General features: G+C 48.6%; 14 protein-coding genes and 1 pseudogene across 78 annotated transcripts; 7 read left to right on the top strand and 8 right to left on the bottom strand.

Moving 5' to 3' along the window:
• The first annotated feature begins 5,224 nt into the window (after positions 1 to 5,224).
• On the top strand, positions 5,225 to 19,049 carry Rasgrp4 (RAS guanyl releasing protein 4). Its single transcript, XM_087191111.1, has 17 exons — positions 5,225 to 5,369; positions 7,825 to 8,009; positions 8,564 to 8,669; positions 8,794 to 8,856; positions 9,422 to 9,553; positions 9,660 to 9,813; positions 10,942 to 11,115; positions 12,056 to 12,172; positions 12,865 to 13,140; positions 14,997 to 15,077; positions 15,150 to 15,254; positions 15,388 to 15,506; positions 15,603 to 15,747; positions 16,534 to 16,570; positions 16,650 to 16,784; positions 16,895 to 17,007; positions 17,588 to 19,049. Exons 1-16 carry the CDS (start codon positions 5,347 to 5,349, stop codon positions 16,993 to 16,995), a joined length of 1,953 nt encoding a protein of 650 aa, XP_087047237.1. The 5' UTR covers positions 5,225 to 5,346; the 3' UTR covers positions 16,996 to 17,007; positions 17,588 to 19,049.
• Positions 19,016 to 23,016, bottom strand: Tslig3c (tRNA splicing ligase complex subunit 3C). 4 transcript variants are annotated; one of them, XM_087191112.1, is made up of 8 exons: positions 22,719 to 22,989; positions 22,473 to 22,621; positions 22,265 to 22,402; positions 21,711 to 21,916; positions 21,417 to 21,494; positions 21,208 to 21,324; positions 20,187 to 20,354; positions 19,016 to 19,351 (listed from the first exon to the last, which is right to left on the bottom strand). In XM_087191112.1, exons 1-8 carry the CDS (start codon positions 22,835 to 22,837, stop codon positions 19,208 to 19,210), a joined length of 1,119 nt encoding a protein of 372 aa, XP_087047238.1. In that variant the 5' UTR covers positions 22,838 to 22,989; the 3' UTR covers positions 19,016 to 19,207. The 4 variants fall into 4 exon arrangements, with proteins under 4 accessions (XP_087047238.1, XP_004859107.3, XP_087047239.1 ...); XM_004859050.4 differs by having other exon boundaries at positions 22,265 to 22,399; positions 22,719 to 22,985; XM_087191113.1 differs by lacking the exon at positions 21,208 to 21,324 and having other exon boundaries at positions 22,719 to 23,016.
• A 3,295-nt stretch (positions 23,017 to 26,311) lies between these two features.
• Spred3 (sprouty related EVH1 domain containing 3) lies at positions 26,312 to 40,119 on the bottom strand. 4 transcript variants are annotated; one of them, XM_021239695.2, is made up of 8 exons: positions 39,999 to 40,119; positions 37,691 to 37,863; positions 36,719 to 37,308; positions 35,101 to 35,281; positions 33,570 to 33,738; positions 33,403 to 33,476; positions 31,058 to 31,198; positions 26,312 to 29,839 (listed from the first exon to the last, which is right to left on the bottom strand). In XM_021239695.2, exons 4-8 carry the CDS (start codon positions 35,275 to 35,277, stop codon positions 29,174 to 29,176), a joined length of 1,227 nt encoding a protein of 408 aa, XP_021095354.1. In that variant the 5' UTR covers positions 35,278 to 35,281; positions 36,719 to 37,308; positions 37,691 to 37,863; positions 39,999 to 40,119; the 3' UTR covers positions 26,312 to 29,173. The 4 variants fall into 4 exon arrangements, with proteins under 4 accessions (XP_021095354.1, XP_004859105.1, XP_004859106.1 ...); XM_004859048.4 differs by having other exon boundaries at positions 36,723 to 37,308; XM_004859049.4 differs by having other exon boundaries at positions 35,194 to 35,281; positions 36,723 to 37,308.
• Positions 37,478 to 41,646, top strand: Ggn (gametogenetin). 3 transcript variants are annotated; one of them, XM_021239691.2, is made up of 3 exons: positions 37,478 to 37,584; positions 38,774 to 40,662; positions 41,471 to 41,646. In XM_021239691.2, exons 2-3 carry the CDS (start codon positions 38,777 to 38,779, stop codon positions 41,586 to 41,588), a joined length of 2,004 nt encoding a protein of 667 aa, XP_021095350.2. In that variant the 5' UTR covers positions 37,478 to 37,584; positions 38,774 to 38,776; the 3' UTR covers positions 41,589 to 41,646. The 3 variants fall into 3 exon arrangements, with proteins under 3 accessions (XP_021095350.2, XP_087047236.1, XP_004859103.2); XM_087191110.1 differs by lacking the exon at positions 37,478 to 37,584 and adding an exon at positions 37,637 to 37,791 and having other exon boundaries at positions 38,752 to 40,662; XM_004859046.4 differs by lacking the exon at positions 37,478 to 37,584 and adding an exon at positions 37,697 to 37,791.
• Positions 41,647 to 41,796: 150 nt separating this feature from the next.
• Positions 41,797 to 49,526, bottom strand: Psmd8 (proteasome 26S subunit, non-ATPase 8). Its single transcript, XM_004859045.4, has 7 exons — positions 49,149 to 49,526; positions 47,947 to 48,019; positions 47,717 to 47,819; positions 46,225 to 46,390; positions 45,259 to 45,359; positions 43,236 to 43,347; positions 41,797 to 42,297 (listed from the first exon to the last, which is right to left on the bottom strand). Exons 1-7 carry the CDS (start codon positions 49,509 to 49,511, stop codon positions 42,160 to 42,162), a joined length of 1,056 nt encoding a protein of 351 aa, XP_004859102.2. The 5' UTR covers positions 49,512 to 49,526; the 3' UTR covers positions 41,797 to 42,159.
• A 3,900-nt stretch (positions 49,527 to 53,426) lies between these two features.
• Catsperg (catsper channel auxiliary subunit gamma) lies at positions 53,427 to 82,069 on the bottom strand. Of its 10 annotated transcripts, none has more exons than XM_087191100.1 (29): positions 81,152 to 82,069; positions 80,194 to 80,479; positions 80,049 to 80,102; positions 76,921 to 77,065; positions 76,721 to 76,847; positions 76,486 to 76,555; positions 75,263 to 75,418; positions 70,327 to 70,498; positions 69,923 to 70,060; positions 68,811 to 68,870; positions 68,442 to 68,558; positions 67,722 to 67,772; positions 67,491 to 67,620; positions 66,484 to 66,595; positions 65,867 to 66,025; positions 65,673 to 65,782; positions 64,482 to 64,695; positions 63,615 to 63,677; positions 63,349 to 63,520; positions 63,127 to 63,245; positions 62,685 to 62,765; positions 62,538 to 62,594; positions 59,357 to 59,513; positions 59,107 to 59,170; positions 58,903 to 58,998; positions 58,575 to 58,664; positions 54,123 to 54,215; positions 53,946 to 54,045; positions 53,427 to 53,861 (listed from the first exon to the last, which is right to left on the bottom strand). In XM_087191100.1, exons 2-29 carry the CDS (start codon positions 80,446 to 80,448, stop codon positions 53,580 to 53,582), a joined length of 3,444 nt encoding a protein of 1,147 aa, XP_087047226.1. In that variant the 5' UTR covers positions 80,449 to 80,479; positions 81,152 to 82,069; the 3' UTR covers positions 53,427 to 53,579. The 10 variants fall into 10 exon arrangements, with proteins under 10 accessions (XP_087047226.1, XP_087047228.1, XP_087047229.1 ...); XM_087191102.1 differs by having other exon boundaries at positions 59,107 to 59,143; XM_087191103.1 differs by having other exon boundaries at positions 76,921 to 76,996.
• Positions 82,070 to 86,709: 4,640 nt separating this feature from the next.
• On the bottom strand, positions 86,710 to 98,686 carry Kcnk6 (potassium two pore domain channel subfamily K member 6). Of its 2 annotated transcripts, XM_021252629.2 has the most exons (4): positions 98,249 to 98,686; positions 90,912 to 91,307; positions 90,526 to 90,745; positions 86,710 to 88,110 (listed from the first exon to the last, which is right to left on the bottom strand). In XM_021252629.2, the coding sequence occupies exons 1-4, from the start codon at positions 98,568 to 98,570 to the stop codon at positions 88,107 to 88,109; spliced, it is 942 nt and encodes a 313-aa protein (XP_021108288.2). In that variant the 5' UTR covers positions 98,571 to 98,686; the 3' UTR covers positions 86,710 to 88,106. The 2 variants fall into 2 exon arrangements, with proteins under 2 accessions (XP_021108288.2, XP_004875584.2); XM_004875527.4 differs by lacking the exon at positions 86,710 to 88,110 and having other exon boundaries at positions 90,352 to 90,745; positions 98,249 to 98,681.
• Positions 98,687 to 104,459: 5,773 nt separating this feature from the next.
• Positions 104,460 to 113,270, top strand: Yif1b (Yip1 interacting factor homolog B, membrane trafficking protein). Of its 18 annotated transcripts, none has more exons than XM_087191357.1 (10): positions 104,460 to 104,828; positions 108,690 to 108,796; positions 109,728 to 109,966; positions 110,044 to 110,148; positions 110,251 to 110,329; positions 110,457 to 110,514; positions 111,373 to 111,528; positions 111,605 to 111,698; positions 112,495 to 112,605; positions 112,996 to 113,270. In XM_087191357.1, the coding sequence occupies exons 1-10, from the start codon at positions 104,656 to 104,658 to the stop codon at positions 113,149 to 113,151; spliced, it is 1,278 nt and encodes a 425-aa protein (XP_087047483.1). In that variant the 5' UTR covers positions 104,460 to 104,655; the 3' UTR covers positions 113,152 to 113,270. The 18 variants fall into 18 exon arrangements, with proteins under 18 accessions (XP_087047483.1, XP_087047482.1, XP_087047481.1 ...); XM_087191356.1 differs by having other exon boundaries at positions 104,460 to 104,858; positions 112,495 to 112,587; XM_087191355.1 differs by having other exon boundaries at positions 104,460 to 104,858.
• Positions 113,261 to 114,567, bottom strand: CUNH19orf33 (chromosome unknown C19orf33 homolog). Its single transcript, XM_021239838.2, has 5 exons — positions 114,455 to 114,567; positions 114,006 to 114,249; positions 113,803 to 113,909; positions 113,586 to 113,657; positions 113,261 to 113,459 (listed from the first exon to the last, which is right to left on the bottom strand). Exons 2-5 carry the CDS (start codon positions 114,025 to 114,027, stop codon positions 113,340 to 113,342), a joined length of 321 nt encoding a protein of 106 aa, XP_021095497.1. The 5' UTR covers positions 114,028 to 114,249; positions 114,455 to 114,567; the 3' UTR covers positions 113,261 to 113,339.
• Positions 114,568 to 122,175: 7,608 nt separating this feature from the next.
• Spint2 (serine peptidase inhibitor, Kunitz type 2) lies at positions 122,176 to 149,683 on the bottom strand. The gene is made up of 7 exons (XM_004859037.3): positions 149,179 to 149,683; positions 130,017 to 130,187; positions 127,614 to 127,673; positions 126,128 to 126,181; positions 124,731 to 124,892; positions 124,462 to 124,500; positions 122,176 to 122,779 (listed from the first exon to the last, which is right to left on the bottom strand). Exons 1-7 carry the CDS (start codon positions 149,282 to 149,284, stop codon positions 122,613 to 122,615), a joined length of 759 nt encoding a protein of 252 aa, XP_004859094.1. The 5' UTR covers positions 149,285 to 149,683; the 3' UTR covers positions 122,176 to 122,612.
• Positions 149,684 to 153,825: 4,142 nt separating this feature from the next.
• On the top strand, positions 153,826 to 158,692 carry Ppp1r14a (protein phosphatase 1 regulatory inhibitor subunit 14A). Of its 2 annotated transcripts, XM_004859160.4 has the most exons (4): positions 153,826 to 154,291; positions 156,408 to 156,488; positions 157,489 to 157,521; positions 158,495 to 158,692. In XM_004859160.4, exons 1-4 carry the CDS (start codon positions 154,091 to 154,093, stop codon positions 158,594 to 158,596), a joined length of 417 nt encoding a protein of 138 aa, XP_004859217.2. In that variant the 5' UTR covers positions 153,826 to 154,090; the 3' UTR covers positions 158,597 to 158,692. The 2 variants fall into 2 exon arrangements, with proteins under 2 accessions (XP_004859217.2, XP_087047494.1); XM_087191368.1 differs by lacking the exon at positions 157,489 to 157,521 and having other exon boundaries at positions 154,049 to 154,291; positions 156,408 to 156,496; positions 158,477 to 158,692.
• Positions 158,693 to 172,673: 13,981 nt separating this feature from the next.
• Dpf1 (double PHD fingers 1) lies at positions 172,674 to 187,407 on the top strand. Of its 15 annotated transcripts, none has more exons than XM_087191292.1 (12): positions 172,674 to 172,816; positions 178,754 to 178,914; positions 178,993 to 179,100; positions 180,598 to 180,725; positions 181,064 to 181,147; positions 181,998 to 182,076; positions 182,260 to 182,391; positions 183,322 to 183,372; positions 183,464 to 183,583; positions 184,809 to 184,921; positions 186,040 to 186,151; positions 186,287 to 187,407. In XM_087191292.1, the coding sequence occupies exons 1-12, from the start codon at positions 172,674 to 172,676 to the stop codon at positions 186,355 to 186,357; spliced, it is 1,302 nt and encodes a 433-aa protein (XP_087047418.1). In that variant the 3' UTR covers positions 186,358 to 187,407. The 15 variants fall into 15 exon arrangements, with proteins under 15 accessions (XP_087047418.1, XP_004859088.2, XP_004859085.2 ...); XM_004859031.4 differs by having other exon boundaries at positions 181,058 to 181,147; positions 186,070 to 186,151; XM_004859028.4 differs by having other exon boundaries at positions 181,058 to 181,147.
• Positions 187,408 to 190,244: 2,837 nt separating this feature from the next.
• On the bottom strand, positions 190,245 to 418,158 carry Sipa1l3 (signal induced proliferation associated 1 like 3). 15 transcript variants are annotated; one of them, XM_087191195.1, is made up of 23 exons: positions 418,000 to 418,158; positions 326,880 to 326,947; positions 320,142 to 320,200; positions 287,218 to 289,018; positions 282,897 to 283,027; positions 274,181 to 274,369; positions 272,841 to 273,015; positions 270,252 to 270,355; positions 267,365 to 267,522; positions 259,980 to 260,556; positions 250,808 to 251,082; positions 243,328 to 243,579; positions 242,242 to 242,379; positions 233,358 to 233,485; positions 226,773 to 226,894; positions 224,665 to 225,092; positions 212,641 to 212,862; positions 201,562 to 201,727; positions 200,380 to 200,641; positions 198,559 to 198,702; positions 195,518 to 195,653; positions 193,841 to 193,922; positions 190,245 to 192,387 (listed from the first exon to the last, which is right to left on the bottom strand). In XM_087191195.1, the coding sequence occupies exons 4-23, from the start codon at positions 288,707 to 288,709 to the stop codon at positions 192,244 to 192,246; spliced, it is 5,325 nt and encodes a 1,774-aa protein (XP_087047321.1). In that variant the 5' UTR covers positions 288,710 to 289,018; positions 320,142 to 320,200; positions 326,880 to 326,947; positions 418,000 to 418,158; the 3' UTR covers positions 190,245 to 192,243. The 15 variants fall into 15 exon arrangements, with proteins under 15 accessions (XP_087047321.1, XP_087047316.1, XP_087047317.1 ...); XM_087191190.1 differs by lacking the exon at positions 320,142 to 320,200 and adding an exon at positions 364,963 to 365,048 and having other exon boundaries at positions 418,000 to 418,151; XM_087191191.1 differs by lacking the exon at positions 320,142 to 320,200 and adding an exon at positions 329,307 to 329,417 and having other exon boundaries at positions 418,000 to 418,151.
• LOC101724843 (large ribosomal subunit protein eL27 pseudogene) lies at positions 333,032 to 333,416 on the top strand (annotated as a pseudogene).
• Positions 418,159 to 424,970: 6,812 nt separating the features above from the next.
• Wdr87 (WD repeat domain 87) lies at positions 424,971 to 437,203 on the top strand. The gene is given in 11 exon segments (XM_087191353.1): positions 424,971 to 425,168; positions 425,171 to 425,220; positions 426,486 to 426,656; positions 427,029 to 429,901; positions 431,262 to 431,527; positions 431,983 to 432,274; positions 432,276 to 433,943; positions 433,945 to 434,005; positions 434,007 to 435,220; positions 435,222 to 436,384; positions 436,387 to 437,203. Coding segments are annotated over 11 exon segments (8,238 nt in total). The 5' UTR covers positions 424,971 to 425,146; the 3' UTR covers positions 436,845 to 437,203.
• Positions 437,204 to 437,583: the final 380 nt, after the last annotated feature.

Here is a 437,583-nt window from a genome sequence, read left to right as displayed (position 1 = left end):
AAGGTTGCTATTATTATTGTCATCGTTACAAACTGATGAGGCCAGAATAATCATACCGGATGCCTTTTGTGCACCTGTTGCATTTCAGGAGCCAAGCTAATATCATTTTATTACGTCTCATTTAATTCTCATAATCCTGCTACTATTCATGTTGTTTAGAGAAGAAAATAAAACATGGTCTCTACATGTATAGTTTTTTGTTTTTGTTTTTGTTTTTATTTTGTACTGGGAATTGAACTCAGGGCCCCACACTTGCCAGGCAGGCACTGTGCCACTGAGCTACATCCTTGGCCCTCTACCGGTATAGTTTTAAGGACATAACCCAAATAAATCTTGTAGTTCTCACAACAATCATGTGAAGTACATCCTTTATCTGTGCCTGTTTGTGTTTTGTTTGGTTTGGTTTTGTTTGGTCTGGTTTGGTTTGGTTTTGAGACAGGGTCTCTCTAGATAGTTCAGGATGAACTTGAACTCACTACATACCCCAGGCTGCCCTCAAATTTGCAGTGGATCTTCATGCCTCAGCTTCCTGAGTGTGGGAATACAGGCTTGGGCCACCACAGCCGATTTAGGGTTCTTAACCATTGTGTTTTACTGCCAGGATATTTGCATAAAATCTAATCATAACAAAAACCCACTGCCAAGGCCAGACTCCACCCCCAAGCTTGGGTTCCAAGGGTTCTTTCCTCCCCTCTCCTCCTTGCCCTGTCTGCAGCTAGGCAAGCTACTCTTTTATGCAGTGAGCACCGTGGGCTCTGTAAACTGAGAAAAGAAGCCAGAGAATTTGTTCTGGTGGACACTGCTGGCTCCCTGACTGCTCTGTGCTGCGGGGAGCCCAGGCAGGAGGGCCTTGGCAATGTCCTAAAACTGGACTCCACAGGCCCATAGCAGGGACCACATACCCCTAGACCTTAGTGCTGGGCAGGTAGATGACTTTGGAACTCAGGCTTCAGTTTCCTTATCTGTCAACTGGGCTAATTTGGAAGAGTCCTTATGGTGTCTTGAGGAAGATTCTATGAGGAAATCAATTAGCACCTACCATATGGTAAGTGATTAATACAGGGGTCTATTAAAATTATTATTTGCATGTAATGTACATACAAAGTTATATAAAGTAATCTATAGTTCAGTGAAATCATAAAGTGCTATTTAATGTATAAGAGATGGCTAGGTGCTACAGAGTTAAACACTGATGCTAATACAATTGTATTAAATAGCACATAAGTTTGTACTATATTTTTGAATTATATAATTATGCATTATGTAATATGTTACATATTTATGCTAATATAATTATGCAGCCCAATACAGTTTTGTTGTATCTCAAAAGACTTTGCCATATCTTATATAGCATGTATGTAGTTATGTATTGAATATTGTTTTCCTTAACTTTTTATACAGAATTTAAAATTATTTTGTGTCACTGTGAATTATACCACAAGATATTAATAGTGTTTCTCATTTCTGTCTGTCATCACTATGTGCTTGAAGACTTATCCGTGTGGCTGTGCGGACCCCTGGTTGGTGGCAGGGGTGGCTTTGCAGGACTTCTCGGTGATAAATGCCTTTCGTTTATTCATGCACTGCCCCGTGGGTGGGCACCCAGGTGACCCCAGCTCCCTGAAAATAGTGTCCCCTCATGGAGCTGAGGGAGAGAACTTGGGGCACACACTCAAGAGCTGATGGCCAGTGTCAACCCATGCATACAGTTTGCCCAAGTGGTGCCAAGTGCCCCTGTGGATGTCTGCCTGCTGTCACTGCCTGAGGGCTCAGATCACCACATCCCCAAACTGCACTTGGCATTTTCCAGCTTCTAATTTCTGCCAGACCTATGAGATGACTCACTGTCCTTACAATGTCCTTATGATGTCTCTCATCATCGGCCAATGATTTCCCTCATCTTTTCGGGTGTCTCAGAGTTCTGGGGCTCCTTGTTACCTGCTCATGCTCTTTGTTGACTTTTCTATGGAAGTTGCTGGGTTTTTTCTTTCTTGCTGACTTGCAGGGGTTCCCTTGACACCCTAGATATTTTTGCATTGATCCTAAACATTGCAAATGCCTTTTCCTTTTCTGTTATCTGATATTTTCCCCATGGTATCCTTGTTAAAAGAAAATCCATATTTGTTATCAAATGCATCATTTTTCTGCCCTGTGGGCTTTTGCAGTTTAAATCAGAAATCTTTTCCTGTATGGTCATCAGTGTTGTCATTGTTGATAACACGATCCTGAGGGTCCTGAAGGCTGAATGTCCCCCTATACAAGAGGCAGAGCTTATTCCGAGCTCCCTCCTTGTGGCTTTTCTAGGTCCCCAGAGTCTAGTGACTCCCACACTATCAGCCGCTCAGGGGAGCAGATGCTTCAGGAGACGGACTGAAAGAGAGGCAGACAGAACTTCAAGGGAGAAATGCTCCAGAAGGGGGAGAGAGAGGGGAGGAGCATTTCAAACTTTTTTTTTTTTTGACCAGTATTCAGGATTGAACCCAGGGACCTTCACACTGAGCTACATCCCCAGCCCTTATTTATTTTTTATTTTAGGACAGGGTCTCACAAAATCCTCCTGCCTCAGCCTCCCAAAGTGCTGGGATTACAGGTATACACTACCATGCCAAGATGATCTGTGTGTATTCTAAACAGAACAAGCTCCATGACTTTCTAAATGCTGTGGCATTGAAAGAAAAAGAAAAACCTAAAATGATTTCTTTTAGCAAGAATAAGAAAAGAACAAAAATATATTTCTGAAAGAGGTGTTTGGTTGAATTGGTTACCATACCAGGTTTGGCAGAATCATACATACTCCTGTGACCCATTTTATTCCATGCTTGGGTGCTAAGCTATAAAACTGTACCATTTATGTTTACTAAAAGCCAAGTGCTCAGATATGCACAGCAGTTCTGGGGTGTAGTTGGTGCCTGATTATCATGGGCAAGGCTCTGGGTCCTATCCCATGCACTACCACAGAAACAAACAAAATATTCACCATGGCATTATTCATAACGGCCCCAAGGGAACAACTCAACTGTTCATCACAGAAAAAGTGATGTATATCATGGATAGTATATCATGGAACTGTCACACAATAAAAGACTATACAATAAGGGAGGGCAATGGGAGAAGGGGGGGAAAAGCTATTAATTAAATCATTAAACCGGGTATGGTGGTGCATGCCTGTAATCCCAGCACTCGGGAAGCTGAGGCAGAAGGATGGTCAAGAGTTCAAGGCCAGCCTGGGCTACATAGTGAGCCTAAGGATAGCCTGAACTACAGACCAAGACCCTATCTCAAAAAAAAATCATTAAGAAATCATGATGTTGGGCTGGGGATTTAGCTCAGAGGTTCCGCCGCCTGCCTCAAAAGTGCAAGGTCCGGAGTTCAATCCCCGGTACAAAAAAAAAAAAAAAGAAAGAAAGAAATCATGATGTTGACATGATTTTTTTTGAGATGAAAAGGTGTTCTCTACACCTTGGGAAGTGAAGTAGTAGGTTATAAGAAAGTATATAGGGAATTGCTGATTTTTTATTTTCAAAAACACATTCATGTATAGATCAAGAAATAGTCCAGAATGCTATTCTCTTAATTGCTTTAGTCTGTCTCTAGGAGTGAGATGCTGAGCATATTTTTCTTTTTATTTAAGAGTTTTTGTTTCTTTCTTTGTTGTTTGTTTTTTATGGTAATAGGGATTGAACCCGTGGCCTTTGGGTCTTTGATCTGAGCTACAACCCCAGCCCTTATTTGTCATTTTGAGATAGGATCTCAGTAAATTGCCCAGGCTGGGCTGAAACTTGACAATCTTCTTCCCTCCGGAGGCCTCCCAGAATGCTGAGATTACAGGCATGCACCACCATGCCTCAGCTTTGTTTAAGAAGGGTTATTTTTTAATTTGTACTATTGTAAAATGTTTTGAAGCACAGAAAATTAAGAATTTCTAGGGCCAGGGATTTAGCTATGAGGCGAGGATTTAGCTTAGTGGTGCCACACCTGCCTGGCAAGCACAAGGTCCTGAGTTCAAATCCCAGTACCAAAAAAAAAAGAATTTCTATAAGTATGTGAGATGACAGATAGGTTAATTACCTTGATTATAGTAATCATTTCACAATGTACATGTATCTCACAAAAATGATATTGTGTAATTAATACATATCTGATTTTGTGAACTATGCTCAATAAAAAGGACTATACAATAGCAAAAAGGAAGAAATTGTAACCAAGTAAAGGAACAGAAGACTCATGAAGACATGATGCCAAATGAAAGAAGCCAGACACAACACATGAGTCTACATATCTATACCTTAAAAGTAGACAAAACTACTGTTCGACACCAGGCTGGTGGTAACTTGTGGGAGGTGGTGTTAGGAAAGGGTGCAAGGGGGCTCATGGAAGATGAAAATGTTCTATTTCTCCATTTATATGAATGCCAAGTGGCTTTCCTCAATTGGTGACAATTCAACCTAAATACTTAACAATGTGTGTCCCTTTTTTGTACTTCAATTAAAAAATATGTCAAGTATGACACATTTAGGTAAAAGAAAAGCACACGTACTCAAAAGAAAAGTCTGTTTCCATGGACGCACATTTATGTAGATGAATGCACAGGCATAGTTCAGAGGAAACCTCATTAGGTTATTACATGTAATCTTGGTCTCTCCTGCCTGAGGGGGACAATGGGGAGTGGAGCGGGGTTACCTCCACCTGCAATATTTTTATAATGACAACAGTGCATTGAGTTAATATTTTAAAAGCTCTTAGACCAGTGTATGGTTCACAGTAGGTGCTACATAAGGGGGCATTAAATTAAAAGAAATAAAGTGAAAATATTTTCCAGGGTACGAATGGTATCCTTAAAACAGCCAGGGATAAAAGAAACAGAAGAAGAAAGGCACAAAGTATTCTGTCTTGTGAGTTTCCAGTCAAATCTTTGTGCTTTATATATAAGAATATGTCCTTATAGAAATACAGACTTTTCCTTTGAGTGTGTATGTGTTTTTATATAAATATTAGTCATACTTTTAAAAAACTGCTTTTATTGAAGTATGAGAGTGATGGGTCTCAAGACAAGAAAGATGGGGAGATAGCGGAGAGCGGAGGAGCCGGGTTGGGTGAGGGGGGTGGGGCAGCAGTGCCGGAAACCTCAGCCTGCAGGGATCCCCACGTGGGGGGAGGGGAGCCTTTGGTCTCTCCCCAGCCTCTTCCTTCCCCCTGGCCTGGGGGTGGGTGGGGAGGGGCAGTTCCTCTTTCCTTCCCAAGCACCGAGGAGGCCCCAGCTCCCAAGGGGCTGAGAAGCTGGAACCTTGGCCCAGTGAGGAGGAGTTGAGTCAGCTCCTGCAAGGACCCCTCACCCATCCAGGGACCATGAATAGGAAAGACATAAAAAGGTGAGAGGACCCTCCCCAAAGGGACAGGGAGCCTCCTAGGCTCCCGGCCCCCCGGCTGTGTGGGAAGATTGGGAAAATACTAACTGGGTGGGTAGGATGTCTGGCTCCTCTGGGACCAGACTGAGAGGGTGCAGGCGAGGAGATGTTTCAGGGGATCCAGAGCCAGCAGGGCAGCAGCTGCTTGTACATGCACGTCTATGTCTGGTCTTCTCTGGTGTTTGAGCTATCCAGTGTTCCTTCTCCCTCCTCACCCCCTCTCCATCCCAGCTCCCTGGGCTGGGAGGCTCTGTTCTCCCCGGAGTCTTCTGGCTCCCTCTCACAGTGGACTGGAAACTAGCCTCCTGAGGGCCCTGCCCCCGGAGAGAGGAAGGTGCAGTGGAGTGAGGCCGTTCCCTGCCTCTTAAACCTCTCTGGGCTGCTGCAGACTCTACCAGGCACTGCCAGTCTGCAGGTAGAGACCCAAGCAGCTGCCTGTGCCGGCACGTTCTGGAATGGACTCCTGTCTCCTGGCAAGCTTGACCTCCTGTAATCAAAGGAGCCCACTAGGTGGTTCCCCCAGCACCCCCAGGATGCTTCTGAGAAGCAAAGTTTTTCTCTCCCCTTATTATTCAGTAGTTCAGTTATGGGATCCTAACCTGCTTCATTTCCTGGCTGTAACTAAGTAAATTACTGAGCTGCTCTGTGTCTCAGTTTCTTCTTCTGTTAATAGAATAATCATAGAGCCTGTGATGAAGGGCCTGTGAGTGTTCAGTATAACAGTGTAGACCACTGGTGCTCAAACCTGAACATGTAGCGGAACCATGCTGAGAACTTGTAAAAACACAGGTGGCTGGACAGAAACCACCCTGAGTTCTGGATCCCATAGATGTGAGAGAATGTGTGTTTAATCAAGTTTCCAGGTGATGCTCTTTGTACTGGTTGGGAACTGTGCTTTGAGAACAGCTGATCTAGAAAGAGTGCTCTGCCCTTGCCTTGCATCTAGTCAGTACTCAGTAACTGCCTTTTTATTTTTTATTATTTTTTCAGTACCCAGGGCTTCCCACTGAGCTACATGCCCAGCCCTTTTTTATTTTTAATTTTGAGACAGGGTCTTACTAAGTTACCCAGGCTGCACTGGAACTTGTGACCCTCGTGCTTCAGCCCCTTCAGAGTGCTAGGATCACAAGCATGCATCACCACACTGAGCGAATTTTTTCAATCTCCAATACCAATCTACTGAGCCCCTAGGATGTACCGGGGACACGGCAGTGCCTTTGTCCTGAGGGTCTTCCTGTTTCTGGTTTCACCTCAGTGCCACAGGCTTCTTCTCTGTCCCCTCCTTTTTTCTCCTGTACCTCAAGTTCAGGTTTTCCACCTCTGGGACACTAACCAGCCTGGGCAGAAACCAACTCTGTTACTAGCACTTTCAAGAAGCCAGGCAATGGGTGTTTATAATAAATTCCTGGGGAAGGTTCAAAGATGACCCTCTTTCCTGCAAGGAAACTGAGGACCAGAGAAATAAATGACTCACAAAACGTCATATAGCCAGCAGAAATTTTTTGAAGTCATTTTGGTCTGACTCTGTCTGACTACTTTCTTCCCTCCCTCCCACCCTCCTCTTCCTTTTATCTCATCTCTCCTTGACCCTCTTTCCCTACCTGGAGCAAGAGCCCTGGGGAGCAGCAGGCAGAGGGAGAGTTCTTTTTAAACTTTCCTTGAAGCTGCCTTACCCCCAGGGACCCCGCCTAGCTCCGAGGAGCCCTGAAGAGGCCACTGTACAATGGTACTTCCTCTCTGGGCTCCAAATTAGGGACTACAGGCCCTGTGAAGGGGTAGCTGACTTGGGGGAAGGGTGTGTCACCTGCCGCAGGGTGAGGGAGGCTGAGGGGGAGAGAGAAATCCCAGGGGCTTCCCTGCAGTAATCAGTTCCAGGAGGGCTGAGCCAGGAATCAGCCTGAAGGCTGACCCTCCCATGAGTGCCCCTGGGGAGGACCGGAGTGATCCTAGGGGCCTTCCCCCTTGATTCCCTGGGAGGCCAGAACAAATCCCACTGGCCTGACAACAGGAAGTCTTTTCTGTGATATCTTACTTAGGACAGAGAATTTGGGGGCAGTGGCTGGAGAAGGAGTTCTTGTGATTCCTTGGAAGGTCTTCTGTGATTTCCTGGAGCTCTTCCATGAGTCCATGGTAGATCAGGAGTAATTCTGGGACTTTGCCTATGGGAAGTTTTTCTTATGATTCCTTGGGGCACTGGGGTTAAGAGGAATTCTGGGGCTGCTCAAAGAAGGGGCTCTCAGCCTGGTGTGGTAGAGCACATCCATAATTCCAGGACTTGAGAGGCTGAGGTAGGATTGCTATGAGTTTGAGGCCAGCCTGGGCTACATAGTGAGTCCAAGACCAGCGTGAACTACAAAGTGAGACCCTGTCTCAATAAAGGGGGTAGCTCTCATAATTCTCTAGGGGGCTGTTCCCACAGGAAGTCCCACCAGGAATGCTTCCGGAAGGCAGAGGGGCAGGATCGGCCCCGACAGGCCCGGCGCCACAAGACTTGTCCCAGCCCCCAGGAAATCAGCAAGGCCATGGCTTCCATGAATCTGGGCATGCTGGCTGAGGGAAGCTGCAGTGAAGATGAGCTGATGGAGAAATGCATCCAATCCTTTGGTGAGTGTCCCCACCAGCCCAGCCAGCTCCCCACAGCTAACATCCCAACAAATACTTCCCTCTTTCAGCCTGTGTTTGGGGGTATAATATGAGTGTGTCAGTTGGGCATGGTGGTGGGTGCCGCCTGTAATCCCTGCACTCTGAGAGGCTGAGACAGGAGGATCACAAGTTCAGGCTCAGCCTGGGCAACTTAATGACTTAGTGAGACCCTGTCTCAAAATAAAAAATAAAAAAAGTCTGGATAAATAGCTCAGTGCAAAGGCCCTGGGATGAAGGGAGGTTGAAACAAAACTCCATTGCTACATTAAGAAACACCTGCATTTATCTTTCTCCTGAGATGAGGATAGATGATATTTCCATCTTCAACAAGATATTTCCATCTTCAACTTGCCAGGCTTGGGGCTGGCCCCTGCATGGTACAGACAAGGAAACTGAGGTACAAGGAGGTTAGGCTGCTTGTCTTGAGTTCCTGCAGGGCATCACTGTAGAGCTGGCTTGAACCAGACACTGTTGCCCAAGGGCCATTCTGACAGGTCCCCCTTCTGCCGTCCCAGACTCAGCTGGCAGCCTTCGCCGCGGGGACCACATTCTCAACATGGTGCTGGCCATGCACAGCTGGGTGCTGCCTTCTGCTGACCTTGCTGCCCGTCTGCTGACCTCATATCCTCCCAGGGCCAGGAGTTATGGATGGAGGGAGGAGGGCAGAATCCTGAGAGCTTGGGAGATGGGACAGGGGAGCAGGTAGGTCTGGTTGCTAGACAACAGAGCCTTGACCAGAACTCAAGTACCAAAAGGCCACAGAGGACAGACAGGAGCTGAGGCAGCTGCAAATATGTCACCTGGTCAGGTAGGGCTTGGCCAAGATCCCACCCTCATGAACCTAGACTCCCATTCTGCTCCCCCCCAAAAAACACCTCTCAGAGATCCCCAGCTCTCCCTAAAATTCCCTCCAAGTACCCCCTGACTAAGTACCTAAGATCCTCCCAGTTCTGCTCCTTGGAACCCCCACCAGATCCCCTAAGTCCTCCCCCAGCTGTCAGACCTCCAGCTCTGCTCTGCTCTCCCAGCCCCCATCTCCTACATATCCCAGCCTAGCTCCTAGACTCTCTCACAATATTCTCCCCAAATCTCAACAGTAGGAACCCACACTATTTCTTGGGACACCCCATCTGTCATGCTTTCCATCAATCCCACTTCTAAGAGCTCTTCCCATGTCTCCTATAGATTCTCCTAGCCTGTGTTGAGACCCCCAGATCCCACTGCCCCTTCAAATCTGCCCCTCCAGAGAACCAAGCACACATGTAGATGCCCCTAACTCAGCATCTAGAGATTCCTCAGCCCAAAAGACCCCTTGAAAAGACTTCCCCGACCCTAGCCCAGCCTCATCCCACCCATCTCGAAACCACTCTCAGGTACTGGCTGAGCCGGCACCCAGAGGCAGTGCACCAGGACCCCCAGCTAGAAGACGTTATAGCACGTTTCTGGGCCACCGTGACCCAGAAAGGCAACTCAGCCCAGAAGAGCCTGGGAGATACCTCCAACCTGTGAGGCAGCCCCGTGCCCCCTCCCTGTCCCACCCTCAGCCTGTTGTCTCCCACCACACCCCTAGACCCTCACCTCTGCACCTTTTTTGTCCCTCTCGGCCCCCAGCCTGAGCCCTGGTGGCCCTGGCCCCCCACCTCCCATGAACAGCCCAAACCTAGGCAAAAAGTGCAAAGTGTCCTTGCTTTTCGACCACCTGAAGACGGACGAGCTGGCCCAGCACCTCACTTACCTGGAGTTCCGGTCCTTTCAAGCTATCACGGTGAGGAGTCCCCTCCCACCTCTACCCCTCCCTGAGCAGGACAGAGATTGAGGTGGGGGGGGACCCCCACATGGGCATCCAGCTGGGTACTTTTGCTGGAAGGGGTTGCTGGAGATCCTACCTGTGCTTTACCACCAAACTACAGCCCTAAACTCAAAGCTGGGATCTTAAACTCCTCAACTGTCACACCTGGGGAAATGAGTTAACCTGGCCGAGAACAGAGCCCCTGGGTTTGAGTTCCATCAGTTCTTTCTTATCTGGGTGTCTCTGAACTGTTTCCCAACCTGGCTGGCCTCATTTGTAAAAGTCATAATGTTTCACTGGATGGTGGAAGGATTAAGAATCGCATTTACAAATGCTTGTTGCAGTACCTGGCATGTAGTAAGTCTTCAAGATATTTTATCAGTTATTAATTTCCTCAACAAGCATTTCAATTTACTCATTTTCCTCATCTGTAAAAGGAACAGGAACAGAGCCCCATCTAGAGTAAATGCTGCCTGGTAGAATCATTTGAAATTGCCATTTTTCACCTACCAAATGTCAGTGTCTCATGCTTCAGTGTAGGTGTGGGTTACCTAACGCCCTCTGGATATTATTGTTCCAAGGCAAGGTGGGGATCTGGTTCCCTAATGTGAAAATTTCCTGATTCTGTGTGTGTAAACACACTTGTAGATGGTACCATGGGTGTGGGTATGGAATTACATACTGTTGAACAGAACAAGTAGAAGTTGGTTTCAAGTTCTTCCCTTTGCTGACTGTGTACTGGCCAGGTACAAAGTTAAGAGCCTACAGACTGGGTTCCTGCCCTGACTCGTGCCTATGTGACGCTGGGCAAATTACCTACCCTCTCTGTGTCCCAACTGCTTCATCTCTAACATAATAATAATAGTATTAGTCACCATGTAGAGTTTTGAGGATTAAATTAGTTACTATGATAAAGTGCTCAGAATAGTAGCTGACTTTATTTAAACATTTCTCCTTAGATGGGAGAGAACCATCGTGGCAGCTTGAGGGGAGACAGATGACAGAGGTCACTCGGGCTAGGACTTCGGAGGTCCTGCATGCTAGGGGAGTTAGGGGGATGGCATGTGAGGGTCACGGCCCAGCTGACGCCCATCTTGCTCCCAGCCCCAGGACCTGCGGGGCTACGTTTTGCAGGGCTCCGTGCGGGGCTGCCCGGCCCTGGAGGCTTCCGTAGGTCTCAGCAACAGTGTGTCCCGCTGGGTGCAGGTCATGGTGCTGAGCCGTCCCGGGCCTGCACATCGCGCGCAGGTGCTGGACAAGTTCATTCACGTGGCACAGGTGAGGCCGCCCTGTCTTTCCGCTCGCTTTAGCGACCTGAGCGCCGCGGCTCCCGCCCTGGCCCCTCCCCGAGGCCACTGTCCGCTGCTCTGACCTTTGTTCACCTCGTCCGCCTCGCCCTTCCCCAGCCCGTGACCCTAGACGCGGCGGTTGACTAAGTCCCTCCTGACGTCGTCTCTCAAGTCCCATCCCGAAGTCCATCGGCGCCTGGGGGACAGTGGGGACGTTGCCCCCCTTTCTCCCCCGAAAGCCCAGGCTCTCCTGGCCCCGCCCCTCGCTGCGCCCCTCTCTTCTGGGAAAAGGGAAGCCCAGGCGGCCGGGCCACGCCCCTCGCATATTTCCAGGCGCACCACGCCCTTCCTCTGTTCTCTTCGTCACTTTGCTTCCTCTTGCTGGGCCCTTTACTAACTAGACCAGGGAGTTCTGGCGTCGGCCTGGGGTCCCCATGGTCTGAGCATCTTCCACTTCCCTGTCTCTCTCCACAGCAATTTCCGCCCTTCAAACTCGGAAACGGAAGGGTGAAGGAATCCCCCGTGCCGGTCTCCCGTCCTTCTGACCCCTCCACATCACTCTGGCCCATTCACCTCTGCCTGGTTCCGGCTTCCGCCCACATCCCATGCCTCTTGACTTCCCTTGGCTGTGTGACTCTCAGAGCAGCCTGACCCCAGAGGCCTGATGTCCTGACATCTGCCGAAATCTTCCCACACCTGTCTGATAAACACACCTGTTCCCCTACATCGACCCAGTTCCCCACGCTGCCTGTCTAACCTCACAGCGCTCCTCCTGCCCGGCACACGCACCTCTTATCTGTCTTGCCCCACGTCTACAATGGCCCCCTCACACACACACCTGAGACCGACTCAGCTGCTGCCATTGAACTCCATCCACCTGACCTGCCCTTGGTGACACCTGTCATCTCTGGCATTGCCTTCCTTCCTAGAGCCTCCACCAGCTGCAGAATTTCAACACACTGATGGCAGTCACTGGGGGCCTGTGTCACAGTGCCATCTCCAGACTCAAGGACTCCCATGCCCACCTGAGCCCTGACAGCACCAAGGTGAACCCCCACCCCACTCCAAAGTTACAAGTTCTCAGCTGTCCTGAACCCCACAGTTAAGTCCCCAGCCCCCATCAATCACTGCCAGGCTCTGGAACCACCTGAAGACGTGGCTCCTCCGAATCCCAAAACCCCAGACAGGGTTTCTCCTCCTTATCACCTGACATGGCACTGTCTCCTCTCTCTTCTCATGGGTCTGATCCTGAGCTGGGTTGGGAGGGAGACAGATGAGAGAGATGCTGACAACTGGCCATCCAGGTGGCCAGCTAAGTCATCCAGCTAAAGATCCCAACATGTGGGCCACTCAAGGGAGGAACATGGGTTGGAAGATGTTCTGGGAAGTGTCTAGAAGTCTGGTGTGAGACTGAAGTCAGGAAAGGGGCTGGAGATGTCCAGGGGAAGATCTTGTTGAGCCCTACATTAGCTGCCCCAAGATGTTTGGGTTTTATGGGCAGTGGGGAGCTGGAAAGGTTTGGGAGTGATACGTTTTTAAATTACTCTAGCCTGGGGAATGGAGGAAGAGTAGGGCCTCTCCATGATAGAGGCCCGAGAGGAGAGTGGTTTGAGGGAGATGCTGAAGCCAATGTGGATAGGGAGGAGCTCAGACCCACAGAGGGAGCTACCAGGATCCTTCCCTAAAAGAAGCTAGAGAAACAACTGCTTTTCCCATAACACACCCCTCCTACACACAGGCCCTGCTGGAGCTGACCAAGCTCCTTGCCTCCCACAACAACTATGCCTGCTACCGCCGCACCTGGGCTGGCTGCACAGGCTTCCGGTTGCCTGTGTTAGGTGTGCACCTCAAGGACCTGGTGTCCCTGCAGGAGGCACAGCCTGACAGGTTGCCTGATGGCCGCCTGCAGTTGTCCAAGCTGAACAGCCTCTACCTTCGACTGCAAGAGCTGGCAGCCCTCCAGCAGCAGCAGCCCCCGTGCAGTGCCAGTGAGGACCTGCTGCATCTGCTCACGGTGAGTGGAGCCCAGAAGGACTGAGAGTTAGGGTCCTGGGCAGGGAGGCTCTGCAGGGCCTGGACAGATAGTGCTGGAACTCAAACCTGTCACGTAACCCCTCAGCAAAACGGACCCGCTTCAGAGGGCAGTTGAGAAGAATCAACCAATAATATAATTTATATATTAAAAAACTTGAAACAGAATCTGGAGCACAGTGAGCTCTATATAAGTGAAAGTCATTTTTCTGTAGGTTCCTCTAAGGATCAAGTATCCCCTGATCTGAACTCCAGGTGTAGGACTGTATACTTGGAACCAAGGTTCTACGGTTTTTTGTTTTTTTTTGAGAAAGGGTCTCCCTATGTAGTTTAGACTGATCTTGAACACATTATGTGGCCCAGGCTGGCCTCATACTTGTGGCAATCCTCCTGCCTCAGCCTCCCAAGTGCTGGGATTACAGGTATGCACCACCCCCTAACCCAGCTACAGATTCTGAGATTGTCATGCCAATCCAAGCACTGATGTATCTGGAATCTTAGCAAAAAACTAACAGCTATTGATCACTTGCTATGTGCCAGTCACCACATGAAACACTCTCCACAGATCACTTCATTCCAATTCACAACCCCACATGGTGGGGACCTTCTTGGGCTCATTCTATGGATTGGAAAACTGAGACCCAGAGACATGTGAGGTCATTTGACTACTGTCCCCTAGTAGTAAAAACAGTGTTTAAATCAAAGCAGGACAGCTTCACAGGATGTGTGTTAATGTGTTAACAGTTGTACTAAGTCTTGGAACTGAGTGCAGAAAGCTAACTCTTCTTTACCTGAAGACTTTTACAATGAGAGATTCTGAGGGCCATGTAGCCTAAGACCAAAAAGGTGAATTTTCATATCCTAAAACAAGACGGTTGCATAATTGGCAGAGCCCAGTGCAAAATGAAAACATCGGTCTCCTTATTCTGAATTATTAAAAATTCAACCCATGGGCTGGGGATTTAGTTCAGCGGCCTGCCTTTCAAGCACAAGGTCCTGAATTTAATCCCTGGTACCAAAGGGAAAAAAAAAATTCAACCCAGGCATGGTGGTGCACACCTGTAATCCCAGCACTCAGGGAGGCTGAGGCAGGAGCATCACAATTTTGAGGACAGCCTGGGTAACTTAGAGATTGAGACCCTGTCTCAAAAAATTAAAAAGGGGGCTAAGAATGTACTTCAGTGCAGAGGCCCGGGGTGCACTACTCCATACCCATCTCCCCCAAAAACTTAACTATTCTGTAAGGCTGATATTCTTGAGGGAGATAGGCAATGAAATCAAATGACTAAGTTTTATTACTTTTAGACAACAAGGGTTAGAGAGAAAACTAAGGCCAAAAAAAGCACACAGAAAGAGATCAGGGTTGCAGTTTTAAGTAGGTACATGAAAAGGCCTTGGGGCCAGGGATTTAGCTCAGTGGTTCCAGTGCCTGCTTCACAAGCACAAGGTCCTGAGTTCAATCCCCGGTACCAAAAAAAAAAAAAAAAGGCCTCAGTGAGAATGGGGGACAGAAAGCCTAAGGAATCTCTGGAGTTTTGGGGAAGAGGATGAAGGGGTGTGGGGCTATTGCACTGGGCTTGGTGGCACTTACCAGTAATCCCAGGGCTCTGGGAGGCTGAGTCAGGAAGATCCTGAGTTTGACCCCAATCTGAACATTTTAGTGACTTAGTAAGACCCTGTCTCAAAAGAATAAAACAACAACAAAAAAGGGGAGGTGAGAGGGCTCGGGATGTAGCTTAGGGCAAAGGCCCTGGGCTCAATCCCCAGCACCACAAAAAAAGAGCACCGCAGGGGTCCAAGATGGCCACAAGAGGGCCTGTAACACCTGCCCATCCTCAGCTCTCCCTGGATCTTTTCTACACGGAGGATGAGATCTACGAGCTTTCCTATGCCCGAGAGCCCCGCTGTCCCAAGAGTATGGTGAGAGACCCCGACCTCTAATTCTCCTGCTCAAGCCTGTGCACAAACTAAGCCCCTCTATACTTCTCCCAGCCACCTCCCCCCTTCAGAGGGCTTCTGGTGGTGGAGTGGGCACCTGGAGTGACACCCAGGCCCGACAGGGTCACCCTGGAGCGACACGTGGAGCAGCTAGTGGAGGTAGGAGGGACTGTGGCTGGCAGGGCGAAAGGAGGGCAGCCTTCGGCACAGCTATGAAGAGGCAGAGGGCACCCGGGCCGTGGGGATGGGCTTGGGCACCAGACCTCACCCTCCGCGCCCTGCTCCTCTCAAGTCCGTGTTCAAGAACTATGACCCTGAAGGCCGAGGCACCATCTCTCAGGAGGACTTTGAACGCCTCTCCGGCAACTTCCCCTTCGCTTGCTGTGGGCTTCACCCACCCCCGCGGCCAGAGTAAGTGGCCCTGATGCCTGGTTCCCCCAAAGATGAGGACCCTTGGGTTGCTGGGAGGAAGGTGCCAGTATGCTGAGGTGCGATCTCCATCCACAGGAGCGGCTCCTTCTGCCGGGAGGAGCTGACCGAGTACCTGCTCCGCGCCACCGTCATCTGCTCCAAACTGGACCTGGCTTTCCTGCACACCTTCCAGGAGGTCACCTTCCGAAAACCCGCCTTCTGTCACAGCTGCAGTGGCTTCGTGAGCGCCCTGCCCTGTTAGCGCCCTCCAAGCCCATCTCCCTTGAGGCATCCCAATTCCTCACAGCAGCCAGCTCTGCCATGGGAAGGCAGTCCCCCACACCCAGATAATTCTCACATTCCAGAAACACCCCCCCACACTCAAATAATCTGCACATTTCATATAAACCCTAAATACTGGACATTCCTACAGCCTGGATAATCTCTGCATTCTAGTTAAGACCCAAATTCCAAATAATCTCCACCTTGGACAACTGCCAAGCCATGCATAATATCTAAAAATCCCTGGGTAATCTCCAAAATGCTGTGTAATCTACACACCTGAGTAGACTGTGTCCTGAGGATCCATCTCCAAATTTTTAGACTCCAAATCACCCAAAACCTTTGCATTTCCAAACCCAAGGCACCCTCTAACTCTGGACTGTGGACAGGTTTCCCAGTCTTCAAACAGACCAGGGCATAAACCTCAGATTACTTCCCAGATTTATTCTTTCACCACTAAGTCTGGACTGAGCACCTCCCATGCAGATACCACAGGAACAATAAACACAGTCCCTGAGCACAGAATGTGCATTTTGTTAACTCTAAAATTTACAAATTCTAATAGCCTACATGATTCCCCAAGTTTGAGGTAATCTCCAAGTTCCTTTCATTCAAGTCAAATCATCAAATTCTTGAGAATTTTAAAAACTCAGTACCTTTCATACTGCTGCCCCTTAGCCCAGCCCAGCCCAGCCCAGCCCACTGCTCTCTCCTTAAGCCTCAAGCCTCTGCTTTCTCTTCCCAGCTCTGGGGTGTCACCAAGCATGGCTACCGCTGTCAGGGTGAGTGGGGTGTCCTGGAGAGGGACACGGGGACCTGCAGGCTGAAGGCTGGAGGGTGCTAACCCCTCTCTTCCCCCAGACTGTGGGCTGTGTTGCCACAAGAACTGTAGGGACCAAGTGAAGGCAGAGTGTAAGAAGAGGCCAGGGGCCAAGAGTGATGCAGGGCCCTTGGAGACCCCCATCCCACCCACACCAGCTCCCCCTGCCAGCTGTGGTGAGAGCCAGAGCACACCAGTGCTGGGAAGGGGGCCCAGAAGACGGGGATTATTTCTAACATCCTTCCCTTCATACACACATCCCTTCCACCCATCGCTCTACAAACAGGCTCCGAGGACAATCTCTCCTACACACTGTCCCTGGAACCTGAGACTAGGTGCTACCTTCGCCCTCCTTGGACCCAGACAGAGCCCCCACACCCTTCCTGAGAACCAGAGACGGTGAGCTGAAACTTCCCTCTACCCTCAACTGGAAACTAGACAAATTTGGGGAATCACAGCAAAATAAAAACATGCAAAAGTCCTCAATCACTTGGGTGGGAGGGTACAGCTATGGATCAACTTTTAATGTTGACAGGAAAATAGAAGTTTCAATATGTGTGTGTAGGGGGAGTAACCCCTAGAACAGGAAAGGGTTTAGGGGGGAAACCAGTAAGATGGCAAGAATAAGGCCGATTATATCAGGACCTACAATAAATATTGGTGGAGTAAATTTCCCTCTTCAAAGGCAGAGACTCAGGTTTGGTTTACAAAAATCTAAACATGGTGGTCCACATCTGTAATTCCAGCACCTGGGAAGATGAGGCAGACAGATCACAACTTTAAAGGCCAGCCCGAGTTACAGAATGAGAAAAGAAGTGAAACACACACACACACACACACACACACACACACACACAAACAGTCCACAGGTGACATCCTTTCATCCACTTAGCCACACACCAGATGAGGCACCACTCCTGGCAGTAAGTACCTCCTAGTCATCTTACATCCCCTTCATCACCTGTCTTCCTCCTTCCAGGTCCCCCTCCCAGTGACCATCCCACCGTGAACCTCATCCTCCAAGCCGGAATCCTAGACATCATCTTGGGCTCCTCCCCTCCAGCCCCATCTTCTCAGAACCCCCAAAGACAAACCTCCTCCACACCCACACTGCCTTTGATGAAGCAGCCATCATCTTACTCTGCAAATGTTCTTTTCTTCTTTTGCATCACGGTGGCCACTACACAAACTCCCTTTTTCCATACTTAGCATCTGGTAGCTCCATTTTGGTATGTGCAAATTTAGGCATCATCTCAGCAACTCCCTAAATCTCTACTGCACAGATGAGGAGACTGAGGCTTGGTGAGGTTAAGCTGCTGGCCCAAGGTGGCAGAGCCCCAAGGGTGAGACGCAGGACTCGAAACTTGGTCCTTGCCTGTAATCCCAGCACTCAGGAGGCTGAGTCAGGAGGGTCACTGCAAGTTTGAGGTCAGCCTGGGCTACACAGTGACTTCAAGGCCAACTTGAACTACATTTCAAGTCCCTGTCTCAAAAAACCACAACCAAAACCAAACCAAAACTCCAAAAAATCCTGGTCATCTAAACTTGAAGCTCTGGGCCAATGTGCTGGATGGACATTGGTGAGGGTCAGAAGGGGCAGGGCTGAAGTGGGCAGAGTTCTGAACACTGGGGTTGCTGAGACAGCAGAGAAGGCTGGGAAGGGCCTGGAGCTGAGAGCCTCTAAGCATGAATCAGGTCCCATCCAACCTCTGCTCAACCTCAATGGCTCCTCTCACTCAGGCAAAGCCAATCCTCCCTATGGCCCCCAAGTCCCCACAAGATCATCATGTCTCTGACCTTGCCTCCTACCCCTCACCCCCTCACCCATCCTACTTCAGCCACATTGGCCTCAGTGTTCCTTGAACATGCCCCAAATACTCCTACCTCAGGACCTTTGCACTGGTGGTTCCCTCTGCTAGAATCCTCTTCCCATGAGGCCCCTGAGCTCCCTGTCTGGCACTTTGTTCTAATGATATCCTCTTGGTGAGGCCCTCCTGATCATATTCAGAGACATGGTCCCCCACTGCCAATCCTACCTTCCTGTTTTATTTTTTCCATAGTGCTTTTCTCCTCTAACAACTATATATCTCACCTGTTTATCTTGTTCGGTGTCTGCCCCTCCTCACCAGAAATATCATCTCCAAGTGAGCGGGGACTTTTATCTATGTCTTCCACTGCTGTATCCCCAGTTCCTAAAACAGGGATGGCCCAGGGTAGAAACATGCTAAGTCCTGTCCCATATCTGAGTATGTCCTTCCCCACAACCAGACACAAATGTGTTGCTGAAGAACATAAGACTTAGTAGTCAGAGGGGTGGGGACCTGACCAGACCCAGGCCAGAGACCCCCAACCCTCCCCTCCACAAGCCCATACACCTCTGACCTGGCTCCCACACAGATAGGTCCTATTGCCATCAAAAATTAAATTTATTTTCCAGAAAACATGGTTCCAGTGTTGAGTAGTGGACAGGTACATGACATTTGGACCCTTTGGAATAGAGGAGAGGGGCTTGGGTGCCAGGTGCCAAGGGAAACCCTCAAACTGACTCGTCAGATTACCAATGGCATCAGCACCTCATGATAGACACCCTCACCCTCCTTTACTTCTTCTTCTTCTTCTGGCCCCAGTGCTGGCGGCCTGCCTTCCGCCCTCCTCCATCTTCTCTCCGGCTCCGCCAGGTGGGCATGGGTGCCTCCAGCTCATTTGGGCGGCCCCCTCGGTCTGGCACATCTCCCATAAGTACCTGAGAGTTGATTAGACTTGAGTTTCAGAGACAGAAATATACCTTGGGTAAAGGGGTCAGAGAGCAAAGGGAACAGCTTGAGGATAAAGAAGGAAAGGCAAATGTTGACTATTTGTGCACAGTGGCCAGACTGGTGGAAGATACTCGAATGGAGCTTTCAGGTGGGACTCCACGGGCCTCAACAGAAGGGAAATAAAGGGAGGGTGATGGCACAAGTTTGGAGAGTAGCTTGACTTTGTGTTTCATTTATGGGCTTTGTATAACATTTCTGGCAAACTAGCGTTTTTTCCTAAGTGCCCATCCATTTGTGCACAAGTTTAAGATCACTTAGGCAGAGGTATGAGACTAAATATTTAATCATTAAAACACAGGGCAGGGCCGGGAATTTAGTGCAGTGGTTTCCCCACCTTCTGCACAAGCACAAGGACCCGAGTTCGATCCCCAGTACCAAAAAAAACCCCAAACAAAAAAACCACAGGGTATTTCTATTTTAAAGCATCGTTAAGAACCTATACAATAGTCAGGGTGAGGTGATGGGGAAGAAGTTTAAACCTAAGCTGGAGAGGTAGGTGATGACTCATATAGTTGGACTTTGGTTTCAAAGCACTGGGGAGCCATGGAAGGGTTTGGAACTAGAGAACTCTATGGCCAGATCCTGGGGTTTGAAAGTTCCTTCTAGCTGTCTTGTGAAGTGGGTAGATTGAGGGTGGTGAGTCCAGAGGCCATGAACCAGGGAGAACACGGGAACAGGAATCAGGAGAAGAAAGGACAAGTGTGGCCCAAGGCCAATATGAAGATCAAGGATGCCAGGTCCTTCCCCTCCCCTAGTGCTCACCTTGTTGATGGCACAGCAGGTCCCTTGGCGGGCTGCCATACTGGTGGCTGGAACCAGACGAGAAAGGTCAGCTCGGGCAGCCAGAACATGTTCGATGGAGACATCAGACTCTGGGGTCAGGACCTCTCGAAGTGGGGTCAGCAGTGCTTTCATGGCCTTTCCCTGGGCCTGGGAGCAGGGAACACAGAGAAGATACAAGAGCCCTCCCCAGGTGGGACCTATCATCTTCCCACTCAGAGCCATGTATGCTTTGAATCCGGTTTGTTCTCCAAAGGGTCATGTGCTAGAAGCTTGGTCCCCAGTGCAATGGCATTGAGAATTGGTGGAACCTTTAAGGGGGGAGCTAATTAGGTAATGAAAGCATCACCTTTGGCAGAGATTAATGCTAGTGTAGCAGGAGTAGGCTAGGTCTCACTGGCCTGGACTGGCTACTAAGAGAGCTAGATGTTACAAAGTGCACCACTCCACATTTGCGCACTTCCGCGTTAACTACTCTTACACATACGCTCACTGTGATGTCATTCAGTGTGTTGTGATACAGCATGAGACCCTCACCAGATCCAGGTGCCCAAGCTTGGACTTTTCAGTCTCCAAACTGATAAGCCAAGATAAACTTCTTTTCCTTATAAAATATCCAGTGTCAGATAGTTTGTCATGGCAACACAAAACAGACTAAGATAGCCTTACTGCTTTACATCACTCAGAAGGGGTATGGTGAGTACTAATGGCACTCCCAGCTCAGAGCTAAAATATCTTAGAGGCCTTGAGATTATAGAAGCCACAAACCTTACAAGAGTCTAAAACGGCCTGGGCCTGGGCCAGGGATTTAGCTCAGTGGTTCTGTTGCCTGCCTTGAAAGCACAAGGTCCTGAGTTTAATCCCCGGTACAAAAAAAAAAAAAACAAAGGCCTGTGCCTCAGAACCTCAAAGAGGTAATATTCCTGGCCCTCATTCTTCCTCCTTGCAGCTATCGCCCCCACAACTGAGCCTTTCTGCTCCTGGCAGGGTCCTTTGCTCGAACCTCTGCCCGATCAGTCCAGTGGAAAGCAGATATTGTGAGGTCCAGGCGCTTGAGAAGAAGGCAGCGGCGGCAGCAGTACTGATCTTTCAGGCTTTGGGACAGAGACTCCAAGGCTTTCTGGTGGAAAAGGTCTCAGTCATGCCAAGGGCACCTCTCACCCCCTTCTCTGGATGAGAATATTGTTCACACACACCCATATACAATCTTACCCATCGGGGTGTATCCAGTGGGTAGCTGAGGAGGGGCTGCATGGATCCTGGGGGCAGGGAAGGCAGCAGCTCAGAGATCTGATGGGAGAAGTCAGAGGTCAACTGAGGCAGAAACAGGACAGACAGCTCCATGGGCTCCGGTTCCCCTCAGCCCCGAGGACCCAGGCCACAAAAACAACAGTAGCCACAGCTCGAAAATACACCCTGGTGGTTGGGCACTCCTGCTACAGCCACTCCTGGAGAAAGGCTCCTCTCCCCAAGCAAAATAGGGTAGGGAGGGAACTGGTTTACTACCTTGGCATGTAATTCCCAAAGTAGCTGGCTGGCAGGGGTCCCCAGCAGGGGTCTGGGCAGTCCCAGGGCTTGGCGGGTAAGGACCAGTTCCTGGACCATGTCAGCTCCTTCCTGTGTCCCTCTCCCAAGGGGTGGCACAGGGCTGGAGTCCAGAGAGGGGTGCAAACGCAAGAGGCGGGCAGCCTGGAGCTCGGAGCACAGAAAGCCTGAAAATAGGGAAAGAGATCTTTGGGAAGGCTGTTAACTCAACACTTTCTAGTCCTGCCCACCTAGAGCCCAGGTTCCGCCTCCGAGATAAGCATCACCCATTGGAGTCCCTGCCTGCACTTGGGAATTCGACTCCCGCCTACTTCGGAACCACCTGTCCTGCTCCACCCAGACTCTCATCAAGATTCTAACCCTGTGCCTGCCGATTCTGACCCCTCCGACCCTCTGGCCAGCCTCAAGGCCCTGGCCCCGCCCCCAGGGCCCCGCCCTCCCCCAACACACTAAGCCCGCCAGCTCTGGAGACCTTGGCCTCGCCCACTTCCGCATCCCGGACTCCCGGGGCTTACGCAGCAGGCGGAGGCCCGCGCTCGGCTCCCGAAGCTCGGCCTCGCAACCTCCGCCGCAGAGCGCGCGATCCGGGCAGTGCAACGCCCGCAGCAGGCCGGGCAGCTGCCGCAGAAATTCCTCCTCTGCGCCGGGGCCTGCTGGAGGCGGGAGATGTCAGGGCGTGGGACCCGCGACTCCACCCCTCCGGCCCTCAGGCTCCCCACGCACCGTCGCCCACGCTCAACACCTCGACGCCCTCATCTTGCTGCCGCTCCAGGGCGCCCAGGGTCGCCAGCTCCACCGCCAGCCGCGCGCACAGCGCCCTGAAGTCTGGACATGAGGCGCCCCGCGACGCTGCCTCCGGGAAAGCCCCATACCTGCGGCGGGGCAGGGGTCAGTGGGAAGCCTTCTCCGTCCACGCCTGAGGCAAATCCGCCCCTCCTACACCCGCAGGCACGCCATCCATCCCCTTACCCCAGAGCTAGCAGGTCCCGGGACAACGCGGCTCCCGCCTCCGCCCCCTCCATGAAAGCTTCTTCTCGGGCCCGGCCCGGCGTGCGCCCCCTTCCGGCCGGTGGCAGGCTCCGCCCCATCACCGCCCCCGACAAATCAGAGTCTCCCAGCGGACGATCTTTGGCGCTCCAGTCTAGCTTTGGCGCTAGAGGAGGCAGAGCTCTCCCTCAGGTCCGGCCGTATGACTTCATGTAACCTGTCAGGGACTACAAGTTCCTGAGCATGGGAGGAATCCCGATACTTGGCGACCAGGCTAGTGAGGGTCGCTATTGTGACCACATAAAAGCAACTTTAGTCTCTTTCCTCAGCCGCCCTCTGCTTTTGTTTTGTTTTTTTTTTTGGATCGGAAATCGAACTCAGAACCTTGCGCTTGCGAGGCAGGCTCGGCGCTACTGAGCTAAATCCCCGGCCCAAGATTTACTGTGATGTTGTTTTGTTTGTTTGTTTGTTTTTGCGGTACCGAGGATCGAACTCAGGACTGCGCATCCGAGGCAGGCGTGGTACCACTGAACTAAATCCCCGCCCCAGTTACCCTCTCCTTTTAAAACACCCCAGACTAGGGCTGGGGATTTAGCTCAGTGGTTCTGGTGCCTGCCTCACAAGCACAAGTTCCTGAGTTCGATCCCCAGTACAAAAACAAAAACAAAAACCACCCCAGACCAAATTTTGTTCACCCAACTTTGTCCCAAACGCAGAAATTTGCCACTTCCTTTTCCGCTTTATAATTGGAATTATTTCAGAGACCCAGGAATCCTGGCTCCCCACTCACCTCACTACCGGAGGTGTCTTCTCCTGGATTACAATGTGTGTTTTAAGCCTTCACCCCTCTGCATCCCTAGGCCTTGAAGGAAGGGAGCAGGTGCGATACACCCTCCCAAAGAGGAAATTGCATCCTAGGAAGCAGACAGACAGGGATAGGGTTTGACTCCACTCACCAGCACCTGCCAAATTGCTTCCCTCCCGTTTGTACAAAAGGGGTAATAATAGTACCTACTCTTAGACTTCTTGGTGAAGATTGATTAGTTCCTATATAAAAAAATGCTTAACAAGGTCCAGGGATTTAGCTCAGCGGCGCTGCACCTGCAGTGAAAGCTCAAGGTCCAGAGTTCAATCTCTGGTACCAATTTAAAAAAAAAAAAAAAAGCTTCAACAGACACATAGGGTGTATGCAAGAAAAACAACTAACATATATTGAGCATTTAATGTTTGCCATTGGGCTAAATCTTATCCCTATTTTACAGAGAAAGTTAATGGAAAATCATGGTCATAGTAAATTCATGGTGGTGCCAGGACACAATTACGGCCAAATTCCATACTTTTTTAACCATTAAGCCTAGTTACTGCTGCCACTGACTGTGTTGATATTATTATAAATCATTGTTCCAGTTCTTATATCTCCCTGATTATCCTCATTCCACTGGGAGTAGGAGCCTAAGAAACAATAGCCAGAATTTATTTATCAGGAACAGAGCCTGCTCTTAATCTGGTGCCTCCATAGCCCTGCCTACCCCAAATCAGGACACTCCTGTGGACATTTATTGACCTAAATCAAATGTTAAAAGTTGCTCAATTGAGCATGGTGGTACACCCTTTAAGTGTCAGTAGCCTGGCACTGGACAGCAGGTTTGAAAGTTCAAATGCAACCTGGGCAACTTGTGATTTAGAGACCCTACCTCAAAAAATAAATAAGGACTTGAGGATATAGCTTAGCACAAGGGCCCCACCTTTAATACTCAGTCACACACACACACACACACACACACACACACACACACAAGTGCTCAATCCAAAAACTTATACTCCTCTTCCTTTTTTTTTTTTTTTGTACTTGACCCCAGCATCTGGCACATGCTAAGCATATACTCTTACTGAGCTATGAGCTACATCACCAGCTTTGATTCTTTTCTTTACATCAAACCCCATGTACAAATCTGTGAGCTCTACCTTCAAAATCCAAAGTGTGGGGCCGGGGATTTAGCTCAGTGGTTTCGCTGCCTGCTGCGCAAGCACAAGGACCCAAGTTCGATCCCTGGTACCAAAAAAAAAAAAAAAAAAATCCAAAGTGTGAGCCTGGCCTGTGGTGCACGCCTGTAATCCCAGCACTAAGGAAGTTGAGGCAGTGTGCTCAAGGCCATCCTGGGCACATGGTCCAAAGCCATCCTGAAATACATAGCAAAACCCTGTTTATACACACACACACACACATGAAAAAATATGGTGTATGCTTAAATTTTAAAAATTTATTACAGTGAAAGACACATTGCCACGGGTTTCCTTCAAAATATTCCCCCTTGCTTTGAAAACACCCCATTGTTCTTGCCACTTTCTGAAGCAGTTCTAGAAGTCCTTTTCTTGAATGTCTTTGGTTGCACTGTCATAGCTGCCTAGATCTTGAATCGATTCAAAATGTTTACCTTTTATGTCATTTTGACTTTGGAGAAGAGTCAGAAGTCACAGGTGCCAGATCCAGTGAATGAGTTGGATTGAGAACACATGATAATATTTTATGAGTTTGTTGAATGGCACTTGGCAACAGCATTCACCGTATTTTTGATCATATCCCATAAAGACACTTTTGGAAGAGGACTTGCAAAACTGCTTCAGAAAGTGACAAAAGCAATGGGATAAATGTTCAAAATGAATAGTCAATTTTTGAAGAGTATTAATGTCAATTTGTCCTTTGCAGTAATCAATTTTTAAAATGTAAATATCGACCATATTTGTTGATCATCCTTATAGATCCAGTACCACTCTCTTCTCTCCCTCCACTGCCCTCACCCTGGTCTCATCCACTATTGTCTCCCCCTGGACAGTCACAACAACCTTCTCATTGTCACCCAGCCCACCTCCAAGTGTTTGTTTGGTGGCCCTTGAACATGTGAGTCACGTCAGATCCCTCATATGCTCAGAGACTTCCTGTGGCCCCACCTCACTCAGGGTAAAAACCAAAGTCTGTACAATGACTGCAAGGTCCCACAGACCCGTCCTGTCACCTCTCTGCCCTCCTCATCTCCTTTCTCCCTCCCTTCCAGATGTTCTGGCTCCCTCAATGTTCCTCAGACTTACCAGGCATGCTACCTCGGGACCTTGCATTGGCTGCTCCCTCTACTTGGAATGCTCTTCCCTGCAGACAGGTATGAACCCTTTACTTCCTTCATGGCTTTATTCAAATGCCTACTGCATGAGGCCTAAGCTGGCCACCCTGGCTAAAAAATGCCTGTATCCCCCACTCGCACTTTATTCATCCATTATGGTAAATGTCATTTCTAACAGATTAATTCACCTACTTAATGTCTCCCCCAGTATAAAGTTTATAAACTCCCTTGCGAAGGATTTTTGTCTGTCCTGTTCACTGCTTTACCCCCAGTGCTCACTACAAGCCTTGGCACAGAACAGGTGCTCAGCGAATGTTACTTGCTGAATGACTGAACTCAGCAGGACAGTTGGCTTGAGACTAAAGGATGTGGGGGGAGGAGAGAATTGAGGTAGGTGGTTGGTGCGTCAGTCTTGCAAGTGGACAAGGCACGGCAACGAAAATAAAGAACACAGGCTGAGACTTTGTCACAGACATTTCTTGGAGCGGATCTCATGCCCCCCTCCCCCAATGACAAGGCTGGGTTTTTGGCCCCCATCCTCCCAGCCTGCACTGACACTAATATTGAGGTCACAGACTGGCTTGGAATCAAGATCAGGAAGATAAATGTTGAGGCGCCTCCCCCAAGTCTGGGGGCCAAGCATCCAATCCGAGGGGCAAGCAGCTAGGAAATTGGGCCTGGGGGTTCCAGGGTCTGAGGTCTTCCTGGGTCCCAGGGCAGCCCTCCATGCACCCCTGATTTGGGGGCCATGAAGGGTAATCATGGATCAGAGGTGGGTATCAGCAAGAAGCAGGACTGAGAGACCTGGGAGAGGCGGTGCTGGGGGTGGGGGCTGGGGAACCTTCCCCAGTCCCCACCACTTTATCCAAAGATCCCACAGCACCGTACAGCACTCTGATCCCCTGTCCCACCCCTCCCTAAAACGAGGTAGGTTAAGAATGGAGCTTCCCCCCCGCCCACCACGGAAGGGGGGAGACCGAGGCACAGAGAGGGGGTGGGGACTCAGGCTGCCCCAGCCCCCAGTCCCTCCGCCCTCAGCTCTGGTGGGTCTGACAGTGATGAGAGCTGGGCAGAGTGGGAATGGGAGGGACATCCCCCCTTCTCTCACCCATCCCAGGGTCTGGTTGGGAGAGCTGAGTCTCACAGGTTCCGGATGAATAAATAGTTAATAATTTTAAAAGAATCGATAGAAGGATCTATCGCTTGAACTCCACAAGGCCATCCAAATCTGGGTAATGAAGAAAGGTAAAATGCACATTTCCAGATGCTTGAGGCCAGATGCAGGTCCCAAGCCCATAAAATAAGTGAGACTGTCTTCCTGTGAGAACTTGGTCCCTCCATGCTGGACACCAGATCTTAAGTACCCTGGACATCCCACTCTCCCCAAGTGGAGCCTCATAGGGCCATAAAACAAGCTTTCAAAAGCAACCCCTGACTCTGAGATGGAAGAGGTTAATGGAAGGATAGACTTGGACCACGGTTAGGGCTCAGGATTGGACTTGGAGGAGGATCTACAAGGCCAGGATGACAGGGGTCCCCACAGAGCCATAGTTAGTCCAAGTGTCTATGTGCAAATAAAAAAAGACCGGCCTTCCTCTGGAGGCCCAGCTAGGCCAGCAGCCTTTGCTATGTTCCATACACCATCACAGCTGTGTGCTTTTGCTTAGCCAATGGCCTACACAATCATCTGCGGCAATGCTGCGCCCTCCAGGTGGAAGTGGGGAGTGCCAGGAGGTTCTGGAATACAGGAATCTGGGCTCAAAATGGTAGGGCTTTCCCCCTAGGCTAAGGGATAATTCTGAGGATTTCTGGAGGCTTGAGCTGTGGTTCTGGGGACCAGAATTCCAGAGTTTGGAAATTTGGGGCTTCAGGAGCCCGTGGATGGCAGGATTCAAGGGACAACAGTTCTCAGAAGATTCATGAGTGGGGGCTGGGAAATCACGTGTAGAGGCATCTTGGGGTTTCATCAAACTAGAGAAGGTTGAGGCAATAGAAATCTGGAGTCTGAGAGTACTAGGGTCCTGGGGCATCTCAGATCTGAATGTCTGGTATGGAGGACCAAGATCTTAGATCAGGAACAATCCCAATGTTGTGGGGGATTGAGTCCTGTAGCTGGGGGTGGGTGGCACCTTGGAGTCTTGGATCCAGTGCTCTTAAAGCACCTTGGGGTTACTCAGGAGCTGAGGGCCAAGGGATCAGAGGTCTGGGTTGCCATGACCATCCCATTTTAGGGGACTGGGAATATGGGGCTGGAAGGAAGCCAGAGATTGATTCTAGGACATTTTGGCTCTCAAAATCCAGTTCCAAGGGGACTGAAAGGGGCTATTTGAGGACTTGAGATCAATGTCTTGGGCCTGAGGTGCCAGTGGCTGTCATTCATATAGCTTGGGTAACAGGCACCTCCAAATCCATATATGACAACCAACGCTCCCAAGAACACTGGTTTGTAGTGACTAGAGTATATGTAGGCCTTCAATAACTGGCTCTCAGAGGATCTTGGGGTCTGGTATTTGGAGCCTTGGAATGGGCTTCTCCAATCATTTTGGTCAGAGAACATCTCATGTTTGAGCACATCCAAGGACTCAGTACACCTTAAGTCTGCTGTCCTACAGCAACTGAAGTCACTTGGATATCTTACATCTTGGTGTCCTGGATTGCAGGTCAGGTCTGTGGACACTCAGGAGTGGGTGGATCTGGGCCAGTGTCTGGTGATTCCAGACCATATCAGTCTCAAGCCCAGGACGGATTGGTGTCTCAGGGATCCTGGGGCTACAGAATGTGTCAGATGTGGGTGCACCAGGTCTCAGGTGAACATTCAGGGACCATTTGGGGGTGGTTCCAGGTCCTCTGATTGCAAGATCCGGGAGTAATTGGATACAGGCAAGATCAGGTATTGGCAATTCCTGACTAATTCTGGGGCTGCAATCTGAGAGTTCATGGTGTCAGGTGTGGCAGGGATCTGGGTTGGTCATTTGGACAGAGAGTCAAGAGTTTGAGGTCCCAGTTCCTCTCTGGGATCTGTGTATTCCTGGGGCCCTCTGAGATGCAGTCTAAAGATGTCAGGAATCTCTTCAGTGGGAAGATGGATGGAGAATCCAGAACTCAGGACCTTTGATAGACATCCTAATGATGCTCAGTCTGGGGTCACTCAGTCCTAGATTTGGGGCCCAGGTTCCAGGTCTGGGATCTCTCGGTCCAAACTCAAGCTCCAAGTTCCAGATGTGCCTAGGTTTGAGTTTTAGGTTCAAACCGAATCAGTCCGGGATCCTGGACCCTCAATGCTGGGTCCTTGGTCCTGCTGCCAGACCCTCCAGGCGGTCCTCACCGCGCAGCCTCCTCGTGGCGACCCCCACAGCCTGCGCAGCCACAACGTGCTGCGACCCAGTGGCACGCGCGCAGAGGCGCGTAGCAGCACAGGCAGGGCACGGCCAGCGAGAGTGCAGCCAGCGCTGCCCAGCGCGCGGCGGGTCGCGGGTGGCCCGGCTCGCAAGCGCAGGGGTCCGAGAAGTCGCCCTCGGCGTCTGACAGGCAGTGGTAGAGCAAGCTCTCGGCGCACCACAGGCAGCTGAGACGTCGCACCAATAGGCGACCTGGATCCGGGGCCTCAGCGCAGCGGCCACCACGCCCGTCCGCTCGGCGGCGGAAGAGCGCTCGGCAGTGCACACAGCGCGCAGCCTCCTCAGCCTCGGGGGAGCCCTTGGCTGGCGCAGGGGTGGGGCCTGGGCCAGGGGGTGGGCGAGCCGGGGGAGCTGGGGGCACAGCCTCGGTAAGAGGGGCAGGTAATGACACTGGGGGACCCAGGGCTGCGCCCCTCAACGTGCCAGTCTTGGCGAAGCGCACAACACAGGTGGATAGGGCAAGGGGCGCAGGTGGTCCGGAGCGCCGGTAATCCTCATAGCCGCGGCCACCCCAGCCCGGGCCTCCTGCCCCTGCCACAGGATCTGAAGGCTCCGGAATCCCCGTGAATGGTAGAAGCGGAGGGTAGCTCTGCAGGATGAAGGGACAAGGAGAGTGGGATAATGAAGCCCATGACTCGCACCCCCCACCACCACCACAATTATCCCAGTCCCAGAAGAACCTAGAAGCCAGGTGTGGTGACCTGCCAGCATTCTGGGAGGCTGAAGCAGGATCACGAATTCAAGCACAGTCTGGGCAACTCAGTGATTTAGTGAGACCCAGTCTCAAAATTAAAATAAAAATGGGGCCGGGGACTTAGCTCAGTGGTGCTGTGTCTGCCTGGTAAGGGCAAAATCCTGAGTTCGATCCCCGTACCAAATAAATAAATAAATAAATAAATAATAAATAAATGAAAATGAAAATGAAAGAGCAGGGGATGGGATATAACTCAGCATGAAGGCCGTGGGTTCAATTCCCAGTATCGCCAAAAAATAATAATAAAAATAAAATCCCAAGATCCACCTACAGGCCTCAGGCTTCCAAGGATCCTGCTCCTAAAACCCTCCTAGGCTCAAGATTCAGACTTCCAAGATCACAGCCTGCTCCACTCCCAAGGTCCCTTGGCCCTCTCTTCTCAGGAACACAAAGGAATCCAGACATCAACCCCATACCTTGAAGATCTAGAGCCTAGTGGCTTAAGGCTCCCAGTTCTGCCACTCTCCAGATCTAGGTGTCTCAGCCCCCAGCCCCTTCAGATCCTGGAGTTCTGGACCCTAGCCACCTCCTCCTTAGGATGAAGGAGTCCAGTCCCTGGGCCTCTTTCACTCCCTTGAGTAGCAAGCCTGCCTATGTGAACTAAGCAGTCTTTTGTTTTGTTTTGTTTGTGTTTTGGTCTGTTGCTGGTTTTGAACTCATTATGTAGTCCAGGCTTGCCTAGCACTCACAGCACTCCTCCTGTCAGCCTCCAGAGTGCTAGGATTACAGGCATGCACTACCATGCCTTAACTAAGCAGTTCTAGGAGCCTTTCCATGAGTATCAGCATCCTCTAATATACCCGGAAAATTGTCCAAGGCATCTCCCAAGCCTTTCTGAAATTCAGAACTCCCTCAAACCTCAAGAGTGCAGGAAACATACGAAGCCTCTCGCCAACCCTCAGAGAAACCCAGGCCTCTATCCCACCCCACTCAGCAGGCACATCAGCCATTTCCTGGCATCTGTGTGTCCCTTCTCACCCTCGTGGGCCTCAGCTCCCTTAGGGACCCCAGCACCAGTCCCCATTCCACCCAAATTTCCGCTGGGGGTCGCACCTGAGCCGAGGAGCGGCCCTGGGGGGGCGTGGTCGGCCCAAAGGCAGAGGCGGACTCCACAGTGACGATGGGGGCTGCTGGCGCGGTGGGAGGCGTCTCCTGGTGGCTGTGACTGGAGGATGAGTCGCTGTCCACGTGGGACTGGGGGAGATAGGTGGCCTCAGCGTGGAGAATCTCCCCCACACAGCCCGTGCCCCCACAAAGGCCCCTCCCATAGAAAGCAAGGGCTCTGGGGCCGCGCAGGCCTGGGTTCAAGTCCTTCTCACCTCAGAGCTCACCTCTGAGCCTCAGTTTCCTCCTCTGTAAAATGGGGATCATAATAGTACCTATTGGTAAGGATGTGGTTAGGACCCATTGTAAAGGGCACAGCGCGTGCCCGAAGTACAGGAAGAGCTGGAAATGATGATTATTAATATTAGAGTCCTCTTCTTAACTGCTCAGCTCACCAACCTACAGAACATCAAAGCATCTTCTCGCTTCTCAGAACCCCTCTCTCCCTTGGCCACTCAGCCACCTTCCTGCCTTGTTCCCACCACCACATCTTTTGTGGACCCCCGCCCCCACCATGCTCTCCTTCCCATCTGAACCAGGCTCTAGCTGAAGGCACTTCCTAGATCCTTAGTTTTCCTTTCTGTAACTTGACCATGATCCTTACTGCATCTGTTCATTGCCTTCAGTACACATCTGTTGAGCACCGCGGCATGCAGGACACAAGGTCACTGTGCAGGTCTGAGCCAGAGCACAGCATCTTTTGAATCAGGATGCCAAAGACAGGAACTGTCTGTGGCTCCATCTCTACTTCCCATTATTCTGAGATTCTGCCCCCGTTTTCACCCAGGGAACCAGTTCTATTCCTCCAGGTAGTCTCAGCAACTCCCACTGTGGCCAACAAGTGTCAAAATGTACCCAACATTCTGTGCATTCGTTCATTCATTAGCTCAATTTATCCAACACATTTACTGAGCACTTACTGTATACAAGGCACTGTTTTAAACATTGGGTATGCAACAAAACATCAACATAAGATCCTTGTCCTTCTGGAGCTGACATTCTACCAATAGAGATGGGCAGTAAACCAATAGATAAGAAAACAGTCTTTTCATGGTGGACGCCCGTAATCCCAGTACTCAGGAGACTTTGGTAGAAGGATTGTCAAGAGTTCAAGGCCAGCCTGGGTTACATAATGAGTTCAAGACCAGGCTGAACTACGTAGCAAGCCCCTGTCTCAAAATAAGGAAGGAAGGGCCAGGGATTTAGCTCAGTGGTTCTGGCGCCTGCTTCACAAGTGCAAGGTCCTGAGTTCAATCCCTGGTACCCGCCCCCCCCCAAAAAAAAGGAAGGAAGGAAAGAAAGAAAAAGAAAGCCTGATAAGGGGCATTGAGACATAGGAAAGAGTATTCCAGACAAAAGAAACAGCTAATGCAAAGGCTCTGAGATAGGAATGTGCTCACCCTGTAGGAGTGAGGTAAGGAGGTCAGTGTGGCTGCAGCCCAGTGAGTGAGGGGACAGGAACCCAGGACCGGATGGTATGGGAGCTTAGGTGCCACTGTAAGGACTCAGTCCTTTCCCTTGAGTGGGCTGGAGCCCTGGGAGTGTTCTGGGAAGGGAGGGCTGTAATCTGACTCAGCAATCAATGGGACCCCCCAGGCTGAGTGGGGACCAGATAGTTGGGGATAAGGTGGGGGGTGACAATGAGAAGCTGTTCAGATGGTCCAGTTAAATGAGATTGGACAGTACCAGGTGTGAGGTGGAGTCTGACCATTGTGAAAGTAAAACCAATATTTACTAACAGATTAGATGAGAAGCATAAAAAATAAGAGGAGTCAAGGATGATTCTGAGGTTTATAGCCTGAGTAACTGGTACATGCAATTGTCACTCATTTCATCATTGATTTACTTTCTTTTTTTTTCTTTTGTGGAACTGGGGATAGAATCCAGGGCCTCTCACATGCTAGGCAAGAGCTCAATCCCTGAGCTGCATCCCTAGTCCCCTTTACTTTTAATATTCATTCATTTTTAGAGTCTTATCCTTCTTTTTCCTGCCCTTTCACACTAGAATAAAAGTTCCAAGAAGAAAGGAACTTTATTTTAGCCACTGATGTATCCCCAGTGCCTAAAACATTGCTGGTACACAGGAGGTGCTTACTAAGTACTGGTGAATGAATGTGTGAATCGCCATACAAGAGAAAAACTAGATTAACTGAGACTGAATTGACATTAATAGTGTAGGGCTAATCTGTGTCCCCAGCATGTGCCCTGGTGCCCGCCACAGTAGGTGCTCAGGAATGTTCTGTAGACCAAGAGCCACTCCCTACCCTCCCAGCAGGGAGGTACCCCAGACTCACCGTCAGAGGGCAGGGGGTCTCTGCGGTGTCCTGGGAAGGGGAGGAGGAGGAGGAAGAGGAGGGGGTGAGCGAGCCTGGGCCAGGAAAGAGGCAGAAGAGTGAGTCCCAGTCCCAGCTTCTCCTACCCCAGACCCCCAGCCCAAGTGCCCGACACTTGACCCACTTACCTCGGCCCAGGGCAGCCAGCGCAGCCAGCAGGCTCTTCTGGAACTCATCAGCCTCAGCAGGGCTCTGAAACGTCAGCCCAAACTTGCAGTCACCCAAGCTCCAGTGGTGGAAGATGGGGTTCACTTTGTTGTAAACCAAGCCTGGTCTCAGGGTGCATTCCAAGGTGGTCTGAGGGGCAGGAAGGTCTGGATCAGACACCCCTTTCCCCAGCCATACCTGTGACTCCCCCTCAGGCTTTCTACATACTCCAGGATCCCACCAACCTCATTTCCAACTGTACCCCCAACCCTGATATCTCAGTACAACTTCCCAATTTTATGAAATGCAACTTTTTTTTTTTTTTTGGTACCAGGGATTGAACTCAGGTCCTCACGCTTGCGCAACAGGCGACAAAACCACTGAGCTAAATCCCTGGCCCTATGGAATGCAACTTAATACCCAATATTTCCTCCAATCCTTTGATCCCTACATTTTTCTAACATCTTCCTTTGATGTCCCAGGAAGAACTCTCAAATTTACTGAATGCCTAAAAAATATTGTTAGTCCCTTTCTGATAAACAACCATTCCCGCTTATGACTCAGTAGTACTCCTCAGATTTTAATGAACATGTCAAAATATTATACTTAATCCCCTAGTGAAGTCTCAATAATTTTCTGTAACCTTACCCCAAAAGTATTTTTATTATACTTCCACAGATTACCCTCAATGTTGCTCAACATGCTAGATGTTCCCTCGTATCCTTGCCTAACATCATTCCTACATGCCCTTTCACCTTTCCACGTCCCCCACATCATTCCCCTGGTGTGAAATGTTATCCTTTCCCTAAGCCCTTTTGCTTTTCTTTATCTCCCCCCACCCTTTTTGATCTTGTGTAGCCCAGGCTGGGCTGGAACTCAAAATCCTCCTGCCTCAGTCTTTCAAGGGCTGGGATTAAAGAAAGGTGTGTCATTCTCCTTCAGCCTTTTCAAAATAATACAAATCTTCCTACTACATCCCCAGATGAAACTTCCACATTGTCTCTCCAAATCCTGCCAGACAGCCCAGTTATTCCTGCTGAACTCAAATTGTTGAACCCAATCTTAGGGACCCAAGCAATGAATTTGACATTTCCAAGCTGCCCCCCAGCAAATTCCTCCAGATACTTAGGGCAGACAGGGGTCAGTTGGTGTAGGGCCTCATGGTGAGGATCTCTGAGCAAGATGGAGCCACGGGAGGGTTCTGAGAGGAAGAGGGACATGATTTGAGTCGGGTGTGAGCAGGGGCCCTGTGGAACAGACTGGGGTTGGGCGGGAAAGCCGGAAGAGGGCAGGGAGACCAGTAAGGAGGGACTAGCAGGAGATGCAGTGGACAGAATCTGCCTGATATGCCACATACTCCCGAAATTCCCAGTTCTCCCCAGGACAGATATTTACTCCCACACTCTAGCACAGCCCCAGGCTGGGAGACACCCTGCCTCTCCTCTGCACTCCCAGCCCCATTCCCCTGCCACCCCAGGGCCCCACCCGACCCCACGCCCCAAGGTGGCTCACTTTCTGGTCCCGGAGGCGCTCCCCGTGGATGACGTAGTGCCCCTGGCGGGCCCCCCCCTCGGGCCTGGCCCCTCGGACCCGACACACGCTCACCTGGCTGAGGCCCCCGCCCCCCACAGGCAGCCAGCCCCCACTGGAGTCATCTCGGGCCATCACCACAGCTCGGACCCGCACCATGTACCTGCAGGAGATGGGGAAGACAGGGACAACAGTCAGTGACCCCCAAATCCTGCCCTCCCTTTCAGTGTTCCCCTAAGCCTGGTCTTCCTTCTATCTTTGTCTCTCACATCTGGACCCACTGCACCCTTGGCCACCAATACCTCTCATGCCCACTTTCACCTAGCATGGCTTCTTCCTTCCTGTGACATCTCTTGTCTCTCACGTGTCTTCTTCCCCAAATCTACCTCTTCTCTCCATGGCCACGTTTCCCCCATCTTTCCCACCCCATCCCCACAGCCTGGGTTTTCCACTTCCACTTCCCCTCCCCCTCGGCTCATCCCCTCAACCCTGTCTCCTGGCCTCTCTGCACATACCCACAACCCCACCCTTCGTCCCCCCTCGCAGCTGGGTTCCTGCGCATATGTATTTTCTTGGGGCCCATCAACTCAACTCCCATTCCGCCAACACTGCCTCCGCACCCTGTCACCCAGGCCACTGGCTGGGTGAGAAACCCTGGCTCTCTTCTTCCCCCCACCCCTTCCCGGATTTATGAATGAGACCGGATGCAAAGCTCACTGAGTCACCCAGCAACGGGGAGATGGGCAGGGAGAGAATCAGAAATGGCCAGAAAGAGAGGCCGAGAGAGAGATGGAGGCAAGGAAAGCCAGAAACGGGCGACCGAAGAGATCCTGGGAGCATTTCATTCACAAAAATCAAGGCTGCTCCTTCAGGTCCCAGCCGAAGGAAGCCACGGGGGAGAAATGAGGGGATTGATTCCCCCTCTCCAGTACCCTTCAGAAACACTTTACCCCGCCCCCTAGCTCGGGGAACGTAGCCCTCCGCCCAGTAATCGGGATTAGCGTTCAGCCCTCCACTGCTACCCAGAGCAGGGACCCTGGCGTCCCAATCTTAGGGACCCAAGCAACGAGTTCTAGCCCCCTCCCCCACCTGCAGGATGCCGGGTTTCCCCAGCCCTACGGGAGGGGAAGGGGCGGCCGCAGAGCCCCCGGCCCCCTTTTCTCAATGGGATGGGATTTTGTGAATGAGCAGTCACGTGATGCTGCTTCCTTTGTCCGCCCGCCTCCCCCGACAACAGGTGAAGCAGGCAAAGAGGGTAGGGGTCCCCCCAGGGCCTAGCTAGCATAGGGCACCGGGATTTTAGAGTGCCCTACGCTCCCCACACATCTGTGTTCCCAGGGGGAGTGGTCCTTGAAGTTCCTCAATGTTGAGGGTCCAAGACGAAATTTTGTGAATGGGGCGTCCTCGGAGGAAGTCCGGGACCCCTAAATGGAGACTGGTAGCCCAAATGGCTGCCGCGCAGTTTGGGGGCCACCACCCCTGGTCCTCCCGGTCGGGATCCGTGGGGGCCCGGGTGCACAGAAGGCGCGGCGCGGTCCCGGCCGCCCCCTCTCCGGGTCCGGCAGTCCGGCAGCCCCCGCCCCCTCGCCGCCGTCGGCACCTGCCTGGGAGGCTCCGGCCGGGCTCCGAGCGGCGGCGACGCGGCCTCCTCCTCCTCCTGCTCCCTCCGGCTCCCTCGCTGGCTTCGGCGGCGCTGGAGACGGGCACCGGGAGCCGGGGCTGGGGGGAGGGAGGGGGAACCTGGAGGACGGGTGGGGGGGAGGGGGCGGTTGGGGGAGGGGTGAGAGCGAGGCGGGCACGCTTGCCCGCTGGGTCCTAGAGCCCGGCATCAGCTTCAAGGAATAACCCCCCAGCCCCATTTCCTCAGGATCCAGAGGAGATCCCCCAGTTTCCCACTCCTCTGCCCCATTTGTCCCTGGTTCGAAGGAGAAGAGGGCACTGAGTTAGGGCCTGGTCTCTGGCCCCTAAAGAGGGTGGTCTCGGATTTGGGCTCTAAATGGGAGGGGCCGTGTGCCTGGCAGGGTTTGAAAAGGGGTGGGGCGAGCAGGGTGCCTTCTCCAGGGGGCGGGGTTGAAGAGTCTGAGTGAGGAGCCGGCAAGAGGGTGCGTCATGGAAGGGGCGGGTCCACGGTGGATAGGCCCGGGCTCGCAGAGGAAGGACAGTCAGTCTTGCAGAAAGAGGCAGCCAGCCCTAAAAAGGCGGAGTTTCAGGGATACATTCCCTTGTGGGCGGGGCAGATGAAAGGTCCCCCCAAAAGGGGAGGGGCTATGTAGCAGAATTTTCGTGGGCGGGGCTTTGGGAGGACTAACGGAGGGGCGGGGCATTCTGAAGGGGAGGAGCTAAAGATAACGTTCTAAAAGGGGGCTGTGCTCGCTTCAGCACCACACATACTAAAAGGGTGGGGCTTAGGACTTGAAGGCCTGGGGCTGGGAAAAAGACACTCAAGTATTTCAAAGGGAGAGCCAGGTTGGTAAGGGGCTCGGCTCAAGCTGGTTCAGGAGGCGAGGCCTCGAGCTAGGGGGCGGGGCCTAGGCCTCGGGGTCCGCTGGGGCTATCTCGCCCACAGCCTCACCTCATCCCCGTTCTTTTCCGTTATTTTCTGCTACGGCCGTTCCCCGCCCTGCCCTGGGCCCAGGGGGCTGCGGTGTGAACTTGGTCGGGCTGAAGGAGTCAGTGAGTGGAGTCTTCTGGGTGGAGGAGCCAAGGCAGAGTTTGGGGAGAGGGGTGGAGCCTGAGTGTAGAGACCTGAGTGGAAAAAGAAGTTCAGAGTGAGGCTTGAGAATCTGCCCCTGGCGGGGGGGGGGGGGTTCCAAATGATAGAGGGTGGGTGATTGGGTGGGCCAGAGCTGAGCACTGAGGGATTAACACGATCAGAATACTTGGCACAATATTTGTTAGGCAAAGGCAAGGCCACACTGGAGGAGGGCGAGGATGAGGGGTCCACTCCCTGAAAAGGGCCCAGTCCTCCTGAGCCGGGTTAGAGTGCAGGGAGAAAAGCTTGAGCTCCTGGGCACTACCATCATTAACTGTGTGGCCTGAAAAACAGAATGGACTACTGGTCCATGAGGTACTGGCACTTGAGTCCGGGGCCTTTGCACTGAGCTACATCTCCAGCTTTATAAAAAATTGGGAGGGGGGGTACCGAGGATTCGAACTCGGGACCTTGCACTTGCGAGGCAGGCGCTGGAACCACTGAGCTAAATCCTCGGCCTTACAAAAATTTTTTTAGTAGGTCGATAAGTTGCCCAGTCTGGGCTCGAATTTGCAATCCTTCTGCCTCAGCCTCCCAGAGTGCTGGAGTTACAGATGTGAGCCACCATGCCCCACAAGATCTGAGTCTTGATGCCTGGAGATCCGGGCATGGCCAAACAGTAGAGATACGATTCTAAATCAAGGGAACAAAATGGAACATTAATACACGAAGGGGTTGGGGCTTAAGTATCTAAACAGCGGCTAGGAGGAGCCATGAGAAAGTAGGCAAGGGAGACTCAGGAAGAGGCGACTAGCGACTGGGGCTCAATGGATATTGGAGGACAGGGGCAGGGCCAACGCAGACGGAGAAGTCCAAGAACAGCCTGCACCATGGGGTCCCCACAGCCCTGGCTCACTGACTGGCAGTTTTTCTGATCGCAGTGTTCGATCTCGATCTCCGTAGGAAATGGGGAACGTCCAGTCGGAGCGGTCCGTGGGTGCAGGCTCCCAAAAAGAGGCCTTGAACCACACCTCCGACTCCCGCCGGACGTCCCTGGTGCAGCCCGAGGTGACTTCCTCCTCCCCTGCCACGCGCCCGGCTCAAGGGCTGGGTGTCTGGTTCCCTGGCAGCTCCGCGCCCCCGGGACTCCTGGTAACCCCGGAGCCCCAGGCCTCACCCTCGCCCCTGCCCCTGACCTTAGAACTGCCCTCGCCAGTGACGCCTCCTCCAGAGGAGGCAGCTGCCGTCTCTACAGCGCCCCCACCCGCTGTGGGGTCCTTGCTGCCCACGCCGTCTAAGTGGCGAAAGCCCACGAGCACAAGGGTGGCCCGGATCCGAGGCCTGCTGGAGGCGAGCCACAGCGGCCAGGGTGACCCTCTGAGCGTCCGCCCGCTACTGCCGCTGCTGCCCAGACAACTAATCGAAAAGGACCCCGCCCCGGGGGCCCCAGTCCCGCCTCCGACTCCTCTGGAGCCTCGGAAACCGCCACCGCCGCCACCTTCCGACCGGCAGCCCCGGAGCCGCGGTATCACTCCAGCCCTGGCCACCTCTGCCACCAGCCCCACCGATAGCCAGGCCAAACTCAGCGCCGAGGGCAAGACGGCCCGCGGGGTCCGCAAAGGGTCGCCTCCCCAGGCCGGCGAAGGCGAAATGGCCCGGTTTTCGGCTTCCGAGTCCGGGTTGAGCCTGCTGTGTAAAGTCACCTTCAAGTCGAGGGCCCCTTTGTCTCCTGCGGCAGCCTCCGGTCCCTTAACAGCCAAAGCCTCCCTCAGGGGCGGCAGAGGCAGGGGACTCTTAGCCACCTCGAGCGCCATCTCCTGCACTCAGGTCCTGAAGCAGGGACCCTTGGCGCCTGGAGCCCCTCGCCCTCCCGGAGAGGTCCCTCGTGGGGCACTGGAAACCGAAGGTGGTGAAGGAGAGGGTGAAGGGTGTTCTGGTGGCCCCTTGGCGCCCGAGTCCCACACCCGGGCCCTACCGCCACCCGCCTACACCACCTTCCCAGGCTCGAAGCCCAAATTCGACTGGGTGAGCCCCCCTGAGGGCCCTGAACGCCACTTCCGGTTCAACGGGGCTGGAGGAGGCATCGGGGCGCCCAGACGGCGCCCAGCAGCGCTCTCGGGGCCCTGGGGCTCCCCTCCACCCCCGCGAGGGAAGAAGCACCCAATTCCCGGGCCCCGGAGGCCCGCACCTGCCCTGCTGGCGCCGCCTATGTTCATCTTCCCGGCGCCCCCCAGTGGCGAGCCCGTGCGCCCCATGCCTCCTGGTCAGCCGCAGTCACCACGGCCACCGCCGCCGCCGCTGCCTCCGCCCCCTCCATCGCCCAGGCCACCAGCCACACGGGCCCTGGTGTCTCCACCCATACCGCGGCTGCCGGCGCCCCAGCAGATGCCTATGGCAGCGGTCCGCCCGCCCACTCCACGCCCCGGTCCTGGCCCTGGGGAATCAGTCGTGGTTCCTGACCCAACGGCCCCTTTACCCCCCACCTTGGCTGCGGATCAGGACCCAGCCCCCGCCCTGGCAGCGGCCCCATCCCCATCCCCATCCCCAGCTCCCGCCACCACTGAGCCATTGCCCCCAGCTCCCGCGCCCACCAAGACACGCACACGTAAGAACAAGGGCTCCCGCTCAGCCAGAGGAGCGACTCGTGAAGACCGCTTGCCTGGAGTTGGTCCTCGCCAAAAGACCGTGACTGATAGCAGGGTTGGTGGCAGCGGGGCCGCTCCGGCCAGGGCAGCTAATACCAGTGCTGTGCGCCACTGGCCACCCTTCCAGGTGCTTAACTCTTGTTCCTGCAAGTGTTACTGTCGCCACCAGCCGCACCATCGCCGCCTGCCAAGCAACGTGTCTGCCTGGTGAGGGGAGGTCAGGAAGTGGGAGGAAGGGCATAGCCCTGCAGTCCCTAACCATTGCCCAGTCCTGAGCCTAGGCTGATCCTTGACCCTCTTTCAAACCTAGCTGAGCTCCAATCCTTCAGCACCACCAGGGAGCCTGGATCCCATACTGAGTGGGGAGAGACAATACCTTGGCCTAGCCCCTTGGTATTCTGATCCCAAAGCCCACACTAGCCCTCTTGATACTCTGGAACCATGAGGGAGAAGCAGGTCCCATCAGGCCTGACCCTATTCACTGCCTTGACCCTGTACCTGCAGGCACAGAGGGATAATGTCCCATACTCTTTAGGGATGGGAAGATGTCTTCAAGAAACCAAAAGGGGGTTAATGTAGGCCTCCTGCTGTCCTGGACACAGACAGAAACCCTGGCCTCGGCCCCTCAGGCCTCTGGCAACTTGTCCTCATTCTAGGATCCAAAGTTTTAACCACCAAAGGGCACTGATGCCCCTGCCACTGTGCTGCAAAATCTATTCAAGTCCCCAGATCCAGAGGGTACACTGCATCCTCTGCCTCCTCTCTACCCCCATACTGAATCTCCAGATCTGACCCCTACTCTGAAAATAGCCTGGCTCCAGATCTGACACTACCCTGGACCTCTTAGGGGCTTAGCTGGGGCACCATCACCATCAGCCCTTTCCCACTCTAGGTAGATGCAGCTCTGCCCAAAGCTGCCTTTGGACATCCATACAGCCACCAGGAGTTTCCTTATTCAGATGGGGAAAGTGAAACTCTGGTCACAGACAACCTGTTGGTTCTTCCTTCCTCCCAGGCTGGACACAACCACCAACCACCTGAGTGAGCCACCCTGGGTCACCACCATCAAGCTGGCTGGCTCCCTGGTAGCTGGGCTGGAGCACTATGACTTGCAGGCCACCCATTCCGACTGAGTGCAATCCACTCAACACCCTGACTTCCCCTCCATGCCAATAAAGTATCCAATGCAGACGGCTGCCAGTCACCTGCTGTGGGCTGAAGGAATAGGGTAGGGGAAGCCAGAGGTTTCGTGGGTGGTGGGAGGGATGCCCACGCCCTGGTTCATGCCTTTTGTTCAGAGGGATCGTCCTGGTAGCCCACAGACAGATTCCATTTCACATGTCATTTGAAAAATTATTTAATCCATTTTCAACATGTTAAAAAATTGGGACACAACCCCTTTGCTGAAAAGAACTGGTACCCTGGTCCAGCATTCCAATGTGCTCATAGCTGGCTGAAATAGACCCTCTACCTGAGACTGGTGCTGTCCCGTAAGTCACAGGGCCACTGGGCATGTGTTTGAGACCTGAAGCAGTGGCCACTGGACAGAGGCTGACTGGTCTCCAACCCCCAAGAGGCCCACCATCCTGACTGGGGAGACAAGGGCCTAGAAGAGCAAATATCAATCCACCTTTATTGGAGGACAGCCTGCACCATGACTGTTTTTAAATAACCACAACCTGCCCACCCCCAGGCCCAGTGGGCTCAGACAATCATTTCCAGCTGCCGGGCATACTCGATGACCTGCTTGGCCAGTTCCGTGGAGGGGATGGTGGTGTCTTCTGGCTTCTGCTGCTGGCTGGCAAAACTGTAGTAGTTGTTGGGCCCCAAGACCCACCCTCGCTGCAGAAAGGAAGGGATCAGAAATGAATGGGGTGATTCCAAAGGCTTCCTCCCCCTCCCATGGAGCTACCACTCACACACACACACACCCCATGGCATCCTTTTCTCACCAACCCCCTCTATCCACACAACTCTAGGCAAGAACTTCTCTACTTCAGTTTCTCCATGTTGGTAATAAGGACTCTAATTACAGTCTTCTCTACATTGGCTCTGAGGATTCAGTGAATCAAAACCTCCACAGCACCAAAACTAATGTTGCCATCACTCAGACTCAGTTTCACCCACTTCCATGGTCTATCCTTGACCCTCCTTCTGCCTCCTGCCTCCTGCCTCCTGCCTCCTGGAAAGGCGCTTATCAGGGTCAGCACATGAGTTAGCATCCCCAGAGGCACTGCTTCTGCTCAAATGCAAAATGAAGTAAAGTCTTATGGGAAAGTCTGCTGCCTCTAAGAAATTCTAAGCTAGGGCTGTAGATTTAGCTTAGTGGTGCTGTGCCTTCCTTGCCAAGTGACAAGGTCCTGAGTTCAATCCCTGGTACAAGAAAGAAAAAGGAAGGAAGGGAAAAAAAGAAAGAAAAAGAAAGGAAGGAAGGAGACAGGCAGGCAGGGAGCAAGGAATTGTAAACTAATAAGGGCAAAAGCCAACATGTAGGAAGGAAGGGAGGGAGGGAGGAAGGAATTGTAAACTAATAAGGGCAAAAGCCAACATGAAGAGTGCCCGCTTCTACCAGATGCCAGGTGCTATGCTCAATTCAGCCCACATGTCAGCTCTAGCTCCATTCTATGGAGCTCAGAGGCAATTTGTTTAAGGTCACACAGCTGGATTAAATCCTAGGATTCTCATTCCTTCTAGTGTTCCTCTAGACTACCCACTGCTCTCCAACACTGTCATTAGTGCATCCTGTGGCTCCATGGCCCCTTGCCCTGCACTCCAGCCACCTTCTTGGCGTAGTCTGTCATCTTTTTGGGTGTGTTGAAGAAGAGAATCCTGGTGGCCTCAGTAAAAAGGATTTTCTCATAGGCTTTCTCAATGCATCCAGCAATCTCATCCCTGTGGGAAGATAATAAGGTTCTTATTACCAAGTACATACAACTCCCAGGTCCTGTCCTCCCAAGCCTGACTGGTGTCATCTCTGACCCTTCCCTTCAGCACTGGTGGATGGAATATGTTACCACCTCCTTTACTGATGAAGGCTCAGATTCTTCACCAGAGACTCAAAGCAGGCAGGGCCACAGGCATCCACATCTAGATTTCTCTGACTCCCAGAACTGTGGAACCAACTGTGGACCCCAGCTCTGAATCTCCCTCCTAGCTACAGGACTTAGGCCGTCTGAAACCCAACCTGGGATTCCCATGAAGGGATCTCTGCACAGAAGACCCTGCTTGTCAGGATGCTGCACCCTGCTTCATAGATCCCAAGTGGGGGCCATGTATCCATTGAGACACCAAGGACACCAAAGTACAAAACAGCAAGACGTGAAGTGATATCAGAATGGGGACAGGGTAAGGTCAGAACAAAACAGTGGCAGGGAGGAACATGTCCATTTCTGAGATGTCACATTTCTTAGGCCCAGTATTTGGGAGAGCTAAGATATTTCAAATTTAAAAATACCCTAGGGCTGGGGTTGTAGCTCAGTGGTAGAGGACTTGCATAGGGTTCACCCCAAGTACCACAAAACAAAATACCTCTAAACCAGCCAGGTACAGTATTCCTGGTCTGTAGTCCCTGCTACTCAGGAGGAAGAAGTAGGATTGCACAATTCAAAATCAGCCTGGAGAGCCAGGGATTTAGCTCAGTGGTGCTGCCGCCTGCCTCGCAAGCATAATGTCCAGAGTTTGATCCCTGGTACCAAAAAAAAAAGTGTACCAAAGCTAGCCTGGGCCACACAGCAAAAAAATAAAACAAATGCCATGCCAGGAGTGATAGTGCACACCTATAATCCCAGCAGTGTGGAAGGCTGGGCTAGGAGGATCACACGTTCCAGCCCAGGCAACTTAGCAAAGTCTTTCTCTTAAAATAAAACATAATTGGCCAGGGATTTAGCTCAGTGGTTCCACCGCCTGCTGCGCAAGCACAAGGACCTGAGTTCGATCCCTGGTACCAAAAAAATGGGGCTGGGGATTTAACTCAGAGGTTCCGCCACCTCCCTCAAAAAGCAGAAGAACCTGCAAGTTCGATCCCTGGTACGAAAAAAAAAAACCGTAATAGGCTGGAAATGTAGCTCAATGTGAATATCCTAGGACAGTCATGGTGAACCTATGGCACACATGCCACAGCCAGCTGCCTGTCTCATTGAAAGCTCTAAAATGCTTGCCATTACTGTGCTAGGATCAATCCCCAGTCTCACACAAAATAACAACAAACCAATCTTAATTTAAACCCAAGAGGCTGCTTTTGTCACCCAAAGAATGGAAACTCATTTCAATCTGCTGCTTTACTCAAGTGAATCAACTCTGCTACCACTGAGATACCCTTCTATATCTCAGGGGACTTGTATGTCATACTCACTTCTCACATGCTATCACCTGTACACACAGCAACTGAAGGGGCTGGCAGGACATGGTGACCCTATTCTAGAGAAGGGAAAATTGAGCACTCCATAGATTAGGCACTCTGAGGTAAGGCCATGTGATTCATGGGTGCATCCCTGGTTGAAAGGCTGGAGCACCTGTCACAGAGGCAGCGCGGCCCCTGCCTGATAAGCTGTCTCAGCACCACGCCCAGACTCAGTCTGACACCTGTGGCCACTCATGGGAACGGTCTGGAACAAGTGGAGGTCTGTTGTCCACCATGGTGTAAGCAGCTCTGGCTCACAGAAAAGGAGAACCAGAAAACCAAGAAGACAGGAAACGTGCCATTCTACCCAGATCGTCAGCAGCCAGAACAGGATTCAAACTCAGAGCTGTTTGATGCCAGGGTCCAAATTCTTTTGAATCCCAAGGGGCCTAGGCCCAACACACCTGATAGTGTCCAGCAGGATGTCAATGAAGAAGGTGTAGCTCTCGGCAGGAATGTTACCCTTTGCCAGGAACACCTTGTTGTAGCTGCCCTCCATCAGGTACTGCAGAGGCCAACCATGACAAAGAGGATGAAGAGGCAGCACAGAGGCCTCCCACACCCATAATCCCCATTCTGCCAGAAACCCACCACACAGCCATTTACTCCCCAGCAGATTTTGCTCCTCCTCTGGCTTACACACGCACGTATGTACTCATTACACATATTACCTCATTTCCTCTCCAATTACAGGAAGGAGATAGCCCAGGTCACTCCCCTCCATCCCTGTGCCCAAACTGTACTGCCTGCCCTACTTGCCCTCTGCGAATTCCCTTCTCACAGACAAATCCTCCCCAGACCCCAGCCAAGAAGCAACTTCCTAACCCCAGCTCCTCAGGCTTTTCCTCTGGCCTTACTCACCTTGTCCCAAACACTGTCTTCTTTGCTGTCACTCAAACATAGCATAGTGTTCTGGACACTATACTGGCTGCTCCTCTGCCTGGATTTCCACAGGATCTGCTTCTCAGCCCTTTCAAGTCTTCCTCCAATCTCACCTCTTCAGTGAGCCCTTCCTTGATCCCCCATATAAAATTCCACTCTTGCCCCCTAATCCATACCTTTTGCATTATTTTTCTCCATAGCCTTGACATCCGACAGACTACACAGGTTACTTATTCTTTGGTTCCCTGACTCCTTCACCTAACTATCATCTCCACTAGGATCAAGGATTCTGTTTGACCCTGCACAGGCTGAGAACCCACCGTAATGCCTGATACACAGCTGGGGCTCGTTATTTGTTGGATGCAGAAACAAATGAGTCCATGGGTTTGGCATGGTAAACCCTGAACACTACTACAGAAAACTCTCCCTAACATCTGCCCCAGCATCACCACCCTGGCCAGGCCCTCCTTCCCCCTTCCCAGCCTCACTTGTTCGAGGGACACGGGGTGCTTGATGTATACGTTGGTCTGGATGTCCTTGGCAGGCAGGCGCTCCAACTCTGTGTGAAACTCAGCCACTCGGTTCTGGGACAGCAGGAAGAGGAGGTTGAGGCCCAAGAGCTGGTGCATGTAGGCCGACTCAGGGAGCTGCTCCCTGTGGACCAGGGAGGGAAACCAAGGTAAGGAGGACTTGAGTGTCCCAACCCAGGAGCCCGAGCCCCTGTTGTACCCTTGAAGGTATTCAGGATCTTCGGTTTTCAGATGAAAAAACTGAAGCTCAAAGGGCACAGGGAAGTCACTGACAAGTCATACCAATCCAAACAAGTGACTTGCTTCAGTAAAGTGACTCAGCCTCAATTTTCCCAAATATAAAATGGGTCGATGGAGTCACAGAATCCATCTCATGGAGATGGGTTAAATGAGTAAAGGTAAAGTGAATTACACAACTTAACCCAGGTAAAGGTATTAGATACAAATAAACACTGCATAAGTGTTGACTGTGATTATATTAAGAATCATCATCTCCACTTTGAGGAGGAAATGAGACTGAGAGGTGAAGACCCCATAATCATTAAGTGGCAGGATATCTCAAACCCATCTGTCTGACTTCAAATCCTTATTAATCCAAGCAAGTGTCATTCAGGTTTTGTTGTTGTTGTTGTTTTTGTTTCTTTTTTTCAGACAAGGTCTCAATATATAGTTCAGGCTGGCCTAACAGCAATCCTCCTGCCTCAGCCTCCCAAGTGCTGGGAGTACAGGCGTGCGCCCACACACCACCTGGCTATCATTCATTTTTATATTCAGCACACATCCAGTGAGTTCCCGCTCTTGGCCTGACTTTGAGGTAGGCAGTGCTGAGGACACAGCAGTGACCAAGGCAGCTCTAGGCTCTGCCTCTAGGAAGTTCACAGTCCAATGGGAGACAGATAAAGGGATGAAGGAGGCATAGGCAGAAAGGTCAGCCAAGGACAGTATTGGAAGCCACAGCAAAAAATTGGTCTCCCAGCCTGAGGGCCCCTGTGAGTCAGGACAGGTGATGAACAGATGATCAAGAAGGTCAAATTTTAATGTTGGGCCTTGGGATAGTGTTGTTGCTCAGTGGCAGACAACTTGCCTAGATGTGTGAAGCCCTAGGTTTGCTTGATCCCCAGCACCAAAAAGGAAAAAAGTTACGTGTCATAAAGATACTGGTGGCTGCTATAGAACATGAATCAGAGGGAACAAGGCTGGGGTTAGGATGTTGTGTGGATGTAGTAAAGGGAGATGGTGGACTGGAGTCCTACGGGAACTCAATCACACAACCCCAGTCCCAGGACCTCCAACCCAACTCCCCAACCCTGTAGTTTCTGAGGACACAAACAATCACAACTGCAGGGATTCCCAGGAGAAGGAAGATGACCTGTGTGGCCAGAGCACCAGAGATAAAACAACTGCCAAGGAACCACTAGCCCTCCCCATTCAAGTCAGGGCCCATCCTCACTTGTAGTCAAAGTAGTAACATTTGAGCTGAGCCATGTAGCGCTCGAAGGAGGGGATGTCCTTTCGTAGGATGCTCCACTGGGCGCCAATCTCCAGTATGTCACCTGTGGGTGACAGGGTGGGCTCTCAAGAGGTGACTGGGATTGCTCCTCTGATCAACAGTGCTGTCATTCCTGCAGAAACTCAAACCCACCAGCAGCTCCTCCCCACCCAAACCCTAGTGACACTCACGGGCCAGTATGAGCTGCTGTTTGGTCAGCTTGGTCCCTGTGGTTGGCAGGAAGTTGAGCTCCAGCAGAACCAACTGAAGAGGAGGAAAGAAAGAAAGGAAAGGAAACGAAATTTCAAGTACAGCTTACCTACCTTCTCCGGCCTTTTTTTTTCTCCATCTGAAAAATGGAGCTAACTACCATCCCTGACTCATATATTGTTATAAGTATTAAGAGTCAGTCCTCATAAAACACCCAAAATAGGGCCTGAGCACACAGCATGTGCTCATTTAAGATTACCTCATATTACAATTATTAATAGCTCCACTGGGAACACAGAAGAAACAGTGCTTGACCCAGTAAAATCAAAGGGGTGTCAGTTCTTAGCAGATCTTTCCCAGTTTGTTTGGGAAAGAAGAGCTGGACTACCCCAAAATCTACACCAGGGAAGGGGAGACATTAATCTTCTCAGGTGACCCAGCCCACATATCATTCTTTGGTAGACTCAGCAACTTTGTTCAACTTAATACAGTATATTTATATTCTCTCCCAAACACACTGGGTCTGAAGCAACCTGAACCCCATACTCCCAGGTTTAGTTTTGCCCCTACAACTAAGCTGGGCTCCTTCCCCACGGAGATGCATCCCTAAACCCCAGATCTCTCAGACCCTAACTTGGGCTGGTCTTTTTTATTTTGGTATCGGGGATCGAACTCGGGTCCTTGCGCCTGCAAGACAGGCGGCGGAACCACTGACCTAAATACCCGGCCCTTTGGCCTGGTCTTAAGTACAACATCCCCTACACACATCGACATCTCAGTGTCTTGCTTTCATCACCTGTGCCCTCATTCCCCACTTAGTCTTGTCTGGAACCCGTGATCAGAAAAAACCCGACACACCCACTTTGCCCCTACAATCAGAAAGCAAAATTGTGAGCACCAAAATTTTACCGCCTCTCCCGACTCTGCCATTAACTAGTCTTTCCATCGCTCCCTCCCCATCCCCTACCCCATGGAGTTGCTTTCAGTGCGTCCCAGGCCCTCTTTATTTCTTGACCCCTCCAAGCTCTCCGAACCAATTATTCTGGATCTCCGGACCTTTCAGATCGCGGAACCTTGTTCAGGTGGACACCGAGGACTCTGCGGTGGCACGGAACCTGGCTGTGATCAGACCCTTCGAAGCGCCCACCGCAAGCCCCTGGCTCCCTGGGCCCGTCGACCCTACCTTGAGGCGGCCCAGCTCTTCCCCGCATTTGCTAAGATTGGGGCTTTTGCGGTTCCACTCGCCCTTCAGTTGTTCGTACATGCCGGCTGCGGCCTGCAGGACAGCACCCGAGGCCGCCGCGGTGCTCGAGACTCCCGTCGCCCCGTTCACCGTCGCAGCCGCCATCTTCCGTGATGCGGCAAACCTCCCGCCCGGTTTACGGCAGCGACGCCTACGAACTCCCGCTCGCCGGCGGAAGTAGGGCCGAGAGGTGGAGTCCAAGGCTGGGGGCGGTGCTACGACTACCCGCCTCTGTCGGCGGAGGGTGCTGTGCGGTCGTCGCTGCCCTGCAGGCGCCCTCGAAGCCCTGCCCTTAATGAACATTTCACTTGGAGCTCCGCCTTTGCTGTCACTCAAAATGGTGACCGGAAGTCGTTTGTCCCAACTGAAAATGACAGCTGTCTCATAGTCCCACCCAACTCCATTAGTCAATATGGCCGCCCTGGCTTCAGCCTGTGCGTTCGGACCGATACGTCACTGTCTTCGAGGTTCCGCAGGCAGCTTCTGTAAGCCAAGAGGTGGCGATATGGAGCCATTTGGACAGCTCCATTATTTTATAGACAAGCTGGTAGAGCCTGGGTAAATTTCCAAAGGGCTAGCAGCGAGGATTTGAACCTAGGTCTCTCCAATCTCTTTCTCAGTGTGTCATCCTTCTGCGTTTTTCTCCAGTCTCTTACAAATAAGCATAAACTATTTACAAAAATCCAGTCCTATGACTTTGAATGCCACAGAGAAGCAGAGGTTTCCCAATTGTTTTTAATCCAAATTCTTACATTCTCCACTGATGCATAGATATTACATTTCCCTATTCAACATCTTTTTGTTTGTTTTAATTTTTTGAGACAGTGTCTCACTATGTAGTCCTGGCTGGCCTCGCATTCACTATGTGACCCAGGCTGGCCTCGTACTTGCAGCAATTCTCCTGCCTCAGCCTCTCAAATACTGGGATTTTAGGTGTGCATCACCACGCCCAGCTTTCATCTTTTTTTCTTAAAGCCGATTCTGCTCCTGTTATCTAGAATGTCCGGGCAGGCACTTTCTTTCTTTTTTTTTTTCCCGGGCAGGCACTTTCATCTACACTCCCAACCCTTAATTTACTTACTGACTTTTTAGAGATAAGATCTCTAAATTGTGAAGTTGTCTGGGTTTAAACTTTCGATTGATCCTCCGGTTTTAGCAAAAATAAAAATATTTCAACCTGGCACAATGGTACACCCCTGTAATCCCAGCTACTCTGAAGGTGGAAACAGGAGAATCACAAGTTTGAAGTCAGTCTGGGCAATTGCGCCACATGCTGTCTCAAAAAAACAAAAAAAAAATTTTCTCAGTACTGAAGATGGAACTCAGGACTTTGCACTTACAAGGCAGGTGCAGTGCCACTGAGCTACATCCCCAGCCTCTGTCTCAAATTTTTAAAAGGGGGCTGAGGATGTAGCTCAGTGGTAGAATGCCTCTAGGCTCAATTCCTAATACCACAATTAATTAATTAAATCAAAATAATTGCGTAGAAGGAACGTGTCACCCATCTCCTAAAAAAAAAAAAAAATCAGTTGGCCATATATGTGAGGACTTATTCTGGGGTCTCTGTCACTTTGGTCTGTATGGCTGTTTTTATGCCACTACCACATCATTTTCAGACTGTAACTTTAACATTTTGTTAGATTTTTGAGAAAGGGTCTTGCTACGTAGTTTCAGGCTGATCTTGAACTCACTAATGTAGCCCAGGCTGGTCTGGAACTCTGGCTGATCTCCCTATTTCAGCCTCCTGAGTGCTGAGATTACAGGTGTGGGCCACCTTGCCCAGCTGTTTTAAATTTTGAAATCAGGAAATTATAAGTCCTCCCACTTTGTTCTGGTATTTCAAGATATTTGAGGGCATTTGGGGTCCCCTAAAATTCCATATGAATTTCAGGACGGGTTTTTCTATTTGTACAAAATTATCATTGAGATTCTCAATTGTATTGAATCTATGTCTCCTTGGGCTGGTTGTGTCCCTCCCCACCCCAGATTCATATATTGAAGCCCCAACTCCTAATACCTCCAAATATGACTGCATTTGGATCCAAAATAGGGCCTTGAAAGAGGTGGTTGAGTTAAAATAAGGCTGGTAGTATGGGCTCTAAGACTGCAATCTGACTGGCATCTTTATAAGAAGAAATTTTGTCACACATCCAACCCTTTGTTTTCTCATCTGTGATATGGACATAATGACAGAATGTTCCTGCTAGATCTTAACGAGGGTTACCGAAAATAATTCAAGTAAAGGGATCAAAACAGAACATTCTACCATCTCATTCTCCTTTCCGTCATTGATGGGATTGATTTTGTGACATATGAGTCTGGACTGGTGACTGTAGTGACGCCTGTTTGATCATCCTGGGCCACAGGTCTGGAGTACACATGGCTCCTGGATGGCTTCCAGACCCCTCACACCCGATGTCATCTTACCTGGCCCCAGGATCTCTTCCAAACCTGCTACTTCTCCCTGGTCCTCATCTCTGGGTCTTCTAAATGCCTCCTTCACTCCTAACTCTCCATGGCCTGCAAGCCCCAGACTGTTTTTGGCCTCCAGAGCATTCCTCCCACCTCCTTTCTCCCGTTCCCCACCCCAGGTTTCCCTCCATCGAAGCTCCCTTCTGCCCCATCCCTGCCTTGCTGCTTCCCTGGGAGGACCCCATAGTCACTCTACCCAAAGGCCTGGGAAGGGGCTGGAGTGTGCCACTGGGTGGACATCGCCTGCCCAGTCTCCTCTCTCTCTCCTCCTTTCTGACAGCTGGATTTCCTCAGAACTACCTTCCCCACACACGAACAAAAGATTAGAGTGGGATCGACTGCTCTGAGCTCCAGGAGTGGGATATGATTGGCCAATTGAGGCGCCATCCCTCTGGCAATGTGATTAGTAAAATAGTGATCTTGTGACCCAAATTCATCCAGTCAGAGTGACTGACAACTTTTGGCCAAGAGTGTTGGACCCCAGTGCCTTCTGTCTCTGGATATGGCAGCCCCAGATAATGAAGATTATTGCCTGGAGGTCAGAGGACCACACTCAGAGGAGAGCAGATGATTGGGGAAAAAACTACAGAGAAATGGAGCCAGAATCCTGCAGATACTGAGAACTTCTAGATCAAACTGTACCTGAAGCCTATGATAACCCATAAATTACCATTTCCATGTAGACCACTTGAGTGAAATTTTTACTACTTGCAGATAAAATTAAAATGCTAACCTCTCAGAGCTGCCCCCCCCACACCTAAAGATACTAAATAGATGTAGACATTCAAATCTTTAGCAATGGGGCCACCAACCAATCAATGGTATAGGCCATAGAGATGGGTCAGGGTCATAGAGGACCCTGCTGGGACACTCCAGGGAGGGGCTGAGCTGACAGGGTCCAGATCCATCTTGACCTGACAGTAGCCATCTTGAGTTGTAACTGTGATGTTGCCCCTGGGAAACATGGGCCAGTTTCCCACCCTGTGTAGTTTTCTAGCCAACATCTTTGTACCAACATCTTTGTACCATCTCTGTACCAACATCTTTGGCATTAACCTGAGATAAACTAGGTACATTTTGGCTTGGATGAAGTCACTTTTGTCCTGACCTCTGTGTAAGTTCCCTCCACCTGACCCAAGTTGTGGGATCTACCATTCATGCTGCCACCCAGGGCCATGCAAATCCTCAATAAATTACATTCTGTGCAATTCTGGATCTACCTGCCTCTCTCTTAGGTTTCATGGCACCTGCACCTCCAGTGGGCCCTGATCTTTCAACCTGGATATTTGTAGGACATGACAGGCACACAGAGAACCTGCTATTTGCCAGCTGGCACAGATTTACTTACACACACACACACACACACACACACACACACACACGCACAACTTCAGTACTGGGGATTGAACCATGGGGAGTTCTCTTAGGGCCTTTGCACTAAGCTACATCCCCAGACCTTTTAAATTTTTTTTTTGGTACCAGGGATTGAGCTCAGGACCTTGAGCTTTCCAGGCAGGCTCACTGCCACTGAGCTACTCCCTGGCTTAAATTTTTTATCTTGAGACGGGGTTTGACTAAGTCACTAAATTGCCCAGGCTGGGCTTAAACTTGCAATCCTCCTGCCTCAGCCTCCCAGAGTGCTAGGATTACAGGTGTGCACCACTAAGCCCAGCTAAATTTTGATATTCTCAGGACCTGTGCAGCTGTGTTAGTACAAACCAATGAAACAGGAGTTCTTCTGAAGACTCATGGCTGGTCCTGAAATAGGGCTTTATTTGGGTCTGAATAAGAAGTGAACATTCAAGCAAAACAAAGGCTGGGGTGGGAGCCAGCTGCATTCCCAGGATGGGCTACTAGGAGAAACCACGGGTGGGGAAGGGGTTAAGGCAAGCAAGAGGCTCAGGTCAGTGTCTCATTGCCTACAGCTTCCTCAGCCACAGCCTTGTCCCCTTCATCCTCTGTTAGGGTAACTTTGGAGGTGACCTTGGAGTTGGCATTGCCACTTGTCTGCGATGAGCTGCTTGTGGACTTGGTGGACATGGCGTAGGAGCAGTAGGACTCCAAGGTGATGACTGCATTCCTCTTCCAGAGGAACATGTTCCAAGCCTTCACCATAAGGGGCCACAGGAGGCAGAAGGTGACGTAGAGGATCACCAGGCCCACACACACGCTGGCCGACACCTGAGGGCACCAGGAGCAGGCATGGGGACCCAGCCCAAGAGCCCCCTGCCCGCCCAGCGGGACAACTCCCAGGCCACCACTCACAATGGCAATTAAAAGGGCACGCCAGAAGCTGAGCGGGAGCCCGTGGATGTGCAGCAGGAAGATGAGCTGGTAGTCACAGTATGTGCTACTGTCCACGCCTCTGGTGGGGGATGGATCCAGGATTGGGGAGGAGTTGAGGACACACCAACCCCCACTTGGACCATGTGCCTGGCTCACCTATTGCTCACCAACACCTTGAAGAAGAATTCAGGTGAGAAGATGCTTTGGGGGACGGTATCATAGCACGGGGAGTTCTCCAAACACAGCCACCTGGAAGCCAAATTCAGGCTTTTGTGTTGCCAACCACAGCTGTGTTGCCACAGTGTGTGCCAGGCCCTGATATCCCCTCCATCCCACACACCCTGCCGTAGTTTCAGGCCTCCTCTCATCTACTCTTTCATCCATTCATCAAGGCTGTTTTTCGGTTTGGTTTTGTTTCCTGAAACAGGGTCTTGCTGTGTAGTCCAGGTTGGCCCTGACCTCACTATGTAGCCCAGGCTGGCCTCTAACTTGTGGGGATTCTCCTGCCACAGCCTCCTGAGTGCTGAGACCACAACAGTGCATCACCAGCCCAGGCTCTTGTTTATTCATCTCTCCCTCCCACCTTCATGCAGCTATCTGTCCCGAGTCTGGATTCCGTGTGAGCTCATGCAGACTAAGAACTGTGTACCTATCATGTGCCAGCCCTCATTCATTCCTGGCTGTCATCCATCCCTTCATCCCACAAGCATAGCTTGAACACTTCCTAGGTACAAAGTCACTTCTTATTTTCATTCTCTCCTTTGTTCATTACTCAGTAAACACAGGCTGTCAGTGGCTCTCATGAAGGCAGGTAGTTCGAGGCTGGGGAGCGCTGAGCTGCCTGTCCTGCCTGACTCCAACAATACAGTCAGGATGGCTAATGAGGACCCCAGGAAGCAGGAGGGCAGATGCCTGCTTATGCCTTCTTCATTTAGGAGGGCAGAGGAGAGCATAAGAAGAAAAACCCAGAGGTCCCTGTGGATTTTGCTGAATTTTCCAAGAAGCTCTCTGAGTGGTGGAAGACAATGTCCAGGAAAGAGAAACCTAAGTTTGATGAAATGGCAAAGGCAGATAAAGTACACTGTGATGGAGAGATGAAAGATTATGGGCCAGCGAAGGGAGGCAAGAAGAAAAAGGACCCTGATGCCCCTAAAAGACCACCATCGGGATTCTTCCTGTTTTGCTCAGAATTTCACTGCAACACCAAATCCACAAACCCTGGTATCTCTTGGAGACACGGCCAAAAAGCTGGGTGGGATATGGAATAGCTTATGTGACAGTGAAAAGGCAGCAAAGCTGAAGCAAAGAAGGACATGGCCGACTACAAGTCTAAAAGAAAGTTGGGTGGCACAAAGGGTCCCACTAAAGCTGCCCAGAAAAAGGTGGAAGAAGATGAAGAAAAGGAGGGAGGGGAATAACAAATTATTTCTCTGTCTTCTTGTGAATCCCTTACAGTAGGGCAGTGCCATGACTGACTGTCTCTTCTTTCAGACACTGTGCTGCCCTCGCTAGGTTTGATTATGGAATTTGATCTCAATCAAATTATAGTCTCTGAAGGTGCTCTAGATGTTATCAGGGGTTGACATGATATAGCCATGGGTGCCCGGAGCACTATGAAACTCTATCAAAAAGTTTTACATGTGTCCAGACATTTGGGGGGGGGTACTGGGGATTGAACTCAGGTCCTTGTGCTTGCACAGCAGGGGGTGAAACCATGGAGCTAAATCCCTGGCCCTGTCCAGACATTTTTAAGCCTGGTGTGGTGATGTACACCTGTGATCCCAGCACTCGGGAGGCTGAGGCAGGAGGATCGGTGTGAGCTTGAGGCCAACCTGGGCTACATAGTGACTTCAAGGCCAGCCTGAACTGCATACTGAGACCCTGTCTCAAAAACAATTTTTTTAATGAAAAGGCACTCTCATGTGTTCTCACTCTGTGCTCTTTGCTATTGGTGTGATGATGTCCCTGGTATTTTTTTTAATCTGTAATGTGTTGTTAACTGTATAGTTATTAGCTAGAAATCCTGAGCTATCAACTCTACATATCTAGAGTTTGTAAAAAGAATAGAGCAACTGAGACAAACCCTTGATGCTCCTTGCCTTGCCACTAAGGCTAAGGGGACAGTGCCTTTGGGAGTGAGGGGACCACAGCTCAGGGTGTGTACTGTGAGGCTGAACCTGTTGAAGCTGACTCTGTGGCAGGCATCCATTGAACTTCAAGCTATCTTGGGGTTTTTGTTTGTTTGGAGTTTTTTTATTGTTTTTGTTTTGTTTTTTGTGACAGGGTCTCAGTATCCAGTTCTGGCTGGGCTTGAACTCACTATGTTGCCCTGGTCGGACTCAAACTCATGATAATCCTCCTGCCTCAGCCTCCCAAGTGCTGGGATTACAGGCGTGTGCCACCATAACCAGCTTGGAGTTGTTTTGTTTTGTTTTGTTTTGTGTGAGATGGGATCTCACTACATAGTCCAGTTTGGCCTTGAACTCACCATGTAGCCCAGACTGGCCTGAAACTTGAGATGATCTTTCTCCCTCAGGCTCCCAAGTGCTGGGATTACAGGCATGCACTATCACACCTGGTATCTTGTTTTTGTATACAGTAATTTAGCATCTTGCTGACCCTCTTAGCTGGGGCCAAGGTGGGTGAGCAGGCATCAGAAATGTTTGGGGTTATGTTTTGTTTGGAGTTAAATCCAGTAGGTCGAAACTGTTTTTAAACAAACTGTAGAACTCTTCATTGTTAGCAAAGAGCCACTGCATCAACGAAAGTTCAACAACATTCAGAACTTAAACATGATTTCCAAGATTATGTTATTTTTTATGTTTAGAATGCTGAAATGTTTTCAAAGTTAAATAAACAGTATTACATTTAAAACCACACAGGCTAAACACTGAGGAGGTGCAAGTCTTAGTTTGTTCATTCACTCACTGCCTTCATTTATAAAGCTCGAGGTAGCCTTTGTTTCCTTCCATTGAATCAAAAGCAGTAACGAAGAATCTGTATACTTGTTTGCTCCTCCACGGTTTTATTCATTCATTGATATGTCTATCCAACTGTCAATAAATGCCTGCTCTGAATAAATTAGTTTATTTATTTTTTAATTTATTTTATTATTTTTTTTTTGGTACCAGGGATCAAACTTGGGACCTTGTGCTTGTGAGGCAGGCGGCAGCACCACTGAGCTAAATCCCCGGCCCAATTTTTTATTTTTTATTTTTTATTAATTAATTAATTAATTTTTTGTTTGTTTGTTTGTTTTTTGGTACCAGGGATTGAACTCAGGACCCTGCACTTGCCAGGCAGGCAGCGGAACCACTGAGCTAAATCCCCAGCCCTTTTATTTTTTAAATTAATTTATTCTTTCATTCAAAAAATATTATGCTGAATCCAGGCCTGCTGGCCCACTCCTGTAATCCCAATACTCTGTGAAGCTGAGGCAGGAAGATGGCAAGTTTGAGTCCAGCCTAGGCAACTTATTGACCTATTGAGACATTGTCTCAATTTTTTTTTTTTTTTTTTGGTACCAGGGATCAAACTCGGGACCTTGCGCTTGCAAGGCAGGCGCCGGAACCACTGAGCTAAATCCCCGGCCCTTGTCTCAAATTTTTAAAAAAGGGCTAGGGCCTTGGGATGTAGCTCAGTGCTACAGTGCTTGCCTAGCATGGTACAGTGCTTGCCTAGAATTCTAACCCCAGTACAAAAAAAGGGGGGGGAGTCCTATGTTCAATCCCTAGTACCATAAATAAATTTTAAAATTACATTTTAAAGTAAAAGTACAGCTGGACATGGTGGTGCACACCTGTAATCTCAGCACTTGGGAGGCTGAGGCAGGAGCATGCCAGTGAATTTGAGGCCAGCTTGGGCTACCCTGGCCTATAAATCAAGACCCTGTCTCAAAACAACAACAAAGTAAAAATACTAAGACTATGTTGAAGTCAGATGTAGTGGTACACACTTGTGATCCCAGTGCTCTGGAAGGCTGAGGTAGGAAAATCTCAAGTTCCAGCCCAGCCTGGGCAACTCAGCAGCTTAGCCAGACCTCCTCTCAAAGTAGAAAAGGGCTGGGAATGTAGCTCAGTGCAGCCTAGGTTCAATTTCTTGTGTGTGTGTGTGTGTGTGTGTGTGTGTGTGTGTGTGTGTGTGTGTGTGTGTGTGTGTGGAGAGGACTACAGTGAATCTACTCAGGATCTGGTCCCACAAGAGACAGTGACCGGCCAGAGTGAGCAAGGATAGGAGAGGAAGGCGAAGCAGAGGGGATGGGGTGGAAGAGGGAGGTGCTGGGAGAGGGGCCACGGCCAGGTCGGAGGAGGAACCGAGGAACCGGCAGAAGGGTCTGGACAGGGAAGGGGCAGGGAAGCCAAGAGGAGATGACAGTCCAGTCCTGAAGATGACAGTAGGAAAAGTCCTCCTCCACGGCGGGTCATCCCGGAAGAGAGAGTGGGAGGGCCCAGCATTCCAGAAGTCCCACTCTGTCCCCTCTCGGGGAACACAAAAGCAGTCAGCCTCGCTGCGGGCCTACAAGACTGTCAGAGCCAGGAAGACGGCAGGAAGCGCAGGGAGGAGGGAAGGTTTTCTGGGCAGGTGGGGGCAGGGGCCTTTTGCACTCACTCGATGCCGAAGCTCTGAGGGGACATGATGTGGAACACCCCGTCCTCCGTGGTCTCTGTGGTCTTCGTGGTCCAGATGCGGCTATTAGTCCTGGCGGGGGGGGGGGGGGGCGGGCGACGGGACCATGGAATCTCAGGGGCGGGGCCAGAGCAGGTGTGGGCGGGGCCATTCGAGGTCCAGACCCTGCAGGCCTCGCTGTGGGTGGGGCTGGCTTTGGGTGGGTGGGGCTTGCAACCAGTTTGAGACAGGCAAGGCCCGAGGTGGAGGTGCGAGGTGCGAGGGGCTGCAGGAAAGGAAGGCAGACCACGGGTGGGCCCACCAGGCTTACGTGTCCAGCGGGCTGTTGAAGCGGTAGATTTCCTCCTCGCTGTAGTCCCGGAGGCTCTCCAGAGTAGGCCCGCCGCCCACCACCTTCAGTACGTATCTGCGGGGAACACGGTGCACAGGGACCGACCTGGGGTCTCCAATCCTGCACCCCTCCCCGGCCCGAGTCCCCTGGGTTCCATGCAAGGCAGGTCGGCCTCGCCTTTACCTGCCCTTGAAACTGCCGGAGTCGCCCGTCACCAAATCTTGAATCAAGAAGAAAGGGTAGAACTCTGTGGGGTCGGAGTGCAGAGAGACCAGGAGGAGAGGAAATGAGCTTGGTCAGAGAACCAGAAGACGAAGAGGGGCAGGAGGAGAGATGACCAAAGCTTGGAGCAGAGCAATGTGGACCCCATAGGGCGGCGAAGTGGGGGGCCCAGGGGACAGCAAACTCCGGGAGGAAGGGACCCGACACACACTGTCACGGAAGAGAAAGCAGGGCATCTCAGGGTCCGGGTGCACGCAGTCAAAGTATTGTTTGTTGAGCAGGCGGTTGTATTCCAGCGTGTAGGTGACGTCAAAGGCCAGGCGCTTGCCTGGTGGGCAGCCGATAAACACTGGCAGCATTAGGTTGCCCTGGGCAAGAGAAAAACCCAGTGCTGGGGGGGGCAGGAAGAACACTGTCCCTTCAACATACACCGCCCACCTGCTTGGCGCACCCTCACAATTACGTGTGTGCGCACGAAGCGCTGGGAATTGAACCTAGGGTCTCGGCACTGAGCTATATCCCCAGCCGTTTTTTATTTTGGTACCGGGGATTGAACTCGGGTCCTTGCACTTGTGCAGAAGGCAGCAAAACCACTGAGCTAAATCCCGGGCCCCATTTTTGTTATATTTTATGACAAGGTCTCACTAAATTGCTCAGACTAGCCTCCAACTTGTGTTCTTCCTGCCTCAACCTCCCAAGTAGCTGGGATTACAGTCACATGCCGCCACCCTGGGCAAACTATACAGTTATTACAAGTAGAAGGAGAGGAAGGGGAAGAGAAAGGAAAATCAAAAGAATTACAGATGTGTCATGTACACGCACCAACTCCCTGCAATAAATGTAATCATTACATATGGTAAACATGTAATAAAAAAAATGTTCTTTTGAAAGAGGGTCTTGCTTTGTAGTTCAGACTGGCCTTAAATTTGCTAGGTAGCCCAGGCTGGTCTCAAACTCACAGAGATCTTCCTTCTTCAGCCTCCTGAGTGCTGGAATTGCAGGCATGTGCCACCATACCCAGCACTAAACATTTTTTTAATTGAAACAAAAAAAGTACAACTATACTTGTAATAGCTGCCAACATTTATGTAGTTCTTCCTGTGAACAAGACACTGGGTGACATTTTGAGAGCTTCACATACTTGCGGCAGGGCATGGTGGTGCACACCTGTAATCTCAAAACTCTGGGAAGCTGGAGCAAGAGGATCAAAAGCTTGAGGCCAGACTGGTGACTTAGCGAGACCCTGTCTCAAAAGTGGGGAGAGGGTACATGGGTAGGGACATGGCTCAGCGTGAAAGCTCTGGGCTCAATTCCTAGTACCAGGAAAACAAAACAAAACAGTTTTACATATTCAAAGTCACTTAAAACTCACAGAGGCCAGTATGGTAGACTATTAATGTCCTCATTTTAGAAATGGCAAAGTGAGGCACAGCGAGCTCAAGCAATTTATTAATTATCTAAAGCTACGCAGGTGGTAAGTGATAGAGTTGGGATTGGAAGGTCAGGTTGGCTCCAGATGCCTCTAGCATGTAACATGTAAAGCAGCTGACATCTCCTAATAGCCTAGGAGCACCAGCTCCTAGTCATGCTTTGCAGGTCTGAGCTTGGGCTTCAGTTCTCCAATAATAGGCCAGTGGGAGCATGTAATATATGAGGAAATGGCACCCAGGATAACTCTCCACGACACTGCCTTCAGAACAAAGAGTCCCTGGACCCATCTGGGAACAGGGTACAAGCATTTGCCCAAGAGGCAAAGGGACATGGACATCCCCTGGGCTTGATGGCAGCTAAGGAGAGGAGCTGGTAGCTATACAGTAAGCACTCTCAGGCCAGCCCTGGACTAAAGACTTTATACCCATCATCAGCCCCTCTCTACCTGGGAGATCTAATGGGCACTGAGATGCAGCATATCTAGGACCTGTCTTGGTTAATGGTACTTCCATCCCTCCAAGCTGCTCAGGCTAAAAGCCTTGGTTCCATCCTTGAAACCTCTCTCTCTTTCATACCCACATCCAATCCATCCTGTTGTTAACAGATCCAGAGGGCTGGGCTGTAGTAAAGCACATCTTTAGCATGCATAGTTCAATCCCCAGTCTCACACACACACACACACACACACACACACACACACATACACACACAGAATCCTCTCTCCCAACCTCCAGTTCTGTTGTCCCTACCCTCATCTTGTCCAACCTTATCTCCTTCCTGATCTTTCTGTTTCCATTCCCCCAAGTCTGTGCCTCCCTGCAGGGAACCAGATGGCCCCTGTGAGCACATAAGTCCCTCTTCTGCTCAGAGTCCACCTGTGAAGCCACCTCACTCTGAGTGGCCCCCAGGACGAGCCCCCATCCCTGCTCTGACCCTGTCTCTCTCTACTGTCCTTCTTGGCCACCCTGACTCAGCCATGCTTGCTCCAAATGACTTTAGTCCAACACCCAAATCTCACATAACCCAAGGAGTGGGGCTATTACAACCTGCCTTCTACTGCTTGGCCCATTTCAAGCCAAGAAGGAGGAGCCCCGCAGTGTGTCAGTGGGTGAGTGTGCAAGGAAGTGGGGGAGAACAACTCCTTCTGCTACTACTTATGAGCCCCTGGTGAAGAACCAAAAACCCAAAGGAGCCGACAAAGAACATGGAAATGAAAATGAAGAGCAGAGTGTAAACTGGGTGTGGTAGTGCAGGCCTGTAATTCCAGCACTTTGAGAGGCTGAGGCAGGAGAATGACAAGTTCCAATCCAGCCTGGGCAATTTAGTAACTGACTGAGACACTGTCTCAAAATAAAAATTGAGCCAGGCATGGTGGTGTACTCGTGTAATCCCAGTACTCTGGAGGCTGATGCAAGGGGATCGCCACGAATTCAAGCCCAGCCTGGGCTATATAGTGAGTTCAAGGCCACCTCGAACTACAGTATATAAGGAGGTTTGCCTCAAAAAAAAAAAAAAAAAAAATGGAAAGAGAAAAAGAAAAGGGAAAGCAAAAGAACAAGGCTGAGTGTTAGGGCCCTGGGTGCAATCCCAAGAACTGAAAAACAGAAGTGTGGAAAGGGAAGCTGAGCTGGCCACATGCCATCTTTGTGCCAACTGGACTGGAAAAGAAGCCCTGTTTCTCAGATGCTTTACTTCCTTCTGCAGCAAAGTACCCAAAGGAACATACACGAACAGACAAGCTTGTGTGCAACCTACACATCTGTGATGTCAGCCCTTTCTAAAAACATGAATGGAGCAAAGGAGCAAGTGGGTAGGTGGATGAATGCTGAAGATGAATGGGGAGGCAGGAAATTAGGCATGCATTTGTGGGACTCCTGGGAGAACACTGGGAATCAGCCTGGGGAGCCCTGGCCCAACCCCTCCCATCCCAGCACAGGGCCCAGTATCCCAAGCTCCAATACTTGCATGCGGAGCCCAAAGTGGGTGCTCTGGAAACAGTGCCCAGAAGACCCCTGCACCTGCAGGTAGAATCAGGGAATGATGGTGGTCCCCACAGGCCCAGGGTTTCCCCTCATCCCGTGTCCCTCCCCTCCAGGCTTGGACCACACCTTGACCATCACGGAAGTCTTCATGAGGTGATGTCCACTAATGCCCTGGTCATAGCAAAGCTCTTTATCCCTGAGCGTAATCTGGAGTGAGAGAATAGGAGAGGCAGAAATAAGAGGTAGACAGGTCCAAGGCCCCAGAGAGGGTGCCAATACTCCATAGCCAGGGTGGGGTGGGAACCAGTAGAATCCTGGGTTTCCATTTCCCACTCGGAAGAATAGACAAACAGTTCCCAGGACCCCAAGAACTCGGTACCCACTTTGTGATGGTTTTTGAGACAGGGTCTCACTTTGTAGTTCAGGCTGGCCTTGAACTCACTATGTAGCCCAGCCTGGTCTCAAACTCTCAATGATCCTTCTGCCTCAGCCCTTCCAGTGCGGAGATTGCAGGCCTACACCACTACTACCAGCTCCGTGCACACCTTGACAACTCTCCCAGCCTTACCAAGAATTGCACCGAGTTTCGAAGAACAGTGGCCTCCTGGTTCGCAAAGGCCTCGATGCAGTGGGGATCAGCCAGCAGAAAACCCACTGCCAGCTTGCGCTGCACCAGGAAGGCGGAGCCTGGGCGGGGCAGAGGACGGGGTTAAGGCCCCACCCCTCGGAGGGTGCCCAGGTCCCCGACCCTTCCTGAAGCAGGCCCTCCGTGCGGGCCCCGCCCACAGACCCTCTTTAGAGCGCATCTTTAAGGAGAACCGGTAGGAGTTGCCCTTGTCCAGGAAAATGAACTGGGGCAGCTGGTATTCGGACTTGAGGTTGTAGATCTTTTCGTAGCTGGCCATGTCAATGTGCACACCGCCCGCACTCAGCCAGTTTCTCTCCAGGTATAAGTAGTAATCCTGGCAGACGCAAGGCACCAGGCAGAGTCAGTGCGGGTTTGTGGGGGGGCTGCCTAGGCACCTCCTGCCCCAACTTTCAACCTTCTCCACACACCTGGTCTTGTTTCTTGTTTTTCCACCAGCGCCAGGTAGGGTCGTGCACCGGGTCCGCATACGGCTGCAGGGACCAAAGGAATGAAGAGGCGGGATGAAAGACCCTAGGAGAGTGGCAGCTCCAGATCCCCCCATCCCAGGTTCCAGCCCATAACCCAAAGCAGATAGTATCTATCCAGCCAGTACCTAAACCCAGGCCTTTCTTTTTCTTTTTTGGTACTGGGGATCAAACTTGGGTCCTTGCACTTGCGCAGCAGGCGGCAAAACTACTGAGCTAAATCCCCGGCCCTTTTCCTAGATGATCTTTCTTTTTTTGGGGGGGGCCTTTCTTTTTCAGCACTGAACGTTGAACCCAGGGCCTTCGAACTAAGCAACACCCACATGTCCCTGCCCCTCATCATTTTTTTTTTTTCTTTTAAGATCTCGGGGCTGGGGATTTAGCTCAGTGGCACCGCTGCCTCGCAAACACACAGTCATGAGTTCGAACCCCAGTGCCAAAAAAAAAAGAGTCTTAGTAAATTGCTAGATTGCCTGGGGTGGGTTCTAATTCGCAATCCTCCTGCTGCCTCAGTTTTTTAGACTGTTGCAGTAACAGGGCCAGGATTTAGCTCAGTGGTTCTGGCGCCTGCCTCGCAAGTGTAAGGTCCCGAGTTTGATCCCCAGTACCAGAAAAGAATAACAGGCTTGTACCACCACACCTGGCAACTAAACCCAACTTCTGCTAGCTGCACCCCAAAATCACTGTTCACAGTCCTGCTCAAAGCAGCTCTGCCTCCACCCCCACCCCAAATCCTGGAATTTCGGTCTTCAATTCTGCTGTATAGGTTGGTTCCCCTCTGCCAGGTGTCAGACACTATGGGGAGCTCACCTTGTTGTACTTGGAGTGCAGCCAGAGCAGGTAGTAGAGGAGGCCCTGGTAGACAGCGAGCGAGTTCTTGCTGTGGAAGCCCGAGCTCTCCAGGACCTGTGGTGGCCTGGCCCGGTAGCGCTCCTCGCGCGTGTAGGCCTGCGGGTTGGGCAGGTTCAGCAGGCTCAGCATGGTGAAGGGGCACTGGTTGGTGAAGGACAGCACCGGGCGGCCCCTGCACAGCGGCAATGGGGGCAGCAGCTGACGAGTGTGCCCGCTGGCACCCCGAGAGCCTCCCAGGCCTCACCCCCACCTTCCTGATATTGGCTCCCCAAATCTAGTCGGGCCGTGTGCTTCAGCCCCTCTTGCCGGTGCACCCTCGACTTACCCCTTGGCTGTCCTGGCTCCTCAGAGCATAGCCCCTGTCTTCCACAGCGCATCCCCAAAGCCCTCCACTTGGCATTTGTTTGGTGCAGTGTGGTGTGGTGTGGTGTGTGTGTTCACTAGGGACTGAACCCAGGTCCATCACGCTGAGCTAAGTTCCCAGCCTTTTTTTCTTTTCTCATTGTGAGACAGGATCTCCTTAAATTACTCAAGCTGCCCTTGAGCTTTTTTTTTTTTTGAGATAGGGTCATGCTATGTAGTTCAGAATAGACTTGACGTCACTATGTAGTCCAGGCCTCAAGGCAATCTTCCTGCCTCAGCCTCCTGAGTGCTGGGAGTACAGGCATACCACACCATGCTGTGCTTTTTTTTTTTTTTAATTTTAGATAGGGTCTCCCTGTAGAGTTCAGGATGGCCTTGAACTATGTAGCCCAGACTGGACTTGAACCTTCAGCCATCTTCCTGCCTCAGCCTCCCAAGTGCTGGGATTACAAGTGTGTACCAGAACACCTGGCTAATTTGTGATTCTGTTTGTTTTTTCTTAACTTGTGATTCTTCAACGCCCATTCTCCTTTCTTCCTCAGCACATTTCTTCCCCACCCCTGCCCAGAATACCAGTCCACACCTTCCCGCCTGGCTAATTTTCCTCACCCTTCAGGTTCCAGCTCTGACACCTCCTCCTTGACGCCCTCCCTGATGCGCCCTCCCTCTAGCCTGGGTCTGGGCCCTTTGAGCTTCACAGGTGCTGAGCTCCCCCATTCCAGCCTGGAGGTGCCGCTCCTACAGATGGAGCTTTTGGGGCCACCTGCGTGGTTCCTATCTTCTTACCCCTGCTGCTCTAAGCGGTAGTGGCTCTGCTGCTCGTACAGCAGCAGCTTCTCCACAGGCACGAGCCTCTTGACCAGGCGACCCTGCCCGTGGCCCATGAGGTACACCAGCTGCCGGAGGAAGGCAATCAGTGAGGTGCCGCCAGTTCCCTGCGGCGAGCGCCCCCTCGTGGCCCCGCAGCACCCGCCCCGCACCTGGTACAGCTCCCTGTCTTCATAGAAGAAGGTGACCGTGGTCTCGTTGGCGGCATAGAGGGAGGACTGTTGCAGCATCTGCAGACTGAAGTGGATGCTCCAGCCCCGGGACGGGAACAGCCGGTACAAGCGATAATTGCCCTCCAGGAGGTACCAGATCTGTGGGGCAATGGGCTGTGTGTCTGGACAGTGGGGACCTCCAGCCACATCCTCCCTCTGCCCAGGGTGTGAGCCCTGAGGTTTGGAGTGCACTCCAGGTGGGACTAGGTGGGCTCCATGCGTCTCTGCAGTGCCATCTCTCCACTTGCCCCAGCCCTGCCACTTCAGGTTCCCGCCCCCACGCCAGAACATTTGTTTTTGAGACACAGTCTCGCTATGAAGCCCAGGCTGGCCTTGAACTCACAGCAATCCTCCTGCCACAGCCTCTTGGTGTTGTGTAACTTTGACAAAGATTTTTACCCTTTCTGAATTCCAAGGTTCTGTTACAGATGGAGCTTCTGATGCCCTTTTCTGGGGTCCCCAAAGGTGCCCCTCCAGCCCCTTTACCCTGATGGGGAGGAGGGTTGGGGTTGAGCAGAGAGGGAGTGGGGAGTGAGGAGTGGGGCAGGGCAACCCACCTCTTCCGTCTCCGTGATAATAGCGATGTCCCCACCAAATGAGTTGACCAGGTATTTGATGCTCAAGTCTTTGGGGAAACCCGCCAGGTAGGTGTAGTTTTCAGCATTGTAGCTACAAAGGGCAGAGATGGGGAGCTCAGAGCACGGGGACAGCCAGGCATCCCGAATACCTGCTCCCTCAGAACCAGGCCTAATACAACACAGGGCCCACTGACCAGTTCCCTGCTACCTTGTGAGCCAGTGCAAAGGGACCTGGACTCCTAGCTTCTGCCCCGACCCCACACCCCCGGTGACCTTCTGCCACCAGGGATCCCCATCTGTAGGATAGATGCAGTTTGCTGTCCAGCATGGAAATGATGAGAAAGTAGGAAGGGCCCTAAACTGTCCTCAGAAAATGCACTTCTACTGCTCACCTAGCTTGGGTCCTTACATAAAGTTTCTTTTTTGTTTATTTCTTTATTGAGACAGGGTCTCAGTATGTGCATAGTTCAGGCTTGCCTTGAATTCACTATGCAGTCCAGGCTGGCTTTGAATTTGCAGCAAACCTGCCTCAGCCTCCCAATTGCTGGGATTACTGGCCTGTGCCATGATACCCAGCCACACAAAGTTCCATTTTAAGAAAGACTCCTAGGCAAGGCACCACATGCCTATAATCCTAGCACTCTGGGAGGTTGAGGCAGGAGGACCACAAGTTCTATCCCTGCCTGTGAAACTTAGCAAGACCTTGTCTCAAAATTAAAAAAATAAAGATAAAAAGGGCTGGGGATGTAACTCAGTGCAAAGGCTCTAGGTTTAAGAGCCCCAGCACCACAAAGTAAAAATAAATATTTAAATATATATCTATTTCCCCCATCCTATCCCTGACTACCCCAATCCACAGTTCCCCACTCTCAGTCCTGACACAGTAAGGGCCTCTGCTGAAGGCTTGGTGACTTCTGAAAGCCCCACACACAGTGGGGCTGGGAGTCACACTCTGCCTGGGTCACCCAGGGTGGGGGGCTGCCCACCTCTGCAGGAGGAAGTTGCCCCAGATGAACAGCATGTTGTTGTAGGTGTTGAAGAACAGGCCCTTGGGCACCATGGGGGAGCTGGTGTACATCTCTGTGCCTACCATCATCAGGTACTCCAAGCCCTGAGCTGAATGGAGCAAAGGAGAGAATACAGCAGAGAAATAGGGTCTCCAGGGCCCCTCCTGGCCCCTACCTGCTTTGAAAGCCACCCCTGCCTTGTCCTCTTACCATCAGGGATGAAATCTGGGATGATGTAGAGGTCTTCCGTGTCGTCACTGACTTCGGGTAACAACACAGCCGCTTTCAAAACCTGAAGCTAGGGCTATTGGCCCCCTGTATCTCCCAAAACCCTCTCCAAAGCTTCCCATTTGGGCCAGAATTCCTTGAGGTGAATTCTAAAAATATATTGCCTCTGAGAGGATGAAGTCCAATGAAGGCATGAGACTTATCTCCTCTGACCCCCTGACTGTGGGGTCTTATGCATCTGGTAGCCTGGTTCTACTGGAGGTGAAGTGAAATCAAATCTACTTTTCGTGAGCTGTACAACCTTTCTGGATCTGGCTCTGGTCACCTCTTCAATCTCACTCCCTGTCCTCTTCTTTTGGTTCCAACCACATGGACACTCAGTTTCTCGAGCCCACCAGAGCTTCTACTCTATTCTCCACTCTACTACCCCCTTTTTCTCCCACCCACCCTCTGTACTGGGGATTGAACCCTGGGTCTTCATTCCAGCCCTTTTTTTGTTTTTTATCTTGAGACAGGGTAGGTAAATTGCCCAGGTGGAATTTGCAATTCTCCTGCCTCGCCTCCTTCAGTGCTTGCATTACAAGCACGCCACAACATTCAGCTTCTACCTCCTTATCGAAGGGTGATTTGAGCAGCCTCCCCTCCCCTGCCTGCTAGGCCGACCTCCCTCTGGGTCACCCGGCCCCCTATCGCCTTGGTTACTCAGGCTGTAGCGGAGCACTCGGAAAGACTTGGCGTTTAAGTCCTCGACCTCCACCAGCAGCAGGAGGATGTACTCTCCCGAGACGAACACGGCCCATATAATGGAGCAGTTGCCGACTGAGGATGGAGGGTGGGTCCACAGCAGCCCGGGACGCAGCCACGCAGCCACGGGGGGCTCATCCTGAGACAGCCCCCACCCCCAACCCCACGCGCTCCACCCCTCCCAGGCACCACCCATTGGTTCCCAGGAGCAACCCCCCCCAGCCCCTTTCCCACTTCCACAGCCCCTCCCCAGAGCCCCCCTCCCCCACCATCCTCCCTCCACCCTGCAGACCCACAGTAGGGCGGTAGGGCGGGAGGGTGAAGTACCCAAGATCTGCTCGCATACGGACCGGCCCTTGGGCAGCATCTCGAAGGACACACGGCCATCTGGAGAGCGAGAGCTAGCTCAGGCCCTTCCCACCCTGCTGCACCCAACCCCCTCCCAGCTCCCCAGGATGTCCTCCCCGTGCCTTGGCCCTCCATCCTGTGTGCTGGGACCTCACGTACACTGTCCCAGGAGTGTGCCTCCTGGCACAGTCATGCGCTCAGGTCTGCTTGGGCCTGAGTTAGAATTAGTGCGAAGAGGCTGCTCCCATTCTGGCCTCCAGCCCCCAGCGCCCCCTCCTTACTGAGGAGTGAGCCCAGGGCCTTTGCACTGAGCTCCATCCCCCAGCTCCTTTTGTTATACTTTATTTGGAGACAGGGACTTGCTCAGTGGCTATATTGCCCAGGTGCGGCTTGAACTTGCAATCCTTCTGCCTCACCCTCCCAGAATTCTGGGGTTACAAGCTTGCACCACCATCATTAAACACCACAAGGAGTCTACTTCAAAATGAAGCCAAATCATAGGGCAGATAATAACCCCTAATAGTGCCCCCCATGCCCCTGACACAGTTTTAAAACTGTTACAGAACAACTTATTTTACCTTTATATCAGTCCACAAAAGTAGGTGCTATTATTCTCATTCAGCCCCATTTTGTAAAGAGGGGAAAAGAGCTCAGTGAAGTCAAGTCAGCCATCTAAAGCCGCACAGCTAGGGTGTGATGGGCAGTCTCTCTCCAGAATCTGCCACAGTAAGTTACTATGCTATGCTACTTTGTCCAGAGATGGAATCTGATGCACACATATCCTGTAGGCCCCTGGATCCAGCCACTCCTGAAGCTGACACCTGGCCTTTTCATTTTTAAAATCCCTGAATACTTTGTGCTTAAAGGATTTTTTTTAAAAAATTGGGCTTCTGCGTTTGGTAACCAAACATGTAGTAAAAGATATATAGCACCCCCAAGCCTTACCTCTATAAACAAATAACTGCATTAACACACACACACACACACACACACACACACACACACACACACACACAACCCCCAGGCTGGGACACTTGCTGAGGGCACATGGTTTGGAATGAGAGGTCTGGAGGGCCCTCGGGTTCCCTTACCGGTAATGGTCCCAAAGTGCAAATAGCCCTCATGCTTCCCTGTGGGGAGGGCCATGATGTACTCAGAGCCGTTGCTGTGCAAAAGCACAGGACACAGCCTCTTGATGCACTCGGTGGCCAGGACCCGAACCCAGCTGCCTGGTGGAGAGGCAGCATGGGGCCTCAGGCCTGGTTGGCAAGACCTGTGCCTGGGCCCCTGTCCTCATCCCCCTGGCCTTAGGGTGCTCATGTGCTGTCCCTCGGGGTGGTGTCTGGTGACCCTGGGCAGTGGCAGCAGCTGCTTTCAAGAAAAGTCCCCTTCGTTGTCCTCTGTCCCTGAGGTCAAGCTGGTGCGGGCCCCTCTCTCACTGCCCTGGCCCCAGGCTAGGCCCTCCAGGGCTCCCCTGGCCTGAGGTGGTCCTCACCACTGCTGTGGCTGCGGTCGTAGAGCGTGGCATAGGTGCCTGTGAAATAGTAGACGAGCTGGTTCTGCCGAATGAAGATGGTGCTCTCCGTAGAGATGGCATCATAGATGGTGGCCGAGAAGCCAGCCTGGGGGCAGTAGAAGGAGCCTACCCAGCAACTGTCAATGCTCAGCTGTGGAGGAGCAGAGGTCCTGGTGAGCAGGGGACCTGGACGTCAGGCTCCATCACCGGCCTGGGAGCCCTCCTGCTCTAACCACCTGGGATGGAGGGACACAGGTAACAGCTTCACGTGCTCTCCCTGCCCACCTGAAACTGCACCTTGGTGGCTAAAGTTCCCCAACATGGCCCAGGGAAGCAGACATCCAAGACATCAGCCAGCTGGGCATTCTGGGCTCCTTGGAGTTGAGCAGTGGATAGCATGCTCAACGGCACTCAACAGTCCCTGTGCCCCTGGGAACAAATACAAAATATCCCATGCCTGGCTCAAGGATCATGTAGACAGTTCTAGTCTACCATGAACCCACTTTGCTGTCGGCTTGACACCACCTGAATCCAGTGGCCAGTTACTAATACTGACAACGTCCCAAACAGTGACAACACCACCGAACCAGGGTTCTTGCCAATAAGACAGAATCTAAATGAAGTTTCTAGAATTCACTACCAATTGATAGGTATATGAATGATGTGCACTGAACCATGCACCCCCAAGTTCATGTGTTGAAACCCAACATGAAGGTATTTGGAGACAGAGTTTTTAGGAGGTAATTAAGATTCAACGAAGTGGGCCGGAATTTAGCTTGTGATGCCACTGCCTGCCTTACAAGCACAAGGTCCTGAGTTCTATCCTCAGTACCAAAAAATAAAAAAATAGATTCAATGAGGTGCTGGGTGTGTGTGTGTGGGGGGGCATGTACCTGTGATTCCAGCACTTGGGAGGCTGAGGCAGGGGATCAAAGCAAGTTTGAGGCCAACCTGGGCTATATAGTGAGTACAAGTCTAGCCTGAACTACATAGTGAGACCCTGTCCCCTCACCCTAGTTATTTTATTTATTTATTTTTGAGACAGTGTCGCCCTATGTAATTCAGGCTAGCCTATAAGCCCAGCCCCCAGGACGCTAAGGCAGGAGGGTCACAGAGTTCAAGGCTAGCCTGAACCACATAGTGAGACTTTGTCTCAAAAACAAACTAACAAACTTCTGGGAAGATGGGAGAGTGGTGAACAGCAGACAACACACTTTCTGAGATTTGGTGTCCAGATGCTGGAATATAGCAGGAAGTGAGAAAGAGAAGGAGGAGGGAAGTGGGTCCCCTGGACCCAGCAAGGATCTAAAGCGAGAATTGAAGCCTACAGAGATTGAAGAGAGAGATCTCAATGCAGGAGGAGGTGGCAAGCAACACTTTCTCCCCAAGCCCTGATTCACCAAGTGGAAGGGGCAGATGAAGATGAGCTGAAGATGAACAGTGACTACTGGTGAGTCTCCAGTAGGCCTCCACAGAGAAACACACCAGTGGAACAGAGCAGTGGATAGTGAGAACCTCAGGGGCTGAAGAGTTATCTGGGTTCAGACATCCCACAGGAGAGGGTGATTGGCTGGTAGCCATCTTGGAGAGGGGCCAATTGAGCTCAGAACTCAGAGCAGCTTTAGGCCGGCTCCATCTAGCAGCTCATAGTGGCAGGGTGAAGTACTTCATATCTGCAGGAGGTCAAGGAGCTACATTCAAGCTGGCAAGAAGTACATAGAGTGTTGCAGGCTACAGGGGTAGACTCACAGCCAGAAACTAGCCTGAACTTCATGGAACTAAAGGTGCAGGCTTGCTGGGATTATCCACTACACTACTGTCAATCTACGTTGGCCTGCCAGGATTAATCAACATAGATCTGGGCTCTGTCTGTCCACTCTGTCTACCAGTGATAGCATATTTCTGTCTACCAGAGACATGCCCTGAAGTGGACATTTTTTTTCTTCTTTTTTATTTTCTTTTTTCTTCATTGTTTGTTCTCCTTTTTCTATGTGTGAACATTGTTTCTAGTTTTCTTGTTGTTCTGTTCTGTTTTTGTTTTCATTTCTTCCTTCTCTCTCCCTCCTGTCTTCACCAGTTTCCCAAAGTTCGCATAATCTTCCTTCGTCCTCCAGCCTTGGTTCTACAACTCTTTTTTTTGGTACCAGGTATTAAACTCGGGTCCTTGTGCTTGTGAGACAGGCAGCAGAACCACTGAGCTAAATCCCTGGCCCTAGCCTTGGTTCTAATCTCTTCCTCTTTTTCTATTTCTCTATTTTCCCCTAATCCCTTTTAAATTTTCTCCATTGAGGGTAAAAGGGCATATTTACTGTATATAATTTTCTGGTTTGTTTTAGATTTTTGTTATATAACCACAAATATAGTTCATACAGTTAAAGGTGGCAAATTAATAGTTACCACAGTTTGTCATTCTCTAGGCTGTGTTTGATGCTATTGTTACTGCTAATTAGAGACCCAATCCAAAAATGGGGATCTGAAATGAATAGACACTTCTCAGATGAAGAAGTAGAAATGTCAAATAAATATATGAAAAAATGTTCAACATCACTGGTCATTCAAGAGATTCAAATTAAAACAACACTGAGGGGGCCAGGGATTTAATTCAGTGGTTTCACCGCCTGTTGCGCAAGCGCCAGGACCCAAGTTTGATCCCCCGTACCAAAAAAAGGAAAAAAGAAAAAAAAAAGTTACTTCCTTTTGGGCCGGGGATTTAGCTCAGTGGTTCCGCTGCCTGCCTCTCAAGCTAAGGACCCAAGTTCGATCCCCAGTACCAAAAAACAAAAAACAAAAACAAAACACTGAGATTCCATCTCACTCTGGAAAGTCTGGCTATTATCAAGATATCAACCAATAACAAACACTGGCAGGGATGTGGGGAGAAAGGAACCCTTCTCCACTGTTGGTGGGAGTGTAGACTGGTGCAACCACTGTGGAAATCAGTGTGGAGATTCCTCAAAAAACTAAAACTAAAGGGCTGGGGATTTAGCTCAGTGGTTTTGCCATCTACTGTGCAAGCGCAATGACCCAAGTTCCATCCCCAGTACAAAAAGAAAAACAACCCTAAAACTAGAGCTTCCATTTGACCCAGATATTTCCCTTCTTGATATCTTCCCGAAAGAATTAAAAGCATCATACCTCAGAGATATATGTTCACCCATGTTTATAGTGGCAGTTTTTTGGTTTTGGGGGTTTAGACAGGGTCTTGCTATATAGCTCAGGCTGGCCTCAAACTCACTATGTGGCCCACCCAGGCTGGCTTCCAACTCATGATGATCCTCCTGCCTCAGCCTCCAGAGTGCTGGGATTACAGGCGTGCACCACCATGCCCAGCTGTATAGCGGCACAGTTTATAATAGCTAAATCTTGGAAACAGCTCAAATGCCCATCAACTGATGAGTGGATAAAGAAGAGATGGGAATTTTTATATGATGGAGTACTACTCTGCCATAAAGAAGGATGAGCTTGAGACATTTCTAGCTAAATGGATGCACCTTGAAACCATACTCTTAAGTGAAATAAATAAGACACACATGTATAAATACCAAATAGTTTCTCTGGTGTGAGAAACTGAAAGTGTAAATAAGGACCAAAATGTATAACAGGTATTAGGAAATGGGAAGAAAATGCTCAAATGGGAAGGGGAACAGGGGAGGGGGGAGGGAGGAAGGGATGAGAAAAAAGAATAGAAGGAAAACATGGAAACAAAGCTTTTATAAATAAGGAGAAGAAGAGGGATTGAAGGGAGGGGGGAATGGAAAAAAAAGAAGAGGCAAGATATATCATGTACAGGTACAAACTTCCTATGATGAATGTTATCATTCTGTATATCTAAAATGTACCAATAAAAACAAACAGAAATAAGCAGTGTACTGGGTTCCCCCCGATATAATGATTCCTTCAGGGTGGGTACATGGTCTGAACACACTGAGTGGGACCTGGGGTTATAAGGGAAACATCTTTCCCACCGTCTGTGTTCTGAAAGATGCAACCTTGCGATCTTCTCTTTCAGAAGGCAGAAGTGTTTTTGAGCAAAAAATTCATATTGAGAAATCCAATCTAAGATATGGAGAGAGAAACCCAGTCTTGGTGACACTGTTAAAAATTCTGGGTCAAAGCCGGCTGTGGTGGTGAATGCCTGTACTCCCAGCACCCTCCCCTTTTCCACTTTAAAAAAAAAAGAGGTCTTGCTTGGGTTGGCCACACTGGCCATGAGCTCCTGCCTTAGGCAATCCTCCTGCCTCAGCCTCTGGTGTAGCTGGGAGCACAAGTCCATACCACCATGTCCAGGTTCCTTCTCCAATTAGTGCAGATGGTTCTTTGAGCTCCCAAATCCATGACCCCATCTTCCTTGGTGACAGAAGTTAGTCCAGCACATGGCACACTGACTTCCATGCGGCTAGATGGAGCAAGTGACCAATTCCTCCCGAATGGAGCATCAGTGCAATTTCCTCTAAGAGTGCACTGCATCCACCAGGCAAACCTGTGACCTGCACTGACTCATTCAAACCCACCCAGAGCCAAAGAAGCTTCTGCTATGCTTGTTCCCTCCCCATTCTGAAACAACACAGAACCTGAAAGCCTGGGCTACATGGCCATAGCAATTCAGAAGTCTCTGGATGTGGAAGATGCTATGGCACATGCTGAGTATCGACAGTGAGCGCTATGAATGGCACAGTGGCAAATCTAAGTATCATTCCCATTTTACAGAATGGGAATCAGGCCCAGAAGGGTAAAGTGACTTGCTCAATTCAGGAAGTGGCAGAATTAAGATTTGAACCTAGGCCACTGGGGAGGCAGAGGTCCCTTCATGCTCCCTGGGGGACTGCTGTGCCTTTGGGTCCCATTCTGTAGCCCCAGACCCCGGCCCCAGATCCCTTGGCAGCCCCCGGGCCCCTGCTGGCCTGGTGTCACTCACCTCCACAAGAGAGAAGGTCTCAAAGTTGGTGTCAGTCAGCAGGATGGCCTTCTCATTGGGAATGCCACCCAGAATGAGCACCGGTGACTGGTCCAGAGTGTACCACAGGGGCCTTGAGGAGGCATTCACAAAGTACTGGGGTGTCAGGTCAAAAAGCTGCCAGGGGAGGCCACGGAGGCTGCTCAGTGCTCCCCAACCCTCCCATGGCTCTCTCTTATTTAAGGAAAAGCCAAAGTCCTCACCCAATTGCAAGGTCCCCCACAATTTCCCGTCATCTCCCTGACCTCATTCCCTACCACTCAGCCCAGCCCTGTGGCCTCTGCCCTGCTTCTCAGATGCACCGGGCACAATGTAACCTCAGGGCCTTTGCACAGGCTATTCCCTCCCCATGAATCTTGTATCTACATGACCCCTCTGTCCTCCGAGGCTTTATTCGAGGGCAACTTACATGAAGCTTTCCTTGACTGTTTGGTTAAATGTAGCAGTCTCCTCCTGCACAGGCCCATCCCCCTCACCCTCTTTGGTTTCTCTCCAAACCACTTATCACATTTTTCTTTTCTTTTTTCAGAGTAGGTTTTATAAAGCTAGCACCTTCACACTGAACTATATCCCTAGCCTTTAAAAAAAAATTTTTTTTTGTAGTGCTGGGGATCGAATCCAGGACCTCAAGCGTGTTAGGCGAGAGCTCTACCACTAAGCTATATTTCTGCCCCTTTTTATTTTATTTTATTTTTTATTATTTTATATTTTTCATTTACTTATAAAACATCCTTTATAACAATATAAAAGAAAACTTCAAATTAACTCTAACCAAAGTGATCCAAACGTTATAGTAATCAGGCAAACCAAGGAAAAGCTAGCTCTGGGCCTTTTTAAAAAATTTTGACGCAGGGTCTCACTACATTGCTCAGGCTGGACTCAAACTTCGGTCCTCCTACTTCAGCCTCCCAGAGCCACCTTTTAATTTACAGTGAAGTGGACTTGGTTTTCATGTGGCCTGGTTTGGCGTCTGTCTCCCCTACTGAAAAGTCAGCTCTGCGAGGCAGGCCTTGGGGTCTGTGTGTTCACCGCTGTCCCCACGATGCCACAGCGCGCGCTCAGAAGTAATGAAAGAACGAACGACTGAATGTGTGAACAGCGATGAAGATGTGGTGTAGGAGGCCCGCAGATAAGAGCAGAGCCCCAGCTCGAGGCCCAGATGGCCCCACCACCAGGCCCCTCACCTCTGATCCCAGCGTGAACTTGATCGTGTTTTGCTGCTTCTTCAGGAAGCCGTTGATGTTCACGCGGAACCTGCGGCAGATACAGGCAGGCCCAGGGCGGGGTCCAGTTTCCGGCACAGCCCCCAGCCCGCTCCCCACACTCCCTCCCTTTGGTGTTCCCTGCTCCTTTGGAGACTGGGGGTGGGGGTGGGGTGACAGGCTCTCCTGCCCCCAGCCTGGGATTGGAGAAGGGCACCTTTTATTGGGAATGAAGGGCCCCAGGCCGTTGCTGGTGACCTCCACCTTCACGACCACGCTGCCGTTCTGGATGGGCATGGGCATGAACCAGCTCATGGAGCACACCTCCTCCGCCAGGCACGGCCCTGCTGGGATATGGCCCTGAGGAGCTGCCCAGCAGGTCCCCCTCCGGGGCTCCCTGGCCCGGCTCCCACCCACCTGGGTAGCGGAAGGGGGCCGCCTCCATCCTGATCTGTAGCTGCTCTATCTTCCAGCGGTAGAAGTTCACAGAGGACTGGAAGGTGACCAACACCAGGGGCTTCAGCCCCATCAGGTGGCCACTGCGGACCAGGTCCTCGGAGGGCTGAGGGTGAGATGGCCCCACAGGTGTGCCCTTAAGATGGCCTCTGGGTCACCACCGCCTCACCACCACCCCACAGTGGCCTATGAGAGCTGCTTCCGATGTGTGAAGCAGCAACAGAGTGCTCGGCACTGTCTCCCAGAGAAGGCAGGGGGGCTGGGAATGGGGGAACCAGGAGGAGAAATTTAACAGCTTCTGCCACCTTTGCCCAGCCCTGCATCTTGAGGAGCACTTTGGCCAGGGTCCTGTCCTTTCTCCTTCACTTGCTGTTGGCCCTGAGTCAATCTTTCCAGTCACAGGGAGCAGGCACTAGGCACTGGGGACGGCTCCCTGTACCGGCAACAGAGGCCACTGCCACCCTGGCCCTGTCCACCCCTGTCTCCTGCCTCCTCCCTGTCCTCCTGCTCCTGCCTGAGCCAGATCATACCATCCTCTGCTTGGAGCCTTCTCAGGGCTCCCTGTCACTCAGTCACCTAATAATGATTCATGCCCTGTCCCCCCACCTTTCTGAAAAAACTGTCTTCCATGAAACAGGCCCCCAATACCAAAAAGGTTGGGGACGCCTGCTTTAAAATACACAACTCACAGAATGGGACAAAATATTTACAAATTATATATTTGATAAGGAGTTAGGAGTGAAATATAAAAAGAATTTTATAACAATAAAAAGACAAATAACCCAACTTAAAAATGGGCAAACAGGGCCAGGGATTTAGCTCAGTGGTTTTGCTGCCTGCTGTGCAAGCACAAGGACCTGAGTTCCATCCCCAGTACCAAAAAAAAAAAAAAAAAAGGGCAAAGAAGCTGGGTATGGTGGTGTGTGCCTGTAATCTCAGCACTCAGGAGGCTGAGGCTGGAGGATTTTTCAAATTTAAGGCCAACCTGGGCTACATAGTGAATTCAAGGCCATCCTGAGCTACATATCAAGACACTATCTCAAAAAAAAAACCAACTAAAAATGGGCAAACTATCTGGATAGACCTTCCTCCAAGGGATGGAAATAAATGGATAAAAAGCACATTAAAAGATGTTCAACATCATTATAAGGGAAATACAAGTCAAAATCACTAAGTTATCACTGTGCACACTAAAAAGGTGGATAATAACAAGTGTTGGTGAGAATGTAGAGAAACTGGAACCCTCACACATTTCTGATGAATATAAAAAGAGGCAGCTTCTTTGGAACACAGTCTGGCACTCCTTTAAAAATTAAATGGGGGGCCAGGGATTTAGCTCAGTGGTATGGTGGCTGTCTGGCAAGCACAAGGTCCTGAGTTTGATTCCTGGTACCAGAAAAAAAAAATTAAATAGGGTTAGCATTTGACCTAACATTTCCACTCCTGGGAATATACCAAATACGAGTGAAAACATGTGTGTACACAAAAGCTTGTACTTAAATGTGTATAGCAGCATTATTTATAATACCCAAAAAGGTAGAAATAACCCAAATATCCACCAATTAATAATAGACAAACAAAATATAATATATCCATATAGTAGAACATTATTTAGTCATAAAAAGGAAGCATAAAAAGGACACATGCTACAACATAAATGAGCTTTGAAAACATGCTAAGTGAAAAGATACAAAAAAGTTACATATTGTAAGATTTCTATGTATATGACACCAGGTGTGGTGGTGCATGCCTGAAATTCCAGCATTCAGGAGGCTGAGGTAGAAAGATCATCACAAGTTCAAGGGCAGCCTGAATTACATACTGAAAACTTGTTTCAAAATAAAATACTATGTATGTGAGTCTGGCATGGTGGCATACACCTATTATCCTGGCATTTGTGAGGCTGAGGCAGGAGGATCACCATGAGTTTCAGGCCAGCCTGGCCTACATAGTGAGTCCAGGCCAGCCTGCACTACAAATCAAGACTTTGTCTCAAAAAACAAACAGCAAAAAAACACTAAAAAAAAAAAGGTTCTTTGTATATGAAACGTTCATAACAGGCAAAATTGTGGGGAAAGAAAGTAGATTAGTTTTCTCCAGGGGCTGGAGAGAAGAAGGGGGCTTGAAATGAGGAGTGTCTACTAGTGGGTACAGGGTTTATTTTAGAGATAATAAAAATATCATGCAATAAGATAGAGAGGATGGGGGCCGGGGATTTAGCTCAGTGGTTTCACCGTCTGCTGTGCAAGCGCAAGGACCCGAGTTCGATCCCCGGTACCAAAAAAAAAAAAAACATAGAGAGATGATGGTTGTATACCTTTGTAAGTTTTACCAAAAAAGAATTGAATTATACATTTTTAAATGATCAACTGGAGGCTGGGAATGTAGCTCAGCGGTAAAGCACTTGCCTGGCATGCACCAGGACAGGTGAATGGGTTCTGTCAGTCTCAGTGGCCCCATCCATCCCTTTCCCCGGGGATCCAACCCAGGGCCTTAGCTATGGGTTCCATGCCCTGAGTTACATCCCCAGCAGCACAAAACAATGCAAAAGCTGAATGTTATTGTATGCGAGTTATTGCAAAACAATATGGCCAAAGGGAAAAAAACCACTTACTTGAGCACATATTATGTGAGATACTGGGAACTGTACATAGATAATCCTTTTTGATTTTTGGTTTTTTGGTTTTTTGAGACAGGGTCTTGCTATTAGTTCAGGTTGGTCTTGAACTTACTATATAGCCCAGGCTGGCCTCAAACTCATGGCCATCCTCCTGCCTCAGCCTCTGGAGTGCTGGGATTAAGGGCATACACCACCATGCCCGGCTCCTTTTTCTTTTTCAGTAGTAGAGATTGACCCCAGTAAACACTCCTCTGTGTCCCTGGACCTTTTTATTTTGAGACAAGATCTCACTAAGTTGCTTAGGCAATCCCAGAAGGAGCTGGGGAGTTATAGGTCTCCACACTGCACCAGGCTCGATAATCTTGAATCCCTAATTATCCCAGGGTTGTATGGTGCTGCCACCTGCCTAGCAACCTGAGGCCCTGGGTTGGATCCTGGGGGGAAGGGGAGGATGAGGACATCCACTCACCTGTCCCTCACAGGAGTAGTTGATTTTGAGGTAGTAAGGGAAGCCCAAATATTTCTGCAAGGAGAGGTGGGTGAAGTGTTCAGGGCCAAGTGGTAGAGGTGCAGGACCCTTCAGGTTCGTTTGAGCCTGGTTCCCTCACCCTCACCTCCTGTGGATCAATGGGCGAGTCCACCAGCATGCTGAATACGCTGTTCACTGTATCCACGGGCTCTTGATCATAGAAGCGGTCACTCACGTGGGTGTCACCTACCCTATCAAACTTGTTCAGAACAACCTTCCAGGTGCAGTCCTGGAAATCATCGCTTTCCCACACCCTCGACGATGCCACTGGTACCGCCAGAAGTGCCAAAAACACCCGAAGGAGTCGTACTCTCGGGCACACAGAACCGGTATGGATCATGGCTGGGCAGCGCACTATGTGCAGCTAGAACCTGGAGAACGTGCAAGTTTGATCTCTTGGATGACTCCTGAGCCTCGCCCCGCCCCTGCTCTGGCTCCTGACCCCGCCCCTGCTCTTGGCCCCGCCCCTGCTCTGGCTCCTAGCTCTGGCCCTGCTAAGACTCCAAGCCTTGCCCCGACTCCTGGTCGCTTCAATTAACCTCGCCCTGCCCCTGCTCCTAGTTCCGCCTCCTTTTGGTCCCCCCCCCCCCCCCCCCGCTTACTTTTATTTCTGGCTTTGACAGAGCCCCTCCTGTTTTCCCTCGTCCCGCTCTGACCCGTGATCACACTCTTTTTTTTTTTTTTTGGTACCGGGGATAGAACTCGGGTCCTTTGCGCTCGTGATCACACTCTTGTTCCTGCGCCTGGCTCCCCGTTCACTCCTTGCTCCACCCCCCACCCCACCCCCCACTTCTCCTGGTGCCGTCCCTTTCTCCTCGCTCTGGCCCGGGCTTGGCACCGGGCGCTACCCTGCATTCCCCTCCAGCCGCTCGGGTCCGGATCCAGAGCCTTCTCCACGCCCGGCCCCTTCCCCTGTCTCCGCCCCCGTCTTGGGCCTGGGGGTTGCTTCTCCCTAGGCTTCCGCCCCTTGCCCCTCCCCCTCTCCTCGCCGGCCCCCAGCCTCCCTAGCTCCGGAGCGAGCTGCTCCCCAGGCTGCTCCGCACCTGGCCGCTTCTCCTTAGAGACCCTCTCCGAACCTCGGGACGTCTCATAAGAGACCCTTTCTTCGATTCTGTTTCTCTCCTCCCGTTGGGGTCTCTGCTCTCCCCAGTGTTTTTCCTCTCCCCAGGATCTCTTCTTGTCAAGGGTCTTCCCTTCCTCAACTCTCCCCTTCTCGTCAGGGACCCTTTCTTCGCCGGGGGGTTTCTGCTCACCCACGGGTCTCCTCTCCCTTCCGGATCTCTCCTCGCCCCGAGGTCTCTCTTCGCCTCGGGATCTCTCCTCCCTCCGTCATCTCTCCACTCCTTGGGATCTCTCCTCCCCTGGGGTTCTCTCCTCACGCCATGATCTCTCCTTCCCTCGGGGTCTCTCCTGGCCCTGTGGTCTCTCTTCGCCTCGAGAGCTCTCTCCTCGGGATCTCTCCTCGCCCCGGAATCTCTCTTCGCCCCTGGTTCTCTCCTCCCTTTGGAATCTCTTCTCACCAGGAGACCGCTCCTCTTTTCCTTTCTCGTAAGAAACCCTTTCTTTGTCCCAGGATCTCTCTTCGCCCCGCGATCTCTCCTAGCCCCTCGTTCTCTCCTCTCCTCAGGATCTCTCCCGGCCCCGCATCTCTCCTCCCCGCGGACTTGTCCCTGGATGCCATATCTCTCCTCGCCCCGCGCCCTCTCCTCGTTCCACGCTGACCTCTCGATCTTCAACTTCCCCCTCGAACCGCGACCCTTTTTCTCCCCACATTTTCTCACTTTCCCTTTGCAGGTCCAGATTATCCACCTGCCTCTTCCAACCCCGCCCCTACTCGCCCCACCCCGCTCACTTAGCCACGCCCAGCTCTTCCCTCCACCTTTCTCCTCTCCTTCCCTGCCTGTCTCTTTCCCTTGTCAGCCCGATCCCACTACTCTCTTCACCTTCCCGAGCTTTCCCCCACCCGGCCTCCCCCTTCCCCTCCCTCCCCCCAGGATGGCACTGCCCTCTTTTCCCGCCCCCAAGTACCAGTCACTGGTTAAAACCAATCAACCGTTGCTCGGCAGCGCCAGTCCCACCCCCTTTGCCCGGTCTCAAAATGGCCGCTCTCACGTCCACAACGGACTTCCACCTTTCCCGAGCCACGCCTGCGTGGGGCGTCTGTCTCCACAGTAACGCCACTCCGGAGGCTTGGAGGCGGGGCTCAAGCTCCCCGGCGTGGCGGCGAGGGAGGGTAGCAGCGGACGTAGAAGTGCTGGAGTTGACTGAAGTCTGTGTTAGAATTAAATCCTGCAAGGAGTTCCTAATGTCTCTTCTGACGGCGAGCACTGTCTTTACTTGTCCTTAAACTCAAAAATTCTGCTGAAAAAGTTAGGTCTCCTAGAGAATTTGTGGGAATGAATTTAATCTTCTTCTTAGTGATTTTTTTTCCCCATACTGGGGCGTAAACCTGGGTTTAACATACTAGGCAAGCTTAGTGCCGATATATGAGAGAGGGCGTGGCAAAGCTGGCTGGGGAAATAAGCAGGACCTGTCAATTACAAGATCCAAGTGTAGTGCTGGAGAAGTAGGTGGGGCCTATAAATTTCAAGATCCCAGGGCTGCCCCAGATAACTCTCAGGAAATTCTCACAGGCTCCCACGAGATCTGGACGGTATAAAGGAGAGGGGGCACCGGGAGGAACTTGCTAATATAACCTCCCACGATAGCCTTTCGTGGGTCTTCCAGACTCAGGGCGTGCTTTTGTTGTTACTTTCTCTCTCTCTCTCTTTGTTTGACCTGTGTTTGCTCTACAGAGCTCGTTCTTCCCTTAATTTTGTTTGTTTGTTTGTTTTTCGTTCTTGTTTTTGTACTGGGGATCAAACTCTTGCGCTTGCGCTTTCGAGGCAGGCAGACAGTGCTACTGAACTAAATCCCCAGCCCCACTCTTAATTTTATTTATTTATATATTTTTTTGGTGCCGGGGATCGAACTTGGGTCCTTGCGCTTGCAAAGCAGGCGGCAGAACCACTGAGCTAAATCCCCAGCCACCACCCTTAATTTTAAAATAAACTTTTGACACCATTTTTAGCTTGTCTCGTCCAATTCCTCTTCGAGGCAGAAGGACCTGGAATACTTTTGTTTGGTGAGCCATTTTCAAAGTAACTACTTGACAGCAGTGCCACACCCAACCCATAATCTGCAGTTTAACATTGTCCTTTAAAAATGTGGAGATGGGGCCCGGGGATTTAGCTCAGTGATTCCACCACCTGCGTCGAAAGTGCAAGGACCCGAGTTTGATCCCTGGTACCAAAAAAATAAAAATAAAAATAAATTAAAATGTGGAGATGGGCATCCATCTCATACAGGTATTATGGGAAGACTATGTGGCATAGGTAAAATTTAAATAAGTTTATTATTTTAATTTATTGTTAAAATAAATCAAGATTAGGACTGACAATTGTTGTCAGTTGTTGTTTTGGTACCCGAGTTCAAACTCGGGACCTTGCCCTTGCAAGAGGACTGACAGTTAAATGAAATGTATAGGAGGTCATTGGTTTGGACTGGGCTCCTGCACTTGGTCCAATTGGCCAAACCAAAATGTAGTCATTCATGCTGAAGTTCCTTGCCACCAAGTGGAAATTAAATTTATCTGATCTTCTGAGCAATCAGGAGAATTGTAACAGCCAAATCCCCATATAGGTCAGTTTTAGCTGGGAGTTCCCTCTGCTTTCAAGGAAAGTAACCCTGAAACAACCTGTCTTGTTTGTTTCAGTACTGGGGATTGAACCTAGGGCCTTCTCATTGAGCTACATCCCCAGCCCCCCCTCTTTTTTAAGAGTAGGAAAATTTATTTTAAAAAAAAAAAGAGGAGGAAAATTTATTGAGAGAAAGCTTCTAAGAGAGACAGAAGGGGAACTGGAAAGTGGATTGCCCCCCCCAAGCCCCTTTTTAAAAAATTTATTTAGACACAGGGCCTAGCTAAGTCACTAAATTGCCCAGGCTGGGTTGAGCTTTTCAGTCTTCCTGCTTCAGCCTCCCAGAGGGCTGGGATTACAGGTGTGTACCACCATGGCAGGCTATCCTGTTCAGTTTTTAAGATGTTTTTCCCCTGCCCTGGGGGGTTAAACCCAGTTCTTGCCTGGCTTTTGTTCTGTGTTTCTTTCCTCAATCTTCTCTATCTGTAAAACCAGTGTCCTCTGTTCAGCTCATGGGCATGCTCATTTTCTTTGAATGAAATACTGCCTGATTTTGAAACTGGGGGAAACCTGAATAAACCCTCTGCTTTCACTTGCTTTTAGTTACTTGCTGTTACTTGTGACTTGGTTTTAAAAAATCACTAATTTTGGAGGCCCCCAAGGCTGAGCAATGTTATTAGTCTCCCACTGTTAGTTAACACCTCTGACCTCTGGTTTTGATGATAATAGCTGCCTGGGTTACTTCTCAGGGACTTGAAGGAAAACTTTATTGAAAACTAGGACCCTTCACTTGGGCCTGTGCAAGCATCAGATAGGTGACTTCTCTGATTTCAGGAGGAGGGACACTCTGCCCTCAGATCGGACTGCCATTTTCTGGACACCTGATGTGTGCCTAAGTAAGAACTATAAAAGTTGGTTACAGATGTGCAGACCACCGATGGTTTTACCTCCAGTCATTCCCCTCACCTTAAATCAGCCTGTTCCTTTATGCTATACATATCCCTAAACCCTGTCCTTGGGGGCAGATTTAAGACTTGTCTGTCTCCATACTTGCTCCCTTGTGAATAAACTATCTTTAATTTCTGTGATTGTACTACTGCACAGCAGGTGAAACAAGCCCGGTACAGGACCAGTTCTAAAATCACAAATAATAAAAAAAAGCCAAGTAAGACCTTCAATCTCAATTTTTTGTAGCCAGGTATGGTGGTGTACCCCAGTAATCCAAGCACTCAGGAGGCTGAGGCAGGAGGATTGTTGTGAGTTGGGGGCCAGCCTGAACTATATAGTGAGACTCTGCCTCAAAAAAATAAAGAATAAATAAACAATTTTTTTTTTCCCCGGTACCGGGGATGGAACCTGGGACCTTGCCCTTTTGAGGCAGGCGCTGGAACCACTGAGCTAAATCCCCGGCCCTAAATAAACAAATTTTTAAAAATAAATTTGTCAGGGATTTAGTTCTGTGGTTCCGCCGCCTGCCTCCCAAGCACAAGGTCCTGAGTTCGATCCCTGGTAACAAAAAAATAAAAAAAATATTTGTTGTAATTGTTCCTCTTGACAAGACTCAGGCTGTGACTTTTTGATGAAATGCAAAATGACTTTAAACCAGTGCTTTTCAAACTCAAGTTCACACGAGACTCAGCAAAAGGACTACTTCAAAGAGGCTGGTGGGCTCTACCCCCCAGAGTGTTTGATCAAGTAGATCTGGGGTGAGGCCAAGAATCTGTATCTTCGCAAGTTCACGGGGAATGGGGATCCTGATGGCCTGGAGCCCACGCCTTGAGGGACGAGCTCTGGGACCAACATGTGTGCCCAGACCTCAGGAAAATGTCCAGATTCCTCAGAGTGGGCCGGGGGTTTAGCTCAGTGGTGCTGCTGCCTGCCTCAAAAGCGAAAGGTCCCGCGTTCAATCCCCAGTACCAAAAGAAGAAAAAACCCAGATTCCTCAGAGTCCCCAGAGCCTATGCAACCTCATCCCTGTCGCACCCCCTCCCTCCCTCCCTCCCTCCCTCCCTCCCTCCCTCCCTCCCTCCCTCCCTCCCTCCCTCCCTCCCTCTCTCTCTCTCTCTCTCTCTCTCTCTCTCTCTCTCTCTCTCTCTCTCTCTCTCTCTCTCTCTCTCTCTCTCTCTCTCTCTCTCTCTCTCGCCACAGGTCTCTATCCTTGGTCAGGCACCGTCTCCTCTCCAGACCTGTGCACACACTGGAACGTGCTTTCCCACCTTGTCACCATGCTGGCTCCTTCCCTTCCCTCAGGCTCTTTTTTTTTTTTTACAGTGCTGGGGATCCAGTCCAGGGTTGCCTGCACACCAGGAAACTGCTCTACCACTGAGCTGCACCCCCCAGGCAGGCATCCCACCCTTTGATCACTCTAGGCCATGACTAGCTAGACAGGTCATTGTGGAGGGTTTTTTGGATTTTGTTTTTTGTTTTGGTATAGGGGATTGAACTCGGGTCCTTACGCTTTCAAAGCAGGCAGTGAAACCACTGAGCTAAATCTTCCGCCTGTTTGTTTTTTTGAGACAGGGTCTTTCTATATGACTCAAGCAGGCCTTATACTGCAGCAACCCTCCTGTCTCAGCCTCCCCAGTGCTGGGATTACAGGCGTGTGCACCCACACCCGGCTAGAGTCAGGTCTTTCTCCCTCACTGGGTCAGGAGCTCCATGAGGATAGAGCCAGACCCCCTGAGGGCCAGGGGTGCTTTGTTAGATCTTGAGATACAAGGTGTCTAGTGCACCACTGTTTTTCCAGTGAAAGACAAAGCACCCCCACACCTATCAGCAGGGTGCTGAAACGGATCTTTGGGGCCTGTGTCCTAAGGAGCCATTGCAGGTACAAAGAGGACCTACTGTGTGTCTTGGGCATGATCTCTGAAACACACTATGGTTAAAAAAAAAGGAAGGTGCAGAAATGAGGATAATAGAACATATTATCAAAATATTAATATTTTATTTCATCTAAAGTATAAAGAAGCAGAGTGCAGAAATGAGAAGAAAAATTGGGCAGCATTTGACTGGGTCCCAGGTGCTGTTCTCATGGCTTTACAGGTATTAGGTTGCTGATTGTTCGAATCCGTGAGTTAGTGCATTTGCAGCCCATTTTCCAGGTGAGCAGACTGAGGCACAGCGAGGGGAAATTGCTCACCTGAACCCACGCAGCCTGGGCATGACAGAGTTCAGACTTGGAACCAGGATCTTTGCCTCTGGAGCCTGCAATCACCAGAACTCCCGTGCTAGGAATTGCTGTTGCGTGTGTGCATATTGCTGGGGCCTGCACTGAGCATAGCGGGGAGGGGACAGAAGAGTCCACACGGGGACAGAGTGACCACCCTGCACACTCTGGGAACCCCCAGTTCTCTCCGAAATTTTTACCACACCCTTTTTTATTGCTTAATGTCTTGAACTGAACAGGACCTCAATTTCAGTGCTCTTTCTGGAGAGGAATTTGGAAGGAGCCCCAGCCAGGGGTGGAAGCCAGAGCACACAGGCACCTCCCATAAGAAGATGACAAACAAGCCAGGCTGTAGCGGCAGATGGCTGCAATCCCAGCACTCAGGAGGCTGAGGCAGGAGGATCACTGGAGTGAGGCCAGACTGGGCTATATAGTGAGTTCAAGCCCAGTCTGAATTACATAGCAAGTCCCTGTCTCAAAGAAAAAAAAAAACCAAAGATGAGAAGCAACTGCCTCCTCACCCCATGGTGACTGGCAGTGAAGTCAACTATCACCTTGGTAAGAAGCAGGAAGCCTGAGAGGCTGAGAGAGAAGTTGACACTGGGTATTCTGAACTCCTGTGGAAAAAGGTACTAAATAAAACCTGTTCAAATCCCAATTTTACACTTTCTGTGTGACTTTGGGCAGGTTACTTACCCTCTCTGGGCCCCTTTCCTCACCTGTAAAATGTGAAGCATGTACATAATTCACAGGATTGCTGAGAGGGTGAAATGTACATGGTGCTTAGAACAGTACCTGGTGCAGAGTGCACCCTATGTAAGGATTTCCTATTGTCATCATTAGAACAGTCTTACATCACTTTTTTAGCATAGATTGACAGCATTGATTCTCCCTCCTTCAAAGTCTCACTTCTGTTACTAATACTCGCCACCTTCCTGGTATTCTTTTTTTTTTTTTTTTTTTTCTTCCTGGTATTCTTACTCCTCTGGGTCCAGCACTCCTTTTCTGCCTCCTTCGTAAGCTCTTCTTTCTGGAACCAAGACACTGGTTTCAATGGTGGCTGCTTGCATGAGACATTACCAGGTCTGGTCGTGATGCCTGGATCTGTGGCAGCCATTTGGGACCATGAAGGGAGCACTTGTGGGAGCCGAGCCTTCAGCTGAGGGTGACAGAGCAGAGATAGTGGGAAATGAGACCACAAGACCCTGCCATCGCTGTGGACAGAATCATTCCCAGAGCTCTCCCCCTCTTTGTTGATGTACAGTATAATAATTGTCTTATTTCAGCCAGTACCAGTCAAGGTTTTGTTACTCAAAACCAAAATCTTCCTGTGATATAAAAAAATATAAGCACCTTTCACCTCATGCTCATGGCTGGTCTGTCTTCACTCCCTCCCATGAACTAAGCTCCTGCATCTCTGTCTCCAGCCTTGACCCCCCTATCAAGCCCTGCCCCCAGGGGCTAAGTGACCTCCTAATGCCCCCCCCGCCCCCGTGTCCCTCTGATGTATTTATTTTATTTTTGCAATACTGGGGATTGAACCCAGGGCCTTTCTGCTGACCTGCATCCTCAGCCCTTCTGAAAATTTTTAATTTGAGACAATGTTTCACTAAGTTGCTGCATTGCTTAAGCTGGGGTCAAATTTTCAATCCTCCTGCCTCAGCCTCCCAGGGTGCTGGGATTACAAGTGGGCACCATCATACCCAGCTCCTAGCTCCTTTCCACCACCTTCTCAGGTGTGCAGAGCTGAAGACCACAGTGAGGGGCCCCTGGCACAGAGGCTCATACTGATGAACCATCTCAGGAGGGGGCAGATCTAGGCCTGAACCTGAATCAGTCACATCCTCACCTAGTGACCAAGCCAAGAGGTTGCCCTTCCCAAGCCTCAGTTTCTGTAGAAGCTGTCAAAAGAGGATGATAATATTTTTTCCCTCAAATATAAAGTACCCAGAACAGTCCTCCCCAAAGAGAAAGTCACCTAATAACATGGCAGGCTCTGCAAAATCAGCTTTGGAAGATGACTGCCAGTCTATAGTCACTGTTTTATAGAAACAGAGCCTGAGCCTGGTGTGGTGGTCCAGGCCTGTAATCTCAGCACTCAGGAGGCTGAGGCAGGAGCATCCCAGTGAGTTCAAGGCCAGCCTGCATTACAAAGTGAGACCCTGTCTCAGAAAGAAAGAAAGAAAAAGAAAGAAAGAAAGAAAGGAATGAAGGAAGGAAGGAAGGAAGGAAGGAAGAAGAAAGAAAGAAAGAAAGAAAGAAAGAAAGAAAGAAAGAAAGAAAGAAAGAAAGAAAGAGAGAGAGAGAAAAAGGAAGGAAGGAAGGAAGCCTGAGAGGCAGAGTGGCTGCCTGGGGACACAGGCAAGACATGGCTGAGCCCCAAGTAGGACAGGCAGATAGTGCTCAGGACACGACCTCAGCTGTAGCATCAGAGCCATGCTAGGACCAGCCGCCTTTCTGAGCCACTGGGATCTACAATGGGGTCCTGTGTCCCCTTCCTGCCTGCCAGGCTGCCGAGGAGGATGCTGCCACCCAGGCCCACCCCAGGGCTCTCCACATGGGTGCTGCTCCCTGCAGACACCTCAGAAAAAATAAATCAGAGACTTCTCCCCCTGCCTACCCCTCACATTTCAGCTCTTACTTAAGTTTGTTTGTTTGTAGTACTAGAAGAGGAACCCAGGGCTTCATACAGAGCTACACCCCCAGCCCTTTATTTTTAATTTTGACACAGGGTCTCACTAAATCACTAAGTTGCCCAGGCAGGGCTTGACCTTGCACTTCTCCTGCCTCAGCCTTCCAGAGTGCTGAGATTACAGGAGTGTGACACCACCCAGCTAGGTCTTAGTTGAACTGTCCCTTCCTTTGGGAAGCCCTCCTGGCTGCGTTGGACACCTGCCCTATCCTCCCCCACCTCCCACTCTGCCTATGCTTTTTTTCACGTCGTACCTGATCCCTCTGCTGGCTCCATTGACATCCTGCCCTCTTGGGACTGTCACTGTCTGAGGACAAGTCTGTAAGCCCCATGAGAGGAGAGCCCAGGGCCACCCCCACCACTACTGTGTCCCCAACACTGTCCAGCACAGCGCCAGGACTAAGGAGGGATCTTTGGATGAATGAACAGATTCTTTCCATCTCTTCTTCCTTCCAACCTCTCTTCAAGGCTCAGAGAGGGACAGCCACTTTTCCAAGACAGAGTGCCCAATCTAGGGCCAGAGTAAGGTCCAGGCTCAGAGCCTGGTAGAGTCAGCAGTAGATGAGTGGCTGAATGAGAGAGAAACAGCATGTGTGAGAGAGAAAAAGACAGAGACAGCAAGAGGGGAAGACAGAAATGGTGTGAGCAATGGGGCACCAAAGAGGCCAGAGTGTGAAGGAAAGTAAGAGAAAGGGAAGTGGACAGGATCATCTGGTGCTCAGAGGACCAGAGACGGCCACCCCTGCTGCCCAGCCTGGCACTGTAAAACATGGGATGAGGCGGATAGTTGGTGACAGTGCCTCTGGCGTACAGGTGTGGACATTCATGTCTGGTCAGCTCTCGTCACTGGTTCCTGCAGCCTCGAAGTGCCTGCCCAGCTACCTGGGGATGGAGGCGTAGTTGGCATGGGAGCCGGCAGAGAGCTCCTGGTGCAGGTCAGGCTGGGGGTCCAGAATGTCCACCTGGTCATCCTCCTCCTGGTGGAGGCTGGCAGGGCACGGATTGGGCAGCAGGATGAGCTCTGTGAAACCGTGGAGGTCGGACACGTGCCGGAAAGTCTGCAGCACCAGCACCATGGCAACCAGGCCCAGGAAGAGGTACACTGCGGGGACACATGGAGAGCCAATGGGTCCATGTGGGGTCCGGTCCCCAGGGGCAGGGGCACGGTTCTGCAGCACCCTCAGGCTGGGGTGGGGTCCCTCTGGGAACCCAGTAGATGCCCCCTGGGACAAGGCAATGCCCAGGACCCCAGCCAGCCACCAGCTCACCTGTGACCAGCACCTTGTAGAGGGCCCGGTGGGGCTGGCCCGTGGCCTCCCCAGGCACATAGTCCCCCAGGCCGATGGTTGACAGAGAGATGAAGCAGAAGTAGAAAGCATCCAGGAAGCTCCAGGCCTCCTCAAGGTGCTCGAAGACCACAGCCGGCACCAGGAAGCAGATGGTGACTATGACCGCCAGCAGGGCCACCAGGTGCCATCGGGCCGCCCGCCGGGGGTCCCAGCCCCAATGAAAACTCAGCCAGGACAGGGGCGCATGTGTCAGTAGCAGCCCCAGGCGCTGGGCCGAGGCGGTCAGCAGCAGCATGGTGATCGGCACACCCAGGAGCGCGAAGGCGATGGAGAAGGCCTTGCCTGCATCGGTCAGCGGCGTGGTGTAGCCGTAGCCTGCAGGGTGATGGGGAAGCCTCCTGCCCACTCAGCACCTCTGCTCAGCCCTGATTTCAACCCCAGTCTCCACTCCCACGTTCCCTGGGGGAGAGGGGAGAGGGGAGAGTGGCTGCCCGGACATGGGCCCCAGGGCCAAGGGCCATGGTTTCTTCTGTAACCAAGGGAAACTTGGATAAATCTAAGACTTAACCCTGTACGTGTTTTAGTTGACTTTAAACATCACTATTTTCAGTTGGGCAGGGTGGCACATGCCTATATATATATATATATATATATTTTTTTTTTTTTTTTTTTTTTTTTGGTGGGGGGGTACCAGAGATCGAACTCAGTTCCTTGTGTCCTTGTGCTTGTGCAGCAGGTGGCGAAACCACTGAGCTAAATCCCCGGCCCCCCTCCTTTTTTTTTTTTTTTTTTGAGACAGGGTATCATTATGTAGCCCAGGCTGGCCTGGATCTCACAGCAATCCTCCTGCCTCTGCCTCCCTAGTGCTGGGATTACAAGCATGTGCCATCATGCCCGGCTGCCTATTTTTTGATTGATTGGTTGGTTCTTTGAGCACTCTCACTATGTAGCCCAAACTGGCTTCGAACTCAAAACAATCCTCTTGCCTCAGGCTCCTAGTTCTCGGATTGTAGGCATTTGCCACCACACCTGGCCTGATCTAATTTTTTTTACATACTTAAAAGAATCAAAAGTAAACTCTAGAAGAGAGATGTGTTCACCATGTTTACAGCAGCATTATTCACAACAGCTACAACGTGGAAGCAACCCTAATTTCCACTGATGGGTCAATGGATAAGCACAATACCATACATACATCCAACAGGACAGTTTTCAGCCTCAAAAAGGAAGGCAGCTGTGACACACACTGCAATGTGGATGAACTCTGAGGACATGCTAAGTGAAAAACACCACTGATGAAAAGATGAAAGCTGTATGGCTCCACAGTAACGTAGGTACAGTAGTTAGATTCAGAGACAGAAAGGTTCCCAGGGACAAGAGGACAGGAGAATGAGGAATTTTCTCCAAAGGGTACAGAGGCTCTGTTTTGCAAGATGAAAAGAGCTCTGGATAGATGGTGATGATGGTTACACAGCATGGATGTACTTAATACCCCTGAAATCTATGTCTAAAGGGTTAGGAGAAGCCAAGCACTCTGGTGCAGCCTATAATCCCAGCACTCGGGAAGCTGAGGTAGGAGGATCTTGAGTTCAAGGCCAGCCTGGACTACATAGTGAGACCCTGACTAAAAATAAAAAAATTTTTAAAAAGGGATGGGCCTGGGCTCAATCCCTAGTAACAAAATAAACAAACAAACTCATCCTCAAATGTGGCACCAACCCTACCAGGTTGGGACAGGACTTTGCACCCACCAAGAGTATGAAGAGTTACAATGACTGCAAGGCTACATTTTTTTTTTCTAAACATGGAACCCAGGGCCTCGTAGTTGCTAGGCCAGTGCCTAGAATGCTAGCTTCCTTGTCACCTGACCCCTGCCTGAGTTCTGACCAGGCTGCCTAGGGCAACTCCCAGGGCCAGCTCTTAGATGACGGGCCTGTGACAAAATTGAGGACATGGAGCAGAGAGGACTCTGACTGAGGTGCCGGTGGTGAACGTTTCTCCTGATAGTCAAAGCTCCTGGCTCCCCCAGAATGACAGTGATCATGGGGCCCCCCCAAGCATCGATTTCATCACTGCACTTCACACTGGCAAAGATGCCTCACTGGCCAATCTAGTTTGGCTCCTCCAAGCCCTGTTCTTGACTAAGCCCAGTAGCCCAGTGTGTTTGTGTGTGTGTGTGTGTGTGTGTGTGTGTGTGTGTGTGTGTGTGTGTGTGTGTGTGATGGGGGACTGAACCTAAGACAAGGTCTCATTACTTGTCTCACTATGTGTTTCAGGCTGGCCTTGCACTCACTATGTAGCCCAGGCTGGCCCCAAAATCACAGAGATCCTCTTGCCTCAGCCTCTTGAATACAGAGATTATAAGCATGTGCCGCTATACTTGCCTTCCAGACCATTTTTTATTTCTCATTTTGAGTCAGGGTCTCATAGCTCCTAAGTTCTCCAAGATGGGCTCAAACTTGCAATTCTCCTCCCTCAGCATCCCAGAGGGCTGGGATTACAGACATGTGTCACCACACCTAGCTAACTAGGTCCAATTTTAACAGGAATCTACAGAATCCCCATCCTTGATATCTGATCAAAATCATCATCTTACTCTTAGTATCTCTCTCACTGGCCTGTGTTTCGCAAGCGTCTTTTGGGGCTGGTGTGTAGCTCAGTGGCAGAGCTCTTGCAGACCACGTGGGAGCCCTGGGTTCTACCCTCACCATCACAAACAAAAAAAGAATCTTGTTAGTCCAAGTTTAGCAAGAACTCCCGTATCCAAATGATGGTGAAACTTTCAGAGCTTTCAATGTTATAAAAAGGCCACCAAGGGGCCCAGGGATTGAGCTCAGTGATTTGGCTGCCTGCCCTACAAGGGCAAACACCTGAGTTCGATCCCCGGTACTTTTCAATGTTTTTTTTTTTGTTTGTTTTTTTGGTACCGGGGATCGAACTTGGGACCTTGCACTTGTGAGGCAGGCGCCAGAACCACTGAGCTATATCCCTGGCCCTCCCAGTACTTTTTTAAAAAAAAAAAAAAAAGGCCACTGAGGCATGAGTGCCATAGGTTCACCACCACTACCCTATCCTCTCCAAGATAAGAGGTTTACAGGGACATCCAAGTGTGGCCAGAAGTCTCCAGCCATTGTCCCAAAACTGTGACCACCTCGATGCCAGGAAAACCAGAGCCCCATGACTGCAGCCACCACAAACAGAGACGTCCTTTCATGGGACCAGGCCTACCGCTCAGCCACGAGAATCCCAGACCCAGGGAGCCAGGCCTGAGGAAATGATCAGTGGACCCCAGCCCGCCAGCTGGTCCTTAAAGCAGCCTCCTGCCCTTGCTGGTCACCAGTCTGATCCCCTTCGTTGGAGTGAGCCCCTCACGGTGAGTGCTCACGGTGCAGTCCTTTCCTGTTTTCCTTACTCTCCTTTGGACCAGGTGTGGTGGTGCACATCTGTAATCCCAACACTAGGGAGGCCGAGGCAGGAGGAACCCTGTGAGTTCGAGTTCAAAGCCAACCTGGGCTACATAGAGTTCAAGCCTAGCCTGCATTATACAGTAAGACCCTGTCTCAAAAAAAAATAAATAAAATAAAATAAACAAACAAGGGCCAGGGATTTAGCTCAGTGGTTTCACCACCTGCTGCGCAAGCACAAGGACCCGAGTTCGATCCCCAGTACCAAAAAAACAAAACAAAACAAAACTCTTACTCTTCTTTGTTAAAGGCCGGCCTGATCTTTGTCAGCTCCTCAAGCTAAAGTCTCTTACCATTTTTCTTACTTTCCAATTAAAGCTTTTTCCTGTTTAAAAACCAGAGCCGTCCCCCCCATCGTTGTTCAGTAGTCTTGTGTCTACCATCCCCTTGCCCTGCTGCCTTTGCTGTGTGACAGCTGGGTTCTACAGCTGGCACATCACCCTTCTTCAGGCCCAGTAATGTTGAAAGCAAGCCATGACAGCAACTTCCTTGTTCTCAAAAACTGGGCAGGCTACTGCTCAGGACAGAGGCATGGAATGCTCAGGCCTAAACTAAAACGACTTTGACATCCTGATGGAACCAGAGTCTCCACTGAGTGAGCAGAACCAGATTAAGGAGTCAGAGCCTCGAGAACCCAGGTTAGAACCAAGGCATTCGGTCAACAGTGGCAGGAGAATGCCAGGCGTGATGGTGCACGCCAGCACTCAGGAGGCTGAGGCAGGAGAATCGTTCTGATTCTCCTGTAGGCCAGCCTACACAGTGAGTTTAAAACCACCCCAAGCCACATAGTGAGACCCTGTCTCAAAAAGCAAAAATAAAACAACAGTGGCAGAAGAGACCAGAGTTAGCCACAAGTTCCCCTTTATCCCTATACCAGGTGAGAGCTAGTACACTGTGACTCCTGCTGACAACCACTCAGCCCCGCTTCCCCTTTCCCAGGGCGGCTTGGACTCCTTCACTGTGGCCCACCGGGCACACAGATGAGCATGCCCACTGCCTCCTATCATTCAGACTTCTAGAAAGCTTTCTTTCTGCAAAAACCCCAGTGACACAGTACTGACTTCTATGAGCTCTGGGCCAAAAGCCCTTGCTCAGTACCAGTGTGGTGGGTCCAGTAAGAGCACTGGACTCGGGCCTGGTGGCCTTGATTCAAGCCCACTCTACACCTTCCTAGCTGTGTGACCTTCAGCAAGTTGTCCAACTTCACTGGGCCTCAGTTTCATTTGTATGCTGTGCTGATGAAGTAAGTTAAACCCAAATGTGGCGAGTCCTCTGTCAGGCTCTCACTCTTACAGCGCAGTGGGGAGTGTTCTCAGACTGTTGCACAGGAGGAGGACACTGCGGTCTGCAGATTAGGGACCACAGAGCAGGGCCACCAGTCCAGCTTGGGTCTGGTTCCCTCACCTACTCCTCCGCCAGGAATGACTCCTCAGAAACCAGGATCTGGGAGGAGCCAGCGGGTGGCGCACTCAACCCAAAGAAGCCCAGGAGCAGGTCAGGCAGGTCCAGGTGGAGTAAGCACAGCAAGCTGCAGGCGTGGTCAGCTCCTGCCAGTCTGGGAGGGTCACAGGCTCTGCCCCCTGTGACCTTAGTCTGCCAGTCCACACAATGGCTCCACAGGGTGGGGAGCAAAGCCGTTCCTGTTGCTGCACTGAGGGCAGCAGGATGGGTTAGGAGTTGGGACCGGCTATCCCCGTTCCACAGAGGACAGCTGGGGCTGAGGGTGGCTGCAGAGCAGAGAGCCCTGCTTTCCCAGGGCTGTGGTTGGAACAGTATGGGACTTCCCAGGTCATAGATCTCAAGGGCTTGGAGGTGGAGGTAGGGTAGGTTCCAGGATCCCACTTGAATCAGAGCTCAGAGAAAGGGGCTTAGGGTTTTAAGATGTTTTTTACTTTATTTTATTTTTGGGCAGTCTGGGGATAGAAGCCAAGGCCTTGTGTGTGCTAAGCAAGTGCTCTACTACTGAACTACACTCCCCCCACCCAGTCCTTTATTTTTTATTTCTGAGACAGGGTCTCACTAAGTAGCTAAGTGCCCAAACTTTCAGTCCTCCTGCCTCAGCCTCCCAGAATGCTGGGATTATAGATATGTGCCACCATGTCAAGCTCAGGAGTCACAATTTTAAATCAAGTGCCAGTATCTTGGTTTGAAATGGATCCTGGGGCCAGGCGTGGTGACACAAGCCTATAATCCCAGCACTCAGGAGGCTGAGGCAGGAGGATTGCTATGAGTTCAAGGCCAGCCTGGGCTACACACTGAATTCAAAGCCAGCCTGTCTCAAAAAACCAGAAAGAAAGAAAGAAAGAAAGAAAGAAAGAAAGAAAGAAAGAAAGAAAGAAAGAAAGAATAATTCCCCTGGGGCCAAAGGAAGGTGGGGCAGGCACCAGCTGGTGTCTTCCGGATCACAAATGATATTGGGAGGGCAGTTCTCAGGCAGAGGGGGCTTCTGAGCCCTGGGGAGGTGACGAGATAAAGGTGTAGTGGGGGCTGAGCGTCAAGGGTGCAGTGAGAAATGGTCTTGAGTGGGTGCCGAGAGAGCTCTGGATGCAGAGGGCCTGAAGTGTTGCTGATGGAAAGAATTTCTGGTCTCAAACAGGCTGGGGTAGTGCTAGGGAGGTGGGGAGGCCCCAGCCGTGAGTTTGGAGGAGCCCCAGGTCCCCTTGCTTGGGAAGCCTGGTGGGTAGGAGCCTTGGGGTGCGACAGCAGTTGGACAGAGCGCAGTTCCTGGGCTGGCATGGGTGGGAGTCTGTTTCCTTGACAGTGTGGAAGGCTCTGGGGTCCCCATAGGAGGTCCAGGTCATTCTGGGGCTCTTACTGAGTGGTGTCAGGGTTCAGGGAGGGGTAGGAGTCTCACTTCACAGGTGTAAAGAGGCCTTCCTGGGGAGTACCTCTCGCTTGCCCGGCAGGCGCTGTGCCACTGAGCTACAGCCCCAATCAGGGCTACAGCTTTTGCTGGAGGTGGTTTGGGGACAAAAGGGGTGGGAGTCTATGCTGGGGGGCTTCTAGGAAGGCAGTTCATGATACTCACTGTAGGGTGCTGTGGCTCCCACCATGGTGGGTCCCCTTCACACACCCACAGTTGATGGGGCTGCTGAACTGGGGTCCTAGGCAGAGGGAACAGAGTATTCCATTGGAGGAAAACCCTGGGACAGAGGGAAGACATTGATGGGATGGAGTCCCCTGCTACAGTCAAGGTAACTGGCTGGGGAGTACGGCAGCAGGAGAGGGACGGGGTCTACTTGGGGGTGGAAGTCTCAGAGGGGGCCGTGGGCCCTGGCCTAGGGTTCCCCCTGGAAGAAAAGCCTTTAGTGGTGGCACCCTGAAAAACCTGGGGGTCCCTGTCCCTGCTAGGGGTACCAGGATCAGGAGAAAGAGGGATGGGGTGTTCAGGGAGGGTCATATCCAGTGAGTCAGGAGACATATGCGGAAGTGATGGCTGGGGGTCCTGGCAGGGCTGAGGCCCCTGGACAGAGGGGAAGGATCTTAGGTAGAGGGTCCCAGACGGGTCGCTGACACAGTCCTAGACCCAGAGGGGACTAGAGACACCCAGATCCTCAGGGAGGTTAAGATGGAGGAATGGGCCCCAGAAGCTCGCTGTAAGGTACTTTGCGTGAGGGCAGACCTGGTCCCGAGGGAGCTGGAGTGTTTTCTGCTTTGGAGGAAGGGCTCAGATGGGGGACCCCCAAGGGGGCAGACTATGACTACGGCCAGTGTTCAGTGGAAGTCCTGAGGGCACCCTTGGACCACAGGCGGTGGGAAAAGGGTACCCGTGAGGGTTCCGGGTCCCAAAGGACGGGGCCGAGGTGGGGCCCCGGGTCCTCGCCAGCCCGCGGCAGGGTGGCGCTCACGTACCCACAGTGGTGACCAGCGTGCTGGCGAAGAAGAGCGCCGAGGCGAAGTCCCAGGCGGGGTCCGAGGTGTTGGTGGCCCCCGAGGCGTTGGCGAACACGGCGCGCCCCAGCCGCCCGGCCGCCAGCACCCGCTCCACGAAGGCGTCCAGCGCCAGGGGCGACACGCACGGGCTGCCTTGCAGCAGCTGCTCCCTCAGCAAGCCCAACTCGGCCCGCAGCCGGGCTTCGTGCGGCCGCTCCAGCTGCGCCACGAGCAGCGCGCCCAGCCCCAGGTAAGCGGCGTAGGCGACCAGAGCGCCCCCCAGCATCGCGCCCCGCCGCATGGCGCCCAGTGCCCGCACAGCCCTGGGCGGCCGCTGACGTGGCCCCCCGCCGCCCCGAGCCTACTTTCAGTTCCGGGAGCTGGAGACGCGGCCACAGACGACCCAAGAGGAAGAGGAAAAGGAGGAGGAGCGGGGCTGAGGGAGGAGCTGCCTCTGGGAAACTGAGGCACGCCCAGACGCCAGGTGTGTTAGCGCAGGGCACCGAGGGCGGAGCTCTGCGCTCCTGCCTCTGCCGGGAGACCAGCAGGATGGACTGAGCCGGGGAGTCCTTCCCTTCCCTCTCTTCCTCCCTCCCGGAGTCAGGGGTCCCTGCAATACAGAGAATCCAAACTCCTTTCCGCTCCTGTACCCTGCACGAAAAAGTTGCATCTCAACTCCTCAAAGAGAGCTCACAGCTGTTAAGGAGCTCACTGCATCCAGGCGCATGACAACCAAGGGGAAGTCCGGTTCTCCTACATTTGCCAAATCATGAGCCTTGGAGGGGAGCTGCGACCTCTAACGCACAAACGCAGACATCACTGAGTCAAGTGTCCTCTGTGCCCTCGTGGGCAGAGTGGGGTCATTAGCTGTTCACATCTTTGCTCAGCGCCCACTTTGTGCTGGGTAGTCCTGGGGACACAGCGGAGACTGAGACAGCCTTGGAGTCTGTCCTCATGGAGCTCCCAGTCTAATGGGGAGACTGATAGAGTGACAGCCCAGCGTGGTCAGGGCTGGGATTCGGGAAACAGCACAGTGACCAAGGCAGAGATGTGGAAAGCAGCACGAGGCCATAACCCTGCTTAGGGATGTTAAGAAAGCTTTGGAGGAATGTCGAGAGCCATTCTACATAATCTGGGGGGAAAATCATTTCAAAATTAAATTACGATTAGGACTGTCTAAGGCCCAGTGTCTTCTTGCCTGAAAGCCGGCTATGGCATGTGGAAACATAACTCCATTTTGCCTCTGGTCACAAGTTGAACCCTCAAAGGTCCTGTGGGTGATGCTGTGACGCTCAAGGGCAAGAGTACATCAGATGAAGACATCTTGGCTCTTTGAGAACCGAGTAGTAATAAAAAAAGAGAAAGGTATCACCTAGGGGAGGACAGATTCCTTATTAGCCTGCTGTCTCGTCCCACTACTATTGTAAGAATGCTTTGCCCATCTCACTGTCCTCATCAATCTAAGATCCTCATCAACATAGGATTCCTGCCACCCTCTGAGTCACCCGATACTTCCTCTGATTACTGTGTGCACCCAATACATAGTGGCTAGCCGTCTTTGTCTTTGCCCACTCTGAGGTACTGACCTCCCAGCCAGCCATGTACTTTGAAATTATGCAAGTCTCTATTATCTTTCTTTAACCCTCACCATTCCCCTTTCTAGGCAGATCAGTAGATTGATCAGCCTCCAACATGAGAGACTAGGAAAGATGATCTCAGTGGTGCACATCTACACCCAGGACTTGGGAGGCTGGGGCAGGAGGATAGTTGTGAGTTTGAGGCCAGCCTGGGCTACACAGTGAGTTCAAGGCCAGCCTGAACTGCAAAGTGAGACTCTGTCTCAAAACAAAAAATAAACAACAACAAAAAAGCAACACTAGAGAGAGTGGCTTAATAGCACTCTTGTCTAGCATATGTGAGATGCTAGGTTCGATCCCCAGCACTGCCCAAAAATCAAAATAAAACAAAAGAATAGGGCAGTTTGAGGATGTAGCTCAGTGGTAGAGTGCACACTTAGCACATCAAGGCATTGGATTCCACCTCCCACACAAAAGGGGGAGTTCCCCTTCCAAGTTCCTCCTTCAGGGCTCTCCACACCTCTCTGTAGTACCTCCTGGAAGCCTTCCGGAGGGCAGCCCAGCATTCACCCATATCAGACCTTCAGAGGAGTGGGGCTTGGGGCTCAACTGATTCTATTTATAAAACTGTGGCAATTCTTGGAACATAGCCCAGTTTGGGGCTGACAGTCCACAGGAAGAGACATCCGATAACAACCGTAACCGTGGCTGCCAGTGGTCACAAAGGCTGATCACATGTCAGGCCCTGTGGACACAAGTGCCTGCACAAATCCTCAACCACACCCATGTGATTCCTATAAACAGATGAGAAAATGTAGACTTCAAAATACAGTACAGTCAGCCCCAAAATACAGTATAGCATCTGTGGATTCAGTCAACTGTAGACTGAAAATATTTGGAAAAAAACTGTGTCTGACCTGAATGTGTACAGACCTTTTTCCATGTCATCATTCCCTAAGCAATACAGAAAAAACAAATATTTACATAGCATTTATCTTGTATGAGAAATTGTAAGTAATATAGAATGATTTAAGGGGCTGGGGGGTATAGTTCAGTGGTAGAGTGCTGGCCTAGCATGTGTAAGGTCCTGGGGTTTGATCTCCAGCTCCACACAATATATATATATATGTATATGTGCGTGCACATATGTGTGTGTGTATAATTTAAGGTATATGGGAGGAGCCAGGCATGGTGGTACACACCTGTAATCCCAGCACTTGGGAGGCTGAGGTAAGAGGATTACAAATTTGAGGTCAAGCTGGACTACACAAGCCAGATTGTATCTCAAAAAAAGTAAATAAATAAATAGGGGCCAGTATGATCCCTTCATCAAAATGCCTTTGTTCTCTCCACATACCCTTGCTACATGACTGGTTTCAATATTAGCTAAGCTTACTTGTAATCCTATAGGTTGATGGTAGTTTGACTCACATTGTACCCACCTGTGACTTTGCTGTATAAATTACCGCTGACAAAGGGCCTTGGTGACCTCCCACTCGAGACCCTTCCTGCTCTCTCTCAATAAACTTTTCCTATTCTTTAGGTACATTTTTTTTTTTGGTACTGGGGATCGAACTTGGGTCCTTGCATTTGTGCAGCAGGCAAAGAAACCACTGAGCTAAATCCCCAGTCCACTTTTCCTACTCTTAACCTCCCTTCTTCCTTGGAATTCATTCTTCGATATTCAGAGGCTACAAACCTAGCACATCTGGCACCTAGCACATTGGGAGTTATATTTCTCCTATGTCACTGGGATCACAGGCACGCACTATCACACCCAGCCATATGTTCATTTAATTTCTATTATGACTAAGAGCAAGGATGCAGGCCAGCCAGTGACAGTTTTGGTTGGGAACATGGGGCTGCCTTAGTGCACTCCAGGACTTGACAGGACCCCAAGATGGACTGAGTGCTCAATGGACGCTGTGGAAGGACCGAGGCCACCACACAAGGACTACACAGGGACACTCGGCTACACCCAGAAGTCTCCAGCCATTGTCCCAAAACTGTGACCACCTCGATGCCAGGAAAACCAGAGCCCCATGACTGCAGCCACCACAAACAGAGACGTCCTTTCATGGGACCAGGCCCACCCCCCAGCCATGAGGATCCCAAAGCCAGATAGCCAGGCCTGAGAAAATGATCAGCGGACCCTAGCCCGCCAGCTGGTCCTTAAAGCGGCCTCCTGCCCTTGCCAGGTGGCCAATCTGATCCCCTTCGTCTGAGTGAGCCCCTCACGGTGAGTGCTCACGGTGCAGTCCTTTCCTTACCCTCCTTTCATAAAGGCCGGCCTGATCTTTGTCAGTCAGCTCCTCAAGCTAAAGTCTCTGACTATTTTCTCTTATTTTCCAATTATAGCTTTTTCTTGTAAAAAATAAAATAAAAAAGTATACAAAAGAATGTGCATATACAAATATTACATTTTTCTTTCTTTTTGGGGGGGGTTACTGGAGGCTGGACCTTGTAATCCTCCTGCCTCAGCCTTCCAGAGTGCTGGCTGGGATTGATTACAAGCATGCACCACCATGACGCCCGGGCTCTATTTCTGTCTGTCTCTCTGTCTCTGTCTCTGTCTCTCTCTGTCTCTCTCTCTCTCTCTCTCTCTCTCTCTCTCTCTCTCTCTCTCTCTCTCTCTCTCTCTCTCTCATACAGTCCTGAGGTTTGAACCCAGGGCCTTGTGCATGTTAGGCAAGCATTCTACCACTGAGCTACACCCCCATCATTTTTTTTTTTCTTTCTCTTTGGTACCAGGGACCAAACTCAGGACCTTGCACTTGCCAGGCAGGTGCAGCACCACTGAGCTACATCCCCGGCCCACCCCCATTCCTTTTTAAAATCTTGAGACAGGGTCTTACTAAATTGCCCAGGCTAGCCTCAAACTTGGGATCCTCCTGGTTCAGTTTCCCAAGTAGCTGGGATTACAGGAATGTGCCACTACACCTGACCTATATCATTTTATACAAAGGATTTAAGTGTTTAAGGATTTTGGTATCCACAGGGTTTCTGGATCCAGTTCTCCACAGATACTGAAGGATGACTATAGTTACACAAGAGGCCAGCAGGTCCTGGCATGGTGGTGCATGCCTGTAATCTCAGCATTCAGGAAGCTGAGGCAGGAGGATCGCTGCAAGTTCGAGGCCAGCCTGGGCTGCATAATGAGTTCAAGGACAGCATGAACTACATAGCAAGACCCTGTCTCAAAAAAACTCAAACCAAACAAACAAAAAACCCCAAAACATCAAGAGGTCAGCAGGAAGCCAAAATAGTTACTTTATTAATTAAAAAATAATTACAGAAGTGCTTAATCTGGAAGCAAGAGAAAGGGCTGAAGATGAGAATGGTGGTGAAGCCTAAAGGACAGATGCTACATCAGAGAGGAATGGGCATTGTACATAAAAAGGATCTTAATTCAGCCTGCGCTCATTACTGAGAACCCAGGGGCAGTCCTCAAGCTCCCCCAAAAGCCACTGTCTCAGAGGAGGAAAGGGAAGCCACTGTGACAGGGTCACATGCTGCCATCCTTCTGGAGCGCTATCACTGCCCAGAAGTCACTTCCACCACTGTCTCTGCCTGCGATAAGTGGAAGAGGTGGGGGACACAAAGGGGGGGGCAGTGAGGGGCAGAGAGAGGAGAAACAAAGGAAGCTGGTTCTCAGCATTCAGCACTAGCAGGTGCCATGAGCTGCTGGGGTTGTTGATGGTCTTTGGTGGACACCAGGCACTGGAGGAAACAGTCACAACCTGAGAACATTTGCATGAATTTCTGGGAAATAGCCTAAAGGTATCTTTGAACAAAGACACTTTTTTTTGTTTTGTACTGATTGAACTCAGGACCTTGCACTTGCGAGGCAGGCGGTGGCGCCACTGAGCTAAATCTCGGGCCCTAGATACAAGATTTTAACATCTAACTTGCTGGATGTTCTTTTTTCATTATTCACTTTGATACCTAAGGAGGGAGCTAGACACGGGGACACACGCCTATAATCCCAGAACTCAGGACCCGAGGATCCTGAGTTCGAGGCCAGCCTAGGCTACAGAGCGAGACTCTCTCAAAACAAACAGAAACCTGTAATCCCAGCTACTAGGGAGGCTGAGGTAGAAAAACAGCAAGTTTGAGCCCAGCCTGGGCAATTTAGCGAGACCCCTTAAAATAAAAATATACATATTAAAAATAAAGGCTGAAGGGACCGGGGATTTAGCTCAGTGGTTCTGCTGCCTGCCTCTCAAGCCCAAGGTCCCGAGTTCGATCCCTGCTACCAAAAATAAAATAAAATAAAATTTAAAAATAAAGGCTGAAGATGTATCTCAGTGCGAAGTTCCTGAGTTCAATCCCCAATACCACAAAACAAAACAAAAATCATAAAAACATTAGGAATGCCAAAATTGTAAAAGGACTAGAGCTCGCACAACTGTATCCAATTAGTCCTTCGGGAGCACAAATAGACCTCTCCTCCCCCGACCCACACCCTGCTCTGGCTCCCCAGTGCTCTCAGAGACTCAAATTGACTGCCTGGCTGTAAAAAAAACTCTGTTTCCCATCTCGCTTTTCGCTCCACACCTCCCATCTACGTTTTTCGTCAGTACGTCCCAGGCCCCACCCTTCTGTCCCTCGGGTCCTGCCTCTCGCCGCAAATCACCGGCCTCAGTTCTCGCCTCATACGTAAGCCATCTCCCATTCGGCCAGGGCTTTCTGGAGCGTGGCCTCCTCTCAATCATGAAACTCATTGGCTAGCTGCACCTCTAGGGCGTGGCTACGGGAGCCGGGCGTGCACGTTCCGAACGGTGGTAAAGGCGGCGGCGGCGGGGAAAGATGCACCCAGCAGGCTTGGCGGCGGCGGCGGCGGGGACGCCCCGGCTGCGTAAGTGGCGTACGTGGCCAGCCGAGGAGATCTGGCGGGCGGGGACCTGGCGGGGCCGCTGCGCAGCGGTTAGCGAGGTCACTACAGGTCAGGGGTCACGAGATCGAGGACCCGGAGTTTCGAGGTGTGCACAACGCAGAGATGCCAGGTCCAGGTAGGGGGCGTATGGGGGTAGATTCTTTAAGAAATTCCTTTGGATTTTAAAAGAAAACAACTTGGGGCAGGATATTGTGTGATGTGCAGAGAAACGCGACTTTCATTCATTTGCTGTTAGCGACCTCCCCTCCTCTGCTTCCCACCCTCGCGAGTTTCCCCAGTGTCCACGAGCTGTCGCCCACGCCCCTTACTACAACCGCCTCCTGGCGAAGTGGGCCATGCTTACCCCCCACTTAAGATTTGAACCTGTATTTACTGTACTGTTAACCTCCTTTTCTGATCTCTGAATTTGTTTTTAAGTTCTTCATTTCTATACTAAACTGTGCTATTCATTTATTCATTCCCTCACCTTCCCCTGTGCCAGGCCCTGTGTTGGAATTTGGGTGCCCAATACTAAGCAGCATAGCTCAGTTCTCATTATCAGAGTTCAGTGGGAAGACAGACACTTAAGTATGAAGCAAACAAGTCAACAAGAGATTTGAGAGGTAGTAGGGATGCGAAGACAATAATCTGGGACGTGACGAGAAGTTGAGGAGACCTCTCTTTTGAAGAAGAGGATGTGCTGTTTCTCCTTTCAGTCAGTAAGGTACCTGGCCGGCCCTGTGGTGAGGGACCCAGGGGATTCAGCAGTGCCCAGTAAGCGCTGTTCCTGTCCTCATGCAGCTTCCAGTAACAGCAGATGACAGTGACAGTCTAGAGTAATGGCGCTGTAATGGGAGGAACCCAGGGCAGAGGGCTCAGGGGTAGGTGGGCAGCTTAGGCAGGGTTGGGGATGGAAGGGGACGTGCATGTGGAGGATTGGGGATGGGATGGGGGGGCGCAGGCAGAGAGGTCCATTGTGGGGGTCCAGAGGTGGCATCTGCCTGGGCTGTCAGTGCACTTCCTGGAAGAGGGTACGAGTAACAATGAGCAGTTACCTAGAAGGAGATTTACAGCCGGAAGGAAGGCAAGAAAAGAAGTAGACAAATGAGTATCAATTTAGAAGCTTTGCTAAGTGCTCAGAAAGGAAGAAAAGCCCTGGATATTATGGCTAAGAGCCAGCCGGGCTGGTGCTTACTATGAAGGAGTGAGGAGGGCCTCAGAGAAGGAGTGATGGTGCAGAGGCCTGAGTGCAGGTGCTGAGAGAGGGAAGATGTTCCAAGGTGATAGCATGGTGCTGCTTGTTCAGAAGCCTGTGGGAGCGAGGCACTCCACAGGGTACATCCAGAGAGGAGGCCATTGGGGCTGGAGCAGAGGTGGCTGGCAGGGCTGGTCTCACAGGGCCTAGTAGAGGTTTAGATTTGATTTTCAGCACAATGGGCACTTCACTTGCACTTAAAAGGATTATAAGGCCTGGCATGGTGGCTCACACCTGTAATCTCAGGGAGGCTGAGGCAGGAAGATTGCTGCAAGTTCAAGGCCAGCCTGGGCTACTTAGTGAGTTTAAACCCAGCCTGAACTAAATAGCAAATCTTGGCTCAAAAAAAAAAACAAGAATAATGGGCCAGGGATTTAGCTCAGTAGAGCTGGCGCCGGCCTGGCAAGTGCAAGGTCCCGAGTTCCATCCCTGGTAGCAACAACAACAAAAAAGAGCAAAAACCAAGAATAAATAAATAAAAGGATCATGGAAAGCCAGGCATGGTGTGGCATATCTGTAATCCCAGCCCTCATGAGAGGCTCAGACAAGAGGACTGCAAGTTGGAGGCCAGCCTGGATGACACAGGAAGACCCTGTCAAAAAAAAAGCTGAGCATGGTGGCCCACACTCTGGAAGATTGAGGCAAGAGGATCACATGTTTGCGTCTAGCCTGGGCAATTTAGTGACACTGTTTCAAAATAAAAATTTTAAAAGGGATTGGAGTTTAATGCAGTGCAGAGGCCCTGGGTTCAGTCTTCATTACCATTACAAAAAAATTAATTAAGCTGTGTATGGTAGCACACACCTATAATCCTCCCAGCACTCACTTGTAATCCTACCACTTGGAACTGAGGCAGGAGGATCACCACGAATTTAAGGCCAGCCTGGGCTACCTGATGAGTTCAAGGCCAGCCTGAACTACATAGGGAGACCCTGTCTCAAAACAAAACAAATTTAATTAATTAAAAAGTAGTAAAAGGATTACGGGCTGCCCATTGAAGGTTGGTAGGGCTTAGAAGGGTGGGCTGGGGGACCAGGTCGGATGTTTAAATCTGGTTGGAGATGACAGAGTCAGAGGGTGGATCACACTGGAACATAGTGGGTGAGGATTAGCCAGCTCTGATGTCAGACAGAGCGGAAGTGGGGGCTTGGAGCTTGAGGTAAGGGCCTGTGGGAGGCTGGGGAATTCCAGAAAGGGGCCACACCTGGGTCTCTAGCTGGGAGACAAATAATGGCTCTAGGTGGACCCCAGAAGTCAGAGGTGTACTTGGTGGTGAGAGCTCGCTTTGGGTGAAACTGCTGAAGGTGAGAGGCGGAAGGCAAGGGCAAGGGTGGCAAACTGGGTCACCTGTTTGAGGGATCTGGAGAGCGATCAGTCGGGAGACTTTTCGGCTTCACACAGGCAGAAAGGTTTGTCGCTTTGTCGTTTGCTGCATCTGCTGTGCCTACAGTGAAGCCCTCATGGCTAAGGGTGCTCAGTTCAAGTTTGTGGGGTCAGACAGGTAAGAGAAACAGGTGCCTACAGGTGATTCAGAAGTAGAGAAGTCAGCCAGGTGTGGCAGTGCCCCCCATAATCCCAGCACCTGGGAGGCTGAGACAGGAGGACCACAAGTCAGAGCCTAGCCTGGGCAACTCAGCGAGACCCTGTCTCAAAAAATTATGAAAGCATTGATGATGTAGCTCAGTGTGAAGACCCCTGGGTTCAATTTCTAATGCCACGATGGGGGGGGGGGTGTCAGAGGAAAAGCTGGGGGCTGTAAGTTGACAATAAGTGTGGTGGACCGGCTGCCTGCTTCCTGTGGGCTGAGCAGTTGGTGAGCATCGCCTTGCCACAGTGAACTCCACTCCACAGAGAGCTAGGGCAGAGACTCCTGGACATGGGTGATTTGGTCTCTCCCCAGCCCATCTAATCTCACCCTGTCCCTTGCCCCCTGTGCGGGCACATAGGAGGCTCTGTGTCATTGTTGGTGTTGTATGGTGGTCAGGAGCCGGGCCCTGAGCCACAGTGCTGGGTTCTGATGTCACACACACACACACACACACCCTCCCCATCTCAACAGACAGCAGCCCCACTTCCCCAGTGGTCCAAGCAGGATCTGGAAAGGCAGCTATTTCCCTCCATACCTGAATGAACCCGCTTCCCCGAGTCCTGTCCCTACTGCTTAGGAGAGCCATCCAGAAACAGCCTGTTGGGCTGGGGATTTAGCTCAGTGGTTCCGGCACCTGCCTCGCAAGGTCCCGAGTTTGATCCCCGGTACCAAAAAAAAAATAACACACACAGAAACAGCCTGTCCCTGTGTCCCCATCCAGGCCACCTCAGCAGCCTCCATTCTCCTTTTCCTGCTCCCTGCCATTTGCTTCCTCCAGGAAGCCAGGGGGAACTTCTGTGGGTTTGTTTGTTTTGTTTTGTCTTGTTTGGTTTGTTTTTGAGACAGGGTCTCAGTATGTACTTTTGGCCTTGAATTCACTACATAGCCCAGGCTGGCCTCACACTCAGGGTGATCCTCCTGCCTCAGCCTCCCAAGTGCTGGGATTAGAGGCATGTGCCACCACACCTGGCTTTTGTTTGGGTTTTGCTGTGCCTCCTACCTGCTAGGCAAGCACTCTACCACTGAGCCACACCCCCAGCCCTGACCTTTTATAAGCTCTTGAAACCTGGCTGTGCCTCATACCTGCATGATTTTTGTTTTGTTTTGATTTGTTTTTGAAACAGGTCTTGGTATGTAGTCCAAGCTGGCCTTGAACTCACTATGTTGCCCACCCTGGCCTTGAACTCATGGCAATCCTCCTGCCTCAGCCTCATAAGTGCTGGGATTACAGGTGTGTGCCACCATGCCCAGCTGCCTGCATGATTCCATGAAGGGCCCAAACCTCTTTGGGTCTCCCTTTTCTCCTCTGCAAAACAGGATGAAGAAATAGGGTGCTGTGAGATCACATGAACCAAGGTGTAGTGATGGTAACAGGGCCTGGTAGGCCGTGAGGCCTCTGCCAGGGTTTAATTATCGTGTACTTGTCAGACCGACCTGGGCTGGACTCAGTTTGCCCATGTGCACAAGTCATTTAGCTGCCTGAGCCTTGGTTTCCACCTCTGCAAGATGAGGTGGCCATTTATTTATTCATCAGGTTCAGCCCAAGAGTCTCTTCTAACCCTTATCTAGAGGCAGGGGCTCACCATCCCATGGGGGAAATGGAATAGAATAAAGCGTGAGTCTGTCAGCTGCTGCTGTGTTCATTCCATGGACCTAATGAAGTGGGAGGGGGCTAGCAGTGCCACAAAGGGAGATGCCATTGCCGGTATGGTGGTCAGATTGGAGAAAACTCCATTCAGCACGACCTCAAGGGAGAGAGGAGGGAGCCAGGAGGGCATGGAACAACAGCATTCCAGGCAGAGGCACAGCTAGTGCAAAGGTCCTGAGGTAGTAGAGTGACAGGGTGTCCAGGGAGCATTGAGAGGCCCCAGTGGCTGTAGCCAAATGACAGAGGCAGTGCAGAAGGAGATAGGAACAGAGACCTTGTGTGTTGAACACAAGACTTTGTATAGGATTCTGTGGACAGTTGGCCCCAGAAGAGAGTAGCTATCATCATCATCGTCATTATTATTTGGATGGAGGATGGATGGCAGAGTCTGTACCTGACAGCCCATCTGACATCAAAATCAGGGCTCTGTCATGGTGACCTGTCTCCGCTGTGGTAGGAGAAGCAGGGAGAGTTTCTGCAGAATGAATGAGGTCCCTACCCTCTTCCCCTGCAGCCTCAAAGCGGAGGATCCCAGTGTCCCAGCCGGGCATGGCTGACCCCCACCAGCTTTTCGATGACACGAGTTCAGCCCAGAGCCGGGGCTATAGGGCCCAGCAGGCAGCCAGTGGCCTGGGCTACCCTGCCACCTCCACCTTACCCCAGGCAGCCTTCCTGGCAGATCCCGTGTCCAACATGGCCATGGCCTACGGGAGCAGCCTGGCCGCACAGGGCAAAGAGCTGGTGGACAAGAACGTGAGTGGCTGGGGTTTGGTGGGAGTAGGGGCAGCAGGGGTCACGGGGCCTCAGGCTTGAGCTCTGTGCTTCCCCAGATCGACCGCTTCATCCCTGTCACCAAGCTTAAGTATTACTTTGCTGTGGACACCGTGTATGTGGGCAAAAAGCTGGGCCTGCTCGTCTTCCCCTACCTGCACCAGGTCAGTGCTCCTGCCGAGGGCTGGGGCTCGGGGTCAGCGGCTGGCCTGTGAGGAGGGAAGGGGTGCCTGCTCTGGGGGTCCTGCCCACTCCTTTCTCCACAGGACTGGGAGGTGCAGTACCAGCAGGACACCCCGGTGGCCCCTCGCTTTGATGTCAATGCTCCAGACCTCTACATTCCAGGTCACACCCTGTCCACCGCCCCACTCCCTCCTCCCTCTGGCCAACATGTGAGGGCCAGGGCTTGGGTGCCCTGAGCCCCAAGATGGTGCTTCCTCCTCTGACTGGTGTCTGTGTCCGCCTCCTACAGCGATGGCTTTCATCACCTACATCTTGGTGGCTGGCCTTGCACTGGGGACCCAGGACAGGTAAGGGAGGTCTCAGTTCTCCTTTTAGAACAGACCTTGTCTCTTCCCTTTCTCCCACCCATGTGGAGCCTCACATCCCCTGTGACGGGTAGCCCTCCAATCGGTCCTTCCTCCTGGCCTCCAGCCCCAGATCCGCCTCTTCCTCATCTGACCTAAACGAGCTCCCCCACCCCCCCATCCCTTCACCCTCACTCCTGCAGCAGCAGCAGGAAAGCTTTATCTGAGAGCCGGGCCTGGCCACACCCCCGCTCTGCCCTGCCTAGTGACCCTTAGCCCTGTGATGCCCAATCACCTTGTCCCCTCCCCCGGGTCTGCGCCATCTCCCCAGGGCATTTGCACTTCCGATCCCTTGGCTCAGGAACATGTTCCTCCCTTACATCACCCGCCTGCACCTGCTCATCTGCCACATCTCTCATCCAGTCACTGGCTCACCTCAGCCTGAGCCAAGCCCCCGCCTTTCTCTCTTCCTTTCCTCTATGGCACTGAAAACAACTGTTGATTCACTGTTGAAGCCCCGGGGATAGGGCAGAGACAGGCCTTCCTCCCAGTCCCAGCTGCTTACTCCTTCCGGCCTCAGCTTACTGTCCCCTCTTCTGGGAAGCCCCCTCTGTCACCCTCTCCTGGCTGCATCGGGCTCAGCCTCCTGTAGTTCCCTCAGCCCAGTCCTGACTGCCGGGTACCACTGTGTGGAGACAGGTCTGCCTCCTCCAGAGAGGCATTTTCATGAGGACAGGCCCAGATCCATCTTGGTCACCACTGGGTCTCCAGCCCCACCTCACACCCACACAGAGCTGTCCCCAGGTGATACTCAGGGACATCCTGAGCTGCCAGCCACTTGACTGCACCCGATGCCCGCAGGTTCTCCCCAGACCTCCTGGGGCTGCAAGCGAGCTCGGCGCTGGCCTGGCTGGCCCTGGAGGTGGTAGCCATCCTGCTCAGCCTCTACCTGGTCACCGTCAACACCGACCTCACCACCATTGACCTGGTGGCCTTCTTGGGCTACAAATATGTCGGGTGAGTACCTCTCACCCTGCTTGGCAGTCCCAGCCTGCAGGCCTCTTCCGCATCCCAATCTCCTCTCTCCCTCCAGCATGATCGGCGGCGTCCTCATGGGCCTGCTCTTCGGGAAGATGGGCTACTACCTGGTGCTGGGCTGGTGTTGTGTTTCCATCTTTGTTTTCATGGTGAGTGGGAGCTCAGTGTGGTTGGGGCTGGGGCACAGTCCTCTTGGGTGAATTGGGGTCCCTGGGGTCTCCATGCAGATGTCAGGGAAGAGATTTAGACCAGAGCCACACTGAACTGAGCAGGGCAGGAGGCCTTCCTGGAAGAGGAAGCATCCTAGCCAAGGCTGGAGGAGAAGCAGCACCTGACAGGCTGCGGGGGGTTGGGGCACTGGGGTTGCCCAGTGTGCCGGCTCCTGGCTGGGCTCTTACCCTTGCTTCACTCCCCTTATATGGTAGCTTCTGGCCAAAATGTCCCTAGAAGGAGATTCTGAGAGCCCTTCCCGCTGGACTGGGGGTGCTGTTTAAGGGCAGTGGAGCCTAGTGGGCTTGGGTTGACCCCGAACTTCACTGGATTTAGGACAGGTCACTTCCCCTGTTCAAACCTCAGTATCCCCTTTTGTTTAATGGGGTGACAGTGACTGCACCTCAGGGTACAGGGAGGATTCATTTTGAGCATGAAGAAGCAGAGTACAGACGTGATGGCTGCTGGCTAAATCTGACCTATGGGCAAACTTTGACTTGACAGCATTATTTATAGTTTGTTTTGTTTTGAGACAGGGTTTTGCTATGTAGCTCAGGATGGCCTTGAACTTACTATATAGTCCAGGCTGGCCTTGAACTTGTGATCCTCCTGCCTCAGCCTCCTGAGTGCTGGGATTGCAGATGTGTGCCACACTCTGCCTGGCTATGTTTTTAAAAAGAAATTGGGAGTGTTTTAGAAAATAGGTTGTCTTGAAAAATTGTCATTTGGGGCCAGGTGTGGTGGTACATGCCTGGAATCCTAGCACTGTGGGAGGCTGAGACAGGAAGATCACAAGTTTGGGCCCAGCCTGGGCAGTGCAGCAACTTGGTGAGGCCCTGTCTCAAGGTAAAAAGAGAAAAATAAAAAAGGGCTGGGGATGTAGCTCAGTTGGAAGCCCCTGGGTTCATTCCCCGTAAGGCAAAAAAGAAAAATTGTCATGTGGTATTCTGGGGTTGTAGCTTGGTGGTAGACCAGTTGCTAACCTGCAGAAGGCCCTGGGTTTCATCTCCAGCACTGAAAGCAAACACATGTCTCCTGGCCAAGATAAGAGGTGGGGCAGCAGCGGGGCAGCTCCCCACCCCCTCAGGCAGGACATCCACAGGGAGGATAGGCTCACTGGGCCTGGCCTGCAGGCTGCCCTCGAGGCTGCCAAGGGGCGGTAGGAAGGGCAGAGGCGGGAGGTCTGCCCAGGCCCCCACCCCGGGCCACAGGGTGACCGGCGCCTGTGCCCTCCAGATCCGGACACTGAGGCTGAAGATCCTGGCCCAGGCGGCGGCCGAGGGGGTCCCGGTGCGCGGCGCGCGAAACCAGCTGCGCATGTACCTGACCATGGCGGTGGCGGCGGCGCAGCCCCTGCTCATGTACTGGCTCACCTTCCACCTGGTGCGCTGACCGCCCTCATCATCTCTGCCGGCCCGGCCACCCCCGCGGCCCTCGACGCGCCCCCCTCGCCAAGGTGCTGAGACCTCCAGCTGCACAAGGAATCAATAAATCCAGAAGCTCGCTTGAGACTCGGGCTCCTTGGCGCGGTCGGCGGGGCGGCCGGCAGGGGGCAGCGAGGTTTAATGAGCCCCGCCCAGTCAGTGGGCAGCTTCCTTCTTGCCCTTCTTTTTGTCCTTCCCCTTCTTGTCCTTCTTCATCTTGGGCTTCTTGAGTTTGTCCGCGGTGCCTTTGTGCTGCTGGGAGCCGGCAGCGTGGGGCTGTAGGTGGGGCAGTGGGGAGGGGAGAGGTCGGGGCTGGAGGCGGACGGGCCCGCACCGCCTGGGGCTGCGACTCCGACCCTCCCGACCCTCCCGGGGTGAGCTGGGGACGTGCAGCGCCCTTACCTTCCCCTCGGAGTCCGAGTCGCTGGAGCTGCTGCTGCTGCTACTGGAATCTGAGGAGCTGCCGTGGCAGGGCTTGGGCGGGGGCGAGTTGGCAGTGAGGGCAGAAACCCCTCAGTCGCGGACCTCAAGTTGGACGATTGAGGAACAGCAAGGCTCCAAGACTAGATCCCCCCCAACCTCCCCTCCCTCACATATGTCCAGTGCTAAAGTGACTCACCCGCGGCTTCTGGGCTGCCCCTGGCTCGCCATGAGCTTTAGGGGGACCGTGCTTGGGGTCTCCCAGCTTGCATGCCCCCTCCGGCTTCTTGGATTTGGAATCCAGGGCTGCAGAGAAGAGGGGTCAGGTGGTTTGGCACAGGTAACGGAGTGGGCCTGAGTCCGGATCCCCCACCCTGAAGACCCGAAGCTCTCGGAGCGTACCTGCCGCCAAGCTGAAGTCCATGGTGGCCAGCGCAGATGTGTCCCGAGGGCCAGGAGGGCCCCCGAGGTGCCCTGGGGCGGAGGAGGAGGAGCAGCAGCAGCGGGGACCTGCCCGCCCCAGGAATTCTAAGGTGCACACCCTTCTGACCTTTATGCCTGCAGTTTCTTAGCGATGACTCACGGCCCCTCCCTGGCTCCATCCGGATTCCTCCGTGGGAAACGGGGGAGCAGACTCTGGGCGGCCCTGGAGGGGAGGGGCTCCGTGAATGGGGCTGGGGCAGAGGGTGGGAGAGGCAGTGGGATTGGAGCAAGAAGCCTAGGCCTGGTGCACTCTGGGTTGCAGTCCCAGCCTGGGGAGCAGCAGGCCGACCTGGGAAAGCTGCCTCACCCCTTAACTGTGAATGACAGCTACCCTGTGCTGGTAGAATAGTGCGTTGCATTTGGTTTACCTGATTAAAGGCAGGTGTCTTAGTTTGGACTTCTGTAGCTCATTCATAGACTTGAGTGGCTCAAACAGTTTCTCATAATCCTGGAGCCTCAATCCAAGACCAAAGGACCTGCAGACCCTGTGTCTGAGAAGGCCCGCCCTCTGGCTTGGGTTCAGCCATTGTCTGCCTCCTCACGGGCCAGATAGCAAGATCTCACACCAGGGCTGCTTTTTTGGAGAGAATGAGGGGTGGTTGAGACACAGGTTATGTAACCTGAACTGGCCTTGAACTTGTGATCCTCTTGTTTCAACCTTCAGAGTGCTGGGATTACAGGCGTGTGGACCACACCTGGCAGTAAAGTTATTAAAAATCAGTGAATCTTATGTTAGGAATGGATTTTATGTAACTACCTCAAAGCTTGCTTTCCTTTGTGTATGTGTGTGTTTTGAGACAGGGTCTCACTATGTAGTTCAGGCTGGCCTGGAACTCGAAGTGATTCTCCTGCCTCAGCCTCCAAATTGCTAGGATTACAGGTGTGTGCCACCACACCTAGCTCAAAGCTTTTTAAAAAAAGTAATATATATGTTTTAAGGAGAGAAATATAGTTGGGTGTGGTGACACAGCTACTGGGGGACTGAGGCAAGAGAATCACAAGTTCGAGGCCAGCCTGAGCAATTCAGCAAGACCCTGTCTTTAGGGCCAAGGGTAAAGCTCAGCGGTAGAGCACTTACCTACCATGAGTGAGGTCCTGGGTTCCACTCCCAGCGCTGTAAAAGCAAAAACAGGGAGCAGAACACAGCAATCCTGAGGAATAGGTAATCATTATATGATATGCTGGGGAGGGGTCAGATTTTAAAGTCACCGAGGGGGGCTGGGGTTTTAGCTCAGTGGTGCCTCCAAGCACAAGGTCCCGAGTTTGATCCCCAGTACCAAACATACATACATAAATATAAAATAAAATAAATATAAAATATAAATGTAAAATAAAATAAAGTCACCAAGGGACCTCCCTGAAGTTTTGTAAGTTTCCTTGGTTTTTGTTTTTGTTTTGAGATGGGGTCTCATGTGGCCCAGCCTGGCATTGAACTGGCCTCAAGTGTTCCTCCTGCCTCAGCCTCCAAAGTAGCTGAGACCACAGTCACACACCACTGTGCCTGGCTTGTCTTTTTTTTTTTTGGTACCGGGGGATCGAACTCAGGTCCTTGCGCTTGTGCAGCAGGCGGCGAAACCACTGAGCTAAATCCCCAGCTTCGTCTTTTTTTTGAGTAAAGGTCTGAAGTTAAGGAGGAAGAGTGCTCTAGTCAGAAGCACACAAGTGCAAAGGCACAGAAGCAGGAGTGTACCTGTGTGTCCCAGGAACTGCAGGGCAGTCAGAGTGGATGAACAGGACAGAGTTAGAGATGAGCTGGGGTGGGGGACCAGTGATGACAGACAAGTCAGAGGTCTTTGCTCTGTTGCTGAATGAGGGAAAGGGATGAGCAGTGATTGTAGCTTTGCTCACAGCTGGCTCCAAGATAAGAGAGAAGTTGAGTGTGGTGGCACAGGCCTGTATTCCCAGTGATACAGGAAATAATACGGGAGATGAAATATGAAGTAGTATATCTCCCAACCTGTTAGCTGTCTGAGACACCGAGCTTTTGTTCTCTAAAAATCAAAGAATGAATTCTAGGAACAACAGAGGTTAAGAGTAGAAAGGTATATATTGATAGGAAAGCTCCTGAGGGGGAGGAGGGATCCTAGGTGGCTGGGGGCCCCACTCCGTGAGGGAGCTTTTTGTTTTTGTTTTGGGTACTGGGGATCAAACTCAGGACCTTGAGCTTTTGAGGTAGGCGCGGTGCCACTGAGGTAAATCCCTGGCCCTTATAAGGGAGTTTTATAGAGAGAAACCCACATGGGTACAACACGGACCCCAGCCATGATCATCCAATAAGGATGTTATAAGTATAGTCACAGGTAATAATGGTCCAATTGGGGAACAAGTCACATAACAAGCGTGGATGGAAAGAACAAAGGTTCTCCTAGGAAGTGGTGGGTTCAGAGGTCTCTGGTTACTCACTGGGGTGGCTGATGGCTATCTAGACTTCGTTAGACCCAATGTTTGTTCTCTGAGGAAGTATGCAAGTCTGGTCATCCTGTGGTTTATTAGGGTGGTGGTACCAGGGATCGAACTCAGGACCTTGCGCTTGCCAAGCAGACGTGGTGGCACTGAGCTAAATCCTCAGCCCTCATCTTGTCTTCATCTTGAGGCCCAGTTTCCAACTGATATGTCTCTGGCTGCAGCTGTGGTGTTTCACCTTTGTCCTAATCCTCTTGAGGACCTAGCCGTATCTGACTACCTATAATATTTCTACCTAACTCATCTATCTATGTAATAACCAGCACTCTGGGAGGCTGCAGCAAGTTCAAGTCCCACCTGGGCAACTTAGTAATTTAGTGAGACCCTGTCTCAAAAAATAAAAAGAGGTGGGAGTGTAGCTCAGTATGAAGACCGTGGGTTTAATCCCTAGTACTGAAAAAAAAAAAAAACATAAGAGAGAAAGTGTCTGTGTCTGCCTGTTTACTTCTCTGGCAAAACATAACTCTTTGAGGGTGGGGACATAGACGGCTTTGCTCATTGCCCAGAACAGTGTGACTCAGTAGGAATTAGTGAGGTTACCTGATGTCAGGGGCATGCTCATGATAGGCTAGAACCAGTACAGACTGGCTACATCTGGGCTTTGGACGTCAGGCTGCAGACAGTGGGGGGCTCCTCGCTGTACCCCTCACTGCTCTGTGGACAAATGAGCTAACCACTCTGGACCTATGCGCCCTCAAGGATAAAGTGGCAAAACTCACCTCATGGGTAAACGGTTTTACACAGTCTGCCTGGCACAGGTGAATAGAAACAGATGCTCAATAAATGGTATTTTTTTTATCATTTACCAACACCTTATCATTATTTCTCATGAAACTGACAACAGACAGCTGGTCATGGTGTCACAAACTTGTAATCCTAGCACTTGGGATCCTGAGGGAGGAGGACTGTGAGTTTGAGACCAGGCTGGGCTACATAGTGAGTTCAAGGCCAGCCTGCACTACACAGTGAGACCCTGTCTCAAAACAAACAGGGCCAGGGATTTAGCTCAGTGGTTCTGCCTCGAAAGCTCCCAAGTTCAATCCCTGGTACCAAAACAAACAAATAAACAAACAATGGCTGCCTCGAAAGCCCAAGGTCATGAGTTTGACCCCTGGTACCAAAAAAACCTACCAAAAAAATCTGTCATCCCTTTTCTCTTACAGGAAAGCCTGAGCCAGTATGAGGCTGAGCTGGTGGGTGTGTGTACCCCATGAGACAACTCACAGACCCAGGCTCTGAATGCCTTGTTGCCCTGGGTCCTTCCAGGGAGACCCACAGAGGCTAATCCGAACTATGGGACATCAGGTCCTCAGGAAGGGCAAGGGCAGATGGAAGGCACAACACTTCCTTTTCAGGACCTGACCTAGGTGAGGTTCACTGGTTGAGCCCTTGCCTAGCACGCACAAAGCCCTAGGTTCCATCCTCAGCACTCTAACAGGAGAGACAGAGACAGAAAGAGGGGAAAAGGTACAGACCCATCTGTGCACAACCCATTGGCCAGGACATCCAGCTGCAAGGGAGTCTGGGAAACATCATTTCTAGCTGAGTAGCCATGCTGGGGTGGTAAAGGCTAGATAGAGACTTACTGAAATGAAGGCAGAAATGGATTTGGGAGGCCATCTGTTGCTACTCCCTGTTGGTGGAAGTGTCTGTTACTCACCATTCTACCTATGCCCCAGGTTTATAAATGGCAGCCAGTCATAGCTGGGAAGGTGGACCCAAATGCTTGGATGAGAAACACGGGTGTGAAGCCCAGAAAGTATAGTGAGCTTTCTGCTCTCTGGAATATTAGCATCCTGCCATTCAATTTTCATCTCCCATGGCTGTTGGGTCCAGGGACAGTAGCTCATATTTGTTCTCCCCAAGCCTGCCTGTCTGGTCTCTCCTCAACAACCAACAGGCTCAGGTAGAGTGTAGGATTCCCCTGTTGGTCTGGCGTTGGCATCTAATGGTTCTGCTCCCCACTCCGTTGGTTCTGTGATTTTTTTCTGCCTAAAATGCCTTGGTGCAAAGGATGTACACAGCATCCTCCCTACCGCCCCCCCCCATAGAAAAAAGGGACTTGTGTTCCCAGGTGGCCTGCAGCAATACTGACCTTGCTCACAGCAGGATCAGCTTGCCCTGACGTCCACCAGAAGGGGACAGATGTCCTTCAGGGGGTCACTCCAATCCTGAAGCAGTGGCCTTGGCACTGCCCTTAGGAAGAAGCTTCTGGATGCCACATTCAGTGGACAGGGAAGCCAGACACTGCAGGTGGGCTGTAGGAAGGGACAGTCTTCCGTGGGTCTCGTGTTCCTGCACGTCTCAGGGCGGATGCGGTCAGCTGGAGGAACATCTGCGGCAAGGCCTGGTTTAGTCTTGCCTGGAGAGTGTGCAGAGCGGCCTGGTCCTATAAACATCATAATCCCTGTGCTAGATTGTTTTCTTTAAGACCAACCACAACCCAGCTGACCCTAAGGGTGGACCCTAAGCACATGGTGATGACCTTAAGTACACAGTATGCAGGGCTATTTCCTTTCTCATTTCTCATCAGACAAAAGCTCTGTTCTGGCCTCTGACCACAATCAGTCAGGCTCTTAATGTCCTAAGACAGCATCAGGAAATCTGGATGGACCATCCTCTGGGAGTTGCCACGGGGCTGACAGCCCAGCTGGGAAGGTCCAAGCTTGGTGTCCACCCAGCCAACTGTCAGGTCTGTGATAGTTTTTTGTTTATTTTTGGTTTTCATTTTTTTGAGACAGGGTCTTGCTATGTAGACCAAGCTGGCCTGGAACTCACAGCGATTCTCCTGCCTCAACCTCCCCAGTACTGAGATTATAGGTGTGTGCTATCACAGCTGGCTCTATCTGTAGAATACTGAACCTCAACCACATTGCCCAGGGGTCCCAAGCAGGCGGACTTATTTTAGACAGGCCAGATGGAAGACACACTGCCATCCATTAGGAGCCATACAAGGGGGTTAAAACTGAGCTGCTGATTTTTAGTGTCACTGCTGGTCACTACAGAGCCAAAAGACAGCTCTGGTGCCCCACAGAGAGGGACCCACTTCCCCACACAAACACAAAACCTGCAGCATGGGGCACAGGGCACTTAGCTCATTGTCAAGCCTGACCTGGAGGGCCATCGCACTGGCCACACAGTAAGTCACATGGGCAATGCCACTGAGTGCAGCCTCAGGTGCCACACAGGGAATTGCCCAGGACTCCGTGGGGGTCAGAAACATGATCTGTCATCAGCCCAGCTGGCACAGGCTGTGCTGGCCCATGAGTTTGGAAGTGCTGGGGTGGGTCCCCCACTCAGGAGCTATGGTGATAGTGGACATCAGGCCAGCACGGTGAGTGGCCATGTGGAAAGTGTGGGCAGTGGGCAGGGCAGAGTCCCAGCTGCAGATGCTGATGGACCCAGGTGGAGCAGGTGAATGCTTGGCCAGGGAGCAGTGCTGATCCCCCAAGGACAGAAGATGGGTGTTCACCCCAAAGCACAGCTTTACCCCTTCTAGCACTGCCACTTCCAAGGACCTCCTTGTGAAGGGAGGAGCTGAGTACAGCATTTTTACAAATTGACAGTGATGCATTTTATCTCCCATTTGGCCACTATAGGGAAGCTTGCAAACAGGCCACTCAGCCAGGCAGACACTGTGCTCATGATCTGGGACCAGTCTGTGAGGACAGAAGCCCAACAGCCAGGCCAGACTGGACTCCCAATCCCCAGGTCCCTTCAGGGCACTTGCAGGCTATGGTCTGAAGATGGGCACCCCCTTGCCCTGATCTTTACCAGGAGACAGCCTAGGGAGAAGCTTTTTGTGGACAGCCACTGTCTGACTAGGAAGGTGTGTGACGTGGTCCATAGGCACAGTGAGAAATCTGTGTGTGTGTGTGTGTGATGCTGGGGGTGGAACCCAGGCCCTTGCATATGATAGGCAAGTGCTCCACCACTGAGCCAACACCTCTAGTCCCCCCTTTTTTCAATTTTGATACAGGGTTTAAGTACCCTAGGCTGGCCACAAACTTAGAATTCTCTGGCCTTGGCCTCCCTGAGTAGCTGGGATTACAGGTGTGTCCCACCACACCCAGCCTTGAGTGAATGTTTAAAAGCCTATCTTCCCTGTTAGTAAGGAAGGCAGCCTGAGGACGAGGGTACGGTGTGCAGTGCCCACTGAATACCCTGGCTACTGCCCCACATGGGTAGCCTTTGCAATAAAGAAAGCACCACCGTCAGCCAGTAAATGACAGGGAAAGTGAAAACCTGACACAGGCTTCAAGGGCCACAATGGCATGGCAGGAGTCACAGGAACACACTGGACAGCAGCACCCTAAACTGGAAAGTGTCAGCTGTGTTTAGGAGCCAGGAGGGAAGGCAGAGCCAGGACACCACCCTGAGGGACTCCCTTGTGGAGTGATGCCCAGGGCCCTGCCTCCATGTCCCCTGGCCCCTTCCCAACAGCCTATCACAGGAGGGTGCCGAGTAGCCAGGTGACGCCCAGTTGCACACCGTGGGCAGTCTCCTCCCAACGTGCAGGCTCTCCTGGAGCTCTGGGGTCTGGATTTGCAGGGCCACATCCAGCAGGTCCCATGTGCTCACCGACTGGGCCTCTGTGATGACTGCCTAGCAGGCAGAGGAAGCCAGAAGCCAGAACTGGCAGCATCTGCCTCAGGTGAGGGAGGCAGGCTCAAAGCAGATGAGGTATTCCCCCAACTTGCTGTGGGAATCAGTTTTTAAGCACTACAGGATTTCTAGGAAGGACAAGGGAAGGGCACCAGATCCTTCTATTCCAGGAGAGTCCAAAGCAGCATCTGGAAGCATGGCTGAATCCTGCCACCCCCAGGAGTCATGGAGGCAGATGGCACCCACGCTGCCTGCTGAGCTCAGGGTTTCCAAGGTGCCACCTCAGGACCACCTGTGTGGAAGGGTAGTGGGGGATGGGGGCTCCAGGAAGGGAAGCTCACACGTGGGCCACAGGACTGGGCCTGGTCTGGAGGCCCAATCAGCCACATGGTGGTCTGGCCTGTTCCAACATGAGCGTGGGAAATGTGACAAAAGTCAGGGAAGGCAATGAAAGGATAGTTCAGGAGCCACCCTCTCCCTGCTTCTGAGTGAGGAGGCTGCAGAACTGCAGGAGACAGGGAAGGGGATTTAGCTCAGTGGTGCCACCTCACAAGGGCAAGGGCCTGAGTTCGATCCCGGTACAAATAAATAAATAAACAAACAAATAAACAAACTGCAGGAGACAAAGGTCACAGAAGCCCAAGGGAGGTTAAAACCCCTCTTACCTCCAGAGGGCCTTCCCCAGGCAGGGCTCCTCCATCCCAACCCTCCCGTTCCCTCCAAGGTGGTCTTCCAATGGGTGGGTCACAACAACCAACTCAGTGGGCTGTGGCCAGTTTTTAAAATGTGACAAAGAATAAGAAAATATCAGAGTTGCCTACAGATGTAAGGCTGAGTGCTGGTTGGTAAAACTTCATGAGCAATGTGAAGTTAATTTCACACCACGGGCTGTGTTCAAAAGGATCCAAAAGATGCTATTTAAAGGGTCTGTTTGGAGAAGGGGACACCTCACATGGACTCCTGAAATGATTATGGTGAAAGTGTAAATGCGTAGTCCTGTCAAAGAAACCACAAGCTGAAATTAGTTTTAAAAGGGAAATCCCTTTTATTAAACTTGTACATTTTATTTTCTTCCTTTTAGAACACTAATTTAAAAAACAAAAAACCTCGTGTTTCTACTTAAAAAACAACAACAACAACAACAACAACAACAACGAACAGGAACCTATTACAACAGCATTACTTTGTGATGGGTAAGAAAGCAGGCAGTGGGGTTGACATGAGCTGAGAACACCATCACTAGAGGATGGAAAGCCAGGAGGAAACACTGGGCTGCCGGCAGCGCCTTCCTCTGAGGGTTCCCTAAGCAGTCCCGGACCTGAAGCAGCTCCTCACACCCAAGTACAGTACAGACAGACTGAAGCCCTAATGATCTCACAGATACAATCACTCTATTTAAAAAAACACACACACATCCTCCCACCCCTCCCTCCTCTAGTTCTCCTGGTGACAAGGCCTTCACAGGGCATATGTGTTCTTCACCAGCTGTTCCTTGTCGTCCCCAGAGGTCCAGACAGCATGGAGGTCGCGCTCCTGCCTCTTTCGCACCGCTCGGATCAGGCAGACCACAGAGGTGGCCATGAGGACAATCAGGGCCATCACCGACAGTCCCACCAGCACCATCACTGGGGACGAGAGGGGAGCCGAGTGAGGCGAGGAGGGCCCCGACCTGAGTGGGGCAGTAGAGTGGCTCCCCGAGTTTGTCCCCTCCCCAACCTGGAAAGGTCTGGAGAACTGCAGCTGGGGAGATATGGCCTGCCAGGGAGATCAGGGAGGAGACCCTCTGAAAAAGGAGTGTCATGCCATCAGAGTCGCTCCTGTGTTCCTTCTTTTTGAAAAGAACCCTTGCCACCTTTTAGGGCTACCTATATGGGAGTTCCACAGGATGCAACACTGGTCACCCTTGGTATGTGTGGACACAAACCCTTTGCAGTATAACGTTTCCACACACCTCCCCTGACCAGCAACAGAAAAAGACTCAACCTCAGCCAGGTGTGCTGGTGTACAGCTGTAATCCCAGGACTCTGGGAGGCCAAGGCAGGAGGATTGCTAGTTCAAGCCTAACCTGGGCAACTTATGTAAGCTCCTGTCTCAAAATAAAAAATAATGTCATTATTTATTTATGGTTTTTTTGAGGGAGAGTCTCACTTTGTAATACAAGCTGGCCTTGAGTTCACTATGTAGCACAAGTTGGCCACGAACTGGCAGTGATCCTCCTGCCTCAGCCTCCTGAGTGCTGGGATTACAGGCGTGCGCCACCACACCTGGCTATGTGATGTCCTTTTCATGACTGATGACAAAAAAGGGCTGCTTTTGTTGTTTGATACAGCAAAAGTTAAATAAATTCTTTTCCACTTTAAAAATAAAATTTTAAATTTTAAAAAGGGCCAAGGATGTAGCTCAGTGTGAAGACCCTGGGTTCCATCTCCAGTAAGGGACACACACACACACACACACACACACACACACACACACACACACACACACAGCCCCTCCGGTCGGGATGGCTGCCTGCTGAATGCAATCAGGGGAGCTAGGGTGTGTCTGAAGCAGTGCTGAGAGGTACCCTTGTGCTCTTAATTAGCTGCCACGTAAAGGTAATGGTGACTGCCCGCTGTGGTCCCACGGGTTAGTTCCCAGGCGGGGTTCTTCCTGTGGCAGCCACCTGACTCCCCTCCTCCACTGGCTACAGAGCTTGAGACCCTGTCCACCCCGCCCCACACCTGGGAAACTGGGTTCCAGTTTCCAGGGGGAGGTTGACCTGCAGGCCAGGTGGAGGCTCCTCCTCAGGGAAACAGGTCAGAAAGAGGCTAAACCAGTGTGGCAGGTCCTCTGTGTCATCACCATATTCACAACTCAGACTCAGACAAGAGTAGGACACTGCACTCCCTGGTCAGGCCAGACTGCTTGGGACAATAGTGCCCAAGCGGCACTCCTTCCTGTCACCCTGACCAACTCTTTACATCCCATGACAGCAGAGTTTCCTCCAAACTCAGGTCAGCTCACAGAGGAAACCTGTCCCCCAGCCACTCCCTGGCTTCCTGGGAGGAGATGGCCTCAGGGATGACTGACTCACGGCCGGCTGTGTTTGTGTATGGAGTGTGGTGGGACAAATGTCCACCAAGTGTGCCAAGCTGCCTCCCATTCTCATGTAGAGACAAGCTTTCCACCACAAAGACATTTACAGTGTAGGATAACGTGGCTAAAACATGAGCCTGCAGAAATCACAGCCGGGCAGGGCAGAGCTTAGTCAAGGACAGAAGGCAGCAGGCAGGAGATGGGGAGGACTGGACAGGAGGCCACTTACCTTTAGCGCCAGAGGGCAGGGCAGGATACATCTGCTGGCCTGGAAGAGAAGACACAAGGCAGGGAGGGTGGGGTCAGCTCACAGCCCTCCCCAGCCCACTGAGCAGCCGGCTGGGCCTCCACAGGGAGGTCTCCTGAGAGGCTTCCAGCTCTTCCAGGGGCACAGAGGCTGGCATTTCCAGGGCCCTTGTGTCAGGGACAGGGAATGGGACTAGAGCCTGAGGGAGGATCGTGCATGACAACGTCTTTGATTCTGGAGTTGGCACTCACCAAAGCAGCGCTGCATGCATGCCTCCTTGGAACGATAGCTGTTTTTATTGCCGCGGCAGCCCCCATAAGTGAAGACATCACAGGCATTCTTCTCGGCATCAAAGTACCAACGTGGGAAGGCTGCGCGGCAAGGCCCAGTGACTGCCTTGGGAGCGCAGTATTCTGCAAGAGCAAGAGCCCCCGAGGAGCACAGATGAGCAGGGCCCAGGAGAGGAGCCATGCTGGAATGTTCCAGAGCTGACACAGCTTCAGGTAAGGGAAAACATGGTGTCGCTGGCATAGAACCATGGGAGTTTCAGACAGGGCCAGCTGGCCCAGCTGATCCTCTGCCTTACCTTTTCAAATACCTTTTTTTTTTTTGGCTTTTTGAGACAGGTCTTGCTATGTAGTCCAGGCTGTCCTGGAACTCACTATGTAGCTCAGGCTGGCTTCAAACTGGCAGCAATCCTCCTGCCTCAGCCTCCTGAGTGCTGAGATTACAGGCGTGCACCACCACACCTGGCTCAGGTGCCAAGACTGTTCGTCTGGAGATTATAGTACACCAGACACTCTCCATGTAGACTCAGCCTCCAGGAGGCCTATCCTCTGACCCTCACTTCCCACATGGGAACTGAGGTGAAGGGACAGTTAACTTGCCCCTGGCCACATAGCTGGTGAGAGGCGCAGTAGTTAAATTTTAGAACTCCACATTTTGCTGCCTCTGAAGCAAACCTCTTCTGCTGGCACATCCTGCTTCCTGCCAACCTGGGACATCCACTAAGGCCTGACGTCTCTGACCCTAACCCGAGTGCTTCTGCTTGGGAAAGGCCCAGAAGCTCTGCAGTTCCCTTAGCAGAAACCCATAGGTATGTCTCAATCCCCAGGAAGAAATCGTATTTTGCAGGCCGGGAATTTAGCTCAGTGGGTTCACCACCTGCTGTGCAAGCATAAGGACCCGAGTTCGATCCCTGGTACCAAAAAAAAAAAAAAAAATTAAGAAATCATATTGCCCCATGCATAAAATTTCCCCCCCACTACTGGAGACTGAACCTAGGATCTTTACTCTGAGTGATATCCCCTGCTCTTTATTTATTTTTAACATTTTGAGACAAAGTCTCATTAAATTGCTAAGTTACCCAGGTTGGGCTCAAACATGAGACTCTCCTGACTCAGCTTCCCAAGGTGCTGGGATTACAGACATGTGCCACCATGCCAGACTCATTCATAACTTTTTGTCTTTTTTAGTTTTTTGGAGAGAGGGTCTCAGTCTGCAATTCAGGCTGATCTTGAACTCACTATGTAGCCCAGGCTGGCCTCAAACTTTCAGTGACCCTCCTGCCTCAACCTCCCAAGTGCTGGGATCACAGGTTTGTGCCACCATGGCTGGCTCATTCATAATTTTTTTTAAAAAGTTATACCTTCATAGTTGAAGATATCATCAGAGAGGCCATCAGAATCCTGCCTTCTGGAACCTGAAACACAAAACATGTATTAGGGAAGCCAGGATGGACACAGGACATGTGGCCTAGCAGGGGCTGAGTCTACAATGGCCCAGTGAGGGAATGTCACCTTTAGGGAAAGGTGTGGACCACATTGCCTCCCAGTCCTAATGGGCTCTAGAGCACTTACACACTGAACCATTCCCTCAGTGAGGTAGGCCCTCCTGCCACCTCAGCTTACTATGGAAACTAATCCCAGCACTGTTTCTGGTGGGATCAAGAAGATAAATTTATTTATTTAATTTATTAACAGGGTCTAAGTTGCCCAGGCTGGCCTTGAACGTGCAGTCCTTCTGCAAGCTGAAAAAGAGGCACACGCCACCATGAAAGTAAGGAAGAAAGGCTTGTTGACATTTTCTGACACAGCCAGAAATTTCACTCTCATGGAGAAATTTTCTTCTGAAACAGGATGAAAACCAGAGTCACCAGGCCAGGGCTCCAAGGCTCTGGATGACCTTGGAGAGGCCAGCAGGGGAATAAAGCGTGGGCCCAGGCAGAGCAATGCCATGATACTCATGGGACTACTGGCCTTGCACAAGTGCAAAGAGACTCTAGCCTAACTGGCATTCTGGAAGCCAGCCCCAGAACTAAAATGCTCACTTTAGGGCTGGGGATTTAGCTCAGTGATTCCTAGGGGTCTGCTTTGCAAATCCAAGGTCCTGAGTTCAATCCCCAGTACCAAAATAAAATAAAATAATAAAAAATAAAATGCTCACTTTAGCTGGGCCCTGCCAGCAGAGTCCGAGGCCTGGGGCCCAGACTGCAACCAGCGTGTGTGACTGGCTGTCTGGGCAGGCTCACCCTTGGAGGGGCTGGGGTGGAACCCATCATCCCTCCCTCTGTGCAGAAACCACTGCCTGGGGTGGCCCTCTCGGGTGCATGTGCAACTTGCTGTGTGGGGCCACTCACCCAAGCTCCTGCTGCAGAGTCCTTTAAACATAAAGGAGGAGTGGGGCGGCTGCTGTCAGCACTACAAAGCAAGCTAACACAAAGCTCGAGATCAAGAACTGCAGCGACAGAGCGGCAGAAGACAGAAGACTTTCAGCAGAGGGAGGGAGACAGCAATGCAACAAGGAAGAAAGGAGGTAGAACAGGTAAGGAAGTGTAGCAGGGAAATGGAGAGAGCACAGCAGGCAGAGGTCTGAGCCACAGGCACAGTGACCTCATCCTCCAGGAAGCCAGGCAGCTTCAAGGTACTGCAGAAGCCCCAGCCTTCTTGGCAGGTGGACAAGGGGACTCCTGGATAGCAGGATGCTGAAGCGAGGAGCTGGCTATCCAGGCAGTCCTTGGTCTGCCATCCCCAGCCAGCAGAACCAAGTAGAAACCCTTCACAACGCCCAGATTACAGATGTCCTTTCCGTTACCATCTGGGGAGCCCTCCTTCCAGTGGTCTTAAAGAACCTACCACTTGGGACAGAGGACTCTGCTCCACTCCTCCTCGTGCTCAGGCGATCAATGGTATTCTCTGCAAGGGGACAAATGAACAGGACAGTGAGAAAAGCACCTCCAGGGCTGCTGAAGAGAGACGACTGTGTCTGAGTAGCTGAGCAGGTGTAGCGGGCCCTGTTCCTCCCATGCAGCTCCCATCTCTGTACATAGCCTTCGGCACACATGCTGCACCTCACAAGCCTGCTCCACTTGGAAATGAGGAATCCAGAATGTCTCTCAGGGTTAACCTGAAGGTCAACTGGCAGGCAATCCAAGTTCATGTGAAGTGCCTCTAAAATGACAAAAGGGCATCCAGGGCCAAATAATCTGTTTAACTGTATCTACTTAAAGAACTAAAATGGGTGTGAAACAGTGTTGATGAACTTAATACCATTAAACTGAACACTTAAGTGGATCCAACAGTCAGCTTTTGTTTGTTGTTTTGGTACTGCGGATCGAGCTCAGGACCTTGCACTTTCGAGGCAGGCATGGTGGTACTGAGCTAAATCCCCAGCCCATAGCAGTTAGTTTTATGTGATGTTAAGGTAGTGTGTGGAGAGGCTGGCTGGTCTGGGAGGGTCCCAGCGGCCCAGGCTGGCCTAACCTGATACCATCCGACAGTTACCTCACAAACCAGCTGCCCCGGTTCCACAGCTCTTCATCAGCAGTCTTCCAGCAATGTGGATGGGGCCTGCCTACGTGGACCCATGCCAGGCCCCGATGTGAGTGTCTGGTCCCTGGGGTGGCTCTAGTTCTCATTACAAATTAATAAATGGCACCCTCTTCCTCTTTCGGCCTCCCCCGGAGTTTCCTGCCCAGGAGAGAACACACTGGCACAGGACTCTGGGGACCAGCTGGTCGGCCGCTTCCAAGTCTCATCATGAGCTCCTGTGAGAAAGTCTCAAGAGACACAGCCAGATGTCCACAAATAAGCTTTCTGGGCCCTCAGGGCTGAGGCCAGGATCTGTACCACCTCTGGGGAGACCAAAAATCTGCTTTCTTCCAGCAAAATGCAACCCATCTCCCATAGCAACACCCCATCTTATGTTCATGTACTCAATACTTCAGAGGGGGCAAAAAATATCTCCCGACTCTTCCCCTACACTGAGTTATAACTGATGATGGAAAAATACAACAAATGCTATTTTCCTCAGTTGCCATCTTGACAGCTACCCCTGAAAGTGAGAGCCTGCCCTGTCTGATCTAAAATCCTTGCCTGTCCCTCAGCTCTACAGGCGCTGCTGAGACAAAAGCAAACTGCTCCTAGCATTGCTGTCTCTGCTGAGCTGTGTGCCTGCACTGCTTTAGGCCTGGGTCACACCAAAGCCACTGTTGTTGTTGCCTGTGTACATACAACTCAAATAAGCTTAGCTTAAAGCCAAGGAAGACAGAGTACCGTGTAGCCAGTGAGTGAGCAGAGAAACTGCACCCCAAAAGGGGGCAGGCTTATGTGGTGACAGTGGCTGGGGAGAAAACAGAAGCCCCATTTAGGAGTCACCTTCATGCAGGAGAGCTGCATGAAGTCACATACTACTGTCTGGTCAATGCCACTGAAAATCTTACAAGAGGCTTTGGACAGCCCCACCCTCGGGCCTCTGGACATCAGGGAAGGATTAGGCCTCCCCACCGTTAGCTCTCTCTCAGGAGTCCTTCATGCTGGGCTCGGAGACCAGGAGGGCTGGTGGGAGCTTCTGGTTTGGTTTTGTTTTTTGGTACCGGTGATCGAACTCGGGACCTTGTGCTTGCAAGGCAGGCGCTGGAACCACTGAGCTAAATCCCCAGCCGGGAGCTTCTGGTTTTGATTTAAATTGTCAGGCTGTCAGAGTCAACATTATCTTGATTCCAGAGTCCTGTGTAAGTAAGCGAAGGCCAGAAGAAAGATGGATCCCAGGACACATGTTCCAGTGTTGACTTGACTTGTAATCTGGCTTGTGTGTGAGCTCATTTGTCCCAGAGGTAAAAATAGCCCAGAATGCCCAGAGACCAAACAGGCAGCTTGTGGAAAGGAAAGCCTGTGGAATGGGATCAGGGGGCCTTGCATGCAAAAGTGGAGAAAGAGGGGCTGGCCTCCTTCTCTGGGAAGAGGGGAGGTGCTGTGAAACCATGGTGTGGCCGCAGACACCTAACACTGAGCCTGTTTCTTCTGCTTTTTGAAACCTCTCAGGTTCCGCTGTGAAGAACCTAAGTACAGAAGGCGGGCACCTCTAATCATTAACTGCCCCAAACAGGAAAATTTCCCTCTAATCAATAACTCTATAATCAATAACTCTAATCAATAGCTCCCAGGTTCCGCTGTGAAGAAACTGCACACAGAAGGTGGCTGCCTGTAATCAACAACTCCCCCCAAACAGGAAAATTTCCCAAACTACCACGGTCTTACCTGTGACACCGGCACATTTCTCAAGACACTCCTCCTTGCTCTGGTAATTATTGTCATTTCCGTCACAGCCTCCATACACAAAGAGCTGGCAGGACCCACCAGTGACATTGTACCACCATCTGGGAATGGAGGCCCGGCATCTCCCCACTACCTGTGAAGCTCCGCAAAAGTCTGAAACACAAAGCAGAACCCGGCTAGCTCAGTGGGGCAACCTTGACATCCAAGGTCACCCACCTACCTGTGGGAGGAGGACCACGGTCTTCCAAATCTCTAAGAAGACAAACAGAATCCTAAGTCCAGCCAGTTCTGAGACAGGACAGAAGGACCCAGCACACCCCAAGGGTATTTTTCTTCTGTGGCTGCCCCAAAGGCCTTGTAGTGGCTCAGTTGTCCCACGGCTGCCTTGGGAGACAAATGCCTTGGGTGTAGCTGACTTCAGACACAGACTTATCCCAGATGATCCTGCCCTGTCGCCTCTCTGGATAATTCTGCCCCTTTGCAGCGCTCCTCAATTAGGTCCACATGGGCCCTGGCTGCCCATGAACACCACCACACCCAAGTCCACCATTTTTCCTATATAATCAATGTCCCCGTACCCTTAGTGGGTTCAGTGTGTGTGCCGTTCCCCTTTATGCTGTGGCGTAAGTCCTAATAAAGCCTCTTTCAGATGACATATCTTTGCCCAGCTGTGACTTCTATCTTGAGTAGATCATGCAGAGCCGGTACACTCAGAGCTGGTAACACCAAGGGCAGCCACAGAAGGATGGAGAGTAAGGGAGATTGCTGGGAGCTGCCATCTCTGGTGGCCAGAGTTCCCCACACCTATGGGTGGCCGCTGGTTCTGTGCCGCAAGGAGGGCTGCCTGAGAGCTGATAGTTGCTGGCGTTCAAAGCTCAGGGCTGGTAACGTGAATAAAGCTACACTTTACCATTTCTGGATTTTTACATGAATTGAGCAAAAACTCTCAGCTGCCTGGGAACATCTTGGAAGCTCACATACTGTATAGACCTTCCCCTTTAGACGTTCCGGAAGAGGGCAGACCACAGTGACCGATGTCATCAGGCTCAAGAATAAGCCTAACCCCCTCTCCATCTTACAAGTGGCTGAGAATACACATGAGCTGCTGACAGATCCTCTGCGAGCTGTTTCCAAAGCCTGTGTCTGCTTGGGGATTCCTTTCTTGTACAGGAGAGAAACTCGTCATCCAGCTGCAAAGAGTCCAACCTGCTCCCTCAACTGTGTTTCAGCTGCACAGTAATTCTGTCCCTGCGGCCCAGAAGAGACTCATGTAACCAGTACAGACACAGTGACTTTCAAAGGCCCGAACAGAAGCCAGGACTCTTCTGGATGCTGCTCCATCCAACCAGGTCAGGGAGCGCTAAGCACTGCGACATCAGAGTCAGAGGAGCGCAGTCAGGGGGCAAGGGTGCTGTCAGCACCTCACAAATGCACCTTTCTGCCCTTCCCCACCTGGCAGCCCACTTCAATCCCTAATCACAAGAGCCCCAGACACAGGCTTCCTAACTCTTACTTTTCCCACCCCACAGGCAATGGCGTTCACACCTCTGCTCAAGAACTCTGGATGGTTCCCACCTGAGCACCTGAGATGGACCTGGATTTCAAGAAGTCCCAAAATCTGGCCTGCTCTAAGCAAAGGGAAACAATGTTATAAACTCCTGCGGATACATTTCTATGTAAAGGGCCAGAGGCTGGCCTCTCCCTTCCGGACTGGCCTGCACCAAAAGAGCCTTTCTCCTGGAGGACTCCAGTGACTGAAAGCCCCGAAGGGAACCTGACCGCTGGACCCCTCATCTGCCCTTCCACCCCAGCCTGGAAGGATCCTAACCTGCACAGGGGGCTAAATAAGCAGAACTCAAATCCAAGTATCCCAGAGCCACAGGGTGGCTGGCTAAGAGGTTTTCCATTACTCCTAATTGTTTTCATGCCAGTTAGGTTACTTTACCAAGTGGGGATAGTCTGTTGCGTCTCCCAAAACACGTATGAAACCAGATGTTTCTCAAATCACCAATCTAGTGATGAAAAAGGTCACTACTGTGCAAAACAAGCAAACAGCCCCTCCCCAGAGGCTCCCGCCCAGGCCAGTAAATCCCTGTGTAGTTATACACAGCAGAAAAGGCGAATTCTGAAGCAGGAAGTTCTGAAAGCAATCATCCATTATCACCAGTTTAAAAGTTCCTTATCTGAAGGTTTCATATGAGTTAAGTCATACATGTCCAGAAAAGGCAGGTCAACTGAGACAGGAAGTGGATTAGTGGTTGTGGGATGCTAGGGGCACTGGAGGGCAGAGACAGTGTCAGCAAAGGAACACAAGAATCGTTGGGGGATGATGGAAATGTTCTAAAATTAGACTGTGATAATTGCTGCACAATTCTATAAAAATTCCTTGGATTGTATACTTAAAATTAGTGGGGTTTTTTGGGGTTTTTTTGAGACGTCTTACTATACTATATTCCCTGGGCTGTCCTCCAACTCAAATCCTCCTGCCTTAGCCTCCTAAGAAGCTACGATTACAACCAAGCTCACAGGTTGTGAATTTAAAAAAAAAATAGGGGTTGGGTACAGTGTCACCCACCTATAGTCCCAGCTATCAGTGAGGTCGAGGCAGGAACATCACTTGAGGCCATGAGTTCAAGGCCACCCTGGGTAACACGGTAGGATTGGGCACCTTCTGCTCATAAATCAGCCAGAACCAGCTGGTGTAAACCTTCAAGAGGTACTTCTGTGTGCCAAAGGTCACAAAAGACACAATCAGGCCCAGGGAAGACATGCAGAACAGAGTCCTCTGGGGTATGATTTAGCCAACCCACACAGCCCTCCAATTCCAGAGGCAACTGCTACCAACACAAGATCAAAGCTGGGGATGTAGCTCGGTGGTAGAGTGCTTGTCAAGTATGCACAAGTATCACCCCCCTCCAAACCGAAGATCAAAAGGATCTACAGTGGTGGTTCACACCAGTAAGCCCAGCACTGGGGAGGCTGAGCAGGGGTCATAGGTTGGAGGTCAACCCAAGCTACACAGTAAGACCCTGCCCCCCAAACAAACAGCTGGTGGCCGGGAATTTAGCTCAGTGGTTCCACCGCCTGCCTCGAAAGAGCAAGGTCCCGAGTTCAATCCCTGGTACCAAAAACAAAAAACAAAAAAACCAGCTGGGCATGGTGCTGCAAACCTGTAATCCCAACATGCAGGAGGCTGAGGCAGGAAGATTGCCGTGAGTTTGAGGGCTGGGGTACATAACATAGTGAGTTCAAGATCAGCCTGAACTAGAAAAGAAAAAACGAAAAAGGAGGACTTACAGGAACCGGTCTGCTCCCATACATCCAGGTAGGGAGCACTACTGGCTACAGAGGCATCACCAGCCTGATGTCCTGCAAAGCTGAAAGCCCTGGTGGTCATTCTGACTTGTGTTCCTGCTTCCTGAACAGTTTCTGATACAACTTATAATAAAAAAGGAGGGGGCCAGGGATTTAGCTCAGTGGTGCTGCCACCTGCCTCGCAAGCAGTTTGATCCCTGGTAACCACAAAAAAAAAAGAGGAACTGGGTTCATCTTAAATGGGGAAGTGTACAGTATGTGAATGACATCTCAAAACAAAGACCAAAAACCCAAAGGAAGGCCCAACAAACCTAACTACAGTTGGAGGGAACCACTCGACAGCCCAGAAGAGAATGACAATGGCAGAATCTGGTGGCTTTTTGGAACCAAAGGTGCCAGATCCCTGTATATGCTGGGACAGAAGTCTGAGGGTAAGAAAGAAGCTCTCTCTAGCGAAGGTGAGTGACTCTCACACTGCCCAGAATCGGCCCTTATTTTACAGGCTCACCCTCCAGTGCTTGTGAGAAGGCACAGCTGCTGGCAGAGCTAACAAAGCACACAGGAGAGGAAACCTGAGCCCCAGCCCATCAGTTTGCAGTGAGAAAATCAATCACCAGCAAACCATTTGGGAGAGTGAGCTCAAAGGCAGCAGGTCCCTTAGAGTGACAGTAAGGAGGTTCACTGAGGTGAGGCTCACAGGGGACAGCTCTGGACAGCCTTCCAGTCCACAGTCAGGACCACTCTGAGATATTTTCTCTCCTGTTGCCAAGGTGGCCAAGTGTCCCTGACTGACTGAAACTTACTTTTATTTTTTGTGGTGCTGGGATTGAACCCTGGACCTGAAAGTGCTAGGCAAGCACTCTACCATTATGCTATATATCCCCATATCCCCAGCCCTAGAAGTCTTTTCTTCTCTTTTTTCTCCTCCCTCCTTTCTTTCCCAGTACTAGGGATTAAACCCAGGGCCTTTGCACTGAGCTACATACAAGGCATTTTTGAGGGGGCATCTCTTGAAACAGGGTCTTGCTATATAGTCCAGGTGGGCCTCACACTCACAGTAATCCTCCTGCCTCAGCCTCCCTAGTGCTGGGATTACAGGTGTGTACCATGCCTGGCCTTTTTTTTTTTTTCTTGAGACAGTATCTTGCTTAGTTGCCATGCTGGGCTCCCATCTGCAATTCTGCTGCCTCAGTCTCTCAGCATGCTGGGATTACAGGCGTGCTGCACCACTCAGGCTGGCACCTTTGTTACAGAAGGCTGAGGCAGGAGGATCCTTGTGAGTTTCAGTCCAGCCTGGGCTACATAGTGAGTTCAAGACCAGCTTGAACTACATAGCAAGACCTGTCTCAACAAATAAACAAACAAACACTAGAAAAGGCTCCTAACATGGCTCAGTACTGGAGCACTTGCCTAGCATGCACAGAGCCCTGGCATCAATCCTCAGCACTGCCAAAAAAGGATGGCTTTCATGATTTGTCATCTTCCTTAATTTTTTTGTTTAAGGATCGACTGTTAGGATATGAATTCACACTGATCTATTCAGGGAGCTAGTGTTAAACTGACAGGAAGAGCCACAACATCAACAGGCAGTGGGAAAAACACAGAATTGAGTTCCCTAAAAGTCAAAACATTCCTCAAGGACTTTATCATCATCTGAGGGCTTACCACCGCCAATTCCCTTCTTTAGAGGCCTCTGCAAGGCCTGTTTCCAGTCACATTTAATGATAGGGTCATTGACAGCAACATACCAAAAGAAATGGCTGATGCTAAGGGAATCTGTGTGTGTGAGGGATTATGGGGGATTGAACCCAGGGCCTTTCCACTGAGCTACATCCCCAGTCCTTTTTTATTTTGAGACAGAGTCTCAAGAGTTACTAAGTGGCCAACACTGGGCTCAAACTTACAATCCTTCCAGATTGAGGCTGGGAGAATTTGGTTGGACAGATTTTCTTTTTCTTTTCTTTTTTTGGTACCGGGGATGGAACTCGGGTCCTTGCACTTTCAGGGCAGGCGGCGGAACCACTGAGCTAAATCCCCAGCCCTTCCTTTTTTTTTTTGAGACAGGGTCTCACTATGTAGTTCAGACTGGCCTTGAATTCACTATGTTGATTAAAAAAATGCAGATTAAAAAAACAGGAAAAAATAAGTGTGAGAAACTGAAAAGTGTAAATAAGGACCAAAACTTATAATACTGGAAAATGGGAGGAAAATGTTCAAATGGGAAGGGGAATAGGAGGGAGAAGGGGGAAAAGAAGAAAGGGAAAGAAAAAAAAAAAGAATAGAAGAAAAAAATGGAAACAAAGCTTTTGTAAATAAGAAGGGGAAGAGGGGTTGAAGGGAGAGGAGGGGAATGGGTAAAAAAGAAGCAAGATATATCAGGTACAGGTGCAACTTCCCCATAATGACTGTGATCATTATGTATATCTAAAATGTACCAATAAAAAAATTAATTAAAAAAATCTAAAAAAGCTTTATGGAACCAAGTTTAAATGCACTCTTTCATAATACAATGAGCAAAAATAGAATTTGTCTTTAGGAAACAGTAATATTCTTTTGGAAAAACATCAGAAAGGTAAAAATCATACATTACTTGGAATACGAACCTAAGTTTCAAAAACCTGGCAGGCATTTCAAAATACTAGCTGTTATAAAATTATCTTTGCAGATGCTATCATGGAAAACAGGTTTCTCTGGTGCTGAGGTCACTAGAAGTTTACAAGCAGCCAGTGGCTCAGTCAACTTTGCTCTGCGCAGCCAGCTGGATCTACCGTCTCCTTCTAATAAGGACATTACAGAAATTTTAGGCTCCCAGGCACTACCAACCTAATTTTATAGGCTTAAGAAGATGGGACCAAGGGCCAGGGATTTAGCTCAGTGGTTTCGACGCCTGCTGTGCAAGCACAAGGACCCGAGTTCGATCCTCAGTACCAAAAAAAAAAGAAGATGGGACCAAGCACACCTGTAATCCTAGCACTCGGGAGGTTAAGGCAAGAAGACTGTGGCAAGTTTGAGGCCAGCCTGGGCTACAAAGTGAGACCCTCTCTTAAAAAAAAAAGATAGGACCTAACCATTCTTCAGTGCACAGCTGTAGCTGTGCCTATTTTTCTTGCAAAGTAAATTTAGCAATACAGTAAGTAATTTTAGGAAAACAATATTTTCAAATATACTGAAAATTACAGAAAGTAACATTGGTGTATCCACTTCTCACCTTTATCAAATTCTCTAACATTTTATTTTGTTTGTCCATTTGGAGCCAGGGTCTCACTATGTAGTTCATGCTGGCCTCAAATTCATAGCAATACTCCTGTCTCAGCCTCCCACGTGCTGAGATTACAGGTGTGTACCACAAGATGGCTATGTTAAATTCTCTAACATTTTAAAGGACTAGGCCAGGCATTGTGGTCCATGCCTATAATCCTAGCACTTGACAGGCTGAGGCAGGAGGATCACCACGAGTTGGAGGCCAGCCTGGGCTACACAGTGAGTTCAAGACCAGCCTCAACTACACAGCGAGACCCTGTCTCAAAAAATAAGCAAATAGTGGGCTGGGGATTTAGCTCAGTGGTTCCACCGCCTGCCTCGCAAGCACAAGGTCCCAAGTTTGATCCCCAGTACCAAAAAAAAAGCGACTAGGGCTGGGGATTTAGCTCAGTGGTGCCACTGTCTGCATCAAAAGTGCAAGGTCCCAAGTTCGATCCCTGGTAACCCCCCCCAAAAGTAACTAAATTTTAAAAATTAAAAACCTGTTGGTTATAAAGATAAGTATTTAATGTACTTTAAGTTAAACCATTAGAAATACTGAGAATTAAAGTGTTTAATCTCTTTGACAAGTGAACAGTGCTTATGAGAGGCTTCTCTCATAACTTATGACATCATCATACTTTTCGGCCATCATTTTCTGCTTTTTTTTTTTGTTTTTGAAAAGAGGCGTTCAGAGATTTGTCAGGCAGAATTTAAAGTACACACTCGAAGAAAACAGAGTATGGCTCTCAAGAGGCGCATTATACTGTAGTCTGAAGCTGGGGATATTTATGTTTTAGGGGGTGGAAATCTAGGGACTTTGTGAATATATAGGAAGTTTCATCTTGGTCTATTTTTTGTTCTTCCAGTGTCACAAAACTGCCCTGAGAGTCGCTGTACAGCAGCACAGGTTTCCGCGGCGTTACTTCCTCAAGGCCTGACAAGTCGCAAGCGCCCTCCTGGTTTTTTTCCGCGCAGCCTTCGGGAAGCTCCTTGGCCGAGTGTCCACAACCTCCGAAACGCCAGCAGCACCAACGTCCCCACAGCTAGCTGCTTCCACCGCTCCATTAATGCCTACTGGAACTCACTTCCGCAGTCATCACTTTTCCTCTTGCTCCACTTTTGTCTTTTTGGCCAGTTCCCTGTTATTCACTTTTGTAAACTGTCAAACCAGTGACACTGAGGCAGTCCCATGGTGAGCGAGAGCAGCAGCGCACGCGCAGTGCGGCGCCCCAGCCCATAAGCTGTGCTGACTGAAATGTTAACCCTGTCGTTGGGGTCTGAGGTTCTTTTATGAAACTGGGAACTGAAATTCAGGCATTGGGACACTTGTGCCTTTATTATAGGTTCTGTGGGTCACATGGTCTCTGTCGTGACTACTCTGCCATCACAGGATAAAAACTACCTCATACTATGTAAATGAATGGCCATGGCTATGTTCTGATAAATCTTTATTTACAAAAAATAAAATTTATTTTCAGATGTCATGAAATAGTCTTTGGATTTTTGTTGTTTTTTGTGGGTTTTTTGTGGGGAGTACCGGGGATCGAACTCAGGTCCTTGCGCTTGAGCAGTGTTGTTGTTTTTTGAGACAGGGTCTCGCTGTGTAGTTCAGGCTGGCCTTGAACTTGCAGTGATCCTCCTGGCTCAGCCTCCTGAGTGCTGGGATTACAGGTGTGCATCACCACGCCTGGCTACAAAATTTTTAAAAAATGTTTTTTAAACCATTACAAAAATTGTATTAAAGTTAGGAAAAGAAACAGACTCTGCAGAGTGAGTTTGGGCCAAGTAAAAGTAGGAAAAGAACTACACCCTACAGTATGAGGGCAGGCCAACATGCAAGAGCTAATACAGTGCCCCCAAATAAAAAAGTTTTTAAAGGGCTGGGGATGTAGGTCAATGAGAAGTCCTCAGGTTCAACCCCTGGTACTGCAAAACAAAACTTAACTCTCAGGACATGTGCAGGGGGCATTATAAGATGCAGTTTGCCAATCCCTTCTTTCTTTTTTTTTTGGTACGGGGGATCAAACACGGGTCCTTGCACTTTCCAAGCAGGCGCCGGAACCACTGAGCTAAATCCCCAGCCCTTGCCAATCCCTTCTTTAGAGAAGGTTTCTACAAAAACACTGTGTTCTGATTTTCCCACCACCACCCTGGAACCTGGCAAGTTTCATATGTGGGGTCAGAACCTGTAACACAGCCTCACAGGGTGCTGTTCCCATGACAAGAAACCACACTCCTCAGGTCTGTCCTCTACAGAGCCTGCACAGGACCCCGCCCTGCCACAGACAACTGCTCTTCATCAAGGCCAAGTAAGGCTCTAGGGGGACGACCAGAGGGAGATTACTCATTAGAATAATCCGCAGGCATCTGAAAATCAGGTTTTATACATGGGGAAGTAAAAAGGATCAAGATGTGAGAAATGTATGTCAATTACTTATGATGGATATATTTATTATGTACTGCAAATATATGCTAATATATTTTTAATTTTTAAAAAGCATGTTTTATACAGAAAAACAGGATAAACTACAGGTCTCCTCAGGTTTACTTTCTGATAAAAATAAATAAAACAAAAAAAACTCTTAAGAGTTCCAAGAATTACAAAGAAGGTGGATGTGGTGGCACACACCTGTAATCCCAGTACTCTGAGGCTGAGGCAGGAGGACTGCAAGTTCAAACTAGACAGGATGACTTAGTGACTCAGTGAAACCCTACCTCACAGTTTAAAAAAATAAAATGGGCTGAGGATGTAGCTCAGTGTTCAGTCCCTGGATTCAATCACCAGTACCTCAAAACAAACAAATAGGGGCAACACTACATTCACAAAGGTTTGGTGTTCATAGACACAATAGCTGAAAATTCACTATTCAGACATCTTGTTTGTACTGGCTAAATAACGAGATATTCACACAAGGGAATATCTGGAGCTGTTAAAAAATAGGCAAAATGTATGTGCTGGTATAAAAAAATGCCTAAGGCCAGGCCGGGGATTTAGCTCAGTAGTTCCCCTGGCCTGCCTCGAAAGGGCAAGGACCTGAGGAGTTTGATCCCCAGTACCAAAGGAAAAAAAAAGAAAAGAAAAGAAAAAGAAAAATGCCTAAGGCTAAAAGGGGGGGAAATGCAAAATCATGACATATATTATGATTTCTTTTTTAAACATTAAACACGTGGGAGGGTGGCTGAAGCAGAATGACCATAAATTCAATACCAAACTGGGCAACTGAACAATTTAACAAGACCCTGTCTCAAAATAAAAGAAAATAAAAAATGACTGGGAATGTAGCTAAGTGTGAAGGCCCTAGGTTCAATTCCCGGTATAACCACAAAAGAAAAAAAAGGAAAGGAAAGGACCTCCTGGGAGGGTTCTTGGCAGACCGAACTACAGTTCCATTGTCTCGTAGTCCTGTAAGGCACTGGTATAAACAAAATAAATAGAAGAATAAAGAGTGAGAGAAGTGAGAATCAGGTATCCTTTTTTAATATTTATTTATTTATTTATTTATTTATTTATTTATTTATTTATTTATTTATTTATTGGTACCAGGGGTCAAACTCGGATCCTTGCGCCTTCGAGGCAGGTGGTGGAACCTGAGCTAAATCCCCAGCCCCTGGGTACTCTTTTTAAATTAAAGGACTTTTGGGCCGGGGATTTAGCTCAGTGGTTCTGCCACCTGCCTCAGAAGTGCAAGGACCCGAGTTCAATCCCTGGTACCAAAAATAAATAAATAAATAAATAAATAATTAAAGGACTTTGTTACTTTAGCCACAAAGCTAAAACAGCAAAACAGCATTACCTCAGCTCTAAACTAGCCTTGAAGTTTACAGACATGACTTTGTAAATGTATTGTTTTTCTTTGTTGTGATGTCCTTTTTTTCTTTGAAAACTGCTATCATGTAAGATAAAATCTAAATTGCTGCCAACTGTAGTAATGATGCTTTTAATAAAAGTGATCCATGATATGCAGAGATGTAATTATAGAATGTAGTGTGTAAGGGAAGGGAACTGGTGTTCATTCAATTTTTTTATTCGCAATAGATGCAAATACAGCAGAAATGAAAAAAAAAAAAAAAAAAAGCACAGCACAGCACAGCTGGGTGTGGTGACAAACACCTGTTAATCCCAGCAATGGAGAGGCTGAGGCACAAGGATCTCAAAATTTGAGGCCAGCGTTGGCCACATAGTGAGACCTGTCTAAAAAATAAAACAAAAACAAACAGAAAAGTAGTAAACAGTTATTACATTATATTTAAGTAGGATGTCCAGTCTGGAGCAAAACCCTTTCAGAATGAAAGGATGTTCTCAGTAGTTAGGCTCTGATACACGGCAGTGTAAGCTGGAACCATACAGGGTAAAAGCTGGGATCACTAGGGGTGAGACTTTATCCTCCAGGAGTAGCAGCTGGGGTACTCGGGAGTAAACAGAACACAGGGCCTTTACATTGAGCTCCTTTTAAATTATTATTTATTTTGAGACAGGGTCTTGCTAAATTGCCCTTGCTAGGCACTGACTTGCAATCCTCTTGAGTCAGCCTCCCAGAGTACTGGAATTACAGGTATACGCCACCACATCTGGCTACAAGACTTACTTGAATAGAAAAACAAAATTTATACAAGGTAAAATATTATAATTACACTAAATATAGAAAGGGATTGTAAACCAGTAAGGTAGGAAATGCCCATAGCAGGAATGATGGTACATGCCTATCATCCCAGCAATCTGGAGGTTGAGGCAAGAGGATCGAAAGTTCGACCCCAGTATTGGCTATTTAGTGATTTCGAGGCCAGTCTCCAAAGGTTTTTTTTTTTTTCCTTTGCTTTTTTAAAAAATTATTTATTTATTTGGTATGGGGGATTGAACTCAGGACCTTGCGCTTTCGAGGCAGGCAATGGCACCACTGAGCTAAATTCCCTGCTTTGCTTTGTTTTTGAGACAGGTTCTTACTATATAACCCACACTGCCCTTGAATCCCCAGTACCACTAAAAGAAAATACTTTAAAAATGCAGAATTTAGAGGCTTTGAAAATAAGATAAGCCAGGTAAGGTGGTTCATGCCTTCAATCTCAGCATTCTTGAGAAGCTGAGGCAGAAGGATTGCAAATTTGAGCCCAGCCTGGGCAACTCAGCCATCGTAGAAGACTCTGTATCAAAACAAAAATCCAAAACCAAAAGAAAAACAGGGCTTCAGATGTAGCTCAGTGTGAAACCCTGAGTTCAATTCCCAGTACTACCTCAGCACTGCAGAGGCTGAGGCAGGAGGATCACAAGTTTGGGACCAGCCTGTGCTACATACAAGTTCAAGCCACTGTGAACTACATAGTGAGATTCTGTCTCAAAAATGTGGGGAATTGAAAAAATGAATGGGAATTAAGCAAACATGGTAACTGCTAGGGGGATGCTGGGGATCCAGAAAGCCAAAAGCTCCACCTGCAGTGCAAGAGGCCAACCAGCCGACCCAAACATTACCCTGCACTCAGTTTTCCAGCTAGACTCAAGCACTAATTTTCCTGCTAGGCAATCATCTGCAAGGCCTCCAGGGACCGGTGCCTATCCTCACCCGAGGAAGTATGTGAGGAAACCATCACACTGATAAGTTACGCTAGACACTATTGTATGCCCTGAGGAGAGAAGAGGTTAGAGGCAGAAAGCCTAAGGGAGGAACTGGGGAAAATAAGAAAAGCAGTGCTTTGGCTACCCAACGGATTTCAAGTGTCTTTTCCTGGTGGAATGAAAGGTACTGAGTACCAGGGAGGCACTCAAGGCTGTTTTTGGGTTTTTTTCTGAGACAGCTGTGTTTATCTAGGCTGACCTCAAACTCCTGGGCTAAAGTGATCTTCCTGTCTCAGCCTGCCAAAAGGCTGTTTTAATTCTACTAAATGAAATTCCAAAGTTGATACACACACACACACACACACACACACACACACATATATGTATGTATTTTTTTTTTGGTACCAGGGATCGAACTCAGGTCCTTGCGCTTTCGAGGCAGGCGGCGAAACCACTGAGCTAAATCCCCGGCCCCCAAAGTTGATTTATATTTTATAATCACCCATACTTTATGAGAATCTATAAACTCACCTGTTTTGGTTAGATATGTTGTACATATTTGAGTGCTTCTGTTTCTCCTAGAGAAAGTTACTATGTACCTATCTCTAGGTTAGGGTGTCTGGAAGGTGTCTTTATTGGAACAAGTAACTCAGAAACTTTTAAATAACCCCTAGGTGTTTACAAACAAAGAACATTTACAATGACAAACCCAACTTAATTTATAGGGCCATAAAATCTTGGTGTTTTAGATATAAAATTGTGACATTTTAGGTATAAAATGTTTACATATGAAAGTTTCCATTTCATAAACTATCAGCACAACGCAAACCACCATGCCTACTCACTGTCGATTCACATTCATCACTAAAACAAGACTATCAATTCTACCGTGACCAAAGACCACAGCCAGACCCGGCAGCTGCTGAATAACTTGGAAGGAAATAATGTGGCTCCACAAATTCCACAGAACCACTGCTGTTAATTCACATTCAGGGGTTCTCACTCCTTTGCCTACCAAGGATCATTTTCTGGAACTGATGAAAGCTGATGGACCACTGAACAGTTTTCTCAACCTTTTTTTATTATCAGCCCCTTAAGGATCCTCTTTAGACATGTTTTTTTCTAATTGTACCCTAAAACTTTAATAGTACAAACTGTATATCTATTTAATCTATTTACATGGAATGACCCTCTGAAAGATAACACACTATTATTATAATATCTAGTATTTTTTCATCTTTCCAAGAACATATTCTAAACTCTAAATAACAGCCTCTAAGATATACAGGAGCAAAATAATTGGATATAAATTTAAAGACCTCAAATTAAGAGACTTCTGAAGTCACGGACCCAGAACTCAGCGTCACTATGAGGCTGGATGTGGTGGCGCTGACCTGTAATCAAAACAGTCAGGGAGGCTGGGGCAAGAGGACACAAGATTAAGCTCAGCCCGGGCAACTTAGTGGCTTAGAGAGACTCTTGTCTCAAAATTAAAGAATTAAAATGGCTGGGGATGTGGCTCAGTGTGAAGGCCCTGGGTTCAATTCCCAGTTGCAAAAGGGGTGGGGGTGGGGGTAGGGGTGGGAAGGGAAGGGAAGGGTAAAGAAGAGAAAAAAAGAGAAGAAAAAAGAAAAGAATCACTGTGAAGGCAGGTGACCTAGCTTCGTGTTAGAGAGCTTGCCCAGCATAGGAGGCCCTGGGTTCTGTTCCCGGCATACGGAGATGGAGGAGCAATAACTGTGATACTGGCTTCAAACACTATGAAGCAACATCTAAATTCTAAAACTCCTTCCAGGCTGCCATACTGGTGCACATAGGCTGAGGTAGGAGGGTTACTTGAGCCCAGAAGTTGAAGAATTAGCCAAGGCAACATAAAGAGATTCTGTCTCAATAGACAGACAAGATTTTTTTTTAGAGGTAGAAAAGCTAGGCATAGTGGTAATCCTAGCTTACGCCTATAATCCTAGCACTCAGGAGGCTGAGGCAAGAGGATTGCTAGTGAGTTTGAGACCACCCGGGACTAAATAGTGAGTTCAAGGCCAGCCTGGACTACATAACAAGACACTGTCTCAAAAAACCAAACAAAGGCAGAAAAATGGCTTCAAATAATGAAGAATGTATTTCAGATAATCTTCAAAGTACTTAAACTCCAAAGTTACTGGGCCTCAGCACCCAAGTTAAAGCACTCCTTCATAGGAAGTTCTCAAAAAGATCTCATCAGAAACAACTTAGGTTTCTGGGGGGTTTGTTTTTTGAGACAAGGTCTTGCTTTGTAGTTCAGGTTGGCTTCAAACTTGTGGTGATCCTGCTCCCTCAGCCTAGTGCTGGGATTACAGGCGTGTGCCACCATACCTGGCAACAACCTGTAAAACCTTACCTTACTTGTGATCAAGATCACATAACAAATCGGTAATCCACACACCAATGCATCCTGGGTCATCTCTGGACTCTTTGTTAGTCCTGTGCCCAGCAGCCCAGCCCTTCTGGGGTTAATGAAGTCACTTCAGTGAGACACCCTGTCCCTCATGACTCACAGATTACTCATCCCTTATTCATCCCTTATTCGGCCTCCCCGGTGACCAGCAAATAGAGGCTTGGCTGCCTTGCCAACTACCTGAACACAACAGGTGACTCGGACCACAGGTACAATGAGAAAGGGGGAGAGTGAAAGAGAAGAATTTGCTTTCTCCATCCCAGGCTGAGATGCAAAGTGCCAAGCAAAACAAAGGAGTGTCTCTCATAGAGGGAACTCTCTCCCTTGGTGGACCTAAAGGCAAGGTCCTTAGCATCCCATAGGGACTGTTACCACTTAAGGCCCCAAAACTCATGTTTTTATTTCTAAGCCCACTGAGCCTTCCTCCCCTCACCCTACAACACCAGATACATTTGCCTGTTCCTCTGTTTAGGTCACTGTCTTCCTCTCATCCCAGGGGGAGGCCAGGGAGAGGACATGTCTGCTTTGTTCATGCTCTACTGAGACACTGCCTGGCATATGGTAGGTGCTCAATTACTTTTGTTGGTTAATCAATAAATACCCATTTCAAACTGCCTTGCCTGCAAGCAGGACAAGCACCTCTTCTATGAAGGACAAGGGTTATGTTAACATACACCTTGGAGAAGCCCCAGCTGATCTCCAACTGACTCCAGCAACCCTTGAGGTCTCAATTGGCATCTTATGTTTGACCTAGGTCACAACTATCCACCCGAGTGACAGCTCATAACATGCTAACTGGAAATTTGCTGGAAAGTCTGCCTTGTAATTAAGGGGATGGGAAGCAGTAATTAACCCAAGAGGTTAATGGAAATTGAAGATTGTTGGGCCAGGGATTTAGCTCAGTGGTTCTGGCGCCTGCCTCACAATCTCAAGGTCCCAAGTTTGATCGACAGTACAAAAAAAAAAAAAAAGAAAAAAGAAATGGAAGGTAAGTACAGTGGAGGCCCTGGAATGAATGTGGTCATGCTTGGCTGCAATGGAAATTCCCAACTTTCAACAAAGATCCAGTCAAGTAAACAGGACACAAGCACTGATGCCCAAGGGCTGGCAAAATGTTATTGGGGATGGGGTGGTGGAGGTGTTATCAAAGCAGGAACTACACTTCACTGACTGCTCCTGAAGGGACTTCCAAGTTCTACTCCGAACAAGAAATAAGCTATCTGCCCTTGTGCTGAACAAAATTATGTGTTTCAGAATCCTCCAAATATCAGGATTTGTCTCCTGGAAAGGGAGAGAAAAAAAAAAATCACACATCCCTGCACCCACCTGATAAAGGGTATTTTCCCTCTCTTACAGTGCTAAACCACAAGCTAACTGCACTGCACAACTTATAAGAGCTCTTGGGTGTTACCCACCTCCTTTTACAACTAAATGGAACATATTCTTTTTTTTTTTTCCTTTTCATATGGGGATCGAACTCAGTTCCTTGGGCTTAGGGAGGCTGGCACAGTGCCACTGAGCTAAACCCCTGGCCTTAAATGGAGCATATTCTTAAGGAGGGGGCCACACCCCTAAGGCCTACAGATTAAGGCAGGGAAATAAAAATGGGAATGATTACTGACTTGGAGGAGTGGCAGGTGTCCTGTCCAAAAGAGGCTCTCAGCTCTAGGCCATGGTTATGATGTGGTAACAGTCAGCTTCCACCAGCTCTTGTACTCTTCAGGCAAAGCCATAAACCAATTTTTAAAAATATATAAAATGCCTTATTGTACACGTCACCTAAAGGCTGTGTGAGGCCTCCTGGGAGGGACCAGTTTCCACTGCAGCCTGGAATTGACCATGAACACTGGAAACACCCAGCAGAGGGTCAGCTTTCGCCACTTTACACGTCTGGGGCCAGGACACTTCCCCAGGCCCTCCAGCACCGTGTGCACCCACTATACCTTCTCCTACTCCCCTCTACCACGGAGAGCCTCATCACCACTGTCAGTCTCAGAACAAAAGACGCTGACCCCAGAAAAGCAGCTCCAAACTCCAGTGTAAGCCTCATCCCCTGTTCTGTTCCCACCTCCATCCCCCAATTCCTGAGCCCTCCACAACTCATGATCTACCTTCTCAAACATATCCTTTCTTCAGTCTCTTCTATGAACACTGTTGTCACTTTTCTCTAACCAGAATCTGGACCTCTTTCTTGCAGACCATTCTCCTTCCACCCTCCCAACCCCCAGCTGCAGATTGCAGGTCCTCAGAGTCCACTGCTCACTGCCCGCTTTGTGCGTCCCTGGCTCTCTCTCCTCCATAATCTCTGTCTGGATTCACTCCTCTCAGGCTGCTTCTATCACCACTCTTGGGATCCCCTGGTCTCCTCTCCCAGTAAACCTGTCTCTCCCACAACCTTCCCTCTTATGGTCACACCTAGACCTTGTCTCGGTAACAACACCCTTTTCAGATCCTCAGTTTCATTACCTCCACTGTATCCTATCTTCCTAGTTCATTCCCTCCAGAACCTCAACTCCAAAAGCCAGTTGGCCCTACCACTTTTCCACTGACCCTCAGCCCCCCCAGGTCTTAACAAAGATTCAATTCCATGAGCAACTATTCTTTACCATCCCTCCCTTGTACACATTCCCTTCTCCCTTCTTCACATACCTACTGGGCAGCACCTGTGCAGCTGCCTGTGCCAGGAGAAACACCTCACTCTTAGCAGATGACCTTGCCTTATGAGAAAAGCAAAGCCATGGGGGGAAGGGGAACCAAAATCAAAAGGGCTTCCTGCCTCAGATTAAGCTGTTCAAGCTTTCAAACAAACAGCCCTTCAGATAAGGGAGGGCAGTAGTTCACCCAGCCAAACAGGAGTATTTCTGAAAGGTCAGTAGGTCCAGAGAGCCACAGCAGAGTCAAGGGGCCACTGTGGACAGAGAAGGCCTATGCAGTCAGGCCTGGCTTTGTCAATTACTATAGTTTGACCTTCAACAAGGCCTGAGGTGTCACTACCACACCAGGTTGTTTCCAAGATTAAAGGACACATTTGAGCTCAGAGTAAACTGTAACCAGATACAGTCATAGGCCAGGCAACTAGAAAAACAGCCTAACATAAATTACTTCATCAGGAAAAGCACAGAAGGGCTGCCAATCCTGGTTCAACACCTGCAGTCCTGGTTCCGGGTTCTCTAGAGCTGAGCCTCTCCCCACTGGCCATTGGCATCCAAAACAGATCTTTCTTTTCCCCCTGCCTCAGGCATCGGGCAATTAACCATTTTCCAGAAGTTACCATAGGGGATGACTTGGCACATCCTTCCTGCTTTCTCTCATTTTCATCCAATATGCTCGCCTAAAAAGCCCTTGGCCACCTGGCTCCTGCCCATTTTTCTCACCTCCCTCACTTTCTGCTCCAACCCTGAGGTATCTGTCTTCCTGGCACACAACCAAGCCTGTTCTGGCCTCAAGGCCTTTATACTCCATTACCTCCAACTGGATACTGGTGTCGTCAGTCCTCCCAGCCCCACCCCATGGTCTCTGTGTGGCTGCAGCCTCTTCATCATGTTAGGGCCGCCAAGGATTTAGCTCAGAGGTGCTGCCACCTGCCTCGCAAGCACAAGGTCCTGAGTTTGATTCCCGGTACCAAAAAAATGTTAGGGCCCTCATGTCACCCTCCCCAGAGAGGTCTCCTGCCCATCTGAGCTAAGCAGCCCCCATCACCTTCCTTACTTTGCCCTGTTCATTTATCTCTTAGTCATTTAATTATGTGGCAAGTGCACTTTGTTTAAATGTCCACTTAACTGCCACTCCTACCGGAATATAAGCTCTAAGAATGCAGGAACCTGGCTTGTCTGAATCAATCCTTATCACCAGAGCCAGCACAGTCCCTGATGCTGAGCAGGGACTCACTAAGTTTGCTGAATCAATGAAGTTTTCTTTCAAGGAAGCTCTCTTCAAATCCTGCTGGTGCTTGTCTGAAGCAGGTAAGGTTGTAACAACACTTGAGGAAGCCAACCCCAGACGCTAGGTGCCAACACTTTCACACCAAGGCGCGCTGGCCTTTGCGCCCTGGCAAATTTCTCCATCTTTTTTTTTTTTTCCTTCCTTTGAGCATCGCTGGAATCCCTTCTTCTCGGGGGTTTACATCAACTAAATTAGAAAGGTTTCTTCCAGGGCTGGTGCCCAATACTCTAGGAAGTGAGAAAGGGGGCTTCGCTCCTGAGCCCAAAATGCCACCAAACCACACCCACTGAGGCCTGGGCTCGCTTGGCTTTCCTTAGCCAAGGAACTTTTCACTGCCAGGAAGAGTGCGCAGTTAGGTTCCTCGCCCCTCTCCTGCCACAGCAAGGGCCAGCGCCACTTGTCCTCAGTAAATACACCTCCTGTCTTCTCTCCCGCAGGGAAACAGGATAACCCTTGCTCCTGTGCCCGCCGTCCATTCCCAAGGACCCCAAATCTCGCTTAAGCAAGGCTCAATCCCTACAGGCCCTGACCATCACCAGATCGTCCCCAATCCCCCCCCCTTCCCTGCGACTCTCCAGCTCAGATCTCACTTGACACCCCCACATCCTGCCCCTCCGGGCCTGCGTCATCCAGTCCTCCTTGGACACCCACTGGGGCCTCACCGTGGATGCGTCGATCTCCGTCGGTGGCCTCGGCCCCGGAGAAGAGCAACGACGCCAGCAGAGCGAGGAGCGCCCGGCCGCGCCACTGTCCACACAGCTGCGCCATGACTGCCCCCACCAGCTCGCACCCGCCAGGAAGCCTGGAGCCGCCCGCCTTTGGGGTCTCGCGATCAGGTGCGGGAAGACCCTGGCCGCGCAGGCGTGCTGAAGCCTGGCGAGCTCAGGTGCGGGCGCCCGAGAGGGTCTGCGGTGCCCAAGCCCCCGGAAACCCCTTCTCCGACCCTCGGGGTGCAGACACTGCCTTCTCCGCGCGAGGCTTCAGGCCGCTCCTCACGCAACCCTCAATCCCCGGCGACACGCAGACTCGCTCCAGGCCTAGCCCCCACACCTCCCAGCGCTCAGGGGACGCCTGAGCCAATGGCGGACGCTCGGAAGCAGCTAGAAGGTGGCAGTCAAGCAGGGGGCGGGGCGCACCTGCGGGGGGGGGGGGGTTCAGGGCGCAGGCGCAGTGGGCGGGCACCCGAACGGCCCCTTCCCCGCCCTCGACGCACCTGGCCCCGCCTCCCGGCTGGAGAGGGCGGGTATTGTGTTGGCTCCGCCCCAATAGAACCCGGCCGGGTGGAGACTCTGGCCGGTGGTGAGGTGAGGTTCCTGGAACCTTGTAGGGGACTTTGGCGACGAGGTCCGAGTGACTTTGCTTTTGGCTGAGCCTCTGGGTTGGAGACAAATCACTTGGAAACCTGTGGCTTTCTGCCCGCTTTGCTTTAGCCTTCGTTTGAAGGCAAGGGATTTATACCTTCCTGAATTCAGCGTTCACTGAGCCCCTGCTCTGTGACGCGATGCTGGGAACCCAGCGATGGTCACACCAGACTGATCTTTGCGTCACCAGGCAGTCGAGGCCCGGAGGAGCTCTGTAAAGTGACTAGAGTTGCGATGAAGAAAGCCTAAGGTTGAGTAATCAAGAGCTGGAACTGTGGAGACCCAGGGCATGGTGGGAGTCCAGACAGGTCCTGATCCGATCTGAGAACCCCACCGGAGGCCTGCCTGGAGGAGGTGCTGGACCCAGGGTTCTCAGCACAGATTTGAAGACAAATACTTCACCAGAGAACCACAGGGAGGCGTGAGGATTGCAATGCGGAAGCTCACTCAGGCTGAGGGCTCAGAGCCAGAGGGTGGAAGTTCAAGGGAGGCCCCTCTTGGGGTCTGGGAGGCTTCCTGCAGGAGGCGCTGTATGAGCTGTCCCAAGGGAAGGGGGCAGGAAAGCAGTGGAGAGCAGTCAATGGGTAATTAAATAAATTCTTTATTACTGAAAACAGTAGGAACCGAGTGTGGTGGCGTAGTAATCCCAGCACTCAGAAGGCCCAGGCAGGAGGATTGCTAAGAGTTCTAGGCCAGCCCGAAATACATGTTCAGACCTTCTCTCAAAAAGAAAAAAGGTGGTGGTGGTGGGGGATACATGAATGCATGAGCAGTTGGGATGGAAAATAATATCAAACATTTGAACTAGATAGTGAAGGAATGGCTTGGTTGAGACAGTGGCTTTGATAATAAACCGAGGGCCAAGAAAGGACAAGGGATAAATATTCCATGAATCAAGACCAGTAAATCCTAGGCCAGGGATTTAGGTCAGTGTTGATGGGCCTGCCTCAAAAGCTCAAGGTCCTGAGTTCAATCCTCAGTACCAAAAAACAAACAAAAAGCAAGCAAACAAAAAAGAACACCAAATGCTACCAGGGCTTGGTTGTGCACACCCATGATCCCAGCACTCTGGGAGGCTGAGACAGGAGGACAAGTTCAAGCCCATCTTAGGCAATTTAGTGAGACACTGCCCCAAAATGGGGAGGCATGCAAAGCTCAGGGCAAAGACCCTGGGTTTAACTCTCAGCAAGTGCAAAGCTCTGAACGCAGGAGAGACTTCAGTATACTGGTGGCAGGAGCCAGGGCCACGCCCACTGTTCAGCCTTATATTTGAAGAACCTCAGCCAATTTATCCACAAGAGGTTTACACAGTTAAGGGTTTCTGTTAGATTTCTATGCACGTCCTCTCTCACCTTGCAGTGGGTTCAGGCTCTGATGGTGAAGATGGGTCTCTCCCAGCACTGGAACCCCCGCCAAGCCCGGGCTTGAGCAAGTGGCAGGAGCCAAAGGCAGGAGAGGAAGCCAGGCCTGTCCCCTCCTCACTAGCTCAGAGCTGTTTCACCAAATTCACTTAGCAGCTCTCAGACCCAGGTGTGGTTGAAAATGCTGAGAAATATACAACAGTCAGCAAAGCCAAATGCCTGCCTGCCAGAACAAACTGTCCACTGGGCAGAGCTGGTACATTTGACACTTGGAGTGGGCACTTTATTCAAACACCCCATTTCTCTACCAGAAAATTATTTTCTAGAAGAAACACATACCACCACGTCCTGAGTTTGATCCCTGGTACCAAATAAATAAACAAACACATACCAGAGAAAGAGAGAGAGAGAATAAATACATACATGTGTGAGATCCTGTGTTCAATCCCCAGTCCCCACAAAATAAAGGACAAAATTGCAATTTATAGATTTTTTTCTTTTTTTGGTAATAGGGATTGAAGCCAGGCCTGTAATCCCAGCACTCTGGAAGGCTGAGGTAGAATGGCCAAGAGTTCAAGGCCGGCCTAAACAACATAGCAAGACCTCATCTCAAAAAGAAAAAGGACCAAAAAAAAAAGACTGAATCCAGGGCCTTTGCACTGAGCTACATCCCTAGCCCTTTTTAATTTCTAAATTCTGAGATAGGGTCTCTCTTAGTCACTCAGTTGCCCAGACTGGGCTCAAAGTTGTGATCCTCCTGCCTCAGCCTCCCAGAGTTTTGGGATTACAGGCATATGCCACCATACCCAGCTTTAAAAATCTTTGTTGGCTTTATTTTTAATTCTAGAACTGGGCAACATTTCATTCCATAAAAAGAATAAGCATTTTGATGAGCTGAGCAAAAGAGCTTAGTTTTATAGATAGAGAAGGGCTGAAGAAAGCAGAAACAACAGAGCAAAAAGTGAATTGGACATTTCAAAGTTACTTTATTAGGTGGGGCAGACGGAACAATTGGAAAATGCAAATAATGCTCAAAGTCTGATTATTTCTGGGTACTTCTTTTGTATAAGGATTAACTCGTTTCAATTGAAACTATTTGTAAAGTTTGGCCATTATCTTTCTAATTGTTATTTCTCCAAAGATCAGATAAAGGTTCCCAGGGTGCCGGAGACTCAGCTTCACTGAGCCATGCACCCATTCCGGTTTCCAGCCAGCTTGTTGCAGGCCAGGGCAGGAGTTTAGGCCAAAACAGTGTAATGCTGGGATTACAGGCCTGCACCACCACATTTGGCTCCCAGCTACAGTATTTAGGAGGCTGAGACAGAAGGATCATAAATTTGAGACCAGGCTGTACATGGTGACACACACCTGTAATCTCAACACTCAGGAGTCTGAGGCAGGAAGACTGCTGTGAGTTCAAGGCCAGCCTGGGCTACATAGTTTCAGGCCAACCTGGAAGAAACAGGGAAGCCCTGTTTCAAAACAACTAATAATAATAGCTGGGGATTTAGCTCAGTGGTTCCACTGCCTGCCTCTAAAGCACAAGGACCTGAGTTCAATCCCCAGTACGCAAAAAACACAACTAATAATAATGAATATTATCAATTAATAATATTTAATACACAATAATAATAATTTCAAGACCAGCCTAGACAATTCAATGAGAACCTTTCTCAAAATGAAATTTAAAATTCAGTTAAATTTAAACCAGGTGTGGTGGCAAACTCCTGTAATCCCAGCACTCACGAGGCAGAAGGAAGGAGGATTCACTGTTTGAGACCAGCCTGGGCTACATAGTGAGTTCAAGACCCCCCTGAACTACATAGCGAGGCCCTATCTCAAAAAACAGTCAGGGCTGGGGATTTAGCCCAGTGGTTCTGCTGCCTGCCTGGAAAACGAAAGGTCCCGAGTTCGATCCCTGGTTCCAAAACAAACAAACGAACAAACAAATATGCAACCTCACAATCATTGAATTTCTACTGTGCTGCTTCATAGCTCTCCACAGAAGTTACCGTATTGTAGTAAAGTGTCTCTAACATCCTGCACTTCCTATGTTCATTTTGTCTCTGCAAAAGCTCCAGCAGGCTGGGTGGATCCTTTTGTTCACCACTCTCTTCCTGGTCCCCAGATCATGGTCTGGTGCAGAGCAGGGACTCAGGAACTATGTATTCACCAATAAATCAATAGATGGATGGGTGGGTGAGGGAGTGAATGAAGCACCCAGCAAGAAAATGAGTTCAAAAACCGCCTGTAATCCCAGCACTCTGGGAGGCTGAGGCAGGAGGGTTGCAAATTTAAACCCAACCCCGGACAATTTAGCAGCAAACTCACACACACACACACACACACACACACACACACACACACACACACGGTTCATGGCTGGATGGGTAGCATAGCGGCAGAGCTCTTGCTTAGCATGTAGGCGGCCCAGGGTTTTATCCCCAGCGCGGAGGACTCCAGACTGGACCTCCTGCAGCCAAGTCGGCCGGGCCCCAGCACTGTCCCTTGCGACCACCAGGGGGCGTGGACAGGCCCGGTCCTCCAGAGCCTTTCCTCTCCGGACCCCGCCTCTGGGATGCAGGCCGGGGGGTTGGGGGAGGCCTAGAAAGCAGGACTGGCCTGGTCTTTCGGACCCTCCGTGCCCAAAGCAGGGAGGACTGCGGGTTTCCGGCCGGCGCCGTGGCCTGGCCTCAACGCTACAGGCGGGGAAACTGAGTCTGGGCGATTGGGGCGGCGCCCCCACCCCCGTGAGAGTGAGCCCCGCCCCGCCCCGGCCCCGCCCCCGCCCCTCCCGGCTGTTAGAGGCGCCCCGGCTCGGCAGATGCCAAGCGCGCGGCCGTCGGCTCGGGATGGCAGCGCAGCGGCTGGGCAAGCGCGTGCTGAGCAAGCTGCAGTCCCCGTCGGGGGCCCGCGGGCCGGGGGGCAGCCCCGGGGGGCTGCAGAAGCGCCACGCGCGCGTCACCGTCAAGTACGACCGGCGGGAGCTGCAGCGGCGGCTGGACGTGGAGAAGTGGATCGACGGGCGCTTGGAGGAGCTGTACCGCGGCAGGGTGAGACCCCGAGGGCCCGGGGCTGAACGGGGGGGGGGGGGCGGCGGGACAGACCGGGCCCGGGAGAGGCGGAGGGCGGTCCAGGCTGGACGCTGGTGCACACGCAGCCTCTTTTGCACAAGAGGACAGGCGTGCATCGCCCTGGGGAGTCTGTGTAACACAGCACAGACACACGTACACACTTGGGTCTCCAGACCCCCAGCAAGTCCCCGGGAAGGGTCGGGGTTAGGGTATGGGAGGTGTGGAGGCCCAGCCTCTGTATCTAAAGGGTGAAAGGGGTGTAAAGCCAAACACATGGTGACGGGGAGATAGGAGCACAAGCCACGCACAGCAAAGGAAACAACAGAATACACAGATGTCCACGGTGACAGAAGTTAGAGCCACTGACAGCCACAGCCACACACAAACTCAGAAGGACACAAGCTGGGGGATTTATGGGTCCGTAAACGCTACAGCCAGCAGGCTACCCCAAGGGCACAGTAGCACGGGACACAGCTATATACCCCACACAAGACAACTACACTCAACACAAGGTGACTCAAGTTACAGCTGTTCAGAGATCCGCATCAGCCCAAGCTGTAGTGACACAAAGACAAGACAATCTCCAATAGCTCCCCTGGGCCACAGAGCGACTCAAGTTACATAAGACCATCCATTACCTTCTCAAGAAAAAAGTCACAGCTACCAGCAAACCCAATGACAGATGCCACAGCCAACCCCAGATATAAATCAATAGCAGTTACAGCTACAGCAAGACACAAAAGCTATGGATACACATGGTCACAAAGTCGCTGCAAATGCAGCTGCCCTTGGCATGTAAGAGCTTCAGCCACAGCTATATATATGGGCCCGTAGGCCACAGGCAGATGTGGATGCTTTGTCACTTGAATCTTTGCTGGAAGTCATACTTCCTACCTACAACATACATGTGCCTAGGAACATAGCCAGGTACCTGGTGGACATGGCAGAACACACACACAGAACCAAGTCCCACGGAGCTGGCGGTATTTTGAAACAGGGTCTCACTAAGTCATTCAGTTGCCCTGGCTGGGCTCAAACTTGGGATCCTCCTGTCTCAGCCTCCCAGAGTTCTGGAATTACAGGTATGTGCCACCACAGGAGCCTTCTGAGTACAATGATGGCAGAAACCATGACCCCCACAGTGGCACAAGGGCCTTCTGTTCTCAGACGCACATTAGAGCTCATCCATAGTCAACAGGTAAATGTGGCTGATAGAGGTTGGTGGTATCCTCAGTGGGTACCATAGGTGGCCCTGTGGGAAGCCACCCAGATGCCACATTCCTCTGCCCCACAGCTAGCCCTGGACCTTCCGTGTGTGTCAGACTCTGGCCAAGACTCACGAAGGCGTATGACACGTAGATACCCCAGGGCTTTGCCAAACCCTCCTTGCCACACACCCTCCCTCCCCACCCCCCCACTCCCACCGGAAAGCAGGACTCCATGGGGCCACACTCTCTTGCTGGGACAGCTGGGTCCTGTCCCTGTCAGCAGTGATGAGCCAGCTGTGTTTTGGGCCACTGCCCCAAGAGTCCAAGCTCTGCACGTCCCCCATGTCCGGTCAGGGACAGATGCATGAGTCATCTCACTCGCCCACCTTGGGGGTCATGGTTGGTCACCTCCCCAACCCATCGGCCTGCACTTTGGCCTCAGAGCCTGCCTGGTTCCTGTCCCCTGGGGGAAGGGGCCCGCCCCAGCAGCCTCCCCTCCCGCACCTAGTGCTGAGACTTTTCCTTGAAAGGGCAGAAGCCAGCCCCTCTCCTGAATCCCAGAAGCTGACATTCCAAGACTGGACCAGGCCTGTTTTCCTTGGTGGGAACTTTGGCCAAGGGGAGAGACCGGTGCCAACCCCGAGGTCCCTGGAGCCCATGGGCCCAAGCATTGGGGCCTGGTACAGGGCCCCTGGCCTCCATCGGCCCATCTGTCACCCCTCCCCCAGCACCCAGATGTCCCGCCTTGGCAGTGCTGTCCCTGACTGCCTCGTTATTGCTCCAGAATCTGGCAGCTGGGCCCTGGGGGACCTGGGGCCCCTCCAGAGCCCTGGATAGAGGCCAGGGAGGGAAGGGAAGGGACCCTGACAGCCCTCTCCCTGCCGCAGGAGGCAGATATGCCTGATGAGGTCAACATTGATGAGTTGTTGGAGTTGGAGAGTGAAGAAGATAGAAGGCGGAAAATCCAGGTAGATGGGTGAAAGCCACCCCCGGTCTCCCACTTTGCATTGCCCCAAAAGAGCAACCAGAGCTGGGCTGGGGATTTAGCTCAGTGGTGCTGTGCCTGCCTTAAAAGCACAACGTCCTGAGTTTGATCCCCGGTACCGAAAAAAAAAAGAGTAGCCAGAATTAATATGTTTCATGAGCACTTACTTTGCACCAGATGCTGGCTCGATTTCTTTACACTTAGTTACTCTTCTTTTTTTGTTTTGTTTTGTTTTGTTCTTTTTTGAGACAAGGTCTTGCTATGTAGTGGAGGCTGACCTTGAACTCCAGGTGATCCTCCTGCCTCAGCCTCTCCAGTGCTGGGATTACAGGCCTGCACCACTATGTTCTTCCAGTCCCCACAAAACCCAGTAAAGTAGGCACAGTTAATATCTCTATTTTCCAGACAAGGAAAATGAGGCCCAGAGAGGTTGAATCATCTGCCAAGGGTCACACAGCTCAGTCAGAGCAGAGCTGTGATGCAAAGACAGGCAGTCTGGCTCCGAGCTCCTTCCATATGGCCTCTGCCCTCTCAAGGGTAGTGCACGTGTAACTTCCTCACCCATGTCACGTGTGACTCAACCTCACCCAAGTCAGCTCCATAAGGGCTGCATCTGTGTCCTTTTCTTGAAATCTGTGGGGTCTGACTTCCATTTCTTTTACTGCCTTTGGGCCTTGTTGGGTAAGGGGAGAGCAGGAGTGGTGACACATGCCTATGATCTCAGCACTTTGAGAGGCTGAGGCAGGAGGATCCCAAGTTCGAGCCCAGAGTGGGCAACTTAGTGACTTAGTGAGACCCTGTGTCAAAAATCAAAGTTTTGGATCAAAATCAGAGGGCTGAAAATGTAGCTCAGTGCAAAGGCCCTGGGCTCAAAAGTCATTCCCCAGTACTGCAATGAGGAAGGAAGGAGGAAAGAGGGGGAGGGGGAAGGGGAGAGCTGGAAGGGTCTGAGTGTTAATCATTTACTATTTTCTGGGGTGCAGGGGCTCCTGAGGTCATGCACGGACCCCACAGAGGTGAGTTTCCCTGCCCCGTGAGGAGGAGGGGCCAGCCATGGCTGCAGCGCGGCTCTTCTCTGCTCTCCAGTGATGTCCTTTGTCGCTGTTGTCCTCCTCCTCCTCCTCTCTCCCCATCTGCTACAGGGGCTCCATGATGAGCTCCCTCCGAGCTGCTCCCCCATCTGCTCCTGCATCCACCTCTCCCGTCTACCTGTCCCGTGCTGTCCTTTGGCTGCCCATTTTTGTCCCTCTCCCCTCCTATCACTGCCTCTACCGCTGGGCTCAATGCCCCACCTCTTGGGGGGCCCCATCCTCCAGCCCTGAAACTGGGCCACCCAACCCCTCCCACTTCCTTCCCTGCTTTAAAAGGGAAAAATATTCATGTTTCTCCAAGAGCTCTGGGCTGCCTGAAGGACAAACGTCACTGTGTCAGTTTGCCCTGGAGCTGTCTCCGGCCTCTGTCTCGGGGGACCCTCCTGTGCCTCTCTAGGCTTGAGAAGCTTCTTCCAGTGACCCTGTGTCTCTCTGTGTGTCTCCATTTCTCTCTCTCTCTCTCTCTCTCCGTTTTATTTTTTTTTTTTTTGAGTTTTTTTGACTCAGGGTCTCGCTATGTAGTTCAGGTTGGCCTTTTTATTTTATTTTAATTTTTGGTACCGGGTATCGAACTCAGGGCTTGCTCTTCCAAGGCAGGTGCAGTGCCACTGAGCTAAATCCCTGGCCCATGGTCTTGAACTCACTGTGTAGCCCAGGCTGGCCTCAAACTCTAGACAGTCTTCGTACTTCAGCCTCTCAGAGTGCTAGAAACACAGGGGTGCGTCACCACGCCCAGCAGCCATCTCTGTCCCTGTTTCTTTTTCCACTTTGCTCTCTTGCTCTCCCCCCAATCCTTCCCTAACTCCACATCCCTCCATGACCCCAAAGCAGCAGGGAGGGGAGCCAGAGGGACTGGGGGCCCCCTTCCCTGTGTTCTCAGCACCCACCCTGTCTTCAGGACTTCATCCAGGAGCTGCTGGCCAAGCTGCGAGGCCTCCACAAGCAGCCAGGCCTCCGCCAGCCCAGCCCCTCTGAGGACGACAGCCTGAGCCCCCGATAGGACCGGGCCGGACAGTGCCCCCTGACCGCTGTGACCCTCGGCTCTTCCCAGCCCCTGGCCTGTGTATGTGTTGTATTTAATGGTCTGTAACAGTGACCCGCGTGCCTGGTTTTCCTGTCCACAGTCACCCAGGGCTTCTCTGAGCCCCCAGCCTCCCTCTCCTCCTGCATTCCCAACAGATGGAGAATCCCTCCTCCTCCTGCACCTCCACCAACAGGAGTGTGAGAACTGCCCCGCTGACCCAGAGGCAGCCACCTTGGGATCAGACTCACATCCTGTTCCCCTTCTCCCAGCTGGGCCCAGTCCTGGCCAGCAGGACTGTTGTGGGCAGCAGGCTGGGGAGTGCCATGGCCCAGTCCTTGGGCTGGGGGCAATGCACACCACCCAGGGTGGCCCCAGTCACAACACCAGGTGCCACACAGCAAACATGAAGTGATCAGGCCGCCATTGTGTCCTTGGCATGGCTGTTGGAATTGAGGAGGCCACAAACGGGAGCAGAAACGGGAGCAGAAATGGGAGCCTGCACCCTGGCGGAGAAGGGGTCACCGGAGGACTCGGCCAGGTGTGCTGATGGCACAAGGGACTTGGGAGGTGCCGGGAGCCCTTCCCACTGGGGTGGTGAAAAAATCCGGGGGCCTTCCTGAAGGAAGCCTCATGAGGCAGGGCTCTGGAAGATGCTTTGGGATTGGGGTTCAATGGGTACCAGCCATGTCTGGGGGGACTCAGAACTTGGGGGTGGAGGGACTGACCTGGAGTTGAGCCAGGGGAAATACCAGATATTAGCAGGAACTTCCCCCAGTTGTGATGGACATGGACAGCACCCCCTGAGCTGGGTCAGGGAGGTCTCATGCTAAGCAAGAGTTAAAAAATAATCCTTCTGTGCTGGTGCTTGGGGCGACCTGGAGGGGACCTGGGCTCAAGAGGACAGTGGCTGCTTAACACATTTTAACAACAAGTCTGGTAGACCCCGTGCCCCAGCTGTGCAGTCGGGAGAGGGGCAGTGGGCTACTGAAGTGCCCCAGCATTCCTGCTGGGATCAGCGCTCCTTGAAGGGCAGCCTGGCAGGCCCAGCCGGCAGGTGGCCTTGTCCCTGTGCAGAATGAGCAAGTCCACTTGTTGCCTCCCATCACCTGGGGCCACGTCCTTAACCCAACCTAGGCCAGGAAATGCTACTTCCCTGTCCCAGAACCTGGTTTTGGTTCCTCCTCTCCATGAGGGTGGCAGTGTGCTCAAGCCCAGTCCTGCAGTGCCTTGCATTGGGCCTCTGGAAAATGGAACTTCACAGATGAGAAAACTGAGGTCCAATTCGGTGAAGTGCCTGCCTAAAGTCACAGCTGGGAAAGGGCGGTGCTGGGCTTCAGTCCCAGACATCATGACTACAGAGTCCAACTATTTAACTCCCACAAGATGGGGCACACAAAAGCAGGGCTTATTTTTAGTGGTGTGAGCAGATTGGCTAACTCATACTGAGGTGTTAGTGACTGCTCACAGCCCTTGAAGATAGCCTGTCTAAAAGGAATAAAAGTGACTGAGAACAAGGCTACAGCAAAAGGATTGGGAAACAGCATACCATAAGGGTTCAGAGGATAGCTGGCCAGCCCTCAGGAGGCTGAGGCAGGAGGATTGCCATGAGTTTGAGGCCAGTCTGGACTACACAGGGAGACTGTCTCAAAAACAAAAAAACACAGCCTCTGACATTTCTGTCTAGGTTCAAATTATTACTTCCTAGCTGTATGATCTTCAGCGAGTCACTTCCCTCTGTGTCTCAGTGTGGACATTTGCAACGTGAAGAAGATTGGAATTGTCTCTGCTTCCTAGAGGGCTGAGGTTCAGTCACATGGCACAGACCAGGGGCAGGCAGGTACCAAGCACCAAGTGTTACCAATTTTATCTTTGCTAGGAAAGGGTCACCCCTAACTCACCATCCCTGGCTGGCAAGATGTCCCTTTGCAGGCCCTGACATGGAAAAGGCCCCAGTGGATGTGTGGACCTGCATTGAGGCCTCACACTCCCACCCTGCCTTCTCCCACTGCCTGTGGTCTGCAACCCACATGGCAGCCAGATGACGCTTGTCGCACTCCCCTCCCCCCGTCTCATCCACGTCCTTCCCTATTCCTCTTCCCTCCAGAGGTCATGTTGTTACGAATTTCTTGGTATGGTTCCAGGATCTGCAAACCCCAGGGAGCTAGCAAGAATCTATGTCCTATCCCCTCTTTTGGTGCCACATGGCAGATTTTACCTCCCACCCCACCCCCATACTGGGGACTGAAACCAGGGCCTCACGTGAGCTGTATCTCCAGCCCTTTAAATTTTTTTTTATTCTAAGACAGGGTCTCGCTAAGAGACTAAATTGCCCAGGCTGGGCTAAAATGGGATCTTCCTGCCTCAGCCTCCCAGAGTACATCTTGTCTTTTTCATTTCACAACCCACGTTGGAGGTGCAGGTTAGGGTTAGGGTTAGCAATGCTCTGCCCTGGTCCCCAGTCTCGCTCCTTTACTGTTCTCACAGCCCCAGGGTTCCCCTGCAGGTCTCCAGCTTTCCCTGCCCGCAGCGCTCAGATTCCTTCATCCTCGCGGTCATTTAGATGTCAGTCTCTGGTGGTACTTTGAGCACCTAATCCTTGTGTTCTCGCGTCTAGAGCAGCACCCGGCCCACAGTAGGTACATGGATAGTGGCAGCGCCACCTGGTGGCCATGTTCCACGCGCAGCTGCCTCTCGCAGGTGCGAGCCTCTGCGCCCTCTCCTGGCTATGTGAGTTGGGGTTTTTTGCTACCGGGGCTCGAACTCGGGACCTTGCAGAGGCAGCGGCAGAACCATTGAGCTAAATCTCTGGCCTGTGTGAGTTGGTTTAAAAGACTCGAACGTGAGCTAGGGTCACTGAGTCGCAACCAAGGTAGCAGACATTTAGTCCTAGAACAGGCCCAGGTTGGATGTTACAAAGCTCTTGCCCATCTTTACCTCCTCTCAACACCAGAGGCTTTGCTAAGCAGGATGAGAAATACTAGATCTGAGCTTGCAGTGATGATATGATTGGGAGTCACATTTGATTAAAATGTCTTAGAAATACTTCTTGCTGCAATAATAAAGAAGGCCGGAAGGCTTTTAAAAAAATATTTACTTACTGGGGGCTGGGGATTTAGCTCAGTGGTTCAGGCGCCTGCCTTGCAAGCACAAAGTCCCGAGTTCGATCCCCAGCACCAAAAAAAAAAAAAAAACTAACCCAAAACAAACAAACAAAATATTCATTTTGGTACTGGTGATGAACTCAGGACCTTGTGCTTGCAAGGCAGGCGTGGTGCCACTGAGCTAAATCCCCAGCCCCTGGGAAGGCTTTTCTTTTTTCTTTATTTGTTTATTTATTTATTTATTTATTTTTAGGAAGGCTTTTCTTAAAAAAAATTTTTATGTTTTTCAAAAATTTTATTATTATTATTATTTTGTGGTACTGGGGAATCGAACTCAGGACCTTGCACTTGCCAGGGAGGCACCGTGCCACTGAGCTACATCCCTGGCCCTAGGAAGGCTTTTAATGAAGGGTTTGATATAGAGCACCAAGTAATCCAAACAAGCAAAATAATCCAAACAAGGAAATATAACTCCCAACTTGCTAGATATCTGATACACAAATTTGTCTTCTCTAAAATCGAAGAATAAATTCTAGGAACAACAGAGGCTGAGAGTAGGAAAAATTTATTTAGAGAAAGACAGCTTCTGTCTAAGACAGAAGAGGGACCAGAAAGTGGGTTCCCTGCTTTTCAAAGATGTTTTATAGCGCAAAGCCATGAAGTAAGATGGGTGCAAATTTTAAAAAAAAAAAAAAAAGATGGGTACAAAGTGGGACAAAACTGTAAGGCCCAATGGACAATGACAAGGTGGGCATGAGGTGGGACAAAACCATGATTAACCAATAAGATTACAACTACAGTCACCCAGGTAATATTGATTAAATGGGGATCAAATGGGAAAACAAGTGACATACAAGGAATTCCTAGAAAGGAAATGGGCTAGGGAGATTGATGTCTATTTAGAATATCAATCACTGGGCCAGGGATTTAGCTCAGTGGTTTTGCCACCTGCTGCGCAAGCGCAAGGATCCAAGTTTGATCCCCAGTACCAAAAATAAATAAATAAATAGATAGATAGATAAATAAATAAAAGAATATCAATCACTGCTATTCATCTCTAGGAGAAGTAGATAAGTGTAGTACCTTTTCTCTTTTTATAAAGTTAACCAGTGAATGTGCCTCAATTGTTTTTCTATGCTGTGGGCCCAGGTTTATCTAACTATCTTATAATTTCTAATTTAGTGAATGTGGTTGATATGAGAATAGCTTGTCAAAAATTCAATATTGTGGGCTGGGGATTTAGCTCATTGGTTCTGCTGCCTGCCTCCCAAGCCCAAGGTTGTCAGTTTGATCCCTGATACCAAAAAAAAAAATTCAATATTGTATTGCTGACACTGCAGTAATCAATTGAAACATAATATTTTTTGAATTGCAAAAAATTATTATTATTATTATTATTATTTTGGTTATTTGAGACAGTGTCTCACTATGTAGCCCAGGCTGGTGATCCTCCTACCTCAGCCTCCGGAGTGCTGGGATTATAGGCGTGCACCACTATGCCAGGGTCTCTCCTTCTCTTCCTCTCTCCCCCATGAGGGTCAAACCCAGGGCCTTGTGTATGCCAGGTAAGTGCTTGCTCTACCACTGACCTCTGTCCAGTTCCCTGGGTCACTTTCTGGTTCAGAAACTTCCTCTTGGCAGATGGCTGTCTTCTTGCTATGTCTTCATGTGACAGAGGAATAAGGGAGCTCTGTTTTTTGTTTTGTTTTGAGAGAGAGTATTTTGCTTTGTACCCCAGGCTGTGCTTGAACTCATAGCAATCTTCCTGCCTCAGCCTCCTAGAGAGCTGGAATCACAGGTATGTGGCCACACCTGGCCTAAGGTTCTATAAGGATGCCAGCCTTCCTCTGGAGAGCTCAACCTTCATGATTTAATCACCTCCTAGTGGCTTCACTTCCTAAAGTCACCACACTGGTGATTAGATTTTCATCTTTTTTTTTGGTGTTTTTGAGACAGTCTTTTGAACTCACAATCCTGCCTCAGCCTCCTAAGTGCTAGGGTTATAGGCGTTTGCCATTATACTCAGCTCAGCTGTGAATTTGTTTTGTTTTTTTGTTTTGGTACCGGGGATCGAACTCAGGACCTTATACTTGTGAGGCAGGTGCCGGAACCACTGAGCTAAATCCCCGGCCCCTCAACTGTGAATTTTGAAGGAAACACATTCAATTCATAGCCTAGAACAATGAAGTAGAGGTGATAAACCTCAGAGAGTATAAATCTGGGCTGGGTGCAGTGAGCTCATGCCCAGCCCAGCACCAAAACCAGGTGTGTTTAATGGACTCACTGGGAAAAGAATATCCAGAATGATGACCGGAATTTGGAAGCTACAAGGAACTTCTGCACACTAACGCGGAAAGACAACAGCCCTGGTGGAAAAGTGGGCCAGACCATAGATGGGAAGAGGGGGCCAGAACATCAGGAAATACTCATGATAAGCGATGACCCCAAAGATGCACAGAAGACAACAGTGAGAACCCAGCCTGTACCCCTGGCCTGGAAAGCCCAGAGAGCAGGATGCTGGTGAGCACTGGTGGGAACAGCAGTGGCCTTGACCCCCAGGAGAGACGGTACCCAGCCCAGCCAGTGCAGGCACATTGGGGCCACCTGGCCAACCCCAGACCTGGGTGTGTGCATCATGGACCAGCATTCTGCAGAGTAACCTCATTGGTAAATTTTGTTTTGTCTTTTGAGTCAGGGTCTCACTATGTACCCCAGGCTGGCCTTTAACTCTCTGTAATCCTTCCTGCCTCAGCCTCCCAAGTGCTAGGATTACAGGAGTGTGCCACCATGCCTAGCTTCTGTTTACTTTTTATTTTTTCAGTTCTGAGGGTGGAACCCAGGGCCTACATCCTAGGCAAGCACTCTACCCCTTCAGCTACACTCCCAGTGCTAGCTGCATAGACCCAGGGTTTCTTCCCTTTCCTCTGAGCCTCTGCCACTCTCCCTGGTGCCCCACTCTGTCCAGGGCTGTCCCCTCATCTCCCCAGCCAGAGTGGGGCCCCATCTGTCTGCCTCTCTGTGCCTCGGCTCCTAGTTGTCTCCGGACTCAGCCAGCAGCAGCACCTGGGTGTCTGATTCACATCTCACACTGAGCTTCTGGTCTCTCCCCAAACCTCCCTGCACCCCAAAACATGGCCTCTCTTCTGGAAGGCACCTTTGATGTAGTCAGAGACCAGTATAGAGCTGGGGACAAACAGACCCCTGGGTCTTGCTATGTAGCCCAGGCGAACTGGAGGAGATCCTCCTGCCTCAGTCTTGTGAGTGCTAGGATTACAGATGTGCATCACTGCACCCTGCTGTAGCCTGATTTTTGTTTGTTTTTATCAGTACTGGGGATTGAACTCACGGCCTTCACACTGAGCTACATCCTCAGGGTAGCTAAAACCCTGAGACAGGGTCTTGCTAAACTGCTAAATTGCCAAAGCTGGGGCCAGTCTTGACATCTTCCTGCCTCAGTTTCTCAGAGGGCTGGGATTGTAGGTGTGCACCACCATGCCTGGCTCAGCCTGTTACTCATCAAAAATATGATTTGTGTTTTTTCTGGAGGAGTACTGGACTTAAAAGGCATCTTTCTGTGAACTTGGGCCTATAGATGACCAGTAGGTAACTAAAAGCAGAACAAAGCTTGACTTTCATTTTGTAGCCTTTGTTACATAAAACTTTGGGTCAAATCCCTTCTTAGCTCTGCATATAGCTGTGTTCATCATTTAGGGAGTGTTTGTCTAAAAGTTGCCAAAACAAGGTTGATTAGCCCTGAATTTACATAAAGCCCATGTCATCCTCCTTTGAAACAGAGAAAAGACAATGGATTTACAGGGACACTCAGCTACACCCAGAAGTCTCCAGCCATTGTCCCAAAACTGTGACCACCTCGATGCCAGGAAAACCAGAGCCCCATGACTGCAGCCACCACAAACAGAGACGTCCTTTCATGGGACCAGGCCCACCCCCCAGCCATGAGGATCCCAAAGCCAGATAGCCAGGCCTGAGAAAATGATCAGCGGACCCTAGCCCGCCAGCTGGTCCTTAAAGTGGCCTCCTGCCCTTGCTGGCGGCCAGTCTGATCCCCTTCGTCTGAGTGAGCCCCTCAGAGTGAGCGTTTCCGGTGCAGTCCTTTCCTTACCCTCCTTTGGTAAGGGCCGGCCTGATCTTTGTCAGCTCCTTAAGCTAAAGTCTCTGACCATTTTCTCTTACTTTCCAATTACAGCTTTTTCCTGTAAATCACCATTTAGTGTTAATTTGCCTTATCCCTAAGAAGCAAGGACCCAAGTTAGCTGGCAACTGATCCTTAGAGACTTAGGGGCATGGGGCACAGTGGCACACACTCCTGTAATCCCGATACTATAGACAGTCAAGGTAGGTAGAAATCTTGTAGGCAGTCAGACAGGGCTGGACTCTCGAGGGAGTCAGTGCAGATGAAAACACATCAAAAACTGGCTAGAGGGCAGGAGATTTAGCTCAGTGGCATCAAGCTTGCCTGGCAAGCGAAACGTTCTGAGTTTAATCCCCCATACCAAAGGAAAAAAATTAGCTAAATTGCTATACTTGTAATCTTATTGGTTGATTATAATTTAACCCACACTGTACCCACCTCATGACTTTGGTCTATAAAACTTTCTCAGAGAAGTGGGCTCATTGGCAACCCACTTTCCCATCTCCTCCTGCCTGTCAGGAGCTATTCCTATTCTCCATTCCTATTCTCCAATAAATTTTCCTACTCTTAGCCTCCATTGTTTCTTAGAATTCATTCTTTGACTTCAGGGAACATGAACTCAGCGTATCTGACATCTAGTAGGTTGGGAGTTACATGTTTTGCCTCTGTATCACCAGCACTCTAGGAGGCTGAGGCAGGAGGAACACAAGTGTGAGCTCAGCCTAGGCAATTTAGCAACTTAGTGAGACCCTGTCTCAGAATATAAACGGCTGGGGTATAGCTCAGTGCAAAGGCCCTGGGTTTGATCCCTAAGATCACAAAAAATAAAAAAAATAAAAAATAAATAAATAGAAAGAAAAAGGAGCAAAGAAGGACTTGGGGGCTTGTTAGGGACACATTCTAACATCCATCTTCCGACACCCTGAATCCACAGGACTGGGGAGTAGAGGTAGGCATGGATGGCAACTTCCCTTGGGGCCTGTGGGGATCCTGACACAAATCAACAACCCCGTTAGCAGAGGGGTTCACTTCAGAGTAGAGTTCAAATCCCAGATCTGGCTGCCGAAATGGATGCTGGCCCTTGTGAGGCATCACCACTCTGCCCCAGCTGCTGTCTCTGAGCCGTGAGGGGCTGAGTCTGCTTCCCCCTACCATGGTCTGTGGGATTCAGTGATGCAAAATTGGATGAGAGCTCTGCAGAGGTGTGATGCACTGGAAGATCTAAATTGGTGGGACTTCTTTTTTTTTTTTTTTTTCCGGTGGGACTTCTTTCGCCATCGTCTTACTGTCATTTCTGTTGTTGCCCAGGTACTGTGTGGCCCCACCAGCCCCACCTTGTCTGTACGTTCCCTGGATGGGAGATTTTTTTCCCCCCTCAGAACTGGAGATTGAGCCCAGGGCCTTCACACTGAGCTAAATCCCCTATCCCTTTTAACAGTTTGAAATGGAGTCTCCCTAAATTGCCCAGGCTGGGGTTGAACTTGCAATCTCTCTGCCTCAGTCTCCTACCAGAGTGCAGGGATTGGGCAGCAGACTTCCAAAGGCCATGTCTGAACATCCTGAGGGTCGTCAGAGCCTTTGGTGTGGGGAAAGAGTGAGGAGCCAGGATCGGCCTGGTGTCTCTAGATCTGAATTATGAGCAGCCTCTGCTGGACAAAGACCAGGCTACAGTGCCTTCTGGTGGCCAGATCCTTAGGTTCCAGGGTCAGGAGAAACAACCAAACCTTGAAACTTACTTCTGGGATCAGTGTTTGTCTCCAAGGCTTGAGTGACAGGAAGATCAAGCATCAGGGACCCACGAGGTCAGAGCAGGGACCCTGCCTGGTGTCTGGATAGGCCAGGAGGTTGACTCTCAAAAGGGTTCCCACAGAGGTCAAATGTCACCTCCTCTAGGAAGGCTTTCTTGGCCCTCAGGAAGGGTTAGGAGTCTCTGCTGAGATCCCACAGCCCTCTGTCTCCCTCATCTCTGCCCTGGGTCCTCCAGTCTGTCCTTGTCGATGTCTGGTGATGTATAGAGTCCCTGTGTGAAAGGCACAGCTTTGTGATACAGGGGAAAATGTAACTCCCAACTTGCTAGATGTCAGATACACCATTCATGGTCCCCGAAACTGAAGAATGAATCCTAAGGAACAACAGATGTTTAGAGTAGGAAAACTTATTGAGAGAGATAGCTCCTGAGAGACAGGAGGGGACCCGAAAGTGGGTTGCCAATGAGCCCGTTTCTCTGCCAAAGTTTTATACAGCAAAGTCATGAGAGGTGGGAACAATGTGGGTTAAATTATAATCAACCAATAAGATTACAAGTATAGCCGCTTAGCTAGTATTGATCCAATAGTAACAAGAGCATATGGATGACATCACTGATCTTGGTCGATCATCTATAGTCTTAGTCTTGTCTTTCTCTATTCTTAGCTTCGTGGGTGGGAGAGGATGGCCCACCCCTAGTGGGACAATGGTTTATTTATATGGGAAATCTCACAAGGATGGTACGGTACCGCACCAAGGCATGGTGGTGAATGCCTGTACTCCCAGCACTTGGGAGGCTCATGCAGGAGAATGGACTCCAGTGCAAGTCTAGCCTGAGCTACATAGTGAATTCAAGCCCAGCCTGAACTACATCATGAGACCCTGTCTCAAAAAACACAAACCAAACAAATAACCCCAGGGTGGTACCAATAATCTCAAATTTCCCTTTATCCCTTAGGGAAGTATGTAAATCTGGCCATTGTGACTTTAATCTTCTTTAGGTGCACCTCCAGCTAGAGTTTTGATGTGTTCTCCTCTTCTGTACTGACTTCCTAACCGTGTCTGACTAGCCCTGTTTGTCTACAATATTTCTACCTAACTTAGCTGTCTGTAATATCTGGACCACCTTACTCTCTCCCCCTTTGGGGTGCCCACCACCAAGAGGAAAGTGGGGAGGGACCCAGAGCATGATGACAACATGGTGAATTTATTTGTTTAGCACATAATTTTGAGCCTTGCTTTTTTTCCCCTGGTACTGGGGATCGAACTCAGGACCTGGCACAGCACCACTGAGCTAAATCCCCTGCCCTGAGCTTTGCTTTCTTTTGTCATTTTTTGTTTTTTGTTTTTATGAGTCAGGGTCTCTCTCTCTGGCCTTGAACTCACTATGCAGCCCAGGCTGGCCTGGAACTCACCGAAATCCTCTGCCTCAGCCTCCCCAAGTGCTGGGATTATAGGCGAGTGCCAACAGCCCGGCCAGTTTTTTATTTATTTTTTTATTTTGAGACACGGTCTCATTATTTAGTCCAGGCTGGCCCTAAACTCACTAAATAGCCTCAAACTCATGATGATAATGGTTTTTGATGGTTTGTTTTCTGTTTTCAGTACTGGGGACTGAACCCAGAGCCTTCACACTAAGCTCCAGCTCCAGCCCTTTTTATTTATTAATTTATCTTATTTTTCAAAATGTACATATATATATGTGTGTGTGTGTGTGTATATATATATATATTTAAAACAGGTTCTTACTATGCAGTTCAGCCTGGCTTTGAACTCATGGTCATCCTCTGGAATGCTGGGATTATGGTGTCTACCACTATGCTCGGCCCTTTTTTATTATTTTATTTTAAGGTGGGATCTCACTAAATTGGTAAATTAACCAGGCTGGGCTGAAATTTGTGATCCTTCTGCCTCACCCTCCAGGGTGCTGAGACCAGAGGTGTGGATCACCACCCTTGGCCTTTTTTTATTTTTTGAGACAGAGTCTCATTATAGTTGTGGCTGGCCTTGAACTCACTATGTAGCCCACCCCAGGCAGACCTGAAAGTCTTGATGATCCTCTTGCCTCAGCCTCCCAAGTAGAGGGATTACAGGCTCCCTCCTGGCTCGTTTGTTTTGTTTTTGAGATAAGTTCTCAATATGTTGCCCAGGCTGGCCTTGAACTCCTGGGTTCAAGTGATCCTCCACCTCCTGAGTAGCTGGGACCACAGGCATGTGCCACGGCAGGCACCCTGCTTTCATTCCCCATTGTATGTTTCTATGTATTTTTTGAGACAGGGTCTCATTTTGTGGGGGATCCTCCTGCCTCAGCCTCCTGACTGCTGGGATTACAGGTGTGAGCCACCATAACCAATGATGCCCCATTTTAGGACGTGGGAACATAACAGTGGGAGGAACAACAACAATCTCAGGTGGGCACGAAAACAATCTTTTTCCTCCTAGAGCCTATGCCAAAATTGGTGGATGCAGACAGTAAACCAAACAACTAAATATATATATATAACAGACTACAATAAGTATTCTGAAGAAAAAGTATTTAAGAGGACAGAGAATTATATGGGCTGCTATGTTAGTTAGGGTTGTGTCTGCAGAGGTGACATTTAATCTGAGACTGTAAGAAGTAAGGGATGACACCATGCAGGCCTCATGGGAGCATTTTAGGCAGAGAGAACAGCAGCAAGTGCAAGGGTCCAGTGGCTAAAGTGAGGCTGTAATATTCCAGGGATAGGGTGTGAAGCCAGTAAAAAGATGGAAGAAGAGGTCCGAAATGGGGGAGGTGTGTGAGGAGGTTGGAGGAAGGTCTTGAGGGCATAGTAAGGACTCTGCTTTATTCTAACTGTGGAAGAAGCCAGCAAGTGTTCTGTTTTGTTTTGTTTTTTGAGATTTTTCCCACTGGCCTTGAACTCATGATATAGCCCAGGCTAGCCTCCAGGTCTCAGAGATTGTCCTGCCTCAGGCTCTGGAGTGCCAGGAATACAGGGTGCTTCACCATGCCCCTGCCTGGCAGAAGTTGTGAGCCAGGGTGGTTTGAGGCTGTGGATGTTTTAAACAGCCCTGGAACAGACCTGGGGACAGGCCTGGGGACTGTGAGCCAGCTGCTGGGACATCCAGGGTGGAGACCAGACAGGGGAGGATCCTGGATCTATTGGATCTGGGTCCTGGGTCTATTTTGTAAATTTAGAGATAACAGGATTTGCTGATGTGGTTGTGAAAAAGAAGAAAGTCAAGGATGAATGATTGTATTTAGGCCAATATCTTATCTCCTTTGTAGTAGCTGGGTCCTCACTCTCTCCCCAACCTTGTCTCCCTTCCCACTCTGCTTAGTTATGCTAGCTTTCTTACTGACTTTTGAACATGGCAAACTTGTTCCTACCCCAGGGCCTTTGTACTTGACAGTTCCTGTGTCCAAGAATTATGGTTTCTCTTGTAGTCCAGGGTTGGCAAAGTCTCAGATCTTAGTTCAAAAGCTGCTCCTTGGGCTGGGGATTTAGCTCAATGGTTTCGCCTCCTGCTGCGCAAGCACAAGGACCTGAGTTTGATCCTTGGTACCAAAAACAAACAAACAAACAAAAGCTGCTCCTCAGAGAAGTCATTCCTTCAAATTATTTTTGTTTGTTTCGAGACAAGGCTCACCATGCAGCTTAGGGTGGCCTTGAACTTGCAGCTATCCTTCTGCCTCTGCCTCTGGAGTGCTGGGATTACACATGTGCACTACTGAGGTAGAAGAAAGTAAAACTAGAACTAGGTAAAAAGGAGATAAAGAAGTTGAGATTTAAAAAATTGCACTCTTAAGAACTGCAGCTTCAGGACACAAGCCCAGTTTGTTTGTTTTTGTCTCTTTCTTTCTAAAACCTAGTAAATGTGGGCAACTCCCTATCACCTACAAATGATTTTGCCCATTCCCTTTCTACTTGTAAATAGTCCTGTTTCACCTGCAAATAGACCACTTTTTAGCGTTTCCCTTTTAAATGGACCATTATCTTATAAGGGTGGGCCATCCTGTCCCACCCACTAGGTCAGACTAAAACTGTAGGTTATCAAATTCCACAGATTTCCACCACTCAAAATACATTTTAAAAATCCCCAGTTCCTAACTGTATCATGCCTCATTTCTCTGAGCACCCACATTCTGCTCTTGACTACACCCCATAACTCTGTCTAATAACCCTTCTCATATCTATTTTACGGGAATGTAAAATAGAAAATTCTTTTCTGTGATGTGAGTCAGGGAACCTGCAAACTTATTTTATGTTTGAGACAGCATCTCACTATGTAGTTCAGCCTGAGCTTGAATTCACTATGTGGCCCAGGCTGGCCTCAAACTTGTGGCAATCCTCCTGCCCCAGTCTCCCCACTGCTAAGATTACAGAAGTCTACCACGCCCGGCTTTCTTGTTTACCTTCTGTCTTTCTCTATTGGAATGTCAACTTCTTTTTTTTTTTTGTACCTGGGATTGAACTCAGGACCTTCTGCTTTCGAGGCAGGCGGCAGAACCACTGAGCTAAATCCCCAGCCCATGGAATGTCAACTTCTTTAGAGAGGCGACTTTACTTTGGTCATTGCAGTATTCCCAGTGCCTAGAAGAGTGCCTGGCACACAGCAGCCAGTCAATAAATGAACAAAGACATTAACTCCTGCTTTTATTTGCAGGCTGGCTTAAATGTTAGAAACACCCATTAAGTAATCACAAATAAAAATATACGACAGACCCCGGAGGCATTCACGTACCCGGGGGAGATCCAGAAGCTGGGGACTACCAGCTTCCACGCGCCTGGTCCCGGGAGGATGGAGAGAGCCTCAGCTGGGACTGGAGCACCCCCAAGGAGGCGGGGGAGGATGCTCTGGAGAGAGCCAAGCCCCGCCCTGTATCCCCAGCAGCCAATGGTCACGCGAGCTTTCCGAAGCCCCCTGGGACGTGTAGTCCCGGCGGGGGCGCCCTTGGGCGGCGTGGCGCGCCCCCAGACTCCACGTCCCGTCGTGCGCCGGGAGGCGCGGGGATTGGCTGAGCCCCGCCCCCGGCCCGCCCCGCTCCGCTCTCACCGCAGCCCCGAGAATGAATGAAATCGTAGCGCGCTGGGCGGCAGAGCGGGCGGCGCAGGCCGGGCTGGGCCCGCGTGCGGCGGCAGCGGCGCCCCGGGCCGAAGGCGGCCCAGCCGAGCGGGCCATGGCTACCGCCATTCAGAACCCGCTAAAGTCGTGAGTGTCCCCGCCCCCCTTGGGGACCCCTCTCCCAGGAGCCCCTCCCTCCCCTCCCTGGGGCTGGGGAGGGGGTCGCCGTGAGCGATGGCAGTGGAATGGGGGGCCCCGTGTGCCCCACGCCCGTGGGGCCTGTCACCCCCCAGTCGCCTCGTGGGGTTAGGATCCGGGGCCCTTCTAGGGTCTAGGGGGCGCCTCTTCTTTGTCGCTGTCAGTGAAGGAATGTGGTGCGGGCTAGCGGGTGGCGGAGGCCGGGTCCCCACCCAGAGGGGGCGTAAGGGTTCCCTCTTCCCCCATCTCCTCAGTGTCTCGGGGGTGCAGGCCTGGCCCGGCGGCAGCTGGGGCAACAACGCCTAAGTCCGAACCCGGGGCTCCAGGGTTTCAACACCACCCTCCCCTCATCAAGCACACCTTTCTCTCACCGCCTCGCGCGGCCGAAGGGTGGGAGTGGAGACGTCGGGACTCCCCCGTCCAGCCTCTGCCGCCCCCCTTTCCTCTCTGGGTCTTCGGGTACCGCGTAGCCCCGACGCCCGGGTCAGCGCGGACCGTGGCGTCTCTCCCTGTCCCCGTGCGTACAGCGACCAGAGCGCCTCCTGTTCTCGGGGACCGACGCCTCGCGAGGGGGTGCTGGGAGCGCCCATCACCGGGAAACCCTCCCCTTCTCCCCGTCCATCTCCGAGCGTTAGCTTCCCGCGGTTCAGGAGCTGGGAACCCGGGCGCCCCGGTCCACAGCGCGCAGCCCCTCCTGTCGCTCCCAGTGTGCCAGCCCTTCTCCCTCCACCCCCCACCCCCCATCTCCCTCTGTCGCTCCTTCTTCCGGGTCCCGGACTCCCGGGTCCCAACACTGCCACCTGCTTTTCCCAGGTGGTGACAGCGGGCTTCCAGTGACAGGCGCGCGGCCGCTCCCGCCCTCTGTCCCCGGCAAGCAAGAGCCACTCTCCCTCCTCCTCCCTCTTCCCGGCCTGGCGGAGGAGGCTGCGCCGCACAAAGGGGCCAGGGCGACCTCCCCACCCTTCCCCCCACCCCTCGCTCATTGGCTTGACCTTGAGCACCACTTGCTGGTGGGGCGCCCCCACCCACCCTTGAGAAAGGCTGTCTAGGGGCTGGGCGAAAGGGCCCCCGGTCGCTTCTGGTTTTGGGTTGGGTGGGAGTGGGGTGGGAGTTGGGGGAGGAGGGTATGGGAGGCGGGGACTCGCAGCCGAGGGCCTCCAAGGGTGGCTTTTCTGTGAGTAGAGGGCAGTGAGGGGCGGGGGTGGGGTGGGTCCATGTGGGACGGTAGAGGGAGACACCTCCTCTGCCTCCCTCTCCTCCTGAGTCGCAAAGAGGTCTGTCCCGTGGGAGACACCAGCCAGGAGTGGCTCCCTGTGCAGACTGGTGGATCTGCAGGCGCCGGGCCCTGAGCCTGACCCTAGCAGCCCCCAGAAGGGAGTGTGGCCCTGCAGCGGGGGCGGGGCCTCGAGGCCAGAATCTGCCCAAGTGGGAGGGAGAGGGAGGCTGCCTCTCTTTGCCTCACTCCCAAGGGCTGTGCCTGCCTGAATGCGGGGACTCACTTGCTTCTAAAGAATTCTGGAGTTGGGCCAGGGATTTAGCTCAGTGGTTTCGCCGCCTGCTGCGCAAACTCAAGGACACGTGTTCGATCCCCGCTGCAAAAAAAAAAAAAAAAAAAAAGAATTCTGGAGTCAAATCCCCTTGGGAATTTGAAGCTGTGGCCTCAGCGCTCAGGAGTTCTGACTACTTGAGTGCACACCTCATTTTGAGCCATTAATTCCTTCCTCAGAGAGCCTCAGTGTTACCATCTGTGAATTGGGAGTGTAAGTTATTACCTCATGGGGAGGAAGTGAAGATTAACGACTCGTTCCACCCCCTCCCCCTGTACTGGGGATTAAACCCAAGGCCTTCTCCCTGAGCTACATGCCCAGTCCTTTATTTTTTATTTGGAGACAAGGCCTTGCTAAATCACTCAGTTGCCCAGGCTGGCATCAAAATTTTGGACCTCCTGCCTCAGCCTCTCGGAGTGCTGGGATTATAGGCATGTGCCACAACACCCAGCTAGACGGTGATCTTTGTAAAGCATTTAGTATAAAGCCTGACCTTAAAAGTAGTGATTATTAATAGTTGTGAAATATTGATATTGATTTGTACTATGCGTGAGCACCATATAGAACACTGGGGCTGAGGACAGGAGGATCTGTTGGACAGGGGAGAGGACTGGAAGGCAGGTATATTCAGAGAGTGTGGGAGAGGGATCTGGGTGGCCTGGGCTTCTGCGGGGGTGGCGAAGTCTACACTTGAGCTTCACTTGACCACACTGATGCTACGGGATTGGGGGGTGACCAGGAGTAACTAGCATCTGGGGCCAGAGGTAAAGGGAGCAAGTGGGAGAGTTGCTGAGCACCTGCAGGGAAGTGGAGGTGGCAAAGAGCTGTGACAGGGGCTGGGGGGCCGGGCTCACTGTGCATAAGGGGAGTGCTCTCTGAGGGGCGAGAGTGGTCGTGGGGTGCCAGTGTCCCTCATTTAATCCCCATCATCAGCCTGGGCTGCAGGCGGATTGAATACCCACTTCCTCCTGGGACGGGGAAAGTACAGGTCAAGGCCTCAGATGGCTTAGATGGGGGGTTGCAGAAGGGTCTAAGTCTAGAGGTGCATGGGATGTGTGTGTGTGTGTGTGTGTGTGTAGAAGTGACAATGAACTTTCAAGGCCTGGAGCGGGTCTCAGGAGGACAAGCAGGCCTGTTCTGTCACAGGCCCCCTGGTGGACACGGGCACACTTGTGGGTGTGTTAATTCATACAGAATCTGAATGCTGTCTCTGGAGAGTGGCGCTGTGTGTGTGTGTGTGTGTGTGTGTGTGTGTGTGTGTGTGTGTGTATGTGTGTAGCTCACCTCAGTCTCTGGGGATCCCTTGGGGTAGAGTCTCTGTGGGTGACAGAGGGAGAGAAAAGGAGGTAAGGCCCCTTTAGGGATGAACTTGGACTTGTGGGTTTTTGTGGGTCTTTTCCTCAGTGCCACTTACTAATAGTCCCCAGGGGCTGAGGGCATTCGAGGTCACTGCCCTGTGCCTCAGATTCCTCACCTGGAAATGGAGATAATAAGTTTCACTGTGATGAGAACTGTGCCTGGCATATGGTGGGTGCTTAGTATATTTATTCATTCAAAAAAACATTTATTGAGCATTTACTATGTGCTGGCATTCATCTTTCTTTAATCTTTTTTTTTTTCCATCCCATGATGTTGAGATTGAATTCAGGGCCTCACACATTCTAGGCAAGTGCCTGGCCACTAAAGCTACTCCTAGTCTGGTAGTCTTCTAATAACACTATATTTATGTTTCAATACTTATCAGATCATCTTTATACACATCAGATCCTCTCTATGGGATAATTGTATTCAGCACTTATTAACTGCTAGGTATCATTGATTCATTTATCGGTACTGGAGACTGAACCCTGGGCCCTGAGAACACTTGGTCTACCACTGGACTGCATGGGCCCCAGGCCCTTCCAGGTACCTTTTAAAAACACTTTGCCCTGGGCGGGGGATTTAGCTCAGTGGCACAGGGCCTGCCTGGCAAGCACGAGGTCCTGAGTTCAATTCCTAGGACCAAAAAAATCCCCACCTTGCCCCATATGTACTCATTTAATTCTCCCAACCATTGATGCATGATCTTTATTTATTTTTAGTTATTTATTTAATTTTTTGTGGTACTGGGGAACCCAGCCCCTTCTTTTATTTTTCATTTTGTGACAGGGTCTTAATAAGTTGCTGAGTTGCCCAGACTGGCTGACTTGAATGCCTCCTGCCTCAGCCTCCCAAGTGGTAGGATTATGGGCATGGGTCACCACACCCATTTAACATGCTTATTTTATAAATGAGGAAATTGAGGGCCAGAAAGGTTAAGTGGTTTGCCGAAGGGCACCTTATAGCAAGTGGCCTAGCTAGGATTTGAACTCAGGTCGGGGTGGCTGCAGTCCATCTCCAGCACCGCTGCCCTCAGGGCTAAGGATGGAGTTAGCAGTGGAGGCTCATTGTGAGTCGCTGGGGCGACAGGCCTGAAACAGGGTAGGGTACCCTGGAGTTGGGAGGGCCAGGGGGAGGCGTGGGGGCAGTGACCAGGAGCCTGCACCGGCCTGTTGGTTCGAAGTCTGTGTGGGCGTCCACCTGTAAGGTGGCTCGGGGCTTGAGCGCGTGCGCGCGTGTGTAGCCGTGTGAAGGCGTGAGTGGGTGTGGGTGGGAGAGTGCGTTATGTGTGTGTAAGCTGCCACGTGCGGGTGTGCGCGAGGCCTGGTATGCATCCATGCGTGTGCGCACGTGGGACTAGGACGTGTGTGACTCTGCGTGCTCCCCCCTCCCCGGGGTCTGTCGGCCCCCGCCCGGGACTACCATTCCCAGCGTGCCCCGGGCGTCCCGCCCCGCCATCGTGATTGGCTGTGGCCCGCGTGCGCCCGCCCCTCGGGAATGAATGGATGGGCGGCCTCTGCGCCCGCCCGACCGCTGGGAGGACCGACCCGGCGGGGACCTGCTGGGGGCAGGACCCGGGGAGCAAGATGGCCACGGTCATTCCCGGCCCCCTGAGGTGGTGCGGGCAGGCGCGAGGCGGGGGAGGGCGAGCGGGAGGGTCTGCGCGGGCATGTGTGTGTATGTGTGCTGGCTGGGGGTGGGGCCGATGGGGTGTCAAGGGGGCTGTCACCGTGTACTAGGCTGCACAGGGGTGCAAGTATGTGTGACTATGGGTCTCTGGCAAGAATGGTGTCTGATGCGCTGTTCCTGGAAGGGTGGAGGAAATGGGAGGACTCTGGGTTCTTTTGGGGGAAGAGAGTCATCGTCCCCACCCCACGACCTACGTCTTTAGGAGAGGGTGAAATGGCCAGGGGACACCGGGGCCTCGGTAACCGCGAGTGTAGACCACACTACCTTTGTCTTGGGATGTTGGAGTATGTGTGTCTGACTTTGTGGTTCTGCTTTTGATATTTTGGAGATGTGTGTGGATATGTGTGTGAATATATATACACAAACACACACATATTTATTTATTTATTTACTTATTTATTTAAAATTCCACACTACATATCTTTGGATATTTGGGTCTTCGTGTGTATGCATATGTTCTCTGGAACTATGCATTATTTGTCTTGTGTTTTGTATCTTTGCACATGAAGGTTTGCCTGTTTTTGTGTGTAAATTTTTGTGTGACTATGGGTGGATTTGACTGCTCCTATGCTTTTATATACAGGTATCTATGGATATGTATTTTAGATACTGGTTTCTGTGTTATGCATGTGACTGTAAAAATCTGATTTCTTTGTATTATGTGCTGTGTGTCTGTGTGATTTGTGTTGTGTTGTTTTGGATATATATGTTAAGTGTATGTGTGGATAATTTGTTTCTGTAGTTTCTGTTTTTTGACATTTGTGTAACTGTGTCTTTGGATGCGTGAATGTCTGTGTATGTGTATGATGTTTCATGTTGTGCATCTTTGTGGGTCATTTGTTTATGTTATGTGTCTTTGGTTTTGTGACGTGTACTTTGTGCATAGATATTTGTGTGGTCTGTTCCCACACTATATAACTTGGGATATTTGTGTTTTTCAGGAGATATTTGTGTGTGCACGTGTGTGAGGTTTGTCTGCGTGTCCTTTGTGAGTGTTGGGATATGTCTCTCTTTGTGTATGAATCCCATGTGTCTGTGTGCGATTTGTGTTGTGTGTTTGGATGCGATGGTGTATGGCTGTTTTTGTCTGTGTGTTTTTGTCTGCTTCTGTATTGTGTACATCCACCAGGGAGGTCTGCTCCTGTCCCAGGCTGGGATCCCCTCCCCCACCCCGGGTCCAGGAGGGGCCGGAGCTGGAGACGAGGTCCCGGGGAAGAGCGCTGGGCTTCCCCTACCGCCCTTTCCTGACAGCCCTTTGCTGACAGCCACCCCTGCTCCTCGCCCCCCGCAGCCTAGGCGAAGACTTCTACCGGGAGGCCATCGAGCACTGCCGCAGCTACAACGCGCGCCTGTGCGCTGAGCGCAGCCTACGCCTGCCTTTCCTGGACTCGCAGACCGGTGTGGCCCAGAACAACTGCTACATCTGGATGGAGAAGACCCACCGAGGGCCGGGTACCCGCCGGGAGGGCGGGGAGGGCGGGGGCGGGGCCCAGCATCCCCGCTGCCTCCTTACCGCCTTTCTCCTACCAGGTCTGGCCCCGGGACAAATCTACACTTACCCCGCTCGCTGTTGGAGAAAGAAACGGAGACTCAACATCCTAGAGGATCCCAGACTCAGGCCCTGCGAGTACAAGATCGGTGGGTGGAGCTGCACCACTGAGACTGTTGTGGCCCCATCCACACCCCCAGCCCTGTCTGAGTGTGCCCCAGGGTCGTCTTTATCTGCTTGGGTGTTGCAGTGCCTGTGAGTCTTGGGTGTATCCCAGAGGTGGCAGTTTTGAGTCAGAGCCCCAAACTGTGTTCCCCATGGTGGGCCCAGGTGTAGAGGGCATGGTGGTGTATGCTCAGCATGTCTAAGTGTATGGTGTATCTGGCTGTACTTCTGTGGGTGCCTGAGGGTGTCCACCTGCTTGTATTTGTGTGGATGTGTCCAGTGCTTGCACATATACTAAAAATTGGTTGTGTCCAAGTCTGGTGTTAACTTCCCATGGCTGAGTGTATCAGTGTCTGTCTGTCTCTAGGTGTTTCCAGGTGCATCAGAAGGCATATTTCTTCTGCTGTTGTCTGTGGTCTATCAGAGTATCTGGCTTTTCTGAAGTGTTTCTGGGGGTGTCCAGTGGTCTCTTCCAGATACCTCAGAGTGTCTAGGAGCATCTCTTTCCTTTTTTAAAAAAATCTCTTTCCTTGGGTTAGGGATTTATTGCAATAGCACAGCACCTGCCTGGTAAGCTTGAGGTCCTGAGTTCAATCCCCAGCACCAAAAAAAATACAAACAAAAAACCAAACTCTTTCCTTTTGTGTCTGGTGTATTATGTTGGTTTTTGATCATGTGTGCTTGTTTGGACTTAGCACTTTGAATGTGTCCAGGAAAATTAGAGACATGAGGTCTTTCCCTGCCCCTGCCAGGTGTGCCTATATGGTTAGGGCAGGGTGGAGTGCTCATCTGACTGTGTGTTTTAATGTGCTTATCTGACTGCCTCAGTGGTACTGTCTGTCTCTCCCTTGTGTATGTCTGCATGTCCATCTAAGCAAATCTCCCTTGAATCTCCCTCGCCTGTGTCTGTAAATGTTCAGGTATAGCATAGGCCCTGGCTACAAGTTTGTCTCTTTCTGAGTGTCTCTGGATCTATCCAAGAGTCCGGATATGTCTCTCTCCTGTGTCCTGGTGTATCCAAGCGTCTGGGTGTCTAGGTGTATCTGAGGGTCTAGTTATGTCTCTTCCTGCCTGTGTCTCTGTGGCAGATCTGTTTGCATCCTGTATGTGGCCATGTGTGTTGTATTTGAGTGTCTCTGTCTAACCCTGATTGAGGTATCTGAGAGTCTGGCTGGGGTTCCCCTCCCCCAACTTGATACAGGTATTTGTGAGGCTCTGGGCATGACTGATGGTCTATGTTTTTCTGTGGGTCTCTGGGTGTATCCAGGGTTCTGCCCATGTCTTCTCTGAGCGTATCTCAGGGTGCAGCTGGGACACCCCAGGATCTGGGGATCCTTCCTAGTGTATGTGGTTGAGTCTTTATGTTCATTGTTGGCCAAGTGTGGGAAAGCCTTTTCCTCCCACCACAAGCATGGTCCCCCAACCTGGGCAGTTTGAGGACAACTTTCTCACTTGACACCCCCTCCATGGCTTGTCCCCAGACTGTGAGGCACCCCTGAAGAAGGAGGGTGGCCTCCCGGAAGGGCCTGTTCTCGAAGCTCTGCTGTGTGCTGAGACAGGGGAGAAGAAGGTTGAGCTGAAGGAGGAGGAGACCATTATGGACTGTCAGGTAAGACCACCCTCTGAGGACCCGGGTTGCAGGTCCTCTCAGTCCTGCCACCTGTACATCATGTTCCTGCTCTGGAATCCCCGTTGCTCCCTAGGGTTCCAGGTCCCCCAAGTTTTCATCCTCCCAGACCTCTCCTTTGGAAGACCCCTGACTTGCTTTCTCACCCCATCTGCAGCAGATAAGGCCTTCCTACTTTTTGTTTTGGTTTTGTTTTTGAGACAGGGTCTTGCTATGTAGTTCAGGCTGGCCTTGAACTACAGGCTGGCGATCCTCCTGCCTCAGCCTCCCAAAGGGCCCCCTACTTTCTTGACCCTAATTTCCCTGATGCCCAGAAACAGCAGCTGCTGGAGTTCCCACATGATCTTGAGGTGGAAGACTTGGAAGATGACATTCCCAGGAGGAAGAACAGGGCCAAAGGAAAGGTACCACCTGAAGCTTCCCCTACCCACCCACTGTGACACATCCCATTTACTGAACATGTGCAGTGTCAGCCTCACCCACAAGTGTGACCTCATCTAGTCCCCAGGGCAATTGGAAAGGGTGAGGAGTTTGTACCTAGCTGTTAAACCATTTGCAAAACAGATTATACAGTGGATTAGAACTATCTTCATAACTGTGCTACAGATAGGGAAACAACCTCAGAGGAATTTAAGACTCCACAGCTAAGAAGTTTGCACAGTTGCTTGGAGGAGAGGTTTTTTTTTTTTTTGGTATCGGCGATCGAACTCGGGCCTTTGCGCTTGTGCAGCAGGCGGCGAAACCACTGAGCTAAATCCCCGTCCCAAGGAGAGGTTTTATTTTGCTGTTTTTTGAGACAGGGATGTAGTTCAGACTGGCCTTGAACTCACTGTTCAGCCCAGGTTGGCACTGAATTCTCAGTGATCCTCCTGCCTCAGCCTTCTGAGTGCTGGGATTATAGGCATGCACCACCATACCCAGCTTCAGGGGAAGATTTTATCATTATTGCTTTTTAGAGACAGTCTAGGCTGGGCTTCAACTCCGTGTGTAGCTTTGGTTGACCTCAAACTTACAAACCTCCAGCCTCAGCCTCCTGAGTGCTGGGATTACAAATGTGTGCTACCATGCTGTTCAATTATTATTAGTTTGTTTTTTGTGGTGCTAGGGATGGAACCCAGGGCCTTGCTTTACTCCTGATCCACACCCCCAGCCCATAAAGCCAAATTTTGTTCTGTGCAATTTGACTTTCATGACCAAATAACGAAAGCTCGATTTCCTTGCATTTTGGCCCCTCACTCCTGACCCTTCCCCTAGGCATATGGCATCGGGGGCCTCCGGAAACGCCAGGACACCGCTTCCCTGGAGGACCGAGACAAGCCGTATGTCTGTGATAGTGAGTCCTGCAGAGGGGAAAGAGAGAAAGTGGGGCCTGGCGATCTCCCCTCCCCCACTGCCCCTCCCTGTCCTGGCCCAGCTTGGGGGTCACAGGTCTCTGGCAGAGGGGTTGGTGTGATCCTGGAGGCCAGGGTGGAGGCGCCAAGGACAGGGTGCTGACAGCCATCCACTCGCCCTCCAGTCTGTGGGAAACGGTATAAGAATCGGCCTGGCCTCAGCTACCACTACACCCACACCCACCTGGCTGAGGAGGAGGGGGAGGAGCATGCCGAACGCCACGCCCTGCCCTTCCACCGGAAAAACAACCATAAACGTGAGCCCATGGGCCAGGTCGGGATGGCAAGGGCCCTGAGGGGCAGGCTGAGGAGCCTGGAGGCAGCCCGGGAGGAGGGGGGCACATCAGACATTTCTGGAAAATCTCCAGCTCAGCTGTTCCCTCCCCCATCAACTATGGGGATGCTGGCTCTGGGGTTGCCATGGCAACCAACCCTCACCCTCTCTCTCTCTCTCTCTCTCTCTCTCTCTCTCTCTCTCTCTCTCTCTCTCTCTCTCTCTCTCCCTCTCCCCTCACTCCCGGCCGGGCGTAATATTTCTGGGTCTGATTTATTGTTTCAATTAGAGCTTGGGGAGGGGGTGATAGATGACTCCCCTCCCTCCTCAAGCCTCCCTTTCTCCCTTGCCTGGTCTGCTTCAGCCAAGGGGTAGAGTTGGTGGCTCAGGAGCTCTCGGTTCCCACCAGTTCCCACCCCATGGCAGCCCTGACGCTGAGCGTGGGGGAGGGGAAGGCCTCCCCATCTCTTGGAGGAAGAGGGCAGAGGGCTCACGCTAGGCCCACTGCACCCCTAGGCACCTCTGTGCTTCCAAGATTTCTTCTGAATGTGTTTTCCAACCATCTTGGCCAGAGGTATCTACTGAATTTTCACCTAGGCAAGGCTTAGTTAGGGGTGGCTGCAAGGTAGATATGTCATGGGAAGGGGGATGGGGGTCTTCCTAAAGCTGTATTTATTTACCAAGTTTTTACCCCATAAAGAAGATATGTCAGTTGTCCCAAAGAGTTGGGGGTCCTGATGAGAATTATCTAACCCCTCCCAGCTCTTTTTTTGCTACTGGCCACAGCTCGAGGTGGTTACTCTCTGTTCCCACCTCTCTATGTCTGGACCGAGGGTCCACCCCTGGGGCTGAGGCTGGGGGCAGGTGGAGCCTTGCCTGTGGTGAGAGCCCCTCTCTGTCCCCCCACTCCCAGAGTTTTACAAAGAATTGGCCTGGGTCCCTGAGGCACAAAGGAAACACACAGGTAGGGATGTCTCCCTCTGCTCTTTCTGCTGCAGCAGCCTTTCCTTGTGTGCCCTTGCTTGCCTTGGGCTGACCCACCTACTGTCTTTCAGCCAAGAAGGCACCCGATGGCACTGTCATTCCCAACGGCTACTGTGACTTCTGCCTGGGTGGCTCCAAGAAGACTGGGTGTCCTGAGGACCTCATCTCCTGTGCAGACTGTGGGCGATCAGGTGACACCCCCCAAGAAGGTTTCTGGGGGCTGAGGGGAGGGGACACTCAGGAGTCCAGATCTGGAAGATGGAAGGCAGAGGACACTGTGGCTAAGTAGAACAGTGGAGCTGACTCAGCTGCTAAGGGCTGTGGGGCTCTGGGGAGGATGGGATGCTGTTGTCATGGTATATGCTTATGGCCTTTGGGAGTAGTGAGAAGGGCTGGAAGCATAGCTCAGTGGTACATCACCTGTCTAGCATAGCATGTGGAAAGCCCTGGGTTCCATCCCTACCACCTGCAGAAGAGAGAGAGAGAGAGAGAGAGAGAGAGAGAGAGAGAGAGAGAGAGAGAGAGAGAGAGAGAGAATATGAGAGAATGCAAAGGCATTGTGGGTAAGGGACTGAGATATGGGAGTGATGGATTGCTGCTGCCAGGTATGGTGGATAACAGGATGTGTTTGCTGTAGAACTGTGGTTAATAGAATGTGGTTTCCCATGGTGGACTCATGGGTAATAGACTGGCTGCTTTAGCACAGTGGGTAATGAATTGTGGTTGCCATGGTATCATGGGTAGTGACATGTGGTTGTCATGGCAATTGGATATAATGGAATGTAGTTGGTATAGCACAGGGGCAGTGTCTGTGTACCACAGAAGGTGGCTGTGGGTTATCAGGCATTGGAGGCAGGGGTTGCAGGTGTCTACACTGGGGCAGTGGAGTGACTAATAGATTAGCATTGCAAGTATTGTTAGTTTGGTTGCTGGGGCATCATGTGGAATGGACTTTAGCTGTATGGAACCGAGTGTGGGGAGCCTGTTGTGGAAGGTGGTTGCCATGGCATTGTGGCTGAGAAAATGTGGTTGCCATGTTACTGTGGTTACAGGCTTGGTTGGCGATTCTGTGGGTAATGGAATGTGGCTGCCTCAGCTTGGTGGTTAACAGACTGTGGTTGCTACGGTGTTGTGGGTGGTAGAAAGTGGTTGCCACAGCACTCTGGGTAATGGAATGCGGTTGCCATGGTATTCTAGGGATCAGAGTATGGTTACCATGGTGGCTGGGTGGGAGACTGTGGTGGCCACGTACTGTGGCTCAGAGTACAGTCAATGGTCTTGCATGCAGGGGTGGGGTCAGGCTGTAGATTACTGAAGCGAATCCAAGCCAGGGGTGGGGATGGAACCATTTCTTCCCCAGGGGTCAGTGTGAGCCACAATGACTCCCTAACTGCATCCCTGTCCCCCGGCCCCCAGGACACCCTTCATGTTTACAGTTCACGGTAAACATGACGGCGGCTGTGAGGACCTACCGTTGGCAGTGCATTGAGTGCAAATCCTGCAGCCTGTGCGGCACCTCGGAGAACGACGTGAGTGGCCACCCGCCCTCCCGGACATACCCCAGCCAGCCTTCGCAGCATCCCCTTCACCTCTGCCCCAGAGCCTAAACTTCCCCGGGCTCCCCTGGGGACACCAGTAATCAGCCTAATGGTTATTATTAGTGCCCATTTATTGAGCCTGGTACTTTATACTCTGCATCTTTGACATCTCTCACCCATCCTGCCAGGTAGGTACAGTACTCCTCTTCCCACTTTACAAAGAAACTGAGCTTAGGGCCAGGGATTTAGCTCAGTGGTGCCGCCGTCTGCCTCGCAAGCACAAGGTCCCGAGTTCCATCCCTAGTACCCCCCCCCCCCAAAAAAAGAAACTGAGCTTAGAGAGGGAAAATGACCTGCCTGGGGTCGCCCAGCTAAGAAAATGGTAGAGCTGGGATTTGGATTTTTTTTGTACCGGGGATCAAACTTAGGACCTTGTGCTTATGAGGCAGGCATGGTCCCACTGAGCTAAGTCACTGGCCCTGGATTTTTTTTTTTCTTTTTGAGACAGCGTCTATGTACCCCAGGCTGGCCTTAAACTTGGCGGCAATGCTCCTGCCTCAGGCTCCTGAATGCTGGTATTATAGGCAGGTGTCCCCACACCTGGTGTAGTCAGGATTTGAACCCACATCCACTGCTTCCAGAGCTGGTTGCAGATCATCTTACTGCCATTTAATGCTTCAGAGTCTTAGGAAATTCTGACTACAAATTATAGGCTGTCAGTCCTCAGGGTGTCTGCTGACCAAGCTGATTTCATGATGCAGCCACTGTTTTTTTTTTTCTTTTTGAGAGGGTCACACTATGTAGTGCAGGCTGGCCTTGAACTCACTATGTAGCCCAGCTAATCTTGAGCTCACAGCAATCCTCCTGCCTCAGCCTCCTGAGTCCTGGGATTACATGCGTGTGCCACCACACCCCATCTCAGCCACTGTGTTAAAGGGACCACCTCCCCTAGCCCCTTTGTTTTTGCCACCGGGATCGAACTCGGGTCCTTGTGCTTGCAAGGCAGGTGTCGGAACCACTGAGCTAAATCCCTGGCCCCTACCCTAGCCCCTCTGCCCCAGCCCCTGCCCCAGCCCCCCCACCCCGGTTTCTGGTGCCCATGCCCCCAGGGTGCCAGCTGGGCGGGTCTCACCCCCCAGGACCAGCTGCTGTTTTGTGATGACTGCGATCGGGGTTACCACATGTACTGCCTGAGTCCCCCCATGGCGGAGCCCCCAGAAGGTGAGAGAGGAGGTGGGCGCACTTGGGGGTGGCTGGGTTGGAGAGTTGATGGGGAAAACCATGTCCACTGGGGAGGGGTGGGGGCTGGCTTCTTGGACGTGGCCTGATTCCCTTCTCTCTCCTGCACTTCTGCAGGGAGCTGGAGTTGTCACCTCTGTCTTCGGCACCTAAAAGAAAAGGCTTCTGCCTATATCACCCTCACCTAGGCCTGGCTCTGTTCTCCTGGACTCCAGGGTGGTGCTGCCCACCTGCCTCGGAAAGCCTCTCCCGTCCCTGTCCTGGCCCCCCGTGGGAGGGAGAGGTGAAGCCCAGAGGGGCTGGGCCGCCGTCCCCTCTGCAAGTGGAGCATTGGCCCTGGGCACTGGTGGGCCCAGCAGGCCCCTCTCCTTCCCTTCCTCCCTCCCCATCCCTTGGCAAATGGGCACCAGGGGCTTCTGCTCCCCTCAAAGCCATACCCCGCCTCTTGGCGGGCACAGGGGGGTAGTGGATGCCAGCTAGGGGCATGGACAGAGCCTTTTTCTAAAGAAAAAGACAAAAAGTTTAAAAAAAAGAAAGAAAAGAAATTAATATATACAAAGAGTCCTGTGAGGACTGGCTGGGTGGAGGGGCACTGCCAAGCATCCACTGGGCACCGCTTATGCCAGCTTCCTGCCTGGCTCCCCCACCCCATTTCTGGCGTTGCAGCTGTCCCACCTCTCCACTAGAGGTGGGCACCGTCCCCCGGTGACCAGGGCTGGTGGGCATGGTGTCCACTCCACCCCCTCCTCGTGCTCACCGTGGATACTGCATGATGTGAACCATGGTTCTGAACTCTGTTCCTGCCCCTCCCCGACAGCCCCGCCCCGAGTCCACCCAGTGCCTGCCGCGTGGCTGCCATGGTGGTGGGTGGCTATGGGGCCAGGTGGGTGCCCACTGGGCGCCCACTGGAATGAGAAGCACAGACTCTGCAACAGACTCGTTTTCCCTCCTCCCCGGTTCCCCTTTCCCTCCTGGCCGGGCTGGGGTGCCCTCTGCCACCCTCACTGGCCATTTTGGAGGTAGCGAGGGGGCACGGTTGTTTCTTGTGGTTGTGTGTGTTTGTTGTTCAGATTTTAAAAAAGGGAAATTGAGACGGCAAGTGGGGGAGGTGGTGGGCTTGGGGGATTGTCCCCCAATCCAGGAGTGCTCCCCCCTTGTGACTGAGTCTCCTTCATTGCCTGCCTCTGCTGTGAATCAACTTGTTCTGTGTATTAAACTGGGCCTGACCCCTCTGCCCAGCCTGCCTCCTTCTCCAGCCTGGTGTGGGAGTCACCAAGAAGGGGAGCCGGGGCCTCGTAGGGGGGTAAGCGGCGTGAGCCGCCACCTCCACCTCCACCTCCTCCCGTGCCCTAGCTCCTGCCTCCCTCTGGCTTTGTCCCAGCTCCTCCCAGCCTCTCCGGAAAGGAGAAGGGGGGAGGGGGCTCCCGCCCAGCCAGCTGTGGTTGCCCTGGCAACGGACTGCTGCAGCTGCAGAGGGAGGCGGGGAGGAGGGCAGGAGTGAGGACGGGGGAAGGGAGGATGGAGGGGAAGATAGTGGCCCCTCCTGGGCTAGGGTGAGGGGCAGGGGTGTCATGTGGGGAGCCTGGTGGACACCTGGGGTCCCCTGTTCTGGACGTGGGCAAAGAACGCTGGTGAAGGGGTGAAGGAGAGAGATGGTAGGGGAGGGCGGGAGGAAATACCGAGACTCAGGGACAGTAGAGACGGACTGGGTGGGGGTGAGGCGTGAGGGAGAACCAGGACAGATCAGGAGAGACTATGAAAGTCACAGTTTACTGAGAGAATCAGAAAAGGAGGGCCACGGGAAGGAGGGCCAGGAGAGAACGGAGATGGAGACTTAGTGGGAGAGGAAGTAACAGTAATAAAAACCAGTCCCATGCTGGGGAGGGACAGAGTCCACACTAGTTGGGAGAAGTGTGAGGTGGGGGAAGGATCAGCAGAGGGAGAGCGGGAGAGCCAGAGCACCAGGAAACAAATGCGCAACAAAGTAAGAAGGGAGGCCCTCAGAGAAGATTGTTAGGGTTCCAGGACAGGCAGAGCCCTGGGACAAAAGACCACAGAATTTAGGGGCACAACAGAAAAACCTGGAGAGGGCCAAAGGGTGGAGGCCACCAAACCCTGGGTGAGGAGAGAGCCTGAGGAGTGGTAGGGGAGGGCCCAAAACGCCAGAGAAACTGGGGCAAGATGGGGAAGGGCCAGGAGGGCCTGTGTGTGGTGGGTGTGGAGGGCGCTGGTGTGCCTCCAGCACCAGGGGAGGGTATGAGCACAGTGTTCCAGGTCTCCAGCCCCGGCCGGTGGGGGAGGGCAGCAGCCTGGGGACTGAGGTCAGGGCATCTGGGAGGGAGGAGGAAAGGAGACTGCTGTTCTCTAGAGGGCTCCGGCGCTCCTCCTCTGGACACAGTCCCCGTGCCTTTGGCACAAGACAGTATGAGGGGGAAAGGTGTGAGTCAGAAGCATGGGGTTTGGGCTCAGAGGAGGGAGAGCAGTGACAGGTGAATGGGTGAGGAAGGGTGGAAAGATCCACCACGGACAGCCTGTCCAGAGGCCGATGAGACCCATGCAGTCAGATCAAGCCTTTCCCTAAGGGTCTGGGCCTGGGACCCTCAAATGGAATTCTTAGAATCAGAAATCAGGGGCCAGGGATTTAGCTCAGTGGTTCCAGCCCCTGCCTCGAAAGAGCAAGGTCCCGAGTTTGATCTCTGGTGCCAAAAAAAAAAAAAAAAAAAAAATCAGTTTCCTGACTGCCTCTGGACCCACCTGCTAATAAATGCTCAAGTAGCAGACCGGACATGAGCAAAAGCTGCCTCTCCAAATGGAGGGCCTCAGAGGAAGGCCGGACCCTGGCTGAGGCCACAGGCTGTCAGTGTCTTTGTGACCATTCTGCGTGAGGGAGTGAGGGTATGCTGTGCTGTGTCCCCTTTGGTCTGGAGGTAGCTGTGGAACCCCCAAGCCGCCTACTTGATAACTGGCAGAGGAAGGTCCAGTCCACTGGGACAGACTGAAGGAGAAGGGACAAATCTGTGTCCAGGGCAGAAGATGCAGGATAAGCTGGGCCTGTGATCTGCCCCAGAAGCCAGGAGCCCTGACTTGTGAGTCTGTCAGAAGAGATCAGAGCTACCAGGCTAGAAATCTGCCTTTTTTTTTTGTTTTTTTTTGAGACAGTCTCCCTACATTGTTCAGGTTGGCCTTAAACTATGTAACCCAGGGGGGCCTTGAACTCCTGGCAATCCTGCCTCAGTCTTCTCGATGGTAGGATTACAGGTGCACCACCACACTTGGCTTTTTTGTTTTTGAGACAGGGTCTTTGTAGTCCAGGCTGGCCTCAAAATTAAGATCCTCTTGCCTCAGCCTTCTTAGTGCTGGCAGTACAGGTATGCACCACCACGCCCAACTAAATTTGGCCTTCTTTATGGTATGTCACAAACCCTGAGCTTTAAAAGTTGGCCACTCAGCTGGGCATGGTAGCATGCCTGTAATCCCAGCACTCAGGAGGCTGAGGCAGAAGGATTGGTATGAGTTTGAGGCCAGCCTGAACTAAAGGGCAAGATCCTATCTCAAACAAAAAACAAAAGAAAAGTAAGCACTTTTTCTAAATCTAGCACCCCTCCGTGGGGTGGGTGGATTTGGCTTTTAGGCCTTTAGCATACAACTTCTGAGATACAATTTTTTTTTTTTAATTTAAGGACATTTCACATTGTGAGGGTTGGATTTCTATTGTTTGAGTTCCAAGAAAAAATTTCAAGGCTGCTGTCTTCTAGTTCTCGTTCTTCTTTTTGAGACAGGGTCTAAGTTGCCTCAAACATGCAATCTTCTTGTCTCAGACTCCTGAGTAGCTGGGATTAAAGGCAGGCAAGGTGTGGCTGTGGCTGTCCCGTTTTTTTTTTTTTGTGGTACCGGGGATCAAACTCAGGAACCTTGTGCTTGTGAGGTGGCACCACTGAGCTAAATCCCCAGCCCTGGCCCCTGGTTCTTAGGGAAGTATGTGGTGTGTGCAGGGGTGGTGATGGGTGTTTGGGACAGCAGACAAGAGGAAGGTGCCAACTTCAGGTAGCTGCCTTGCTAGTGAATACACAAGCTGTTTCTATGAAACATTTATTTCCTTTGAAACCTCCAGAAACATGCCAGAAAATCTCAAGACAGGGATGGATAGGAAAAAAAGACCATGAAGAATAAAAAAATCCCCAAAAACCAAATCAACATATCAAAAAAGCCTGCTTTCTCCAGCCATCAGATAGAATACCAACCTCAAATTAAATAGATTTGTTTTGCAGAAATTCTTAAAAAACAACAGAAAATAAACCCCCAAAATCATAATTTACACTTGTCAATATACACGATTAGGTCCCCGTAATGATTCAAATGATCTGAAGATATGAGACAACTAAAAAAAAAAGAAAAAAAGACTCCAGGTTACCAGGTAGGGGTCTGAGGAAAGGGGTGAGGACGGGGTTACTGGAGAAGCCCCAAGAACAGGGGCTGGGGAGGGAGAAGACATCACAGTAGTTGGCCAGGGCTGAGGACAGCTGTAGGGCAGGGCCGACTGCTCTGGTGCAAGGAGGAGACTGCAGGGCCGAGGTTTTCCTCTGGGGTGGGCTTTGGGGCCAGAGGTGGATCATAGGGAGCCAGACCGGTGTCCTCTTTTCTGGCCCTGCCCCTTGGGCCTGGCACTTCCCTGAGTGCCTTTGCCTCCTGCAGTCCCAGAGCCTGCTCCCCTGAGGTTTCCAGCCCCAAAGAGAAGGCAGTGAGGTCTCTGGCCAGGGGCCAGGCCAGCTGGCGCTGGCCCTCAGCCCCAAGCTGCTGCCAACTCCTCCCTGCCTGGTGCTTCCCAGAAAGGGACGCTACCTGCTCGCCCACCGACCTGTCCCTCTGGACCTCCCACTGCCTCCAAGCCCGTGAGGGACACGCCTCAATCCTTAGCTGAGGTGAAGGGAATCCACAGACTGTGCCATCCAGACTTGTTCTGGCGCAACTCTACTTGAAAAAATAAATATATATATATTTTTTTTTTGTTTGTTTGTTTTTAAAGGAGAAAAAGGGAACTTGTGTTTCCTGGGTGAGCAGCGTAGTACCACACCGGCCTGGCTGCCTGGCGAGCTGCCCCTTATTGCCTTTAGAGAACAGCATCTCCGGGGTTCGCACTTCGAGTGCTCCCCGGGGAGCACAGTGAGCGTGTCTGGGGGCTGCTCTCCCTGGGGCCTTCGAGATAGGCAGGGAGCCTTGCAAAGGAAAACAAAAGCAGACAGGAAATGAAGGCTGTTTTTCTCCAGCCCTGTCCCGAGGCTCCTGGAGCGCCTTCTGGAGCCCAGAGGAGGCCAAGCTGCTGGTCAGGGCTTGGTCAAGCTGGGGGTGCGGGGAGGAAGAGGAGGAGCCGGAGGGTCAGGCTGGCCAGGTCAGTAGCTCAAAGGTGGAGGGGCCTATGGGCCCCAAGCCCAGGCGCTGTGGTCTCTGGCAGGAGAGGAGCTGATAGAAAAAGATCGTATAAATGGTCCCGATTGTACAAACAGAGTTTCTCAAAGCAGTGGACTCTGGTTGCTGCGGTTTCTTCTCTCCATACTGGGGTCCCCAAGAAAATAATTTAAACTCTATGAAAGTGCTCCTGTTTGCATTGTGGAAGAAGGGGCTGAGGAGAGGACAATGTCCATGCTTTCCAAGCTAGCACACTGGGGACCAAGAAGCCCTGGTCTGTGGCCCTGTGGGGCCCCTGCCTCTCTGGGATTTGGGGAGGAAAGGGCTCATTTTGCGCTGTCTTTTCATGCAGGGGCTTGGCCCGAAGCCAGACCTGTCATTCATGCGGAAGCAACACAACTGTGGACTCCGGGAGCTGTAGGGTTTGAACACAGACTCCCATGCCTCCTCTGTCTTCCCACAGCTCTGGGTGGCTGGGTCCTAGAAGGCGGCTATGTGTCCCCAGGGACCCCAGGTAGGTAGCTCAGGTGCTGCTGAGGATGGGCTCACAGGCCCTTGGGCTGCGACTGCACTGCCAACAGAGTTCCATCCATGCAGAGGGCTGTGGGGCACTGTGACCAGGAGCCCACAGAGGAGAGGGAGGCCAGGGGCCCACAGCCGGGGGCTCCCCCTCAGAGTTCCTTCTTCTCCCTGCTAAAGAGCTCGGCGAACTTGCGCAGCTGCTCACTGGCAGCCTGGGACTCCTCCTGCAGCCGCTGGTTGTTCTGCCGCAGGCTGGCGACCTCTGACTGCAGTACCACCTTGTCCTGCTTCTCCTGTGGGGGTGGGGGAGGGTGTCAGGCAGGGCTGCTCCTGATCCTGTGAGCCCCAACCTGTTTCCACAGCTGAGTGGCCATGGCCAAGTTGCTCATCTCTGGCAGGGCTGGTTCCAAGGGGTCCTGGAGCTCGCGTATGTAAAGGTCTTAGAATCCAAGCTGTCATGGTTGAATTGCTTGGCAGATATGACAAGTGTTACCTCATGGCACCCCACAGCCACTCCCAACTTGGGGACATCATTACCCTCTTTCTCCTGCTGGACGAAACCAACCCTCACACCACAAGGCTCACTGAGCAGGTGCCACCACTGCTTAAGAGACGCCCCTCCCCTTCTGAGTGACATAACACCCTAGGTCACAGTCACAGTGCTTTAGGCAGTGGAGGGCCCACCTGGACCCTCTGAGTCCTGTGCTTGGGGACTTACACAGCACTTTCGCATGTTCCTGCCTTTTACCCCAAGGAAGATAAACAAGCAGCACAGGTCTCCTCCAACCTTGTTTCTCCTTATTCCTTTATACCCTGGAGACAAGCAGTGCGATCTATTTGGAGTGTCCCCTTCTACATGTCCTTCTCCACCCATGACTGTTAATCTTTTTACAAAGCACAACTACGTTCTAGGAAACAGTTCTGCAGCTTGCTTTGGCTTTGACTTAAGTTACTGGCCTTCCCTTGCATGTTAGTCAGTAGATAGGTTTTTATTTTAATTGGCTGCAGAGTACTGCTGCGTGGTGTCCTGTAATTTACAACGCCATTCTGCTGTTGACAGACAGCCATCTGGCTCCTGCTTCATTGCCAACCGTGCAGCAAGGAACATCCTTGCTCCTGGATCTCTTTGTACCTGCATGGGGAGTTCTCATGGACACATTCCCTGAGGTGGAAGTGCTGGGTCAACAAGATGTACAATTTTTATGTTTTGTTTTTGAGACAAGGTCTTGCTTTGTAGTTCAGACTGGCTTGAACTCAGTATGTACCCAGTCTGGCCTCAAACTCACAGCGATGCTCCTGCTTCAGGCTCCTGAGTGCTGGGATTACAGGCATGCACCACCACACCTGGCTTGTAATTTTTTAACTTTTTTGAGACAAGGTCTCACTGTATTATTTCAGGCTGGCCTTGAAAGTGCAGTGAACCTCCTGCCTCAGCCTCCCCAGTGCTGGGATTATTAGGCATGTTCAACCACACCCAGACAAGGTTTTTATAATACGTGGGATTAAACCCAGGACTTTCCGCACTGAGCTACATTCCCAGCTTTTAAAATTTGATACAGGGTCTGGATAAATTGCCCAGGCTGGTCTTGAATTTGTGACCCTCCTGCCTCAGCCTTCTGAGTGCTGGGATTACAGGTGTGCACACCCATGCCCCACTCAGTATAGTATTGCTTTTACTCCTTACTCATGAGCCCCCTTCCAGAGTAGCAGGGGAGGGTGGGGCGGGAGGCTCGAGCTAGGCCTTACCTTCTGCAGGTCCGTGTGCAGCTGCTTGAGCATTACCTCCAGCTGGTACACCTTGCCCGTCAGGTCCAGGGGTGGCTCCTCACTGGGAAGACAGGGGACAGGGTGAGGTCCAAGGCCCACCAGCTCCTGAGGAGGTTCTCAGCCACAGCTGGGAAAGATGCAGGGCTCTGGCAAGTCCTCTCCCAGAAGCTGGCCCTCCACTGGTCCTGCCCTCCCTACCCCAGGCGCCTCCTCAGATGAGGATGGGTCATGGAGCGCTGGGCCTGAGGAAGGCCCAGGTGGCCCCTGAGAGTGCAACTGGCCCCCCGAGGTGGGCTGAGTGTGACTTTAGGGGGAACCCCGTTTGTGTCCATGGCTACAACCTGCTGCCTGATGTCTCCTGAGCTGCAGGGCAGGCACCGTTCCAGGTGCAGGGGGCATGTAAGTGGACAAAGGGACCCCATGGACAGGACTAGTGGCAGTATTGATGATGATGGTGACACCCTGCCCGACTACTGAGTGCCCTCCTGAGGCCAAGCCCCAAGTCACCCAGCTCCAGGCATGGTCAGCCCTCTGCAGCCTCTAAGTTGCCACTTTGCAGCCAGACAGAGGAGGGAGCTTCCCAGGCTTCGGGAGGGCACACTGTCCACTTGAGTACTGGCTCTGGATTTGAACTCAGGACCCACTACCAGGACCCTCTGTGCAGATTCTCCTGGGGTGAGGCCCCCTGGTGCTGCAGGGAAGAAGGGGCCCTGCTTGGAGTAGGCTCTGAAGATGGCGCCACAGGGTGCTGCAGGCTCTCATGTTCTGTGGCTGCTGGAAGGGTGCAGCAGGTGAGCACCTGGGCCATCCTGTCTCTCTTCCTCTTTCCTCCCTCTCTGGTCCTGAATCAGCAGCTGCCGTGTGAGGTGGGAGGCAGACAGGAGGTCACCAGCTTGGGGGCAAAGGGAACCCAGGAGTGAACCCAGGACCACGTGTGGCCTCCTCCAAGCTACGTGCACTGGTGTGTGAGAGGTGGAAGCCCACAGGCCATGCTCTGGTCAGGTGCCAAGGCAGCATGGAGCACAGAATAGCAAGAGGCCTTCCCATCCACAGAGCCCACAGAGCACCCCGGAGGTGGGCACGGGCCCCGAACCTCGAGGCACAGGCGCACTGCTGAAGCCTACACACAGGCAGCACATGGCCCTTTCCACCCTCTCTGCCTCTTCTCCATTTCACTTTCTCCAGGCCTAGCACAGCCAAATGCCTTGCTCTCAATGTGAGGAGCCACACGTGTGAGGTAACAAAGTGAGACACCTGTCTCCCTGCCCTCAGTCACCTCGGGGTCCCAGATGGCTGGGCCCAAGCCCTGGCAGGGAAAACATGAAAGGAGGTGTGAGGGCCCAGTCTGCATCCTCGGGGACCTGCAGTGGGGGAAACCAAGGAGCAGACAGGCAGGATGGATGCAGGGAGTAGGAGGCGGAGGATGAGGCTTAGCATTTTTCAAGGTTGGAAGTGGAACAACTGTGGGATTAAACCATGTTCACCAGTGGACTAGAAGACTGTCCAGGTCACTGTGGGGACCAGCAGCCTGGTAGGCAAGAGGAGCTCCTGCCTAGGGAGTGGTGGCGACTTGTAACAACTACCCCCTCCCCTGCAGACTGGCTGCCTGTGGGGACCTGGGGTGCTGGGCTCCTGGCTGCCCCCGGGAAGCCTCACCTCATGGTAGGGGTGGTCCTTGGGGTTGGGGGCCCTCGCTCCAGGCTCAGGTGGCTGTGGACAGGACTGTGTGCAGGTGGGATGTCCGGGCTCAGGGCGGGGTCGTTGAGAGAGAAGAGCGAGACGGCTCTTTGCACTGCCAGGGAGAGAGGGAGGGGAGAGGGGCTGAGTCTTACACGTGAGCCAGGCAGGGCTCCTGGCTTCTGCCCAGCTGGCTGCCTGCAAACCTCTCCCACCGAACCTGCATTTTCTTTGCTGTATTTTGCAGTGCCAGGGATGGAACCCATTGTGTACATGGGGCAAAGTACACTGAGTCATACCCCACAGCTGTGCAAATCTTGTTTTTCCTTTATTCCTATTTTTTTATCAGTCCTGTACTATACATGTCTCCGGTGCATGTTCACATCCCTTGTGAGGAGTGGGTACATGTACATGACACATCTCAAAATCTTCTTCTCAGCCCCTTTCTTCCTCTCCCCCTCCCTCTAGCTCTTGATCTCCTTCCCACTGAACAAAATCTCTCTCCCTACTTCCTGCTACCAATCTTCTATTTTGCTGTTTATTTACATTTTGGGTTTCTCATATAAGAGAAACCATGTGATAAATTTAAGTTCATATCTTTGATTTCTTTCACTTAACATTATGGTTGCAAGGAATATCCATTTTCCCACAAATGACTCAAGTTGATCCTTCTTCATGGGGGAGCAGTATTCCAGAGTGTATGAACATTACATTTTCTTTTTTCGTTTTTTGGTACTGGGGATCAAACTCGGGACCTTGTGCTTGTGAAGCACTGAGCTAAATCCCTGGCCCAACACCACATTTTCTTCATTCATTCATCTGTGCATAGACATGTAGGTCTTCCAAGATTTAGCTATTATCCCAATGTAACCCTCATTTCTACTACCCTTTCTCACTTTAAAAAATTTCGTATTTTGCAATACTTTTAGAGATACACAGGGTGGCAAACATAGTGCAGAGAACCCCTTCACTAGCTTCCCCTCATGGTGACTTTTTTTGGTGGCATCAAGGATGGAACCCAGCACTGCTCCACTGAGCTATATCCCTAGTCCTTTTATTTATTTATTTAAAGATAGGGGCTCATTAAGTTGCTATTGTTGCCTGGCTGGGCTTGAACTTGTGATCCTCCTGCCTCAACCTCCTGGAAGGCTGGTATTATAGGCATGCACAGCTATGCCTACCTGTTTATTTGGTTATTTAAAAGAATTAAAAACTAGGGCTGGAGGGCCGGGGATGTAGTTCAGTGGTGGCGTGCCGGCCTGGCAAGCATAAGGTCTTGAGTTCAATCCCCAGTACCTGGAGTGGTGGGTGGGTGGCGCGGCGGCGGCGGCGGTGGTGGCGGTGGTGGTGGTGGTGGTGTGTGTGTGTGTTAGTGTTAGGGCTGGGGTTGCAGCTCAGTGAGAGGGCACTAGTCTAGCAAGCACGAGACCTACCTTGGGTTCCATCCCCCAGCCCTGGAAGAAAAACCAAAAAAACAAAAAGAACAAGCAAAAACTAAACGAATTAACAACTGAAGAATTCCTTTAGTCTTTTCCATTTTTTTGGAACTGCACAGGAAATGCCAATGTATCTTTTTTTTTATTTTGGTACCGGGGATTGAACTCGGGTCCTTGTGCTTGCACAGCAGGCAGCGAAACCACTGAGCTAAATCCCCGGCCCTGCCAATGTATCTTCATTATAAAAGCAAACGCTGCATGTGTGATAAGTGGAAGTCACCTGCCTCCCACTCCTCCACAGGCCCCTGTCCTGCTCCCTGAGAAGCAGGTGCCAACAGAGCGTCCTGTGCTTCCTTCTAGGCCTTTCTGCCACACTGCCCCCTCCCTTCAGCCTTATACGGTTTACCTAGGAAAAAGCTCCCTAGGGGACTATGACACAGCCAGGGAGGAGTATCAGCCCACCCAAGCCTACCAGGCTCCCTATAAACTTCCTCACAAGTGGCTCATGTTTCCCAGGGTGCCCTGGGGCAGGGAGCAGCTACACAGGGATGGGGGCTCTGGCCGAGGCTATAGGCTGGGGTCTGGGTGGCCCTGCCTTCCAGACAATACCAGGGCCTTTGATGCCACTTAGGTCTCCAGGGAGAGGCCTGGGGTCTCCCATGCACTTTTCTTCCTTCCCCTCGGTACTGAGGATGGAACCCAGGGCCTCGAGCATGCTAGGCCAGCACTCTACCACCGAGCCACACCCCAGCCTTCTTCCTAACCGTTTCTTACTGGCCCAGAATCCTAGGCGACCCAGGATGGCAAGAGACCCAGAGGAAACAGAGGTGAGGCCCCAGCTGCCCAGCACCCCACCCTCCATTCCTCCTGGGACACATCCCCTGGCTGTACCCCGTATCATAAGGAGCCCTGGGTTGTACAGCAAAACTTCCCACTGCTCTGAGGTACCCATAGGACAGAGATCCTGCGGGCCTTCTTCCCTCTCCTTTCCCAGAGTACATCTTTCTTTCTCCTACTGGCTGGAGTGAGGCACAATGGCCAGAGCTCCAGCAGGCATGTTGGCTCCCTGCAAGTGGTAGGGTATAGACCTGGAGAACTGGGCCCTCTTGAATTTGTGGAAGTGCCCACCAGTCCTAAAGTGTTCACCTAGGAATCTTCACTTTCATAAACACTTCTGTATTTAAGTTATCATTAATTTGGGTTTTCTGTCACATGCTGTCAAACCAAATCCCAGCGCAGCTTGGACTATTTATTGCATTTGCACTGTAACAAGAACACAGGGTGCAGTCCATTGATGGCTTGCTCTGTGCCTGCCATGTTTCCCACACAGTACTCCATGTATCTTCACTGGACACCAGGCACCTGGCATGGTCACTATCCCTGTTCGGTAGCTGGCAACCAGGGAGACAAGTGCCTTGCTCATGGTCTCAGAGTGGGCAGATGTCAGGGCAGGAGTTATGCCTGCTTCCCCTGGTTCTGGAGCCCGCTGCATCCCCCTGCAAAGCCACAGGCCCCCCCACTGAAGTTTCTAGAACAGAGGAGGGTGAGGATCTGGTGGGGCTGGGCGGAAGCTCTCGCTCCTACCTTCGTAGGCCTTGGCTGCATTTACCAGGCTGGACCACTCAAGGCCGGCAGCCGTGTCAGGCAGTGGCATCATCCCAGGGTCGAGGCGCCTCAGGGCCCGGTCCCGACCGTCAGCCAGTGAGAGCTCTGAGGCTGAGATGGCGGCTGGTGGAGTGGAGACAGGAAGCATCGAGTACAAGTGGGGAAGATGCGCAAACAGACACTGTGTCGTTTCTCAGGCACTGTGTGGTGTGCCTTTCCACAGGGTGCTGTGGGGGCCTCTCGGGGTGACCTAGATCTGAACACAGGTCTGAGGGCGGGGAGCCAAGGGGAGTCTGGGGAAGAGCACCGTTGGGAGATGCAACCACTGGTGCAAAACCCCAGAGACGGGGATACCCCTGTAGGTTTAGGGAACATTGTGGAGGCTGCGCGGTTCGGACAGGGTGAGCAAGGAGGGTAGTGGTGGAAGGTGACATCAGAGAAGGGACAGGGCTGGATCCTATGGGGCCTTGTAGGCTGTAATGAGGACTTTCCTTTTTTTTTTTCTTATAGTACTGGGGGTGGAGCCCAGGGCCTTCCCATTGAGCTATGTCCCCAGCTTTTTTATTTATCTTGAGACAGGGTTTCACTAAGTAGCTAAGTTGCCCAAGCTGGGCTTGAACTTGGGATCTTCCTGTTTTAGCCTCCCACAGTGCCCGAGTCACAGACGTGTGTGTACCACCACACTCTCAGCTGAGGACTTTGTCCCTTTCCCAAGAATGATGGTGTCACTGTAAGGTTCTGCCTCAGGTATTCCAGAGCCAGGCTCCCTCCCTCAGGCTGTGTGTGTGTCTTTGTGCAGGGAGACAGTGAGGAGGCTCCTGAGAGGATCCAGAGAGACAATGGGTGGGACCGGGTGGGTGGTAGGGGGCACTGGTGGGCAGATTCTCGATCTTTGAGCCAATGGTGAAGAGTGGACGAGGGTGTGAGACAGAACGGGGCCCAGGATGCCATGGAGGTGGTGGGCTGGGCACAGCTAGGTGTGCTGGCTCCAAGATGGGGAAGTTCACTGGCTCGCCACTGACCAGGGGAGGTATCCTCCCCATCCCGAAGTGGGAGGAGGAAAATCAAGGCCCAAGAGACTGTTTCCCATAGATTTCAGTTTCATTCCATGAACCCAAGCAGGGTGGGTGCTTCTGCCAGCCACACTGTGCTGTCAAAGAAACTGAAGCACAGAGAGGTTCCATCTGTGGTGGAGGGACTGCGACACAAGGCCAGGCCCCGGCTCCCGGATGTGTGGTTCAGCATTTGCTGAACAGGGGAATGAAGGGTGCCAGAAGGTGGCCAGGCCCTTGGCCTCTGGATGATGGGGTGGGGGAGCATGACTCCTAAGGGATCCTCGGGAACCCAAGATGGGGCCGACTGTAGAAAGGAAGATGTGTAGCTGCTACCGTACACTGTCCAGCACCAGCTGCCTGGTGGCTTTTTGATGGGGTGGTGGGCACAGCGCACTACTCACGGGAACGCTACAGAAATATGGGCTCCATGAACCAAGGGGTGAATAAGTCACACGACTGTACCTCTGCTCAGTGTGGCAAATTTGGGAGAGTGGTCAGTAAATATTCACGGAGCAGACTGCTTGGGGTAGAACAGGGAGGTTGGGGGCAGGAGCTAATGCAAAGCCCTGGCCTTGGGTGACTCCCAGGAAACCCCAGATGCTTGGCCAGCAATCCATTAGTGCTTGGGTGACACCACTGAACCCATGTGCACCCCCTTTCCTCCCTCAGATGACCTCAATAAGGGTGACCTCCAGGTGATCACCATGCTGAGTGACCCCTTCTCGTCCCAGCCCCAGAGTCTCACATTTCTTCTCCGGGAAGCCATTGCCAGTGGCAGGGATGGTGCTGGGGCTGGTGCTGGGGCCGCTGCTGCTGGGCGCGAGGGAGTGCTGGTGCTGGCGCCGGGCAGGCAGCGTGCTGGAGGGGAAGGTGCAGGTGCTGGTGAAGAGCACGTCGCTGGGCAGCCCTGGCTCTAGGCTCGCAGGGTTGGCAAAGCTTGGTTCTCGGCGCCCGCTGCACAGGCTCTCGTCCGACAGCGTCCGCTGCAGGCTCTTCTGGGGGGACTGCTGCCAAGACAGGGGGACACGGGCGTATCACAGCTGGCCCCTGGTACTGGTCCTTAGGGGATTCCTCATGCCAAGCTGTTACCCACACAATCTCCCTTTCTGCTTTTTTGTTTTTTTGGTACCAGGGATCAAACTCGGGACCTTGTGCTTTTGAGGCAGGTGGCAGAGCCACTAAGCTAAATCCACTTTGCTGCTTTTTGATCAAAGCATGCTTTCCCTGGGGCTCCCCTCCCTGACTGGTCCATGGCTGGGAGGCTGAGCCCAGCCACTGCTTCAGGGAAGGGCCCGGATCGAGGCCTGGCTGGTTAGGGAAAGTAACGCGGGCCATGTTGGACCCTGAGAGCCAGGCTGGGACTCCAGAGGGCACCATGGATACCAAATGCTCCCTTTCTCTGGCTCCTGGGCTGGTGGGACATAAAGTGGGGAGACTAGGGCCACCTTGGTCCCACAGAGACCACCTGCCTGACAGCACGGCCAACCAGGACAAGTGGGGACAAGAGGTGAAGGAAAGCAGGGGCAGAGGCACCGAGGCACTGGTGTTTTGGCCTTGCCCAGTCCTTGGGGAGCAAGAGCCCAAGTCCTCTGGGAGCCTGCTCTACTCAGTCCTTACTCTGGGTGATGGGAGCTGTTTCCACCCTGGGCTCCAGGAGAAGCATGTGCAACCTAGGGCTCCCTGTGCTTGCCCGGGCTGGCTTACATCCTATCTCTCTCTTACCAGTACCAGGTATTATCCCACACTGCTGGGACCTCAGGCTGCACCAACACACCTGGCTCTGATCCTGTCCCCGACTCCCATGATGCCCTCACACCCCCGACAGGGCCAGCAGATGCTGAAGCTGTGGACACGCAGGAGGCTGGGGTGACCACGCCGAGTGCTGCCCTCCTCCCCACCCTGCCGCCCTCAGCTGCCTGCCACGCACCCCTGTGTCCCTCTCCTGCTCTGGCCCCAGGTTGTCCATGATGATGAGTTTCTTCAGGTCATCCTCGATAGTGGACTTGTAGTTCTTCCTCGGGGACCGCAGGTCACGCAAGGACGCCCTCAACCGCGGCTGCCCGAAGACATTTTTTGTGCTGGCATCCACCTGCCTGGAATGAGAATGTCAGGTCAGGGGTGCTGGAGGGGTCAAGAGCTTCCCAAATCTGTCTGGATTCCAGTAGCTGGCCGCTCCTGGCCATGACTAGCCTTCCTCACCTGGCCACAGTGTGACAGAAGAGCCACTTTCTCTGCTCTGACTGCTCACACACAAAGCCTCCTTGGGAACCTACTCCGGCCCAGCCTGTTCTGGGCATCGGGGGTTGGCAGTGACTTTGAAGCCCACGTGGAGGAGGGTAACCAACGCTGATCAAATCAACGGAAGGGATCCATGTGAGAAGCAGTGAAGTGGAGAGAACTGGGCTTTTTTTGGTGGCTGTGGTGGCACTGGGGATTAAACCCAGAGCCTTTGCACTGAGCTACATCCCCAACCCTTTAAATTTTGAGATAGAAGTCAGGCATGGTGGCGCATGCCTGTAATCTCAGCACAGGAGGCTGAGGCAGGAGGATCACTCTGAGTTTGGGGCCAGCCTGTGCTACATAGTGAGTTGAAAGCCAACTTGGACTACATAGTAAGCCCTTACCTCAAAAAAAAAAAAATCTGAGACAGGGTCTTGCTAAGTGGCTAAATAGTCCAGGCTAGGCTTGAACTTCCGATCCTCTTGCCTCAGCCTCCCAGAATGCTGGGATTACAGGTGTGCACCATCACACCTGGCTAGGGTATTGTTTTGAAAAATAAAGCTAGAGAAAGGAATGGGGATTGGGGAAGGCTTTTCTGAGGGGTGACATCTGGGGAGGAGAGGAGAGGTGTGAGGAAGGACTAGTAGAAACAGCATTCTAGGAGGAAGAAACAGCAAGCGTGGAGGTCAAAGGTAGACTGAGCTTGGTGAGCCGGAGGGCAAGGAGTAGGGGACAAGGGGCGAATGGTGGGAGGTATGGTCTGGGTCAGATCGTGTTAGCTTAGGTCCTCTTTTGAACGTTGGCAGGGTCAGAGGGTGATGGGCAGAAAACGGGCTGGTGGGTGGGGGTTGCTGAGGGTGGGGCAGGAGATGGGGTGGAAGCTGCTGCAGTTGTTCAGGTGAGGGGAGGGCAGCTGGGCAGGGATTCCAGCCAGTGAGAGGTGGAGGCTCTCAAGCTGTGCCCTCGGCCTGCTACCATCGCTGCTTTTCTGCAGGGCTCCTGTTCCAGAGGGTGGCTTGGGAGCTGGGTGACTCCAATCACCACCCCTTCTCTGGCATTCTCAGTGCTGACTCAATGATCCGAGGCCAGAGCCGCTGCTCATGGTGGCAGTGACCACACTCTGGCTCTGTTTGCTCCTGATGTGGTGGCCTGGGCAGGTCCTGCCACCTCTCTGACCCTGCCGACCCACCTCACAGCACTGCCGGCTGGGGCTCGACACAGCAGATATTTGCGACAGAAGCTGCCCTTGTGAAGCTCACCCTCATAACGTGAGTGCTCAGCCCCTCCACTCCAGCTGGGCTCCACAGCTGTGTCCGTGGCCCCAGAGCCAGGCTGACTTGCCCTGCCTCTTTCTGCCTGAGACTCACCTTTGGGGTCCGGTTCTCTCTCCTGTGAAAACCAGCGCCCTGACTTGAGGCACTGCTACCTCCCAGAAGAGAGAAGACAGCTGACAGGGCAGTGTCCTCGCCAGGCACTATCTTATACAAGGGCTGTGTATGCCACTTGTTAGAACCATACAGGGAGGGACTGGGGATGTAGCTTAGCAGCACAGTGCCTGCCTGGCAAGCACAAGGTCCCGAGTTTGATCCTCAGTACCAAAAAAATAAAAATAAAAATAAATAAATAAAATAAAACCACACAGGGAGGCTGGGCTTGGTGGTGTATACCTCTGGTCCCAGAACTCATGAGGCTGAGGCAGGAGGACTGCTTCATGTTCGAGGCCAGCCTGGGCTACATAGTGAGTTCAAGGTCAGCCTGGGCTACAAAGTGAGACCTTGTCTCAAAACAAAACAACAAAACAAAATAAAACCACTTGCAAAACAAACAAACAAAAAACTCCACAAAAAACAAAAAACAACAAAAATGCACAGGAAGCCATCATTACTATCATTAACCTCATTTTGCAGCTGCATAGTCAGACACACACACAGAGGCCAGAGTACCTAGGCTGGCCCTGCCCCGAAGCCACTGGTCAGCACACTGCCCTTTCCCATTTCCTCACTGCAGTTGCTGCTGTCCGAGTGTCTCTGCCTCTGGCTGTCTACCCAGGTGAGCAGCACCAGGGCAAGGCTGGCCTCGAACCTACATGGAGCCCTTCGGTCCTCACCACTGCCAGTGCATTAAGCATGACTTGTATCCCAGGTCATGGATGAGGCAGTCAGCCAGAGGGAGAAGTCACTCTCCAAAGTCACACAGCTTGTGAGTGGAGGGGGTGGGATTCAAGTCAAGGCCACAGAACTGAAGCGCCTGCAGGTGGTGCCACCGCTGAGCCTGACTGCCATGTTTATTTCCCAGACACAATGAAAAACTAAGAATGGCGATGGAACACGATCACATTTCATGAGCTCACCTGCAAAAGTGCAGGAGCTTCCTCCCCATCTCCTGTTCCCACCCTGACCACATCTGGTTTTCTGCCTACAACCCACTGACCCTTGCAACATGTGGAACTGGTGACTGAACCCTGGGCCTTCACACTGAGACACATTTCCAGCACCCCCCCCCCTTTAATTTTGAGACAGGGTCTCCACAAAGTCATTAAGTTGCCCAGTTTAGCTTTGTGATCTTTCTGTTTCAGCCTCCTAAAGTGCTGGAAAACAGGTGTGCACCGACACACTTGGCTTAAAACATGTTTCTGTATGCAGGAAAACATTTCAGGAAGAAATGAAGAGCAATGTTTACTTTTTAGAAACAGGAATCTTATTAGGAGGTGGAAAAATGGGACTTTTACATTTTATCTGATATATTTCTGAATTATGAATTTACTATAATCGTGTGCTACTACAACAACATTTAAAAAAGGCTGACACCTGGCCTTCGTTAGTTATAACTCTAAAAGAAAATCTTTGAGCCCAGAGAATAAATAAGATGTCTTAGGTTTCCCAGTTTTGATTTTTTTTGGGGGGGGGCAGGAGGGACAGGATCTCACTGTATAGTTTAGGCTGACTTTGAACTCACTATGTAGTCCAGGCTGGCCTGGAACTCGGAGCAATCCTCCTGCCTCAGCCTCCCAAGTACTGAGATTACAGGTGTGTGCCACCATGCCCAGCTTCTTCCCAGGGTTCTGAAGTCTGCATTTTCTTTCTCTTTCTCTGAGGCCAGCTTTGGGATTTTTAACAAACAGCAGAAGGCAGGGTGGGCAGATTTTCCTTGTCAGGTCATAATCAGCCCAAACAAGAGGTCCAAGATTGAACAGTGCTGACTCCGTCCTATCAGGGAAGGGTATTCTCTGGGGAAATTAAAAGGTTTAGATTGAGAGGAGAGAAACAAAGAGACAGCCTCAAAGAATCAAAGCTCCCCCCGGAAATTGGAAGGAACCTCTCTTTCGCCTCTACCTTTGATTTCGGTATTTCCTAGAATCCTCCGGGAAGGGCATGTGATCCAGCATAGTCAAGTCAAGGTGGGGAAGGAGGGCTGGTGAGGGATTAGGGCTCGGTTGAGTGATAGAACATGTTTTTAGCATCCATGAGGCCTGGGATTCATCCTCAGCAACAAAAAAAAAAAAGAAAAAAAGAAAAAAAAATCTTTCTCTTCCTTTCCTGCTCTTTTACTTTTTTTTGGTACCTGGGATCGAACTCGGGTCTTTGTGGTTGCAGGGCAGGCAGCAGCACCACTGAGCTAAATCCCCGGCCCTCCTGTTCTCTTTTGTGTTCATTTCCTAAAAATCACCCTCCCGGCTCCCAGACCTCTAGTACTCTTAACAAGGCCTTCCTAGTTCTTTAGTGGAAAGCTGACTCACTGTAGCCTCTGTGGCCTGATTCTGTGAGTGGGCTGCAAAGAACATGTTTAAAGGAAAAACACTGTAACATCAGTTTAGAGAGTCAAATTGATCATTTAAAAAAAAACTGTCCTAATTCTAGAAAAATCTTCCAAAGTACTTTCTTTCCTTTTGGTGTTGGGGATGGAACCCAGGGCTTCCTGCACGTTAGCATGCTTAGCCATGTGCTCTATCACTGAGCTACACCCACAGCCCTGATGTCTTCCCTTTTTTCACTTTCTTTCCCTTTCTCTCTTCTCTTCTCCCTCCTTCCCTCCTTCCTTTCTTTCTTCCTCCTCCTCTTCCTCCCTCCCCTCCCCCCTTCTTTTGTGTGTGTGGTACTGGGTCTTGAACCTAGGGCCTTCACACTAAACTAACCCCTGGTTCTAATTTTTTTTATATTGGGATAGGTTCTCGCTAAGTCACTGTCACCCAGGCTGGGCTCAAACTTGCTATCCTCCTGCCTCAGTCCCTCAGAGTGCTGGAATTACAGGTGTGTGCCACCATGTCTGGCTGCCCTGACGTATTTTTTAACTTGCAAATTCTATGCAACAGGGCCGGGGTGTAGCTCAGTGGTAGAGTACTTGCCTAGCATGCACATGGCTCTGAGTTTGACCCCCAGCACGGCAAAAAACTAGGCTTATACATTGCTGATTTTTTTTTTCTCCAGATCTCTGGTCTCCATAAATGTCAAAATCCAATAAACTTTGGGGTAAAATGGGCCACTCTATGACTGGTGACAAGAATGAGGCCTCTTTTTGTGCTCTAATATGGAAGCACTGCCATGAGATTTGAAGAGAAAAAGCAAGTGAGGAAGCCTGCAGTGTGCATACAGGTGACTGTGCTGATGTATAAAAGGGAACCAATGGGTGCGGGCAATCAGGTGTTGCTCAGTCACATTTGACTATGGCTGCAAGAAATAAAATGATGGTTGCTTCTGGGGAGGGAGCTTCAGGGCTGGATGCTAGTTGGGGAAAGGAGAGAGACTAATTTTAACTGCAAACCCTTCTGTACTGCTTTACTTTTTAGATGGCACATATTTTATTCTCCTAAACACACCTCAAGCTTTTGTGCAACAGCACTGGACATAGCCTCTGATTTGCCCATACTGTATAAGTTTGGATCTTGCCATGTTGTGGGATTAAATCACCTCCACTAGAAAAGGAAAAAGAGAGAAATTACAAAGGATCTGAGTCAGGACCAGACGGCAGCAATTTCTTTTTCCTGGGACAGGAGGGTCAGAAGTGGAAGACAACCAGTGGGTCAGATGGGGCTGGGCCCGATCCCAGCTGACTCGGAGCCCTGGCCTCCAACTGAGGTGGCTCCCTTGGGCCCTGGTTAATGAAGCTAATTAGCACTGCTGTCAGCCTGGCTGAGCTGGGGGTTCTGCCAACACGGCTGGCAAGGACATTCACCAGGGCCACACCCCAGGTGGCAGGCAGCTTCTGGAAGGACGATGTCTGGGAGAGGCCAGCGGGTCGAGGTGAGGGACACTGCTGTGTTGGGGAGGCTGGGGCTCGGGGACAGGCCATCCCTGGTTTATTCTTTGGCTGCACCGAGTCGGATCCAGAGGCCCCTAAACCTGAGGAAGGAGGGGCCTGATGCCATTGCCCACTGAGTCCTCACATCACCTTGGGGACAGAGGCATCCTGCCTTCCCTGTGTGGCTGGGGAAACTGAGGCACAGTGAGTCGAGGACACTCAGAATCCAGCCTTGCACAACGCTGGGAGCCACCCCATAATTCACTCACGATGGAGCAGTATTCGAGGTGCATCTCCTGGGGACATGTGAGAGGCATGTTCCAGGGCCACCAGCACTTCCCCGGACGTCCCAACACAGGGACTTGGGCAGGGATGTGGATCCAGGCTGAGGAGCCAGGCCATGTGACTCCTGGGCTGTGCTTCTAACTGCAGATGCTGTAACAATGGCGGCGGGGACCAGCTCTCTGGAGCACTCACTCTCCCCCAGGTCCTGGGTGCCCCCACTACTCCAGTGTGTCCTCTTCATGGCCCTATATGAGTGGGTCATCACTCTTTATGGGTGAGGCTGCTTGGGGCCTAGGTCATCAGCTGTAACTGCCACCCCATACTCGACAGGCCCTAAGGTGACGGCAGAGGCTCTTCCGAGGCCTGACTTGCCCTCCCTGGACCTTGGTTCCCAGAGACAAGGGTGAGCGCGCCTTAAACACACGAACCTCTTGACCTCACTAGCCAGTGGCCCTGACCCATTCAGCACCAAGGTAAGAGGTGACAGCTAGGCCACTTTCTGGGAAATCAGAGGCCCATCTGTGGCAGTGGTGGCCCCTCAGTCAGACCTGCCTCCTGGGGTAGAGGCACCCAAGGGAGCTGCTCCCGCCCTTGTCCCTCTGGGCACCAGCCTGCCCCCCACACCCAGAGACCCCTGCACAGTGTTAACTAGGATTAACTCAGGGGCCCCGCCGTCCCAGTTTGAAAACACCATGCAGAGGGGCACGGGGTAGGCGAGCAGCTGATGACGTCCCCATGCTGTTCCGCTGGGAGGAGGGTCCAAAAGCCCTGGGACAAAGTGGGCCAGATGACACTGCGGGGCTGTCCCTGAGGCAGAGCTGTTGAAATTTTGGAGCAAAAGGGCCGCGTGCAGGGCCCTTCTGTGGCAGACGCTCTTGGTGTCCATGGCCTAACGAGTCTCTGTCCTTCCCTTGCTTACTCTGGCTTTTGTTTATTTTTTTATTTTTCATTTTGGTACCGGGGATCGAACTTGGGACCTTGCACTTGTAAGGCAGACACCGGAACCACTGAGCTAAATCCCCAGACCCAATTCTGGCTTTTGTTTACCAAGTAAAGTGTGAACTCAATCAGAGGGTGGGCAGTACTTCTAACTATGCCTTGGTTTCCTCATCTGGAAGTAGGGCTAAGAACAAGTCTCCTCCTGTGGGATTGCCGGAAACATCAATAAGGCTAGCCGAAGGCTGCCTAGTGGAGCCACTGCTGGTGCCCAGTATTGGCCGTGGCTAGCGCCGTTCTCTGGGGACGCAGTCTCAGCATGGGATGTGTGTGAGATCCCTGTCCGGGAACAGTGAGAAAGGAAGCTGAGACACTTAGCACATGTGGTGACTATTCCTGGGGGAAGACGCTCAGTGTGTGGAGATCCTGAGAGGACAAATTACAAAGCCAACAATGGTAACATTTGCAGTGATTAGACCTCCACTAACTAAGCGAATTCAGGCACATGACTCAGCCGTTCTCTACCTCAGCTTTTCTCACTACCAAATGGGACACAAAGCACCATGCCCCATATTCTGTAGTGAGGTTAAATGTGTTAATGCAGGGGAAGGGCTTCCCAAGGCACCTCTAAGAATAGGTACAGATGCATTCGGGGAGACAAGATACACAAACAAGTGCTCATGCCCTGGGGTGAAATGTCAGTGACAGTGCTGTGCCTAAATTTAAAAATCCATGTTTAATTTTGCCAGAAGTGAAACTGATATTTGGAGAACTAGGTTAGGTTACTCAAAAGTTATTCTAACAAGGCAAAGACACTATTTCCAAAATTCTCAACCAGGCATAGTAGCGCACCCTGTAATCCCAGCACTGGGGAGGCTGAGGTAGAAGGATCTCTGCGAGTGGCCAGCCTGACTGACAGAGTGAGACCCTGTCTCAAAAACAAACAAAACAAACAAAACAAACAAAATTCTCAGGGAAAGCCTGATAAAACAATTTCATAAAATACAAGTGTATGGACAAAAGCAATAATTGTTAGTATTTTATGTAATTTAAAAAATGTACCTGTGGCTAAATTAAATAGGAACCACGTTAACTTTCTCATTTGTATTTAGTTTATATGTTTACACAAACCCACATACATAGAAGAAGCTGTCTTTGGCTCTCATCACTGGGGAGAGGCTTAAGGGCTGTCATATGTCCAGGTGTAGTTTCTTTTCTTGGCTGCCTCAGTGTATTTTTCTGAGCACCCACTATGTGCCAGGCCTGGGTGGGGGTCAGGGTGTCTCCCAGAGCTCTCTGTGGTGGGAGCCACACAGAGGAGCCCTGTTGCTGTGGGAATGGCCACCTGTTTGCTCCCAACAGATGCCGTGTATGGAAAGAAGCCCCAAGTGGGTGGGAAGGCTGAGCTGTTTGTGGGGATAGGAGGGTTTCTCCAAGGAAGGCACATTTCTGCCTGAGTACCCATGGGTTGGCATGATGGATGAATTATGTCATTGAAAAGAAGACAGGCTGAAGTCTTAACTCCCGATGTCTCTCAATAATGTCTTACAGTGACACAGCGTCTTTACAAGGGTAACCAATTTTGTTTTTTCCTCTCCATTGGTATTGGAGATTGAACCCAGGGCCTCTGCATTGAGCTACATCCCCAGCCCATTTTTTCTTCTGAAACAGGTTCTTGCTAAGTTGTTCATGCTGTACCAAAACCTGTGAGGCAAGCCTCCCGCCTCAGCCTCCTAGACTGCTGGGATTACTGGTGGGTTCCACCACACCTGGCTCAGGTTATCAAGTGAAAATGAGGCTATTAGTGTGGCTGCTAACCTGATATGATGGGAGCTCTTGCAGAAAGGGGAAACGTGGACACAGGCATACAGAGGTAGACGATCATGTGAAGATAAAAGCAGAGCTCTGGGTGAAGCACAGCATGCCAGGGTCTGGTTCTATGCTACACCGAAAAGTGGGGGCCTCACAAGACCAACTTATTAGAGTTGAAGTGAGAATCAAGCTGGGACGGCTCATATGTTTACCCACAACACCCACAGTGGGTGACAAGGTTACAGTGTCTCATGACCAAGAGAGTGGCACCTGCTTTCCTTTGCAGGAAATGGGCAGTGGACCAGAGTGAAGGGACACAGAACGAGCTGGGGGCTATCTATGGCCAGGAAGGCCCATTTGAAAAGGTGGCATTAGCCTAAGTCCTCACAGAGCCAGAAGTTCTCCAGAGCCACAAGATCTGTAGAAAAAATGTTCCTGGTGGTGGAACGAGCCAATGCAAAGGCCCTGAGGTGACCTCATACATGGCATGGTTGGAAACCAGCAAGAGGCCAGCATGGCTGGAGCAGAGTGATGAAGGGGAAGCAATGTGGGGATACAGCAGGCAGGTTCTGCACAGAAGTTCGGGTAAACAACACGGTATGCTAGTGCATGGCTCAGAATGTGTTCAGTGAACTGAGAGCCTTTATCATTAATCCTGGGGATGTGGGAAGCCACTGGCAGTTGTAAGCAGAGGAGCAAATGGGAAAATCTAGTTTTCAGAATCCCTTCTGGCTCTCAGAGAGGACCGTGAACTGGATTCTCAGTGTAAGTTCACCATGTGCGCCTGTCACCCTCTCCAGGGACCCAGTGCTTCTGTCTCTTGATACCTCTCTCCCTCCAAGCTCTATGTCACTCTCAAATTTTAATGGCCTCATCCAGGTCATGAAAGAAGACGTTAGAAAGATCACGGGTGAGCTGGGTGTGGCAGCACATGCCTGTGATCTCAACACTGGGAGGCTGAGGCAGGAGGACTGCTTTGAGTTTGAGGACAGCCTGGGGCCATGTACCTCAAAACCAGCCTGAACTACATAGTGAGACCCTGTCTCAAAAAACAAAACAAAACCCCAACAACAACAACAACAACAACCCAAAAACCAAACAAAAACAGGAAGGAGGAAGGTGAATCCTCCTTACTCAACAGAACAAGAGCACTAGGCTCTGATCTAAGCTCTATCAGTTGTGTTACCCTGGGCCTCAGTTGCCCCATCTGTGAAACAGGGAGAATCATAGGTCCTCATGGAGCTATTGTGAACATTCCCTGAGTTAATTTCAGATAGAAGAATTTAGAACTAGCTGGGTATGGTGGCACATGCCTGTAATCCCAGCACTCTAGGAGGCTGAGGCAGGAGGATCACAAGTTAAGGGCTGGGGATGTAGCATAGTGCAAAGGCCCTGGCTTCAATTCCATTAACACCTGTCACCCCCTACCCAAAACCCAAAAACTTAGAACTGAGCCTAATCCCTGGTAAGTGCTCAGTAAGTGTTGTAGATCACAGTCTCCAATTAAAAGCCAAAGGCCTTTTCAACTACCTGGCCCTCTCTCTTCTTCGTTCACTCCACAGCAAAACACCTCAGCCAAGCGGCTCCTGCACTGCCTCCCCTCAGCCTCTCCCTTCCCTCCACAGCTCCCATGAAGCTCGAGCCCACACTCTCAGTGCCTATGCCTGGGCAGCTCCTCCTCCTCGAGCCCTTGCCCACCTCTCTGCTTCCTGCAAGTCCTCCACCTCTCGGCTGTGCTGACCGCATCCTGGTTCCTCTGCCTGGGCCTCTGCTGGGGTCCAGACCCTTTCCGTACTCCCTCTCCTGTGTCTTGCCTGGGTGTCCTTTGCTCAGTTCTCAAACGGCGCACACCTGGAACTGGGCCCCAGGCCACCCAAGCCCACTCTTCTCTTAGTTCCAGCTCAGCTCAAAGCTTCAAGAGGCTACGGCGCCTTCTCCCACTCCTCACACCAAGCCCAACCTGCCATTTGGGTTCAGATCACCTTCCAGAACCTGCCCCCTTCTCTCTACCCCACCACCCCGCACCAGCCCACTGTGTCCCACCCAGACCAGGACAGCAGCTCATGCCTGCTCCCAAAGGCCCCGAGCAGACAGGAACACCGGGGGCACCAACGAGGACCCACCCCTCCTGTTCTGCACTCTCCGTGGCTCCAATCACTTGTAGCAGATGCTGCAGCCCTGATGGGTGGCCCGTAAGACCTGCCACAACCTGTCCCCAACCCCTCTGACCTCACATCCCGCCACCCTCCCCTGCTCTCCCTGGCAGCTGCAGGGACCTTCCTCCCTCCCGAAGCCAGGCCGCGCCTGCCTCAGGGCCTAGCAGCTGCTGTCCCTCCTGCCTGGAATGCTCCTCAGCCAGAGCCCAGAGCCTACTGACTACTGCACACCCTTCTCCCAACGCTAGCTCCCCGTATCCCTCAAGGTTAGAAGAGTCACTATTTCAGGGAGTGAGCGAGGCGTCAGCCTCTTCCTGACCCAGGGCCACCTGGCTTGGCCTCGCTGAGCACCCGGTGCTTACTTCTTGGGGTCAGTGAAGGGCAGCGGCCGCGGTGGGGGCTCGTCCGTCCTCTTCCACCCTGCTGGGTGCTTACTGCGCACAGGCTGCTTGGAGAAGAAGGACTTGGGGACAGAGGTGGAGAGCTGGAAGGGGCTGGGCTGGGCCAGCTGGGAGGGCCGAGGAGTCTCTGCGCTGGCCGCTTTGTAAACCTGAGCGGGGTAGCCAGCCCGGGAGCCCATGTCACTGCAAAGACCAAGGAAAAGAAAGTTCATTCACACAAGAGACATGGACACACGACTGCTGGAGGCAAATTCCAATAAGACGGAAGGCCACATGGGACAACACAGACTCGGGCCCCAGGAACGCCCTGGCACCTCTGGGATCTCTGAAGAGTCACCCTGTCCCTCGATGTAACCTATGCTGCTGATGGTGGGGTCCCACCTCCCGCCTGTCTCTAGAGGGAGCCACGGGTGACAGTTGGCTCTTTTTCCAAATGGCGCAGTGTGCTGGATTTCCTTACTGCAGAGAGAGCAGTAAAGGAAATCAGAGAGGGGGGAGAGTGACAGCGAACAGAAAACAGACAGCGGGAGGGGAAACGTAAATCTAAATGCCAACAGTTAAATGAAAAGGGAACAGTTTAAACTAATCAAAAGGCAGAGATTTTTCAGACTGGATTTAGAAAGCAACTGTAAATGCTTTTTGTAATACAGCAATATTTATTCATGGGTAAAGGTCCTAGAGCTACTGAAAGTGTCACACTCAAAATCTGGAAGGTCCTCGTCACCTTTCCCACTGCTGGGACAAAGTATCTGACACACAAAGTAAAGGAAACACAGCCCTGGTTGTGGTGGAACACACCTGTAATGCCAGGAGTCAGGAGGCTGAGGCAGGAGGATTGCCAGTTTGAGGCCAAACTGGGCTACCTAGTGAGTTCAAGGCCAGCTTGGACTACACAGCAAGACCTTGTCTCAAAAAAACCCTTGAAAACAAAACAAAACAAAACCACAGTATATAGTTCCCAAGGTCACACCCCCATGATCCACCCAGAGAGAGAAGAGTGTTTTGCTGATCTCCCAGGCATCAAGATTCAGCATCCATGGGGAAATAAAAAGGATGAGGATGTGTTTTGTACATGGACCAACTCCCCACAATGAATGTAATCACTGTGTACTATAAGCATGTACCAATAAAACAGTTTAAAAGATCACAGGAGGCAAGAGCATCTGAGCTGAGAAGTAAAGGACAAACCACATTTGTCTAACATGTCTAACATTCGATATCTCGCTATGGAGTTCAGGCTGGCCTTGAACTCACTATGTAGTATAGGCTTGTCCTCAAACTCGCAGAGATCTTCCTGCCTCAGCCTCCTAAGCTAATACTGTTTATAATCAAGAGAATCTGAGAAGTAAAAAGAAGATGTGTTATATATATGTATCACCTCCTCATGATGAATGTAATCACTGTGCATTACAAACACGTACTAATAAAAATAAATAAAGAAAAAGAAAAGCCAGGTGTGGTGGTGAGGAGGGAGGCTGAAGCAAGAGGATATGCTGCAAGTTTGAGGCCAGCCTAGGCTACACAGTGAGTACAAAGGCAGCCTAGAATAGTGAGATCCTGCTTGAAAAAAACCCCAAAACCCAAACCCCCAAACAAAACAAAAAACAAAAAAAGAAAAGAGAAAATTTAGAATGAATGACACACCACCCACCCCAGCTCCCCCACCCCCCAGGGGCCTAGGGATTGAGCTCAGGACCCTGTGCCTGCTAGGTAAGTGTTCTACCACTGAGCTACACTGCCAGCCTAGGTCTTTTTTTTTGGTACCAGGGATGGAACTCAGGACCTTGTGCTTGCGAGGCAGGCATGGTGCCACTGAGCTACATTCCCGGCCCAGCCTAGGTCTTGTTTTGTTTTGTTTTGAGAGAAGGTCTCACTATACTGCCCAGGCTGGACTTGAAGATGTGATCCTCCTGCCTCAGCCTCCTGAGTGCTGGGATTACAGGTACGTACCACCAACACACTGCCTAGCCAAGATCTTAACAATTCTTAAGGGGGGGGGAGGGGGGGAGGGGGGGAGGAAGGAGGGGAGGAAGGAGGGGAGGAAGGAGGGGAGGAAGGGAGGAAGGAAGGAAGGAAGGAAGGAAGGAAGGAAGGAGAGAGGGAAAAAGAAAGAAAAAGAGACTAAAAAATGTCAGTGTAGTCACATAAAGTAAGGGTTAAGTGGTTTTGTGAAACTTAACTCCAGATGTCTTGTTGGATTATAATATAAAAACGCCTTTTCTATTTTCGGTAATGGTCAAAATGTTTCAAAGAACTGGGTTGGTACATGTCTGGAGAAACATCTTTGGAGGAGTGTACACCATCTGATTCTCTCTGGAGGAAATAATGACGGTGAATATGCACATGGTAAATGTCAAATTAAACTATATAAATGACGCTGAGGGGCTGGGGATTTAACTTGGTGGCGCTGTTGCCTGCCTTGGAAGCGCAAGGTCCTGAGTTCAATACCCGGTACTGGAAAAAAAAAAAGATGCTAAGGGAACTGGCTACCTGATACTTCACTCTTGCTCTAGAGGCAACCATGGCCCATTCTTCCTTCTTTTTAAAAATTTTTTATTTTTTGGTATTGAGGATTAAACCCAGGACCTTTGTACTCGGCTACAACCCCAGCCCCTTTTTAATTTTAATTTTGAGACAAGGTCTTGCTAAGTCACTAAATTATCTAGGCTGGGCTTGAATTTACAATGCTCCTGCCTCAGCCTTCCAGGGTGCTGAAACTACCATGGTGTGACATGTGTGACACCACGCCCAGCTGATTTTAACCCTGTCTCTGTCTACAGTATGCATTAGTACATTTTTTTTTTCTTCTTGAGACAGGGTCTCCCTATGTAAGTCAGGCTGGCCTTGAACTCACTGTGTAGCCCAGGTTAGTCTCAAACTCATGGCAATCCTCCTGCCTCAGCCTCCTAAATGCTGGGATTATAGGTGTGACCCACCACTCCTGGCTATAGTACATATTTCTCTACTTCATCAATAGGCAGGTTCAACTTTCATGAGCTGAAAAAACAGGAGATGATGATTTTTTCTTTTTGGTACTGGGGATCGAACTTGGGTCCTTGTGCTTGTGCAGCAGGCGGCGAAACCACTGAACTAAATCCCTGGCCCAAGACGATGATTTTAAAAGAAAGGGAGAGGGGTGAGGCAGGAGAATAGCTATGAATTTGAGGCCAGACTGAACCATATAATGAGACCCTCCCTGTCTCAAAAAAAGAAAAAAAAAAGTTCAAAGAATTGATCTGTGTTTTTACCACAAAAAAGATAATTTGGTGAAGTAATAGATACATGAACTAGAATGAATCTTTCTATAATATATCCACAGATGAAAACATCATTCTGTACCCCATGAATATATGCACTTATTTACCAATTAAGATAAAGGTACAGGGCTACATAGTGAGTTCAGGGCCACCTTGAACTACATAGCGAGACCCTCTCTCAAAAAGCCAAAAACAGGGCCGGGGATTTGGCTCAGTGGTGCTGCCACCTGCCTTGAAAGCACAAGGTCCTGAGTTTGATCCCCGGTACAAAAAGAGAAAAACAAAAAGATAAATAATAAATTCCTTTCAACTGAGCTGGATTTCTGTTCCTTGCAGCAGAAAGCATGCCCAAGACTGGCCTTATCTTTGGTCCTTATTAGCACAGCAGGTGAGGGGTGCCCCTTCTCATACACCCCATGGATCCAGTCATGCCAGGTGCAGGGCGTGCTTTGTCATTTCTCAGTGGCACCAGGCAAGGTGTGCTGCACAGGGTGGAGTCCTGGGCCCATCTGCCGGTCAGCAGCGAGCCTTCCTGGGCTGGGAGTGTAGCTCAGTGCCCATCACTTGCCTAGCATGTGTGAGGCCCTGGGTTCCATCTACAGCACTGCAAAAACGAACTTGTCAAAACAGTGAACCTTCTCTTTCTGAAGCTTCAGTGTGGCCATGTGTCCTTCCTAAGCAGCATGGTGTGGCAGATGATGATCCAGGCCTGACGGGTACCATTCCCTGGCTGTCTCAGGTTGGGTCCCTTCCCCTCAGGAGCCTCTGGTTCTGCTTCAGAAACAAGGCAGCAGAGCCACAGCCTCTGCCCAAAACTGTGTGGGCAAGGCACTCTGCACAGGGCCAAGGGTGTGCTCCCTGAGCTGCAGGAATACAGGAGGTGCTGCCTCCAGGGGCTGAAACTCCAGCTCTGGGTTCAGACAGGGTGATGGAAGAGTGGCATCCTGCTCTGCACTGTCACCCCCACCTTCAACCACAGAGGCCATGCATTTATCTGTTTTATTCGTTTGCACTGGGGATTGAACTCAGGACCTTGTGCTTGTGAGGCAGGTGCCAGAACCACTGAGCTAAATCCCTGGCCCTATCTGTTTTATATCTTAGGGGGGCAAATTTTGTTAGAGCTAACATTTTGTGGCTTGCAAAGAAAAGATGAAAGTGGGCCAGGGATTTAGCTCAGTGGTTCCACTGCCTGCCTTGCAAGCGCAAGGTCCCGAGTGCCAAGTTTGATCCCTGGTACCAAAAAACAAAATAAAACCAAACAAAACGAAAAGATGAAAGCCAGAGGCTGCACAGGGAAACCCCATCAGCTGCTTGAGTTTGTGCAATGCCTCTGGTCCAGCCAGCTGCCCCTGGGGGCTCTAAAGAGGCTGATGGTGGTCCTGGGTGGGTGATAGGCACAAGGGAGTTACTGTGCCCCACCCTCAGGAGAAAAGCACCAGGGAGACAGATGGCAGTGACAGGACCAACTGCTTCCAGGCCTTGTTCTGAAGCAGCTCACAGACAGCACCTCATTAAGTCACCCTGCAGCCCCTGAGGTTGGAACTACTATCTCTGTGTTTCAGGTGGAGAAACTGAGGCCACAAGAGGCCAAATAATTTGTTCCAAGTGACACAGCTGCTAGGAGATGAAGTCAGTATATAAACCTAAGCAGTTTGGTTCAACGCTTTTAACTACCGTATTGTGCGCTCAGAGACAATAATTACAATGGTAAATTCTTAACAAAGGAAAAGAAAACCTAGCAGCTGTTGGCCCCGTGCTAAGTTCTCTAAATTCATGGGCTCAATTCACCCTTGAAACCTTAGGCCTTGGCTCCTCTTTTTACCCCACCTCACATACAGGGAACTGAGCCCCAGAGAGATGAGGGAGCCCGGCAGAGCTGCAATCCGGAACTGGGCAGGGGGCACAGCATGACATGCCCACCTCACACTTCAGGCCACCGGGCCCTCGCCACCTGGCCTCAGCTGCTGCACCCACCCCAGCTCTCCCTGCTATAGCACAGGCTCGTGCAGTGGCCACACAGCCCCCGTGGGTGAGAGCAGAAGGGGTAGGTCTTTTGGGAGTACCAACAGGGGACATGGGTAGACTTGAAATGGGTCCTAATCCAACCACTGCTTGCCACCCCCACCAAGTGCCACCTGGCAGGATCATCACAGAGGCTTCTTTGCCACCTCCTTCATCCTCCCCAGCACAGCCTGAGGAATCCTGAGTACAGTCACATTAGATCAGGATTCTCTGGGATTCCAGCTCACCTAGGGACAGTGCCAGAGCCCTCCCACAGGGTTCCAACACCATCTGTCCCATCTCTTCTATATCCTAAGCTCCTCTACTCCCATCTCCATTTCTATGCTCCAGTCACATGGAAGCTGTTCCTCAAACATGCCACAAACATTTCTACCTCAGGGCCTTTGCACTGGCCCCTCTGAGACCACACAGATTTCTGCCTGGCTCTCTCATTCCTCTGAATTGTAGAGACAGCCTGTGTTCCTTTTGCCAAGCTGACAGTGAATCTCTGTGTAGGTCTGTCATGTGTGACTCCGGCTTCCCAACTACCAAAGGCAGGGTAGGCTTCAGTGGATCCCAGGGGCTGTAGATTACCTTCCAGGGATATGCCCCCAGAGGTATCCTGGAGACAACTGGCACAAGCTGGGCAAGCAAGGCCATGTGCTTCCTGCTTGCTGGGAATGCCCAGCTGTGTGTGTGGGCTCCACGTGGGGCAGTTTCTTACTGCCCCTCAATGGGCCTGACAAACTGCTCTGGAAACCAGAAGGCAGTGGGGCTCACTGCCTAGGGAGAGGGTGGGGCCAGGTGGCTGCCTGCCTGGCATCACTTAGCCCTCTAGGTGCCCACAGCAGGCATTGGCACCTGGCCCTGTGCCTGGCAGCCAGGCTCCCATGACGAATGTCTGGGGGGAGTGTCTGCAGGGCCACTGAAGTCATCGATGGGCACAAGCTGCAAAAGGCTGTAGTGATTTCCATGGCCAGGGCTGTAGCCCAGAGAAGGGGGTGTTCCCTGCTTGGGCAGGGCAGGGCCCATCCCTCTCCTGGCTGCCTTTGGATTTTGCCCTCCATTCTTCTCCCCTCTACCCTCCAAACAGTTCATTTCTCCCAGAGAAGCCCAGTGTGATCTTTTTAAAAATGTAAGTCAAGAGTATGAGCTCAAACACCTCCCATGGGCCCCATGTACCCCAGAATCAAATCCTAACGTCTGACCATGGTCACAGGCCTACCACAACTGGGCTCCCGCATACCATGCCAATCTGACCTCCTGTCACTCTTCCCTTTGCCAACTGGCCCAAGCGCTCTGGCCAGCTGTTTCTGGAGCATGGCAAATGAGTTCACCCCAGGGCCCTGGCGTTTGCTGTTTCGGCTGCTTGGGGCATTCCCTCGCTTCCAACAGTGCATGGTGCTTCCTCCCAGGGGCCTTCTGGGACCCCCAGTCTGTTCTGTTCCATTTTTTTCCCACCTGGCACATCACATGGTTGCTCAGTTGTCTGTCTGGTTCTCTCTGAAGGACAATGTCAGCTCCACGAGGGAGGGACAGGGACATTCCTCTGTGAAGGGCTGTCCCCTCCTCTTCTTACAAGGATCTCGAGCCCTCTGTGAGCAGCAGCCCGGCACCCATCAGCCAGCCTGGAGTCTCACAGCTCCCTGGAGTCTCAGAGCTCGCTGGCTCAGTCCCAGACCCGTGGCTCCCTCCCTCCTCCCATCTTGGTGAGGGTGCCTGACACACACGCAGCTGCTCTGTGCCTTTCTGGGCTGCATTCTTCACTCTCAGATCTTGGACTCAGCCTCTTCTTTGAGACTTCACCTTCTGCCTCGGCCCCAACACCATCTTTCAAAGCTTGAATCTGGCCAGGCATGGAGATGCATGCCTGTAATCTCAGCACTCTGGGAGGCTGAGGGAGGATCATAAATTCAAGAGATGTAGTGAGACCCTGTCTCCAAAAAAAAAAAAAGGTTGGGGGAGGTAGCTTAGTGCAAAAGCCTTGGATTCAATCTCCAATATCGCAAAAAAAAAAAAAACCCAACAAAAACCACAAATCTGCCTGTGTTGTCATCCTTTGCTGAAAACACGCCTACTTATCCTCTGCTGTTAGATCAAGACCAATCTCCACAAAGGAGCCTGCAAGGTCGAGTGCTCTGGCCCCTGCTCGTCTCCTTGACCTCCCATCACTGCCTCCTCGATTTCTACACTTGAGCAAAGGGCCTGTGTTCAGTGACCTCAAGGCACCACCCTCTTCCCTACCGCAGGGCCTTTGTATTCACCACTCCCACTCCTAAGTATATCCTCTATACATCCCATCCAGCCTTTCTGTTTTTAATTATAAATGGCTGAAGCTGGGGATGCAGCTCATTGGTAGAGCACATGCTTAACACGTGTAAGGTCCTGGGATCCATTCTTAGCACCAAAAAAAAAAAATGTATCATCTAGCCTATATGCAGTGAAGTATACAAAACATATTCATAGTTTAACAAACCACTGCAATGCAAACACCCACACAACTGTACCCTAGATCAAGATCCCTGTATCCCTGGACCCTCACCCCCTTTACCTGTTCCCTCCTCCACATCCCCCTCCTCCGTGGTAGAGGTGCCCCTCTGTCCAGCATCTTACCCCTGGGTCTCCTCTGAGGCTGCCCCCAATATCATGCGTTCACGACTATGCCCAGTATCTGCTTGCTATCTCCCCTGGTACTGGCAGTGCCAGGGCCTCTAGGGCCCTGTCCACTTAATATCAGTGCCCAGCAGAGGGCCTGCACATCTCAGGCACTTGCTGCATGAAAAAAATACCAATTCCAAGCTGTACAGAACTGAGGAGGTGGAGACAGGGCGGTCAGCGAGCACTCATGCCTGGCCTGTTCAGACAAAGGCCTCTGCCCTCAGTGCTGAGGCCAAGCAGCAGGGTGGCATCCCAGCTGGCCCTGGCTGGGAATCATCACAGCAGGGGCAGCAAGAGGCAGAGGCCCCTGCGGCCCCTCAAGTTCAGGTCTGGCCCCAGGCAGGTGCTCAGTGACTTCTGGGGGAAGTTTGACCACTAAGGTGGGACAACTGGGAAGACCAGGGCCGGGGATTTAGCTCAGTGGTTCCACCGCCTGCCTCGCAAGCACAAGGACCCGAGTCCGATCTCCAGTACCAAAAAAATAAAAAAAGAGAGCAAACAACTGGGAAGACCAGCAGGGTGAGGTGGGTGACAGATGGTGGGACCTGCTATTGTACTGTCTGGAATGCACTTTCTTTCCTTATTCCCTGGCCAGCTCAGACTCTGCTTCCAGAAAGCCCCTCCTTGGGCCCTTTCATCCCCAGTGCCTCCTATACCTCAGCCCCAACCCGTTCCCATTTCAGTCGAGATTCTTCTGAGCTGTCCCTGTCTGGGAAAGGGTCTGTCTCTCCCACTGGACTGGGAGCTCTCGGAGGACAAGCTTGTGTTTGCCTCAGTCACTGCTGTCCCCCCAGTACTGCCTGTAACAGGATCTTGTTCCCCCGAAAGGGACCATTCTATATAGTCTGATGCAGGGCCTTGTTTTATGTTTTTGTGTATTTTTTCTTTTTTTCTTTTTTTTGGGACAGGGTCTCGCTATGTAGTCCAGGCTGGCCTTGAACTCACTATGCAACCCAGGCTGGCTTGGAACTCGAGTGGATCCTTTTGCCTCAGACTCCTGAGTGCTGGGATTACTGGCATACGCTACTATGCCTTGCCTTTCTTCTCGTGTGTGTGTGCACGTGTGTGTGTGTGTGTGTGTGTGTGTGCGTGCGCGCGCGCATGTGTGTGTTACTGGGGACTCAACCCAGGGGCGTTCCCCAGCCCCTTTTTAAAAAAACTTTTTGAGACAGGGTCTTGCTAAATTGCCCAGGCTGGTCTTCAACTTGCCATCCTCCTGTCTCAGCCTTCTGAGTAGTGGGATTACAGGCAGTGTGCCACCAACCCCGGTGGGTCCTGCTTATTGCGCTGTTGCTGAAATACCTCCCTACTTTCTGATTCTAACAACAGCCAGGCTTAAGGTGCACTGCCCCGCACTGCTTGGAGGGGTCACTTAACCCTCATCACATGGCTGGGAGGGAGGTGAGTGATGTAACCCCAGTTTCACAGATCAGGAAACTAAGGCCCCAAGAGGCCCAGCTGGATGTCCAGGGAGGGCCACACAGCCAAGGCCTGGCAGAAGGAGGGCTTGAACCCAGTCGGCTGACTCTGGAGTCCACATTTTTATCCATCACGAGTATGGTTTTTAACCACTTAACAGTTCACCCTGCGTCATCTGGGCAGGTGTCATTTCAACTAGGTGATTTTCATATTGAATAAATTTGATAAAAATTGTTGTTTTAGGGGCCGGGGATTTAGCTCAGTTGTTCCGGCGTCTGCTGCGCAAGCACAAGGACCCAAGTTCGATCCCCGGTACCAAAAAAAAAAAAATTGTTGTTTTAATATTTTGTTATATTATCTTATAAAAATTAGTAAAAACTGCAATTTTTGGTTATCCTCTGTTTAAATAACTGGACTGGTAAGTGGTTAAACCAACTATTTTATTTTCTTCACTTGTTCTAGGTAGTATCTGTAAAATCAGGGGATGAGTTGGAAAAGCTTTTCCTAAAACTCATTAAAGCAAACATGTATCCATTTCAGATAAAACGTTTCCCTCCCTGCACCACCCAAATCACCTCCAGCACCCCATTTTGGGAAATGCTGTTCCTCACTAAAGCCTGGTTGCCTAGGAGAAAACTTCAGGAAGCAGCTCTAATGAGTAGATAAGAATGATTTGCAATTAGCATCAATTGTCTGTATGCAAATTAGAGCTCCCCACCGCAGGGCCCTCTTTTGTGGCTTACTCCACCCTCCGTTTGATTCCCTCCACTTCTGGGTTCAGCAAATCCTTCCCTTGGCACCGGGTAATTTTGTGGCCGCCCTCTGCCTCTTCACCATCTACTCCCCACTGCTGCCTTTCTACGGTGGGTTTTGAACCCCACGGTTAGTCAGGCTCACTGACACAATATGACTCTGTGCCCAGACAGTTCTACCCCTATCTGTCTCAGTGATTATGGTATCATCACTATTATCACCTGTGGCAGGGCTGGAGCCTCATCCAAATTTGCTATTATTTCTCCTCAGTTCCCAGCATAGGTCAGGGACAGGATAGCTCCGCAAGAAATACTTAAGACGGAAACGAATGAATGAATGAGTAAAGGAATGAAGCTGAAGCAGCCTGCAAGTCTGAAAGACTGAGAACTTAGACAAGTGCAGTGGCACATGCCTCTAATTTCAGCATTCTGAGCCTAGTTTACTCAGTTTCTCTGTCTCGCTCTCTACCTTGGCTCCTTTCCCAGGATCTGTGGCTCCTGGGGTTGGGACCCAGGGCCAGCGCTGACACCACAGCACTGTGAACTGCAGCAGGTTTCTAATCTGTCAAAGAGCTTCTGGTAGGGCAGGAAATCATTCAGGTACAGATGTCTCAGCATCCAGACCAGACCAAAGTGTGTTGTCAGAGAAAGCTAAGGATTGCCTTGGAAACCACCTTCTCTACACAGAAACATGGACACAATTCCACTAGTGGCAAGGGTTTGGGTACTGAAGCTGAGGGTTTGATGATCACAAAGGCGTCAGAAAGCCGAGAAGGTTCTTGTTCTCCTGAGTCCTGGGTTTCAGCTGCCCCTGCTCAAGAGGTCAGGGGATGGAAGTGAGGCTGTGGCCTGGGGGTCAGCACTGGGGACCAGCACAGCATTCCCTACCTGGGGCCACATGAGTGTCCCTGGATGAGACTGTGATTCTGTAGACTGATTTTCCCACCTCTGTGCAGGCCATTGCTTTAACCCCTATTTGTTTAAGCCACAGCCTAACCCACTCCTAACAGATACTGTTTGTGATTCCCCAGCATTGGCCCTGCCTGCCTCTCTACTAGTGCTTCTCAAAGTGTGCTCCTGGGACCGGCGGCAGGGTCAGCATCTACTGGTAAAAAGATGTATTCTTGGGCCCCAGCCTGACCCACTGAATTAGAAACTCTGGGTGGGCCCAGCAATCTGTGTGGATCAAGCCCCACTGTGAGCTGTTTGCTGACCACTGCCCTACACTACAGAGGCAGCAAGGATAGACTGTGGTCTCCTAGACTTCCTTGTAGCTGGGACAATCACATCACATCACCTGCTGCAGGGGGTTCTGGGAAAGTGTTTGCTTTTTCCATAAAAAAGGAGGAGCTGCACAAATGTAGTGCCCCTTTCCTGTTCTCTGTCCCTTCCCTTGCCACCTTGCAGGCACCACAGCTGTCTTGAGACCAGAGGGACTCAAGCCAGCACGGTAAGGATGATGGCACAGAGTGCCAGACTCATGGGCCCCCCTCAGCTGCGGTACCAGCCTGGCCCTGCCCTCTCTAGACTCCCATGTCAGGGGACTGTTAACTCCTATTTGATTAAGCCACAGCCTAATGCACTCCTAACAGATACAGTCTGATTCCCCAGAAAGCATAAGAACCACCGGTCTCAGCAGAGAGAAGAAAACAGAGACAGGGTCAGAGAGAAGCAGACACAGATGAAGACAGAGACAGCCACTGCATTTTCTCTATTCCAGGTCTTCAAAGGCTGACGGATGGGCAGCAGGGGTTGGTCCACAAGCCTCCTGACTCCAAGCAAACTCATATGTAATTGTGTGCACGTATGCGCATGCTTCTGGGAAGGGGTCCCACCATCTGGAAGGGGGAAGGTGGCCAAGATCCTCCAAAGGACCTGGGCTTGGTGTGGAGCCTTACCTGGGCTGCCTTGGCAGGTCCCGGCTGCCCCCTGCCAGGCCTGTAGGGGTGCTGGAGCCTGAGGAGTACAGCTTCGGTTGGTAGCCCTTGCTCTGTCCCAAAAGCGCAGGGGCTGGGGAGACTTCCCGCCGCCTGTCTGTGTGGTGCAGCCTCCCGGCAGTCTCGCGTCCCCCACCGCAAAGGCCCATACTTCCTGGGGGCTTGTGAGACTTGGCGGGCCTAGGCGTCTTGGCCAGGGACATGCAGCTGGGGCTGGAGGTGTAGAGGGTGGTGTCAATCCCACTGTCGCTGGAGCCGCCCTTGGAGAGGGGGTCCTGCTCTGGCTCCAGAGGGTCCAGAGGGTCAAACCAGCGGTCGTCACTGTGGCTGCTGGAGGCGTTGCTGGAGAGGGTATTGCTGCTGGAATGGCTGGAGTACTGAGGTTCGCCCTGGAAGGCAGGGAGTGTGTCACTCTGATTCCAGGGAGGGCACCTGCCCCTCCTCCCCCTGCCCTCATGTGAACCCTACAACCAGACAGCTTCACATCCTGCTCCCTAACCTACTGGCCTCGTCTCCTTGGGCAAGTGATGTGGAAAATCTATAAAATGGGGGTGGAAGGGTGATTACATATCCCACCTCACGGGATAGCTTGGAGGAACAAATGATAGGTGGATAATATTCTTCCCACATTAAACCAGTCTAAAACTGAGCTCCGGGCCTTCCCTCCCACATCAGCCTCCTGCTCTGGATAATGGCTGCAGCCTTTCACACCCTTCCAGCAGCCCCACCCAGGAGCCTGGGCCTTTACTCATACTTCATGCCCAGCCCCACAGCAAACCCCGCCTCTGGCATCTTGGAACTGTGCCTAGGACCTGGCACTTTGGCTTCCTCTTGGGCTCCAGCCTGGTCCTGTCCACCACTGCCTCCTGCTGGGCTACTGTGAGGCCAGAGGGAGCCTGTGAGCACCTGTGTTAGATCGTGAGCCTTTCCTGCTCAAGACCCTCCCGTGGCTCCACCTCACTTCGGAAATTCAGGGTTCTCACCATAGCACACAAGGCCTTGATTGCCCAGCCCATGCGCTGGCCTCTAACTTCACCTCATCTGCTCCAGCCACAGTGGTCTCTTTGTTCTTTGAACATCCCAGGCATACCCCTATCTCAGGGCCTTCGCACCTGATGGTCCTTCTGCTTGCAATGCTCTTCCCAGATCACCCCTTACTTCATTCAAGGTTCTGGCTTCAAGGTCACCTTCTCAAAAGGCTTTGCTGACAATGTTGTCCTAAAGCAGCAAGATTAGTCACTCTTTCTTTAACTGTGCTTTGTTTTTCTTCCAGAGCAAGGATCATTTCTTAGTGCCGTTTCTGTTTATCGGCTTGCTGCTTGTTGCCCCCACTGGGATGTCAGTTTCCTGAGGACAGAAGCCTGTCTATCCTCTTCATCCCGGTGGTCCCAATGCCCAGCACACTGTGTGTGTCAAATGCCTTCTGAATGAAAAGAGACTGCCACGATCTCAGCCAAATGGGCTCCTCCTCCTGGACACCTGGGACTACATTTCCCAGCCTCCCTTGCAGTGATGGAGTCCTGGTCATTGCAATGTAAGTGAAAGTGACTTGAGCTATTTCCAAGCCTAGACTAAAAATTCCTCCCACTTGATCCTCTCTCCCTCCCACCCTTACCATGCAGGAGCCCAACAGAGGGCTAGGGGGTGCTAGGGGACAGCAGAGCCACAAGAGGGAGGGAGCCTGGGACACTGAATCACCCTGTGGGCAGCCAGCTGCTCCCTGAACACCTGCACTACACTGAGTGTGAGAGGGAATGGAGCCTCCATTACAGTCACTGAGACCCAGAGGCTGTGGGCACAGCAGTTCATCTACCAGGACTGATGCAATAACAAAGAAACTGAGATGGGTGATTTGTTCAAAATGACCTTGACGGTGAGGGCCAGAGCCAGGATGTGAAGCTGGTGGCTCTAACTGCAGACTGCATATCCACTCCCAGCTGAATGCTAGGTGGTAAAGGGGGAGGAGGTGCACCAGGATGCTGGAGGCCACGTCCAGGGAGAGCAGCCTGCGCCCAGCTGCCAGCCCCTGTAGCTGGCTCCTGGGGTGCGGCGGGCACGCCCAGACTCACTTTGGAATGCCTGTTGGGGGAATCTTTGCCTGCCGCATCCTGCCTGGGGATGCCATGCTTGCTCCCACTGCTTCCAGCCATGGCCGAGAGCCGGGCCTGGGCAGGCACATGCCACAGAGGCTCTGCAGGAAAACAGGAGAAACGTTAAGTGGTTAGGGGTGATGCAGGCCACGGCCTGAAGAGTCCCATCCTAAATTAAGTTGGTTGGAACCATCCCTCTACTCGCCTATCTGCTCACCTCAGGCTTGACCCCATCAACCCATGCCTTGAGCTGTGACAACACTCAGTGGCAGGGGACAGTTACGGAGCACCATTGTCAGGGCATTACGCCAGCCGGTTAACTCACCGAGGCCACACAGCAACCCTCTTCATCATGCCGAGAGGGGCTGAGAGATTTTCATACTTGCGGGCTGTTTGGATTTTCTCTTTTGTAATTTACTTGTTCATCTCCTTTCCCCATTTTTCTACGTGGTTAATTTTTCTTTTCATCCTATTGGTTAGAAGAGTTTTTCACATATGCAAGGTGAGCAGGTTTAACACCGTGATACTGCAGTGGTGTAACCTGGTCACTCCCCAGGCAAGTCAATGTGCCTGAATGGAGCATTTATCTGCCTTAAGAAACACTGACCAGGGCCGGGGATTTAGCTCAGTTGTTCTGCCACCTGCCTCACAAGTGCAAGGTCCCGAGATCGATCCCCGGTACCAAAAAACAAAAAACGCTGACCAGCCAGGCATGGTGGCACACGCCTGTAATATCAACACTGTGGGAGGCTGATACAGGAGGATTGCAAATTTAAGCCCAGCCTTGGCAACTTAGCAAGACCATGTCTCAAAATAAAAACAAAAAAGGGCTGGGGATGTAGCTCAATGTAAAGACCCCGGGTTCAATTCCCAGGACTCAAGGAATGGTGGTGGGGGAAATACTCCAACACATTTGGCTAACATCTAGCAAAATTACAATTGCATTAACCAAGTTTCTAAACCCAGGTGGTCTAACCTCAAAGCCCATACTTTTAATCTTTATGACAGTCAAAATTATTGTAATGATAATTTTGTTTTGTTTTGGGTGCTGGGGATCAAACTTGGGACCTCTCACTTGCAAGGCAAGTGATGGAACCACTGAGTTAAATCCCCAGCCCTGTAATGATAATTATTGATAAACACATGTTCTGAGTCAGGCACTGTTTGTAAGTGCTTTGGATGTATTATCTTGCTATATAATGTGGATACTACCATAAGGTGGATGTTAGTACCATTTTTTTTTTCTTTTGAGACAGGGTCTCACTATGTAGTTCAGACTGGCCTTGAACTCACTGTGTGGCCCAGGCTGGCCTCAAACTTGAGGCGATCCTCCTGCCTCAGCTTCCTGAATGCTGGGATTACAGCCAGCGCCACCACACCCAGCAATACCACTTCTTTTTTTTTTGTACTGGGGATCGAACTCTGGTCCTTGCGCTTTCGAGGGAGGCAGCAGAACCACTGAGCTAAATCCCCGGTCCCCCAGCAATACCATTTCTAATAGAGAAGCAGAACATCAAGACTCAGTAACTAGTCCAAGGTCACACAGTCAGAAAAGACCAGGCAGGAAGTGGAGTGGAGGTCAGTTTGGTGTCAGACCCTGTACTCTCAAGCCCTGCACCTCCTGGGGGTTCCCACTGACAATACAGGCAGTGACAGGACAAGGGAATGAGGAGGAGCGGTCTCATTCTCCTAATGATGTGCTACCCTGTGCTGAGGGCCAGGTATGGTCTCACTGATCCTGAACTGCCCTGGAAGGAGAGGCACTCAGGGCACGCACTGAGAGGGGATGAGGTCACATTGAGGCCCCATGCCTGACTCAGATCCTACTGCCCACCGGGCTTGTGGGAGCCTGGGCTCATGGGCACAAGGCCCCTGGCTGCAGTGTGGCATGGGAGGGAGGGCACTCAGGAGGACCACTGCAGAGCAGGCTGGTGGGACCCAGGTGAGGGTGCCTCTGCTGTGTGACCTTCTCTTGGGGTCCACGGATACGAGACAGTGGAGCAGCTGGCATCCACCACTTCCTCTGGGCGTAGTTTGCCTTCTGGAGCCTTCCACATGCCCAGGAGGGGCTGGCACCCAGGAGGCAGCCAGACCACTCAAGGAACCACATTTCCACATGGCCATACCCGGTAGCCTTAAGCAACAACGCCCATGCTCTGTCTTTGGCCTGCCTGGACTGTGGGCACAGACTGGGCTGCCTTATACCAGCCTCCGCCCCTTGTACATCCCCTGGCACCGCTGTGGCCGCAGCCAGACACCTGCATGTCTCATAGTCTCTCCTGCTTGCCTGATGACCCGCTCCATCCTCACGGCTGCTCAGGCCCATTCTGACTCCTGCACCATTCTGACTCCTCTCTCACATCCACATCTAGGCATCAGGAAATGTGGCCAACACTGCCTTCAAAATACCAAACCCAGGACTGCCAATCTCTCCCTCCCCTGTCCCCATTGGTCTCGCTCCCAGATCACTGGCAGGAAGCTATAGCTGAAGGGACCCATGAACCTGTCTAGCTCCTAGCCCCTCTCTGCTCAAGACTGAACCCTGTGGCTCTGGCCCACTGTGAGTGAAGGACAAAGCCATGCCACAGTTTCAAGGCCCCACGTGCTGTCCCTTCTCCCTGGCCTCATGGCAGGGCCTACTCACTGCTCCTCCATACTCCAGCCTCACAGGCGCCTCAGAGCCTGGGACCAGCTCCTCCTCCCCCTGGAATGTCTTCCTCCCAGCTGACCTCACTGCCTTCTTCTAGCCCCTCTAGCAGCCTGATCTGCTCGAAGCTCCTCAAACCCCATCCTTCCCTCTTGGCACTGTGTTAGTTTCCACTCTACTCCGCATTGTCAGGTATTATTCTATCACCACTGTCCCCTGCTTACTGTCCATCTCTCCCACCAGATTCTCAAGCCCCAAGGAGGAAGGCAATGTGCCTGTCTGGCTCACACTGTCTCCCTGGCACCCAGGCTGGGGGTGTTGTTAGTGATATACTGAGTAAGTGGTTGAAGAGCCAGGTTCCTTCTGGTCCTGGCCATCCTAGTGTCCCCTTGCCCCTGGCTCTGCCTTTCACAGGTCCTGGTCCCGAGCCTTTCACTAGTTGTGCAGTGACCTTCAGGCCTTCGTGCCTCACTCTGTGTGCAGGGCAGATGGAAGCATAAAAGATGTCAGGCACAAGCAAGCTGAAGACCTTGGGGATACCTGCCTGATGTCCTGAGACACAGAAAATGCGGATCTGTCTGCACTTCATTGGGAGGAGACCAAGGGTGGTATCTGTGGGTAGTAGGGGTTTAGGAGAGGCCCCAAAGTCCAACAGACTTCAGTTCAAATCTTAGTTATCGGAGAGACCTTAGGCAAGTGACAAGTTTTCTGCCACTTCCCTCACCTCTACAACGCAGCAGTCACATGCTGCAGCACTGCTGCAGTGACTCAAGAGGAAGGTATGTGGCACAGCTGGACAACACTGGGCATGTGACAACTACACAAAACCAACTGCCCGTGTCGCGACTGCTCATCTCTGGGCTGTGCAAGGCCTGTGTCTGTTGTGGTGCCTGATCCTCATGCCCCTCACCACTGACTGGATCCCCCTTGGCTGAGGTTTTGAATACTCTAGATTTCCTGATGACCTCCTGAGGTGTGTGCGTAGGGGCAGAGAAGGCGTTAGCCAACCTATAACAAGGTCCCGAGGAGGTGAGAGGGACCGGAGGAGAAGGGAAGGTCCATAGTGAGCTATCTCTTGACACCTATTTGGGGCCCACGGTGAAGGGTGGAAAAATTCTCCATTTTACACTTTGGTGTAATGAAACAGCCAAGCAACACTTTTCTCTTTTTTCTGAAGTGACTGGGAAAAAAGAAAAAAAGATCCGAATCTGTCTGTCTTGGAGCCAAGATCACAGACGTGCAGTGGAGGCAGTGCCAGGCAGGGACGGCCTGCTGAGGAGGAGCGGATGGAGGCAGCAGAAGGACCTGGGGCACAAGAGGTACCTGCTTGCCTTAAGCTGGACCATTACGCCTGGTTTAAGATAATCACAGGTGCAAAGAACTCCCCTGGGGCCTGTGACCTTGTTGTTAACCCACAATGCCCAGGGAGCTACTGAGGTGGCTCTGGTTGCCCACTCTTTCCATCGGCCCAGAAATTCTCCCACTTCCCCTAAGAGGATATTGTTACCTCTTTCCAGGGAAGTTAATGCTCTAGCACTTTTATTTTTCTTCCTTTGAATCAATGCCTCCCATCCATCTGGAGGTCCTCAGATTTCAAAAGGGCCAAAAGTTTAAAATAATCATCCAGCTGGGCATGGTGGTAGAGGACTATAGTCTCAGCACTCTGGAAAGCTGAGGCAGGAGGATGGCATGTTTGAGCCCAGCCAGGGCAACTAAGCAACTTAGTGAGACACTGTCTCAAAAACAAAAACAAAAACAAACAAAAACAAAAAAAACAAAAAAAAACCAAGGTCAGGTGTGGTGGTGCTCACCTGTCATCTCAGCACTTAGGAGGCTGAGGCAGGAGGATCACCATGTATTGTTCAAGGTCAGTCTGGGGTACATAGTGAGATCCTGTCTCGAAAAACAAAAATAAAAAAGGGCTGAGGATATAGCTCAGTGTGAAAGCCCAGAGTTCAATCCCCAGCACCGAAAAAAGAAATCATCTATTATATGCAGAGAATTAATAAATATATATAGGAAAATAAACATGTGAGATGTTCAAGCTCATCAATTATCAAAAAAATGGAAATAAACATAATGTGAGCCAGGTATGGTGGCATATGCCTGTAATTTCAGACACTTGGAAGGCTAAGGCAGGAGAGTTATGTAAGCCCAGGAGTTCAAGACCAGCCTGGGCAACAGGGTGTGACTCCCATCTCAAAAAAACCAAAACAGAATGCAAAACCAGTGCGATAGCACCATGTGCCCACTGGAGTAACTGAAACAAAAAGGATGACGACATGCAAACCTGAACTCATTTGTCCTTGGCTGCAGTCTAAAATGGGCTGTCACTTTGCGAACAGTTTGGTAATTTCTCCTGAAGTTTGGCAGGCAACCTGGCAAAGCCACTCCCAGGTGAATACCCTCCAGAATGCGAGCACAAGTTCATCAAAAGGCAGGCGCCAAAACATTCCCAATGGCACTGCTCTAAGCAGCCCCAAACTGGCAATCATCCAAACATCCATCAACACAAGGATGGAGCAGTACGTTGTAGCTCCTTGAGACGACAAAATATTACTTGGAAACTGCACTGACACATGCCATCTTGTGGCTGGCTCTCACAACGGGACACGGAGCAACATAGAGTATGGTTCTATATTCTACCCCAAACCAGGCAAAACGAAGTCAGGCTGGCAGAAGCAGGACAGGGGTGGCCTTGAGGGTACGGATTGGGAAGGGCATGCCTGTGGGGGTTTGGAAGGCTGCTATGTTCTGATTTTCATTTTTTAGGTCCTGGGGATTGAATCCAAAGCCTTCACAATGAGCTGCATCCCCAGCTCTTTATTTATTTTTCAATTAGAGACAGGGTCTTGCTAAGTTGTCTAGGCTGGGGTCAATCTCTTGATCCTCCTGCTTTAGCCTGCCAGAGTGTTGTGTTGATTCCTGCCCTGGGTCACAAGTCATCAACTATACACTCATGAACTAGACTCTTTTCAGCTCATGCATTAAGTCCATAAACATTGAAAAGTAACAGGAGCTGGCCATAGTGGAACACACCTGTAATCCTAGAATTCAGGAGGCTGAGGCAGAAGGATCGCCATGAGTTCAAGCTCAGCCTGGGGTACACTGTGAGTTCAAGGCCAGCCTGGACTACATAGTGAGACTCAGAAAACAAAAACAAAAAACCCCCCAAAACCAAATAAAGGAAAAAACCAACCTGAGACCATTATATAATGAAAAGTCACAGAATGCAGTGAGCTCCAGTGCCCTTAAGTCAATTTTAATCCTTTCCAACTGTCATCCTAACAGCTATCATGTCCACGCCACACGTCTCGACTCTTGCTTTTGCAGACACCATCCACTGATGCCCTGTCCAGCTCTGGATGGACAAAAAGCTTGTCCTGTGGCTCTCCTGGGTGACTCCTGTGACTGATTTTCTGGCCCCCTTTATTCCTCTTCCTTCTCCTCTGTTTCTGCCCCTTTTTTGTGACAGGGTTTCCTTTTGTACTCCAGGCTGGCCTTGAACTCGAAGGGATCCTCCTGTCTCAGCCTCCCAAGTGCTGGGATCACAAATGATTATGGGCGTGCAACACCACACCCAGCTCTCTTCTCCCTTTCCCTTCCCTTCTCTCCTTTCCTTTTGTACTGCAGATTGAACCTGGGGCCTCTGAACTGAGCTATACCCTTAGCCTTAAAAATAACTTTTTTTTTTTTTTGAAACAGGATCTCAGTAGAGCAGTAAGTTGACAGGCTGGGCTTAAACCCGTGATCCTCTTGCCTTTGCCTCCCACAGTGTTAGGATTACAGGTGTGTGCCACCTTGCTTCACATGGCTTTCTTTCGGGTTTCATCCCTTACTGACAGGAAGTGGGGTCACCTGGCAAACTGTGAAGAGAACCCCTCAGGTGAGGCGGGCAGGCTCTGTGGAGGCCCTACCTGGCTTCTGGCGCTCCATGGTGCTCTCCTGGCTGGTCAGGCCACCTGAGGAGGAGTCGCCGCTAGACATCCCATCGTGGCTGAAGTGGGGATCAAAGGACAGCAGTGGGTGAGGGCCGGCCACGTACCTGGAGGGTGGTGAGGGGACACAAGCACAGGGTGAAGGACCAGCATGTCAAATCACCTGCTTGCCAGTGAGCCCTAGTGGGAGGCTGCTGCACAGATCAGGAGAGAAGAGAAGCTCCAGGGGCTGGAGGAGCAGCCTGGGGAGTGCTGCTAGATGGGGTGGCGCCAGCAGGAAATGCAGGGCCTGGCAGGTTCCTCAAGGAGGAATGAGAAGAGCAACCCGGGCCGACGCCCTGCCCTTAGGCTGCTGAGAGGTCCTGGCCCTCCCCTGTGAAAGGAGGTGCTGGGAAATAGGGTGCACTACTGCTCCAGGCCTGCTCAGGCTTTCTCTCTCAAGGAGGGAGACAGGAAGGATGAGGGAGCATTTGTAGGTACAGGCAGCCTAGAACTGGGCAGGCTGGGTTTGCACCTCACCATAGCCTCTTGCCCAGGCAGTGGCAGTCAATTCCTAGGTCAGGGCCTCAGTTTCCCTAGTAGTCAGAGATGTTCACGGGAGGCCCTTCTTCTCGGGACTTACAGCACTGAGCCTGGGGCTGACACATGACATATATTGAGTTGTGACAACTGGCTGACAGGCTAGAACTCTGTGTGTCCCTTTGCTGCTGGGGTGTGCAGGGGCTCAGGCTTCAGGACAAGGCAGTTGTGGGCTCAAACTCCATGCTCACTACAGGCTGAGGGACCTTGGTGAAGCAAGTACACGTCAATTTGAAATGTAGTTGGTTCATTTGAAAAACTGTCTGCCCTGTAGGGACGTGGAGTGGATGGAGCGACAGAGTCATCCCCTGGGCAGAGAGCCTCCTAGAGGTCAACTCCGACACCCGAGGTGATGGTGGAGCCTTCTCCATGCTCATGGACACCTCCCACTGTTGGACCAACCTCAGATCAGAGCCAGTTACGGTGGAAACTCTTTCCCTGCTTGGGGTTGGTTTGGGAACAAGGGTGTGACAGTATTGGTTAAGGAGATAGGAAGGTCTGTGAGGGTTATTAAAACTTCCACAAGGGCTGGGGATTTAGCTCAGTGGTTTCAAGCTCAAGGACCCGAGTTTAATCCCCAGTACCAAAAAAAAAAAACTTCCACAAAATATTTCTAGCTCCACCTGCAAGCACATGGCAGGACAGCATTTCCTGATCCCAAGACTGGCTGGATGGGTAGATGGCTAGTTCCCTACAGTGAGCTGAGAGGAAGTGATGGGATGATGACTGCTCAGGGAGCCTGGGTCCTGCGAGGTCTTCTGTCAACCAGCAGTGGCACTGAAGAGTAGGTAAGTCCCCATTCTTTGTTTTTTGGTACCAGGGATCGAACTTGGGTCCTTGTGCTTGCACAGCATGTGGCGAAACCACTGAGCTAAATCCCCGGCCCCTCCCCACTCTCTTTTAAGCAGTGCTGGGAATAGAACCCAGGGCCTTAGCATGCACTCTACTGAGCAACTCCCTCAGCCCCAGAGAAATAAACCCTTAATTAATTAATTGGAATAGGAATTGAACTCAGGACCTTGCCCTTGCCAGGCAGGTGCTATGCCACTGAGTTAAATCCCTGGCCCTACTCTTGTTAATTTAAATCACGAAGATTTTCAAGTGTTTGTTACCCAGCATAACCTGACTAAAAGAGCCCCTGGGTAGCTTCTGGGAAGTCTCCTTGTTCCTAAGAGAGATAACAAGGAAAGATGGCCTCCCGTTTCCTCCAGGTGTTGCTGGTCCCAGACATCACATCACAAGCAGCGGCTACCTTCTTGCTCCCAGGCTGAAGGGGTAGGGTGGAGGAGAGGAGGTGAAGGGCTGGACACTTGCTCATGCGGCAGCCGCACTGGGCAAGCCATCCTGGAGCCTGCCCTGCCTCTGAGTGTCCTGTGGTGTGATAGTGTGGGAGCCAGCCCAGTTCTGATACCGTCAGCCAGAAGCACCCACTGACACAGGCCCTGTGTCTGGGAGTTACTGAGTCTCCGTTACTAATGCTATTGCCCATCTGGCCCCTTGCATCTGTCCCTTCCACTTGGGAAGATGTGGAGGGGAGGAGAGATGATAAACTGAGACCTGTGACGTACAACAGAGGAGCTAAGCAAGTTCTCCAGGTCACCAGACAGCTCAAAGTCAGGGCTGTCTCTACAAAGACCAGGCTCTAGCCTCTAGGCTTAACTCCTCTAGGACAGCAGAAGGCACTTCAGAGGGGCGCTGGACTTCCTGGAGACTCAACTCCACTCCCCTGCTAAGAAAAAAACATACTATCCTCCCTTCCCTGGATCAGGATCTGACCTCTAACTTCTCCTGAAAGGAAGAGAGAGCCAAAATACAGAAGCACAAAAAGATTATTCTTACTTTTCTTTCAACCAAAGGTCCAGTTTCTGGAAATCTAAGGGATTTTACAAAGGCAACTTTGATTCTAAGCCAACTTCATCTCCCTGGCTGCCTTCATACCTGGCTAGCTGCCTGGTAAATCGTGGCTCCACCGTAGCTGCAGACAGAGTGTTGACATGTTTATACAGTTTCCCCAAAGAGTTGGTATTGAATCCCAAGCAACAAAGGAAAATGTCAACAGAGGCAGGGATCAGATGCCAGAGGAAGTGAGAAGGATGAGAAGCCCACACCACAGGCTGTTTCCCCAGCATCTGCTCTGTGCTGTCCTCCTTGGTAAGAGAAATCCTAACTGTATTTGGGCAGTGATGTGATTGGCCAAAAGACTACACTTCCCAGGTTCCCTTGCAGTTCTGGCCAAAGAGATAACAGTAAAAATGCTGCTTTTGACTTCTAGCCAGGAAAGCTCCTCAGAGGTGTGCTGTGGCAGCCTTTGCCTCATTGTTTCCTAAAGGTTGGAGCTTGAGCAGCCATCATGAACCATGGGGCATAAGGCGAAGGACAATGATATCAAGGAGGTGCTAGGTCCCTAACAATGTGGAAAAAGAAACTCTCTCTGCTGAATGGCTGTTTTCTGGATTACATAGTTAAACCTAATCTTAACTGATAGACCATTTCTAGCCAGATACATTCTACCAAGTTCATCTCTTGTCCCCATCAAGACAACCTGCAGTGTATCCAATCATGTCACTTTCATACTAACAAGACTTCATTATTCTTAGGCAAACTGACTGGGTTATGTTGACTGTTTATTGTGACACTGAATAAGTCCTATTTGGGTCCTTTTCTATCACTGCCTAATTCTGGTCCAATGAATTGAGAGTCAGGACATCTCATCTCACTACACACAAGGTTCCGGGCAAATGTCCTTGAAAGGAGAGTGCCTGACTGTCTTCCATCTCAGCTGAGACATTTCAGAGTAATTACTCTATTTTTTATTAGAAGATGAAATCACTTTCAGGATAAAGGGCTGGGGTTACGTTGACTGACTAGTTGCAGTTTGGGGCATCTCCAGGCAGAAGCTGGAGCAGAAGCTGGATGCAGTGATTCTGTGGAGGTCAAGGTGGGATCCTTGACAGTCAGCAGGGTTGGGTTATGGTGCTGTTAGCATGAGCCTCCCACTTGCCACAGAGGGAAATACCAAGGCAGACATGAATGTGGGTAAGAGCCTCACCAGAGTAGGGGGCTCTGGCCTGTCAGTCTCCTACCCTCACGAGCAGAACAGTGAAATTACAGGACGGCTGGGTAGAAGGGCAGACAGATGGCATAGCCACTGTTGGCTGCCTGTACCCGAACAGCCATCACTTTCTTTGCTCCTATTGGTGGAGACCAGATTCTGCTTTGGCGGCCATTCCTCTGTCACATGACTTAAGTAGATGACAGTTTAAAAGACAGTCATAGGTCCTAATGTGATTTTGCCAGGGTTAAAGGGTAGGAAAGTGACCCTGTTCCCTCATTCTTAAAAATAAGTAGTTCTAAGGCCAGGAATTTAGCTCAGTGGTTCTGCCACCTGCCTTGAAATCACAAGGTCCTGAGTTCATCCCCAGTACAAAAAAAAAAGTTCTTCCCTCCTTTCCCACAGGACACTGGTTTTATTTGCAACCATGCGCAGAGTCCCTAAAGATATCCTTGTGCACAGGAGATGATAAACCCCCTAATGCCTCACACTATTTACTTACTTGTTTGTTTTAGTGGTACTAGAGATTGAACCCTAGGATGCTTTACCACTGAGCTACGTTGTCAGCTCTTTTAAAAATTTTTATTTTCAGGGCCAGGGATTTAGCTCAGTGGTTCCGCCACCTGCCTCCCTAGTGGAAGGACCCGAGTTTGATTCCCTGGTACCAAAAAAAAAAAAAAATTATTTTGAGGGCTTAGTTGCCCAGGCTGGCCTCAAACTTGAGATCCTCCGGCCAGGGATTTAGCTCAGTGGTGCTGCTGCCTGTCTTGCAAGGGCAAGGTCCCAAATTCGATCCTTGGTACCAAAAAAAAAGAAAGAAAGAAAGAAAGAAACAAACAACCCTTGAGATCCTTCTGTCTCAGCCTCGTGATTAGCTGGGATTACAGATGTGTACCACTATGCCCAGGGCTTTATGCCTTCTTGAATAAGGTTTTCTGTTCCTTGCAGTCAAGTGCCTCCCAACTGATAAACCACTCCATATGGCACTGGCAGAGAAAAAAGGAAAAAAAAATCTAGCCAGGGGCCTGGTGAGCAACTGTGTGGGGCCCAGCGCAGCACGCAGGACAGCTGTACTCACACATCTTTCTGTCCTAATGCCCTGTGCTGAGCTTGGTGGTCCACTCCTCCTGCACACAGGAAGTCATGTGACAACTGTGCAGTAGGAAAAGGCCTTGACCTGCTCCTGGGCCTTTGACCTCAGGCTGATGAATGACTGTGAAAGCTAGTTCTGGGGGTTTCAGGCGGGAGGTACGCTAGGAACATCTGGCAGAGCTGGAAACCCAGCTGCTGATGGAGACAGAGAATGCTGAGACATGAGCTGTAGAGACCACAGCTAGGACCACTGGCAACCTTAGAAGATAGGGGTGGGCTGGGAGGGCCTCAGTTGTAGGAAAACTGTATTTTTCCAATTGCCAATGTCAGAGAGTTTGAAATCCAAAATCACAGCCATCTAAATGTCACCATGGACAGGTGTTTCAGAGAGAGCCACAAAGGTTGCCTTGAATTGGAGGAGGAGCTTGAAGTCCTTTGGGCAGGTGGGACAGCTCTGGGGTGAGGGTTTGGCCCTCTGAGATCACAGGCCTGGGTTTCTGTCCAGATTGCATGACTTTGGCCAAGTGAATTCACCTCACAGAGTCCCAGTTTTCCCTCTGTAAAATGGGGATAAACAAATGCTCTGTCTTAGAGAACTGCTGGGAACTCACTGAGCTCATGCTTACATACTGATGGGACAAACCAGAAAACTCAAAACAGACTGTACAAATAGGCCCAATTAGCCCCCACCCATCAATGTCTGCCCCAAGCAGCAAAAAACAGGCTGGAGATGTAGCTCAGTGGTGGAACACTTGCCTAGAAAATGTGAGGTCTTGGGTTCAATTCCCAGCATCACAGAAATGCAAGAGAGAAACAGTCTTTCCAATAAATGGTGACAGAGCTAATTTGACATCCATGGGCAAAAAAGGGACCTCAACCTTTCAGGTACACAAAAGCTAATTGAAAATGGAACAAGGACTTAGATATCAAACAGTAAAACTTCTACAGAAAAACGCAGGAGAAAATCTTAAGGAGCCAAGCCTAGGCAGAGTTCTTAGACAACATGATAAACATGATTCAGAAAAAGAAAAGGAATGTTATTTGGACTACATCAAAATTAAAGTTTTGTTTTGTGAAAGATCCTATAAAGAAAGTGAAAAGAAAAGTATAGATAGTGGCTCATGCCTGTCATCCCAGGACTCTGGAAGGCTGAGGCAGGAGGACTGTAAATTCCAGCCCAGACTAGGCAGTTTAACAACTTAAGTGAGACCCTGTCTCAAAATAAAAAATAAGCCAGGTGTGGTGGTGGATGCCTGTAATCTCAGCACTTTCGGTGGGCTACATAGGAGAATGGCAAATTCAAGCCCAGACTGGGGAATTTAGTGAGACCTCGTCTCAAATTAAAAATAAAAAAGGGCATGGCAATGTAGCTCAGCGTGAAGGCCCAAAGTTTAATCTCCAGAACTGCATAGCTGACAAAGGACTGGTATCTAGAACATACAAAGAACTCTCTACCACTGAAGAATATTGAATCCAATTAGAAAATGGGCAAAAGACACGCATAGACATTTCCCCAAAAAGGAAATACATTTGGCAAATCAGCACTTGAAAAGATGTTCAACACTGTAGCCACCAGAGAAATGCAAATTAAAACCACAATGAGATATCACTACATACCCATCAGAATAGCTGAAATGAAAAACAGTGACAACAACAAATGGTGGTGAGAATGTGGAGAAACAGGATCACTCATATGCTGCTGGTGGGAATGTGAAATGGACGTACCTGCCATATGGTATGCAATTGTACTCTTGGGCATTTATCCCAGAGAAATGAAAACTTATTTTCATGCAGAAACTTGTATCCCTGAAAGTACATGTTCATAGCATTGATATTTGTAAGAGTCAAAATCTAGAAACTAGCAGGATATGTGACACACACCTATAATCCCAGCACTGTGAGAGGCTGAGGAAGAGGATTACAAACTGAAGCCCAGCCTGGACAATTTAGAGACTTAGTAAAACCCTGTGGGAAAATAAATAATAACCTGTAATCCCAGTACTCGGGAGGCTGAGGCAGGAGGATCAGCGTGAGTTCAAAGCCAGCATGGGGTACAGAGTGAGTTCAAGGCTAGGCTGAACTACATAGCAAGACTTTGTCTCAAAAACACTCCCCAAAAACCAAAAAATCAAAAATTAATAATAATAATGATATAAAGGGCTAGGAATGTAGCTCAGTGCAAAGCCCCAGGGCTCAATTCTTCCCCACAAAAACAAACAAAACAAAATAAAACAAAAAATCTCTACCCAAATGTCTCCCAATGGGTGAGTGGTTAAACTGGGGTACATCCACACCATGGGATACATCTCAGCAACCATAAGGAATTATGGTACATGCCACAACATGCATCCTTTTATGTAACGCTCATTAACAACAGCTGCAGAGATACAGGACACATTAATGGCTGCCAGGGGTTAGGGATGGTATGGTTATGAAGGGGTGGCATAAGGCACCTTGTGATGGTTACACAAGACTGCCTGAGACACAACAGAGCTGCGCACATGCAAATGAGTGCATGTGTAACTGGTGACTTTGCGGGGGAGTACTAGGGGTTGAACCCAGGGAGTGCTGAGCTATGTCCTCAGTCCTTTTGATATTTTTATTTTGAGGTAGAGTCTGGCTAAATTGCCCAGGCTGACCTCAAACTTGCTGGGATTACAACTATGCACCACACTCGGCAACTGGTGACTTCTGAGCAAGCTCTAAGGCCTGGACCAATGTCAGTTTCCTGCTTTGATATTGTATGATAGTTACTCAAATGTTAATGGGGAAAGCTAGGTGAAGGTTCATGAGATCTCCCTGTACATTTCTCTCTCTTTTTTTTTTGTACCGGGGATCAAACTCAGGACCTTGCGCTTGCGAGGCAGGCGCAGTGCCACTGAGCTAAATCCCCAGCCCTGTCCCTGTACAGTTTTTTGCAACTTCCTGTGAATATTATTTTCGAATAAAAAGTTGAGAAAATAAAGGGGTGAACACAAAAACTTTGAGGGAAAAAAAAGCTTTTCCCAATTGTTCTCAGTAACATCAGTACTGCCACTTTTGTCATGGGCAGATCATGCTACCTGCCATTTCCAGGCTTGGCCCTTTCTGTGGCTCAGCCGCTCCCACTCACAACGTACACACACCAATTCTTCTCTGCGCCTCCTTTGCTCTACACCACTCTGCTTATTTCTGCATATGACCCCTCTTCTACCTGAAATGACCTGCTCTTTCCTTTCTGTGGTAAACTCCTATTCGTCTCTCCAAACTCTGCTCAAATGGCACTTCCAGCAGGAGCAGCATCAAAACCCAGGTGTGGAGGGTGGGGTGGTGTGGGGTAAGGAAGGTGAAGAATTCCAAGGCTAGGGCTGTGAAATGCAGGAAGCCTTCCTACAAGTCTGGAAGTGGCCAGTGGGGCTGGGATGTGTCCTACAAGGAGCAAGAGCCTTGGGAGGGGGAGGCCATAGTGAGGGAACCGAGGATGTGTACTGAGGGCTCTGGGAGTTGTGGGAGGGTTTGGGGCAGGGGACAGACATGGCCAGATACAGAAAGAGCTGCCGGCTGCCGAGTGGAGGGTGGACCAGAGGAGGTGAAGTGAAGGCTGGGAGAATGGAAGTGGTGAGGGCCCCAGGGAAGGTGAATGGTCACAAGCTCAGCTGGAGGGAGATCCTGCAGGGCCTCGGATGTCAAGTTGTGAAGTTTGTGTTTATCCTGATGGCACCAGGGAACCGCAGAGGGTTTGGGAAGATCTCTCAGACTGCCAGGTTGGAGATGGCTCCAAGGGGTAGGATTGAAGTCTGAAAGATCATGAGAATGAGGTACTGCTTATGGCCTGGTCTTCAGGGGTGGGGGCTAGAGAGAGACAGATGGATGGCAAGGCTGGATGGAGGATGGTCTGACTTTAAAAATGACACAGGTGTCAAGAAAATGGCAACCAAAACTCTGCTACAAGGAAGGCCAATGGTGAGATCCGCCCAGTCCCACTTAGCCCTACATTTAAATGTGAGACACAGCTAATCCCTTGGGGGTGTTCTGACGACCTTGCTGGGTCCAGAAACCCCATAAAGTAGCAAATAAAATTGTAGTGGGTGCACTCCCTGGGGAAGAAGGATCCGCAGCTTTCACCAGACTCTGTAATTGGGAAAACCCAAGGAGACTGACCTTTCTGGGGATGGCTTGTATCTTGTGAAGGTGGCAGAACCCGGGGTGGAGAAGCTCCCAGAAGGCTGTCGGTAGGGAGGGACTGTGTCGGCCCCTGCTGGTGATGCTGTGTAAGGGGTTTCTGGGAAGCTGACAGGCCTAGAATGAGACAACAGAGAGGAAGGAGGCAGGAGTGACCGTGAGGTACCCTAACCTCAAGAGGACAGGTGACAGACGATGATCTTCCTCTCAGGTCCAACTACATCTCATCTGCTATCCTCTCTTTGGATGATGAGATGGAAGCTGAGTAAAGGGCAGTGAGAAGCTGGAGTTTCATGGCGCCCTCTTCCTGGTTCTTGCCCCTCTCCTGGAGAACATGCTCTCTGCAAGTTTTTGTTGTTGTTTTTTTGAGACAGGGTCTCACTATGTAGCTCAGGCTGCCCTCGAACTTGCAGTGATCCTCTTGACTCAGCCTCATAGCTCCCTAGTGCTGGGATTACAAACATGTGCCACCATGCCCTGCCCAGTTCCCTTATTTTAGGGATACATTTCTTTTCAGGGCATGGGATGGAACTCAGGGCCTCATGCATGCTAGGCCCACATCCCTAGCCCTTTCTACCTTTTAATAGATACTGTATTCAAAACAGTATCCAGAAGTTTAACATCTTCATCATCAAACTCCCTGAGTGGCCTGGCCTCCCAGCCCAAGACTGGAACATGGCTCCTCTTCCCCCTCCCAGCCTCTCTGAGAAGTCACTGTCCTAACATTTTGTGCTTATCAGTCCCTTCATCTTTTACTTTTTTTTCCGTACTGGAGATTGAACTCGGGACCTTGTGCTTTCGAGGCAGGCGCTGGAACCACTGAGCTAAATCCCTGGCCCCAAGTCCCTTCATCTTTTAAAAAGCAGAGTTCCAACTTGTACTTGGTAGGTGGGTTTCTACCCTCTGGCAGCCCCTTCCAGCACAAGAGGCCCCAGGTGAAAGCGGAAGGGAAGGAGGGCGCAGAGGGAGATGGCAGGATGACAAGATGGGCAGGCAGACTGAGGGGGAGCGATGGGTGTGGGCAGCCGGGAGGTGGGGGTGGAGGGGTCCTCCTCAGGGTCTTACCTCTTGCTGTGCAGTGGCTGGGACTCACGGAAGGGGACCATGGGGTTCTGTTTCAGTGGCCGGCTGAGGGACTGGGCATGGCCTGGGGCAGCCGGGGTGACCCACTTGGAGGCTGGTAGAGAGTTGTGGGATGCTGGGCCGCTCCACTGCCAGGGGGCATTGCTGCGGTAGGGGGGCCGGCTCCCGGGGGTGATGTTCTCCTGTTCCATCTTGGGCTCCGAGGTATTCATTTCATAGGTCTCTGGCCAGCCCCTGCGGGGAACAACTTGGTTACCTGAAGAGCCCAGCCCACCGGCACAGGTCCTACTGCTGGAAGGGACCTGCTGCCTCTTTACATGGGGCCAGGTTTTCCTGGCTATAGCTGAACCATGATAACCTATTTTAAAGGCTGAGCCGGGTCTGAAACTTACCAGCTAAGAGTCTAGGACAGGGCCTGACACAGGGGCTCCGGCTGCCAGGCCTGTCTCCTCATCCCCTCGTCCTCCTCCCACTCTGTCTCGCATCCTCTCCCTTCTCCCTGCCCCAAGCCTCCAGCCAGCCAGTGCCCTCTGTGCACTGACTGTGCCCCCCTTAACTGTGCTTGGGCTGGAAAGACAGATGCCCTCGGCATCAAAGGACAGTCTCGGTCTTGTTCCAAAGAATCTCAAAGGCTGCTGGAAGAGGAACAGGTGACCTACTTTGCAGGGTGGTTAAAAAAAAGAGCTATGAAACCCGGAACCTTGAAATAGATGCAGAGTGGCCTGTGACTCCCCCCAGACCAGGGCTGGCACACATACCACAGCAATCCTGGCTGGAGGTGGGGAGTTGTTCAGGCTGGGCTGACAACCTCCGCACAGGCGGGGCCTATTCTTAGGAAATGCACCTCCCGGCAGCTTTGAGCTCCGGGCTCCGAGGAGTGCTCAGCCTGGAAGCTCTCATGCCTCTACTGTGCTGATCTCTGAGGCTTCTCCAAAACCCAGAGAACCTTCACAGCCACTGGGTAAAAGGTCTGGTAGACCTGGTGGCTTAGAGGCTGTGGGCCCACAGGACTGCTAAGCAGCCAGGCCAAGGTGACAGAAGGATATGTCCTGCCACCTCAGCCTGACAGGCCATGTCCCTGGAAGTTCCTTCCAGCTGTCTGTGGGGATCCCTAGGTATCCATGCCTCACCAGGCACCAGGTAGGGACCAGTAATGACACAGATGTGTAACAAAGCTAGCAGAAGAGCCAGGCTACAGAGGTGGAGACAGGTGTCATGGTTCCCAAAGGTGGTACACACCTGGTGCTCTTGGCAGCCCGGCTTCCACAACTCTTTCTCTTGATAAAGTTCTGTGTTCTGGTTGGGGCAGACCCTACTTCCTGGTTCCAGGTATGTGCATGTGGTCCAGGCCTGTCCAATCAGAAACCTCTCCCCCGTATGCAGTGAGTAGCATGGGATTGTCATGTGCCTTAAACAGGGCCAAGGAGAGCAATGACATCAACTGTGTAGAGCCATTTCTGGAACTACTGGGGGAAAGGGCTATTTTTAATGGAGCTGCTAAGCTGGGCGTGTCCCCATGAAACTGGAGACAAGACTAACGACAGGGAAAAGCAAGCGGGTGTTAGAGGCAGACTCTTGAGGACACAGCCATGCCTAGTCCTGGACACATGGCCGGTTCAGATCCCAGCCCTTACCACTTGCGTGCTTTTGGGAAGGGATTTCCCTCTCAGAGCCCTAGTTTCCTAATCAGTGAGATGGAGGTAGTCAGGAGCACGGTACCAGCACTGTCACCGCTCTTCTCACAGACTCAGGCTGAAGTCTCCCTTCCCCTTCCCAAAGTCCAGTCATACCCAGCTAGAGGCTCTGCAAAAACTTCCTCCCTGGGGCCAGGATTTATCTCAGTGGTTCCATCACCTGCCTCGCAAGCGCAAGGTCCCGAGTTCGATCCCGGGTACCAAAAAAACAAAACAAAAAAACTTCCTCCCTGGCTTCTCCTCTCTAGCTTTCCCCTGTGATCTGAAACCCAGCATCTAAGTCACCCTGAGTCCTCAGTAAAGAATGAGGTTCCTGAGGCCCACATCAGATCATCTGGGTCAGTATCTCCCTGGGGATGGGGCCCAGGACCTAAGCGTCACTGTGCTGCATGTGATGATGGTGATGCACAGTATCATTTGAGAAGCCCCATTTCATTTGTCTTATTTCCGAACTGTTCTTAAAGATTAAAGTGGCATAAAAGGGCATCCCTGTCCTGTTTCACCTCCCAGAAGCAACCACTGTTCAGTTTCTCATGTATTCTTCCAGAAATATCTTACATAAATAAGCAGATAAAATTTAAAATAGTAACAAAAATAGCGCACTAACAGCTGGGCATGGTGGTGCACACACCTATAATCCCAGAATTTGAGAGGCCAAGGCAGGGGGATTGTTATGAGTTCGAGGCCAGCCTGGACTACATAGTGAATTCAAGGCCAGACTGAACTACATAGAAGGACCCTGTCTCAAAAAGCAAAAAACAAAAACAAAAACAAAACCACACAAAACAGGGAAAAAACCCAACCTCCCCCCAAATAAACCAAAAATAACAAAAAACCCCCCAATACATCTTACCATGCCATTGTAGCACAAACATACTCACTTAATTTTTTTCCTCTTTTGCCAGCCATGGTGGCACACACCTGTAAACCCAGCACTTGGGAGGCTGAGGCAAGAGGACTGCCTTGAGTTTGAGGCCAGCCTGTGCTACACAGTGACTTCAAGGCCAACCTAGAATACATACTGAGCCCCTATCTCAAAAAATTTTTCCCCCTTTCTTTTTGCAGGGGGATGGGTGTTGGAGATGAAACCCAGGGCCATGCACATGCTATGCAAGTGCTCTAACACTGAGTTAGATCTACAAACTGCTTAATTATTTTATTTACTTATTTATTTTTGGTACCAGGGATCGAACTCGGGTCCTTGCACTTGCGCAGCAGGCAGCGAAACCACTGAGCTAAATCCCTGGCCCCTGCTTAATTATTTTAAAAAATTTTTAATTCTTTGGTGGTACTGGGGGTTGAACCCAGGGCCTTCATGCTGAGCTACATCCTAGCCCTTTATTTTGAGACAGGATCTTGGTTAAGTCATGAAGTTGCCCAGGCTGGGTTTGAGCTTGTGATCCTCCTGCTTCCTGAGTGCTGGGATAACACACATGTGCCCCACGCCTGGCTAATTTTGTTTTTTCAACAATCAATACTACATCACCCAGTGCCTGGCATTTACTCAGCCAGTTCCCTACTGATGGATATTTAGGCCACTTGTAGTCTTTGTCCTCTAACACCGCACTAACTATTCTGTTCCAACCTCTTGGCCACATGTGGGAAAAGTCTGAAGGAGGAATGTCCCCTGGGCTCTCTGGCTACTGCCTCCTTTTCCTTGATCCTGACAGCCTAGTTTCTGAGGGTCTTAGGGACATCTTTCTTCTACTCACCCATTTGTGGGATTTCAATTTCTCTTCTTAGGGAGCAACTTCCAGCCCTTGCGATCTGAGGTCTTGGGACTAAGTAACAGGTTTGAACATGCCCCAAGATTGCTGTCCCCATCAGACAGTGACAAAGAAAAGAGCATCCTTCCTGAGGCTGCACAATCACTCAAGGTCATGATGACACTTTTTTTTTTTTTAATTGCTGGGCACTGAATTCTAGGCAAGTGCTCTACCATTAAGCCACACATTCTCAGCCCTATCATGACATACCAGAGACTGAGGGATGTCCTCCTAGCTACCTGGCCCAGCCCAGCTGTGGTCCAGAGGTGCAGGTGCTTTGGACTCTGTGTGTGTGTGTGTGTGTGTGTGTGTGTGTATGTGTGTGTGTGTGTGTGTGTGTGTGTGTGTATGCATGCCTCAGTGGTAGCACACTTGCCCAGCATTTTTTGTTTGTTTTTTAGACAGGGTTTTGCTATGTATTCCAGGCTGGCCTCAAACCTATGGTGATCCTCCTGCCTCAGCTTCCTCAGTGCTGGTACTACAGCCATGTGCTGCCATGCCTGACTTTGCCCAGCATTTAGGAGGCCCTGAGATCCATCCCCAGCATCACTGCCCTGGGGTCGAATTCTAGCCTTGTGGCCTGAGGGGGCTAGAGATCCCCTTGTATTCTCAATGTGTGAAGTGCAAGGGGTCCCACGGCACACCATGCAAAGCTTGGCTGGTGGTAGTGAAGTGCTTCCGCCCATCCCACATGAGCTTATTTTGACATCTGAGCCAGGAGACTGAATTGCAGAGAGGCTAGGAGGTCCCTGAGCTGAGGTTATCAGCTCTGCAAATGAGGTCAGCTAGCTGCCTCTGTATTTGAAGAACAACAAATACTACCCAGGCCCCAACCCACACCAGCCCTGCAAATAGGAGATCCTGTTTCCCTGCCAGCCTCCTTCTGAAGGGGGTGGGAGGACCATCCTCCTCAACAGGGCAGGGCACAGAACCTGTCTGTCTGGTTGCACCTCCCTGGCCTTGTCTCCCCAGAGCCAGAGAATGCAGACTTCTAATCTGCTTTTGGTTCATCCCTACCTGCCTTCCTCTGTGACCTTTCTTGCACTCCCCTGGCTTTGGAAAGGCAGACACCAGCAAAGTGAATTACCATGTGCGCACAGAAAGAGGCAGAGGGGTCTTGCCCTTGCCTAAGGAGTGTGACTGCTAGGAGCCTGTCTGTGGGGTGACGCCGGCGAGACTTGCCCCTGCAGAGATCAAGCGGGTGTGGCTTGCTCGTGACTCTGGGCAGAGGTGGTTTTAAAAAGGCACAGGAAAGAGCTGTGGCAGGGGCTGCCTGGGGCTTCACTGGAGTCCTGAGTTCGAGGGACCCAGGAAGTGGGTAGGGGTGGTTCAGGGTTTAGAGATGTCCCTCACCGAGTTCAAAGAACAAGTTTAGAGGAAGGATGGGAGCAGAGCAAAATGACTTACGTGCTCACAGCTCCCAACAGCTTTTAGAGGCCAGCGCGTGCAATGGAGACAGGCACGTATGGATGCGAGTTTGGCTTTGCCACTTATTAAGCAGTGCAACTCTGCAATGGTGACTTGTCCACTCTGGGCTCAGTTTTCATCCATAAAGTGGGAATCATGCCAGCCCTGGTGGGAGCCCAGTGAGGTCATGAATGAAGATGGCACTCTGTCACTTCATCTCAAGCCTTCCTCTTGGCTCAGTCCAGTCACAAAGGCCTCTTTGTGGTCTTTTAAGAAGCCCAGACCCTTGATTCTTACCTTCTGGCCTTGGCAGCTGCCCCTGTCCCCCAATCAAGCTTCTTTGTGAAACAGTTTGCTAGAGGAAGGAGTTAAAGGATACCATGCCAAGGTAACCATTTGAATCCTGGATATGGGAAACTAAGGACAAGTGACCTGGGTTTCTTCCCAAAATAAACTGCAGGGAGAGGGGAGAACTTATAGATTAGAAAGAACCCTAAGAACCTGGGCATCATGGCACATCCTGTAATCCCAGCCATCTGGGAGGCTGAGGCAGGAGACCCCAAGTTTCAGCCTGAGCAACTTAGCAAGACTGTATCTCAAAATAAAAAATGACCGGGGACAGAGCTCAGTGCAAAAACCCTGGGTTCAATCTCTTGCACAATAAATTTTTAAAACTTTAAGACACTTTACCAAATGCAATATGAGGATCCTGATTAACAAAACAACTATTATTTTCCCTTAATCATGTATCTCTGATAAAAGAGGGAAAAATTCAAAATTGGAGAGGTGGTATTAAGGAATTTAACAGTAGGTATAATAAGAAATTTTAAAAAATGTATTATTCTTTTTGTTTTCTGAGACAGGATCTTGCTATGTAGTCCAGGCTGGCCTTGGACTCACTATGTAGCTCAGGCTGGCCTTGAGCTTACAGCAATCTTCCTGCCTCAGCCTCCTGAGTGCTGGGATCACAGGTGTGTGGTGCCACCATACCCAACTCAATAATAAAAAATTTAAAAGGTCGTTTCTTACTGTGCAGAAATACACTGCAAAGACTGGGATTGTTTGAGATCATCCAAGGTGGGGGACGGTGAGAAGAAGATGCCGAGATTATAAAAGCAAAAAATATTGGCCACATGCTGATGACAGCTGAAAGGAGGGGCTGAGTACAGTCATCTCACCCTCCAGGAGGGACTGGTTCCAGGACCCTCCTAGGATACCAAAATCTGAGGGTGTTCAAGTTCTTTAAATAAAATGGAGAGTATGTACAGATGGCCTATGAACATCCTCTTATATACTTTAAATTGTCTCTAGATTACTTATAATACCCAACCCAAGGTCAACGCTATGTATGTAGTTGTTGCACTGTATTATTTAGAGAAAAGTAGCAAGGAAAAAAAAAAAAAGCTTGTACCTGTCCAGTACAGATGCAACACACCTTCAAGTTTGGATCTGTGACTGGTGGAACTTGCAGACATGGAGCCCACAGATATGAGGGCCAACTGCATGCTTTTTAGAAAAGTACTGGAGATTGAACCCAGGGCCTTTGCACTGAACTACATCCCAATCCCCTGTTTTGAAACAAGTCTCACTAAATTGCGTAGGCCGGGCTTAAACTTGCGATCCTGCCTCAGCCTCCCAGAGTGCTGGGATTACAAGTATATGCCACCAGGCCCAGCTCAACTACAAACTTTAATTATGTTTGAAATGTTTCATTAAAAAAGAAACTAAAAGAAACAAGCCCTCTACTGTCTTCCCATTGGGCTTAGAATAAAACCCAAGTGGCTTCCATGGTCCATAAAAATCTCCCAGTCTGTCCCACCACTTGGGTCTGGTTCTCCCAGCTCAAACCCGGGCTCACTCTGCTCAGGTCTGTGCCATTCCACACACAACTGGGAGACTCTGCCCCGGTTAGTTTTATCTGGAGCCTGTTGGCCCCCAAACCACATGGCTGCCTCTGCCATGAGCCGCTCACCCTCAAGCAATGCTCCTGTCACACGGTAGCCCCTCCTTTGACCCTGTTTCTATTTTTTTCTTAGAAGGGATCACTACTGGATCCTGTAGTATGTGCCTACTTTTTTACTCCCTGTCCTTCCCCAGAGAACACAAACTCCAAGAGGGCAGGCCCTTGCTTTGTCTACCACTTGACCCTAGCACTGTGGATGGAGCTGGCACATAGTAGGGGCTTAGTAAACACAGGCTGAACAAAGGAATCCAGTGCAATCCAGTGTGTCCTTGAGCAAGCTGCTTTTTTTTTTGGTACCGGGGATCGAACTCAGGACCTTGCACTTTCGAGGCAGGTGCGGTGCCACTGAGCTAAATCTCCAGCTGGAGCAAGCTGCTTTTAATACTGAGAGCTTCATCTAGAGATGCAAATGAGGTATACACCTCAGGGCTGCTGTGGAGAATATGTGCGATATCAGGAACAAGAGGAGCTTAAACCAATAACCGGCATGGCTAAGGGTTTACTCCGCCTGTCACCATTACCACTGTTCTAGCTGAGACAGGGATTATCTAGCCCCTCTACTGAAGCCTAGGGTGGCAGTGCCAGGGAGGCCTCTGGGAGCCACCAGTCCCCAACCCACTCCCGCCTCTCACCTTCGGGGTGTGCCATCCTCAAAAGGTGGGATGATGACCACTTTCACAGTGACAGAAGTGCGCAGCAGGTCGATCATCTGGTCATGGGTCAGTGTGACCACAGCCACCTTGCAGATCTCCACCAGCCGGCTGCCCTGTCGGAGGCCAGCTTGCCAGGCAAACCCATAGTCCTCCACCTCGGCCACTGTGCCATCGTATTTCACGTGGAAGCCCAGCTGCCCCAGTCCGTTCCGCCGCAGGGTCATGTCCACTGTCTCCCAGCCGTTGGTCATCACCTGTGGACAACAGGTGGGACCCAGCCTCAGACACTTGGGTCAGGTGCCCCCAACCCCTGTTAAGATGAAAGACCTGTTGACTCTGTCTCTTCCTCTTTCCCAGCTGATGCCAGGTTACGAGAGAGGGAGCATCACCTGGTGCCAGCTCAGGTTCCTGAAGAGGAATCGTGGATAGGTCACCTGGGGCTTACTGGTGCATGGGGTCTCTGGTCTCCCTACTTCCTCAGGTCTGGCAGGACTGCACTTGTGGGCCACTGTGGTCAGGAGGGTGAGCTGGCAGTGGGACGAGCATGTCCCCTGGGCTGGGGTTTGAGTCACCAATTCGAGACCCTGTGTGGGCCCTTTACCTCTGCCAGGGACCATGAATATCCTAGACAGCAGCAGCTGTCTGGAAAGCTGGGACCCCAGTGTTAGAACAGCATAGAGCAGAGCCCCCACCAAGCCCAGGGCACACATGTAATACAAGCAAGGAAGAAATTTTGGTTGCTTTAACCCATGAATGTATCCTGTCTGACACACTGATTCCAACTGAAGTGAGTGGGAGAAGAAACAGACTGGCCAGCTTGGGGGCTCATGTCGTGAGATGGTTTGTTTCTAGATGTCCCCTAAGGGCTTCATGTACTCACAAGCAGGCTTTGGAAGTGACTGGATTATAGGGGTGTTATCACCGACATGCTCTTGGAGGAAGGGGCCAGTCAGAAGGGCCGGGCCACTGCAGGGTGTGACCTGGAAGGGCATCTCTCTCCCCTGGCTCATCCCTTCCCTCTTGGCTTCCTGACCACCATGACACGAGCAGCTTTCTTCCGCCTGGGCCCTTCCACCGTGCCACTAACCATTCAAGGACTGAAACTTTGGGGTTTGTTTTTTTTTTTTGAGACAGGATCTTGCTCTTAGTTCAGGCTAGTCTTTTTTTAAGACAGGGTCTCCCTATGTAGTTCAGGCTGGCCTTGAACTCGTGTGATACTGTCTCAGCCTCCCAACTGCTGGGATTACAGGTATGCGCCACCACGAAAGTCTTGGACTAAAACTTCTGAAACGGGAGCCAAAATAATCCTTTTGTTCTTTAAATTGTGGGTGTTGGGTGCTTTGTCCCGACAACAAAGAGAGTAACAATTAGATATACAATATTCTAAGATATACAATATTCTTCCACTTGGTGACAACAATCCCAGAAGCACCCCCATCTCCTCCTCAGACCTTCCAACATGGAACCAACAAGACCAGAGTCTCGCTCCGATCCTTCCCCATTTCCTGCTTGTGTGAGATTTTCCCACTCCCCCACGTTGTGAATGTAAGATACAAAAATTAAGAATCTGCTGATTAGAGCCCCCAGGCCCTCACCGTGTCATTAATGGTTCTGTCCCTTTTGGGGATACAAAAAGATGAACTTCACAAGCCAACTATAGCAAGATCTGCCTGCCCTCTTCTTAAAACTACATTACAGAAAGAGAACAGGTAATGTTCAAATTTCACACGAGAAGTCATCCCTTAGCTAGAAATTATGCCATTTAATGTACTTATTACCATAGAGTTCTGGCTTTCATATTCTTTTAACTATTACTGAAAGAAATAACTATGTCACAAGCTCTGCATTCAGACATTTACACACACATCCACAGACACAAACATTTCTTGCAATCCAAATTGATCACATTCTTGAGTGTGGACAGCAAGAAGATGGGTGGCAAAAGACTTACTTGAAAATCTCAGCAAATTTGTTTGGGTCCTGATTTGGATAGTGGGAATTTGGAAGTGGGGGAAACATGTATGACTAAAAGCCTGCTTCAAGCTGCGGGTGGTGGCGCACTCCTGTAATCCCAGCACTAGGGAGGATGGACGAAGCAGGAGGATCGCTATGAGTTCAAGGCCAGCCTGAGCTACAAGGCAAGACCCTGTCTTAGACAAAAAAAAAAAAGCCTCCTTCACACAGTAGTACTTTTCATTATTCACTGTGATGTACTTTGATATTTTGTTTGTTTTTGGTACTGGGGATTGAACTTGGGTCCTTGTGCTTGCGTAGCAGGAGACAAAACCACTGAGCTAAATCCCCAGCCCATGTACTTTGATGTGTGTGTGTGTGTGTGTGTGTGTGTGTGTGTGTGTGTGTTGCTGGTAATGGATCCCAGTGCCTCATGGATGTCAGCTAATTATTCTACCACTGAGCTACACTTCTACCTCATGCTTTGTAGTTTAGTGCAAAGGCCCTAGGTTCAATCCTAAGTACCGGAAAAAAAAAAAAGGCCCAAGGAGCTGTTTCTCTCTTTCAATGATTCAGCGAGGAGGTGCCATGTAGGAACCAGAAGAAGTACCACTTGCCAGAATCCAAACCAGCTGTTGCTTTGACTTTGGATTTGTCAGCCTCCAAAATAGAGAAATAAATGTTTGCTGTTTGTATACCCAGTCTAAAGTATTTTGTTATAGCAGACTAAATGGACTATGATATCTATCCTTTAACACTGATTGTGAATGAGTAATTTTTTCATACCCCATCCACAGATGGCAACCTATTTGACAATAAGAAATTACTGTTAATTTTTTATGTGTGATGATAAAGCTACTGTCATTATTTTTTGCTGTGCTGGGGGAATGGATCCAGGGCTTCACACATGGTAGGTACCTGCTCTACCACTGAATTACATCACCAACCCTCCCCCACCCCCTTTAAGAAAAATTTGCAATAAAGTCTGACTAAATTGTCCAGGCTGGCTTCAAATGCACCATCCTCCTGTCTCAGCCTCCTGGGTAGCTGAGATTATAGGGATGCAGGACTGTGCTTGGCTAAAATTGTTATTTTTAAGAGTCTATCTTTTAGAAATAAATATTGAAAGATTTGTAGATGATATGATGTCTAAGATTTGCTTAAAAATTGTCAGAGGGCCGGGGATTTAGCTCAGTGGTTCTGCCACCTTGCTGCGAGCGCAAGGTCCTCAGTTCAATCCCCGGTACCAAAAGAAAAAAAAAAAATCATCAGAAGGAAGGTAGACAGGGAAGGAAGAAACATGATGGCCATGGGTAGGTAAGTGTTGAGGCTGGTATTGGTGACTGGGCTTCATATATGATTCCCTTTACTTCTGTGTATGTTTGAAATGTTCCATAATTAAAAGATAAAACTTTCCAGGTGTGGTGGAGCATGCCTGTAATTCTAGCACTCAGGAGTCTGAGTTTGAGGCCAGCCTGGACTACACAGTGAGTTCAAGGCCAGCCTGGACTACAAAGCAAGACCTTGCCTCAAAAAAAAAAAAGGGCTGGAGGGCCGGAGATTTAGCTCAGTGGTTCCGCTGCCTGCCTGGCAAGTGTAAGGACATGAGTTCGATCCCTGGTACCAAAAAAAAAAAGTTAAAACTGGTTGAAAAGAAAGTTGACTGCCTTGTGCCTCAAAAGAGAAAGCTATGATTGGATTTATCCTAGCCCATTGCTTTTGCTTTGGGAGTCAAAATTTTTCTTGCCTTTGAAGTGGTCACTCTGTCCAGAGGCTGGTTGAAAGAAAGAAAGAGAACCCAAAAACTAAAAACAAAGGGCTTGGCTGTGGGTTACAAAGGCAAGTCCTGTGTGTCCATGCCCATGACCAGCTGGGCCATACCACCTCTTAGAGGCCTGTGTAGTTGTCACGGGAAGGACCTCATCTTCCAGAAAGGGCTGGACCGAGTGCAAGTACAGCTCAGCATACACTGCAGGAGCACTGTCCATGGTCACTCAGCTTCCCTTATGGCTGGGTAAGGATACATGGTTTAATTTTGGCTGACAGAATATGAAATGACAGAACTTCTACTTTTTTTTTTCTTTTTTTTTTCGATAGGGTCTCACTATGTTGCCCAGGCTATTCTCAAATTGCTGAACTCAAGTGGTTCTCCTGCCTTAGCTTCCTGAGTAGCCGGGACTATAGGTGTGGGCCACGACACCTGGCATAACTTTGGTTATTAAAAATAAAATTTCTGGGCCAGGGATTTAGCTCAGTGGTGCCACCGCCTACCTCAAAAACGCAAGGTCCCGAGTTCGATCCTCGGTACCAAAAAAAAAAATTGCTTGCCCTCCACACTCATGTGCTCTCCTTTCCTGATATGGAATGACGTGGCACTGAATGTCAGATGATATCTCTCTACATCAATGAGGGAAAGGGGGAGCCACAGGACCAAGACACGTGAGCCCCTGAGCCCCTGAGCTCCCCTGCCGGCCCAAGAGCTGGTTAAAAGAGAAATAAGGTCCCATCTCAGCTCCTAGATCTCTAGGTCTCTATTGTATTTTAGCAGGTCAATCTTACCTCTGTAGCTGCTTTGGGTCATTTGGTGGTGGAGGGAGAGGGAGAGGGAGAAGGAGAGAAGGAGAAGGAGAGACAGAGAGAGAACAAGAGCGAGAGTGAGAGTGAGCGAGCAAGGGCGCGAGAAGTCCTGAAATTTCTCTCTTTTGCTTTTACAGCAAGTCCAGAGCTGAAGAAGAGAACCATTCCTGATGTTTACAAGGCCCCAGGAAGGCCACAGGGCTTAGGGAGCCGCTTATGACCCCCAACCCACACAACAATTCAAACAAACCCCTGCTGGTTTCAGCAGCCACCCAGCCACCCAGGCACCCAGCCATAGGCCCTGCTGAAGCTCATTTTGGGGGCCGATGTGTGTGCTAGGCACTGGGTTAAGCGTTCTTTTTTTTTTTGGTACCGGGGATCAAACTCGGGACCTTGCGCTTACAAAGTGGGCGTCGGAACCACTGAGCTAAATCCCTGGCCCGGTTAAGCCTTCTCTATGCCCAACTTCATAGGTCTCTCACATGGTCAAATGGCATACTTGTGCCCCAGCTAAAGGGAGGACCCATCATCCCACTTCAGCTGACCATTACTCTTGCAAATGTGAGCTCAGTATAGCCACATCTCCCAGTTTTTCAAGGAAAGCCAGATTCATATGAAATCCTGTTACCCTTTGCTATCCAACTAAGTCTGGAGCTGTAACCAAGCTGTGGATTGGGGACCTCCTTGTCTAATTTAGGTCCCTATGACAGATTCTCTTAACACTCTTAACACCTTCCTTTTAACCTCCTGGTACTTGTAATTGGTTGTTCTGTATTTGCCCCAATGGGAGCCCCCTGAAGGCAGGCCTGGACCCATTGTGGTCATCGCTGTGTCCCAGCACTGGCCACCTAGGGCCAGCACATAGTAAAACTGTCCAATTAACAAACGAAAAGATGTGATTCATTCAGGATGTCTAGGACAGTAGGGTGGTAGAGCCAGCCAGCCCTGAGTCTGAATTGTAGTTCAGCCAGAGAAGGGTACGAGGAGCTTTCCTTGGAAGATGGCACAGAGACACACTGGCTCTTACAGAAGATGGCTTATGTCATCTCTCCCCAGCCTGCTGACTCCTTGGAAGGCTTTGGGAGCTGAGACTGGGGGTGGAAACGGCCATGGAAATGTGCTCCAAGAGGACTGTGCCAACACTAGGCATGGGGATGGGGGTGGGACAGAGTGGCACTGAGAGGATGTGGGTAAAATATGTAGCCTGGCATAGTGCCTGGCATGGTCCTTGCTCAGGAAACGCAAGCTGCAGTCAGGGTGTGGGGAGGTGAAACAACCTGGTGTTGAAGAACCCAGGCTTTTCCTTTACCATGGGCCCTGGGCAAGCTGATTTCTCTCTCCAGGCCTCGGTTTCCTCATTTGTGAAGTGGAGATGATAATGTTATCTACCTCACTGGGCATTTGTGAGGAAGAAGGCAAAGCCACACAAAGGGCTGAGCAGGTCTGACCCACTGCCGGCCCCCATGAATGTTCCCTGTTGCTATTACGAGGACAGCCCATGTTCTGTAGGTACACAGCACACATCAGATGCCTACTGTGTACCAGATGCTGGCCTGGGTGCTGAGGGCAGAGGCGACACATGTAAGATGATGGAAAAGCAGGCAGAGCAGGTGGCAGTACACTCTGGGCCAAGTCAGGGAAGGGGCTTTGCAATCCGAGATAGTGAGACCTCATGGACATTTGATCAAAGGCTGTAGGAAGGGGCAGAACAAGCCAAGGGGGGTCAAAAAAAGAGTATTCCAGCGAGAGGCCTCAGGCAGTGAAGAGGCCCTGAGTCCAGACATCCGCCTAGCACACTGGAGAAACAGTAGAGGTCTGTGTGGCGGGAGCAGAGTGAGGGGAACACCAAGTCAGAAAAGCCAACAGATCTAAAGAGCCATGTGGGCCAGTGCAAGGGCTCTGCCTTTGCCTTGAGCGAGCTGAGGTTTGGAGCACAGCAGTGACATGATGAGATCCCTTGGGCTCCCACATTAAGAACAGACCACGGGATGGGCTGGGGATTTAGCCCAGAGGTTCCGTTGCCTGCCTCGCAAGCACAAGGACCCGAGTTTGATCCCCGGTACCAAAAAAAAAAAAAGAACAGACCATGGGAAGTGAAGATGGAGGTGCAAAACTGTCGGGGAGGCTACTACAGTAATCTGGAGACCACGGGTAGCTTGCACTGCGGTGCAGCTGCAGAAGGGGGGAAGCAGCTGGAGGCTGCCTGTGAAGGAGTGGGGATGAGACAAGGGGAGCCAGGCTGACGTCAAGGCTTTTGACCTCAGCAAACGGGAAGATAGGCTTGGCCTTGGCCTTAATGAACCAAGAAACCTGAGCAGGTGGGAGGAATACTTTACTCTTGGCCACGTTAAGTTTCAGGGCCGCTTAGCCCAGGGGAGATGCTGAGGAAGTAGAGACCAGTCCTGAGTTTGAGCATAAGCAGGTTTTAAGAGTCAGAAAAACCTGGGGCTGGGGATTTAGCTCAGCGGTTCCAGTGCCTGCCTCACAAGTGCAAGGTCCCAAGTTCGATCCCCGGTACCAAAAAAAAAAAAAAGTCAGAAAAACCTGGATTCAGACCCCAGTGGTGGCACCTATTTGGTGTCCAATCTCTGTGAGTATCTGTACCTCTCTGAGCTTCAGTTTCCTCGTTTGTCAAGTGGGAAGAAGAACAGGACCTGTATTTGGAGTGGGTGGGAGGATTATGTGAGATCATGCAGGTAGAATGCTTAGCACAGAGTAAAGGTTCAATAAATTCATTCAACTAACCCATCACTAATCTGTTTGTTGAGTAGCTACTATGTGCCAGCCCTGTTCTAAGCCCATGAGATCAGCAAGTGAGCAGACCAATGGAAGCCCCAGTTCCTGGACCTCACCTTCTAACAGGAAATCTAAACAATGAAATTGCTCTATGAAACAGCATGATATGGAAAGCCAGGGAAACTGTAAGCAGGGCTTTACCTGTCCCACCTGAACTTAATGAGTACAAAAGGCCTAAATGGGCTAGGACAGCCACCACAGGGGCAGCAGGAGGGCACAACCTACCAAGTCAGGCAAGTTTGTCCAGGCAGCATAACTCACCCAATCCTTAAAACCCACATATGTTTTAGCATGATTCTTGTTTGTGTTTTTCAGTTAGGGAAACCGAGTCACACAGAGGCTAAGTAACTTGATTAGGAGGTCTCACAGCTGGAAAATGGCAATGCTGGGATTTGGAGCCAGGCCTTTTGATTCTAGACCCTGTGCTCTTACTGCCTTCTCAGCATGCTTGACGCACCACTCCACTAAATCTGCTGCAGAGACAATCACTGTGTTGACCACAGTGTACTGACCTGTGGTGCTCAGGATTGGCCTGGATACTTCAAAGCACAATGCTTCAGGCAGCCATTACCAACCAAGTTGTCACCAATCTGCCATTCTTGGTTTGGCCATAACGTGACTCTGAGCTGTCCATCAGGACAGCTAGGTAAGGGATATGGTGGGCAAGCACTCTACCACTGAGCCCAAGGATTTTTTTTTTTAATAGTTTAATTAATTAATTTGGTACTGGAGATCAAACTCAGGACCTTGCACTTGCAAGGCAGGCTCTGTGCCACTGAGCTAAATCCCTGGCCCAAGGATTGTTTTTACAGTAAAATTTTTATCCAGACTGAATCTACCTTTTAACACAGGAAGTTAGGCCATTCACACTTACTGTGATTATTAACATGGAGCTTATTCCTGCCACTTAATTTTATGTTTGTTTCTTTCATCATGCTTTTTAGTATTTTTTCTTTTTTCTTTTTGAGACAGAGACTTGCTATGTAGCTCAGGCTGGCCTTGAGCTTATTACGTACCCAGACTGGCCTTGAACTTGTGGCAATCTTCTTGCCTCTGCTTCCCAAGTGCTGGGACTACAGGTGTGTGTCACCATGCCTGGCTTAATACTTTTTTTTTGTTTTCTGCCTCTGCTCTATTCTTTAATGGTCTAGAATCTTTTTTATTCAATTTTAATTCTTCTAGAAAAGTACTTTTATTTGTATTTGTAGTGTTGGAGATTAAACCCAGGGCCTTGTGCATGCTAGGCGAGGACTCTACCACTGGGCTATAGTCCTAAACTCATTTACATTTTTTTCTTTGGTACCAGGGATCAAACTTGGGACCTTGTGCTTGCAAGGCAGGTGGCGGAACCACTGAGCTAAATCCCTGGCCCAATATTTACATTTTTAACATGAGTTTAAACTTATATTTCCTATCTACTGCTAGGGTTAATAAGGATGTCTTCTTTTTTTGGTGCCGGGGATCGAACTTGGGTCCTTGTGCTTGCGCAGCAGGCGGCGAAACCACTGAGCTAAATCCCCAGCCCTTTTTTTTTTTGTGGTACCAGGGATCGAACTCTGGACCTTTCGCTTTCGAGGCAGGCGCCAGAACCACTGAACTAAATCCCCAGCAGGATGTCTTTTGCCCTGAGGTGGTGGTGTGGAAAGCCGCAGACTCCTGGCCCAAACCTTACCTAGGAAGAACCTGGCCTGCAGGGCCCACCAGACCAACACTGTGTAATTCTGACACTCTTGGGAATGACTTATGTACCGGCGTGACTGACTGGTGAGGGAAAGTATTTCAGTGGTTCCTGAGGCCTCTGTACCACTCCTGACCACTCTCTTACCTTCAGTCTCTGGACAATTTCCCTGATATCCTCCACAGAGCCCTCTGTGGCCTGCACGAAGATGTGGTCCCCTCGGCCATAAAAGATTTTCAGGGTCGAGGAGTCTGGGGTCCAGCCAATGACATCCCCACAGTAGCAGTTGAATACAACCTCCTTGGTGCGTAGGTCCAGGAGCACCACAAACTCATTGGAAATTCCCAAAATACAGTCGATTTCCACCCCCTGGGCGTAGTCCTGCACGGCCACCCGCCAGGCAATGGCCCCTGCACTGTGCTGCTCTGCGCCTGCCCGGGCCTTTGTCTTCTCCTTCTTCTTGGAGGTCAGGGAGATGAGGTTGAATTTGCCAGTGGAGTCGATGGGGGTGTTGGAGACACAGTTTTCAGCTAGGTCTTTGAGGTACTCCTGGCGGGTCCTGGTGGCCATGGTGTGGAACTTGTCAGACTTGTGTGCAGCATTCTCAGCGTTAATCACCTTGGCCAGCAAGAAGTCTCTGAAGACATCAGGTTTTCGGAATGTAGTTCCACTGGGGATGGGGGGCCCAAAAGGAGGAGCATCTTTGGATCGGGTCACAGCCATGCTGAGGAGGGAGAAATTATTTAGATGTGAGAAGAAAAGCACCAAGCCTCTCCTTAGAGAAAAATACATCATCAAAAGTAGGGGTGTCTCCCCTTCTGGTGCTGGGATTGAACAGAGGGCCCTGTGCATGCTTGACAAGGGCTCTACCACGGGGCCACATCCTCAGCCCATTTCCCTTCTGTGAATGGAGGCCCCAGGTAGAAGCCTCCTTGGGGACCCATACAGTGGGAAGAGACTGGGGTTGGCTTCTGCCTGTGAGAACTCAAGGGTGGACAAGGAACTCCTGAAGAGCCCAGCCAGCAGATAGCCTGTTCTGAGGACAGCCCAACAGCATCTCCTCACCTCCCTTCTTCTTCCTATGCGCTGACCCTCATGAGTCACAACCCGGCAGGCAGCAGGGCTGGGAGGCAGAGAAGGGCACAGTGGAGAAATGAAGCGGATGCCAGGCTCCCTATCTGCCTTTGGGCAGATAGTTTCTATAAGTGGGCAGAAAGCTCAAGGTATCTGCCAGGGTATCCACCCCAGAGTAGGGGAAGATGGCTCTCCTATGCTGTTTGCATGATAATGGTAAGAGCTAAGGTAAAGAACAAGCAAAAACCTAGCCAAGCTTTCCCTATAGGACTGCATGTACTACATGCCCTTATGGACACTTCACTGGAGAGTGCTGAGAGCTCCTGTTGTTGTTCTTCCTAGCGTAGGGTAATTTTGTAAATACAGAAATTATGGATTAAAAATATTCCGTGCAACCCAAACGCAATGCTTGTTCAGGTTTCTAGGAGGAACCACACACTAACCACGCACAGATGAGCATACACAGAGGAAGTGCACAGGGCATGTCATGACAACAGAAGGCCCTGATTTGGACGGGGGGAGGCTGGGAGGCTTTCTCTAAAAAAGTGACCATCTAGCTGTAAGGGCTGAGCAGGGCAGGGACAGAGAGCTTCAGGCGGAGGGCATGGCATATACATACCACAGGCGAGTAGGAAAGGCATGGCACACACAGAGTAGAAAGAACCCCGGGAGCTACAGGCAGAGCCCAGGGAGCAAGGAGCAGGAGGCTGGGAAAGTGGTCAGTAGCCAGACCACACAGGGCCTTGGTTTTGTGTCCTGCTTTCCATTTGCCCTGTTCTGGAAGGACGACCTTTATATCTACACCACCTAGGCCCTGACCTCTGCCTTCCAATTGAGTCTGGGTAATAGGAAGCACTGGTGGGAGACAGGAAGGTGGGGACAGAGAGGCTGAAGTGCAGTCATGCACCACATAATGACCTCTGGGGCAATGATAGGTCATTTATTTGTGTTTTTGTTGTTGTTGTTTTGATAGGGTCTTGCTATGTAGTTCAGGCTAGCCTTGAACTCACTATGTAGCCCAGGCTGGCCTCAAACTTGCAGCCATCCTTCTGCCTCAGCCTCCTGAGTGCTGGAATCACAGATATGTGCCACCTTGTCTAGCTCTTGATAGGCCAAGTATGTGAAAGTAGTCCCATAAAATTATAGGCACCGTAGTTTGTGTAAGTAAGTTTGTGTAAGTACATTCTGTATTTACATAGTGATGAAATCAGCCAACGATGCATTTCTCAGAATGTGTTCCTTGGGCTGGGGATTTAGCTCAGTGGCACCGTGCTTGCCTTGAAAGCGCAAGGTCATGAGTTTGATCCCTGGTACCAAAAAAAGAATGTGTTCCAGTCTTCAATCGATGCATGCCTGTATTTATTTCTTCTCTTTCCTTGCCTGTTAGACTGTGATAATGGCAGGGACTTGGGTCCTTGGTCCTAACCTCAGCACTGTTCCTGCTGGGAGGCCCTTCGCCCAGGCCTCAGCTCTCGAAGTTTCCAGGAACTTCTCCCATGCCCCTCTGACCCTGCCAGGCCTGGGGAAGTGGAGTCCCTGCATGCCTCACTTTCCCATACCAGATCCTGGAACCTGCCCACATTCGTGTTGGTCTGTTCATGAATCCCCTTCTGTTAAATCCAACAGGAACACTAACTCTCTCTGGATCTCTGATAGGTGCAGGTGGTAGACAGTGATATGGGAGACATGGTCGCATATGCCTGTAATACCAGGACCCTGGGAGGCTGAGACAGGAGGACCACAAGTGTGAAACCAGCCTGGGCAACTTAGTGAAACCTTGTCTCAAAATAAAAAAAAATTAAAAAGGGCTGGGATGTAGCTCAGTGAGAAGGCTCAGGATTCAATCCCCAGTACTGGAGGGAAAAAAGTGACAGCAAGCTGGAGATCTGCAGAGACCACTTCAGCAGCCTCATGCAGAACAGAACCAGTGCAGGGGACTGGTAAGACAGCCACTGCATGACCCTGGTGGATGAGTCAGAGCCTCGCTCTTCATTCGCCTTATTCACTGTCCCTTTGTGCCCCAGGACAGCCACACAGGTAGATCCCATTGTAGGCTCAGCAGACTCCCCAGCACTAGCACAGGTACTCAAACTGACTAAAGTAACAACAGGGACTTGAATAGAGACACTGAGAAGAAGCAGACTGCCATTTTATGTGGGTACAGGTATTTTCTCTTTCCTGAAATGGGCAGATGTTCTTCAAAGGCGGCACAAACTATGTATGCTTCCTTCTTCAGTTAACTCTATGGGAATGGCTTGCCTCTGGGTAGAGCCATGGACAAGATGACCTTGCCAATCCCTTCACTCTTTTGCTGTTGAGACAGGGTCTTGCTATGTAGTTCAGGCTGGCCTTGAACTCACTATGTAGCCCAGGTTGGCCTCAAACTCGTGGCAGTCCTCTTGCCACAGCCTCCTGAGTATTAGAATTATAGGTGTGTGCCACCACGCCCAGGTCAGTCCCGTAACTCTAAATCATGGTGTGATCCCACTGTGCTTTACAGATGGGAAGAGCTTTGTAACTTCATTCAGAACTTGGTTGCCTAGAGGGACAGATTTTGGCTTTTCTCACTGTTCTGACTCATGATTATAAAAATCATGAAATTGAAAACTGCTGGAGGTTCTGGACAATCAGAAAAGCTGGTCCCAACTTCCCAGCAGGAGGGAGGAGGCTTGCTTACAACCCACAGGCTTGGGGACAATGGTGGTGCGCCATTCAGAAATGGGAGAGGCCAACAACTCGTTACACAACCAGGACATGGAATGACCACCAGGACACTTGTGGTCCTGCAGCTCAGTAAGTCTTTTTAGAACATTCACAATTATTGATTTAATTAATAATCCTTAGGGCCTACAATGTACGGACCAGTGATTTGCCTAGCCAGCTCTTTAGGGCCCACTAGGTGCCAAGCACTGTGCCCTAACAGACACAGGAAAGTGACTGTGACATCAGGTTGCCTTCGAGGGAGGAAGAAGCCAAGTCAGCAAGTTTTGTTTTGTGTGTTTGGTTTTTTCGGTTTGTTTTTTGAGACAGGGCTGGCCGTGAATTTGGAATCCTGCCTCAGGTTCCTGAATGTTAGGATTACAAGTGTGAGTCACCATGTCAGGCCAGTGAATTGTTTTTCTGGTGCGAAGAGTGCTGCCACAGAAACACATTTGGCAAGAGCACGGGGGGGGGGGGGGGGGGGCTAATGACCACTGAGAGCGTCAGAGGCATCTGAAGGATGATTAGAAATCCACTGAGGGGAGAGGTCAGGGGTTGGGGTGGAAGGCAGGTTAGGGTGGATGGGTTGGGGCCTAAGCTCCTTCTTACAGTAGAGATACAAGGTCAAGTGTGCCCAGAGAGCAGTGACAGAAAGGGGTGGGCGAGGGGCCACCTTGGTTAGAGCTCTAACAGTTTCTTTCTTTAAAAATAAAGACAAAAGCTGGGTGTGGTGGTGCCATGTCTGTAATCCCAGTGCTTGGGAGACTGAGGCAGGAGGATTGCCTTGAGTTCGAGGCCAGCTTGAACTACATAGTAACAATCTATCTCCATCCCATTTGACCCAGCTATTCCCCTGCTGGGTATCTTCCCAAAAGAATTAAAAGAATCACACCACAGCGATATATGCTCACCCAAATTTACAGCGGCACAGTTTGTAATCACTAAAACTTGGAAACAGCCCAACTGCCCGTCAACTGGAGACTGGATGAAGATATGCTTTTTAAAAAATAAAATAAGAGTACTACTCAGCCATAAAGAATGAGAAACTAGAGACATTTATAGCTAAATGGATGCACAATGAGGCCATATTCTTAAGTGAAATAAATAGGACACAGGTGTAAATACCAAATAGTTTATCTGATGTGAGTAACTGAAAGGATAAATAAGAATCAAAATATATAATAGATAATGTGAAACAGGAAGAAAAGGACTAAAGGGGAAGGGGAAGTGGGAGGAGTACAGGAAAGGAAAGAAGGGAAAGGAAAAAATATGAGAAAAGTTAAAAATGGAAACAAAGTCTTTGTAACAGGGAGGGATGGAGGGGTTGAAGGGAGGGCAGGGGAATGGGGAATAAATAAGAACCAAGATATACCATGTAAAGGTACAAATTTCCCATGATGTCATCATATTGTATACCTAAAATGTACCAATAAACTTAGTGAAAAAAAAAAAAGAATCTGTCTCCAAAAAACAACAAAACAACAAAACAAAACAAAACAAAACAGAGAAGGTGGAGAGCTGAAGCAAATAAGGCAAAATGGTAACATCTGTTAAATCTGGTGGTAGGCATATGGGTATCCGTTATATTATTTTTTGCACTTTTCAGAATGTTTAAAATATTGCATAATAAAAATATTTCAAATTAAACTGTACAAAGCAAGAAAGGCTGGAGCATCAGGAAGAAACTGTCCACCTAGAGACCAAGCAGGGGCTGCCTGGGGAGGTGGAATGGGCCAGGGGAGAAGAGAGGCAGGGAGGAGGGCACAGCAGGGAGGGACCGGAGAAGAGTCACCAGGCCAATTCAACCTCCACCCCTGATCACAAGAAGGCTGCCTCCTGTTCCCCTCATCAGTGTGTGTGTGAATATCTCCCTCCTTCATTCACCAGGGCCACCTCTCAGCTGCCAAGGAACAATGCACCTTTAAACCCTGGCATCCTAAGTGGCCTGGGGCCCCCATGCAGAACTCAAGGCAACTGCCATTCTAAGTCCCAGGAACAAATGGGCTGGGGAAACGGGACCCTGTGGCTGGGACATGCCTGCAACGTGGTCCTGCTACGCAGTGCGAAAGCTCCCATTAGCCAAGACAACATATCCAGCTCTGTGGCTGTCAGCGAGCACTGCATACTGGAATGCCCCTCCTTTCTCTTAGACACCCAGCTGGCAGAAGAAACGGATGAATTCTGGCAATTTCACTAAGACTACAGTGGACATATGCACATACCCTTGACCCAGTGCTTCTATTTGAGGAATTTATCCTACAGCTGCACACTTGGTGACGGTGCAGTGAGCAGAAACAAGGTCATTCATTGCAGGCACCATGAAGTAAGCCCAGTGCCCCTTAACAGAGGACAGCAGAAGATTATCACGCATCCATTCCATAGAAGGTACAGCAGGCAGAAGAAAGAAAAAAGCACTTTATGTACCAGAATGGAAGGATCTCAAAGACTATGGAATGAAAAAAATAGATGCAGAGCAGGGGGTATGGTATTTCAGAAGTGGAAACGGAACACTTTACACGGATTTGCTGTATGTGCCTGAAGAGTCAGGATACGCAATAAACATGTCAACTGTGAAGGCAGCTGGGTGGTTTGGGGGAGACTTTTACCTGTACACACTGACAACCTTTGAATTTCAAACCATTTTCAAAAAATGGAAAGCAGCACACCTTGCCTGTTCCCCAGAGTCTGCAGGCCCAGCTAGGAGCTTGGGTCTGGGTTACTGAGTGGGTGTCTCAAAGGACCACACCCCCTTCTCCCTGGCCCTGTGGGACGGCTGTTAGGACACAGGAAAGGTTGGAGGCCTGTGTTATTCGTCCACAAGTGAACCAAAACCCCTCAACTCCACCTCCCGAGCAGGAACACCTCCATAGGTGATCTTTGCCTACCCTGCCCCCATCCTTCCGTCCCCAGGATTCTCCTTGAAGCCATCACTCCTGGAGAATGTCTGCCCTGTGGTCTGCTGCCCAGGCCTGGCTAGTACCTGACTCCAACCAGGTTTGTGGGTCTCCATTATGTGGCTTCTGCTCAACTGTTGGGAAAGAAAAGCTCCCCTCTGTTTGACATGCAGCTGGTGGGATGTTAAGCAGGAGCTGCCAACAAGCACAGGGGCACCCAAAGACTTCCACATGCCATCTTTCCCCCCAGTACCAGGACTGAAGCCAGGAGTGCTCTACCACTGAGCTACATCCCAAGCCCTTTTCATTTTGAGAAAGGGTCTCGCCAAGTTGCCCAGGGTGGCTCAAATTTGCAATACTCCTGCCTCAGCCTCCTGAATAGCTGGGATTATAGGCCTGTGCCACTTTGGTCCGACACATGCTCCCTGGGCCCCTCAGTGCTGGGGAATGAACACAGGGCCTTTGCACTGAGTTACATCCCCAGCCCTTTTTGTTATTTGGAAACAGGGTCTCACTAAATTGCCCAGGCTGGCTTGAACTTGAGATCTTCCTGCCTCAGCCTCCCGAGTTTAGGGCTAACAGGCGTGCACCACCACGCCCTGCTCACATGTCATTTTTGAGAGTCAATGCGTACCATTACCTTTTTGTCTTCAGCCTGACTGAGGTGGGTCTTCTGTCACTTGCAACAAAAGAACCCAGGCAAACACAATCCCCGCTCGCCTCCTTATGTGAACCAGGGAGCCAAGCCTCTGATGAGCTCACTCTCTGACAGGGCTCGATCTTGAACTCAGGACCATGAAGCAGCACAGAAGGCAGCCCACCCTTCTCTGGTGTTGGCATGCATGGGGGCTTCGTGGCACGTACCTGTAGCAGACATTCTCAGTGCAAGGGTTGTGGACTCGGACGATGATGAAAACATGCTGAAAATGGGAGCGGATGTTCTTGGGGGTGAAAGGCAGTGCCCCGGGCTCCTGGAAAATGATCGTCACGATGTCATTCCCTATGTGCCTCTTCCTCAGCAGCTGGGAAATGGGCATCAGAGGACAGAGAAGAAAGTGTCACAGGCTGGCTTGAGGGGTCCCGCCTGGATCATTACAATAGGTCTTTGCCATCTCCCTGTTCCCATCCTGTCCCCCCACTGTGTCCCCACAAACAGCCAGAGGGAAGCCATGTGCACTGGAGTCAGGTCACATCCCTCCCTGCTCAGAGCCCTCCTGTGGCTCCCTCTCACTCAGGCTCAAGGACGAAGTCCTTGAGCACAGGTGGCCCATCCCATCACCTCTCCCCACGCTGGCCCCTGCTGCTCTTCCAGGCCTCTGTACCGGCTGTCCCCTTGCCCCAGGTCCCCACACTGCTTCCTTCCCCACCTCCTAAGGTCTATGCTGAAATGTCCCTCTCTGCCCCAACACTTGCCCATCTTTCCCTTCCTGGCCCCATCACTGAACATTACACGTGGCACACAGTGGCTTTGCTTCTCCCACTTGCTTCTTGTCTGTCTCCTCCCACTCAAGTGTCAGAGCCAGGAGAATGGGCATTTTGCCTGTTGTGTTCAGTGCCCACGGCTGCATCCTCAGCACCCGGGACACTGTCTGGCTCACAGAGGCGCCCGACAAATTAGACTAAAGGACAGCACAAGTTAGTGGCCTTCGATTTTCTCACAGCCAGACTCATGGACCATGGCAGTCTGACCAGAATATGGGCAAGCTGATTCCAGGCCACACTCCTCCCCTGGATGCCTTAGTTGAGAAGAGTGGGATTTTGGGGATTTGGGTGGGCCAAGGGGAGTCCTGCCCTCTCCCCTCTGCTTGTCAGTCTCTGAGGAAGATGTGGGTGTCTCCACCTGTGGTGATGTGGTGATACAGTCATGGCACCCTGGCTATTTGCTGAGATTATGCTGTTCTTATTTTACACGAGGCTTTGGGTTCCCATTAAGGAATGCAAGACCATGATGAGGCCCAAGGACAGTAGTCCCATGTGACTCTACCTGAGGTGGATCTGGTGTAAAATCCAGACATACTCGGCAGCTCAATGTAACCTTCTGATCCCTTAGTTCTGATACGTTCTGAATGCTACCATGTTAAATCACTATATAAAGGACCTGTGTGCTGTGGCCAGTCCTGCACTAGGATCACCTGACAGCCACAACTCAAACTCATGACCTCATTGAGCCTTCATACCTCTGTAAGGCAGCAGCTCTTTTTACTCTCTTCAGAGACGAGAAACTCAGAGGTTAAATGACTTGCTCTTCATCATGAGGTAATGGAGGGAAAGAGGCATAATTTTAACTGACTTTTTTTTTCTTTGCAGTACTGCGGATCAAATCCAGGGCCTTCATCCTGAGCTACATTCAATTGCCCAGGGTGGGCTGGAACTTGTGATCCTTCTGTCTCAGCCCTTTAGAGTGCTGGATTACCTAGCATGCACCACCATGCCCACTATCCCACTTCTGTTTGACTCTACAGGCCAAGCTTTCCCCACCACATAACTGGGAGCAGGGCAGGACACCTGGGTGTGGGAGCAAAGGACCTTTCTCAACAATATGACCATGACCATCTGGCCCATTTCATAGAAGAGGGACCAAGGCTCAGAGAGGAGCGATTACTTACTTGAGGTCATACAGCTAATGAGTAGCAAAGAAAGAATTCAAACTGAGGTCTAATTGCAAGAACAGTAATTTTTTTTTTTTTTTTTTTTGAGACAGGATCTCACCAAGTTTTCTAGGCTGGCACTCAATTCCTGGCCTCAAGTGATCCTCCTGTCTCAGCCTCCTGAGTGCTGGGACTAAAGACAGGTGCCTCCATACTCAGCTAGGCTAATACTCTTAAGAGCACATTATTAGGGCAATCTTATGGGATTGCTGATATGTGACCACCTTTGGCCTACAAAATCTACAATATTATTTGTACCAACAGAGGAAAATTCTCACCACTCTGTGGTGTTTCTGCTTATAATAAGAGTTGCTCTCCAGGCCTGGGCACAGGCATGTGGTACTGCTGGCCACCCAGGATGCCTTTCTTCTTCTGGAAATCACACTTACGCCCTCTGAGGAAGCACCACCCTGACATCTGTCCCATTCACATTGAGCTGTCCCCTTTCAGTCTCCTGGGGTGGGCAGGTACCTTGGGCTTGGACTGTTCCCACCCCAAGCCCAGACAGCAGCCTGGGGACTGGCATGAGAATGGTTCAGTGAGACTTAGCCCAGAAACAGCTCTGGGACAATGGAAGAATATTGTGGCGTGGCTAAGCTGGTGGGAGGTGACCTAGGGTTGCTAGGAAGACCTGTAAGTAAAGTCACTGCACAGGAAAGTAGAGGTAAGAGACAGGATTCCTAAGACTGCCTGAGCCCTGGATCCAGCTATACCTAAAGCCAGTGTACTCCCAGAACCTTAAGGTTATATAATCCAATAAATCCCAAGTTTTGTTTATGCTAGATTGGCTTGAGTTTTTGGTCAAAATAATGTTAACTAATTCACTGTTCTTTTTCATGAGACCTGTGATGACTCAAGAGACCCCTGAGGAGAGTCAGCATACCTGGAGGCATGCAGTGTGGCCAAAGAACAGCAAGAGAATCACACCAAACAGCTGGCCTAGTCTCCACCTTGGATGAAATGATCATGGTACTGAGGGTCTTCAAGAGCCTCCATTGACCCACAGGACAATACCAAGCGCCAACGCCGGGCAGGCAGCCAGGTGGCAGCCAGGGGAGGGAGTGCACCTGGGGCCAGGCGCGTGGTGGCCAGAAACCACTGACCTGCTGTCGGTTGTTGGGCGTGTATGGGAGCAGCGTGGAGATGTGGAACATGATCTCGTAGTCCTGGTACGTCGTGTAGAGGGAGTGGGTGCCTGTGGAGTCAGCTGGGATGGAAACACCAGTTAGTACCACATTTCCAGAGCCTCTGGGTTTATGCCATATCCCACATACCATCTGTGCTGGTTTTCAACTTGATGCTTTTACTTAAGTCCACTCTTTAAAATGAAATAAATTTACATAAAAAGGAAATCTCCAGATATACATCCCCCAGATTGATAACATTTAAAAAGCCTGATAGTACCAAGAGCCAGTGAGGAGGCAGAGAAACTGGAGCCCTTTATGTGGCTGCTTAGATATGTAAATTGGTGCAAGCACTTTGCAAAACTTCTTGGTAGTCATCTCTTAGACAACGCAGCATTTCCTCTCCTAGGATACAGCCTAGAGAAATCATGCATATGTACCCTGGGATGTGAGTACAAGGACCTTCCAGTGTCAGTCAAAAGGACTGACAAACACATTGTGGAATATGCATACCATGGAAAAATATATCACCAGGAAAAGGAACACGCATAGCTGCCACATGTGTGAGCGCTATAAATACAACCTTATGTGAAAGATACCAGGCACAAAGGAGCATGTACTGTATGATTCCATTCACGTTGCATACAAAAGGAGACCAAATCAGTTACTGTATAAAGTTTATGTGTATGAGGTCCTTGGGTTCAATTCTGAACAACAACAACAACAACAAAAAGTTCTACCGTTTGGGGATGTGAAATATGAAGAAAGCAAGGAAATGATTATCGTGACAGGATGCTGGTTATCTCTAATAGGAGAGGGGTTACAATCAGGGAGAGGCACACTTAACTATAGACTCTAGATTCCAGAGGGGGGAAACTGAGGCACAGAAAGGTTACACTGTAATATAGTCTGAGCCAGAATTCAGGTTGGCTGCCTCCAGATCTGTTTTTTGTTTGTTTGTTTGTTTTGGGATAGAGTTTCCCTAAGTTTCCCAGGTTCATCTCAAACTCCTGGGCTCAACAGCTCTCCTGCCTCAGTTTCCCTAGTGGCTTGGGCTACAGGCATGGTAAACCACTGCACCTGGCTTACTGTTTGTTTTTTTCTTTCTCCCAGTGCTGGAGATAGAACCCAGGGCCTTGCACACTCCAGCCAAGTGCTTTACCACTGAACTACACCCCAGCCCCTCCAAATCTGTTTCCTAAACAGTATTCCCAGCTGTCTCTCAGAGTCGGTTGGGGACACTAAAGCCACAGTTGGGCAATGCCAGAGCCAGGTGACCTCCAGGTGGCTGCTTGAGCCAGAGGCACCCCTGGATGTTAGTTGGGGAGATTGCATGGGGGCACTTGACTTCAGGGGTTCTCTGAGAAAATCTGCTTCTCACAGAGGCCATGTGGCAGCAGCTGCTGCTCTCTTGAGTGTTGGTTCTCTAAGGGGAACAGTACAGTCCCCCTTAGAGTGCTGGGCACTTGGTCCTCACAGCGAGCACCCAGCATGGGGGAGGACTGTGGCCTAATGGTGTGAAGGAGGACCTGAGGCTCAGGCGCAGGCATCTGTCTGAGAAAGTGAGAATACACCTCCTCTTCCTTTTCCTGCCTGTCTTGCTCCTTTAGTGAAGAAGGAAATAACACCTCCAACAGTCACACTTGCACTCGGCACTTTCACAGTGCCAAGCGTGCAGTGAGGCAACTGCCTCCTCAGCCCTCCTTGGGCAGCTGCCATCCTCTAGGAGCTCGAGGAAGTGCCCAGTGTGGAGGGAGAGCTCAGGATCTCTGGGCTGACGTGAGTGCACTGAGCCCTCCCCATGCTCCTGAGGCAAGTGCAGCTACAACCCTCACTCTACAGATGAGGAAGCTGAGGTTGGTGGGGCGACTGAGTCACAACCCAGTGACAGCCCAGCCATATAGATACTGGCAGTCCATTTCCTGGGGAGTTGTGACACCCGGGGATGTAACCCATCCATCTCCCCAAACTACTTATAGAACATTTCCAACCCACACACCAGAAACATCTATATGTACACATGCATTCCATGTTCAGAGACTGCTACAATGGTAACAATGTACCTGCCACTGCCTCACTCCCAACCCTCTGAGTTGAGTGTTGCTTCCCAGTCCGACCCACGGTCCCTGCAGAGGTGCCCACCACCCAGAATGTGGCGTCTATCACTTCCTCGTTTTTCTTTAGTGTTCTGCTAAGAATGAGTCCCAAAGAATATTCCATTACACTTTGTAAATAACTGGTAGGTAAGGAACATCATTCGGTACACACTCCCTTGAGACCTGTTGTCTGTGTGACACATGAGGCAAGTGGCGTGCACCAGGCTGCCACTGTCTGACTCCCTTGATTCTGATTCCACAGCACTCCCAGGTGGCCACAGTCAGGAACAGAGAATAGGAGTGCAACTGTGGAGCCCAACAGCAGGGGGTCTCCTGGTCACCAGAATATGCTAAACTGTTTCCCCTGAGCCACTGAGCTATTTTCGTTTATACAGTGGTGCTGGAGAGCTCCTGCTGTCCCCATCAGGTGGGCGCATGGCAGCTACTCCCCATCCGAGCAGCCCCCACTTACTCTTGACGTCGAGCTGGGCAGCATACTTGGTGAAGCCCTTCAGGCAGACCTTCTCACCCAGGAGCTCGAGGAACTCCTCGAAGGCTGGACCAGCCTCTTCATTGTTGTACATCTCTTCCTCAGAGCTCTGGCCGGCCTTGCAGTACAGGATGCCCACCTTGTGCTTCCGGCACAGCTGCGGATGCAAGGGTGGCTGTGTGAGTGGCCACAGCGGGTAGTCACGGGGGGCTGAGGGGACCACTTGAGCACAGACCATGGAGGGGGTTGTCCCCAGCTGTCTCTCTCCTCCCTCCCATTCCAGAGAGGCACAGAAAGGCACCCAATGGGGTAGGGATGGGAAAGGGAAGTAAAATTAAGATGTGTTATGTACACGTACCAACTCCCCATGATGGATGTAAACATTATGTACTGCAAACGTGTACTAATAAAAATCAAAAAGAAAAAAAAAAAAGAAGGCCCCCACGATGCCCACTTTCTCCATCCCGGGTGGAGGCAGCTCGTGATGTCACTCTTGAATAGAGATGGAGCCATGGTCAGCTGCCTGCAGGAGATGGATGGGTGCTGGCTGAGATCCTGCCAAATAAAGCAAAATCTGCAGGGGACAGCGCTTGGGACTCTCATTCAATAACCATGCTTGCTTCAGGTATCCCTGACTGCCCTGGTCCCTGAGCCATGGACAGATGCATGACTGACAGACTCTCTCATTTTCCTCTCTTACATGCCAGACAAGTGCTTTACCAATGAACTACACCCCAGCCCCTCCAAACCTATTTTCTGAACAGCCTCTTAGAGTCAGGTGGGCACACTGAAGCCACAGTTGGGCAATGCCAGAGCCAGGCACCCCTGCCTGTTAGTTGGGGAGACTGTGTGGGGGCACTTGACTTCAGGGGTTCTCTGAGAAAATGTGCTTTCCACAGAGGCCATGTGGCAGCAGCTGCTGCTCTCTTGAGTGTTAGTGCCCCCATAGAGGGCACACAGTGGGCATCATAGGGGCCTTTTTTCATTAGTAGATGTTTGCAGTACATAATGTTTACATTCATCATGGGGAATTGGTACATGTACATAACACCTCTCTCTCTCTTTCTCACACACACGCGCGCGTGCACACACACACACACACACCTGTGCATGCACAAATATGCACAGAGGAACCTCCTTTCTGGTGCCTATTTTGCCCCCAGGCTATTTCCTGGCATACCTAGAACTGGATAACAAATCCCTCCTGTAGCTGAAAGTAGTGTAAGGAGGCTTCTGTTACTTGTCAAAAACAGATAAATAAATAAAGTGGCCAACACAGAGGTGCCCGTGGCCTGGCCACCCCCCCCCATGCCCCACCTTACCCCTTGCTCGTCCAGCTTCAGCAGCTGCTCCGTCACCTTGGGAGTGTTGAGTGCCAGTCGTAGGCAATGGATGTTGAGCTCGGGGATGACGTACTCCAGGGCATCCTTCAGGGGCAGGCCCCGCCCAGTGCCATGCTTGGTGGCTGTGGGTGTGGCATCCTCCAAGATGGAGCCCCGCAGGGTGATGAGCTACCCAAGGGAGAGAAGGGACAGTTAGACTCCAGGGCCTCAAGAGTGGCTGAAGCACATGAAGGTCCTGCCTTTCAAGAGATATAACACAAGAAGTTCTAACAGCAGATGCTCTGGGGCAGAGCCAGGACTCAAATTTGCTGCTTCCTCCCTGTGTGACTTAAGTGACTTCACATGTCTGCAGCTCAACTTCCTCTTCCATGGTACAAAAATGGGCTCAGTGATAAGTGTCCTCTTCCCAAAGGGATACTGGGAGGTTAAATGCAACTATGGATGTAACATGTTGTCCTTTGTCCACACACCCTGGCTGCTACCTCCTGTGTGCTGGGGTCTCGCTGTAGATGCGGGGAACAAGCAAAGACCCCTGTTCTGGGAGCTGACACTTGAGCAGGCACATGGAGTGCAGGAAGCATAAGGAGGCATCTCCCATGGTCACCACCAAAGCACCATTATGATATCAACACATTGCTGTCCACTCGCAAGTGGATCCCTTGCCTGCCCTAGAGATAGGTGCCAGCTTGGATCTCAATGGCACTGGTTTTCAACCAGTTTCACGGAGAAAAAAATTACCAGTGATTCTGTTTTTTTTTTTTTTGCCATACCATGGATCAAACCCAGGTCCTCACAAAAGCTAGGTGCGTGCTCTACCACTGAGTGCCATCCCCAGCCCCACCACCAGCGAGTCTGATTTGGATGGTCTGTGTGTGGGTGCTAGACATGCACATATATGTATTCACTGGTACCCTGGTATGCATTATTAACTGGTTCCTGGAGCCATGACAAGTGCTGGAAATGATGAGTACTAAACAAAGTGTTTTAGTTGGGAAAGGTAGCAAGTCACACAGCAATTGACACCAACAAATTCTAGCTTGCATTTCAAGTGCCAAATGAGTACTGGGGTGAAATTTTTGTGTCAAAATATTTCAAGTACCAAATTTGACAAGTTTCAAAGTAGATGAGTACCAAGGCATGATTGTGCATCCATCTATAAAATCTGTGTGGGTGTGCATGTATACACACACGCACACAAACAGACACACATCTTCAACCCCTCTCAGGTAGTTCTGATGTATAGTTTAGGGCTGAAATTCTTTTTTTTTTTTTTGACCACACATTTGGATCATTTATTTTCATATCTACAATAAGAGTCTAAACCTCAATCCTGGATTCTCAACTCAGATGGTCTCTAATGCCTGCAAACGAGTTCCTGGTTCCTAAATCACTTTTTCACTGCTCTATGACAGGCTACCATCTCCTGTGTTGGAGCTGCATTCTACCTTTCTATGCATTCTTTTTTTAAGGGCTGAAATTCTTAGCCAAAGCCAGTTATGGCCCTCTCATTCCCTTTCCTCAGATGTTGCTTTCCAAGCTTTTCCTAGAGCTGGTGTGTGACCAGTTCCAGGCAATGACATATGAGGAGCCCTTAGTAAGGACTTCTGGGGCAGATCTTCCTCTCCCATAAAAAGAAAGCCCCTTTTCACCTGCCCATTTCTTCTTGCTAGGGACACTGATGTGAGAATGAAATGTTTGGAGCTATGATGGTCATGTTGTGATAAGCGGAAAGAGACAAAAAAAGTCACAAAGAAACTGATGGCCGCAGCTGCCTACCTTCAGACTTCTTGTTAAATGACTGGTTAAATCATTGTTTAAAAAACTTTTATTTGTTTTAGTTATGGCTAGCCAGATTTTCTGTCACTTTTCAGTCAAATTCCTGATATATTTTAGTAACTAAGTCACATTGCAGTTCACTGAACTGTGTTCCAGGTGATGTCCTAATTACCTAACTTTATGTGCTGGTCTATCCATGGGATGATTTTATCTCTGTTTTACAGATAAGAAAACCAAAGCTCTAAGAAGCTAGGTGTCTTATGCAACATCACCACAGCTGACAAGTGGCCGAACTAGATTCTAACTCAGGCCTGACTTCTCCAAGGCTTATTATTATTATTATTATTATTTTGCTTTTTGCCCAAGAAATATAATCTACATATAAAAAAGTATATAAACACATATATGTATGGCTAAAGAAATGATCACAAAGTGAGTACCTAGATCAAGCAAAACGGCATTTCCAGCCTCTAGAAGCCCTCTCATGTCCCTTCCCTTCCATTGTTCTGACTTGTAGCACCACAATTCATTCCTGTTTACTTCGAGCCTGTAGCAAGTGTCCTACCCTTAAGCATTATCTGAAACTGGCAACTTGTATTCGCTTGTCATCTGCTTGTGTTCTCCCCAACCCCAAGGTCTCACCATGTAGTTCAGGATGGCCTTGAACTCACCATGTAGCCTAGCCTGGCCTCAACCTTGCAGCGATCCTCCTGCCTCAGCCTCCCAAGTGCTCGGATTACAGGTGTGCATCACCACATCTGGATTTTCTTTTATTCTCTTAATGCTGTGTACATGAGATTTGGCCACATTGTGGTGAGAGGCTGGTCTTTTTACCATCATTGAGTTAATCCTTTCTACTTCTGGTGAGCACTGGAACTGCTTCTAGTATTTGACAACTGTGAACAGCACCTCTAGGAGCATTCACAGAAGTACCTCTTAGTGCACATGAACACATTCCCTTTTGGGTTTATACCTAGGAGAGAAATTGCTAAATTATGAGGCATGATAAAATTTAATTTTACTGAGCTGCAGAAGTTTTCCAAATGGTTGTACCAATTTACACTCTGCCAGCCCTGCCCACGAGCCCCCGTTGTTCTACATCCTAACACTAACTGGTACTTCTCACCACAATGTGTTGCTGGTCGCCAGGTCAGGCTAGGTCCTGGGCTGGTCAAAAACACCCAAAGACCGCATGGCAGGGGGCCTGAAACATCACAGGGAAAATCCTTCCCTCAGGGCCATGTTATAAGCACCCATAATACACGGAGCTGTGGTTTAAACACTAAACATCAGTGTTAACTGCAAAAACATGCTCACCTAAATCAACAGACACAGGAGAGTCTGCGGAAGTGTGTTAGGACTGTGCCTCTCAGCATACAGTCCACCCTTGCCAAACAGGACCTGGGCGAAAAGCGCGTGGGGAGGAATGGAGTGATCTCATGGTTGGGAGTTCCCAGTTCTGGCGCTGGTTATTAATGAACAAACAACCCTCTTTTATCATGAGCAAGGCAGTCTCGAATCAGGCCATGCATAGCAATGATGTCAGATGCTCTGCCTAGGCAGTCTGGGTGGCCCTGGGCTGTGAGTTTCAATTAATGCACCAACAGAATCAGCATCTTTACAGCCTACTGACACTGTCCCACAGCGCCCTCTGCTGGGGCCAAGGGACAGCATGGAGCAGAAATTTTCATTCTTCCCTATTAGGGACATGGGGCCTCCAGCACATTTCGGCTCTGACCATTTGTCTGATGTCTACTACTTGAAAAGCTTCTAGCTCTTCTTCTGTATTGCAGAGAAGAAGGAGGGCTCTGGTAGGTCACAAGTGGCCACCCTCTCCACCTGGTCATGTCCACTGTCACCTCCCAACCTGCCTACTCCTGGGATCCCTGCCCTCTCCCAAGCCCTATCCTTTTCACAGCCTGGGTCAGATCACAGCTCACTGCTCAGAGCCTGGTAACATCTGGAAACATCCCACTCAGGTAACAAACCGAGGGAACTGTGAAAGGGACACAGTGTCTCCACGCCCGCCCGACTTGGATGCAGTCACCTTTCTCTGCCTGGGACCTCTGAGAGTAGGGAGACTTGTGGGAGCTCAGCCTGGGAGGTTACCTGAGAGCTGGGTTCTGATCCCAGCTCCACCCCTCCCTAGCTCCAAGACCCTGGACAAGTGGCTTAATTTCTCTGTGCCTGCCTGCTTCCTCACTGACACAATGTTATTGTATAAGCATGCCCACCTCAAAGCACTGGGAGGATTCTTTAAGAAAATCCATGTGTGACGTTCAGCTCTGTGTCTGGAACACAGTGAGAGCTCAATGGTGTCAGCCACTCCTATGGACAAACGTGTGTCAAATGTGTATGCACAGTCAGTTTGTTTCTTCCTTGAAAGAGAGAATCTTTTATGCTGATGTCTTGGACTATGAGTAACTACTTTGAAGATAACGATACCCAGTGTATTAACCATTGTTATTCTCTTATTTTGTTACGAAATTTTGTTCTATTTTTCATAAAATAAAAATAAAAATAATTTAAAATGCTTTAACCTTGAACAAGAAGCTGCAGTTTGCTTTCTCCTCACTTAACAGTATGCTTTGGAAATTTGCAAATCTGTGTGTACATATGTACGTGTACACACACACACACATACACACACACACACAAAATCAGACGTACCTGCTGAATGCAGATGGGGTTCCACTAGACACTATTCCCTGGCTTTACTTTATACTTTGCATACTTATGTATTATTTACTTTCTTAGCAGTGACCATTTGGTACATTTCTTTTTTGGTACCAGGAATCAAACTCAGGACCTTGCACTTGCCAGGCAGGTGCAGTGCCACTGAGCTACATCTCTCCCTGGCCCCCTTGATACTTTTTAAATACAAAAGAAAAATTGATAAAATAAAGTCTCAAACTTCGAACCCTATCAAAACTGAGGCCTGTCCCACATTGTCCCCCCAAAATAAAAATGTACTAGAATTTCGGCTAAAAACAAAACAAAACAAAAAAACTGAGGCCTGTCAAAAACTCCTGATTGCCAGTTCAAAGGGGCCCATAGTGCCTGTGGGCCAGATGGTCCCCAGTGGGCTGGGGCACCTGTGCCAGCAAGGGGTTACAGTCAGGGCAGCCCTGGCCTGGGCCTCATCTTGCCTGGGCTCCCTGGGAGCCAGTATTTGGGTGTGTGGTCAGGAGCCCGGCTCCGAGTCTGCTGCCTCAGTGGGAAGCTTGGCGCTGCCAATGCTCATAGCCCATCTGCTGGAAGGTGCGGGCCCACTCTAGCCTGTCTGTGGGCTGGCCGGAGGCAGCCATCTGGGGCAGGCCAACCAGCTGGCTTGGAAGGCAGCCTGGGCCCCATGCCCTGGTTTACAGGAGCCTGAGGCGTGCATGTAGACAGGAGGACACAGCCCCACCTGTCTGTGAGGTCAAGCCCAGCTCCCCAGCACGGGCCTCTGACCTCTTGGGAAAGAACACCGGCTATGACAATGTCATCAGTCACATAGCACTGGCCCTAAGAGCTCTTGCTGCCCTGCAGCCTACGCTGTCGCTGCATGGGGGCCAGTCCAGAGCACTTCCCACCACTCCACGTTGCAGCTCACAGCCTGTTTTACAGAGGAAGAGACTGAGCTGCACAGAGGAAAAGCCATGTGAACTTGGAGCATGCTGGACACTGAGCTAAGGATTCTGATCCCTGAGCCAAAATTCAAACCTGACCTGATAGATGCCATGGGCAGTGGTTATGGCCACAGGCTCAGCAGAAGGGCAGCCAGGGGCCATGTCCTTGTCAGACCTTGACAAGTGACGATCTCTCTGGGGTCCAGGGTCCTTGCCTGTGGGGTTCAGATAATGACAGGACTCCCATCATGGGTAAATGCATGTAAAACACTGCTGTCACTGCTCTTTCTGGGTTATGTGACCCTCTGCTCTGCCTCTGTGAGGAGTGACCTTAGGAAGGAGTGAGACAAACCACATAGGCCACTCCAACTCCAGAGGACAGGGCCACAGGCCCAGGGCTGAGTCTGCGTGTGGCCATGTATGTGAGGGCAGAGTTTGCTTCTGGGTGTGAACCTCAGCGAGGACCACAACCCACAAGGATGACTTGGGTGTGATGAGGGAAGGGCAGACTAAGACCTCTCAGGATGCCTAAATTCACGGGGCTCTCCCAATGCCAGGTCCAGCACTGTCTGATTTATGTGTACACATCACAGAGGCCACACCATAGTTCTGTAAGCCTAGGATTGCCATGGCAGAGAGTAAATTTCAGAGAGAGGAAGCTGCGTTACTCTGGGTTCCAGCTTCTGGGTGGCAGAACTAGAACTCAGACCAGGCTTCCACACAGTAAGCATGGATCTACCTCAGGACCTTTGCACTGGCTTTCCCTTCTGCCTGAAATATCCTCCTGTAAGATATTCATTCGGCTCTCTTTCACCTTCTTTAGGTCTTTACACAAATGTCATCTTCCCAGTGACACCTCTCTTGAGCATACCATCTCAAGATTTAACCACCCACTAGACTTGGCCCTTTTCCTTGCTTTATTTTCATCTTGTCCCCATGTACCACACTGCATAAATTACAAAAGTATCTTGCATGCTGTCTTTCCCCCAAGAGTGAAGTCCCTGAGCCTCTGCTGCCTATTGCTACTGTATGCTTAGGGTCCAGCTCAAGGCTGGCAGGTGGTAGCGCTGAGTAAACCTCTGTGGGATGGATGAATCCATGTGTAGCCATGAGACTCAAGGGCCTTGGTGCTAGTTTGGTGGGTGCCAGGGGTAGGAGCTGGACAGAGGCAGGTACAAGCCAAGAATGGGATTGAGCCTGTTTCCAACTTGCTGAACCAAAGCACGAAGCTATACTCAGGCACTGTATCTGCACACTAAAGTCTCACGACCTTTAGGACTTTTGATATTTCAAAAATTCATCCTATATATTCTGCTTTCATTAAAAACAAAAACACTGGACCGGGGATTTAGCTCAGTGGTTCCAGCGCCTGCCTTGCAAGTGCAAGGTCCCGAGTTCGATCCCTGGCACCAAAAAACAAAAACAAAAACAAAAACAAAAACAAAACAAAAACAAAAACAAAATCACTGGCACTAAGTTAGTTGAGTCCATCACTCATGAATGAGTCCAACATGCAGTGGCCAAAACATAGATGCATCCTGCCTGCCACTTAGTGGAGGGGGCTTTAGGCAAGTTCCTAATGGCTCTGTGCCTTTTTCGTCATATAAGTGAGGACACAAGTGCTTCACCACAGGACTTGGACAAGGTTTATATATATGTACAGGACACACAGTGAAAAATGCGTGGCACACACTTCAGTAGATGTGCAGTAGTAAGAGCAGCTGTGAGACATATCACCAATCAGTATATGGATGTGGTGGTCATCTCAGACAGCAGGGTCACCTAGCCCACATGTCTTGAAGCATTCTGATGCCATAGGAGCTGTCATCTTACATTCTGCACTGGTGCTCGGGGGAAGCACAGGCTGGGGTCCATCTGCAGTCTGTGTACATGGTTCTGGGGACCACTCTTCTCAGCTGCCACAAAGCCTTCATGACATCCCATTGAAAGTCTTCGTCCAGGGACACGGTAAGGCCCCTCGGCACAGCATCTGCCAGCCTGGATGAGGTCCAGGACTTGGCTGGCTCAAACTCAACATCCTGGAGGTGGTCGTCTGCTGGATCTCCTGCCTGGGCAGAGACCAAGCCCACAGAGACCCAATTTGGGAAGGCTGCCTAGCTGATGAATGCCCTTTTCTGGAAAGGTTGTCCTTACTTAGGCCTTTGAAAGCCTCCATCATTTCTGCTTGCCTTATTCCCCTCCTCTTTTTGCTGAGGGTCTGTCCTGCCTCCTCCCTGGGTGGCTCCAGGGAACCGTCAATCACAGTGCCAGGCGCTGGCCCCAGGGTGGAGTGCATGTCTTAGATTTGGCGAGCTTCTTCTATCACCCCTGATCACAGAGATTGGCCAAGGGCGTGGGCTTAGGATCCACTCAGAGCCAGAGATCTGGCAGATAGTCAGTTCCTTCATGGATGGGAAGCTATAAAGATACAACAGATCTGAGTAGCTGTCTCCTCTTCCTATGACATGGAGCAAGCCTGCAGGTCGCAGAGGAGAATAACATTCACAATGGAAACGAGAGCCATGCTGAGCGAACTGCTAGGGAGGCAGAGTTCTGGTGACTGGGCTGGAGTCTCCTAGGCCAGCCATGCTGGAAGGTAGCCCCACCCCAGGATGTGCAGTTACAAGAACCAGTGAGCTCTCTTTCGGGCTTAAGCCAGTTTGAAACAGGTTGCTGTCACTTATAATTGAGGCTTTTACTAAATAGGGGTGCCCCAAATAGGCTTTTTCCCCTGGACACAGCTGACTTTTATTCAAGGGGGAGACCTCTGGCCAAACAGGGGCAGTGGGATTCTCTGCTTAGAATGGGAGGAGCCGGTGGGAGTGTTCTGAGCTCAACAGCAAGGACAGCAGGCCTGCTGAGATTCCCCAGTTCCTACCCTGCCTGGGGCATGTGACCTTAATTCTCTCCATTAAGCAAGACACCTCAGGATCCTGAAATGATCCTTCACCTTCTTCATTATTTCTCATGCTAACTAGAGTTAATCTCTTACAAATAGGAGGTTTGGTGGTTTGTCTTTTTGTTTTGTTTTGTTTTTGTTTTTTTGGTATTGCCGTTGAGCTAAATCCCTGGCTCCTGTCCTCTGAAGTCACACTGGATTCAAACCCTGGCCTGGATGCTTATGCACTGATCCTGTACAAGTCACTTTATTTCTCTAAGTCTTTATTTCCTCCTCTGTCAAATGGAGAGACTGGCAGGACAGCTCTTTTGGGCTGTAGGCAGAATGACAGGAGATGCAACAGGAGCAGCGCTGGCCAAGAACTGGCTCAGAGGAAGAAGTGAACAATAATGTTAGCACCAGGACCCACCTCACGCGTCCGGAAGATGATCCTGTACTGGTACTGAGGTCCATGGTCCTTGTGGTCTTCCAGTTTCTCCCGCTTGATGCTCACAGCCACTGGCCCCAGCTTCTCATCCACGCCGAAATAATTGGCGTGCTCTGAGAAGGAAAAGCAAGTCAGTTGACGGTCCCATCTTGAGGCAGGCTTGCTGATGGGAAGACAGGGGGCCAGGACCACTCACACACACCTCACGCCTGGCACAGCCACTCTCAATGGAGGAACTGTGAGAGGTCAAAGCCCAACTTTCTGTAACAACTCCACTGCACATCACAGAACTTCACTGAGCCTTGGCACTCTTATCTGAGAAACAGGGACCTCGATGCCCCCACAATTTAGGGAGTTCATGTGAGGGTGACATGAGGCTAGAGATGGAATGCTTAGTACAGGGCATGGTGTGTAGTAAACCCAGCCCTGCTGTCATTAATCCCATCTGCACATGCTTTGGCTGGTTTAGCTGCTAGTTAGTCCCTGTGAAGTGGTTAAGACTCCAGAGAGCCTCCTGCCAATGAAAATCTGGGGTGAGATCAACTATGCAGCCCAGGCCAAGTCATTCGATAGCATTCTTAGCAGCCAAACAGGCTTAAGGGTGGCCTTGGCCACAGCACAGCTGTGAAGATGAAATAGTGAGTGTCCGGCCTAAGTGTTGGCTTTTACTATCCCCCAAGGTATCAGGTTTGCTCTGGGCCATGACACAAGTCCCCATGCATCACCTTTCTCTGACCATGTTTCTTTAGACCTAGGTAACTTCAACACTGTGCTTTTCGCCTCCGGGGGACAGAGCCTTTAGTGAATCAGGGAGCAAGTCTCCTGCTCTTTCCCTTCAATGACAGCTGTCTTCCTCTTTTCCTAAAACACGCTGCCACCTTATAACCCTTCCAGGCGAACAGTTCATACAACCCAAGGATCTCCTCTGTGTGGTAGAACCCACCCTCGGTCTGTCTGGATTGAAGTCAACAAAGTCGGCATCTACTCCCTGCCAGAAATTCAAGGACATTGCAAGAAGCTGCCTCTCCTCAACCTGGTGCCCTCAATATTCAACTGATGGTTCCTGTTCTCATGAGAGGCACATAACGAATTAAATGGTAATCCAAGGGCAAAACCCATTAGTTGATAGCCCCAATAAGAACAGAACAGCATAAACATCGTATTCCACAGATACCAGCTCATCCCTGATGCAGCAATAGGGTGGTGGCAGTTTTTTCCACCAGTGCATCCCCAGAACCTAGTATACAGTAGGTAAGTCCTAGTACACAGTAGGTACTCAATAAATACTGGACAATGACAAAGTTATCTGTGAGCTTCCAGAGCTACAGGGAAATACTTTTTGGTTTTGTTTTAAAATTTTGCAGTAGTGGGGATTGAACCTGGAGCCTTTGCACTGAGCTACATCCTAGGCCCTTAAAAATTTTTATTTATTTATTTTTGAGACAGATCTCACTAAGTCAGTAAGGTGCCCAGGCTGGGCTCAAACTTTGGATGCTCCTGGCTCAGGCTCCCAATTGGGATTACAGGCATGTACCTCTTGCTCTGCATCAATGAAATACTTTTTATAAAGAAAATGGTTTTTTAAAAAAGCTTTATGAGGGGTCAGAGATTTAGCTCGGTGGTTCCACTGCCTGCCTCGCAAGCACAGGGACCCAAGTTCGATCCCTGGTGCCAAAAAAAAAAAAAAAAAAAAGGGCTTTATGAGTGCTTACTACTTGCCTAACCAAGAACTAAACGTTTTAATGCTCAAATTTATCTGATTCACATTCCTTTCATGTAAGTATTTCTATGTGTGGGTTGAAAAAAACATGTTCTCTGTTGGTTAGGTACAAAGTATATATATATATATATATATATATATATGTTAAGTTTTGATGAGGTTATTCATATCCTATACATCCTTATTTTTTTTGGCCACTAGATTTGTCAGTGTCAAAGAGAGACCTGTCAACTTCTCCCACTGGACTGTGGGTCAGTCCACGTCTCCCTGTAGCCTATTTATCTTCCCCTAAACCCAGCTATAGGTTCACACGATCAGCTTCTTGGTGAATGTTAAAAATCAACACAAAACGGCCCCCTCCGTTCCTCTATGAAGTGCTTCTAGCCTTGAAATCTATTTCATGTGACACTGCCATTGCCTCATCGGCTTTCTTGATTGGCAACTGTCAGAAACTTCTTCATCCTTTTATTTTCAATCTTGGTGTCATTTTGGTTTGGGCACATACAGTCAACTCCATTCACATGAGGACAGTGGGAGCGGTAAAATATGTCACAGAACTACTAAGCTATGGCACAGGGGGCTGTCTGACTCCAGGCAGGAACTTGAGATTGTGCTCTGAGTCTTGTGGGATGATCTAGCGGACATACTGTGTTTGACCAGGACACTTTTTTCCCCTACTACCGAGGACAGAACCCAGGGCTTTATGCATGCAAGGCAAGTGCTCTAGCAAGTGCTCTACCACTGAGCTACACCCCAAACCCCAGGACACTGCTTCAACAATTCTTTAAACTAGTTGCTATAGGGTACTGGCTGCCTATTACCTGTATTATTATTCTTTTTCTTTTTTAAACCCCTCTATTTTGGGGAGGAAAAAAAAGAGATGGATTTTATCTAACTAAAGTCTGCATCTCCTAGCCTCTTTCTAATAGGAGTAGCTAATAAGCACAGTTGGATGGGGCTTCTAAGAAAGCTCTTCAGAGGGGTGCTGGGCTGCTGACCTCTAGACTTTTTTAATAAGAGGCACTTCTTTATTATTTAAACATGTTACTAGCAGTTATAAGCAATTTTCAATCAACAGAGCTGCTAGCATTTAAAAATTAGAGGACAGTTTACATTAAAAAAATCTGTATTTCAAGAGAATCTTAAAAACTTGGGAAAGCCGGCAACACTGTTTATCTGCTTTTCTTGTGTGACAAGAGTCAGCTGAAGTTGTCAGGTTCCTGGTCAACAGCTTCACTTCCGTACATCTCCTGCCTGGGTCTGGTCTGTGGTCTGTGGCAGGCTGTGCTGCCCCATAGAACTGGCCCACAGCATCGAGGACCCTAAGGAAGCCTGAAGCTACCTCTCTCATGTCACTTCCACAAACCAACGGCTCCAATCTGCAACTTGTTTGTATGATCCTTCCCCACTCCTGGTTCCCACCTGACTTACCCACCACCATCTCCTCCCTGGTCTCCCTGCTCATCCCCAACCACAAGTCTGCTCCCAACATACAACCAGAAGGAAGCCGTGAATGTGAGTCAGAGTAGGGCCCTGCTCTGCTCAGAGCTATCCTGAGTGACTGCATCTCCTTCAGGATAGAAATGAGTCCTTGCCACAGCCCACAGTCCCACATGCTCTGGTCCTGTCACTTCTCTATGGCTCCTCCCACCATCCTGCAGTCACTGTCCCAGCAACACTGGCCTACCTGGTCCTCTAACATTTCAGGGCTTTCTGGTCCCTCCCCCACCCCATACTAGGAATTGAACCCAGAGCCTTCATACTGAGCTATGTATCTGCAACCCTTATTTTTTGAGATAATGTCTCACTAAGTTGCTAAGTTGCCATCCTCCTGCCTCTGCCTCCCATAGTGCTGGGATTATAGGTGTGTTCCACCACTCCTGCTATCCCCATTTTTGTACCTGCTGATCCCCATGCCAGGAACACTGTTCCTGACCTCCACATATCTCCCTCCCTCAACTCCTGCAGCTCAGTGTGCAAATGGTGCCTCTGTGGAGGCCCTGCCTGCAACCATTACCTGACCGCCATTTCCTTCCTCCTTGGTTTCCTCTTCTCCATAGCGCTTAGCACCACACCATACCTTACATATTTTAGGCATTTATCTTGTTTTATTGTTTATTTTACTCCACTAAGATACTAAGTTCTAGAAGGACAGGATTTCTATCTGAAGTCAGTAAATATCATATCTCCAGGTTCTAGAAAGTGCCCAGCACACAGCTGAACTGAGCCTGTGTTTGCAGAATAACTGTGAATCTATGGTCTCTTTTTCTTTTTCTTTTTTTTTTTTTTTTCGGTACCGGAGATCGAACTCGGGTCCTTGCACTTGCACAGCAGGCAGCGAAACCACTGAGCTAAATCCCCAGCCCTCTACGGTCTCATGTACCTCAAGGATTGCAGAGTGCTAGCCAGGCATCCAACACAAAGCTAAACGCTGGAATGGCTCTGCATGCTGTGTCCTCATGGTCTCCAGCAGGCAGGTCCTACTTCCTGTTGAACTGAGGGTACCAGGAGCACAGCCTGGCTCAGAGGAGATGCATGAGCTTTGGGGTGTCAGAGACAAGCCTGGCCCACCCATCCCCTCACCTTTACCAACGAAGTAGTCCTGGTAGTAGCGGGCACCCAGGTCCACATGCTCAATGCTGTACTCCTGGGGCCGATTCTGTGTCCTTTGCTGCTCCTTAGGCACCTCCAGCACTGAGATGCTGGCGTTGGTGCGGTAGGCGCTCAGGGCAGGCTCGGCAGGGTGCCCCTCACCTGGGGAGCCTGCGGAGGCCCGGGAGAAGCTCACATTGCGCTCACATTCCCCGCCGATCTCGTTGCGGAAGTGTGGACAGCTAAGCAGCAGGTCGTTGCTGTTGTCATCTCCCAGGTCCTGTTCCAGGTTCTCTTTGCAGTTCAAGTCCTCGGTGCTGGTGAATGCCGGGTCCAGGCCTCCAAGGCTGTGGGCCCGCGATGCTGTGAGGGAAGCCATGGCTGAGGCAGCGGAGGCGGCTGAGGCCCCTGTGGTAGTGTTGCGTCGCTGGGCCACCGACACTCTGTTGGCGGCTGCCTCGTTAAGGTCAAACAGCATACTCTGCACGTCAAAGTGGGCAAAGCTCTTCTGGCAGACCCAGGGTCTGCTGGCTTCTGGGGGGCTCCGACCCTCCTCAGCTTCAGCCAGGGTCCGGCTGGCTTCCCCCTCAGGCTTGCTGCTCCTCAGTTTTCGGAAGATGGATGAGTCCACAGTGTCCCCGGAGCCCAGGCCCCGAATGGGCTTTTTCCGGGCCTTCTCCTTCTCCTTCAAGGGCTGCAGTGGGAGGAGGCTGTCCTTGGAGGGCTGCCCATTGCGGGGGTCCCCCTTGGGGCCATGTCCGGGGTCTGCCTGCAGGAGCTCACCGAGGCTCTGAGCCCCACAGGCCTCAGGCTGCTCGCTTCGGAACTCGTTGAGGATGTCAAAGAAGCTCTGCTCGGGCACGCCCTGCACATCGATGGAGGACGTGCTGCCATACTCTCGGAACAGCGGCAGTGCGCTGCCTGTGTGCCGAGAACCCCGTGCCTCCCCTGAATCCTCCACATCACACTCACTGAGGGTGATCTCGCTGTTGCTGCGGTGCCGCAGTGGGAGGAAGGCCCTGCCGGGAGACCGTGGCCACCCATCCTGGAATTCTACATCTTTGGACCTTCTCCTTGAGATTCGGTGGAAGGCTTTGGACCCTGAGGAAGCTGGGGTGCTGTCAGGGGGCTGTCCATTCTGTATGCTCCTCATGGAATGGGCCACTTTGGTGCCCTTCACGCCATCTGTGTCCTGTGAGGGGCTTGGGTTATTTTGCTCCCTCAGGGCCTCTCGCTTGGGTGGCCAGTCGGCCACTCGTGCACGCACACCCATCTTGGGCATGGCAGGGGTGGTGGGGCTGGGGCGGGTGGTGGCAGTGGCTGGGCTCTCACCAAGAGGCTGGGACATGCTGCCATTCTGGGCCCAGAATCCCATGGAAGCGTAGTCCCCTGTGTGTGGCCCTGGGAGGATATCGGTGCCCCTGGCCCCACAGCTGGCTGCCAGGTCCACACCATCACTGGGAAGGGGCCGATAGGTGGTCATAGTCCACAAGGCACTGGAGTGCTGCTGGCCCCCAGAAGCTGTGGCGTGACTCTACGGGGTACCCCGGCCCTCAGCCATTGTTCAGGGCCACCAGTCCCAGGATGAAGGATGCTGGACCCTGAAACCAGATGTGAAGGTTGTGAGCCTGTGGAGCCCAGTTCTCCACCATCGCTGTGGACAGCTGAGCCAGGACAGCCTCAGGGGCAGGTGCTGTCCCAGGGGCTCCAGATGGAGTGGCTCAGCAGGGCAGAGCAAGCAGCAGCAGCAGGCAGGGACTGGCAGGTAAGCAAGGGTGTCCTCCCTGCCATGCTGAAAGGGGAGAAAAAGAAAATGTGAGATAAGACAAACATCCTGTTGCTCCCAGAAAATAGGACATGTGGCTCTTTTATTTATTTATTTTTGGACAGCTTTATTCATCTTTAAAAACTTAGTATGGAGATTTTCAATCATACTCAAAAACAGCTCCAACAAATGCCAGCCATTTGACATTCCTGTTTCATCTGTTCACCCAGCCAATCTTTTTTGTTGTTGTTTTTGACAATATTTTATCATTTTTGTGGTACTTGGTATTGAAGTCAGGGACTTGTACATGCTAGGCGAGTGCTCTACCACTGAGCCACACCCTGGCCCTGAAAAGATTTCAGAGTAAATCCCAGATATCAGGTATTTCACCCATAAACACTTTAGCTTGTATCTCTAGCAGTTAAGGTCATTAAATAAAAATAACCATGATGCTATTATGATACCCATCTGAATTAATAAGAATTCTTTATTATCTTACAATTATCTGTGTGCATTAGATATTCCCCCAACCCATCCCAGTTGTTTCAAAGGTCTCTTTTGTTAAGATGTTTTGTTCAAATGAGGTTCCAAACAAGAACCACACTCTAGGGCCAGGGATATAGCTCAGCAGTGCCATACCTGCCTGGCAAGTGCAAGGTCTTGAGTTCAATCCCTAGTACTGGGGTGGGGGGGAAGAACCAAACTTTGCTTTGGCAGACGTTTTTCTTAAGTCTCATCCATTTATAGAAGCTCCTTCTTTTATTTTGATCCTATTTACTTGTTGAAGGAATGGGGTCATTGTCCTGTGCAGTTTCCACTTTCAAGATACATGTGGTGCTATTTAATACATTCCTTTGCCCCTGTATTTCCTGTAAACTGGTGGCTGTTCGAGAGGGCAGACGACTGTCCATCTGCTCTGCAGTCCACCCCACCCTGCCACACTGCCAGAAAGGAAGCAAAAATGACAGATGAGTCAACATGAGGCCCACTGGCTTCCCACAATGGCAACTTTTCACAGAGACTTTCCCAAACCACCTTGTGTAGAAAGAGAATCCCCATCTCCAAGTCTTTTTCTATCATCCACCCTACTTCCTTTATAGACTTTTCTTGGCAATTGTTAACAATCAAAACTGTTTTGTGCATTATCTGTTCAGTGTATTACCTATTCACTGTCTCCCCTGCTAAACGGTTAGCTTCAGGACAGCAAGGTTGTTGGAGTTGTTCATACTTTGGGCACCTGGACTGGAGTCCAGGCTGCTCCATTACTGTTTACTGTGTGAGTAAGTGCGTGAAAGACAGCCTGTGCCTAATCTGAGGTTAAGTACATCCTGATCTGCAGGCCCCTGGGGAAGGAAGTTCATGCTTCTGTTCAGTAGTCTGCAGGATCACTTCCCTTGATCCCTACCTCAAACTTCTAGAAGAAGAAACTCTTCTGGAGCGGAAGAAAATGTGGCTCACTACCCATGACTACATCTGTTAGCTGCCTCAGCAGCTGTGCCCCTTTTTCCTCCTGTCAACAGAACTGGTTCTGTTTACCACAGAAGAGCGTCAGAGTGGGCTGGGCACTGGCTCAAAATGACCAATAACTTTTCTGTCCCTTAAAATCTAGAGCCAGGCATAGCCATTCTGGTTAATGATTTCTAGTGTACATGCAGTGGGTGTTTCTTAACTTGTGTCTAGAGGTAACAAGTGAACCAACAAAGAGAAACCAGGAGGGAAGCCATTAGATTCTGGAGCAAAGCAGTGAGGATAGCTCAGGGAAAGGGAGCACCAGAAGTGAAAAGGGGAAGTGGGGCCAGCTCCAAGCACAGGAGGAACCCTGAAGGTGCCTACAGAGACTACAGAGCATGCACCACATAAGGGGGAAGAAACAGAAGCCCACAGGGCTGGGTTATTTCAGGGAGATAGATGAGAGAGGCGCCAGGAGGAGCTCACGGTGAACCAGAGAGCAGGAGCATCTTGTCAAGAGGCACATGCATCTCAGCCCCTCCATCTAAGTCTTTCAGGCATGTGGGTGCCAGGTCATCTAATTTTATTTTATTTTTGTTTTGTTTCGTTTTGGTACCGGGGATCGACCTTGGGACCTTGCGCTTGTGAGGCAGGCGCCAGAACCACTGAGCTAAATCCCCGGCCCTAATTTTATTTTTTTTTTAAAGACAGAGTTTTGCTATATAATCCAGGCTGGCACCAAACTTGAAGTGATTCCCTGCCTCAGCCTCTGGAGTAATGGGATTACAGATGTGCCCTACCACACCCAGCAAGGTTATCTGATTTTTTCAAGAGAACTGAAAATCTAGAAATCTAGAATTACATGCAATATCTCACAAAAGCAAAACCAATAATGACAACAACAACAAACTACCATGCACACAAGATTTCTAGGATTTTTCAAGAAACAGCTTGGAGATATAGCTCAGGGTAGAGCATTTGCCTAGTATGTGCAAGGCCCTAGGTTCAATGCCCAGTAAATGCTAAAAAAGAGCAACAGAGACAGACAGACACAGACACAGAAGAAAGGAAGAAAAGAAAGAAAGAAGAAAGGAAACAAAGAGCTAATCATGGTTGCCTCTGAGGAAGGAATTGTGTCTGTTCAACAATCCAAAGCCTTTTTCCCTGCTTCATTTTTCTCCTTAGCACTAAAGAATACAATTATTCATTACTGGTCTCCTACCTTGTACAAATGTGAGCCACTGTTATATCTTCAGTGCCAAAATGTGTATCACAAGAAGGGGAGGGATGGCCTTACTTTTCATTGGCTATTTAAAAAAATTATTTGAATGTACTTCTAGATTTATTTGTGATGCTGAAGATAGAACCACGGCCTTGTGCTGTTAGGTAGGCACTCTTGCCTAAACCCCCAGCTACCCCCAAGGCCTGAATTCTTAAGAATATTACATACAAAAGTCACAATGACAGTCCACAAAGTAAGATGTAGGCTGAATTTGGGCAGGGGCTGCTGGTTTGTAATCTCAGGAGACTAGTTGGTGCTGCAGGTTTCCCAGAGAAAATGGAAGTGTTTTTGTGCAATATCTGTTTGCTAACTGCCTCTACCACTAAATTGTCAGCTCCAGAATAGCAAGGGAGTTTGCCAAGAGGGCTGGAGCCCAGCCCTGCTCTGTTGGGTGGCAGGCCAGCTGAGGCACTGCCTAGCTTGCAGCCCAACCTGCATGCAGTTTGCCTCAGGTCAGCCTGGGTACTGTGCAGAGGCAGGCTTAGTCCTCTGAGGCTACATTTAGGCTGGGTGGGAAAACTAGCGGTCCAGATGTGACCCCAATTTGCTGTGTCAAGCACCTTCCAACAGATGGGCTTTGCTAATGACTTGGTTTCCAGCTCAGTAGGAAACCCTCTATTTTGAGCCCTTTTGTGAACACATACAGATGTTCTTGCAACATCAAGCCTTGGACTCTGCACAAATCGCTTCTCTGAGCAGGTGCAGCTGAATCTCCCTGTGATGTTCTGAGGCCAAGTGGCACCCACAGCCCCTGAGATTCTGGTGTACACTGGCCCCTTCCAGGTGTTGCTGTCGAGCTCCCTTGTCCTAAAAGCACCTGGATCGTTCTGATGGGGAAACCCTGTCATGGGAGCAGTGGAGCATGTACACAGGAACCAGATACCTGGGCTGAAGCCCTGGAGCGCCTTAGACTTGTTACTGAAACAATGACCCAGTTTCAATCTATAAAGTGGGGATAATACCCCTACCTCATAACCACTGCTATTAAAGGCTGAGCACCCCTAATCCGAAATCCAAAATGCTCCCAACTCTGAAGCTTTTACAGTGTCAATATGACACTACAAGTGGAAGACTCTACACCTGTCCTCTTGAGATGGATTGGAATCAAATATAGGTGCACTAAGAATACTGTATAAAATTACCTTCAGATTATGTGTATAGGGTTTATATGAAACATAAATGAATTTCATGTTTAGACTTGAGTCCCATCCCCAAAAAATCTCCTTATGTATATGCAAATATTCCAAAATCTGAAAAATCCCAAATCTGAAACACTTCTGCTCCCAAGCATTTGGTGTAAGTGACACTTTACCTGCACTACCATTCATTTTCTCCTGTACTGTGGCAACAGCTGGTCCCTCTTCCTCCACTTATGGAAACACAGCTGGGGTGGGCTAATCAGGTGGGCACCATGCTCTCTCATGGGACTCTTCTGAGGTTCACAAGAACAGGGGAGGCTGGACAATGTCTTGAGGTGGCAGGGATATTGGGCCTGGCTTTGCCTAGGGTATGACATTCACTGAGGACCCTAGATTCCTTCCTTCTGGTGCTTTCTGGGCCCCTGACTGTTCTCATTCTTCTGGCCTCCTTGGAATTCTGTGAGTCTCCAATTAGTTGTTTCTTCCCAGCAGCACCACAAGCAAGGAGGACAGACAGGGATGAGATCTGACTCTAAGGAAGGAGAATTTTTACCAAAACACCCCCTGACCTTAATACTTTGGGAAGGGGTACCGAGGATCGAACTCAGGACCTTGCATTTGTGAGGCAGGCGCAGTGATGATGAGCTAAATTCTCGGCCCCATGACCTTAATACTTTTAAGTTTATTAGCCAGAATGTGATCACAGGGCCACACCAGTTGTGAAGGAAGCTGGGAGAGCCAGAATCTGTAATCATTCTGATTGCTCTTGAGCCAGTGGCAACTCACCAGGTCTATTAGAAGGCCAGATAATCAGAGGGGTGTCTGGACTCCCAGGCTGTCCCTTGCAAATAAGTGGAGAAGATGTTTCCTTATCAGGCCTTATCCAGGTCTGCTAGAACAGCAGGCAATCAGGCAGGCACCATGGCCTTGGTGTCCTCCCTCCAAAGGGACTTGTGCTGAGGGGCCAGAGTCTGCTAGAGCCTCACAGGGCAGAGCAGAAGGGGAAAACACAAGGCTTCCAGGGTTTGCTGCTGTGGCTCCATGAATCCTTTTCCAACAACAGCCCAGATTTCCCTGTGGGAATCTGCCCTCTGCAACTGCCACCCAGTCCGCTAGAGGCGAGGCTCCTTTCTCTGCTCAGGAACAACCATGTGAACCAATGAGAACAAGTGAGACCCACTGACATCACTGCTGGAGCCAAAGACTGCACTTTTCCCTCTTACTCTGAGTTGGACAAGGTGTGAGGGATGGAACCAATGGAGCCACCTGTGACTATAAGGTGAGTCACCTGTGAAGGGGGCTGAGAGACTCTGGGGGCTGCAGTCATCATTTGAGTCTAGATATCAAGCTGGACATAAAGCTATCCCCATCCTACTCCCTGAAATACGTTGTTTTAGTTACCTTTTTAAAAACAATCAACATAGGGCTGGGGATTTAGCTCAGTGACACCACACCTGCCTTGAAAGTGCAAGGTCCTGAGTTCAATTCCTGATACTCCAAAAAAAAAAGACCCAACCAAAACACACACACACACAAAACCACACACACACACACACACACACACACACACACACAAAACCCAGCAGCTACCATGAATTCAATCCTTCCGTGGGCTAGGTTCTTTTACTTGATGTTTATTGGTTACTGTTTGCTAACCATCACATAAACTCTACAAGGTAGGTAACATTATTACATCCATTTTATAGATAAGCAAACAGGAGCAGACAGATGAAGGAATGCGCTCAAGGCCAAAAGGACTGACCTCAGCTCCTTGTCCCTGAAGTCACAGTGGCCTTCCTTGCAGTCACAGGCAATGTCCCGACCTTTGGCTCTCATTTTCCTCCATGGTAACACATGAGATCTACCACTCTTCTGAGTCCACACCCACCTGTCCAGCTGCTTAAACAATGTCACACACACACCTCCTATTCACTGCAAACAGAATTTTCTGCACCTAATCTCTTGATCTCTTCCTATCAATAATATGTGGTCCTTCTCAGGGTAGTCACGATGGGCTAAGCGATGCTGTAGTGACAAAATACCCTAAGTGTTCTGGGGCTTTCTCATGAAGGTCCACTTTTCCCTCATACTGTAATACTGTATGTCCATCATAGGCTGGCTGAGAGCGCTGCCTATGCCAACTTGGCTGTCTGTGGTCAAAGCAGCCCTTGCCTGGGACCCTGCTGATCTAAGAGGAAGGGGACATGGCTGAAGCATGAAATGGTCCTTAAAGCTCCTGCTTAGGAACAACACATGTCACTCCTGTTCACAGTCCATGAGTCAAACAGAGTCACAGACTCAGATCTGAGGCCAAAAGCATGGGCCACCAGAGTATTTCTGCAGAAGAAATGAAAGGTGCTACCTTCCTAGAGGCTCAAGCCAGAACCATCAATGGGCCTTCACTGGTCTTTTCCCTCCTGCTCCAGTCACCACCCCTGCCCCATTGCTCCCCCAAGAGCAGGTACAAGTTCACTGTCTCCGCTACTCTTACCCTGGTCTGAGCTGCTGTGTCTTCTCCCTGGACGGCCAAGCTAGCTTCATTGGTCTCCCATTCCCCTAAGTGCTCTTCTGCTAACAGCAGGCAGAGTAACCTGAGGGCACAATTCACTGTCCTCACCTCATCCCTCAGGGGCCCAGCCACAGTGCCCCTCCTTCAGTTCTCCTTTTATTGTACCCTTGTGGCTACCTCAGGGCTTTGTCAATGCCAGTCCTGCAGCCCCTTCCCCTTCCTACCTAGGTAATATCTTCTCAGGATTCAGTCCAAGTACTGCTCCCCCCCCGCCCCCGACCTCCCTTGCTCAGCAACCCTGTCTAGTGCCTGAGCTTTGAAAACCCTCTATGTTCTCTTGGAGGGCTGCCACAAGCAAGTGTCATGAGGGCACTCTATGTCTGGCCCTCAATGGACACACAGGTAACTGTTAATGAGCACCTGCTAAAGCATGGGTGGACACCAACCTCCCTGGGAACCAGGGAGCACTGGCTCAACTGGGGCTGTGACTGGAGGGGTAGGCAGGGGTTCCCCAGTGCCCGAGTGTCTGCCCAGGGAGGAAACAAAAAAAAAAAACCTGACAGTAATACTTGGAAGGCATGTGGAGGAGGCAGGTGGTGCAGAGTGGGTATTTAGGATGTGTCCAGCCATTTCCCTTTCACAGAAATGCAATCATCCCTGCAATGCACACTCTGACAGCCCAGGTTGGGGTACCGAGTCTGAGCACTTTTCTTTGTGGTCCAGGTGGATCCATGACCCACTCTAGGTGATTGTCTGGGTACACACAAGTCACTTGTGAAGACCTAGCTGTACTTACAGAACATCCATTCACTCACACAACAACACCTCTCACATTCTTACAAATCATTCAGTCAAAAAAGCATTAAGAACTTATGCATCCTGCAAGCACCAACCACTTGAAATCTATCCATTTATTCATTCTACTTCTTAAGAATGTCCTCAACACCACTGTTGTAGGTAGGCATGGAAGATGTAACTCTGAGCAAGATAAAGCCAGAGAAATCAGACAGAAAAAAGGGTCAATTTTTAAGGGTGGCACCACCATGAAGACTAAAATGCTGTGGTGTGACAGGCGAGGTTGGGGGCTGAGTGCTACACAAGCTGGGATGGGTGGGTGAGGCTCACTGGTCTGCATGATCTGCATGAAGGGCGGGCGCCTGTGTTAATCAGCTTCCCAGTGCTGTGACAGAATACCTGAGATAATGAACTTAAAAGGAGAAAAGCTTTATGTCGGTTCATGGATTCAGGCCATGGTTACTTGGCCTTGTCACTTTGGACCTGTAGTAAGGCAGCACATGACAGTGAAGAGCACATGGCACAGTGCAGCTGCTCACCTCATGGTGGTCAAGAATCAATCAGAAGAGGAAAAGGCCAAGGGTCCCTATATTTCCCTCCAGGGACAAGTGCCCCAATCAACTCATTTCCTGCCACTAGGCTCTACCTCCTAAAGGTTCCAACACCTCCCAACAGCACCACCAGCTAGTAACCAATCCTTTAACACGAGCCTTGGGGGATACTCTAGATCCAAACTACAACAGCCTGATTTGTACCAGGTGTGCAGATGAGCGAGGCTGCCATGCATGGGCAGGAAAGCTGGGTGCAGTCAGTACACAGCGCTGAACAAGCTGCTCAAGGCAGCAGTTCTTGTTTCTGGCTGTACAGCAGAGGCACCAAAGGGGCTCATTAAAACTCCAGGTGTTGGTCTTCTTCCCACCCCCAGAGATTATGAATCAGCTGCTCTGGGGGGGCACAGGACTGAGTGTAAAAGCTCTGTAGTGGATTTTAGAGGGCAGCAAAAGCTGAGCACTGCAGGAACAGAGCAAAGAGCAGAGAGCTCAGCATCAAGCACCAAGGGACTGTAAATGTGAGCAGGTAGCCAGGAGAGGTGAGCCAGGCACAAGTGGGAATAGGCCCAGCAGGACAGATGTGAGAGAGACCAGGATGGGAGATGCACTCTGGGCAGACTGAGTGATCCATAGGGCTGGACGCTGCTGAAAGGGTCACGGGTGTGATAGTTACTGGTGTGAAGAGGCCTGGACATCTCTGCAGGAGATGATTTAGGAAACCACTGCTCAAGGGAGCCTTGTCTACCCCTGCCATCATCCTGTGCTGCCAGTCTGCTGTTGTCTTCCTGCCAGTCCCTCCACACCCTTGCCGAATTTTTCCTCCCTCTGCTGAGCTCCTGAGGGTACAGAATGGAAGCTGTTGGACCTGTAAGGCTCTAAGTATCTTGGCCTCCTTGGATTTTGAACAGCTCTCAGTCTAAGGAGGGCCAGGGGCTAACATGTTTATTCTTGTGTGTGCATTGTGGATGGGGACAAATAACATGGTGATGGCAGTACGAACAATAAGGTTGACTGGCAAGGTCTCTCTGTGCACAAGGCTCGGGGCTGTCCGTTGTCAGTACTAATTCGTGTGTGCAAACAGCCCTGCACAAGAGGGATGTACTGTATACCATGGCCATGTCACAGATGAGGCCCGGTGAGGTGGCCAAGGCATGCCACTGGCAGTTGGGGCAGCTGGAATCCAAACCTAGACAGTCTGGCTCCTGCCCTTCACCACTCTAATAAAGATAAGGCAGATCCACTGAGTGTGCAAATACAAGAGTGACACAAGTCTCTGCAAAATCAATTCACACAAAAGAATTCTAGAAAGTCAGCAATAGCTCAGTGATTTCAAGTTTAGAATCTGCTCCCTCCATTTTTCTCTTCCCTTACTGGAAGTCTGAGCATATCCGGGACTAGCTGAGCGCTCCCTCAGGAACCACGATAGATGGGAATCTTAGAATCTCATTAGAAGTGCCGCAGCAAAGACTGTTCCATTAGCCCAAGAGCAATGCGCAGAGCCTTGACTGTGGCCATGAAAACCTGTGCTTTCATATTCAATACCAAAGAATCCAGAGGACTGGTGTTTCTAATTGAAATCTTCCCTGGCATCCAGGAAGGGCCTGCATTCCCATGCATGGAGCAAGGGCAGTTTGCACAGGGCAAGTGCAGCCATTTACACCTGTTACATCTCCACTAGTGGGGTTCCCAGACTGGTCAGAGTTTCCAAGTGACCTGTCCTGCTTTTACTTATTTTTTGTTAGTGTGAGACAGGGTCTCACTATGTTGTTCAGGCTGGCTCTGAACTCACTGTAGGCCAGGCTGGCTTCAAACCCTCAGTGATCTTCCTGCTTCAGTTTCTCAAGTGCTAGGAATACAGGTGTGTGCCACCAACACCATATTTGTCTTGCTTTTTTTTTTTTTTTTTTGGTACCGGGGATTGAACTCGGGAACTTGCGCTTTCGAGGCAGGCGCCAGAACCACTGAGCTAAATCCCTGGCCCTGTTTCGCTTTTAAAGGCATTAAATCTGTACTGTTCTTCACCACTGTGGAAAATAGGAAGAATGAGTTGGAATTATGTACTTGAAACTTTCAGTGTATATTCCATTTTGTTTTAACCCACAATTCTACCTCTAGGTAGAATCCCTCAGACAGTCACAGTACTGCACATCAAGACAGCTACACAGTGGTTCAACACAGGGACATTCACGTGACTGCAGTACAGAAGAGCTACACACAGACCAAATGCCTGTCAGTGGAGGCTCCATTGGGTGCCTCTGTTCCAGGGAGTGGAAGGCATCTATAATAAAAGCTGGGTGGAGATACGGGTAATGTATGTAAGACGCCCACACAGTTCAAGTGAAGGAGCACAGCTTGTACACAATGAGTGCTTACTTTATGCCAGCCACGTGCAAGGTGCTTTACATGCACTAACCGGTTTAATCCTCATGACAGTCTTGGGAGAGGCCAACCCCACCCTCATTTTAAAGCCAATGAAACTGAGGCCAGAGAGGCTGAGTAACTTGCCCAAAGGCACTCAGCTAGAAAGTGGTAACATTGGGATTTGAACCCAGGCACACCAGTTTGACAGTTTATGCTGATTACACTATGCTGCCACTTACGAAAGGAAAGAAGCAAGCTGCAGAACAGTTTATACAGTAAGACCTCCTTTGTTTAAAAAAGAAGGGAGGGATGGAGAACTAGTGTGATTGTACTCTTTCTTTCAGAACTTTCTCTGTGACTCTACAAGGATATACAGTTGATCTTGGATTGTGAGTAACTTGGTCTGTGAGTGTTCCACAAGACAAGCAAACATTTTTAAGAAATTTTAACTTGATAAACAAGTGATACCTTGCAATATGAATAACGCAGCACGATCACAAACATCACATGATCACAAACGACCCCCCCCCATACACAGTGCTTTAAATTATGACCAGAACAAATTATTCTTACAAACCAAGGTTTTACTGTACTCCTAGCTATACAAGGCAGGAGTGTCTGAGGCTGGTATTCAGTTTTCAGTTTTAAAAGTGAGCATGCGAGGGAAGACCCAGGCATGGTGAAGACCAGCACCGAAAGCCCTTGTCTTCTGGAACGAGGAGTTGAATGTGAGACTCACCGGCTCCACAGCTGGGCACCAGTGTCTGCGCCAGCCTTGCTCTGGGCCCAGGAGTCTGAACAACACACATGGTTCCAGGCAGCAGGCTCCCCTGTGGCCCAGCAAGCCGCTCACATCTGACCCTGTGAGCATGTGCGCACCGTGGACCGTGAAACAGAAGCTGTTCTCACCTCAAATGCTTACAATGCCATGTCTTCTTATTTTCATTTTGTTCCCTGGGATAGCTGAATTTGCATAGGTTAGATCAGTGGTGGTGAACCTATGGCATGCATACCGCACCAGGCTGTTTGTTATCTCGAAAGCTCTAAAATGTTTGCCATCACTGAGTTAGGTGCTCATGATTATATGCTTATAAGGAGACAGTATTAAGAAAAATCAATGGGTCAATGCCTTCACAGTTATTTTCTCACTTATCACCAGATCATGAAGATCCTTCCAGATGTGGCAGCTGTAGGACAGTGGACAGAAGCAGAGACCACCCGGGTTCAGTTCTTGGCTCTACCATTTCACTGGCTAGATCCTGGGAGGTAACTTGTCCTTGGTATCCCTCAGTTTTCTCATCTGTAAAATGGAGATAATCATACTTTTTGTTCATTTGTTTTTTGAGACAAGGTCTCACTATGTAGTCCAGGTTGGCCTCGAACTCACTATGTACCCCAGGCTGGCCTCAAACTTGTAGTGATTTTCCTGCCTCAGCCTACTGAGTGCTGGGATTATAGGTGTGTGTCACCACACAGCTTAACTCTCTCTCTCTTAATGGTACTGGGCATTGAGCCCAGGGCCTTTGTACTGAACTGCATCCCCAGTCTTTTTTTTTTTTTTTGACACAGGGTCTCATTAAGTCACTAAGTTGCCCAGGGTGGGGTCAAACTTGCAATCCTCCTGCCCTAACCTCCCACAGTGCTGTGATTACAGGTGTGCATCACACTCAGCTTCATCTCTTTTAAATTTCCAGCTTCGTCTTACCTCTCATGTAGAGAGACTTAGAATGTTCTTGCATACAATAATGTACAAATATTAGTCATTATCATTTTCATTTATGTAATAGTAATTAAAAAAAAATCTCAAGCATACTAAGTGCAGTCTTGTAATGACCCCTTATTCCACTAGGCTCATGGACCAGGCAACCCAGGGAGGCTCCCCTTGAACAAGCCATGCTGGATTTGGCAGAGTGAAAGCCAAGGGGAGGTGGCCCTCTGAGTCTCCGTGGGGTTGGTGGGTAAGGCAAGGGTGTTATTGCCTCCCTGAAGCGCATGTGGCTCAAGCATCTTGTTCCAATTCTGGGCTCAGACCCACTGGCTTCAAATGTGACTTTGAAATGTGCAATTGGAAAGGGATGCTTCCTGGAGCATGTGCCCCATGCCAGGCCCACCCAGGAGTGACAGATGATCCTGTGGAAGGAGATGATATGACAGACCCAAGCCCCACGAAAGGCCTCTACTGCTGGGTAACTGCTTCTGGGGAGGCCTCCCTGGCACACTGCCACTGCTCAGGCTACCCCTGAAGGATCTCCCTGGCTCTAGTCAAGCTCAATGTCCAGCTGCAGGTGCTGGTGTGATAGTGCTATTTATCTTTTTTTTGGTACTGGGGATCGAACTCGGGACCTTGCACTTGTGAGGCAGTCAGTGGAACCACTGAGCTAAATCCTCGGCCCACTATTTATCTTAATATGAAAATTTTTCTGGTCAATGGCTGCTCTCTGACCCCTTTAGTGTCCTCATTATCATTGTGTGGAGCAACACAGGCCCCCAGGGGCTTCTAAGACCCACCTTCTAGATCCCCTCCCATGGGCCACTGTCCAGACTGGATTGATAGCTAAATATTCACTGTGTCCCCTGACAGGGCTTGCTCCTATGGGCAGGCCAAGTCTCCTACTTAGAAGATGGTGCCTTGTCAGCATGGACCCTGACTTGCAAACTAATCTCAGCTAATTGCCACCAAAACCTGCTAAGATCACATCTGTTGGGCATGGAGATTAAATCAATATTTGACAATCTTGATTAAACACAGCCAGGGAATCCTTGTAAAAGAACATCTGCTAAAAGCCCCCTTCTTTCCATCCTGTTCCTGGGGGAGGGGGTGGGGCCGGGAGCATCTCTGGCTCTGTTTGTCTCCTAAAGCCTGGAGAGGTAGGGGCCCACACTGGAGCCCCCAGGAACACCATGGCCAGGAAGGCTCCCTGTAGGGGAGGGAAGGGTGGGAGGGCATCGGACACACACTCAGCTGGGCCTTGTCCTCCTGGGTGGCAGCCAGCTGCTGGCAGTCGTCATCCATCATCCTAATGGGCCGATCCAGGGCTGCCAAGAGCCAGGCTCTGTGTAGAGCACGTGACACCAGCCACTGGGCTCAGGTCTTCTAATGACTCCCTGAGGGAGTGTTCTGGCCACGGGTACCTCACAATAGGGAAACTCAGGCTCAGAGAGGGTCCACAAAGAGAAGGAGAGGAAGAGCTGAGATCTGAACCTAAGCCTGGCTGACTCCAGTGTCAGTGACCACTTGTGGGGCTGCCCTATTTGTAGGCCCAGGTTATCAAAGTGTGAGCAGAAATTGGCATGTATGGAGCCAGAAGCCTGGGTTGGAGGCCTGCTCTGATGGCCTGGTTCCTTGAGCTACACACCTTGAGGGCCAATCCCACTTAGTACATGTTGGCCTCATACTTGGCCCCACTGAACCCACAAGACACCCTAGGAGCAGGGCCCTACTGTTCTCCCCATTCACAGAAAGGAACACTGAGGCTCAGGGCAGCAAGTCACCTGCTGAACATCCCAGGGAGATAAAAGGCAAAAGTGGGAGCAGAACCCAGGTGGGTCGAATCTATGGCTAACTTAACCACTGCCATCTCTTAAAAGCAGGGATAGATGTGAACTCAGTGGGCGCTCAATAAATGCCTGCTTTCCACCATCATATGATTTAGACAGAAATGGGCTCACACTCTAGTGTCAGATCCTCTGGGATCAAATCCCAGACCCAGTGTGTACCAGAGAGGGTAAGTGCCATCATTCAGACTACTAACACATCCACAAGAAGTCCCTATAAGGTGCTGGACGAGGTTAACCACAAGTGACACCCAAAACATCCTTGAGATTTTTTTCTTAAATTTTTTGGTGTTGAGGACTGAACCCAGGGCCTCAGGCTTGCTAGATAAATGTTTTACCACTGAGCTAAATCCCCAACTGCCTTATTTGAGATTTTGTTTTGTTTTGTTTTGTTTTTTGGTACTGGGGATCGAACTCAGGACCTTGCACTTTTGAGGCAGGTGGTGGAACCACTGAGCTAAATCCCCAGCCCATTTTTTTTTGGTACCGGGAATCAAACTCGGGACCTTATTTGAGATTTTTAAGCAGCAATAATAGTGACGATGACAGCTGCACTCACAGAGCACTCATGGGGTGAGGGTGAGGGCGAGGACTAGTGGTCCAATCCATAAAAAGCCCATAGGACACCACTCATTGCTCCACTGCCAGGAACATCCAGAACAGTGCTGGGGCCAGGCTGAGTCCACGAAAACAAACAAATAGACAAACACAAAACCCAATCAGGCACCCAGTCACCTAGATAACCAATGAGTCAGCCAACTAGATAACCAACCAGAGCATGCCAACTAGCCAGTGAATCAGCAATTGGTCTCAGATTTGTCCTGTTCCCAACTTTCTTCAGCTCCACCTCATCTCTCTGCATCTCTGTCCCATATTTCTATGTCTCTGCTCCACCTCTCTGCACCCCTGTTCTGTCTCTCTCTCTGAGTCTCTTACACATGTGCACACAATGAGGGTCACAGCCTTGAGTCACAGCCCCATGTTAACTCACCGCTAAGGGTGTGTCCCAGGTCAGACTACTTTCCAGGGTAAAAGTTCCCAACATCTGCAGGGACCGAGGGAAGCTAAAGAGTTGGCTAAGATTACTGGCAGCATGGGAAGAGGCAGATACCAAATCATCATAAACAAACAAACAAACAAATAAAATGCTAGGCCATGTGGCACTATTCTGGCCCCTAACTTCCCAGTGTTCTAGGCAAGACTCAGAACTGCCTGGTCCAGTCTCAACCCCAGCTTGAAGTGGAATCTTACAAGGGAATTGACTGCTTTCATCCACAAACAAACTCAGAAACCCAAGAAGTATTTCAAAAGAATGGCACACTCTCTTTCACACGTGTGTCTACTTACTTCCCTCCTAATCTATCGATCTAGGTCAATGCTGAGGAAACAGGCGGAAAGCTAACAGTGGTTCCCCAGGGGTGGGGGAGTGACAGTGTGCGCATGCCCCTTCAGCTGTCTCCAGCCCCAGAGCTCCAGAACTTCTGAAGTCATGCACCTCCACTCAGGCTGTGCACAGCCCACCTGTACTACCATTAAGTTACTTATGAAGGCCAAAGCGGGGCTTTGGGGCACACACCTATAATCCTATCACTTGGGATGCTGAGGAAGGAGGATCCCTGAGAGTTCGAGGCCAGCCTGCACTACAAGGCAACACCCTGTATTACAACAAAACAGAAAACCTCCTAAATGCCAGTGTTAGATTCATTCTATTTTTTTTCTAACACTCATTTTTTTTTTTTTGGTACTGGGGATCGAACTCGGGACCTTGTGCTTGCGAGGCAGGTGCCGGAACCACTGAACTAAATCCCCAGCCCTTAACACTCATTTTAAAAATGCACAAAAAGTAACACTTGGAAAGCTTGTCTGTATCAATGAAAACAAGCTGTAGTACCAATAAAGTGTGGACATCTCAACCAGGATGCATCTCTCAGGATCCTGAGCAAGCAAGTCTGGCACAGAATAACACATATAGCTTAGCATTCTGTTTTTATGAAGTTCACAACCAGACGAGTTGGAGCTGTGTTATTCAGAGGTGCTCATATATGGGGCAAAACTTTCAAGACGCCAGCAAACAGTGGCCATGGAAGCTTGGAGAGTAGTGGCTTAGAGGAGGGAGGGTGTACAGGGCTCTGGGTGCTGGCAGCTTCTCTTTCTTGACCCAACTGCTGTGAGTGCTTCCTTTATTATTCTTTGCTAAACTGTGTAAGCCACCCCTTGGTCTTCACAGAGGATGGGTTCCAGGAGCCCCTGAGGACCCCAACTCTGTAGCTGTTCAAGTTCCTTATATAAAATGGTATAGTGTTTGCGTACAACCCATACATCTTCCCATGTACTTTGAATTATTTCTAGATTACTTAGAACAGCTAATACAATGCCAATGCTATGTAAATAGTTGTTAGATTATTTTAGAGGATGGCAAGAAAAATAAAGTCTGCGCATATTCAGTACAATTTTCCCCTCAAATATTTTTGATCTACAATTGATGCAAAAACCACAGACATGGAAGGCCAAATGTATTTACATTTTTTTTCCCCTCTGGAATACTGGGGCTTGAACCTAAGGCTTTGCATAATGCTAGGCATGTGCTCTAGTACTGAGCTATAACCAAAGCCATTTTTATTTTGAGACAAGGTCTTGCTGAGTTGCCCAAATTGGCCTTGAATTTACAATCCTCTTGCCTCACTCTCCTAGGAGGTGGGGGGATTAGGGGTATGTGCCTCCATGCCTGGTTTTATTTAGATTTTATATACTTCTTTGTATGTATGCTACATTTCACAATAACAGAGTTTTAAAAAGTCTTCTGTAAGGCTGGAATTATTTTAAACAGTGAAATTATTTGCTTTTTTTTTTTTTTTTCTTTTTTTGGTACCGGGGATCGAACTTGGGACCTTGCACTTTCGAGGCAGGTGGCGGACCAATGAGCTAAATTCCCGATTTTATTTACATTTTATATACTTTTTTGTAAGTATGCTATATTTTACAATAATGGAGTTTTAAAAAGTCTTCTGTAAGGCTGGAATTATTTTAAACAGTGAAATTATTTGCTTGTCGTTTTTTGGGTTTTTTTTGGAACCGGGGATCAAACTCGGGACCTTGCACTTTCGAGGCAGGTGGCAGGATCACTGAGCTAAATTCCCAGCCCAACAGTGAAATTATACTCTTGTATTGTATGTATTTTTTTCTTTTAAAACCTCAGCTGTTTGATCAACCTCTCTGCAGACCTGAGGGTTAGCTGCATGCACCTGTGCACATGAACCTATGCAAACCTGCACGTACTTATGCACGGCACCCCAGTCACTCTCCTCCTGGCTTGAGATTCAACTTCTCTTCTCCTACACAGGTTTCTACTCCCACAGGCTGCAGGCCCACCCCACCTGGTTGAACACTACCTGGGGGCATGCCAGGAAGGTGCACTTCCTCCTCACTAAGAGGGGCAGGGAGAGTAGGGCTGGATCCACATGGGCACTCTCACACAACTCTCCCCAGGACTGCTGGGGGCAGAGGTGAAGGAACCTCCATCCACCCGAGAAATGGAGGTAAGTCAGGCAGGGGGGGCACATGCATACCAGCCCTGCCCCCACAGCAATGCCATAGAAGGCTCTAGAAAGGCTGTAGTTCTGACTCTTGACTGGGTACAGAACCTCTTCTCAGTCTTGCAGGACAAGCTGGCAGATGGTGAGGGCCTGTTGGTCCATTTGCACAACAACAAAATCAAACATCCTGCCTTGGACAGCACAGGCCAGGTCCGCAGGCCATGTAGGCAGGCTGAGCAGAGGGGAACAGGCTGGCAGGGGACTCGGGACTTTAGGAGGTCAGGAGAATGGCCCTCCCAGAGCATGGACATTAGGAAATCAGCCCTGCTCCCAGGACAAGACTTTTTAAAAAATGCTCACAGCTGGTGGAACCTTTCTAGAGGCAATTTGGCAGCATTGATGAAAAATGTTCTTACCCTCTGAACCAATAAAGCTACTTCTGGGAACTGATCCCAAAAAAATAACTTGAGACGAAGAACAAAAATTTCATGGCACTGGTTATAAAGCAAAACAAAAACAAAAACTCTAATAGAACCAACTCTCATGATGGATACCAGCAGCACGGTTAAGTGAGAGAGTGCACAACCTTATAGCAGTAAACATTTACACACACAAGTGTGAGTTCAGAGAAGTAAGACTGGAAAGAAAGAAGTTCTCTAAGATCTGGTTCTGGAATGACCAGTGATTTCTGAAAATGTGTTCTATACCTTCCTGTATTTTTTCAAACTACTTTCAATAAATATGTTTTCAAAATTGGAGGAAATTCCTAAACAAACAAGTTTCCACTCACTTTACTCACTGAACAAATGGTTCTGAGATCTTCTGTGTAACGAATGATAAATGAGTGAAAAAGATGACCCTGTCTCTGACCTTTGACTCCAGGAGGAGACAAAAGTTCATTAAATGCATTTACCAAGTATGTTTGTCAGTATAAAGAGAAGGAAAGGACAAACTGAGAAAGGAAAGGAACAGAGTGCTACCAAGTGGGCGGTCCAGGAAGACTTCATGAGAAGGGCACTGTTTAATCCTTGAAGGACAACAAACTGACCAAGGAGAGTGGACAAACAGCAGGTGCGAAGATCCTAAAAGACTTAGGAACCCGGAGTTCACTTCACTGCAGGCTTCGAAGGACTGTGGCCTGCCCTGGCTGCCTCGGACATTGTGCACTCAACCAGGGGCAGGGAACCCATGTGGAGGTGGGTGCCATCCACATGGGGGCAAGAGTGGCCTGGCCCAGAGCAGAGTGCTACCACAGGGAAGGGAAGGGACTGGGCATGATCTGACCATTCCTTGCAGGAGGAGGGACCCCAGGGTCCTAATTCCTCAGCCAAACACCAGGTAGGGCCCAGGTACTGGGCTAGATGTTAGCCATAAACATATGGCCATTTCTGTGGCTCTCTGTCATGCTGTCCAACTAGAGGGGGAGGGGCGGAGAGGAGCCTGTGAGCTGTTTCAGGGTAGTATGTCTAGGCTCCAACAGCTGACTGGTAGGGCTGGGTTTGGCTTTAAGAAAATCTGACAATTTTCCGAACACAAGCTGGTCTTGGCTTTCCTCTGAGTATGGGTGGGATGTATTTCAACATCCTTCCCATGCAGGTTTTTACAGACTTTCTTACAAGTGCTCCCCAGCAGACCATGGGGCAGAGGGCACCACTCCTAAAGGTCAAATGAGGCAGCTGGGCACAGAGCAGTGGTGTGGCTTCACAATGAGAATCAGAACATGGCCCCACAGAGTGAGACTGCTGCATCCTGCACTGCGGGCTGCTCCAGTGCTAGGGCCCGGGATTCCTCTGCTGGTGGATGAATTGAAACCCACTCTCCCTTCTTCCGTGACAGAAGTCTGAGTTTGTTGGGCAGCAGAATGTCCAACCATAAAGCCTGCTTTCCCAGATTCCCTTGCAGCTATGGCTAACTCTGTGTCCAATTCTGGCCAATGAAAGATTAAGTGAAAGTCTGCAGGAGGCAGGGGAAAAGGGAAAGCCACTGCTTTCCTAATAAAAAGGCGGTGGGGCTCACCTGGCACACCTTTTTCCACCTTCTTGTTTTGGAATGTAAATGCTGTATCAGGAAGTCTGGCAGCCATCTTGTGAGTGTGAGGCCAAGAGGAAAGCAATCTGAAGGAATTTACTCCTTCTCATGGCAGCCCTGCCTCAGCCTGCCCACACTCCCTTCCTTCCTAGGCACAAGAAAACAACTGTCTCACTGAAGGCACTGCTCACTGGGTTTTTGTTACATGTAGCTGAACGCAATCTTGACTGATAATGGTCCTACCCAGGACCTCAGTTTACAGATAAGGAAACTGAAGCTCAGCATGGGGGCAGTCGCCAGCCAAGGTCACATGCACCCAAAAAGAGAAAAAGGCTGGAATGTGAGTCTGGTATTCCAAAGTACTTCACGGCAGCCTCTGGAATCTTAGTTACAAGAACTGACTTTGGAGAAACCTTGCCGTGCACCCGCTTTTCCATTTAGATGCCTGCCTGTCTGTCTTCCCCATCCCCTACTGGAAGAGCTCTTCTCTGCTCACTCCCCATCTCCTGGAACCCAAGGCAAGTGCTCACATGTTCCTGCTGAATGAGTCAGGAGGAAAGGTCATGTAGTTCCTCTGGAAAAATGGAAACAATAGTCCTGGGTTCTTTGGACCAGAGCTACCTATACTGGAATCCTGGGCCCAAGAGTATGCACAGTTTTAATTTAATGAACTGACAAATTGCCACTGAGCTGACGTTTGTCCTTCCTGTTGACTCAGCATGGTGGAGTAGCTCAGAGCACAGATTCTGAGCTCAGGCCACCTGGATTTGAACCCCAGCTCAGCTGTGTGATGTGGACAAGTCATTTAATCTCTTTGTGCCTCACATGCCTCACTTACAAGTGGAAACAATTAAAGCAGTTCCCGCATAGGGTGGTTGTGAAGATTAAATGTGTTAAGGAGTGAAGCTCTGAGGGCAGAGCCTGGCATGACAAGCGTCACGGACTAAGCCGCTAGGGTTGCTACTTCTATTACACTGACTCCAGGGCCACACATATGTGACCTTGGGCAAGTCATCTAACTTCTGGAGGCCAACTATAGTACCTACCTCAAAGGATTATTATGAGCATTAAGTGAGTCAGTAAGCATAAGGGAGCCAAGTATCAAGGCCTGGTTTACAGGAAGTGCCTGCTCCTGTTCGTCAGCATTATGGTTCTGACAAGGCATCCACACTCCTCAGCTCCCATGTTGCTGTAGGACTTCCTTGTTCACCCACTGGCACCCCTCCCCTACCACCCCAACCTGCAGGAAGCCATGGTTCTCTTCTGCGTGCCTAATGCCCAGCAGTCTGCAGTTGCCAGCCTGTGCTGCTCAGTGTTGGGAAGTTCCTCAGACCTTTCTTTGGCCTGGGACACTGGTCCCTCACCAGGGACGGAAAATATCTGCCACCTAAGCTCTCCAGGCAAGCAGAGCACTCCATCTGTTGGCAAGATGTCCTCCCTCACCAGGGCTTTCCTTGGGGCAGGCACAGTCCTGTCTGATGGCTGGGAACAAAAGGCAGTTCCTGCTCTGAGCACAGACTGGGAAGCTCAGATTGGGTTCTTCTGGCAAAGAAAGAGCCTGTAACCATGGAGGCCTGTCTCAGGTGGCAGTGACCAGCAGCTGGCAAGCAATGCTCAAATCTGCCTCAGATTACCCCAGCGAATAAGGGACCAAGGTGCCAGGAATGGTGCTTATCATTAAAATATCCACCCCGACAGGCCATTCAAACCCTCTGGTCTTTGCATCTATAAAATGGGGATCAAGTTCCCTATTTGACCTGTTGTCTGCTCTTCTCCTGTACGAACTACGTTTCCCAGGATTCCTGGTTAGGCTCAGCAAAGGGGCAGGGGCAGAAGCCGGGAAGGTTCTCCCTGTGGCCCTGCACCTTGGAGAGTAGACAAGGGAAGACTCCCTGACCTTACTGCCATAGGCTCTGTGTGTCTCTGTGTGTCCCTTTTTGCCGTCTTGGGCCTACCTCTCTGCCCTTTTTTTCTCTGTCTTCTACCACATATTTAGACAATTCTCTGTCTAAAATATCTACAGTGGATTCTGTCTTCCTGACACAGTACACTTATCTTGTCTGGTGCACCTGAATCCAGGGAGAAAATGCAGCTTGAGAAATGAAAAGCACCTCAGGCTTATTTTACAGAAATGCCTTCTGCTCTCCCATGACATGCAGGCACACTGAAACCCCCCTCCTAAGGTCATCTGATGGTTGAGATTTGCTTCAAAATGACCCAAAGGCAGGGGAATGGACAAAACAAGACCAGCTACATGCTGATGGCTGTGCAATCTGGTTATGTGTATGGACACACTCTTCTGACTGTGTTAACATTCAAGAGTTCTCATTACCAAAATGAACCAGAACCAAGGAAACAGGTCCTTATTTCGTGGTGGTGTACAATGGGTTCTGTGACATTTTTTCTTTGCTGGAAATTTGTCAGCTCATTAACCACGTAACAGTTTACCCTGAGCATCACTCTGGCAGCACATTAGTTTATTTACTAACTATCCTGAGCGTCTCTTAGGCAGGTGTCATTTCAACCAGTCAATTCTTGTGTTGAATAAACTTGATAAATTATTGTTTTTATATTTCCTGTTATATTATGTTATAAAAATTAATGAAAAATGTATTTTTTGGTCATCCTGTATTTAAATAATTGGACTGGTAAGTGGGTAAATTAAAACTGTGCACCCTCATGGACCCAGGATTTCAGTAGAGGTAGCAGCTCTGGTTCCAAAAACCCAGGACTGCTGCTCCCCAAAACAGTGCTACTGCAAAGAGAAAATGGAAAACTACACCCCCCTTATAGAATGGGTTGAATACATTTTAATAATACTTACAACACAACACTTGGGAGGAATTAAAAACAAAGAGGACGAGGGCCAGGGATTTAGCTCAGTGGTGCTGCTGCCTGCCTCACAAGTGCAAGGTCCTGAGTTCAATCCCTGGTACCAAAAAACCCAAAAAAACCAAAAACAAAGAGGATCAGGTATGGTGGCACACCCCTGTAATCCCAGCACTCTGAGAGGCTGAGGCAGGAGGATCATGAGCTTGAGGCCAGCCTGGACAATACAGGAAGACCCTGCCTCAAAATAAAAAATAAAAAGGCCTGGGGATTAAACTTATGTCACTTATGTATCCTGGGAATTGTCCCATGTTAGCAAATTAGATGATCTCTCCCCTCCCTTCTCTTTTTTATGTATCCTGGGAACTGTCCCATGTTAGCAAATTAGATGATCTCTCCCCTCCCTTCTCTTTTCTTAAGGAACTGAACCCAGGGCCTTTACACTGAGCTATATCCCCAGCCTTTTTTTCTGGTACCGGGGATCGAACTCAGGACCTTGCATTTTCCAGGCAGGCATGCCACCACTGAGCTAAATCCCAGCCCCTCCCCAGCCTGTTTTGTTTTGTTATTTTGAGACAGGGTCTTGTTAAGTCACTAAATTGCCCGGGCTGGGCTCAAACTTTTGGTCCTCCTGCCTCAGCCTCCCAGAGTGCTGGAATTACATGCATGTCCTACTATACCTGGCTCTGCCTAGTCTTTTTACAAGGTGGACTACACTGTCTCTCCAAAGTTCCTAATGAACAGCCAGAAATGCCTCCACAGGTGACATTCTGATGTGAATTAAGAGAAAAGATAAAATATTTGACAATTTAGACATTTTTAAACCACCTCACATCTGCCGCCTGCCCAAGCGCAAAAACCTGAGTTCGATCCCCGGTACCAAAAAAAAAAAAGCACCTCTCAATGAGGACAGTATAACAATAACTGCTAACATTTTCATAGCACATATGTACCAGGCACCGTCTTAAATGCTTTACAAATAGTATTCATTAAATCCTCAAAATACTGCATGATATAGATACAATTCACATTCCCATTTTATATTTCAGGAAACTCTGGGGCTCAAAGAGGTCAAATAATTTGCTAGGTTAAACGATAGGATCAGGATTCAAACCTAGACTTCTCAGCTCTAGAATTTTTGTTCATGACAGTGTTCTCCCACCCCACTGCACATCAGACTAGGCCACTCAGGGAAAAGGGAGCTTTGTTTTCAACGAGACTGATCAACAGAACATTAAAACTTGAGACCCATTTAACACCCATCAGTCTGGTGCAAATTGGGAAGCAGGGGGACCACAGCCCTGGGGAAAGAGAGAATGCCTGTCCCCTGCCAAAATGTGACCCCGGTATAAGTTCCATGGTTCACAGGGACACAGGCAGATGGGTGCTCCCTTAAATGCTGTTTACAGCGTGTGATGCTGGAACAACAGGCGTGCCCAGCTCCAGGGATGAGAAACGTGAGGTGTGGCCCATGCACAGGAGGTACAACCACTTAGCCCCTGGACACTGGATGCAACCACAGCAACGTGGCCACCTCTCAGACACATGCTATTTGGTGAAACTGGAAGACAGAAAGGACCTCTTTACTCAAATTTCAACATATGTTTTGTAAGGATATGTACATAGCTCTAGTCATACCACACACTTTTGAGGGGAAGGAGGAATGGAAGGAAGGATAGAAAATGAAGAGAAAAAAAAAACCTACACAGGGTCAAGAGAGGAAACACATGCCTTGTCTCTACCATCAGACAAGTAGTCTTTTCCAGCCAGACTTTACTTCTCTCTCTTTTTGTGGCTGAGTAAGGGTAGAAGGGGCAGGAAGAAGAAACTAGACACAACTCATGATACTTCTTCAAAAAGAAACCACACTCCGCCTGCCGCGCAAGTGCAAGGACTCGAGTTCAATCCCCAGTACCAAAAAAAAAAAAAAAAGAAACCACACTTCTTTGTTCTTAAATGCCACAAAGTCTGTGGGGCCTCACACAATCTGTTAACTTAGCCTTGGTCAGAGCCTGAGTTAGGAGGCCTTTCTTCACTATGATGGGCACTGGCTGTCTACTTAATTCCTACTTCTCCCTTCCCCTGTTCCTAGAAGAGGGGTCCCAACTGGTCAGAGGCAAACCAGCTATAGAATTCTCATGGCCAAGTAGGGGAAAGCTGGATCAATGGTTGCCGGAAAGAAAGTATTTATAACCTATGGGAGAGGTCTCCCACCCACCCCATATTGCCTGTAGACAAGAAAGCAAATAGCTCTGGATGTGACTGGAAGCCATTAGGGTCCAAGAGGGATATACAGAGGTCTCCAGTGAAAGTGAAAGCTGAGAACCAGAGTCCTAGACAGACACGCTGAGCTACTAGATCCTACTCTGCCTGATGCCATCTCTGGACTTCCAGCACATATTAACTGTCTTTGTTTGGCCAGATGGTGCCATGGTTTTTGTAACTGGGAACTAAAGGTATCCTAATGGAGACACACACAGCCAAGAGATTTTTTGATTGTTAAATAAGAGAAAATTTCTACAAGAGGAAAACGGGGCATCAGAGTTAGGAACAGGCAGGGCCAATTAATCCTCATGGAGGGAGAATGTTTCCAAGCCTCAAGCTGCATGTCCCCTACCCATTCAGAGGCCACAGGATCAGTCAGTTGCAGTGTCCTCTGTGCAAGAGGACACCCTCTGTGGTGGGTCACTTTGTCTCTCTCATCCTTAACAACAGCTTCTTGTGTTCCATGTCTTCTGACACCGGCAGGGGGTTAATCCCCACCTGGCTGGGGCTGAAGATGAGAGACAGGCCCAGAAAGCTCAGCCTGGCTCACCTGTAGCTGCTTTGTTCCTAAATCAAAGGCTGGACTTCTGGATTGGGCTACCACAGGGAACTTTGAAATGGCACAAGGCCTGAGGACCTCAGCGAGGGGACCTCCCGGCTGCAATGCACCATCACTCTGCCAGAATGAAGGGCAAGGGAACTGAGGGGGACACAAAGGAGCATACACTCCGGAGTCAGCCTGCCCTGAGTCCAATCATTGCTGTGCCCACAGACAGCTCTGCACCCTGGACCAGCGATGCCACTCAGATTGCCTCCTCCGTAAAGGACCTAACTCATGAGACTGTCTCATTAACACAAAGTGCTAAGCACAGAGCCTGGTGTGTGGCTATTTTATTAGCATTACACTATTATTTGATGGTGTAGCTTTACTTGCTTAATCACTGAGAACATTTTATAGTAAAATGTACCCATTTTAAGCCCACATTTGGTGACTCTGACACATGTCTATAACTTGTAACCCATGCCCCAAACAAGAGACAGGCTGGCTGATGACACACACTATCCACTGAGTACCTGTTTCCTCCCCTGAACTGCTCTTTTTCATGGTTCCCCACCTCAGGGAAAGGTCCACAGCCACACCATATTTGGACATTGTGGTGGCCCAGGGATGCTTACAAAAGCTACTTCTTGCTACACGATGATGAAGCTGGAGCCAGGGCACCTTCCTTGTACCTAGAATTCCTTTTCTGCCCCCTAAACTGTGGTCAAACATAGACAGAGGACTGGTCAGTTGATCCTGGGAGTTATTCCTGATCCTGCTCAGCAGTACGGCACAGTTTAACACTTTATCTCCTGCAGGGTGTCTGAGCTATGAACAAAGTTTTCCCATTTCTAAAGCTGGATGGTACCAGCCTCACAGGGTTGTTAGAAGGATTGAGTCAATACCCATAACTGGCAGCAAGGACCAGGCCTAGCTGGGCATCATGGCACATGCCTATAATCCCAGCACTCTGGGAGGCTGTGGCAGGAAGATCACAAGTTTAAGCCCAGCCTGGACAACTTAATAACTTAGCAAGATTGTGTGTGAAACTAAAAAAAAATTTATTATTATTATTATTATTATTATTATTATTATATTATTTGAGACAGGGTCTCACTATGTAGTTCAGGCTGGCCTTGAACTCACTATGTAGCCTAGGCTGTAGTCGATCTTGTGGTGATCCTCCTGCCTCAGCCTCCCGAGAGCTGGGATTACAACCATGCACCACCACACCCAACTTAAATAGAACTTTCAAAAAACTTATATTAAAAAGGGGGCCAGGCCTGGATGGAGAGCCCATCAGTTTAAGGGTCTCTAAAAGAGCCTCTCCACACCCTAGCAATTCTGCTAAGAAGCCACAGCAATGAGCTTGTGGGTTTCCCAGAAACACACAACTCCGGTGCCCTGAAGGGAAGGTCCCCTCCCTGCAGGGCTAGCATCTACCTTGCTGAGAGTGGCCCGCCATGAGTATGGTAGAAGAAAGCAAGACCCTCCTGGCTGCCCTCCTCTCTCCAGGGCCTGACCCACTGAGGGAAATGAGAGACACATACTGGTTGGCATCTTATGAAAGAAACTGGGCAACTGGAGGCGCGCGGGAGCAGGCGGGGGGGCGGGTTGGCAGTTCTGAGTCTGGGAGGAAATAAGACCATCTTTGTGGGGAGCAGGCTGGGGTCCCTTCTGGGAGGAAGGGATCCTGGGTCGATGGACCCTGGAGTCTTTCTGAAGAGAGGCAAGGCTGTCCTGACCTGCTTTGCAGGCCTCTGGGCAGCATGGGGTGGGTCAGCAAGCTGTTCCTTTCCTGGGGACTGATGAGTATAGAACCAGGACACCTTCTTTACAGAAAGCTCCTTTCAACCCTGAAGAGTGGCCAGATGACAGCACAAAGCTTCCAGGTGCCACTTGGGGGGTGGGGGACAGGGAGGTGGTGAGTCTCTGACCCTGACTCTAGCTTGGAACAATCAGTACAAAATGTCCTGGAGGAGGAAGGGAGCTAGGACATCAGGCCTTGAAAATGCACAAAGGAAAAAAAAGAAAATGCACAAAGGAGTCTGAAATGAAACTGTATGTATTTTCTCCTTAACAGCCTTCCATGGTTCCTATGGGCTGTGGAAAGAAAAGTCCAAATCTTATCATGGCTCACCAGGCCCAGCGTGGCCAATCCCACTGCTCTTTCCCTTTCCTCACTCTGCTGGAATAACACTGGCAGCTCTGTTCCTCTAACATGCGCAGCACCTTCCTACCTCAGGGCCTTTGGACAGGCTACTCTTGTTGCCAGAAACACCTTGACCTCCAGCCCACCCGTGTGAGTTCCTATTCACCCTTTAAGTCTAGGCTCAAGGGTCACTTCTTCACAAAAGCTTCCTTAAACCTTTTGCCCCACCCCACTTTGAAAGAGCCCTACCCCTTGCTGTCTCTCAAGGCACTCTGCACTTTATGGTTTAATTACCCAGGTGAATTATGTGGTTATTTGAGTGATTATTAGGTATATAGCTCCCCACCCAGATGATGAGGGCCATGAAGTCAGAATAATGGTAATTCCAGTATTATGTTCATATTTATTAAACACCCAAGTGCTCTACAGCACTGTCGGGTTGGCACCTTAATAACAGCTCCAGGTCAGCACAGTCAGCACCCTCTTCTGCACATGGGGACGTCCTGTCAATCCAGTCCACAGTGCCAGGCGCTCAGTAAATGGCCTCACATGGCCCTCTGACCTCACTGCCTCCCATTGTCTTTTTATTGTAGCCACTGAGATGGGTGCATAACGGTACCTCATGGCATTCTACATTTTATAATGATGACTACGGATGGTGAGGTATGCACTCTGAATAACAATAATAGTAAGAATAACATAAATTGTTAACATTGACACAGCATTTACTACGTGCTAGGCACTGTGCTAAGTGTTTTACATGTATAGCTACTTGGTCCCTTTCCAAGCTTCTTGGGCCAGATGTGTCTTGGAGTTCTGAATAATTTGGATTTTATAAAGGCAATCCAGTGGGGCCAAGGGAGCACTGGCAGTCCACCCCGTTCACATTTGTACAGTGACAAAAGTATGTCAGCTTGGTCACAGTCCACTTGAGACCGTGACTCTGAATTAAGTCCCTGGGTGCCTACAACTACTTTAGGGAGCATTATCTCTTCTATTTTACAGATGGAGAAAGTGAGGCACAGAAAGGTTAAGTGCTTTGGTCATTGCCACACAAGTGGAGGGCTGGGACAATCTTCACAACTGTCTACACTGGGTCTCTGGGTAGCGGGTGAGAAATACAGCAGTTCCTCATCTGCAGGGCATGCCCTTCCAAGATGCCAGTGGATGCCTGCAAGCAGTTAGCACGGAACGCAGTACAGACTCCATCTTCTTCTTATTGTACATACTTGTAATAAAAAATTTAATTTACAAATAAGCACAGGGAGATTAAAAACAATGATCATAAAACAGAACAAACGTTAACAATATACTGAAATAAAATTTATTTAAAACACAGTTTATCCTAGAATATTTCACTTAACATTTTCAGACTGGAGTTGACCATAGGTACTAACTGAAACCTCCGTTTGCTGAGAAGTGGGTGGAGGTATTTCAGGGGTAGAACACTTGCCTAGCACATTCGAGGCCCTGGGTTTGATCTCCAGCACTACAATAAACAAAAACAATTGAGGGTAAGGGGAACTACTATAAATCAATATTAAATGAATTACAGAATGGGATTATGCTGGGGAAGTAGAGAATTTAAGTTCACCAATGAGTTATAGCTAATAGCAGGAAGGCCAAACACCACTAAGCTAGCTATTTATGTGTGGGTATCCTAATATAATTTGGATACAAGATCTACACAAATATAAAGCAAGATTCCCTCCCTCCCCCCAAATTATCCTCAGGAATAATAGCTGTTTTGCAGAGCCTTCCCTATTGTTTTTAAAGTGCTCTTTGGGAAAAACATATTAGATTCTAAGAACTTAAGTGATGATAGTTTTGCAATAAAATAAAAGGAAGAATGTATTATAATAGAATACAGTACTAATTATGCCCAAGGGCTTAAATCCATCATTCCAAGTGTGCTAAGTCCTCAGAAACAGCCCCTATAAGCATTCCTTTAGCTGGCCATGGTGGTGCATAACTGTAATCCCAGCACTTGGGAGGCTGAGGCAGGAGGACGACTGAGAGTTCAAGGTCAGCCTGAAATACGTAATGAGACCTTGTCTCAAAAAGGTCACTAAAAAAAAAAAAATTCCTTTAAACTGGGTGTGGAGAAACAAACCTGTAACTCCAACACTCTGGAAGGCTGATGTAAGAGGATGGCAAATTCAAGCCCAGCCTGAGCAATTTAGCAACGCAGCAAGAGCCTGTCTCAAAAGCAAATATAAAAAAGGGATGGGGCTGTAGCTCAGTGTGAAGGCCCTGGATTCAATCCCCAAGCACACCCCTTCCTCACCACCACTATACCCAAAAGATTCTTTTAAAAAGCACAACAGGGATAAGTAATAAGGAATGTTCAATCAATTTAAACAAAATATTTGAGGTAAAAGCCTTCCTGCAGACAGGTGGGCATTTAAACTAGAATTTTATAAAAGGGAGCTGGACATAAAAGGAAGATGCTAACAAATTGCCACTGCATGGGATGAACAACTTATTATGTGGAGAAATTTACTTTTCCTAAGTCACCTTTCATACTGAAATAATTAGTCTGACTGATTTAAAATTAGTGCTCACGTAACTTTTTTTTTTGGTACTGGCGATCGAACTAGGGACCTTCAGCTTACAAGGCAGGCACCGGAACCACTGAGCTAAATCCCTGGCCCTTATGCAATTATTTTTATGTGTTGACATTTATTTAGCCATTAATCCATTTTCAGGAATTGTTCTTAAAAAAAAATCAAAGTTTTATTTTTTTAAATGTAAGTTAATAGGTATTCTTAGAGACAATAAGTATACAACTAAAGAGAATTTTTAAAAACTCTACATATGTATGTGTTGGCTCTTCAGGGCTGGGACACAGTTTCCAGGGACAACATAATACACAAATTCAGCGAGTGCCACGCCATGAACGCTCCAGATGGACATGGAAACAATGCATCCCGGAAATAAGTGTAGGTGAGTCGAAGAGTGACTCTAGTGTGAAGTGTGAGTAAAATACTGTTTTATGGTGTGAGAGAATAGAAAATAAGTGACATTTTGAATTTAACATTTTAATTTCAGGATTCTTTTTTTTTCTTCCCCTGTATTGAAAATGAACCCAGGGCTTTTGTGCTGAACTATAACCCTACCCCTTTTGTATTTTTTATTTTAAGGCAATCTTGCTAAGTTCCCCAGGTGGGGCATAAACTTGTGATCCCCTTGCCTCGGCCTCCCTAGTAGCTGAATTACAGGTGCGACCACCATGCCCAGCTTGATTCCAGGATGCCTCACAAAATTAATAAATTAAAAAATATAAATAGGCAATTATGTCACCTATGTCCCATATTTCAAGAGGGCCCTAAGACTTCATAAAAACCTTCTTTTTGGAAAGATGAGGAATCACCTTGTTTTGGAATACAACAGCATTCTTTGTTTTTTTTTTTTTTTTGGTACCGGGAATTGAACTCAGGACCTTGTGCTTGGGAGGCAACTGGCGGAAACTACTGAGCTAAATCCCCGGCCCTACAATAGTGTTCTTTATGAACAAGTAATAAAAACAAATCTGGAAGACACATACCAGCTTCCAAAAGTGGTTAGTTTGGGGTATTCTGGGTCCTCTGATTTCTGTTTGTAAACAACAAGCAAGTATTACGCTTTGAAAATCAGAAATGCATAAAGACAACCCAGCTTTCTAGTGTGAAGTTCACCTGAGGACATGATAAAGTAGCAGTTTTCACCCTCGATACTGGAATCGTCTGGGGAGCTTTGAAACAAAAACCAAACAAAAAAGTCCCCAGCCTGGTCCTACCCTTAGTAATCTATCTGAATCTGTCTGGGGTGGGACCCAGGGCTTGGGATTTTTTTAAAGTCTTCAAAGAGCAGAAACTTAACATTTGTTGAAAGAATGATTAAGCTCTTTTAATTCATGATTCTAATGTGTAATAAGAATAAGAATTATTATTAAAGCAGAATTTTCCAAATTATACTGCTGAACATGTTTCTATGCATTTTCAAAAAGGAAAGGGTTCTGGGATAGGGTATTTAGCTCAGTGGCACTGCGCCTGCGTCCCAAGCGGAAGGTCCTGAGTTTGATCCCTGGTATGGGGGAGTGGGGCAGAGAAAGGGCTCCATAATCGAGAGGCAAGTTTCTTTCCTGTAGGATTTCTCAGAGCCTAAAAGAAATTATTTTACCTGGTGAAAAAAACTGTTGACTGGGCCGGCGATTTAGCTCAGTGGTTCCACCACCTGCTCTGCAAGCGCAAGGACCCGAGTTCGATCCCCGGCACCAAAAAAAGAAAAAACAAAAAAACAACTGTTGACCAATAAATAGGACCATGGAACTCCTCTGTGACTTTTTAAAGAGGAAGACAGACAAGATGGACATGTGTGCATGCAGATGCATGTGCTCAACATTCCTTCCTTCGAGCAGCCATGCCATCAGCAAGCTCTGTCCACTCCACCTTCAAGCTGTATCCATCTCCCTGCTGTTATCTTGCCCACTGGCCTCCCCCTCTGCTGCCTGAACCACGGTGGGAGCCTCCTTCGTGCTCTCACACTGGCTCCTGGAACTCTCTGGTCCAGGGCAGGCTAGCAGGACATACTAAAAGTACACAGGGAGATCCAAAGAACCCTTGGCCTTGGAACTGAGGAGCCCATACCTTTCCTGTACCTGGTGTGAGTGGGGATCTCTGTTACCCATAGCCAGATGCATCCCAATTACACATGTTCTTTTTACATTATCCTCCTTACTGGTCAGCAGTTGTTTTTACCAGGTAAAATAATTTGTTTTTTTGTTTATTGTCTGTCTTCTTCTTGTAAAATGACAGCCCCAAGATAATAGGGGCATCTGTAGGCTTCGTTCACTGTTGTGTTCATGGTGCCTGAAATACTACCTGCCAAAGAGCACAACTCAGCATTTGTTGAAAGAATGATTGAAGCCAGGTGTGGTGGCACATGCCTGTAATCCCAACACTCTGGGAGGCTGAGGCAGGAGGATCACAAATTTGAGTCTAGCCTGGGCAACTTAGTGAGTTAGTGAGCCTCTGTTCAGCATAAAAAACTTTTAAAAGGGCTGGGAATATAGCTCAGTGCAAAGGCTCTGGGTTCAATCCTCAATATCTGGGGAGAGAGTAGGGAAGAGAAAAAGCTACTGAGAGATTGAGATTTCCTTCTGTCAATAGCTCCAAAAGGTAGTGGCACAAATACTAAACTCTTCCTCACAGCCACACAGACCCTGCAGAGCCAGCCCTCACCTGCTCTCCCTGAATCATAACCTTCTTCTATCCCTTCGAGAGTCAAGCTCCTTCCCACCTTTAGAAATTCACCACTGCTGTTCCTTCAATGCTGCTGGTTCCCTCTGTCAGGAACCTTCTCTCCTACGGCTCACCCTCCACTCAGTTAGGGTCTGTTCACTCCTTGGGCCACCTCCCAAATGTTAGACCTATGGCAGACATCACCTCACCTCTCCGAACAAGTCAAGCCCCCCAACACAGACATAAATACTAGGTGGTGCTGTAATTACTTAATTAGATTGTTTCCTCCACTGAACTAGGAACCCTGGGAAGGCGGAGGACTCCATTATAATTCGACCCCTCAGAAGACCTGGTATTGGGCAGGTGCTGAATAAATACCACACCTGTCCATTGTGGCCACAATATTTTCTGCTCACTGAATACCTAGGTGACAACACCTCACCCCAATCTTTCTACTTAGGCAGGGTTATGCGGCCAGTTCTGGGTCTGAGCAGATTGCAGGGTTAATTTGTACTGCAGCAGAATTTCACCCTTCCCTGGCATTATCATGAATGAATGAAAGCAGCTAAGGCCAGAGAGACCCTGTGATCAGATAGATAGTCAGAAAAGAGGCAATGGCTTCCAGCTGCCAGGACTGAATCTCAGTGAAAGGACCGGGGAGGGGGGAGAGAAGAGCTACTCCCCGGGAATTGCCACTTTCACTTCCTGATGGGACAGATGAAAGGACTCGGAGCCTCATGCCTCTAGACAGGGCATGCTTCTGCCACAGCTTACATCAAACACAACTCTTCAGGATCACAGCCAAGTCCCAGTCCCAAGGGACGGGAGAGGAGGCTGCTCAGAAGCTAGTGACACCCTGGAAACCCTATTAGCTGGAGGATGCTGAAACAGCAAGGCTACATGAAGGGCCTGGGCTAATTCAGGCTGACAACCTTCCTGCGGAATCACCCACTGGGGCTCTGCCCTCCTGGTTCCATCCCAGAGAATAAATCACACTGTCAGGTCTAATTTGGGCCTTAGCTGAGGGGCTGAGCAGACCATCCATGCGTTCTGGCCACAGAGGTCAAGGGCAGCCCATGCTCTCAAGGTTAGTGCTGAAAGGCTCAGGGACTACATGAGAAAGGGGATGCGGAGGCCAACGGCTGTGGGTTTCTGATGCACCACAGAGACTCCTGTCTCCTATAAAATTCCTGGCCTGGGCCTGTGAAAAAAGTCCTATTCCCAGAACACAGTCCTGCTATGTCCAAGCACTATGTCACCTACTGAGGGCTGGACACAGGGTAAACACTTTCAGGTTTAACCACAAAAGCAGCAGCTAATGCTTATTACTAAGCTCTGACATACAGCTAGGGCTAATGAATGTGAGCTGCCATCACCACCACCATCCCTATCATCACCATAATTATCTAGTAAGTGACTAGTAAGTGACTTACTTTGTGCCACACACTAAGGGACTTGAAATTCATAAACATTTTTTGGGGGGAGTACTAGGGACTGAACCCAGGGCTTTCATACATCCCCAGTCTTTTTAACATTTTTTGAGACAGGGCCTTGCTAAGTTGGCCAGGCTGTGCTTGAACTTTCGATCCTCCTGGCTCAGCCTCTGACAGTGCTGGGATTACAGGTGTGCACTACTGTATCTGCCCGGCTCATAGACACATTTTAATCCTTAAGACAACTTTTGGAGAAAACGGAGCCTCCCAGGCTTAAGCTGCCTACTTAGAACTTGTCAGTGGCTCGGGTAAGGCCTAGAACCTAGGGTGGCAGGACTCTGGAGCTCATGTTCTTGACCACTATGTGGACCTATTTTTGATTTCATCTCCTTTGATAGCTTGCCATGAAACCCCAAATCAAGTCTGGATGTCTGCTCTGGGTGCCCAAGCCCCATGGCTTCCCTGATAGGACTCTCATCACTCTGGTTGTTTACCCGGAGAGCTCTACCAACACACTGTACATCCAGGGAGGCCAATGCCCCAGCACAGGATCAGGAGCATGGGGCATGCCCAGTCACTGCTTGATGGACAGATGGATGGAAACTCAAGTCTAAGAGTTTAGACTTAAGTCTAAGAGTTTCAGGATGGGAACACACATTCAGAAAGGCACGCTATAATGAAAGAGTTTCACTGAAGAAAGAGGAGGTAGAGAAGAAGGGAGAAAGGAATTCTCCTTGATGAATTCCTATTCCTCCTCCAAGGAGATCTCTATTCCTCTATGCCTCCTCTATTGCTCCTCCCAGGTCCAAAAGCTGCTTGCAGGGAGCCCTGCCTAACCTCCAGTCTCCTGGGATGTCCCCTCACAGCCCTGCCCACTCTGGGCTATCACTGACTGAGGGCCTGCCTCCCCATAAGTGCAGGGGCCATCTAGCCATGAGACAATCTCAGGCACCACTGTGAACCCACTGCACTACAAGGACAAGCACAGAGGAGGTGCACATTAAATGTGTGTTGAACCGATAAGCAGAACACCAGAGAAATGAACCAGAGTAGGATACCTCATTCTGGGGAGAATAATTAAAAATACAGGTAGTTTGTTTGCATAACGGGAGCTGTTTCCTTGGCCATCTGTGAGGCTCTGAGTGGCTGCCAGGAAGGTATGTGGTTGGTGGCACTCATCAGGACTGGAGGAGGACCAGTGGGAGGGAGTGATACACATGTAGAAGTGATGCACAAGGAAGCATTTCACCAAAACAAGATTCACTGCCTTATTCTCTCTTGCTGAAAGAATCTAAACTGATGCCAGACAGAGAACAGTTTGGAACCCATTGGAACTCTTATGAGGCAACACAGTGTATTAGCTAAAAGCAGGGTCTGCAAGGTTCCCACCCCAGGTTCTCTGCCAAGTAAGGAACTTTGCCGCTCTGTGCCTGTTTTCTCTTTATTACAATAAGGGTATCACAGCAGTGACATTAGAAGGTGGCTGTAAGTACCAAGTGAGATCATGTATGTAAAATGCCTACAGCAGGGCTTGGCACAAAGTCAGCACCCATTAATGCCAATTACTATTGCTTTTCTTCCCTATGGAGCCAGATGTTGCTGGCTGGGCTAACCCATCCGACATTCTCAATTTCCTTCTTCTCTATCTTACTTTTCAGGAAAGACTGAAAAGGTAAATGGAATTCCCATCTTCCTTGGAGAAAGAGAGGCTATGTGACACATTTCTGGCCAGTAAGATAGAAGTGGAATCCTTTGAGGGATTCTGGGAGTGCTGAAGCAGTCCAGAACTGAAATGCATCCTCTCTGTCTTTCCTGGAGCTGCAGCAGCAAGCTTGTGACCATGAAGTAAAAGGCCAAGAGAATCAACAAGGCTCCAAGCCCAACACTACTCAGCTACCAAACTAATGTTGGTGACCAAGTACTCTAGGTTTGGTTATGGGAGAGAAATCAATCCTCATTCATTTAAGCTGTTGGGAGTGGGGTTTTCTGTTCTGATGCTGAAAGCATTGCTGGGTGACGCATTCACCATGACAGAGGGCTCACAGGCGCACACCCCAGTCATCACTTGCCAATCTCAGTTCAGGCCCACAGTCGGGAACCCGGGGTCTACGGGAAAGGCTGGGCCAACATGATGTTTTCTAAACCTCCATCATTATGCTCTGCCTTCCTTTTCAGCTGCTTCTACATCCTATCTGTATAACCGCTTACTAAATGCTTTAAGTCAATTTACTTTTAAACTTAAACATGTAAATTTTTTCTTTTTTTTTTTTTCGGTACCGGGGATTGAACTTGGGTCCTTGCGCCTGCATAGCAGGCGACAAAACCACTGAGCTAAATACCCAGCCCAAACATGTAAATTTTTAAAAAGTAATCTCCATCACCATTAAGAATGAAAAATTGCTATCTTTTGCTATAAAGAAAAAGTAAGTTAAAAATAAACAGAGGGTGGGCTGGGGGTTTAGCTCAGTGGCACTGCACCTGCCCGGCAAATGCATGGTTCTGAGTTCGAACCCCAGTACCAAAAAATTAAAAATAGGGGCTGGGGATTTAGCTCAGTGGTTCTGGCGATTGCCTTGCAAGCGCAAGGTCCCGAGTTTGATCCCCGGTACCAAAATAAATAAATAAATAAATAAATAATAATAAAAAATAAACACAGGGAAAACAAGCAGAATATAGTCAATCATGCACCACTGAAAATTTGGGTTCAATGGACTAGCAAAAATTTCTCATTTTTCTTTTCTATTGGGGGAAACAATATGCTAAGATCTGGCTATACCTGGCATTGTCACAGGGTAACAATGTGCTACAGCTGAGCCAGGGCTGCCCCTCGGCGAAGGAACATAATTCCTATTTAGTATGATTCCCAAGACCCTGTTCAGAAGTGAGGTGATTTCCTGAGACCTCTAAGCTGGTTGGTGCAAGAATTAGGCCAGGCGCTGCCTTATTCCCTCCTCTGTGCATGGCCCTCCCTTGTCTAAAATTCCCATTGGTGGCTCCTACTCCTCTTCCCGGCTTTCTTCTTTCATATATATCTGCAGTGCTCATCCTCATCAGACTTATTCTACATCCATTTCTTATCTCTTGGTTGTTTCACCTAGCTCACTTGGGAAAAGGGTTTTTTCTGTTTTGTTCATACCTGAACAGTACCTGGATCCTAAGAGCTGATTAAACGGATATTATTTGAGTGAAAGAAGGGAAATAATTGACCAAATGAAACTCCATCTCTTTTTTCTCAGTTCCCTGAGACCCTGGCTACCATGCAGGAAAATCGGCAGTCCTCCTGTAGTTTGAGAGGCAATACTAGGAATACTAGGGACCTTTTACCACATTAAAAAGGAATATGCTCAATTAAAGCCTATCTATGAGTCCATACAATCTAAATTAATAACTGAATAAAGAAATAAATGAAGGTAAAAGGACATATCTTCCTTACAGAAGAATTCCAGTTAATACACACAGAAGGAAAAGAGATAAACGAAAACCACCATTTGAGAGACATATCCATAATAAATGTTGTAAGCAAGTTCCATTCACCAATAGATGCTAAAATTAGTAAGTGGAAGTGTCAGGAGAAGCAGGAAATGAGTACAGTCTCAAAGTACTGTATCTCCCTCAAGATATTTATTAGTCACACAGAGAAAACAGTGACTTAACCAGTGGAGACACCTGGCAGACACCACCTTAACAAAGAGATCCAGGTGACCATCACCAGTAACAACAGGCACAGAAAATACTGATAAATGCTTATGAACAAGGATCTCCATGACACACTACAGCAAGGACAGGGAAACATGATCTAGAAGCATCCACATACACTGTTCCTTTTTTTTAATGCAGCAAACTAAAATAAAAAGTGTGTTAGCCACATAAGTAGAAATATTCTTGTATAGTAACTATCTCTGAGGAAAGATGTTAGGCTTTGGGGATAGGAAGGACAGTGAAGGACATTTCCATTTTTCTTTTTTTTGGTACCAGGGATTAAACTCAGGACCTTGCGCTTGTGAGGCAGGCACAACACCACGAGCTAAATCCCTGGCCCTTCCATTTTTCTTTTGACATTTTTTTGTGTGTATATATTTTAAAAATAATAAAGACATTTATGTGTAGTAGTTGTAAAATTTTTTTTTTTGGTACTGGGGATCAAACTCAGGTCCTTGCGCTTGTGGGGCAGGTGGTGGAACCACTGAGCTAAATCCCCAGCCCTCTAGTTGTAAAATTTAAGCAAACAGCCACACTGTACTCACCCTCAGTGTGTTCCAAACACTAGTGCGCTTTGAGATTCCCAGGACAGCCAATGTCAAAGACTGTGCATCTATACGGAAAGGAAAAAAAAAAAAAAAAAAAAAAAGAGAAGTCATTTCCTTGGCCAACTCAAGCTTTCCTGCTGTCATATCCATCTGTCATTCACATATTCACTCCCTCGACAATATTTACTGCACTCCTGCTATGTGCCAGGCACTGAGACTACATCAGTGGCCAAGACAAAGTGGCTGTCCTCAGGGAGCAGACAGAGCACCATTATAAGGACATTTCCTTCAGACAACTGAAGGCAGAGGATTAACAGAGAAATGGCTCTTGTCCTGACTTGTAACTTTACCTTATAAATTTATGCTTATGAATATTTAGTATGGTTGTTTGTATATGAATGGATATTTCACAAATGAATGAATGTCTCAAGGCTGAGAAGCTGTAGTCTGTATTGTTTTTCATCACATTCCTGGTGCCTTAAGACACAAGCCAGGCTGAGTCAGAAAGTTCGATCTATAAGGTCAACCTTCTAGGCAGAATGGTCATTTAGTAATGACCCTCACTCCCTAGGGGCCAGCTCTGTACTGGACAGGCTGGTTTCACTTCACCATTCCAGCAATCCTAAGAAGTCGATTCTATTATTACTTCCATGTTACAGATGAAGAAACTGAGACATGGAGTGGGTAAGGCACCCATTAGCTGAAGCTGCGAGTCTGAAGTATAGTCTACCTGGGACATGAACTCAGGTATCCTAGCTACACAACTTACACCAGATCCCTAGGCTAGACCTTACTCTGTTGTGATGGTCGAAGAAGGGAGGGGTACATATATGTACATATCACATCTTAATCATTCTACTCCCCCTTGGCCCTGCCCTTCCCGCTCCAGAATCATATTTTTAAAAGCATAAAATACAACACGCAAGATTACAAGGGAAAATAGAGATGTAACTTTTCATAGCCATCTTCATGATTGAACTTCTACTTTTCCAAGGTCTTTAGACCAATGATTAAGAACCCCTAAACTAGGGCTGAGAATGCTCTGCTCTAGTGGTAGAGTGCTTGCCTACCACCTGGGTTCCAACCCCAACAACACAACAAACAAAACAAACCCTTAACTAGACCTATAAGGCAGTAAATGTGGAGCAGGTTTCAAGAGGAGACAACAACTGGGAGTGTGTGGTAGATTCAGCTCGTGAACTCAGTATGGGAAGGAGTCCTGAGCGTGGGCTGTTTTGGACCCCCTTGCACCCATTTTCCTGCCTGGGTCAGCCCTTTGAACCTGGCCTCTCCCACTTAGTCCATGGAATTCCTATGTGAGTGACCCTATTCGTGAGGAGGGGGTAGTCTGATAATAAAGCCATTGTACCACCATGTCTGTTTCTGGCACGGGAACAGTTTATATCCAATAAACTCTAGCCCCAGGACATGTGTTGGGACTATGGGCAAAGAGATGGCTTATTCTCCCTGGAGCTATTGAGCTGAGTAGTTCTACCTGTGGAGCTGCCAGAGGCTGTTTCAGTCAGCCTGAGAATAAACCAATGTATAAGAATCCAGAGTTAGGAGGCAGATGGAAATGGGAGTCTGGCAATGTTACTGGAAGTCCTGGATCCCACCATTCCTGACACTATTCCAAGTAAACTTTGAGTTCACACATTTCCTTTTCTGCATACACAGGTTGGCCTGAATTTTTATTTGTTCATACAAACAAATGACTCAACTAACAGAGAGAAGCAGAGGCAACTGCAAACTCACTTCAAGGCCATTTAGGAAAATACAAAATAAATTAGAAAGGGTTACTATACATAGAAACAGCAAATACAGAAAAACATTTCTTAAAAACTCAGAAATTGCCCCCTGGGCAGCTGTATCTCTAAGCTAGTCTATAAGCCCTAACAGTTTTGATTTTCAAGATGTGTGGCAGGGCAGGAGGGAACCAGAAGAACCCAGAATGTTTTCCTTTATCACCAGACTTCTCATTAAAAAAATTCCTGGGATGATCAGGAAGCCCCTGCAATAAAGCTCTTATAAAAATTTAATAGGCGCATTTTTAAATTGCAGCGGAAATTGCTTTTCTGTCACTCTATTTTCCTCCCTTCTTTCTCTAAAGGATGCATATGGTCCTTATAGGCAGATCAGCAGTGACATGCCAGGGCTGCTTCTCTCTGGGCCAGAACCTGCTTCCTGCCTAGGCTATCCAGGGTCATCAGTCCTCACACAGCAAAGAGGAAAATGCTAAGGGGTTGCGGCAATAACAGCAAAGAAGGTCTGCAGGGCCAGGACCCAATATCCCACCCAGGGCCTCACCTGAGATCCCTGGGGAAGAAGGATGTCTCTGGAGTTGCTTCAGCAATCTCAGCCCATGGCTGTGGCCCTTCCGTGACACACATGATACGCACAGCACACGCCGAGCACCTTACTTACCACTTGTTTATAGAGGAAGAGAATCCCAGAAGAAGACTAGGTGAGGGAGGGGGTATCCTGGGCTTGACTCCTAGGCTGAATGTTCCCTTACTTCCGTCACAGGGATGAGCTCTGGGAAAGACACATGGTCCATGCAGGGCCAATCAGAGCTGGCCCTGGAAATTTTTCTGCAATTACTGGGGGAAAGGGATGGGGAGGAAGGCAGGGAAAGTTGAGGCTTCTTTGCCACCCCAGGGGCAAATTCCTGAAAAGAAATCCTGAGGGCCACTGCAGTTAGGCCAGTTCTGGAACTTTTGGGTCCCTGAGCCATTAACTTTCCCTTACAGTTTAAGCCAGGGATATTCTGTCACAAAAGAAAGAACAGGACAAGAAGGGACCTCAAAAATCAGCACAGCACTCCTTCATGTTTGAGAGACAAAAAAACTGACAAACAAAACTGTGTCATGTCTCTTCAGGAAAAAAACAGCCCACAAAATGCTGCTTGTCTAAAGGCTATCAGAGACCTCTGAAGCCTGTTTGTGTCCTCAGGAACTGGATTTTGATCCAGTCTGACCTGTGCACTTGATGGATAAGGAAACTGATACTCAAATAACTTGTGTGGGGCTCAGGTTCAGCCAAAGACAAAGTAGGATCTCCCTAAAGCCCCACGAGGTTTTATCTCTCCTGAGTACAGGAGGAGGCTGCAGAGGGTCTGGGAGGCAGCAAGTGAGGCTCTAGGAGTCTGTGTGACCACTTCACCTTCAGCAGCAGCTCCATGTTTCTTGTTTTGTAAAATGAATTTTCAGGGAGGTGTCTGACCAAGGTTCTACAATTCCATAATCAATGTGCTGAAACCAACCTTTTACAGATTTCAGAGCACTTACATGTTGATGATCTTGGTCTTGGTGCTCACTGAAACCCTATGAAGCAGTCATTATTACCATGGCTCCAGGTGAGCTGTTTCCACTCTTGTACCCAGCTGGCCAGGGCACTGCTCTCCTGACCCCAAGGGTGCCAGCATACCTGTGCTTTTCTGTTCCTGCTCTTTGGACTTCTCTATTCCACCCCCAGACTTCATCTCAGCTCATATGGAAGGAATCATCCACTCACACATCCTCACTCCTGTTATAGTTTGGATCTAGAATGTCCCTAAAAGGGCCATGTGTTAAAGCCTTGATCCTCAGCTTGGCACTACTGGAAGGTAAGGTGGCAGACCTTTGGAAGGTGGGATCTAATAGGAGGTCTTAGGTCACTGCAGATGTACTTTCTGGCCTCCATGAGGTGAGCAGCTTCCTTCACCATGGGATCCCACTTCATTATATTGTTTTGCTACAGCACCTCCCTCCCATGGGCCAAGCAACCACAGACTGAAATCTATAAAACTGTAAGCCAAAAGAAACCTTTCCTCTTCTTAAGTTGATTATCTCAGGTATTTTGTTATAGTATTGCAAGATGACTAAAACAACTTCCATTTACTTGCTCCTCCACAAAGGAGGAACGGCTAATCTAACTATTCAGAGACTGTGACTGTTGCTGCCACCTGCTTTCAAGAGGGCAGGATTACTAGCCTGGCAAGACCAAGCCAGAGACAGGAGGACTCTTCTATATTTGGTCACAGAATAGGACACATACCCTGGGCAATGTCCACCCAACTTCTAAGAACACTTAGCCACAGGCACACTCTCTTGCCCAGGTGGTGATGAGGGCAGCCAGCATGTAAATGGCTGGTCTAGGTGTTACAATTTGAAGTGAAGGAGACCCATACCTACTGCCTCTGCCATAAGCTACACTCTCCTTTTTGGACTTTACCAAAGCTTACTGTTGGGGCATTAGGGACTTACTTATCTATCAATAAAGCGGTTCCAGTGTGCTTCATTGAGAGAAGATTCCCATTATATTCATTTTCATCCTGTCTTTGAAACAGTGATTTAGGAAAATATCTGCTTATTCAATATCCTCTATCCACATTCCAACAAAAAAGAGCTGACACAGGACAAATAGACTCTGCCTTGGGAAAAATCTAGGCCCTCAACTGTCTCTGAGATCATCTTGCAATTAATCATGTTTTCTCTTTATGACCTATATTCTATTAATAGTTCACACTAATGATTAGCACAGGTTCTTCCATTGATGGATGCAGTCCACAGATATGACTAGCCTGGGTCACTAGCTTTAAGGACATCGTTTCCTCATTTCCTGGCCCCCCATCCCACTCCTCTCTGAAGATAAGTGTGCAGGTATTAAGTCTCACACCAAGCTATGAGGACTCCACTGTTCCAAGGAGGCTGATGGCTGTCCTCCCTGCAGCCAGCCAGGTAACTCCATGGTTGAGTGGCTTGCAGACAGACCTCTACAGAGAAGCTGCTCACAGAAAACAACACTGTGTGACCATTTCACACAGAGCAGATTAGCCAAAATGTCAGAGTGTGACACCACCAAATGTGCTGAAGTTGTGGAGTTAGGGGAATGCTCAGCCGCTGTGGGTGGGAGTGGTAATTATCTGACAATTTCTTGTAAAGATAAAAGAGATGGTACCCCAGTGATATGCTTCAATTCTCACACTGATAGCTGTGCAGGATTCCCTGCCAAGCTCCCAGACCCATGTGAGGCCTCACAAATTCTCGTTCTGGGTTTAGGTACAGATTTTGTTTTGATTTAGGCACTGCTTTCAGTACTTTGTAACTACTGATCCATCTAACCTTTGTAACAACCTGTGAATATTCTACTAGGATCCCCATTTTTCTTTTTTTTCTTTCTTTTTTGGTACCGGGAATTGAACTTGGGACCATATGCTTGCGAGGCTGGCACTGGAACCATTGAGCTAAATCCCCAGCCCGGATCCCCATTTTTCACAGACCACAAAACTGAGGCACAGAGAGGTAACTTTACCAAGACCACACAGCAAGTAGGTGGCACAGTGAGAAGGAATCTGAACCCAGGGGATCTGGCTCCAGAACCACCAACAATGCTTCCTCCCAAATTCAGCAGGGAAGAGCACAGCCTTTGAACTCTACACAGACAGACATCAATAGGTCAAAGAGCTAAATGTGAACAGGAAAATGAGTGCATCTAAAAAATAACACAGAAGTATATCTTCATAACCTCAGGGCAGGCTTTGGCTACTCATCCAAGGATTCTGGAAAAATGTTGCTTTCTAATTCATCCACATAGTCCTCTGTGTACCTTTTTCTAGCTTGGAATGTGGATGTGATGGCTGGGCCCCCACCCCCAGCATATTACCTTGCCCAGAGAGCAGGACTGAACCCTCCTGGAGCCCTGCCTTCACGGTGAAGGTGGATGCAGCAGCCATCTTGAGGCCATGGAGTGGCAAGAGAGTCAGAGGAGAGCTGGTGTTGACCCATCAGTCTCTCCCTTCAGATACTGTAATGTGACACAAATGACTGGCTATTTGTTGAAGTAATAAGGCCACCTGTGTATTCTGATACCTGCAGCCAAATGCACTCCTAGCTGAAACATCTGCCACAGCCAGTCCCAGACCCTGGAGAGTTTGTTGATAGTCACCGACAGACTAGGTTTCTCAAACACACTTGACTCATGAATTTTGGGAATCAAATACTTCTACTGAGCAAGGCTGATCAGATGTATTGAAAAGATGATTTGGTGTCTGAATTAATTCTCAGAGGACCTGAATTGGGAAGAACTTCTCCCTATAGACTTCTAAAAGCAGTTGGGGTGACTGCTATTTTAAAGGCTAAGCCCCGTAGGCCCGGCTCAGTGATGTCGAAATGGGCAAGTTCATGAAACCAGGGAAAGTGGTGCTGGTCCTGACCAGATGCTACTCCAGATGCAAAGCTGTCACCACAAAGAACATGGAGGAAGGCACCTCAGACTGCCCCTATAGCCATGCTCTGGTGGCTGGAATTGACTGCTATTCATGCAAAGTGACAGTCGCCATGGATAAAAAGAAAATCACCAAGAGGTCAAAGATCAAGTCCTTTGAGAAAGTTTATAACTACAATCACCTCATGCCCACAAGGTACTCTGTGGACATCCCCTTGAACAAAACTGTGGTCAACAAAGATGTCTACAAAGGTCCCAGTCTCAAGTGCAAGGCCCACCAGATACAAGACAGGCAAGAACAAGTGGTTCTTCCAGAAACTTTGGTTTTAGATGTTTTTTGTTTCCATCATTAAAAATCTCCCCCCACAAAGAAAGGCTAAATGCTGGCACAACTGCCTTGTGCTCTGCTGGCCATAAGCTCACAGGCTGGGGAAATCCTGCATAGCTTGTAGATCCTTTTTCCTCCTGTCATCAGCCATTTGTTGGATGTGCCAACAATTAAGCCCCTTCTTGCACTCTTATAAAAACTGCTTGTCAATGTGGTTTCCACTGCTGGGTGCCTTTTCACAAAGTATTCTCCAGATCCCAGCCAATCAGATGGAAGTTAGAAGAGTTGGTCAGTCTACCAAAATAGGGCAGGCTTTATTTTTTAATCCTCTTATTCATAATATATTGAAAAGGGAGAATTAAAAAAAAATCTATTAACTGTAAGAACATCTATGGTTATGTAACCCCTCAGTTTCCTCATCTATAACAATGGGGATAATAATTGGGGTGTTGTGAAGACTAAGTAAAGAAATTACCCCATGAAAAATGTCATGTACTAGGTGTTTAATAAATGTGAGCTACCATTATTCTTTTTTTTTTTTTTTTTTGGTACCGGAGATCGAACTCGGGTCCTTCCGCTTGCAAGGCAGGTGGTAGAACCACTGAGCTAAATCCTCGGCCCCACCATTATTCTTTTTTCTAAAGTCTTTTTTTTGGTACTGGGGATCGAACTCGGGACCTTGCGCTTTCGAGGCAGGTGCCGGAACCACTGAGCTAAATCCTCAACCCATGAGCTACCATTATTCTTATTGTTGGTGACATGCTGGGTTTCCTGGACTGGCAAGAAAACTCTCAAAAATCCCACTCTCTGGCCAATCAGATACACAAGAGAGAAAAGGAGGCTGATGGACCAGGCCAATGAACAGAAGCTGGCTGCCAATGGTGCAGGGTGCTGTGGCAGGAAATGGATCTACTACAGTTGCTAACTGCCCTTCCTTCTCAGGATAGTCAGCTAAGACTAAATTTGCCAACCCCCACAGTAGCCAGGGGTGGCCAAGAAGATGTATGGGGAAGTTGTTGTAGGACTTTGAGGAAAATTCCCCACCAAAAACATAAAGCTGGACTATACTTTAGTGCCAGTTCCCCCACTCCATTCTCACCTAGACTACAGACTCACGTGCTTGACTCCAGCAGCCACACTGGTCCATAAAGCCACTATAATCATGAAAGCCTTGTGCCAGGGATAGTGAAGCAAAAGGTTCCTACACCACAGGATCCTGCTTTTCCTGATGGCTATGAAGCTGCCACATAGCCCCAGATTACCATTCTCTGGACATTTTACTCATGAGAGAAACCACACTCCACTGAGTTTACACAATTATTTTTTATGACCTCTGCTACTGGTAGCCAAATGTACTTTTCAAATGATACTGTGGTTTCCCATAGCAGATAAGCAACGAGAGAATGGCTAACAACCTTCCAGTGTTTAAAATGTCTTTGGGCTTTAGGCCCTGCACTTTCCTCAGCATGAGGCAAAAGCTAGATATTGAACTTCTCAGAATTTTGCAGAGAATGGAGTTGCAGTCATTTTGCCTTAGAGGTTATACGTTCTCGTATGTGAGCTATGCTGAGCCATTCATTAGACAACTGTTGAGCCCTAACCTATGCTGGAGATGGTGAGGAAGGGTGTGTGACATGGTGTGCAAAAGCAGATATAGACTCCGCCCTTAAAAAGCTTATAGTCCAGAAAACAAGGGACAGAAAACAAATAAACAAACACATACCATGCAGAAACCTGTGAATGAAGGCTAGAACTAAAGAAAGGAAGGTATGTGAAAAGTAGAGAGAAGAATATCCCAGAATATCTGTTAAGTGAAGAATGGGTAAACAAAGTGCAATACACCCATAGCATGAAACACTATTCAGCCAAAAAAGAATGAAGGGCTGAGTCATGTACAACCCGACCCTGACAACCTGAGGCTGACTGAAAGGAGCCACTCACAAAAAAACCATTTATATGAAATATCCAGAATTGACAAATCAATAGGAACAGAAAGTAGATTAGTGGTTACCAGGCACTGGGGTGAGGGAAATTGGTGGGGCCAGTAAGAATGTTCTGGAAGTAGACACTGGGATGGTTGTACAACCTGAGAATACACTAAAAACCACTTTACACTTCATGATGGTTGAATTTTGTAACATGAATTATGTCACAATTAGAAGACATTTGAAGGGTTATCCAGACTAAATTACTGAATTGGTAATAAAGTCTCTAATGAGGGAGGCTGGAAAGAATATCCCAGAAGATGGAGGAGGATACATGAGTCTGTTCAAAGAAATCCATAGAGGCCTACGTGGCCAGATCACTGCAGCACAGGAAGGAGTGGGGGAGCTGCAGCAAATGCCTGAGGGTGTGTGGGCCATGGTTAGCCACACGCTTCTTATTCTAAGTATGAAAGGAAGCAGGGGACTGATGTGTTCTGATTTCCATTTTTTGAAAAATCCCTCTGGCTGTTGCTCAGAGATGGTCCAGGTTCCAAAGCAGCAGGGAGAAACAATGGGGTGGCTGCTCTCTAACCAAGGAGAAGGCAGTGGTGAGGCCCAGGATGAGGGAAGTGGAATGGAGAGGAGGCTGGTAAGGGTTATTTCAGCTCAAGGACAATGGGCATTGCTGATGGATTGGGCCCAGGGGCAAGGGAGAAAAAGGAGATTCCAAAATGACCTTCATATGGTCTTATGGACTTTTCCAAACTGGTTTTCTGCCAGATTTGAATTTTACACAGCACAACATCAAGAGCTGTTCACCAAATGCCTGAATTGAAAAAACAAACAGTCAGTGCCTCACTTCTTCATAGGGCACTTTTTCTTTTTGGACAAGCTGAAGTGATCCTCCTGCCTCAGTCTCCCAAGTAGCTGAGACATAGGTACATGCCACTGTACCTAGCCCTGTAGGGTGCAAAAAAGTATTTTCAATAAAGATGTCAGTATGTATACATACAGATGTATGTATCTCAGGTATGAGCACAGGGAGGGTTAAGAAATGGCGTTATTTCCCAAGATGGAGGACTATCTACCAGTGGATGGGACAGAAACAGATGCCAAGTTGTGATAATGATTATTTTGATTAAAATGCATAGTCAAGGCTCAGGATGTAGCTCAGTGGTTAAAAAAAAAAAATGTATAGTCAGTCAAAAATGTACCTGGCCCTAAAAGCATTTTAATTCCTAAGCCAGTTAAAATTTTGACAGTAATATAACCTCATTTCAAACTAGACATCTGTTATTTCATGTGACAAACCCAGACAGAGTGGGCATTCTGGGTGTGAGACCCAAGCAGCTGCATAGGGCCCTTCACTTGGTTTAATACTGTGTCTTTTTTTTTCTGGCACCAGGAATCGAACTCAGGACCTTGCACTTTCAAGGCAGGAGGCAAAAGTCCACCCCTGAGCTAAATCCCTGGCCCACTAACTTAAAACTCTTAAAAGTTTCATCTCTAATTTTTTTTTCCTAGCAGTAATGAGGATTGAACCTAAGGCCTTACCATATGCCAGGAAAGCTCTCTACTACTGAGCTACATGCCCAGCCCAAATCTTGTATTTTTTTAGGTGAAATCAGAGCCAATGGTGCATGCATGTGAGCAGGACGGCAGGCATGGTAGTCCAAAAAACACAGGTCCAAGGAGCCCTATCACATCCTTCCTCCCTAGCCACACTTCGCTGGATTTGCCAAGCAGGTATGTCGAGTGGTGACATGGAAGGCTAGGGCAATCTATAATTCTTTTTCTTTTCAGTAAGCCATGACAGACTGTTGGCAGATTGTATACATACCAAGATACGAAATATAAATGGTTGAGGGGGTTCTGTGAAGCATTTCTACTCTTTGGGGTAAAATGAACCAAAGATGCATATATCAGATAGGAAATACAAAGTGTGCCATTTAGGAATTCCACACATGAATGAAATGATGTGCTGTTTGCATTAAAAACTAGCATGCCACCAATATAGAGATGAAAGGTAAATTTTCTGTTAACAGATTAAGGTTTTCTTTACATTCCCTTCTTTCTTTGTCTCCTCTCAGCTTCCCAGAGCCAGCTGCTTTCCAAGACGGGCTCCCTTCCTCTCTGCTCTTCTGATTCTTGGGCTGTGTCATCACCTCTGGTCCCTTCCTTTCCCCACCCAGATCTTCACAAGTGTAACCTCCACTGAGGGTGCTCCCACAACCCCACAAAGGTAAACTAACTGCCCTCAGCTGCCTTGCAGGAGCCCAGCAAATGTAGGAAGCCACCCCTAAAGGCCACCACATACCCCACACAAAACAAATTCTCTGGGGGGGAGGGTGGGGATTTAGCTCAGTGGTTTTGCCCCCTACTGTGCAAGCGCAAGGACCTGAGTTCGATCCCCAGTACCAAAAAAACGAAACAAATTCTCTGAGGAATGGATGGCAGTGAGGAGCAAGCTCTTACTTCTGATGAGTAACCTGGAGGAGTGGGACAGGAAGAGATGCGGCTGTGGGACAGGATGTCTTTTTCTTATTCCTAGTGTGGATGGGGTATAGTAAACTGGGGAGCACTGAGAATAAATGTGGTCTAGTCACAGCCTGGAGGAAAGCCCCAACTTGACCTTCACACCTTTTCCTGTAAGGACAACTCCTGGGCTAGTGAAGCCCAGCAGTGGACAGGCTGTGATCCAAAGGGGTCATAAGCTCCAGTCACTGACCACCTCACACCTTCTGAAGGGAGCAGGAGAGCTTGGGAGAATGCTTCTTTGTCCTGGAAGCAGCAGTGGGAAAGTAAGGGGCAGAGACGAGGAGTCCCACAGAAAATAATCCTAGGCATCACAGTGCCAAAGATGACTCTGAAGTGGCCCAATGAGATGGTCCTGTGGCCTATTAGGAATGAGGCATGAGAAGCATTCCACAGGGTGGCTGTGTGGTAGCTTGGGAGGACATGAGGTGAATGACTATCTGTGCTACCTGTGCCTTGAAGCTGCATGTGGAACACAGCCAGACACCTGAAGCCTTGACCTCAGCTTTTCCACAGTTCCTCTGCATCACTCTCACAAGCAGCAGATTCAGTAGCAATGCTTGCTTCACAGGTGACCAAACTCTGCACTTATGCCATTCTACCAAATGACTGGGAAATACGTCAAATGGCTTGTCAAGGTCTGTGAGAAGCAACTTCTCACCATGGCACCCGGTACCCAGGAATACCCTAGGCTCTCCTGGCCTGACAGAGCCAGGTGTGCAAATACTGACATCACCACCATGGGCTCACCACCTGTGGGCCTCAAATTTTGATTCGTGTGTGAAGTTTTTTTTGACCACAGCTGCTAAGTCTCTTAGACAGAAAGCCAGGCCTAAACAGGCTGTGATGTGGAAGGGAATGAAGTATACTACCTATCACCTCAAGCAAAATGATAATGACTTCAGTCATTCTATTTTATATAAATAGGATCATATCACATTCACTTTTCTGAATCTTACTTTCCATAAACATAACACAGAAATGCCTCCAAATCAACTAACAGTGCTCTTACCCCATTTCCCCAACTCTCCCTACTTTTTTTTTTTTTTTTTTTTGCAGTACTGACAATTATACCTAGGGACTTTGCTAGCTCCTCAGCTCTTTCTTTATTCTGAGACAGGGTCTTGCTAAGTTGTCCAGGCTAAGCTTGCACTTGTGATCCTCCTGGCTCAGACTTCCAAATGCCAGGAATATAGGCATGTGCTACCAAGCCTGGCTTTTTACTCACTCTTCCAGCAGCTGATATTGCAATGTAATGGATATGCTAGTTTATTCAATCATCCCCTGAAAAAAAGAGCATTTATTTTATTTCTAGGATTTGTTTTTCTTTTACCATTGCACATGATGCTGCAATAAATATCCTTTTGTACTGAGGCCATTTTTTTCTGTAGAGTAGACTCTCAGGAGTGGCAGTGCTGGGTCAAAGACGATGGAATATTATATTGTTAGATTATGGAACAATTTTCAAGTCAAGTTGTAGAAGCGCACATATAATATATGCTTGTTTGCATTTGAATATCTTTGGAAGAACACTTGAGATTAAATGTCTGCACAGGAGGGGAACTGGGTGGTTGTGGAAAGGACAGGGAGGGAGTGACTTTTCATTGTACACCTTTTTTGTGCCCTTTGAATGTTTTACCACATGCATGTACTGCTCAATAAAAAAAACAAAAACTTTTTTTTTTCAGCCTTCTAAAAAGGTCACAATGATTCACACATCCTCTTGCAACTTGGGAGAGTACTTACTGAGCTCATTAATGCCCTATATCTTTCTCCTGCAAGATTGTTCCTCCTTTTGAGGGGTGGGGCTGGTATGCTTTGAAACGTCAAATTTCTCCTTCTTGTGATCTGTGGCTCCTTCTGGTCTGTAGCTCTTGGGTAGGCAGAAGGTGAACTCCCAGAGATGCTAATGTGACAAGGAGCCTGGCCGGCAAGACCAGCATCAAAAAGAGAGAAACCCAGGCCAGAGTCAGGGTCTGGTCTTCAGGGACCTGAGGGATCAATGGCAGGAGCAGGGGAGCAGGGCTCTCTCTCCCCCGATGTGCTTGCAGGTAGGTCACTGGCTGAGAAGCCTAGAGTCCCTCGTAGAGTCTGTAGCAGCAGCCACTGCCTGTGAGATCTGCACTCTCAGGAACAAGGCAAGAGAAACTAGAGGGAACAAGGAATAAGGAATGGAGGGCACTCAAGCTCATACAAGTAAGAAGCCCTTTTGCTCCCTACCTACAGTTTCAGTCTTGCTCCAGCGCTGACCCAGAACCAAGGGCTTAACCAGCCACTGCCTTGAGTCCCTGGGAGAACAAAACTGACCTAAATGCAGAAAGCAAGGCCTGGAGAATGGCAGGAAGGCCAACACAATGCACATGGTCCATCTCTGAAACTCTGGCTAAAACTCTGACCTTTCCTTGCTGAGGGAGGGTAGAGACAGATGGCTTCATTGAGAAAGCAGCTCAGGGAAGGTGGGGGTTGGGAGACATGAAAGAACCTCAAAATGGCCAGCAGCTCCACTTGATTCAGGTGGCAGATTCAGGTCTGTGGCTGTCATCCCACAGCTTCCTCCTGTATTGACTTCCCCCTCTAGCTTGAGCTGAGCTGGTGTGGGGGAAGGTCCCCACAGAGCCCCAGCAGCAACGCCTCAACCTTTGCTCCAAGAGTTTCTTTCCTTTACCTGGAATGTCCTTGCCTTTGATCCTTCAAGATTCAGCCCAATGTGTGGGCAAAACCAGGGACAGCCCGAGTGTCTGCAGGGATTGACCAACAAATTGCCCCACAGATACACAACAGACTTCTTTATGTCCTCCTTCCCACTTCTTCTATAGCAACTCCATTAGCAAGTCCTATTGCTACTACCTCCAAAATACATCCTGAAATCATTTCCTTTTTCTTCCTTCCTGGGCCATGTCACCAACCATCATCTTTCTCCTGGATAACTCTATCAGATCCCCTTTTGGTCTCCCTGAATCCACTCTTGGCTTCCTAGATTTTATTCTTAGCTAGCCAGAGGGATCAAATCAGGTTGTTTCTTTGCTTAAAATTCTTCAACCTCTCAGCCAGGCACAGTGGTATATGCTTATAGTACCGGCTACCTGAGGCTGAAGTGGGAGGGTCATTTGAGCTTAGGAGTTCAAGGCCAGCCTGGGCACCATCTCTCAGACCTTATCTTCTTCCCCTCTACCTATCATCCAAATACTTCTATCACTCTTGGTTGCTTTTCCCTTCCCAGGGCCTTTGTACGTTTTGCTCTAGATATTCTCAAAACTAGCTTCTTCAGGCCATTTAGGCTTCACTGGGACTGTTCCCTCTTTAAGGAGGTCCTTCCTGAGCATCCCAGTTCAGCTGACCCTATTTTTATTCCTTGAAGAATACTTATTATTACCACTGTTTTTCTCTATAATCTGTTTTACTGATGAAAACATGAACTCTATGGGTGCAAGGCTCTCATTCTGTTCACAATGGTATCCCCAGGCACTAGGGAAGCATGGCACTCACAAGATGCTCAGAAGATATCTGCTAAATGGATTCTCTTGAAACTGTTAGAAAAACTACAATATATCTGCATACCACCTAAGCCTAGTGAAAAGAGAAGCAAACTTGTTAAGTAGAGACTCCTATTTCTGTGTATAGAAAATCTGAGGCTCTCTACCTATTCTCCAGGGAATAACTGCCCAGAACAAGTGCCAAGAAGGGAAAGACTGGCCAGCCAGCTGGAAGGATGCCCAGTACAGCATGCTTCTTAGCTTCACAGGCAGGGCTCAGTGGAAGAGTCCCAGCTTGGGCTCGAAACTCTCAAGAGGACTTTGCAAAGGGATTGTCAGCTAAGAGAGAACTCTGAGAGCATAAAAGGCAGCCTGCAGAGACTTCCTGCCTCTTCTGCAGTCAGATGGCAGTGAGTCCTCACTTTGTTTCTTAGAGTCCATGCAAGGAGGGAAAGGCTCAGAGATTCAGGCCTGCTTCTGTAACATGAGGGTAACACTCCCTACCTGGGGTCATTCGAATCCATCCAGCACACACTTTCTAAGCAACTACTATAGTCCAGACTGATCTTGGTCTAGACTCTGGGGATACAGAAAGGAACAAAGCAGACAAAGAGCCCTCCTGGAGCTCCCTTTCCAAGGAGGATGGTACAAAAGCAAGCACACATATACCATCAGATGATGGTAAGTGCAATGAAGGAGACTAAGTCCAGGGACAGAAAATAACAGGGAAAACCATTTTAGACAAGAGCACTTAGTATGGCCTCTGTGAGGCAGTGTCTTAGCCATTCAAGCAGCAACCTGAATAAAGAAATTAAATTATATATACACTTACACAGATGGAACTTCTTATACACACATGTATATGTACACACACGTACACATATGCATGCACATATGTACAGCTAAGAACACAGTGTCTGCTGCGGGAACCTAAGCTGATCTAATTTGAGGGTCCACAGCATTTTAAGGCTGACTGGAATTGGAATCTTCACAGAATCTATACTCTCCATTTTTCATATGCCCTCCCTAAGAATTAGGAATAAAAAGTATCTCTTTTTTCTTCCCATTTTCCTAACTGGACACCACAGACATCCTCTTCTCATACCTGTGAAAATCTACAGACAAAATTTCCCAGGAGTGGAGCTGCTGAGGCAAAAGGAGGGTAAATGCCAGGTCACTGAGAGACACTGTCAACGTCTCTTCCAAAGAGGAGGTCCCATGTCCCTTCCCAATAGCAGTGGATGAGCCTGCCTGCTTCCCCACACTTCGGCCAGCAGCACATGTTCATGCCTTGTGCTCCACTCTTCTAAGGGGGAAAATATTACCTCAGCATGACTTTAATTGGCATTTCTCTTATGGACAGTGTCGTATGTCTAAGAGGCATTTCCTATTTTTACAGATGCTGCTCATGGCAGTGTGGCAGACACCTCATCTCCTTGGACAGTATTCTCATGCCAGTATTCAAAGCCCTCCTCCTATCTCTCTTGTCCCCTCCCCTTCTTACACTCCCCAGGCCCTAGAATGCAAAAGATCAAAAACTGAACATCCAATCTAAAGTGTACATGGTGGAGCATGCCTTGGCCCCACCTACTTCATAGCTTCCATTGTGCCAATCCCCCCCACACATGACACTTCCATGTTCTGGTCTTTCAGTTCTTCCAAACTGGCTTTATATTACCTCAAGGTCTTTGCATATAATGTCTCCAGTCCCCATCCTGAAATCATCAATCCTCTCAGGTTCAGTGCCACCTCCCCAACTAGCTACATGTCCTCTTGACACCTCATTCTTTCCCTCCCTGATTTATCTGGGTACTCATTTGTCAACACCCCCCTTTCTCCCCATCCCCACTTCACACACAATTGACTGAGTTCTATGAGGGTAGGGACCATCTGGCTCAGAGCTGAGTTCTCCACATCCAACACAGGGCTTGGCACACAGAATTATGGCCACATTTGTAGACCAAGTGACTGAGACTTGCCACGGAGGGGTAGAGTGGCCTGGGGACACAATGTGATTAGTATAGATTTGGTCCTCTTCCAGGTGCCTCCCTCCTAAGCCCTCAGCTTGTGCATCTCCTTCTCCAGGAAGCCTTCCCTGCAGCCAGTGGGTAAAGGCACTCCCTCTGGGCACTCACAGTCCCGTTCCTCCCCAACCCATGCCCTGACATCTTAGCTGCTGCCTGTGCACAGGCTAATGCAGCCTCATCCCCCGTGAGTAATGAGCTCTGACAGACCAGGTTGGGGGCTGTCTTGTTCACCACTATGTCCCCAGCACCACACAGCCTAAGGCAGGGCCCACAGCCAATAAAAGTTTGGAAATGAATAAACAGTATATACTTTTGTAGGATTTAAACACTAAACAGCTCATTCCCAGTTAACCATTTAACCATTACTGCACTCTGTATTATTTAGCAGGAGTCTTGGACACTGGGCCAGAGCAAGAAGACTATATGTAAAGGAAGGGGAGGGTGGCCCAGGGTGGGAGTCAAGGGTCACTTCCTGGGGAAAGGACATTTCCGTGGACCTTTGCAGAGAGAGCATTAGCTGGCAGGTAAATGGGGGTAGGGAAGAAGTTCCAACCAGAGAGACCAGGCACGCTTGTGCAATCTTTGACAATGGCTTGCTTGTCCCTGCTCTGGGCTCTTATGCAACAGGCCAACCTGAAGACATCCACTGGGAAATGAAGTATTACTGTGTTCTGCCCAGAATCTCCATGCATCCTCACATTGTAGGGCACATTAATCAGGGAAGTCCCCACAGAATACTAACAGGTAGCGTATCCTAAGTGCATATCACATGCTGAGCTTCAAGCTACTTTCCGTACATGTACTGACTCACTAAATTCCCAACTCTTACTACACTCACTCTGAGAATGACCCAAAAGGGCAGAGAGATTTGTTCAAGGTCAACTTAGCTAGAGGGTAGTAAAGCTGGGACATCATCATGGGCTCTTGTCCCCAGTGCTGTGCCTTCTCAAAGCCACCAGGATCACTGTGTCCTCACTCGGAGCTCACAGACTCTTCCTGAGATGCAGTTTTCCACAAATTCAGATATGCTGTTTCCCATACCGGCCTGGACTATACGCAGTAAACAAGGCAGGAAGGTTTGCTGGGAAAAGGAAGTGGGTTCAGGATGATGCCAGAGAGAGAGACAGGCACAGGGACAGAAACTTGGAGCCTGAATTCAGGGTGGGAGAAAAATCAGAAACATGAAACCTGCCAATCATGTGCGGCCTGACTGTGAGTAACAGGCAGATCATGAGAAGTAAAATGGTTTCTGGGAAAAAGAAAAACAGACAAACATGTTTGTTTCATTTGTGGAAATACTCAGTAGGACGATTCACATACAAAGAATTTAACAGTGATTGCCTCTAGGAAGAGCAGCTCACATGCCCAGAGGACAGGAAGAAGACTCTTCCCAGTACAACTGTACTGTGAACACTACTGCTCTATGTAACCATGTTTCAGTCAACAATGAGCCCTATATACAACAGTGGTCCTGTAAGATTATATCACCTGGTGACTTGGCCATTTTAGTTTGTGTAAATATACATTATGATGTTTGCACAATCACAAAATCAACTAAGGACACACTTTTGAATATACTGTTGAGTTGTCAACCTCTTGACTATATTAGCAACTCAACAAACGAGTAAAATTAATGTTACAGTACATACAAACTTGATCCCACCAAAGATGGTTGACAGACAGCTGGCTCTTGGTTGGGGAGGCGCTACAATCTGTGTGGCCTTGGTCACATGAAGCTTTCCAGAACTATGTCGCCATCAATGCAGGGAGACAGGACAGCAATTAGTCTGGGCTGAAACCTTAGCTTTGCTGCTTCCTGGTGGAGTGATCTGAGCAAGTAAGTTGCTCTGCTCTCTTTTCTTCAATTGTCAAGTAAGAATGATAGTGACATTGGCCTCTGAGGCTGCTATAGGACTCCAAAAAGATGATATAAGTAAGGGCTTAAAATACTGGCTAGCACTTATTCAGTAAATAGTATGTTCGTGATGATATTCTGTTTAATAGGAGTACTCATTTCAAGGGGCTGTATGTAAAAGTGCTTGATATTATAGCCACTCAGAAGAGAGCTACTCTCTCATAATATTAGTACACATTGAGTATCCCTAATCCAAAAATCTGAAATCCAAAATATGCCAAAATCTGAAAAATAGTGCTGATGTGACAACACAAGTGGAAGATTCCACACCTGACTTTATGTGACAGGATACAGTAAAAACACAGGTGCATTAAAAATATTGTAGCAGCTGAGTGGTGGCACATGACTGCAATCCTAGCACTTGGGAGGCTGAGGCAGAAAGATTGAAAATTTGAGACCAGCCTGGATAACAGACTCTGTAAACAAACATTGTAGAACATTTCCTTCATGCTATGTGTGTATAAGGTGTGTACCTCACTGTATACGCAAATACTCCAAACTTCAAAACACTTCTGATCCCAAGCATTTTTTTAAATTTAAATTTTTTTTTTAAAGAACAGTCTTTTTTTTTTTTGGTACCAGGGATCCAACTCAGGACCTTGTGCTTTTGAGGCAGGTGTGGCACCACTGAGCTAAGTCCCCACCCAATGAAATGAGGTTTTAGTGTCACCATAGTCAAGAAGTATGATTCAACCACTGTCCTTAGGGATCTTACTTACTTGTAACTCCCAGCTCAGAGGTCCTAGGAAGAAGATGCAGTAGGTAGACTCCCAGAACAGGACAGAGGGAACAACCACCTCAGCCTTGCCTGTAGTGGACTGGCCCAGGGAGAAGACTTGTACTGTTTGGACTTGGATGTTACTCTCTTTGGGAGACTGCTGCAAGGCACACAGCTTAGCAGACTGTGCATGCCCAGGTTTCTTACCCAGAAGAAGGGAAGGCAGAAAGAAAGACTATGAATATGAGAAAACAAAGTAGATAGGGAGGTGGGGAAGGAACATGTGAAGAAGAGAATCCTTATAGCGGCAATTGTGTTCTGGATCCAATCCGCTTGCTGGTTGTTTTCCAGCACCCATTCCTTCCCCTACAAGTGCTTTGGGTTGGAGAGATCAGCCTATTAGTATGATCCCTCCCCTCTGATGACAGTAATGGGTTCCAGGAAGGTCATACAACCTATTTTAGTCCAATCAGTCAAGAGTGCTAAAACTTTGCATTATGGCTGGGGAATAAATATTTTATCTCTCTGGCCAGGGATGAGGACATACAAGCTCCAGCTGGTGCTGGCAGCCAGTCTGCAACTTCCAGGGGAGCCAGGTTTGAGGATGACGTTGACATCACAGAGACGAATAAAGGGATAGAAAGAAAGTGGGTCACTGGTAAATAGCCCCAAGCTCCTGGACTAACCAGGCCAGATACTCACTCTACTTCTGGACTTATCCAGTAGAGTGAGCTGATCCTTCCCTTGGAGTTCACGCCAGTTTGAGCTGGTATTTGTTACCTCCAACCTGACTGGTGTATAGTCCTTCCTGAAGACTTGTTTCAGTTCTCTGTGCACTGCCCCCTACCCTGCATCCTCTGGCTAAATCTCCCCTTTTTGCCTAAACTGCTGCAGTACAGAAATTTACCTAATGACTTAACTTGTCCCCTGCCATGATTTCCCCAGCTGTAAAGTGGGGCTAATCATAAATACTTGACTGAGTTGTTAAAAGAATTAAAACTTGTTTAAAGCCTACCTAGCACACTGTAAGTCATACATGTAAGCTGCATAACATTTTAGTTAACAACAGACCACATATAGGATGATGGTCCCATAAGATTACATTGCCTTGTGACATTATATATAAGCTGTCATAATTTGTGTCAGTGTTTTCTAGGAAGTTCACACAATTGTTTTATTCTAAAGCACTAAAGGGCAGCTGAAAGGTCTCAATTCCAGCAGGCAATTAGCCACAGCCCTTCCCCATTTTGATGACAGTTCCTTTGCTCAGGGCAGTGAGTCCTTCACAGACTCAAAGAACAGCTAGCCTAGTTTCTGTCAGAAGGGTGGCAAATATGGCTTCAGTAGGGAGTCCGAATGAAAGAGATTTAACTCAACTTCTCTAAGAGCTGTTTGGTGGAAGAAGCCCCCATGAGCTTATTTCTCCATCTAATATAAGCTGGACTCTAAAGTTTCAAAACACTGGCTGGGGCATGCTGGCACAGTCCCGAGGGAGGACAAAGAAAAGAGCGCCTGGGTGGAAGAGAAACAACCACATGCAGGTCCCACAACTGACTCTGTCGGGAGGTTTGCTCCTGGGCTGGATTCCAGCCACATCCGCTCTCTAAGCAGATACAAGGAAGCAGGAAAAAGGGACCCACCACATCTGTATTTACAGCTGGGAACTGGCACCAGCACGGGAAACTCAGAAATAAACTCAGTCAGGAAGTGAGAAGTGGAAGATGCTTCCATGGCAACACCCATCTGGATATCTCCATCCACAGCTGGAAATGTTCAGAACCAAGGCTTATCTAGAGATGTACAACAAATTCATTTTTTTCCACCTGCACCCAGACTATGATTCTTAAACTTTACTTCCTTGAGAGTTCCCTTGTTCTGTAGCTTAAAAACTCCCATTCTTCTCCAAAACCCTTAAGACACAACCCTCATCCATATGGCTGTGTGTTTCTTGTGATTTCTTCCTGCCTGTGGGCTCCATGCGGGATGGACTGTCTGTCTTGTTTATTGGTGTCTGGCCCAGACGTATCCTCAATGTTTACTGTAACTTCAACTCACATATAAGCTTCGCAGTGAGCTGACAGTGCGTGATACCTCATGAGGTACTACTGTCATACCATTTTCAAAATGAGGTTCCTTCTCTCAAAGAGTGGTGCCAGGAAAACTGGAAATCCACATGCAAAAGGATGAGGTAAGATAATGTGGATCCTTTCCTTACACCACATACTAAAGTTAACTCAAAATGGATCAAAGATCTAAAATTATAAAACTCTTAGAAGAAAATAGAGAAAAAGCTTCATGCTGTTTAATTTGGCAACAATTTTGGATATAAAACCAAAAACATAGGCAACTGTAACAAAACAGACTAGACATCATCAAAAGTAAAAACCTTTGTATATCAAAAGGCACTATTACCAAGGTAAAAAGGCAATCCACAGAATGGAAAATATTTGCAAATCATGTATCTGATAAGGGGTTATCATCCAGGATATTTAAAGAACCCCTAAAACTCAATAACAAAAACATTCCCATTAAAATATGGGCAAAGGGCCTGAGTGGACATTCCTCCAAAGAGGACACACCAATGAGTTCAGTATCACTAATCATTTGAGAAATGGAAACCAAATGAGATACCACTTCACAACTATTAGAATGGCTATGATCATCATCAAAAAAGCAAAGAGTGGGGCCAGGGATTGAGCTCAGTGGCACAGCTCCTGCCTGGTAAGCACAAGGTCCTGAGTTTGATCTCTGGTACCAAAAAAAAAAAAAAACAGAGTAAGTGTTCGCAAGGTTGTGGAGAAATTGAAACTCTCGTGCATTGCTCGTATGAATGTGAGATGGCAAAACTACCATAAAAAAGTACAGTACAATTTCTCAAAAAAAATTAAGCACCAAATTACATATAATCAAGCAATTCCACTTTTGTGTATACTGAAAGCAGAGACTGAAAGAGATATCTGTACACCCATATTCACAGCAACATTATTCACTATAGCCAAAAGGTGAAACCAACAGTGTTCATCAACAAATGAATAGGTAAACAAAATGTATGCACATACAATGGAACATTATTTAGCCTTCAGATGAAGGCAATTTTGATACATGTTACCATGGAAGAACCACGAAGACATTATACTAAGTGGAATATGCCAGTTACAAAGGAAAAACACTGAATGATTCCACTGTGACATATTTAAGAGTAGTCAATTTCACAGGAAAAAACAAAAAAGGTGGCTGCCAGGGGCTAAGGGTTTGGGAATAGGGACTGCTTAATAGATAAAATTTCAGCTTTGCAAGTTTGGACAGATGGTGATGATGGTTGTACAGTGTGCGAATGTACCTAATGTCAATGAACAGCAAACTTTAAAATGGTAAGTTTTTTTGTGACTATCAATAATATAATTGCATAAAATAAAATATCAGAAAATTATACACTTGAATTCTAGGTTACTGAATGAGTTATGCTTACTTTTTTTTCCAGTTTTCTTGAGGTATAATTGGTAAGTAAAAATTGTATGTATTTAAGGTGTACAACTTATTTTGTTATACATACAGATTGTGAAATAATCACCACAATCAAACTAGCTGTAAAATGGAAAATTTAATGTTATATAAAATGTTTAATGGTTAAAATGTTAAATTTCATATTATGCAGATTTTACCACAATAAAAAGTACTAAAAAATGCAGTTCTTTCTCAAGATCAGAACCACAAAAGGACTCAAGTTCTTTCATGTAAAGAGAAACAAGAGTGGAATAAGAAGTAAGAGAAATAAGGAGCGTAAACACAGAATAAGATTGGGCAAGACAGGGATGGACGTTGAAGAACCATCTTGATATCAAGAACTGTCTGGGAATGGGTAATAGCTCAGTGGTAGAGTGCTTAACATGTGTAAGGTACTGGGTTCAATCCTCAGCACCGCAAAAACACACAAAAAACTCAGTGGAAATTTTACAGGGCTCAAGTATACCTCATTAGGGAAGGCTGAGATGTGGACTTTGGACATGGAGACAGTAAACAGAGAGGTGCACTTGGGCAAATTTCCACCCAACCTCTCCAGAAGCCATAGCACACATTTCTCACCTTTTAAGATATGATTCCTGTTTATGAAAGTGGCACATGCATGTCAACAGGGATTCCAAGAAAACTTGGAAAATAAGTGTACAAGAAAAGAATATAAAGCTACCTATAATCTTCCACCAAAGGATAACCACTAAGATGTTGGTTCACTTCCTTGCAGTCTTTCCTCCTGGCATGTGCATGTGTATACAGAGAGAGGAGACACTGTTTCCTTTAAAGTCTTTTGCCAGGGCTTTTCCATGAGATTTTGAACATCAAGTGAAAAATATTTTTAAATAGTGAAATTAAGTCCATTCCCCTAAACTACAGACTGCTAGAGAAGAAGCACCTCCCTTTTTATCTCCTCTAATTTCTGCTTCCATCCAAACTACTATTACAGACCAACTGTGTGACTGTAGGATACAATACTTGCCATAGTAAATATTAATTCAACAACTTCAACAGAAGAAAGTTATTTTAATTCTACAAAAAGTACCTATTTAATTCTTATACTCTTATAAGGTAGGTACTATCAATATTTTACAGATAAGGAAACTGAGGCACAGAGAGATCAAGTGACTTTCCTAGGCCATGTGGCCATTAAGTGGTAGTACTGGGATTTAAACCCAGGTTACCTGGCCCCAGTACCCTCTTTTCCCTTGGTCTGCACTGCTAACGTTCTTGGCAACAATGACAATAACTATGAATATTAGGGTCAGATTCCCAGTGTTCCTACTGCCAGGTGTATCATCATGATTATTCATACTTCTCTCCAGACTCATTCTGTTTCCTAAAGGAAATGCGAAATTGCTGGAATTCAGCAAAAGTGAGACAGCCGGAAGCTGCAGCTGACCACAGGAACACATGAGTCTCCTGTGGGGCTGTCCAATAAACATTCTTAAATGATGACCTTAGCAGCATGGACAGGGTCAGCTCCTGGGTGGATCGCCCTGCTCCAATGAGCCCTACCCAGCACCAGATGGGCTGAAGGGCCCCCACCTTCCCAGGACAGTGGAATGGAAAGCTCAGATCACCTAGTCACGAGGCAGAATGAAGAAAAGGTCAGGGCAGTAGCCTGTATAAGGAGGATGGGCTAGGTCTGCCCTTGTGTGCTGGGAGGATTGGAAGGGCTGGAGTCAGTATTTAGTCACTGTGGAGCTCTAGCCTCTTAGGTTTTTGGCTCCGTCACACAGATCCCTAGGATAAAGTGGTTCAGGGCTCCCTCCACTCATAGTAAAAACAGATCCATCAGCAAGAAGGGCCTAAGGAGTTAAGCTTTAGGGAGTTTGGTCTCTCCTCCAAAATGAGAAGAGATGAGGAATCACTGTTTGGTGGAAAAGTCACTAACTTTCCAGCTACTGAGCCAAAAGGGGAACCCATAAAGTGGACCCATGGAGAGGCAAGGGAAACAGAAGGCTGCAGGGTCGTCATTTATCCATCTCCCCCATTGGCTGGGAGCTTCTATTTTTTTAATTTTTATTTTTTTCCGGTACCAGGGATTGAACTCAGAACCTTGCACTTGCCAGGCAGGTGTGGCACCACTGTACCCTTGGCTAGGAACTTCTAAACTGTATGTGCAGCACGATCTCGAGAACTAGGCGTGGTGTGTGTGTGTGTGTGTGTGTGTGTGTGCGTGTGTGCGTGCCTGCATGCACATGCCCTGTGGAATGGGAAGCACTGGTTTGTTGGTGGTGGTATTGCTAATATTCTCCAAAAAAAAAAGTGGGGACCAAGGTACAATGAACTCTCATATCCCCCCCTCTCATTCAACAATTGTCAAGATTCTACCATATTTGCTTCACCTATTCCTTATCTATTCTTTCCTCTCCTCTTTCCTTCTTACTAAAGTATTTGAAAGAAATGACATCATGTCATTTCAACATTACACACTTCAGTTTGCAGCTCTGAAAAAATATATGGACATTTTCTTACATGTCTATAGTATTAGGCTAGTTCTGTTACTAAGCAAAATGAGTATGAATTTCTTCCTAATAGCTAAGATCCAGGACTGAATAAGGAGTAGAGAAATGGACATTTTGGCTTCTGGCAATAGAATACTGCCTCTTGGTAATGCAAATCCAAAAAGGCTTAACAAGCACTGAGTACCTTCTGACTCAGATTTTCCATTCATACACTCATCCAAAGAAATAATTGCTAATGTCTACCATGTGCCTGGCAGTGTCCTAAGCACTGTTCTTTCTGGTAGACATGGAAACTGAGGCACAGAAAGGTAAAGTCACTTTACCAGGGTTACCCAGCTCTGACAGAGCTGGGGTTTGAACCCCAAGCAGTCAAGGTTTAAATGGTTATGCCAGGTCTTGGCAAGGCACCACTGAGGGCCTTCAAACTGGGAGGCCACTGCTCTAGGTTCCAGAGCACTCCCTAATCATACTGCTGAATGCTTATTATGCAGAATCTGCCCCTTATCTGTATGAGGTAGGGACAATTATATTAGTCCAACATTTCAGACAAGGAAAACAAAGTACACAAGATGAAGGCACCGACTACAGGTTGCAAGGTATTGGTGGACATATCTAATGTGCTCACGCATCTCTCTTTTATCTTCCCATTCCATTCCCAAGTACCACCTTAATGGATAGGCCTAAGACTTGATTAGTCTTCCCTGGGGCTGGTACAAAAATATCACAGACAGTCACTAACGTAATGACTTGTACCTCTGTAGTACCAGATACACGGGAGGCTGAGGCAGGAAGATCAGTGGACCCCAGAAGTACAAAGCCAGCTTGAGTAATACAGCAAGACTCCATCTCAGAAAAACACAGACAGGAAGCTGAGGTAGGAGAATCACAAGCTCAAGGCCAGCTTGAACTACACAGAGAGACTGTCTCAAAAAACCAATTAACAGACCAAACAAAAAGCTTGGGGTATAGCTCAGAGGTAAAGCACTTGCCTACCATGTGTGAGGCCCTGGATTCAACCCTCTGCACCATCAAACAAAGCACCAAAAAAATTATATTGAGAACAGAGGGGAGACATTAGTCAAAGGATACAAAGTTTCAGTTAGCCAGGAAGAATAAATCAAGTTATCCATTTACACCACATTGACAACAGTTAACAATATATTACATATTGTATATTTGAGTACTACTGACAAATTTCCCACCACAAAAAAGTATATGAGGTAAGGAGTATGTTAAGTTGCTTGATTTGTCATTCCACAAAATATATATATACCAAAACATCATGTACAAGTGCAAGGTCCTGAGCTTGATCCCCGGTACCAAAAGAATCATGTTGTATACCATAAATATATACATGGCTAAAGAAGTAGCTTGCATACTTAGCATGTATAAGGGTCAATCCCCAGTACCAAAACAAAACACATTATAAATACATATACAAATTTTATGTATCAATATTAGGGACTATAAATTGTCCTTCCACTGGGGTGATAAACCAGGAGAATTTGTACCTGGATCCAGCCTATTGGCACAGTGAAGCCAAGTGGAATGAGGAACAGAGCCTCAATGATATATGTGAGCCCCCAACACGGGCTGTCAGAAGCTCTGCTACAGACTTCCCAGTGATAAAAGACAAATCTATTTTCCAACTCAAAGAACCCTGATTAACCCACTGAGCACACACTGCCCCAAACCACTTTGATTCAACCAATGCCTTCCTTTTCTCTGGGCACCTGGCAGAACTCTGGCTCACCTTCCATAGCCAAGTATTCCTCTTCTCCACTGCTCTCCTTGGCCAGGCTTAGCCAGAATCTTTCTTTTCTTTGTGCTCCACTTGGTGCTCATCACTCATCACCCTGCATTACGGCCACCTGGGTATCTATTGCCTGCTGCAGAAGTATCATAGCACCTACAAGGGTTAAGACTGCAGTCTCTGTGGGAAAAAGATGTGGCTTTTCACCTCCAATCCCAGTACCATAAGTTGAGTCCAGCCTGGGCAACTTAACTAGACCTTGTCTCAAAAAATAAAAAGGCCTGGGCCAGGGATTTAGCTCAGTGGCACCACGCCTGCCTCGCAAGCACAAGGTCCTGAGTTTGATCCCCAGTACCAAATTAAATACATACATACATACATCTGGGGATACAGCTCAGTGTAAAGGTACTGGGTTCAATCCCCAGTACTGAAGGAGGGGGGTAGGCTTCAACTTCTTGCTCTGCCACTACAAGCTCTGGATCCTGAGGAAGCCACTTCCCCCTCTCTCTGATCCTTGATGCTTCTTATCTAAAGAGGGAATAGTCACAATACTCTCTTGCAGCAGACATCTAACTGTAGCTTGCAGTCATTCCCAGTCCATCTCTCTGGCTGCCTCTCACTGTGTGGACACATACTTTTTTGGCCTCCCTTCCAGCTGCACAGCAGCCACTGGCTCACTGGTGACCAGTGAGGCATAAGAGGGGTCTGTGGGGATAGAAGTGTTTATGGAAACACACTCCCTTCTGAAGGGAAAAGCCCATGAAGAGAAAGTCGTTTCTCCTATCTTTCCTCCCAGCTTGGGATGCTATGCATAAGAATGTTATCAGAAGCTGGGGCAGCCTTTGCATAACCATGCAATCAATGCCTAGCTTCAGGATAACACCTGCACACAGAAGTTGTGGAAGAGAAAGAGAAAAAGTGCATGAGGATGCTCAAAACTGACAGAGAGCCTCTGCACCAGCCAGGGAGCTTGTCTCCTCCACACTGTTTGCAATGAGATTAAATAGCCGTTTCCACTGTTCAGCCCAGATTCGCAGGCATCTTGTTACCTGCAATCCCATGTGTCCTGACAGATCTCTTCGTGGAGCAAGAATTCAATTCTATCAAGCATGGAAAGTACTTAGCATATTGTTGGCACTCACCCAGTCAATGGTGGTCAAAGATTATTACCACTATCCCAAGGCCGTATCATGCTTTCTCATTTCACAGCAGGAGGAGAAGGTCCCATCTGGAAACTCTTGGTAAATTTCATCCCTACCCTCCCACCTCCAAAGAGGAAGCTGCAGCTGTCAGGGCTGCTCCTCCCTTCTGGGTGGCTGTGATTGGAAAGAACTTCACTGGCATTCAAGGGCTGGGGGGAGGGGCAGCAAAAGGAGCCCAACAGCTCCACAGCATCCTGAGAGAACTGTAGCCTTTGGCCCAAACCCAGCCTGACCTGTTCCCCACATCTCCGGCCGCCAGGGTCTGTCCACACTTGGCACCACTGTACCACATCCTCAGACCATGGGTACTATTACTTACTTCAAACTTCTCTAACTATGCTCGTTTTTATTTTTGGCTTAAATACTAATGTTAGCCCCACCCAAAGCAGCAATAATCATGGAATTCTAGGTTTGACGTGTTGTTTAAATTCTTTTCCTGTTACACATGAAAATAAAAGTACAACTATTAAACTGTTTAAAGCATTTCTTTATACACCACCTCACCTTAAATTATCTGTGGCATGATCCGACCTTGGCAAACCTGTCCCTTTGGTAGGAAGACAGCACACCTGGTTAGCACATTCCTTCCTCTCCTTCGCATGCTCTCAATCATCTCCTAGAAAAATGCATGGGCTTGAATGCTGGCCCCTAGACTTCCCTGCCAGGGCTCTGTTCCCTGAGTGTACCCCAGCTTTATATACTTACACTGTTTTCTAGGGCAGGGTAATAACAACACCGATAATAACAGCCAATGTGCGCTCAGGACTTCCTGTGTGCCAAGTACTACTTCTAGGGCTTAATGTAATTAACTCACGATCTCACAGAGCCCACAAAAAGCATGTGGTATCCCCATTTCAGATGAGGAAATTGAAGCTCAGAAGGGTTAAGTCATGGTCAGCTGTGACACAGCCACGGTTTGGACCTACCCATCAACCCTCACCACTCTGCTGCCCCCAGAACAGCCCACACTGTTCAGGCCAGATACTCAGCCTGGCACTGAGGCAAGAATTCTGCCTGACACCAAAAAAGAATCCTGCCCGAGGTCACAAAGCTGGGATCACTGGGAACCTAGGTCTGCTGACTCTCCAGGCTTACTCCTGCCTTATACAACTGACCACAGAGCCAGCACACAAGAGAACCTGAATGGAACTGTCCTTGACCCCCAGAAACTGGAGTAATCTCACTCCCTGGCTTTCTCAATGTCCCTTACTTATTCTGGAAAGGTTAGCTTTCTTTGGAGAGGAGAAAAAAGTTCCCGACAAACCAAATGAGCGGTTCATGTGACCATCTCTCATGTTCAAGACCTTCATAATATTACTCTGTGCAAGATTTCTCTTCACCAGGCTGCTAGGCTTCAGGCCCACACTCTTAACTGACAATTACAATCATGCCAGCTCATGTTTACGGGGCCACTATGAGTACCAGGCTCTGTGCTTAATGCTTCACAGGTACTCACTGAATGTTACGACATCCTTATGAGGTAAGGACATCATTTCCCTTGTGTTAGGATGAGGAAATGCAGCCCCATAGAGGTGAAAGCCACTTGCCCAAGGCCGGGCGGTTGAAGTGGTTGTCTGGTGGCCTTACTCAAAATTACTTGGTGACTCTGCTCCCACAATACAAACTCACAGGATGCCAGGCTCTGGACTGAATACTTTACATAAGATGATCTTGGAATTACCACCTACTCCCCACCCAAGACCCCTAGAACTCAATGAGGTAGACGTTTAAAAATGGAGAGCCTGAGGCTCAAGAGATGTGAAGTCACCTGCCCAACATTGTCACACAGCTACTACAGGGTAGAGTCAGGACATAATGGCCTACAGTGTAACAGCAAAGCCACTAGCTGTGAGGCTCCACAGCTTGATGCCCAGCCTCCAAATGCCCTCCTCCTGGGAACTGCTGCTCTGCACGGGCTCACTGAACTCATGTGGGGTCCGAGAGTCAGGCCAGGGCTTTCCAGGTGACAGTGACTGACCAGCAATATGGCTTTCTCTCTGTCCTTAGTTTTTTCTCTAAGGACATTGCTCAAAGGGTATGGAGAGGTTGTTAGAATTGAAATGTCCTGCTGGAAGGACCTTCCTGTGCTTTCCCCAGACAGATCCGCTAGCTTGGCCTTGTCCACCCAACCCATGTATCTATAGTCCTGAAAAGTGTGGACTTTGAAGTCAGGTGGCCTAGATTCAAATCCCAGCTTTGTCAGTTACCAGCTGTGAGATGTAGGATGTGTTACTGCTGTGTCACAGTTTTCTCATCTAGACAAGGGGAGTAAACCACCACCATCTTAGGGTTGTTATGGGGGACTAAAAAGCACTTAGAATAGGATGACACTTCAAGTATCACTACTGTTAGTATGAGTGGCCCAATTAGACACACTGACACCACACAGGTGGGCAGGGACATTCACTGGGCCCCTGAGACCCAGAGATCACCCACTAGCTACAAGTCAAGGAAAGGCAGACTCTTCAAGAACCTCGCTGGCTTGCTGGCACATTTGCCTAGAGTTGAGCCATGGTTCTCTGTTCCTGCTGACCAGCTATGAGAGGGTTATAAGCATAGTCCACTTGTAATTATTTGTTCACTTATAGATAGACACACTGGGTTGTTTGTCCACTTATTCCTCATCTCTACCCTCCACCCACCAGAAGAGAAAACTTCAAGAAGGCAAGGGGGTATTCCAGACCCTAAAGGATGTGCCACCAGCCAGAGTCCCGTAGATGTTCACCAATGACCCCAACTGTATCATTTCTCATGGCCTCTGTCTCAGATGCTTCATTCTGGACAGACTATAGTGGCAAATACAAGCTCCTGGTTTGACTTCTCTTCATTGTCCTGGTCCCTTTACTGCCCAGTAAATGGTGAGTGGGGCTGGGCAAGCAAGAGGGGAAAGGATGATAAATCATGCTGAGTGTTTATGTCGGGAAATGGAAATCAGAATGAAGTCACCATAGTTCCCCCAGAGGCCTGGACATCACTGCATGTAACCAGGTGGCCCAGGGAGTCATAGGCATGGGGAAGTTCAAAGGTGTTAGGCCACTGATTCTCACTAGGGACACTTTGGCACCCCTATTCCAGGGCACATTCAGAGACAATTTTTATCACAAAGAGTAGGTAACTGAAGGTGTCTGCTAAGTGCATCTAGGGGGTGGAGGTCAGGGTTCTGTGAAACATCGAAAGAGGCACAGGACCATTTCCCAGAACAAAGAATGATCTGACCCCAAGGTCAACAGTGGCAAGGTAGAGAAACCATGATCTAAGCTCTCAAGCTCTAATTTGCAGTCAGTCACCAAACAGCTGAGAGGCAATACAGATTTGCTCCAAGATTCTGCAGGCCAAACTTCTGCGCCCTTGACCACAAAGTTATGATCTGGGGAGCAGCACCCCTCAAACCAGAACTTGCATTTTAACAAGGTCCCCAGGCAATTCTCAGGTACAGTTAGTAGGTGAGTCAGTTGGCCAGAGACTAGAAAGCCTGAAGGCACATCAAGGACCTCTCAAGAAAACTCCACGCCTGGGCCAAAGCCCCTTTACCAAGGAAGGGGTTTGGAGAAAGCAAGCCTGGGCCTGTTTGCCTCCATCCCCACCTGACTCCAGTGTGTAGCCAGGGTGAAGAAACAGAGCTTCCCAGGAGGAAACAGTCTATCCTCTCTGGCAGGCAGGAGCAGTTGCCACTGCAGAAGCTCCTCTCAGTCCCCCATCTCTGGAGACAAATACCCTGTCCACAGTCAGCTTCCTGGCATCAAATAACTTGCTCCTCAGAAGCACGGCTGCTTTTTGGCACCTGAAACCAGGCTGATGTGGAGAAATGGGAGTAAAATCTATCATTTTAAGCATTAACAAAAAAGCAGAGGAAAGAAAAACTCATTGCATTGTGACTTAACATTGGAATATACTTACTTCTATAGTATACTCTGAGTGCACTTTCCTAAGCAGGGAACTCTATCCCCATTCTACAGACGAGAAGACCAAGGCAAGGAACAGATACTAAGTCACTTAGCCGAGGTCACACAGGTGATAAGTGGTGAAGCCAGAGCTGAAACCTAGAGTCTGGGCACAGCTGCTCCTCAACAGCTTTACTGTAGTAGGTGCTGTTGCTTTAATACCTTCTTCTTTGAGTCAAAGAAAAGAGATCTTGGTTTCCTACCCTCCCAAGCAACAGGCTTAGGCCTGGAGGTTTTCTGGGACTTCTCCAGAGCAGGCAGCTTTTGGGTGATTCATTTTGGGGAAGGAGAAAGTAGGCTTCAGGCATACAGCATCACAACTCTCCTTGGTATGAAAACATAGCTGGGCCATCTTTGGACAATAAGGAAAAATCACATTCCTGGCCAGAAGTCAGAGAGCCCATCCAAGGGCAAAGGGAATTTTCTTCCCTGTTGCCTGGAGTCCCTGGGTAAGGGTCTTGGGAAGTTGATCAGAGGGAAACAGGGGCTGGACCACTGGTCCTACTCAACTTTCTTCCCACAGGTGCCAAAGTAGCTAACCAAAATCCTGTCTCCACACACAACCAGCTTGGGAGAATGTGGAAGCTTCGGGGAACAAACTCAGGACCTATAAATCCCTCCTACAATAGTCTCACCCTTCCTCACCAACTTAAGCCATGGCCACCTCCTTTCTGTTCCTCCCACTTGCCAAGCTCATTACTACCACAGGGCCTTTACACTTGCTATTCTCTCTCCCAGGTACTTTCTTTCTTCAATTCTTTGCATGGCTGACTCCTTTTCAATCTTCAAGTCTTGGGTCAAATGTTACCTCCACAGGCCTTTCTTGGCCCTCTGTGGTTCCTTCGCTTCACCCCACCACTCACATCACATTTTCCTGGTTCAGTTTTCTTTGTAGCACCATCAATCACCCCTGATAAATACTATTTACTTCCAGTCTGCCTGCCTTTCCAGATCTTGCACTCCAGGTGGGTGGGCACTATGTCTGTCCTGTCTGTTATGTAATCAGGCCTTAGGAAATGTTTGGCACAAGGCGGAAACCCTATAAATATTTAATGAGGGAATATATGAATTTTTACTTCCAGTCAGGTTAATAAAGTGACTACTCTGTTCTGGAGAGCTCACCATGATGATATGTTCCAGACTTGTCTACATAAGAGATATATGTAGAATACAGTCACGTTCCACAGCAACTTAAAAACATACTAACCACAATTATGATGATAGTAGTAACATAGCTTCCATTTAATGTAACTTGCTATGTGCCAGGACCTGTGCAGTTTTACTGCTTTTAGGCTGGCTCATTGATAAGTTGGCAGTGTGACCTGAGTTTCTCACTTTTCAGGGATGGACACCGAGGCTTGCAGAGGCCAGTCACTTGTTCAAGGTCACTCTTTAGTTGGGGCTGAATGCAGCCTGTAACCTCTACCCTGCCAGCTTTGCACAGGGCACAGGCCCTACTCCCTGAGATAGCAAGGAGAGGCTATCTGTAAAAGCGACTCACTGTTCTCAGGAAATTCAGCCAGGCTGTGTCTTTATCCCAACTTCTCCCACAAAGAACACAGTTTCTCACAACTCTGAAAATGCCAACTCTGCCTGCAAAGCAAGCTTATTGATAGGGATCAGACTTACAAGTCCACTTTGGGGTGCAGCAGCCTTTTCTGGCTATAGCACTGGTTCTCAGGCTCAGGAGTTGAACACCATCTTCCCTGGAACCAAGCTTGTCTCTCCATACTCATGAAACTAAGACTCGATCGGCTCTGTATAGTTAACAGTACTATATAACATCTAATAGTAACAGCTAACTGTTACACAAGGACTTGCTAAAATGCCAACTCATGAAGCTTCCCAATCATCCTACCAGGGTAGGTCCCTTTATAATCTCCACTTTGTAGATGAAAAAACTGAAGTCATGAGAGCACATGTAGCCCCTTGTTGAAAGTCACGAACAACATGCAAGAGGTGGAGCTGGATCTGAACCCCAATGTGTGGCATTAGGGCCTAAACTTTCAAAGGATACCCTCCACTGCTTCTCTAAGCCAGATCTGGCACTTGCCCAAATGATACTGCAAGTAACTTCTGTTTATCTGTTAATTGTGCTGCATGAGTCATTTATGTCCTCTTTCAGACACATTTAATCCCCGTCACATGGCCAGGATTGGTCTGGAAGTGGTGGCGAACCTATGGCACATGTGCCCTCTCTGTTGGCACGTGAGCCAAGTCACCCCAGCAGCTGAGCATCAGATAACAGTGCACACAGGGGCCGTGTGCATGCTTGGAAAGGAGCAGCGGTACCAGGTGATGACATCATGAGAAGTTTAGGCACTCTGTCTCTAAAAGGCTTGCTGTCACTGATCTAAGAGGAGTAGATGCAAGTCTTCCACTCCACAAATACTTTGTTTAGGGGAACTGAAAAATGCAAAAATAATTTCAACATAGCCTATCAAGGGGAGAGGAGGCAAGGGCACCATCATATGCCTGATGGAGATGCATCTATCTTAGGAAGGCATCCCTGAGGGGCCACATAAATCTGTAAGGTGGGTTCTGAGCAGCCAGCAAGAGCTCAGAGTGGATATCTGATGTCCTTGCCTGCTCCCTCTTCATATTCCTATGGGTCACAGTGAGAAAGTCCAGGTTTCCCAGCCTGAGCCTCTGTTCCCTTTATGTGACTCCCCTGCAGCCACATCCACAAGCTCCACTAACTTGGATCACCATAAACTGCTATATACCCTTGGAAGCTAGGATTTCTGAAAGCCCACTATGGAAAAACCCTGAAGAAATGCATATGGCCTGCAAAAGCTGCTAAGAGCAGGGCTCTAACTCAGACTTGAGAGGCTGCCTCTACCTAGCTATAGGCAAGTGATCTAGGTGTGCCTCCCTGTCTTTCCTGTCCCACCTCACAGGGCTCCTTTGAGGATTAAATGCATTAACCCACATACCTGCAAGACTGGGCACATGGTGAGTGCTCAGTAAATGTTACCTACTACCATCTCTGGTACCTTGGACAGCACCAGACACACAGTAGGCACTTGCTGGCTTCAGGGGGCCCAGTCATCTGCAAAGAGAGGGCCCCAGTCAGAGGTAGAAGACAACCCTGAAGGTCTCTGGGAGCCAGTGGGATTGTCCACCAGGCAATCAGACACAGCTAAACAGCCCTGAAGAAACCGGTTCTGCAGCCTCTCTGGCTGCTCAAGGCCCAGTTCCCACAGCTTGCCTTTGAACTATTGAGTTTAATTGTTACCCTGATTAGATCAATACATCTCAGAAGGCTTCAGAACAACTGTGTCCCTCATAGGCCTCCCTCCAGCACTGAAGGTTGAGTGTCAGGTATTTTGCCACATTTATAGGTGACATTTTTGCAAACTGACCAGAACATAGATGTGTAAAATACTGGGAGGATGCCCCCTCTATGATGGCTAGATTGATAAATGGATTCATGTGCTTGCTAATATTTACTGGGCATGGCAGGGGAGGGGGGATTAAGGAAACTCAAATTTCCCAGCCTCCCTTGCCATTTAGGGAAGTCATGTAACTTTATATGGTGAATGACTATAAAGTGAAGTCTGATGGAGTTGATTAAATAGACAATCTCTGCTCCAGGCTCTCTTAAGTACCTAAATGGTAACCCCCCTGACAGATAAGTAGGTGTCTTTTGGGAAAGATGGGATGTGCTACGACGAAGGGCACTGTTGTACTGAAACAGCATCATTGCCTGGAGTCCCACGTCTACTGTTCAGTAGAGCTCCAGACAGAAAGCAGAGGGTGTGAAATAATAGTAATTATAACAACAGCTGGCATCCTTTGATGTCATTACATGCTGTGCACTGTTTTCAGAGCATTACAAACATTAACTCATTTCTTCCTCAGCACAGGACCAGGACCAGAAATTATCTCCATTTACAGATACAAATTTACAAATACAAATACACTCACAAATACAGTGAGGGCAAGTAACTTGCCCAACACAGCAAAGGAGAGTACTAGAACCCCGGTGATCAGGCTCTCTAATCAAAATTCTTAATCCTGAGCTATGCTAACAAAGAAGGAACCCAAGCTAGTCCTTTCAAAAGAACCAGAGCCAACATATCGAGCACACATTATGCAGTCAACTGACCATGGTGTGTGCATCAACCTCCAGACAACCCCATTGTGGGCACTGTGACTATGTCTTTTAAAAGAGGAGAGGTACTGGGACTTGCCCCATATCAGATGACTAGAAAGGACCCTGGGGGTGGGAGGAATAGCTTGTAGGAGTAATTCTTTCATTATTATCTGCAGTCAATAACCAGCTCTCAAGGACAGTCTTAACCTCTTGTTGGTCAATGTAATGAGGGCAGTGTGTACTTGGGCACAGAAAAACAGGGCATGGAAGGAAACAGCAGAACCACACACCTAGGAGCTCCCAGAATCAAGGCTATGGTCCCCCCCCTACCTTGACCATCAGGCTCTTGCTGACCCCTTAAGCTGTTCATGCTAAAATGCTCTTCCTGGGCCAGGGATTTAGCTCAGTGGTGCCACTGCCTGCCCCGCAAGCACAAGGACACAAGTTCGATCCCTGGTACCAAAAAAATTAAAAAATTTAAAAAAATAAAATGCTCCTCCTTATGTACCCCATCTCCCTTCTCTTCCCTCTATTTACACTTCCCCACCCAACAGTACCAGCCAAAACACTGAAGATACACAGAAATCTCCAGGATGTGCTGTAAAGTAAAACAAGCCAAGTGCAGTACTGGATGTTGAGTAGCTACCTTTTGCAGAAGCAAGGAGGGGAAGATAAAAATAGATCTTCCCACTTGCTTGTATTTACAGAAGGATACTGGAGAAATAATATAAATAATTACTTAAAGGGTGGAGGAACCAGGTGAGCAGGGAAAGAGGAAGCAGAGAGACTTCTCGTTATATATACACACAGAGCAAGAACTGATGTTTGACATATATAAATGCATAACCTATTTTTTAAGTTCACATATAAAGCAGGAGTGACGGGATAGAGAGGTGGTGTGTGAGAGCAGATATGAATAAATACACCCACCCCTAGAATTGACTGATAACACTGCCACCACCCCCACCCGCTACTGGTCTGCAGATTCCCGTGGGCAGGCCTGGACCTGCTCTGGCTGCCAGCCAGGGGCTGCCCTACAGCTGGTGCTCCAGATATGCTTAGAGTGAGTGTGTAGTGGAGGCTCGGACAGACCTACCTGCAGCCACACACCCTGGCTAAGCCCACAGCTTGCAGGTGGGTTCCACCCCAGGGATAGGGGACAGGGGACAGGCGACAGGGGATAGGGAGGGAACAAAGCAGGCAAGAAGTACTATAGTTCCGCAGGAAAGAAAGTGTGGAGTGCAAAGATGACAAACTTTTTCTGGAAGGAACCAGAGGATAAATAATGTAGGCTTGGGGTCATCTTTCTCTACTGCAACTGCTCAACTCTGAAAGCAGCCAAACTACATAACCAAACAAGCATGGCTGTGTTCCATAAAACTTTATTTATGGGCACTGAAACCTGAATTTCAAATCGTCTGACATGTTATGAAATCTTCTGATTTTTTTTTCAACCCTGTGAAAACATCGAGCCTATTCTTAGCTCCCAGGCCAAACAACAACTGACCCTGGGCCAAATCTGGCCTGTGGGTTGTAGTTTACCACCTCTGGTATGGAATATGGCTATTCTGTTTATATATTTGCTTGTATAGACACAGAGAATTTCCAAACAAAGATGAAAGAAAGAGGTCATAGTGGCTGCTTCTATGGAGGATTTGAGTATGAAAAAAAACCTGACCTTTTATTTTTAAATACTGTACCATGTGCAACTCAATAAAAATAATTTCATTCGTTTGTTTGGTCCTTTATCCATTTATTTATTTATGCTAGAGATTGAACCAAGGGCCTTTCACATGCTACACATGCATTCTACCACTGAGCTCCCAGTAAAAATAATATTGTTTGAGAAGTATACTAATGAAAAAAAAGGGGCCAAACATGGCATAGAGTAAAAAGTCTGAGCTTCGGTGAAGTGACCATAGCCAGATTCCCAGGTCAATTCCTCACTTGCTGGGCACTTAACAGGTAAGTTATTTTACCTCTTTGTGCTTTAGCACAATGGGGATGAGAGGCTGGCCTCATGCGCTGTGGTGAGGACTCCATGGGTTCATCCTTTTGCACAGTGCTGGCAAAGGAAAGTGGTGGTTACTATTCTCTTTGTTATTAGAAGTCATTTGTGGGAAAACCCCTTCTCCAAAGGGAAGCCCTAAACATTACTATGGCTATAAAATTCCCCTGGAGAGCCCGCCCAGTCCCATGACTGTCCACATAATAGATGCCTTGTGACATGAGGAAGCTCGTTTGTATTAGCAACTGCATTCCATAGAGATGCATCCTGGAACCACGTCTGCACATCCTGTTCAACTGAGAAGGCAGCCAATTCTCCAGTTTGGGGTCTGCTCTCAACTGTCACACTGGGCAGACTCCAGGATCATCCATCTGAGAGATCATCCAGTCTCCACTTAATAAACATCCATGTCCAAGACTGTGCAGGTGGATGACCATCCATACTTCCCCGAGTGCTGCAGCTGCAAACATAGTTTCCTTTAAGATAATTGGCAAGATGCTTCAGTTGTATATTCCCATAAGCCTCTGCATTTTCCTGTATTTATTTATTCAACAAATATTTACTGAGGATCTCCTGAAGACCAGGTACTGGTTCTAGGTACTTGATCTCAACAGCTGTTTCCCTCGGATTGTGAGCCCTGTGAGCAAGAGACCTTGCAAATCATTGTCCTTTCTGTGCCTGCTGTGGCTCAGCACAGGCCACAACACAAGACAGGAAAGAAACCAACATTTATTGTATCAAACTACTGAACATAGAGGACATCTGATGATAACCCCAACATCTGGTGACAGCAGCCTACTTTTTCTGGGGAAAGTGCTGCTTGTTCCCTTATTCCTGTTAGCTAGAGGGGAAGAGCACTGTCAATCACAGGACTCACCCAGCCACATGATTCAAACTGGACCAATCTTGTTCAGGAATTTGTTTGGGCTTTTTTGGTACCGGAGATCGAACTCCGGACCTTGCACTTGCGAGCCAGGCGGTGGAACCACTGAGCTAAATCCTTGTTCAGGAATTTGAATGTCAGTTGCCAATAAAAATAATAATGGTAGGGCTGGGGATTTAGCTCAGCGGCACCATGGCTGCCTTGCAAGTGCAAGGTCCCAAGTTCAATCCCCAGTACCTAAATAAATAAATAAAATAATAATGGTAATAACAACTGCAATAAAATAAAACAGCAGCCAATATTTATCTAGCCACACACTTGGTGCTAAGCATGCTTCTAAATGCAGAGTAAGTATCAACTTACTGAATCCTCACAGCACTCTCTGAGTCTAATGTCCATTTTACAGGTGACAAATTGAGGCACTGAAAGGTTGAGAGAAACTTACGAGTAAGAGCTGAGGTTGGGTGTTATACCCAGGAGGCTAGCTGCAGTGCCTAGCAGCTCCTTACCTCCTCATCTCCTCACATCCCCAAGCGGTTTCACCTTGGTTTCCTTTTAGGGCCACAGGTGGCCTGAGCTGATTTCTTTTGCTTGCAACCCAAGAACTCTAACTGAGAAACCAAGATCACTTACTTGGTTTCACACATCTTTCCAGGCTCATTGGCACTGCTTCCAAGTGCCACAGTGCAGGGTCACCTCATAAACATTTTAGGAGGGGGAGTCTGGTCAGGGCATTTAAGGGTAGCCTGTACCTCCAAGAGCAGCCATCTTTCCACCTTGGGGAGAGAAACCCAACAGGGGACACAGAGCAAGAGGGAGAGTCAGGGAAAGAGGACACTTCCTCAGGAACTGCCACTAGGACTTTGGACCGAGCAATCCTTTGTTGTCAGGCCAATCATGTGCATTAAAGGTCATTTAGCAAGCTTGGCCCTTAGGTTCTGTTTAGTCTGTCTCCTATTCATTGTGAATCAAAACCATGTCTCCACAGTCCTGAAGACCTGCTGTGGGTGGCACCCAGTGACTGCATCCCTGAATCCCACACCACATCCCCATGTCTAGCAGCCCCTGTCAAGTACTTACCTAACTTAAAGAGTCTGCTCCTATGCTGGGCTGACTTTATTAGCTGTTTTTAGTCATAAAGCTTATAAATTTTAATGACTTACTAACTTTCATAGACCCTCGCCATATGCCAGAAGAATTCTCACATCCACCAGTATAAGGTGCGCCATGATCCATACCACTCCCACAAGTAAGGAAACTGAGCCTGGAAAGCTTGTGTGAGTAACTAGCAGATGGGGACTCTCAATACTCAGAATGCATGTGGATACGGGGACTGTGGCTTTCCAGTCCACCCTGGAGTTGCTCTGTGCCCTCTCTGATGCCACTGACCCTAGGCTCAGCTCCCACATGTGCCTCATAGCACCATCCCTCCACCCTCAGCTCAAGACTAGGGTTCTACACACTGCAGTATTCTCCTAGCTCCCTGTATTTTCCCCTTATCGAGTTTATCACGGCTCCAATTGGGGCTCTGAGGCAGATTCTCCTGCCTCCTCTCCAGAGGGTCAGTTCCAAGAGGGCAGGAAGTAGCTTAATGATATACATACCTAGGTCTGAAAACCCAGATCTGGCACCTGTGAGACACTGTATATATTTGCTAAGAAACAAAATGAACTTTCTTTCTGCATTGATTGGATTGATTGATTGACTGATGGTGTGTTCTACCAGTTAGCTACATCCTCTGCCCTTTTAAAAATTTTTGAGAGAGGGTCTTGTTAAGTTGGCCAGATGAGCCTTAACAGAATCCTCCTGCCTCAGATTCCCAAACGGCTGGGGTTACAGGTATGTGCTACCTCATTCAGCTCCACTTATTTAGTTGGTTAGTGCTGGGGATCAAACCCAGGGACTCATATATGCTAGGCAAATGCTGTACCACTGAACTACACTCCCAGCTCAATTTTTAAAAAAATTCGTGTTTAAAACTAGGACAGCAAAATACTGGCTTTAAAAACTGAAACCAGAGGGCTGGCCTAGAATCAAGAGGATTGTAGAGAATCAGTGAGAGTCACCTGAATTTTTTAATGGTAGTGCTGGATAAGGAGGGACATGCCACTGGGTGCTGGATCAGAGGCAGGACAACCTGGGATGACACAACTACATAAATTCAAAAGTCATCATTAAAAATAAAGATTGAGTTTGATCCCTGGTACCCCCCCAAAAATAAATAAATAATAAAGATTGAAGAAATGAGAGCATGAAGTAAACACAAACTACTCTGTGAAGAATTTTAAGCCCTCTGTTCCAGCACCTCATCTTTGGCCCTCAGGACAGTAAGGTTCATTAGAGAAAATGCCAGAACCAGACCCTCTGTTCAAATGCCACCTCCATCACAGACAAATAACTATATTATCATGGGCAAGTCAATTAACCCCTGGGTACTAGGAAAATGGTTGTAGAGCAGGATCCATTGCATAAGGTAGTTGAAAATGAGTTCATCCATGAATACTGCCAGGCACAAGGCAGGTGCTCAATAAAGACCAGCTATTACCATTATTATGCTCAGCATCACTGTTCTTCAGCCCTCACAACCAAAACAATGAGGTGGTCACTTTGCCAATAGGCCACACATGTCCTGCTGTCTGCTATCCTGAGGCCTAAACAGTCTACTCTTTTGTGGCTGATCTTCCCAGGACTCTGAGCCAACAAATCAGTCCTTCTGGCTTGGGTAACTTGAAGGTGGGTCCTGACGCGCAGATCAAGAGTTTCAACATCAGATCACCAGCCAGTCATTTGAGAAGCCAATCATATACCTTACTGCATGGTAAAAAGGCACAGAGAAGGTATATTAAATGTTTACTTAACTTAAATTCAACTATTGCTGGGCCCCCTCACCCTTAGCAAAGGACAAATAACGGAAAGAGAACAGATGTCCACCATTCCACTTAGAGCACACTTGCTCTGGTGTGAATATGAGCTGGGCATCAAGCAAAGGCTCTTCCCTCAGGCAGGCTCAGTTCATCATGGGAGCAGCTCCCACTCTGAGCAGCATTCTACTGATTCAAAATACATGTTGTTTTTCTCATACATCATGGCCTCTAAAGGCAAATCAACTCCTTTGGCATGTGCTCATCAGAAGAAAGAATACATGTTCTCAACCTGGGGGAGAAATGGCTGCATGGGGCATAGTGTAGTATTAACTTCTCTTTGTCCTCAATATCCATTTCCACTCTTTTTTTTTTTTTTTTTTGGTACCAGGGATCGAACTCAGGACCTTGCACTTGCAAGGCAGGTGGCAGCACCACTGAGCTAAGTCCCCGGTCCCACCCTTTTTCTTTTAATAACAGAACTTTTATATTTTAGCCAGGCACATGGCTGCCTTGAATAATGACCACATTTCCCAGCCTCCTTTGCAGCTAAGTGGAAACAGAAGACTAAGTTTAGACCAATGGCATAGAAACAGAAGAGGTGTATGCAACTTCTGGACCATGTCCTTTGAAATATAGTAGAATTCAAGAACTTTATTAATATAAATAGAGTGGAATTACCTCTTTATTTTCTAACTAGAAATTCAGCATTTCCTTTAATAATGAATATAGACAAACCACAGGAGTTTTCATACCTGTCACCAACAGAAACCACAGGCATTACTAACACATTACAATTCCTATAAGATATCTCAAAATAGCATTTATGTCCTTTATTATTTGGAAATTATGGCAGCTATTAGATCATCCTGAAATTTGCCATACTATATCACAAATTCATCTTCATATTTCAAAATTTGTATTTCAACACAACTGCTTTCCCTTGTAATTTCATATGTTTCAGGAATTTAAAAATATGATTGTAGGCCAGGGAATGTAGTTCAGTGGTGCCACACCTGTCTGGCAAGCACAAGTTCCTGAGTTTAATCCCCGGCACCAGAAAAACAGAAACAAAAAAACATGATTGTAAAAGATGTCAAACTCCAGAGCACACAAATGTTAAGAATTTCTGCCTTGTTCCTCAAAAAGTTAAATATAGTTACCACATGACTCAGCAACTCCATTCTTAGGTATATATTCAGAAGAGCTGAAAAATACAACCTATACATAAAATTCATTCCAGTGTTACTTAAAATAGCTAAAAGGTAGAAACAACCAAAGGTCCAAACTAATGAATGGATATACAAAATGTGGTAAATCCACACAATGGAATATTATTCAGCCATAAAAGGAAATGAAATACTGATTCACATACAAGATGAATGAACCTTAAAAACATTATGCTCAGGGTTAGAGGTATAGTTCAGTGGGAGACCACTTGCCTAGCACTTGCCTGGGTTCTATTCCCAGCACTGCAAACAACAAACTGTGTTAAGTGAAAGAAGCAGACACAAATAGATATTTATCACATTATTATTCTATTTATACAAAATTTCCAGAATACAGACAGAAATCCATAGACACAGGGTGTGAGGGGAAGGGAAATGAATTCAGGATTTCTTTATGGGGTGATGAAAATGTTCTGCCAATCAACTTTGTGAATATACAAAAAACCCCCACTGAACTGTATGCTTTGAAAGGATAAATTTTATGGTAAAGAAATTGTATTTCAAAAGAGAAAAAAAAATACCTCCTATCTTAAAAACAAAGTACTGGTCATGGGGAATCTCTCTGGGCCATGCATATGCTGCTTCCCTAAGAATGAGGAGCATCAAGATGGCAGGAGCTGGGACCCCCAGTACAGTGGTACTGCCTTGTCAGCCCTAGGCTACTTGCTCTCAAAATTATTTCATGAGAGAAAAAGAAACTGCTCTCTCATTTAAGCTACTGTTATTCTAGGTCTGCTCCAACAGCCACATCTATGTCCAACATGTTAAGCAAATAGTAATGGTGATCTTCACTCCACAGCATTTCAGCTTTCCCTATGGCTGCCCAGGCTAACTCTTTCATGAAACACACCACCCATCCCCTGTACATCCTCAAGGGGTCCCATCACTACTTCCTCCAAGAGAAGAGGTTCAGTCACCTTCACTGTCATGCCAATAGTCTAGTGACCTCTTCACTTTGCACTGAGAGGCTGGACAGATGGTTTTGGAAAGGAGAACTGGGGCTTTAGTGAGAAGGCAGTGACCTGGAAAAAGGCTCCCAGCAGGAGGATCTTTGATAGACTGCAGAGATTCAGAACAGTGTGAGCCTCCTTAGAGGTGCTCCAATAACCAAATGCCAAAGTGCTTACCCTGCCTCCTCCTTAGATACAAGATGCCTACCAGGCTAATTAAAAATGAGTGTTATTTGTCGGACTCCAGTTAACATGGAAAGGTTTTCATTATTTGGAGATACATCATCTCAACTGGTCCCAAGACTCCAAAAGGTAGGTCACCTTGTGCACCATTAATGCCAACAGCCTATAAAAATATGGCTGAAGCATAATCTACTTGTAAAACTCTCACTTTGAAATTTCACTGCCAGAGGTTTTTTTTTTTGGTACTGGGGATCGAACTGGGGTCCTTGCACTTGCGCAGCAGGCGGCAAAACCACTGAGCTAAATCCCCGGCCCACTGACAGAGTTTTAAAAACTTCTGACCAAAACTTCTTCATTCCCTGCTGCAGTTCAGTGACACACTAACCATAATTTTAAACTACTCCACTTCAACTACAGTCACTTAATAAAGTTTTTTGTTTTGGGTTTTTTGTTTTGTTTTGTTTTTAGCATCTAATATATACTAAGGTTGCAATGCAAAGGAAAAAAGACAGGCCTGGGCTTGACTTCCTGGGACTTCCAGCTCAGTAGGGAAGAGAGGCATTAAACATGTGAAGACAAACACAACATGTAATTAAATACTATGATAACTGCTATGAAGCTTTGCCAGGCAAGAATAACAAGGGGCCTAGCTGGGCTTCAGGAAGACTTGATATGTAAGTTCAGATTGAAGGGAAATAGGAGGGTGGGAGAAAAGCAATCAGGAAAAGCATCTCAAGCACAGGGAAGAGCGCATACAAACCAAGAAGAAAGTGTGGTTTGAGAGATTAAATGAAACACTGGATGGTGTGCTATGGGCAAGGCTGGCAAGGGATGCACTGTGGGGCCATGGTAAGGATTTCTTTAATTTTATCTCAGATTATATTAGCAGGTGATTCATGTGTTCTCCATTGGCATCCACTCTCTCTTTTCCTAAAAATTATACTGTTTTCACTTGAAACCCAGATAGCCCCTACTTTCAGGTTATGAGATGTCGAGAGGCTCCAGACCTGCCCCAGGCCGAAGCCACACAATGCACTCTACATTCCCCTGGTCACACTGATGGTAAGAGACAGACACATGACCTAAGCTGGCTCACGCAGAATTTCAGACTTTTTGCAGAAGTTCCCACAGAAAAGGAGGTGGGGCTCTCTTTTTTCCTCTGGACCTGAACCTTGTAATTTGAGGCTAGAGTTGTAATCAACTTGTGACTACCACAGAACAACCAGTTTGAGACTGGAACCAACTGAGAGATGGAAGAGAAAAAGTATTGATAATGACATTATTTACACTCTGCAGATATCCCTAGACTTCAAGTGTGCTAAGCCTATCATTTCTCAATTTCCTTACGCCAGTTTGAGTTCTGTTACCTGAGCCCAAATGGTCCTGACTGCCAGAAATGGGAAACCACTGGAGGATTTACACACAGGGTATGTGACAAGACCTTCTTTCTGGTTTTGGAGAATAGAATGGAGGGGCAAGTATAAAAGCAGGGAACCACAAGGACTGCAAGAGTCCCACAAGAGGTGAGGGCATTAGAGGGCATCTCTGAGACTAAACATTTCCTGAGCACTTGCTATGTGATAGGAACTGAGCTAAGCACTTTTCTTTGTATGAATAATATAACCCCAGTACATGGGTAGTATTATCAATGCTATTTCTGTTATAGGCTGAACTTTCCCCTCCTTCCCAATGCATATGCTATAGTCTTAACCTTCAGTGGCTCAGAATGTGATCTCATTTGGAGACTAGAGGGCATTACTTGAACAGGGTAGGCCCTTAATCCAAAATGACTAGTGAGTCCTCATGAGAAGGGGAAATTTGGACATAAACGTATACACAAGGACAATACCACATGAAGAGGAAGGTGGAGATGGGGTGATGTAGCACAAGCTGAGGAACGCCAGCAATGCCAGCCAACACCAGAAGCTAGAAGAAGCCCTAGATTAAGTCTTCTTCATAGTGCTCAAAAAGAACCAATCCTGCCCACAACCTGAGTCAGATTTCCACCCTCCAGAACTCGGAGACAATCAATTTCTATTGTGTAAGGCAACCAGTGTGTGGTACTTTGTTATGGCAGCTCTAACAAACTAATATTGTGAAGACACGGAGGCCCAGGACAGTGTGGTCACCTGTGCCAGATTCCCCAGGTGGCAATGGGAGACTGTGTTCCAAGCTCCTGTTGTCTCAGCATTGTGGGAGCTGTCCCACCACCACCCTACATGACTCCTGTTCTACACCTGACACCTGCTCCCCGCCCCTCCCCAGTGACCTCCAGCACATGGGCAGGTGAAGAGAATGAATGAGCCCAAATAAGTATGGGCTCCTGGAGGCTGCACTGCAGAAGGACAATCCTGAACAGTGCTCTGAACAGAAGAAAACACTGGGGAGGAGGGTGGAGGCGGATCAAAATCACCTCCCTATCCCAGATGGATGGCACGAAGTGATCCAGTCTCTCCCACAGCAGACTAGAGAACAGAGCTGGCCCCAGATGGGCGATGCAGGGGGAGGTAGCCCACTGCCAGGAGTCATCCAGAAGACACTTCTGGATGCCGGATCAGGAATCTGAGACCCACTACTCCAAGCTGGTCAAATGACATTCCTCCAGCTTCGCTGTACCCACACATGGAGGAGGTGTGGGTACTTTGTCCAAACTTGCTCTTGCCATCCTCAGCAAGTCTCTGTGAAGCATCCCGCACTAGCCTAAGGCAGGGGGCACATGAGGCTGACAGAGGCCTAAGGCCACTGTGACAAGCTAGGAAGGACACAGCCTGCCAGCTCCCTACAGCGCTGATTCCTCCTCCTACGGAACACTTCTTCTAACAGATCAGTGTTTCTGGACCAAGGCTGCAGTGGGCAGGATTAAAATCCAAGTAGAATTAAAAACCAATTAGCACTTATTTCGGGAAAACCAGTAAGCATGGATCACGCAGCAGGGGAGTGGGGGATTCTCTGTGTCTAGACCAAATGGTGCTGGTAGTGGGGGTGGAACCTGAAGCCAGCACACACTTGGGCCATGCAAAAAAAAAAAGATGTTAAATCAGTTTGCTGCTTCTATGTATATATTTCCTCAAAGTGCCCATGACACATAAAAAGCAGAATGTAGCTGGTGCTTTAGAGATGGCCAGGAAGCACAATGCCCAGACATGAACTTTGGAGAGAAAGGGCCTATTACAGAAGGACTGAAGTGGCATTTGATGACACTCAACAAACTGGATGACATGGACATCAGAATACAATTAATTCAGAGACACAAAAATTGTAGCTCACACCTGTAATCCCAGCACTCCTGGGGCTGAAGCAGGAGGATTATCTTGAGTTTGAGGCCAGCCTGAGCTACACAGTGAGTTCAAGACCAGCCTAAACTACACAGCAAGACCCTGCCTCTCAAAAGATAAAAACAGACAGACAGACAGAGAAGGGGGTAGAAGACAGTCCACTGTTCTTTTTCTCAAGATTTCATAACAAAGACTATGAAAACATGAATCTAAGTGTTTAAAACAAAAGTCATTAGAAATCTAAGAAGAATTGACAAAATCATACCATTAATCTGCAAAGCTGACCAAAAATAAGGCTAGAGGGAGTTTGTGTAACATATACTAGTAACTAGGTTTTAAAAGTTTAGATAAAAGCTGTTTGTCAGAAAACAGGTAAGATTCATTTTTATAAAATGTCCATGCAATATTCATAAAAACTGATCCCATATTCAAATTTTTTCTCAAATTCCCCAAAGAAAATTTTTCTTATGATAACACTCACTCTAACGCATTTAAATGTAAAATGAGCCACTTTGGAAGAGGATAAAGATAATCCAAAGGCTCTCAGTGTTGTTCCACGTCACAACTACCTAGAGAGTTTAACATAGGCAGATGCATAAGCCTCAGCCCCAGAGAGTATTCTTTCATTTAATGGTATTTTTCAAGGTCCCTCAAGTCTATTGGATGATAATAAGGCATCATTATTAATTTTTTTTAGCTATGATAATGGTATTGTGGTTATGCCTTTATTTTTTTAATGTTGAAAACTAGTATATGTTTGCAATACATAATAAATACACTCTTCATGGGGAGATGGCACATACACGTATCGCATTGTAATCTTTATTTCCTTCTCCTCTTCCTCTTGTGATTATGCTTTTAAAGAGAGCCAGTCTCCATTCAGAACTATGTACTGAAATATTTATGAGCTAGAAGATAAGATATATGGTACCTGAATCAAAAATATAATGGCGCAGGGAGCAAAATCAGAACATAAACAAGATTGGTCATAATTGGATAATATATACTCTATTTCTGTATTTGTAAATATTCATAATAAAAATTAAAATGTTCTTAAAAATTAACAATTTAGATAGTTTCCCAGTAGCCAGGGCTATATATGTGAAATCTGTAAATTTGGGAAGACTGTTGGGTATGCCTTAAAGATGAAATCAAAAGTCAAAACTGTAGCCAAGGGTAGTAGTAGTAGCAGCACTTGCCTATAATCCCAGCACTCAGGAGGCTGAGGCAGGAAGAATCCCACAAGTTTGAGGCCAGCCTGAACTACATAGGGAGACCCTGTCTCACAAAACCAAAAAATTAATTAATTAAAATTAAAATTAAAAAGAGCTGGAAATGTAGCCCAGTGCAAAGGCCACCCCAGTACTGAAAAATTTTTTTTGAAAATTCCCAACCAGCCCTCTGGAATGGCAAAGTGAAGCATTCAGAAAATGCATTCCTCCAAAAAATCAACAATAAAATTGGACAAGATTGTCAAACACAGCCATTTGAAATCAACCAAAAGCAGCTACCAACTTGAAAAGCATGTGTTCAAGAAAAACAGCTGAACTTCAAGTAAGAACAGCGGGAATACATGCTGTTTAACTGGGAGTTGTTAGCTTCACATGCATTAGGCTCCATTAGTTTGACGAAACCATTGTAAGCCATGAAAACCCTGCTGCTGGCTGGAGGGGATGGACTTGACTTGGAGCAGAACAAGAAAAACCCTACACTGCTCCATGTTGTTGGAACAGCAGCAGTCTGAGTGGCAAACACATGGGGAAGACCAATATCACAGTTGGACTGTGGTTACAAACTTGCTGAAAGGAGCAACAGACTTGCAGGCTACCCAGAAGTTTAACAGGAAGATCTAGAGCAGTGATGGCAAACCTTTTGGAGACCAAGTGCCCAAACTGCAACTCAAAACCTACTTATTTATTGCAAAGTACCAACACTACCCCTACGAGTGCTGTTATCCAATACTCTGCTGCTGGGTTGAAGCTGGGGCAACCTGGCTTGGGTGCCGACAGAGAGGGCTCCACATGCTCACTGTGGTACACCTGCCATAGGTTTGCCGGCACAGATCTAGGGAATGAAATGCAGTACTGGGCCTTGGAAAGCTTCCACATATCCCTGCTGTGGAAGAACATATGTATATATAAGGTTGCACACAAGCTCTAGAGAGACTACAGAGGACCCTAGCCACCAATTCATCCATGGCCTTAAACATGAAACTTTGAGAGTGCACAAGAGAGACACCAGACGGCCAGGCAGAAAGTAATAGTTGGGCAGACACATAACTGCTTAAACTTTGAAAATATTCCCCAGTCCACACACTGATCAAAAGATGGAAGTCTTATTGGTTTAAGGTGTTTCAACCCTGATCAAGCATTAACTGACCACTAAGTCATGCTGACCCAAGGGCAAGCCCCTAATAAAGTTAAGACAGGAATTTAAAAAGGGGAGAAGCCTCAGTTTCCAAACCTCAGGTAGACAAACTCCAAAGAATTGGCCCAGGAAAGTCATTAAACAAATAAAACTAAACTAGAAAAACAGCCACAATGACAATGGCCTGGAGAGGGAGTGCTCAGAATCTAGAGCTGCTACATAATCGAAAACATCCATATTTCAACAAAAATTGTAAGACATATAAAGAAATACTCATATGATCCTTATTCAGGAAAAGAAGCAGTTAATAGAATTTGTCTTTGAGAATGTACAGAAATTAGACTTAGCAGACAAAGACTTCAAGAAGCTTTTACAAGTATGTTCAAAGACTAAGGAAAATCATGTTTAAGGAATTGAATACAGAGACAATAAATAGAAATTAGGCTGAGAGAATATTACAGTAACTGAAATGAAAAATTCACTGAAGGGCTCAACAGATTTGAGTTGACAGAAGAAAGAACCAGTGGGCTTAATGATGGATCAACAGAACAATATGAAAGAGAAAAAAAAAAGAAGATTAAAAAAAAAATAACAGACCCTCAGAGACACAAGAGATATCACTAAGGGCAACACAGACATGACGGGAAATGCAAAAGGAGAGGAGAAAGAGAAAGTCAGAAAAAAATGTATCTGAACAGCCAAAAACATCCCAAATTTGATGAAAATCATTATTTTACATATCCAGGAAGTCCAACAAATTTCCACAAATGGTGAGCAAAACAGAAATCCACACCTAGACACAACACACTCAAACTGGTGAAACACAAAGACAAAAAATTTTTAAATAATGAGAGCAAAACAGCTCACCAGGGAGCATCAATATAATCAACATTTCATTTTCACCAGAAACAGAGGCCAGGAGGCATCAGGATAGCATATTCAAAATAATGAAGAGAGCTGGATGCGGTGGTGCTCAGTGGTAGGGTGCTTGCCTAGAGTGCACAAGACTCTGGGTTCTACTCCCAGCACCGCAAAAACAAAAAAAAATAAGGAAGGAGTCAAGATCTCTGTCAAACAAAAATTCTATATCTGACAAAACCATCCTTCAAAAAAAAAAGAAAGCAAAATAAAAGCATTCCAAGGTTTGATCTTCAAGAAATACTATACAACTCCTTTAGGCTAAAAGGAAAATACAGCATATGATAACTCTAATTGACAAAAAGAGATAAAGAGCAACAGAAAAGGTACATACATAGGCAATTATAAAGGACTACATAAATATGTTTTTTCTTTGATCTAAAAGATGTAAGAATTTACAAAATAATTATAAAACTGTACAGAGGGGCTTGTAATATATGAAAATATATATGACAATCATAACACAAAAGAAGGAAGAAGAAATGGAACTATAGTAGAACAAAATGTTTATACTTAACTGAATTAAGTTTTAGTATTAATCAGAAATAAACTTTTACAAATTAAGATGCATGGTGCAATCACTAAAAAGCCATAAGAAAGTAATAAGAAACAGTCTTTTAAAATCCACCAAAGGAATAAAAATAGAACATTAGAAGATAGCCACTCATCAGAAAGAAGGCAGGAAAGAACAGGGAAGGGAGGGAGAGACAGGAAACAAATCAAAAACTAACATGTTAACAGAAACACACCAACAATTATGTCAAATGTGAATAGATGAAATGCATCCTTTTAAAGCATACAAGTGAGTTGTTTTTAGTATGTTCACAAAACTGCACAAATGTCACTATAACTTAAGCTTAGATAATTTTTATGACTGCAAAACTGAACTCTGGACCCTTAGCAATCACTTTCCACTCCTTCCTCACAGCATCCCCAGTTCCAGGCAAACACTAATCCACTTTCTGACTCCACAGATTTGCTTACTGTGAACATTTCATATAAATGGAGTCATACAATATGTGGTCTTTTGTGTCTGGTTTCTTTCATGTGTTTTCAAGGTTTATGCATCTTATGATATAAATTGGTGCTTCATTCCTTCCATTGTGTATACATTATCATCAGGTAGACACTGAGCTGCTTTCATTTTGGGGGTACTATGAATAATGCTGCTATGAATTATTTGTGTACAAGTTGTGTGGACATATGTTAGTATTTCTCTCAGCTATATACCTAAGATAGAACTGCTGCATCATATGGTAACTTTATGTGGAACTCTTTGAGGAGCTGTTTTCCCATCATCCATGTAAGAAAGTTCTAATTTCTTCACATTCTTGACAAACATCTGTTATTGCCAACCTTTTTAAATTACAGACATCCTACTTGTTGTGAAATGGAATCTTGCAGTTTTGATTAGTATTATCCTAATGACTACCAATGTTGAGCATATTTTCATGTGCTTATAGGCTATTTGAATATATTTTCTGAGAAATATCCATTCAAATCTTTTGTCTATTTCTAAATTGGGGTGTTTTTTTTTCTTAAATTCTTCTATTGGTACATTTTAGGTATACAACACATTTACATTTCTCATTGGGAACTTGTACCTTTACATAATGCATCGTGGTTCTTATTTTTTCCTCATTCCTAGTCCTCTCTTCATCCCCCCCCCTTCCCTATTTACAAAGATTTTATTTCCATTTTTTCCATTTCTCATCATTTTTCCTTTCCCTTTTTTCCTTTCCCCTGCCCCTCCCACTACCCCTACCCCTTTGGACCTTTTCTTCCTATTTTGCATTATCGATTATTCATTCTAATCATTGGTACATTTTAGGTATACAATACAATGACATTCATCATTGGAAATTTACACCTTTACATAATCTCTCTTGGTTCTTATTTGTCACCCTTGCCCAGCCCTCCCTTCAACCCCTCCATTCCTCGCTATTTACAAAGATTTTGTTCATATTTTTCCATTTTCTCATAATAATTCCATTCTCTTCTTTCCTTCCCCTTTGCCCCTTTTCTTCCTATTTCACATTACTTATTATATGTTTTAGTGCTTATTTACACTTTCAGTTTCTCACACCAGAGAAACTATTCGGTATTTATACATGTGTGTCCTATTTATTTCACTTAAGAGTATCGCCTCAATGTGCATCCACTTAGCTATAAATGTCTCTAATTTCTCATTTTTTATGGCTGAATAGCACTCCATTTTATTAAAAAACCACATTTTCTTTATCCAGTCTCCAGCTGATGGGCATTTGGGCTGTTTCCAAGTTTTAGCTATCACAAACTGTGCTGCTATGAACATGGGTCCACATATATCACTGCGGTGTGATTCTTTTAATTCTTGGGGGAAGATCCCCAGCACTGGAATAGCGGGGTCAAATGGGACTTCCAGTACTAGTTCTTTGAGGTATCTCCATTCTGATTTCCACAGTGGTTGCACCAGTCTACACTCCCACCAAAAATGGAGCAGGGTTCCTCTTTCCCCACAGCCCCGCCAGCATTTGTCATTGGTTGATTTCAGGATAGCAGCCATTCTTTCTGGAGTGAGGTGGACTCTCAGCATTGTTTTCATTTGCATCTCTCAAATGAACAGTGATGTTGAACATTATTTCATGTATTTATTTGCTATTTCTACTTTGTCTGAGAAATGTCTGTTCATTTCAGATGCCCATTTTTGGATTGGGTCTTTAAATTTGGGAGGTCTGATCTTTTTAAGTTCTTTACAGATTTGAGGTAGTAGACCTTTGTCTGAGGAAAAGCAGGTGAAGATTTTTTCCCACATTGTGGGTTGTCTCTTCACACTGCTGGTGGTTTCTCTTGCTGGGCAGAAGCTTCTTAATAAGAAGAGATCCCACTTGCTGACTGTTTGTGCTAGTTCACAGGAAACTGAGGTTTTGTTCATAAAATCTTTTCCTACACCAATGTCAAGAGTTCTACCTAACCTCTGTTCCAACTGGTTCAGTGTTTCTATTTTAATATTTAGATCTTTAATCCACTTGGATTTTAATTTAGTGGATGGTGAGAGATATAAGTCTAGTTTTAATCTTGGGCAAGTTGAAACCCAATTTTTCCAGCACCATTTATGAAAGAGGCTAGCTTTCCTTCAGTGAGGGTGTTTGGCTCCTTTATCGAAGATGAGATGGCTGAGTGTGTCTCAGGCATTGTTTCTGCATCTTCTAATCTGTTCCACTGGTCCTCAGGTCTGTTTCTTTGCCAGTACCATGCTGTTTTTATCACAGTAGCTTTGTAGTAGAGTTGCAGGTTGGGGACTGTGATACTCCCTGCCATGTCTCTGTTACCTACAATTGCTTTGGTTATTCTGGGTCTCTTCTTGTTCCAAATGAATTTTTGGATTGTTTTCTCAAGGTCCATGAAGGATGCTGCTGGGATCTCAATTGGAATTGCATTGAATCTATATAGCAGTTTTGGAAGTATGGCCATTTTCACTATATTAATCCTTCCTACCCAGGAGCAGGGGATGTCTGTCCATTTTCTGATATAATCTTCAATCTCTCTTTTCAGAGTGCTACAGTTTTCAGAGAAAAGGTCTTTGATTTCTTTCGTTAGGTTGATTCCTAGGTATTTCAGTTTTTTGGATGCTTTTGTGAAAGGAATTATTTGCCCTATTTCTCTCTCAGTGAGTCTGTCATTCATGTAGAGGAAAGCTGTTGATTTTTGTATGCTGACCTTGTAACCAGCTACTTGACTGAATTTATTAAGTCTAGAAGACTTTTGGTGGAGTTCTTGGGGTCTTCTATATACATTATCATGTCATCCGCGAATAATGACAATTTGACTTCTTCATTTCCTATCTTTCTTCCTTTTATTTCTTTCTCTTGTCTAATTGCCGTGGCTAATGTTTCCAGAACTATATTGAACAAGAGTGGTGATAGTGGACATCCTTGTCTTGTTCCTGATTTTAGTGGGAAGGATTTCAGTTTTTGACCATTTAGTATGATATTGGCTGTTGGTTTTTCATAGATGGCTTTTATCAGTTTGAGGTAGAGCCCATCTGTTCCAATTTTTTGTAGGGTTTTTATCATAAATGCATGTTGGATTTTGTCAAATGCTTTTTCTGTGTCTATGGAGATAATCATATGGTTTTTGTCCTTGGCTCTATCGATACAGTGTATTACATTGATTTGTGTATGATGAACCATCCCTGCATCCCTGGGATGAATCCCACTTGATCAGGGTGTATGATCTTCTTGTTGATCTTATTCATTCTATTTGATAGTATCTTAGTAAGGATTTTTGCGTCTATGTTCATTAGTGAGATTGGTCTATAGTTCTCCTTTTCGGTTCGGTCTTTCTCTGTTTTGGGGATCAAGGTGATGCCTGCTTCCAGGAAAGAATTTGGGAGTATTGTTCCCTTTCAATTTCATTGAAGAGTTTAAACAGAAGTGGCAGTAGTTCCTCTCTAAACGTCTTGTAGAATTCAGCAGTGAAGCCATCAGGGCCTGGGCTTTTCTTAGTTGAGAAGTTTTTAATTACCTTTTCAATTTCATTGGTTGATATTGGGTCGTTTAGAATTTTTAGGTCTTCTTCATTCAACTTTGGTAATTCATATGTATCTAGGAATCTGTCCATTTCTTCTGTGTTTTCCATCTTATTGGCGTACAGGTTCTGGAAGTAGGTATTGAAGATCCTCTGTATTTCTGCTGGGTCTGTTGTAATTTCACCCTTTTCATTCCTAATTGCATGGATTTGGGCCTTTTCTTTCCTTTTTCTGATAAGGTTGGCTAAGGGTTTGTCAATCTTGTTGATTCTTTTGAAGAACCAACTCTTGGCTTCATTGATTTTTCTGTATCATTCTCTTAGTCTCCATTGCATTGATTTCTCCTCTGATCTTTATAATTTCCTCCCTTGTATGAGCTTTGGGGTTGTCCTGTTCTTCCTTTTCTAGAAGCTTGAGGAGCAGCATCAGGTTGTTTAATTGGGCTCGTTCTGTTTTCCTAATATGCGTATTCACTGCTATGAATTTCCCTCGTAAGACTGCTTTCATTGTGTCCCATAGATTCCGATATGTTGTATTGTCATTGTCATTTAATTGAAGGAACTGATTTCTTCTTCAATTTCCTCTGTGACCCACTGGTTATTCAGAAGTGTGCTGTTCAATTTCCACGTGTTTATGAAATTTTTCCAGTTTCTTTTGCTATGGATCTCCAATTTCATTGCACTATGGTCTGATAATATACAGGGGATAACTTCAATTCCTTTGCACTTAAACATGTTCTATGTGTGAGTATGTAGTCTATTTTGGAGAATGACCCATGTGCAGCTGAGAAGAATGTGTATTCTGATTTTGTGGGGTGGAACACTCTGTAAACATCTGTTAAGTTCATTTGTTCAAGAGTTTGATTGAGTTCTAGTATTTCATTACTTTTTGTCTAGTTAGTTGATCTATTTGTGACAGTGGGGTATTGAGGTCGCCCACTACAATTGTATTAGTGCATATATGACTTTTAATGTCCGTTAGTATTTGTTTTATATAGTTGGGCACACTAGTGTTTGGTGCATAGCTATTTATGATTGTCATCTCTTCCTCTTGGATTGTTCCCTTTACAAGGATGTAGTGTCCTTCTTTGTCTCTCTTAATCAGTGTTAGTTTGAAATCTACTTGATCTGCAAAGAGGATAGCTACTCCTGCTTTTTTTCAGGTTCCCGTCGCATGGAGTATTGTTTTCCACCCTTTAACTTTCAGTCTATGAGTTTCCTTTTGAATTGTGTTTCTCATACGCAGCATTTTGTTGGATTTTGCTTCTTGACCCATTCTGCCAGCCTATTTCTTTTGATTGGTGAATTGAGACCATTAACATTGATGGTTATAACTGAAATGTATTGACTTGTCATTGCCATGACTTTTTCTTTTTGTTGGGTTCTCCCCCTTTACATTTAATTTCTTGTCATGCCAGATGGGTTCATTCTGCTTTGCTTCCTGGGGTTGTGATCCTCCATGTCTGTTCCTAGGATATTGTGTAAAACTTTTTGGAGTGCTGGTTTGGTATTCATGCAGTTCCTAAGGTGCTCTTTGTCATGAAAGTATCTTATTTCTTCATCAATTTTGAAAGATAGTTTTGCAGGGTACATCAATCTAGGCTGGAGGCTGTTTTCGTTTAGGGCTTGGAATATAACACTCCAAGCTCTTCTTGCCTTGATGGTTTGTGTTGAGAAGTCTGCTGTGATTCTGATGGGCTTTCCTTTGTATGTGATTTGTTTCTTTTCTCTAACTGCTTGTAGAACTTTGTTCTTCTGTTGAGTTTCTGGAATCTTAACAATTACATGCCTATGTGTAGATTTTTTTTGATCAAGGCTATTTGGAGTCCTATATGCCTCACTTATCTGTATGTCAAGCTCTTTTCCCCTGCTTGGGAAGTTTTCTGCCATTACTTCTGTGAAGAGTTTTTTTTATGTCGCCTGCACTCTCTCCTGTTTCTTCTTCGACTCCAATCAGTCTTATGTTATTTTTCTTTGCATCACCTAGCAGCTGCTGGATTGATTTCTCATGTTCCCTTTTAATTCTGAAGCAATTTTTCTTTTCCTGGTCATTAATTGCAATCTTATCTTCTATATCTGAAATTCTGTCCTCACATTGGCTCATTCTGCTGTGTAGACTTTCAGTGGAGTTTTTCATCTCCTGGAAATCTATTTGCATCTGTTTATGGATTCCATTTGTTTCCTATGTTGGGATTCCATCATGTTCCTCAGCTCCTCTCTGGATTTATTAATCATGTCTTGCACTAGGAGCACAATCTCTGCTGTTATCTGAGAAATGATTTCTGATTTCATTTTTTCTAGATCCCCTTTTGTTGCCAGTTCAGTGGGTCCAGGTGGTTGAGTATCAGAGTGTTCCATCTCATTTCCCTTTGGGGTTGCTGTAGGTGATCTGGAAGTCTGGCTTTGAGACTTATTTACGTGTCTTCTCATTTCGACAGGGGGGAGGGGTGCTGTTGGCGCCCACGCAGCTCACCGCCTCTGAACTGGGAGAGGTGGGACAGGGGCCGGGAGGGGCGGGACAGATGGTAGCCAGAAAGTCCCTTCCTCTGGGCCGAGAGCAGGGGGGCTGGATGGTGGCCCAGAAGCTCCTTTCTCTGGACGGCAGCTCAGAAGCCCCTACCTCTGGGCTGGGAGCAGCAGGACAGATGGTGGCCTGGAAGCCCCTTCCTCTGGGCCGGGAGCGGCGGGACAGACCTGGGTTGTTTTTATATTGTCAACTGAAGAGTTCTTTGCATATTCTATATAGTACACAAGTCTCTTATGAGACATAAAATTTGTAAATACCTTCTCCTATTCTATGAGTTGTCTTTTTACATTCTTGACGGTGTCCCCTGAATTTACAGAAGCTTTTGTTTTTTGGCACAGTCCTGAAGTCTGAACCCAGGACCTCTGCACTGAGCTACATCCCTAACACTATTATTATTATTATTATTATTATTATTATTATTATTATTATTATTATTTTGAGACAGGATCTCAATAAGTTGCCTCAGCAGGATTCTAACTTGTGATCCTCCTGCCTCAGACTCCCAGAGTGTTGGGATTATAGGCCTTCACCACCAGGGTTGGCTATAGAAGTTTTTAAATGTGATAAAGTCCAACATAACGTTTCTATCCCTTTTATTGTTGTATTTTTGTTGTCATATCTTTAAAAAATTGTCAAATTCAATGTTATAAAACTATACGCGTCTATGTTTTCTACTAAAAGTTTTATACTTTTAATTCTGACATTTAGGTCTATGATCTACTTTGAGTTAGTTTTGTATATGGTGTGAGGTAAGGGCCCAATATCATTCTTCTGCATGTAGGGAGCCATCTGTCTCATCTGTAGTATTTTACAACTTCAAGTGAGACCGAGTTTATTTAAAAATAAAAAGAATTATTTTAAAGAACTGAAATAATACAAAGTATTTTATCTCATTATTATGGAATTAAAGATCAACAGAATGAAATGTAGTAAATCTCCAACATTTGGATTAAACATGATCTTTTTTGAGACAGGATCCTGCTATGTTACCCAAGCTATTCTCAACCTTATGGACTCAAGTCATCCTTTCAACTCAGCCTCCTCTGTAGCTGGGACTACAGGCATACGCTACCATGTCTAACAAGTAAGACATTCATGAGACAAAGAAGAAAGCACTAGAGAAATTAGAAAGTATTTTGAATGGAGTGAAGATAAAAACCATGTAACATTTATGGAACATAGCTAAAGCAAGATTAAGTAGTTTTTATAGCTTTAAATGCCTACATTAGAAAAAAAAGATTTCAAATCAATAACAAGATTGGTTTAACATTTGTAAATCAATAATACATAAAAACAAAAAGTATATGGTAATCTCAATATATACACCAAAAGTATTTCACAAAACTCAATACCCACTCATTAACAACAAATATATTTGCTGGGCATGGTGGTGCATGCCTGTAATCCCAGCACTTGGGAGGCTGAATGAAGCAAGAGCATCACCATGTGTTTGAGGCCAGCCTGGACTACACAGTGAGTTCAAGGCCAGCCTGAACTACTTAGTGAGCCCTGGTCTCAAACACACACACATACAAATATACACACATATACAAGCTACAAACAGAAGGAAATTTGTTTAATCCGTTAGAGTGCACATTTTAAAAATTTTCTACAGTTAACATGATAGTTAATGAGGAATGACTACATACTTTCCCTCTTAGAGAACAAGGGAAGGATGTTCACTTTCACCATTCCCACTCAGCATTGTATTACAGTTTGTCATCAATTCAATAAGGGAGAAAAACTGTTTTTAAATTAAAAGCAGTCAAATTGAAAAGTAAAACCATCTGTACTGGCAGATACTATGGCCCTGTACACAGAAAATTTTAAGAAATACACACATGCACACAAATACACACATGCACACAAATACACATAGACTATTAGAACTATAAATGACTTCTATAGATTAGAGAACACAGGATCAATATACAAAAATCAATCATATTTCTATACACTAGCAATTACAAAAAAACTATAACATTCAGAAGAATAAAATACATAGGAATACATTTAACAAAAGTAGTATAAGATTTGTACACTGAAAGGTGTGAAATAAACCTGCTGTGAGAACTTAAAAGAAAATCTAAACAAATGTGAAGCATCCCTGTTCCCAGACTGAAAACCAAATGTTAACATGGCAACTCTGACCAAACTGATACATAAATTAAACATAAAGCCTATCAAATTCCAACAGGTTTTTGTGCAGATACTGATGACATGATCCAAAAAGTTATCAGTAAATGCAAAGGAACCATAAAGGCTAGAACAATTTTGAAAAAGGAGAACTGAGGTCTTATACTTCCCGATTTTACAACTAATTACAAAGCTACAGTAATGACGACTGTGGTAGTGGCAACAGGACAGGCATTTAGATGAAGAAATCAGAACAGAGAGTCTAGAAATAAACCCTTTGGCTAATGGCCAAGAGATTTTCAATGAAAGTGCTAACATAATTTAATGGAGGAAAATGATATTATTTCAAGAAATGGTGCTCAAACAACAGGATATTACATTTAAAAAGATAAATTTAGACCCTCACACTTCATACAATACACAAAAATGGTCTCAAAATGAACTGTACCTCTAAAGGTAAGAGCTAAAAGTATGCAACTTCTAGAAGACAGAAAATGTTTATGACAATGTGTTAGCCAAAGTGTTCAATATGACACTAAAAGTACAGAACAAATTGATGAACTAAATTTCCAAAATTTAAGAAGATTTATGCTTCAAAAGACATAAGAAAATAAAAATATTTTCTCAGAGAAAATATATGCAAATTATATATTTGATTAGTATCCAGAAACACCTATAATCTTACAACTCAATAAGACAGGATTAATAAATGTGCAAATGGTTTGCACAGGCATTTCATCAAAGAAGATACACAAATGGCCAATAAATACATAAAAAGATGATCAGTATCGTTAGTCATCAAAGAATGCAAAGCAAAACTACAGTGAGATACCACTGCACACCCACAAGGAGGTCTGTAATAACAAATGCTGGTGAGGATACAGAAGCACAAGGACCCTCGATTCACTGCTGATAGGATTGCAAAACGGGGGGGGGTAAGGGGGGTTATGAGAAAACAAAGCAGTCTGGCAATTTCTTTAAAAAGTTAAACACAGACAACGGACATGGTGACACACACCTTTAATTCCAGCATTCTGGGAGGCTAAGGCAAGAAGATCAAAAGTTTGAGCCCAGCCTGGGCAACTCAGTGATGACGTGAGACCCCTTCTCAAAATTGAAAATAAAAAAAGGTCTGGGGATATATAGCTCAGTACAAAGCTCCTGGATTCAATTCCCAGTCACCCAACCCCACTTTAAAAAGCTAATCATACAGTTATCAAATGATCCAGCAATTTCACTCATGGGTATAAATGAAAATATAAAGCCAGGTGTCATGGCCCATGCCTGTAATCCCAGCATGCTGGAGGCTTAGGCAAAAGGATCAAAGTAAGTTCAAGGCCAGCCTGAACTACATAGCAAGACTCTGTCTCAAAAATAAAATGAATGAAAATATACATCCACACAATGGCTTGTCTATGAATGTTCATAACAGCATTACTCACACTAGCAACAAACTGGAAACAATCCAAATATATCTATCAACTGATGAATGAATAAGTAAAATGTAGTAAACCCATACAATAGAATATTATTCAACAATAAATAGGAATGAATTATTAATACATACTGTAACATGAAAGAACCTCAAAAACACACTCAATGACAGAAGCCCGGGGCAAAAAACACTAAATATTTTATGACTTCACCTATTTGAAATATTCAGGAAAAGTGAATCTATAAAGACAAAAGCAGCAAAGTAGTGGCCTAGGCTGGGTATGAAAGCAAACAGGTACAAGATGGCTTTCTGGAGTGATGGTAATATTCTAAAACTAGATTGTGCTGACAGTTGTACCACTTTACAAATTTACCAAAAATCATCAAATTGCATGCATAATGTATGTGTCACCACGCATAGGTGGTGGCGGTGGTAGTGGTGGTCATACTACTGCAATTCCTATAACCTACCTTTGGATCTCTTGTTCCAAAAGCAATTGCCAAATGTTTAAAGCCAACACTCTTAAGGCTATGGAAACTTTCACTAGATCCTAGAGGCCCACGAAAACTTTCACTAGATCCAAAAGCATGAACTTTATTTTGTTTTTTTTTTGTGTGTGTGTGGGTTATTCATTGGCACCACTGGGGATCAAACCCAGGACCTTTGCACTGAACCACATCCCCAGGCCTTCTTTATTTTTTTATTTTGAAGCAAGATCTTGCTAAGTTTCTCAGGCTGCGCTCAAACTTGCAAGCCTCCTGTCTCAGCCTCCCAGGGATTATAAGCATGTATCACCATGTCCAGCTGCATGAATGGCTTTTGTGTGTGTGTGTGTGTGTGTGTGTGTGTGTGTGGTAATGGGGATCGAACTTGGGACCTTGTGCTTGGGAGGCAGGTGGCGGAACCACTGAGCTAAATCCCCGGCCCCAACTTTTTTTTTTTGGTACCTGGGATCAAACTTGGGACCTTGTGCATTTGAGGCAGGCAGCGGAACCACTGAGCTAAATCTCCGGCCCTTGCATGAATGGTTTTAAGGGAAGTAATATTCTGATCCTCAATTTTCACAATTTTCCCTTCCTAAAATTGGTGTGAATGTGAACCAGCCTGCCTCCTCAATGGCCCATCCCCCTTGCAGTAACAACTTTCCACATCTTCCCCAGGACTCCAAGCCACAGAAGACATCAACATCAGTTCTAGGGAAGCAGCCTTTAATGAATAATGAAACTCCTTAAGCCTCCAGACCTGCCTGTTTTTCCCTGACTTATATATCTTTTTGTCAAATATGAGATTTGGATTTAAAAACAGGTATTCTGGTCCATGTTAGGATCATGAACAGCCAAAGCAGTACATGTTAGTGGCCCTGACTCCTTTAAAGGGAACGGTTTTCAGGACCACCAAATTTTTCAAAATTCACCAGAAAAAAATTCGCAGGGTGGGCCAGGGATTTGGCTCCGTGGCACTGCGCCTGCCTCACAAATGCAAGGTCCTGAGTTCAACCCCCAGTACCAAAAAACAAAACAAAAACAAAAAGCAAACCAAAAAAAAAATTCACAGGGGAAATTTTATGTGATTTTTTTTTCAGATTCTGTATGCTTTATTTAATGAAGTAGTGAAACTTTTTTTGAGACAGAATATGTTGTCCAGGCTGGTCTAAACTCCTGGGCTCCAATATTCTCCTGCTTCAGCTTCCTGAGTAGCTGGGACTACAGGTGCACATCACTTCACCACACTGTGAAAAACATTTTTATTTAGCCATATCATAAAATATTTATTTCAATTAGTCAATCTTCACCTTAACTCCTCTTATAATAAAATATGTACTATTTTCTTTCTCCCAAGATAAGAAAAATTTTACAGGTACCACACAATTATTTTACATGATAGCCTTACAATGTATAAGGAGGTATGGCTTATCAAAATTCTGTTAGAAGAATATATACAAAATGTTTGAAGATGACCAGTTTACATTGGAATAAGCCTGACTAACCCATGACTTATTCCTAGTGGTTGAGCTGCAGTTACTCACAAGGGGTACAAATCCTGAGGAAAAAGGGCCTTCAGACAATGGCAACATCACACGTGCCTTCGGGTAGAGCCAAGAGGGTGGGTCAGTCAGGCCGCACATCCCTTTCTCTCCCAGATCTCTTAGGGGCCTCAAAAGAAAAGCTGCTACATGAGAGTGTTTGAAAAGGGATTTTCTGGCCCAATGGATCAACTCAAAAGATTCTCTTTCATTCAAGCGAAAGGGCTGTAGCCCTTTTACCTCCAAATAAGTATGAAGGTATACACATACATACACACACACACACACACACATACACACACACACATACACACACGCGTGCGCGTGTGTATGCCAAACATTTACCACACAGTATCTTGGACTACACCAATGATCATCTCTTGAATAATTTCTGCGTTTAGCAAAATTCATCCTCAAAAGCAGCCTTTGTTCTGAACCTGTAGTAACATGTTAACATAAACTATACCTAGTTCTTTTCCAAATTACTTGAGAGGGGTATAAATATATATACTGGTTATACTAATAAAGCTCACCTATTGACCAAATTCCTCCTACAACATAATGAAATACTCTAGGTTTATGTTTAGAGGTTGGTGCACAAGGCTGGGTAACAAGCAGGAAAGATATGATATTTTCCAAAGAGGACCTAGACTCAAAGTCCACTTGCATTCATCAAAGAGAGACTCTGGGCTTTCTCTCTGGATAAGACTGTGGACTGTGCATGATCCACAGACTTTATTAGATGGGATCTCAAATTCTGATATGCACCCCAGCACCCAGGATGTTGTTAAAAACTCAGATACCCAGGTCCTAGGCTCCAAACCAGAATCTTCTGCAATTTGGAACAGAGCCTCTGTATTTTTAACAAGTTTCCAGGCAAGTCTGTTGTTCACTTAAGTCTGTGAACAAGCACTTAGAAAAGTCTAACAAAGTGTTTCCCAAACATCTGATTCATACAAATCATTTGCAGAGAATTCTTTGAACACAGAATTTAGGGCCCACTAAAATAACTATTTTATGTAAGAGACCCAACTCAAATTGACATGGGTGAGGTAGGAAGGGAAAACAATTTTTTGGCTCACATTATTGAAAAATCTGGAGGTTATTTTGGCTTCCAGATACCCAAAGAATTTATCAATCATTTTGATCTCCTTTTCATCTAACCCTCTAGGCAAAGATGGCTCCTAGTAGCATTAAGCTTATCCTGCACAACTTGGCACCTCATTAGAAAGTGAGCACAGCCTAGCCTCTTCCCCATAGATCCAGCAGAAGACCTGTCTTCATTCTGATTGGACTGACATGTTCCTGAGCCCTCCCCTGCACCAATCACTGGAGCAGGAAGGTCATGCTTGCTGCCAGCTGCCTGCTAAGGTATTTCTGCATCCAAACCATAGAAGACAGAGCTCTCCATCCATCATGGTGGGGCTTTTTTTCAGTTTCTGCCTCTTGTTTCTAAAAGTCCTTTCTAGAAAATGTAAACACACATAAAAGTATAAAGAAGAAAATTAAAACAATCTATAATCACCCTACCAACTAAAATTTTTAGACTCTTAGGAGCCAGTAAAATGGTGAGCACCTGTAGTCACCGCTCTGGAGAAGCTGAGGGGGTAAGATCACTTGGGGGCATGAGTCAAGACCTGTCTGGGCAACATAGCAAGACTCTATCTCAAAACAAACAAACAAACAAAAATTTTAGTCTTTATACTCACAACTGTGCACATAAGCATTGATTTCGCGAACAGAACCCAATTCTGTACAACAAAGTATTTCATTGTGGCTGAGTCTTCACAACCCCCCCCAAACTGAAAAAAGAATAAATATTTTAGTCATTTTCATGTTTCTTCAGCCAATACTGCTTGCTTCTCTTTTCTCATGAATTTATTCTTGTCTTTACCAAAGATGCCATTGGGTATTTCCTAAGAACGATATTCTTTCAGTCACAGTGTAATTACCAAAACCAGAGAGTGACAGTTGTACAATACTGTTATCTCATGTACAGCCATTATTCACTTTCAAGGGCAGGACTTTCTGTCTGAATCACTGCCATAGCCTCAGAGCCTAGAATAAGTAGCATCCGACAGAGTAGTCTCAGTAAATGAATGGCCTGCACAGTGGAAGAGCAGGAAAATCCCAAAAGGAAAACCCCCAAAGAATGATGAATGGTTGCTAGGCAGCCCAACTAGCAGAAGATCATCTATTACACCTGTAGCAGCACAGCTCCAGGAGCTAAGCCAGAGAATCCTAACTGTGAACAAGATCCCCAGGTATTCACAGCCTGGCTTAAGAACCACTCTCTGAGGTTAAGGGTGTAGCTCAGGGACAAAGTGCTTGCCTAGCAGGAATGAGGCCTTAGGTTCAATCCCTAGCACAAGGGTAACGGGGTAGATCACTCTGAGGAATGGATACGACCAGACACAAACACATTTCCACAGAAGCTGTTGTACAGATCTGTTCTTCACAAGAAGAAAAACATTACATCCTATGCTATGTATAGAGGGCCCTGCACAAGCCTTCATGGGTCCTAATATCAATCTTGCCATTAGCTCATAATCCTACGGTGTGATCAAGGGCCAGGACTACCCTGAGCCTTGACATTCCTAAATTTCCTGTCACCCTGAGACTCAAACAACAAATACACATTCAATGAATGAGTCCTTACAGCTTGTTATTCTCCCTTCTATGCAGACAAAGAAACCAAAGCTCTGAGGGAAGTTACTCACTCGGCCCAGGTGGCAAAGCCTGTGAGAAACAGAGCTGGGATCAATTTCAAGCTTCTCATCCCCAAGATGTAGCTTCAACTACAGAGCACTACCCAGGTTTAGGAAGGACAAATAAGGAGAATGCTAATGAGTACTTCCCAAGTGCTGACTACATATCTGGCTCAGACTAAGTATTTTACGTAAAATTCTAATGCTCTAATCACCACCTGAAATAGGGATTTTTAGTATCCTCATTTTAAGGAAAACAGAGCCCCTAGGAGATGATGATCCCACAGTTACACTGCTAGCAAGTGGCAGAGCTTTGAATCCAAGCCATCAAGCTCATGTTCTTAACCACAATGTGGTGTTGCTTCATATATAAGACAGAAATGATATTCTAGGCCAGGAAAGAAGAGAATTGGGCCTGTCTGGCTTCCCTGAGTGTCCTTTTATTTTTATTTTTGGTACCAGGGATCAAACTCGGGTCCTTGCGCTTGCGGGGCAGGTGGCCCTGAGTCTCCTTTTAATGAGAGCTGCATGTGTACATAAGAGCAGGTGGAGCGGCCATAAATACTGTCCAGGCACAACTGGACAATAACTGGATGAGAAATAGCCACCTGACCAAAGCTGGGTCAATCACATCCCCATCCTGAGATGCAGACAATCAGTTTCTGTGTCTAGGAACTGGAGACCCCATAAGGCATGGAGCTCTGGAACAGCCAAGCGCCTAGAAAAACCCAGAGAGGGAAGGTAGCAGAGAAATAGAGGCAGAGATTGGAGATTGAGAGAAAATTGCGAGCCCTGGGCCTACTGCTCCTGAAGCTAGGAAACAGGGCCTGTTTCATGTTTCAGGAAACACCTCAAAATTCTTTTAGGATCAAATGACATTGATTTTTGAACTTTCAAGCTAAAAAATCTAGGCTAAACTCTCTAGAGAGGGAGCTAAACCTGGCTCCCTCTCTCAAGCCATCTCCTACCACTCTCTTCTCCCTCCGCGCCCTCCAGTGGCATTATCTTACTTGTACTTTTTAGAACAAGCTCTGCAAGCTCCAGCTTCAGGGTCTTTGCATGAACTAGTCTCTCTGGAATGCTCTTTTCCTAAGGCTCCTTATCCTCACATCTTCACCTAAACACCACCTCTTCAGGGTTCTGCCCTGATCACCTATGCTAAACAGCACCTCAATCGACACTTCCCCTGACCCATCTTCTTCACAGCACATCTCACTACTCCACATGACATTATGTTTGTTTAGCGTCCACCTCCCTTCTAGAATGTCAGCTCCAAGGGCACAGGGACCATGTCTGTCCTGAACCCTGCTGCAGACCTGGCGCTAAGGTGTCATGCTGCAGGTAGGTGCTCAGGAACTATCTGAGGGATGATAACAGCCCACACATCTCCTGGGACCTTTATCCCTGCTCTGTGTTTACTATGTGCTAACCACTCTTCTAAGGACCTCACACTGGTCGATTAATCTTCACAAAAACCTAGGGTAAGTGCTATTATTACCCCATGTGACAGAAGATGAAACTGAGGAAGAGAGAGATTTAGTTATTTGCCCCAGTCCACCCTGCCAGAAAGAAGAGCTCAGATATGATGAAGCCATGAGTTTGGCTTCTGGCTTTATGACATCTAGGTGAGCAACCAGTGTCACCAAAGGAGTAGCAGCTCCAAGGCTGCTCTTACAGGCCTTGGCTCACTGTGTCACCTCCTTGACAAGCCCTTTTTTCCTTCCATATTAATAGCCTAGAACCCTGCCCATTGCTGCTTATACTCAAGCTGTCATGTTTGATGCCACCTTCTTCCCTGTGTGGCCCAGCCATGGGGACAGATGTCCTTCATGACACTGCCACTGCCTGGGTGGTCACCATGAATCCCTTAAGGAGACTCAAACACTCTGATGCCGGGTTAACCAGGTCTCCATGGAGGGGCCCCTGAAGGCTAAAGCATCTGAGACATCCATTCCTGCCAGCACCCCCCACTGGCATTTAATGCGGTCAGGAAGTTCTGGCCAGGACAAAGGGGCAGAGTACAGGCTGAAACACAAAGTCACAGCACAGGAACAATAAAAATGACAGTTCCTTGTAGATAAAAGGAAGATCTGTCAAAAAACTGCAGGAAGGCTGTTAAAAATACATTGCAAATAAGGAGTATGGTATTAAATAAATTCACAATATTCCAAACCAGGCTCTGCCTCAACCAAGTTGGGAGATGTCCAGCAAGCACCACCACCTCTTTGTGCTTCGGTGCCCCCACCATGAATGCAAACATTAGCAAATTTGCTTCACTGAGTTGGGGCAGAAGACTGAAAGGGAAACATTAAAAAAGAGACCAGGGCCTGGCTCATATTAAGCTTTTCAAATTAATAGAAAAGGATGGATTTTTTTCAGTCAACTGTAGTACAGGAACAATTGATTATTGGTGGATTAGATCTTTATCTTAACTTAATGCCAACTGGATATAAAAAAAAAAATGAAGCCAATGAAGGAAAAAAAAAAGAAGAAGAAGAAGAAGCCATATAACTGGGGTGTGTCTCAATGGTGGAGCACTTCTCTAGTGTGTATGAGGCCCTGCATTCAATCTTCAGCACCACAAACACACACACACACACACACACACACACACACACAAAAGGGAAAAAAATGAGAAGGAAAAGAAAAAGCCATAAACTATAAACATATTGCCAAAAAGAAAACATAGCATTTTCTCATCCTAAGTTAAAGACCAATGGATAGTTAAAAGTAAAACATAAACCATAAAGGAAAAATAGTTCTAACAACATAAAAATTTAAAGCCTCCATCATTTAATAACATAAAAAAAAAAAGATAAAAACAACCAACCAGGAATATAACATTCAACAAAATGATTCATATCTTCAATATGTAAAGATCTATAAGTCAATAAGAAATAAAAATATTCTATCAGAAAAGCAGGTAATTACTAAATGAATGTATATGATTAATAAACATAAAAAATACAATAAACCTTACCAGAAATGAAATAAATGAAAATTTTTCAGAGTTCTTTTTTAGTCACCAAAGTAGTAAAGATTAAGAAGCATTCTGAGCCCATTGTTGGTTAGGATCTAGGAAAATGTGGACTCCCTTCAGGCTAACTGGACTCAATACTAATAGAAACTTTCTAGAATACAAGTCAGTAATAAATCTCACAAATCTTTAAAATTTCTCATATAAAACAGGCGTGGTGGGATATGTCTGTAATCCCAACACTCTGGAGGCTGAGGCAGGAGAGCTACAAGTTTGAGGGCAGCTTAGATTACATAGTGAGTTCCAGGCCAGCCTGAACTACATGGTGAGACCCTGTCTTAAAAAACAAATAATCAGGGCTGGGGATTTAGCTCAGTGGTTTCACCGCCTGCTGCGCAAGCGCAAGGACTCGAGTTTGATCCCCGGTACCAAAAAAAAAAAAAAAAAAAAAATCAGGGCCAGGGATGTAGCTCAGTGGTTCTGCCGCCTGTCTCAAAAGCACAAGGTCCCAAGTTCGATCCCTGGTACCGAAAAAAAAACACCGAAAAAACAAAAAACAAACAAACAAAATTTGTTATATACTGTTATTATCCTAAGGAAAATCAAAGATGCAGCTGGGCATGACGACACATGCCTATAATCCCAGTACTCAGAAGGCTGAGGCAGGAAGATTGCCGAGAGTTTGAGGCCAGCCTAGGCTACATAGCAAGACCCTGTTTAAAAAAATTTTAAAAAACAAAAGAAAAATCCAAGATGCAAACAAAGGCTTGTCGTTTTGTTTTATTGCTTTTTTTTGGGGGGGGTGACACTCGGGATTGAACCCAGTGCTTCTGCACTGAACTATATCCTTAGCCCTTTATTTTTTATTTTTAAGAGAAGATTTCGCTAAATCAGCGCTAAACTGCCCAGCCTGGGTTCAAACTTGCAATCCTTCCGCCTTAGTCTCCCAGAGTGCTGGGATTACACAGGCATGAGACACCACACCCAGCAACAAAGGCTTTTGTGTATGATACTGAGTTAAAATAATGAAAGGTGGAAACAACCAGTACACCCAACAATAAGGCATCAATAGGATGGTACACCTTGCAGACATTAAAATCAACGCCATGGACCTTGACCCACTGCCATAGAGAACCTCCAAAGCAGTCTATTAAAAGAAACTACAATCTACAGAACTAGAGAGCACACTGGTAAAACAAACAGCTATACACACGTACATGTAATAAAAATAGTTAACACACGAGTACTTACCAGTTGTCAGGCACTACTCTTTTACATACATTATTACAGTTAAGTCCTTACGGGCCTATGAGGTGGAGATTATCACTGTCATTTTACAAACAGGGAAATGGAGGCACAGAGACAGTAGCCAAGTTCACAGTCAGTACACAGCAAAACGAGGATTTGATTGCAGCGACTCTGGCTCTTAAACACAATCCAGTGCACATACAAAGACCTGCAAGGGGGCCAGGGATTTAGCTCAGTGGTTCCACTGTCTGCCTCATAAGTGCAAGATCCTGAGTTTGATCCCCGGTACCAAAAAAAAAAACAACCTGCAAGGGTATACTTAACATCCCTCTGGGCAGGAAATGGGGGGAAGGCCAGCCACAGGATCATGGTGAAGAAAAGACTTCCATGCTTTACATACTACTCAACTGTTTACAAGCAGCCTGTGGCTTCTGTACATTTTAAATAAAGATAATATAAAAATATAAAAATCCTTGCTAGCCTTTCCCAGCTCACATTGGTAGGAACAAACATTGGTCATTGGGGTGATTATTCTCTTAGGACTGCTATTTGGGCTGTACATACTCAATTGCTTACTAAGCTCTGTCTCTTCCAGACTCAGAGCTATTTGTCTCCTGAAAAGAACGATACCTGATGTCTATGGAGAGCCTTTGGACAGACCCTCTGGGGAGTGTCCCTAACTGCTGACTATTACACCCCACCTGTTCCACCAGGAAGAATCTAGAGAGCAGTTATTGCCCATTTTCCCTTAACAGCATTTAGGGACACCTCCTCAGAGGAGGGAATTTGTAGTAGGCAGGGCAGGCTAGGTACAAGCTAGGCCCAAGATGGAGTTGGGATGATCCAGGGGAGGTCAAGATAAGACAAAGCCTGAGACAAAGGGCTGACAAGAACTAGGACCCAAGATGGAGACACAATGGCCAGGGCTGAATTTCTATATGCTCATCTCTAGCTGGACTGTTTGTAACCTCATAGGTTGACCTCAGCCTGATGCAGAGTGCTCTGAGATGTGGTCATTTTCTTGTATAAAAACCCCTAGACAAAGTTCCCATAGCAACCCATCTTCGAGCCCTCTCCTCCTTTCAGGAGCTTTCCTCTAATAAACTTTCCTCCTACTTGCCAAAAAAAAAAAGAAATCCTTGCTGTGAAGCCTAAATGTAAGCAGATGCAGGAATGGGAGTTTTCAGTACCCGCAAGGGATGAACAGTGCACAGAGAGAAGCAGTACCAAACTTGATACAATTTTTTAAAGGACCCACATATCACACAGGACATACAGTCTATGGGAAGTGAGTTCCCTTTATTTGCTGAGCACTGAAGAAAGTGATAAGGAGGATTTGATGGGTGAGAAGACTTTTGGCCCATCAGTTAAGCAGGCTCAGAAGCTCAAAGTCAGGGCCCTGTACCTCATCTGTTCCACGTGTAAAGTTACGTACATGTCAGCAATAGAAAAGTCCCTGTTTTCTGCCCTGTAATAAATACTGTAATAAAAGGTGGGTCAGGATCTAGGTCAGTGGGGATGGTGGAAAGGCCACAAATGTAGAGTATTAAATATGTTTCAGGGACATAAGTAGAATATGGACATCTAGCTCCTCCTGCACAGGCTGCGTCAATATCATGCATTAACAGCTGTGGTTGGAAGGAGGGAGAAAAGGGGAACAAGGTCAGACTGTAAATTGGGCCAACGAAGTTCCAACCCCAGCCTTGACTAGCTGCTTGATGATAATCAAAGGCTTCACCTCTCTGGGCCTCAGTTTTCTCAGCTGCAAAATGTGAAATAAGAGTCTACCATAATGTGTGTTGGGTAGAAAACATAAACAGGTCAGCTCATGTAAAAAGGGACTAGGGTTGTTATTACAACCACAAAACCTGCAGACCAAAGCCTCAGCACTGTAAAAAATCCTTCACCTTGTTTACCACCCACCCTCATCAATCCCTTGGCCAGTTCTGTTGGGCCAAACACTTCTGCCCAGCACCAGTGCCACCACTCTGACCAAACACTGTACCTCCTTCCTCAGCCAGACCAGGCTGCCTCCCCCAGCACCCTACTTTCACCTCTTCAACCTATGCCTCTCTCAGTGACCAGAGGGAAGGAGAAAGATGACACAGAACCAACTTCACACTGCCAGGCTCTCCCCTTGCCCACCCTTCAGCGGCATGCCCCGAGGCGCCCATGCACTGGCTACTTTGCTGTTCCTGGAAACACCAAGCTCATTCCTGCCTCAGGACCTTGTACTTGCTGTTCCTTCTGCCAAGAAAGCTCTTCCCCAGGTCTCTCACAAGGCCAGCACCTTTGCAGCATTCCAGGTTCAACTGACATGTCACCACCCGAGAAAAGCTCTCCCTCAATCATCCCAGTTAGCCAGTCTCCCACAGCCTCTTCCACCTGCCAGGTGTGTCTCTCTCACCACTCTGCTTTAATGACTTCACCCCCCTCCAAAATTATCTTATTAACTTGTTTACGTCTTTCTTGTCTGTGTCCTTCAACCTGAACATAAATTCCAGGACAGGTCTTCTCAGGCTCTGTCCCCAGTCCCTGAAACATATGTAATACTCTATAAATGCTGAATGAGTAAGTCAGCAATTGAATGAATTAATGAATTGCACATCATCGCACATCAAATATTCTCCCAGAGGGAATAAATGTGTTGTAATCTCCAGAAGCCAAGAGGCCCTTAGATATAGGGCAATATAATGTGCAACTGATCCCAAAGCATCCAAATGATTTCAAGCGCGCTATTGCTCTCAAGAATTTATGAGCCAGACAACAGTGGCTGGGGTCAGAGCTTGCCCCGGGCCAGGCTGCTAGAAGGACTAGCCTTTACAACAGAGCAGAGCCCTTCATTGTTCTTTTGTCTATGAATGGAGGGTCAGATCAGAAGAAATCCAAATGCTCAAAAGCCTCTTGCCCCAAGCATAAAGAACTAATCCTCTGGCACAGAGCAGGAACTCTGCAAAGACTGTAGAGTCTGAAAATACATGGCCGAGGAAAGAGCGAAAGTGAGAAAAAGCAAATGTCAACAGCCTAAAGTCATCTCTCCCTAGTTACACTGGGGACAAAAATCCACAGGCCCCACTCGGGTAAAGGCAAGGCTTGAAGCAGCCATTCTAACACAGTGAGACAGCTGGGGGCAGTTCACCTCTTTCCTCCCCAGGCCAGGACAGGTGAGCAGTAGCAGAAACTAGTAAATACAGAATGAATGAACTCAAAACCAAAGACAGGAAAAATATCAGCAGATTAGGAATCAGCAGTCCAATCCTTCAATACTCATTTCTAATATAAACAAAAGTTCAAAAGAGTCAGTAAGTACCCTGGGGATAACTGAATAATAGATGAGGAGAGGTTTCTGTCTAGAGGAATACTCCCTGCTAACAGATGAAGAGGGCATAGAATTACAGTCACAATTTCTGCAAACCCCAGATGACATCATGGATCTAGGCAATAGTCACCCATGGTCATTTACACTCCAGAACACCAAGACAGTGGGCTTACCTCCTAACGGACATAAGCACACACAGCAACCAACAGAAGGAGGCCCTGCCCTCCCTGCCATTTACAAAGGAAACATGGACAGAAGAACGTGTTATACACCAGAGCAGGGACACATGCAGTCAAATCCAGACCTGATCATGCACAATGCAAATGTACTTTTCTCAACATATTAACTACGAGAAAAAAGAGGGGGAGAGATCACAGATTATATAAAATTTAACACAAATGGAGTGGTGGCACATGCCTGTAATCCCAGCACGGAGAAGGCCAAGGCAGGCGGATCACCAAGAGATAAAGGCCAGTCTGGGTTACATACTGAGTTCAAGGCCAGCCTGAAGTACATCATGAGACCCTGTCTCAAAACAAAAAACAAGACTTAACAGACATGTGAACCAAATCCAACGGGGACCTTGTAGGATCCTGAATGGAAACAATCCAATCCTCAAATGATATTTACAAGATCTGAAGTGTAAACAGTGACTGGATACTGAAGGAGGTATGAAATTATTATTTTAATCATGACAATAGTCTTTCATTATATCGTTAAAGAATCCTTACTTTTACAGGCACATGCTGAACTATTTATTTAGCTTTAAAATGCAATGGAAGATAAAAATAAAACCAGAGTAGTCCAGGGCTGGGGATTTACCTCAGTGGTTCCGCCGCCTGCTCTGCAAACACAAGGACCTGAGTTTGATCCCCGGTACCAAAAAAAACCCAGAAAAACCCCCCAGAGTAGTCCTATGTTAACAACACCTGAAGCTATTTACCCACTTTTAAAGGTGTCTAAGGATGATTACAAGCGGAGGGGGGACTCTGAGAGGACAGCCCATGATTTCTTTCACCACCAAGTGACAGTAAGCAGCTCATGTCCCTCTCCTGCTCAGAACCCTCCCAGGGCTCCATCTCCCTCAGGGTAAGGCCAGAAGTCTCCCCTGTGGCCCTCAAGTTCTCATACAATCTGCCTCCATCACCTCTCCACTCTCACTGCCTAGGATGCTCCAGCTCCGGGGAACTCCAAAGTCCTGCCAGCGCCTTCATGCTGGTCCTTCTCTCTTTCCCAAACTGTCAGAAATACACCTCCTCTCTGGACAAAAGGTATCATTGTACTACTACCTCAAATTCATTCTCAAAGGCCTGGAGCTTAAGTTAACAAGGTGGCTAAGCAGGTTGGACACCTACAACCTAATTAAAGAAGGCTATCCATAAAAATAACAATTTGGGGGAAAAAAACTAGGAACAAAGGGAATGCACATCAGTAATACCCTGGTGAAACAAATTTTGGCACACCCACACCGTCATCTGTTACACAGCCATTAAAAAGAGCAGATTTGACCACCTGCTGCATAAGCCCAAGGACCCGAGTTCGATCCCCGGTACAAAAAAAAAGAGCAGATTTGGGATGGAGGGTGTAGCTCAATGATAGTATGCTTCCCTAGCAAGCTCAAGGCCCTGGGTTCAATCCCCAGCTCCCTGGGTGTGGGGAGGAGGTACTGTCCATTAGCTCCATTTCTTAGACAGGGAAACCAAGGCATAGAGAAGACAAGTACTGGGCCCAGATATCAGGCAGTGTTGGGCCTCAGACATTAAAGTGGCTTCTCCCCAATTCAACCCCAAAACTACTGTACATGGAGCTCAGAGGACAGTTACTTGTCATGGAAGCAGCTTCTCTACCACACCGCACACTATTAAAATGGCATCAGGCCCGAAGAGTGACAACGTATGATGGCAGCACCAAGTCCATGGGCACCTCAGTGCTTCATCCTGCTGGGAGAAATCTGAAAGGGCCACTGACCTCGCCCCCCTGGCTTGGAGAAGTCCTACCCAGGATATTTCACAGAATCAATTGCTGACACCAGGAGCCAGAAACAGATGAGAATGTGTCAGCTATTACACAGTCAGGCTCTTCGAGCTCACCATTTAATTAAAACCTGCTCAGCCTCAAAGCAAGAATTATTGCCTATTAAAGCAGGAAAGACCGATAAACTGTGCCTTTCCAAGGCACTGGCGGGCCTTCCTGCTGCAGGAACGCCCAGGGGAGCCTGCAGATAAAGTCAGCTTCCATATACATGACAGGTGTGTCAAGGGAGAGTCTTCTACAAATCCTTCTCCACCCACATGAACCTGACATCCTTCATACTCTCTAGTGCCAAGGCATTCGGTGCCATGCCTATAGTCCCAGATGAGCCATTCCTAGGGCCAGGAATGTATGGCTTGAGAACCTGAGGGACAGGAAGCCAGAGGACTGGCTACTGCAGACAGGCTCCAGAGAATTGCTGGATGAGCACAGGAAAACATGTGCCATGCCACCCCACCTACTGCCACAGGTTCCTGGATATGGTGACATTCTAATGAAACCCCAAATGGGCCAGCCACCCATCCTTGGACAACAGGGTGCCTGATATCATAAATTCATTCACAGAATAATTTATCCTGCACTTACCACATGCCAGGCACAGTTCTACAAGGACAGAGACAAAGAGCCTGCACTTCCATGGAGTCTACACTTGAGAAGCACATAATAAGTCAAGTGTGAATAAATGCTGCAGTGAAAAATAAAGCAGAGTAAATTTAGGGCTAGAACATGACTGAAAAGGCACTATTGAATAAGGAAAGAAGTCTTACTAATAAGATGACATTTAAGCAGAGTCCTGGAGGAAGGAGCCAGCTTTGGGGACACTGGGGGTAGGGAATCACCACGGGAGGGCCAAAGGGAGGAACAACCAGAGGCCAAAGCAGCCAGAATACAGCAAACTAGAGGTAAGGTCAGCAAGGGATCCGGGGACCTAAGGGCAGGTGTGGCGACAAGAGATGGCCGACACTGAGCACCACTCCTTGTCCAGGCTCTGCGCACTCTATCTCCATGACTCAGTGGCTACTGATTATTTCCTATTTCATAAGAAGGAACTCAAGAACAGAACTCACTCGGGGCCACACAGCTTGCCTGTACCAACCAGGCTGGGACGCCCCACAGTCCCTGGCACAGATGCCTGCATTCAGTAGAAGCTCAATTAAAAGACTCACCAACTCATCTGGAGAGAAATGGCCTCCATTTTCTTCTCACGTCCTCAACACTCCACCCACCCTTTCTTCACAGTTAGGAGCAGGCAGGTAAACATTTCATGAGAGAAGAGGGGGGAAAAAAAGAGATAACAAAAAACCCAACGGTCTAATTTTCACAAAGAAGAAACACATGAACTTTCTCTACAAGTCACTACCAAAGTTAATAAACATTGCTCACCTAAAAGGCATCCCGGAACACAGCCCTGATCACAAAGTAAGCAGGTGACTGTTAGGCTGGCCCCAGGTGTGGCTCCTGTCCTGGGTCTTCCCAAGGCAAAGGCCACCTGCATGAGCTCTCAGGCCGACCTAGGGTGGTGCCTCCCCCAGCTGCTGTGGGTGTCTGGAATGCGGAAACAAGAACCTGCCGTGCCAGCTTCTAACAGCAACTTATTCAACTGCTGCAAGAAAGCGCCAGCCACCGGAGTTCCCTGGGAGATGGTTGGTGTTCGTGAACAGGCACATTCCCAAAGAGGTCTGATTTGCTAGTCCCTTTGGAGGAGGAAAATAAAAGGATTCCTTACTCATCAGGCACGTGGGTCTGGAGAGTCTGAATGGGCTTAAGAGAAAGCTCAAAGGTAACAAAGACGCCTGGCCTGTTACCTCTGATTCAGGAGCAGGCCACCTGTTTGTACAGATGCAGCCAGGGCTGGATGAGTGCCACAGCATACCCTGTTCTGGGCTTGCAGCTGGCTGCTTCACTGAGCCTCATAATCCAAAGGTGGGCTCTCTGGCCCCTGTAGATGGAGTGCCAGCTCAGAGATGGGGTGCCAGCTCATAGGCGATAGTTAATGATTAAACGCTGCTGCTGGGCTCCTCCAGCCTGCTCTGGAAGCAAAACTGAGCTGGCTAAGAATAACAACCATCACCACAACCCCAGTGCTCACCATGTACAAGGTGCTGTTCTAAGCACTGCATGTGAACATCCCCTAAGCCTCAGAGCTGCACTCTAAGTCGGTACTATTATCATTCCTACTTTACAGATAAGAAGAACATGGCATGCAGAAAAATCACAGGTTGGAGGTCACAGAGGCAGAAAGTGACAAGGTGGGGATTCAACTCAGGCAGAGGAACTCCAGAGCCCCAGCTTTTAAACACTGCACCAGATGTCCTCTTGTGAGAGGCCGGTGCCCCCACTAGGCCTTGGTTTCCTCATCCGTAAAATGGGATTGAGTTGAAGATTCAGTGAGATCTGTATGAAGAGCACTTAGCTCTGGCCAGCAAAAATACTCAATAATGACCAACTGCCCTTATCACATGCTGCTCTTACATTCAATCAGGTTCATGCTGGTGCCTTCAAAATAGGGAGCAATCAGCTTATGGTCACAGAATTTAAATTCTGGGCAGCTAAAGGGGAAAAATTTAACAACTTTAAAAATTTAAAAATTAATAAGTTAGCCTTAAAAAAAAAGACAATGAATAGTCAAGTACTAAGGCACAGTGATAAACAAGACCATGCAGACCCTTCCTGCCGGGAGCTTAGTCTCCTGTTAATAAACTGGCAAAAACTACTCCTAGCCTAGCAGATACGCTGTGCACTGAACACACGCTGTGGACCAGGCTGTGCAGTGTTCTAAGTGCTGTCTCTGTTTCAATGCACTTGACTCCTTCACACAACCCTGTAGGACTGACCATTAAGGGTTCCACTTTTTAGGCATGAAAACTGACAAGACAGACCCAGGACTTGCACACAGATGGTCCGGCTCCAGAGCCTGCACCCCATTCCTGGGCCCCTCTGCAGTCTTGCAGGGCAATTACTTTACACTGGCCATGAGGAGTAGCAACAGGCATCCACAGAAAATTTCTACTCGCAAAAGGGATTATTAAATGATAAAATTTAATTATTCAATTCATAAGTCACATGAAATATGTTAATAGCAGAGTCCATAATTGAGCACTCACCAAGGGCCAGCCAGTAGGGGTAAGCATCTGACCTCTCAGCCCCTCCTTTCATCTGCTCAACAACCCTCCGAGAGGAAACGGCCTCTGAGAGGAGCACCCTGCACAACAGCGAATAACAAGCAGAGAGGAGTTCCAGGTGCTTCCCAGCACAAAACTGTTCTCAAAGACCATACACACGTGTGCACTACCCTTTAGCCTGCTGCCTCGTCACACAACTTGGGTTCCCCTGAATTTTCAAACAAAATATGTGGTATCCCTACAAGTTCTAGGACTCTGTGCACATATTTTCAAAGGTAAAAATGATTAGAGAATAAAAAGCTAAGTTCTGGTTGAGGTAATTAGAAAACAACGAAGTTGGTAAGTACAATGACACAAAAATGCATGGGTATTATGATTCCACTTTGTTTTGCTCATTTCTGCAGCAGATCCAGGTGCCTACCCACCCAGTATCCATCCCTCTTTCTCAGTTTTTTCCTAAACAGCATTCCAATTTTATTCCCAAAACCACTGTCCTCCCAGTGCCACTCAAGTAAAGCTGGCTTCACCCCAGACATGGTCATTGTCAAGGTACTAACTCATGAGATAGGAGAGTCAGTGAAAGATTTCCTCACTCGTAGAGAGACTCACAGTAGAGATGCCCTCTTCCACTGGGAATATGGCCCCGTCAGGGTACGTCAACTGGGGCTCTGGCATCTGGTGGGTAAGAGGGGAGCCTGAGGACATGGGAGGCACACCATGGACGGCAGAGTGACACAAAGGAGAGGGACTGGGTCCTTACAGGTATTGTGGAACTACTTAGTCAACCCTCACACTGACTACCCCTGGCTGCTTCATTATGTGAGATCATAAATCTCCTCACTTCAGGCCAATTTCATTTGGGCTTTCTATTAAGAGTATATCAGTGTTCCCTGAGCACCACTGTCACCTGGAGACTTGTGAGAAATGCAAATTCTCAAACTGGACCTATAGAATCAACGACTCTGGGTGGGGCCCAGCATTCTGTTTTAGTGAGCTCTGCAGGGCATTCTGATGTTCCTCAGGTCTGAAACCCAAGCACACAGGGCTTATGAGTTAAGCTCAAGGCCTCAGGAGTCAGACTGTCTGACTCCAAATCATATCATCACTGTCTTCTAGTTGTGTGACTTTGAGCAGTTTAATTTAGTTGCCTCCTTTGCAAAATGGGAATAATAAGAGTACTTATCTTATGGAGTTGTTGGGATGCTTAAATGTAGTCACTTCCTGAGAAGTGCCCAGCAGTGTCTGGTATACTAGATGCTACGTAAGTCACCTACTTGCTGCAGCTGCTGTTGCTATTATTACTGTTTGCAGCCAAAGCACACTAACTTCCTGAATGAGCTCTCCCAAAAGTGGAACTGCATCTCCTTTATTTTATCCCACAAGTTCCAGCCCAGGGCGTTAGGGCTCCACAAGAACTTGCAACTACCTCAATGGTCAGCATGGGGGTACGACAAACAGGAGAGGTGAAGGCCTTTCTCCCGTGTCCATGCCTTGGCTCCTCAGGCCTCCTCCCACAGTCTGAGCCACCATGGTGCCAAGAGACAGCCACTCCAACAGATGGACACTCCAAGCTGGGTGCTCTGCCAGCGGCTCTGCTCAGAAACTGTTCCAGGATACCCGTAAGTTCAGCCGCCCTCAGAAAGGACCCCACCATTTTTGTCACACCAAACATCCTGCAAGAGACCCTTCCTTTTGGGAACATCTGTGACTTCAAAACTGTGGTACCAAGGTACAGAAAGCCAAAGACAGATGAACTCCATCTGCCAGGTAAGGTAGGAAGAGGCAGCTTTTGTCAGGGCTTACGGGGAGCCTGGGTTTGGTACTATAGGTATACAGGGGCCTTCATTCACTAGTGTCACAGACACTGTTGGGCCTGTCACTGACAGAGAAGGGTGGGATGCAGGAGGTCCTGACCTCTGACCACCGACCCTTAGGGCAAGAGATTGACCAAATGCCTCCTGTGCCCAAAAGGAAGCTGTTAGGCTGAACCTGATAAAATCACCAATATCAACCATTCCTGACCTCAAAAAGGCAATTTCATATGATTCAACCTAATATAACCCAAGAAACTGACTCAAAAAATGCAATGTCAAGGAACTGGTCACCAGGAAGAAACTGGGATACTGGCAGTTTCTAGGGAAGGGAAAAAGGTTCCTCACTTTTTGTTCTTTTGGGCTCATGTACATGTGGTCATTATTTAACATTTAATGAAATGTAAAATCAGTCCTGCAGCATCTTCCCATCTCAATTAGAAAAAAACAAAAACATTCTGTGCTAGGGGTGGGGATTTAGCTCAGTGGTACTGCACCTGCCTTGCAAGCGAAAGGTCCTGAGTTTGATCCCTGGTACCAAAAAAAAAAAAAATTTTTTTGTGCTAGATCTTAAGAGATCTCCAAACTTGTCACCTCTCTGCCCTCAACATTCTGCCCTTGCACACTATGCTCCAACCACATGGGCTTCAGGGCCTTTGCATAGGCTGCTCCCTCTGCACAATGTATCCACTATTTACACACCTTCACCTCCTTCAGGCCTATTCTCAAGCGACTCTGCCTAAAATTTCAACACCCTGCATTTTAATACTACTTCATATCCCCTTTCCCTGCTTAATTTCTTCCCTTCAGCACTGATTACCATTTAAGTGGGAAGGGAAGGGACCTACAGTCAGGTGCTGGAAGGAAACAGATCTCAGGGAGGACGGACTTAAGGAATACAGTATACATTTTGTTTATCTTGCTTTTTGAATCCCTCACTTGACCATGAGCCCCAATGAGCCCCAAAACAGCAAGAAGCTTTGTCTGTCTTACTGCTATATCCCTATTTGTAACAGTGCTCAGCTCAAGGAGTACATGTTGAATAAATAAGTTTAAAAACCAGATGCACAGTGCCTAGCTGCTCTCAGATCCAACATGTGTAGGCCCACGCCAGGAAAGCCAGAGGTCAAGTGCCCATCCTGCAGATGGTGCTCCCAACATTCTCTCCACACAAGACTCACCATGGAGCCTCCACCAAGGAGCATGTTTGAAAGACAAGGCGAGGCTACAAATGAAGAGGGGGCTGGGACAGAAAGTGAAGGGAGCCAGAGAGGCTGCTGGACTTCCCTGGCCTTCCTCCCTGTGAAGCCAAGAGCCCAGCATGGTGCAGAGAAAGGGGCACTGGAGGAAGAGATAATCTGCAGATGGAACAAAGGGTGCCAGCACTCCAGCAGGATCAGATCAAGCAACTTGCTGTTCATATCAACCAACTCCACCTGTGGGAAGCAAATGATGGCAGAAGCTCCCAAGTGTGTGTTTCTTTCTTTGCTACTTCCACCTAAGAGTTTCATCACATACTGATTGGCTGTGAAGTTACAGATCCCCAAATACAAAGGCAACAGGAGCTCGTACTTGGTGTGAATGGGGATCGCAGGAGAGTCGTAAAGGAGTTTTAACTGCTGGCTTGATGAAAAGTATCATCGGCTTCCAAGCACTGGCACAAGCTGCATCTTGCCCCTTTCCTTCTTCTGTCAAATATCAGAACTGAAAGGAGCACTCTCCCAGCCTCCCACTGCACAGCTGTAGGCAAACCAAAGGCTGGATTCTGGTTCCTTGTGGGGCCTTAACAAAGGCCCGTCAGAGAGGTAGGCTCAGGTCAGAGAAGCTGTGCAGTCTGTTCTGAGGGGAGGAGCAAGGGAGGATCTGAGGCCTCTTGTTGAAACAAGTCTCTGGAAAAACTGTGGGAGGGGCCCCCCCAGGCAGGTGCTGGAGGGAAACAGATCGAAGCAAAGAGGGATCTAGGGAACCAGCTGCAAGGTGCATGCCACTGTGGCCCACGGTCCAGAGACGCTGGGGAGTGTGTGGCCACTGGTGCCTCGTCAGGTGCTCTCACTACTGCTTGCTGCCTGCTTTACCAAAGAGGTTTCCAAAGCCCTGGGCCAAGTACTGACTTGCATAATGAAAGGAAAGAAAGCAGACATTTTCAAACATATTTATTATTTAAGTGGACTGGGTAGAAGCAGGGGATGGCCCACATACACTCTGAGCTTGAAACACACAAATCCTGAGTGAAATCTGTTGTGCTTGTTTTTAACTTTTTCTGATGAGATACTTCAAACACAAAAGTAAGAGTATAATATGCCCTCAATGCCAGCTTCAACAGCTATCAATTCGTGGCCTATCTTGTTTTATTTATTCGTGCAGAACTACAGTGTTATTATCACATCTGAAAAATTAAAAGGAATTCCTTAATAATACCAAATATCCAGATTGTTTTGTTAAAGAAAGAGGAAGACCAGGTCCCAGAATGACAGAAAAATCCTACACCTAGAGTGGTATTCAAGCCCCAAGGTCCAAAGGACCCTGGGATCCGCTGCAACCCTGCAGATCTCCCCTAACAGGAGATCTGAGGCCATATGTAGGGTGGAGAGGCTGCAATTAGTGAAGCTAATACCAGGTGCTCACCCCATCAGTCTGTCCATTCCACAGAGTGAGTGTCTAGGAACTGGACTCTGAAGTCAGTGCCCACAGTTTGAATCCTTGCTTTGAGACTCACCAGGTTTGTGATTTGAACTTCTCTAGATCTCAGTTTCCCCATACAAGAAATGGGAGAAACAACAGTAGGTACAGTACTAACCCATGGAGTAGGATTAAATGAGACATTACATGAAAGCCCTCAGAACAGTCCCTCGTACAAGAGCTCAGTAAAGTTGAGCATGGTGGTGTACACCTATAATCCCAGCATGCTGAGAGGCTACGGCAGGAGGATTGTTAAGTTTGAGCCCAGCCTGACTACTTAGCAACTTAGTGAGATCCTATGTGAAAATAAAAAATGAAAAGGGCTAGGAATGTAGCCCAGTGCAAAGGCCTTGGACTCAATCTCTAGTAAAAAAAAAAAAAAAAAAAAGACAAGCAATGAACTCAGTGAAGGCTAGCTAGTGTGGTTACTTCAGTCAACAGACTCTTACTGAGCATCTTTTACATGACAGGCACTGTCCAGCAACAGGAGGTAAGTGTGATGAATCACCAACCCAGAGGCATGAACAAACTCAGAATCCCCAGCACCTGCCTATTCAGGTAGAAGCCCCAGATCCCTCCTGCCACTAGGAAATCCCAAGCCAAGAGAGTCTGGAGTAGTGACCCCCGCCACAGAGCTGGCAGATGAAGTCACAGTCTCCTGCCCCTGCCCACCCAGAGATGTCTCTGGCACAGAGCAAGGCAAAACTCGCAGCTAAGCTTTGTTGTGCCTGGGCTTATAGTACAGGAAGAACTGCCACGACACCCACCAGTCCCCAGGGATGAAGGACAGAGCTGGCAGACACAAGGGGAAAGCAGCTTCACATCCAAATAGTAGTTCAGAAATAAGTTTTCAGACAGGCTGGGCATATTCCTCGGCTTCCTCACTCTCCCTGCTCACTGTCTTCCCCTCTTTCCTGGAAGGTAAGGTCTTCGTCCAACAAACCTAGAGCTCAATTTCAGGAATGGATCTGGAGGTTGCTCACTTCAGCACCAACATAAACTCAAGAATCAATGCTGACAAACTCTGGGAATCCATTTTATACACATCCTTCCCATGTCTTTCTTTGCTCAAAGTTCAGACCCCATCCCACTCAGATACTCTAATGCTGCAAACACAACAGAGATTTTAACTATAATGTGAACTCTGGGGGTTGAGGGTGTAACTCAGTGACAGAGCACATGCTGAGCATGCCCAATGCCCTGAGTTCCATCTCTCACACCAGTAAATAAAGTACAGACACTGAACTCGAGCTCAAATTCTACCCCTACCACTTTCCAACCTTGAGTGAGTGCCACACTTCAGCTTTCTCACCTGCCACCTCAGAACACAGGTAATTCCCACCAACACTAAGCACAGTCCCAGGCACATAGCTGCCTTTGACAGATGACAGCTGTTACGGTTCCCTGTACCTGCTGATGACAAAGACGCTTTCTTCATCACTCATCTGCCCTTCATCACCAAAACCAAAATAAATCCAAGATGGGCTGGAGTATAGTCCTTCGAAGAGCACGGAGGCCCTGGATTCAATCCCCAGAGGGCAGGAAGGAAAGAAGGGATGGAGGGAAGAAACCGAAGAAGGGAGACAAATCCAGGAATGGCATATTGACCTATCACAGTCAGTCACCACCCTTGATTTACATGTGAGTCTCATGTCCTTCCTAGGCTTACACTATCCAATATGGTAGGCCTACCAAGCACTTGAAATGTGGCTGTGATGTGCTGAAAGTGTAACATACACACTGGAAGCTGGGTGAGGTGGCCCATGCCTGTAGTCCCAGTTACTCAGGAGGTTAAAGCAGAGAATTGCTTGAATCCAGGAGTTCAAGACCAGCCGGAGCAACAGTGAGACCTCATCTCAAAATCAATAAACAATGCTGTCTGCCTCGCAAGTGCAAGGTCCCGAGTTCTACCCCTGGTACCAAAAAAATAAATAAATAAACAAACTCATTAATAATTTTTATATTTCAAACCAGGAGTCATGACACACACCTATAATTCCAGCACTCAGAAGGCTGAGGCAGCAGAATTACAAGTTCAAGGCCAGCCTGTATGACAAAGTGAGATCCTATCTCAAAAGAGCAAAATAACCCAGGGATGTAGCTTAGCAGTGTTGCACCTGCCTGGCAAATGCAAGATCCTGAGTTTAATCCCCAGTACCAAAACAAAAAGGAAAATAATAATAATAATTTTATATTGATTACATGTTGACATACTTGGATTGAATAAAATACACAATTAAAACTAATTTCCCTTTTTATTTATTTTTTAAAACAGTAGAAAATGTTACATTATGTATGTGATCCTTGTCACTGGCTCATGTGTGTGGTGCTGGAGATGGAACCCTGGGCCTTATACCTGTTAGGTAAATGCTTTGTCACTGAGCCAAATCCCCAGCCCTTCACATTATATTTCTGGTGGACTGTGGACCCTTTAGAACAAGTATCTTATTCAATATTATGCCAACAGTATCTAGTACGGTGCTTAGCACTCAGGCAAAAATAGAAGAAATGTCTCAGATGGATGAAAGATGCTCTCCATACTTCCGGTCCTCAAAGCACTCACTCTTATCCTCACATTCTGACCAGGGATACCCTTCATTCAAAACATTTAGCTACCCACAAGGCCCAGGCTGTACCAAGTCAAAATGGTCACAGGCTATGGTGCTAGAGAAAGATCCAGGGGTCCCTGTAGGGCCAGGCATCATCATTTTAATTGCTGGGTTGTAGTGTAGCACTTAACAGTCCAGAAGGCTGGCTTGGTGCTTAAAACACTCTGGATTCTGCTAGCCCAAGTTCTCTGACAGAACTCAGCCAAATGAGACACTACCCCTGCTCACTCTCTTTATCTCATTTCGGCCCATGTATGATGGAAGCCAAACAGGTAACTTTGTTTTACTTAATAAGCTCTGCTGAAGGACCTTTAGTTTTGAAACTTTTCAGTTTCAAATGCTTTTCAGCATTAACAAACCACTCCAAAAGAAACTAACATTACCCTGTCTTATCATCAGTGGGAAAGATCTCGTAACATCCCAGATTGCTCCTGGTACCACATGAATGAGGTACTAAATATAGCCTGCTTTGCCAGTCCAACAGCCTGGAAAGGAAATGTGTCCACTTCCTCAAACTGCCTCTGCCTAGTAAAGAGGACCTAGGAAGAGAAAGTATGAAGAGCGTGAGTCTGAGTCAGTTTCCTCATCTGTAAAATGAGCTCAAGGGCCAGGGATTTAGCTCAGTGGTTCTGCCACCTGCCTCGCAAGTGCAAGGTCCTGAGTTCAATCCCCAGTATCAATCAATCAATCAATCAAAATGAGTTCAATGAAGTTCTGTCACTGGATGACTGTCAGGATTAACTAAGGACATGTGAAATGCTCAGAAGAGCGTCTAACACAGAATAAGCACTAGGTAAGTGGTTACTGCTATTACTATTTTACAAAAATTAAAGTAGTGTGAACTTGAAAGAAATTCACTATTCCCCAGTCATGATATTGTTTTTATAGCAAATTCATTCCCACCTCAGACCTTCACCCTTGCTGTTCCCTCTCCTTTGAATATTCTTCCCCAGCTCCCAACACAGGTGGTGCTGCTTGCTCATTTAGTCTTAGCTCACATAACTTTGGCCTTCCCTGACCATTTGAGTCATCACCCCTTCCCCAGCACCATCCCTCCCAGCAGCTGCTTTATATCCTTTTACCCTGTTATTTTCTCCATAATACTTAAAAACATCTGTAAGTGCCAGGATCCAGCTTTTTTCTTTTAATTAATAAAATCTAAAATTATCTTGTTTATTGTGTGACTCCCCGGCTAGAAAGCAAACACTGTAAGAGCAACGATCTCATCTGTCCTGTTCACTGCTCAATCTGCAGTATCTAGAATAGGACCTGACACGTGGTAGGTGCTCAATAAATTTGTCAACTGAATGAGAGCAGGGTCTGCATAGGGCTAAAAACAGCCTTGTGGGCTAAGTCTGCAGACATTTCATTCAATCTCCAACTACCACAGAGGTAAAGACTACTATCAACCCTATTTTGCCAATGAAGACAAAAAATTCATGTATTAATAAGTGGCTGTACTGAGACTTGAACCCAGACGGGTCTGCCACCTAAGCCACCTTCCAACAACTACACTATTTACATATGAGAAGTGATATTTCCCACTAATGCTCCCCTCCAGCCCCTCACCCCGACACTTGCTTAGGTCAAGTCACCTTGCTGGCTTCTGTATTCCTTTTCTCAGCAAATCTTTCTCTCTTCATTCCAGGGTAGCTAGGTCTCTTGGCCTAAATCCCCAACTCTCTATGTTGGATCCCTGCTTTATAACTTTTTCTTATCTCTACCTGGCATTTCCAATGTCTGTGTTGGCTCTTCCTGTGAGCCTTGCTCCACAGGGCTTGGAGTTACTCTGGGTTTTAAAGATTACCTGTAACAACGGCACCAGGCCCTGCCCTACAACCTTGACAGATTATCTCCTTGAACACTTCTCAGTAACTACCTCATGAGGAAGGTACTGGTATCATTCTCATTTTCAGATCAGGAAACTAGACCCAGGACAAATGGCTTAGCCAATGTACCGAAACTAGTACAGGCAGGGTCAGGATTTAAATCCAGGCCCTGCAGCCCCCAGAGGTTGTGTCACTATGCCATAGTTTGTATTTAAGGCAGTGAAAGGCTTATTGGATATGTGCTTGCACAAAGTAAAAGAAATCTCAGAAACAACCTCAATGCCCAGCAGTAGGGGAATGGTAGAATAATGCATAACCTCTCCATGCTGAAGAATGCACATCAGTACAGTTATTAATCAAATGAGTCAGGGCCATATGTAATAAGTTGATGGGATATGCCTAATCACTAACTGAAAAAATCAAATTACAAATAAGTGTATCTTGATCCCTACCCCCCCCCCTTTCAGGGAAAGAAAGAAAACAAATGATATAAGCACATACAGACGGAGGTTCGCAAAGACAAAGGTGAGTGGGCACACCCACCCCCATCACTAAGGGCAGAGAGCATATCTATTTTGTTCACTCCAAAACTCCCTGACCTGACAGTTCTCAGTACTCACAGTCAGAATTAAAGGTTATCCCTGGGAAAACGGGATTTGGGTGGAGGGTGGCATTTATTCTTTTTCTTCTACATCTCTGTCCTTTCTGCCATGTTACAATAAGTGTATATTTCTTGCACAACTTTTTAAAGTCAAATTGAAACAAATCACACATGCACACGTACGCAAAGGTCATGACCAGAACAATCCTAAAAAACAGAAGTAATATTCTTAAAGAAAACACAAACGCACAAACTGGTCCAATAGCTTCTTAGCCTAAACGCTAAAAATAAACACTGTACTTTAAAAGAAATGACTGTTAGGTTCTTTTTATTAAAATGTAAGTACATCTAATTTATATTTTGCAATTTACTAAACCAAAGTTTGAAATATATCATCAAAATATGCGCCAATCACTGCACATTCTAAATTCCATTTCTGATTTACCATCTAACAACTGTAATGTCTGAAAACATTTAACTCTTAAACCATTCTACAGACTGCTAAAAAATCCATGTGCTGTTGTCACTAACAATGGAGATCAAGGTTTTGTTTTATTTTTTAATCACTGTCTTATTTCCAGAGATGACAGAGTATAATTTTTTGGAAAGAAATTAACAACTCAATTCATCTTCACCAGGCTAAAACCACAGAAATGGGTCCACTGAAAGCCAGGTCTTCTTGCCACATTTGAGCCACTACAATCTAGCCAGGTCCATATTGTATTCTCTACCCCCTGATTAACACATATGTTACATGTTTACCTATGTTAATCATTGGTGGCTTTAAAAGCTTGACCTTGTCAGAAAAGACCATCTCTAGGGTTTGGGGGAACATCCAGTGTTCATCAGATAAGAGACCAATGTGGGCCAATGAAATGGTGTTTTTGTAACATGGAGGCTCCATCCTTGCCAATCAACTGGATGTGGGAAAGGTAGGGAAGAGCAACTCCCAAGTTTCTGGCTTGGGTGACTGGGTAAATGTTGGCCCATTTGCTAACATGGTGACTACTAGGTCCAGGAGGAGGAGGAGATACAGTTGGACATGTGTTTACAGTCCCCAAGGACAGGCGTCAAGGGACATCAAGGAAACATAGGCTCCATGTCTTGAGCTAGAGCTCAAGGCTAGTACGGCTGTGAGACAGTTAAGAGTTAGCCACAACTGGGGCAATAATTTTAAAGCACCAGGGCTGAGAGTGAAGCTCAGTGGTCAATAGCACTCTTAGCATGTACAAGCCCCTGGATTCCATCCCCAGCACCAAAAAATAACAAAATAATCATTAAAGCATTGGAGTGAGTATATGGGCTTGGAGGGGGAGGGCTGTATGCAGGGTCCTGCTGATGGCAGGTCTACACCAACTCTTCTCAGGCCCTTATACTTCAATTATGTTCCACAATTCAATTTTTGGCAAGTAAACTTTGGGGAGGGAGGGTAAGAAGCACTAACCTTGTCACCCCACTGCTATGGGTACAAACAGAAATAGAGGAGCCTACAAATGAGACAGAGAGAAAAATAACAGAAAAGATACATTTATTAAACATTTAATATATGCTGGGCTCTGTGCTAAACATTAAACATGAATTACCTCCTGGAATCACCAGAACAATGCTGGCATAAAAGTCCTATGACTACCATTTCACAGATGGAACACTGAGGCTGGGAGCAAATGTGTGGGGGAGCTTAGGGCTGTCATGTCACAGCCCACAGACAGACAGTCTCTGGGCCAGATGGAGAGTATTGAAGAAGAACAATTATAATACATAAGAGCTTCTGCTTAGTGATGGATGGCTCAGACTAGGAACGCAATCTCAGTAAATCCTTACAACCTTCTGAGGGTATTTGTGTTATTCTTCTATATTCATAAATGAAGAACCTGAGACTGCAGGAGGGAAAGTGAACTAGACCAGATTTTTTTGAGTCTAGCCAGCTTGAAGACCAATACTACACCCAGGGTCCCTCTCTCAGAAGGTCTTTGGAACATTGGCAAAACGCTGAGTAAATACCATTTACTAAGAGCTATGTGCCAACTGCTGTGCTAGGCATGTCACATGGTATTCTCCTTGCATCCTCCAAACAACTCTATGAAGTGGCGACTGCTTAGGTCCCTATTTTATAGATAAGGCAGCTAAGGCACAGAGAGGTGAAGTCAATTGCCCAAGGTCACACAGCTGGTAAATGGCGGAGCCTAAATTTGAATCTGGATCTCTCTGCTTTCCAAGCCAAGGCTTTTAACAAAATAATCTTAATTAACAGCAGCTACCCTGCGCTGAGTGTTAACCATGGACTCGGCTCAACTAACCTTCACCCTATGTAATCGATAATATCTTCACCTAATTTCTCCAGAAGCTAACAATGATGCAAACATGTAATAAGTACCTTCTATGCAAGAAATGCTTTATTCGCTGGATCTCAACATCTTCACAGAATATCCAGCGAAAGACACTCTCCTTCCCCGTTTTATGGAAAGAAAAATTGTGGTTCGGAGAGGTTTCCCTAGACCGCGGCTCCCGAATGGCAGAGCCGGGACGTGCACCCACCGCTCCCCGACTCCAAGCTGTTCCCCACGAGCTCCGGGTTGCACGTTTGAAAAGTTGAGCCATGCGAGCACGAGTCCCGCCGGGTCTGGTGGGCGTGAGTCCCGGCGCCGCCGCCCCCCACAGCCCGTGCCCACACCCGGCCGTCCGCCCAGTCGCCCGCCCGCGCTGACCCTCGGGGTCCAAGCAGCCACCGATTCCCCGCCGCCCTTGCACGAGGCCGCTCCTACACCTGAAGCCACATACCTGGGAGTCCTAGCCACCCGCCCCGCGGGCCCGTGGACCGCAGCGTTCGGCCCGGCGCCGATCGCTGGAGACGCCGCCAGCTCCAGTGGCCCGAGTGACTTCCAGACTGCCCACTTCCAAGCCGCTTCGCGCGAGGCCTCCTGGGAACTGTAGTTTCATCCAAGCAGGCTGCGAGCTGACGAGCCTGGCGCGCGGGTGCTGCCGGGAGTCGTAGGCGCACCACCGCGCTACCCTCTGGGAATGGTAGTTCACTGGTTTCCACCGTGCAGCTCCAGTCTCCAGAGCACTTCCGCAGCCCCCAGGGACGTGAGAGGAGACGTGTTTTGTGCGGATTCCAATCCGCGAGCAGCGTTCCTCAACCTGCCGAGGCGGTTTTTCCTTTCTTCCAGCCCCATGTGCCTCCTCCCTTCACTCGACGGGCTGTCTTCTCTTTTCCGCGAGGCACCAGTCACTTAACCAGGGATGCGAGCCTCGAGAGGATCCGGAGAAGCGAAGCTTTACACTAGACCCCCCCCCCCCGAGGGAGCAGTGGAGAAGGGCGTTGATGTGCGCTCGCGCACACGCGCACGTCGACCGGAATGGGGGCCAGTTTGTTGCGGCCCCCCACGGGACTTTTTTTTTTTTTTTTACCTTTCGGAAGGGTGCAGAGACTTGAGTGGGTTATCTCGGCTGGCGCACGCCAGTACGCACGCGCGCCCACTCCAGTCGCTACGGCTAGTCTGCTGAGCGCTAGGCTGAGGAGCTACCCGCTCTGTTGGCCGCGTCTTTGCGCAGCATCCGCGAGGTAGCTTCTTCGAAGCTCTCTAGGTCTCTTCGCCCACCTAGGAGTTCCTGGGTGTCGCCAGACACGCCGTTGTCGGGAGCCCCGTCGCAGGTAACAGGCGCGGCTCCTGCTTTAAAGAGGCGGACATAGCTGCCCTCCTGCCCACGCAGGGACCTGAGTCTGTGTGGTTAACTCTTCCCTACCTTGGCGGCTCCAGAGCTCTGCCTGCGCCGGCAGCTCTGGGCCCACGACCCCGGGGCTTCTCTGAAGGCTTCGTCTTTCATTCATTCACTGGTGGCACATTGTAAAAGTAATGCTTAATTACCTACAACCTTGGAAATTTTGTCCAAATTTAGCCCACCTGCTGCCATAATTAGATTCACAACCTTTTTAAATGATAGTGCCACTCCTACTCTATAAGTGTTACTGAGGGAATTGACTGGAATTGCAGAGTCTTCTCCTCAAGAAGCCCTATCCCTACCTTCCTGCCCCACCCTGCTTGAAGGAAGATGCTCAGTACAACTTGAAGCTGGAAAACATCTATTTCCTCTGGGAGAGGGCAGAGGGTCATTCATTTGCTCACTTATTCAACAGGAATGTCTTAAAAACACCTGCTCCATGTCAGGTTGAGTGATTACAGGGGACACAGAAGAAAGATGGAGGCTCCTAAGAGCTACCCTCAGGAGGCTCTTGTTCCAATAGGGATATCAGGCCACCAACAGTGACAGTCTCAAGCAGTACTAACAGAAATACTGGGCCGGGGATTTAGTTCAGTGGTTTTTTGCTGGCTGCTGCACAAGCGCAAGGACCTCAGTTTGATTCCCCGGCACCAAAAAAAAAAAAAAAAAAAATGTACTAACAAATATAATGCAAGCTGCATATGCAATTTTAAATTTACATAAAACAGGTAAAATTCTTTTTAATAACTTATTTAGCCCAAATATATCCAAAATGCTATTCCAAATTATACTGAGTGGAAATATATTTTTGTTGCTTAGTTTTACAATTTAAGTTAATTAAAATTCAATAAAATTACAACTCTATGAGGCACCAACAAGCATATTTAGTTGTATCATGGGTCATAGTAGTAAAAGGTTGGAAACTGCCCAATGTTTGAAATTTGAATAAATAACAGTTCAGCTACACAGAATATACTGAAGCTGGCAAATGCTGGAAAATAAATCAGAGTGATACGTACTAACATATAGAAAGAAAGTGTAGCCAGACATGGTGTCCCAAACCTTAATCCCAGCACTTTGGGAAGCTGAGGCAGGATGACTGCAAATTCAAGAGTCCTGCCTGGACAACTTAGTGAGACCCTCTCTCAAAAAGTTTTTTTGTTTTTTTTTTGGTACTGGGGATCGAACTCGGGTCCTTGCGCTTGCGCAGCAGGCGATGAAACCACTGAGCTAAATCCCTGGCCTATCTCAAAAAGGTTTTAAAAGGGCTGGGGATGTATTTCAGTGGTAGAGTGCCTCTGGGTTCAATCCCCAGTACCACAATAAATAAATAAATAAATAAATAAATAAATAAATAAATAAATAAGCAAGCCAGGTGTGGTGGCACACATCTATAATCCCAGCATTCTGGAGCTGAGCATTCTGGAACTCGAGGCAGGAGGATCGCCTGGAGTTCAAGGCCTGCCTACTCTGCATAGCAAGACTCTTGTCTCAAAAAACCAAAATAAATAAATAAAAAGGAAAAAACTATCATTTACATATATGCTTGTGTATGTACAGAACACCTGTACAAAGATACAGGGAAGTCACAACCAGTGTCACCTCTGGAAAGGGGAAACAGGACAGGTGGTAAGGTGAGAAACAGTGACTTTCTTTTCCTTAAATGCCACTGTGTATGTTTTAAATATTTTTCACCATGTCCATTTTTAAAGGTTATTTAAGGGGGGGGGTAAGCTAAATTACATAATCACCATAATTATTAGACAAAACAATATATGTAAAATGGCTAGTTACCACTGTACAGTCAGCTCTGGATGCTATCATTTCCCCCTGGGCTCCTGTGTAACTCTTCACCCCAACAGAAACTAGCCTACCTTGTTAACATGCATGTATTTGTCAACCTAGAAAATGTTTCTTTCCATAAAGAATAGTAAGTGAATTCCGGCCCTAACTTAAAAGACTAGAGTAGCACTCTTAGACCCCAGAGATGAACTTGGGGTCCTCACAGGAATGTCATTCAAAGAACCAAGTAAGCCAAGGTTGCCTGTCTGAGTTTTTTTTTTTTTTTTTGGCGAGGGGGACAGGGGTACTGGGGATTGAACCCAGGACCTTTGCGCTGAGCTACATCTGTAGCCCATTTTTAATTTTTATTTTGAGACAAGGTCTTCTTAAGTTGCTAAGTTGCCCAGGCTGGACTCAAACTTTTGATCCTTCTGCTTAGCCTGTCTTAAGCCGTGCACCACCACACCTGGTACACCAGCTTTTCGGTCAGTTGGATTTTTCTGATAACAGCTGGACTTTCTGCACCCCCCACCCCCAAATGTGAGACCTACCTGTAAAGCTGTATAATCCATGCAGAGCCCCACCTCAAAGTACAGCACACACATCACCCTTTGAGATACTCAGGTCCCAGTATATGTACTTACAGTACTTTGTGCTTTTCTTCTTACAGCTAAATCTCTAAAGCTGGACATGGTAGTGCATGCTTATAGTCCCAGCTAATCAGGAAGCTAAGGTGGGAAGATCACCTGACCTCACAAGTTGGAGACCAGTTGAGGCAATTTAGTGAAATATCATCTCAAAAAAAATTAAAATTAAAAAGCCTGGCACAGTGGTGCACACCTGTAATCCCAGCACTCTGGGATACTGAGGCAGGAGGATCCCCAAGTTTGAGGCCAGCCTGGGCAATTTAGCACCTTAGCAAGACCCATCTCAAAATAAAAAAATAAAAATCTGGGGATGTAGCTCAGTGTGAAGGCCCCAGCCTCACTCCCCAGTACCAGAAAAAACAAAACACAAACACTGGAATCACTGGGTTAATTTGGTGTAAGAAAATTAAAATTGCAGAAAAGTTCAAATAATAATAACCCATGACTGAGAATTTCCCGTGGTTGTCAATTTTATGGCTACTCTGATGTCTGTTTGCCCTGATATGAAGCAATGTGTTCTCTCATAGCATAGACAACAGAGCATAGTGAGGGACCCAGAGGGAGCTCAGGGCCTTAATAATAATGGAGTGCAGTGGCCCTTAAAGCCAACTCTATTTCAAGGCAGGGCGGGACATCTGGTTTCCTTCACATCCTGTCTTCCCTTAAATTGACCACTTGCAGTTTATGGTTTTGTGGTGTTTTTTTTGGTACCGGAGATCGAACTTGGGACCTTGCACTTGCTAGGCAGGCGCCAGAACCACTGAGCTAAATCCTGGCCCTAAACTGACCACTTGAATTCTCCCTTTGGATTATTTAGATTACTGACATATTAAACAGTCAGAACCATTGGGATTAAGGCATCTGGAGTTCACTCCAAACTTGCTTTTAAGGACAGGTAGTAGGATTAGGTAGTAGAATGTGGAGGATATTGGGAGAGAGGCTTCCTCCGAGGAAACTGGTCTGCAAGGTGGGGGAGAGAGTAGAAAAACAAAAACAAAAACAAACAACAGAGGTTTGGGGTTTGAAGGCCCTCTTCACTCATCCTCTAGAGATGTTCCCTCCAATGGTCCCAACCACATGCTTTTTGTTTTTGTACCGGGAATCGAACTCAGGACCTTGTGCTTGTAAGGCAGGTGCAGTGCCACTAAGCTAAATCCCCAGCCTTGATTTTTGTTTTTGTAGGCTGGTTAAGAGAAGTCGGACCCAGTGGGATACTGAACAACAGGAATTGTTGGCAATGACTATAAATTTGCTACAAATGATGACTCTCAGCAGCTCTGGAGCTCAAGAAGAAGCCAGTGGAGTAAACCTGAGCTGTGGAGCAGCCCCACATGGCTACCCACTGATGTGCAGGATCTGCTGCAGATCCCACTGGCCCCTGAAAAGTGGTCCAAATGAGCAGCAAGTGCAGGATCAAAGGGGAATAAAATGAAAAAAATAACACGGGAGCATAATGTGCAGCCCAGGAATGGAAGGAGACAGGGAATGCTGATGTCAGACACCCGTTCTCGCTGTAAGTGGATTTGGGGATCACAGGCTTCCCTAGTGTCAGCTAGCAGAATCTCTTCCTCCTCTGATACAGAATCCAGAACCGTGGATTGGCTCTTAGTCTTGAATCTGCCTCTTTGGCCTCCAAAGCATCCCTTTCCTTCTCAGACTTCATGTTGCTCACACAAGGAAGACAATATCTCCCTCTCAGGGTTCTTTCAAGAAGGAGTGAAGTAATTGATGTGGAAGCTCTCCTGTGGGCTCTAACCCCCTCTACACATGCCAGATAAGTTTTGCCTGCTGCTTCCCCCCAAATCTAGCCATCAAGTCTCCATGGCAACATAGAGCATAGGCTCAGCCACACCAGGGGGTGGCTTCTGCTCACCTTGCTTTAGGAGATCCAGGCCATACTGACTGGGGACCCCAGGAGCTCTCTAAACCTGCAGCCTTGCACTTTAGTGTGTATAAGATCCGCTGAAGAGCTTGGTGAAGCCCAGATTATTTATCTGGGTATGGTGGCACACACCTGAAATCCCAGCACACTGGAAGGCTGGGGCAGGAGGATCCCAAATTGAGGCCCAGCTTGGGCAACTTTAATAACTCAGTGAGACACAATCTCAAAAGGAAGTAGGAGGATAAGGGTGTCGCTCAGTGCAAAGGCCTTGAGTTCAATCCCCAGAACTGGAGAAAAAAAAGATTGTTGGTCCTGTCCTTAGTTTCCAATTCAAAAGCTGTGGGGTTTGGACAATAATCTGCATTTCTAACAAGTTCCCAGGTGATGCTGACGCTGCCAACCCAGGGAACCAACACACTGGGACCATCTGAGAAGCAAGGTTGGCCTCTGTTGCCCTCTGCTGGCCAGACTATAAACTTAGCTGTCATGTTTCCAAAGTAACCAAAAAATGCCAAGTAGGAAAAGAATGGAAATAGAGTGGTCACCAGCCTGAGAACCAGGCTAGCCTAAAACCAGTAGTCATCACTGTTCGCTGTTTCGGGGTATCTTTAAAAGGGTTTTCATGTGAATTATCCAATTTGATCTTGCAACAATCTAGTGCCAAAGGGAAGACTGGCATTTTCATTTTACAAATGAGGAAAAACAAGTCCATTGTGGCACAACTAATGACAGACACCTGATAGAAGGGGACTGTTGTATTATTTATTTACAATCCAACCAGGAAAAGCAGCTTGTCCTCATAATAACCAAAGAAAACAGAATGAGGAAGTAGACAATGATGAATGGCAGATTATCTTCTGTACAAAAACTATCTGATCCCACAAGCCTGGGGAAGACCGAAGGCTGGGCTGGGCATGGTGGCACGTGTCTATAATACCAGCACTTGGGAGGCTGGGTCAGGAGGATAGCCATGAGTTTGAGGTCAGCCTGGGCTACATAGTTCAAGGCCAACCTGAACCACATAGCAAGACCTTGTCTTAAAACAAAACAACAACAGCAAAAACCACAGGTTGGATCCTTTCTCCAGCTATGCCAGGTGGAGCGAATAGTTCCAGGTGCTCCTTTTCTCTATGTACAATGGACCCTCAAGTTACAACCAGCCTGACATACGAACAACTAGGGTTAATTGGGTTAATGGAAGATTCATCCGCCTCTTGTTATCTATAGCGTGTACCCAGGTAAACATCCAGATCTCAGCTGTATTGACTTAGTTACAACCAGCCATTAGGAACAGATCAAATTCATAATTCAAGTGTCCACTATACTTCCTATTTCAGTAGTCAGACTTGGATGTCAATAGAATAACTTAGGCCCTAGGGAGTTTGTTACAAGTTATGACTTCTGGGTCCCATCTCCGTGTAGGTCTAGAACAGGGCCCAGGACTTTGTATTTGCAGATGTACCCCCCTCCCCAATAATCTTGGTGTAGGAGGTACAGGGACCACACTCTGAAGACCTCCTAGTCCTCACAAAATGTTGTTTGCCTGTCACGGTATTCTTTTCTCATCCCTCTCTAAGTTTCTGTTTCCCTCACCTTAATATCCTAGATAGAGAATGCTAAGATTCAACTCCCCAATCCTTTATTTATCCTCCCTAAGCTTCAGTTTTCTCATCTGTAAAGCAGGGCAATACCTATGTCACAGGGCCATAGTGAGGACTAAATGAGAAGATCTATCTTGTAATTCCTGACATATACAAGGCGTTCAGTAAACATAGGTTCATGGTTCTTGCTTTCTGATACCTAGCAAAAAAAGTAACAGTTAATCAGTCTTCTTTTGGATTCCCACAGGTGTTTAAGCAACGGTCCTGAGGAGGACTGGAGGAAAATCAAGGTGATGTCTTCCATCAGACTCATTCCCACTGGAAGGATTTTAACAATCTCATAAATGACATAATACATGAAAACAAGGTAATGTATAAATATGCCATTGATTGGCCTCTATCTTACAGTAATGAGCATTTTGGAAGATCCATAGATTGTCCATGAATGCAAGAAGCAAGCAGGATAAACTATCAAGACAGTTGTCACTTTAGACAGTGGACCACGCATTTCCAAATAAGACTATAGACTTCTTACAAAGGTACTTTATAGTAGATGGACATTCTGAAGCACTGTCAGAACTAATGCCCTGGAACAAGAAATTTCCTAACAGAGAAGGGAGAAGGCGGCAAAGAGAACATTTGCCAACCTGTTTTGCTATGGATGGCTCTGTGCAAATAGATCCCAGGTACATGTTGCATAGCACACGTTCTAGCACCATGAGTAATACATATTGTGTATGTGCTGTTCCTGTCAAACTTAAAAGACCAGACAGGGTGTCCTAAAGTTTCACTTGTGAAGTTTTAAGCTTTAATTGAGAGAGAAGACCACCCATCCATGTGGAATTGGACAACTGTGAGTTAACTGTGTTACTAAGCAAATATGGATCAACTAGGTATCTATGCTCTTTGTAGAATGTACCCAAGTAGCCATGACAACTTCAGTAATCTGTCACCAAAGGAGCTTAACGGACTCAGAAAGACCTGCCAGAACACTTTGCTCCCCCCCTCTCCACTGCTCTGCTTTGTGTAAATCCTGCTTGCTATATTCTTAGGGAATCTCCAATGGAATTAAGCTTCATATGTATAAAAAGAGGTGTATAGGAAAGTGCAAACTTCTGTTCGGGGCTCCCAAGACTGACAGGAGTCATTTGCTGAGCCACTAGCATCATTAAAAGCTGCTTTTTGCTCCTATCTTCGTGTTAAAGAGTTATCTGTGCCAGCATCCTGTTTCTTACTTCGTAATTTAAAGCTGACTTTTGGGAGATCCTGTTAAGATGATATACTTGGTTGAATAATCTGTTAAATGTTCTGTCTTTTATAGTACCTTTTAGTCACAAGAGAGAATGTTAGAGGACAGGTGTGGCTAATGTCACTTTGGGAAGAATATATTTCCTTGTCCTCCCACTGTAAAATCATCCATATATGCCCTAAATATTCTGGTTCCCTCATGTGTTGGGAGATTTGTTACAAGTGTAGAGATCCCATTGTGGTAAGCTGTGCATGCGTGGCATAACAGGAGGTAGAAGGGATGGGAGGTGTGACTTTGGGAATTACTTCAATCATGAATTTTATGAGAATATATTTAGTGCATGTGTGCTCTGGCCTCTTAGTTTATGCCATGCCTCTCTCCAGGAATCTTTAGATGACTCAAAGAATGATACAGTTGTGCTGAGTGACCGGTCCCAAATATTGTTCAAAGAATCTCGCTATCCTCATAATATCCCACTTATATGCCATTACTTCTGTGATGCCTACTTCTTTGCCTCCCTCTCCTGGGTGACACCCCACGCAAAAGAAATACAGGTAAAACTTTCTTTCCCTTCCTAGCCCACTTTCCATGGACCAAACCCATACAGCTCTCAAACCAAACTAACAAAGGAATGTACACCCCTTAAATGAATATGACCCGGATCCAGGAACACTCCCAGGCCATACTTTCCCCAATTACTGTCTCCATGTTGAGTACACTTGAGTTCCCTTAAAGTAGACTGCGGTTTAAAAAAGGGTCCTATGCTTTTCACCTCTACCCTAGTTCCAAGTCCCATCACTAGGGGGCAAAATCACTCTAGTCTTCCACTTCCTCCTTAACAAAAGAATAGGGAAAAGTAGCTGAATAGTCAGCCCTTTTCTCCTCTACTATCTTTTCTAGGTAGTTTCTACCTTAATCTCTTCCAGGCTATAGTGTGGATGAAGAGCAAATCTGAGGACATGGTTGAAAAGAGAACATTCTTCATGACTGAGCAACTGCCACCCATCCAGTCCATGGTCCACATGGGTTCCTTTCATATCCTTGTGGCCTACTGTGGTGACATGGTCCTGCACATCTTTGGGGACCACTTTTGGGCATTCAAACCCCTAGGCACAGTGCCTTGCTGGTTCAACATCAGCTGCCTCTGCTATGACCCAGAAATGAAGATGCTTCTGTCTGGCATCCAGGGGTCAGTGGTCACCTGGATCATTGATCAGAGCAGCAAGGGCCTCCAAATAGCTCACATGTTTTCCATGCCTGTTAATGAGCTTGTCCAGGACATCATGCTGAGTGGCCCCAATGGCTCCCTCCTAGCCCTGTGTGAGACTGTGGTGAGAGCCCTTGAGCGCCAGGGCCAGGGCAGGCTGGGAGAGGTAAAGAAGTTCACATCCACCCACAGTGGCTCCTCTATCACCTGCTGCTTCACCTGTTTAGGTCAGGGTTTTCTCTATGCTGGAAACAAGGCTGGAGAGATCCAGGTATGGAACCTCAGTCACAGCCAGGCTCTCCACAGTTTCAAGGCCCACTCCTCATTAGTGGTATGTATCTGCAGCCAGTCAGAGGCCAAAACCCTGCTAACAGCTGGCAAGGAAGGCTTAATGAAGGAGTGGAACCTTACTTCAGGGAACCTGCTTCGGGGACTAGACCTCGGTGAGGAGCTGTACCACCTCCAGTTTATTGATGACACTGTCTTCTTCTGCCAAACTACTTATACGTTCTCCTTGTGCTCTCTGCCCTACTTCTATAATCTCTTCCATGTCTGTGGATCTACTCCCCAGCAGGTGCATTGGGTCTGCTGTGGTGATAACTGGTACAGAATCGTGTGCATTACAGAAGATGGCCTGTTGCGTTTTGTGTCCCCATTAACAGGGGCTCTTCTGCTTCTCACCTGGCCCTTCTCAATCCTGGACCAGGCTGTAGATTGGGCCTATGACCCAGGCAAAGAGGAGCTCTTTGTGGCAACAGGCAGCACAGAGCTGCTGGTGTTTGACACAACCCGTTGTCTTTGCCTGGCCAAGTATCTTTTATGCACCTCATCAAATTCTCAGGACTTTATACACTGCCTGGCTTATGGGCATTTCCACTTGGGGCGAGGGATAGAAGGATTGATATTCTCTGGGCCCTAGAGTGGTATAATAAGAGTGCCTTCCCAACATAGCTGTGCCCAAATAGAGAAATGCATACACTATGGGGCTGTACTGGCACTCTCTACACAGTCTGCGGGGCTTCTGAGTGGCCGAGAAAACTCTTTGCTGTGTTCTTATGGAATGGATGACTATATACACTTATCAGAAGCTGTGCTTGATGGACCCAAAGTACAAGTGAAGCTCCTTGCAAGCATTCTCAGCAGCTGTCACCTAAAACAACTGGTACTCTTGCCCAATGCTGTGGGTGCCATCACAGGCTCTAACTGCCTGCGTCTCTGGAATTTCCATGATTTTATGTTCTATGGGTCACAAAAAGGATCTAAATTCATAGAGACATTGCCTCTGCACCAGTGTACCATCACCTCCTTTGATGTCTGCTTGTCCTTGAGTCTTTTCGTCACAGCTGGTAATGATGGCTCTGTCCGAATCTGGGACTTCCATGGTAGACTAATAGCCATGCTGGATTCATCACTGCACTTTGGCCCAGTCTGCTTTGCAAATGATCGGGGTGACCTGCTTGTGACTTTCAACCAGGGACTTTATCTGGTATCCTGTTTAAAACTGCTTCCCCCTACCCTGCTTTCTCGTCTTTCCTTAAGGAGAATAACAGATGAAATACTAGAGGCCCCTAAGCCTTTCATACCAAGCTTCTTCCTCTCTTTTGAGACCATGTTTTTGCACAAATATATCTACCTTGGTCAAGGGAAACAGGAATTAGTGGGTCTGCAGAACCTCGTCAATAAGAGGGACATTGCCTTTGACCATTCTGTGCCACATGTCATAGAAGAAGATGCAAATGGGAGTCCTGTGTTATTGAGTTCCACCAAACGTGAGGAGAGGGTGGGAACTGACTGGATGCAGATGAGCAAACCTCCCCATCACCATTACGTGGCTCCTCCTCAGTTACAACTGACTTACTTGGATGGACTCAACCCTTATCAGATATTAAGATGCTACTTTGGTCGTGGGCGGGAATGGATCCTTGCCCCTGATTGCTACATCCCCAACTCAGTAATTCGTGCCCATCTTTGGCCAGAGGGCAGCCCAATACACCTTCAGTGCAACCTGCATGCATCCCAGTGGGAACTGAACTGGGAAACGTCTCAACCCTTCTTCTTCTGGCACAGCAGGGTAAGAAGTTTAAGTGAAGCACAAGAATACGAAGAAAGGGAGGATGAAAGCTTCCTAGCAATGAGAAAATCCAAGGACGGAACCTACAGTGTCCTTATAGACGCAGCAAACCGTAGTTCGCTGGGAAGAAAAATGAGTGAAATAGCTATTAGTAACCTAATAGAAACAATCCTCAATATTATGATCCATGCTTCCCCACTGAAGTTCCAATGCCGTATTGGTGCACTAGGGCAGATCTTTGCCTCTTACCAGGTGTCGCCATCCCTGCGCTCTGAGACAGTCCATCGTCTGCTGGATGATACGACCAATTCTAACCCACTGATCCGAGAGCTAGCCTGGGAAGGGCTGAAGCATCTAGGAATGGTCACTCATCTCTTTGCCTTGCCTGTGGCCCAAGGGTTAATGGATAAGGACGAAAGAGTGAGGAATAAGGCCCTCAGCATCATGCCTGAGACTGGAATCCACTGTAGGACCTTACTCTTAAACTTGATCCAGAGACAAGAGACTTTCCAGGAGATGAAGTAACTTGTTTGTGCTTTCTTCAGTTCTCTAGCACCTGCTAATTTTTTCTCCCTCTTCTGCATTTTTTCATTCTCTTTTTTCACCATCTTTTTTATCACTGTTCATTAGGCCTCCCAAATCTTTCTTGTTTCATAGCCTTTTTCTTTTTTCTTTTTGAGATGATATTATGGTTTGGGTCTAGATGTCCCACCAAAGCCTCAGGCAATCATTGTGGCTGTATGTAATGTGTGTGATGCTGGGATTAAGGATGTGTGATTACTAAATCAGTATACTGATTGCTTTGGCACTGCCCTAATCCCAGTAGCCTGGGAATAAGGGACAGAAAGAGGCTTGTCTTCTTCCTTGTTGCTTTTACTACTGGATGGGCATCATGAACTGCTTCTCCTTTGCAACACTCCAATGCCATGTGCCACTTTGCCTTGGAGCCAGCTGATTATTACTAAAATATCCACAAACTGTGAGCTAAATAAACCCTTTCCCCTTTAACTTTGAGTGCTGGGTATTTTGTCTCAGCAACAAGAAAAAAGTAACTAACACTGATGAGGTCTTGCTATGTTACCCAGATTAGTCAAATTTGTGATCCTTCTGCCTCAGCTTCCCATGCAGCTGGGATTACAGGTGCATACCTGGCTTCATGGCTTTTATCGATTCCTAGACTATCCTTAATTGTAGGAGGCTAACCTATGAGTTTGACTCTGGAGGACAAACAAGGACAGAAGACAAAAAGACACAGAGTTAATCTGGAATGAGGAGACCAAGGGACTCTCTGCCTCTAGTGGACAGGAGCCCTGAGTATTTGGCTCACCTCACCTTTATTCACTCAGACACAGGAGCAAGCAATTAGGGTAACAGAAGATTCATCTGCCTCCTGTTATTTATAGCATATACCCAGGTAAACAACCAGATCTCAGTTGTATAGACTCTTTTCTAGGACTTACAATGTGCCAGCGTGCCTACCTGTTGGCAAAGTAGGCACAGCCTGTTGTTTTTCTCCTCTGTGCTCACAGAGAAGTCAATTAGGCCTCGATCTTCATTATCTGGTCTCCTACACTTGATGATCCCCTGACTGGGCAATCTTCATTTCTTTGTTATCCTCTGCCTGTCCCTTATCTTCTTCAAGTTTCACTTTCCATCCTTTCCTGCAACCCCTGCAGCTTCCACACAAATCCCTCCAATCACTGCCATCTTACCTTCTTAGATTTTTTTCTTCTTCTTCTTGGTCATCATTTATCAGTACCTAAGGTGTCCCCCTTGGCCTCTTTACCAAACTTCCTGCCTGTTCTGCAGCAATTCTTTGCTTCCTATTCTCTCTCCTGTCCCTGATTCAACATAGTCTTTCTTCTCCTTTGACCTTCATAGGCAAGAGATGATTGGGGAGGAATCCCTGGACCACCTGCTGGGGATGCGGCCCACAGATCTCCAAATCCTTTTCACTCAAGTGCAGCAGCAACTGAATGAAAACTTGACCTTGTCAAAATAAGATAAGAAGCCTCATTTTTCTTTACATGTCTCAAGGGCTTCTGTACCTAGGTCCTCTTCCATACAACCTGCCACTGTTCCTGAAGAATCTGAAATCAAGCACAGCAAAGGCCAAAGACGGGGTCGAGCAGGGGGCAAAAAACACAGTATGTATAGAAAGATTTGATTCATATGCCTCAGGGTCCCCAAGAAGTAGTGTAGTTAAGGCTAAAGCGGGTCAAAAGATACTGGGGGGGGAAGAGAGATAAGTAGAAAGATTTTGTCATAGAAGAAAATTCTCCTAGGAACAATCTACCCAAACTTGGGAAGATCCCAAGAGTTATCTCCTCTAGGATTGTTGAAGGGGAAAACACTAGGAATACAGAAAGGAGAATGCTTTTTTACTTTTCACTTAAAAAATTTTTATTACGACATTTTTGCAGTAATGATTAGATTAATCATGAGGAGTTGGTACATGTACATAAGAGGATGCTTTTAGAAAAAAAGCCCTAGCCCTTTTTGTTGCTACTTCTTTTATGGCAGTTTCCCTAGTTCACACCAGATTTGAGAAGAGCTAACCTCCCAAACTTTCCTGACCTCCATCTCCTGATTTTCCCTGCAGCCCGAAAAGTGTTGCGAGGTCTCAGAAAGATGAAAGAGGGAGACTCTAAACAGATGAGCACAGAGCCAGGCCCCATAGAAGCTGAAATTGATCAGAGTGAAACTGCACCACTTGAGATGGAGGACACAACCTTCCACACCAGGTCCTCCATCAGTAGTTTAAAGGGCTTTCAAGATGTTGAACCTTCAGGGAGAGATGTCTCAGAGGGTCACATTGATCTGGCCCTGAAGATGCTAAAGAAAATGGGTGACCCAAGAGGCAAGAAAGCTACAGCACAGAAACCCATAAAGAAGCAAAAGCAAAGAAGAAAAGGTTTTAATTGAGGAAGCTCTGTCAACTATAATAGAAGAACCAGTTAGGAAAATAATTAAAACTCAGGGGCGAGGTACTGCTGGAATGCCTGGCCAAAGGGCTGGAGATGGTGCCTCATGGCGGGAGGTTCTATGTCATCTTGTGACCCTGAGGATATCTGGATCTCAAACAAAAATGTCAGAAGATCTAAACACTGAGTTAGTTACTGTGGCTCAGGAGATTCAGGCAGATCGGCACCCCAGCTGGGAACTCTTTCAGGAGATCTGCCCCCTGTTGAAGAAAGAAAGCAAGGATAAGCTTGAAGACCTTGCCTGGGATGTAGTGTGGCCAGAAGAAAAACCAACTTTTATCTACGAAGAAGCAATTAGAAAGGATATGGTTATCAGAGACAAAAAAGAGATACCAGAAGAGCAAGTGCAAAAGGAAGAAAGAGACATGCAAGGCTTGGAGAAAGTAATTCCAAAAAAAGGCAAGAAAAAGAAAGTTAGTTTTTTAGAACTGGGTGACCTAACTAAGAGAAAACAAAAGTCAAAGAAGGAAGAAAAGAAATCTTCTAAGAAGATATCTATGGAAGAGAGGAAGACAATTCAGGAGGAAAGTAAAGTAGAAGAAAAGGAGAAGAAAATGACCAAAGAAAAGAAGGATGTGAGCAAGAAAATAGAGGAAATGACAAAAGCAGAAGAGAAACTAGAAGAAAAACCAGTTAGTGTTGAAAAGAAGCTGTCTTGGAAAGAGTGGAAGAATTCATGGGATCAGTGGAAGCAGGCCCACATTGAGAGAAGGATATCCTGGGAAGAATGGAAGAAAGACTGGGACAGAAGCCATCTGCAGGAAGAGAAGAAACTACCCAAGGCTAAAGAGAAGCTAGTACCCAAGGAGAAAAAACAGAAGCGGGAGAAAAAGAAGCTGAGCTGGGATGAGTGGAGACAGGTCTGGGAAAATGTACTGTCATCCAGATCCAAGGATAAGAAAGAACTGACTTTAGAGCAAGAACCGTTCACAGAATGGGAGGAAGTATTTAAGAAATTGGAAGGAGAAAGAGAAGATGAAAAAGAAGAGCTGTCCCTCACAGAAGAGCAGATAAAGGTCAAGATACAGAGAAAACAAGCCCATTATAAAAGACAAGAACCCAAAGAGGAGAAAAGACTAGCACAATTAGAAGAGAAACTAGCACCAGAAGAAGAGAAACTTGAACAAGAAGACAGAAAGCTGGCCCAGGAAGAGAGAAAACTTGGCCAAGAATATGTGAAAATGCCCCTGAAAGATAAGAAAATGGCCCGCATAGAAAGTAAGTTTGCCCAGAAAGAGGAAAAATTGGCCCAAAGAGAAAAGGAGCTAAGTCACAAAACAGAGCAATTGGCCCACAAAAGGAAAAAACTGGCCAAGAAATTGGAGAAAACTGCCCAAGAAGAACAGAAACTAGCAAAGAAAGTAGAGAAAGCTATTGAGGCAAAAATACTATTGGCCCAGAAAGGGGAAACACTGAAGCAGAAGAAGCAAAGTCTGGAATGGCAAGGAAACGAGTTGGCAGAGGAACTTGAAGAACTGGCAAGGCACATGGAAGACCTGGCTTCAAAAGAAGTTGAGCTGAACCAGGAAGAAGAGAGATTGGTTAAGGAAAAGGAGGAACTGGCTCAGGAAGAGAAGATAGTGGCAAGAGGAGGCTCTGGCTAAGAAACAGAAAGCACTGGCCCAGGAAGAAGAGCTGCTAAGTGCAGGAAGAAGAGAAACTGGTCCAGGAAAGGGAAAAACTGGTCCAGAACAAGAAAGAATTCACACAGGAAAAGGAGAGACTGGCCCAGAAGGAAGAGAATCTGGCTCAGAAAAGGAAGAATTTGGCTCAGGAAAAGAAAAAATTGGCTCAAAGGAAAGAGACTCTCTACCATGTCGAAGAAGAACTCCTCCAGGAGAGAGAGCAATTAGCTCAGGTAAAGAAGAAAATATGGATGTACAAGGAGACACTGGTTCAGGTAGAGAAGAAGTTGAAACAGGAAAAGGAGGTAGTGGTCAAGAAGAAGGAGAAGCTAGATTCTGTAGAGAAGAAACTGGTTCAAGCAGGTGGAATTCTGGCTAAAAATCAGGAGAAAGTGGCCCAGAAAAAAATGGAATTAGCTGTAGAGAAGAAGGCAGTGTTCCAAGGAAGGAAAATGCTCATAGATGAGCTGGATGTTGCTAAGGAAGAAAAGACATTGAACATGAAAAGGAAGATGATGGTACTTCAAAATCTAATCAGTGATGAAAGGAAAATAACCCAGGAAGAAATAAAGATGACAAAGATAAAGCGGCCACTCCTTGTCAAGGAGAATGAACTGAGCAAGGAACAGAGCAGACTTGATATCAAAGAGTTGAATTTTTCTGAGCAAGAATCAAAACTTGCCACAGATGAAAAGAAACTGGCTAAGAAGCAGAGAAAAATAGCCAAGAAACTGAGAAATATTACAAATCAAGAGAAAAAAATGGCTGAGGAAGAAAGTAGATTGGCCAAGGAACAGAGAGAAGTCATACAGGCTGTAGAAGAGGAAGAGGAAATCCCATCCCTTAAACGAAGGCAGAAAAAAAGAAAACAATCAAAAGAAATTGATACCCCAAAGGGAAAGTTTTACAGAAAAGTGGATGAGATGGAAAGTGAAGAGAGCATTTCTAAGGAAATAGAAAGCCTATTAGAAGAAGTAGGACAAGAAAGTTTGTCTGAAGAGGAGGAAGAAGAAGAGGAAGAGGAGGAAGAAGAGATGGAAGAGGTGGAGGAAGAGGTGGAGGAGGAAGAAGAGGAAGAGGAGGAGGAGGAAGAAGAGAAGTATGAGAAGAGAAAGGAGAAGGAAAAGAAGAGGAAGAAAAGGAAGGTGGAAGAAGAGGATGAAGGTTTCAAGGAAGAGAGAGAAAGCATGAGTGAGGAAGAGTTGGAAAATTTGAGAGAGACAGAAGAGAAGCTCAATAGAAGCGAGCCAAGAAAAAGACATTTTAAAAAGGGCAAAACTATTTAAGTTACAAGAAGAAAGAGAAAAGGACCTACAAAGAAGGGAAGTGGTCCCTTCTATTGAAGAAAGATTCCTTGGGGTCGAAAGCAGGGATATAAAATGGGGAGATCTAAAAAGCTCTTCCAGACCATTGATCTTAGTACCTAAGGATATGGGACGAAAGACACAAATGCCACTGCCTACCAAACAAATATCCTTGGAAGGAAAACCCACAGCACTCCAGGCATGGAGGACATTCTTACAGATAAAGTTGACAGATAAAGAAAGAGAATTGTTGGAGAAATATAAACCCATGCCTCTACATGTGTTAAATACAAGTTTAGTGTCCCAAGAGCAGGACATGAAGACATTATTTATGTCTGACATATTTAGAACTGTAGAGGCTCACAAATTCCTACACAGACTCCCAGATCCCAGGTCTAAGTGGCTTTTGCAGCATCATCCAACTCTGGAAAATTGAAGGAAGGTACAACTACCTCTTCCCCAGATCCTTGCTGACAAACAACATCCAGAGGTAGAGGTAAGCCTCTCAGATTTAGAGTGGATCCACCAGGTCCTAGAAAGGATGGAAGCAGGAGAACAGCTTTCCAGAGATAGCTTCCACAGACTGTGTCAGCTCCTCAAAGACCTGACCTCAGAGGGAAACTTAGAGTGGCTATGCCCAGCAATGCTTGAAACCATTGTGCACCATCACATGCAAGCTCTGGAATCACAAAGCACAAGGGCCTCAAAGCCCAGTGAGGAGTCCATGCGTCTAAAACACCTGAAAGTGATTCCTCCTATAAAAGGAAAGGAAAAGGAAAGTTGGCTAAAACCTTTGACTGCCCCCACACCAAAGTTCCCATTACCTTCCAAGAGGATTACAGACCCAAATGCTACAAATTGGCATCTTTTAGGTGAGCCTTTCAGGAGTACAGGGATACAGCAGTTATCCAATGGTCTAAAAGAAATGCAGATACATTTTTATCCCGTCACAAGAGACCTCTTCACAAGTGCCCGTGCCTCTGTGAACAAACAAACACTGGCACTAATGTTTCAGAATGACCTTAGGGCTTTTAAGGGTAAGGACAGATTTCCTAAATTGCCCAAGTTGGAGAAGAAGACACAGCCTATCTCACGAAAGAAGAGGTACCTCCATGGGAGACATTTGTGGCACTGTACCATGTTTTGCGGATGCTCCAGCAGCGATATGCCAAAGACATTGCTGCTTGGATGGAACAGTTCCATCAGCTCATGGACTTGTACCAAGTCAAGTCCCTCAGAATCCAGAGGCTGCTACAAGATCTGCTACTGAGAGAGGAGCCTCAACCCAAACAGATCTACAAAGAGGCCCTCAAGGCCATGGAGCTAGTGCCTGGGGAACGGCTACTCTATTGCTTGGTTTGTGGACATTCCCATGACCTTGCAGGTCCCCTCAAGTTCCAGAATGTGATACCCATCTCTGGGCAGAACAAGGTGCACACTGTCCAACCTGTGGGGATTGCACAGTATGGATTTTTAGAGCTTTCCTGGAAAAGCCTACCGCAAGTCAATCCTTTCCACATTGAGAGGCTACCCAACACCTCCATTCTCTGATTTGGCCTAATTTTAAGACTTTGAGATCCTGTTGGAAATCATGAGACTGGGCCACAGATTTTAAACATGCTCACTTGCTATCTACTTCAACGTGAGGTTAGACAAGGGCTTTCAATCAGCTCCATAAATGCTACTGTATACTGAATAAAATGAAATTTCTCATTTGTAACAAATATTTTTACTTCTTTTCCTCTATAAGCCTGGAATGTCCTGGAATGTGGCCACAGAAAATACTCTGTCTTATGGGAAACATTTTTTTTCAGTCAATGGAGTACATCTTTTGGAGAGCAGGGCCCAGTGATGATCATCTTTTGATAGAAAAGTTTGTCCTAGCAATCTTTTTTTCCCATTAGCTCCTATTTACTTTCCTCAGAAGATCTCATGCAATTGATCTTTTATTAACTTACCATTAATATGAGAGAAAGCCTATTAATTTTGCCCCTATACACATTTTTTTTTTTTGGTACTGGGGATCAAACTTAAGGACCTTGTGCTTGTGAGGCAGGTGGCGGCACCACTAAGCTAAATCCCCAGCCTGCCCCTATGCAAATTTTGATCTTTAGTTGGTTCCTAAACATCCCTAAGCCTCAGTGTTCTCATCTACATAAAGGAGATACAGAGTGAAATACAGTAGTGGTTACAAATACCAACTTTGAATCTGGGTGCAGTGATGCGTGCCTGTAATCTCAGCACTCTAGGTGGCTGAGGAAGGAGAAGTGCAAATTTGAGCTCATTATGG

Source organism: Heterocephalus glaber, unplaced genomic scaffold, assembly GCF_053883595.1.
Source record: "Heterocephalus glaber isolate CG9 unplaced genomic scaffold, H.glaber_assembly_v1.0 deba00001561, whole genome shotgun sequence".
Lineage (NCBI taxonomy): Eukaryota > Metazoa > Chordata > Mammalia > Rodentia > Bathyergidae > Heterocephalus > Heterocephalus glaber.
Note: the sequence above shows the minus strand (reverse complement) of the source record. Positions and strands in the feature narration are given on the sequence as shown.

What these genes read in the sequence shown, in the direction of transcription:
- Rasgrp4 (XM_087191111.1), top strand. Translation starts at nt 5,347, where the DNA reads ATGAATAGGAAAGACATAAAAAG. An exon ending in AGTTCATTCACGTGGCACAG is followed by an intron (nt 11,116 to 12,055) that starts GTGAGGCCGCCC and finishes CTTCCTTCCTAG; the next exon opens with AGCCTCCACCAGCTGCAGAA. An exon ending in CCCGCTGTCCCAAGAGTATG is followed by an intron (nt 15,078 to 15,149) that starts GTGAGAGACCCC and finishes TACTTCTCCCAG; the next exon opens with CCACCTCCCCCCTTCAGAGG.
- Tslig3c (XM_087191112.1), bottom strand. Translation starts at nt 22,837, where the DNA reads ATGGGGCGGAGCCTGCCACCGGCCGGAAGGGGGCGCACGCCGGGCCGG. An exon ending in GGTGTTGAGCGTGGGCGACG is followed by an intron (nt 22,403 to 22,472) that starts GTGCGTGGGGAG and finishes TCCCGCCTCCAG; the next exon opens with CAGGCCCCGGCGCAGAGGAG. An exon ending in TTTGGGAATTACATGCCAAG is followed by an intron (nt 21,495 to 21,710) that starts GTAGTAAACCAG and finishes TTCTCCCATCAG; the next exon opens with ATCTCTGAGCTGCTGCCTTC.
- Spred3 (XM_021239694.2), bottom strand. Translation starts at nt 34,943, where the DNA reads ATGTGGCATATCAGGCAGATTCTGTCCACTGCATCTCCTGCTAGTCCC. An exon ending in GCTGGCTGCCCTGGGCCGAG is followed by an intron (nt 33,477 to 33,569) that starts GTAAGTGGGTCA and finishes TTCCTGGCCCAG; the next exon opens with GCTCGCTCACCCCCTCCTCT. An exon ending in AGGGCCGCTCCTCGGCTCAG is followed by an intron (nt 29,840 to 31,057) that starts GTGCGACCCCCA and finishes TTCATCCTGCAG; the next exon opens with AGCTACCCTCCGCTTCTACC.
- Ggn (XM_021239691.2), top strand. Translation starts at nt 38,777, where the DNA reads ATGGGGAACGTCCAGTCGGAGCGGTCCGTGGGTGCAGGCTCCCAAAAA. An exon ending in CCAAGCAACGTGTCTGCCTG is followed by an intron (nt 40,663 to 41,470) that starts GTGAGGGGAGGT and finishes CCTTCCTCCCAG; the next exon opens with GCTGGACACAACCACCAACC.
- Psmd8 (XM_004859045.4), bottom strand. Translation starts at nt 49,511, where the DNA reads ATGTTCATTAAGGGCAGGGCTTCGAGGGCGCCTGCAGGGCAGCGACGA. An exon ending in AAGAGCTGGGCCGCCTCAAG is followed by an intron (nt 48,020 to 49,148) that starts GTAGGGTCGACG and finishes CCTCCTCTTCAG; the next exon opens with TTGGTTCTGCTGGAGCTCAA. An exon ending in TGTTACTACTTTGACTACAA is followed by an intron (nt 46,391 to 47,716) that starts GTGAGGATGGGC and finishes CCTGGTCCACAG; the next exon opens with GGAGCAGCTCCCTGAGTCGG.
- Catsperg (XM_087191100.1), bottom strand. Translation starts at nt 80,448, where the DNA reads ATGATCCATACCGGTTCTGTGTGCCCGAGAGTACGACTCCTTCGGGTG. An exon ending in CCCTTCATTCCCAATAAAAG is followed by an intron (nt 76,556 to 76,720) that starts GTGCCCTTCTCC and finishes TATCTGCCGCAG; the next exon opens with GTTCCGCGTGAACATCAACG. An exon ending in TGCACTCCAAGTACAACAAG is followed by an intron (nt 63,678 to 64,481) that starts GTGAGCTCCCCA and finishes TGGTCCCTGCAG; the next exon opens with CCGTATGCGGACCCGGTGCA.
- Kcnk6 (XM_021252629.2), bottom strand. Translation starts at nt 98,570, where the DNA reads ATGCGGCGGGGCGCGATGCTGGGGGGCGCTCTGGTCGCCTACGCCGCT. An exon ending in CACGCTGGTCACCACTGTGG is followed by an intron (nt 91,308 to 98,248) that starts GTACGTGAGCGC and finishes ATCACCCTGCAG; the next exon opens with GCTACGGCTACACCACGCCG. An exon ending in CTACAAGGTGCTGGTCACAG is followed by an intron (nt 90,746 to 90,911) that starts GTGAGCTGGTGG and finishes GTGTCCCCGCAG; the next exon opens with TGTACCTCTTCCTGGGCCTG.
- Yif1b (XM_087191355.1), top strand. Translation starts at nt 104,656, where the DNA reads ATGCACCCAGCAGGCTTGGCGGCGGCGGCGGCGGGGACGCCCCGGCTG. An exon ending in AAGAGCTGGTGGACAAGAAC is followed by an intron (nt 109,967 to 110,043) that starts GTGAGTGGCTGG and finishes GTGCTTCCCCAG; the next exon opens with ATCGACCGCTTCATCCCTGT. An exon ending in TTGGGCTACAAATATGTCGG is followed by an intron (nt 111,529 to 111,604) that starts GTGAGTACCTCT and finishes CTCTCCCTCCAG; the next exon opens with CATGATCGGCGGCGTCCTCA.
- CUNH19orf33 (XM_021239838.2), bottom strand. Translation starts at nt 114,027, where the DNA reads ATGGACTTCAGCTTGGCGGCAG. An exon ending in GGACTTCAGCTTGGCGGCAG is followed by an intron (nt 113,910 to 114,005) that starts GTACGCTCCGAG and finishes TCTTCTCTGCAG; the next exon opens with CCCTGGATTCCAAATCCAAG. An exon ending in GGGCAGCCCAGAAGCCGCGG is followed by an intron (nt 113,658 to 113,802) that starts GTGAGTCACTTT and finishes CCCCCGCCCAAG; the next exon opens with CCCTGCCACGGCAGCTCCTC.
- Spint2 (XM_004859037.3), bottom strand. Translation starts at nt 149,284, where the DNA reads ATGGCGCAGCTGTGTGGACAGTGGCGCGGCCGGGCGCTCCTCGCTCTG. An exon ending in CGGAGATCGACGCATCCACG is followed by an intron (nt 130,188 to 149,178) that starts GTGAGGCCCCAG and finishes TTTGTGTTTCAG; the next exon opens with ACTTTTGCGGAGCTTCACAG. An exon ending in GAAATGTGCCGGTGTCACAG is followed by an intron (nt 127,674 to 130,016) that starts GTAAGACCGTGG and finishes GTCCCCTTGCAG; the next exon opens with AGAATACCATTGATCGCCTG.
- Ppp1r14a (XM_004859160.4), top strand. Translation starts at nt 154,091, where the DNA reads ATGGCAGCGCAGCGGCTGGGCAAGCGCGTGCTGAGCAAGCTGCAGTCC. An exon ending in AGGAGCTGTACCGCGGCAGG is followed by an intron (nt 154,292 to 156,407) that starts GTGAGACCCCGA and finishes TCCCTGCCGCAG; the next exon opens with GAGGCAGATATGCCTGATGA. An exon ending in ATAGAAGGCGGAAAATCCAG is followed by an intron (nt 156,489 to 157,488) that starts GTAGATGGGTGA and finishes TCTGGGGTGCAG; the next exon opens with GGGCTCCTGAGGTCATGCAC.
- Dpf1 (XM_004859028.4), top strand. Translation starts at nt 172,674, where the DNA reads ATGAATGAAATCGTAGCGCGCTGGGCGGCAGAGCGGGCGGCGCAGGCC. An exon ending in GAAGACCCACCGAGGGCCGG is followed by an intron (nt 178,915 to 178,992) that starts GTACCCGCCGGG and finishes TTCTCCTACCAG; the next exon opens with GTCTGGCCCCGGGACAAATC. An exon ending in GCGGCACCTCGGAGAACGAC is followed by an intron (nt 184,922 to 186,039) that starts GTGAGTGGCCAC and finishes CCATGCCCCCAG; the next exon opens with GGTGCCAGCTGGGCGGGTCT.
- Sipa1l3 (XM_087191195.1), bottom strand. Translation starts at nt 288,709, where the DNA reads ATGACCACCTATCGGCCCCTTCCCAGTGATGGTGTGGACCTGGCAGCC. An exon ending in CAGCCACTGCACAGCAAGAG is followed by an intron (nt 242,380 to 243,327) that starts GTAAGACCCTGA and finishes GTCTCATTCTAG; the next exon opens with GCCTGTCAGCTTCCCAGAAA. An exon ending in CATGGAGCGCCAGAAGCCAG is followed by an intron (nt 226,895 to 233,357) that starts GTAGGGCCTCCA and finishes GTTTTCCTGCAG; the next exon opens with AGCCTCTGTGGCATGTGCCT.